General features: G+C 40.6%; 3 protein-coding genes, 1 long non-coding RNA gene and 1 pseudogene across 8 annotated transcripts; 3 read left to right on the top strand and 2 right to left on the bottom strand.

Annotated features, from left to right (window-relative positions):
• The first annotated feature begins 4,206 nt into the window (after positions 1-4,206).
• Positions 4,207-12,916, top strand: LOC106969847 (transmembrane and coiled-coil domain-containing protein 5B-like). The gene is made up of 12 exons (XM_015066374.3): positions 4,207-4,331; positions 5,242-5,286; positions 6,021-6,170; positions 6,481-6,598; positions 6,926-6,976; positions 7,503-7,571; positions 8,897-8,953; positions 9,442-9,501; positions 10,324-10,388; positions 11,047-11,122; positions 11,408-11,451; positions 12,522-12,916. The coding sequence occupies exons 2-12, from the start codon at positions 5,252-5,254 to the stop codon at positions 12,718-12,720; spliced, it is 924 nt and encodes a 307-aa protein (XP_014921860.3). The 5' UTR covers positions 4,207-4,331; positions 5,242-5,251; the 3' UTR covers positions 12,721-12,916.
• A 31,653-nt stretch (positions 12,917-44,569) lies between these two features.
• FMN1 (formin 1) lies at positions 44,570-473,209 on the top strand. Of its 5 annotated transcripts, XM_053224212.1 has the most exons (21): positions 44,570-44,691; positions 45,170-45,292; positions 60,594-60,658; positions 78,894-80,879; positions 159,008-159,186; positions 182,904-183,021; positions 226,298-226,359; positions 269,651-270,417; positions 275,066-275,216; positions 310,855-310,942; positions 327,144-327,205; positions 329,147-329,235; positions 335,699-335,828; positions 337,280-337,426; positions 338,534-338,593; positions 343,830-343,950; positions 374,954-375,046; positions 427,848-427,899; positions 434,342-434,491; positions 459,910-459,994; positions 471,252-473,209. In XM_053224212.1, exons 4-21 carry the CDS (start codon positions 79,025-79,027, stop codon positions 471,342-471,344), a joined length of 4,302 nt encoding a protein of 1,433 aa, XP_053080187.1. In that variant the 5' UTR covers positions 44,570-44,691; positions 45,170-45,292; positions 60,594-60,658; positions 78,894-79,024; the 3' UTR covers positions 471,345-473,209. The 5 variants fall into 5 exon arrangements, with proteins under 5 accessions (XP_053080187.1, XP_026922678.2, XP_026922680.2 ...); XM_027066877.2 differs by lacking the exons at positions 60,594-60,658; positions 471,252-473,209 and adding an exon at positions 462,421-471,220; XM_027066879.2 differs by lacking the exons at positions 60,594-60,658; positions 159,008-159,186; positions 182,904-183,021; positions 471,252-473,209 and adding an exon at positions 462,421-471,220.
• Positions 429,751-430,729, bottom strand: LOC106969888 (securin-like; annotated as a pseudogene).
• A 16,088-nt stretch (positions 473,210-489,297) lies between the features above and the next one.
• On the top strand, positions 489,298-506,119 carry LOC106969887 (uncharacterized). The gene is made up of 4 exons (XR_003423016.2): positions 489,298-490,027; positions 490,769-491,113; positions 502,730-502,844; positions 504,541-506,119. It is a non-coding gene; the product is annotated as an uncharacterized LOC106969887 (long non-coding RNA).
• GREM1 (gremlin 1, DAN family BMP antagonist) lies at positions 495,703-508,083 on the bottom strand. Its single transcript, XM_027066882.2, has 2 exons — positions 507,914-508,083; positions 495,703-499,574 (listed from the first exon to the last, which is right to left on the bottom strand). The coding sequence occupies exons 1-2, from the start codon at positions 508,078-508,080 to the stop codon at positions 499,019-499,021; spliced, it is 723 nt and encodes a 240-aa protein (XP_026922683.1). The 5' UTR covers positions 508,081-508,083; the 3' UTR covers positions 495,703-499,018.
• Between the last annotated feature and the right edge of the window lie 22,875 nt (positions 508,084-530,958).

The raw sequence follows: 530,958 nt of genomic DNA, 5'->3' as shown, positions 1-530,958 counted from the left end.
TGCTATTAACACTGCTGTGTAAAAATTATTGTACATTCTCTTCTGGGGTATATGTGCAAGAGGTTTTCTTTTTAGAGTATGCTGTGTAGTGAGATTACTGGCGAGTAGGATGGGTGCGTGTTCTGTTCTGCCATTTACAGTTTTCCAAAAGTGGTTTTGCCAAAATGGATGTTTTCTCTAAATTGTTTTCCATGGTTATTGTGCCAATTTGCATCCCGCCGACAGTGTATATGATTATTGCTTACATACGAATTATTTTGTTGTTAAAAAGGTCTTGTTGCTGAACATAAATTACTAGACCACACCTAAAACTAACTGAATTGTTCATTTTTTCAGTGAATCCACTGAATACAAAAAGCAGTACACCAGCAAAACTTTCAACACACCCTATCATAGGTTGCATTACAGAGTATAAAGCAGGTTTTAGAGTTTTCAAGAATCCTATGTTGTCATTATTTTTATCTTAAATGACTCAGTGTCTTACAAATAATCCAGGAATTCTTAGTAGGTATACCTATCCCAGATAGTAAGGATATCATGAGAAAAGTTTTTTTTTTTTTTATCATGGTGGGTTGAAAGGGATATTTTTCTTTTTTGATGATGATGCCACTCATTATATTTCCACCCAAGTATTACAACCTTTGATGACCGATCGTACAATTCTGTTACTTTCTAAACAACTCTCTCTTATGATGTAGGAAATTTTTATTTTATCTATTAGTTTTGATTGACAACTTAGTCTTAATGTTATACAAAATGCAAAATAAATGGCTCTCAACTAAATCTCAAAAGATTAGGGGCGCCCAGGTGATTTGGTCAGTTGAGCCCGACTTCAGCTCAGGTCATGATCTCATGGCTCCTGAGTTCCAGCCTCTTGTTGGGCTCACTGCTGTCAGAGCAGAACCCCCTTCAGATCCTCTATCCCCCTCTCTCTGCCCCTCCCCCGCTTGCGTGCATGCACTTGTGCGTGCGCTCTCTCTCTCCCAAAAATAAATTAAAAAAAAAATTTTTAAGTCTCAAAAGATTAAATTTTTTACATATTTGTATGGAAAGCAAAGAATGTAAGGTCTTTAAAACACATATTAAATCTAAATTTTTGGTCTTCTTCCAGATATACAACCCACTGATTGAAAACTAATTCTTCTTAAACAGGAAACAGAGTTAATTCCTGACACTGCAACAATTTGTCTTGCCATGATGTGACATTTGTAGAAAACGAAAATAACATAATAACACTAACCCTTCTGACTTGTGGGATTTCTAATGAAAAGGTTAAGACTGAATTCTGCAGGCATGTAAATTAACATAGGTCTCCTCTATAGCCTCAGGTACTGGAAGAAAAAAGGAGCTGTTCTCAATAAAACTAAGCTGTTGAGAATACAAAGTCGGAACTCGAAACAGTAAATAGAAGCCATCAAATCTTTGTTTACTTAAGCCTGAAGCTTAGAGCTCCCTGGTGAGCCATTACCAGTGTAACTGCTAGGTGTAAGGGAGGGCCATAGGAAATCCAAACAGCTGATTGTTTTTAGACTTATTTTAAAAACAAGAGGTGTTAAAAAGTCTTTGTCATCCTGACACATGATATTATTCTTTCTATTTGCTAGGAAAACGTGAATGGAACTATATCAAGGAAGAAAGTACTTAGGTATATATTCACAGTGAGTGTTTCACGTACACGGATTATACACTGCATGGAGATTAACCAAGGAAAAAGAAACATGGTGCGTACTCTTAAAAGTTTATATCTAGGGGTGTGGGAGAAAAAAACAAGTTTATATCTATGGAGACCCACACTTTCAAAGTATCTTATATGCCACAGAATGATCCAAATACACTTTCTTAATTCGAAACTTGAAGGCCAAGGGGTTGAGTAACTTGTCCAAGAAGACCTCACATCTGGGAAGTGGTAGAGCAGGTATTCAAAGTCAATTCGGTCTGATTCCATAGCCAATGTTCTTATCCATGCCACCCAAACACACTAGCCCTCTCAGATCTTTATCTATTTGCTAGTATTTGTATTCCTAAGTTCATATTTATGTTTACTTACATCTGTATCATCTGGAACTATAGATTTAACACAAAATAGTGGAAAATAACTTAATATCAGCACTACTTGAAAAATGAATAGGAGAATAGGACTAAGGGAATAGGACCAAGGCCACGATGACTAGTAGAGTCACGAAAATTTGGGGCTTCAAATGTGTTTTCGCTTCTTAGTGTCAAAGCAAAAAGGCAAACACAGTCACTTCCAAAGTGCATGTGGTCTACTTAGAGCAATAAGCTAAGAAGCGTTCATGTTGGAAGAGATCATGGAGGGGGGAATTTGTGCAGTGTCTTTACGGAAAAGGGAGTGGCAGTTTGGTGTAGAGAATATGTTCTTCATCAGTGGTTCTCCAGCCAAGGCAACTACTGCCCTGGGACGTTTGGCAGGAGCTTTCGAATTACATCCCTGATGATTGTAGATCAGCCTCATGGCGGGGGGGGGGGGGGGGGGGGGGGGGGGGGGGGGGGGGGGCATGGCCCTCTGTTGAGAATTCTGCTATGGTGCACTGTGCTGTTAATAACAGTGTGCTAATCAGGATGTACAGTTGAGAATCTCTCAGGTGTAAGAAAAGGGAGGATAACACTTGTTCTAGATAAAGGGAGTGCAATGAGTGCTTCATTCATTCATTTATTCTAAAATCATTTGGCATCATTCCATGTGCAAAGGTAATATGAGACAGAAAAATGGAGCATGCACAGTGTTGGAAAACAGATGAGAATTAAGTGCTCCTGAGTGCCACACTGGTTTAAGAGCTTCACGTATATTATTTCATTTAATCTCCACCACAACTTTGTGAAGTAGGAGTAATGCCCATCTCACAGGTCAAAAGACTTGGGCTCAGGGAGATCAAGTAACTTGCCTAAGGTAACACAACTGTGAAGTGCCAGGACAGAATGAAACTCAGGTGCTTTCTGTCCCTAACTCAGCCTACCTTGCACTCTCCATTTTCTAAGCCGCCCTCTTCTTGAACAACTCCAAGGGGCACCGTTCCCTTTGAATTATGTGTAAATGGTTCTCCTGGAGCTCAGCTGGGGAGGGAAATCAGAATGGCTCCGATTAAAATACACTCTCTCAAGGGGTTTACAGCCTAATTGTGGGGTAAACACCAGTAATGCACATTCCTAGAAACAATATAAAATACCAAAAGAGGAGAACAGAGGTTGGAGGGATTAATTCTGATGGGACTGGGAGCTTGGTATCTGGGAAAGTGTAGAAGCAGCATTTGAAGCGAGCTGAGAAGGATGGATAAGATTATGACAGATATTGCATGGGAGATATTTCTTGGAGACACGGTGGTATGTTCTGTTCTATAAGGCCTTTCCAGGGACTGGAGATTAGTACGATGCAGCTGGAAAAGGTTACATTTACATCATGGAGGAGTGAATTGACTGTAAGGGACAGAAATGGACAGATCTGAAATGCAAGTACACACCTTCACTGACCTCCAATTCTGTACACTGCCTCTTCGCTCTCAGAGAATCCAGAATTGCTTAGTAGAGTGACACTGGTGTGGGAAATCCCATCCAGGGCTCCAGTAACTTACAGAAAATGAGGAGGGAATTCTGAAGGAGTAGGCAGTGGACTCAAGTCTCCAGACTCAACACTCCTCTTTCCTTTGTCCTGCTCTACCTCCCTATACTCCATCTTTGAAACATCAGACCTTTTGTTCCCAATGTCTTGGCAGTGCCATTTGAGGGAAAATAAAGGAGTTTGTTTTGCAGCTCCAAGAATCCAATTCAGTGGGAGTGAGAGCTTTCCTGGCCCATAGGTAAGCCATCTCTGATTCCTCCTGGCCTGCTCTCAAGCATTTCTACCCTGTAGCCCTTGGATGCATTAAAGAGAAAGGCATAATTTGGATTTGGGCGCAGCAGCCCTCACATGTATCACAAGGAGTTGATGAAGGAAAAGAAATGAGAGTGATCTCAACTTCCACGAGGCCCAGGGGTTTGGGGAAAGGAAAAAATGTGTTCCATAGAGCTGATTCCCATTTCACAGGGATTTACCCCGTGTCCAGAAATGTGTTCCTAGATTTTATTGCTGTGTAGGAAGAGATTGAAACTGCCCTGAAGTTCTGAACTCTGCTCCCATGCTGCCTACAGGGGTGATGTTGAGCTATGGCCACCCCCTATCCCTACCCACTATGACATGCTGCCCCACCCTACTGGAGAGGATGGGTCTGGTGATATGGGGAGAACCCAATCAGCAAGGACATACCTTTTCTGAAAGTTCTGACAATCAGTTGGAGATCTCAGTGGGAACTGAAGAAACCTCGTTTGGGAAGAGAACGGTGAGTTTAGAGGGCATCATCAAAGGCTGGCATGCCTTGTGTGTCAAGACAGTAGTTAAAAAAATGAAAATGCAGGATGGCTATGAAAGGGGAAGGAGGTAGGAGAAGGCATTACAAAGAGAATTAAAGCCAAAAAGCTTTAGAGAGAAGAGAAGAGAAGGGAAGGGAAGGGAAGGGAAGGGAAGGGAAGGGAAGGGAAGGGAAGGGAAGGGAAGGGAAGGGAAGATGGAGCATGAAAGGAGAGGGGAATTTGGAACTCTACTTTTCTTAGATTGGTTTAGGTCCTGAACTTTCGTTTTTGGGGCAATCATTAGGAGACACCATCCCTGAGAACCCAATATTTGTTTCTTCCTGCTGGTAGTAGTATTCTGTTGTCCATGCTGCTGTTTTTGCTGCTATTTTAAGATCAACTCAGCCTGTAACATCTAGAGCTTGTTAGAACTAGGATGGCAATAGACATAAATTTCAGGCAGCCAGCTTTATGGCACCCTCTGGCTCTTCTCTATCAATTTTTCCTCCAAGTTTTCCTGGAGTTCTGGGTTAGAAATAAACTCTCAGTGCATTTGCCATTAGACCTATGCTTGAGTACTTTTAGTGCTTTAACTGTGACTGGAAAAATGTAGTCCAAGAAAGGGAAAGGTAGCCAAAATGTGAAAAGTTGTGAAAACAGAAAAATTTCTGTGCTCTTGGGGGATTTGTTTAGGCAATTTTAAGTTAAAACACAATCTGAATTACTGGAATTTAGTAATCCAGGAAAGCAGGGGGATCTAGAAGGCATGGGTCTCTTCTTGGCTCTGTCTTGCCTGGTCAAACTTTTGCCTGCTCCCTCCTGGGCCTGTGTGGGGCAATGTTACAATGTTGAACATTAGGGGCTATGTTTCTGTAATAAATGTTTGTGTTAACATTTTAGGAAACCCACAATGGAAGAAGTTGGACAGGACCCACTGGATGATGTGTAAGTAATGAGGATAATAATGATAATAATTTAAAACATTTAGTAGGGGATCTGCAATGGGAAGGGTCTCTGCAGCAATCCAGTAAGGAAGAAAACCTCCATTGTTCAGGACATTATCTCCTCAAACCTGGATGGGAGGGACGGAGATGGGGCAGGGGCTTCCTGGGGAGAAAAGGTTTTGGTTTCAGATCTTTGGACTTGCTCATACTATGATGGGGTTTTTAGAAATGGTTAATGACTCAAAAAGCAAACCAGTCTTATTTGGAGAAAGGATCCACTCCCATCCCTGCCCCCCACCCAGTCCATGTGCCTACTTGACTGGGGTAGAAAATAAACTCCCTGTAACAAAAGGGAACTGAAGAAATTCCTCTCCCTCACAGATATTTAAATGCTTTATAGGTATATCTTAGATTCTGCACATTCTAAATAAGATTTTTTTAAATAAGTTGGAGCATAGTTACCTGTATGAAAAAAAAATATTCTGCCTTATAAAAGCTTTGTGTTTAAATGGGTTCCATTTATAATATTTAAAATTAAACTGTGATTTGACTCCAGGAACTTATTTTATGCAAAACACTGTAGAAATCAATTTATCATGGAAAATTACAACACAGGGCTGCTTAGACATAGTAACACCAGAAGATGGGAGGATAAATGAGATTACCAGGGAAATCTTCCTAGGGCCCCTCTGTTTTCCTGTCCTGAGTTCAGTAATTAAGACAATTTTCCTATAGGCAGGAGATGATGGAAATACCGAAATTAAAAGTCACAAAACAAAACCTTGACTACCTGAACTTAGACCTTGAAAAGGACCTGCAGAGACTGGATGAGGCAAATCAGGTTCTTCTCAGAAAAATTCAAGAGAAAGAAGAAGCTATTCAAAGGTCAGGCTCTGCAGTTGGTGAGGCAAGGGCTTCTCCTCAACTGAATGGCCCTTGGAATAAAGAAGGTGGGAGGAAGGTTTCCTTTTTTCTCGGTAAATCTTGGTGTGTTAAATTCTGAAGCATGAACTGTGACGCCCCCAGAAGCCTTTATGCATAGATGTTTGCATTATGTTTCCACATCAGGCTGACGTTGAATTGCCAGTGCATTTGCCAATCTCTCTGGTTCCCTGAGACCTTGGCAGTGGCCTCCTAGGCTAGGGTGCTGGCAGCTTCCTTATGACTGATCCACACTTGGGTGACTGTTTTTCAGTCTGGAAAGAGAGATTGCCCTGTCACTAGGACAAGCCAACGAGAGGGAGGAGTTGAACCATATTGTATCTGAGAAGGAGGAAGCCCTGAGGAACCTGAAATCAGAGACAGCAAAGCTGGTAAGGAGGTGTCTAGAAAAGGATCATGTGATGCATTTAGCTTGCAGTCTGCCACTGCTCTCTCTCTCTTTCCCAGAGGATCATCATCGATGGTTGTTTCTGTGTCTGGAGAAATCACAGCTGTTTAAGAGAGTGCTCTTGCTCTAAGAATGAAGTGCTTGGCATGGGGGCCCCAGGCCCAGGCTTTGTTCCCAGATCCTCTGAGTGGGGCCAGAGTGCAATTTTCCCCCTCCATGCACTTATCCTTAAGCCCTATTTTAGAGAAGGGGGAAGGGGAAAGTACCAGAGTAGAGTTGGTTTATCCCCATTACCTCTTCCTTTCCACAGGAAAAAAGCAACAAGGTTCTAGGCAGGAAGGTGGTGGAGCTTCAGAAGAAGGTAAGGTGGGCCACCCTTGAAAGAGGCTCATTTCTTAGGAATCCAGACAGAATCATCTGAACTCCTGAACCCCTCAGTCAGAAAGACCAGAAGGTGCAACCAGCTAAATGTGTGTGTTCCCTCCCCTCTGCCACATACTGAATCTCTTAGTGAGTCTCTTTGATTCACAGCCCCATTTGTTCCCTGGGATTACAGATCTGGTGAGAGAGCTAAGGGACTGTGGAAGGAGAAAAGATTTTTCCCTCCTCCCCCATATCCAAAGGATTCTGCCCCCCCTTTCCCCTCCCTCTCTTCCTCCTTGCCTCCTTGTGCAGCCATGTTCATGGCTTATGGGAACAGAAAGGTATATCCAAGTAGCCTGGAGTCAGACAGCTCCCATAGCAAGAAGGAGACACTCTTCTATCAAGCTTCTGAGATCTAAGTTAATTAACTGCCATTCCCTAGCCTTGAGACCCCAAAGTCTGCCACTATCCCAGATTTTTAGGTCTGTGTCACTCAGTCCACAATTTTGGGAATGGTATTTCAGATTTCAAGGAGAGCTAAGAACACTGGCCTTGATAAAGAAGCCCTAAAGCAGATGTTGGTAGAACTGAAGGTGAGTAGAGAAACAAACCTAGGGATTTTCTGGGAGATGTGTGTCAATTCTAGGTTTGGGGACGAACTCCTTTCAAGGACTCTCCCAGGCCAAGTATGTCTGTGTGCTTATCAGAGGTGCCAATGTCTTCTGTCCCCTCTACTTTACTTCATGGCTTATGGGACATTCACAACATAATTAGTCAAGTAACTGCAGAGTTCACTGCAATGTCATCCAAGCAGAGGAAGTTGCTCCAGAGAGCTCGTCACCCATCAGTCAACAGAGCACATGTTCTGAATGCACATCAGGACTCCCAAGAAGTTTAGGATCTAAATGACACACAGATATAGATGTTCAAGTAGGATAAGAATGCTGACTTCCATAATTATATAGACATTGTCAATAATCCTAACTCATTTTCCAACCCATGGCTCATAGGCCAAAAAGGTTTTATTTTTAAAATTTACTTTATGTTTCTCTTCTATTAGAGGATAAACCCAATGAAGGCAAACGTTTTTGTCTATGTCATTCACTCCTGTTTCTCCAGTTCCTCGAACAGTGCCTGTCACATATTAGATGCACAATATTTGTTGAGTGAATGCATGAAGTGGATGCCCAATAGAGGACAGAAACCCTATTGGGAAGCTTTCTGCAGATTTATGTGGCAAATATGGCAATTTAGCTGAGACCACCATACCAGAGCCCTACTGCCCAGTTTTTCTCTTTTGCTCTGTGATTCAGACAGCATGTGAGTACTCCCTATGGAGAAAGAGGAGAAAGAGGCCAGGGAGCTTTGGTCAGTGGGGCTAGAGGAAGGAGGATGGTAAGGCTCAGAGACAGGGTGGTCAGATGACCGATGCTTAAATGTCAGCTCTGCCACTGGGTGACTTTTAAAGTTAAGCACTTGGAGCTCCTGGGTGGCTCAGTCAGTTAAGCACTCGACTCTCAATTGGTTCATGAGTTAGAGCCCCACATCAGGTTCTGTCCTTATAGCACAGAGCCTGCTTGGGATTCTGTCTCTCTCTGCCCCTCCCCTATTTGCTCTCTGTCTCTGTCTCTGTCTCTCTCTCTCTCTCTCTCACACACACACACACACAATAAATAAAAATAAAACTTAAAAAAATTAAAATGATTAAAGTTAAGCACTTAATTTCTCCTTGATTTTGTCTCCTCATGTGTCAAATAGGGCTGCCGATAGTGTCCATCCTAGTTTGCTATAATATGTCCTCAATCCCTCAATATATGATAGTCATTTTTATCATATTTTCTGCTGGTTTGGATAGAGGGTGACCATTACCCACTTGCCTTCCATAAAAGAATGCTATTAACTTTCTGCTGTGTTCCAGGTGAGGCTACAAAAGTCAACAGAATCCTGTGCAAAGCAAGAGAAGGAACTGCTCAAGGTAGAGGCAATGTCTCCTCACTGAGTTTTTGTCCAGGATATAAATGGGAGAGGAACCCAAAGATCTTAGAAATAGGACAGCTTGAGGCAGAGGATGGGGAGGAATAAGAACATCCAGCAGACGAATTTCTGATTCACATGCAGGTGAAGGGAAAGAGAGCTTATATTAGAAGTACTGCTTTTACCATTTCTTAAACATCCTTTTACCTCTAATACTCAGAATACTATTGTCGAATTCCAAACTTAAGTGTCCTGAGACTTCTCCTGTTTTACCTGATAGGCATTCAACAACCTGGGCAAACCATTTTTTTCCCCTCAAAATTACACCATTCCTGCTCATGAGTGATGAGATCACTGCTCTGTGATGTGCTTGTTTTCCCTTAAAGGAACTGGTTGCTAGGTAACAAATGTCCAGTGTACCAGTTAGGGTCCCAGGGAGCAGCCTAGGCTTGGTTCTGATGAGATTTGTTAATTTTCTTTCCTTTCTAGATAGAGGGCGACTACCAATCTTTGCATCAGCTCTGTGAGGACCAGGCCGTCTACATAAAGGTACACTACCTGCAAGGGCAAGTCAGAGTAGAAGCAGAATTTCTCCAAAGCCGTGGACTCCTTAATTTCTCATTAGGATAAAATCTGCCACAGGGAAGAATGCCTTTTATACAATAGAAACCCTAACCAAACAGGTGTATGTTAAGGATTTACTTTGTGTCAGGCACTGGCACATACGGTATTTTTCTCCAGTAACTTGTCCGGTAAAACTATGGGGATGATATTATTATGATCAAGAGGACACGGGTTTAGAGGAGTTAGGTAATGTGCTATGGAAACACAACTAGTAACCATCAGAGATGGGATTTGAATACAAGCAGAATCCAAAGAGAATGTGTGTATATATATATATATATATATATATATATATATACACACACACACACACACACATATGTGTGTATATATATATATATATATATATATATATATATTCTAGATATCTAACCACAGTATGTATGTGTGTTTGTGTGTGTGTGTGTATGTATATATATATATATATATATATATATATATATCCATCTAGCTACAGTATGTATGTACATGTGTATATGTGTGTGTGTGCATATATACATATATATACATATACATGTATATGGTGTGTGTATATACATATATGTATATATGTATACATATATCCATATCCATCTAATCACAGTATCTCCCAACTTTTATTAGAACATTTCCCTACTTGTGTGTGTACACTCATGCATGCACCATTTGGAATATTAGGAGTTAGTCTTAGGAGAATCGTCAGTAACATTGCACTGAAATATACGGGAATTCTTCATTATAACAATTTTTTTTTATTTCCATGGGAAGAAATATCAGGAAATTCTGAGACAGATGGAAAAGGAAAAAGAGGTGCTTCTTCTTGAAAAAGAAGTGTAAGTTTAGAAAATGATGTCCCTGATAAGTCCCCAGGATGTCTTTGAAGGGCAAAATGTTTCTCAAGCCAGTTTTTGGGGTGTGTGTGTGTGTGTGTGTGTGTGTGTGTGTGGGTTTTTTTTTTTTTGTTGTTGTTGTTGTTGTTTTTATTCTTTGCTTAGTGCTTTCTTTAGGTCATAAAACTATTTTTCTATGCTTTGCCCTAGAATTTTTTTTTACTATTTTACCTTTTACACTTAGATTTGCATTCATCTGGAATTTGTTTTTTATCTATAGTGTGGGGTAGAGATCAAGATCACGTTTTTCTGTGTGGATAGCCAAATGACCCAGCACCATTTATTTCAGAGAACGTCATTTTCAGTGGTGCCTTGTTTTATAAGTCAGGTAACCATACATGTGTGAGACTTTGCAGTTTCAACCCAACATCAGAGTTATGACAGGGTTATTTTTCATTGATTGTCTTTTTTCTTGAAAATGGACCACATTTCTCTGGTTCTTTGTATGTTGAACAGTTAATGAGTTTTGAATGTTGAACACTGTGAATGTTATCAAGAATCTAGGAAATAAATCATAGATATTGTATGACTTAGAAAAGCACCTTTCACCAATCTCTCAGATTATATAATATCATTCCTGGATCTGATCTTTTCCACCCAGATTCAAAGCCCAGAACAACTCCTCCCAAATACTGAAACCTGGGTCAATTCTGGTAGAGACCATCCAAAGCAACATGGTATGTCTTCCGTGTCCCAAACTGGAGTTTTTTTTTTATCCCTTCCTCCCCTGGCTTCTCTCTCCCTGCTCCCCACATCCCTTCCCCTTTTTAACAAACCTAGAGTTAGGACATAATGAAGCTTGGTACCTTGTGCTGCACTTACGGCAGCTAGAAAGTGGCAGTCAGGATTCAGATCCAGGTAGCCTGACCCCTGACTCCTGGGTGGCTCTTAGTCACCCCACTACACTGCCTCTCTGTGACTACATGGACAGGCACAGCTGTGGCTTTTATTGCTTCCCATAGGAGAAGACCATCATTAAGAAACAGAAGAGAATCTTTTGGTACAGGTAAGTGGTAGAATCTTGATTTTTAGCTAGTCTAGGCTCCATTCACTCTGTAGAAGCGAGTGACTTGGTCAGGACAGAAGGAACAAGGATAAATACACCCACCAACCAGAAAACATCAGGCAGTTCCAAATTTCTTCCAGCCCTTCCTTCCTTCCTCAATACCAGGTTATGCAGAACTCGGTGGGTCGAAAAAGAAGCTAATTCTTCAAGATGAACACTGCAGGTTGCATTTTACTTTGAATTCCTGTTCTTATGGTCCTTGGTATGACCCCTTTCTATTTTCCAGGCCCTGAACCTAATAATCTCTCCTATACTCTTTGCTGGAACAACAGTTCAGGGTGCATTAATTTTCTCAGTTCTCTTGCTGTAGACTGTAAAATTTTAGAAAACAAAAGTCACCTGAACCCTCTGTGCCATTTCTTTTTTAATTTTTGAAACAAGGAGACTAACTCTGAAATGTTCCATGTGACACTTTAAGGAAGAGCTTCAATTTATGACATTTCAATGTAGTTGAAGACTGAAGGCCTTAGATTTCAGTGCAAAATTTTCTTGGGAGCACACAAGAAAACACACACACACGCACACTTGTATTGTTTAGCTTGGTCTCTTTTGACACTTGAAAGAAAAACCTGTCCTAATGATTTTGCCTGGATGTTAATGTCAGAGATGTCCAATCCCATTTCAAGTTCTAGAATGGGCTTACTATAGTAGACCTGAAGAAGGCCACCGGTCATGTGTGACAGTCCTGAACATTTTCTGACAACCCCAAAAGCCCTGCCTCATATGTAGTACCTGGAAAATCTCCTTTTGCATCTCCAGCTTTTCTATATGGACATCTATTCTGTTGGAGGGCTTACTTATCAGGAGAGCCATATGAAATTCCTAACTGCTACATCAATCTTTTTCTGCCATCACCTATCCCCTACCCTCATCCTCTGTGTCTCCATTCCCCATCAGTTTTTCCCAAAGAAAGCAATTCACCAGTTATTTATGAGTGTAAGCTTCACCTCCTATAGTTGGATCGTGGGCTGTCTCTTTCCCCCACACTAACCAAGAATGTCTCTTTGCAGACATTTCAGGTGTGGTGTCTTCATGGTCATGATCTTCATTAGGCTGCTGGGCTATGTGCTTTTCCACCTGCAGTACACAAACCCAGACCTTCTTGTGGATGCCCTACCCATGGTAATCAGCAGGGACACCCTGAAGAGGCTGAGGGAGGTCTTACTTCCCTTCCTCACTCTAGAGGTGGAAGAAGTTCTACCACATTAGTCGGAAGTGATGTGGGGGGCTCCACACCACACCCAGTGGAGAGGGGGACATGGCTGCGGTCCCGTGTCAAGCAAGAATGGGACAAGAAGGAAGTGGGAACCTTGACTTGAACATCTGACCTCTTCATTTCATTCTCTTCCCTTACTTTCCCTTTGGAGTGGCTCTCTTTCAAATAAAGAATATGTTTGACAAGAGTTCACTGTGTTGGGTCTGTGAATTTGGTCTGTGAGTCTGGGGGCCTCCTTAAGACATTCAGTTTCCACCAGCGTTTTGAGAAAAGTTGCACTCAGAGTTAAGAAACTCCCCTCCACCAGTACTTCCATTCTCTGCTCCATATTAAAGAAAACAGAGAAAAAAATCATGCCTTCATTTGTGACATTCTACACTCCCTCTGGGGTGGGCACAAAGGCCCTTCAACAAGAAATCAGGAGGTGAATATAAGGCTTGCTTTCATTCCATAGTTTAACAACACATTGTCCTTCCTAAAGCTCTTTTATTTTTATATTATGCTATATATTATAGGAGTGGGATGTCCTGGAAAGCTGACCTCTTTTTTTTTTTCATGTACACACACAGTTACTCATTCTCAATTGAGAAGAAAATTACCCTAAAGTTCAAGTGACCTATGAAAGTAGTGTATAAAATCAGCCAAACACGATTTTGCACCTACCTGTCATTCAAATCCTCATTCAAATGCCGTCTCACCCATAATGTCTCCTCCGATCCCTCCGGACCTGAGACAGCTACACCTACCTTCTTCCTCACGTTCCTCTCGTGCCTTTGGCATCTCCTTTCTTGTATGCAGTCCTCAGGCTCTTGCTTTTTGGTGACCGCTTGTCCTTTCGAGACCATTCTTGATACAGGCTTTAACTGAACTTCATTTGCAGGGCAATGTTGGGATGGAAGAGATACTCTGTATGTTTGCTTTGACTATAGACCTGACCCTGTCCCACCTTTTCTTTTTGAGGTCTGGGGAGGAGAGGGTGAATGGTCTCAGACTGGCTCCTAAAAAATGAAAAACTGATCAACAGCACCCTCTTGTGGCCATATAAAAGCTCTTTGCATTTCAGCGGGCGTCTCCAAAAAGGGCAGGAGCATGATCAGCGAGTTGAAGCAGAAAAATGTATCAGTTGTCACTTTGGGACAATTCTCTTTATGAGGTCTAGTAGGTCCAATTAGCATTCCTTAATTAAACAAATACTTATTGAGCTTCTTCCTTGGACAAGGTAGTGCTCTAGGCACTGGAGTTATAGCAATGAATAAAATACAAAAATCTCTGCCCCCATTCTAGTGAGTAGAGGTAAATAGTAAATAATTAAAATATAGAATATATTTTAATATATATAAATATACATAAAATATATATTTTATAATTTTATATAAAATTATATAATATATAAATTATATAAAATATAAATTTATATAATTTTATATAAAATTTTATATATTTTAAAATATATATAATATATATTTATATATAGAATATATAAATATATATAATATATATTTATATATAGAATATAAAATATAGAAATATGAGATATTGGGTGCTATAGAAAGTTAGGTGGGGGAGGAGGAAGGGAGTTATGGGGAGCAGCAGCTGCAATGCTCACTTGAGAAAGTCCCATTAATGGCCAAGACCTGAACAAAATGAAGAAGCCGTGTGGATGTCCAGAGTGGGGAGGGGTGGTGGTGTCGCATGGCTGACAGGGAGACAGCCAAGCACACAGCCTTGAGGTTGGAGTGTGCATTTGAAGTTCCTCTGCTGATTCCATGCTCATATCTTTGTAATGGTCCCTCCATTAAACTCTTCATTGGAATCCTCCCAGTTGAATTCTGGTTCCTGCCAGTACCTTGACTGATACCATTTATTGGCCAGAAGGATTCCTTAGGCTGGAGGGTTTCAGTATTTGGATGATTCTATGACTATAGGTGTACGTGAAGAAAATAGCTGCAGTTGGCCAAGAAATGCATAGCCAGAGTATTACTTCCTGAGCAGTCTCCAGTCACGCAATCCCTCATAAGTTCATGGAACTCCTAGGCTCTCCTCAAGCACCAAGTCCTTCCCACAGATACATCCTAGACAGACCTGGGAGCATCCTAATATTCAAGACTGGCTAGGAAATCTGAACTTGGGAAAATAAGGACATAGTAGGCCCATACTTACAGTCAGCGATCCAGTGGGGATTTGGAACCTTGAAGTTGTGTTAGAAATCTATGTTGCAGAAGCACCAGTGGTCTTTTTTGCCACCCAGAGAGCCTCCCTCCAACCAGGACACTGGCTCCAGAAGGGCCTAGATGGCATTCCCAAGTCTGGGAAGGAGAAAAGGGGTTACTGCTGCCTTAAATGAGCAGTGGTGGCCTGGACGTCTGACTTCCAGCAACTGGGAGTTTACCACCTCCCAGATAGCCATCAAGTTCTGAAAGATTTTAACAAAATAATACAAAGCACCTAGTATAACAAGGGGTGCATGGTGGGTATTTAACTAATGTGAGTTTCCTTTTCCTTATATGAGAAAAGTTTGTCTTTACCTAGTAGTTTATCTTAGTTCTTATAAAGCTACACAGTAAAAATAACGGTTTCTGTCATATTTTAGTCACCAAAATTGAACAGCCTTCTGTTTTCCAAAAGAACATTCCCAGGTCCTTTAAGCAGTCACATGACATGGCTTCTAGAATTGTATTATCTTAGATACCCTCCCCTGGACACCTACCTACCGAGCTGAACAGAATACTACAGATGAGGTCTGACTGACAAAGTACAGTGGCCCTATTTATTCTGAACAGTTACTGCTTCCTGAGAGTTCACTAACCATTTTGGCAGCCGTAACAAACAAAGATATGTACTTGGAGTCAACCAAGATCCTTAACCTTTTTGAACATGAATTATTCTTACTCTACATCGCCTTTGTTTTGTATTTGTACAGATTAAAAGATAATACTAAATGCAGGATTTACCATGTGCTCAATTACTTTTTTTTTTTTTTTTTTGGTTTGGTTGCTTCATTCAAAACCCTGATTCTATGAAGGAATTGATTAGCCCCTTTAGGTGCCAGAGACACCTGGTAGAGTAGAAACTGCTGAAGCAGAGAGGCTTGGGTGTGAAATCTCCTTTGGCCTTGTAATAATTATTGACCCCAGGCAGCTAGTTAACCCTTCCTTTAAGGTAGCTAATCATTCTCTCCCCCAGGAGCCTGTTACTACAGCTTCAAATTCTTTCAGTATTCTGAAATGGAATTTCTTTGGGTCTAGAGGCTTGAATTCAATTAAATGGATTAGGTACCCTCCTTATATCTTCTCACCTATCTTAAAACTTAATTACCTGTTAACTGTTTCAGGCTATCCTTTTTATCATGGGAAAGATCAATTTCCTTGATAGAGAGGGCTGATGTGAAACAGTACTCTTATCTATTAATATTATACCCCATGCCCTAAGGAGGGGCCTATCTCTTTCATTTCTCCTGTTCCAAACACAGCAGTGGAAATGTCTTTTGTAAAAAATGCACTTTGTAATATCTTTTTGCAAACCCCAGTGTTGTCTTGAAAAAAAGCACTGAATATGGAGTCAAGCCTTGGACCCTGGTCCTGGTCTTTCTGTTACTTATCTAATTTTACACAAGCCACATACGTTTTCTGGGCCGAAAGTTGATTTCTGCATGCTTTCTAAGATCATTTGTGCTGACATATTTTGATTCTATGGACTACTCCACCCACATCCTTGCATAAGTGAGAAATGCCCTCGAATAGCCTTCTCCAAGCTGGTCAGGCTTCAGCCCTTACAGCCATCTTAGCCCTTTCCTGGCCTTTCCTCTTTCCCAGGGGATCCACCTGGAAACTGGAAGTGCTTTCATCACTTTTCTTGTCAGGAGTCTCAGTGGGTGATACTCCTGTAATTCTTACCATCTTCAGATGGTTTCTTAAGAGGTTGCTTAAGAAGGTGTAAAGAAGTTTGGTTTAAAGGCTTCAATCAACAAACATTTACTGAGTTCCTAGTATGTGCCAGGCACTGCACAATAAATGTACTGGAAGGCAGAGGTGAAGGAGGAATAGTTCAAGAAATAAGCAACGAACCATGCTCTCAAAGACTCTTGATTTTGTGGCAGATTCTAGCACTCAACATCAAGGTTAGATGTAACTCTGAAGCTTCTCTGAAATATAAATGCTGACTTAATTGGAGCTCAGAACTATCAATAGCACAACATATATTGATCATCTACTATATTGCAGACATTGCTAGATATGGTCTTCATTTCATAGTTTGGTGAATGGCCTGAGATTATCCAGTTAGCAAATCGCAGAGCCAGGGCTCAGGGGCCACCTCTTGACTCCCCCAGGACAGTTGCCTTTCATGTCTCAGATGTAATAAAGACCCTCAAAGTCATCTCCCAATCCAATATCGGTCTTCCTAATTAGTTGAACTATTGAATCAGTTAATTGTAATCAGCTACGTATTTTCCTAAAGTTACTCTAGAGATCAAGTATCATTCCATTCACTATGTGAAATTTTACTTTGGAGCTTAATTATATTTCTAGTTTCATGATTCCAATTAAAATTAAAAATGCTTTGGATAATGCCTTAAGGCATTATGGGTCCTTTGTACCTTCGTATGAATACAAGGTGGGAGAACTGGATTTTATTGGGGGGCTGCTGAAATATTAAGGCCACAGTCACCTGCAGGTAGGTGAGGGTGTTGAATTGAGGGAGGAGTAGGGAAACTTAAGTAATTATTAGAGCAGCTTTGCCTGAAGGGGTCTTGAGAATCCTATGTAAAAGCTTCAATTCTCACATGTAGCCATGTCACTCTCATGTTACAGCTGTTACCATTATAAAATTGGACCTAGAGGGACTCCAACCCATCCCAGGGGTGCCACTGTCCCCTGCAGGTTGCTCTTCTGTAAAGCTCAGTTGAAACGTTCATAGTGGGTCTTTTCCCCGCATTCCACATATTGAAATCCTTGCCTTGATATCATGGTCATCAGCCCCTGTGTGTGGGTGCCAGCTTGGAAGAATGGCATGAGTTGGTCACTCTGGGAATCGAGGGGTTTGAATCCTGAAAGCTTCGGTCCCCAAGCTCAAGAGCTGCTGGCTCTGTGGCAAAGACCATGGATGGAGAGGCACTGCTCCCTCCATTTGCTTGAGCAAGTAGAAGGCTTCTCTGCTGTCCTCATGGCTCTTAGCTGGCAAAGCTGCCCAAACGTGGCGCTGTCTACCCTTTGCCAGCAGTCTGTAGGAGACTGCCCTCTGCTTGGGGCCAGGATTTATCTTCTGGGAGGTTTGCTGGCAGGTTGGTGAAACCTGGGTCTAACTGGAAGCTTTTTAGATCCTGAATTTTTCAGCCCCACTGAGCTAAGTCACAGAAGAATGAAAATGCAAAGACAGTGAGTTTTGGCAGTTATGAAGAGAATGACAATTTGGGGGTGATGAGATGGGATGGATTGAATAGGGCAGTGAAGGACAGGCCAGCATGGCAGAAGGGGAAAGTCGAAGAGGGTTTAATGGCAAAGGGAATGGATTTCCTGGCTATGGATCCTTCCTTTTGCTGGAATTTTCCTGCTGCAAATGTAGGTGGCTAAGAGATTCCTTACCTTCCAGGCCAGTTTAACCTAGAATTACATTGGCACTCAACTTTAAACAAAACCACATGGCAGTTTAAACTTTCTACAGGTCACACTCAGTGTTGCAGTCTGGAAATAAGAGGTAAATCTGAGAGTAGGTGTTGAAACGTCCACCCACCTCTTCAGGCATGGTGTTAGTATCTCTGATCTAGGAAACTGATGAGTCTACATGAGCCTGGAGCCTAATGTACCAGTGACTTCCTATGAAATGGGAAACCTATCTCTTCTCCTTGCCTTACTGGGAAGATTACTGTTGACCAACCTTACAAGAAAAAAAATTCAATTCACCAAATTTTAATGTCCCTCCTGCCTGCCCTACTGTGCTAGGAAAAATAGGCACAACACAACACAATTGTGCATTTCATTATATAATTCCTACTTTGAAAGAGTTTATAACCTATTAGCAAGGGAAAAAGAAAGTGCTCAGTAACTCTAATGTAAAGAATGAAGGTACTACCAATAAGAGGATACAGAGTGCCAAGGAGGCTCAAAAAAGATTACATCAAGGACAGGAAGGAGCTAATGGGGGAGGTGTCACTTGATATAAACACTAACAGAGAGATGGCATTTCAATCCGTGAAGATGCAGGAGGAAGAGCTTCCTAACTGAAGGGAGGGGCGGAATGATAATCCCAAAACTCCCCCAGGCTTTTACATAATCTAAACTGCCCAGGGAGAGGACAGAGTTACACAAATCCTTTGAATATTGAAAGAAAATTCTCCCAGGAGAGAAAATCTTAAGAGCAGCTTCCTTGATTACTGATTGTTGAAGAGACATTGTTAATTATTCACTTACATTTGGTACGCAAGAAAGTTCAAGATGGATTCAATAAACTTGTACCTCCAATGGATTAGATTTCTGGGGATTAGAAGAAGAGTGTACCAGATAATCCTGAGGGCCCTTTATTGGTTTGCAATTGACCCTCATACACAGAGGGCAAGGAAAGACTGAAGAGTCAAGTCACTCCAGATCCATAGGTGACTGCTAGCCAGAATCTTAAAAGTTTGTGTAGAGACCTGAAGCAGGTTCTGTGAAATACCACATCCAGATGATCTCAACAACACATGGCTCTTTCAAAGTGACGTCCTTGAGGCAGCTTCTACTGCAGGGAAAGCAGGTGGAAAGCACATTCCAAGGACGGGGCAGCAAGGAGCCACCCATTGCCCAGTGCAGCACATGTGTCATTAGTGGTCGAGTCCTCTTGATGACCTCCTCCAGCACCCTCCTAGGTTAAACTTCCTAAATTTAAAATTCAAGGCTGGTAATTCCCAGAAATACTCAGACCAAAGTGGCACATTATTTAGTAAAGGAAGTGAAAAGAGAAAGAACATTTTGAGGGCCTGTGGAAGAGGAATCCAGTTATTTCCTTTACACCAGAGAGTGTCAGTCTTAGTAATACATTAGAGTCACCGGGGATATTTGAAAATCTTGGTGCCTGGGCCCTAATCCCAGATTGATTTCATTTAGGGGCACTGACGTTTTTGAAATGTCCCTGGTTCCTCCCAACTCCGCACCACAGATGATTCCAGTAAACAGCCACGGCTGAGAACAACCAGCTCTAAAAGTGTTTACAGTAACCTCCAGACTCTTTGGGCAAAGATGAGACAGCGGGGGGCGGGGGGGTGCTTATTTCCAAATTGGGTAAATAAATGAGAGGCAGGGACATTTCTACGTAAGAAGAGAGTTTCACTTCAATACGAAAGCTCCCATTCTGCTTGTCCTTTCTTCGTTATCTATAACTGCTTTGGCAAATTTCTAAATCTTTGGGTTTACATTTGTTCTTACCTCCTTTGCCTTGATAAGATAAGTCTCTTTAGCATATTGGGTCCTTTCTATTCCATGGAAAGAGTATAGAGATCAGGTAAAGCAACAACTTGCCCCTTTCCAGATGTGGGAGGAAGAAGAATGGCCCTGCCAAGGTATCCACATCCTAATCTCTGGAGCCTGTAAATATATAACTCATAGGAAAGCCTGTAAATGTGATAAAGTTAAAGATCTTGAGATGGAGAGATTATCCTGTATTTTCTGAGTGGGCCCAATGTAATCACAAGGGTTGTTACAAGTGAACGAGAATGGAAGGAGTCAGAGTTGGAGGAGATATGAAGCCAGACGCAGAAGTCAAAGAAATGGAAGATGGAAGGGGGCTGTGAGACAAGAAACACACACAGCCTCTAAAAGCTGCTAAACATTTTACACACATTATCTTACTTAGTCTTCCCAACATCCTTGTTCTATAGGTCCTTTATTACCCCTTTCATGGAGGAAGAACCAGAATCTCTGAGAGGTAAGATTGGTATTTCTTAGAATCTAGAATGTCACTAATTATAGCATGCGCCATTATATTAGGTGCCACGTGGAAAAAAAGACACTGCTGATTAAACAACATGTCATCAACACACACCATTTCTAATTCTAAATCAAAAATCACAAAATGAGATACAATCTTCCATGTGATAACTCCTACATTGCCTTGTAGAAAAATCAAGTGTTAAATTCTTTTTTTTTTAATTTTTTTAATGTTTATTTATTTTTGAGAGACTCAGTGACAAAGTGAGAGCAGGGGAGGGGCAGAGAGAGAGGGAGACACAGAATTTTTGAAGAAGGCTCCAGGCTCTGGCCTGTCAGCCCAGAGCCCAGAGCCTGGCCTATCAGCCCAGAGCCTGACATGGGGCTTGAACCCACGAACTGTGAGAGCATGACCTGAACAGAAGTCGGACGCTTAACCGACTGGGCCACCCAGGCGCCCCAAGTGTTAAATTCTTTAAAACATGTTTTACTTAAAAGAAATTCTTCTCTGGAGTCCTTAAAGCCACACTGCCCAGTACGGTAGCCACTAGTGACATATGCCTAGTCCAAAATGAGATGGGAAGGAGGTGTCGAATGCCTTAGACTTAGTATGATCAATAAAAGAAAGTTAAATATAGAAAATTTTTCTATATTGATTACACATTGAAGTGATAATTGTTTGGATTTGTTGGATTAAATAGGATAACATTAGATTAATTTTACTTTTTTTCTTTTTCCTTTTTAATGTGGCTTCTTCTAAAGATTTAAAACTACAATGTGGCTCATGTTCTATTGCTATCGGACAACACTGCCTTAAAGCATGTGGGTAATCTGCCTATTTGGTAAAATAACACAATTCTGGAATGATGGAGTTGTGTGTGTGTGTGTGTGTGTGTGTGTGTGTTTCAGAGCAGAAAGGATGATGTGCACAAGATCTACAAGATTCAGGCAGGGTGGGGTGTATGTGGGTTGTTGGAAGTGGAAGGGGTCAGGGCAAGATGCTCATTTATGTATTCACTTTGGAATATGTCACTTTTTAATTTATTTATTGCATTAAAACATATATAACATAAAGTTTACTATTTTAATCATTTTTAAGTGTATTAATTCAGTGGCATTAAGTATATTCACAATGTTGGGGCGCTTGGGTGGCTCAGTTGATTAAGTACCTGACTTCGACTCAGATCATGATCTCACGGTTTGTGAGTTGGAGCCTGGCATTGGGTTTTTGCTGTCAGCACACAGCTGGCTTCAGATCCTCTGTCCCCCACTCTCTCTGCCCCTCCCCCATGCTCGCTCTCTCTCTGTGTCTCTCTCTCTCCTCTTCCCTCTCTCTCTCTCTCAAAATAAATAAATAAACATTATTTAAAACATATATTCACAGTGTTTTTCAACCATCAACCCTATTCATCTCCAGAATGTTTTCATCTTTCCCAACTGAACTCTGTACCCATTTAACAATAATTTCCCACTCTTTCCTCCTCTCAGCCTCTGACAACCATCATTCTACTATTTGTCTCTCTGAATTTGACTACTCTAGATACCTGACATAAGTGGAATCATACAGATCCTTTTGTGTCTGGCTTACTTCACTTAGCACAATGTCCTCAAGTTCATTCATTCCTTTTTAAGGATGAATAATAGGGGCACCTGGGTGGCTCAGAGGGTTAAGCATCCAACTCTTGATTTCAGCTCAGGTCATGATCTTAGGGTTGTAGGATCAAGCCCCATGTCAGGCTCCATGCTGAGTGTGGATCCTGCTTAAGATTCTCTCTCTGTCCCCTGCTCATGTGCTCTCTCTCAAAAATAAAAAAAAAATTTAAAAATGCATTTTAAGGATGAAAAATATTTCATATCATGTTTATACCACATTTTGTTTATCCATTCATCTGTTCCTGGATGCAATGTGTCCCTTTGCACTTGCTATGTTACTTATAATTGTTCTACTTTTGTTGAGGGCTTTAGCTCTGATTTATTTCATTTTCTTTTATAATTGTCCAATGGAAGACTTCTGGCATAGGGGCTTTTAACAGATACCTTTTAATGAACTGAGCTATTTACAAATTGAACAATTTTTTAGAAAAACCAGGAGCACACATTCTCTGCCAAAATGTCAATATATTTTGACAAGTTAGAAGAAACTTTGTTAACAAATAATTTGTCATAAGGTCTCCCTAACATGACAGTTCTATTGGGTCCTGAATTCTTGTGATAGGATTTAAGTTTAGGAACTTAGGGCTATTCTACTATAATATTTATCCAGTGCCTCCTGTCTACAGCCTTTGGAAAGTAGACATTCTACAAGATTACTTGGCTCTAGTGAATCTGTGCATAGCAAACCAGGAACCAGGATGCAAAAGCCTTTCCCCCTGCAATGTCTCTCCACTGTCTTCTATTAACAAAGCTTAACACTTGGCCAACTGACAAAGGATAAAGGAAAAGTATTTGTGGAGCCATGATCCATTTTCACAGAGCAGGCAAAAAAGGATGAATTTGAAGCTCAGCGTCAGTAGTCTGTAACTGGCACAAAAACTTAAGATGAATGGTGGAGCAAGACCTATCCAGCATGATAGGCTGTGCAATCCTACTCTAGCAGGCAGGAAGGGAGGGAGTTTGTTAGGACTGAAGGATGAAATGTCCAGTGATATGTAAAGGAATATTTGTTTTTTGAAGTCCCAAAGATGCCTTTGGGACCTGAAATGGATAGGAGAACCCTGACTCCAGTAAGACAAGTGTTTAACACTGTTACCTGAGAAAGACCATACAGTCCATATCTCATGCCCAGTGTTGGTGACACCATATATGTTCCTTCAGCAAACATTTAATGAACATCTACTATGTGCAAATGCTACTCTAGTCACCAAGGCAACAGTAGTAAACAAGGCAGTGCCTGACCTCTTGGCCCTTAAAACAAAACAAGACAATGGATATGGAACAAAACAACAAACTAGTAACAAGACAATATACAACAAAAAAATTAAAACATATGAAAGACAATATATAGGAAACACTCCGGGTGATGTCATAAAAGATAACAGGAGAAGGGTCAGCTGAATTAGATGGGGTACACTGGAAAGGTTGATCTGTTGAGGTGGCATTCATGTTGAGAACTAAAGGAGCTAGGTATGCAAGGAGCCAAGAGAAAAGCACTCCCAAGAAGAGAGAAGAGCAAGGGCCAAGGCCTCAAAGCCAAATTAACTGGCTTTGCTCAGAGTGGTGCTGGGAGGAGAATGAGGTGGGGGGAGACAGAGAGGTCAGGGAGGGGAAGCATTCCTTGTCAGCAGCTTGAGTATATTAAGGCCAACTCACATCCCTGCAGCAGGCAGAGGTGCTGACAGAAAGAAGAGCCCTAGGGTCCCATAAAGAGAAAGAGAAATCATCTGAATACAATGTCTGTGAATATCCTTGGGATACTTCAGCATGGGTGGTATGATATCATGTGTCTGTAGTCCAGCTTCAGCTGGTACTCCAAACATGAGTGCAGCTGGCCTCGAGGGTCAGCTAGCATCGAATCAGAAAGCCTATGCTCTAAAGGCAACAACTACATGCACTTCTCGTATCTATCACTCAATGGATACTGGAAGCTTGGGTGATGAAATGAATTTCAAAATGAGTTGTATCTACAAAATTAATGGCTAGTTAGTATGTCTGAATGTTAGGAAACCGGCTCTTACTGGTAAAATTAAGGGTATGCAGTTGGGCAGACTGGCCAAAATATTTTTAATATACTCCCTATTCATGCATGAACAGAGAGTATAGGAATCCAATGAGGTATACAGGCTATACCATATGTATGGAATTTAAGGCTTGATTCCAAATTCGTTCTGTTTCCAGCCACTGAGGATTGCTAATCCATGACCACTTCCAACTTCTTAGTAACTACTATATTTGTTGTTGTTGTTGTTGTTGCTACAAAAGAACCTAAGAGAGTCTGCAAGACCAAATTGGCTTATATCCATTTGCAACACATTTCTCTAGTGACAAAAAACTGGCACCAGGCATTTAACAGAGAACAACTGGAGGAGGCAACTTTCTTTAAATACAGAGGAGGATTCTAGATTTCAAATTTGAACATAACTAACTGCATGAGAGCATGGACATTTCCTGCAATTGGCAGGAAGTTCTCCAAAATAAGGCAAAGTCCATCCCAGAGCAGAAGGGGTATGGCACAAGAATAGTAGAAGTTTAGACAAGAGGCTCTAACACCCTTTTGACAATGTTTCTAGTATGAAGAGAACTCAAACTGACACTTGGGAGGGCCGGGCACAAGTGTGGACATGTGAACTGTTCTAGAAGTATGTACAGTGTTCTTTCCAACCATTCCCACGAGTCTTCTCTATCTTATACCCTTGATGGTTCCTAGAATTTGGGATATATCAGGCCAGGCCCAGCTCTCAAGACATGAAGGAAAATATTGTCTTAATACTTACTCCCTTCTAACTCACCAAATAAGTGAGAATATATTTGTGACAATTTCTGTAGCCTCACCCATTCTTATACATTTTTCTACAAAGTTCTTTCAGTCATGTTTTAGAGTAATAAAAAAAAAATAGACCAATGAAGAAAGTCAACATTACATATGGAAAAAGTTAATTCTAGAAGGTTAAGTGGGAATTATGGAATTAGAATTCATATTCTTTTTACAGTGCACCTATAGAGAAGACCAGTAAAATAATAACTGGGACCTAGAGCTGACACTTCCTGAGATATTAAAAAGTCAAAGGAATAGAAATTTATGGAGGCCTTGAGAATGTTTCTCAAAGACTTTAATAAAGAGAACCTAATAAATCAAGGGTGCAAGCTCTGAATGGATTTCCATACTCTATCCTCTTGTCCTGCACACATAAGACTAAGGCAAGTCTGTTTCTGGAGAAAGGACTGTTCTGATGGCCAAGGTTGGTTCAAGCACTCCTGATGTCCTTGCAGAACCTCTCTTGGACTGCCTGGCAGTCTAGGATGCTTTTACCCAACTTTCCTTCCCTCATCCTTTAGTTGTAGTCAAACTGACGTCATAGTCTGATTGTTCTCCCAACTTTTTCTGGCTCCCTCCCCATTTTCTCTCATATGCGTGTCACCTAATAACATTTTTGCACGTTTAATCACATTTTAGTATCTGCTTCTTGAAGGGCCTGGGCACATAATTCTTTCTATCATTTTTCTCCATGTGGGAAAATAGACATAATTAATTCAAAGCCAGTTCCTTCTCTCTTAGTCCTGGAGGTCACTAAAATCTGGGTGGAAATGTGTTTACTTTGAAAGCAGGATGTATCTTTGGTGATCCTAATCTGATGTTATTAAAGTCCAATAAGTGTTTCTCTTTTAGAAACAAGAACATAATCTACTTAGATGATAAATTGTAATTCCTAGGAATCTCCTTGAATATCTGCAAAGATTTATTTTTTTAAGTTTATTTATTTTGATAGAGAGCAAGAAAAGGAGGGATGGAGAGAGAAAGAGAGAGGAGAGCGAGAATCCCAAGCAGGCTCCATGCTGTGAGCACAGAGCCTGACATGGGGCTCAATTCCACAAACTGTGAGATCATCATCTGAGCCAACACTAGAGTCGGATGCTTAACTGACTCAGTCACCCAGGCATCCCGAATATCTGCAGAGATTTAAAATGCCCTCCAGATATAAGACAACCACATCATTATTTTCATAAAACAAATTTCCACAGGAGTAACCCAAGTTTTTGTTTAGCACTTATCCACAATTAGGTATGAATGAGACCTTAGGAATTTTTTGTTCTAACTTTCCTCTTCTCCTCCCCTCCCAACCACTTTTTTTTCAGAAGGGGAAATTTAGGCCCACATGGAGAAAAAGGGCTTGCCCAAGGGCTCACATGCTGTTGGGTCTGAGACCAGTTCTGACACAGGTGCCTGAATGCTCAGCACTGTGCTGTGGGCACCTGTCTATGATGCTTCCAGCTGAATGGGTCTCTGAGCAATGGGCAAGCATTCAAGGGAAACTTTGGTCCACATTGTGAGTGGCCCCATGCAAATTTGGGGACATAGTAATGACAGCAAACTAAGTGTTATGGGAACTTGAATTCTTGTTTAGTCTCTCCTAATAACTGCTGCTTGGCCTTGTGTAATTCCTGTGGCATCTTTGGATCTTAGTCTTATCTGTAAAATTTTGGTGTCAAACTCAATAATCTTCAAGGACCTTTCACTCTTACATTTGGTGTCTGTCCTTGGCAGACTATGTGGGGAAAGGGGTTGCCAAATGATTAAATACAGAGTACAGCCAAGGGAAGTCATGGATCCAAGGAATATTTGAGCCTTACACTTTAATATAATATATAAGTTTTTAACAAAATTAAACATCAGTGATTTCAATGCTATCTATATACTACCCCAGCATACACAAGCACACGATGAAAATATCCCAAAGTATCTCAAAATTACCCAAGTAAGTTAAACTCAAACTGAAAACAATTTGCTGTACTCTTGCCTCCATAGAAAATTATCCAACAAATCCTGTTTGACAGTCATTTTTTATAAAGAACCTATCAGTTCACTAGCCTCTTCAAATGTAAACTCCTATCAGAGCTAACATTTGGCATCATATGATCATTTAAGAATAAAATTGCTATTGCCTGGTTTGAAATCATCTTAAAAATTTAAGTGGTGAGGGACTTCTAGCTGGCTCAGTTGGTAGAATATGTGATTCTTGATCTCAGGGTCATGAGTTCAAGCCCTGCATTGGGCGTAGAGATTACTTAAAAAAAAATTGTCGGGGCGCCTGGGTGGCACAGTCGGTTAAGCGTCCGACTTCAGCCAGGTCACGATCTCTCGGTCCGGGAGTTCGAGCCCCGTGTCAGGCTCTGGGCTGATGGCTCAGAGCCTGGAGCCTGTTTCCGATTCTGTGTCTCCCTCTCTCTCTGCCCCTCCCCCCTTCATGCTCTGTTTCTCTCTGTCCCCAAAATAAATAAACATTGAAAAAAAAATTAAAAAAAAATTGTAAAAAAATAAAAATAAAAAAGTGTTTTGCCTGTGTTCACGGAGAAAACCTAAAGTTGCTTATTTCATCTGTAATTTTAGGTTCTGTGCCATGAGTTTTTTTTTTAAGTTTATTTATTTGTCTATTTTGAGAGAGAGAGAAAGAGAGAGAGAGAGAGAGAGAGAGAGAGAACAAGTGGGGGAGGGGTAGAGAGAGAGGGAGAGAAGAAATCCCATGGAGGCTCCATACCATCAGCGCACAGCCAGATGTGGGGCTTGAACTTACAAGCTCTGAGATCATGTCCTGAGCTGAAACCAAGAGTTAGACACATAACTGACTGAGCCACCCAGGTGCCCCATGTGCCATATTTTGATTGCCATATATGCTGCCTTCTCTTTTCTTGTCTCCAAGAGAAAAATTAAGTGGTTTATGGTTTACTAAGATCGTCTCAGAAAGTACGCAGTACTGGGTTATACTGTTTGTCCTCTACCTGCCCTCCAAGTCAGCTATCACCCTCTTCTACCTGCTCTGGAAGTTAGCTTGTATGAATGGTGTCAGTAGAGCTCCTCTGGACCAGTAGAGCTGGCTGGGCCAGTAAGTGAGGACCAGCCAATATGAGCACCTATACGACATAAAGAGCAAGGAAAGTGAGAACAGGGTATTGATTCTCATGGCTACTCCCTGAAAGGTTACTTGTACCTGGCTGTCCCTCAACCAGGATCAAACAACCCAGCCCTGCTCCTCCCTGGTCCTGATAAACTTTTGTCTCTCACTTTGATGTGTGGAGATGAAAGTGATCCACTGGACTAGGCAGTTAGGAGATCGTAGTTGAATTTTGCCAGAGCACTTCTGTGATGCAATGGATGAGAAGCCCGGAGGAGGAGTAGAGGTAGGGAGGAGCAAGGCTGGCTGTGGAAAGGAGAGAAATGGAGGAAGAGATCCTAGGGGAGTCTTTTTGTTTGTTTGTTTTGACTGAAGTACAAATGACCCATGTTACATTAGTTTCAGATGTACAACATCCTGGGGGAGTCTTGAGGAAAGAGACTTGAGAATGTTTATGACTGAGGATGACTGAGGAGAATTCAAGCATAACTGCACTGCTGGTAGATGGACAGAGACTAGATCAAAGGCATGGTTTGGGGGGAAGCATTTCACTTGAATTGTTTGGGTTTTTAAGGAAAGAGGTTAGGGGGCCATGTTCATAAACATACCATTCAGGGTGTGTGTGTGTAGGGGAGTTGATGGAGTTACTTCCCGGGAATTTCTATGCTTCCTGTGAGGTAGGACACCAAAGTCAATGAGTCAGATGAGGTGCTTTCAGGACAGAGTGAAGGTGGCTCAGCTGAGGCTGTATGTTGTGAATCTCAGTGACTACGGACGAAGAGACTGCTCTCAACAGCACAGGCATAGAGAGGGTTAACTGGGATTGGTCTGGCTTGTGGGTTTTGGCTGGTGGTTGCGGGGAAAGCACATGGAGTAGAGGTTCTGACAAGAGAACTGACCGTGGGGTCACTTAGTGACTTAGTGATGAAGGATAGTATGGTAACCAGAAAGGTGTGGGGTAAGAATTTCATAGGGGCTCTGTGAAGATTAAATGTGATAGTCAACATACAAAACACTGTTAGGAACTCTGCAGGCTGGCTCTGTAATTTTACTCTACTTACAAACTAACAGTTTGGCCTGCCACAGGATGCTAGCAAAAGACATGGACTCCTGGGCCAGAAACAAAGAAGTTTATGACCCAGGGCAAAAGCAGTAGCCAGAGCCTCCTGCTCATTTGCCTTGGTTGTCTAGATCCCCCAAGGCACAGCCTTGAGTTCTTGCCACACTTAGCAAGAACACACAGGCATGTGCAGAGCAGATCACCTCTTCCAGTAACTATAGTGTCTGGCAGATAGTAGTTTTCAACAAACATTAGCCATAATTAGTGATCATGTTCTTATTCATGATTAAATTGAATCCCAGTTAAAATTCAGGGAAGGTAAATGGAGGAGACAAAGATTTATAGTCAGGGGTATAGATCTTTCATTAGCACTAAGAGACTTGATATTAAGCTCCAGGAAAATGAAAACTCTGGAGTGTTTGATTTATTTCTAGATCAAATGTAAAGAAAATAAGAACTAGAAGTCTTTGAATAAATTTGTTGTAGAAAATTATTCTTTTTAATACCGCCTAAGTATGAAATATGAAAGTAGTCTTACTGAATGATCTATCACAGTTGCTAAGTCAGGAAATGAATGGGTAAGCTGTGATGCTGCTGAAGCCAACTACTCAAACCCAGGAACCCTGAGGCAGGGGACAAGTCTGGAGCATAGCCCTTGGCTGGGTGTGCCAACGCTGTGGTTGAAAAAACTCGGATAATCTTGTCACAAGAGAAGACAATAACTCAATGGATGAGAGTTTGGAAAAGAGAAAGGGAGAAATGTATTTCCAGTGCAAGCAGATGGGGAAGGTGGCAGGCTCAAGCCTTGACAATCGACTTCTCCACCAACAAGATGGACACCCAGAGGTTACGGGAGAGGTTCAGGTGGGTATGTGCAAGTGAGCGGGCAGAAAACACTGATCATGCATGGGGTCGGTTTGTGTTCAGCCCACGATCATGGGCAGGGAAGGGGAAGTGTAGGAGGTGGTCGTCTAGGCATTCTGTTGCTATTAGGGCTTTTATGGTCTGCTGGTTGGAATGTTTCAGTCATTGCAGAACATCTTTGTCAATGCCTCAAGAAAGTGCAATAAGAAATGAGCACAATGGGTTTTAGCTACAACATGAGTTAAGCAGTCTTGTCTATTTCTGGCTTTAATTTTGGGGGTCTATAGTTGAGCAAGAGGGCTTGCTGACAGTAGAACACAGGATGAAATGGCAAAGTAAACCAAAATGTAGTCACATTTCTGAAAACACAATGTGTAAGAGTGAGGTACAGAGAAAGAATTACAAATGTGGCTAAGAAGGTAAATCTTCATCACATGCTGCTTACCTAAAAATTCAAAGGGAAACAAGTGGATAAACAAAACTGGAAAAAAAAATTTTCCAGCATGATTCCAAAGTCAAAGTCAAAGGAATGGGCTGTCAGTCGTTTTGACTGACTTCCCCTGACAACTAAAATGAGATCTTTTGTGATCTATGATCTAATCTGAAGGTTATATAAAAACATACACACAATACTTTCAAACCCAACCACCAGCTCCTTTTTCTTGGATTTCCTTTCCAACCACACAAGATGATAGGGATCCTTTCCACTCTGCTCTTATAAATTAATCTAGTCCATACTTTTTCTTGCCCCTTACTCTTGAATGTCAACATCTTTATACGATTGAGAAGGCATTCTCAACCAGAGAGTTTCCTTATAATTGAATACTCAATGAAACCATGATCCTTTATGTGCTCTGATATTAATCTTAATTGAGGGGCCATTTTCTCAGGCTCTCTGGATGAGAACATTGGCTCTGGAGGGTACTGGGAAATGCTTTTGTTGACACGGTAAGATTGTCCCTCCCTAAACCTCTTCCCACTTTAAACCAATGTTCAGGGTCTATGCCTTAGTACAACCCATAATTACTGATCTAAAATTATTCAGGGTTTTTTTTCTTTTTTAAATTTATTTATTTATTTTGACACAGAGAGAGAATGAGAGAGAGAGAGAGAGAGAGAGAGAAAGAGAGAAGAGGAAAGGCAGAGAAAGACAGGGAGAGAGAGAGAATCACAAGCAGGCTCCGTGGTATCAGCTCGGAGCCAGACTCAGGGTTCAGATCTCACAAACCCATGAGATTATGACCTGAGCCAAAATCAAGAGTCAGATGCTGAAGTGGCTCAGCCATCCAGGCACCCCTCAGGGTTTTTCTTTTTACTACAATTAAAAAACCATTTTTCAAAAAAGGAAACCAAGCACAAAAACAACACAGAATTGAACATAGCTCCACTAATTTGAGTCCTCTGAAGTTTATCATTCTGGCCCAAGTGACTTTATTTCAGATTAGCAATTTGGGGCCATCTCCAGAATCTGGTTTGTGAAGGATTTGGACCACCTGATTTAAATTTCAACTGGATTTGCTAGATCAGCTCCATCAGGGATTGTTGGTGTGGTCTAAACCCTACGCCTTGGGGCTGAACGTGCACATCTGTCAGGCTTATCTCTAGGCAGATCCCAGGTTCCTGAGAGCTCAAACATGTAGCATCTCCTCTTAGACATTATTATGAAGATAAAGGGAAAGGAAGAGGGAGTGATCCTGACCATCAGAATAAAAACTCTTGGGGGTGTCTGGCTGGCTCAGTCGGTAGAGCACATGACCCTTGGTCTTGGGGTTGGGAGTACAAGCCCCATGTTGGGTGTAGAGATTACTCAAAAATAAAATCTTTAGGGGTGCCTGGGTGGCTCAGTCTGATAAGCGTCTGGTCATGATCTCACAGTTTGTGAGTTCGAGCCCTGCATCAGGCTCTGTGCTGACAGCTCAGAGTCTGGAGCCTGCTTAGGATTCTGTGTCTCCCTCTCTCTCTGCCCCCTTCCCCACTCGCACTCTGTCTCTCTTTCTCTCAAAAATACGCATTAAAAATTTTTTTAATAAAATCAAATCTTTAAAAAGATAATAAAAAAATTAAAATAAAAATTTTTGCCTAGTGGTAAAAGCTCAGTGATGGGACTTTATATCTATACATATACAAAAGAGGTTTATTTTTAGGAAATTTCAGCCTGCTATTAACTTTATGTAAACGTCATTTGTTAATGTGGGTTTTTTTAAAAACTCATAAGCCTCCCCAGTCATTTCTTCCAAGAACTCAGGTTGTAAAACCCTTTTACGTTAGCTTAATCTCTTTAATTGGCCAAAGATAAGCCAATTAATTAGCTTATTGAGGGAAATTATTGAAAGAATGAAACAAAACAAGGAGCTTCCTCTCCACCTCTCCTGTTTTCTTGAATTTAAATATATTTTATATCAAAATCGAGTCTTAAGTCTCTATCCTTGTTTTATAGTTTAAATAATCAGGATAAACAAATTGCAGAAAGCTACCTTAAACCAATGTTATGCAAATCTCTAAAATAAAGGAAAGGAGATTCTAAGGGTTAAGACTGTCTTCTTATGTATTAATCTCTTCTCTCCCTCTCATATACTAGAATTGTTTAAGATAGGGTTGTTCAGTTCATGTGCTCCCTAGCCAGGAGCCAATGAGCCTGTCTGCCAGCACAGGTGCCAGGTGAGTAGACCAAGTAAGAGAATAAATCCAGTGATTAGCAGAGACATCTGGTCACCTTAGTGCTACCTCCATGCCAGGTGTGAGCTTGTTTTAGTCCTTTGAGGTATAGTACTTAAGAGATGATGCCACAAAATAATTGCATTTTTGTTAATGATCACATTTAGTAAAACAGCTGGCCCGTCAACATTTTAGGAACACACTCTGACTGCAACAGAGAGCGAAGCCACCTGCTGGCTTAAAGGCGGCAGTGCCCAGTAACAAGTATAGATGGGAAGGTCTAGAATCAGGTTCCCATTAGGTGTGCCTTGCTCTTGTTCCTGTTTTCCCTATTCCACAGGGAATCATAAGGTCCAGCTCAGTAGGTAGCATTGCTTTCTTTCTGGCTAGGAGCATCCTCACACCTCACATGACTCTGGTATCCAGGCAGTAGATGCTTCTGTGTTAAATGAGAAAAACTTAACTGAGCAGCTTGTCCTAAGGAAGGACTGTTGCGAAATCCATCCAAAAATCCACTGAGTACAAGGGGTATCTGTTGATGTTATCTGAGGTGAAGTTGAGTTACTAAAGCAGTAAGCAAAAACAAGAAGAGGGCAACCTGGAAGGACTTTTTAAATTTTTTTTTAAATGTTTTATTTATTTTTGAGACAGAGAGAGACAGAGTATGAACGGGGGTGGGTCAGAGAGAGAGGGAGACACAGAATCTGAAACAGGCTCCAGGCTCTGAGCTGTCAGCACAGAGCCCGACGCAGGGCTCGAACCCATGGACCGTGAGATCATGACCTGAGCCGAAGTCAGACGCTCAACCGACTGAGCCACCCAGGTGCCCCATGGAAGGACTTTAATGAGTATTCTGGTCCCTAAAAAAGCAGGATTAGCACCAAAGAGAAAAATCCCAGGAGCCTTGGCCCCAATGCATGTTAGTACTTGTTTGGGCATAGCTGTAGTATAGTGGATTGAACCCTGATCTTGAAATGAAAGACCTCTACCCTTATCTCAGATAAGTTTTGTGGCCTTATCTCAGATTTTCTCTCTGAGTTTTAAGGAGGTGATAAAGATCAAATGATATAACTAATGTTAAAGCACTCATGTTCTGGAAATGAAGAGATGACAAATATTAATGATTGATTTAGGGGGGGGTACTTGAAGGTCTAGAAAACTATCTACATATAAATGTGCCACAAACCCTAACAATTCTCTTTTCCTTATGAGTAGCTTCTGAAGTACCTAAAACTATCTGTCTAGATTTCCACTTAGCCCTCCATCCAGGTACCTCTATTTTACATCTTGCTCTTGATTCCTCATCACTTTCTACTTCCTGCCCAGGACCTTTGACCTGCCTCCAGGAGACCTCTACTTGACTCTGATGTTTGCTTTGTCCCTGGACATGCCCCTCATTCTGTGCCTTGCCTCCCACACTCACCAAGTCAGAGAAACTCTTATGGTCCCAGCTGCCTGAACATCCTGTTGGCTGGGAGGAATATTCCTGAGATCAAGTTAAGTGTGGCTAACTCTGGAGAAAAGAGATTAGGGAGACTTCTGAAAGGCAAAAATCGTAGGACCAATAAATTAAGGTTTCCTAATCCATACAAGAACTCCCAGAAAAAAACTTTGGTTTCTTTCTTTTTTTTAAAGTTTTACTTATTTATCTCTACACACAACATGGGGCTCAAACTCATGACCCCGAGATCAAGGGTCGCATGCTATTTTGACTCCGCCAGCCAGGCACCCCATTGGTTTCTAAAATTATATAACCTTAAGGACTTTTTTGGGTAACTTACACAAATATCAAGTCAATAGTGTCCACAGCAAATGTTCTTTGAATGTAGGGACTGAGTCATATTTGCTTAGCCCCAGAGACTAGCACATTGCACAAAGTATGGTAGGTTCACAGTACGTTTGTTGAATTAAATCCATTTCTAACTTGTGTTTGTGTTCACTCAGAATTATGGAAAAGTCAGGCAAACTGATAGAAGAATAATTGCCTATAAAAAAGGCAAAGTTAACTGAATTTAACCACTATCTCTTCTTACATTCTTGAAGGGAGGGAAAGATAAGTGAGCAAGCACTGACAGAATAATAAATTGTCACTATCTATACAAATTCAGGAAATCCTGGGATCAGGTTTTGGAGAGAAGCAAGATACTATTGGCCGTTTTTAGAGACAGGGTTTAAGTGGAGAGGGAGACAGTGTTGAAACCATTAGCGTCCAAGACATAATTTACCAAATCACTTTGTTCTATTGGAGACGTGTACATAGAAGATGTGGAGCTTCCTGGAGATCACCAGCCCTTGTGTATGCACATGAACTAAACTTCTAATGCTGGGATCACAGACAGCATCTTGGAACTCTATATGTGCTGGTCCCTCATCTTCAGTGAATCTCACCTTCTAGACACACATGCACTCACTCGCTCACTTGTGCTTACACATTCAGATCCCTGAGTGGTTCTGGTTCAAGAAGAGGTACACAGGTATCTTATTTTCCAGAATAATGTGGGTCCCAAAGTAACCGTGTACCTGACTGGTTATGTGTATATGGAATTTTTAAAAATCTGAATAGTTTAGGGGGCCCTGGGTGGCTCAGTCAGTTAAGTATCTGACTCCGGCTCAGCTCAGGATCTCTTGGTTTGTGAGTTTGAGCCCCACATTGGGTTCTGTGCTGACAAGTTGGAGTGTGGAGCCTGCTTCAGATTCTGTGTCTCCTTCTTTCTCTGCTCCTCTCCTGCTCATACTCTGTCTCTCAAAAATAAATAAATGTTAAAAAATTTTTAATCTGAATAATTTAAAACATATTTTATGTATTTTATATATATATATACATATATATGTATATATATGTATATATATGTATATGTATATATATATATATATATATATATATATATATATATATATATATATAAAATTTATCAAGAGTTGGGTAGGAAACCCAGGACACCTGGGGCAATAGAACAGGAGATGGTAGGGATGTGGAGCCTAGTGGTCTCATGCTCGTGGAAAAGGCAGCTGCTACTTAGCCCCAACCATTTGCTGGAATGTAGGTTCAGTATTGCCAGAATTTAGATTTCTAAAGGAAGACAAAAATCTGGATTTTATTACATTTCCTGATTTTTAGCAGACTAACCTTTCCTCAACAAAGTATATTATATATTATAGCTCCTTAACTTAGGTTGGTTCTTAATTATTTTGATGGCTATGGGCTACCTTTCCAGAAAAATAAGCATAAGGACACAGGCACAATTTTTTTTTCATGTACATTTAATTTCAGGAGATTTATAGATCTGCTGAAGGAGAACATTAAAAGCCTCATGTAAAAATTCTCTGGATAAGGAATTTGCGAAGAATACTTTTACAGAGTGAATCATTCCATAATCAATCCACTGACACATGCATATTTTAAAAAAGAGGTTGCAATGCAAATGCCTGTGAGAGTTGGGTAGGAAACTGAAATGAGTGACTCAGGAGGCACCTAGGGCAATAGAACAGGAGATGGTAGGGATGTGGGGCCTAGTGGTCTAATGCCTGTGGAAAAGCAGCTGCTACTTAGCCCCAACCATTTGTTGGAATGTAGGTTCAGTATTGCCAGAATTTAGATTTCTAAAGGAAGACAAAAATCTGGATTTTATTACATTTCCTGATTTTTAGAAGACTAGACTTTCCTGAACAACATTTAAAAAAATTTTTTTTAAATGTACAGGGGTGTGGTGGTGGTTCACTTGGTTAAGTGTCTGACTCCGGCTCAGGTCGTGATCTCATGGTCCATGAGTTCAAGCCCTGCATCAGGCTCTGTGCTAATGGCTCAGAGCCTGGAGCTCACTTCAGATTCTGTGTCTTCCTTTCTCTCTGCCCCTCCCCTGCTCACACTCTGTCTCTGTCTCTCTCTCAAAAATAAACATTAAAATTTTTTTTCAAAAAAATTTAAATGTATAAAAAAGAAAGAATTATACAGTGAATACTTATATACTCATCAGCTAGTTTCTATAGGAAGCATTTGGCTTATTTGCTTTATCACATATTTATCCATCTATCCCTCTACCCATCCATGAGCCCCTCTTAATTTTAATGCATTGTAGTGTGAGTTTCAGACATCAATATACTACCTCCAATACATTCTGGCTGCCCTTTTTGCTTTCTAGTTTGATCTATTTTTATTCATTTACCTGTGCTGTGTGTGTGTGCACGCGCGCATGCACACCCATGTGTGTGTTTTAAATGAAGCTTCTACATCTGAGCTTATATATTCTGGGATATGAAGCGGTAATTAAAATACTGCTACATTGCTGTGGGTAAGACAAATGCTTGATGGCGTTACATGGAAACTGTCATGGGGTGTGCATGAAGCAGATTAGGAGTGATTTGGGAGTTCAGAAGCCATTTTTTGTGCAGATCCAAATCTGGGAGTTATTCTTTCTGCCTAAAGTGGCAGAATAAAAACTATCATCCCATGGCCACAAAGAGATTGCAAAACGCTATAGGAGAAGAAGGCAACGTGAACAAATTCAACAACCACTGACCAGATGAAAAGGTGTGCAGAGTATGGAGACAGAGACAGATGGCCATCTGAAGGACCACACAATTAGACTAGCTGTTACCATGTAATTAGCGGCAAGTATTTTGCTGCTTATATTGGAGAGAAGAAGCAAAGTCTTCATTAAATAGCAAAATACATACAATAAAAGTAAAATGGGTACAGCATAATCATCTACTGGTGGTATGTCATGCATTGTGCCAATAGAGTGCTAAGTGTTTGCTACAATGAAATTTAAAAAAAAATTTTAATGTTTTTTTTTGAGAGAGACAGAGACAGAATGTGAGTGGGTTAGGGACAGAGAGAGAGGGAGACACAGAATCCGAAGCAGGCTCCAGGCTCTGAGCTGTCAGCACAGAGCCTGACGCGGGGCTCAAACTCATAAACTGCAAGATCGTGACCTGAGCTAAAGTTGGATGCATAACCAACTGAGCCACCCAGGTGCCTCTACAATGAAATTTTTAAAAACCAGAAAAATGAAATTAGGAAGTGGGCACAGATGAGGAAACTGAAGTTCAGAGAAATTCTGTATCTTGAAAATCACACTGTTAGGAAGTGGCAGAACTAAGCTGTGAACCCTGGTCTGTCTTGCTCCAAATATATTCTCCTAACCAAAATATTATACTGTGAAATCTCAAACATTTCAATATTGGAAACAACTCTTGGGAATGGGAGATGGCTAGGATCAGCTACAAGATTTTATGGGACCTGCTGCAAAATGAAAATGCTGGGTCTCTTGTTGAAAAGTTAAGAACTTCAAGACAGTGACAGGAGAAAAGCAAAAAAAGTGTGGGGATCTTCCACCCTCAGGGCCCTAAGAGACTGCACAGGTTCCACCCCATGAAGGTAGACTAGGACATGCCATTAAATATGGAGCTGAGACCCACAGAAGTTCATTTACAGAACATGAGCCAGACAAAACAAGAGGAATCCAGTGTTGACCAGAAGAGAGAATGTGTTTGGGTTCCCCAACCCCTTTGGTCAGCCAGAACCGGAAACTTATCTAGGAAACCCACTTTAGCATGTTTGTATGGTGCAAATCTATGGGCAGATAGATTATATAGTGAAATGTATGTAGAATTCAAGGCATAGTGTGCTTCCAATCTTTCTCGATTCATTCTTTCTTAAAGTTCTCAAGTTAAACTACTCCAGTGTTGTTGCAGCGAGCTCTCTGCACTCTCTCCTCACCCTTGCTATCCAGATCCTGGTGCACCAGTGGGTGGAAATAGGTCAACCTCCCTGCCCCATTCGTGCACCTCCTCAGACCTCCACACGGATGCAGATTTCGGTCCCAGGGGACACCACATATGCCTGAAGCCCTCACACACCCTCAATCACAGTCTTGATCTTCTGAGATCAAGATCTGTTTGTGCAGAAGAGACGTGAGGATAGAAGGGAGGCCAGAAATTCTGTGCAGATGATGCAGGCTAGTGAACACAGCCCTCCCAAGGCCAAATGGTGAAGCTGTCAAACCTGTGTTCAAATCGTTTCTCTTTGATGTCCCACTTTCCCACTCGTCATCCTTTTCTTCTTGGCATGGAGCCTCCTCGTGAGGTCCTTGATTTGGGTCCCACTATTCCTTACCTCAGACTGGCCTGTTTTCCATCAAGCCCTAGACCTCGACCCTTTTCTCCCTTCTCAACAAGTCTTAGCTGACTCTCTCTTTCCCTTGGGGCTGTCCTATGTGATTGGCCACATAGATAGGAAATGTATCTCATGCATTAATATAAACTAAGACTAATGGCTAAAAAGGATGAGGAGCAGGGAACAGTAGGTACCCAGGTGGAATCTTTGAAAGAGGTATCTCCAATGGAGGGGCTATTTGAGCTCCCTTTAACTGACGTTAAAAATATCATACTTATTTTACTGAGAGGACAGTCATACTCTCCATGAAGCAAGTGAAAAATATTTGTTCACTCTTGAATGAAAACTTAAATACTATACTTTTTGCCAAACATTGAAGTTTAAAAAAGGATAATGAATGTTGTTGAAGATGAAGTGTACCTGACCCCCATATAGTGCAAGGGTACAAACTGGTGCATACTTTCTGGAGGGAAATGTGACAGTTTGATGGCAGTGATTAAACTATGCATGTACACATGCACACATGCGAACACACACACACCTTCTATATACACACGTTGTATATATACACACATATGATGTACACATATACATAAAATATTTGAAGGACTTGCATAAAGGTCAACAATGCCCTGTGCAGGCTGGCCCTGCCTACCTCCCCGGTCTCCCGTCCCACCCTCTCCTTCTAGCTCTGAGTCTATTCACACTGGTTTCTCCCAGTTCTTCAACACACCCCATGTTCCCTTCTGCCAGGGAGCCTGCACAATGTTGTTCTTTCTGTTCCTTTTTTTTTCCAGTGACTCTTCATCCCTCTTCTGAATAATCTATTTCTGCTCAACTCTCAGATCTCAGTTTAAATGTCACCTCCTCAAGAAGTCTTCTCAGACCACTACTCCTCTGCCCCCACTTCCTAAGTCTGGACAGGTTCCCTTATACTCTGCTTTTAGGGACTGCATTCCTTTCCATGGAGCGCTTAGCCTAGTAAATTATGATATTCTCCTTTGTGTGATTGTACTATTCATCTGTCTCCCTTTGTGCGCTATAAGCTCAAAGAGAGCAAGTGTATGTTCACCTTTCCATTCCCAGTGCCTAAAAATGGGTCTGGTATTTGAAAGAAGCACAAGAAATACGTGCTGATTAAACAAATGAATGGTGAGATTACAGTCAATTTTATTTTCTCCTGTGCCTTTCTTGTATTTTTCACTTTACAATGATCATGTGATTCTCTTATAATAAAATCATAAAAAAAAAATGGTTTTTTTCCTTCCTTTGAGGCTGCAGCTGTTCTCTGCAGAGCCTGCTGTCTTTGGCACTGAATCTTCTGACTGCTACCTTCCTAGGCTAGTTTCTGCCATGGAACAGGATTAGGCTGCATTGTCTGAAACTCTGCCCCAGATGGGAGAATTTTTCCCTGCCCATCACCTTTGGGTTATTCGCCACAAAGCAGCTGATTGACTCCTGCTGTTATCTCCCTCCTGCCCCAAGGGGTATAGCCTGGTGGCTTTCATGACTCAGCAAAAGACCCTTTGACAAAGCTGCGTACCAAGCCTGCCTTGCCAGCTAATGACAAGACGGTGGGATTTTCCTGAATTCGAGTTCTGCTGTTGTGTGGGAGGAAAGATCTCTTGGCAAGAAACCCTCACAAGTCACTCCCCTATATTCAAGAGAACTATAGTCATTATGACTTTTCCTGTTGAGTCAAACCTAAGCGTTCTCAGGGAATTAATGAGTGAGTTAATGGTTTCATCCTGACACTCAAGTACTTGCTTTCTTCCTATAAACTGACAGCACAAATGCAATTATGGTTGTAGCTAAGCGAGAGTAATGTCTCCATATGGTGCTTCAGGTGGTATTTAAGATATTTTTAATACTTCTGTAGGCAAGTTAAAAAAAAAATCTTGTCAGTCTGCAAACATTTTACCAGCCTCCACAACGCTCACCTACACGTGGTAATGTCACAAGGATAATTTGTCATTTAAAAACCTTTTCGGAATGGGTTGGGGAATAAATAAATAAGGGTGGTACCTCAGAAGAGACTGAGCCCCCTCCATCTGAAGAAGTACCATTTTGGCGGCTTGAGTAAGTGTTTTCCATTGTTATTTAAGTGCTGACTTTTCCATGGCCTGATTTATCTTTTCCCAGGCTGTGAGCCCACATAAATGACAAAGTTGCAGCACAGAGCCTTGTTTCTCTGTGTCTTGGATCCCTGGATATGTTGCAGAGATCGGGATTTTGCCACTAAGTATTTTCAGGAAATTCGTGGGTGAGGAGTAGCTCCTGATTGATAGGATAGCTCTATATTAGGACAAATGTGGCAGTAGGCAAGTTGCATTCATCTGACGTTGAGATGAAAAGCTGATTACACAGCTGAGGGCAAATGAGGTGGAAATATCTTGGAGATTAGGTTTGCTCCCAGTGTCCTACATTTCAGAGGGATGTGATCATTGGTTTCATGTTGAATGTCTCCTGTGAACAGCCTTTCTCTCCCACAGACTGTTTTTCTGAGGGTTGAAATAAATACAAAAATCTATCCTGGAGATTTGCATGTATATATTTAGCTCAGTAGGAACGCAGAGGAACATCAACAGTAGTGGTCCTGTGGCAGGCGTTCTGGGATAATTTTGTCGTCCTGCATCCGTGGTAGATGATACACTGAGGTCCAGGTTGGTTAAGGTGATTTGAGCTGGGGATGTAACTCGTGAGTGTGATTAAACGTTGGGCCATTTCTAGAATTATGTGTTATGCTGTCATATTCTGTCAGAGCCTAGTCCTTCTCTGTGGGAGAGCAAAGTCCATTCCCCTGGGACGCTCACCGGGGTGTTCTTCTTATCTGTCTTCCCTTCACACTCCCAGAATTCACTCAGTGTCTAGTCCCTATTTTTACTGAAGCTGGTCTCTCCCTGACAGGTTCTACAGAACCTGTTCCCTGGCATCAGCTCTTGGGTAAAAGCAACTCCTTGCTTCTGAACGGTCACACAATGGGAAGGTGGGCCACGGGCCACATCCTATCTCTTTTCCAACCCGGATTAGAGTTATTCCAAATGGAAGTACCAAAATGTGTGTGTGTGTTTTCTCTGCTTCAGTTTTACACACATCTTTTGATTTTCTAGGTCACACATTGAAATCGCCCACCTCAGGGAAGGACAGAGATTCAATTAAACAAAGCAGATCACTTAACAGATGCAAGGCAGTAGAGGGGTGAAAAGGTAAACCACAGTGGATGGCAGGAACCATCTTTTATATTTTCTTGGTTCCAGTGAAAAAGTAGGGTACTTTGATAAACAAACTGACTGAATTCAGTATTTTAAAATTCATAGGCATTGCATCATATATTTTAGAGAGGGGTGCATTTCTGTTCGGATTATGAGAGACAGCAGAGACAGCTTCTTCCAGTAGGAAGGCAGCATGGTGGTCTGCCTCAACGGGGGCTTCTGGGTCAGAAGGATTTGGGATTAAGACTTTTCCTTAACTGGGAAAACTCAAGTGACTTACTGTTCTTTCTCATCTGAGTTTTCTCATCTGTGAAATGGGGATAATACAGATCATACTGGGTAGCTGTGAAGACTAGCAATTATGTTTATAAAGTGATGTCTTCAAGCCTGATCCAGATTTGTGTTCTCAACTAGCTGTGCTTCATTGAGGTCAGAAAATGGGCTTTATTGAAATGAATATCCCCAGAGTCTAGTACAGCATCCAACATATATTAGGCCCTTAGTAACTATTTATTACATGAGAAGCACCTGTAACCCTAAATGCCTACACCACTAACCTGTTAATTAGTGTGCACCTTTGTATTGATCTGTAACCTCTAGCTTATTTATATTTTGTCCTTATAAATAGCCTCTTTGGGAAAAGTTTTCTTCTTCTTCTTCCCCTCTAAACCTACATATTCCTCCCTCCCAACCTTACAGTAAGTGCATACGTCCAGGTTTGATTCAAGCTCATGACAGCATTTGTGAATCTCTTCAGAGAGCTGCTTTGGATTATCATCCCCTTTTTTTCCCTCTAGGACTAAACTCTTATGGCCGTGATATTATTTTGTCGGTTTACTTTAAAAGATTCCTACACCAATTAAAATCTAGTTAGACTTAAGCCCTGGAAAAACTTAGATACTTCCCATCAATATCAAATCACAGCTCGTCTGTATGAGCAAAACTGACTTAACAATTGCTCCTAACACATTGCAGGGGTGATGCTTCACTCTTAGAAGTGTTTCTGCAGTCAGTTTCAATAAGTCACTATTGTGGGAACCAGGTCCCTCTAGGACAGTTTTTCAGGAGCAAAACAAACAAACAAAACTTAAAAGAAATGAGTTACGTTAGTTCTTCTAATTGACAGTAATGAGCTTTAAACAAAAGTACTGACCTAGTATTGACCTGCTCCTAATAGTGTAGCCCTGGGACAACTACTTGATCTGAGCCCCAGTTTTCTAATCAATAAGGTGGAATTTATATAAGGTAGATGTGCGGATTGAATAAGATAACTACATATAAAGTGCCTAGCAGTGTTTGGGGAATATTATAAGTAGGAATAAATCAGTTTCCATAAGCTTATTATTTCCAGAAAAAATTGAGGGGAAAAAGCACTTTAAAATACCTTCCTATTTTCCCCCCATGTTTATTTATTATTTGAAACCAGAATCTGTTCAGGGTAGATTTCTAAAGTAAGAGAAACATAAAATTTGCACCTATCAGGGAGCAGATTAAAGGCAATGCCCTTGTTTGCCTACCCATTTGGAACAGATGGAAATGGCACTCAAATCAAAGACCAAATCACCGTATCATTAAGACCTCAAATCCTGTTATGAGAGGTTTGGAGGCAGTTCGTCCCAGTAATGATTACACTTATTCAGGGGCAAAATAGTTTGGCCTTGACTTCAAATGGACACTGACTCACCAGCATAGGAACGGTAGTGATCTTGAACTGTGGTTTTCCAGCAAGTGGGCAGCCTTCATTGTGAGGTCCAATCCTGTTGCCCTCCTACTCGGTTCTCCTTTCCCGGACCGTCGAGGCCCTACTTCATTTTTTATCTTTGCCCGAACTTATTTGGCTCTTAATTACAAGTAGTCAAAGTATTTATCTAACAGTGATTCTGGTTAAAGGGCCATTTGGAGGCCTACTTGGGGCATGGGAGAGACTAACACAAGGGTTTTGCATTTACATGAGGATCCCATTTCTTGAATTTTCCTCCTTTGCTCCTTTAAGCACTTATTACCGAGAATGGCTAGGCTGGGGGTGCAGGGGCAGGGAGCGATGACCAGACCACTGGAGCGGCAAAGCCTCGCGGGATCTCCGTGGCGTGGAACCTCAGGAACGGTGAGAGTCATACACCTGCTCCCTTCCCCCAATCGCTGCGACCAGCCCAGAGCGTGCGCTTTGAGGGGGCCCGGGCGCCGGCGAGCTGGGGGCAAGGAGCCGAGGGATTGGCTATTGCCCTCGCTGTTCACCTTTGACCTATCCTAACAACACGGCCTCCAACCCAGCCGCCCGGGCTTGAGTTGCCCAATAACCTCACCGCGCCCTAGCCAGGCCCAGCGGCTCCGCTGCTGATTGGGCCCCGTCCCTTCCCGCTCCTCCTTGCCATCTGCCCACCCCGGGCGCCGCTGCACGTTTCCATTGGCCATCAACCCTGCCTATCAGTCCACGGCTCACCTCCCCCAAACAGCCGGCCGAGCCGGCGCGTGCTAGGGAGGCGGGGCCTCTGGGCTGGGGGCGGGGCCGGGGCGGGGCCTCGGCCGAGGCTGGTGCAGCGGTGGCTTTGGGCTCTGGCTCTGGACTCCAGCGCAGCATCCTCGCTGCAGCCGCTACGGCTGGCTGCTGCACTTGGTCAGGTAAAGAGAGCCTTGTCTGTCCTGCTGGCGGTCTGCTCCACCTCTTCTCCCTCCCGACCACAGGCTGTGTGTTCCGCCTCTCGGGGCCTCAGGGCTCTCGGAAAGAGGCATCGAATCCGTTTTGCCCCGTTACCTTCCTTTCCTCCCCTTCTGCGTCCGTTTCTCAAGCTCCCCAACCAAGCGGTGCCAAAGTCTGTTAGCGGGGCTCCCCGGGTCACCCTAACGCTCCTCACTACAGAACTGTCGTTAACTCTCAGGTCCCAGCGCCCGTGTGCAGTCTCCTTTCCAGCTTGGCACAGGAAGGGTGCAAGGGCGGGCGTGGAAGGGAGGGGTGCAACGCTTCATTTTGAAGCTGGATGTGTTTAGTTCACAAGGGGAATACCTTAGTGGGGTTGATTTGGGAACGTTACCTGCTTCAGGATGATGATTGGCAATGACTAGAAGGATATCTGTTGGTGCTTTGTGCTTATATTTATAGGTGACATTCACCATCACCGTTTTCTTCTTTCACGAACATCATCATCACGACCATCACCGTCAACATTTCTTTTCCTCCATCAGAACCCTTCAAGTTCTGCAAAGGCAGGCTCTGTTCAGGCATGTAAGTGCTGACTCCCCCAAATACAAGCAGTGTCCTTGCCCCCTAAGGCCAGAGCCAAGTCTTCATTTAACTCAAGGCCAAGTAGCTGGGAGTGGGGTATGAATGGGGAGAGTTTCCTTATCCCTATTTGCCGTTGAGATTGCCACAGAAAACCCTTTGCTTTAATCATCCACACTGCTGTTTGCTGACTATGGAGAGTTTGACATTGGCAATCACACAATCTGATGGACTGAATGCAGAGTCCAGGACCTGGGATAGAGGCCTATGTAATACGGGTGCTTCAGCCACGGAGAAGGGAATGTCTAGACCCAAGCCTTTAAGACCGGATGAACTAGATTAGCTCTGACTTTCTTCCACAGTGGCTCCAGCTGTACCAAAGCACCATCCTTGTGGGCATATGCGTCATGTGCTATGCTGCCTTGGGGGATCTAAGTTCCTGGGAGAGAGAATTATGTTGTCTATAGCAGGTAGCGTCTTATGACCACAGGATTGGGATTCAGCAGCCATTGCTTAGCTTTTCAGGGCTTAGTACAAGATCACTTGATGCTCAGATTTATTAAACCTTTTTCAGGAGGGGAAAACAGTGCAACTGAGAGTTGCATACCAGATTAACTGTCATTGTGGAAAATATTGCTTTAAAAGTGTTTATAAGTCCCAGGTCTTGGTCAGACATATCTAACCAGTCTCCTTTCTCTCACCTGTGGTTATAGCCCCATAGTAGGACCAATGAATTCAATGCCTTTAGATATACTGCAGGGTGGAAGGAGCAGTGACCTCACTGGAGGGAAACAATGAATAAAAGTTGGAAGACAGTATATCATAATGGTTAAATCCATAAACCTGTCATATGAATTCCAATCCTGGATGAACTACTTACTAGCTGAGTGATTTTGGCAAGTCATTTATTCCCTTGAACTTTAGTTTCTTATTTGTAAAATGGGGGTAATATTTCCGGCCCCATAGAGGAAGTTGTAAGGATTAAATGAGAGAGTATAGTTAAATGCTTAGTAGTTCCTGGTACATAGTAAGTGAGGAATGACTGGTAATCATTCTTGATAATACTTGCCAACAAGGATAATAAAGGCTAGTGTTCTGTCCCTAAACATGCATCCCCCCCGTGGCTTTTTACTTTTAGTTCTTAAAACTGATGCTAATGGGAGATGGCAGCTTTGAGGTTCCTCTTAGGACTCCATGTTAAAGGGATGGCACTGATTGAAGCCACTTGTGTTTGGACAGACATTTCTCTCACCAGCTTGCACAAATGCTTAGCAAGCTCTTTTAAGATGCATTCGAGATGCAGCTTTAGTGAAGGTTTCTGGGCCTCTGGGCTTGTCCTAGGCTGCTCCTTTCTCCTTGGCTGTTCAATGCCCTGACTTGCTAAATTGTGCTTTTTACAGAATCACTAGTGAATGCACTGGCTTCTGCCCAGGAGAAGCAAAAACTGCTTTTCTTCAAATATCCCTGGGAATTGAAGAAAATCTAACTTACTAGCATGGGAGAACCTGTGTTTTACAATATTTTTCTTCTCTAAGAATGACATACTGTCAGTTGTATCAGGATCCTTTTCGTTGTATGGGATAGAAACCTAGCAGAAACAGTCATAAGCAAAAATGAGCATTTTTGACTAACATAACCAAGCCATGATCACACTATAATGTCTTCATGAGAAAGATAGTTCTGAGATTGAGAATTTTTTCTGGTTTGCTAGCTTGATTTCTGTGTCTTTGTTTCTATCTCTTTCAATTCTGCTCTTTTTTTTTTTTTTTGGCCTTATTATTTCCTCTTCTTTTTTCTTAAGTTTATTTATTTATTTTGAAAGAGAGAGAAAACACGAGTGGGGGAGGGGCAGGGAGAGAGAGAGAGAGAGAGAGAGAGAGAGAGAGAGAGAGAGAATCCTAAGCAGGCTCTGTGCTGTCAACCCAGAGTATGATGTGGGGCTTGAACTCATAAACTGTGAGATCATGACTGGTGCCAAAGTTAAATACTTAACTGACTAAGCGTGCCCCTAGCCTTATTATTTCCTACCACAGATGCTATCCTCTCAGTGTCTTCTTAGGCTGTAGGTTCACATCCATCTAGCTCCATAAGCTAGGTGGCTCATGTTTCCTCTAGCTCCACAGAAGAACCTCCAGAAGAACCATGATGGATTAGTACTCGGTCACAGGCTTAACCCCGCCTAGGTGGAATGTGTTTGCTAAGGAATAGCGTCCTGTGAGTCCTGTCATTGTCTGGGAGTGGATCTCACATCCTAGTCTTCTTCCCTCTCAACAAAAAAATTGGTAGAATTGTCCCCAAAGGAAGAGAAATGGGAGCAGGCTGGAGCTTGATGTGATGATAAGGACTCAGGAACCCTTCTTTCCTACCTCATGTATGGTGATTCAAAGTCTAGTTTTATGTTAAAGCTTTGGACTTGAGCATGTGATCCCAGGCATTAATGCATTTTAGATGATTTTGACTTTAACATTTTTTTTTAATTAAAACCTTATTTGCATAATTGTGAAAATTCGCCAGAGATACTTAATAATATACAGTGATTCCAGTCTTGGTAGATCATGTTTGGGGGTTACTCATACTCTCTTGTTGGGGCTTTGTTTTAACAGGAGCCATTATTTTTAGAGGTGCATAGTCTCTGTGTTAAAAATCAGCTTTATTCTCAGCAGGTCCCAGCCTGTGTGTTGACAGAGTTACAGCCATTAATCTGATTTGCTTGATCTTGTAGAGATGCTAAACCATGGGAATTGTATCCTCATGGAGTAAATATGAGCTTGCACCAACAGGCTGGCCTTGTGAGGGAATTGAAACATCCCTGTGTTTAACATCTGAGGGGAAGTGCTGACAAAGCAGTCATCTGTATGTCCCGTAACCTAATAATTACTAAAGTGGGAAGGATGGAAAGAAGGCTGTGAACCTCCTTAACTTGTCAACGTATAAAAACAAGTCTGTAGGAAAGGGACCATTCCCTCCCACTTAGGTTTCTCAAGTTTTCTGGCTACATGTAAAATATGCCCCTGAATAATGTGTATTTTGCATTTAGGCTTTGAAAATATGATGCCGTAGTATACATATGAGGCTGGGGAGAGGGGTAGAAGACGCATCGGTCTTTCCTTTGAGCCAACTAACCTTGAAATGACCTCTGTAATTCACCTCTGCAGGAAGCGGCCTACCGGATAGGTTTTTTGATCTTGTTCTTGTGTGTTTTGTTTTGTTAAAGCTAGTTCATCTAGTTCCTTACTTTAATCAAAACTGACCTGAATTGTGTTCCATCTTATTAGGGCTATACCTATTTCTCCTTTCTGAAGTGTCACAAATCATTATTAAAGATGAACATCATTCAAATTAAGCACTTTTTTACCTTGGTCTTCTGAGTCACAGGCTATTGTAGGGGATATTTTCGAGATAGGCAGGACTTACTTTTTTTAAAAAAAATTTTTAATGTTTATTCATTTTTGAAAGAGAGAGAGAGAGAGACAGAGCACAAGCAGGGAAGGGGCAGAGAGAGAGGGGGACACAGAATCTGGAGGAGGCTCCAGGCTCTGAGGTGTCAGCACAGAGCCCAACGCGGGGCTTGAACTCACGAACTGTGAGATCATGACCTGAGCCAAAGTCGGACGCTTAACCGACTGAGCCATGTAGTCTCCCCAGGACTTTCTTTTTTAACAAGAGAAAAACAGAGTTTATTAGCATGTGTATCATGCTTACACATGGGAGTATCCAGACATGAGTAGCTCTAAGGGGTGGTGAGAACATGTGCTTATACGTAACGTCTTAGGCCAAAGGAATAGGAGTTGGGGTTTCTGGGTGGGGTAGGAAAGTTATGGGAAGTTGCCCAAGAAAAGTATGGTTAAACAAGGGTTACCTAGTAAGGTTTGTTATGCATATTTAAGTCAGTGCCTTCTCCATTAAGAAGAGTTATTAAGAGTTTTCCTCTTCCTGGCATGGGAGAAGGAGACACATTTTACAAGTGGAGATTTTCTTTATTTTTTTAATGTTTTTTTTTTTAATGTTTATTCATTTCTGAGAGACAGAGAGAACAGAGCGTGAGTGGGGGAGGGGCAGAGAGAGAGGGAGACACAGAACCTGAAGCAGGCTCCAGGATCTGAGCTGTCAGCACAGAGCCTGACTTGGGCTCGAACTCACTGACCTTGAGATCATGACCTGAGCTGAACTCTGACAGGACACTCAAGGGACTGAGCCACCCAGACGCTCGAGATTTCCTTTATAATGTACATTTCATTTACAAAAGGAAAACTTGTAAACTTGTGCTCCTTTCTTTTTTCTTTTTTTTCTTTTTTTGTTATAGCTTTTACTACATCTTCCTGAATCTCAATGGCTGTTAGCTCAAACTCACCCATATGTCAAAGAGGCATATTTTTGGGTAGTATATTCTGAAATCTCTCATTCTGCCCTTTGAAACTTCACTATTTTTTTCAGGAAGTTTCATTTAGCAATAGCCGAGTTGGTATATAGTTCTAGAGAGATTCAGGTTTGCAGGGTAAGAGATCTACAAAGGGAGAGAGAGAGAGAGAAAAAGAGAGAGAGAGAGAGAGAGAGAGAAGGAACAAGGATGAGAAAGCAGAAAAAAAACCCACAAATTTAAATGTATTGCCCCATCTCATTAAATCAGTCTCTCTGTTCTGGGAATAGGTCAGTCTAGTTAAACAGTTATTTCAGGAGGCAGTAGTATAGGTAGGGGTCAGGTGCCTAACTCAGCCATCTGTATGGTGTATGCAATCAGGCATTTAGTAGGGGGCATTTCTGTGGAGACAAAAGAAAAACAAAAGTTAATGGTTAGAACAAACTATAAGCCCAGTTTTTGAGTCCAGAGAAGACTTGGTTAATAAGATTTCTAAATGTTGGGCTTATGTCATCCTTCAGTGGTGGAGTTAGGACAGGCAGTGGCAGTCTGATGGTTTGCATCCTGCTTTGATTTCCTGGTTTGTGGTCTGAATGTCTCTGGCGATGGCACTGAGTGTTCCAGTGAACCTTCTGAGCGGCCTTATATAGCAACAAAGGTTGGATAAGGCAAGACTTTTTAATATTCATGTTGGTCATCAGGATCTGGGTGTTAATGGACAAGTAGCGGATGCAGGCTGAGGGTGGACCGGGGAAGGCAGATAAGGCTAAAGAGTAGGGCAGGAAATACCGTCATGTTGCCACTGTCAAGGTGCTGGTGCTGACATGCCAGGGGGAGCCCTCCAGTACATGTTTCTGTGAAGGAAGCAACAGAGAATGGGAGATGACGTGAGGAACAAGTTTAATAATCCACCCAACACAGCAGTGTATGGCTGCTCTTCTTAGGGACTGTTGCCCTGTTTAGCCCCTATGAGTATCTGTCCACACTCAGGCAGGCTCAGAGGCTTTATCCGATGATTTCCCCTGTGACACATGGAAGGAAAAATACAGATGTTTCAGAGAGAGGGGGAACCTTTCTACTTCTGAGGAGAAGCTCCCTCTGATGATCCACTCACCGTGGTAATTTGGGGAGACCATAAAAGTTTCCCAAACCTTGACATTGGCACAAATGAAGTTCCAATGAAATTCTCTGCAAGAATAGTATCATCTGTGGCAGAAAGGAAACCCTTCTGAGTGGCGCTGAGACAGTGCTGTCTCATGCTCCCCAAGATAGCTCCTTCAGGTGTCTGGGTTTCTTTCCGTATTACAGAGCAGCTTTTCTCCTCTTTGATGTTGTAAAGATGGCTGAGTTAGGACGGAGAAAGGATTTTAGAATTATAGTTACTGTCCTAGCATTTAACGATCTATGTGTTCGGGCCCCTGGAGGCAGTAACTAAAATCTTCATCACCATTTCCAGAGGGTGCGCTCATGTTGCTGCTTTGTTCCGTTCACTGATTGAAAGCCCATCCCCATGGTCTTCACCCTGCCAGTACTAATAAAGCCTATTTCTCACCTTTACACCATGGAGTCCATATAACTTGTTGATGTTCTTCTTAGAGTAAAATATCCTCAAAGTCTATCCCAAGGGCAGGCAGCAAGTGTATTTCCTCTCCGATGCTTAATGCAGGAGATTTAAGCTCCTTCCCTTGGTTACCTAAGCTGTCAGTAGGTACCTCTTTGCAGTAGGTAAGTGGTATCTTATCTCTCCTATAGATGAGCAGTTCAGGGATCAGAGAGGTTAATATGGTTACTTAAAGGTATGGCTTTAAATGGAATCTTGGTGGTATTTATTGTACCTGTTGGGTTTGCATTCTACCCTCTGTCTGTGCCCTAGTAAGCCACAGAGAACATTCCTGGCTTTGAAATTTTTTAAACTTCCAAAGCAGGATAAACCATAAATATAGTGCAGTATTCTGGGTATGGATTTAGTGAAAAGCAAGAGTTGCTTTTTTTAGGCATTAACATGATTACCCTTTCTCTTTTTAGATAAAGACAGCCACTTTAGAAAATTTTCTAGGCCTGGATCATATTTGGAAAGCTTTGCAAATAATTTTTTTAAAAGCCCACAGGTCTGCAGAAAATGGAATTCATCTACAGAATTGGCATCTGTTCTGTCCCCATTTGCCAATGTCCTCATCTCCTTTTATCTCTGTTTCTGCAGTAGCATCCTCTACCTTCTACCCACAGGAGACAACTGGCTTCTTTCTGACCCACCTAATCTCTATCACAATAAATATGAGTAGAACATAATCACACATAATAGGGGGTATTGTCCTTCTATTAAAGTCACTTTCTGATTTGTCTTAAGCTGGTCCTGATTTCCTTTAAGCTCTGAAAACATAGATCACTTCTAATTTTCATGATTATTTGAAGAACTGAAACTCCATGATACCCTAGTGTCATAAGGGAAACTGGCAGATTGAAGGGGGAAAAAAAACAAACTTACTGTTTTCTTAAGGAACATTACCTTATTTCTTACTCTATAGTTCTTATGCCCAAATTATTCTCTAGATAGTTGACAAGATTTTTTTTTAGTCGTACAGTGGAGAAAACTGAGATGGAGAGACAAAAAAGTGACTTGCCCAAGGTCACTCACGGTCAGTGGCACAGCCAAGAATAGATCCAGGTCACCCGACTCCCTGGGCTTTGTTTATTACATCATTCAACTTCTCTTGAGGAAGTAACAGCCCTGCCAGCTATAAAAAAAATGAAAGGACAGTCAACTCTCAGACTCTGTTTTGGGGACTTGGTCTTTTTTTTTTTTAATTTTTATTTTTTTCCATTTTTTCTGAAAACAATAGCTGCCAAATTGTTCACTATTAGCTAGATTTTAAGACTTTAGAACCAGTGCAGAATTTGATAAGAACAACAACATTCTGTATCTATAGTCAATAGCACTGGATTGTACACTTAAGTTGTTAAAAGGACGAATCTCATGTCAAGTGTTCTTACTAAAATAAAGACTTTTAAAAAGATAAAGACAATTCTGATATCATAGTGACAAACTGGGCACCTGACAAAGCAAAAAGTAAAGGTGGCTGAAAGCTCTAGAGTGGTTGCATATGGATCTTGTGCTCAAACCACATCCAAGGACAACATACACAAAAGAGGGAGGAGGGGCATATAGTAGAATTTTAAGTCTAAGACACTTACCTCTAGGGTGGTGTGGACCCAGGGGAATCGCATCAGGAAAACTAAGGTCATCAACAAGAAGAGAACTAGAAAAAAAATTAAGCCAATTTTTATAAAAGAGGGCTTTTAATATTACAACCAGGAGACTGATGTACAAATTTTGCTACTTGGAAAGGATGAAGTCAAATTCACAGAGGGAGAGGAAGCAGAACTAGTCCATTCTTATTTTGTTCTTATTTTGCTTGCTGTCTTTTCTATGCAAGTGCAGCCGGTGAGAATCTCCATCTACAAACACAAGTATTTAAAAAGTATCTCATCTCATAATTGCTTTTTTCAAATCATACTCTGTTTTGTTTCAAGCCTCTTCCTTCTGGAAAGGTAGAAGACCTACCCTCAGGTCTTTTTAGGGTCACACCATTCCCCAGAGTTGTATCAAGGCTCCAGGGTGTTGGCACAGTGGGGCAGCATCGGGGGGAAACCCTCTGGTCCTTGACGCATCTGACCACACAGGTTACATGGTAGTGCCGTGTTTCTGCTCACATAACTCGCTCAGTTGCAGGTATCCAGGTCATCCTTGGGCCGCAGAAATAGTTAGGTGACATATCCTCTCATCCTTCTACCTAGATGTACCACACACAGCTCTGGGGGCTTGTAGCCTCTCTGGGGACAATGCCAGAAAGCAAGGGCTGGCTCCTCCCTCCTCCTGGGTTTATAAGCCTCCCTCCCTCCTTTTCCAACAGCAGGAGGGAGCTAATTCTTCATGTTGCTTCAAGGCTCTTTATGTCCATAAACTTTATTCCTTTTTTACCTCCTTCAATAAATTCCCTATGTTCTAAGTATTTGGGATTTTGGAAAACAAAATCCAGAAATATTCTCAGGCTATTTCTCTTTCTCTCTTTACCTTCTACCTCTCCTGATGCAATGAACACCACTTATGATATCTACCTTATTGGGACTCAAGAAAAAGGGGAAAAAACAGGAGAAATAAAAAGAAATAGATTAATTACCTTTTTTTTTTTGAGAGAGAGAGAGAGAGAGAGAGAGAGAATCCTAAGAGGCCCCATGTTCAGTGTGGAGCCTAAAGCTGGTCTTGATCCCACAACCCTGGGATCATGACCTGAGCTGAAACCAAGAGTCAGATGCTCTACCAAATGAGCCACTGAGGCAACCCCGGATTGTTTTTGATCATTCTTTTTTTAGAAATACAGTGATTTGAGATATCTGTCTTATTCACATCTGTTTCCCTTTCTCTGAAAATGGCCCCAATATGTAAGTATGGGCTCCATATACATAAGAACATGTACCTGGTCAGGGTTACTTAAACCAGGGATAGAAATCTGACCCAAGGTCAGCCAATCAGATTCCATAACCCAAGAATGAGAGTTTAGGACTGAAGGATGGCAGTGACTAAGAGTCAGTGGAGTTAAGTCACAGCTAGAGAAGTGCTCCAGGGGGAGGGCCTTTGAGCCCTGTCCCAGAGGCCATTGGAAGACTCTGCCTCCTGCTCTTGGCTTTTCCACCCTTACTTCGATTTCATGAATTTGCCCACGAATTTCATGAAATTGGATCTGCCTCCATTTTTGTTAAGGTAGCCTAAATCAGGTTCAGTTGCTTGCAACCAGAAGAAATTCAAGATTGCAAAGGCAGAAACACATGGTGATGAGAAAATTGAAACTCAAGATAGGTGAAGAGATAGTAGATAGAATCTAGCTATTTAAGATGTGTTCATCTAATGATTTAAAGTGATCATTGCAAGAATTATGTCTGTGATTCTGGAACAACTTTCGGCATTTTTTTTTTGCGGACTTTTTTTTTTAATGTGTATTTATTTATTTTGAGAGAGAGAGAAGCATGAGCAGGGGAGGGGCAGAGAGAGAGGGAGACACAGAACCTGAAGCAGACTTGAGGCTCTGAGCTGTCAGCACAGAGCCAGATGTGGGGCTCAAACCCATGAACATGAGATCATGACCCAAGCTGAAGTTGGATGCTTAACCGACTGAGCCACCCAGGTGCCCCATGGACTTTTTTTTTTTTAACTGTGGGCACTGCTTTGTAGTAAGGCTGTGAACACACTAACAAACAGCCAGATGATGTGTGGGGTTTTTGAGAATGGAAGTGCTTCCATCTGAGGGCTTGCTAAAGAGACTGGGGTGACTTTGTCAGGATGAGGAGATGTCTCAAGTGTTTAAAGGGCCCTTGGACAGGAGAGGAGTTGGGTTTACAAACTCTGGTAGTAAGGACAAACACCAATGGAAAGGTATTAAGAAGTGGATTTTGGCTCAGAATAAGGGATTTTTTTTTTTACACTTATCACTGCCTTAAGGCCATGAGGTTTCCTTGTGGGCTAGAGAACAGTTTGCTATAGAAGAATTCAAGTTGAGACTGGACAGTGGTCATTCACAAAGGTTACAGTGAAAGGGAAAATCCAGAATTGGGATAGAATGGATAATTTCTATGTTGTCTCTAAATCTAAGATTCCATAATTTTCCCTATGAATTTTGTCAACTCCTAGACTAGAAAAATGCCAACCCACAACTTGACAGAATATAATAGGAGTTAAGGCATTTCGAAAATACTGTTTTATCAGATTTTTTTTCCTTTGTATGAAAAAAACAAAACAAAACAAAAACACCCACAGGCTATATCCTATCATTGAGAGAAGACATTTTCACAGAGAGAAATCTGTACTGTATCTGTACTGTACTGTAATCTGTACTGATAGTGATTAAAGACTTCACAGCCAGGTGGTTCACTGAATGGAAAACATTTTTGTAATATTAATGTAATCATGCAAAACCCAGGGAATGCTGAATTCCAGTGTCCCTGAATTTCTAGGCTACATGAACCCAAATAGACTTCTTGAGTTATTTTACAGAAGAAGTCAGAATCCCAACTCTTTTCCCAGACCTTTATAAATGAGAAAGATGTTACCGTGGCACCTTTTGTGGGACTGAAACAGGCAGTTCAGATGTTTTATCCACCACTTCCCAAGACACCACACATTAGCCAGTCCCTTTTAACAACCGTGTAACCATTTGTGTATTTTAGATTATTATTCTTAATTAGAGGGTAAGCACTGGATTATTCTAGTTTGTCATTTACCGCAGCAAGCAGATGCTGACATTCAATAATCACGTCTTAAACAAGAATGGACAAGGAAAGCCACTTAGTTTGAAATCCTGGTAAAGACTCCCATCAGATGTAGTCCAACATGAAGATTTTCATAATCCCTTTTATAATCTCTCACTCTTCATGTAAAAACCTTAAGAAATGCAAGCATACATACAACCATTCATTAGATCTCTATGTGCTATGACTTTTATAAAGAGCATTCAAAGGAATCCAGTCTCTTTTGCTTTGCAAATTGGATTCTCAAGTCATTTTAAAGACACCATTTGCGAAGTAAGTAAAAACATATTTTCTGTCTATTTTAGAGCCCAACTTGAAAAAAACATAATCATGAATGTAGGGTGTGAGGTAAAATCGTTTTAAAAATCATTTCTGGAAATGTAAAAAAAAACAAAAAGGTACAAAGAAGGAAATAACAACGATCCATATTCCCACTATATTTTGTATTCCATATTCCCTCTACTTTTGGGAAACACTTTAAACAAATCATGTATGTTGATTATCAAGAATTCAAATAAGGCAAAAAGTTACAAAGATGAGAATTAAAAAACAATCATCTCAAATACTACAGTTCTCATTGTTAACCTTAGATGAACATCATTTTATACATCTATCTATAGCTATCTACCTGTCTATATGGATGGATATTTAGATAGAAGTGCTTTTATAAAAATAAGTAGAGATGCTATTTATAACAAAAATTATTTTTAAAAAATTTCAAGCAATTAAAAAAATTGAATTGAAATTAGTCTAACATCAAATGAATGTATCTCATTTCAAGATATATTATTTCCTGAAAAAAGTCTCTTTATGGCTAAAGTATCATGAAAAGTATTAAAAAGCTGGAGTCACTGTCATTAATTATATTGCTGTTTTTATGAACTTTGTTCTTTTTTTAATGTTTATTTTTTTGAGATAGAGTGTGTGTGTGTGTGTGTGTGTGTGTGCGTGCGTGTGCGTGTGCACACGCATGAATTGGGGAGGGGCAGAGAGAGGGAGACATAGAATCTGAAGCAGTCTCCAGGCTCCTAGCTATCAGCACAGATCCTGATGCAGGGCTATAACTCATGAACAGGGAGATCATGACCTGAACCGAAGTCAGATGCCTCACCAACTCAGCCACCCAGGCGCCCCTGAACTTACTTCTTTAGACAGTATCAATCGACTTTTTTTTTTTTTTAAGATTTTATTTTTAAGTAATCTCTATACCCAACGTAGGGCTTGAACTCACAATCCTGAGACCATGATTTGTATGTTCTACCAACTGAGCCAGCCAGGCACCACAGTGACTTCCTTTTTTGGAAAGATTAACACTTTTGAAACGTCTTCTCCATTTCCTCTTACCACCTCCTGAATATTGTTAAATGTTTTATTATTTTTTCATTATTCAGGTTATGTGTCCCCTTCTGCTGTGTAGATATATTTCGAGAATTGTTTAGTGGTTGCTCTATGCTTAAATGAATCGAATGCATACAGCTCTGGGTGTGATATCTTTGTGCTTTATTTTTGGTTAAAATAATAACCCACCAACTTAACACAATCATTCATAATCTCTGATATTTAGGGTCTAAAACTGTGTAAACCACTATCATTCATCATGAAAAAATTGTTGAGTGCCTGTTTGGTGTCAAACATTGCTGAGGTCTAAACTCTCAATGCTAAATAACATATAATCTCTGCCCTTAAGAAGCAAGAGCAACCGGGGCTCCTGGGTGGTTTAGTCGGTTAAGTGTCCTACTTGGGCTCAGATCATGATCTCATGGTCCATGAGGTCAAGCCCCGCGTCGGGCTCTGTGCTGACAGCTCAGGGCCTGGAGCCTGTTTCAGATTCTGTGTCTCCCTCTCTCTTTGACCCTCCCCCATTTATGCTCTGTCTCTCTCTGTCTCAAAAATAAACGTTTAAAAAAATTTTTTTAAAGAAGCAAGAGCAACCAAAATATATTAAATTCCTAGTGTGTTAGCTCCATGAGAACTGCTTAATTATTTCTTTATCCCCTGTGTCCATTATAAGGCCTGGTATTGCATAGGCTCTCAATTAATACTTGTTTAATTAAGTGGGACTTTATGTGCTGCAAACTGGGGTAAGTGCATTGAAAGCTATACCTGGGGTGCCTGGGTGGCTCAGTCGGTTGAGCGTCTGACTTCAGCTCAGGTCATGATCTCACAGTTTGTGGGACAGAGTCCCACATCTGGCTCTGTGCTGACATCTCTGAGCCTGGAGCCTGCTTCAGATTCTGTGTCTGCCTCTCTCTCTGCCCCTCCCTTGCTTGTGCTCTCTCAAAAATAAATAAACATTAAAAAATTTAAAAAACATTTTTTAAAGCTATATCTAATTTTATCTTAACAACAAACCTATTAGGTAGGCATTGATTGTCTCTTTTTATAGATGAGGAAACCAAGTCTCAGTAAATAATATCCCAAAGTTATATGATAGGATTTGACCGTAAAGTTCATTCTTTTTTCATGACACCTGGCCTGCGTCATTTATGTTGGAAATAATGGAGGAAAGAGGCACGTGAACTACTGTTTATAATACATGGGTAAGAAGTACAATAGTATGTGTACCGTCTAGAGGCTAAAGGGCTGTTTGGTGTGGAATCTCCACTCTATCAATTTTTCACTATCTGACGTTGAGCAAGCTACTTCTCTGAGCCTCAGCTTCCTATCTGTAAAATGGGATTAACAGAGAGAGGGTGAATGAAGTAACTCAGGTAAAATGTGTAACATAATGCCTGCCACCAGTGCTCAAGAAAGAGTAGCCGTTAACCCTATTTTTACAAAGTTCTCTGGATGCTCGAAGGAAGGAATAGTTTTTCCCCCGGATTTTCAGGGGAGGAGACATTTGTGCTTGGGCTCTGCTAGAAGCATAGGAATTCATTAGGTCAGAAATAGACAGCATCGTGGCAGAAAGAGAAACATGGATCATAGGACTGGAGACCTTGCCGAGATGCACCGTATTTGCATTACCCTAATTAACTCCCGAACCTTCCTTCCTTGGCTTGCACATCTCGGCAGTGTCCAAACAGGAGTATCTGTGTTTATAAAGGCCGACTTGCAAATAGACTATCGTATCTTACTGGACCATCTTCCCACTGAGAAGGTGAATTCATCTGTGTCCGTACAGCTCCGAGGAAACGTAAGGTGACGGGGCTTTAGGACTCCTGGTCCAGGAGGCCAGGGGCCATCCCAGGCCAGCTTCAGAGCCCTTGTTGGTTCTGAGAAGGAGCCTGCAGTCTGTCTGATATTCTAGAACAGTGTTTCTCAATCTCTTTTTTGTTGCCCCTCTCTTTAGACTTTTCCCTAATTGCCTCCCCATCATGAAATGTTAGTACCACAGATGAATTGCCTATCTGTTATGTACTCTATGTTTATCCCTACTTCATACACACAAAGAGTGAGATTTTTAACCCTCTCCCAAGAACCACTATGAATGAAGCAGGCTTCAGAGGGATTTCTCAGGTGGGCTGCTGTTCTGGAGCTGACCCGAAACTTGAAGGCTCTAACCGGTGTACCACAAACAGCCACTTCCACGACGATTCCTTCCAGAAAAATAATCTGGGCTACTGCACCAGCTTCCCATCTGGATCCATTCTCTCCCTTTCACAGTGTATTTTCCGTATAGCAGCCTGAGTGACCTTTGAAAAATGTAATCAGATCATGTCTCTCCCCAACTTAAAACCTTCAAGTAGCTTCCCCTTGGACTTAGAAAAAAGTTTGGATTCTATTTCATGGCCCCGAAGCCTAGCTGATATGGCTCCCATCCACCGCTCCCGTCTCTTCTGGTGCCAGCCTATGCATAGGGGAGGGTCTCCCATGGACAAAGGCCATCGGACAGAAAGTCACACATGTTTTCAGCGAGCAGCTCTCGGGGTGTGCAGATCTCTGCTGAGAGGACAGGGGTGGGCCCTGGCAGCAGTGGCCATGACACTGGAAGGGCTCAGAAGAGGGGAGTCTGGAAAGACTCCTCTGAAGCACGTGAAGTGAGGTGAGGGTCACCTCTGTGCAGAGGAGACAGCATGTGTGGAGCCTCTATCATGGGAGGGGGTGGCCTACATGTGGGCCACTGACAGGTAGCTGGCTAGGGCTTGCTTGAGATGAAGCTGGAAGATGTGGAGGTCCAATCCAATAGGGCCTTTGAGGCCAGATTAAGGGCTAAAATCTGTTTTAAGAGAGAGAGAGAGAGAGAGGCATTGAAGGGTTTTGACTGGGTGATTAGCTACAGAGGTGGTAAGGTCAGATTTTTGTTTTGAAAAGATTGCTTTGGTTTCAGTGTGAACAGCAGGCGAATGAACACAGACCAGTTTGGAGGCATTAACGTGGTAGGGTGGCTAACCAGTACTGGTTTTAGCTCACACTGAGAGGCCCACATCCTGGAAACGCCTCAGTCATGGGCAAGCTAGCACAACTGGTCATCCTGCACGGTGCAGTCATTCAGATGAGAGGTTCTAGTTGTCTTATGAAAAATGCAGGATCTTCTCTTCCCTCAACTCATTTCAGAAGTAAGAGGATCAGCATCATGATTCCCTTTTTTGGAAAGCCCCTTAGAATTGGCTACCCCAAATATACAGACAACACAGCAATACACACACACGCACGCATGCATGTGCACCTGCTTCAGGTAAGTGTGGATTGTTTTCTCTACAACAGGCCTGGTGGCATCATGTTTTTGACGTCTCAAAGCCTGGAGCCTGCCCAAGTGAAGGTTGATCTAGGTAAGAAGGTGGACAAAATCATTGGCGTGCCTTGTACTTCTGCTCACTATCAAGCTGCACCTTGGGCCTGGGCTCCTATGCAGTGTCTTCATCCCCACTATCCTGGTCACAGCTTTGCTTTCCTTCCCTAGTCCCAGGAACGCTTGTTTTTTGACCATGCTGTACTACGGAGCACTTTAGTATCTGTCAGTTGCCCCACAATAAAATAAATATTATCAATCTTAGATCTCAGAACTGTCTCTGCACCCCCTTTTCTAACTGTTCCCACTGTTTTCTAGTTCACTAGGTAGAAGACTTTTGTTACTAAACCATCAGAAAGAATCGAGGGAGGAATACTGCTCCTCCTTCTGTAAATAGCTAACTGGGCCCACTCTGTCAGACACCGCTTTAAATACTGGACATGTATATTTACTAGTATTTGTATTAAGAAATGGGTGACACATTGGGCAGACTTTTATTAAGCACCCATGATTTTCTAATTAATCTCTCAAGCACAGGACATAGGCCACAACCTGAAACAAAGCTCTTCCTTTCGTGGTGGTTATGTTCTACAGTGTGGACGGGAGAGACCAAGAAACCAGTGTGTGTGTGTGTGTGTGTGTGTGTGTGTGTGTGTGCGCGCGTGTGTGTGTGTGTGTAATGTGGCAGGTGACAAGTCCCTTAGACATATCAGGGTAAGGGCTAGAGAGTGACATGGCCTTGGTGATTCATATCGAGTCACCAAGGAAGACTTTTTATGAGGCATCATTTGAGTGGACACCTGAAGGTGGCTAGAGACTAAGTCATCAAGATTTTGAGGCAGTTCAGGCAAAGGGAACAATTTAAAATTGTTATTTTAAATATTAAATATTTTAATATTTTATTTTATTAAACTTGTTATTTTAAATATTAAAATAATATTTTATATATGCATATATATATACATACACACATACATATATATATTTGGCTTATGGTTGAATCTTGGAATCTAGTCTTTCATTTTTTTTCAGGCATTGTTCAAAGTGTCATAAATCCATTTACCCCCCCCCCTTGCTCAGTATCTTCAAACATTTAAAAACCTCTCTTTTCTTCACTTTTCATATTCCCTACTGTCACTTTCAATGACCTGTCATAGAAATTTTGGTACTCATCAAGCCATTTATTCCCTGTTTTTTGTATTTTTTGTATTTTTCTCTGATTGATACATGTTTTAGTGATAGAAAGCCAGTTTTGTTCCTGATAATGACTTTTTGTCTACCTAAATTGTTGTGTTTGCTAGAAAGTAAACTCAGGCTGTCATTAAACATTAATGCTGGCTACGAATAATAACGTGCTTGAATTTTCAGGCAGAGACAGGTCAGATTTATATCTTCAGATAATGGTACTTCAGTGCACTGTTTCCTGAATATCTTCCATCTTTATTACATGTACTGTAGGGAATACAAAGATGATGGTGATGATGATAGTACCTCTCCCTAGGGAGCTTTTAGTCAAGCAGAAAAAATACATCACAAAGGCTAATTGATGGTAGGAGACGGGGTGTATCAGGATTCTATTCCTGGATAGTATAGATCTGAAACACAAAATAATAAAAATAGTTACTGATATAGCCCCTATGTGTATGTGTACCAGGTATAGGTTTAGCAGGTATCATTACCGACTGTATCTGAGGCATGAGAAATTGAGGCACATAGAGTAACCTCATAGCCATCTGAGGTTACCATGCTAAGTGGTGGAGCTGGGACTTGAACCAAGGCAGTATAGGTCTTAAAGTTGTGCTAAGGGGTAGGAAGGAGGGACCCTCTGGCCCTCAAGACTGTGAAGCATGGAGCCCAAGAACATCTGAATTCTGAGGTCATGGGCACAGTTAGGATGGAGTCAAATATTCTGACAGACAAGACTAAATAGATTTTGAGAGCCAGAGCAGGATGTGGAGACATTATAGGCTGCCTTAGGCTGGTGAGAGCCTAAGAAGGGCCGAAGTTGAAGATTTTTGCCTTTGAGGTTGGGCCAGGGAGGAGTGATTAAAGTACCTTTTCAGAGGGTACATGTTAGGTTCCAAATAAGGCGTTTGGATCAAAGGGAGAAAAAGCTTTAGAAATGCCAGGGTTGAGAGATCACTTGTCCTGGGTCTCACTTAAGCTAACAGAGAATTTTCTTTTACAATAGAGGTGGAAGTAATAAGCCCTGATTAATGCATTTCTTTTCACCCATGCTAATTTTACATTCAGTGTTACTTGTTTTCAACACTTCACTTGTTTTCCTTACAGTCCTTGTATTACTGATTAAAGTTTGGTTTTGTCTCCCTACTTGTGAGTTTCTTATGCCATTTTCTTTGCCTGCTTTGACCCCTTTCCATACCGTGGTATCTTTTGGCTTCAGAAGTCTGGGTTCTGATCCCACGTGTGCCCTGAATTCACTGTCTAGCTAGAAAAAGAATTTGGAGAGCGGGCTCCATTTCTCTGCAGGAGGGATTGTGGAATTGCACTCTAAATAGGGAGAACCAAAAACTGTCTTAAGGATGAGAACACTGAGGTACAGAGGGGTTGAGCGGCTTGTGAAGAAAGATCGCTATTAGTGATTGCCAGAGCTGGACTCGGTCCAAGCCTTCTCACTCTGAATTCATTGTGTTTTCCCCGGTCTGCGCTGCCTGGGGGGGAAACCGTCTCACATGAAGACTGATCAGACCCGGACCAGTTGCACCAGGGGGTGAGTGCTCCATATTCTTTGACTTAAAGGAGAGGAATTAGTGAATAGCTTGGGTTGGGCTCTGTAATGACAGCTGGGAGCCTGGAGACTGCTTCAGATTCTGTGTCTCCCTTTCTCTCTGCCCCTCTCTGCTTGCACTCTGTCTCTCTCTCTCTTTCTCTCTCTCTCAAAAATAAACACTAAAAGAAAAGATTCTTTTCCTTTCCAAGAAGAATACATACCATGAGATTGACAAAAAATAACACCACCTCAGGATGGAAGTCGTTCTCAAGGCCAGTTCATTCAAACACCTAGCCATTCATGGAAAGGTTAAGTCAAGGGGACCTGGTAATGGATTGGAATCTGAGAGTGGGAAGGTTTTAAGGAGGACCAGTAGGTGTGTGGAACTGGATGGTTAATCATTTGATTTCCTCAGAATCTATTGACATTCATCAATATGCACTTGAAAATGTCCAACTCTAGCAAGCCTTCTAAAAAATCCATTCTATTTGGAGGACTTTGATTTTACCTTCTTTGGGATGAGATACATATTTATCACTGAGTTTCTTTTCTTTTTTTTTCCTTTTCTGTGTTATTTGCTTCTTCTTTACTCTTTGTAAACTTAATAACCCAGCAATCACTTGTTTGTGAGTTGTAGTGAGGCCCCATTAATAATTATACCTTACTGTGGTAAATCTTGAATTTCTACCTCTTCACATAGAACTTATTCTACCTCTGAACCCCTCCCTCCAACCCCCCAGTAATTTCCTGGAGCCTAGCATCTGCTCAGCAGTCTGGCTAGTCATACTATCCTCCAGTGTCATCCTCACTGCACCTTGTCTTGGCCTCTGCTGCTGTCGCCCTCCATCAAAATGACACTGTGCTGAGCACAGCAGCCTTGTCTAATGGCCTGTTTGAGTTCTTAGGGCACTGAAGAAGATGGTGCTTGGGGAAGAACAGCCTCTTTTCCAATCCCAGGGCCCAGGGCCCTGAAGCAGGAGTTGCTTGGTTTCATACACTTACAAAGTCTTTTATGAACACAAAGAAATTTCCTACCTTCTTTCTTCTCTCCGGGTCAGATATTGTCCCTTTTGCTCCATTGTCCCCATCTCTCTTAGTCCCCTATCCGCAGTTTCTCCTCTCTCTCTAGATTTTCATAACTAAATATGTCCCCTTCTTTCTTACTGTCGCTCTCATCCCTAAACTACTCCCTGTATGTCTACTCATTTATATGAATAAGCTCCTTGTCCGTCAGTTTCACAAAGAGGTGGACTAGATATTCCAGGCTGGGATCAGGTGGGTCAGCCGCGACACAATAGCTTTAGATTGATGTGCTTCAGCTGCTCCATCATTTTTCTGTGGGTTATATGATGTTGTTCTTTTATCGGAAAACCACTGGGAAGCTCATCCTCATACTTACTGAATTATTTCAGTGATGAGACTCCCCGCCTCCACTCTCTTCTCTTCCTCCTCAAAGTCACAGTCTAATTCTCCATCCTTTATATTTTCTCCAGCCTTATTGAAATTATTTGCTTTCTTTCTTCTGTCTCTCCATCTTTAAAATCCTCTCTTGTGAGCTTGAGTATGGATAGACTGTCTTCCAGGCCATCCTACCTGAATGTGATGTACTGAAAGGACATTGACTTTGGGGTTAGACTGACCTTGTGTTGAAGCCCAACTCCACCACTTCCTTCTCATGAACTTCATTCGTGACAATATATAAAATGAACATAACAACTCTACGAGACAAAAGATAACTGCTTCAGTTAAATGAGTTATCAATTGAGGAATTTCTAAGTAGGGTCAAACCACATAAGCAGTGTCGGTCTGCTCTCCTTCTTCCCTTTTTTTTTCTCTCTCATCTCTTGGTGACAAGTTGCACTTAGCTGTGCATCTGGCTGTGGTTCATCACTGCATGTACATCCACATAACACTCCTGCAGCCCATGTTGTGCCTTTGCTTATCTGGCTGTCCTTCTTCCAGGTGACTCAGTATACCAGTGGCCTTTGCATCAGGTTCATGATGGAACCTTGAGAGGTAGTATGTGGGTTGATATTTAGTCATAAAACCACATGTTCCACCTCTTTGTACCTCTTTGTAATGGTGTCATACTTCCACTAATACTGTAAAGTCTCTGAGTACCTTAGATGTATAACACAGGTCTCCCATCTGAATCATTGTTTTTTACGTGTGGTACATCATGGTGGCAGCTAATGATATTAATGCACAGTTGTATAAACAGCCACATGTCTAAATCTGTTTGTGAATGTGTTCATTGTGTTCATTTTACTGAAACATTTTAGGATTGAAGACTAACTAACTATCATTATGGCTATATTAGTAGCATTTGGGGTCTGACAAGCAATTGAGACAGAAGAGAAGGAATGGGGAAATGTATTCTTTAAAAAAATTTTTTTTAATGTTTATTTATTTTTGAGAGAGAGACAGAGCACAAGCAGGGGAGAGGCAGAGAGAGAGGAAACACGGAGTCCAAAGCAGACTCCAAGCTCTGAGCTGTTAGCACAAAGCCGGACATGGGGCTCAAACTCATGAGCCGTGAGACCATGACCTGAGCCAAAGTCATATGCTCAACCAACTGAGCCACCTTGGTGCCCCACATGTATTCTTTTTTTTAAGTTTATTTATTTCTTATTAGAGAGAGAGAGAGAGAATGACTGGGGGAGGGGCAGAGAGAGAGGAAGAGAATCCCAGGCAAGCTCCATGCTATCAGCATGGAACCTGATGTGGGGCTCGATCTCACAAACTGCAAGATCATGACCTGAGCTGAAACCAAGAGTCGAATGCTTAACCAACTAAGCCACTCAGGTGCCCCAGAAAATGTTATATTCTGTCTCCCAACATCAGGATTTAAGAAAACCCCATGGATCATTTTCACTACATGGATAATTAAATTCCAAGAATGATTGGTGGAATTAAATTTGCATGCCCTGAAATTATTTATGTTATACAGTGTTGGTATTTACTGAAATATTTAATATTTCAAAGCATGCTTTTTGGAAGAATAAGTGGAATACTGTAGTGTTGTTTGGTTTTGTTTTGTGGCTCAAATAGACCCCCCCTAACACAACCAAATGGATGTTTCTCCTGATGATGTCAGTCCCTTTGAGAAAGATTTTCTTGGTAGATCCTGATCTCTTAATCACACAGATTCCTCTCAACTAGAAAGTCAATATATCCTGCAAGTAAAGTTCACTTTAGGGACCATTGTTACTTAATCCAAAGACAGGTGTATTTGATAGTGTGCTCCCTAGTGGCCTCATCTGATTCAGATTTACTTTGCATTTGTGAGACAGAAATTTGTGCCAGTTGCAACTTTTTCTAAAAGGCTATAAAAAGTGATAGAACCCCAGACCTTAGTTTCCTTATCATTCTGTATTCTAACTATCACCACAGATCTGTTTGCTGTACCCAGTATTTATTTGCTTTTATTTCAAACTATCTTTGAAACTGGCTACAGGCAATGTAAAATTTTCCTGATTTCAGAACCACGTTCAGAGTCCTTTAGTCCCAAGAAGTTCCCTTGTGTGCTTTTAATGGGGAGAGACTGAGAGACTTACCACTATTTATTTTGGGAATCAGAACAACAGCCATTTGTCTCAAAATGCATTTTCATTTTTTTATTGTGCATATTTTTTCCTCTGTCCTCCTAAGCAGTTTTAGCAACCTCAAATTCAAATATGTTTTTATTAAGTTGTTTTATGTTATTCAAAGGATTTTTTTTATATGTTTTGAATCCTAGGAATATAAGAGAGTTCTAGAAGCAACATGAGGCTGCTATTACAAGTTATCCAGGGCAACCATCCATATCTCAAAGCTTTGAGCTTTCCATCGGTTTCATAAATGCATATAATGACCTTCACCTTTATTCTTCCCAAGCCTACTATAGGGATAGCTGTAATTTTTAATTTCTGATATAATAATAGCCTTTTTATATTTTTGCCTTTCAATTGAAATCAATTAATATATTGTTGAGAATGAACTTGTGGAATGATCTGGAAATGCTTTTTTTATAAGTTTATTTATTTATTTTGAGAGAGAGAGAGAGAGAGAGAGAGAAAGAGTGTACATGTCTGAGCACACATATGTGAAAGTGGGGGAGAGGAAAAAAGAGAGGGAGAGAGAGAATCCCAAGCAGGCTTTGCACTGTCAGCACAGAGCCCAACATGGGCTCAGTCCCATGGTTCATGAAATCAGAATGTGAGCTGAAGTCGAGTCAGATGCTTAACTGACTGAGCCACCCAGGTGCCCCTGGAAATGCTTTTAAAATTGCATGTACATGGTATGAAAGAACTATTAAACATCTGTGTGATATATTAACCTGCAGGAATTGTGCCCATGATATTGTTGCACAGAGTAGTAAAAGTGTAAGTGTCAATCATATGGGGAATTCTTGGAGCAGCCTGGTTTTTTAAAGATGTGAATTGAGCCCAAGACTGTATTCTGTCCTTTGCTTTGGGTCTGACTGCAGCTACTTTGGTGTAAAGGGTCTGTGTCTTTAAACCTGTTGGAGTTAGGGATAAGATAATTACCCTCTGTGGCTGAGACTTTCTTTTAAATTCAGATGGCAAACAGATTAGTTAGATGTTGAGATAATTCTCTGGAAAGCTTCAGCCTCCTGCCAAAGGTAGAATTTGGTTTAAATGTTTGAGCAAGGGTCAGTGTTTGAGCAATGAACTCCAAGGGTCCATACCCACAGCCAGGCCCCTGATCACAAGGGGAACTGCTTCCAAGGAGGGAGGCTGGGGGGAGTTCTCTGATACTTTTTATTACATTTCCTGAGGTAGAAACTTACTGACATTCGGTCATAATTCTCTTACTTAACTTGAGGCAAATTTAATGCTGATACTCAATTTTAACTGTATCTCCTCTGGGGCATTTGTGGGCAAGTCTTTCTTTAGGTCCTAGTGGAAATATTAAGCCATGAGTACTGGTGTTCTTTCAGGACAAAGTGGAATTCCTAGCAAGAATTTTGCAAGTATTACATCTTCTTTTTCTTTGCTGCCAAGTGGAGAATTGATATTCTGGCTAAGGGGTAACATGATGTTTTAACTTGCTTAATAGCCATAATCTGTTAACCATCATTTTCTGAAGAGGAGATAAATAATCCTTACGTAGAAGTGTTAGAGGTCTCTTGAGGGTCTCCCATAATGAATTCATGATCTCTTCCTAAAGTTTTAGGAAATGCAGTGCTTTGTAACTTCTACATGCAGACTTTTAAGACAGACAGACTTGGATTCAAATTTCAATTCTGTGACTCAATACCTTTGTGACTTTGGGCAAGTTGCTTAACCTCTCTAAGCTTATATTGCTCTCGTGGTTAAAATGGGAGAATTACTAATAGCCATCTAGTAGGACTATGGGAATCAATGATGGAGGCATAGGAGACACTAAGCCTAGTGCCTAGCAGTGATTAAGGACTCTTGAGGTCGGCCAATATCTGCCTCCTTCTCTTGTTCACATTCCTCTTTTTTCTCCTTCTCAACCGAGTATGAATCCACCTATTTTAGTAGCACACCATTATCTTTAATTTGACTGCCTGTCTACAAATTGTTAACTTCCTGCCTCTTCATTGGTCAACTAAGGAAAAGCAGCTTGCCAGACAGCAGTGGTCATTCTAGCTGTTTGTGCTGAAACAGACATGAACGCTGGATCGGCATGCAGTGCTGGGCTACTCTATCCCTTTCTTGGCAGATCCTTGTTGAACATCACTGTATTTAGGGTTACTGGTACTGTGCGAAAACATCTCAAAATGACAAACTCTCACAGCAGATTTTATGAACTGACACTAGATTCAGATGAATAGGGCCTTCTTCCATCCCCATGGTAAACGTGTGTTGGTGAGTATTTAACACCGGTATGGCCTCCCTCAACAAGAACAGCCAAGCAAAGAGGAAGCAGATGCACCTTACAGAACCATTGCTTATAAATTATAGTCCCGTGTAGGATCCTGAATATTTAATCAGAGAAATCTTCTAAAAATCATATTTAAATGAAAGATCTTTTCCAAGGAGTGGCTTTGAGCCCACTTGCTTTCCTCCGTATAGTACTACATGGCATTTAAAGTTCTGTCTAGGGGCGCCTGGGTGGCTCAGTCAGATAGGTGTCCGACTTCGGCTTAGGTCATGATCTCATGGTCTGTGGGTTCAAGCCCCGCGTCGGGCTCTGTGCTGACAGCTCAGAGCCTGGAGCCTGCTACGGATTCTGTGTCTCCCTCTCTCTCTGACCCTCCCCCGTTCATGCTCTGTCTCTCTCTGTCTCAAAAATAAATAAAACATTAAAAAAACTTAAAATAAAAAATATAATAATAAAGTTCTGTCTAGAGGTGCCTGGGTGGCTCAGTTGGTTGAGCAACTGATTTTGGCTCAGGTCGTGATCTCACGGTCCATAAGTTTGAGCCCCACATAGGGCTCCATGCTGACGGCTGTGTTGAAGAAAAGTGGTGAGAATAGACATCCTTGTCTTGTTCCTGATCTTAGGAAGAAGCTCTCAGTTTTTCTCCATTGAGGATAATGTAAGCTGTGGGTTTTTCATATATGGCCTTTATTATGTTGAGGTATGTTCCCTCTAAACCTACTTTACTGAGGGTGTTTATCATGAGTGGATGCTGTACTTTGTCAAATGCTTTTTCTGCATCTATTGAAATCATTATATGTTTCTCATCCTTTCTCTTATTGATGTGATGTATCACATTGATTGCTCTGTGAATATTAGACCACACTTACACCCTAGGAATCAATCCCACTTGATCGTGGTGAATGAGTTTTTTGATATATTGTTGGATTTATTTTGCTTTTATTTTGTTGAGGATTTTTGCATCTGTGTTCATCAGGCCTGTAGTTCTCTCTTTTAGTGTGCTTTTATGTAGTTTGGGTACCAGGGTAATGCTGACTTTATAGAATGAGTTTGGAAATTTTCCTTCCTCTTCTATTTTTTGGAACAGTTTGAGAATAATAGGTATTAACTCTTCTTTAAATGTTTGGTAGAATCCACCTATGAAGCCATCTGGTCTTGGACTTTTGTTTTTTGGGAGTTTTTTGATTACTGATTCAATTTCCTTGCTGGTAATCGGTCTGTTCAAATTTTCTATTTCTTCCTCCTTCAGTTTTATATGTTATATGTTTCTAAGAATTTATCCATTTCTTCTAGGTTGTCCAATTTTTGGCATATGATTTTTCATAATATTCTCTTACAGTTGTTTGCATTTCTGTGGTATTGGCTGTTATATCTCTGCTTTCATTTGTGATTTTGTTTGAGTCCTTTCTCTCTCTCTGTCTCTCTCTCTCTCTGTTTTGTTTTTTTGGGGGGGGATGAGTCCGGATAGAAATTTATCAGTTTGTTGATTTTTCAAAGAACTAGCTCCTAGTTTCATTGATCTGTGCTATTGGTTTTTGTTTGTTTTTGTTTTTGTTTTTTTAGTTTCATATCGTTTATTTCTCCTCTAATCTTTATTATTTTCTTCCTTCTGCTAGTTTTGGGTGTTATTTTTCTTTCTCTAGCTCCTTTAGGTGTAAGGCTAGGTTGTTTATTTGAGATTTTTCTTGCTTCTTGAGGTAGGCCTGTATTGCTATAAACTTCCTCTTAGAACCACTTTTGCTGCATCCCAAGATTTTGGACCATTATGCTTTCATTTTCACTTTTCCCCATGTAATTTTTGATTTCCTCTTTGATTTCTTGGTTGACCCATTCATTACTTAGCAGCATGTTACTTAATCACCATGTATTTGTGCTCTTTCCAAAAATTTTCTTTGTGGTTGATTTCTAATTTCGTATGTTGTGGTAAGAAAAGATACATGTTATGACTTTAATATTTTTTGAATTTGTTGAGAATTATTTTGTGGCTTAATATGTGATCTATTCTGGAGAATGTTCTATGTGCACTTGACAAGAATGTGTATGTGGCAGACCTTTAAACAAGAGTGCCCTCCAAGCACCCTGCCTGTCTTTATTGCTCTATAAAATTGGCGAGCCATTGTCCATTGAACAGAAAAGCCTATTTTAACCCCTTATTCTGTCTAATAAAAAAAATTGTTGTTCGAGAGCAGCTTCCTTAATTTGGAAATGCAAATTAACTTAATATATGAAATGAGTTTTCTGATTTGATGTTCTCAGAAAAGCAAACTCCAGAGAATGGGTTTGCATATTTAAAAAGATACTCCTAGGGGTGTCTGGGTGGCTCAGTCAGTTAAGCATCCAACTTCAGTGTGGGTCATGATCTCATGGTTCATGAGTTCATGCCCCACATCGGGCTCTGTGCTGACAGCTCAGAGCCTGGAGCGTGCTTCATATTCTGTGACTCCCTCTCTCTCAGTCCCTCCCCTGCTTGTGCTCTGTTTCTCTCTCTCTCTTAAAAATGAATAAAGATTAAAAAATCTAAAAAAAAGATACTCTTAATTTATAAAAGGAGGCTACCTTTGTTTTACCAAGAATTTTCAAATCCCACTTTTGTGAGACGCTGTGTAGTCAAACATTGGCCGTTGGACGTTGAACATTCAATGAGTAAGAATCTCATATATACATATTCCTTTTTTTAAATCATAGAGAAGGGGTTCATTTCCTCAGTATACTCATCTGTCTCCCAAAGATGATGATATAAGCCAGATAGTGACATGAGCCATGGATGTGTTGAAGATCTCAGTATGTTATATTCTCATGAAGATCACGTGGAAAGCTGATATTTGTTTATCTTTATGTATGAAGCTTTGAAGAGGTACAGGAGAGGTGAATAAAGGATTCTCTGAGGTCTTTGGGAAAATCTTAAATGCTCACAGTTTATAGCATATCTAGGTAGCAACTAATAAACAAACACAAAAAGGAGCCCTTTTTCTTATCCTTTGATAATTATCTGTGGCTATTGCTAGAAATTTATTACCCAAAATAATTCTATTGACCAAACTTTGGCCTCTATTTTATTTTTGTAAAGATTTGCCAGTATGTTATAATAATGCCTAGCTTGGAGTATTCGTAGTTTCTTAGTCAAATCAGGGTTTCAAAGGTACAAATTTTGCCTTTGAAGTATAGACTGATTTAGTTCTTTCTTTCTTGTGACAGTGTAAGAATACAAAGAAAGTCATAAAATTATAGAATTTTTATGAAGAAACCAAAAATCATTGAGATAATATGTAAACTCTTTCAATTTTACCGCTCTCACATAATTATCTTCTTCCCTTTACTTATCCCTAGTCTTTGAGCATGAAGCAACCTCCTTCTTATCAAGGCTTACCCTCCCTGTGTGTCCTCTGGCTCATGTCCTTTTCTTCCTCTGGTGCCTTCTTTCATCTGTTGTCCTATATTTTATTCCATATTTTGCTTGTATCATCAATATCTCCCTCTTCACTACCTCCTTCTTCTCAACCTAAAACCATGCTTAGATTTCCTTTCTTAAAAAAACAAAACAAAACAAAATAAAAGTAACAACAAGGACAATACCTTGATACTCGTCCAGGCTACTCTTATTTTTTTCTCTTAACTACCAGCCTCTCTCTTGCACTTTGCAATATACTTTGGTGTCCTCTTACTCTGCTAAAATCACTATCTAAAACTCTGCCTGCAATTTCACCTTCTAATTTATTTCTTTTTTAATCTCTTTACAGAATTTTATATTTTCCAGAGCGCCTCATTCTTGACTCTCTGATCTCTTTCTACCCCATTCTATTCTGACGTTACTCCTAGGTTCATCTTCTTAAGTTTGTACGGAACAAACTACTTCTTTGATCAAAACCCATCCTTGTCTTCCCATTTGTGTAGGAAGTTAGCATTAATTTCCCACCAACCTGGATTCAAATCTTTTGACAGTTTTTTGTCACTCTTTCTTGACTTATCTCTCCTGACATATGTCTTAAAAGCAGGCAAAGAGAGTACTTCTTCCCTTTGTACATGTTAGCAGATTTCTCAGTCTTGTATAATGCCTCTCCTGGAATTCCCTTTTTTAAAATCATACCTGTCAAAACCTTATCCTTTAGTGTGGAGCTATTTCAAATGCTTTCTTCTTTTTGAAGGATTTTCTGATCCCACAAACATGATGTGTCTCTCCTTTCTTTAACCTTCTCTGATCTATTCTTTGATGTCTTATAGAATCTCTTTCTGCTTTGTATTGCAATAATTTAGCTAGTGGTTTCTATTCTTCTATTCTTACAGTGTGGTAGAGATTCTTTGAGAAAAAATACCTCTGGGGGAAAAGAGCTAGAAGGTTATTGCAAACCTACCTTTATTTTCATATCTTCTATGTAAAGAATAGTACTATTGCATTCCATGGGTGTGGGTTGGAAGGAGATAGACAGGCACTAACTTTTCCAAAATCACACACAAGAGGCAGAATTCAAAGCTACCCAGGCCTGGATAAGCAATGGGAGAGAGTTGTAATTCATACCCAGAGACGGTAGCTACACCTGGAGGAAAGCTACCCAAGAGGAACTGGGGTCTTCAGTAGAGGCTGTACTAGGAGGGAGGGAGCCAGGAAATAAATACGAACTTTCTTCCATTCTGCATTTCCATCTGCTGCTGGTATTTCCTGACGTCTAAACCCAGTAGAAGCCAGAGTGCCAGGGAGCTTGTTGAGTCAGTCTCTTGGAGTTTAGAGTGGTGTGTAGAAGGGTATAGCCTGAATCTGAATGGACAGATGGATAATTTCCAGTTTAATAATGGAACTTACAGATAATCTATTTTATCAGTATTGGGCTCAGATGGAATCATAGGGCATTACTCTGCCAATGGCTAAGTAAGTAAAGCTTTGCATTGGCCTTCTAGGGCCAGAATCAATTATGAAGCTGACAGTAAGCAGACAGGATGGCTGCAGCTAATTCTTGGATCTTATTTTAGGCATTTGTGAAATATGTTATGAGCGGTGAATAGCATCTACTAAAAAGACAATAATTTCCCATTATGATGGGGTACAACAGATATTTCCATTTGGGGTAGAGTGAAATCATGTACTTGCTTATTGGAAAAAGACTCAGGGAAGAAATCACCACAGTGGTGTTGTCTTGGAGAGACTGTCAGCCTGGAGTTTGCCAGAGGAAATGGAAGGCATGAAGGGTCCCCAGGAAACAAAGTGCTTTTACACTGAGCATAACCAGAGAAGGTTACTTTGTAGGCCAAATTAAGATGTATAATTTAGTGAGTGGAGCTTGCGGAGCTGCTGTATTTTAGTCAAAGCAGAGCGAGCCAATGCTACTTGAAATAGTCCTGTGAACTCAGCATGGAATTATAGTGCTGGTGTATCTAACCACACTCCACATTGCTTTCCTTGTTATTTTGCTTTTTTTTTTCTCCCAAGACATATAGTTGAGTTTTTTTTCCCCCTGGTTTCTCAGATGGAAAATATGTGTGATGATTCAGCCCGGCCTTCTGATTTGCTAATGGGTTATTGCACAGAAGTGTTTGCCCTGCTCTGAAGCCTGCCTTTGCCATGGTGCCTGGGAGAGTGCTGAGGTTGAAGCTCCTTTACTCAGGGTATACTTTCTTTTTCTTCAAAGAGGAGTTTTGTGGTTTCTCGGCTAGCTAGTAGGTGTCACCAGATAATATTTTGAGTTAGTGTATCGTAAACTTAGAGACTAAATGTCTCATTTCACAAAGGAAAGAAGAAAATACTTGAGGGGTATTTATCCACATACAGACACTGTCAGGGATGCTAAGCTGATGGCTGAATCCTGACAGTCTTTTCTTTGGTTGAGAGATCCTGGGGAAAAGTGTGGATAGTTATTCTGTGCTCCAGAGACAGCCCTGTAAATGTTCATTAACGATAGTGGAGGATGTGCATAACAATTTTGATAAAAGTAATTTCAGGGCACCTGGGTGGCTCAGTCGGTTAAGCGTCTGACTTGGGCTCAGGTCATGATCTTGCGGTCCGTGAGTTCAAACCCCGTGTCAGGCTCTGTGCTGACAGCTCGGAGCCTGGAGCCTGTTTCGGATTCTGTGTCTCCCTCTCTCTCTGACCCACCCCCGTTCATGCTCTGTCTCTCTCTGTATCAAAAACAAATAAAAGGTTAAAAAAAATTAAAAAAAATAATTTCAAACTGCAGAAGAGAATGGGGAAATAAGAGTGTCTAAAAATGTGTGTATTCTTTGCAATAATCTATCTTAAATTATTTGGATTTTGGATATCCAAAATTGTAGCAAAGCTAATTCTGAAACTCACTTTCTAATATGAAATAATCTTTTTTTTCTTCCGTAAATTTCCTCTAAGATGTCCTGTGGATGCTAAATTCAGGCAAGTTAGATTGTCTTTGTGCCACTGATGTATCAATACCTGTGCTCTTGTGCATTCACAGGAGAACCTTGTCCTTTTCAAGCAACTCCACTTTATAATTAAAACAATTCACTTCTCAATCCCTACCTTTCATTGCAGAAATGTCTTTTGTTTCATTTCTTTCGTTAAATGGTAAGGCCTAGAGAGAGAGGTACTACGAGTACCACCCCTATTTGCTTACATGATCATTGGAAACTCAGAAATTATGAACTGATAGCATGAAGAAGCCCCCTTGCACCTGGATTTGGACCCACAGAACCTGGTAGAAGAGTATTTTATCTTGGAAACAAGGTACAACTTTACAACATTGTTTTAAAGTTTAGAATTCCAAGAATGGGATGCTTTTCTTTTATAGTTGGTAGGGACTTACTTTGCTATGTATCCTGCCACAAGCCACATGACCAATGTTGCGATCTACAACCCCAAAGTCACTCCTTTTATCTTCTACACTGTATCACCTGATCTTTAGTTGAAAGGTTCATCATAGTACAACATCATGGCTATGACTTTCACTGTTTTTGCCTTTTCCTCTGCAAAAGAAAATGTAGCAATAGAGGGAAAATGCAACAGGTCTTTAAGAAGAGATGATAGGTGAGAATGAAGCGAAGAATTTAAAGATGTAACTGGGTATGTGACTCCTGTTATTGTCAGGGAAGGGAGGAAGCTTCTAAGACAGCTTATATTATGGAAGCTGTCTGGTGTAATCTACCACTAGTGTCTGAGACATGGGTTCTGGTCTCAGTTTGGCAACACTGATTGAAAGATGTTAGAGCTAAGGTTTACAGACCTATAATAAAAGCATAGTAAGAAGTTAAATCACTGAATCTTAATTTCTGTAGCTACAAAATATGAAGAATTATCTTACTACCCAATCTTTTTCAGCTTTGCATAGTCTTGTTTCCCTCCGTTTAGCCCTTAAGTAGCTGTGTTTCCAGTACTCTGTTCTACAACCTTTGTTTTTGTTTTGTTTGTTTTTGTTTTGGTCTGTCTAAAACTGTGTAGTTTTCTTGAGTAAACTTCATCCAAGCCAGTGACCTTAAGTGCATACCATACAGGTTATGACAATCTTTGTTTTTTAATTTATTTTTTATTAAGTTCTTTAAAGTTTATTTATTTTGAGACAGAGACAGCATAGTGGGGGAGGGGCAGAGATAGAGGGGGAGAGAGAGAGAATCCCAAGCAGGCTCTGCACTGTCAGTACAGAGCCTGATGCGGGGCTTGAACTCACGAAACCATGAGATCATGACCTGAGCTGAAACTGAGAGTCAGACACTCAACTGACTGAGCCACCCAGGCACCCTGACAATCTTTTGTTTTTTAGTGGTGTGTGTAGACCATTTACATTTAATGTTAATTGTTGATACGTTTAGATTTAGGTTTACCCAGGCACCCTGACAATCTTTTTTTTTAATGGTGTGTGTAGACCATTGACATTTAATGTTAATTGTTGATATGTTTAAATTTAGGTTTACCATTTTATTATATACTTATGTTTGTTGCCTCTTTTTTGGTTCCTGTCTTTTGTTTCCCCTTTCTTGTTTTCTTTTGCGTTATTTGAATGTTTTTTTGTTATTCCATTTTAATATATCAATTGTATTTTTCATTATATCTCTTTTAGTGGTTGCTCTAGGGACTAAATATGCATGCCTAACTCTTCACAGTGTAGTCAGAATTAAATTACCATTATACTTTACCACATCTCCTTAATGTTGTAGCTGTCTTGTGTATTATATGTACATATATTGCAACCCCACTGAAAATGTAATATTTTTTGTTTTCAACTGTTAAACATTGTTTAAAGAACTCAAGAGAGGAATAATACTATATTTACACAGATATTACTATTTCTGTTGCCTTTTCTTCTTTCTTGATGTTACAAGTTTCTTACTTTTTTCATTCTCTCTGAAAAGCTTCCTTTAGCAATTCTTTTAGAGCAGGTCTGCTGGCAACTAACTCTATCTTCGTCTGAGAATGTCTTTATTTCACTATCATTTTTGAGGACTATTTTAGCTGTATATAAAATTCTGGCTTAACACATCTTTTCTTTTAGCACTTTGAAATGGTGTTCCACTTTCCCTTTCTCTGAGTACTCTCAGTCCTCCTGGCACTTGTGGGTTGACCAGATGTGTGCATTTTTTTTTTAACCTTCATTTTTATCACTCTTTATCTGTCTTCCTCAAGGAGGTTCTGTTACAAAACTCTTTTCTCCTTTCTCTCTTCTGCCACTCAAAATGTACTTTTCTGTAGTTTTTTCTTATTTAGAACTAGTTATAAAGTATCTGAGGAAAATAATTCCCAAAGGATATCAATGATGAATAAGTGGTTACCGTGTTACCCTTTCCCAGGGGGAATGTCGTTTAGCCACGGAAGTCTTAAAGACTAGGACATGCTTGTTTTGTTGTATTACAATGTGTTGTAATACAGAATTCTAAGCTCCATATTTCTTGGTCTGGGGGGAGAGGAGGACGTTAGCCACAAAGACATTCCTGGTATTCCTCAGATCTCAGGAGAGAACAGCCACCTTCACTGCTTATGTGACTTTTCAGCTCCTTTTTTTGGTAAAGACATGGAAAGTCCATACAAGGCCAGCAGTAGCATATAGATATTTGCTTTTTCTCTGTCCTTCCATTTGGCCTTAAATGGGCAAGAAGTTGGGAAAATGACAAACAGTCTTGATTAAGACCCCTGAATTAATTAAATTTCAAACTTAAAAATTTTCACTTTTAACTGTTTTGGCAAAGATATGTGAGTTGTATTCAGGAAAGACTCCAAATTTGTGGCCTAATACCTTTCCCTTATACTGCTTTAAGTGAAATAGATAATTAATCTCAAATGTTAACAAGTACTTTTTGGAGATAAAAAAGCTTGACTCATTTTTGCAAATATTGCAAACACAAGTTCTTAAAATGTCTATGTTTTCTAAGGATCTCAAAGTCCCTTTTCTGTGGGATTTCTGGGAGGTCTTTTAATTGTGTTTAATAGAAAAACACAAACTGAAGCCTAGAGAAGTTGACAGACCTGCTCTAGGGTATATTGTGATTCCCCTTGTGGGGAAAAGGAACTTTTGTCTTAGGGCTGAAATTAGAGCGCTCTCCCAACCCTCGGCTGTAGAAAAACTCTGGTCCAGGGTGGGATGGGAGTGGGGAAGAGGTTGCAGTCAGCTTTCTGGCTGGTGTGAGTTGAGTTGGTTGAGGCCAGCCAGAGAGGAAGGGTAGGTCATGACTATGCTTTGATTGATGTTGGCTTGTGATTTATGCAGTCTGTTACACAAGCTGCTTTCTTCCCCTGTTCTTCTACCAGGCAGTCTTGTTGCTGGAGATGATTGTCAGCTGCTTTCCCTGCCTAGCTACCATCACATGCCCTACCACCGGAGCCTGGGAAGCCTGACCACAGACCAGCATCTCCAAGGCATGAATAATTAGGTAGGCATAATGGAAGGCACTCACTGCACCCTCCAATTGCGTAAGCCCATTACTGAAGTCTGCTACATCAGCTTCTATCTTCCAAGGGGGGAAGTCAGAGGATTTTCATACAAGGGCACTGTAACTCTAGACAGATCCAATAAAGGGTTTCATAACTGCTACCAAGTCAGGGGGGGGTCAGACGTCATCAGCCTCAGCCTGCAGCCGAATGAACATCCAGGCGACATATTTTTCAAGCAAACTCCCACAAAAGACATTTTAACTGAGCTGTACAAACTCACAGCAGAGAGGGAGAAACTTCTGGCCAATCTGCTGAGCTCAGACCACATCCTGGGGATTACGATGGGGAGCCAGGAGGGGAAACTACCGGAGCTGTCCGTGAGCCTGGCCCCTGAGGACGACTGTTTCCAGAGTGCTGGTGACTGGCCGGGTGAGCCCCCCGTGGGCTGTCTCAATAAGAGGAGTGCCCATGGGAACAAAAAGCCCCGGAGGTTTGGTGGAAGGAGAGGAAGCTTTCATGTGCTTCCACAGAAGAGGACAAGAAGAAAAGGGCGTGGGGGCCAGGAATCGGCTCCTCAGATGGGGAAGGACCAAATCTGTTCCAGTAACTCCCTTCCTATTTCTCGAACAAGGCGTAATCTTTGGCTTCTAGAGGAGAAAGGCAACTTGCTCCCAAGTGGGGCGTTCACATCTTCCGTACAGTGGAGAGGGAGCTGTCCCCCAGAGATCCCCGGTGCACTGGATGCCAGTGGGAGCTTCAGGAAGACTTCTGAGGGCACTGGGTTTGGAAGAGGAGGGCTGCCCCCTGACTGCAGCTCCACAGAGCCAGGAGATGATAGTGGTGCTAGAGTGCCAAAGAGGGGCCCACGCAGGCTGGCGCACCAGCAAACAGATTTGTCTGAACGTCGTGAGGACCCTGAGCAACATCCAGAGGCAGAAAAGGGCCGGAGGGAGAAGTCTGGTGAGCGTACATGCGGGAAGAAGCCTATTTCCAAAGTGGTGGCCAAAGTCCAGGACCTGTCCACTCAGGTGCAAAGAGTAGTTAAAACACATCTTGAGAGTGAGGAAAGCGTTGCCATTTGCCCAGCAGCCCAAGCTGAGTTTATACCCAGAGCAGACTTGTTTACCCTCCCTGGAGCCGAGGCCGGGACTCAGGGTTGCAGGTGGCCGGGCACGGAGCAGCACGGAGACAGGTCATTGCAGGCACCGGACAGGGAACGTATCCCAGCCAGCGCCGAGGGGGCTGTGAACAAGGTCCTGCTGAAGGTGATAGAGAGTGAGAAGGTAGATGAAGCCACCGAGGGGAAAAGGCTGGGCTTCCCCCTCAGCACGCTAGCCACCCACACCCTCCCAGAAACCAGAAGCAAGAGGAAAGCTGGGATGCCTCTGAAGGGTCACAAAACCTTGTTTCTGGATCCGCCCCCCAGTATAGGCCCTGACTGGTCACAACCCGGAGGCGATGAGAAGAGACCGTCCCCCCCAGCTCTGGCAGCCCTCAGCATGCCGCTGAATAATTCATCCTCTCAGTCCTGTGCATACACACGGATGTCACCTGTTCCCTCGCCTCCTTCTCCAAGGCTTCCCAGCCCTCGGCAGCATCACAGGGTCCTCCAGCTCCCTCCGCTGCCTGGTGAGAGGGAAGTGGCTCCCGATGACTCTCCTGGCAGAAAGAGCAGTACTTTCTCTGGGTCCTCCTCTGCTGACACCTTGGAGCCACCAACCTCTGCAAAGGTCACGGAGACCAAAGGAGCCAGCTCGACCTCCCTTGGAGCAGGCCAACCTCGCTTGGCGTCTGGGGAACCTTTGGAAAAGAGCTTGGGGCCCGGAAAGACCACAGCTTGGCCCCAGTACCAGTCACCTCCAGGTAAGTCCCCGTGTGAGATACTTTGCATCTGTTCTTGGGCGGCTCACAAACTGTAATCTGCTCATGCTCTTTAGAGCCTGGCTACTTAACCAGGTCTGTGAGTTCACATTGAGGCAAGAGAAGCGGGAGTGACCTAGGAGAGTGTGGAGATGGTGTAGATGGTGCTGACTTACAGGGTCAGGGGTCTAAGTGGCTCCTAGGAGCAATACTTTGTAAACATTTTTAAAAAATACTTTATTTTGGCATATTCTAAAGCTGCCTCCATGGTTGCTTACCTCAGGACTCTCAAAGGAAACAGGGACTAGCAGAAAGAAGTAGTGACTTGTCTCTGCCTTTGATGCCTCCGCTGCGTAATTGGCCCCTTGACCTAAATTCTGCTGTTCATGCTGCTGGAGTAGCTCGGGTTTGTTGGGATTCCCTAAGCAGAAGGGGGAAAGCGCGACGTGTCTGTTGTTACAGGTTTTTCGTTTTTGTTTTTTAATAATCAGTTTTATAAGCATCATTACTTTATGACAAAGACTTTCTTTTTGTACTAGAAGAGGGATGAATTCAGTCTCTCCTGTTGAAGAAACTTGGTTCTGATTTTCTTTCTTTGTTTCCTTTAACTCTTCGTTTCCCAAATGGGTATGAAGTAATGTGTATTCTAGTTTACTTATGGCCTATTTTACTGTTATTTTTTACTTGTGGGTCCTAAAGAGCTAATCTGGCTTATGTGTTTAATGTGATTTAAAATTTTACATGAAAATAATTTTAAGGGTTCTATAAAGCAGATTCAATAAGACCGAAAAAGACAGTGTATAAAAAGCGCCTCTCCAGTATTCCTTACATTTATTTGTCCAGGCCAACGTGGCCAGGGGTTCAGGGTTTCAAATGCCGCTGTGCAGGTGACGGAGTCTTTTCGAGGGGGGGGTACTCCCACAGCATGTGGTCATTGCTTTGTCCGGGGAATGGGTCGTAATACGATATATGGTCTCTTCGAGGTTAGAGAAAACCTCATGCACAATTTTTGAGATAAAAATGTCCATCCAGGAAAGAGGAATTTCAACAGCTTTCTGTTTGTCTGACTCTTGACATTTTTTTTTCTTGACATTTTAAAAATTTCTCTAAGTCATTGATCCAGGCGTGGTTCTTTATGAACATGGGGTAAATGCGTTTGATCTTGTGTCTGTGATATATTGATCTTATTTTGAGAAGACTTGTTGCTTTCGTGACATAACTAATATGCCTCACCAGGAAAGCCATATAGAATTACAGATTTTATATCATGTATCATAGAACCCTAGTGATGAGAATTCTCTCTCTGTACGGATGCTGGAGCCTTTGAAATTCTTGGAAAGGGAAGTCTGTGCAGTTATTAGATGAGTGACTTCTGGAGGCTTGGGTGTGGAATAGCTGCTTCAACTCTAAAAGTTCTTTTCAAGAAATCACACCAAATTCTAGGATTGTGTGCGTCCCTCATCCAGAAACTGGGCATATTTAACGTTGAGCTTCAGTAAATCTTTTTTTTTTCCTGATTAAGAATTATCTTTTTATTTTGTTGCCGATTTTCTGTATGAAAAATATTATAATAGCTCTGTTGTATCTGTGTCAAGGCAGGCACACGGTTTCTATGGTGACTGACCATAAAGCCACTGAGGGGTAAGTTCAGTGGATGGTCACACTTTCCCTTGGCCTCTCTATACAATTGCTCAGAACCATATCCTTTACTTTGGCCCCAGCCTTCCATAGCACTTTAGGAGCCAGTCCTTAGAATCATTATAATGTTCTTTTAACCTTATAAAAGAAGGAATTGGAAAGAAGGAGGATAAGAGTGGGAGAGACTGTTTCTTCCGGTATGGGTGACTTCCCTTCTGCTGGGACCTTCCTCTGAGGCCTCCAAATATTGTCTCTTGTTGCCATCCCTGGGAGGGGGTTCTTCAGATAGTGGGTCTTTGATTTATATCCTATGGTCCTGTGACCTTCTCCCTCGAATTCCCCTTTTTTGTGGTCATGAGTTCTTTTCATATTCTGGGTCCTTTAGTGACTTTCGGCTGCCCGTGGGTCCATATACGGGAGAATTTTCCTGCTTCCAGCTGCCTTTCATTTTATTTCCCCTGTCACTCTTTCCCAGCAGAGGCCTCAGACAGTCCCCAGCAGCCCTGATGGTGGGTGGAGGGGGCAAGGGGACGTAATTCATTTACTATCACTGCACCGTGGCCCTTTATCTGAGTCGAACTCCCACCTGTCTCCCATGTTAGCTATTAACCAGGTTGAGTTTATGGTCTGTGGACATTTATTTCCTGTGGAAATCACATTTAGGTATTTTATTGAAGTGATGTGATTAAGATTATTGAAAGCTCTCATTAACTGCTCAAGTAAGAGATTAAGTCTGGCAAAAGTAATCAGATCTGTTTCCAGTTGGAGGACTCTTTAGTGTTATGGGCATGTAGTAATTCTCAGAAAAGAGTGAAATCTGCTTCTCCTTCTCACAGGACTAAGAGTTAAAGCCAGTATTACCATCCACAGAGGAAATAGCATGAAGGCATCACAGAGGCTACTGGTCCACCTCCTATTTGCTTTGCAGTTTTCTTAATTCTTCATTCCAAGGGCTATACACAGGGATTCCTTGTCTGGTGGTGATATAATCAAATAGAGAATATACTGACAATGAACAGTAGCCAGATTTGTCTTCTTACGCCCTCCCCTCAACAGACACATTGCCTTCTCCCCACTCTCCCTTTGGGATTGGTTTTATAGTATTTTATTTTGGGATGGAAACTGCTGCCAAATGTTCCCAAGCCTTTGTGGAATGGGGTATTTTCTCAAACCTAGAGGGACTCTAGTGATGCTAACCTACACAGTGGTATCCTTGAGGCTGGGATTCATTTCTGTTTTGATGGCTTTCTTTCTAACTTTGATCTGAAACAGACCCTTTTTAATGCCAGAAGAATCACATGGAATTTGGCTCACCACACTTAGGAAAACGCCCCAGGTTTCTGTGTGCTCCTTGGCAACCTCATGATCTTTGTCCCCTGATTGAAGTCACTGAGGCAGTGGTAGAAGCAGATGCCCCAGGCGTAGTTCTGCTTGAAATTGTGAGTCACTTGATCGATTCTGGGGCCCATCAAAAGACATAGTTCATGTCAACTGATTAGGAGTTGAGAAGAACACTTGAAATAGTTGTTTTAATATCTGATGCTACTTTCAAAACTTCTGTCTCTGTAAGTGTTTTTTACAAGGAGTGGATAGAAATTCTTCCACAATAATACTAAGGTTTGATACAGTTCCATAAAAACGTAAAGACACTTCATAACATTAATGGGCATATGCAACCATTTAAGATCACTGCAGAAAGCATATAGTGCACAGAAAGTTATCTGTAATTCATGTTAAGAGAGCAAATAAGATTCAGAAATTACATATATCATATCATATCCGTATAAAACAAATATAAGAATTAAACAAGAAACACATTCCTATATACTTTTAAGAAAGTAAGGGGGTGGTGTTTGAAACTATAGGTAACTTTGACCTAGCAACCCTACATTTTGGAATTTGGTTTACATAAATAGATGCACTAGTAAACATAGATGCATAAGGGTGTTTACTGTAGCATTGTTTGTGGTGGCAAAAATAGCTGAAAATATTTGAATGTCCATCAGTAGAGAAATGGGTAAATAAATTCTAGTACATTTCTACTGTATAGTATTATGAGGCTGTTCAAAGTGTTGAACTAGATCTGTATCTATCTAGCAAGTTGCAAGGTAATGTGTAGCGTGCTTGCAGTTTTTGTAAAGTCAAGTATCACCCCTCTCCACATATGAGTGAATACATGTTTGGTATGAGCTTGAATGTCATGGAGACGGGTGTAGAAAAAGATTGACCAGGCTATTCACATTCTTTATCTGGGGGAAAAGCATGGTGAAGGTGGGGAATGAGGTAAAGGGGAAGGATCTGGAAGGATTGGGGAAGAGAATAAATTCTTTTCTTTTCTTTTAATTTTTTTGTTTTTTAATGTTTATTTATTTTTGAGAGACAGAGAAAGAGCACAAGCCAGGGAGGGCCAGAGAGAGAGAGGGATACACAGAATCTGAAGCAGGCTCCAGGCTCTCAGCTATCAGCACAGAGCCCAATGTGGGGCTTTAACCCACGAACCATGAGATCTTGACCCGAGCTGAAGTCAGGCACTTAACTGACTGAACCACCCAGGTGCCCCATGTAACTTTTCTTTATATATTTTTACATTACATCACTGGTTACAGTAAATGTATCACTTTTATGGCTTTTAAAGGGTGATTGAAATACTTTTAAAATGGTTGTCTTTTATTTATTGAAGTATGGTGGACATATATGTTATATTAGTTTCAGGTGTACAACATAGTGATTAGAAATTCTAGACACTATGCAATACTCACCAGTGTAAGCACAGTTACTGTCTGCTGCCATACAACATTATTATAATATTATTGACTATATTCCTTATGCTGTACTTTTTATCCTCATGACTTACATATTTTATAACTTTAAGTTTGTGCCTCTTAATCCCCTTCCCCTATTTCATCATATACCTACTCCTTTACAGAGTGATTTAACTACCTTCTAAAGGGGTGGCTCAGTCGGTTAAGCATCTGGCTGTGGCTCAGATCATCTCACGGTTCATGAGTTCGAGCCCTGCATTGGGCTCTCTGCTGTAATCACAGAGCTGGCTTCAGATCCTCTGAAGCCCCTCTCTGCCCCTCTCTCTCTCTCTGCCCCTCCCTCTCTCTCTGCCCCTCCCCTGCTCATGCTCTCTCTCTCTTCCTCTCAAAAATAAATACTAAAAAAATTTTAACTACTTTTTAAAGAGAGAACAAATGCACCTAGCATGATTACCTATGTGTGTAGTAGGATTATAACTAAAGTACCCTTTCCCATATTTTCCCCATATCCTTTAATAGGGTGAGAAGCTCAGCGCTGAGATTACTTTGCTACTCAGGGAAATACAGTTTGCTAGCGAGCTGGGAAAGCAGTGCCCACAGAAGACTAGTCAGACAGGGAGGATTAGGACGGGATGGAGCATTATCCAGAAACCAAGAGAAGAAGGAACTTTATAAAGGCTCCTGCTAGAAAAGGTCCTGATAGGGAATAGATACCCCCGGCCTGAGGTTGCGAGCAAGGGAAGCAGTGGTCACTGGAACCCAGAGAGGGGAGCTTCACAGAGGGGATCACATGGCAGCAGCAGTGGCCTCTGGTAGAAGCACCTTGCAGAGAGGAAGTTGTGGGAATGAATATCCTGGCCATTCTCTCCTTTGATCTTCTGCATGGACACCTCTAACTGAATCAGCCAGAAGGCAGAGTGTAAGGGAGCCGATGGATGTGGTCTGCAAGGTCAGCCTTCCAGGGCTAGGAGCAGGTGGAGAAGGGCGGAGAGTGGATCTGGAGGGGCAAAAGGAAGACAAGATGATGCAGATAGGTGAAGACCAAGAAATGCAGGAAGACAGAATGGTATTTTAAATGAGCAACAAGGTAATGAAGGCTGTATGGTGGATGTTTTGGTACAAAGCAGCGGTTATCTTGGTAATAAATGATAATTGCACCTTTCGTTTCTTTGTCATATGACCTTCATACCTCTAAATTTAAGTAGGTTGATTGTTTTATTGTGAAAAATTCAAAAATAGAGGAAGTAAAAGAATTAGAAGATCTTGTGATACAGGTTTCAGTCCATGGATTTAGAAAAACTTATCTGGTTTTTAAAAACGAAGCTCTCATACTTAACAATGATTGATATCACATTGTGTTTGGTTGCTTTTTGTGAAAAGCACAAAAAGAATTTAAAAATATCTGTCTTAATTATTGCAAATTAAGAATAGCTCATTAGCATATGAAATATGAAGTAGATTTTCTACCAATGAACAATTTGTATTTTGAAGTGAATTTCCATGTAAAATAAATGATGGGTGTTTCTCTCATTCAAATCCTGTTTTTCAAAAGACAGGATGTTTCAAAAGCCAGGACCAGGACCAAGATTTAATGTTTTAAAATCCTGAGCCAGCTCTATGTATGTGAGTTTTTCCCAGATTAATATCCAATTGTGTTTTGAGGATAGCACCTTCTACTGAATTGTTTTTCACTTGTTTCTTTTCTATTCTTGGATTTGGAGCACAAGATGTAAGGCCAGGGTGGCAGTCTGTAGTCCCCGGCCACACATATCCATCTAATGTAATTCTAAAGACACGTAGAAATGACAGAATTAGTTCTGTGATTAGAAGTAAGAGCCATGAAAAATCTAAAAGAGAAAACCATTTTTTAGAATAGATACTTTTTTTTTTTTTTTGGTCACATAATTCAATCATTCAGCTTCATAGCATTATTGGTTAGGACATTAAAAAAAACAACAACAAGCTTTTAAGGTGGTAATTGTATCAAAGGCATTTTATCAAATTGATAAAGCAAAGTACTGAATTTCAAAGGTGTCTGTTTTGTTTTATTCCTCATGGACTCTTCTGGGAGAGATTGCTTTCTGAAAACAGTAGACACCTCCTGGGCCTACTTTCTTCCTCTTGGTAGCTCCATCAGGTAAATGATTCCTACTGCCTCTTTTACTTTATCTTCTTTCTGATCACTTACAAGGACAGTGACTCCTGTTAGATAGTTCTTAAATACTGATGCAACCATATTACTTAGTAAATTTTTGTGGCCTCTGGGCTGTGATATTAGGCCATACCATCCTCCTAGAGTTTCTCTGTGTGCCCTGGTAGCTCAGCCTCCTGCTGTGGCATGTTCTGGAGTTTCTTCACTCTTAACAGGAGGCTTTTCAAGCTTTTCCCACAGTCATGGATTGTTCCAGTATGTGGACCCAGATGCTTTCTATATGCCCCAGAGCCTTACAGGAAAGAACTGGAAAGTAGGTTAGAATTGGGATTCACACATGTATAGGATATAGAGGGACTGTGGGGTCCTTAAAGGATATTGAGCAATAGAGAAGAACAACAGACAGTGGAAGGAGAAGAAGCATCATGAGAGAATAAGTCTGTGCATAGACGTTTCCTCCTCTTCCTACAAATGCTCCCATACACCAGGCTCTGGCATGAAGGGGAGGAGTAACTTTGTCATGAGAAGCCCAGCAGTCTTGCAGTGAGTGTGGAGGAGCTGTTCAAGAGAGGCAGGAACTTTCCTGCTGAGCCAGCTTCAATAGTCTGGAAGAGGTTGTTAGAAACCCAAGGGCAGAGAGTGACAGAGCCACAGAGCAGAGGGTGGCAGGAGCGGCCAGGCCCTTGAGCACGGAGACCTTGTGAGACCAGTGGCGGGCATAGCTGATGAGGAAGAGCCTGAGGAAAGACTGGATTTCACACTAAGCAAGTGAGTGGGGGCTTTTGATATTGAGGTTCAGATTTTCGTGACTCACGTGACAGACATAGTTTTATCCACGATGAGGCAGTAAGTTGGATCATCTGGGTTTCATGTATGTTCCCTAAAATGTTATGATACATGTTTTTTGCTGGTTTGTTTTAAATCCAAGTTAAAGTTTTGAGGTTGAATTTTGCACTTGGAGGGAGAACCCAAAAATAAGCCTGTGGTTGATTAAAGCTGTTGTTTTCCAAGTTAGCCCAGAGGAATTGTGGAGAGAGTAAATAACATGTACAGCTTGAGCATGAGCATAGTCTCTCTAGGATTCAGACATAGGTCTAGGCATGCCTGGGTAATTAGATGGTTAGAGCTGTCAAGAGGCTTTAGCTTGAGTGCTCAGAGGACGGTCACAGGGCAGGGCTCATCCTAAGGAAAGCAAGATTTGAGGCATATGAGCAAGATACCCGCCTCAGGGGGTGGGGCAACACCAAAAATAGCATAACGTAAGTCCTGTAGATTCTCTGCTGACCCAGCCCCCTGGACTCATGCCTGGGTTGTAGGGAGAGAGGGAACTATAAGAAAAAAGCACTGTGAAAATTGAAAGGGAAAGTTTACTAAAATTACCTTAAGATGTTAAAGGCAGGCTCTACACAAAAGAGTGTAACAAACTTGTAGATGAAGGGTCCCTACTCCAGGTGCTGTTGGAGCATGCACAGCATGACAGGGAACAACAACAACAACAAAAAGGCCTCCTCAAGGACAGGAAAGGTGTCACATTCATCATTATTTACCTGGAATCAGGTTCAATAACTGATACCTGGCATGGATTCAATGAATGTTTTTGTTGAAAGAAAAAGGAAGAGTGAGTTAGAGTTGGTGAATGATGAGAAAACATGATTTGCAAACTGGTAACAGGGGCAAATTTGTCCCATTTGTCTTATGCTAAACAGAATGGAAATGGTTTCATACCATATTAGGTGATTACTATCATAGTATTTTGGTAGATGATGCTTTATTTTTAAAGCAACATTAAAACTATTAATCTCTGCATAGATTTAGGAATCAGAACATACCCAGAGGATGGGAATGAAATTAAATGAAATTAAATTTGTGAAACACTTCACAAAGCCAAGTGTTTTTGTGAACAAAAAACCTCTTAATTGGAATAACTTTACAATATGATTGATTTTACTGGAACAGACCTTTTTTAGATATTAAAATGAGACTTACTTTACTCTCAAAGCCAGTTACTGAAGGATAGTCAAGTGATTCAATTTGAAATGGAAACCAGAGATGGCTTACGGTTTCATGCATTTTGCTGGTCACAGATTCACCATGTTGTGTTATGCGTGAACAAAGACCAGCACATTTTCACCAAGGTACACTTTACCACCCAACATGCTGGTGAAATAGAAGGCTGGGCATGTTCTCATAACTCTTCTAAGCTGTGATTCATGGGGTCCCTAAATGGCCCACTTGCCGGGTGCTTGACACCCACCATTGAAGTTTGCCTTCTGTGCGAAAGAAAGCACTGTTGCTAGAATGGTTGTGTATTATGCCAATATAATTTGAGGCTGCGTGATTGATTTCCAAAAGCTACACACAAAACTAAGTCATATCAGTTTGCCCATAACGCTCCTGTTATTACCTAGAAGAGCAGAATCCTTAAAGAATGGGTTATGGGGCAGGGTTCTAAGAGTGGAAGCAGAAGTCAAGACCCAGAAAGGAATGGGCAGACATGGCAGAAGTTGAGGCCCCCAAACCAGGACAGCAGTATGGTAATATCAGGGACCTCAGTTACATCTGAAAATTCCTTTGCCTTTGTCATACAACTTAACTGAATCATGGACGTGCCATGCCATCATCTTCACCAGGTTCTGCCCTGCTCACTCAAGGAGAGGGGATCATTGTAGGCATGTCCCCCAGGGAACAAGAATCTAGGAGACTATTTTGGAACTCTGCCTACCACAGTATCCTTCCATTATCTAGAATTTTCTTTTCCTTTTCTGGTCTTGTCTTTTGCTTCCGCTGTCAGAACCCTGTGCCTACAACTTTCCCTAATGTAACACAATCTGTATACACAATGGACTTTTGATTTCCATTTCTGGATCATATATCGTCCTATACTGGTTAAGAGGGTGTGTGCCGAAGTTGAACATTTTATTGTCAAACCCCAGTTCTGCTACCTACTAGAAGATTGACAACAGCCTCAGTTTCCTCATCAACAGGGGAGTGATGGTAGTATCCACAGAGCAGATAGTATAATAACTACTTATGGGATGTTGTAAGGATTGAGTGATATGCTATGCTTAAAGGGCTTGGCACAATGTCTAGCACATAATTCTCCAAAAATGTTCAGATGTTATTAGTGTATCGTGTCTCAATGGTTGTATTCATATATGATTTCTCTACATGGGATACCCTAATAAATTGGTAGGCACCCTTCAAAATCCATCTTAACCTTGCGTGTGCAAAATGTCAACATCTGTGTAATGTCGGGAAGCTGAGATATATAAGGAACTCTATTTGTAACTTCTGTAAATCTAAAATTGTTTCAAAATAAATAGTTTTTTTTTTAAAGTCCTAAGTGTTGTCTTCACTATAAAGCCTTTTGATTCCCCTCATTGTGGAGTGAACACTTTCATTCTACTCTCAGGAAGCTTTACATATAGTGTTTATCACATTGCATCATGATTGTTTGTTTACATGTCTGTCTAGAATATAAAGTGCATGGATGCAGGGACTAACTTTATTCATCTTTCTGTCTCTAATATATAGAGACATGTCTGATATAGCTTACCAGCATATGTTATGTAAATGCTGGCTTAATAACTAATTGTTGAATGAATTTTTATCTTTCATGCACAAGAGATTTATCAATAAACAAATGATATGTGATTATAGGAACCAGTGGGAGGGTCAGGGTGGTACAGAACAACAGTTTTCAAAGTGTGGTCCCTGGACAAGCAACATTATTAGCCACACGTGGAGACTTGTTAAAATGCTGTTTCTCAGGCCCCATCCCCCAGATCTATTGAATCAGAAATTCTGGGGGTAGGGGACAAGGTGTCTGTGCTTAACCACTTTCATGGAAACTAAGATTGAAAACATAAACAATTATACTAATGTATAGCTATGTTACATGAATTTAGAATCTTTTAAGTGCAAATATTTTATTAGAGCAAAATGACATAGATGAATTATCCTCAAGAAATAATTGAATTTAGGGGCACCTGGGTGGCTCAGTCAGTTGAGCATCTGACTTTGGCTCAGCTCATGATCTCATGGTCTGTGGGTTCAAGCCCCACATCAGGCTCTGTGCTGATAGCTCAGAGCCTGGAGACTGCTTCAGGTTCTGTGTCTCCCTCTCTCTCTTCTCCTCCCCCACTTGTGTTCTATCAAAAATAAATAAACATTAAAATTTTTTTAAAGAAATAATTGAATATCCACTTAGCCATATTTGTGATGATTTTGAATATTACAGAACTTACCAGATATAAGGATCTATGCACCTGTAAACATGTACAGGTTTTTAAATTTTGTTAGCCTTCTGCCAACCAACTATTGTGCATTGCTTTAATACAGGAAAGTAGAGGCTATTCTCGAATATTTTCCTGTTTAACATTTGTTGCTGTGATCACTTTTTTTTTTTTTACTGTAAATCATATTAACCATCCTGGCATCAACACAGATGTCTTCAAATATCTGTCAATGCCTGCCAAGTGCCAGCTGCTGCCATATGGTCCAAGGTGCTACTTCTCCAAATCGTAGTTAAGTGTCCATTAGGCTTTCAGTACGTCGCTTTTATAATCAGTTCCATGTTATCAGCAAATACTGGTGGAGTCATAGGATTTTGACTAAGTAATTAAAATATTACAATCACACATCTGCAGCTTTATTCTAAAAACCAGTGCTACTATTTTGTTATCGTCTTTCCAATTCTTTAAGAACAAGTGTCGTGGAAAATCATATGCTAATATATGACTAATCTCACCAAAAGCCTGAGTCAAGAAAGCATTTGCCTCTTTGCCACAGAAGTTGTTATTTGTTAGCCTCTGTGTTATTGGAGAAAAATCACTTCCTATGTCCTTTTGGTAGTATTTTACTTTCAGAGATATGGAGGCTGCCCTTTTAGAACTCACCTGCATTTTGATACTTCAGTTTTCTTCCTTTTCATGTGAAACAGACCATTCTTTTTTTTTTTTTAATTTTTATTTAATTTATTTTTTTAATTTACATCCAAGTTAGTTAGCATGTAGTACAACAATGATTTCAGGAGTAGATTCCTTAATGCCCCTTACCCACTTAGCCCATCCCTCCTCCTATACTTCTCCAATAACCCTCTGTTTGTTCTCCATACTTAAGAGTCTGTTATGTTTTTGTCCCCCACCCTGCTTTTATATTATTTTTACTTCCCTTCCCTTATGTTCATCTATTTTGTATCTTAAAGTCCTCATATGAGTGAAGTCGTATGATATTTGTCTTTCTCTGACTAATTTCGCTTAGCATACTACTACTATCTAGATCTATCCACATAGTTGCAAATGGCAAGATTTCATTCTTTTTGTTTGCCAAGTAATACTCCATTGTGTATATTCAGCACATCTTCTATATCCATTATTCATCAGTCGACGGACATTTGGGCTCGCTCCATAGTTTGGTTATTGTTGATAATGCTCTATAAACATTGGAGTGCATGTACCTTTTTGAATCTATATTTTTGTACCCTTTGGATAAATCTCTAGTAGTGTAATTGCTGGGTCATAGGGTAGTTCTATTTTTAATTTTTTGAGGAACCTCCATACTGTTTTCCAGAGTGGCTGCACCAGCTTGCATTCCTACCAACAATGCAAAAGAGATCCTCTTTCTCTGCATCCTTGCCAACATCTGTTGTTGCCTGAGTTGTTAATGTTAGCCATTCTGAGGGGTGTAAGGTGGTATCTCATTGTGGTTTTGATTTGTATTTCCCAGATGGTGAGTGATGTTGAGCATTTTTTCATGTGTCAGTTGGCCATCTGGATGTCCTCGTTGGAAAAGTGTCTATTCATGTCTTTGCCCATTTCTTCACTGGACTATTTGTGTTTTGGGTGTTGAGTTTGATCAGTTCTTTATAGATTTTGGATACTAATCCTTTATCTGATACGTCTTTCGCAAATACCTTCTCCCATTCTGTTGCCTTTTAGTTTTGCAGATTGTTTCCTTCGCTGTGCAAAAGCTTTTTATTTTGATGGGGTCCCAATAGTTCATTTTTGCTTTTGTTTTCCTTGCCTCTGGAGATGTGTTGAGTAAGCAGTTGCTGCAGCCAAGGTCAGAGAGGTTTTTGCCTGCTTTCTCCTCTAGGATTTTGATGAATCTTACATTAAGTTCTTTCATCTTACATTTAGGTCTTTCATCCATTTTGAGTTAATTTTTGTGTATGGTGAAGAAAGTGGTCCAGGTTCATTCTTCTGCATGTCACTGTCCAGTGAAAACAGACCATTCTTTACACAACTGTTCAGTTGAGCTGGATTGGGGAAGAAGTCCCTGTCTTGAAATCAGGAAACCCAAGTTCATACCCCATTTCTGTCAATTCCTGGCTACAGGTCTCAGAGTAAGAAACCACTTCTCCAACTGTCACACTTAACAGCAGGTTATTAATAACACTCTTTCAGTGATTACAAATGGCAGCCTTAAAAAGAATAATGATTTGTGAGTTATCCTTACTGAGCCCAATAGTCTCTATGCCAAAGAGACCTAAAAGTAGGTAGACATTGTCTGCAGACTACATTCTGAGAAGATGCATTTATGTTCTTATTCCCCAAGGGTACTATTTAACTGTCACATTTTCCAGATGGGGGGAATTGTAAAGGGTCACAACTTTGCCAACTTTGTATTTCACAGCAAATAGTTTTGGCAATAGTGAGAACATGATCAGTTGAAAACAGGGGTAAGAGTCAAAAAGGTCTGTAATGGTGTTGGTGACAGCGGTAACAAGGGATAGATTCCAGATCACTGTGGACTCAAAGCTAGATGAATCTGATTGGGTTTTCAGTTGAGGGGAAAAACAAAGCAAAACAAAACAGAGTCAAGGATCATTCGATGTTTCCTGTCCCAGGTGACTAGGAAAGAAAACCACTTTATTAAAACATGCTAGGTCTGCAGCTGGGCAAATAGTTAATCAGTGTACTTGTCTTGAAATGTAGAAGGGTATCATGGGCATGTCACAAGACTCATCACTGCCCACTGTCCTCTTTCTTTTCAATATCTTGTTGGCATTCTTTTTTTTTTTAATTATTTATTTTGAGAGAGAAAGAATATCCCAAGCAAGCTCTGCTTTGTCAGTGCAGAGCCCAACGTGGGGCTCGAGCCCACGAACTGCGAGATCATTACCTGTCCTGAAACTAAGAGTCAGACGCTTAACTAACTGAGCCACCCAGGTGCCCCTGTTGTTGGCATTCTTAATCAACTTCACAGAAAAACTTGAGTGGAAAGAGGTGTTAGATGACAGAATCAAAGTTTGTTAAATTCTTCCTAGGCTAAATTCTTCCTAGGCTAAATATAATAAGATTAAAGTCAAGAGGATACTAGAAACATCCTGCATTTGGATTAATATATCCACCTTACAAGCAAAGGACATAAGAGATTTCTGTTTCAGCTTTAGTTGACAGCGTAATGATTCTGAGCCAGTTGGGTCCGGTGGCTGATTCAAAGAAAAAGCTAGGCTATTTTAGTAATAGATATTCATATCAAGGGAGAAAATGTGCTACTGTACTACATATAGTCTGACATATCTGAGGTTTTGGGTATAGTTATTGCTATGTATTTGAGGAGGGCTGTTGACAAATTGGATTATATGTAGGGAGCAGGAAGGAGACCTATCTGGAAATTATATCATAGGAAAGAGAGTCCAAAAGAATAGTGAGCCAAGGGTGCCTGGGTGACGCAGTTGGTTGAGTGTCTGACTTCAGCTCAGGTCACGATATCATGGTTTATGGGTTCGAGCCCCCTGTCAGGCTCTGTACTGACAGCTCAGAGCTTGGAGGCTGCTTCGGATTCTGTCTCCCTCTTCCTCTCTCTGCCCCTTACCTGCTTGTATTCTCTCTCTCTTTCTCTCCCTCTCTCAAAAATAAATAAACTTAAAAAAAAAAAGAACAGGGAGCCAATAAAATTAGAAAGAGGATACATGGAAGAGGCTGTGTGGTGGATACTGTGTGTGCCACCCAGATCCTCCTATCTGGATCAAGACCCCAGTTTCCTTAGCTGCTGGGAGTGTTTGTTGCTGGCTGACGGCTAACAGGTGATTTCTGCCCAACGGGGCTGCCTTGCCTGAGCTTCCAGCCATTCCTCAGGGACAGCCCCACCCAGTGCCTAGTGTGGGTGTGAGAGTACAAAAGCCCAGTTCTGTTGCCTTGTGCAGGACAACTGCGAAGGGCCATCCCAGCTTTAGGACTCCGTGTGTGATCAGCTGAGGCCTCTGTTGCGGCCACATCTCCTTCTTCCTGGTCCCGCTTCCCTTGCTGTCTCATCAGAGTTGTTCTAGAAATCTCTCCCCACTAAGTCTTCTCCATGGGATTCTCTGCTCGGTCTGTCTTCCAGGGAATCCTACCTGCAACAGCTGACATTACAAAGACTGGGAAAGGATACATTATTCAGTACATGATGCTGGGACAATCGATTATTCATGTGGGAAGAAAAAAATAAAGTTGGAACTATCTCATGTACAAAATGTATTTCACGTGGATTTAGAATTGAAATATGAAAAGCAAAACTTTACCGTTTTTAGTAGAAAATATGTAAGGATTAGGAGAGGGTTTCTTAAAAGCACAAACCATGAAGAAGATTTGTGAATTTGTCTATATTAAAATAATATAAAATTTAAATTAAGTTAAAATCACTTGACTATGACAAATGATATCATTTTTAAAAATAATAGGAAAAGCTAGGAGAAGACATTTGCAACACTTACGACGAACAGATTTAGCATCGAAAATAGATAAAGAATTCATATAAATTAATAAAGGGAAGGGAAACTTCCCAGGAGAAAAAAAAATAGGCAGAGAAGATAGTCAGTTTGCTTAAGAGAAAGTCTGAATGATGAATGGGTATACGAAAGTATGTTAAGCCTCATAAGCAATTAGGAAAATGACAGTGAAAAAAAGATCCTAGTTCATACACATCAGATTGGGGAAATTATTTTAAATTGATTTTATAACACCTTCTCTTTTTAAAATTCATTTCCTCTTCCTTCCTTTCTCTGCTTCTGTGCCTTTTCACATGCCACATTTCCATATGGACTACTCACCTGTCAAGACCTAGGGCAAAGTCATCTTCATGCATTTCTCCTAACCTCCCTGTTCAGAGTTAAGCTTTTCCCCCATATATATTCCAGATAGTGCTTTGTGTTTGTTCCATTTAAAAACACTTTGCATTGTTGTAATTTTTTGCCTATGTGTGAGCCTCTGACGCTAACTAGATTATGGGCCCCTGAATGGCAGGAATCACGTTTATCTGTGTGCTCCTGGCATTTATCATAGTGCGTGGCACTTGACTGCTAAATATATGTATTGGATGGGTGAATGAACCAGTTCCTTGTCTCAGTGGCTTTTCCAGAAAATCAGACCCCTTCTAGACACAGGCATGAAGAGTCAAATGCTCTACAGTGGTTCTTAGTTTGCTTTTTGATGCATCCTCTAAAATTAGTTCAAGATAAACTAATTGCTCATCACCTGCAGTGGAGCATATGGTTAAATGTGGTCTTTACCCTCAGTTTAATTAAAGAGGATATGCAGAAAGCTGGTTCTTTTTATCATAGGTGGAAAGTTGCATAGGGACAAAATAAGTATTGTTTTCCTTTGTTATTCATTCTTTTTCCTCCAGGCTTATTGCTGCCTACTGGTACCGTCAGGATTTATTTTTAATCCTGAAAAAATGAAATAAGTATACTTTGGCTAGAGAGATAAAATATGTTGACATATTAAAAGAAATACATCTCCCTTAGGAAATCTAACTCTTTGGGAACATACACCCTCAAGGCGTTTGAAAAATTTCTAATCTCTTTTTTAAAAGCCAACAGCAGTGCTACAAACTCCAGATGAGAGCATATGATTTAGTTGGTATTTGTCAACTCTTACAGTGATTATAAAATATTAAAGCTGGGAGGGATCCTTTGGCCCAGTGCCTTCATGGTAAAGGTAATGAAAGTAAGGTTCCATCTAATGTATCATAATAGTGTAGTGATAGAATAATCCAGATCTCCCACCTTCGATTTTGATTCTTTCCTTTTCTCCATAGACTGTCCCAACACACACTAATTTGGTGGTAGCAAGAAAATTACTTGGATTTTCAGGGGTTTTGGGTTATAATAGCTACTTAGGTATTTACTTTGAAGTTCTTGAAATTTCCCCCGTAAACAATTGCCTGTTGGCCTTTGTACCATTAATAATTAGCTTTCATTAGCACCTAAACTCAAGGGGGTAGAGCAACTCGATTCCAGACCAGTATAATTGTTTGGGCTCATGGTGAATATGGAGTAAGAGGTAAAGATTTATAAAATAGATTAAAAATTTACTTGCTCATTAAGTAAATTATGATAAAGATTCTAAGTGTAATAATCTTATGTGATAATTGAAATAAAATTAGTAGTATCCCTGGGCTTCTATTTTCTCACTGGTGAAATGAATAACTTGGAATAAATCTGAGGACAATAAATCTTTGAGGATCTTTTACTTGTAAATATTTTGATTCTGTGACTGTAATAACAGAGGATTCACCCAGATTTTGCTTGCCTTGCAATGGTAACTAATGCTTGAAGTGTTTTTTAACAAAGAAAGTTTTCTTCATTTTTTTTTTTTTTTGGAAAAGTTACCTATGACTAAATTGTTGCTTTGTTTTTCTGAGAAGTTCTCAGGAATCTCACTCATTCATCTCCACATATGTGTTTTCTGTCCTTCATTTACTTGGCAAGACTATCATTCTTTGAAACTAAATTATTTAGTTGTTCAAACCATACTGCCTCTCTGTTCTTGACCAGATGCATGTAGTGTTGGAAGGAGGCATCATGGAAGAACACAGGTAATCATTACCTATGTTTGAATCTCAATTCTGCTGCTATGGGCTAATGCAAGTTACACAACCTTTTAGTTTCTGTTTTCTCTGCTCTCCAGTGTGAATCACACAATGCATCTCATAGGGTTCTTATGAGGAGTAAATAAGATGCCAAGCACAGTGTTGGGCACACCGTGTGCAGTCCATGCCATTAGGATGTATCAAATGCAACTGCAAGTGTCAATGAGCCCCCTTGTTCAACTATAGACCTCAACAGTTCAAACCAGAAATAGACAAGACCCTTTAACTCATACTCTAACTAAAACCCGTTGTGCTCATTTCTTATTGCACTTCCTTGAGGCATTGACTAAAATGTTTTGCAATGACTGGATCATTCCAACCCCTAGACCAGAAAAGCCCTGATAGCAATAGAATGCCTAGAAGACCATCCCCAGCATGCGCCCTTCCTTGCCCACGAACATAGGTTGAACACACTGACCCCACCCATGATCATGTGTTTTCTGTCTGCTCTCTTGCACATACCTCCCTGAACTTCTCCTATACAACTGTAGGTGTCTATCTTGTGAGTGGAAAGGTCCATTGTTAAGGCTTGGGACTGTCACCTTCCCTGGCTGCCCACACCTGAAATAAATCTTTCCCTTTCTCTTTTCCAAACCCTCACCTATTGAGTTATTGACTTTTTTTGTGATGAGGTTGACTGTTTGCTTGGCAACAGCATTGGTACGCCCACTCAGGAGCTATACTCTACCTTTGTCTAGCCCCCTTGGGGTTCCTGGGATGGAGCTATTGGTCTAGCACTCACTCTTCCATTTCCTGAGTTGGTGGCTGTGATAGATCAATTGGTAATACAACTAGTACTAAAAGTTCTCTTTTAGGTGCTGACATATAATTTTCCCTTTGATCTCATTGAAGCCTTAAGTATTTTGTTGTTCTTCTCCTGTAGTATGTGTTTCAAAAACTTAGTTTTTGATCGGATGTTAAAAAGTTGGTCATAATTTGATGTACCAGTGAAGACAGGAGTGTATGTTCCTGATTCCACTTCAAATTTGCTGCTTCCTTTCCCCACCACTCCTCTCTGTAGAAACAGCATCACAAAAGGGTTGCTGGATTTCTATAAAAGTCTTTGGAAAAGACCAATGGGCAGATTTTCTATTGTGAATTTCGTTAGTAGAGGGTTCTTTTTCATGTTTGCATTCCCAGCACCCAACTGGCATAAATAAATCCAGTAATGAACATTTGATAGAGCTCATGGGAGGAAGAAAACCTCCTTACAAATTCTCATGATAAAGATTTGGTACTTAAAAGGAACTTTAATCAATCTCATAAGCAGAAAATAATTTTCTGCCCATATTCTTAATGTTTCTGATATAGAAGAGCAACAAAAACCATTGAAGTCTGCTTGGGACCAAGCAAGGGATGTTCACGGTACTTGAGCAGTGAATGAAGAAGATTCCGTACCAGACTTGACCTCACCTGACAGTGTTCTCATATGCATCCTGGCAATGGGTTTTCGGTTGGCTCTTCATAAAGAGGATCTAGAACTTTCTATCAAAACTCACTGTATTGTTTATCATTGATAATTTGTTGCATATGTTTATGCTTAGGTTAATATGCACTGAATTGCATATAGTTCTTCAATGTTAATCAATTCTTTTATTGTCACCATAAAGTCATAACTTAAAGAATAGCCCCTGCCCTAGGTAATGTTATAACAGATTCAAAGGCCTTACCTAACTGTTGTAAACAAGATTTTGATGCCCAGGACAAGTGAATAAACAGTGGCTCTTAATAATAAAATAAAATGCTGCTTTCACAAGGATTATTTCTAACCATGTGTGTTATGCGTTATACCAGACCCAGTGCTTTTTTTTTAAGTGAGTATAAGAATATTAAAAACTGCTAATAGCAAAATAACTTTTTCCAGCAGTACTGTTTATTGGTTCAACAAATATTGCTTTGCATTGTTGAAGCATTTCATTCCTGTCTGTGAAAATCCTTATCTAAAATTGAGTTTTTGATCAACGCCCCACTGCTGCCCAGAATTCATTATTACAACTCAAAGCTATTTTTTATTTTTTAAATGTGTATTTATTTTTGAGACAGCATAAACGGGAGAGGCAGAAAGAGAGGGACAGAGGTACCCAAATGGGCTCTGAGCTGACAGCAGCAAGCCTGATATGGGACTTGAACTCACGAGCCATGAGATCATGACCTGAGCTGAAATTGGATGCTCAACTGACTGAGCCACCCAGGCGCCCCTCAAAGTTGTTTTTCCCCTCAACGGTGAAAATGTTCTCTGTTATGCACAGTTTAAATGATCTCTGCTTACACATTCCAGTGTGTCTTCTCAAGCTCTCCTACTCCTGCATTTCAACAGGAGAGTCTAGATTAGAGGAATCTAGTCACCATAATCCACTGACTGCCAGAACCCAGCTCTTCTCTTCTCCTTTCCCTGGGCATCGATTTCTAGAACAGCCAATAATAAGGTTCATAACACAGAGTGAATGAGACATGGGGAGTTAACATTTGTTATAGCGTCCCCAACGGTGCTAGGCTAATTACATGGAATTTCATTTCACGCCGAGCAGTCTGTGCCTTTCCTACCATCTCGTGCCTGTGTGGGTGCAGGAAAGGAAAAGAGATTAGCTGAAGGAGGGTTCTGGAACAGTACAGTCTTTGGCTTCAGCGTATTTATCCTTTGATTTTTTTTTTTAATTGTTCAATTAGGTAAGTGCTCTTTTGTGACTGAGAAGGTCATTTTGCCACTTTGCTTAAAGTCTAATCTACCAAAAGGACTTAAATACCATCTATACTTTTTTAGATTTTTAGGAATTGGAGTTTATTCTCAGCAAGCAGTCTCCTTGCTGTCTCATTCCTGTCACTTTTTTCTATCAGATCCTGTTTCATTCCCAAACAACTTGTTTTGTTTTTCCTTGGTTCATGGGTACCATCCAAACAGCAGCATGCCCAGCTGGGGAACTGTTTGAAAAGCAGGCGGCTCCTGTTTGGTGAGTGCTAGAGGACATTTCAGCTGGGATCCTAGATGCTGACAGGTGGATTTCAAGACAGCAGTAGCTCCATATACCAGACTTGGTTGTTTGGAAACGAAATCATTTTCCTCATCAGGTTTGTAGGCATTTCCTGGAATAAATGTTAGCTTATGGAGGGTTTTATTATACGTGGGTTGAGTGTGTGAATTGACCACTGTGATCAAAAACTGGGTTCCAGGCATGAGGCTTACTGAGGAATCTGAGGAATTATTTTTATTCTTAGGCAAAAAAAGAGGGATCCATGAAGTTCTAGTTGACGAATGTATGCTTTGGTGTAAAGGTCATGGATTATTTTTAAATGGTTTAAGAATAGGTAAGGTAGGGGCACCTGGGTGGCTCAGTCGGTTGAGCGTCTGACTTTGGCTCAGGTTATGTTCTCATGGTTCATGGGTTCGAGCCCCGCATTAGGCTCTGTGCTGACAGCTAAGAGCCTGGAGCCTGCTTTGGATTCTGTGTCTCCCTTGCTCTCTGCCCCTCCCTCTGCTCACGCTCTGTCCCTCTGTCTCTCAAAAATGAATAAAGCCATTAAAATGTTTTTTAATTTAAAAATAGGTGGGGCGCCTGGGTGGCTCAGTCGGTTAAGCGGCTGACTTCGGCTCGGGTCATGATCTCGCGGTCTGTGAGTTCAAGCCCCGCGTCAGGCTCTGTGCTGACAGCTCAGAGCCTGGAGCCTGTTTCAGATTCTGTGTCTCCCTCTCTCTGACCCTCCCCCGTTCATGCTCTGTCTCTCTCTGTCTCAAAAATAAATAAACGTTTAAAAAAAATAAAAAAAAATAAAAATAGGTAATATTTTAAAATGTAGGTTCCAAACATATGAAAACGTATATCCCAGATCTGAGTTTAATATTTAAACCTTGATGTTACCACACAGCCCCATCTATGGGGCTATAGAATATTCTTGCCAAAGAACTGAATCTATAGGTAATCAGACATCCAGGGCTTACTTCCAGTTCACAGGAAATATAGAAACCAGAGGGATAAGTTAAGCAACACCATGAGCAAGCAAACAGATAAGTCTATACATGGAACCATACTATGTTTTTTTAGTTGAAATATAATCAGCAAATAACATTGTGTAAGTTTAAGGTATACAGTGTGTTGATGTGATACATTTATATATTGCAGTATGATTTACCACCATAGCATTAACTAACACCTTTATCACATCATATAATTATCACTTCTTTTTTGTGGTGTGAACAATTAAGATCTGGTCTCTTAGCAACTTTGAAGTTTATAAAACATTAAACAAAAGAGACAGATTGGGGGCAAGGGGACCGCAGACTGATTGGTCTGGCAAATATATGAAAGAAACATAAGAGACATAGCAACCAAATGTAATGTATGGACTTTGTTTGAAATGTGATTAAAATAAACCATCTGTAAAAAGGTGTTTTGTGACAATCAGGAAAAATTGAATATGGACTAGATATTTGATCATACTGAGGAATTGCTGTGAAATTTGTTAGGTATGCAAATGGCATCATGAGTATCTAAGTAAATGGTTGTAAATGTGTGGCCTTGACAAGCATCACCAGCATCACCTGGGTATACGTTCAAAGTGAAAATTCTCAGCCCCACCCCAAACCTACTGAGTAAGAAGACCTGGGCGTGGGGCCCAGCAGAACTATGAAAATCATTGACATAAAAACATAGCCATGTTTTAAAATAGATACATACTGATGGGGTGCCTGGGTGGCTCCGTCGACTGAGCGTCCGACTTCGATTCAGGTCATCATTTCATGGCTCCTGAGTTCTAGCCACATGTCAGGCTCTGTGCTAGAGCCTGCTTCAGATTCTGTGTCTCTGCCTCTCTCTGCCCCTCTGCTGCTCACGCTTTCTCTCTCTCTCAAAAGTAAATAAATATTAAAAAAAAATTAAAAGAGATACATACTAAGGCATATAGGGGTGAAATGATACAAGGTCTGGGAATGCTTTCACAATACTTACGTTAAAATAAAGAGAAGGATTTGACGAAACAAGTGTGCCAGAATCTGGATAGTTGTTGTTCTGGGGTAATGCATTTGTGTGGCTGTGTTGTAGGCTTCTCTCCCTTTTGGAAATTTGGAAATATTCCTTAGAAATTTGGGGGAAACCTTACCAGACACATGCACGCACATACGCGTGTGTGTATACACACACACACACACACACACACACACACACACAGTAGACATTCTTCTCAGACAAAAGAAACAAGCAAAACTTGGTTTTAAGTTTTATAAAAGCTTTCATCTTGCCCCAGAAAACTGGCTTTTCGTCTTTGCTTTGCCACTAATCACTTTACTGGGCACTCTTGGTAAGTCGATTTCCCAGGAACCTCATCATTCTTACCTGTGAGACAAAGGAGCTTCACTATGTGATCTGTTGTGAAGGTTCCTCCTAGCCTGCTGTTCTTGATACCCTGTGCATTCAGGTGAGGGGTCAGGCTCCTCAGAAGCACTTTTGTCCAGTCTGGAGTGTGATCTGTGGCTGAGTGCTGTCTTGAGAGCATGCTCTCCCCCTCTCTTCCTCTCTCCCTCTTCTTCTCCCTCTCCCTCTTTCCCATTCTCTTTCTGTCTCTGTTTTTTTCTCGGGCTTTACATCCATCTCCCATCTCGAGGGACAGCACCATTCTCTGGGATGACCGAGGCCCAGGCACACCACCCTCTGACAATAGATAGGGTATGAAATTGCACGAAAAAATATCCAGGGACTTGAAATGTGGGGTGACTTCGAGGTTAGGTCAGAGATGGTGAAAGCCCAGAGTAGAGTTAGGGACCTGTAGCTCTTAGCGTTTGCCCTGAGCCTTTTCTCCTGCCTCCACCCCTGCTGTGGCCATCGCCTCCTTATAAACAGAGAGACAAAGCTTAGTGTTGTAAGTTCTGAGTGAGTTTGGGAGCTCTAATTGAGAGCTCTCATACTTTAAGAATCCCATTGATTCTTTTTTTTTTTTAATTTTTAATGTTTTATATATATGAGAGAGAGAGAGAGAGAGAGAGAGAGAGAGAGAGAGAGAGAGAGCATGAGCAAGGGAGGGACAGAGAGAGAGACACAGAGTCTGAGGACAGGCTCCAGGCTCTGAGCTAGTTGTCAGCACACAGCCTGACGTGGGGCCCGAACTCACAAACTGTGAGATCATGACAAAGTCGGACGCCCAACCCACTGAGCCACCCAGGTGCCCCAAGAATCCCATCGATTCTTAAGCTGTGTACCAAGTTTAATGGAAAGCAATGGTATCCTCATTGCTAGGCGGAATCAGGTTATCTAGTAAACCACAAAACTGCGGAATTGCTTGGCTAATTCAAGCTTCTGTTTGCTCATGCTGAACGTATAGACAAGAGGAAGACTGTCTCTCCCTGGGGAAGGTCTTGGGGGATACCCCAGGTGGTTCTTGGGGAGGGAATGGCTAAGGAGAAAATGATAGGAGCACAGGAACATGATGTGTGCAGTAGGCGACACATGGCATTGGCAAAAGGGAAGGAAAATGAAACAGGAGGAAGCTAGTGGGAATGAGGAACAAGATCTGCAGAGTCCAACAGCCAGGAGTTGGTGATGCGTCTTCAGTCTACTCCTCTTTAGATTTCCTGATGGAAATCTAACTCCCACAAGTGCAGGCAATCAATGATAGTGTTCCCACTGACACAGCAGTTCCTGGAGGCCTTTCCCCAGTGTTGGCATTTGTTCATTTGCTCTTCTCCTGTTCCTCCATTCCTTTCATTTTTCTGTGTTGACTTTGGCCCTGTCTGCTCCTTAGCAAACAGATTATGTCTATAGACATTGGCAAAAAACAAAAACAAAAAAACCCCAAAACAAAAAACAAACCAAGCAAACAAAACCAATAGCTGCAACAGTAGTTGTTTATTGAGCACTATGTACCAGGCACTGAAGTGAACACTTGATAAATATTATATTTCATTTGAGCCACTGTCTGTACAATAGTCGTTATCCCCATTTTACCAACGAAGAACAGAAAGTCAGAGAGGTGACGTTGCAGGGTCACTCAGCTAGTAAGTAGCAAAACCTAGAGTTAAACCCAGGTGTGACCAACTGCAACTATTGTCCCTCATCTCTGCACCCCATTACTGTACCTTTTTTCATTGGTGAGGAGAATGGAGTGAGAACCTGGAACCAGAGAGGTAGGGCAGTCTGTGAAGCAGGCCACATGGTAGAGAGCTCCTGGGGCTCCCCTAGTTGCCCAAGGCCCATAAACACATAGAGAGGTCATTCCCCAGTATAGAGACCCATGCCAGCATTTCACATGGCCATGTCAAAAGGATATATATTGTTTACTTTTAGTAGGATAATTAATCTATTGATTGGAGTATGTACAAAAATCAGAATCTTCCCTTAGGAATAAACATGGGTGCTAGGATACTTGCTTGGTGATATCATTAAACATTGTCCCTTGGGCTCATTAAAGGAGGGTTTTCCTGGAACGCCTGGGTGGCTCAGTCAGTTAAGCGTCTGAGTCTTGGTTTCAGCTCAGGTCATGATCTCACAGTTTGAGCCTTGTGTTGGGCTCTGTGCTGATGGCTTGGGATTCTTTGTCTCCCTCTCTCTCTGCCCCACCCTGGTTTCTCTCTCTCTCTCTTTCTCGCTCTCGCTCTCGCTCTTGCTCTCACTCTCTCTTGCTCTTAAAAATAAATAAACATTTAAAAAAATCAAGGTTTTCCTGATCAGTCTTGTCATGCTTGCTCTTTGGCGTCTATGTTAGTTCTGAATCATATAGGTTTCTGTTTTCTTCTTAAGAGTATATAGGTACCCTTTTCATTCAAAGTAGGCAGAGAGAAGGAAGATAGAATTCCAGATGCTTGTAAAACTCCTACCTTGCATATCTCTGCCTCTCAACTAGAAGAGGCAAATGTGGTAGAGTGGTTTAGGTGGTGTGGCAATGGTGAAGGGTCTCACTGCAACAGGAAACAGGGAAAGGCAGAGTTAGCATTGGCTGAAGAAGCTGTGGATAAGAACCACCAACTGCACCATTTACATCAGTGGATAGATTATCCACATGGAAAATCAGTAAGGAACCACTGGCCTGAAGTGACACATCATACCAGATGGACTTATATTTATACAGAACATTCTATCCAAAAACAACAGAATACAAATTTTTCTTAAGTGTACATGAAACATTCTCCAAGATCCTATGTTAGGCCACAAAACAAGTCTCAATAAATTCAAAAATATTGAAATCATATCAAGCACCTTTTCTAACCACAATGGTATGAAAGTAGCAATCATTTATTAGAACAACACTGGAGGGGTACCTAGGTGGCTCAGTTGGTTAAGCATCCAACTCTTGGTTGCAGCTCAGGTCATGGTCTCACAGGTCTCTTTCCCTCTCTCTCTGTCCTTGTGTCTCTGCCCCTCACCTACTTGTGTGCTCTTTCTCTCTCTCAGAATAAATAAACATTTTTTAAAAAGTGGGGGAGTGCTCCTGGGTGGCTCAGTTGGTTAAGTATCCAACTCTTAATTCTGACTCAGGTCATGATCTCACAGTCGTGAGGTAGAGCCCTGCATCAGGGATTCTCTTCCTCTTCCTCTCTCTGCCCCTTCCCCACATGATGTTCTCTCCCTCCCTCCCTTTCTCCCTCCCACTCTCTCTCAAAAAAAAAAAAAAAAGCAACCCAGGAAAAACTACACATATGTGGAGATTAAACAACATGTTACTAACAACTACTGGATCATAGAGCAAATCAAAAGGGAAATTGAAAAAAAACAAACCCTGTATATAAATGAAAACAAATGCAACATACCAAAATCTATGAGACACAACAAAAGTGGTTCTAAGAGGGAGGTTCATAGGATTACAGGCCTACCTCAAGAAACAAGAGAAATCTCAAACAATTTACACCTGAAGGAAGTAGAAAAAGAACAAGTGAAAGCTAAAGTTAGTAGAAGGAAGAAAATAATAAAGATCAGAGTGAAAATAAATGAAATAGAAACTAAAAAGACAAAAGAGAAGATCAGTGATTCTAAGAGCTGGTTCTTTGAAAAGATAAACAAAATGGACAAATTTAGCTAAACTCACCAAAAAAGAGGGCAAAAAAATAGAAATAAAGTCATCTTAATTGGAAAGAAAAAAGTAAAACTGTGACTGTTTGGTGATTGCATGATACTCCATATAGAAAACCTGAAAGATTCTACTGGTAACTAACTGTTAGAATCAATAAATGAATTCAGGAAAGTCGCAGGATATAAAATTCATATATGCTGTTGCTTTTCTATACATTAACAAACTATCAGAATGAGAAATTAAGAAAAAAAATTCTAAGGCACCTGGCTGGCTCAGTTGGAAGAGCATGCAACTCTTGATGTTGGAGTTGTGAGTTTGAGCCCCACATGGGATGTTGAGATAACTTAAGTAAATAAAACTTTAAAAAGAGAGAGAAAAAAATCCCATTCAAAATTGCATCAGAAAGAATATAATATCTAGGAATAAACTTAACCAAAAAGGTGAATGACTTTTAACTGAAAACTATAAGACATTGATGAAAGAAATTGAAGAAGACACAGATAATGCAAAGACTTTCTGTGCTCATAGATTGGAAGAATTAATATTACTAAAATGCCCATACTACACAAAGCAATCTACTAATTCAGTGCAGTTCCATAAAAATTCCAATAACATTTTTCACAGAGGTAGAACCACAAAAGATACCAAATAACCAAAACAATCTTGAGAAAGAACAAAGCTGGAAGTGTCATGCTCCCTGATGAAACTATACTAAGGAGTTTTAGTAATCGAAACAGTATGATATTGGCTTAAAAACTGATGTATAGATCAATGGAGCAGAATAGAAAGCCCAGAAATAAACACACACATATATAGTCAATTAATTAATGACAAACGAGCCAACAATATACAATGGGGAAAGGACAGTCTCTTCTATAAATGGTGCCAGGAAAACAGGACCACCATCTTATACCATACACAGAAATTAACTTAAAATGGATTAAAATAAGGATGGATTGAATATAAGACTTTGAAAACATAAAACTCCTAGAAGAAAATATAGGTGGTGATCTGCTTGACATTATTCTTAGTGATATTCTTTGGATCTGACTTCAAAAACAAGCGAAACAAAAGCAAAAAATATCAAACTACATCTAAAAACTAAAAAACTTCTGCACAGTGAAGGAAACCATCTATGAAACAGAAAGGCAACCTACTAAATGTGAGAAGATACTTGCAAATCACATATCTGATGAGGGGCTAATATCCAAAATATATAAAGAACTCATACAACTCATAACAAAAAAACCCAAACGATTTGATTTAAAAATGGGCACAAGATACGAATATACATTTTTTCCAAAGAATACATACACATGGCCACAGGCCAGTGAAAAGATGCTCAACATCACTGATCATTAAGAAAATACAAATCAAAACTACAATGAGATACCACCTCACACCTGTTAGAATGGCTAAAATTAATAACAGAGGAAAACAACAGGTCTTGACAAGGATGTGGAGAAAATAAACCCTCAGGAACTATGGGTGGGAATGTGAATTGGTGCAGCCACAATGCAAAACAGTGTGGAGGTACCTCAAACAATTAAAAATAGAACTGCCATTTGAAGTATAATTGACATACAATATTATATTAGTTTCAGCTGTACAACCTAGTGATTCAACATTTGTATAAACACTGCAAAATAATCAGTTTCTAGGTATATATCCAAGGAATATAAAAACACTAATTCTAAAATATATACACCCCTATGTTTATTACAGGATTATTTTCAACAGCAAAGGTATGGAAACAATCTAAAGTATCTGTTGATAGATAAATGGATAAAGATGCAGTATATATACCCAATGGAATATTACTCAACCATAAAAAAGAAGGAAATCTTGCTGTTTGCAATGACATGGATGAACCTTCAGGGTATCATGCTAAGTGAAATAATCCAGACAGAGAAAGGCAAATCCCACATGATTTTACTTATATGTGGAATCAAAAAAACCCAAAATGAACAAACAAAACAAAATAAAACCCAGACTCATAGACACAGAGGACATATTGGTGGTTGCCAGAGGGCAAGGGGTTTGATGGGGGCAAAATGGGTAAAGGGGATCAAGAAGTACAAACTAAGAGGTTTTATAATACAAGTGTTTATAATACAAACTTATTATAAAATAAGTCATGGGGATATAATGTATAGCATAGGGAATATGGTCAATAATATTATATTAACTTTGTGTGGTGACAGTGGTAACTAGACTTATGGTGGTGACCATTTAGCAATGTACACAGACGTTGCGTCACTATGTTGTACAGCTGAAACTAATATAGTATTGTATGTCAGTTACACCTCAATTTTAAAAATATGCCAAAAAGAACCACCAACTGCAATATCTGTGGATACGCATTGCTGCTTACATAGAACTTCCACATGTGTTATCATTAGATCCTCACAAAAGTCCCCATGAGGTGGGTGGCTATATTTCTCTATGCCTTTTAAAAAAATAATTTATTTGGCTTATGTCATACCTTGTTCCAGAAAGGATTTGAGGGATTTGCATTGAATATAGCAGATAAAATGCATTTACTAAAACAGATGATAAAACATTCTTCTAATAGGGTTGTATTGATCTGAACAAATTTTGGATCCAAAACACTATGGACCCTTCAACATGATCCTTGCTCTGTTTTCAGAAGGACATAATTAGAACATTGTTCAACAAGAAAATCACTTGCTTAGACACTTTCATCTTGAAATATCATGGTTTAAAATTCGGAAGCAGGAGTTTAAGGAGTATCCCATACTTTCTATTTGTTGGTTTGAAACCTTGGAAGTTCCCTGGGTGAAATCTGTGACTGGGCCCCATACATGGAGGGCAGGGAGAGACCGAAGAAAGAGGCAGGCCACTCCAAATTGGTAGGCGGCGGGTTTAATAAGCAAAGGAACTTAGGGGTGAGGCTTGTCTTGCATGGCTTCAAGACAGGTCGATCTCCATGCCTGCCCACCTGAATCTTCAAGTTTATATAGAGACCTTAACTGGGCTTAGTCATGTGTACCATTCAGCTGGTCTGAACAATACGTTGCTTTCTCAAGTCTGCATCTTTGAAATGGCTGCTAGCATGGGAATAGTAGGCGGATGTACGTTCCAAGGATGGGGATCGGGGAAAGGGAAAAGGAGCCTCCGATTGCCTGCAACCTGCGATCCTGTCCTCTTGATGGCCTCCAGCATTGTTCCTATTTGAAATTGTTCCCAAACACTCTTGTCTGTGTTTGTGCTTGTGCTTCTTTGTCTCTGTGAGTATGCAGTATATATGTACACAGATGTGTAGTTTTCATATTCTCCCAAGAGATGTAAACCTTTTCAAGACCCTTTGCTTTGTGTGTGATTCCTGACAGTCCTGTCCCTGAAGCAGGGAGTCCACCTCCATGTGACTGAGGATGGAGCTAAGATGCAGAGGGTGACTCACTAGGAAAATAGCAGATGGAAGATGTTGATGTTGAGCGACCTGTCCTCCCTGCTTTACCACGTTGCCACGTCCCCTGTGGCCATGGAACCATCTTCTCTATACGGTGACAGTGAACACAGCTGACATTGTGATCATTTGTACTTATATCTGAAGGCACTCACAAATCATTCATTGATTCAGCAATATTTATAGAGGTCTTATCATGTCTTCATCACTGGGCTAGGTATAGTGGACACAGCAGTGGACAAAATAGACCAAGGAAAGAAAGGTGATCTCCATCCTCATGGAACTCACATCTGTTCCAGAGGGGTGATGCCCAAAATATAAAGTAATCTATAAGTTCTGTACTGTTATCAGAGCATATGTATGATGGGGAGAAACAAGGCTGGAAGCAGGAGAGGGAGAGCCTGAGTCTGTTCCATGGTTTTATGGACCACAGAAGAGGAATTTAGTATTGGTATATAATTCACACTGATAAGTCTATCCAGTCTTAAGTAATATACTTTAATAATGTTGCATAACCCCAAGGAAGTAACCTAATTGATTCCAATAGCATTCCATGGAGAGAGTCACCTCTTACCATAGACCTTGCCAGCTAAGCTTTTGGTTTCTGCAGCTTTACTCCTGCCAAGAGGTCTCCTTATTCTTCAGGGGGTTGCTTTTCTCACATTTCAGAAGGACAGTGCATACTTATGTCAGGTGTGAAAGGGATCTTTCCTACTTGATGCCAACGACAAGAAGCACTAGGGAGGGCAGCCTGACAGAGCAGACATTCTCCTCTCTAACTGGGTTATCCTGCGCTCTGCCTTATCTTATTGTGAGATCTTCCTACCATTGTTCAGTTTGTACCAACATTCAAATTCTCTATCTTTTCAGGGACACATCTTTACAAAAGAGAGGGGGTGACATTCCAAACACTCTCAACACTTTGCACTGGCTTTTGAAGAAAACTATGTAGACAAACTTCAGGGACAAGGCCCCCCAAATAGTTGTGTGTTTAACATCTAGAGTGCTTACTGTTCTTGTGCGCAGGTCAAATAGCCCATCATTTGAATTTTAATACTTCCAGAAAACTTCCCTGGAGGACCATAAAAAAAGTAAAGAAGGAGGGGGATTGGAAGGTAATTTGAAGGGAGAAATCCAGTAAACAAAATATTTCAAATGTAGGCTGTCTTTATTTTAGCTGCAAAACACTGTGACTCAAATGTATTTTTTTTTAAGATTTTTTTAAAAAAAGAAAAGCCAAGATAACAGTGTCAGAAAGGTTAAGCAACTTTTCCAGAGTCGTAGTTTTCTTTTTCCTTTCGGTGCCTTTCCGTTTAACCTTGTGGCTGACAGTCCAACAGTTGGTTATGAAGCTGTCACAATCCACTGCTGTCTTCCTAATGTCAGCAGCCAACCCACTGGCCAGGTGCAGGGTGGGGTTGTGATGCAGCTGGAGCACTTGTTTTGAAACAGTGTTTGCACAGCGAGCACACTTTTTAGACAGAGACTGTCATTTACTGGGTAGTTTGGGGTGCTCGACCTATTAGCTTAGTGACCCCCTCTTGCACTGCTTCCAGAGCCCTCCTTGAGCCACTAGGAAGCAGCCTTGCCATTTGGTTTTTGTCTCTTCTTTTAAACTTTCTGCCAATTCCTATAACCCCACTTAAAATTAGTGGAATTACTGATCCAACTTGGTAATTTATTAGGTCTACTTATTATTTCAGAGAAAGCAGTGGTTTCCTTGCTGTTTTGCTGTACGGTTCACAAAAGCTTTGTGGTTTGATGATAGTCCCTTGAACTAATGTCTTGTCAACTGCTTACATAGGCTGGAAGTAAGTGTACCTCCTTGTGCTCTTCGGAGCTCAAACAAACTGTCTGGTGTATGTACCCTTAGTTATATTTATTATAAAACTTGTGGAAAGGTTAGTGGCTCCCTTCTTTGTCTCAAACACATGTGAACATGCCCCTGTGGCTTTAGGATCCTTTGAAGAAGGCATCAATACTCACAGTTGTTATTACTCATTATTGTAGAAAATTAGGGATTGAGAAGGTATAATCTTCCTACCAAGAAGATCATCTAGCTTCATCTGCATTCCTAGGACAGAGTTCCAGTGAGATGAAGTGACTTTCCTAAGATCAAGTAGCTAGTTGGTACCAGAACCAGGATTAGGACAAGGTCTCTGGCATTCTGGTCAATGTACTTCCCTCCACAATGCTGTGATCCTGTGTGCATTCTTTTCCCCAGTCATTTACAGTCTTAGACCTCATGGGTTCATATTGTGAGAGGTTGGCCTTCTTAGAGATCATGTGTTCTAAGTCTTTCACTTCACACATGGGCACACGAGGGAAGCCTAGAGACTCTAAGTGTGTTGCCCAGACTCATGGGTTTTAGGTGCTTGGAACTGGGACTAAAGGCCAGGTCCTCTGACTCCAAGTCTGAGGCTCCCTCAGCCAACACCCTGCTTCTCTGTTGATGGCTGTGCCTTGGAGAGTGTTTTAACTCAGAACCTAAGGACTCCCATGAACTCAGTTGCATAATCCTCTCTTAAGAGTTGTACTTTTGAAGGATGCACACGGTTCCACATTAATGATGGCACCTAACACGGGAGGCAGAGGGACGCTGTGCTTTGCCTCCAGTTCCCTTTGTGATTCTGTTGACTCATGGTCTGTCGGCTTAGCTTTCTCATGTACCAAGTGAGGGCCCTGAATTAGATGTTCCTGATGGAGAATTCTGTGGTTCTTTCCCAGATGGGTATGTTTCTTTGTGTTTTGTCCAGTAGAGGGGGGTGTGTGCTCACAGACCAACAGCCCCCTAGGCTCTCCTCCAGGTTGGATTATTGTGGAGACCCACAGAGGGTATAGAGAAAGAGATGCAGGTCTGGGCAAGACACCATGTGGGAGGAGATGGAGTTGGCGGTGGAAGAGCTGAGGTGGCTGGGCTGCTTGGAATTAGCAGAGGAAATTGAAGGTATTCCTAGGAGACAGATCATGGGGGCCCTAGCAAGTTTTTTTAGGTTGATATCACACCAAGAAGAATGATAGGCTGGGAAGCTGCAGGTTTGAACACTCCTGTTGGAATTTTACCCTCTGCTCTTAGATGTGGTTAGTATCCTGGGTGTAAGATAGCATGATGTCGTGCCAGCCCTGGTCTCGGGCTCCTTTTCCAAATGGCATAATGTGGGCTACATTAGGAAGAAATATAACATCTCCTTTCGGCACCCACTGCCTACAGGTAGCTTCTGCATACACGAAGCCTCTAAGCTGAGGTCTGGGAAAGATCAGCTGACAGTCTTTCATCTTTAGTTAAGGTCGTAGACCACAGTGGATCACAATGGAGTCCCAAGAAAAAACAAAATACCCATTTCTTCGGTACACAGTATGGAAGCACAGGAAGGAATATTTTTGTTATAGGCTTAGCCAGAGAAGTGGAAGCTGTAGAATGATTTTGGAGAAGTACTGCTTTATTGAAAATATCCGGCTAGTGATATTTTGGACTCTCAGGATTGAGACAAGCATATACAGCCAGAAAAGGAAGGAGGGATAGCAAGAGAGGGAAGGAGGGACAAGTTTTGGAGTTAGAGAGTTGGTGGTGGGAATGAAGAAAGGAAGAAAAAGAAAATTCTTGATTTTCTTCTTCTGACCCAGCTGTGGAAAATGTTATTTCAGGTCCCTTGCCTAACTGGTCTGAATGATTGCCCTCAGTTGCATAGGTCATTTCGGGGCAAGTCCTAGGACCTGAATGTCCTTATCTCTGTTCTTTCTTATAGAGTGGATCTAGGCAGGCATGGGAAAGTCTTGATAACAGGATTCATCTGATCAGTATCTTTCTCCCTGGAACTGAAAGAGCTTTTCTTATGTCTGTTTAAGTAACCTTTAGGGGCTGGAAGAGTTTCTGTCACTTGAGGCTGGATTACCCCCACAGGGCATTTATCTATTAAGGGTTGACTGCATTTCCCCTACTTTTCCGTGCTCTGCCCTGCCCACCTTCATCAATTTCCTGGTACCCCACCCTCGTGGCCACTCAGGCAGTTGCCTTGAGACCGTGGCCTGCAGTGAAGTGTTCATCTGCTATGTAAAACTCACACTGGTAGTTGTGTCTGCGAAGGATCTTCCTTGGGGTAAGGACTTGGCATTGTGTATCCTGTTCACAATCGGTGAGAAATCATGTAGAATATATAGTGATGTGATCCCTGCCCCATAGGAGCCAACCTGAATATGCTGTTGGCCACGCTGACACACGGTGAATGAATATACTGACAACCAGTTATCTTTAGAGACTTTTCAGAACCTATTTCCATCTTCAGTGACATTGATTTGTTCAGAAAGAGCACCGTAGATGTCAATAAAAACAATCACCATCCTCACCCTTGTTTCAATACGACTCTTTGTAATTTGCAGTGTACTTGAACAGATATCTTATTTGATTTTCCTACCAACCACCGTTGCAAGAAGTGGAGGAACTACAGTGTGGTAGACAGAATCCGATAATTTCCTCAGCCTTCTGGAATAAATTTTTTTCTCTGATTAAAAAAAATTTCATTTGGTATATCATATATGTGTTTATATGTCTCATTATGGAAATTTTACATATATATCTCATTATAGAAAAGTTTGGAAGCACATCAATTATTTGAAAAACTAATAAATAAAAACTGCCCAATCCTACAGGTCTAAAATAATCACTAAATATTGAGAACTTTTGGGGCGCCAGGGTGGCTCAGTCGATTAGGTGTCTGATTTCGGCTCAGGTCATGATGTCATGGTTCACGAGCTCAAGCCCCATGTTGGCCTCTGTGCTGACAACTCTGAGGCCTCTCTTCTCAGCTTGCAGATGGCTGCCCTCTTGTTGCCTCTTCCCATGGTCATCTCTCTGAGCACTTGTATGCTCCTGGTGTGTCCTAATCCCCTTTTATGAGAACACCAACCAAATTGGGTTAGGGTCCATGCATGTGGCCTCATTTAAACTTAATCACTTCTTTCAAGGCCCAGTCTGCAAACGAGGTCACATTCTGAGGTACTGGGCAAGGTTAGGGCTTCAACATAGGAATTTGGGGGAACATAATGCAGTCCATTATGTTACCCTATACATATTTTTATTGTGAAGTATCTGACATGCTCGTAGATGAATAAGAAGATACTATTTACATTCCACCCTCCTACCTTCTGGGTGAGAGTCCCCTCCTTTCTGGCCAGAGGTCTGAACAACAGAAGCAGTCTGGTATCTTACAGAATGTGACAGACTGGGAGTCAGAGCGCTTGGGACCGTACCCTGGCTCTGCTGGTTCCCAACTGGGTGACCGCCTCTGGCGTCAGTCTCCTTGTCTGTAGAATTGGGATAACACCTACCGCAGTAGCCAGTTGTGACACTGGATGAGGTTATGCATATGGGGGCGTCTAGCATAATGCATGCCGTGAAGTAGACATCGGAAAATGCCACTTTAATCTGTCAGTTGAGAAGTATGTTAGAAATAAGAAATATTTCACTTTAGTGACAGGGAGAGCACAGGTATTAACAAAGCCCTAAAGTCTCACCATGGTCATTTATACACACTGCTACTCCAGCCCCACATTTCTTTCAGCTCAGTTAAGATTAGCAGTTTACAGGGGCACCTGGGTGGCTCAGTCGGTTATGCATCTGGCTTCGGCTCAGGTCATGATCTCACGGTCCGTGAGTTTGAGCCCCATGTCGGGCTCTGTGCTGACAGCGCAGAGCCTGGAGCCTGCTTCGGATTCTGTGTCTCCCTCTGTCTCTGCCCCTCCCCTGCTCATGCTCTGCCTCTCTCTGTCTCAAAAATAAATAAAAACATTTAAAAAAATAAAAAAAAAAAAAGAAAGATTAGCAGTTTACATAGGGGAAGGGAAGGAAAAATAAGGTAAAAACAGAAAGGGAGGCAAACCATAAGAGACTCTTAAATACAGAGAACAAACTGAGGGTTGCTGGAGGGGGTGTTGGGTGAGGGTATGGGCTAAATGGAGGATGGGCATTAAAGAGAGCACATGTTGGAATGAGCCCTGGGTGTTATATGTAAGTGATGAATCACTAAATTCTACTCTTGAAATCATTATTACACTATATGTTAACTAACTTGGATTTAAATAAAGTTAGGGGCACCTGCATGGCTCAGTCGGTTAAGCTTCTGACATCGACTCAGGTCATGATCTCTCCTTCTGTGAGTTCAGGCCCCACATCATGCTCTGCACTGACAGCTCAGAGCCTGGAACCTGCTTTGAGTTCTGTGTTTGTGTCTCTCTCTGTGCCTGTCCCTTGCTTGCGCTCTGTCTCTGTCTCTCTCTCTCAAAAATAAATAAACATTTAAAAAAAATTAGCAGTTTACTAATCTTTTTTTTTGTTTGGAAAAAAATATGACTGATTACTTTAAGATTTAAGCCATTTATTTATCTATAACCTACAAGTTCCAGATTTCACTGAGTGATTTCATGTCTTACTCCAAAATTCTGGCAGCCAATTGCAATTGTGGGGTTGCCTCGCTGCTCTTTTCATTATGAGTTGTGTTTCTTGAGCTTTAAACTGTGTCTTTACATACAATATGATGTCTCAGTATAATGTTCATGATAATTTCTGTGAGGTAGGTGTTTTATACATGGACCTTGAAACGTCATAGGAATAAAAATTCCCCTGTTCAGACGTGGAGAGTATTTTTACTGATGACCAAATGGCAGGCTGTGGCAGCACGGATAGAAGCCGGTGAATCTTTAGGATCCTTCCAGAAGTGGAGCCCATATTGCTGGTCTTGTTGAAGTTAAGTGTCATGGCCAGATTTTTAGCTGATCAGCTTCTTGTTGCCTCCCTCTGAGGATGTTAGAAATTATGCTCTTTGGTCGTTTACAAATATGCTTTTCAGTGTCTTTTTCCAGGTCGAATTGTTTGCTCTCTCTGTTTCTCCATCGTGCTTCAGTGAGGCGTCTCCCCTGGCCTCATCACTATGCTCTCCCCTTCTTTCTCCTCCCTGCCTTATTCCTGGTTTCTGTTCCAACAAGCCTGTAGTCTACATCTCACTTATTGTCCTTTCTTCCCGTCTCCAGACCTGCCTCCATGTCTGGGCATCCTGCCATGACCTGCTTCTCTGTCTCCTCTCCTACTGCTAACTTTCCCCCTTCAGTCTCTGGATCCTCCTCTAGAATGAGCGGAGGCGTGAGATCCCCCTGTGATACAGCACTGTCTGATCCTTGTTACCCTTCCAGGGAGACCTCGGGTTAAGGTCTTGGATCTGTTGCACCTACTTCTCCACAGACACTGCTAGTGGGTGCGGCATCGGTGTCAGCAAAAGCATCCCTACAGCAACATCTTTCTGAAGTCATCTCCTGGGCTTGGGAGGGATAGCCTCGACCTGAGGAGGAAGTTTCACTGCCCTGGCCAGGGGAGTGGGGGGGGAACGGGATTTTGATCGAGTAAATGAGAAGGAAACTTTGGCTGGAATGGAGCTGGGCTGAAAATACTTTCATTTCAACTTTTATGCTGGTTGAGTTGCTTTAGGACACTTGCACATTTGGCTTCTATTTAAAAAACATTTTTTTAATGTGTATTTATTTTTGAGAGAGAGAGAGCACATAAGCAGGGGAGGTGCAGAGAGAGGGAGACACAGAATCCAAAGCAGGCTCCAGGCTCTGAGCTGTCAGCACAGAGCCCTATGCAGGGCCCGAACTCTTGAACTGTGAGATCATGACCTGAGCTAAAGTCAGATGCTTAACTGATGGAGCCACCCAGGTGCACCTCCTGGCTTCTATTTTAAAAGGCTCACTAGTGTTTAAAAAATCTTTATTCAGGGGGTGCCTGGGTGGCTCAGTCGGTTAATTGTCCGACCTTGGCTTCAGTCACGATCTCATGGTTCATGGGTTTGAGCCCATGTCAGGCTCTGTGCTGACAGCTCAGAGCCTGGAGCCTGCTTCGGATTCTGTGTCTCCTTCTCTCACTGCCCCTCCCCCACTCATACTCTGTCTCACTCTGTCTCTCAAAAATAAATAAATGTAAAAAAAAATCTTTATTCAGTTTCATAAAGACAGTTATCCTTGAATTTCATTTAGTAAGCAATAGTGATCTGTTTTTGTTGTTTTGTTTGCAGTTAGATCTGGATTTATTTATTAACTCAACTTATTAGTTCTTTGAGTCCATCCCTCAAGACTATGGTTAAGTAGATGGTCCATGTGAAGACAGAATTGAGTTGGTTAGAGGGTCTTAGGGTTCACTTTGAACCCAGAGGAGCATTAATCATGGCATCACTGAAAATTATTGGATATCTGTGATTGGGTCTGGATGACCCAAGCAACCATTTGATTCATTTTGAGATCATAATCATGAAAGAAAACAGGTCCAGCCTGACCTCCTTTCTGTTTGAGGGAAGGTGAGCTGTGAAATCTCCTCATTGCTCCTTGTGGACAGGACTTGGTCCCCTTTGCCTCTCCTGCCCCAGCTCCTAATGCTCTATGTGTCTTTTTGCAGCATGCATCTTGCAGCTTCCTCAGACCCAAGCACGTAACCATGTATGCACTCTCTCTGCAGAGCCAGCCAGCCAAGGTGCTTCTTTGTCAGAAGAACCACTTTGCCTTTAATCAAAATGAAGCGTTTATCCCACTCCGCAGTTACACAGCCACAGTTATTTATGGGTATCAGTTTTCCTTCCCAAAGTTTCGGAGCCAGAGGAGTCACCAGGAAGGCACATCCAGAAGAGTTCAGGTTTCACGGCCCTGCAAATTGGCAGTTACAGCAATCTGTCTTCCTCCCTTTCTCTGGTTTCTGCTCCAGCCTGCCTGCAGCCTACATTGCTGCTGTTTTGCCCTCTCTTCCTGTCTGCTACGCCGCCTCCATTCTGGGCATGCCGCCAGGGCTTGCTGCCCTCTCTTCTCAGCCTGTTTCCTGCCTCTTTCCTTTCTCTGTCTGGCCTATGGCGGGATGAGTACAAGTGTAAGAAGCCCCAGCTAAATCCGGAGGACTTTCTCAATGGGTTTGGGAGGTTGATATATGATAACATTGGCCACAAATCATGTAAATACTCAGCCGATAAGAGATGTAGAGTGGGCCTGCCTTGAAAAACTGTTGGATATTGTAGGCATCCACTCTCCACGATCTGTACCCAGCTTCCTTTCCAGCTTCATCTCACGCTCTGCTTCCCTGCGCGAATGCCGTGCCTGAAGGCCCTTCGTTATTCTTGAGTCCTCTGTGCTGCTCCTTCAGACGCCTGCCCTGCCCATGGCGTCCTTCTGCTTCCTCTGTGTCCCACCCTTGCCCATCCAGGAGGCTGAACCCCTCCCTCATCCTGCCCCCTTTTCAGTGTCACTTCCTTTGGTTGCTCCATCCATGTCTTCCTCCTCTGGGTCTGGGAGAACTCTGCATCTCTTCCCACGGAGCTTAATCACACACTGTGTCTGTAATGAGGATGGAAGTGTCTCGTGACCAGGGATAAACTTTTAGTCAGCAGCTGCGGCAGCTGCCTCTGCCAAAGCGTAACGCTTACACGGTGCTTCATCCTTTGCAAGGTCCTTTCATCTGTGTTATCTCTTATGGTGTTCAGAATTGCACTGTGAGATCGGTATTATTATTATCATCTTGTGTATAGATTTTTAGAAGCCACTGTCCCAAGCTTCGTGACATATTTCAAAGGAGAGCCCTTAGCCATAAATTATTAAAAAGAGATAGGTTTGACAAAGAAATTTGGCATTTTCAATGGGCTATAAATAACCAGTCAATCACACTTGGGAAGCTAAACATTTAGACACTTACTATTAACGAGAAGCTTCCTTGATAAACTCACACGAAGAAAATTCCAGTCACTAAAACTGTGGGAACTTTTATGAAAATTTCACTCTGCAAAGTTGAACACTTAATGAACCCTATTCTTATTTTGTAGCTATAATTTAGATATCCAAATTCAAGAAGTATTTGAACACCAAATGCTACTAATTTGTAAACCTCAGTATTTTCTTTAAATAATTGTTTACAGGGGTGCCTGGGTGGCTCAGTCAGTTAAGCGGCCGACTTCGGCTCAGGTCATGATCTCACGGTCCGTGAGTTCGAGCCCCGCGTCAGGCTCTGTGCTGACAGCTCAGAGCCTGGAGCCTGTTTCAGATTCTGTGTCTCCCTCTCCCTGACCCTCCCCTGTTCATGCTTTGTCTCTCTCTGTCTCAAAAATAAATAAACGTTAAAAAAAATTTTTTAAATAAATAAATAAATAATTGTTTACATGTGTTATCCTAGTGTCTTGGTACTTACAATCCAGGAAAAGTCTTTCTCCATTTAGAACTCATTCTTCGGGACTGAATTTTAAAATAAAATTACTTTCCCAAATGACAATAGTTAACAATTATTGACAGGATACTATGTGTCACATGCTTTCTATGTATTATGTCTAAACCCTTCAAGAGTCTTCGGGAAAGGTTATTTATTGCCTCCGTTTTATGGAAGACAAAAATTAAGCTTAGAGAGGCTAACTTTCTTTGGCTGAGTACCCATAGCTAATAAGTGTTGGGTCAGGGATTCAAAATCTGCATTGCACTATATCATGTGGCTTCCCTGATAAATCTTATTGTATAGCCTCATGCTACATTAGAGAGAGTGGTGATACAGAGAAACTCAGTCCTTTTAAGTTATGTCAAAATTCCATGATAGAGTAAAATTGGGCTTAAGAAGACATTTGGTATATTCCAGGCATATAACCTCCTTGAATTGCTTCTGATTTCAAAAAAGTCAAAGCCTCAGAAGATGAGAGTAGGACGTAGGAGCTTTAACATTTCTCCTTATGGCATTCAGGGCTCCCTGATTTGTTTCTCCTTCCAAATTAAAAAAAAAAAAGGCTAAGCAATAAAAATTAAGCCCGCTTTTGCCTTTTCCCCCCAATCTAGTATTGAAATGATCTTGTGTAAAGAACATAATGAAAGGGCAAAAAGTGCTTTGAGTGTAGTGTTTGCTTTATGGATATTACTGCCTTCGCTCCAAACTTTGTGGATTAGTTTCTGCAAATGAAAGCAACTGTCTCAGATTTGTCCTCCAGAACACCAATTATTAGGGTAGACAAAACAGACACTATAAGATTTAGGCAATACTTGTATGTGCTGACAGTGAAGACCAAGTGCTTTTCTCAGCCCAGGCTACATATTAGGATCATTTGAGAGCTTTAACGAAATCCCAATACTCAGTCCCAGATGGTGAATCAATAAGGCCATTGCAACTGACTTCACCTGCCATGTGATAGGGCCATGGAAACCATGGAAAGCATTACTGATGAAATGACAAAGGTGGGTGAAATGACCAAAGGAATGTACAGGGACACTTGGGTGGCTCAGTCAGTTAGGCATCCAACTTCAGCCCAGGTCATGATCTCATGGTTTGTGAGTCCAAGTCCCATGCTGACAGCACAGAGTCTGCTTCAGATCCTCTGTCCCCTTCTCTCTGCCCCTTCCCCTCCCCCAAATAAATAAACATTATTTAAAAAACAAAACAAAACAAAGGGATGTCCAAAGGTATTCTGTACTGGACAAAAGCTGTGAGTGGCACAGAGAAGCTATAACAGCATAGGAAGCTGGCTACCTCCATCTTATTTCTATGTGTCAGAACTGTTCTACAGCGGGCCCTCAATGTTTTTTCAAACCACATGGAATTAATTGTCCCTTTGTCTTGTAATGGTACCCCATTTTTCCTTTGAGTAACCACCGCTCACTTCCTCACTTGATGTGATAAGAATGAGGCTGATCTCCTGGATTTAGAGGGGATCATGAGATCCAAGACTGGGCAATGGGAATTCACATCACCTGGCTGCTATGATCAGTTCAGGGATCATCACATTTCCAAGATATACTATGGAGAGTGATTCTAGGTCTTTTTCTCTAGAACAATCTGGGACACTTTCTTAGTAACGATGAAAATGAAGCTAGAAGGGCATAATTCTGAAGCTATGCTGGACCATCTTGACTCCACAATGGGAAACTAGAATCAAAAGGTGTAGAGATTCCTTATATGATCTGAGTACCTAGATTCCACCATGCCTGTACCTTGGACTTTTTGGTTATGGGAGCTAATAAATTTTAAGTCAGTTTAGTTGGATTTCTGTCACTTGCAACATGAGGAGTTCTAACTACATCTCCTCAGTGAGGCCAAAAGGCCAAAAAGAGGAATAAATATGTTGATACTGGGGCAAAGAGTCATGGAAAGGTCATATCTTTCTTGGATATCTAGGTCTGTGTTAAGCACATATTGCATCAAATAGCTACCTTTGTTTGACCAGCAACCTTCACCATATCTCCAGCCCAGGTGTATTAGATTTAATTTTTCTACTTCTGGGATAGACAGATTCTAGACCTTATTATTTATCTCTTGAAGACATGTTCATACTTAATATGCTATGACACTACTTTGGGGGACTCTTGCCACATACAGTGAGCATTAGTTTTGTGTCATGTATTCATTCAACAAATATTGATTCAATCAAATCCAGATCCTGTATAGTGTAAGGGGGCCTTGAATGCCAGGTGAAGGAGTGTTTACCTAATTTAGTAGACCATGAAGAACCATGGAAGTCCTTTGAGCAGAAGGGTGATATGATCCCAGCTATGATGCAGGAAGATTAACCAGGGAGTAGAATGAAGGGTGGCAAGAGATTAAAAGAAGGAAGGTCAATTGGGGATGATTGAAACTGATGAGAACTCAAAGTGGAGCTGGAAAGAAAAGGGAAGATATGAAAAACGTTGTACAAATAGATCCACAAGGCTTAACCAACTGGCATTGAGAGAAAGAGAGGGGTCTTGGTGATTCCAAAATTTAAGGCTCAGCTGCAAGGCTCTGGATATGCTCAAACCCATTTAGGTGTGTGAGCATAGAAAGATTATTTAATCTCTCTTGGCCAATCTTTTCACTTTTAAGTGACATTAATAGTAACTATTTAACAGGGTGTTTTGAGCAACACCTATAAAGTGTTTAGCTCAATGTCTGGCACCTAGTGAAGGCTAAACAGAAATTTCCTTTATTAAGATTGGATAGCCTGTACTATGCCAACCTTCTACCATCCCCACATATAGGAGATAAGATTCAAGAAGCTCCTTCTCCCTTCAGATTATGTAGCAAGATGATGGCAGCAGTCAGAACAAAGACCCTAATTCACAGCTGTTTAGAGGGGCACACTTAGAGTGGGACAGGCCAGCACAGGTCAATTCAGCATTTAAGGATTTGACACGGACTTTACGCTTTCTCTTTCTCACATTGTATGTGCCATCAGTGACTATTGGATTCTCATGCTGCTGCATTATTGAGTGGAACTGTTTAGAAGGTGATGTCAGGATGTATCTTGGCTGTTTATCCTGTTGTGTTTTATACATTCAGGATGCCTAGAAGGCACACATGAAACTTGCTGTGGGATAGCATTTTAAAAATGAACCTAATGTACGTAGCCTACAATGAACATAAAGTCTATTCTGAACTACCTTATATTCCCACTATGACATGTATTATCTTATTTATTTATTTAATGTTTGTTTATTTGTTTTTGAGAGAGAGAGAGACAGCATGAGCATGGGAGGGGGAGAGAGAGAGGGAGAGAGAAAATTCCAAGCCAACTCTGGCTGTCAGCACAGAATCCACCAGTTGGGGGAGGGGGGGGGTGGTGCTGGATCCTATGAACCGCATGATCAGGACCTGAGCCGAAATCAAAAGTCAGATGCTTAACCAAATGAGCCACCTGGGTGCCTCTGACAGGTCCTTTTAAGAAGAAAATTGTTACTATGTGACTGGATTTAAAAATAACGTTTCTTCTGGAAGAGCACAGCTACTTGATTACCTGAACCTAGAGAAGACATTTTAAGAAAGGAAAGACACAAATAGAATTAGAATATGGTACGAATGCTTAAGAATATGGTACGAATGCTTAAGAATGAGGTTTCTCAGCTTATTTGCTTTTCTAGAGAAGATTTTCAAAATCTTTTAGGTGTCACATGACCAAAAGCATTCTACTCCATTCTGCTGGCAAGATATTTGTTTTTTGTTTTTCTGTTTGTTTCTCTGTTTAATTAGCTGTGAAAGTCTCCAGGAACCCTTTCCTGCATTTCCAGAATATTATTATTCATTTGTTATTTTCTTTGTCGGAGGCCTTGACGATACTATCAGCCCCTTGAAAGCAGGAACTGTATGTTGTTCACATTGTTTGCTTCAGTACATATTTGGTAAGTGAAGAAAGGAATAAATTAATAGAAAAAACAATGAGTAAGTCAAGGTCTATCGTTTGCTTGTTTTGACTGTAAGTCTATGGCTTTCTTTTTGTTTTATTTTTTTAATGTTTATTTATTTTTGAGAAAGAGGGTGTGAGTGGGGGAGGGGTAGAGAGAGAGACACACACACACAGAGTCCAAAGCAGGGTCTAGACTCCGAGCTGTCAGCACACAGTCCAGCGCAGGGCTCGAACTTAGGAACTGTGAGATCATGACCTGAGCTGAAGTCGGACACTTAACTGACTGAGCCACCCAGGCACCCCTAATCTTTGTTTTTAAAGTAGAAAAGCAATGCTTGTCAACCATGTACTTAATTCAGAAGTAAGATAATTGACACAGGATGTCCACATAAGCATGATACTAGGGCAAATCCCACTAGAAATGAGAGAAGAAAGCACTCCTTTTGGGCTTTTAATTTATACATGGTCCAAAAAACTGTAAATGATAATGCCATTGAATTGAATATGACACTGAATCTCCCAGGCAGTCTGAGGGAGCAGGGGTGCCAAGTAGTCATTCATTCTGATACTCAAACTCAGACATAGGCATATGGTCGAAGTCCTATTTGTAAAACACTTTTTGTTCTAAAACATGGGCCCACCACTTCGTCTATTGGTGAAAGGCCAAGATTTAATTTTTCTCTTGAGCTAAGGCCTTGGAGAGAGTGGGCTGTTGTAATCAATGGGTGATTATATGCATTGATTTCTTACATCATCTAGCCGTCTTTCTATAGGTCCCATGCGGAATGGTTTCCAGTTCACATTTGTGGGTCATATGGATAAAGGCAGGCTAGTGTCCTACAAGTAAAACCAAAGCCTCTGCCAAACAGTGATAGGAAGAAAGAGGGGAACTGATTTCCATCCAAAGCCGCAGGCTCATGATACAATCAGCAGCTCAGTGCATAGATTAACAGGTTTATTTCCATAAGTAAGGAGTCCTAGATCATGTAAAAAATGGGAAGTAGGTCCAAAAGGAATATTTAAAAACCATATAGAGCTAAATATATAAGGATATTTATTGTAGTGCATAGGAGAAAAAGAAAAGAAATACCCAAATGTCCAGTGAAAGGAGATTGGGTAAAATAAATTTCTGTATTGGGGTGCCTGGATGGCTCAGTTGGTTAAGCGTCCGATTCCAGCTCAGGTTATGCATGATCTCCTGATTCATGGGTTCAAGCCTCGTGTGGGGTCTGTGCTGACAGCTCAGAGCCTGGAGCCTGCTTCGGATTCTGTGTCTCCCTCTCTCTCTCTGTCCCTCTCCTGCTCGTGCTCCTTCTCTCTCTCAAAAATAAATAAACTTTAAAAAGAATAAATTTCTGTATATTCTTACACATCTTTCCATAGAAATGGATATATAATCAGTTAAAAGAATGCTGTTGATATATATATGAACTGACAAAGGGCATTGACCAAAAAATATTGGAAGAGGAAAAGGCAAACAGAATAAGCAGCAAAATATGGTCTGGTATCACTATACATGTGTATTCATACATCCCTACACGTAACAATGGTAACGTCAGGGAGTGGTGACATGAGATTTTTTTTCACTTTGGCACTGTACAATTCTATACTGTTTGACTGTCTTACAATGAACTTGCATAGGATTGCTAGCATTGATAACCTCTTTCCTCCTGGTGCATAAAAAACAGTACACTGGCTAGCCATTCTACATGGACAGCGTGAGCACTGTGTGTGGTCTGATCCATTGATGGGAGATAGTGGTCGCCTTTGGAAAGGGTAAGGAGGGGAAGAAAGTAACTGCAGTTAGCACATCTGTGATCTTTAGCTCATGTGCCATAATTTGAGAACATTAAATAATTTTTATTTGATTTATTTTTATGTTTTTCGAAGTCTTAGAACAAAAGAACAGATTTTTTTTCTTTTCCTGAGAGGTGAAAACAAATTCTCATTTTAGCATGAAGCTCTCTGTTGGTCAGTTGGATATGTCCTTGGAAAGAGAGGTCAGAGTCCTGAATCAAACTGTGCCTTCAGCCAGCACTGTGACCTCAAACTGAGTCATTTAATCGCTAATCTCTGTTTCCCCACCTATTAAAGTGGATAGTAATAACCCTTTACCGTCGCATTCTTGAGTGGGGTGTTGTGAACCTTAATAAGATCATGTTAGCAAAATGCTTTGAGCTCTTGAGATGAAAGATGTAATATAAACACAAAGTCTCATTAAGATAATTATACAGTGGGTTTTTTCATACTCCAAGTTTATGTCCCAGGCTCAGTGTAGTGATGGAGGTCATTTTTTTAGGGGCAGGGAAAGAAACTGGCTTTCAAAATCTGGAAATAAAATCCCTAACACATTTTGAAGACAGCTATAATAAAAATCATTAGGTTTTAGAAATGGGAGGGCGGGATTTGGTTTTTGAGAGCTGATTCTAAAAGTGAAAACTAAAAAATTTTTAAGTTTCTGTATTTCATCGGAAATGTCTTTTGAAAAGCAAAGGGATCGCTTTTCCTATTCCCTGAAAGAAGACAATGAAAAGAAGCTCTCAAAGAACATCGTTGTTATTTTTTTTTAATAAAGTTTTATCATTAATATGATGATAAGGTGGTGAAACCAGTCTGGCCCACTGTGCGTAAGGAAGGTTGACTCATTAATGCGTGGTGGAGTCTCTTCCCAGGTGGCACTGTACCAGTTGGCTCCTATGATGGAGCCAGGAAAGTACATCCTTCACACATTCCTTCTTCTCAAGCTGCCCTGAGATCCATCCATCATGTTTGCCGCAGGCTCCCCGCCCTTTGGCACCATGGGTGCATGCTACTACTATAGCCCAAGACATGGACAGTCAATTCCAGTTCCCAAGATTTGGAAGTGCCGACACAGGAGGTCAGTAGCGCCAGAAGAAGGTAAGCTTGAAAGCCAAAGCCCATGCTCTTGGTTGCAGGTGGGGAAAGAAGAAAGGTTTGTGTCCAAAGTAGGAAAAGTAGTGTAAATCTATTCAGATGATCAGAATTGAAATTCCTCTTTATGCAATGAATGCCTTAAATTTGCTGGTTTTAAAGGGCTCAACTATGAAAGAATTCTTGGTGAAAGGTCATTTTTTGGCATAAGACAAGTTTGTCCGGGTGTCCTCCAATTGTATCCTGCAGGACTACTGATCTCAAATTTTAAAAATCATACCATCTGAATATTAATATGTTCACTCAATTGTGTTGGAAAAAACCTAAGTATTAGTGTGTTTATCCTTTTTTTTTTTTTTTTTTGTAAAGGAAGGCTTAAGGATAATCTTCATTAGAGAGATTATTTTCATCATAAGGGCTCTGGAGTATGAGTGTGACTAATTGTATTTTCAAAATACAAAGATTGGATACAGCTCTTCGAAGATAGATTGATGTAACCAAACGCTATATCAATATCAAGAAATATTTAGTCTTCATTATTTAGCCAGAGTAGGTGAAAACACTTTGTATTTAATTTTTAGTATGGATATTAAAAAATACTCTTTGCATTTAATACCTAATATGGACATTACTAGGATGCAAGAAAGAGCAATTGTCTGATTTCTTCTTTCCTACAAGAACTGTCTCTCATTCCCATTAAACAAGTTTTTGTGGTAGGGAGGTAGACACTTTCTAACTTTATATTCAAATTAGATAAATTACCTAGGAAAAATAAGTTATGTAGAATAAATCGATTTCAACCTTAAGGGGACATTGACATTTTTTACTCTCCCATTTCTTTCTGTTTGCTGATGCTCATTTGAAGCTATAATCTCTATCTTCCTGGCTTGTTCTAATCTTTTAGATGGACTTCTTAGCATGCCCTTGAGAATCTCTTTGTTTGGAAAGCGGGGGTCATCAATGATTCCAAATAGAGTGGATATTAAACTGTGATGAAAGTTATTAATAAAACAAATGAGAGAATTCCTTAACTTATAATTGCTTAGTGGGAACTAGTAATTAAAACAGAAGAAGCTCAAGTTTCCCATGAAAGATATTAGGCAATGAGTCAAATAATTTTAAGTTTGCAAGCTATGTTTTGAGATCTAAAAACATTTCTTAAAGAGACACATGCACACATACATTTGCTTGGGATTCATATGATTTCATTTTATGACAAAATCAGAGTCAGTTTAGAAAACGTTTGTCTGAATTCACAACACGTTGTATCATTATTTTGATTTGAGGAAAAGAAGATTTTCTTTCTAGGAACATAGAGGAGAGTATTATTTCCCTTCCCTACTATCCATGCCATCACCAATAATCTAGACTAGATAAAGAAGAGGCATTTGAATACAGGGTAAATCTGAATTTTATTTCTAGTTCAAACACTTAACTTGTTACATGGCCCTTGAGTATGTTTTATAACCATTGTTTTGCTATAGTGGTTCTTCCTTTGGGAGGTAAAGTGTGCCCTTTCCGTCTCATCAAATTGGTACAAAAATGCTGTTTGCAGTATGGTAACTATCTCTGGTAGATAGAGGTGAAGCACATATCAGAAATTAATGTTGTTTACTTATTGGAATCACAGAACAGTTATTAACTTTAATTTCTTGTTCTCTAGACCTATTCATTTTTTGCGTTTCTATTAATTTTTGTCTCTGAAGTGGATTCGACAAATTATTGAGGTGCAAGGAACAAATATTGAGTTCAGTCCCTAGTTGAGATTTTCTAACAGCAATTGTCAAGGTTAAATAATTTGGAGGATGTGGAGGAGAAGCTATTCAGTAGCGTACCCCAGTTAAATAAGAATACTCCAAGAAATGAATGCACCTTGTAAAACTCATGGCCCCTGTATTTCTCAAAATGCCAGTTATCAAAGTGCAACTACAGTTTCTAAAACTTCCAGATTTTAAAAATTACTCTTACATAAATGCAGGATTTCCGCATTGTCTTCTTTACAGCAGGAAATTACAAATGCTTTTGTTGTTATTGCCAGAATCTGAGGGCGTATAGCTTCCAGCCGTGGCACCTGGATTTGTTTTCATTCTCTGTCTTTTGGAGTGGGGGTTGGGCAGTGCTTAGACCTGGTGGAGGAGAGTAAGGTCTTTGCCAACATTCAATAGTTAAAACAGTTTTTCCTGTATTAATCATCCAGAAACTCTACTAGTAAAGACCTGTCCCCCTTTGACTACTGGAATATTCCCCAAATTAGATCTCTTATTTTCTCCTTACACAATACTTACACCTCTCTCTCAATATATGTCACTCAGATGCCTGGATCTGAGGCTAAGTCTAATTTCAAGTAGAATATTCCTACATGTTTGCAGTATCATCCGTTTGCTCAGCTTAAAGGTAGGTCATTGACTTTAGTGCCATGTTTCATTGATTGTGATAGTAAAAGTCATAGCAGTAGCATCGGTGGTAATAAAAGTATTAACAACCATTTATTCAGTGCTACATAAAGTACCTTAAATATTTCATACCGTTTAATCCTCACAAAACTCTTGGGGAGTCTCTATTATCTCTGTTTTATAGACAAAGAACCTGCTCAAATGGATGTCAAGTAACCTTTCTGAATCTCCAAGGTCTATATATTTGCCACCGTTGTATATCTTTTGTGAGAAAAAAAATTCATATCTGGTATTATTTATCTTTGTAGCTTTTAACCATGTTTGGGCCTCAGTATGAATTTTCCTTCTACAAGTGCTTTATCACAGGCAGTTTTGCGGGAGAGGTTGGAACGGAGTGCCAAATAGTGAGCAGAAGTAATTTAATTGTGGGAGGTTGAATACACATCTAGATTTTTCTATGTTTTGTCTTTGGGTGAAACAAGAATTAATGTGAGCCAAGGATACTTTGAAATAGCTACGGGGTTTTTCCAACCAGATGGAAAGAGAAAATTAGGCTTCCTAGTCTATAGATGAACTCCAGTGAAAAAGTTAATCTAGGTCTCCATTTTTTCCTCTGTAAAATGGGGATTCAAATGACTAGGGCTAAGGAATATCACAGGTCTAACTAAACACCAGGGATATTGCTAAAATATGGAATCCCCTCTTTTTCCTTTTTTAATGATTAGATCTCTAGTCTTCCTGTATATGCCTTTAAGGTGAGAGACTACCATCCCCATCCACCCCAAGAAAATGAACACAGCCCAGAGCCACCTGAGAAACTTAGTGTTACTGTTATTGCAAGCAGGTGTGTGAGAGACTAGTTGCAATGAATAGCAATGCAAATGAGTCTGCTGGTAGAGGGCTATATTGGAACCTGAAGTTAAGGTCTATAAAATCACCAGGTCATAAAGGGTAAAGAACCAAGCAAAAATGCAGAAAGGGAACTCATAAGTGGTAAAGAAAAACGTGGCCAGAAGCAGCAATACGGAAGCTGACAATAATTTAGGGATTTGAGAGTCAAAAGTAGGAAGAGCAACAGGTGAGGAGAAAACTGGTAAGCAGTTGCAGATGCGGACCTGATGCGGTGATGTCCCCAGTTGGATTTCAGGTGCTGATTGCATTGTAGCTTGTGGGAGAATCATTTGCATTTAAAAGGCAGGGGCGAGGTGCTGAGGGGGGCTGTCAAGACATCAAGTCTCTCCCACATCAAAACATTTCTAAAAAAAAAAAAATTGTTTTTCTGTGACTTGGGGATGAAATCCAGTCTCCTTAACAAGGCTGCACACATGTCCTTAACCACCTGGTCCTTGCCTGTCTTTTCCATAAGCAGCCCACGTTCCAGTCGTATTGAAACATGTGCCATCTGTTGGGCACACATTCTTTTATGTGTACGTGTCCTTCCTGATTTGCTGAGCTAAATCATTCTTCTAATATCAATATTATGTATCTTGAGAAGTATCCCATCCCTGACCCCCAGCCCCAACCAGTCCCCTTGGGACTGCCCTAGGTGGCTCTTCCCTTTATTCCCTTACTACTCTCCTTCACACATTTACATTCCAGGAAATGTATTTACTTCTTCATTTTCCCTATGGGATGCTGGGCTCCTTAAAGGCAAGGACTTGTCTTGGTTATTCTTTGTATTACGTGACTCAGTGCCTCGCACACTAGGTGCTTAATCAGTGTTTTGACTGAATGAATGAAGTTTTGATGACCTTGTAAATATTACTTGTTAAATCAATACACTGATCATGCATTGAATTAAAGATGGGCACAGGTCACATACCTTCCCAGCTATGTTCAGTGACCTGAGCCCTGAATTTTTCAGTGGCTGATTGACCATTAACTATAGAGATGTTTGCATCTTTTCAATCAAACATGGATAGGTGAAGTCAGGGAGAAAAATGAGATAATTTCCGGAAGTCAAAGATCTTAACATTTATCAGCGAAAGTAGGATTGTTTTCTTTCTTTTAATTTTAGTACTTTATGGGCATTTGGGGGTGGGGGTGCCTTCATTCGTTCAAGTGATGAGAAATACAGGCTTTATGGTTCAAGGAAGAGATGGTAGCGACCATTCCTTTTTATTTAGTGGCTGTGCCCAAGAAAGGAACATTGTTGATCATGTGGCAGGGGAAGGAAATCTTAAGTGCTTTGTTCATGAGGCAAGGAGAGACTCACGTTTGCGTGGTGTTCTTGGGGTGTACACAGACAAGCGGCCGGATGACTCAAATGGTTGAGCCCACAGTGACTTGTTCCAGAAAAGGAACAGATGTGACAGAGGCGGGCTTCTGGGAATCCAGTGACTGCACACTACATATCCAACTCTGTCGTGAAAATTTCTTTGCAAACATTCACATTTTCATTTCTGTGTATTTATATTTAGGTTCAGGAAGTGAGAGGCCAATTATTGCTTCTTATATCAGTGAAGTTAAACTCTTTGGAGAGTCCTGGGCTGCTTAATTTTTCCTCGTTGGACAAACAGGGCTCACAGGAGTAATACCCCACAGGCCTGGACTGAGCAGAGGGTGTAGAGCCCCTGTCCTCACTTGCCCCAGATAAAGGCCAGACAGCAGCCATGGGGTCCTATGGAACGAGTAGTCGCAGAGGGAAACCGAGTTGACCTTCTGAACCAAACTATGTAAAGAGCAGGAACGTAGGAAAGAAGTAAGAAGCCAGTTTAGGAGACCATGTATGGAGAGCTGACAAGGGAGGATCTTGACTTGGACTTGGGGGAGCTGAACCTGGGGAAGTTCATGTACTAAAGAGTAGGCAGTTGGCTGTTTATCTGGTTTACCACCCTTACAGGTAAAAAGCATGAGGAGAGTAATCAAAGGGACAGTAGAAGCAGTTTTTAGTCAGGAGTTTATTATTACAGTAAGTTCTGCTTTGAAATGTGGTGGTACCTCAGGGACCTGAACTATAATAGGGGGGTAGTCCAGAAGGAATCAGGGCTGGAGGAACTGACCTGGCCATGGGGCTGGCTCTTTAGGGGGAGCACCAAAAATCCCATACACAGTGGTCAGAGTGATGCAGTAAATCTGTGCTTGCTTGTAGCTGGTAGTATCATCCAAGGGGCTCCTGTAAGAGTGGGGAGAGTAGGAACAGAATGGAGACAGTGGTACTATTAAAATCGGGGTGTGAGGTGGATGTAAAGGAAGGTGCCTCAGTGTATAGACACAGGGTGATTTTTCGGTTTTCTGCAGGAGCCCAGGTATAGACTGGAGCATGACCACAAAAGTTGGGTAAAGAAAGAAAGTATAGAACAAAATCCACTGAAATAGTATAATAGTCACCCCTGAATATGGGGACTATGGCTGTTTTTTCTTTAACTTGTAGATATTTTCTAAATCCTCAATATAAGCAAATTCTAACTTAATGAAGAATAAAACAATATTTTTTTTAAAATTTAATGTTTATTTATTTTTGAGAGAGACAGAGTGAGACAAAGTGAGAGTGGGGAGGGGCAGAGAGAGGGAGACACAGAATCTGAAACAGGCTCCAGGCTCCAAGCTGTCAGCACAGAGCCCGACGCGGGGCTCAAAGTCATAAACTGTGAGATCATGACCTGAGCTGAAGTCAGTCACTTAACTGACTGAGCCACCCAGGCACCCCTAAAACAATATTTTTTTAACCGGAAAATAGTTTATTAATTCATTTCTTTAAATTGAAGTATAGCTGACATATAGTATTATATTAGTTTCAGGTGTACAACATAGTGATTTGACAATTATGAGCGTTTCAAAGTGCTCACCATGATAAATGTGGTTACTGTCTGTGACCAGAGTTATTACATTATTGATTATCTTCCCTATGCTGTACTTTTCATCCCTGTGATTTATTTATTTTATAACTAGAAATGTGTACTTATAAAAGAAAAATTTTTTAATGTTTACTTATTTTTGAGATGGAGAGAGAGAGAACATGAGCAGGGGAAGGGCAGAGAGAAAGGGAGACACGGAATCCGAAGCAAGCTCCAGGCACTGAGCTGTCAGCACAGAGCCCCACGCAGGGCTCAAACCCACAAACTGCAAGATCATGACCTAAGCCAAAGTCAGATGCTTAACCAACTGAGCCACCCAGGAGCCTCTACAAATGTGTACTTCTTAATCCCTTTCACCTGTTTTACCCATCTCCCCATTCCACTGTTTTCTGGGAGTCATATTTGTTCTCTATATTTATGAGTCTATTTCTATTTGGGTTTTTTTGTTTGTTTTTTGCTGTTGTTTGTTGGTTTGTTCATTTATTTTGTTTTTTTAATTTTTTTTTGCATGTTTATTTACTTTTGAGAGAGAGAAAGTAAGAATGTGAGTTGGGGGGAGGGGAGAGAGAGGGAGACACAGAATCCAAAGCAGGCTCCAGAATCTGAGCTGTCAGCACAGAGCCCAAGATGGGGTTCGAACCCATGACCCATGAGATCATGACCTGAGCTGAAGTCAGACTCTTAATCGACTGAGCCATCCAGGCACCCCCATTTGTTTTGTTTTTTAGATTACATATAAAAGTGAAATCATATGATATTTGCCTTTCTTTGTCTAACTTACCTCAAAATAATATCCTCTAGGTGCATCCACGTCATTGCAAATGGCAAGATTTCATTCTTTTTTATGGCTGAGTAATATTCCATTGTGTATATATACATACCACATCTTCTTTATCCACTTATCTATCAATAGACAGGTTGGTTCCATATTTTGGCTGTTGTAAATAATGCAGCAGTGAACATAGGGGTGCATGTATCTTTTTGAATTAGTGTAAAACAATACACTTTTAAAAAGGTAGATTGGAGGGATCTTAAATTACACTGGCTTCATGGGGCGCCTGGGTGTCTCAGTCAGTTAAGCATCTAACTTCAGCTCAGGTCATGATCTCACTGTGAGTTTAAGCCTGCGTTGGGCTCTGTGCTGACACCTCAGAGCCTGCAGCCTGCTTCGGATTCTGTGTCTCCCTCTCTCTCTCTGCCCCTCTTCTGCTCACTCTCTCTCTCTCTCAAAAATAAATAAACATTAAAAAAACATTTTCAAGTTCCACTGGCTTCAGAGTTTTGCTTCATTTTTATTAACTACTAATGAAAAGGATAAGATGCTTGGATAGTTCAAAGCAATAGATGATTCAAACTTTGTAGTGGCCCTAAGTTACAAATGCACAGGAGTACTCATTTTGTTTAACTCCTGTGTGGACGTTGACTGAACCCCGTGTCCAGGAGCCTGCTGTCCTGTGGAGAAGCATATGTCAGAAAGTAAGTAATCCATGAACAAATGATCACACGATACACAGGTCGAGCTTTGGGAGTGAGGCATCCAACTTACACCAATAAATTTGAAACATAATGTACATATATGCCTTGGGGGTATTAAACATTTTGATTACACTTTGCCTGTAAAGATTTTGTTTCTTCACCCCTGTACACTCTGCGACACCATGGAAAAATAAAGCCATTTTCTCTATTGTCAAAGTGCCTAATAACAAAGGTTTCATTAGCGCCTCTCTGCCTTTAACTTGTTCCTTGGACACCTACAGCGCTGAGGGCAGCTGTAATGTGGAGGCTAAACCTTTCTGACAATAAAAACACAGTAGCTGTAGCCCTCGGGATTTGTATCCTTCTGCTCTGAATGCCCTTCCTTTTTTGCCATCTTCACTCATCACTTCCCAGCAAACCACATTCATGGCATCTGTCTGTATACTCCTAGTACTTAAGTATTAATTATTATGCTATTACTTAACTTTTAGGTAAAAGCTCTAGGAGAACAAGGACAATATCTTAAACTTGTGTTGATTGAGAAGCAATGACTGTTACCATGTACTTGATCAGTACTAGGGAAAAAATACCAGATGTACAGGTAGAACATGTGCCAGTCACTTAATGAACTGGAGTTTGATTTTTTTTTAATTAATTAATTTTTGGGGAGAGTGGGCATGAGCGGGGGGTGGGGGGGGCAGAGAGCGGGGGGGGGGGGGGAGGGCGGGGAACAGAGGATCCAAAGCCGGCTCTGTGCTGACAGGCTGACGGCAGCATGCCAGATGCAGGGCTCAGACTCAAGAACCGTGAGATCATGACCTGAGGCTAAGTTGGACGCTCAACTACTGAGCCACCCAGCCGCCCCATCAACTGGAGTTTTTGTAACCACCTTGTTGCCTCTGATATCATCAGAGTGGTTTTTTTGTGTGTGATAGAATTTAAATTAACACTGGTACCTGAAATTCTTCCCCACATGTAGCCAGTGCTCTTTCATTAGTCATCTCCAGGGAACCTTTTCATTTTATTGGATTGCTCTGCTTACTAGTGGTTTAAGGAGTAATAACAAATTCTTTTTTTTTTTTAATTAAAAGGATCATATAAGAAAACTACTGCAGAAAACAAAAAGATGACAATAAAAATCTTCCATAATCCAATTCTTTTCACAGAGATATGTATTTTAAATGACTAAGGTTATTTGCTTTTTTATATACTTCATACCTATCTAGGATTTTTTTCAAACTTTTTATATTTCTAAATGATCTCACTAACTACAGCTTTATACTTTTAATGGTTGATAATATTCTGTCATGCAGATGAATCATAATACCAAATCCATTTTTAGACATTTAAATTGTTTTCAAGTTGAAACTAATAGAAACTACTGTGGTTCATCTTTAATCATGTAGCTTTTTGTTTTTATTAAATAATTTCTTTAAATGTGTAGAAATACAGGGTGCCTGGGTGGCTCAGTTAGTTAAGGATCTGACTCTTGGTTTTGGCTTGGGTCATGATCTCACGGTTCATGAGATTAAGCCTTACGTTGATCTGTCCTGTGCTATCAGCACAGAGCCTGCTTGGGATTCTCTCTCTCCCTCTCTCTCTCTGACCCACCCCTGCTCACATTCTGTCTCGCTCTGTCTCAAAATAAATAAATAGACTTTAAAAAATTGTAGAAATATAAGAAGTAAAAAGATACAAATACTTTGTCTGTGCTGCTTTTTTTTCCAAAGTTATACCAATATATAATATTACCAACTTATGTAAAATGGTAACTCACAGGTCTGAAAAAAAAAAAAAACTTTATGGAGATGCAATATACATGCCATACAATTCACCCATGTAAAATGTACAATTCGGGATGCCTGGGTGGCTCAGTCGGTTGAGCGTCCGACTTCGGCCTAGGTTATGATCTCACAGTTTGTGAGTTCAAGCCCCACGTCAGGCTCTGTGCTGACAGCTTGGAGCCTGGAACCTGCTTCAGATTCTGTGTCTCCCTCTCTCTGCCCCTCCCCCACTCATGCTCTGTCTCTCTCTCTCTCTGTCAAAAATAAACATTAAAAATAAATTAATTAATTAAATAAAATGTACAACTCAACAGTTTCTGCTGTATTCACACAGATGTGCAACTATCACCACAATCAATTTTCAAACAGTTCATTATCCCCTCTAAAAATACCATTCTTACTGGCAATCACTCACCATTTCTCAATTCTCTCCAGCCCTACGTAACCACTAAATTACCTTCTGCCTCTACAGATTTGCCTGTCTGGACATTTCCATAAAAATTGAATCATTCAATATGTGATTTTGTAACTGGCTTCTTTCACTTAGCATAATGTTTTCAAGATTTACCCTTTTTTTGCCAAATAATGTTCCATTATATACATATAGTACATTTTTAGATCTATTCACAAGTAGATGGGCATTTGGGTTGTTTCTACCTTTTGACTATTATTAATAATTCTGCTATGAACATTCATGTACAAGTTTTTGTCTGCACATATGTTTTCATTCCTCTTGAATATAAACCTAAAGTGGATCTGCTGGGTCGTATTGTAATTCTGTATTTAACCTTTTGAGAAAATGTACCAGATTGTTTTCCAAAGCTGTTGTACCATTTTACATCCCCACCAGCAATGTATGAGAGTTCCAGTTTCTTCACATCCTTGCCAACATTTGTATTATCTGCCTTTTGGACTTTAGCCATCTTAGTAGATATTAAGTGGTATTTCATTGTGGTTTTGGTTTGCATTTCACAAAGTTCTTTAAAATTGTTTTCATATTTTAAATGACCTGTATAAGATTGAAAACATTTTACAACATACATTAAAAAAAAAACAAAACAGTGTAATTTATAGAGGACATATGCAAAGCACCATGGAAAACACAGAAATGAAACAGTTCTGGGGCACCTGGGTGGCTCAGTTGGTTAAGCTTCTGACTACAGCTCAGGTCATGATCTCACGGTTTGTGAGTTCAAGTCTTGCATCGGACTCTGTTCTGACAGCTCAGAGCCTGGAGCTTGCTTTGGATTCTGTGCCTCCCTCTCTCTCTGCCACTCCCCTGCTCATACTCTGTCTCTCTCTCTCAAAAATAAATAAACGTTAAAAAATTCTTTAAAAAATAAATGAAACAGTTCATAGAATGGAAGGGAAATGTGCCATCAGAAATAAATATAAAGTAAGAAATGGCATACCATAAAAAAGTTTAAAACTAACATTTGATAGCTGTTTATAATTACCTAGTACTTATTTACATGTATATCTCATTTACTCTAAATAATTATTATCTTAGGTGCTATACAAAGACAACTATAAGAAAATGTAGAGGAGCTGTCTCTAGAACTTCATTAAGGTTGATAAAAATATACTGTATGCCCGAGGCATTAAAAGTTATTTTAATGTATAAAATTTTAGTTGATCAAAAATAGTGACAAGTTGTCTCTATCTTCACTGATTACAAATAGAAAATGGCTGAAGGAATACCAGAAGGATTTTAATTGAGATTTAATAATTTTAAAATAAAAGATGTGTTAGTCATTAGAATGCCTTGATTTGCACTTATAAAAATCTATTCTGAATATAATTAACCATTAAAATCAAAAACAGAAGAGAAGTGGGGTGCCTGGGTGGCTCGGTTGGGCGTCTGGTTTCAACTCAGGTCTTGATCTCATGGTTCTTGGGTTTGAGCCCCATGTCATGCTCTGCTCTGACAGCTCAGAGCCTGGAGCCTGCCTCAGATCCTCTGTCTTCTCCCTCTCTCTCTGCCCCTACCCCACTTGTTCGTTCTCGCTCTCTCTCTCTGTCTCAAAAATAAATAAATAAACTTACAAAAAAAAAAAAAGGAGAGAAGAGAAGTGTGAGGGGCTATGGGTGCATATCTTAATGATTTTTTAATGTTTATTTTTGAGAGAGAGACAGAGTGTGGGCAGGGAGGACAAAGAGAGAGAGATACAGAATTTGAAGCTCCAGGCTCTGAGCTGTCAGCACAGAGTCTGACACGGGGCTCGAACTCAGTAACTGTGAGATCATGACCTGAGCCGAAGTCAGATGCTTAACTGATTGAGCCAACAGGCATCCCTAATGATGTTTTTTGGAGTGTGTGACAGGATAACTCTTCTCAGAAAGTGATATTTCTGTTCTATTAATAAAGAATTTTACTTTTTTTAATTAAACAGTATTCTATGGCCATTATAGAAAAATAGGGAGAGATTTATAAGTATAGGAAAAAAAAACCTTCCATCATCATGGCACACAGAAAAATCACTGTTAAAATATACATTTCTGTCTAATTTTTTTTACCTTGCCTAAATAAACTTTGTATACTCATGAGAATACATAATATTTGGCTTAACAGGTATAAACCTTTCCCCATATTTTTAAATATTTTATAAAATTATTTTAATTATTATGAACTATTCTGTCCAAAGAACGGGCCATCCATTCACTATCATTTACCTAGTTTTGGACATTTGGCTTATTTATAATTGTTCAGTGTTTTAATAATGTAACAAACATTTTTGCATAATAGTATGTTTGCAGTTTTAAAGAATTATTTGGCAGTGGATTCCTAGGAGAACAATTACAGTGTCAAAAGTATGACTACTCTCTATATTTTAATATGAAGTTGTTCCTCTAAATTTTACTCATCTCCCATCGACAGAGTATCCATGCACTGATTTTATTTATTTATTAATTTATTTATTCAGCAAATATTCAGTGGGAACTTGCTATGTCCAGGTACCACGTGAAGTGCTGTAGCTAACTTAGGGAACGTGATAGGTTACGTATTTTCAAGGTTTAATCTTTCTGATTTGATGGGGTCACAAGCCTGATTAGAATAATCAGAGACATTAACAAATATTTTAGTACATTTGCTACTAAATCGAGTACCCATCTTTATCTTGAATAAGGCCTTGAAGCATACTCTAGACTGACTATGGATCTTTCCCTTCTTGACTTGGGGGGTAAGGAATGGATTGCAAATGATTTCAAGTTATGACAAGTTTGCTAGGTTGTTTGGTTTCTTCTTGGGTTAATTATAGGTCTTGGTGCATTAGACTGGATAACTCTTTCCCTTTTCTGGGAAAAGATTGATTGTCTGAAGGATTCATATTGGGAGGCAGAGTGGTAATCAATATTGTAGGCTGAGGTCACTGACAGGGGCCAGAGACAATAATGTGTGAAATTTAGGATGAATTGTGTTTTGGGTTTTGTCTGGATTTACTAAGACAGGGGAGTTGTTTGGGCAAATGCTGCTTCTTTGGAGTCTCTTTGAAGTGACCATCTAATGAATCAAGGAAAGGGCAGTTAAATACCTCTCAGTGAGAACATCAAAAGAGGAGGAGGATATAGTTACATGTCAGGAGCCAAGGGCTATCAGTTGACCTTTCTTAAGAGTGGGGAGAGGAATTTGGATGGTTGGGAAGTTTTTGTTATATATGACCTTTTTTATCCTTTCGCCTTTTTTTCTTCTTTTTCTATCTTTAGTGTCTCTAGGCCTGTCCTTGCTTAATCATTCAATAGCAGAGTTAGGGAATTAGAAAATAAAAGCAATGTTTTATTAATGACAAAGACTCAAGTGTCTTCCAAGAGGTAATCTCATAATTTCATCACTCAATATATCTTTTCTTGAAGGGCAAGGTAAGAAAGATAATCTCACTCTCTTATAAAAAGGCCTTTGAAGTCATCTCCTTCTCTCTTGTATGCCATTATCGCCTTTCTCTACTTGTGGGAGTTAAGAGATACATAGCTGATTCATACTTACTGAGTGTTTCAGCATATCTTTTAGCCTTATGTGGTTTCCTCCCCTCCACCAAAACTTTTGCAAAAGCAGCGACTGTTTAGTTATCTGATTGAGTTTCATATCTCTTCTGTTTTCTTGTTACACTGATGAAGGTGCCAGTGACTAAGAACTGCCAAAGAATGAGCAGACAAAGGAAGAATCAGAGGGCTTAGTTAAAGGATGGCAAAAACATGTCACACACCCTGCCACTCCTCCCTCCTGTGTCAGCAAAGGCATTGCGAATCAATCATAAGACTCTTTCCCACTGAGCCTGAACATGGCTTCAGAATTCTTGCCAATGCTGCGTTCTAACCATTCAATCCCGGTGACATAGCATCCAAGCTGAAACCTAATTTATATCTATTTAAACCTAACTTCGTCTGAGACTAAGTAATTTACATAGTTCCAGGTAAGTATTACAGATAAAATACTTCAGAGGGAAATGTGGGAAGAGGGGCAGCCAAGAGAAGACTTCTTGGCTGAAAGGATATTTTAGCAGAAACCTGAGTGATATGAAGAAATCAGCCATGTGATGATCGGAGAGACAGAATTCCAATAGAGGAAACACCAATGTAAATGCCAGAGGAAGGAGTGAAGTTGTTTTGCACATAGAACAGCAAGAAAGTTGAGGTGGCAGGAATGCATGGAGTTAGTAAGGGAGAGAGTAGGAGATGGAGAGAAGGAGGTGGACAGGGTCAGTTTAGGTGAGGTTCTTTAAGGCCAGGAATTGCCGTTTTTTAAAATTTTATTTTATTTTATGTATTTATTTTTTTTAACTAGGATAGAAAGCCATTGCAGGGTTTTGATCTGAGGAATGGTGTGAGATTTTTACAAGATCCCATGGATGCTTTTGGAGGACATTATAGGGGATAGGCATGGAAGAAGGGAGAAGAGCTGAAAGATATTATTTCAGTTGGTCAGATCAGAGTAGATGGTGGCTTAGACAGGGTGTTAGCAATATGCCAAGTGGTCAGGTTTGGGATACTATTTGGTGGTAGAGCAAAATCATCTTATTGATAAAATGTATGTGGAATGCAGGAGAAAGAGAGGACCCAACGATGAAGCACGTTTTAAATCTTAGAAACAGAGTGAAAATTGATGGAAGGTTGAGGATGTAAGGTTAGGAGGAAAACCAAGAGTTTGGGAGGCATGACAGCCATGCAGTGAGCAGTCAGTGCCTGCATGAGACTGGAGAGAAGTCCGGGTGGAGGTATAAACATGGAAGTCACTAGAATTTAGATGGTATTTAAAACTTTGAGATTGAATGAGGTGACCAAGGAAGTGAGTAAAGATGGAGAAGAGAAAGGGGCCCAGGGCAGATCTGGGGGGAGGACTGAAGCATTTAGAGCCATGGTTCTCTGCTAGGTAACACTTGGCAATATCTGGAGACATTTTTAATTGTCACAACTGTCTGGCGAGGAAGAAGAGGTGTTCCCGGTAAGTAGTGCCTAGAGGCCAGAGATGCTGCTAAACACCCTACAATGCACAGAATATCCTTCCACAACAACGAATCATCTAGCACCACCCCCTCCCCCCCAGCACCCACCTCCCCCTGTGTAAGCAGTACTGAGATTAAGAACACTGATTTAGAAGTAGGGAGACCAAGGAGCCTGCAGGGTGACCAAGGAGTGAGCAGTGAACTTGGAGGGAAACTTCCAGAGTGTTGAGGATGTGGTTTCTAGAAAGGAATCTCAAGGAAAATAAAAGTGTGTTCAACTCTGCCTGATGCTACCGAGAGGTTCCATGGAATGAGGATTGAGACTTAGCCACTGGATTTGAAGTTTTGGAAATGCTTCCATAGGATTTTAGATTTCTTTCAAGGCTAATAGATTCATACAATGAGATTTAGAAATTTTTCTAAAACTGAGTACATGTTAAACAAAGCTGTCCCCCACCTTTTTGTGTTAAGCCATAGAGGCAAGGCCAAATGAAATTTGTGGTATTCTCATTGCTTAGCCTTTTTGTGTTTGTTAAGCACTGATGTAAGCTAATGGACTCTGGAAGAAAAAGAAGAGAAAGTAAATAGTATTTATTGAAAGAGAAAACAGGACGTAATTGTCAGTCTCTAGGTATCCCAATATTATGTAAGAAAACGCAAATTTAGTCAAGATTCCCTGTTTATCCACCTAATTGCAGGGCCATAAACTGTACTGTCTTTCCCCCATTCATTACTCATTTCAAGTCATTCTTGACTTTAGCCAGCATTTCAGCCGCTTTGAATTGGGGGAGTGGGGTCCCCAAGAAAGTCCAGAATAGATAACATCATGAGAGTCTTCTGCTAACCTGCTAACCTTCAGACTCCTCTCATATCTGACCGAATCCCCAGTGATTCTGTTTCCCTTTAATAGGATAAATCATGTTACCTATTAATTATAAACCCACCTTCTCCCCTCCCGCCCCCCCTTTTTTTTGCCTCTTTCTGGCAGGAAGAGCTCAAAATGACCCAGAGAAAGTCTCTAATTCTGGAGGGGACCCCTGCCTCCCACGCCTGCCCAATGGGAGCACATCCTGAGCATCCAGAGCACCTACAGCATCTGGCCTAGAATTGGTAGAACCAGAATAAAAATATCTAATATTAACACCTCAATTTTTGGTCCTTTGTATCCAGGAAGTGAAAAAGATACCATCATTTATTGGTCCTCAGGTCAGAGCATGTGCTTCCTGTTTGAGACTGTCTAGGAGCTTACAAAATGCCATCTCCCAGGACAGCCCCACCATCTTTGAGAACCCTTGAGGAGGGTCAGTCTACCTTCTGCTCGCCATGGAAGCCATCACAATGAGATTTCAACATTCTTCTTGCTTTTTCTTTTAATGGTGCAAATAGTAAGATTCAAATTAACAATGTTTTAACAATATAAATGTTTTTTTTAATTTCTATGAAGAAAACAACATCATATCCCTTCAACAAGGTAGCATCTTTACTAATTTACATCAAATTGTCTTTTTCTCCTTTATTATTTTCTCTTCTCAGTTAATTCAGACTATCCTTGATTCCATCGCAAATCACAAAATTATTTTAGGATCAAATTAGCTGGATTTCACTGCTGCAGGAATAAATTGATACATATTACCAGTTTCCCTAGTAAATGTATTTTCATTTCCCTTCATTCTCAATGGTTGGAGCCATCTTGGGTATAACTCCTGTTTTAAATGTGTTGAATCCTCTGGTATGTCATTTCCCCCTAACGTCGTACTAGGGTGGTGGTTGTGGCTTTCCCTCTACATCTTTCTCATTCATAGATAGAACTGTCATTTCAAATAAAGGAAGAGAAAAGAAATTATTTGGTGCTTCCATTCATTAGCAACAACTCACTGCAGTGGATCATACTACTATTTTAAGTGACAAATTGTGAAAATTTGGCAAGGAAGTCCACTTCTGTGTATATAAACAAAATGTAAACCCACAGTAAAACTCTTACTCCTGAAATACTTATCCGTGGAATACAATTCAGCCAGTCTTCTTTGCTCTTTCAGAAGTCATTCCTGACACTCTTGTTCTTATTTATAATTTTTCAGCAATGCTAGACTCAAAAATTCCTATTCTATTATTTGTTTGGTGGAATCATTCCAGAGAAATGAACTCGAATATAGTGATAAGTTCTTTTTGACTGAAAAATATATAATGAATTCAGGTCTATTCTTAGTATAGATTTAGCTCACTTTATGGATCAGTTGCTTTCCTGAAAGATTTGCTTATGAAGTTACTTTTCTTTTAGTAAATTGATTTTTCTACTGACATGCATTTTAAATCAGAGCTGTGTTTTTCTGGTAAGACAATAGCCCCAGGACATAGTAAAATCACATTTGAGCTAATAGCAATCCCCTCAGGAAAAAGGCAATTTCCAGATAGTGATAAAATGCTAAAAACAAGTCATTAAATTGAACATGATTAGGGTTAATTTTATGTTTGACCATATAGATTCACAGCATAAAGGATTATACTGTAATTAGCTGAACAAAACATTCTGAAAAGATCCTGACTTTTCTCATCTTCTATATGAAAACATGAAACTCATTTTGGTGGCTTAGGGGTTTTGTTGTTGTTTTGTTTTGTTTTGTTTTGTTTTGTTTTGTTTTGTTTTGTTTTGTTTGGGGGCATATTATAGTTTGAAGGGTGAATGAGAAACAACAAAAATATTTCCAAATGAATACAACAGAATGTGAACCATCCATTGAACTTGAAAGGAAACCCTTTGGAGAAATGGAATTCTTTGCTGTTTTTCCTTTTGGCCGTCCACAGTGTCTAATTCAGCACCGAACCAAGAGGAATAATTTTAAGAACAAGGGTCTATGTGGTGCTTATGGCATTTAGTTTCTCACATTTTCATAAATCATACTTTTATGGACATCTTATTATTTTTTTAATGTTTTTATTTATTTTTGAGACACAGACAGAGCATAAGCAGGGGAGGGGCAGAGAGACAGGGAGACACAGAATTTGAAGCAGGCTCCAGGCTCTGAGCTGTCAGCACAGAGACTGACGCGGGGCTTGAACTCACGGACTGGGAGATCATGACCTGAGCTGATGTCGGGCGCTTAACCCACTGAGCCACCCAGGCGCCTCCTGATGGACATCTTATAATATCTCTTTATAATAGATCTTGAAAAACAAAATGATTATTCTAGGATAGATGCGCACAAGCCAATTTTCATCGGTTAAAGGATAGGAACATGTGTAACCTTTTAGAAGGTTAGAAAGCAACTTCTTTTTTTAGTTAAATTTTTTTGGAGAGAAAGCGAGCGGGTTAGGGACAGAGAGAAGGAGAGAGAGAGAGAATCTCAAGCAGGCTCCAAGCTCAGCACGGAGCAAGATGTGGGGCTCCATGCAGGGCTCCACATCATCACCATGAGACCACGATCTCAGCCGAAATCAGGAGTGAGACGTTTATCCAGCCGAGCCACCTAGGCGCCCCCAAACTTCTTATGTAAAGAGCCCAATAGTAAGTATTTTTGACTTTGCAGGCCATAATGTGTCTGCTGCTGCTTTTCTTCCTCCTCCTCTCCCACCCTCACTCTTTACCCCTCCCCTTTATCCTTCTGCTTTTTGAAAATGAAAAATGCAGGGGCACCTGGGTGGCTCCGTCAGTTAAGTACCCAACTCTTGATTTCTGCTCAGGTCATGATCTCACACTTTCATGAGTCTGAGCCCCATGTCATGCTCTGAGTTGACAGCACAGAACCTGCCTGAGATTTCCTCTCTCTCTCTCTCTCTGCCCTTCCCTGGCTCACACTCTCACTTTCTCAAAAATAAATAATAAAAATAAAAAATAAACTTTAAAAATGAAAAACTGCAAAAACCATTCTTAGCTCAGAGGCTATGCAAAAATAGCCTGTGTACTGTTTTCAGCCATTGGGCTGTAACTGTCAACCCCTATTTCAGATATATATTCCCAAATAGTTCTGCAAGGGTATATTCCAATTTACTCTTTTACCAGGAATCCTGGAGAGTATTTGTTTCATAGTAGCTTCTTTCTATCCTTTTAATATTAATATGAGGACATTCATTCTATACTCTTTGTTCTATAATGTTTTCCAAAGTATATAGCTTTAGATTTACTACTGTTTTGTTTTGTTTTTTGACTATGGAAGCTTAATACTCTAGATCTAGTTCAACCATATTCTATGAAAGACACTCATTTTGTAAGGCACTGAAATCAAATACATGTATCTCTAATGCATGAGAGCCTAAAAATGTGCAAGTTGCACTCTTAGCTTCCTAATGAAACCATGACCATGTTTTCTAGTAGAAGCATTTCTCCTTAGGGTGCTAAGATTCAAACCCAGTAAGCCCAAGGTTGCAAGGATAGGAAGCAAAAATTATGCAAGTGATTTATTAAGTTTAATAGTGTGAGGGCTAGTTTACCTTTGGTTCCCAGACCTATATGTTCTGAGAGGAATGGCACCATATTCTTCCTACTAGTTGAAAGCATACACTGTGATTCTCGGGGTAATTGCAGAGATTTGTGCCACCATCAAAGATTTGAAAGATGCAGGGATGCTGATTTATACCATACTCCCATTTAAATTCTCTTTTGGCTAGTGAGAAAACAGATGGCTTTTAGAGAACGACTGGATTCTTGTAAATGTAATTACATGGGAAGCAATTTGCAAGCGCTGTTTCAGATATGGTATACTTACTGAATATATCAACATAGCCTCTGGGAGCTAATATGCGTTTATTGATTTAGAAAGTGCTTTATTTTCATGCCAATCAATTCATCTTCATCTGCAAGGGACAGCAGTATACCATTATTGTCTTTAGGGCAATGACAATTTACCTTTTCTCTATTGTAATATAATCTGAAAAGAGTCTGATCGTTTTGATTTCTCTCAAAATGTTACACTGGCCCATTATATTGCTGCTGTTATTCTAACTGGGTATGGTGAGCACCAGGTAGCAAGCACCCTAGATGCTTTAGTAATACACAGACATGCTACAGGATAGGAAATAAACATCATTCCTGATACCAATTACTCTATCAGTCAGAGTCCTGGGAGAAAATAGATGGTACATTCAAAAGGGATTACAGAACTGAAAATAACTTAATGAAGAGATTATGTCCAGACCAATTAAGAAAGCCAGCTTGGGTTTGAGAGGTTCCCAGAAACTAGCAAGAGCAAAAAGCCATTACTAGCCCTAGGCCAGAAGAGGGAAAGGGCGGGACAGTATTACAGGAAGCTAGTAAGGATTGGAGCATGGAAGAGGGTTATGTAGCAAGAGATGTGGTTGCCGAAGATAGTAGCCAGCACCAAAATCTTGATACAGTAGGTATGGAGTGACACAACCCCTTTCGTCTTTGGCTCTCTGCTTTCTTGCTTTTTGTGTTAGATGTTCTACTCAGCTGTCTTGTGATCACTGGTTGTCTGTATATGTTTAAGTTCTGGGGACTAAAAATCTGACTGGAAGCTCTGAATGCCTGTGAAAGGGTATTTATTGCATTTGATATTCACTGTAGAGTGATCTGGGACAGCAGTTTATGGAGGAACTGAAGGCAGTGTCAATATCTCCAGGTTCTTTCTCTAGAGCTAGTCTTATTTCTTCCAAAATAATGTTCCAGTACCTGTCTACCATAGAGACTAAAAGCATTCTGGAAGCCTAATGGGGCAACAAAGGCTAAGACTTCAGCATTTAGCATTCAAGAAGAAGATGGTTACTGAGTCCTCTGTTTTCTGTGAGTTGACCATACATCAACTGTGCCTGATATCCCCTAGTCCAGGAAATAAATAAGATGTTGACTAGTATGGAAGAAGAGCCATCACTCAATGTTAAGTAAGGCTATAAGTTTTCCTCTAATCACTGCTTTAGCTACATCTCAAAGATTTTCTAATTTCCCTTATGATTCTTCTGTAAACTATAAAGTAATTTTTGAAGTATGGAGTCTAATTTCCAAATATTTGGGATTTTCTAGATAGTTTTCTGTTACCGGTATCAGAATTTAATTCCATGTATTAGCAAACATATTTTTTATGATATTGATCAGAAAATTTATTTTCAGATTTATTAGGACTTCTTCTTTGGCCGAGTATGTGGACAATTTTGATAAATTCCATATGCACTTGAAAAGAATATATATTCTGTAGTTATTAGATAGTGTATCTCATAAATATCAATTAGGTAAAATTGGTAATAATGTTTAGTTCTTCTGTATTCCTACTGATTTTCTCTCAGCCTGTTCTATTAACTATGAAGAAAGAATATTGAAATCTCCAAATATGGCATGCCTGGATGGCTCAGTCAATTAAGTGTCTGACTCTGGCTCAGGTCATGATATAGTCCATGAGTTTGAGCCCCACATTGGACTCTCTGCTGTCAGTACAGAGCCTGCTTCAGATCCTCTGCCCATCTCTCTATGCCCCTCCTCAGCTTGTTCTCTTTCTCTCTCTCTTTGTCTCTCTCTCTCTCTCTCAAAATAAAGAAATAAAGGGGCGCCTGGGTGGTCAGTCGGTTAGGCGTCTGACTTCACCTCAGGTCATGATCTCACGGTCTGTGAGTTCGGGCCCCGCCTCGGGCTCTGTGCTGACAGCTCAGAGCCTGGAGCCTGTTTCAAATTCTGTGTCTCCCTCTCTCTGACCCTCCCCCATTCATGCTCTGTCTCTCTCTGTCTCAAAAATAAATAAATGTTAAAAAAAAATTAAAAAAAAAAAAAACTTAAAAAGAGAACCCCCCAAGTATAATTGTGTGTGATACACACACACACACATACACACACACACACACGCACATATACACACAAAACTATCAGAACTGAGATAGATAGATAGATAGATAGATATATCTCAGTTCTGATAGTTTTGCTTATGTATTTTGAAGTTCTGTTACCAACTTGTTACCAAACAAATTTAAGACTGCTATTTCTTTCTAATAAAGTACTCCTTTATCATTTTGAAACTTCTTTCTTTATCCCTGGTAACATAACTCATTTCAAAGTTTATTTTTGTCTGATATTAGTATAGCCACTCAAGCTTTCTGTGATTAATGTTTGTATGTATAACTTTTTCTATCCTTCTACTGTTAACCTATTTATACTTTTATATTTAAAATGAGTTTCTTGTAGATAGCGTATAGTTGATTCTTACTTTTTTACCCAGTCTGATAAACTCTGACTTTAAATTGGAGTTTTTAGGTGATTTACATTAAAAAAAATTTTTTTTAACGTTTATTAATTTTTGAGAAACAGAGAAAGAGCAAGGGAGGGGCAGAGAGAGAGGGAGACACAGAATCTGAAGCAGGCTCCAGGCTCTGAAGCAGGCTCCAGGCTCTGAGCTGTCAGCACAGAGCCTGAGGCAGGGCTTGGACTCCAGAACCTTGAGATCTTACTTGAGCCGAAGTCAGTTGCTTAATCCACTGAGCCACCCAGGCACCTGAGGTGATTTACATTTAATGTAACTACCAGTATAATTGAGTTTTAATCTAACTTCCATTTGTTTTTTGTTCCATTTTACGTAATTTTCTATCTTCTTTTGGATCGAGTACTTTCTAGGATTCCATATCATATCTACTGTTGGAGATACCATTTTAAAAACTGGTAATTCTACAATTTATAATATGCAACTTTAATTTATCACAATCTGTTTTAAATTATACTGCTTCACATAGATGACTGACTTCTTACAACAAAATGTTTCCATTTCTCCTTTGACGTTGTGCTATTATTGTCAGCATCTCGTATCTACGTATGTTATAAACCACACAATATATTATTTTTACTTCAGTTAATTATATTTTTAAACAACTTCAATAATGAGAAAACCGTGTTGTGTATTAACTTATATGTTTATCATTTTTGGTGTTTTCCAAATTTTCTTCTGATTTTTTTCCTTTGCCGGGAAAATATTAACACTACTTGTGGCCTAAATCAGTTGAAAATGAATTGTGTAGCTTTTAATTGTCTGAAAAAGTCTTTATTTTCCTTTCATTTTGGAAGATATTTTCTCTGGATGTCAAATTCTAAGTTGACTTTTTAAGTCTCTTATCTTTCAGGACTTTAAAGTTGTCATTCCATTGTCTTCTGGCATCATGTTCAGACAAGAAGTCTTTAATTATTCTTTTCTTTGGTTTTCTATATAATATTCTTATTTTCTCTGACTGCTTTTGTAATATTCTTTTATCAGTGGTTTTCAGCAATGTCACTTATTATGGTTTTCTTTATGTGTATTCTCCTTAAAAGTTTGTACTTTTTATCAAATTTTTTGCAACTTTCAGCCAGTATTTCTTTAACTATTTTCTGTCTCTCCTAGACCCCTGCTTCTAATTTTACATATGTTAGACTGCTTGACAATATCCCATAGGTCACTGGGCCCTATTAATTTTAGTCTAGAAGTCAGTCACCTTTTCACTGTAAGCCTGAGGAATTCCCAGGCTCACTTCACTTGTACCTCTTTCGAGGATTATAGTCCTCCACTGCTTACTCTCAAATACCTAAAAATAGTTGTTTTCTGTATTTTGTTTAGTTTTGAGTCATTTATGATAGGAGGTTAATGCTAGGCTCTGGGTTCAGAACCCAGTTTTCCTACTTACTGCACGACCCTCGGTAAAGTTAACTTCTCTATTTCATTACTTGTCTCATCTTTAAAATGGGATTACTTTAAACCGACCTTGCATGATTATTGTGAAGATTCTCAATAATGTGTAATGTATGTAAAGTGTGTGACACATAGTAAATGTCCCATACGAAGGACATTACTCCCCCTTAAGAAAATAGATTTGTGGGGAGAGAAAGTGATAAATCAGGCCTCAGCTAACGTTATTGGGCTACAGTGTAGGGCTCCTCCTTAGTACTAAGGACTGGTGGAGGAAGGGAGGTAGAAAACCAGTTGCCTAAGACACCTTGGCAAAAGGGGGCCATTTAAGAATCTGGCTGTTTCAGGGCAGCCACTATTTAGCACTGTTGAGGAACTCGTCGCTTTAGTTTCAAATCATTGATCGGTCAAGATAATTTCCAAACATCTCTGGTTAAAAGGACAAAGGCTATTGGTAGACAACTGGATTGGCGCCGTTAGCTCTGTGAGGTCAGTCGTGGGTCAAAACAGCTGGCTGGAGCTAAGGCTAAGGTGGGAATTGCTGTATTATGCAGCAATGTCTCTCAGAATTTAACATCAGAAAAATCATTAAAAAAAATTTTTTTAAGGTTTATTCATTTTTCAGAGACAGAGACAGAGACAGAGCGTGAGTGGGGGGACAGAGAGAGAGGGAGACACAGAATCCGAAGCAGGCTCCAGGCTCCAAGCTGTCAGCACAGAGCCGGAAGTCACAGACCTTGAGATCATGACCTGAGCCGAAGTCGGAGGCTTGACCCACTGAGCCACCCCGGTGGCCCAGCATCAGAAAAATCTTGAGCCCTGAAGGATCAGTATGTTTTCTCCTTTTGATAATATAAGTGAAATAACCAAATGCTTTTTCATTCTTGCTTTGTTTGCCAAGATTTTCAAAGTCCTATTGTGTTCTTAATCTCTTAAATGTTTACCCTTAATTTGGCATCTGTGCCTTTTTTTTTCCGTCTCAGTCTTATTATGTATCTTCACGTTTTGTGACTCCTGAGATTATTTCGTTTTAGAAAGAGATTTAAAAAAAAATTATTCATTATATATTTTATAATCCAAGCCTTAGTATTTTGTAGTTGTTGTTTTTTTTTTTTTACATGCCCCTCAGATGTTAAGACAATTAGTAATTATGTCCTATCTCTTCAAGAGTTGGGTTCCTCATTGCTGTAACCATTCTTATAATAACTGGAACAATGTGACATAAAACAGAAAAATGTGATTCAAATTTCATTCTCGTTCTTCATTTCAATAGTAGTTTTTGTTAAAAAGCAAGTCTATTCCTTACGATCAAACATACCGAAATGGGTTGATAACTCAGGCATTTGAAGTACCAGCATTTAATTTCCTTAGCATTTACTACCTGAGAATGCACAGAGGTTCTTAATGTCTCTGGGAATACTACAAACTTCCAAATGTGATCTTTTCTTGATCTCTTCTGCACCAAACCTTGTTTAGAAGCATCTGTTCCTACCTTCTTCTATCCGTTCTAAAGCAAAGTGACTCAGCATTATTTGTGCTACTTTAAATACACACCCCTGTTTTTCAGGTATTAAAATATTCAGCATAACTAATAGCCACAAATGAGTTTCCTGACTTCAGCAATGTTTGTCTCTCATCTAACATCGGTATTCTTTGCAGGAAGAGATCATAGAATTTAGTGTAATAATAATCATAGGCATATATATTTATATACCTCCTTAAAATGCTACATGATTTAAAGCAATGCCTATAAATAGTTTCATTCATGGCCCTAGGCTCATGTGTTTGACTTTAGGGATGATGTGTCATTGGATGTCTATGAAATGCCCTGAGGAGCTGCTCTTTTGGGAGATGATCAGCCACTTACTTGGAGCTTTTGCATTTGATGACATGAATTCTATTTTTAGGACTTAAGCAGATTTGGGATTTGCTGCATTGGAGTGCTACTGTGAATCCTTATGAGCATAATTTTTCTTTATTTTTCTGGACAGAAAAAAAAAACAAAACAAAAAACAAACAAACAAACAAAAAGCCCTTAACATGAGTATGTGATGTTTAATGTACCCTCTGAATACAGATTTCTTTTCTTAAAGCAGGGATTTTTTGCATCCCCAATCAGTCTGTCACCCCCAGCCCAGGTCAAGTTTCCTAGAAGAAAACAGTTTTGAACACAGCTCACTATTGGGCATGTTATTATTATTTTTGTTTTATTAATGAGGAAGTAAAGATTCAGGGGGTTTAGTAATGCCACTAAGTTCAAACAGTTAGTAAAGGTCACAGTCAGAATTTGACACCATCTGTCAAACCATTCATATCTACTTCTTACTCAAACCCCAATATTCGAATCTGTGGATCAGCAATAATGTCCTTCTCTAAATAACATAAAAGATTTCCCTGGAACCTGGATTTTAGCTTTGCCTTGTCACTAGGTGGGTATGTTGGAGAGATAACAATCTTCCTGGGTTTCAGTTTCCTCAAGTGTAAAATGAGCAGATAGGAGATATACAAGATCCCTTCTAATTCTGAATTCTATTTCATTTCTTTTGAATTTAAGCATAACTTTAGAAATTCAGACATTGCATTTGTTTGATGGATATGGATGCTTTCCTCAAAGATTCTGAAATTGATACAGCCTACTGCCCATTCCTTCCTACTTCCTGATCTGCCCGCAGCCTTCCCCTGCTTTTGTCCACCTTCCATCTCCACCTGTCTGCCCTTGCTCGTATATTCTCCCTCCGTGTACTTCTCATCAGGAGAGTTAGAGGCTGGGATGGATAGATAAGGTGCTCTCTCAGAATTATAGCTACCTATCTGCTTAGTGACATTGTATCATTTAACATCATAAGAAATGAAAATGGGGCATCTGTGCCTTTGGGAAGTGTTGATCTCAAGTTGATAGATACCAGCCATGAGACTATATTTTTGCCAAAGCTCTGTCTTCCTAGATAAAGGCATGAATAATTACACACAGGCCTACACCCTCTTTACAAGTACTTAACGATGTCACTTTCCATTAGCTACACATCTAGATTGCTGTCTCTCTTGCTTGTAAGTACATGTTTGAATAACATAACGGAAGACAACCTGTCTACCTTTACATATCAGTTCTGATATTCACGGTTGAGGAAACTTCACCTCTTTGAATTTATTTTAAGTCAAGTATGATGGATGGCCTTGGGAACTGTAGCATAGGAACAAAAACTCATGAGAGTCTCAGGCTAAGGTTTTTTTCCCCCGCTTCTCCTTTTGGAAGCATATAACCACTTCATCACTGCTGTCAAGTGAGGGCTCAGTGTGACAGGAAAATTGAAGGAGAAGGCTGAAAGGCACTGTGATTTTGTTCCTTAGGGACTTTTGTCCAGATCTGATGATATGATATGTTTTCAAACTTCTCTTTGGAAGTGGATTTATATATCTATTATATACACACATATATTCATACTCTTTAGATAATCAAAGACAATACCAGCTAAGTAAGGTTAATTTTTCTTTTTTTTATGGTTTTTTTTTTTTTTTACTTATTTTTGAGACAGAGAGAAAGCACAAGCTGGTGAGGGGCAGAGAGAGAGGGAGACAGGAACCAAAGCGGACAGTAGAGAGCCCAATGCGGGGCTCAAATTCATGAACAATGAGATCATGAACTGAACTGAAGTCAGATGCTTAGCTGACAGAGCCACCCAGGCGCCCCAGGTTAATTTTTCTAATGAGATGTAGTTTGTGTGTGAATCTTGGTATGAATGAGGAAATGGATATGCCATGAATTTTTGCTTGATTTTCTAAAAACCTGATATATTGAATAATTGTTTTTAGTAGGAATTACAAAATATATATTGTAGTCATTAAGCCCTCTCAGCTGAAATGGTTTAAAGTTTTTAGTATATGTGCTGCCGAAGCGAGCACGGGTTTAAAGTTTTTAACAGATATAGTGCTTCTGGTGGGGACAGATGATAGTCTATTGTGCAGCTATTTCAGTAAATAAACCCCAAATCTCAATGGCTCGCAGCAACTATTTATTGTTCTCATTCATCGTCCTAAGAGTTGGTTGGCCGAAGTTCACTTGATCTGATCTGGGTTGGTTCCAGGCAGCAGGACTATGTCTGGGTCTTCTCTGTGTGTCTAATTTGGGCTCCCTAGCATGTGCTTATCTCATGCTGATGGCAGAATATAGAGCAAGAGGGGAGAACATGAAATGCCTCTTAAGGCCTTGACTCAGCATTTGCATCTTGTCCCGTTGCCCACATTCAATTGGCTAACGCAAGTCACAAGGCCAGGTCCAACATCCATGGACCAGGGCAAATATACAACGTCTATGCCAATGGGTGGAGCTACAAAGGCAACCAGACAAGGCCTTGGGTGCATAATTGTAATGTGGGGAGGAACTGAAGAAGTGGGAACAATAACCCAATGTACCTCGGGTAGGGACACTTACTCCATTTTGGAAAGATGAGCTACGGAGACTGCTTCCAGTTTTAAATGGCATATTACCTTTCCTTTCTGTCTGCTTCTATTGTGTTGATAATTGACAGCAAAACCCCAGTCTGATGTTGTAGGTTAGCATCAGGAAGTGCAGCTCATCATTTGAATGGTTGGGAAAAGCACAGACTTTCAAAGTGGTCCCAAGGTAAGTTGCCCTTCCTGTACTGTGACTGTGCTCTATGTTGTATTAACAGCGGTCAGCTGTAGAATTAACCTGTGTGCATGTGTGGTTCATCAAGCTGTTGAAATGTCTTTGAGAAACAAAACAGCCAGCAAATATTGATTAAAACACAGACTTATAATATGCACATGGAAGGGAAAGACATAATTGAGTTGAGGAGACTGTTTTAAGCTTTTTGCAAAATGTCCAATGAACATCTAACACCTCAAAATCTATTTGTGTCATAAAATAAGATGACATTTGACTATTTGACGTAATATACTTACCTAATTTCAGGTAATTTTTCTCTCTTTATTACATTTATTCAGTTGAAGAGAGTAATGTGGCCACTACCATTTTCAATCAATATGGACATGTGCTTTATTTTTGACTGTTCAAAAAACTTGTGTTGGTATTATTAAACCTCTCTCTTCAAAGACTTGCTCTGTAAGTTTGTCATGTCCTTTCTAATGGTGAATTTGTCATTTGCACCTATTTTGTCAGACTTTTGAGAATAACAGTTTTGTTACTTATTTCTGCCCTTGGTCCTTTCCTGTCGTCCTGATCTTGACCAAAATTACTATGTGTCACCTTTATAGCTTGTGCATTTCCTTCTTAGGGATATTGTCTGGTTAGATATTAGACATTAAAAAATTGGCTTTTTAAAAATTATCTCCAAAACGAAATTATTTTTCATTGTTTGTGCCTAAACTTGATGTTGTCTATCCTCTGCATAGAGAGTGAATTGGGCTGCACTGCGCACCTTAACGAAGCGCTGGTTAGCCACTGCAGGGTGTGGGAGTGTGTTTGTGTGTGCATCTGCATTTTGTCAAGGACACTGGGTCCATCATGCTGTCATGGGACTTTATCGCTCTCTTATACCTAAATGATGAACTTCCAGTCACCAGACAATGTGCCTTTGATGACGTGGCTGTCTTGCCTTAGATATTGCATATTATGTTGTTTGTGATGTACGTATTATGTTTTATGGTGTTTTATTAATCTGTGTAAACTTTCTCCAAAGTCATCAGCTATCCTCCCCTCCCCCAAAAAAATGAAAAGTGGAGGGATTTTAAAAGAGGGATGTGATTAGTAATTAACACATTTCAGAGTACACCAATACATTTAAAGAGGTTGATTTCCTCCTTCTTGCCAGGTTTAAACAGAAATATTCTAGGAGAGGGATGAGCCGTATAAACGGAAGTTAAATGGAGCTTTTAATCTCTCCATCTGGTAAAGCACAGCCAGCACTACCTTCCTCTCAGGGTCACTATAAGGATAAAGGGGAGGGAGGTGCTTAGCAGAGTGCTCCTCTCTGAGGTTCTTTTAGGCAGTAGCCCTTTTCTGTGACTTCTGAGAGGAGTGGGGACACCTGCAGCACGTGAGGCCCTAAGCAAAAGCCCAGGAGATGGTCTGTCTAGAGAGTAGGTTGCAAGGGGCATGTGGAAAGGGTGAGGCTGGGTGAAGAAAAAGACCCTCTTTCTAAATGAAGGAAGAGCCTGGTTATGCCTTTCCAGACACCCTGTGTCTGCAGAGGAGATGCCTGAGGTCTTGAATTCTTATTTTCTTGGTAGCTACAGAAAAGTGTTTTGTCAACAGTCTGCCAGAGGGCAACTGTAGAGACACTGTGACCTGGGTCACCTTCCCCTTTGACGTGTGATTGCAAACCAACCAACTGAACAAGCAAACAAAAAGCAAAACCTTGGCTGTTTTCAAATTTTCTTTCTTCTAAAATTCTACCTTAATGTAAAGAATAAGTGTGTTACCCCACAGTCCTTTTGCTAGCCAACTTAGTCTCAGCTCAAGTAACTTGTACGTCAAGTTTTCAGTATGGCAGAAGTGGTTGGCTGGCTTTGGGCCACTATCAAAGAGACACTATTACAAGAATTATGTGTAATATATACCCCATCATATACCCAGTAGTGATCTCTGTTGCCTAGTACACCGAGCCTAAACCCTTCTGCCTAGTTGCTTAATATTTTGCCAAGGTTGCTCACTAGGAATTAAGAGAGGCCTAGGAACTTGAGAGCTGTGTGAGACTTTAGAGGTGATCTAATCTAGTGTTTTCCAAATTATGTTCCAGTGGAGTACTAGAGACTTCCAACATGCTTAACAGGTATCCTTTAAATGGATTCTGTGGTCAGATGAGTTTGGAAAACACCATCACACAGAGCTAAGCTCTTTTACTAAAGGGTGTTTCAAGGTCTTTAATATGGTAACATGAACTGTGGCTCCAAGGGATACAGCATGCAGCTTTTCTCACACCATTTGACCCTGAAGTCCTTTTGTTGTACAACATGTATTGCCATTTCAAGAATGCCAGGCAGTAGCCTTATAGTCTAGTTATTAAGAGCCTGACTTCTAGTGTTTAACTGCCTGGGTTCAATACCTGGCTTTACCATTTATTGACCTTATGATCTTGAGCAAACTGCTTACCCTCTTTTGTGCTTCAGTTTCCCTGTCTAAAATGCGAGCACAAATTCTACCTGCCTATAGCGTTACTTTAAAAGTTAAAGAACAGAACTGAAAACAGTACCTGGCACATCCTTGACTATTACCATCCTAACGTAGTTTAAGTAAAAACAAGCTTAATACCCTCATTCCAGAACAGAGGAAAGTGAGTCCCAAATAGTTCACTCATGCAGTGTCACTCATTCAACAAGTGACCAAGTGCCAGTATGCATCACACATGATATTTCTGTCCCCAGAAATAAAGGCGAACATGGGGCAGTTCCTGTTCCATAAGAACACCCACACTAGTGACTAGTGACTTGGCTCAGATAACACCTTTTAGTAGTGAAACCAACAGCTCAGGCCATCCGACTTCTGTCCCTCCCTCTCATTCTCCAACTCTGTTCTGAAAGAGAATGATCTGTATGGCCTGGATTGGTAAGCAAGGATAGTGACCATAGAGAATAGCCAATAGACTTCTCTTGTTAAATTGGGTATGAGGGCAAATGTTTTAAATTCTTTGTCAGTGGTGATCCAGAAAGAGTAATCAAGACAGGCACTTTTGGAAGAAAGCAAACTCTAAAAACACACCCTAGAAAGAAATGTAGGAGGTAGTATGAAATGGCCCACATATGAGACCCCAGATATGGCTGGCTTGGTGTTTTTCTTGCCACTGTGTCACTGATGGTCTTCTCTGGTTTTGTCTAGGCATCTCCTCCGAGGGCTTCCCCCGGGACTGTTTCAATGAGCAGACAGCAAGTAGAGACCTTCCCAACAGGGATGGAAGTTCATGGTTCCTGGGCTATAGAGCAGGACCAGCCTGTCCATTTCTGCTCCACGAGGAAAGGGAGAAGCCAAACAAAAGCGAACTGTACTTGGATCTCCATGTAAGTAGAAATCTTTGTGCTTGAGCTGTGATCTTTGCGGTCAACAGAAATGTGTTTAATGGAAATTGTGTTTGTAAAACTGCTGAAGCTGCATTTTGTGGGGAGGTCATTATCTAAAAATCAGCCCATGGCAGAAAACAGATATACCTCAGTGTCTGAAATTTGTGCACCAGAAAGTGACTGTGTTTAGTGTCTACCTGAATGTTTTCAGAGTGCTCTCCTCATATCAGCTTTGCCTTGTTGTGGGAGTACCTGTTTGCTGCTTGCCAAATGTTAATATCATTTTTCTAAAAAGTTGAGAACATGTGTTAGCCAACTGATAGGCTCTGGAATCTCCAGAGCAATGCCAACAGCCTGTCTTCCGGACACATTCTAAACCTTTCTTTCTCTCCAGGTGCTCCATTAACAGGTGAACAAAGCAGTAGGCTGGGTTTTAGCTCCTTCCGCGTTGTAGATGGCCTGATAGAATGACCAGACTGTCATGATTGTCACCACATTTCTCTACCTCTCAGTTTCTTTTCAGAGATGGGATGAACATTAGGAATCCAAGAAAGGCCTTTCTTTCTTTCTTTCTTTCTTTCCTTCTTTTTTCTCCCTTTCTTCCTTTCTTCCCCTCTCTCTTCCTTTCTTCCTCTTCCTCTTCCCTTTTTTCCCATTAATTTTAATGCCCATTGGCAAGCTCGTGTCCTTGATTCCTTTTGATACCTTCCAGTTCATTATGTTCAGGCCCAGAAGAGAAAGCCCAGTGAACCTTGTGCTTTTCGTAATTATAGTCGCATAGTCACTGGGTGCCACTTTAGAAAAGCATTTGACATCCCAGTTATTGTAAAAGGAGGTTTGGAATGAAGTTGAAAGATGAAAAATCTACAACCTTTTGTGAGATGAGATGGAAATTTGTAATGTTTTTGGTTTTGTCTCCCTACCTTCCAAAGTTAGGTTGTGCATCTTGAGATGTGGTCAATGAAAGCAGTGTAACAGTGACATCTATTGGTCAGATTACTCTAAATTGCATTTGCTGCTACCGGAGGCTTGGGGTCTAAAGGTGTTGCAATGGATTTGTGTGTGTGTGTGTGTGTGTGTGTGTGTGTGTGTGTGTGTGTGTTTCAGGGTTTTTATTTATTTAAGTAATCTCTACACCCAGCATGGGGCTTGAACTCACAACCCTGAGACCAAGAGTCACACACTCCTCTGACGGAGCCAGGCAGGTGCCCCTGAAATAGATTTTGAAACATCTGTGTTTTTAAAAAAATGTTTATCTGTTTTTTTAAACACATTGGCTAAACTATGTATTTCTGGTTTATTTAATTTTACTTATTTCAATTACGAAAATCATACACAATCCTTTTAGAAAATTTGAACTATGTACTAAAATTGAAAGAAGAGAAATAACCCATAATTTCAGCAGTCAAGGATACCAACTGTTAACATTTGATAAATTTTCTTTGTATTTTTCAGAGAAAAATATGGCTTTTTTTAAATGAGAGATTTTTTTAACCTACAAGCATAGATTTTATGTTTCCTCCTTTTTTTCTTTCCTTTTTTTCTCTATCAATTACTCTTACATTGCTCCTCCATATTGTTACATATCGTTTCTAGATGTATTTTAAATGAATGTTCTACATTCTCATATTCTACCAATGTATTCTAAATCTGAAATTTTTTTAAAAATCATTTCTCTATTATTTGATGTTGACATTGTTTTCAATTGTAGAATAGTCCACAATTTGGAAATAGATGGCACTACCCAACATATAATTTTTCCTATACCTCTTCTCCTCCCACCAATATTAAGGACCATTTCTTTAAGATAAACTTGGGATTATTATTTGTAAATACAAGTAAATTTAGGCTTGTGATTCATATCACTGCCTAAAAAAGGTCTTTTTCCTAAACCAGGCTTTAATGGCTTATATATTTACATATTTATAATATTTATGCATTTATAAATATATATATCATATATGATATAAAATTATATTGGTATATAAATAATTACATAAACATATGATAAAATATATAAATATTCATGTTTCTTAGTTTTCCATTAATTATAATTTTTAAAAATTGGTCTGTGTTCTTTAGATTGTTTTCCACATCAGTGGTTTTTACACCTTGGGCCCTAAGGTTTCTCACCTCCAAGCCCTCTACCCTCTTCAGACAGTACAATTTAACTCCTATGTTTTGTTTATTTTATCATTATTATTTTTTAATGTTGATATTGTAAGTAAGATTTCCATTTGAAGGGGTTCTACTCAGTAAAAGTTTTGATCACCACACCCGCTTGCAAGGAGGTCTTTCCTCTGGGAGGCTTTCAACAGTAAGGTCAGGGAGGCATGTATTGCTGTGTGATACTTGGATCAGTTTTAAATGTTAGACAGGACTGCTCTGTTTTCAGTTCTGGAACTGATTTGCAGAATTAGCATCAGGAAGTTACTTTCCTCAGCCTTTTTCTATAGGTAGGCTGCTTCTTATTAGTATGCAGAGGTGATAGCTAAAACATTTAATTGGTGGGAATTTGACACCCAGAAATCAGAATGGCCACTGGCATTAGGGCTGGAGCTACAATTAAATTCTTTAAGTTCTCTTATGTAGCCATGAATTAATTTTGTTGTTGTTATTGTGTAGAGCCAGAGAGGAAATATTATTTTAGGCTTTGGGGACCATATAGTCTCTGTTGTAACTACTCAATTCTTATGACAAAACAGCCATAGAGAATATGAATGAGTGAGTTTGTGCTCCAATAAATGTTTATAGATGCTGAAATTTGAAATTCAGATAATGTTCACATGTCAAGAAACATTCATCTTTTGATTTTTTTCCCCCCACCATTTAAAAATAAAAAGATCACTCTTAGCTTATGAGTCATTCAAAAACAGGCAGTGGGTCAGATTTGCAATTTGCCAATCTCTGCTGTAGCCCAAGAGATGGAGATCTCCTTCATTTCCACTCTCAGCTCAACCACTCACCAGCTATGGGATTGTGGGCACTTGCTTACCTTCAGTTTCTTAATCAACTGTGTTTTGACAGAATGGAGAAGAGTAGGAACAGATGAAACAAAGAGTCTTTTAGCTATAATATTAAATTTCCTGATTCTGTTATAGGAGCGTAAGTCAACCCAAGCAATACCAATATGTGGTAAACGGGATTTATGTATTTATTTATTTATTCATTCATTCATATGTTTATTTATTTTTGTGACAGAGAGACAGAGAGACAGAGAATGAGCGAGGGAGGAGCAGAGAGAGAGGGAGACACAGAATCAGAAGCAGGCTCCAGGTTCTAAGTTGTCAGTACAGAGCCCGACGCGGAGCTCGAACTCACAGACCGCATTATCATGACCTGAGCCAGAGTCAGATGCTCAACCAACTGAGCCACCCGGGCGCCCCAAACGGGAATTATTTAAAGAAAACAAATAGATCTTAATATGCTCAATGCGAAATCTTTGTCCTAATAGGTGGAACCATGTCACAACTCACGTTGCAAGACCAAAATTTGTAGTCTCCTAACTCTATTTGAAGGCTCATAGGACATTCTGTGTCTCCAGTACTATCCTTCCCTTCTCCCCGAGTTTTATTGATGTATCTTGACATATAGTATTGTGTAAGTTTCAGGTGTAAAACATAATGATTTGATAGAAGTATAGGGGCGCCTGGGTGGCTCAGTCAGTTAAGCGGCCAACTTTGGCTCAGGTCATGATTTCATGGTCCATGAGTTCGAGCCCCGCGTCAGGCTCTGTGCTGACAGCTCAGAGCCTGGAGCCTGTTTCAGATTCTGTGTCTCCCTCTCTCTGACCCTCCCCTGTTCATGCTCTGTCTCTGTGTGTCTCAAAAATAAATAAACGTTAAAAAAATTAAAAAAAAAAGAAGTATATATTATGAAATTATTACTGTAACAAGTTTCGTTAACATCACCTCACACAGTTGCACATTTTTTTTAATTAAAAAAATTTTTTTAACATTTATTCACTTCTGAGAGACAGAGAGAGACAGAGTGTGAGTGGGAGAGGGGCAGAGAGAGAGGGAGACAGAGAATTGGAAGCAGGCTCCAGGCTCTGAGCTGTCAGCACAGAGCCCGATGCGGGGCTCAAACTCACGAACCGTGAGATCATGACTTGAGCCAAACTCGGACGCTTAACTGACTGAGCCACCCAGGTGCCCCAACACATTTTTTTTTCTTGTGATGAAAACTTTAAGATCTATTCTCTTTGCAGCTTTCAAATATGCAATACGGTATTGTTAACTCTAGTCACGATGCTGTACATTACATACTCAGAATTGATTAATCTTTTAACTGGAAGTCTGTACGTTGTGACCACCTTTATCCACTCCCTGCCTCTGGCAATCTGTTCTCTGTTTCTGTGAGTTTGGTTTTTTGTTTTTTTGTTTTTTGTTTTGTTTTTGTTCTGCATATAAGTAAGAACATAAGGTATTTGTCTTTCTGGTCTTATCTCATTTAGCATAATGCCCTCCAGGCCCATCCTTATTGTCCCATGCTATGTTCATCTTTTAGTTACTGAACTGTGGGAAAATACAGAGGTTCCTTTGGGGAATGGCAGGAGGGGAGTGAGGCTGGCGTAAAGTAGACACTAGGCAAGCTCAGGGTACCATCTATTTACCAACCAGTATGTATTTCAATGTTTGAACATCCAGTGCTGCTGTCTTAGTGTCACTTGGCTGAATGTCAACCAGACTGCTGTGCAGAGAGGTTCTGTTGGGTGATTATCTTCTAGTCCCGCTTATACAAATTCTGTGGACCATTCTGGTTGGTCTGCGAAACTCCTGAAAGACTAAACCCAACACGCAGTCAGCTCTACTTTTGGGTCACGAGGTAGCTTAATATTGTATAGGACATACTTATAGTGAAAAAATGTTTGTTTTTTTGTCTGAAATTCAAATTTAACTGGTTGTCCTATGTTTTGTTTACTGGATCAAGCAACCCTAGGTATCGATTTGGGGGCAGCATCCAATTGCACCAAATGTGTGAATTGCTCTGGTAAATTGCATCTGTGTATGATAAACCTTTGGTCATCCCAGAGTGCCCATTTAGAGTATGAACATTACAAAATTAGCCTTAAAGGGCAGTATCTTATATACCACCAAACTAGGAGCTATCATCAGCCATGTTCCTCAGTTTTTGGTATACCTTGAACCAGATATGTCAAAGGCAACTGATTATGGACAGACTAGAGAGTAAATGGGGTCTCACTTCTTACAGTGAGTGAAGTTTCTCAAAGATTCCATTTGAGAGGAATGTTCACTGATGAAGTTTTGGGGTGATGGCAGGGTTGAGAGCTGATGGCCAAGAAATAATTCTTAAACACATTTTTGGTGCAAAAAGGTGATTTTATTAAAGCATGGGGACAGGACCCACGGCAGGAAGAGCTGCCCTGGGGTTGTAAACAGTGACTAGTTATATACTAAGGAATTGGGGGAGGTAAAGACAAAAGGGAGGCCTCAAGAGGGACTTTGATATGCTAAAGAGGACTCCTGAAATAACTGAGGCCTTGCTATTGTCAAGCTAAGGTGGTTTTCCTCTAGTAAGGCATTCACTTTAGGATGGTAGGGGGGTCCTGGAGAAATGTTCTACTCTGTATTTGCCTCAAGTATTTGTCAATGGGCTATAGTTTACAAGGAAATTTAATTTTACCTACCATTTCTTTCTTGCCTTTGTTCCCCACGTCACTATTGAGGGGAGGGTGACACTAAGGGCTCTAGGAAACTGAGTGTATAGGTTTCTGGATATTAGGCTCTTGATAAGATTGCCTTTTTCTTGTAATTTACTAAGATATTTGTAAACTGATGGGAGACTCACTGTGATCTCCATCAGTTAACTCTTTGTTTTCCCCTTTCCTTTGTTCTTGGGCAGCCAGGAGTACCTGAGGAATATCACACGCATCCCACCTTGTGTGTGTGGTGGGGGTGCTGTGCTAGCTTGTGCTTGACCCTCAGCTTGCCTTATAGGTTCCCACATCATATCCCCCCTGAGTAATTTTGACCACTAAATCTTTAAGGTTGCTGAAGGTGGAAGGTCTCATCTTCTGTAGCTTCTTCGGGCTGAGTAGGGGCACAGGGATGTCCCTATCTATGGTCAATATTGATCATTTGGGGAACATATAGAGAAGTTACAAAAGGCAGAAGCAGCTGAATCCAAGGTGGACGTGTATGAACCTTCTTGAGTAGCAAGGATTATCTGTTGGCTTGAAGTTATTGTAGTGATGGAGTCTTGGCCCTAGGCAGAGACACATGGGAGAAAACAGGAAAATGTAATTGGAATGACAAGAAAGAAACCGCAGTAAAAGTACTTTGGTAGTTGACAGAAATGCTCCAGTCCAAGAGTTTAACCAATCATTAAAGGAAAGAGAGAGAGACTGTTTGAAGCACCAATTGGAGTATTCATGTCAGTTAGAAATCCAGAAATATTTGCGTGGTCATCTGGAATGTATACATAGCATTTTGTTTTTGTGAGAGTATAAGTTTCCACCTTGTGCAGCAGTTAAAACATCTAATGCCATCCTATTTTGTATGCATTTGAGTTATTCAGTATTTAATAATAGAATATGACGTTATTTTGAGAGTCATTTAAGGCCTTAACTGTATAACATGTGGTGTTTAACCATTATATAGACTGTTTTGTTTAGTAAACAATCAGGTAGTTAATAAGGCATTTCTTTTATAGAAACAAGAAAAATATAGGTTAATAGTCTGAGCAAATTACAAACCCAGTGTCTGCCTGTGATAAGATTTTTAGATGTCTGGCTTAAAGCCTCTTCAGATGGAATGGAAACAGGCAGCAGGAATCAGATGTTTTTGGGTTTGTGTGTTTGTTCTTTTTTTTTTTTTTTTTTTTTTTTTTTTTGGTTTGTAATTCAAATGTCTGTGGTGATCCTTTTGAATGGCCCTTTGTAAGAAGGAACAGTAGAAATTGGGGAAAGGAGAATGAAAAAGAAAGGTACAACCATCATAAGAGAAGTTTGAGGTCTTCCACACGTTTACAGGAGTAAGAAGGAAGATTAGTTTGCCCATTGGTTTTCTGTGAAGGAGGCACAGGTTTTATTTTAGAACTGGAGCCCATGAAGTGTGCTCCCTAACTTTATTGCCGGGGGAGTACTTAATGTGACCCAGTAGGGGCCCTTCCATTTTGGAGTTAAATCCCCTGCTGTGTTAGACTTTCAATCCTTTAAATAAACCAGGTCTTTTGGGTTTATATGGGGTGGATTTCTAGGAACTGTCCTATGAGGTTTAGGGAGGATATGGTTTGCATAGAGATTTATGAATTAACCCGGTCTTAAGTGAATAATTTAATAAGGCACTATAGTCTTTATCTATTGATAGGGCTGCAGTGAGAAAAGAATTTTCATAGACAATTGTTGGGGTGAATCCATCCCATTTTTTAGTTGTTTAATTATATGCCCATGAAGTTTTCTTATTATCCCCACAGAAAAACAAGCACAGAAGTTTGTCTATACATGAAATATTGTGACACATTTTCCAAAGTTTACCTCACGTTGTCTAGTTTAGGCAAACGTTTAAAGACAATCAGAGCTAGAATTTAACATCGATAAAGGTACATTATTGAGACATCGTTTTTTCTCTTAAAACCCTCATTTCCAGAGATAGCCAAATCAAGACTAATTTGTTTGTAAAACAAGTCCAGTTGTAATAAACTTGGCCTAATTATTTACATAAGGTCAGCAAGAATAGTGACTGATCATATAGATCTTTTACAATTTGCTTTGCTGGAACCCTTTATAAGGAATCTAGATTCAGGCTTTTAGTAGCCTCTCCAGGCCAGAAGCCATGCCAAGTACTTGCCATCAGTCGTGACTGCAATACGTGAAGATTTGGGCAAATTCCTTTCCATGAGGCCCCCAACATTTCCTGAGGTTCCTGCACCTGCCAGGAAGTGATACTCTTTACTCATCTGGTAAGGCTGCTGGGACCTCTGTAAGCAAGGTATCAGGCCAACATTTCCAAGGGGCTTCATGGCTCCATGTTTCATAAAGTCAGCCTTAGTTCCTTAGAGCTATATGGTCAGATCTGAGTCCATGCACGACTCTCAAATATGACATTCCAGTCAAAGCCTTGGTAAAATAACCAGTATTTCCAATGGTATCCTGTTACAAGAAGAAGATTCTTATTGAACTCACGTAAGTGATTATAATTGCCTTAAAAGAAAGAACACTCACTGAGAGTTTTTGATTTTTAGAGGGTTCAGGTAGAGAGAAATGTTAAATACTCCAGTTTGTTCACAAATGAATACTTTGTCACATTCCTGTATGTCATAGATGAGCAAACGTTTAGAGAACCAGCAACACTTTAAAACAAAAGTGGCCCGTGTCCTTCAGTTCATTTAGTCCCATGTTCCTAATTCTTGTTCAGTTTGAAAGCAGCTTTTTAGTTCTGGCAATTCTTACCCATCTTAGTATTAATCTTAAAGGTATTGAATACCTGTATCTGTCATGAAAGTCCTTTTTACAAATCTTGAAGATGAAACACATTTAGTATGAGCATCCGAATAATTATAAATGACAGAAATCTCAGAAATGGACATGGTTAACAATCTGATGAGAGTTCATTCTGATGCAATTGATACAGGAAATTTCATCATCTCTGTAACACCTAACACCTTGATAATCAGAGTATCAAGTGATGACCTTATTACCAAAACATTAAAACTTCAGGAATTGCATTTATATTTGAGTAGTTATAGCATTTACCCAAACAATATACTAAGGTTTACCATTATTTGTTTGACAGTGTTTCCAGAGTAACTTCACATACCAAAGAAGGCCTAATTGGTCAAAAATTCATTTACAATCTAAATCCTGGGAAATTTGTTAAAACCTTAGAAAGTTATAAGGCACATCCTAAATAGATTACAGATCATTACTAATCTTAAAACTTTAAATCATTTGTTTACCCAGCGTGGCAATGAGAGATCCTAAAGGCAAATATGTAGGGTTATATAGTTGTTAGCAAAACTTAGCTCCTTTAACATTGAGAAGTTTTAAGTAAGTAATCAAAGGCTTGATAAAGACAAAACAGAAGCTTTGGTTTTCTCAGCAGACAAAAAGAGAAAAAACAACAACAACAACAACCCTTTGTTTACATTTTCTTATCAAGAGCAGATCAGTGGTCCAAGAAAACTTTGTCTTTTGAACAGAGAAAAACAGAATCCATTTCAACTTAGTGCGTCCTGACCACACATGAAATTCCTTTCCAAAGAGTTCCCTTCAGGAACCTTCTACAACTTTCCTTGGCCTTCAAATTTTGTCCCAAGCCATTTCTCTCCAAACAACCAGTCTCATTTAGGGCAAAATTACTTTCTTTTACCTTCAACAAAAAATGTATTTCCATTCCTTATATCTTTCTTACACATTTTCTACTTTTTTACATAGAGTTGCTTTTATTTCCATCAGTCTTAATTATATTTAGCAGAATTTTAACTCTTAGAGACATTAGTCCCCAGTGAAAACTTAGTAACCAATGGAGAAGCATCAAACCAGAATTGTTTGCATGGGAAATTCATGAATCAATTATCATATTTAAATAGAAATCCCCGTTTATGCCGTAAGTTCAGTTCTTACGCAATTTTCCACACTTCCCTGACATCCACCTGTCTTCTATATCCACTGTAACATAATGACAAATCTCATAGCATCTCAGATTGCTTCATAAAACTAAAAGAACTTGGCTTACTCATTGAACTCTTAATGGCTAGTGGAACTGTGACACTCACTTCTCTTTGATCTTGATCCTTACTTTATTGTCCTTATTTCCTCTTTGTCTATTCCAACATGCACTAAATAGTTGTGCATATAAAATTTGGACTCTTGAGAATGTATGGACTTTTAAAACCTGGGAGAACATAGAATAGAACTGAGTTTTATAAAAATACTGAGAAATTTGTCTAGGAATTGTATTTATTTATTTATTTTTTTTTTAAATTTTTTTTTTTCAACGTTTATTTATTTTTGGGACAGAGAGAGACAGAGCATGAACGGGGGAGGGGCAGAGAGAGAGGGAGACACAGAATCGGAAACAGGCTCCAGGCTCTGAGCCATCAGCCCAGAGCCCGACGCGGGGCTCGAACTCACGGACCGCGAGATCGTGACCTGGCTGAAGTCGGACGCTTAACCGACTGCGCCACCCAGGCGCCCCTAGGAATTGTATTTAAATGAATTGGAAACATTGCAGCGGAAGTATTTTATTTGGTTTCCCTAAAATTCAGGCAATTGCTTTTTTGCCTCCTTTGAATGAATTCCACTTTTTCAGCCTCCCTTTTCTGTCTTGAAACTACAGCTCTATGCATACTCACTGGACTGAGTCCTGCGAGCTTCACATGGTCTCTTTAAAGCCTGCTCTCTGGATTCTACATGTATCATTTATGTTCCATGTGTGTATTTCAGAAAAGCATTTTTCTTCTCTCTCCAGGATACACATGGACATTTGTGGTTAAAACGACAATCCCGTATGACCCATTTCGAGTTTTAAAGGAAGTAGTAGCCTTTGCCTATAGAATGCTCAGGGGACTCCTATGTTAACGTGAGGTTCCAGTGTGTATGGCCTAGTTGTTTTTCTCTTGCCTTTTGATTTTTATAGGCTTTAATTAAGCCATCTTGATTTATTATTACCATTATTTCTAAATTGCGTTAAGGACTGCAGCTACTCCATAAATGTCCTGTGTATAACATGTATCATAAACTTCCCTCTCCATCTACAGAAAGTAAAAGACCTTGATTCTGGGAGCTGTTAAAACATTCTTTCAGAATATTTCATGATACTTTTTAAAGCATTGAAAGTGACAGTCATGCTGTATATACTTTGGTTTAAATGCCAAATTAAAATGATGTACAAAATGGAGGCAATAGTGAGTATATGTCATAACTCTGGGAATGTGATTCTTTCACCCACTGATCCCTGCAACTAACCATACTCTACAATTACAGCCACTATTTATTGAATGTCTTTGGTGATGAAGCAAACACGGGGTTAGGAATATTAGCACATTCAGTTCTTAGTACAGTCCTATGAGTTAAGTATTTTTCCAATTCTATAAATGTAGATACTCGTTCAGATATGTTAAGGAACTTGCCTCAGTGACACAGCTAGTATGTGATTAATAAGTAATTTTCGTACTGAACCCAAACACGTCCCATTTCAAAGCCATAGCTCTTGTCCCTCTTCTCTTTGCCCTCCCTTTAACTGTGTTTGAAAAAATAGGATCGTAGCTGTGACAGCGCCTACCTTACTTTTTCCTTTGTAATTTTAACGCATTCACACTTGTTTCCATATTTGTCTCTTAAAATGACTAAATTATGAGTATTAACTTAAAGCAATCATCACTGATCAAATCAGGGCTCATAACCTTTGTTTCCCTTCTGTCCTCGGCAAATTTTTTCTAGCTTCATTAGCCACTTGGTTCTGGTAATGAGGTGATCTATTTTGCCTCCGTTCTGGCTTTTCCATTTGAAGGAGAACTATTACAAATACTATAGTTTGGCTTTATGGTAATGAAAAGAATGAACATTAAGAATCAGATTGATCCAGTTCAGATCCTGGCTTTGCCATTCATTGGTTGTGTAATTTTAGGATTGACCTAATTTCTCTGAACCTCAGTATTAACAGCTATAGCAGTGTCCAGTACAGCAGTCACTAGCTATAGGTGGCAATTAATTAAAGTTAAATAAAATTTAAAATTTAGTTTCTCAGTCACACTAGACACATTTTAAGTGCTCAGAGGCTACCTGTAGCTAGTATCTACTGTTTTGGACACACAGATAAAGATCATTTCCATCACTGCAGAAATTTGCACAGGACAGCATTCATCTATAAAATGGGGTTAATGATACTTTTCATGGAGTTATATAGTAGGGTTAAGGAAGGCACGAGAAACCTTGCATAAAGGTGCCCACTCGGGACAACATAGACCTCCTAAAAAATGCTTGTTCTCTTCCCCTTCTTCTGTCATGCATGCTCTTTTCATCCACCTTCATTTTGTTTTAGGTAAATCCATACCTGCCCTAATTTTTTCTGTTGCCTCATTTAAATATAAAATTATTTAGAAATACTACCTGGATCTTTGGTGTTTGAACTAATATTCTCAAGATAACTCGATAACTCTTACCTAAAAAAAAAATGTAAGGAAAAGGCAAAGATACACAGTTTTGGCATAGCCAATGGCTATGTAGTTTTACTATTGGGGAAGAAGGAGAGTATAGGCAGGAATAGGTTACCTCTGGTTTATTAGATTCCAGATCCTCACCTAAAAGTGTTATCAAGAGCGACTTTAGCCACAATGAAATGCTTTCTTTATGGACTCCATGCCTTCTGAAGTGATTGTCCATGTGGAGCATAAATATTATTGATTTTGGAAAAGCTCAAAACCTTCACAAACATGTCCCAAGAAATTGTTTACCTTAAAGAATACTCCTTCTCTCCCCTCCCCTCCAGCTTCACGGGTAAATCTTGGCCTTTCCTTTTCCCTCTTACATTATTTTATTTTGTCATGGACATTGAATCCATTTCCAGAGAACCTTTAGTACTGTTTGGTGGAATCAGTCTTAGAAATATTTGATAGTAAGACCCTACCCAGTTAATGTAATAACTACTTCAGCCTTGATTTGGTATTTGTAAGAGAAAGGAAATTTTAAATGAAGTAACACGCCTTTGGAGTCTAATGACTTGGCATACACGCAAAAGAAGAAAATGGTTAGTGCCCTGCTGGAGTTGACCTGGGTACTTTCCCAGGCCAGCCACTGTCTGGGAGCAGCCCTTCCCCCAAGTGGGCTGAGGTCACAGTGCTTAGGGATCACACTTTTGGGTTGCAGCAGCAGCATGTTATCAATAGACTCTTGAGAAAAGGATTTTCTTGAGAAAATCCAAATTCGTGTGTTTTTATTTGTTTATTTATTTATTTTTCTGAAATGATTGAGTTGGTTTAACAATCATCTTGGAGCACAGGAAAAGGATTAAAGAGCATGATGAACTTTGTCTCCTTCTACAGTGGCCACCTGGGAGAATTTTAAGGTAATTTACTCCCTTCAGGTAATACAGATGGGAAAAACAATCCAGAGCGTATTGGCCCTAAAACATTCAAAGGAACCTCTTGAAAGAATTTTCTTTGATGCTCTATTCACTCTTGGCACAGATGTGGCATGGGTAGGTGTTGTATTTAGTAGGCCTTTCTATAACAAAGGATCCTGTTCAGACCAAAGGGCCCCTCTGCCCAAGTGCATATTTAGGAGGGAATTGGGTGGGGCAGCTTCCTGCGTGGGCTGTCAGTTCATCAGTAAATACTTGTTTCATACTGACAAGGCTAAAAAAATCTGTTCGATGCAGGTTGATGGCCCTAAAACAGTTGTTACTTTGCTATGAAAATATATCATACCTATGTGGTACCTACTATGTGCCAGGCATTGATGAGAGTGTCAAACTTATTAGTTCACTTAATGCTCCTAATAACCCATGAAGTAGGTACTTTTCTTATTGCCAGTATGCTGGTGAGGAAGCTGAGGCATAGGTTGCTTGCCCAAGGTCAAGCTTCTTGAAGGAGAAGAGTAGGAGGTAAGCCCAGGACCCAAGGCCAGGATCTTAACTGTGCACCCTGCCCTGGTTCCTGGTCATTAAAAGATCACATCCACACTGCTCTCTCATTTGCTTCCATCCTGACAAGTATGCCCCAGTCTCTCTTTCTGACTTTCAGAGTCTTCTAGTTTGTTACTGACGTTCAACTCATTTTCCCCTGGAGATTTGGTACTGCTCAGTGGAACCAGTCTTAGAAACATTTTACACTAAGACTGCTCAGTGGAAGAAGGCCTTAATCACTGAGACCTGCCCTCGCAATAGGGCAGGTGCAGTCTATTGTTTTTTTTTTTTTTTTAACGATTAGTAAAAACTGCTGCGGGCCGCTTGTGGGCTGACCTAGAGGGGCTGTTATAAGTTTCGTGTTGGTGGGGAGAGGGAAGGCTCACCATGAAGTCAGGGAGGATGCTATGAAGCTGCAATAGAAAGAGAAGACTAAAGAGGTCTCTGGCTTGGTCTTGTACTTGGTCTCGTGACTCCATTTCCAAGATGTGGAAAGTGAGCATAAGGAGGATGCTGTTCCGGAGGAAGGTAAGCTCATGGGCCAGGGCAGTAGGAAGACTGGAGGTGAACAGGAGTCAGGACACCTCGTTTCCCCTCTTGTTGCTCATGTGAGCCGTGTGAACTGGTGCCAGTTATTTAGCTTCTCTTGATTTCAAATGGCTTCTTCTTTAACACAAGAATGTGGAACGAGTTGATTTCTAGTATTTCTGAAGTCCCGTTCAGCTTCCCAGCAATTTGATTCTACCCACATTCTTCCATAATCCTCAGCTCCTTTCACGAGATGTTGATAGTTTGACAAGTGGCTTTCTTGAGTGCTTGTGATGTCATAATTTCCTCAGATCTCACTGTTTGTATCAGACTTCATTGAGTAAGTTAAAACACCCTTCCTGGACCAAAAAACCCATCTCTACTCATTACCCCACTCACATCTTTATCCACCACTTCCTTCCTTCCTTTCCCCAGTCCACTGGTATAAACTTGTCTTCTACAGAAATAGTTTCTATACCCTTACTTACCTTTAGTAATTTTAACTCCCTTCTACTTTTCTCCAGCAATTGTCACATGAACCTAGTTGAACCACTTTAGAAGCTAGAAGCAATTAGTCATTAAAAACAGGCCCAGAACTTGTAATAAATTGGGTAAGAGAAACAGGACAATCATGTGGCCTGATGCTGTGAAACTGACCTCATTTGCTCTACTTTTCCCTTGCCTTTCTGGGGTTTTATGAGAATGTGGGAGGGAATTATCTAAACTGAATGATTGGGTGGGGGACTCCAAAGAGTAGAGGGTGGGAGGACTTTAGGAAGTTTTTCTTTTAAGCAATGTCCAATTTCTGCAAATTGACTTAAAAAATGCTTTTTAATGCTGATTCCTCTAACCTTATGAGAGCCAAGAAGGTTGGTTCTACTGACTGGTCTCAGGTGATGTGCCTTTTTGTTGCAACCACCCTTTTAGGCTTATCTCACCAGGTATCTGTGGGACTGATGTTCTTATTACCTGAGGTACAGTTGCTTTCAGCCTCAGTCTGAGAGGATGGTGAGAAGGGAGAAACATGGACAATTCACTAGTAGTAAATTCTTCACACAAATATGTGTTGAGTTTTAAAGTAGCTGGGTACCAATTGTTTTTAACAAATAGTTACAAAGAACATCACATGGGTCAAGTGCTACCTGTTTTAACTTGGTTGTCTAAGGTGAATCATTTTATCTGACCTTTTGCACAGGTATAGCTGTTAGAAGGCTTAAGGGCCTTAAGGTTAAAACTGTCAAGGAGCATGAGTTTCCTGTCCCCTTTTAGCTAGACTAAGAATCAAATGGACACGAGACAGATGAACAGGAGAAAATCAGATTTCATTTTGTAAATACAGGGAATCCACACAGACATGTAAATTCCAAAGACAGGCAAAATGAGGTATGTATATCATCCTAAACTGGGTGGAGGTCTGGGACTTCAAAGAGAAGGAAGGCTATTCATAGGACAACAAGAGCAGATATTTGGAATCTAGATGTTTATCTTGCCATACAGATGGGTCACTCAGATAAAATTTATCTCTGGTAATAGCCATTATACTGGGAAGAACCCTCAATTTAGATTTTCCTATGTAGTGAAGGGAAGGGCAAAAAGTGTTTTCTGAGCCTGCAGGATCTCAGTTGCCTTCAACACAAAATAATCTTCATGCCAAAGTGGTCCATCTTGGGGTGGCCTGCCCTTGGCCCCTACAGAACAAAAGAGATTCAGGAGAAAGTCTTGGCTTCTACCGGTTTTGTGTAGTAGGTATTCAATAAGTATTCATCACAGAATAAGACACTGAGATAAATGATGTTGGAGAGAAGTGATTATTTTTCCTCCTGAAAATGTTAAAGCATTAAATAGACTCATTTTTCAAGACCAATCAACCAATTTGCAGGCTTCTTAAAAATCCTAGAACAGAGCACAGGCAGTAATGTCTCTGACATTGGCCGTAGCAACATTTTTCTAGATAGGTTCCTGAGGCAAAGGAAATATAAGCAAAAATAAACTATTGGGACTATGTCAAAATAAAAAGCTTCTGCACAGTGATGGAAACAACAACAACATTAAAAGACAGTCTACTGAATGGGAGAAGATATTTGCAAATGACCTGATAAAGGTTTGGTATCCAAAATACATAAAGAGCTGATACAACTCAATGCTCAAAAACAAATAATCCAATTAAAAATGGGCAGAAGACCTGAACAAACGTTTCTCCAAAGAAGACATCCAGATTACCACCAGACAATGAAAAAATGCTCAACATCACTCATCTTCAGGGAAATGCAAATCAAAAGTACAATGAGATAACAGCTCACACCTTTTTCATTATAGGTAGAATCAACAACACAAGAAAAAATGCTAGTGATGATGTGGAGAAAAACCCTCTTGCGCTACTGGTGGGAATGCAGACTGGTGCAGCCACTCTGGAAAATAATATGGAGGTTCCTCAAAAAGTTAAAAATAGAACTACTCTATGACCCAGAAACTGCTCTACTGGGTGTTTTCCCCCAAAATACAAAAACACGAACTCAAAGGGATACACGCACCCCTGTGTTTATTGCAGCATTATTTACAATAGCCAAGATAGGGAAGCAGCCCAAGGGTCCATCAGTAGATGAATGGATAAAGAGCTAGATGGGGCGCCTGGGTGGCGCAGTCGGTTAAGCGTCCGGCTTCAGCCAGGTCACGATCTCGCGGTCCGGGAGTTCGAGCCCCGCGTCAGGCTCTGGGCTGATGGCTCAGAGCCTGGAGCCTGTTTCCGATTCTGTGTCTCCCTCTCTCTCTGCCCCTCCCCCATTCATGCTCTGTCTCCCTCTGTCCCAAAAATAAATAAACGTTGAAAAAAAAAAATTAAAAAGAGCTAGAGTGTATTATGCTAAGTGAAATAATTCAGTCAGAGAAAGACAAATACCATATAGTTTCACCATGTGGAATTTAAGAAACAAAACAAATGAGTAAAGGAAAGAGACAGAGACAAGCCAAGAAATAGACTCTTAACTATAGAGAACAAACTGACGGTTACCAGAGGGAAATTGGGTGTGAGGATTAAAGAATGTATTTATCATGATGAAAATAAAACGATTTAAAAATTTTGCAGGCTTCTTATTTGAACATTATAGTCAAACATTTTTTTGATTTCTTAAATCACCAGCAATAGTCACATTTCTAATGGTCTGAGAGTCAATATTCAAACATCTATTTGAAATACCATGCTGCTCTCTCTTACTTCTCTTTATTATTTAGATGGTAACTGCTTGCTTTCACTTAGAATTGTTTTAGGTCCAGGGGCACCTGGGTGGCTCAGTCGGTTAAGCATCCAACTTCGGCTCAGGTCGTGATCTCACAGTCCGTGAGTTTGAGCCCCGTGTTGGGCTCTGTGCTGACAGCTCAGAGCATGGAGCCTGCTTCAGATTCTGTGTCTCCTTCTCTGCCCCTTCCCTGCTTGTGCTCTCTTTCTCTCAAACATAGATCAACATAAAAAAAGAATTGTCTTAGGTCCACTGGTTGCTATTCAAACTGAGTCTGGGGTATAAAGTACTTAGTTACAATTTATGAACAAAGTGTCACCTCTTTCTTGGCTGATCTCCCCTATTTACCTTCATGTGTCATGAAAGTGGAGGGCTGGGGTTTTCTTTATCCTTATATCCCTGGAGCCTGGTATGTAGTTGGTGCTTAATAATTGTTGGATAAATACATCTTTGTAATAGAGTTATGCTTCATAAATGAAGGAGGGTTGTATGGGGAAAGCTTTTTAATGTGTTTGACTCCAGGGGATTCTGTGTTTTGTCTGTGACTAGTACACAAGCCAGCTAGGCATTTTTGCTTGATTTATTTTTATTTTTTCTAATCAGCCACTCTAGATTTTCCCCTAAGTTACAAGGGGAAAGAATGATCATTCTCCCATTGTTTTGTGAAGTTCATCTTCTGTGTCATCTCAGAGGATAAAATACACTTTGTGTCCTAGTGAGAGACTAGTAGTGCAATTTCTGGATTGTTCTCTTGGCCACGGTTGCTTAACCGTTTTTTTTTTTTTTAAGTTTTATTTATTTAAGTAATCCCTACACCCAACATGGGGCTCAAACTCATGACCCCAAGATCGAGTTGCACACTTTTCTGACTGAGCCAGCCAGGCGTCCCCATGGTTACTTAACTTTTAAAATAAACCTAATAACTTACTTACCTCTAACCCAGGGACTGGGATCAAATCATTTCCTAGGACTCAAGACTTGGCACAACTTCCATGAAATTGTATTGGCATCCGTGGGTATTGACAGAATGCTGAATATCTTAATTCTGCTCCATACTGTTGTATAAAAAGGCCAACAACCTTTGGGGGACACTTTATGTCCCATTTCGCCCAGATGTGCTGGGGGTGCTCAGAAACTTATTCTTGAAACTGATAGTTAGGTTTGAGAAAAATAGAGCCTCCAGTTAAAAAGGTCGACACCAGGGCGCCTGGGTGGCTCAGTCGGTTAAGCGTCCGACTTCGGCTCAGGTCATGATCTCGCGGTCCGTGAGTTCGAGCCCTGCGTCGGGCTCTGTGCTGACAGCTCAGAGCCTGAAGCCTGTTTCAGATTCTGTGTCTCCCTCTCTCTGACCCTCCCCTGTTCATGCTCTGTCTCTCCGTCTCAAAAATAAATAAAACGTTTAAAAAAAATTAAAAAAAAAAGGTCAACACCAAATAGGTGTCACGTCTCTTCCCCACACATCAGTGTTGGACGGTCTATATGTTGTTAAGAACATAAGACTGATCTTATGATTTGATGTGGTGATTCCTTTTCTCCTCATTCTTGCAGAAGCAGAAGTCTGATTTTTATCAAAGGGCATTTCCTCTGGACAGGAAACTGTTCCAAGACTTGAATGGTGCCCATGAAGCTTTCTGTGTGTTATGGCGGCCTTTTGATGAAGTCTGCCCTGGTTAATAATCCCAAACATACTAGCATCAGGAGTGAGTGGGAAAGTGTCCATTTAGACACCAGGTCAAACCAGGGGCCAGGAAGTGCTGTCTTAACTTTTCCATAGGGATTGGTGGGATATTATAATATGTACCCTTTTTGTGTGAGGGTTCCTTTTGAACACACTGCTAGAAATGTATTGCAGTCAAAATTTCTCAGTGTTAATACTTATTGGGGAACATGATTCAAGTCATCAGCGTGACATTCACGGCTGTTCCCTGGTGCACATCAAGCAAGACTGCCGTTTTGCACAAGAAGCTTGTGGCTCCAGCTTCTATTTTGCAGAATAAATTGCTGTTTGTGTTAACACTTGGGCTCAATCTTCTTGCAGCTTTGCTCAGAGGGCCGGTGATTACTCCTAAGCCAGTTTGACTGCCATGATCCAGTACAGTAACTTGTCCATCCCAGGTCCTTACTAAATGCCTGCTGACTGGACCAGATTTGAAAAACACTGAGACCTTCAGGTATGACAGGTAGCTGTCCCAAGAGGCAGCCATGCAGCTAGGAAACAGAGCGGCAATTTTTCCACGTCCTTCGTTGCCAAGTTCCCAGCATATGATCAGAGTGTTAGAAACTACCTTGCTCTGATGGTTGGTGGTGATTTTGTCTGCCCTTCTTGTTTTAGGCAAATTGGGTCTGTGATAGAAACCTGACTGACAGAGACCTTTCAGATGTTTTGCCCTTTGGGGGAATGTGGTTCCTTGGGGACCTTTGATAAATCGCTTTGCCTAACAAGGCAGGTTGTGTGTTACCTTGTATCATGCCAGGTTTCATTTGGTTGGATCACTGAAGCAGAGCGGGGTGCCCTTCGGCCATCAGGATTCCTAAGGAAACCAGGAACTCAGAGCTGCTGAGCAGAAGCCTGGGGTTGGCACAGAGCGTGTGGAGGGTAATCATTCCTGCTGGGGCTGGGGCTGTTTACTCTGCCCGCCTAAGGCTGGTGGCCACTGGGCGTGGTGGGCGTGCTTGCCTAAGTACCTGTTTGTAGAACAGTGAGACACCAGGGCAGAGCTAAAACAGCAGTAATCTGAAACCAGTTGTGTTGGTTCCCCACCCCCCCCCCCCCCCCCCCCGACCCCACCAGCTAAAATCTGCATTCCAGATGAAACCTGCAGGGAAGCGGAAGAAAGCATTTAAAAAAAAAAAGACAGCTTTGAGAGCTGTAAATCAACTGCTTTTGAGAGAGTTCTTGGCATTTTGAGATCATCTGTTTCCCTACTTTTATTTCCTTGCTCTGGGCTTTGTAAGTGGCTGTGGATCTGAGTGTGCTGCTAGGTTTTTTGGCCTGGATGGTGCACAGGCTTCTGACCAAAATTTAAAGGGCAAAAAGGAAACGTTTCATCATTTTTCTGCTGATTCACTTTTGAATTTCTTGGGCTGATGCGGGGGGGCGGGGGGGGGTTGAGGGCTGTCAGGATCTGCTGGCCAGCTCAGCACACTCGGGAGCCTCCCTTGCTCACCAATGAGGAAGTTGAAAGCTATCGGGAGAACTGCAGGCAGGCACTGGGGCGGAGCTCGCAGTGAAGTCCTGGGCCGGGATGACCGGGGGCAGACTGACTTTCCCTTCGACAAAACCCCTTTTGTCCACGAGAATAAATACGGAAGTCCCAGCGGAGCAGCCTCCCCAGTCCGTGTATAGTAAGGTGCGCAGCCGAGGCTGCGTCTGGGCGTTAAGCTCCGCGGACTTCTTACAGCTGGCCCTGGGCGCACCATCCTGGCTCACACCGGAAGGAGGGCACAGCCAGTGACCTGAAAGAGACCAAGTGTGCTTGCTCTGGGGCGGAGTCAGGCTGCCGGGTCCTGTTGCTCTCTCTGTCCTGGAAGTTCAGAGCCCATGGTGTGGATAAACTGAGACAGTAGGGAAAGTGACAAAAGCCAGAACTTGCACCGGGGGCATTGCAGAGACATGGAGGGCGTCGGAGAGTCTCTGAATGGCAGTGATGAGGTCTCAGAGCCAGAAAAACCTGAAGCCAGACTTGAAGTGGCTCAGTCGGTCCTGAGCAAGTTCTCCATGAAGACTCTGTTTGGGTTTACAAGTAAGCTTGAATCTGCGAAGCCTGAAGAGGAAGACGCAGTCCTGAAAGCGTTCCACAGTTTGGTCCTGGATCCAATGCCTCAGCTGGATGATCCCAGCCATGGCTCCCATCCACAGGAGGCAGCGGCCCAGGTTCTACCTGACCTGGGAAATGATGGCAAGACTGCAGGGGCGGAGACAGAGTCCGAGGGAAATCAGAGCATCATAGCAGACGCAGGGATTTCTCTCCTGGGTCAAGAGCCTCTTCCACTCAGTACTCTGAGTGTGAACAGGGACGATGTCATTTTGGTTCGTGGGACTCTTGTGAACACCACCAGTGATTCTGACTCTGATGATGGTGGCCAGCAGCCAGAAGAGGGAAGCAACACCAGTCGCCCACAGTCTCCCAGTGTTGTAGCTGAGCCATCTCAGGAGCCCAAAGAAAAGCCACGTGATTGTGGGGAAAATAGTATCACTGGGGAAAGGGATGATGCAGAGTGCTGTGCAGAAGGTCCTCAGAGGACTCCATCCGAGATAAGCAGCAAACCGGAACCTGGTGATGGTGGTCTTCAGACAGAGCACAGCCCCGTCCAAGGGCAAGCTGGAGAAGAAAGTTCCCAAGATCCACCTGCAGTAACAGACCAGACCTTGATTGTTGGTGTTACCGAGAATGCTGCCTCAAAAAAAGAAGTCCCTGGGGAGAAGGCATTCCAGCTTCCAGCCTTTTTTAGTGGACTTCGTGTGTTGAAGAAAGGGGCTACTGGTGAGGGAGGGAAGACCATCACGGAAATTAAACCAAAGGATGGAGACCTGGCCTTGCTCAAATTGACACAACCTGTTCAGAAGTCCTTAGCGCAGACAGGGCCGCAGATGGTGAAGACTGGGGAGAAGACAGCTGACCTGAAGGCCACTCCCACGCTCCTGGAGCAGCTCTCTCAGCTGTTCATCCTTGACATGCCCAAAACAGAAGTGAGGGCAGGAGACCCTGAACAGCCCAGAAAGGAAGAGATGGGCTGCGGTGCTGCCCAGGAGAGCCAGAGCGGCCCCAGCGGAGCCCAAACTCAGGGTGGAGAGGTCAAGCCAAAGCCTCCAGAGACCGCCCTCGAGGCCTTTAAAGCCATATTCGTTCGTCCCCCCAAAAAGGGGACCACGGCTGACACCTCGGAGTTGGAAGCTCTCAAGCGCAAGATGAAGCATGAGAAGGAGTCCCTGAGAGCTGTGTTTGAGCGATCCAGGTCAAGGCCAGGGGATGGCCCCTCTGATTCCAAAAGCGTATGTAGAATTGGGTTTTGCGTTTTGTCCTAAGATGCAGTGAAACCTGTAGTTTTCAGGTTTCCTGTCAAAAGCGAGTCCCAACTACCTATTGTTAGTCTCTTCTAGGTGAAGAGGATTAAGATCAAATCATCCTTGTAAGGGGTAAGGAGTGAAACTGGCGTTTTCTGTCTTCCTTCTATTTTTCTGGAGTGTCATAAAAGGGCTATACATAAAGATGTGTGGGTAGGAAAGGGAAACTGTCACTCTGAGCTTAAGCATTAATAGATGTTCTTATAAAAACTAGGCAGCACCAGGCTGTGATGCAGGAGGGAGAAACAGCCGGGATTTCCTCACCCCCTAATTATACCTCTGCAAAAACTATATTTTAACTTTGAAAGTCTGCCATTTGGCGACATAGGTGTTTGTGTTAGGATTAAAATGTCCCCGTGTTGGTTACAAGGCACCCTGATCACTAGGTTTAGATTGAGACCCGGTTTTAATTCTAACTCTGCCATTTCTTGGCCGGGTGACCTTGGTCCCCTCTGAACCTCCATCCCTTCGTCCGCGTAACGAACGGAATAGCCTTCACCTTACAGGGCAGTTGTGAAGATTAAGTCAAGTTAGTACCCGGTAAGCACCTAATTAGTGAAGGCTGCTACTATTAAGAAAATTAATTCAGGTAATTCATGAAGACTAGCACACACCTGTCTAACAGATCCTAAAGGTTCACGAGAACCGTGAGTAGAATTTTAGTGTCAACTCAGCATACAGTTATCATCCCCTCTTATATACTTGATCAGTAAAGATGTTAAAATTTTTAAAATCTTTGGAAACATTCTTAGGCTGTAGTTAAGAACTAAACGCGATATAGCATTCTTCTATTTGTAAAACTCAACCCCTATAAAAGTGGCTTGAGCATGAAGGCCATCTCATTTATTGAAAGAAAAGGAAAGGAAAACAAATTGAAATCAGCAATGTGTCGTGCTTAGGTGTATCTTGACCTACAGCTGAGTTGTTTGGGATTTATCTATTAACATTCCTATAAATGTACCTGATTATAGTACATTTATATCTATGTCTTCAGTTCAAAGTTTGTGATTTCTTTTTAAATAGTTGTATGATAAACATCATCTATTATTTGTTGTATCACACATGGTCTTGAGTGTGTGTGTGCGTGTGCGTGTTTTCCCCCCACCCCCCCACAGCCCCCCAACTGATCACTTTACCTTTCTGGAAAAGGGTCATTCTGGAGTGAGAAGTTTCAATTACAGTGAATGAGTGCAATGTGCAACAGGCCATTAAAAGTGATTTTAGGGTTAGAGTTAGCATGTTTTCAGGGATTAATTGGCATTGGCCACATTTCATTTAACTTTTTCTTTCCCCACTTTTCCACAGCCTGACCACAGCCCCACTGAGCAGGATGATAGGACTCCCGGCAGACTCCAAGCTGTCTGGCCACCCCCAAAGACAAAAGACACAGAAGAAAAAGTGGGATTGAAGTACACCGAAGCAGGTAATGGGAAAAAAAGCCAGGTACCCAGAAATGAATCCTTTGCTGCAGTGGCTTTTAGTGCTACTTCAGTACTCCCAGAACTTGAGTTTTTGTTTCTCTGTTAAATGTAAGGTTGAAGCCTTTTCTTTGGGGTTGTGCTGTTAAAGGGAACCTTTGCACAGTTATCATTAATGAATCTCTCAGAGATGAAAGGTGAATGCAGTGGAATGAATGACGGGGGGCCAGGTGTGTAAAGTAGGAGAACCTTTGGGGAGCTAACCGAGCAGGTAGATTACACATTCCTCAGGAAGCAGGTGGTATTCTTCATACTGTTGTGAGCTGGCGGGGTTGCTGGAAGAGGCAGAGTATGATTCTCCAGAGCTGCAAACTGATTTGTTGTTTGTCTTTGAGAATGCTTTTGAGCTACAGGAACCTTGTGTGGAGTGAATGTACAGAGGCTGTATCAGTTACTCTTTCACTTTGGTTACACAAAGCTTTATTTAATGCATGGCCAATTTTAAAGCAATCTAACTCTCTGGAAACCTTCCCAGGAGCTTTGCTTGAATATGTTAAAATGGAACGGGCGTTTAGATATTTTTACTCTAACTGGAAGGTTCACAGGGGGAAAAAAAAAAAAGTAGAGGATGGCGTATCTTGATTGAATATATGTGTTTATGTATCTTGGATGAAAGCTCTTTGTTTTCGTCCTGATATTGGAAGATTATCTATTCAGGTTCATATTTTGCTGGTTGTCTTTGGATATGTGTGTACATGAAGATCAGTCTATTTACGGAAAAAGGCTTCCCTTCCTATTCACTGATAAACATGAATGGATCAAATTTGGGGTGGTTTAGTAATATGTGGGTTTTCTGCAGTATCTTAAATTACTTTAGTGATTGAGAATACAGATACATTTTGAGTTGGCAAATGAATCTTCACTTCTATAATCTGATGGCTTTTAGCCTCCACTTACACAATTGCAAACATGTGGCTCTCGCAAGTAGTACTTCATAGCATTTTTTTTTCCTGTAGTGCTTGACTTATAGAATGAAAAGTGTCATAGCCTCAGTGAAAAAAAATATATACAGCTGTTCCAGTCTTCTTGCCTGCAGTTGATTTTTTTCCAGAATTGGAGTGTTGGTGGTTGCAATAATTGAACCACCTACCAAGTTCTTTCTCATGATCTGGCACAGTTTGAACAATTAAAAGTGCTAATGTTTGCTTTCATGGAAAACCAGAACACTGACAGTTCTGATTCCTAGTTCATATTGGTGATCCAAGTCTTGTTCCTGTTGGTGTGTTGGGGCAGTCTTCTGTATAATGACGGGCATTTGCTGGGTAGAGAAGTAACTAAATGTCATACACGGCTTTCTAATCCACTTCAAGTCCTATTTGGGGGCATTTATACCTCTACAGAGATTCCTTAGTCCATTTCCAGAAAGTCGGAGGAACACTGTAGTTGACCTCCTCAGCGGCTTTCCCAGTCTTGGCTTGTCATGAAATGTATTCTCAGAGCTTTCTGAGGTCTTGGATGAGATGGGGGTGGGAAGGACCCATAATAGTAGGGCTACTGGATGAGCTGTGACAGCACAGTGACCCAGAGGGCTGGGTATTGTCCGAAGAAGGCCTCCCAAGTCCCCAGCCGGTTCCCATGGGTGGCAGCACTTTCTTCCCATGCTTCCAGGTCTGGTGCTGCACTTTCTTAGAGGCTTCTAGGTGCTCCTTACTCTCCTGATGTCCTTTTGGTGGGTGTCAAAGAAGATAAAGTGCCTGCAATTACCTATTTTTTACCCCATTACTTGATCTTAGCATAGGGTTGCCTTGTCATTGATTGCTAATTTTGAGGAACCTATAGCATTTTCCTTGTGATTTTCTTAAACTGTTACTGAGAAAACTGGAGTCTTGTAAGCATTTGGTGTATTGTTCAAAGCATTTTATGTTGTTGCCATTGGTTTCCCTGCCTTGAGGGAAACCTACAAAATTTGCCACTCTGCAGAGACACAGAAACCGTGAGATTAGATTCAGGATATTTAAGGTGTTTGAAGTCTTATGCTTTTACGTCTTCAGTGCTCTTTATTTATCCTTAGGTGTATAAGACTCTAGCATTCCTATTTCAAGCGTGTTGTTGGAATTCTGTGCTGTGAACATTTAAGCCTGGTCCTTGGCAGAGCTGGGAAAGAAATGGTGTTTTTCATCATGAGTCCTACACTGCCCTTGTGCCGCCCTCAGCCCCTTCAGACTTGCTACTGCTTGGATTTTCCTTTATACAGAGTTTATCATTCAATGATTTCCCCCCGCCCCCCCACCAAGGTCTTAAGAGATCACCTAATTACTATAAGTTCACCTTTTGTTCAAGGATAAAAAGAAAGCTGGTATCAGAGAACCTGTCCCTTTAAACTATGGCTTCTGGAGTTCTCTAGTCCTGGGAGGGTAGCTGGAGCCCACTGCTAAGAGGCTCTCTGCCACTCGCAGAGCCATCAGCATCATTTATAGTTAGTGACACTGCAACTACCTTCCTTGGCAGCTAAAGCCCATCGGAGCCTCCAGGGCCATCCTGGTAACACTGTGCCCACCATCGGGGGCTCTTCCACTGCCAGTGTTTGAGCTCTTAGAACTTTGGTGATGTGCCAGCTAAGAGAATCCCCAGCACCCATCAGAGCCATCGTGCAGGGGACTTGCTGCAGGTGCTGGAGTTGACCTCTTCTGCTCAGTGAGCGGCCCCAGTGTTAACTCATTGGGCCTGAATTGCTCTACTCAAATAAGAGCACATTGCTTTCTGCCATCTCCTGTGCTGTGCCCTCTTACCTCATTGTCTATGCAGTCCTGCCTTGTGTTTGGGATGCCTTACACCTATTGGGAGTGGAAAGAGCATTTCCCTCCCTATTCCTGGGAATTGGGATTGGGACAGTCTGACTGACAGACCCCATGTTCTTCTCAGAATGGTCTTTCCTTCTTTGGGTATAGGAGTTTGCTGTTGAAACAAGCTTTGTGGGATGATCTTGGTTTTGTGTTTTGTTTTTGTTATTTTTGAGGAATCTCTTTCAGCGGGCTCCTCATATCCTTAGGAGGTTAATCACCTCACGTTGATTCTGTGCCACTTGACTGTGCTGCAAGACCAGAAACATCCAGATGCGGTAAACTTGATTAGCTTTTGAAGCTTGAGGCAAAGTAAGACTCAATCACAGCAAAGTGAAAAGGTGTGTTGTGAAACCTAAGAAAAGTGTATACCTTTATATGTAATGTGGCGAAAGCAATTTGTTTCTATGAGAAATAGACAACCAGTGCTCTCTGCCATTTCTCTTCTAACATGCTGTTTGGTACATGCTGAAGTTATATAAGAGTAAGTAACTTGCCCAGTTTTTTGTTTGTTTGTTTGTTTGTTTTTAATATTTTTATGTTTGTTTATTTTGAGAGAGAGAGAGACAGAGAGACAGAAAACACAAGCGGGGGATGGGCAGAGAGAAGGAGAAACAGAATCCCAAGCAGGCTCTGCACCATCAGCCCAGAGCCCAATGTGGGACTTGAACCCACGAATTGTGAGATCATGACCTGGGCTGAGATCGAGTTGGACACTTAACCAACTGAGCCACCCAGATGGCCCCGTAACTTGCCCAAAGTCTTAAATAAAACCTGGAAAACACAAGGATCTTGGTACTGTGAATGATTGAATCATAGAGTTAACATAGGGTTAAATGTCTTTTTTCTCAAATATGAAAAAAATGTTCTAAATCATGTTAGGTCACTTCTATTTTCTTTTTGCTTTGTGAAGTTTCTTTTGTTTTTTTTTTGTTTTTGGGCAATTACATATATTGCTATATTAACTAGGGTTCTGTCAAGAATCAGGTGACCAATTTGGGGCACCTGGGTGGCTCAGTCGGTTAAGTGTCCAACTGTTGGTTTTGTCTCAGGTCATAATCTGGCAGCTTCGTGGGTTCAAGCCTCACATTGGGCTCTGCATTGACAGTGTGGCGCCTGCTTGGGATTCTCTCTCTGTCTCTCTCTCTCTCTCTCTCTCTGCCCCTTCTCAGCTTGTGCTATCTCTCTAAAAAACAAATAAAAACTCAAAAAAAAAAATCCTCTCTCTCTCTCTTTCTTTGTCCCTCCCTGGCTTGTGCTATCTCTCTAAAAAAACAAATAAATAAAAAGAAACAAATAAAACATCAGGTGACCAACTCAAACTGGATGATTTGATCCAGAGTTTGTTAGAAAGTCTTCACAAAGGTGTGAGCAGGGTTTAAAAAGGCATGAAGAGCTGGAGCAGTGTCTGGCACCACTAAGAGTGAGAAGCTTTTATTTTTTTTTTTAATTTTTTTTCAACGTTTTTTATTTATTTTTGGGACAGAGAGAGACAGAGCATGAACGGGGGAGGGGCAGAGAGAGAGGGAGACACAGAATCGGAAACAGGCTCCAGGCTCTGAGCCATCAGCCCAGAGCCTGACGCGGGGCTCGAACTCACAGACCGCAAGATCGTGACCTGGCTGAAGTCGGACGCTTAACTGATTGCGCCACCCAGGCGCCCCAAGAGTGAGAAGCTTTTAAAGCCTTAGACTTGAAGGGGCAAAGGGTAAGAGGGGCCACTGGGGAAATCCAGAACTTCAGAGGGAGGCTGAGTGGCGATGTGGCGAGGGCTACCGAACAGGAGCTGTGGCCCTCAGTAGAGGGATGCAGCCAATCTATGGTGACTTGACAGGGAAGGATCTGGGAAATAAATAGCTGGACTTTGTTCTTGGTCTTGTTTCCCACCATCACTCCCAATGGCCAAAGACAAGTCAGAGGACTGGGAGCCATTTTACGCCATTCCTTTAGGACAACGAGGCCCAGAGTAGGGCACCAAAGGGGGACGCATGGATTTGAAGTAGCAAAGACAAGTTACCCAGCAAAGTTATACTCCTGGCAGGCTCCAGGTTAGAGAAGTTTGTAAATCTCCTCAGTCAGCATGGAGAATTGGCATACATTTATCTCCATTACACTTGACCACACAGGGTTCTAATACAATGGCATGAAGAAATAGGCCTGGATTTTTGTTTGTTTGTTTGTTTTGGTTTGGTTTGTTTTTTGTTTTGTTTTGTTTTTAATGCTGTGGGAAGATTAGGTCTTCTGCTTTAATTAGTTCATAGAAAATATAATGGCCATCATTTAGAGCCTTGTTCTGTAAATACCTTCTTTGCCTTAGTGTAGAGACTTTGTTTACTGATCTTAGAAAATCTTCTCTAAGTGTTAAATGTTTCCCTGTATTACAAAATAAAATAATACATTTTGGAAATAACCGGAAATATCACAAAGCAAAAAAAAAAAAAAAAATTGTCTCTAATTCTGTTTCCTAGAGAAACCATTGCCAATGTTTTGAATTCTGATGGGCCTATGTGAATTGAATACTTAAAAACTTTTTGATCATCTTGTATAGTCTGCTTTCACACTTGAAAATGTGTGCCTGCATTTTTTTTATTGACTGCATTTTAACAATGATTATATTTATAGAGATTGGGTTTTTCAAGGTATTTTGAGTTACATAAAAAGGGAAATAACAGTTCTGTAAATGTTTTTGTTTGTAAACATTTAATTAGGATACATTCCTTGTGGTATAATTGTTAAATGTAAGAGTATATGCCTTAATGTTTTCAATGTATATTAATTGCCAAGCTAGTTTCTTATATTTCATATGAAAACCGTACTTCTGAAACACTGAAAACAAGTTTCTGTCTTTATCATTTGCTTTTAATTTTACTTGTGTCTGGTGTGAAGGCATTTTAAGTATCTGCATAATCAAATCTATTTTCATTTTATTATATAACTTTTCTTTTTTGGTTGAAGACCTCTCTTTGGGCACCTGGGTGACTCAGTTGAGCATCCGACTGTTAATCTCAGCTCAGGTCTTGATCTCAGGGTTGTCAATTCAAGCCCTATTCAGGGCTTTGTGTTGGGCATGAAGTCTAGTTAAACAACAAAAAACCTCTCCATACTCGGATCATAAATATTTTCAAATTTTTTAAGTGATATTTCCCCTAACTTTTCCTTTCTTCTTTCTTTCTGTTTTACCTCAAAAATTCATTTTGGTGCATAGCTTAAGGCAGAGATCTAAGACAACTTTTTCCCCTCTAAATTACTAATTTTACAGTAGGCTCCTGTAGTGACTGTATGCAAAATTTGGGACTGTTTGGGGCTTTCTGTTGTCCTTATGTTTGTATTTTATATGGGTATCTTAATTATTTCAGCGTTAAACTACATCTCAGGCTCTGTTTTCAAGTTTTTATGGAATTTTTTTTCAATATTAAAATGTTTTGGCTTGCTTATTCTTCCAGAAAATCTCAGTTTACCTTTGTTTCCAAAGGATCCATTTGGGATTTTTGCTGGTAATTGCACTGATGTATGAATTAATATGAAGGTACAAATGAGAATTGAGATCTTGAAAATGCTTAGGATTTTTATTCAGGAACGTATCTTAAGCTGTTGAAATTTTCTTTTTTGACTCAGTAAAAAAACCATTGCCTGAATTTTTTCTAAATATATTCCGAGGCATGTATTTAAAAAAACAAAACAAAACAAACAAAAAAACCCATGACATGAATTTGTGTCTTGTGATTCGTTTTTCCTAAAAGTCAAATGCATTCCTAAGAATCTACTGGCTTAAGTCACACCAGCTCTGAGGTCAGGGCTAGACTGAATGAAGGCCACATTTTGGACTGACTGATGCCTGATACCAGGGGAACCTTACCTCTGTTTTACTCTGGTTAGTGATTCTAAATATTCTGAGCCTCCTTCAAAAATCTAATGAAGGTAGAACGCTATGGAAAAAGACACTGCAGTGAATTTTGCATATATTTCAGCCTCTCCTGCCCCTCCCCCACAACCATCCCTGGACCTGCCCCCACCTCCTTGTCCCCTTTGATACAGGTGCTCAGGCCAGAGCTGGCCTTCCTTTCCTGCTCCTCTCCTACTTTATGTTATGAAGGATGGCCTGAAATATATAATTACTTATCAAGAAACTTAAAAAACCTATTATCATGGTGTGTGCCTCAGCATCCCAAGAAGAAGTTAAGTTAATGTTTGTGAGTTTTACATAAAAATGGCATTGTAGGATAAAGTCCCTGCCAGTTTCCCAAATAGTACCATTTTTTTTTTTTTTTTTTTTTTTACCCACGGAAGGAGAAAATAGAAAGAAAAGCCCTCGTGTTTTGTGAAACAAAATGAACTCTGCTTTCTTGGTTTCTCTTCCAATGTGCATCTGGAAGAGCTCTTTTCTCCACTGGCTGCAGCTCAGACCTGGCCTGGGGTGGGGGTGATGGCCTATGGATGGCCCTGTGGAGAGTGAGCACTATGCCTTTTGTAGAAAAGAGGACCTAGCACAGCATCATGGTTCCTGCAAGTGAGCAAGCTGTCAGTGTGGGTGGCATTTCTGGGGGCTTACACCACTCAGAACCTCAAAGTAGCTCAGGAACATCCCTCTATAGAGTATGTTGGTTCAGATAGGGAAATAACCCATTCCTCAACAAAGCTCCGCCCAACTTCTGGTTTGTTTCTATTTTGGGTTCCCTTGGTTATAAAGGATAGAGCTGTTCGCTATTCTTCCTGGTGAGTCAGATATCCGTGCCTCACCAGCAAGGGAGAGCTATAAATATCTTTGAATATTTTATTGGCCTACTGTACTTTAAAAAACTTCTCCGTTCATAGCTTACAAGCTGCATTAGCTATGAGTAGATTTTCCTTTAGTGTCCTGTATCTAGGTACATCATCCCAAGTATCTTCTTTCACAGTCTAGGCAATAGATTTGTTCATTATGTATTTTATAGGCCTTTGTCACATGTCACCATCACTTGCATGGAGTTGTGATAGCCCAGAAATTGGAAGCTGTACAGACTAAAAAGCAGGAAAGTCTTGCATTTTGTGGCTGTAGAAATAGGGTGTCCTGGGAAACAAGAGGTGAACCTAATGTATATTAGGCTTCCACTTGCTACATAGATTGGTGCCGTAGAGAGGGAAATGGACTCTTTAAATACAAATGAGAGCTAAAGCTTGATGTGAAGCAGAGGGAATCCCAAAATGTGGACCAGCAACTTGGCAATCTCCTATTGTGTGCCAGGAAATATTAGTAAAGGTCTGGTTCAGGGGAGTAGAGACAAGAGATTACAATATAGAACCTGAAATTTTAGGATATTAAAAACTCAGAGCTGCAAACATTTTAGAAATCATTTAGTTCATCATACTACTTTTATGTATGAGAGCCAAAGAGGTTATGACTTCCTGAAAGATACACATAATTAACAAAAGCTGGAATTACAATGGGAAGAGAGGAATGGCTGCTTCCAGTCAGGGAGGGGATGGAGAGTGATGGATTTTTTTTTTCCTGCCAATATACTGACATTTAAAGATCCAGAAAGGAAAACACATGGCGACCAGGAGCATTTAGAATTATTCTGGTTCTTTAAAAAAAAAACAAAAAACAATGGGACCTGAGTGAGTCAGTCTGAATAATAAAGGAAATCATAGGAGTACCATATCAGCTCATAGCCACAAAAATGAACTGAGGTCATTTGATGTTGCCTTTTTGACTCCCAGACATTTAAAAAGGGGAGTTTTAATGGTATTTTTAATGGTATGAAAGGCTCACTGAAGCAATTAAAGCAAAAAATGCTTCTTAAAAACAATGCTCTGGTTTGTGGAATCTTGCAAAGTTCAGGTAGAGCTCGTTTTGGGGCCAGTTTGTGTATACATGTACTTGATCGTAAGAGATACTTGAACACTTATTTTAATGGTTGTATATTCAGTAGCTTTATTGTGTCCTGGAGAAAATAAACTTGAGCTCTCAAATCTACTTTGAAGCTTCTTTGGGAAGACAAGAATGAAGTTTGTACCATATCTTATGCCACACCATTACAAATTCCTCCTGCCGATATTTTTCTTCTTCCTTAAAAACCTATCCAGGGGCACCTGGGTGGCTCAGTCAGTAAAGTGTCCGGCTCTTGATTTCGGCTCAGGTCATGATCTCACAGTTCACGAGATGCTGACCCGCACTGGATCCCTGCCTGGTGTAAAGCCTGCTTAAGATTCTCTCTCTCCCTCTCTCTCTGCCCCTCCCCTGTTCTCGTGCAAGTGTGCACATATGTGTTACATAAATAAATGTTAAAACAAAAAAACAAAACAAAAACCCACCTATCCAGGTGGCCCCATTTTTCTTCTCTTTCTCAAATCTCCATCTGTTTGCAGCTTGCTGAGCATTCTTTCTCTGGTTTCTCCACCAAGCAGCCACTCTACATCCTGCCTCAGCATCTTCCCCTGTGGCCCCTCTTGTTTCCTTCCTCTTGTCTCCCTTTAGTGGGCTCATAGCCATCAACCACTTCCATGAAGACAGAGCTCTCACTCCTTCATAGAAAGCAGCTACAAAACTGTAAAAATTTTCCTCCTCTGCAGAACAAATTATTGTTTTCCTGAGAAATAACTAACCACAAGGTTTCAGTGTCTAAACTCTGGAGCATTTCCCTCCAGATAAAGGGAGACTGTGGATAAGAGAGTGAGAACATACAATGAGGAAAGAAGACGGTCTCAAGACAGAACCTGAGGAGGGAAATCTTGTGGACACGTCTAAGTTAGGAATAAACCTTTGATGCAGGTTTCATGGGTTTGTGCAAGGTATGGACTTGAGTGTGAAGCTTGGCTCTGTTCTGTGGTAGTTGTGACCAGAGTTGATAATTCGGTTATAAAAGGGAGGACAATGATAATAATTGTAAATAACTATAGTAAAGATAAGCTGAGATCATTGTGATGCCACTGAATTATATTGCCTTTTTTAAAGCCAATTTTTATTGAAGTGTAACATATATATGGAAAAGTCAAATTTTAAGTGTATAGCTCTGAGCTGTAACAAAGAGAACATGCAAATCAGAAGCCCCCAACTTGCCCCCTTCCAGTAACCACAATTCACTTTGCTTCAGAAGAAACCACGATCCTGCTTTCTAACACTATAGATACGTTTCACCAGCTTCTGACCTTCATATAAACCGACTCGTTTGTGTCTGGCTTCTTTCCTTCAACAGTACACTTTGGAGAACCAGACATGTTGTGTGTACCTGTAATTCAGTTATTTTCATTGCCCTATCGTATTTCGTTATATAAATATATCACAATTTATTCTAATGATGATGGACACTGGTGTTGTCCCCAGGTTTGGGCTGTTAGGAATATGTTGCTGTAAACTTCCACATACATGTCCTTTGGTGCACATAGGAACAATTTCTCTTGGGCGTATGCTCAGTAGAACTGTTGGTCACAGGGTATGTCTGTATTTAATGTCAGTAGGTGATACCAACAGTTTTCCAAAGTGATGGTAACACGTTTTTTTTTTTTTTTTCTTGTACAAATGCAGCCATGGAACAAACCCAAATGTCTGTCATCAGGTGAAAGAGTAAACAAATTGTAGTATGTACAATAAGTAATAGGATACTTCTGGGGCTCCTGGGTGGCTCAGTCGGTTAAGCCTCTGACTTCAGCTGAGAGCATGATTTGTGGCCCATGAGTTTGAGCCCCACATCAGGCTGTGTGCTGACGGAGCCTGGAGCCTGCTTCAGATTCTGTGTCTCCCTCTCTCTCTGCCCCTCCCCTGCTCATGCTCTGTCTCTCTCTCTCCCTCTCTCAAAACTAAACTTTAAGAAAAAAATTAAAAAAATAAAGTAATAGGATACTTCTCAGCAATAACCACTGATACACAGCATGGATTAATCTTTTATGCTGAGCAAAAGTAGCCTGATAGGACATCATACTGTACATTTCCATTTGTCAGGTTTTCTAGAATAAGCAAAAGTAATCAGTCAAAAAAATCGCATCAGGGGTTGTCTATGGCTAGAGTGGAGGAGTTGCCTGCACAGCAGTGTGCAGGAACATTTTGGCGGGACATCTGATTGTGAGGTTGAACCCTGGGATTCATTTGTCAAAATTAATCAGACTGTACACTTAAAGTTGAGCATTATATCATAGCTCAATACAATTAATTTAAAAAATATTCTTTAACCAAATACTATCCTTAATCATTTCCAAAGCTATATTTACATATAGGCTTACTTACTGACTAACCATGGGTCCTGTTCTACAATCACTTTATTTTATTCTCAGTAATTTTCCTTTTTGATTGGATTTTTCACTTTTAAAGCTTTCTAATGTTACTTTCTTTTTGTTTTCATGATGGTGACAATTTATACTCCAACCACAAGTACATCACAGGTCTGAGTGTTCCATATCTTTGCCAACATTTGGTGGTGTTGGTCTTTCTAATTTGAGCCATTCTGGTTTTTTGGTTTTTTTTTAAATTTTTTAAATCTTTATTTATTTTTGAGAGAGAGGGGGACAGAGTGTGACTGGGGGAAGAACAGAGAGAGAGGGAGACACAGAATTTGAAGCAGGCTCCAGACCCCGAGCCATCAGCACAGAGCCTGATGTGGGACTCAAACTCATGAACTACGAGATTATGACCTGAGCCAAAGTCGGACACTTAACTGACTGAGGCACCCAGGTGCCTCATGAGCCATTCGGGTTTTAATTTGTGTTTCCTGATCAAGCATTCTTTGATATGCCTTTTGGCCATTGGATGCATATTCAGGTTCACTGTTGATGTCACTTGTCGGACTTTAATAGGTTGTCTTTTATTATGTTGTGAAGATGTACTTTCTATCTGCTTCATGTGAGCCCTTTGGTTACTTGTTTTGAAAGTGTTTTCTTCTGCTCTGTGGGTTATCTTTCCTCTCTCTCTCTCTCTTTTTTTTTTTTAAGTGTATTTATTTGTTTTGAGGGGGAGAGAGAGAATCCCAAGCAGGCTCCACGCTGTCACCACAGAGTCTGACTTGAGATGAAACCAGGAGTTGGACGCTTAACTGACTGACACCCAGGCATCACTATCTTTCCTCTCTCTTAATAGGGCCTTTTGATGAACAGAAATTCTCAGTTTTAGTACAATCTTGTCCTTATGGTTAGGGCATTTTGAGTATTCTTAAAGTAACCTTTCCCTGGCTCCGTCATGAAAATATTACTTAAAAAAATTTTTTTTAATGTTTATTTATTTTTGAGAGAGAGAGAGACAGAGCATAAGCAGGGGATGGGCAGAGAGAGAGGGACACAGAAGCTGAAGCAAGCTCCAGGCTTTGAGCTGTTATCACAGAGTCCGACATGAGGCTTGAACTCATGAGCCATGAGATCATGACCTGAGCTGAAGCTGGACGCTTAACCAACTGAGCCACCCAGGAGCCCTGAAAATATTCTTTTAAGTTATCTTAAAAAGGCATTAGTGCTCTTCATTTGTCATTTGGACCTACAATACTCTGGGCATTGATTTTTGTGTATGAGTTGAAGGGGAGTCAAGTTTGTTTTTCCCTTACCCGAGTTATCTTGAATATTTTCCTGAAAAACCCACCTTCCCCTGACTGTACCAACTTTCTATTCTGCTCCACCATTCTCTAAGCTTGTCTAACCTTGTAACAGTTTAATACTGTGTTAATGACTATAAATTTGTAATAAGTCATGGTCTGCTAGTGTATACTCTTATCTTGGTTATTCTCAGCTCCCTGTATTTCCATACGTATTTTAGAATTTTTATCAAACTTGTTACAATGTTACTTACATTGACATCTTGACAATACTAAGTTTTTAATTTCATAAACAAACCTTTCCACAATCAAATACTTACTTAGATACAGTCTTCTCTAATTTCTTTCATTGTTACAGTTTTATCTTAGAGGTTTTATACAATTTCCTTTAAACTCAAATTTATTCCTAAATATTCTCAAATTTTTGATGCAGTTGAGCATAGGTTTTTTAAAAATCTAATTTCTGACTTTTTTGTTAGAATCTCTCTCTTACTGTCTCTCCTCTGCCTTTGACCTTGTATCCAACTTTGTATCTTGCAAACTTGCTACCACATGGTGGTTTTTATTATGGAAAAATAAGATCTTTCCATGACAGTACATGAAAAACATTTTCATTCTACCTCATTTTTTTAATGGCTGCAGAGTACTCAATAAAATAGTAACTGTAACTTATTGAACTATTCCCTTATTGATCCTTTTATTACTTAGAATCTTTCACTGTACAACAATTTCATGAAAGCGTTGTCTGCATCTATGTTGTGCATACTTGTAAGTATTTGGATAGGATAGAAGCAGAATTGCTGTTAGAGTCCTTGCCACTTTTAACCACTGGTAGATACAGCACAATTGCCCTCTTAAAATATTGAGGCAATTAATACTAAACTAAAACAAGAATGTCCATTATTCACACTTCCCCAATATTCATTTAATTTATGCCAACCTGATATTAAAAATACATAGTATTGTTTTTAATTTGTATTTCTCTGATACATCGTTGGACATCTTTTCATTTTACCTTTTGTGACTTCCTTTCTGCTTTTCTTTTTCCTTTTATTAATTGGGTCCTTAGTCTTTATTCTTACTGATTTGAAGGAGCTTTTTATATATTAAGGGAATTAGTCTTTTGACTCACATATGTATTGCAGTCCTTGGTCTCTACTTTGCCACGTTGTTTCTCTTCTGTCGTCCTTCATTACATGGAAATTTTATGTTTTATGTAGTCATAGTCCTATATTTTCTGGATTTGTTGTTGGTGATGGTTTTAAAGAAGATTTCCCTAACCTAAACTTTAACAATATGTATGCTTTAGCTGACACACACCTACATATGTTTGGATTTTTTTTTCAATCTAAAATTTTTGTGTATGTTTGGTATAGATAAAGGTATGTCCAGCATGGCTATGTGCTGTAATGATTAGGGAGCTTGGGCTGTGGAATCTAATGTCATGGGGTTGAATTTTAGGCCTCTGCAATATTGAAGCAAGTTAATTACCTTTACTGGGCAAATTACTGGGCAAGCTGATTATTTATGCTTTAGTTTCCGTGTGTGTGTGTGTGTGTGTGTGTGTGTGTGTGTGTGTGTGTGTTAAAGTTATTTTAGTAGTGAATGAACTAATGCATTTGAAGACCTTAGTACAGTGCCTGGCACATTGTGAAACCAAAATAATGTCAGTTGCTCTTAGTTTTGTTTTTGTTCCGGATGGTAACTACGTGCTCCAATACCACTTAATAAATAATTATTGCTCCGCAGATATGGAGTGCCAACTCTCATATACATAAACTCCTTTCTGTAGGCCGACCTATTTCTAGATACTTTAATATTTTTTGTTACTAGGTTTATCTAGGCCTTGTGCCAATTTTTATGTCTTTGCAGCTGGTGTAAAGTTACTTAATTGCCTGGCAATTCAGATCACCTTCGTTCTGTTTGTCCATCTAAATTTTGTTTGGGTAGTTGTGTATGTACACTCTTGTAGGTGAACTTGAAAGTCAGTTTCTCAAGGTCTATGAAATGATCCCACTGGAATTTTATATTATTATATTTAATTATATTAAGTTATAGATCAATATAAGGGGGCCTGATAATACTGAGTCTTCCCAGGGCGCCTGGGTGGCTCAGTTGGTTAAGTGTCCAACTCTTGATTTCGGCTCAGGTCATGATCTTGTGGTTTGTGAGACTGAGCCCCACATTGGGCTCTGCGTTGACAGTGGGAACCCTGCTTGGGATTCTCTCTCTCTCTCCCTCCCTCTGTTCCTCCCCACCCTCCGGCCCCTCCCCTTGCTCTCATGTGCTCTCTCTCAAAACAAATAAATAAACAATTAAAAAAAAAAACCCAAAAAAAACCTGAGTCTTCTTATCCAGGAACATAATTTATCCTATTCAGGATTTTAATGTTCTTCAATAAAGTTGTACAGTTTTCTTAATAGCTGGTGCACATTTAAATTTCTGCATATTTGATTATAAATAGGATCCATTTCTCATTATGTTTTAAAATTGTTGGCATACCAAAGTGATTTCCATATTTCTAATTCTAACTTTATGCTTGTATTGGTTCTACTAGTTTTTCAGTTGAGAGCCTTGGATTTTTTTTTTTAGACAAATCACAACAATTTATGTTTTTTAACTGTAAAATATGCATAATGTAAAACTTACCATCTTAACCATTAAAACTTTGTTATTTTATTCATTCCAAAGCATTTTTTCACACTTTGTATATGTAGTGATTTCCATAATAGACAAATAGGCATTAACCATTTTAAGTACAGTTCACTAGTGTTAATGATGTTCATGGTGAACAGCAGATCTCCAGAGCTTTTCCATTTTGCAGAACTGAAGCTATACCCATCACACAACTCCCGGTTTCCCTTCTTCCCATAGACTCTGGCACCCGCCTCTCTACTTTGTGTTTCTATGGATTTGACTACTCTCAGGTACTTCATATAAGTGCAATCATACAGTATTTGTCTTTTCATGACTAGCTTATTTTACTTAGCATGATGTCCTCAAGATTCCTCTATGCTGTAACATGTAGCAGAGATTCCTTTATAAGGCTGGGTAATACTCCATGTATATACCTCATTTTGTTTATCACGCACCTATTGACGGGCTCTTGGGTTGCTTCTCCTTTTTGGCTATTATGAGTAGTGCTACTGTGAACACGGGTGTTCAAATACCTCCTTGATCCTGTTTTCTTTCAGTTCTTTTGGGTGTAAACGCAGAAGTGGGATTGCTGGATCATATGGGAGTTGTGTTATTTTTTAAGGAACCCCCGTACTGTTTTCCACAGCCGCTGCATTTGTTGCCCTACATGCCTCCCAACAGCACACAAAGGTTCTGGTTTCTCCATGTTATTGCCGAGACTTGGTATTTTCTGTTTTGTTTTTTGTTTTTTTGGTTTTTTTTTTTTTTTTTAGAGTAGCCACTCTGATCGGTGTGCAGCAGTATCACATTTGTGATTTTGATTTGCATTTCTCTAATGATGGGAATCTTCATGTGCTTACAGGTCACTTGAGTATCTTCTTTGGGGACATGTCCATCCAAATGTGGTTTTGATTTGCATTTCTCTAATGATGGGAATCTTCATGTGCTTACTGGTCACTTGTGTATCTTCCCTGGGGACATGTCCATCCAAATCCTCTGCCTCTTTTCAATCAAGTTTTTAACAGTAGAAAATGAAATATAAGTTGTTACCTATCTTTTTTCTTGTCCTTTTTACTGCCTCGGCCCTCCAAAACAAAGCTGGAAAAGTAGTGAATAGTACACATTGTTGTGTTATTCCTGATTTTGTAGGCTTCCTTCTAATGTTTATAGTTAGGCCTTATTTTGGTTGCCTATTTGTGGCCAATAACCTTTATGAAGTTAACATTCTTTATAGACTGGGCTTTCTAAGTGTTAGTATCACAAAAAGAAATTTGAATTTACCATATTAAAATGAAGGGTATATTTATTGAAATGACCATCTGATTTTCTTTATTCTGATTATCTAATGATTACATTTCAGATTTGTTAGTGAGGAACTATCTCAGTATTCTTGGGATTGTCCTATGTCATCATGATGAAATACTGAATTTGATTTGCTGATTTTCTGCTTATTTTAAATAAGGAAAAGTCTTAGCTGAAAGTAATGAATTTTGTGAATTTACAATAAGGGAAACTAAAAAAACTATGGAGACATTTCTTATATTTTAAGTAGCAAAGTATATGATAACCTTGCAGCAAAGCCCTAGATTTGTTAACATAGAAATGACAACCAAATGATTTTCAGATGATCTGCCCTTTGTTTCAGATGATTCTGTCCTTTGTTCTCTTTTCCTAAACGTTAAGATTTCTTCCTCAGTGTACCACTAATCAACATAAGTAGAAGAGAGCTTTGAAAAAAACTGCTATTGTGTGTTGAGCTACATGCCATAGCTGGGATGACTCCTAGGGGTTTCTCTGGATTTAGAACACATTCTATCTTGTGTTGTAATCTTAGAAGGTGCAGGTAAATGGCTGTGACATCAGAGTTACTCATGTTCCTAGATTATTTCTAACTCTGATTTAGCAACAATCTAGGAGATTATTAGTGTCGAATTCATTGGTGGTATTAATGGCACAATTACAAATAATAATGTATTCATTTAGCAAATGTTTACTGAGCAATCTATTATGTAGTGGTAAGTGTGATAAGTGCTTGGAATACAAAGATGAATAAGATAAGATCCTTGAACTCAGTCACCCCCCCCCCCAACCTTGTTTGTGGAGGGGCAATAGATAGTTAAAAAGACTAGGGTGGGAGAGAGGTGAAAAGTACACAAATAATTACAATAAAACATTCTATGCCCTGAGTAATACATATAAACATATATGTACATAGATTATGTATACTATGTATTTATAATGCTTATAGTAGAACACATAGGAAACTATGATCAGTCCTCTGTAGAGTAATTAGGATGGGCCTTCTGAGCAAATTTGGAAGACAGTAGGCTAGGATAAGTCAGCTGGAAGCAAGGTGGACCAAACATGCAGAGGAAAGACAGAGCAGGGTTTGTTTGAAGAAATGCTAGTAGTTTATTATGACTGATAGATAAAACAAAGGAAATGGTATGCAAGGTTGTTAAGCCTGTAGACTTGGAGGAAGCCAAGTCTTTGAGGGAGAGAAATTATATAGGACCTTAGGCCATGGATAATGGGGGGAGCCACTGAAAGGTTTTAGGTAGGGGAATAATAGGACCACATATGGATTTTGTAAGATTGCTCTAGAGGTATTGAGGGTAATTATGGAACAGGTATGGAACTGAGAGTTGCTCTGGGGAAGTAGGAAGACCAGTTTGGAGTTCCTTGTAGTGGTCCATAGGCTGGATGATAAAGGCAATGATTGCTATCTTCTTGTGAATGGATACATTAAAAAATCTTTATTTGTGATGCTGAATGATTATGGTTGTTAGAGTTAAAAATCAGTAGATACCTTTGGTTTCATTTTAGGTGATGACTTAAATACATCTTGCTAAACCTATTGCGAGGGGCTGTTAAGAGAATAAAATGAGGTAATTTCAATTGAAATCTTCTTTTTCCCAGCCTTAATAGCAATATATATTAACCTTTATTATGTCCATAGGTTACCCGATTTGTAGATAAAAGGCGCTCAGCTCTAAGTCAGTCTGCCTGAAATTAACTCACATAAAGTCGGTTGCCCAAAACCATTTTACCTAGGTTAATATTCTCAACAGTCTGTTTCTATTTGAAACAGTTAGTAATTGTTATGATGGTGACACTCAGACAAAATAATGCACTGCTGGACCCCCAGGGCCTCTATAATGAGCCACTTACTTTCTGAGGACATCAACTGCTCCTTCCCTGCCAACAAAATCAATATCCTAGCTTTTGAACTTGGTGAATTGTTTACCTCTGCCTTTTACCCCAAATTTGGAGCATTGCTTCCTTTAGAAAGCCTTGGAATCCCACTTTCTTGGGGAGACTTTCTGAAATACTTGGCTTCCAGGTACTGCTTATGGGGGGGTCTTTTATTGTGGAATTTTCAAATCTTAATAGTGTTAACATTTTAAGTGTTTGTTTTATCCCCCAATTAAGTCTTTCTCAGTCTTGAGTGTGTGTGTGTGTGTGTGTGTGTGTGTGTGTGTGTGTGTGTGTGTGAGGGGCAATCTGGGAGCCTGCTAATTCAGGTATCTAGGGTAGGGTCCATGAATTTGCCTTTTTCACAAGATACCCAGGCATTTCAGAGTAGCAGTCTTGAAACTGGGGGACACAGAAGTATCTTCTAAGGGTTAAAGTGGGGGGATAGGTGATTTTGAGAAAATTTCCAAATTCTTAGCTTTCCTTAGTGTTCTTAATTTAAATGAATTTTTCATCTAATGTATAAGGAAAAGCTGAAGTCTCAACTATACTAAATCTTGCTATACCTTTCTCATGTATAAAAACCTCCAGAGTATCAAAGGATAATTCCAAATACTGGTATCTGGGAAACCTTTAGTAGAGCACCAAAAAACAAAACAAAACAAAACAAATCTGTTCTGGCCATTCCAGTAAAAGATACATTTCCAGTTAAATTTTAATGTTTAATAATCACATTAAAGTGTTTTCATGTACTAGGTATTAATAAAAATTTTTGATAATTCAGTCCAGAAGTAAACCTAGAACAGATATTCTTGTGATCCTAGAAACTTCTATTTTTTTTTATTTTTTTGAATGTTTGTTTATTTATTTTGAGAGAAAGAGAGCGTGCAAGCCGGGGAGGGTCAGAGACAGAGGGAGAGAGAGAATCCCAAGCAGACTCTGTCTGTACTGTCAGTGCAGAGCTCAACATACGGCTCGAACTCAGGAACCGTGAGATCATGGACCTGATCCAAAACTGAGCTGGATGCTTAACCGACTGAGCCACCCAGGTGCCCACCCCCAGGAAACTTTTAAAAGTCAAATTATTTTTATATTTGTATCTCATAGAAATTACGAGAGTGAATAATAATAGGCATTCAAACACAAAACTATATTGCTTTTGGGTAAATTCCGAAAAAAAAAAAAAGGGTAGAAGAAATTGAAGTGTCTTGAAGGATGAAAACGAACCATGTAAAATTTCCAAATGTTAAGGCGGGGTTTGTTCGTGGCCTTTTTAAACAGATAATGCTGAGTGGCAAGTCTTGGTGCTATTAGATTCCATTAGCTACGTTTAAAAGTGTAACAGTTTTATTTTTAAGATCTCAATATTGACAAACTCTCCAGAATCTGTCCTGTGTAACTGTTTAAACTTACAATGAAAAATTTTAGATTGCAATTTCAAAATGTGTGAGGACTATGTTATTTCTGGGGAAAAATTTCAGTGGGTGCATGAGCAAAAGCATTTGAAAAGCACCTTTCTAGTTTACAGTTTGAAAAATACTGTGTCAGACTCACCTGTGACCAGGTTACAATCGTAGATGATGGGAGCTGCTCTAGGAATGATAATGGACATGATAATAACTGACATTTATTTAGTTGTGAGTGCCAAGTGAAAGTGGCAGGGTCATTTCTCAAAAGGTGTCAGTAGTGTTTGTCTTTCCAAGGGCCTGGCCGAGCTCCTTTCCCTGTGGCTTACTGCCTGGTTTTCAGTGGCTGTGACTGGAGCCTAAGGTTAGAAAGGACAGTTCTCTCCCGTATGAGCCTGCTCAGAAAACTTGCTTCTCACCCCAGCTCCTCCTGCACCTGCAGAGTCAGCTGGTCTTTACAGACTCTGAGAGGAAGCTCACTCACCCTCAGATGAGCTGTGGGGTGTTTGCAGGAGAGAAGGAACGTGGCTGTGTCTACCTGGAACCAAGAGATTCTGTCCTGTTTTGCTGTCCCTGGAGAACTGTGCAGCTTCAGTGTCTGGGGTATGAGCTGATCTTCCAGAACTCTGAGACTGATTCCTGAGAGATCAGCAAGAAAGGAGTGCGGTTTCTGTCTTCACTTTATTTCTTAATTTCACTTTGGGTCAGAAATGATATAAGTCAGTTACTGCAAAGTTCAAAGTCATTTAAAAAAAAAAAATAGACGTGAATGGTTATAACCCTGATAAGATACATAGGACAAAGAACAGAAGGAAATACAGCAAAATGTGAGCTGTGGTTATCTTAAAGGGGTGGGTTTTCCTTTGTTTCCTAAGTTTTAATATCAAATATAAGCATGCCTCTATTGTCATGGCAATTTAGAAATCTTTTCTAAATTATCCTCTCTGAGAGAGTGGGTATTAGGCATTCATCAATGGTACAAATGGATACTCTGCCCTTGTATTAGAAGAGGGAATTCCGAATCCTACAGATACTAATGAATATTTTACATCTGCCAAGACACATAGAAATGAACTAAATGCTATACGTGAATTAAATAATTAAATTTTAATACTTATTGTAATGCAATGAAGTAGATAATTATTTTTAATTTAATGATGAGACTACTGTGGCTTAGAAAACTTAAATACTTTTCATGGTCTTTACAAAGCTAGTAAAGAGAGGTGCCAATTCTTGAGCCCCGGCAGTTGGCTCCAGAACCAGTATTTTGTGCTATTAAACTGACATGTCAGCTAACAACATGCTGTTTCCTTTCAAGATAAATAAAGAGACATTTCTAAGAAATGAGGGTTCACTTTGGAATGAATGGAAAGAAATAAATATGGGGTATACAGTGATAATGAGTGGATAAAATCTCATAACATTGTGTTATTTTTTAATGGTTATTTATTTATTTGGGGGGGAGAGGGAGAGAGTGTGAGTGGGGGAGTGGTAGAGAGAGAGAAGGAGAGAGAGAATCCGAAGCAGACATGGGGCTCAACCCCATGAACCGTGAGATAATGACCTAGCTGAAATCAAGACTTGGATGCCTACCTGATGGAGCCACCCTGGGCGCCTAACGTTGTGTTCTTAAATTTTGTGTGAAGTGTTTAACATAATAGACACTCAAGTGAGTGTATTTCAAATAAAATTGTTCAGTGGTAGTGCTTGAACACTTCTACATGGCAGGCTATGTTTTAGGCATTTGAATTACATCAGTGAATCAAAACAGAAGAACATTCCTGCCTTCAAGGAGCTTGCATAGAGATGGGGGGTGGGAGTAGGGGTGACTACAGATAATAAAGAATTATGGCAAATAAATCATGTGTTAGATGGCAATAAATGCTATGGGAAAGAAAAGCCAGACAGGAAGCATTGAGACTGTGGTAGAAGGTTGGTTGCAGTTTTAGATAGGGGGGTTAGGGTAGGACTCAATGAGAAGGTGACATTTGACCAAAGATGTAAGGCAAGAGAAAGAGATAAGAGAGTGCACGAGAACAGCCAGTGTGATGACTGAGTACAGGATGCGTGTGGTGTGGTCTCTGTAACTGGCACAGTTAAGCCACCAGCCAGAAGACGTTCTTAGCCTGGGGTCTAGGGACCTCTAAGGGGTCTGGGATAGAATTCAAGGGTTTATTAACTTGGATTAGAAAAAAATTCATTTTTATCTATAATAACAACATCTAACGGAAACTAAACATTTCTTTCGATCATGACCGTAGGCAAAAAATCTCTAACTTACTAGAACCTATGACCTTGTCAGCAATAGAAATGGCACATATTATCTCATTACATAATAGCTGTTGGGGATATCTTAAAATATGGTTTTGTTCATCAACACATCATATCAAAATTATGTTAGTAATTAGGCCTCCCACTAGCTCTTGTTATTTAATGTACTAATAAAGGAGTACATTTGTTACTGTATTAAAATAAAAAAATATTTTGACAAGGGAGTTGGTTTCCTTTGTAATCTATTGTATTTTACTTTATGCATTTAAAAATACTGTTCTGAGAAAGGGTCCATGGACTTTGCCCACTGCCAAAGGGGTCCATGACATAAAGAAAAGATTAAGGAACGCCTGATGTGCAACATCACTGGCCACTGCAGGACACTGTTTGACACTGGCCTCTGTGCTGAGAATGCAATGGGGAGCTGGTAGAGAATTTTAAGCAGAGCAGGACATGATTGACCTTGTGTTTGCAAAAACTCTCTTTAGCTGCTATGTTCAACTACAGACTAGGGCAGGGGTGAGGTGGCAGGTAGACCCAGAGTCACAGTTAATGGGTTATCACGGTGATTCAGATAGGAGATTGTACTTGCTCAGGACATGGTGTCTTGGACTACAGTTGTACCAATGGAGACAGTGAAAGGTAATGGATTCTAGATTTATCTTGGAGATAGAACCATCAGGATTCAGCGATAGGTTGGATGTGATGAAGAATGGTTAGGGATGATGTTAGGGTTTTTGACTTGAGCAATGGAAGGGTCGTATTGCCGTGGACTGAGGGAGAAGATTGGATGATAGAGGTAAGATCAGGCATTTTTTTCTGATGTTAAACTTGCGCTGTCAATTTGACATGCACAATGAAGTGTTAGCAGGCATTTGGATAGGAGTGTGGAGTTGGGGGGAGAAAGGTTTCTAAGCTGTAGATATACATTGGGAGTCATTTGGCACATATAAAAGTTGGTGTTTAAAACTCAGGCTGAATGAGATGCTGAGTATAGATGGAACAGGGGAACCGAGAGTGATCCTGGGGAACTCCAACAGGAAGATGTTGGTACAAAAAATTGGAATCAGCAAAGTAAACCGAGAAGGAGTGTCCAGTGAGGTAGCAGGAAAACCAAAAGATCATGGAGTCCTGCATGCTAAGTGAAAAAAGACATAACAGAGAAGGACTATGCCAAATGGTAGAGCAAGCAAAGTAAGGACTGAGAATTGGTCACTGAATTTAGAAACAGAATATTGGAGAGTACTGGGGGAAGGGGAGAAAAAGTTCAATTTGGAGTGACTTGAAAAGAAAATGACAATTGGAGATAGTATGTAGACCATGTTTTGAGGGTTTTTATTTTTATATTTTATCTTATTAATTTAATTTGATATATTTTATTTTATTTATTTTATTTTATTTTTTGAGAGACAGAGTGTGAGCAGGGGAGGGGCAGAGAGAGAGGGAGACACAGACTCCAAAGTAGGCTCCAGGATCTCAGCTGTCAGCACAGAGCCTTATGCAGTGCTTGAACCCATGAACTACAAGAATATGGCCTGAGCTGAAGTCAGTCGTTTAACCAACCTAGCCACCCAGGTGCCCCTTGAGGTTTTTTTTTTTTTAATGTTTATTTATTTTTGAGAGAGACACAGAACGTGAGTGGGGAGGGGCACAGAGAGAGGGAGACAGAGAATCTGAAGCGGGCTCTAGGTTCTGAGCTGTCAGCCCAGAGTCCGACGTGGGGCTCAAACTCGTGAACCATGAGATCATGACCTGAGCTGAAGTCAGATGTTTAACCTACTGAGCCACCCAGATGCCCCTTGAGTTTTATTGCAATAGGACAAGGTTGGGGTAGTAGTGGGTGAGGCATGTGGAATTAAAAGAAGTACTTCATTTTGTCCTGAATAGGATGGGAAAAATAATAGCATTTTTTATGCCAAAGAGAGGGTTCCAGTGGAAGGGGGAAATTCGATGTAGGAAGAAGGAAGAGATGCTGGAGTGCTCTTTTTAAGTACATGAGTACGGTAGAGAACTTGTGTACTAACAGAGAGGTTGGCTTTGGTAAGAGTGGGGAAAATCCTCTGCAGTAATATATACAAGGGCAGAGAATGTGGGTATCAATGGTGCTTGGTGGGAGGATGCGGAAGTTCTTGTAGGGGCTTCAGCTTTGTGAAGCAGGAAGCAAAGTTAGCAGTTAAGAGTAAAGATGAAATGATAATTTTAATAACAGCTTAAGATCCGTACCTGTGTGCCAGGCACTGCTGTAAACACTGTATGAATGTTATCTTCATGACAACCTTGTCAAGTAGGAATCCTCATTCTCTCCTTTTGTGAATGAGGAAACAAAGACACAGACCGTGAAATAACTTGACCCAGGTCCCACTGCTTGTGAGTGGTAGAGCTAGGATTTGAACCAGGCTTTCTGGGTCTAGACTCTGTTCTCTCAGTCACCATGATACCTATTGCCAAAATGACCTTCCAAAAGGTACTACGCATTTCTCTTTCTTAACCAGGGACCCTCTGTGTACTACAAAATGAAATATTGCACTCTCCACCTCCAAGTAGACAAAGTAAGATAAAATGTTTATTTACCACATTGCCTGGTTCATAGAGGGTAGTCAATAAATGGGGATACTAACAAAGTTCTAGCAGCAGTAATTTTTTATTGGTAATGATGAGTTCAATATTTTATGATCCTATTGCTTTTCAGACAACATTTTGATGATTTAAAAGCGTTTCATGATTTAAAAGTGTTTTTCAAATGGACAAAAATAGTATCTTAAGCTTTGTTAATATTTCTTTGATTTCCAGCAAGGTTGAACCCTTGTTGATAAGTTTGTAAGACACGGAAACAGTGACTCTGACTTTGTGTTTCTATGACATCTGTTCCCACAGTAACTGGGTCAGTGAGCTGTAAAGGGAATGCATGGATTCGTGAGCCTGACTTCCAGCTTACTGGCTGTGAGAGCCAAAGGGGATGGACCAGGCAGAGGCCGGATGGCTGGATGCATCTGGATGCTTGTGCAGCTGTCGCTTCTCTATAAGGAGCAGCTGTGAATGTGGCTCCAGGAGTCGCCTTCATGAAATGAAGCACATGATGACAATTGGAAGGGGGGAGGAGTAAATGTTGCTAATGATAAATGGATACAGTGATGGCCACATGGAAAAAACCTGTGGACGTGTGGGGATGAGTTGGTGCTGATGAGTTGGTGCCATGAGCGATGGATTTCAGGAAACCACTAATTGGTGTGGGTCTCCCGGAGAGGACCGTGTCTGAGTCAGATCTGCTTTGTGGAATGTGAATCCTGAGGAAGTCCGTGTCCTCAGGCTCAATAGCGGCAGATACTCCATAATGCTGGCTCCTTCTGGTGGTGATGGCAGAAAGCTTAGGTTGGTGTACCATGATGTTTTTTTGTCCTTTTCCATGAATACTGAGCTAGTGTGGTATTAAGAGTGGATTTTATAAGCAGGCTTTCTGGTTGCAAATCCTGGTTGTATTCCTTATTACCTATGCAAAAGTGGGCGAGCACTTAATCTGTTTCTTGCTTTACCTTTGGGGACAATGATAACAGTACCTCCCACATGAAACTTTTATGAGGATTAAATGACTTACAAATCTATTTCACTTAACATGTGATACACATTTTCCAGTTCTGAAATTATGGGTGTGTTTTACAATTGATGACATTTTATAATTATTGGTAGCATTTTCTTCTTTCTTACTGGTACATAAATACCAATGAATCTTAGAACCAATGGGTGTCTTGTATTTGAGGAAATATGTATTAGAAAAGCATTAAACATGGCTTGGTAATAGGAAATGCTACATAAGTGTTATCATTTATTTGGTTTTATAATCACAACCAGATCCTAAAGATCCCACTAAACCCATGAGGATATTTTTACTGCAAGCTCCTTATCCTTGTACTGTGGGAGATCTTAGAAGTAAAACAAAAATCTAGATAAGTCAGAATATCAATTCGTAGGGAGTCATGTGATCTTTTGGACCTTTGTGGCTTCAGGGATGTATTATGTGACTTTTAAGGCTACCTTTTCTTGTTATACTCCTCTCTTGACCTCCCAGGTCATACCCTCTACTTTCCTTTAATGACCATGTAGATAATCATGTGGACCATAGCTGGTTGTATCTCCACGTGGATAATCCATTTCAAATCCTGGCTTCACTCCCTTCCAGTGGTATTCTTTTCCACTTCAGTCAGCTATACTCTATCCTGGACCTTATTTTTATCCAGGAGAGCTTTAATTTTGAAATTGAATGATAACCTCTCCATTTCTGTCCACCGCTTCTGTCATTCCAGCTTTCCCCTCAGTTCTCCAAAAACATAGATGCCTTCTCTTCCCCAGGGGCTTGACTCCAAACATCTTTATTTGTGTCCATCAGCCTTTCCTGTCTTTACTTCCTTCTGAGGGCATTGAGATTCTGTCTCTTCAGTCACATTCTTGGTGACGTCCTTGATTTCTTTATCACTTTTTGTAGCACCCAGCTGATAAAACGCCAGCCCTGGAGAGATTAAAATATTTATTTCTTCCTACCACAATCTGGGCTCCAGAAGCTGTTGGGGAAAATAATACAACTGACTGTCCAGGCTCTGCCACTGTGACCGTGGTCTTTGATTGCAAACAGGACCTCCATGCTGTCTCCTAGCTCTGATCCATGTTCCTGGTCTGTGCCCTTCTGTTTGCAGCAGGTGCTGCAGCAAATACTTGCCACCTCCTCCAAAACTTCTAGTTCTTTCCCTCTCCCTTTGCTGTGAACGTTTGACCTCATTTCAAAGCCATAAAAAGCCTTCAAAGTATGGTAGAGAACATAATAGAGGTAGTCAGGAAACCTGTGTTCTGCTGAATAGCCATGTGACTCCCCACCCTGCCCCCCAGTCTTAAATGTGTTTTCACCTGCTGATGGAAATGCTCCGTGCTATATAGCAAATGAGTCATTTTATTTGAATATTAGATTCTTGCCATGTACTTGGAGGGATGGAGGACTGAGATTCTTCCTCGAAGATTGTGTGACTTTATGATTTAAGTTTGTCTCTTAAAACTAGCTTTCCTTTGCAGAAAGAAAGATTACTTCTGACAGTGTTATTTCTTTAGGTGAAACATGAACATTGTCACTTGTCATAAAAACCAGGAAGCTGTGTGTTCCCTTTTGTGATGGTCAATTTATCCTTTTTCTCTATTATTTTTGAATTTGTGAAAATTTCTTCCTGTGGTTTGACCTATCATTCCAGCAGTAAGGAAGAGGAAAAACTCAAGGAGTGTCTGGTTCCTGTAATAATCAATCGAGAGTTGGCCTTGAATCTCAGACTCAGGTTTCGGGGAAGAAAGATGTGTTTCCTAATCAGGTCCTGCTCTGAAGAGTGGGTTGGGGCGTGTTGGCCTTGTAGCCCTGAGAACTCTGCTGCCAGACTGCGCTAAGCATTGCTATGAAATGAGCTGATACCTTCTTATGCTGCCCAGATGGTGCATTTCTAAATGATAATCTGGCAGGTTACATTGGGATTTACCAGTGAAGGGGGATTGCCTAAAAGATCTTGCCTTTTTTACGTCTATTTTTTCCCATCTGCCATCCCTTCTATGTGTTCCCAACATTCGCACATTGTTTCTGGATGCTAGAATTTCAGGGGAACTGCAGTACAGCAAGGAAGAGCCTAGTTCCTATGTAGTAGCTCTTGGCTCAGTACAGAATTAACTTTTGTGGCCTCATTAGCTTGGAGGAGAGCTTGGAGTTAGCAGCCAATGGAAGAACATGCTTTTTGCAGTCGAGATCGATGTGGCACTTTCTAGCCTTGCCAGACGCCATTGTTTGGGGATAAACTCACAAATGCCGTGGTTGTCCACCTTGGCTGTATATCAGAATCACTCGGGGTGCTGTTAATCCCAGTGCCCAACATGCATCTCATACCAATTGAAACTGTCTCTGGGCTGGGAACTGTGCATAAGTAGTTTTTAAACCGCCTACATATGAGGTGATTCTATTACATAGCAAAGGCTGACAACCAGTGAATAAGGCTTTATGGGGAAATTAAACTGGTTGGCTGATGGAGAATTTTGGCATTCCCATATGAGCTGGTTGTATCTCCAGTTTATCTTTGCCTGTTTTTACTTCAGTAACCATGTAGCAAGATCAGCGGTGGTCAGCTGTGCATGACTAATTTTCCAAAGTGTGTAATAACCTATGAGTAGTGACTGTATTTTGCCTGTGAATCCCTGTGGGTGATGGACGTATTTGTGTGTATGTGTCTTGTCTCTATTTTAGTTAGTATGTTAGTGTTTGCTCTATTTACTCTGAAAACTCAGCAATTGACTTCCTCATAACTTTTGGTGAGAAATTATGTCAAAAGATATGGAGATGTCTGGAACCAGGGTTTCCGGCTGGTGAGAAGACTGGCATGACTGTGTACATACATGGTCTCCCAATTTCTATAAATTCCCGGCCCTTTGAATACAGTTCCCACTATGAACGCTTAGAGATCCTAAAGTAGGATTCCAGATTTAAATATGGGATACCCAGTTAAATGTGAACTTCAGATAAACAATGGATAATTACTTCATATAAATAAGTGTTCAATATTACATGAGCCAGACTAAAAGATTATCTCTCATTTATCTGAAGTTCACAGTTAACCAAGTAGCCTGCGCTTTTATTTTCCAAATCGGGCAACTGTATGGAGGTGTGGGCTGGATAGAGGGCCAGAGCATTACCCAGTTTTTCTGGCCTGGGCCTCCTTGATGTGACCTTGCCTCTTACCATACTCCTTCAGAGAAGCTGCCGCTCAGCTTTCCAACCCAGACTCTTACTTTGCTGTCTTCCTCTGTGTCTCATAGGTTTTCCCACCCCTGGCACTAGGACTGAGAGATGTAGGCTTGAAAAGAGCCACAAAAAAAAAATCAATGATTAAATTCTGAATGGTAGGAGCAATGTGAGTGAAGACCTTAAACCTCCAGGCAGTAAAAGCCCTGTGGCAGGTGTAGTATGTTGCATTGGAGTACTTTTCCACCATTTAGGACTTGCAAGTGTCCCGTCTCCCTTAGAAACCTGGGCAGGAGGCCTGGCCTCCTGGGTACTTGTCTGGCCTGGTTTACTACAAAATTCCACTCTCAATCAAGCTGAAGCTGGCTAGCTTTCACCTGCCTCTCCAGAGACTGACCTTCACCTCCGTCTCCTGAGGTTCGTTTTGTTGGCCTGAAATAAAGGGCTCTGTCAGTTGAGGCAAGGCACAAGGTAAAGAGCCTGAAACTTCTCGTAAAGTTTTCCATCAAGACAACTAATGCTTACACGTGCCACGTGAAGAGAGGTGGGGTTGGGGGTGGGGGGGGGGGTGGGGGCAAGGAGCCTGTGTGTATTTTTCCTGTGGCTAGTACTTTGTATATTCATTCTGTTTGAGGTGGGCAATTTTTCTCACTGACTATAAAGCTCAACCTAATCTTACGTGCGCAAAGTCTATCTGTGAGGTTTTGGAGGTGTTTATGATCATTTATACAAGAGAATCCTGAATCACTTGAAAGTAATAGAAAAATAGCAAAAAGCATGTATTTGTCTACCATCTATATCTAAACATTTTGCCGAAATCAGACTTTGAAAAGACAATGTTGAGGCCCCTCTCATGATCCTCCTTAGTCCAGTTTCTCTGCTTGTCTCCCCAGAGATAGCCACTTTCCCAGAATTTGTGTGGGAGTCACCACACTGCAGAACTACAGTAGGTGCCATTCACAATCAGCATGTCTGTGTGTTCCTAGGCAAGGTGTAGCATGGGTTTTCTAAACCTGTACAAACGCTGTCAGTGTAGGGGCACCTGAGCGGATCAGTCAGTTAAGTGACTCTTAATTTCCATTCAGGTCATGATCTCATAGTTCCTAGGTTCGAGCCCTGTTGTCCGGCTCTGTGCTAACAGCATGGAGCCTGCTTACGAATCCCTCCCTCCCTCTCTCAAAATAAATGCACTTAAAAAAACAGTATCAATGTATAAATTTTGACAATTATATTATTGTAAATAATACCAGTTTTGTTTCTTTCTTCCTAATTCTTACATCTCCTGTCTCCCTGCCTTGTCCCAGACCTCTAGCATAATGTACACAAATAACGGTGACAGTGGGCATTCTTAATCCTGCTTCCTGAAGTTGCACCATTACATTTGAAGTTTGCTGAGAGTTCTTGATAGATACCATGAATTTGATTCCCTTCTATTCTAAATCGACAGTTTTTTTTTTCTTTTTAAAATCAAGAGTGAGTGTTGAGCTTCATTATTGTTTTTTTTCTGTGTCATTCCCTAATGTGCAGAGATTTTGAGATACGGTTTTTCTCCTTTGGTATATTGAGGTAGATGTCATTGATAAATTTTCAGATGACATATAATTCTTGTGTTCATTGAATAAAGTCTGCATTGTTGCATGGTTTATTTTCACAAATCACTGAATTAGCTTTGCTAATTTTTTCTTTTTTTTTTTGGTGCATCCTTTTTGGTTTTTTGTTTGTTTTTGTTTTGTTTTTTGAGACAGAGACAGAGCATGAGCAGGGGAGGGGCAGAGAGAGAGGGAGACACAGAATCCCAAGCAGGCTCCAGGCTCTGAGCTGTCAGCACAGAGCCTGACATGGGGCTCGAACTCACAAACTGCGAGGTCATGACGTGAGCTGAAGTCAGACGCTCAACCGATTGAGCCACCCAGGCGCCCCCATCCTTTTTGTTTTTAATTGCATTATAGAATGAGAACATGGTCTGTATGATGGCATTGCTTTGAAATTTTTAAAGAGATTTTCAATATGAATCCTCAATTTTTGAAAATATACGTGCCTGCAAAGGATGCATATTGTTGATTTCTTGGGTTCTGGGATATATTAATCAAGGTCGTTAATTGTATCAGTTACTGTTTTTATCTGCTTGATTTATCAATTTATGATAGAGGGATATTACTTATCTCTTATTTTACTTGTCAGTCTTTGCTTTAAATATTTTGGAGGGAACATGTTAGTTCATTTGAGTTCATGATGATACCCACCACCTAACTTAAGAAATAAAACTCTGTAAGTACATTTGGAGCTTTCTGTATGCTCTTTACCACCCCCCTTAGATGAAATTGTTTACTAATCCCATGCACTTCTTTATACTTGTGTATAAAATCCCAAACAATATATAAAATGGTTATGTGTTTTAAAAGTCAGGGGCGCCTGGGTGGCTCAGTTGGTTAAACGTCCGACTTTGGCTCAGGTCATGATCTCGCAGTTCATGAGTTCGAGCCCCACGCCAGGCTCTGTGCTGACAGCTCAGAGCCTGGGGTCTGCTTCGAATTCTGTGTCTCCCTCTCTCTCTCTCTCTCTGCCCCTCCTCCTTTTGTGCTCTGTCTCTATGTCTCTCTCAAAAATAAACATTAAAAAAATTTTTTTTCAGTACAAATGGCATCTTATTGTGTGTATTTTTCAGTGACTTTTTCTCTCAGAATTATTTGTTAGATGAATCTGTGTCAGTATGTATAGCTCCTTATTAGTTCTTTCGCTTTGATGTTGGCATAGTATCACTTTGAATTTAGCATTCAGTATTTGCTTGTCTGCACTGCTGATAGAAATTTAAGTTTAGGGGCACCTGCATGGCTCTTTTAGTTGAGCATCTGACTTTGGCTCAGGTCATGATCTCATGGTTCATGAGTTCAAGCCCCACATCAGGCTCTGTGCTGACAGCTTAGAGCCTGGAGCCTACTTCAGATTCTGTGTCTCCCTTTCTCTGCCCCTCCCACTTGTGTGCACACGCGCGCTCTCTCTCTCTCTCTCTCTCTCAAAAATAAATGTTAAGAAAAACATTTTTTTAATTTAAATTTATTCCCATTTTTCATGGTTAGAAACAATGTTTTTGTATATGTTCTTTTTAACATTTGTGTTCATATGTCAATGTTTCACTAGGGATAAACCTTAGGTAGAATTTTTGGTTTTATTTATGTATACCTTTAAATTTAATATTGACAAAATGATCTATTTAAAGCAATTGTAACAATACTCTCATCAACAGCGTGTGGAATTCTCATTCTTCTTTCTTACCAGCAGTTAGTATTAGCAGACTTTTTTTTTTTTTTAATGATTCTGAATCTGATGGGTGTGCCATAGTACCCCACTGTAGTTTTAATTTGTACTGTCTTGAAGACAAGTGAGTTTGGCCTTTTATATGTTTGTTAGTTATTTGGAGCTCCTCTTCCATGAATGTACTGTCTATTTGCTTATTTTTTATGACTTGCTTCTCTTCTTATTTCTTTCTGGTACTTGGATGTTAGTCTTTTGTCAGTCATATGATTTGCACATGTCTTTTCTCTGTGTACAGTTGATCACTTTCTAGTGACTTCTTTCAACATCCATCATTTTTGGTAACTAACAAAATGTTTTTAATGTTTTTTTATTTTTGAGAGAGAGACAGAGAGTGTAAGTGGGGAGAAGCAGAGAGAGAGAGGGAGACACAGAATCTGAAGCAGGCTCCAGGCTGTGAGCTGTCAGCACAGAGCCCGACGCGGGGCTTGAACTAACAGCAAGATCATGACCTGAGCTGAAGTCGGATGCCCAACCGACTGAGCTACCTAGGTGCCCTGACCATTTTGTTAATTTTGATGAAACTGAAATTTTAAAAAATGTTTTGTTCTTTAAAACAGTTTTCTGGGGGTGCCTGGGTGGTTCGGTCAGTTTAGCATCGACTTAAGCTCAGGTCATGGTCTTGTGGTTGGTGGGTTCAAGCTCTGCATCGGGCTCGATGCTGACAGCTCAGAGCCTGGAACCTGCTTCAGATTCTGTGTTTCCCTCTCTTTCTCTGCTCCTGCCCTGCTCACACTTTGTCTCTCTTTCAAAAATAAGTAAACATTAAAAAAAATAAATTTTTCTGAACCCCAATTTTCCTTTATGCTTTTCTCTTAGGCTTTTCACATTTAGATTTTTAATCCATTGGAACTGACTCTTGTGTATGGTTTGAAGTATGAATACTTATTACATTTGGTTTTAGAAATAATGTATCCTTTCCCCATAAGTTTCATTGTACCCTCCAATCACACCTTCAGTTTCCATATGTAAGTGGCTCTATTTAGAGACTTTATGTCCTGTTTATATGGTCTATTTTGTTGTTTTTGTACAAAGTTCCTTAATTATGGCTTTTTTATTATCCTTTTCTTGTTTTATGCTGCTGTTTTAGTTCTTCAGTGTTATCTTTTATTCACAAATTATTTCTTTGTGCCAGTTTATCCAGTTCTTAAACATAGAATTTCAGTGAGTATACCACACGCGCGCGCACACACACACACACACATATATGTAAATACTTATAATATACACACTTAAAATACACATGCACACATATACGCACACATATATGTGTAAATACTTATAAATTCTTTAGTTACCTATTCTTATATAATTTTTCATAGTGTGCTGGTACTATCATCGTCTACAATGGTTATTTATCTCGGTGAGGATTGTAAACATGGCAAAGATATTTTGAACATGTTTAATACTTAAAATTTGTGTTGTGTGATTTCATGTTTCCATACTTGATTTTGTTGCTCGTGTTGACATTTAGCTTTCTTCACATGTACCAGAGCCTTGGTTTGAAGGCTCCTGGTCTATAGGTTGCTTTAAAAGGAAAAAAAAGAGGAAAGAAAAGTTCTCTCTCCCCCTTTACACTTGTCTATTTTGCATTTGTCTCACCTGGTCTTTGCAAGGCCTCCAGACCAGAAGCTGGTCTTACGGTGGTGTTTGGGGTTCCCCGTCTAAAGTGGATGAGAGGAGATGGATGCATGTTGCAGATCTGTTTGCTGGGGACAGGGGTCAGCAGGGTTTGTGTCTGCTCTTAATCCCTGTCGCTATTCTCTAGTTCAGACCCCCAGACAGCAGATGATAGCAACTCCTTCTGTCTTCTCTTTACCTACCATCTGGGAACCTCTCTCCCCTTTTTCTAAGCTGCAAGGCTGGCTCTGCTTTCCTTCCATCCCCCATTCCTCTGCAGAAACCTAACTCCAGGCCATCCTGCCTGCCTCTGGAACTGGGGCACAGCAGGCCCAGAGCTTCAGGCCCAAAGCACCACTTGGCTGTTCTGCTCCACTTCTGTTTCTCCAAGATGTTACTCTGTTTTGGTTCTCGCCTGTGACTTCTAACTCTTGTTTTATAGTATAGATGTATTGTTATGCAGGTTTCCGAGGGACTAAAATATATGAACCCTATAACAACTGGAAGTCTGTTGGGTCACTTAGCTTTTTGGAAACATAGTTGGAAATAAGCCTTACTTGTTCCAATGTAGGAACTTTTTCTCATGTAGGTATGTTCACACGAGCCCATATTTCGTAGTAAAGAAAAGCATTTATTTCACATCTCTGGTCCACCCTCCTCCCTCCCTCCCTGCCCACCCCTATGGAACCCTTCAGATGTTACTATGCCCCTGGTAGCCAAGTGTCAAGTTTAAATATGAAGTATGGTGACTGCCACCTACTGGCAGTCATCAGGTACTTTCAGCTGTGGCCTAAATTTTATTCTGACAAGTATGTGCTTCTGTAGATTTGTTTCTTGGCTTTCAACAGTACATAGATACAAAGGGAAATACAAGTCTTAGGGAGCATATGTTCCTGGAGTTCTAAACTGCTTGATATCTCCCCTTTAGCAGAATGGAAAATAAAGGTAACAGAAGATCAAGTGAAAAGGCAAGTTATGCAAGCACTTGGAGCCAGAATTTGATTTAGTAGATCTTGTCCCCATGGTGAGCTGTTACCTTGGGCATCTGGGTGAATTCAGTTGACAGAGTAGCCGTGAATTTGCTGACCTTTGTACCTATTTTATACCATCACCTCAGGGCATAACAGCTCAATTGTGGAGTATTAAAGAATATACATACCTTGATTGCCCCCTACCTCATTTTCCTCTTCCCTAACCCCCTTTCTGTCTCAATTGGTTAGTGAGACTCCACCCCAGTCTCTACAACAGTATGAGTCTCCACATAGTAAATTTGGCTGGAAAATTAACATGTTTATCAGCTATTACTGCCATAATGCTGTATAACAAATCATGCTAAACTCTAGTAGTTTTTAGTAACAACTCTAGTAATTTATTCGTATAGATGTAAAGATCATGTGTGGTTCAACTGAGCCTGAGCAGAAAATGGAGGTGCAAGTGGATGAATATTTGCTGAGTGGTGTTCCAACCTTTGACGCCTACATGTAAAATAAATGAATGAAATCAATCCTTTAAAAGAACAAAAGCTCACTGTGTTAATACTTAAGTGTAAGTGGAAAGCAAGCTTCTAAGACATTTCAAAGAGGTGCACCTTGATGTGCACTGTTCATTTTCTTGTACCCACTGCGTAGTTCAGTGCCTGGCTTGTGGAGATACTGAAGTGCACGAACTAAGCTACCAGGCTTAGTGAGAAACTGATGGGCTTGGAGAGTTGGGTTATTTTTCCCATCTTTTCATCCTGCCATTTTTATGTATTTGCTGGAGAAAATCCTAAATGCTCTTAATCAAGGAGAGCTATTGAAAGTTACAATTCCCAAACTCATGAGATTTCTCCCAGCTATTGTCCAATCATGTATTTTTCTGATAATGGAAACTAGTCCTCTCCTTTTTATACATATATAGGACAATATAATAGCCAGATTCATTGATTATTCAGATAATTTCTACATGGCCTCATCCTTTTTGAAGAAGTAGGATGGATGTCTATCCAAAATTTGATTCAGATCCATTCGAGACGGATGATTCTACACATACATACACCATGCACAAAAGAGGGCATGAAAAACTTTATTGACTAAAATAATGAGACTTCTGGGGGAGAGCAAGGCAGGCCTCTGAAGTTGGCTGGAAAATGCCTTGAGAGAGGAAAAGAAGGAGACTGGCTTGGGGTTTCACAGTGTTTAAGGGGATAGGGTTGGGCTGAGGATCCCCACTTGTGGGCAGTGGTTTGTGTGGTTCTAATTTACTTAGTGTCAAAGAGTTTGTATTTAGACTGTCCAAATGTGGGGAAGAGGGGAATAGGGAGAGTTAGTATCAGCAGTCCAACATCAAAAAATATAGTTGGGCTCCTTATTATATACTTACGCTGTGATTGTTGAAAGCCCACTGATGAAGAAGTGTTGTGTTGACATTTCAGGTGATGTACCTGCTGGCAGCTGTTGACTTTGATTATACCCAACTTTTGCTCTGGACTTCACTGATTTTGAATCTTCCTCAGTTGTTTTTTATGGATACCAAGGCAGCTATCCCTTTCCCCAACTGCATAATTACTAAATGGTTTATAGGTACCTGGAGAGGAAACAAATCTAGAGGACCTACTGTGTACCAAGACGAGGCAGTACACTTTGCCCTCATAAGCACATTAAATATGAGAGCTCAAATTTGATTCTATTCTTAAATATTCAAGTAAGTGGTCTGTGCTTTTGCCATCTATGACCAGCACCAGTTAGAGATGGTTGGACAGAGTTTCCCCATTTGTTTGTGGATAACTTTGAATGTGTATTCATCGGTCAGTAATTACTATGTTTTCCCAAATGACATCCTTGATGTACCGGCTCCATGATTTGGAGCGTACATTTATACCCTTCTTACTATTTTAAAAATTTAAACTTTTTTGTGTTGTGTGGGGTTTTTAGCGTGAGTAAAAGTAGCTTTATCTTCAAAAGCAGTAGTTCTCAAACTTTAGAATGCATCCCAATCACTGAGGAGCCTTGTTAAAACATCCTCTGCATTTCTTACTGAGTCTGGGGTGGTCCTGAGAATTAACGTTTCTAAGAAATTCCAGGTGATGTTTAGTTCCAGGGACTAAATTTTGATCAACCTAATCTTCTATTGGTAATATTCATGAAATCATGGGTTTTATGTGCTAGATTGATTTTTTTTCCTAACATATGTTAAAATATTCAATTGTTAAAGTCTAGCTGTCTATTACCAAAAGAAATGACCTCACTGGTATGCATGTAAAGCTTTGAAAGCACTGACTAAATATTCTCCAAGTATAATTCTGAGGAAGAATCCTTTGCCTTTAAGATTGAAGGTGTGTGCTTAAACTTGTGTGTAGCAATGTGACTCAGTGGGTAAAGCCACTGAAAGGCAAAGGCAGTGTAAATTAGAATCTGTGAATAGGAAGAGAGTCATGGTTCTCACCCATGAGGGAGATCAGGAATTCTCTAATTCCCCAACTCTGTCCATAACCCAGTTCTTCCAGGGTGCGTGTGTGTGTGTGTGTGTGTGTGTGTGTGTGTGTGTGTGTAGGTCGGAAGGGCCTTGGATACGCATGACAGAATATAAATGAAAACCAGATATAATCATAAACTGACAACTGCAGTTCTGGAAGTCCCCATAGAGAAAATAGATGAATCATAATCACATCACTTGAGGGGACTAGCCATTGTAACTCACACTGTTCATGTTAACCCTAGGCTTTTCAAACCTGCCTGGGATTAATAATATCTCAGGCCCCTTTTAAAGATTTACCGAGTTTACTAGTGATTCTTCTGATCAGATGAAGCCAGCAACCTTTAATTTAATTACCTAAGAACTTTGAGTTTTGGTTACTCTTGAAGCTTACCCAACCATTAAAACAACAGCAGTAAACAAACAACAAACTGTGCAGGGTAAATGTCACAGGCTCTTTGGGACTGAATGAACTTGTTGGCACTTAACTAGCGTGCATTTTGGGAAAAGGTCAACCTTTGTACCTCAGTTTCTGCAAAACGGGTCTTGATAGGACAGAATCTGCCTTGTAAGTGTGATATGAAGGTGAAATACATTAACCTGTGTAGAGTGCTTAGAACAGTTCCTAAGAAATAGCATTCTGTTACCTGTATCCATATATAATTAAGAGAAAGAAACTCATCAGTATGAACTGTAGCGCTGGTCACTAATGCCTCCCCCTGTTAGCGAGATCATCTTTAGTTCTGTTATTGGTCAAATGGAAGGCGCAGCATTCTAATGATACCTGGCAGAAAGGCTGTTTTGTTGTGAGCTGATTAAAAAAAAAAAAAAAAGAAGGTTTGTGCTGCAAAAGGGATCCATACTAATTAAGTATGGATCTAGACTAGAAAGTATTTATTTTTATGGAAGGAAATTTTTTAATGTTTATTTTATTTTTGAGAGAGAGAGAGTGAGCGAGCAAGAGAGAGAGAGAGAGAGAGAGAGCGCGCGCGCGCGCATATAAGTAGGGGAGGGGCAAAGAGAGGGGGAGACACAGAATCCAAAACAGGTTCTGGGCTCTGAGCTGTCAGCACAGAGCCCAATGTGGGGCTCGAAATCACGAACCGTGATATCATGACCTGAGCTAAACCAACTAAGCCACCCAGGCTCCCCTGTGGAGGGAAATTCTTACATATTTTTCCCCAAATGTTGAGTCCTGCCAGTTAGGATCCTTTTGCCTATTTCTGTCTTTTCATATAATGTATTATTTTCTTAAAATAAATAATTTTTTTAAAAGAATGCATTACATGTATTACTCAAGAGCTTCTTTTTTTAGGCTAGATTAATTGAATTTTTGTTAATTTCCTTTGGGGCTAATGTAGCTTCAAAGTGGTCTGCTTTTTTCAAGCCCTGATACTCAAAATCTTAATTTCTCCTTTTCACACACTATTCCCAGAGCTATAGAATAAAGGTGAAATTCTCTTTTTAACAAAAACATCCTTAAGTCTTGATTTGAGACCTCTGCCCCACCATCCTTACCTGCAAGAGACGGGAGCTCTACTCTTGTATTTGTAAACTCAAGAAATGTGGAGGGAGGGGTCTGCCACTAACAAGACATATTTGAAAACCACCAACCTAGCTTAGACTCATTGTTCTGTAACCTTTATATTCTCTTAGCATTCTCTTGTGAACCCTTGACTCAAGCCTTCCACCAGTGAAGATGTGTACTTCTTCCTTCTATATCTCGCCCAGAGATCCTATTTTATCATCCTGGTCAGTGATGGGGAGGTGTTCTTTTGCCATTTGTAACACTGGGACCATTGGCAAAAATATTTAAAGAAGAGATGAATCATGATTTACTGGGTGTTAGCTTTGCAATGGTCTCCTTCATCCATCTGTAAATTAGTCACAACTATATCTGTCACACCCTTACAGGTACAATTTACACAAAATGAATCATTTCAAAATATATTCTGTGTAGTTTCCATTTAGAATGTAGATGTTATTTCCAAGGGGCATCGGTTTTGCAAGAAGGTTGGTTTAGCTAAAATTCCTTTGCGTGCTTTGTAGAGGCTTGGGATTGATTTTATTGTTATTATTATTATTATTATTACTCTTTTTTTCTTACATTGTAATGTTAGGTGTACATAAAAAAATGATACAAAAAACATAGAGGTTAAAGAATAATTTTTCATTGAACACTCACGTGATGCCACCTTGCTCAATCATACCCCCACTCAGTTCCTCTTTTCCGGGATCCCACCATTATCCTGACTTGTGTTACTATTATTTGTTTTCCTTTTAAAGTTTTTTTCATTTATGCGTAGCCAGGGTAAGGATTGTTGGGTAGGAAGGTATGAGTAGCTTCAATTTTATTAGAAAATGCCAACTATTTTTTGTAACGATCGTACCAGTGTGCACTCCTTCAAATTGTGTGAACATTCCGTTGCTCCTCACCTCCACCAACACTCAGTTTTGTCAGACTTTGACTATTCCTGATTACTAATGAAAACGAGCCCTTTTTAATATATAGTTACTTGTGTGTTGTCTTTATAGAGTGCCTATTGACATTTTTTGCCCAGTTTTCATTTTCTATAGTTGTGTAGGATACACACACCCGCACCCACACACCCGCACGCTCCCCACACACTATATCTTTGATTATTTGTTTCAAGGGTCTTTTCCCTCCCTTTTTGCTGTATTTTGATGAAAAGAAGTTCTCAATTTTAATGTAGGCCATCTTACCAGTTTTCTTTCCTTTATATTTAATGCTTTTTGAATCTTAACATTTTTCCTAACCTAATTATAAAACTATTACGCTATATTGTCTCATTAAACATTTGTAATTTTTCTTTGTACAATTTAGCTTTTAATCAACTTAAAATAGGTTATTACCTAGTATAAAGTTGGGATCCAGTTTTTGGTTTTCCATATGTCTATCCATGTTTCCCAACCAATAATTATTTAAAAAAAAAAAAAAAACTCTTAGTGTAAACAAAGATCTTCCATGATATTTCTGTCCTATCAAGTGACCATGAATTCATGGTGTCTTTTTGGGCCCTTTATTCTACTTTAATTATGTTGTGATAATTTAAAACATTTCCTATTAGATTGTAAGGCAAGCTGTCTTTATATTTTCCAGTTTCTTGGCTCTTACTGCCTTTTTGCACATCTGTGTTTCAATATAAGTTTTAGAATGAACCCCTTAAGTTAAAAACCCAAAACCCCTAGAAATGTTTAACAGGATTGTACTGAATCAACATCTTGACAATATTGAGTCTTATCAAAAACATGGCTTGCTCACTCTGTATTTCTTGGTAATACATTTCAACATGGTGTTTCTATTTTCTCATGAGGCCTTGCATATTAGGTTTTTCTAAGTACTTGGTAGTTTTAGGGGTACTGTGAATGTTTTCTTTTTGAAACTGTTGATGGTATCAGGATTTTTGTATACTGATTTTATATCCAGCAACTTTACTAAACTCCTATATTAATTCCAATATGTTATCTGCAGGCAATCATTCAGATTTTTCTAAATACATGATCATAGTAAATAATAGTTTTATTTTTTCCTTTTTATATATAAATATGTGTGTGCATGCGCATGCGTGTGTGTATGCATATTTTCTTTTTTCTTGTCCTGAATCTGCTAATACCCTTAGGAAAATAATGAGTAGAAATAATAGTAACAGAGGCACCTGTGTGGCTCAGTTAAGCATCCAATTCTTGATTTTAGCTCAGGTCATGATCTCACAGTTCATGAATTCAAACCTGGCAGCACAGAACCTGCATGAGATTCTCTGTCTCCCTCTGTCTCTGCCTGTCTCTTGCTCTCAAAAATAAATAAACAGGGGCGCCTGGGTGGCGCAGTCGGTTGAGCGTCCGACTTCAGCCAGGTCACGATCTCGCGGTCCGGGAGTTCGAGCCCCGTGTCAGGCTCTGGGCTGATGGCTCGGAGCCTGGAGCCTGTTTCCGATTCTGTGTCTCCCTCTCTCTCTGCCCCTCCCCTGTTCATGCTCTGTCTCTCTCTGTCCCAAAAATAAATAAACGTTGAAAAAAAAATTTTTTTAAATAAATAAATAAACTTAAAAAAAAAAAAAACAATAGTAGTAATAGGTGTTCTTGTGTTATGCTGAATCTCCTAGGGAAAACATTTAAAAGTAAAATATTTGATACAGATTTTTTTTAATTAACATAGAATTAACTTTTTTTTTTGGTGCATAGTTCCATGAGTTTTAACTTATGCACAGATTCATGTAGCCACCATGATAGTCAGGATAGAGAAAAGTTAAATCACCCCCAGAATTCCTTTGTGTGCTGCCCCTTTGTAGTCAAATGCCACCCCCCACCCCCATCTCTACCCTGTGGCCACTGCTGCTGTGATCTGTTTTTATGCCTTATAGCTTTGTCTTTTCCAGAATGTCATATAAATGGAATTAAACAATAATAAGCCTTCTGGGGCTTTGTCACTCTGTACAGTGTCTTTGAGATTGATTTATGTCGATGTATATATCAATAGTAATTCCTTATTACTGCTGAGTAGTATTCCACTCTATAGATAAACCATAATTTGTTTATCCATTCATCCTTGAATTATGTATGTTTTTTAGCTCTGCAGCTTACTCATCTTTCTTGAACAAGAAAGCTGCTTAACTTCTCTGTGCATCAATTTCTTCATCATTTATGGGGATAACATACCTACATCATAAGGTTATTGGGGGGAGAAAAAAATGAGTCAATATGTATGAAGTTCTTATATAATGCCTGATACATAGTGAGCTCTCAATAAATGGAATCCATTATTATGGTTTTTATATTGGTTACATGGTTTATATGTTATTATACTGTCCCCAATATTAGTAAAGATTTTGAGGTAGAAGAAAACTGGACAAGTTCAAGGAATAGCAAGAAAGCCAGGGTGCCTGGCAAAGACAGGGGGAGGTATATAGAAGCCAGCTCATGAAGGGCATTATGGGCTACAGTAAGGAGTTGGAATTTCACTCTAAACCCATTGGAAAGCCTGCGATGAGACATGGTCTGGTTCATGCCTTTACTAGATCATTCAGGCTGCTGTGAGGAGAATGGGGTAAGGTGGTGGTAGTGAGAGCAGGCAACCTTTTTTAGGGTATTGCAGAGGTCCAGGGGAAAGATTGTGGTGGATACTGGTAGCTGGTGAGTGTGGGGATGGCGCAAAGTGGTTTGATTCAAGGGATGGCTTTGATGTAAAATTCCCAGAACTTGCTGATGGAGTCACAGCTCAGTGTAACACATATCCCATAAGAGCATTGGGGTGGCCATTTATAGTAACAGCAACACTCCTCTCCTGTTGTGGCTTTACCAGAGATTTCTCTCATCCATTTTTGAATTCACACCCAAGTTTTCATGCCTGATTTCTGAAATCCACTTGAAGAAAAGAAAAGTCCACTGTTTTTTTTTTCTCATATATTTTTAATGACTTCTGGCTGCTTCTCTAGTACTTACACTCACAACTCCAAAGACATTGTTAAGAAAACAACTTATCCCATGAAAATATTTCCTCATAGCATTTGCTTTGTGGTCCTCTACAGTCTGTATAACTCTGTGACCCCACATTCGTAGTCATTCTCCTGGAAATAAAGCTGTCCGAGCTGCTTCATGTTTAGCCAACGGGATGGTAGTTTTAGTCGTTGGCTGGAGTTCTGTGTACACTTGGGATTTCTTGTTGGAATAAACATTATTAGACTCAGGCTAAAATTGGACCAGAAATTTATTTTTGTCTTCCTTTCAACCTCAACTCACCCTAGATTTTCTCATCCAAATGACAAATGGTCATGACTTTCCAAAGTGATCTAAAGATTAAAATCAGCCCTGGGTGCTTGCTTAGCCTAGCATTGAAATGGAGATTTTTTTTTTAAACAGTTAAAAATAGAGTTCTCTGATCTCACATAGAAAGTTTTATTTCCTGTGTGTCTGCTCTTAACACGTCTGTATTTGTTCTCTGTACTGCCTTAGCTTCCAACTCCTCCTTAAAGACAAACACCTAATCCAGTCTTTATCTGGAACACGCCTCATGCTTTTTTTTTTTTTTTTTTAACCCTATCCTATCTGCTTCATTTGGGGCTTCTCGTAATTCAAGGTTTGCCACATGGAAGGAAATTTCCTTTCTCTCCTGAGCTACTTGTCTTATCTTGCCCCAATTTTCAACATCTCTCGTCAGGTTAATGTCAAACTGTGGCATTTATTTACTCAGTTTACTTGCAGGAGGGACTCTGGAGTCTTGGAGATGCTCACTTGAATTTTGTGCATAATTGTGTGCTTCTTTGTAATTGGCTTCTTTTGTGATCTTACAGAATACCAAGCTGCTATTTTACACTTGAAGAGGGAACACAAAGAAGAAATTGAAAACCTACAGGTATATCTCTTTGATTCTACTGAACTGGTTATGTGAGACTGATACTTAGTTTTCTTGTGTACTGAAGTAAATATTCCCCTTTTTGTTGCCTTATTTACCTAGACAGCATCTGCAGCTGGCACCTGACAGTGGGCACTGCGTTTATCCTGGGGAGGGAAGACTTGAACTCCATTTTTAATATAATTGAGTTCCCATTTTTAAGAAATGCCACAAGTGCGTTTGATTGGGAAAAATGTTATACTTGGAGAAAATATTGGTTGTATTTGTAAAACAAGAAACAAGGTAGAGTATTTGGACTTTTACTGTTCATAAGAGGTCTTTAAAAACCTATTTTTTCCTAGGCACACTCAAGACTCTTGTTTGGCTTACTCCCATTCATGTATTTGTATCCGTCCATCTCAGGACATCCCTGCAATACGATGTCATGCAGATCAAGGCACTTAGGGAAGTGACCCTAGTAGGAGACAGGGTGTGTTGAGTCATCCATTTTCTATCCCCAAGGAGGGCTTGGAAAGTGCTGACTTGATCCTACTTTGTGGAGCCCAGAAAGACTGAGGGATTTACTTCCTCCCACTATGTAATTGTCATTTCCTTATGCTTGCGGTGCCTATAGCAGGAAGTGGTAGAGTTTTAATCAAATAACTAAATATTGAATCAGGCACTGATTCTAGTTTACTGATGGCTGGGTTGACCCGTACCTTAGAGAACAATAGCAAAATTTAAATAAAACTTGGTGTTTATTCAGTGCTCATTACTTGCTAATTTAATGAATTTGTGGATCAAATATTCTTCTTTCCAATAAGTGATAATGTGCTTTTTAAAATAACTGAGGCTGTGTGTTGGATTATATGTAAAGCCATTGCAAACAGCAAAAAAACATTATTAAATAGGTCAGATGGTGTATAAAGTCAGCTCGTTTTAAGTAGTTTGGAAGAGGAAATGAATCCATTTCACGAAGAAAGAAAGAAACAAACAAAAAAATGGAAAAGTACCTCTGTCTCCTAGGGGGAAATGGAGGCCCTTAGCTCCTTTGTTGCAAAGTGCTCTACAGAGACCTCTCTTTCTTCTTCTTTGTTCTGATGCAAAAGATTCTCAGCTGTCTCAGAAGAAGTGAAATGGGGATTAATTTAAGAAACAGATTGCTAAAGAGGGTAGGCACAGAAGTGACTCTATGAGCAGAAGTTTCGTGAAACAGCTCAGTTTTAAGTTAACACTGGCGTCCCCAGGTTGTAGGGCTTTGATAGCTAAATAATATTTACAGTAACAGCAGGCTCTTACTGTTTTTGAGTTCCTACTTTGTGCTAGGCATTGTTCTAAGTACATTACATGTATTATCTTGTGTTATTTCCACAAAAGTCCTATGATTTACATCTCAAACTAAGACAAGTTTGGAGGGATGCCTGAGTGGCTCAATCTGCTCAGCATCCAACTCTTGGTTTTGGTTCAGGTCATGATCTCACAGCTTCCTGGGTTCAAGCCCCACATTGGGCTCTGTGCTAGCAGCATGGAAATTCTCTCTCTCTCTCTCTCTCTCTTTCTCTCCCCCCCTCTCCCTCTCCCCCACTCATGCTGTCTCTGTCTCTCTCTGTCAAAATAAATAAATTAAAAAAAATAAATAAATAGTTGGACAAGCAAAAGAGAAGAGTAAATGGAAGGGGTAAAGTATATTGGGATCATGTTTTCCAGTTAAAATAAAGGTTAAATCAGGATATGATCGACAACAGTAAAGTTTAAAAAATGTTCCTAATTATGCCGTAAGTTTTCTTTATCCGTGCAAGGACTATCTGTTCTTTGCTTGGTATCAGTAAACTTAAATTCTTTTGTCCAGTATTTGTGATTCATACAAAATTGCTGAAACCCTGTGGCCATGGCACACTACTGCCCTGGGGGGGGGGCGGGGCAGGGGCAGTGTCCCTGATCTATACACTTGCCTGTGGTTTGGAACTATTCCATCCATCATAGACTGACAACCTTCAATAGGAGACTGACAACTCTTATCCCTGATCTGACCTAGAGAAGTGTTTGGGGGCAAACACAGCATTTTAAAGATTGAATTAGGAATGCACATTTTAAGATATGGAGGGGTTTCCAGCTGTTTCTTAAAAAGCTAGAAAATCTGGCAGCAGCAGCTTACTTTTTTTCTTGCATGACTTAAACAGGCTGCAGTTGAATAAGCAGGTGCCTACTTCAACTGTGATACATGTTCTCCAGTTTGCCACTGTCCCCACTCTGGGCCATTTCATCTGCCTGTCCCCTCATCACTTTAATTAACCCCCCCATTCTCTGGGAGCTGAAATCACTAGATTGGCAGCAACACCAAATAGAACAGATGCGGTTGATAAAAGAGACCATAACCCAGCCTGGCTGTGCTTGTGTGTGTTCACCGAACACCATCTCTACTTGATTTGTTCCACAAAGAAATAGTCACACCTGTTGTCATAGGACTAGTAGAAGATAGTGGGTGACCGAGCTGTTACTTTGATGTTCATTTCCTTTTATGTCATTTCCATCCACAGCCCTCATTGTCCGTTAGGTTTCCTTTCTCCATTTACAGGTCATGGAGAAGTCAGGACTTCTTCAGCATGCCTTTCTAGAATAAGAAGGATTTCATGCTTAACATATACAGGAAAAGTGATTCATTGTGTCACTCCCTACAAGAATTGATGTGTATCACCTTCAGATTTTTTAGTTTTTCACAGACTTTATTAAATTTTTTTTTAACATTTATTTATTTTTTTTGAGACAGAGATTGACAGAGCATGAACAGGGTAGGGGCAGAGAGAGAGGGAGACACAGAATCGGAAGCAGGCTCCAGGCTCTGAGCCATCAGCCCAGAGCCTGACACGGGGCTCGAACTCATGGACGGCGAGATAGTGGCCTGAGCTGAAGTCGGACGCTCAACCGACTGAGCCACCCAGGCGCCCCAGTTTTTCACAGGCTTTAAAGAAATGGCATGATTTGATAAACAGAGAACCTAAAATCAGCTGTCTGGTTTTTTGTTTTTTTGTTTTTTTTTGAGAATAGATTTGTAGAGAAGTCACTTAATTATTCAGTTTTCCCACCCACAAAATGGAAACCTTATCACCTAAAATAACTTGACTAGAGGTTGACCTTTCTAGTCTAGAGTCCCAAGGCTAGTAAGAGTGAGGGAGTCTGGAGTCTGTAATCTCATCACACTCTGCAGTGGAATGCTGCACTGCAGAAAGGGCTCAGGGCTTAGTCCTAGAACTGGCTTGTCAAAATGTGTAGGGACTACGTGCACATACCCCTTACATTCAACAGCAAAGACTTACAGATTATTTGAATAAAATCCATTCCCGGCACCTAAGTTTTACACACCTTCCACGGAAACTGAGAGCGCTTAGCTGACACAGAGCTCCAGTAGGAGAGTAGTGGCAGAATCAAACATTTTTTTCTGACTTTGCTATTCTGTGTCATTTATAATGTAACCATAGCAAATTCTTCAATTTGGTCCAAGTGTGCCCACCATTTAGCAAACTCTACTTTGAGAGCTTATGATCACTTCATGACTCTCAGCATCATCCGGTTCATTTTTCATTTTTGGATAGTTCTGTGTTCCTTCATTTTTGAAAAAACAGCACTTACCTTCATAGGTTCTCACTTACCTGAGAAATTTTTGCCTGGAGTAGCCATTGCATAAGTTCATGACTATTGGGTAGAAATCTAGCTCCAATCTGCTGTTTTAAGAAAGGCACATGATAAAACTAATTCTCCCATGGTACAAATAAAGAATTCTTTGAGATTCCTAGGATCAAGATTTTTTTGAATATTGTTCTATGTTGACTCATGTTATCTTATCTCAATGTATAATCCACTTCTTTAAGTTCAAGTTAAATTCTTTGAATGGTTTTATTACCCTTTTTATACATCAAAGTCCTGTTTGTTAATTTGCTGATTGTAGGCATCTTGGAGAGAGCAATGATTTTTTTTCCCTCTCTGTTTTTGAAAGTACCTAGCAAAGTGTTTGGCACATACATGATGCTCAAACAGTTCTTCTTTTTTGAAAAAAAAAATTTTTTTCACATTTATTCATTTTTGAGAGACAGAGACAGAGTGTGAGTCGGGAAGGGACAGAGAGAGAGAGGGAGACACAGAATCCGAAGCAGGCTCCAGGCTCTGAGCTGTCAGCACAGAGCACAATGCGGGGCCCGAACCCACAGACTGTGAGATCATGACCTGAGCTGAAGTGCTGAAGTCTGACGCTTAACCGACTGAGCCATCCAGGTGCCCCTACAAACATTTCTTCTATAATGACCTATGACTGAAAAATCATAGTAGGGATTTGATTAAATTTAGGTACCATGTGCCAACCTTTGTTTTTGGCATTTAACATTAGTGGTATGAAGAATTAATGTAGAAATATAAGCTAAGTAATAGATTTGTCACCATTTTACAGATAAAAACAGGCTCCCAGAGACTGTGACTTGTCAGAAGTCCTAGACTAGTAAGTAGGGCAACTTGAATTTGAATCCACCTACAACTGTCTGGCTTGGAAGCTGTTACCCTTTATACTATTCAGTGCAGCATTAATGGAAAGAACATTGGATCCAGAATCAGAAGGTCTGGATTTGTGGTCTTAGGTCTGGGTGATGAACATTGTCAACTTCTGGCAATGCTTTCAGCCCATTTTCCTAATTTCTAAAATGAGAGACCAGGCCATATAATCTCTGATAGTGTCTTTGGATTTTATTATTGACCCCACCATACTTAAAAAAAAAAAAATTCAGTTTATCCATCATATTGTCCATTCAGCCTTGGGGTTCTCCAATTCACAATCTCTAAATCCCTATTATTGACACACACATCCTTTATTTCTTTTCGTTTCTTTTGGAGGTCCCCCTTTCTAACATGCTTGCCTCTGTGGAGCAGTGTGTTCATGTTTCAGTAATAGGCTGCATGCTGGGTTCTAGTGCTTTTTCAGATGCATGACTCTGTGAGGGATGCAGCTTCTAGAATGGTAAATGAGCCGTCTATAGGAGGGCCAGCTCTTCTTTATGACAGGAGTGAAGTGGGAACGTGGCATGGCCATGGCTTCCTTGGCTCTCTGCCTCTTCAATTTTGAAAGTTGGAAGGGGATGTGTGGGGGCGCTGCAGGGAGGGGGAAAATGCATGCCCTCTGTCTGGCTTTTCGGGAGCTTGGGATAATTTAAGAATGTTGTTTGTGATCATCACTTAAGCAATTTGGAAGTAGGTGCCATGGAAATGACAGGTTGTTTTATCTCTTTTTAACTAATGTTCTTTGCGTTGTAGGATAGAAGAAAGAACTAGCCAACATTGACCTTTTCTTTACGGGAACACTTCTCATTTATCCCATTCATCACATGCATAGTCCATAACTGAGGGGAAGCTTGACTGAGCGATGGCCTCTGGCAGGCCCTGTTCATTGTGCAATGCAGTCACATTTCTAATATGGTCACTCCCGCTGTGAAATGATCCAGGGACAGATGCCAAATGAGACATTAACTTACATTGTACCTTGTTGTCCCCAAGAGAACCAAATGGTATGTTGGCCTCCATTAAACAAAACTTGTAGACTTCCTTTTCTGTCTCCAACCCACCCACAGGCCCATTCCTAATAGTTTACACATGCTGTTGACACAAAGTTGATTACAAACTACACTTGAGCTGATACAGCTAAACTTATAAAGATACATAAATCCTGTGCCTTTTCCATTTGTTACGTTCTTTGTTATCAACATGATACATTTAAGTGTGTTAGTTCCTGGAGAATACTGTGAGGGGAAGGGAGTGATTTGTAGAGGGATAAACAAAAGCTTCACAGTTATGAAATACGATGATTTTATTGAGCCCTCGTGGTATTCCCCTAAGTGCTGATATTAGTATAATTCATTACTGAGATGTCAAAAAAGAAGACAGAATTTAAAATGTTGAGAAATATTTTAATTCACTGTTTCATTGTGGGTATATAATACACTGTTAGGCGTTTAGTAGATCTGCTGGTTTACCGGTGTTAAGATGCTTCCCGGGCCTTTGGCTGCCTGGAAGCCCACAGGTATATTTGGAGTTTAGTTTTGATGGACAACACAAAGCAATTAATTCCCTGGCCGACTTAGCGGCCCAGGAGCCCTTTGTCTCAGGCTTCAGGATGCTGTATTGCCTGACATAATTCAGTTATTCCATCAAGTCATGCTCACTGATAGAGGGACAGTGGGTGCAGAATGAAGAATGTGTGCATTACTCATTTGTACCATTGAGACTGATGCTGGTTTTGCACACCTCCTTCGTGTACCATCAACTCCAGTCATCCCTTTGGATTCTTAAATGATGAACATGAGTCACTCATGGGGGCCAAGACAGTTTTTCTTTCTTTGGATACTTTATATAAATAAAAATATAAATATAAATATAAATACAAATACAAATATAAACATAAACATAAACATAAACATAAATATAAATATATACACACACATACACACACACAGTGTTTTATTAGTTTCAGGTGTACAATATAGTGATCCAACAATTCCATACATCACCTTGCGCTCATCACAAGTGTACTCCTTAATCCTCATCGGCTATGTAACCCATTCCCCCCACCCTCCTCCTCTGGTAACCATCAGTTCTCTGTAAATAAGGATCTGTTTCTTGATTTCTCTCCCTCTCTCTCTTTCCTCCTTCTCCTCCTCCCCTTCCTCCTCCATTTGCCTTTGCTTGTTTGTTGTGTCTCTTAAATTCCACATATAAGTAAATCATGTGGTATTTGTCTTTCTCTAACTGACTTATTTCACTTGGCATAATACTCTGTAGCTCCAACAATGTCATTACAAATGGCAAGATCTTATGCTTTTTTTGTGGCTGAATATTATTCCATTGTGTAAATATACACCACATCTTCTTTATCTATTCATCAATCGATAGAGACTAGTTTGGCTATTGTCGATAATGCTGCTATAAACATAGTGGTACATGTATTCCTTGGGATTAGAGTTTTTTTTTTTTTAACATTTATTTATTTTTGGGACAGAGAGAGACAGAGCATGAATGGGGGAGGGGCAGAGAGAGAGGGAGACACAGAATCGGAAGCAGGCTCCAGGCTCTGAGCCATCAGCCCAGAGCCCGATGCGGGGCTCGAACTCACGAACCGCGAGATCGTGACCTGAGCTGAAGTCGGACGCTTAACTGACTGAGCCACCCAGGCACCCCGGGATTAGTGTTTTTGTACTCTTTAGGTAATTACCCAGTAGTGTGATTGCCAGATTGTAGGGTAGTTCTACTTTTGACTTTTTGAGGAACCTCCATACTGTTCTCCAGAGTAGCTGCACCAGTTTGCATTCCCACCAATGGTGCAAGAGAGTTCTCTTTTCTCCACATCCTTACCAATACCTAGTGTTTCTTGTGTTGTTGATTTTAGCCATTCTGGCAAGTGTAAAGTACTATCTCATTATAGTTTTGATTTTCATTTTCCTGATGGTGAGTGATGATGAACATCTTTTCATGTGTCTGTTGCCCATCTGTATGTCTTTGGAAAAATGTCTATTCATGTCTTCTGCCCATTTTTAATTGGATTATTTGTTTTTTGGGTGTTGAGTTGTGTAAGTTCTTTATATGTTTTGGACACTAGCCCTTTATTGGATATATAATTTGCAAATATCTTCATTTCTGTAGGTTGCCTTTAGTTTTGGTGATTGTTTCCTTCGTTTTGCAGAATGTTTTTATTTTTACCTAGTCCCAATAGTTTATTTCTGCTTTTATTTCTCTTGCCTCAGGAGAGATACCTTTCTTCTAGAAAGAAGTTGCTATGGCCGATGTCAGAGAAGTTACTGTGTTCTTTCCCAGGATTTTCATGATTTCAGGTCTCACATTTAGGTCTTTAATGCATTTTGAATTTGTTTTTTGTGTATGGTGTAAGAAAGTGGTCCAGTTTCTTTCTCTTGCATGTTGCTCTCCAGTTTCCCAGTATCATTTGTTGAGGAGACTATCTTTACCATTGGATATTCTTTCCTGCTTTGTCAAAGATTAATTGACCATATAGTTGTAAGTATTTTTCTGGATTTTCTATTCTGTTCTATTGACCTAGGTGTCCATTTTTGTGTCAGCACCATAATGTTTTGATTACTACAGTTTTGTAATACAACTTGAAGTCCAGAATTGTGATGCTTCCAGTTTTGCTTTTTTTTTCCCCCCCAAGATTGCATTGGCCATTTGGAATCTTTTGTGGTTCTGTACACATTTTAGGATTATCTGTTCTATGCTCTCTGAAAAATGCTCTTGGTATTTTGATAGGTATTACATTAGATGCATGGATTACTTTGGGTACTGTAGCTATTTTAATTATATTCTTCCAATATGTGAGCATGGGATTCTTTCCATTTCTTTGTGTCCTCTTGAATTTCTTTTAGTTGTGTTTTATAGTTTTCAGAGAACAGATCTTTTACCTCTTTGGTTAGTTTTATTCTTAGGTATTTTATTACTTTGGGTATAATTGTAAATGGAATTGTTTTCTTAATTTCTCTTTCTGCTGCTTCATTGTTGGCCATAGAAATGCAACAGATTTTTGTACATTGATTTTTCTATCCTGTGACTTTACTGAACTTGTTCATCATTTCTGGCAGTTTGTTAATTTGTTGGTGATCTTTGGTTTTTCACTATATAGTATCATGTCATCTGCAAGTGGTTGAAAGTTTTACTTCTTCTTTACTGATTTGGATATATATTTTTTCTTCTTGTTGTCTGATTGCTGTGGCTAGGACTTCCAGTACTATGCTACATAAAAGTAGTAAGAGTGGACATCCTTGTCTTGCTCCTGACCTTCAAGGGAAACATTTCAGTTTTTCTCCATTAAGGATGATGTTAGTTGGGGAGTTTTCATATGTGACCTTTATTATGTTGAGGAACGTTTCTTCTAAACCTACTTTGTTGAGGGTTTTTTCTTTTTTAAATCAGGAACGGATGTTGTACTTTGTTAAATGCTTTTTCTACATCTATTGAAATGATCATATGATTCTTATCCTTTCTCTTATTGATGTGATGTATCACCTTGACTGATATGTAAATATTGAACCACCTTGTATCCCAGGAAAAAATCCCACTGATTCTGGTGAATGCTTTTTTAAAAGTATTGTTGGATTTGGTTTGCTAGTATTTTGTTGAGGATTTTTGCATCCGTTTTCACCAGAGATATTGGTCTGTAGTTCTCTTTTTTAGTGGTGTCTTTATGTGGTTTTGGTATCAGGGTAATGCCTGTCTCATAGGATGAATTTGGAAGCTTTCCTTCCTTTTCTATTTTTGGAATAGTTTTAGAAGAATAGGTATTAATTAACTCTGCTTTAAATGTTTGGTAGAGTTTGCCTGTGAAGCCATCTTGTCCTGAACTTTTGTTTTTTGGGAGGTATTATTAATTATTATTATTATTATTATTATTATTTATTCACTTGCTTTGCTGGTAATTGGTCTGTTCAAATTTTCTACTTCTTCTTGTTTCAATTCTGGTAGTGTATATGTTTCTAGGAATTTATCCATTTCTTCTGGGTTGTCCAATTTGTTGGCGTATAGTTTTCCATCACATTCTCTCATAATTGTTTGTATTTCTCTGGTGTTGGTTGTTATTTCTCCTCTCTCATTTGTGATTTTATTTTTTTGAGTCCCTTTTTTCTTTTTCTTGATAGATCTGGCTAGAGATTTATCATTTATATTCCTTATTTCAAAGAACTGGCTGCTGGTTTCATTGATCTGCTCTATTGTTTTTTTCAGTTTCTGTATCATTTATTTCTGTGCTAATCTTTATTATTTCCTCCCTTCTGCTGGTTTTAGGTTTTATCTGTTGTTGTTTTTCCAGCTCCTTTAGGTATAAGGTTAGGTTGTTTATTTGAGATTTTTCTTGCTTCTTGAGGTAGGACTGTATTGCTATAAACTTCCCTCTTAGAAGGGGAGTTTTGCTGCATCCCAGAGGTTTTGGATCATTGTGTTTTTATTTTCATTTGTTTCTGTGTACTTTTTAATTTATTCTTTTATTTCCTGGTTGACCCATTCATTGTTTTGTAGCCTGTTATTTACCCTTCATATATTTGTGGTCTTCGCAGATTTTTTCTTGTGGTTGACTTCTATTTTCACAGCATTAGTCAGAAAAGATGCATGGTATGACTTCGATCTTGAATTCGCTGAAACTTTTTTTGTGGCCTAAGATGTGATCTCTTCTGGAGAATGTTCCATGTGTACTTGAAAAGAATGTGTATTCTGCTATTTTAGAATGGAATGTTCTGAATATATCTGTTAAATCCATCTAGTCCAGTATATCATTCACAGCTGTTGTTTTCTTGTTGGTTTTCTGTTTAGATTATCTGTCTACTAATGTAGGTGGATTGTTCAAGTCCCCTATTATTGTATTACTCTCAAATATTTCCTTTATGTTTGTTATTAACTGTTTTATGTATTTGGGTTCTTCTATGTTGGGTGCATAAATATTTACAGTTGTTATATCTTCCAGTTGAAGTTTCCCTTACGATTATGTAGTGCCTTTCTTTGTCTCTTATTACAGTCTTTGTTTTAAAGTCTATTTTGTCCGATATCAGTATTGCTACTCTGGCTTTCTTTTGACATCCATTTGTATAATAGATGTTTCTCCATTCCCTCACTTTCAGTCTACAATTCTAAAGTCTAAAATGGGTCTCTTGTAGGCAGTATATAGAGGGGTCCTGTTTTTTTTTATCCATTCTGTCACCCTATGTCCTTTGGAGCAGTTAGTCCATTTACATTCAAAGTAATTATTGGTATATATTTATTTTCATATTATGTTGTATCTCATATTATTTGTTTTGTGGTTGTTTCTGCGGCTTTTCCCTGATCCTTTCTTGTCTTTCTTTTATGGTTTACTGAGTTTCTTTAGTGATATAATTGGATTTCTTTTCTCTTTATTCTTTGCGTATTTATCAGTGTGTTTTTTTTTTCTTTTTTATATATGGTTATCTTTGGGTTTGTCTATAACTTCTTTTGCATATAGAAGTCCGTATTAAGTTGATGACCATTTAAGTTTGAACCCATTCTTTAGTCCTTTCCTCCCCATGTTTTAGGTATATGTTAGTATTTTACATCCTTTTATTTTGTGAGTTCCTTGACTGATATTTTATAGAAATGTTCGTTGTTACTGCTTTTGTGTTTCCTACCTTGATACTGTAACTTTTGCTCTCTGCTTTCCACTCAGAGTCCCCTTTAATATTTCTTATAGAGCTGGTTAGTGGTCATGGACTCCTGTAGTTTTTGTTTGTCTGGGAAACACTTTATCTCTCCTTCTATTCTGAATGATAGCCTTGCCCCATAGAGTATTTTTGGCTACAGATTTTTCCCAATCAGCATTTTGAATATATCATGCCACTTCCTTCTGGCTTGTAAAATCCTCTTCTTGCCTTATGGGATTTCCCTTTCATGTTACTGTCTTCTTCTTTCTTGTTGCTTTTTAAAATGTTTTCTTTATCACTATATTTTGCCAATTTAATTACAATATGTCTTGGTCTGGATCTGCTTTTGTTGGTTTTGTTGGGGGATTCTCTGTACCTCCTGGATCTGGATATCTATTTCCTTTCCCAGATTAGGGAAATTTTTAGCTCTTATTTCAAGTCCAGTGAGTATCCTTATGATCATTACCTTAAATACTCCAGTGGGCATGTTGCTGTTTTGCTTACATCTCTGGCCGTGGCCTTGTCATGTTCTTTCATTCAGGATAAATCTCTCTGTCTTCTTATTTTGTCTAAATCTCTGTGCCTGTTTCTGTGTGTTGGGAAAATCTGCGTCTCCTGTTCTTGAGGGTAATGGCCTTATGAAGAAGAGGTCCTATAGTGCCCTGCTGTGTAGTAGTTAGTGTCCCCTATTCCCTAGGGCCAGGCCCTTCTGTGAGTGTCCCTGATGTGTGCCTAGCTGTTTTGTCCTGGCTGCTTTATCCTTCAGACCAGTCATCTGCAGAGGCTGTCTTTGCCTTTTGCGGGCAATGTTTGGTCCTTGGCCTGAATGTGATGTATTTTAACTAGGTGGGCTCTGGTATGTTTGTGAAATGAGACCTGTTGCTACTGCTGCCAGAACTGAGGCTCCACAAAACTCCCACAATGGGAGACACTATAAGAGCAGGGACTGGCCCTGTCTTCTGGGGGAGGGGACCCTCCATGCTGAGACGGAGGCAAGACTGACTTCGTGGGGCAATTTGACCAGAGTGCAGGGGGCAGGGCTTGGTGTAAGCAAGTTAGGTAGTGCTTGTTGGGGCTGCGCTGGTTCCCACAGGTGGCCCTGTGCTTATGCTAAGGGATGGGGGAGGGAAATAACACCTGCTAGTTCCTTTTTCTGGAGTGGTCTCTCTGTGAATGCTGCCTCTCTGGGACAGGCTCCAGAACGAGCACCTAACCTCCCCACTGTGTGCCCAGGCACTCTTTAGATCACTTTTTCTACACTGTATGTCTGTGGGTTGTTTGCCTGCCTTTTCTCCAAGAGCAGCCCCAGGACTTTTGGCCTCTCCTAGAGCCAAGCACACTGACCGTTATAGCTCCAGTCTTTAAGTCTCACTGGTTGCAAGAACTCAACGAAATTTGAACCATTCCCTTTCCAAGACAGTTGCTATGGGGAATGGTCTTTTCTGTGTGCTCCCCTGTGTGCTAGTCTGTTTCTCACCCTCCTCTGTGACTGTGGCTCACTCCTCACTGCAGCAGCCATGATCCATTTCTCTCCCAAGCCACATCTCTGCACTTCCTACTTTCTTTGATGTAGCATCTTCTCTACCTTTAGTTGTGAGCTTGTTCTGCCAGTGTTCAGGTCGATGTCTTGGGTATTTGGAATGATTCAATAGTTATCTAGTTGTATTTCTGGGAGCAGGGGAACCCAGGGCCTTCCTCTGCTGGTATCTTCTGCTCCTAAAATCTGGGCTCCTTTATTTGTTTATGTTGATTGCCTGGCCCTGCAGTCATCAGAGTTGATGGCCCTGGTGTGGAGCAAAGAAAGACTGAGTAAGAATGCCCTCATCCTCTTTCTCCATGGTCTCTTGAGTACCAAGCAAAAGTACCTGGAGCTCTTAGATCTTTGTGGACTTTTTGTAGATTTCTTTTCCTTTTTCCTTCCTCTCTTATCCCCTTTCTTCCTGCCTCCTTTCCTTGAAAGGGCTATTGATGGGATAGGGCAGCATTGTTGGAAGAGTAAGTGAAAGATAAACTCTTAGTGCAAAAAATTTGGTATATTCTAGGTCATTTTAGGAAGGGATGGGAAGAAATTTTGTTTGATTTTAGAGTTTTAGTTTGCTTTCTGACTTGATTCAAGATGGTTATAATCAGTTATGGAGTAGGAGTTACTATGTCTATGCCAGGCACTGTGCTCAGTGCTTCATGTACATAATTTCTAATCAATTGAGACTCAAAGAAGTAAGGTCCTGTCTTGAGTTTTCACAGCTGGTCACTTTGATGGCAAAGATTTACTAACTTGGTGTGTCTGGTTTCCAAATCTCCATTTCCACTGTCAACTTGTTAACTGATTTTGATTCACTTTCTCTAGTATAATGGTTTTCTTAATTCTCATTTTCCTTCTTCCCCTCATCCTATGGCAAAGACTGCTGCAGATCATACCTTATTCTTTTAATATACAGGCTCTTCATATGATTAAAAAAATAAACAATGGGGACATTTCTGTGGTGTTGGGCAAGAGATATCGGAAGATTCCTCTTATTTCACTGGTTTCAGAAGTCACAAGCTGTTCTGCTTTCTTCCCACCAAAGTACAGAAGAAAAGAGCATGTAGAAGATTGCCCCCTCCGATTTCATTGCTCACAGATTATTCTGAGTCCAGTTTGAAGAAGAGACTCTAGTATTTCTCACCATAATCTTGATAATTGTCTATATTCATCATAGAGATTTGAAACCTGAGTCTCAAATCAATTTGTCAAGACCATGAAGTAAATAAAAAAATATTGGGGCATGGGAATGCAAGCCGGTGTAGCCACTCTGGAAAACAGTATGGAGGTTCCTCAAAAAACTAAAAATAGAACTACCCTACGACCCAGCAATTGCACTACTAGGCATTTATCCATGGGATACAGGTGTGCTGTTTCAAAGGGACACATGCACCCCAATGTTTATAGCAGCACTATCAACAGTAGCCAAAGTATGGAAACAGCCCAAATGTCCATCGATGGACGAGTGGATAAAGAAAATGTGGTGTGTGTATATATGTGTGTGTGTGTGTGTGTGTGTACACACACACACACACACACACACACACACACACACACACACTGGAGTATTACTTGGCAATCAAAAAGAATGAAATCTTGCCATTTGCAAGTACGTGGATGGAACTGGAAGGTATTATGCTAAGTGAAATTAGAGAAAGACAAAAATCATATGACATCACTCATATGAGGACTTTAAAAGACACAACAGATGAACATAAGGGAAGGGAAACAAAAAGAATATAAAAACAGGGAGGGGGACAAAACAGAAGAGACTCATAAATATGGAGAACAAACAGGGTTACTGGAGGGGTTGTGAGAGGGGGGATGGGCTAAATGGGTAAGGGGCATTAAGGAATCTACTCTTGAAATCATTGTTTCACTATATGCTAACTAATTTGGATGTAAATTTTAAAAAATAAAAAATAAAATAAAAATACTGGGGCAAAACTTCTAGGCATACCGCCCGCTAGTTACTTCATGGATTTTTGCATCAGGATTCCTTAGCTGTTCTCTAACCTTATCTTCCCTAATGCAGCTTCTTAAACCCAACATTACTGATCCCTAATGTACCTGGAATGATGTGGCTATTACCTATGCTGTCCCCTGTTTGTAGGATGTGCCCATGTGTGGTGAATGGCACCTGTTGCCTCTTTGGCAAGTCCAGCTTCATGTGGTCTTGGAATCCAGAAGGTGAATTTATTGCGTGTGTGTGTGTGTGTGTGTGTGTGTGTGTGTGTGCGTGCGCGCGCGCGCCTATATGCCTGTGTGCATTCTGACCATCACACTCCAAGTTATTCTAGCTTGCTCTGTGTCCCAGCAGAGGAATAACAATAAGAGTAACTGGTGTTTATTGAGAATTTACTGTGTGCCAGTCTTCATATATAAGGATTAGATGGGTTACTACACCAAATCTATGGGGTGGCCCTCCTAACCTTCACACTGAACTACCTCTGCAAGTTCTAAACCTTGAAAGTCTTTACCAGAGAGTATTCGTGATATGACCTTGTTTCTGGTCTGACCCTTGGCTTTGATCTGTCTGTCCTTGGATTGAATATCAGTCCTTAAGAGTGGCGGGCCTTAGGAGCAGAACCTGCTGAAGAATGAATTTGTATAGTGAAGTCAAATAACCATGTGTTCAATGAAATACAACATAATTCCAGGCAGGACAGCTGGATAGAAACCCAGATGTGGAATCTTCCTTGAGTTTGAATCGTAGCTTCACTACCATAGTGATGTGTTGTTTTGAACAAATTACTTAAAGCTTTCTGAGCTTCAGTTTTTTCATTGAAAGGAGGTTGTGATGATATTGTAACTTGGTTGATGTGTATGCTTTGTGCCAGTGTTGTGATAGGTACGGGACTGGAGCTACACTGGCATACAGTAGACGGCCAATAAATGATAACTATTATATTCCTTCTGATGACCAGCATGCTTGGTTTAAGTCAGTGGCTGTTGAAGTTTATTTTCTGGTGATAAACTTCTTTCAGTACAAACCCTGTACCTATGTAAAATAAAAGCATTATGTGATTAATGTTATACCTAATGTTCCAAAGAGCATTGCTTTTAATATTGTTGCCATAGAACTATGATGCTCTCATTTCCATGACCTCCTTTTAATGGAAGTATTGATGTTTACAGAATACATAAAATCACCCCAAGAGTTACAGCACAGATTTGGGGGAGCCTAAGTAAGATGTTGCATTTCAGAATTGTTTTTGCTATAAAGATAAGCACTTCCTAAAATATAATTTCATACATGTAATTCTGTTTTTTATAATCTAATACTAATTGAGCACCTGTCAAATATAAGAGATGTGCTAGGTATAAAACATTGTTTAATAATAACAATAGCAGCTAACATTTACTGTATGCCAGACTTTCTACTTCATGCAATCTTTGTATTATTTTATCTAACAAAGTAAATTCTTTACTCAGAGGATTTACTATCTAGTTAGAAAAATAGAATTTATTCCATAAAGACTAAATCACAACAGACAGCCTAAAATAAGTATGTAACGTTACCCAGAAACTAGTGAAGGGAAAGACTACGTGAGTGTTAGCATCTTTATACTATCTGCTGTTAATGGAATTTGAGAACTTCAGATCTTAGATCTCAGCTAAGAGAATTATCAAGTCTCAGATTTCCTGACTGCCATTAATGAGTGGCCTTTGTTTTTATACTGTCTCTAGAAGCTGCTGTAGGTGTTTCTACAATACACTTCTGCATACTTTGTTCTAATATTTTGCATGGTATGACCCCTATCTGTTGCAGACATATATAATACACAATTTAAAGGTATATTGCATAGATATATGGGTTTGTGTGATAGGTAGTCTGGGTATTTTACAATTTTTTTTAGAAGCCATTCCCCAATCTTACCACTAGAGGTCAGCTTGACCCTTTTTCTCTTAATAAAGCTCTCAGTAGATTTTCTTTGTATTGAAACAGCTTTCCATTCAGAACTTTGCTTTAACCACATGAATTATGTTGCTCTTAGTTTACATCTCAAAACAACAGGCACAAATAAGTGCATATAGGTCTGTAGTCATAGGCATGATGCTCAGTGTACTTACAGAAGCAACATGTGATGTGTTTGTGTGCCTTATGAAATTGATCATCTGTGTGTCATCAAATGGAATCACTAAGAGGAAATTAGAGTCTTTCTGTCCTTCACTAAATATTAAGTGCCTAGTGGGTGTCAGGTACTGTGCTAGATGCTGGAAGAAACAGAACAGACATAGTTTCTACTCTATTGGAGCTTGTAGTCCAGTCAGAGAGACAGCTATTGATAAAATGATTGGTAAATATAAAGTAAATATAATATTTCTGTGGAGAGAAACACAGTGAAAGATGCTATTGATAGGATACAACTTCGTTTTGAGGTCAGGGAAGGGTTCTTTTAGGAAGTAGCATTTAAGCAAAGGTAGGACTATGAAGCCAGTGTGACTGGACAGAGGAGAAAGTCTGGGGATGAAGGTCTAGAGTAGTGGTTTTCAAGCTTTATAAACTGCATCCTGGAATAAGCAATGAATTGTACATCGAAACCCATATTATGTACTTGTGTATGTGTGAGAAATAAGGGTTCTATTAAACAGAACTCATTTCATATGAACTTATTCCGATATATTTAACACTCTTGTATTTAAAAAAAAAAGTGCTGGTGATAAAGAATAAATGGATTCTTTCCCACTAACAGATCGTGGGCCACAGTTTGAAAAGCACTACCACAGAGGAGGGCAAGAGGCAATATTCTGGAAGGGCCTTGTTGACCTTTAAGGTTTTCTGATTTTATCCTCAGAACATTGAGAATCCACTAATTCTGAGCAGGGAAATGTGAGACATGAAAAGAGCTGCACGTTCAAGAGACCCTCTCCCTCCTAGGCTGCTGCTGTAGAGGGTAGATAGTAGGGGAACCAGAGGGAGAGGGGAGAGGAGAGTTGGCAAGTGTTGCTGGCCTGCAGGTAGGAGGTGACAGTGGCTTGGCCTAAGGTGAGAGAGAGAATTCACGCCCTCTGATTAAGCATCGATCTCCCTCCAGTGCTGATTGTTGCTTCTGCTAAAGTTGGAGCTACTGTGATGGCCATTGTTCCTTCCCTGTAATTGTCTGTACAACTTGATTCTCCCTTGGGTTCCTAGACCACTACTTGAACATTGTAAGTACACAGTAGATATTTTCTGAGTAAGTAAATAATAGGGAGGAAGAAGGTGCTGATAGTAATACTATGCTTTCAAGCATGAAATGAGAAAATTCTTTGTTCGTATCTGCCTACCCTTCTCTCATCGTAACTGAATGTATGTACCGCACCAAGACAATTAATTTTCTCTGCAAATAGGCGACAATTTCTTATACTCTGGAAGCTGTTGTGGGTATCTGTATAATATAATTCTGTGTGTTAATAATGATATTAATAATATGGCATGACTCCTATCTGCTGCAAAGAGATACAATTCTTATAAAATATTAATTGATAAAACATAGAATAGTTTTTTTCCTCAAATTTGGATGAGGTTTGTAAGTGAACCATACGAGACTGCTGGTATTTGACCTATTTTGACTTATTTTTAAAATAGCAAATTTATTTATGCTTAATCTAGTATATTCATACATGCAAAGAGATGAATGTGTGTTGGAATTATAATCCTCTGGCTGGACCATACTCTGAAATGTTCACTGGAGCCTCAGGCAGGGATTGAGAAACTACAGCTGAAAATGTCATGAGGCACTGCCTGTAGAATAGTGATGCATGTATTCTGTGCTAACTCTTTTCAAATCAGAATTATCGAGCCCTATCATGACACTTGTACCCCATGTCACTTACAGAATTAACCTGGTGGACAGCTTTGCAGGTTTCAGGCAAGCCATGAAAAATTACTGAAAACTTATCCAACTTAACTTAGTGTTCTCTGGTGTAGTGAATAAACTAAACATATCCTTGATCTTTCTAATTGAGCCTAAACTGATGTTTCACTCCATAAAAAATGAACAGTTGTTACCCAGTGTTGATCATCTGGTCTCTGTAATACAGGTCTCTGTAAAACTATTTGCATTTTTCTTCCCTCATAGGCCTTTTATAGTAAAACTTTCATTTCTGGTATTAGAAGTTACAGGAATATCGTGGTACAGATACATAGGAAAATGATTAGAAGATTAGGAAAGGAAGTGAATTAAACACCTGAATTATATTTATTGCATGTCCTTTGCTAAGTGTCTCATTAAATATTTCCTTCTCCTACTGATAGCAGTTTTTTTTTAATTTAATTATTTATTTATTTGTTTATTTATTTATTTTTAGGTAGATGAAATTTGAAAGCTAAGATAGGGTCTGCCACTCATTAATAAATAATCTGAGGTCTTTTGATTTTTTTAAATTAGTTTTCAATTAGTCTTGCTAGAAATCTATGAACACTAAATCTGATATGTTTCCTGCTTCAGACTTGTATGATAGTTCTCAGCCATATCATGTTCTAACTCTAAATAGTAACAATCTGTAAGTATTTTCATCCAGAGAAAGGGTTTTATGTTTGATATTTTCAGCATGTAAAATAACAGTGAATCCAGTGTTGGTGACTATACTAGAGTATAGTTTTTTTTTTCTGGAATTCTAGCACCCTATAGAGCAATGGCTCAGTCTTGAAGCTTGATTGCCAAAAACAAATGGAAACTCCTTTCCTTTGGCTATAAAATAATGGTGGATGGACCCAAAAATGAGGAGGGGAGAAAACAAGATTGCATTACAAATCTGGCAACATCAGCCACACTAGTAAAATCAAATCCAATGTTGTTTTATGGCTCAGAATTTATGTGAGTGCCCAGGATCAAAGGGCTCCACTCCCACTGGACTACAGGGTCCAAGGTTCATGGCAAAAACTCATCAAAAAGAACATTTTAGTCGTTTAAGCTTTTCATTTTAATCAGCCTCAGTAATAAAAGAGCCTTTAGGTGTCCAAAAACATTTTGCAAGATCAAGAGGTTGTTCTCTCGCTCATAGAAGCAGCTTTCTTATTGGATCCATTTAATGCCTGTGGCCTTAGAGTGTCAAAGGGCCACTGCCTCCACATTGTTTGCCCTTGTGGGATGGTTTCTTTTGATTCTTCTGTGTATTATGTGATAGTAAATTATGGTGTCTGACGGAAGGACCATAAAATTTTCACACAATCTATCAAGCTATTTCAGCCATTTAAAGTTTGGACTCTGACAGCGAGCCAGGTACTTTGTAATGTTTAGACAGAAACAGAGTCTACTGCCGGCATCTTGACACATATCTGGAGACAGGTCTGCATAGGAGAAAGAACACAAGGCTTGACAGTCAGAAGACCCAGTCTTGAGTCCTAGCTGACACCTCCTATGATTGTGGTCTGGGATCCCATCTTCACCACAGGATTATCTGGATCACATAGGCTAATGTTTGTGAATTTGCTATCTAGTGATGAGAATGGCTATGCACTAGGCAGAGATTATGCATGGAACCAGCCTGAGTAGTCCTGCATTTTCAGCAGGAGACCTGAGTAGGTAAAGGGGAGAGCCAGCCCAGCCGGAGAGGAACAAATGAAGAAAATGTTCCTGGAGAACACACAAAAGGGTGAAATCAGAGACCCAGGAGGTGGAATTAGCTCTGGGGAAAAGGGGAGGTGGCATTTCTTTTAAGACAAGAAGAACATAAAAAAGAATGAGTGCCTTTGTCTGTAGACTATTAACACCTTTATTTCTTTGCTTTGTTTTCAACTTTGGCCTCCCATGCATAGGAAAGGAAAGAAAAGCTCCCAATATTTTGCCACCTGATCTCTTTGATATCCTCTTCCACCACCCCTTCTGCATTTTTTCTCATTCCTCATTCTCTTTTTGGCAGGTGACTTCTCCCATTTCTCATAATAAAATTCTGCTCTCCTTTGCTTTAAAATCCCTTTTCTTGATGGCACTGCTTCTTCTTTCTTTTCTTAATGTTTGTTTGTTTGTTTATTTATTTATTTTGAGAGAGAGAGAGAGAGTGTGTGTGTGAGTGAGGAAGGGGCAGAGAGAAAGAGAGAGAGAGAGAGAGAGAGAGAGAACACCCTGACACGGGGGTCATTCCCATGACCCTGGGACCCTGACCTGAGCCGAAATCAAGAGTCAGACACTTAACCAACTAAGCCACCTGGGCGCCCCTTGATGGTACTGCTTCTTTGGGCTTCTGTCCCTTCTCTTACTGGCAAAATTCTCAAACATTAGCCACATGTGGCCCATTCTCCTACCACTTGCCTTTCGTTACCTCTGTACAGAAACAACTGAGACTGAATTACTTCTTACAGAAGAAGTAATTATCACATGCTGTTGCTCCCCTATTGGTCTTCATTGGCTTGGTGTCTAGACTGAGTATCAGTGTTGAAATCCTTCTCAGATATACTCTTTTGACATCTAGGATGCTGACTTCTCATTTTTCCTCCTCCTTTGAGTGCGCATCTCCATCTTTGTTTCTGCCCTCCTCCTGCCTCCACGGCTCTCCCAAATGTGACCCTACAAAAGGTGGCCTTTGGTTTTCTGACTCTTCATGTGTTGTTTCTTAAAGATTTCATTGATTGCTGCAAAAATTTATCTCTGGGTAAAGGCTCTTCAGAGCTATTTATTTGGATTCAAATGTTTTTCCTGAGGTCCAGCTCCAGGAAAAGTTCTAGTTTTTCCTGGAAAATCTACACTGGGAACTGTTTTCAGTATCTCAAATTTAAAATTTCTGAAGCCAGAGCATTAAAAATTCTTACAATCCCAGGGTTGAAAAGACTTGTCTACTTGTCTCCTTCTGACTCTTCTCCAACCCAATATAAACACAACACAAAACAGTCTTTTCTGGGCTTCCCTGTGTGTTTAAGGTTCCACTGTTCTCCTAAGAGTAAAAGTCCAGGCCAAAAATCTCAGGCATCTTTGGCAACTTCACCCTTAGCTTCTGTATCGAGGTGATTGCCAAATTATGATCATTTTAGCTCCATGGTCCCTTATATATACTTGTTCTTGGCACTCTGCTGCTGTCTTGTCATGTCTTGCCTATATGTAAGCCATGTCATAAATTGCTTAGAGATTCTTGTTTCTCTCTCTTACCCACCTTTAGTGGGTCTCTATTGCATATCAAATTCAGTTCAAAGTCCTTAGTGTAGTATTAAGACCTTCTACAATCAGATTCAAACTTCTAACTAGTCTTTTCTTCCCCTATTTCCCTATACTTTCCCATCTACCTTTTTCTTTCACTTGGATTATTCATAATCTGCTGCTCTACCTTTGCCAATCTTTTGTGGCCCAACAAGGGTTCCTCATCATATATGAAACGATCTCTTGATTTCCCAACCCTCCCTGGTCTGAAACCTTGGCTCTTTATACCTGACTCAGGCACTTAGCAAGACTTTTTCTCATATTACAATCATAAAAGTAGGTATTACCCTTTTCTTTCACCCCCAGTGCTGAGCATAAGATGGACATAAACCTTCAATAACTAGCAAACAGATGAATTTTCTCTCACAGTGACACACACATGAATGCATATATTAACCACTGGTTGGTTTTTCCCTTTTTCTTTCTCTATAATGGAAACTTGCTTTAAACCAAAGTGATTGTGCACTTTGGCAGTATTTTTCACATTTAGAAACATGGGGGAATTAGACTAGAAAAACTATGTTCTTGGAATATTTTTAAAAAATAGTTTTGACAATTTATGGTTTTCTACGGGGAGAGTACTACTTGTTTCTCATGGTCTTAGATGTCCATTTATCAGATCGTACATGTTGAGGTAACTTACAGTGAGTGATCATTTGTATTAGTTTAGGTGAAATCAACTTGGATTCCTTTGAATGTGGGATAATTTTTAAACCCTTTGATTTTACAGATGAGGAACCAAAGACTAAAAAAGAGCTGATCTTAAAATCGAGTTTAATGGTTCTCAGTCTTTTCTTCCTCAGTGCCCCTAAGGGAGGCGACTTGCTCCCAGCAGGACAGGGCTCCTTAGAGCCAGCGAAGTTGACCACCGATTGACATTCACCTTCTAGTTACCCCTCCTTAGCAGTTAAAAGGGCCCAAGCCCATGCCAGCAGCTGATAGAATTACGTTGACTAGAGGTGAGGTCTTCTCCCACGCCGTCCAGTGCTCTATCTCTTTAGCCATGTGGAGACTGCTCTGCCGAAGGTGGAGAAAGTGTCAACTGTGATTTAAGTGGTGGACAGGAAGACCATCATGCAGCACAGAAATGGGGTGTGATACTTAGAGTATGCTGAGGTTTAACATAAAATGTTTAAAACCAAAAACTGTAGACATACAAACAAAATGAAACACGGTTCTTTTAAGAATGTGCAAATCCATTAGAGGAAAATAAGGCCACCTCTTCCAAATATTTCATTCAGTTTCAACCCTTTGCCTTCCCATCACCTTTTAAGGTCAGAAGGTTAATACTTTCCCTCCCTCCTCTTTTCTTCCCTCTGTATCTCTGCAAGATTTAAAATTGCATCCAGAATTTATAAATAGAGCTTCCGAGATTCATTTATAACTCTCAGATGAGATTTTCTAGATTTGTGAGATATAGATCATTGTCCATATTGACTCTGTTGTGACCTAGACTCAAACACTGGACTATCACTCACTTCTTGCTCGTTAGCAACCTATTCCACTTTTTTTTTTTTTTTTAAGGTAAAGACAGAGGATGCCAGCTACCAAGGAGATCTCTTGGAGTGATTTTACATTTTTTTCCCTGCAGTCTGCAACCAAATACCACTCCTAACAAAAGATTTTTTAAAGTATTAAGAAGCCGTGAATGTGGCTGGAGGGTTTTGCATAGCAAAGCACCCCCCCCCCCAAAAAGTAGCTTTTAAAACCAAATTAGCTTTAAAAACAGAAAGACAAATGTTTCCTCCTTTATAAACTCCAACTTTTAGTATTGGACTGTTGAGTGTTTTCCTCACTGATGCATCATGTTTGGGTTTAATTCTATACTTTTGTTCTTACCTGTGTTACTTTGATGTGAAAATATGAAAAGCACATGAAAGAAAAATAAAAGAAAGTGACTTGAGAAGGAAATAGGCATTTGCTTTTATATGTGGCAATGATACTTGAGATTGCGGGATGTTTTAACAACGTAACTTTGGACCAAGAAAAATGATCTTCAGGTCCGTCTTTATAAGAAATCAAAATTCCTTTCTTTCAAAAGCCTCACCCATTCTAATCTGTTTTGTATGTGTATTGATACTGTATTCAAGGGCGTGCAGTCAGAAAGCTTTCTACTGCTCTGATGAACAGTGAGGGAAAGGTGATGGTCCAACATTGTGATTCCTAGTGATCTAAATAGTGCAGCATAAGTAGTTTGTGGTTATTTAGAATGGGTGACTGCTATGGCTGTTTGAGCCGGTTCAGTTTTCCATGAAGGGTGCATGGCACAAAACTGGCAGGTATAAGTTCTTGTAGCTGATGGACACATTCCACTGGACCGTGGCATGATGTTGGTATAGAACTCTACGGCACTCCTGTAGTTCAACAGACCTTCTATAGCTGGCCCTGTATCGCCGTTAACCTGTGTATTTAGGTACTAAATTTTGAATGAATGACTTGTGAAGAAATTATATATGAGTTTTCAGGTAATGGTGCCCTGTCTTTTTCACATTCTTACTATGTGCAGCCGAAACATTTAAAATAGAAATATTACTAGAGAGAAAATTAGAGCCTTTTCAACCCCCGTCAAACTAAATTTGAAATGGCATTTAAACTAGAATAGTTAAACATTTAGTTTCAAAACACTTCATGAGTTCTGTTCAATGTTTGGTCACTTAGGAAATAATAATCATGATTTAAATTCATATCTTCCAATTACTGGAAAACTGAAAAATGTAATTCTTTTAACAATTATCCTTGCAAAAAGCACAAATTATGGAGGTGAATATCAATCAAAAGTAACAGAGTTTAATCTAAGTTTGTGTGCCGGGGGTGGTTAGTGCAGGAGGAAAATGAGAATGTGGTTTGTCTATATTCCAGGGGAAGAGAATCAAGTCAAAATGAGATTTATCTTTTCCAAGTTATTGTGCGCATCATACTTGAGCATAATTTAACATGCATGTTGATGTTCCAAGTATCATTAAACATCTAATCAGAATAAATGTTCTGCCAAATTCCATTTATTATCTCAACTGTTAAAGGCACCGAGTACCCTAGATTTATAAATATAAAATTAAAGTTCTTATTAAAAAAATAAACCTACATGGGGGATTTACATTTTTCTTAATCCATGTTTACACAAAGAGATCTGTTTTTAAATGTTACATCAGATCTTTGTGAACTCAAATAAATCATTGGGATACTTTGCCAAAACTATTTCTAAAATGATGCGTATTGACGCCCTGTGGTCAGAGGACCTTCTTTGTGGAGTTTTAGAATTCCTGGTTATTCAAAATGACCACTATTCTAGGTCCCTCTGTTTTCAAGAATAGGTACTACAGATGCACCTGGTCACTTACACCCTGTCAATCTATGTTCATCCTCAGTCGCATGTATTCCAAATGAAGCAGGCACAACTCTAGAAACATGTATGTCCCTTCCTAGATAGATCTGTAACTGGACGTGTTTGACAAACTTGATTGCTTGTATACAGAAACTCAGAAAGAGCCTAGCCACCAAGAAGAATAAACTTGTTACCCACAGTGTTATAAGTGCTGTTTTAAGGTTTTTCTTCGACCAAGGCATCCATGATCCCCTTTCCAATCACTTTGGTGTCTGTCCCAGTGAAGGAAGGTTGGAAAATAAGTCATAACACTTGAATACACCTGGCATAACTCATATTTGTGACTTCCTCAGTGATTGTAAAATGTAAATATATTTGGAACCCTACAAATTCACACCAATAAAAGTGTGTATATTCAAAATGATGGCATTATTGCTGTCTTTGGTGTAGAATACTCATTTTGACTAATTTGGGGTCAATTTGTCAACTCTCATCTAGGCCCTGTGCATATTGTAAAGTAACTCAGTGTGGAGGTCCGCTGAATGAGATAAAATTAACCAGATCTGGATGGAGATCTGGATGTAACTTTGGACTTAACGAATGCTAGAATTTCATGAAGCTTGTTGGAAGGAACATGGTTTCACATCAGCTATGCCCTTATCAGCTAGGACCTAAGTAAGAGCTAATAGCAGTAATTACACAAATCCAGGGCTTTTATCCCTTGACTTGCATGTCATTCCTCAGTAGTCCTTTCCCCTTTCTCTTCCCTGTGCTAACTGAATGCAATAGTCCCAGGCACAGTAGCCTTGGGACTTGTAAGAGTTGGCTAGGCACATTGGGAAATTCATTTATTCCACAACTATCTGAATGCCTTTACAGGCCAGGTGCTACTCCTGATTCTAGGAACACACCAGCGAACACGGGAGACAAAACTGTGAATCCTCTTAACTTGATGTAGCTGAAGTATTTGGAAGATGGAGGAAGGGAAGGTAGCACTAGGCAGAGTAATTGCAAAGTAGGAAGAGGACCAGGGTGTATACTATCAATGAAAACAAAAGGGCCCTTTTCAAGTTCAGCTGCAGAGTCCCAAAGGAGAATGAGGAAGAATCCACCAAATCGGGTAACTAAGGGAGCCATTAAATGTGATTTTTGTGACCCTTTTCAGTAAAATGGTGGTGACTTAGACTGGGTTTTTGAGAAATTACGCGAAGGCTATGGTAAAAATGCAGACAGCAGGTACCTGCAAATCTTCTGGAGCAACATTTGTCAATGAAGATAATGGGAGATATCTTGAGGAGGGGGCAGGGTTAAAGCAGGCATTCTCATTTTTCTATGTGAGATGTGGGCAGATGAGAGAAGAAGGACAAGGACTAGAGCACTTTTTAGGTAGGGGAAAAAGGCAAGAGGGGTCCCTGTCAATGAATATGTAAAATATTGCTTGAGAAGACCACATCATGTCTTGTACGAAAGTGATATCCCAGCTTTTTGTTGAATGATACAATTCTGGTTTATTTAAATGTACATTCTCAGGGTATTTGGATCCTACTTAATGCATTTTATTTAGAAAAAAAAGATTGACTTTTATTCAACCATATTGTGTTGACCCCTTTCTCGAAGGCCACCTTTTAAACATACATGTCAACCTATACACAAGAGACATGGGTTGTGCTAGTTGCTTCCAACAGATAATGCACTATTAGTTGTTGCTATTAGTTGTACCCAGTATTAAATAAGCTCTGCAGTATTTTTCAGTCATTCTTACTTTGTTCTGAATCCATTATTCCAAGTTTCTTTCATTTTCCATGAAAAAATAGAAAGCAAGACAGATAATGTCATCCTCTTCTTACTGAATAGAATTTGCAGCCTACAGCACAGTGGATTAATAGGCTCCCTGCATCTTGGAGACCCTTTGAGTATAAGAGGAAACTGCTCTAATTGCTCTGTGGAATAGACTGTTTTGAGAAGTGTTTTTTGTTTTTTTTTTTCCCTAGTCACAGAGACACTACCTATCAAACTATTGCAACCCACAGCACATTTTTAACCTTGCTTTGCAGGCTTGTTAAGTAAAACACTAATAAAGAAAACTCTTCAAGTTGGCCCGGGAATGGAAGTCGTCAGGTCCTTTTTACTTAAAGAAGTAGAGAAGTAGCACCTTGTGTCCTCGAAAGCACTTGGTGATCGACTCCAATGAGAAAATCAGACTCATCGTGAATAATGTGATAGAAAGTAGACTGAGAAAGGGAAAGTAATGAGACATCACAGTGTTAAAGGCAATGTAACATCCTGCCTGGCACTCTGAGCTCTTAGTAGTCATTTCTCACTCCCTGGCCATGTTGTCACATAGTGGTGACGTGAGAGCAATGCTGAGTGAGTGTAGTAGTACTGTCTTAGGTGGTCACCCCTAACCCCATCCCAGCCCTAGACAGGGAAAGCTCTGGAGCCTGGGCCACAGGCATGCTATGATGAGAAATATAGCATGAGAAATAACCTTTCTTGTAACATAACTTTAATGTTACAGAAACTGATTCTTTGTTCTAGGTACTTTTTTAGATGCTTTTGGGACTCATTTTACTCTGTGTCTGTTGTAATAATGTGTTTTCTTGAAAGAGAAAGATTTTGTCGCAGACAAAATCTTGCTCAGAAGTCCAACTGATAAGTGGCATTTTATTAGTATATATTTATTTTCCAGTCTTAAATGTATATAAATGCATATATATTACTTAATATAATGTCAGTCTGTAAGATGCTTTTTTTTGTTGTTGAGATTATTTTACTTTCTATAAAAATCACCCCTTTTAGCGTATGAGTTTTGACAAACCCATGCAGTCATGTAACCATAACCACAGTCAAGACATAGAACATTCCATCACCATAAAAAATTCCTCTGTGTCTCTTGGAAGATGTCCTCTCCCCTGACCTCAAGCCCCTGGCAGCCATTCATATTTTTTCTGTCCCTATAGCTTTGACTTTCCCAGAATGTCATATGAATGGAATCATATAGTGTGCAGCCTTTTGAGTGCAGCTTCTTAACACATTTTGAGATTCATCCATGTTATTGTACCTAACAATAGTACATTCCTTTTTATTTATTTTTTAATTTTTAATTTGAGAGAGTGCAAGCAAGGAAAGGGGTCGAGTTGAGAGAGAGAGAGAGAGAGAGAGAGAGAGAGGGAGAGAAAATATGAATGAATCCCAAGTAGGCTCCACGTTCAGCATGGAGACTGATGCGGGGCCTGATCCCATGACCCTGGGATCATGACCTGAGCCGAAATCGAGTCAGATGCTCAACCAACTGAACTAGCCAGGTGCCTTCCTTTTTATTTCTAATTAGAATTTACTTTGTGAACATATCACTGTTTATTCTTCCCCAGTTGAAGAACATTTGAGTGGCTTCCAATTTTGGCAATGTACTAGGGTCCTCCAGAAAAATTGAACTAGTAGGAGGTATACATATAGAGAGAGAAAGAGATTTGTTTTAAGGAATGGCTTGTGCAGTTATGGAGCCTGACAAGTCCCAAGATCTGCAGGGTGAGTTGGCATGCTGGAGACCCAGGAGAGCAGGTACCATAGTTACAGGCTAAAGGCTGACAGGCTTGAGCCCTGGGAGTGTTGATGATTCCCTCCCAAGGCAGGAAGAAGCCAGTGTCTCAGTTCAAAGGCAGTTAGGCAGGAGTTTTTTCTTAGCAGGAGAATGAACCTTTTTGTTCCATTTACTTCTTCAACTGATAGGATGGTACCCATCCCATTAGGGAGAGCCTTTGCTTTACTCAGTCTACTTATTGAAATGTTAATCTCCTTTAAAAACAGCCTGGGGGTGCCTGGGTGGCTCCCTCAGTTAAGCTTTGACTTCTTGCTTCAGGCTGTGATCTCCAGGGGAGGGTTTGAGGGTTCCTTTGTGACTTTAGTGAATCAGAGCCCCACATCAGGCTCTCTGCTGTCAGCACAGAGCCCACTTCAGAGCCTCTGTCTCTCTTTCTCTATGCCCATCCCCCTCTTGTACTCTCTTTGTCTCTCTCAAAATAAATGGGTCGACTAAAGTAAAATAATTAAAACACCCTCAAAGTAACAGCTCGAATGATGTTGGCCCAAATAACTGGGCACCCACTGGCCCAGTCAAGTTGACACACAAAATGAACCATCATGGGTGATTGTTAATAAAACTGCTATAAACATATATGTATAGATTTTCATGTTAACATGTCTTATTTCACTTGGGCAAATACTTAGAAGTGAGATTGTTGGGTCACACGCCAAGTGTGTATTTAGCTTTATAAGACACAGCCAAATTGTTTTCTAAAGTAGCTGGGCCATTTTACATTCCCACTGGCAACCCAAGAGAGAGTTCCAGTTACTCCTCATCCTCCCCAGCCTTCAGTATTGTCCGATGGGTCAGTTTTCCTCTCTCCCCCTCCCTTCCTTTCAACAAATATGTAGTGGCATCTCATTGTGGTTCAATTAAAGAATGTTGAGCATCTTTTTATGTGCTTAAATGTTATTCACATATCTTCTTTCATGAGCTGTTTGCTTCTTTTACCCATTTTGGAGGGAAGGGGGAGGTTTTTTTAATTTTAATTTTTGTTTTAATGGAGTTCTTTTTTATGTTCTGGGTACAAGTCTGGCATATTTAAGAACTCTATTAAGACAGCACTGAGTGATGCATAGAATTGTTGAATCACTATGTTGTATGCCTGAAACTAACATAACACTGTATGTTAATTATACTTCAATTAAAAAAAAACAATTGTGCCTAACCCAAGGTCATAAAGATATTCTCGTATGTTTTCATGAAGATGCTTTTTGATACACAGAAATTTGAATTTAAGAGTTTAAATCTTGAGTTTCATATTAGCCATAGCGTCTGATTACTTTTTATTTTGCTAAAAGAAAATTATAAAAATCACATTTTATAAAACATATAGTAAAAAATGAAACAGTTAAAAATTTTTCTCTTATAATTCTAGGGTTTCCCTTATAATTCAGTCAAAACAATCCCTAAGATTGAAACATGAACTATAGGAAAATTTTATAGTTGAATTAATAGCAATTAAGAATGGCTGCAATTATTCCAACCATACACATCACTCTGTCAAAAAGCACTAAGTATAAAATGCCAAAACCACCCATTTTTCTGCTCATTCCTATGTTTGTTATCACACTCCAGACTGTTTTGCCAAAAACGAGGGGCCTGCAGAGCAGATGAACCTCAGCCTTGGCTGTGCTTAATTGAATGCGGTGTCTGTGTGCTGCAGCACTATATTTACACGTAGAAGTGCAAGCCTGAATTTTAAAAAAGAAAGAAACCACTGTAGATTCATGCCTGTCCTAATCAGTGAAATTTGTCTTCAAAACACCCAAATAGACTCTGAAACATGTCAGGGAACACTTCGTCTTCCAGATTGCCAGAAGAACCAAAAAGAAAACACAAATAAAACCGAGTACCTTAGTATTATATATGCTGTTAGTATCGAAAGGTGTATGTTTTTTTTATAACTATATGTATTTTTTAAAGTCACTGTTGTTTTTAGGTTAAATATCCTTTTAAAATAACATTACAACTAAGTGTTTGCAGAAGAGCTGATACCTTCGGGGATCCCTAGACACCTGGTTTGTAAGCCTCCTGATCTTTTTTGACCTGTTTATTTTACAGATGAAGAAAATAGCCAGAGATAAGAAGGAAATTCAAGGTCAAAACAGCAGTCTTATGCTGAACTTAATCCAGGCACTCTGACCACTATTTTAGTGTTTTTTCCATTACCTGACCCAGCCTCTCCAATTATAGTAGAAAATATTTCTTCTTGGGTCCATTACTTAGAGAATGAAGACTATTCTTAATTATGTGAGCTCTTTTCTGGCATCTCAACTTATATCTTGTATAATGAGTGTGCCTTTTGGCTGGGGTGAGCAATTTTTGGAAATTTAAGACCTTTCCCTTCCTAGCTTCCTTAGAGGACATGTCCTAGGCCAGAGCCCAGATCTTAATGAAAAACATGTAAACCCTCTTGTTTGTTTTCCTTGTCGATTGGCCTATAATTTTAAATCCATTCAATGGCAGATTTATCAAGTGACTAATCCCTAGGAAGACCTGAAGTGGCAAAGAGAAGGTGGTTGTGGCCTAGGTACACACCATTGGTCATTTATTCAAAATGTTAAGGTAGGAAGCCAAATACTTCCTTGCTCACTCATTGAAAATATATTTAGGGAGGTTAGTTATAAGTATTGGGACCTGGAGTGGTTTGTTCCTGGGTAGTAAAAGCAGCATGAACAACTTTGCTGGACAAATCAACAGATGTGGTCCTTGGTTTTCTTTGGTTCTCAAGGAAAACATGATGTGTGATAACAACAACAACAACAACAATAATAATAATAATAATAATGTAAAATCCATACAGCTCAACTATCTTGAAAATTGTGAATAACTTACAGATCTCTTCTTAGCTAGAATGCAAATTTCTCAAAATATGGATTGTTTCTTAATTATTGTCATTTCTCTGACACTTTTCACAAGATCTGATGCATTATACATGCTCGTTAAAGCTTATTTGAATACCAGATGGTAGATCATCTCTTTGGTATAAGTGAGATAAGACTTATTGAGTCTCTCTGATTCATATAACACCACTACAAAGAGTAAGTTCATAAGTAGGAGTCTATCACAATCACTCCCTTGAACCTCTTCTTGGTTCCAGAGAGCTAGGACTTTGGGGAAGATGTGGAAGCTTTTTCTAAACAGTAATCCCAGAGTTTATGCATAAGTGTCACCTTTACTTACAGTACCACACAGAACTCAACAAATAGCCCCTCCTCACTTGGCTCCCATTTAATAATGCTATTTAAGTGACATAATACCACTTTTCACTTCAAGGAAAAAATACAGAGTTTGGGGGTATGTGAGGCAAATGTAATTGACTTTATGGTCACTTGCACTTTACAGTTTCTAAAATAATATTATGGGACAGGTTAGCAATGGCCATACGATGGTGCCTCTTCATAGACAGTGCATGAGTTGAGAAAGAAATATTAACGTAATTGCTGTTATTACTTGAAGAATCTCAGTTTGTCACAGCATTGAGGACCAGGATTTACCTTCTGTTGCTGCTAAGCTCACATGTACTCTGCAATGGGTCATACATTAATTATTGGACTAGCTGTAGCTCCAGTGATGCTAATAATAATACAACATAAAACTCTTAAGTTTTCTCTCTTAATAGAGGAGTTAGTGTGTTAGCTCATGGCCTAAAAATGTGCAGTCTTAGGTTTTTGCTCGTTAGGTTCAGAATTACTTTTTGTGAAAATGAAGTCTGAAAATAATTATCATGGATATCCCAAGGTATACTCATTCTGTGACTTACACTACATTTAGTGATATTAATAACTTAGAAATAAAATGTTACCAGAATCCCCTGGGAGTAATGATATTTTTTTTTTTCCCCTGTTTTATTCCACAAAAGCACTCTGGCAGCAATTTTGTTTTGTTTTGTTTTGTTGCCCTGGTAGGAACCTCAGTCCAGATTTTCAAAACTTTTTCTGTTTTATTTCCTTACTACTTCTTTAGATGATGATCCATAGTTGTAATAGATTATTTTTGAAGTACAGGTATATTCCTGAATACTCATAATAACTATCAGATTTCAAAAATAATGCACAACTTTATCTAAACTACCAAGTGAGCCACTGTTATGTTTTCAGACTACCGTAATGAGTCTGTTTGACCTCATGTGTACGTTTGCATTAATAATGAGAGTTGGGACTCTCTTTTTATATGCCTTAGATATTTAGACATGGCCTAGATATAATATTGTGCTTTAAGTCTTTATCAAGCTTTCATGAGCAGAGCCATAGTCTAGGAAGTTTTAAGATGAAGAGATATGATTAAGTATCGGGTGTGAAAATTATTAGCATTTTAGAACTAAAGGAAATCTTACTGATTAAGTATTTTAAACCTCTCATTTTAGATACTGAGAAAATGAAGGTTACAGGAAGTAGAAAATTTGAAAGTAAAAGTAGCTAATGACTGAGATAACCAGGAGCAGAATCCAGATCTTTTGAACCTTGGACAGTACTTTCCTCTCTACTTACCTAGGAATCAAAAACTTCAGATTTATTATTTACTCAGTGACTCCAGTTCTTTTCCCAAAGGATGGAGGGCCAATATTTTAATATTTATTTATTTTTGAGAGACAGAGCTTGAGCAGGGGAGGGGCAGAGAGAGGAGACATAGAATCTGAAGCAGGCTCCAGGCTCTGGGCTGTCAGCACAGAGCCTGACGCAGGGCTCTAACCCATAAACTGAGAGATCATGACCTGAGCTGAATGACAAATGCTTAACCTAGACTGAGCCACCCAGGCACCCCGTGGAGGGCCAATTTTTTAAAGAAAACATCTTTTATCAGAAATTATCTCTAGCTTTGTACTGGAATTCTAATTTCAGAATATTGAACAGGAAGGATTATTAATAACTGAGGATCTAGGATAGGGTGAAAAAAGCTCTGGAGCGGAACAGTGTGCATTTGAATCTATCTTGTTGGCAATTTACTTAAAGTCTCTGTGCCCCTCTTGTTGCCTTGACACAGGTTGTTGCCATGATTTCAGACGTAATATAATACAAATGCATTATAAGTCATAGATAGTATGTAATGGTGTTAGTCATTAATTAATGTAATGGACCGATTTCTTATAGCATACACAGAAGTAAATTCAAAATGGATGAAAGACCCAAATGTGAAACCCGTTAAAGAAAACACAGACAATAATTTCTTAGAGATTGGTCTTAGCATTTTTCTAGGTATATCTCCTCAGGCAAGAGGAACAAAAGCAAAAATACATCATTGGGACTACACCTAAATAAACAGCTTCTGCACAGTGAAAGAAGCTATCAGCAAAAAGAAAAGGCAGCCTCCTGAATTGGAGAAGATATTTTGAAATGATGTATACAATAAGAGGTTAACAGAAAAAATGTATAAAGAACTTAAACAGGGGTGCCTGGGTGGCTCAGTTGGTTAAGTATCCGACTCTTGGTTTTGGCTCAGGTCATGATCTAGCAGTTAATGACTTCTAGCCTTGCATCGGGCTCCGTGCTGATGATATAGGGCCTGCTTGGGATTCTCTCTCTCTCTGCCTCTCCCCTGCTCATGCTCTCTCTCTCAAAAATAAATAAACTTTTTTTTTTTTAAAGAGAACTTCTATAATAGAACACCAACCACTCCCCCCCCCCCCACCAAATAGTCTGACTTAATAATGGGCAGAAGACCTGAATTGACATTTCTCCAAAGAAGACATACAGATGGCCAGCAGACACGTGAAAAGTTCCTTGACATCACTAGTCAGCAGGGAAATGCAAATGAATACCACAATAAAATATCACCTCACACCAGTCAGAATGACTAGGATCAAAAAAACAACAAATAACAAGTGTTCGTGAGGATGTGGAAAAAAATTAAAAATAGAAATACCAGAAAGAACCCCTACTAACTCCAAAAGGTATATATGTTCCTATATTTATTGCAGCGTTATTTATAATAGCCAAGATATGGAGGCAGCCCAAGTGTCTATCAATAGATGAATGGATAAAGAAGATGTGGGGTGTGTACGTGTATATATGTATATACACACACAGCCACAGAAAGAGAACTAGGTCTTGCCATTTTTATTTATTTATTTATTTATTTTTTAATTTATTATTTTTTTAACGTTTATTTATTTTTGAGACAGAGAGCATGAACGGGGGAGGGGCAGAGAGAGAGGGAGACACAGAATCGGGAGTAGGCTCCAGGCTCTGAGCCATCAGCCCAGAGCCCGATGCGGGGCTCGAACTCACAGACCGTGAGATCGTGACCTGAGCCGAAGTTGGACGCTTAACCGACTGAGCCACCCAGGCGCCCCCTAGGTCTTGCCATTTTTGACAACACGGATGGGCCTTGAGAGTATTATGCTAAGTGAAATAAGTCTGCGAAAGACAAATACCATATGATTTTACTTATGTGTGAAATCTGAAAAACAAAAAAACCCAAACTCATAAATATAGAGAACACACTGGTAGTTACCAGAGGGAAATGGTTTGGGGGGGATGGGTAAAATGGGTGAAGGGGAGTGGGAGGTACATGCCTCCAGTTATGGAATAAATAAGTCAGGTGAAAGGTATAGCACAGGGAATATAGTCAGTGGTATGGTAGTCAGCATTGTATGGTGACAGACAGTAGCTTTACACTTGTGGTGAGCATGACACAAGTAGTGTTGTTGGATCACTGTGTTGTGCACCTGAAACTAACATTGTGTGTCAGCTATTCTTCACTTTGAAACAACTGTTATGAAATACTGTTGTTTAGCTGCTATCAATTCGAAATGGCAAAATGGAAAGAACGTGAATTTTGGGCTGTCACCATTTCCCAGGTGTGGGATCTTATAGAAGTTATTACATCAGCCAGAATGTCTGCCCTACAGAGTTGCAAGGATTAAATTAAGGCACCTCGCATGGTGTCTAGCTCACTTATTTTATGTTGGTTTCTTTTCCCTCACTCTCTTGACCGAACATCAGCATGGCAGATAGTTACTGGAGATAGCACCATTTTGACACGTGAATAATTTAACTTGGTGCTCTATAGCCTTTGCATGTGTTGGGTTTAACTCCCAAGTCAACTTAAGTGCTATTTTATCTTCTGATTGCTCTTTACTCTGTTTCCTGCCCACTTTCTTTATTTATTCCTCCTAGCAAGTTCTAATTACATTGATGTATCAGATGTGCCTCATATTTCTGAGTGTCCCTGAGATGGCCTCTTAGTTGTAACATGATGTGATTTATTTCTGATAACAACAACAAAAAATATATAGATAATAGTTAATTCAAACCAGCTCTTGTTAACTTTTGGGAATTTTATCAAGCCCAGTGCCGTTCTTTTTATTAATAGAGACTTGTTTTTATAGTAACAAGTGTACGTCCATCACACAGGGAATTATTGAAGTTTCTGTGCAGCCTTCAAAAACAAAACAGAAAAGCCACGATGCCCACATCCAAAGCCATAGAACCACTGTCTTCTCACCTTATGTGAGCACTCTGCAAGGCCTGAATTCCATCCCTTTGAGGTGCTTGATGTTCTCGAGCCCCATTTTCTTTCCTTTTGTCTGCTCAGACTGCACTTTTCTGGTGACGCTTCATTGTGCTTCTGTGCAGTCCCTGGGAACTGCCTAGCTTTCCCCAGCCTAGGATGTAGAATTTGGAAGAGTCCCTGGAAAAGGTTGACTTACTCAAGTTGTACAGCAGATAACCTGAATTTTGACTGGCGCTGGCAGCACCGCTGGGAGAGATTGTTCGTAATAACAAAATGCTAACAGATGATTTTTCCACATTGCTTGGCACCATCACAATGTCTTTCATCAGCAGGCACTTTGCCGCGTTCTTTTTTGACAGACATGTTTGTGGGGACCAGACAAGCAAACGTCTCCTTCCGTTGCTTGGGTTTCAGTACAGTGTGTTCCTTCGATGGTATCTCTGAGCAGTGGTAATGTGAAGGATATTAAAAAATAATGAGGATTTGGTAGGGGAAGGAAGGACCAGCCCCTGAGGAGGCTGGGGGAGTTGCGTAGAGTCCAATCCCTAATCAGATTAAAATCACAAATGTGGTTCAATTCTACTGGATGGTTTATTATGTTTATGGGAACAGCCTTTATGCTTATTGTGAAAAGCACACTAATCTACAAGATTTTGAATCATTAAAATTAGATCAGTGTCAACTTTTAGAAATACCCAGACTTAAAAAACAAAAAACAAAAAACAAAACCCCTGAATGTTGTATTTGAATTTTGTAGGGGGTACCAACTCTAAAATCTCATAGTTTGTGCTGCGCGTTGGACTGTCAGAGAGGAAGTGGCCACATGTGTCTCTCTTTAAAATTTTTTTTGAAGCAACAAGTCTAGTTGGGTGGGTAATAAAGAGGCACAAGGAAGTTTAATATTTAAGACTAAAGAAATAATTCAGTTCAGTAAGCATTTATGGATCACTAACTAGCCAAGCAATGTGCAATGTTCTGGAAGTTCAAGCATGAATGAGGCATGGTCCCCAATTGCCTGGAGCTTTTAGATTTACAAAGAAGATAAACATAAATAACTAAAATGTCATGTGAACCTAGCAAGCTCTTTGGCAACAAAGTCAAAGAAAAATTTTTGTCAAGAAAGATCAAGAAAAGTTTAAGCCTTCAGCTGAACTGGACTGAATTTTCCTTTGGGATTTTCGCTAGGTGAAAATGGAGAGAAAAGGTGTTTTAAGTAGTGCAGATAGCATGTGCAAAAGCATAAAACTGTGAGGGTTGAATGTATGCTTGAATCTGTAGGGGTGCAGCACAGGTAAAATATAGAGAAGTCTCTGGAAAAGTTAGCAAAAGCAAGGTTTTAGGGTCATGAGGTGTCATGGAAAGAATGTAGACTTATCTGCTGTGTAGAATAACTATTTTCAATATAGATAATGAAGGGGTATTCTCCTATGGGGACATATCAGAATCAGGAAGGGGCTTTTTCAAATAACACGTGTTTTCCTTTGCAATTTTGAAATGACCCAAGGAAAAGTCATTGCCAAAAAGAATGCGCTGATATTGTGGTATCATACTGTCTCAGCTGTGCTTGGAGCACAGTACAGATTAAGGACAGTTGCTGTTGATTGCAATTCTGGACGCCCTTTGTAATCCCTCGGGGAGCTTTAAGGGTATGGGTGCAAGGGTACCATCTCAGATCTCTGATGATGCTTCTGCCCATCAGTGTTTTTTGTTTTTTGTTTTTTTTTTACAGAGTTGTCTAGGTGTTTCTTTTTCTTCTTTTTTTTTAAAGCTTATTTATTTTTGAAGAGACAGAGTGAGCAGGGGAGGGGCAAAAAAGAGAAGGAGAGGGGGGATCCCAAGCAGGCTCCTTCCACCCTGCCAGCACAGAGCCCGATGTGGGGCTCGACCTCATGGACTGTGAGGTCATGACCTGAGCTGAAATCAGGAGTCGGACACTTAACCAATTGAGCCACCCAGGCACCCCGAGAGTTCTCTTGGTGTTTCTAATGCAGAACAGGCTGAGAAGCACTACATTAGACAGATAAAAGTAGTTTCAGTAAGGAAAAGGATGATTAAAACAGAATGGTTTAATTGTGATTGCTCTCTTAAGGATTATGAATTTGAATCTTCCTTAGAGGGAGGGACATAGATACAGATTAATAGGCTATTGCAAGTGGGAAGAGGATGCAATTAAAAATGAAAGCAGTAGAATCAATCAAGTTATGAGTAAAGGAAGATGGATAAAACATGGATGGCCTCTGGTAGATAGAGCTTGGGGAAGACTGGAAAGATGTTAAACCTCAGCACCTGTCTGCTTTCAAATGATATACTGGGATGAAGGCAGAAAAACAGCAGATTTTTTTAGCAGGGAAGGTCAGGGAGAGGGAAACCCTTAGTGCTTCATGTGTCCTGAGGATCATTTAGCTAAGAATAAATAGAAGTTTTATAACGATTTTGTCTCCTGTGTACAAGCATCCTGTTTAATGTGAAAGTAAAGGAGCCTGGAAAAGAAACTCACCAGGGCTCAAAAACATTGTGTTCCCTTGACCCAGCCTCATCTGTAGTTTTGGCTATAACGAACTGGGTTTGACATTTCATAAAGATTCCCAGGGATCTTAGGCAAACGTTGTCCAGGAAGGAGTACATGATTATTCTATAGAAAGTTCTCCTGTCTGTGTTTGATTCACCAAACCACTAGCAAATCACTGGCCGTAGATAAAGGTGAGGAAATAGCACATGGTTTCTACGTGCAAAGAAGAAGTAGGGTGGAAAACAGAGTTAAAACCTAGCTTTGCCAAAGACTCAATGCATAGTATGTGTGGACTTGAGATACTTCCTTTGTAATAGAGCCAGGCACACCTTGAAATAATTGGTAGGATATGGACAGATAGAGAATGAATGAGGTACTTAGTACCTAATGATTTTGAATTGCTGTGCCATGCTAAGTTCCTGAGTGCTGCCAATACAAAATCAGAATGATCAAAAGGGGTTGTGAATAGGGAAGGGCAAAGATAAGTTGTCTGTTTGGGCCTTTTGAATTTTACTGGTCACAGGGTTTCTTATTATAATCCCAGCATGTTGGTATGGAGTACATGGAAATCCAGTATGTCTTTGTTATTTGGGAATTCTTTCAGTCAACACAGATTGTGAGGAAACCATTCATGGAATCTATGCTTAATAATCTGTCCCCTTTGGGCATTTGCAGGAGAGGAGGGGTACTGAGAGAAGACAGCATTTGCAAAGGCCCAGAAAGAACATGGTCCTGAGAGAGGGACAGTGCTGTATAAGAGTGAAATCCAGGGAATATATGGGGAAGAGACAGGAGCCCAAACTGCAGAAAGTAGACAGAAAACCAGTCAATGGAGACTTCAGTTCATGTTTCAGTGTTAGTCTGTAAATATTGGCCAATTATTGAAGAGATATTAAGGAATAAAAATCTGCATTTATTGAAAAAATCTCCTGGAACCAGTAGGGTAAAACTGAAGTCAGGATAATTAGGTGGCTGTTGCCATTGTCCAGATAAAGAGGACCCAATGAAAAGTTGAGGTAGCGGGGATGGAAGGAAGGGAATGAATCAGAGAAATCAGTGAAGTTTGTTCATAAGTAATATGTTAGGAAAGAGCAAGGGAAAGCAAGGAATCCAGCATAACATCCAGGTTTCTGAACGTGATGACTGGGAAGATGGCGATGCCATTAACTGCAAGAAGGAATTTCAGAGGAAGAACAAACTGAGGTTTGGCAGTGATGAATTCCTTTTCACACATGTTGAATTTGAGGTGGCTGATTAATTAAGCAGGTAGACCAGTCAGGAGGATGGTTGGAATTAAGTGGTAAGGTACCACTTTGGAAATTACAGTATATACAGTAAGTGAGTGTTGCTTACCATATCAGTACACAAGATGGTGCAGAGAGATTGTGTAGTGTGAGGATAAAATGGCAAGGAAGATGCCTGGAGACCACATTTAAGGGATGAATGGCATCCACAGTTTGACTGGAAAGGGCTGAGAGAGGGGAGGAAAAGGGGTAGAGAAAGTGTATCAGAAGTTCAGGGAAGGGTGCCTGGGTGTCTCAGTCAATTAAGGGTTCAACTCTTGGTTTCAGCTCAGGTCACGATCTCACGATTTGTGAGATTGAGCCCCTTATTAGGCTATGTGCTGACAGCATGGAGCCTGCTTGGGATTCTCTCTTTCCCTCTCTCTCTCTGCCCCTTCCACTCCCTCTCCCCCCCCTCCTTTATCTCTCTCAAAATAAATAAAAGAAAAAGAAAAAAAAAGTTCAGGGAAGCGGGGAGAACTTCAAGGTACAGGCACAGTCAACTTTAACAATGCAGCCTAGAGGGCAGGATCACTGAAACGTGCTGACCAAATGTAACGCTCAAATCACAGGGTTTCAGTAAGTTGGGGGGTCAGGAAGGCAGGAGCCAAATGTAATTGGATGAAAGGGGAGTGGATGAGAAAATATATCGAGAGAGTTGTGGCTCTTTTCCGCCAAAATTCTGCTGTGAAGAGGAGACGGTGAGAAAGAAAGGGCAACAGCTAGAAGGGATTAAAGGAACTATCTTCATTTTTGCTTTAGATGGATAAAGCATGCTGCCGGGAGCCTGCTGAGAGGGGAAAGCAAGGTGGTGTAGCCTCTGGAATCTGTCAGGCATGAAAGAGACAATAATGTAGCAAACTTATGTGGTACCTACTATGCTCCAAACACTCCTCTACGGGCTGTTTTATATACATTAACTCATCTTCTTCTCAGCTGCCTTATGAGGTAGGATCTGTTAGTATCCCCATTTTACTTATGAGAAAACTGAGGTCCAGAGAGGGTAAATAACCTGCCCAATTTGTGCTCTCCCCACTGCACTAAGCACATGTGTTACAGAACCACCAAAACAATACATAGGCACATACATCAGCCTCAGCAGTCTAGGGATCATTGGTTAAGAGGGTGGAAGGGAGCAAGGTGATTGCTGTTGGATGGAAGGGACCAAGGTGATTGCTGCAGACACAGCTCAGTCACATGACAAAAGGAAAGTTTCTCTGTGGAACATGTCTTTGCAACTTGTTTCTATTATTAAGAAGTTGAAGACTGAGTAAAATGATTGGTTCATCAATGTCATTTGACTCTCAACCTTCTTGGAAGGTTAGTTGGGAACAACCACCAAGAGTTAGTGTGATGTGGCAGAACTGAACTAGTCGCTATAATGAAGTTGAAATGTTGGTAAGCGATTCCGTGGAACTCAGGGCTGGGTTGTATTAGAGGTGGGCAGGGGAGGGAGAGGGCAATGGGGACAGGTAGGATGTTGAAACAGATTATCTTGATCACATCGTTGAATGAAGCTTGAAATTACTTTCAGGTATTTGGTAGCAGAACTCCTGAAATTTTGGGTAAACTTTTGTATTTGTAGTACCTTGTTTATCTAGACTTGCTTAAGCTTTTCCTGGTTTTGCGCCCGTCACTCCACAAAGGTGGCCTTATTTGGAAATTTTGAAGAATGACTATAAATCTGTTGGTCTTTTATGCTAATATTGTCATTAGCTGCAGTACCTAATAGTAACATTTATTCAAATGTTCAATAGCTTTCTCAAAACCCTAGAGATGACTCACAATCCTCCTCATTTGGGGAAACTCAGGCTTGAAGACACAAAGTTCCCTGCCTGAGGTCACAAAGCTAACAAGTGGCTGAGCTGGGATGCAGACCAGGTAGTACGAATCCAGAGCTCAGGCGCCTAGCCCCCTGTGCTGTACAAGAAATAGACAGTGTCTGGATTTCGCCAGTTTGTTGAGAGTTGCATCAGGCTGCCATGTCCACATGTGAGAAAACCAACTTTAGAAAAACCTTGCCTCTAGTTCTACTGACCGTGGTTATTTGGGGGTTGGTTCATGAGGGAAACGAGCTAGTAAAAATATAGTTAAAAGGTATCTTAATGTGGAGAATCTTCATATGTCTTTACCTTCCCTGATGAGGTCATTAAACATATTTCTTTACCTTTTCCATGTAAAAGGGATCTATGCTTGTGTACAGTTTGTGGGCTGAAATCACAGTGGAGAGGGTTTTGTTAGGCCATAAGGAAGGTCCATAGGATAATGACCGGATAGAAGCATCACAGTGGTTTTTACCTACCCATCTCGTCAATATTATGTGCTTGTCACGTCAGCTGCTGGGATACAGAGATGGGGGGGCAGATCCACCTCGTGGAGTTTATAATCCGATGAGAAAGGCAGACGTTAACTAAGTTCACCAGAAATATTTAATTACTGTAAAACTGGATTCTGGAAACCCTAATAACATCATAAATTTGAGTGCTTCCCCTTTAACCATAATAGGCTAAATGACTTTGAAGGCTGGGAAACAGACTAGCTGATGACCGAGAGCTTGCAGGCTCTGTGCTACTAAGTGTAAAACCACAGACTCGAGGCGCTGAAGTAACTGAAAAGATAACCGTTAAACAGCTGAGAGTCTTATAAAATGCAGTTTAAAATGTTGGTATGTAGAAGGGAAAAATAGCAAATCTTAATATTCTCATTTTCTGTACATTTGTATAGCTTATTTATTACTATATTATGAAAGATTATGAAACAGACACAGATACTGATCAGAGACAGCTGTGATATGGAAACTTCTAAAAAATACACATGTGTTACAGCTTCTTCTCACACCTTTTGTTTCTGCTGTGTTGGCCCAGAAATGGCATAGAAGAGGTGTTCTAAGGGAGATTATGACTTAAAGACTATGTGTCTCTAAGGTACACAGCCAGAAGGAGCTCTCTTTTTTTCTTACAGTGTTCTTTTTCCAAACTAAAAATAATCAAAGATATATTCAAGCATGTTCAAATCTTTACGAAGAGTTTGTTTTGCCTTTGATATTAAAAATGGGTGAAAGTTCTTAGGGGATAGTTTTACTTTAAGCCTTAATCCATGGCAGTTATTCCCATGAGATCAGATTGGCTGCAATTACGCTTCTACTCCGACTATCTAAGTCTTTGGAGAATTCATAAAGGGAAATTTATACCCTGTTGGATTCTGAAGAGAATGTCTCTGTGTTTCCCTGTGTTGATGTGGCCTGGGCTATGGTGGCACAGGGATGGTACTGAATTTTTTTTATTTCTGCTATATTTGATTTTTCTAAAATCTTTACTTTCTTTCCCATTCATATCTCTACAGGCTCAGTTTGAACTTCAGGCATTTCATATCCGCGGGGAGCATGCAGCGGTTACAGCAAGGCTAGAAGAAACCATTGAAAATCTCAAACATGAGATAGAACACCGGTGGCGAGGAGGATGTGAGGAGATGAGAGACGCGTGTGTCTCCACCGATGACGACCACCCTCCAAAGACCTACAGAAATGTGTGCATCCAGACAGACAGAGAGACTTTCCTCAAACCCTGCGAAGGTGAAGGCAAGACCATCAGAAGTAACCAGATAATACCCAAAAAGCTGAATATCTCCTCTTTAAGCCAGCTGTCTCCCCCAAATGACAACAAAGACGTCCATGTACCACTTCAGTCTGTGGAAGGCATCTCACCACCTCAGCCAAAGGCATCGCCTCCCCCTCCCGCCCCACCCCTTCCAGCAGCCATCCCTCCCCCTCCCCCTCCCCCCCTCCCTCCCGGACTTGCATCGTCGCCACCCGTACCTCCACCCCCACCTGTAAGTGCTGGACCTCCTCCACCCCCACCGCCTCCTCTGCCTCCAAGCGCTGGACCTCCTCCCCCTCCCCCTCCGCCACCACTTCCCAACTCCCCTGCTCTGCCTAACAGTGGGGGGCCCCCTCCTGCTCCAACACCCCCAGGATTTGCACCCCCACCTCCTCCTGGACTCTTCTTCGGAGTTGGCCCTTCTTCTAGCCAATGTCCTCGGAAGCCAGCCATTGAGCCGAGTTGCCCCATGAAGCCTTTATACTGGACTAGAATCCAAATAAGTGATAAAAGGTAAGCCCAACCCCTGGCCCATTCTCAGCTTGTGAATTCCCAGGATTTTGCACGAGTGACATTTTATCCTTACCAGTTGGATATCTGTGTACTGTATTCCATTCTCAAATGTGGTTTGTAGTGAATACCTTGGATTAACAAGGTTGCAGTGTTTGAGGGGGAGAATGTCTGTCTCCACCAGGTCTTATCTGTGTTCTCTACAGTCTGATGCTGGGAGAAACAGTGCATGCAATTTCAGATCCTTCTGTAAGATAAAGCTTCCATTTGACAGACTCTTCTTAGAGAAGAGCTCTGGTGTAAGTTAGACCCTTCTCCAACATCCCTACAACTAGCAAGTAATCATAAAGACACTGAGCCTGAACCTATACTGCAGGTTCACTGAAGATGTTTAGAATATCTGTCTTGTCTTTAGATGGTATCAGCAACCTTATTATGATCTGGATACTTAACAGGTACGTGTAATTTTTCAGGTTTTATTAGAAGAACCAGACACAACTGAGTCATTAGCTCTTTAGGTCAGAAGGGCATCCTAAAATATAAAACCTCTGCTTGAACTCTCATCCCCCTAACTGCCAAATGCCCTCCCATCTTCTACCTTGTTGCCCTTCAGAGAAAGTGCCAGTGTGACACATCTTCCATTTGTATAGCTTGTTAAGCTGGGTTCTGTAAGGCAGCAAGACAGGTTGCTTGGAAACTTCCATACGAACATATTTGGATTGAATTTCTTCTGCCTCCCTTCAGAGTCTGTCAAGAGGACAATGAGAGAGGTGTTGAGCTGCTGCTTGATTAACCAATGTCTAGATTTGAAATTAATTTGTTTGTAAAGGACAAAAAATAGAAAACATATTTTTAAACATAAATATTTGAACTTATTCCCCAAACGGGTGGGTGGTGGTGAATCTTTCAATTTATGTAACATTTTGCCTGCGGAAGGCAGGATATTAGACAAAATACTGTGAAATTCACAATTATAAAGCAACTGGAAATCACTGCAGGGAGGAGTGGGGAGTGACTTAAAACTAAGCATGTGGTGAACTAAGTTGATTATGTGCCTTATATTGGCCCCTTTCCTCTAACCAAAGAATAAGGACCAAGAGTTTATGTGTGGGAAATCCTGATACTTTTTTTTTAAACGCTGATGCTTTATTACTTCCTAATTGAATGGTTAAAAAGAGAGAGAGAGAGAGAGAGAGAGGGAGAGAGAGACATCCTGAAGTAGCTCCTAACGATTACCTAAAGTACTATCATTATTCCTTCTGTCCCATTCAAGACTCAGAGGACATTTCCTAAGAAATGTTTCCCAGAATATTTATTTCGAGTTCTGTTCCCTTATTAATGTTCTCAAATTAATGGACAGACATCCCAGGGTGATGAATCCCACCTGTCAGCCGTGGGGTAGTGTGTTGTGACAGCACATGGAACTGTTCCACACCTGCCTCACGAGCCTGTCTCCACTCCATTCCCCTCAAGACTTCATCAGCAACCGACATCCTAGACCGCAGCGGTGGTCTCACAGTACCACTGGGATATGGGCCCTTTGCCCACTGTTCAACATAGGACAAAGTCATGCTGGAGAGAATCGTTACGGTTTCCCTCCTTATGTAGTTGGCCATTTTGAGAAAGAAAGCAATTCAATACTCAAGCTCTTATTAGTTTTACTGTAAGTTTAGGGCTTCATTGTTGAGCCAAATGAAAAGTAGGTGAATGTACTAACTTTCCTACATGAAGACAGTATCACGGCCGCTTCCTGCTGTTCCACACATTTAGTGTCTCTGATCATGGGTCCCTCAAAGTGATTTTGTACCCTCAGAGCATGTGTACTTCTTTTAAACTAAAAGGCTGTAAAGATTCTGTGTAGTGTTTTATTCGTGTCCAAAACTAAAATTGTTTGGGGTGTGTTTGTTACAAAGAGAAGAAATGGTATTTTGAGTATTTTGTACAACCAGAAGGGTAAGCACTTTGCATAATGTGTGCATGACAAATTTTAGCCTTGGTCTTCTGGGGAACTGGAAGTAAAATACGATTTTTCTCCATTGTGTGTGCACTGTCTCTCATCGACCTAGATTGCTTTTCACTACTCACCTGAACTGATTTTTTTTTTAATTTTTAATTTTTATTTATTTTGAGAGGCAGAGAGAGCTCGAGTGGGGGAGGGGCAGAGAGAGAAAGAGAGAGAGGGAAAGAGAGAGAGAATCCCAAGCAGGCTGCATGATGCCAGCGCAGAGCCCAACATGGGGCTCGAACTCATGAACCATGAGATCATGACCTGAGCCGAAACCACGACTCGGTCACTCAACCGACTGAGCCACCCTGGCACTCCAGGGCACTCACTTTTGGTCTTCCTTGTGAGTATCTTCACCTTCTTCCTCCACTTCTCCCTCCTCCTCCACCATTTCCCTCCTCCCCAATATTTCTTCCTACCTCCTCCTCCTCCTCCTTCCCTCTTCCTCTTCTTTTGAGCTAGAATTTTACATTCAGTGATGAGAAAGGAGTTGATCATTATAGCAGATGAGATGGTCTATTGTGAGTGAGTCCTTGTTACTCCTCCACCAAATGCCAATTGCTCCCAACTCACTGAGAGGTAGTATTCCAAAATTCTTCTATTCATTATTGGAAATGCCTTTTCCCACAGAAACAATGTGTAGTAAATGGTGATAAAGCGTGCAAGCTGTCAAAGCCAGTTTACTCTAGAATAGAAGTGAGTTGCAACACTAGTCATACTAGTGTGGGCTCACAGTCTTTGGAGCTGGGGCCAAGCAGTACAGGTGCAGGGATGAGAGGGGAATGGGGGGGTGGGGAATGGATGGGTCTGAACAATTGCCCTTATGCATCACACCATCTCTCTCTGCACACCCTCTCCTCAGCTTCCGAGAACCTCCCTGAGGCCCAGACCAGGAGCCCTTAACAGGCTGCATGCTCCAAAATCCCCTGGCTCTTTTCTGCCATCGAGACCCCCTTCCGTAGTGCAGCTGAGATTAACCCTTGAAATTAATGGTGTTCTTGTTCAAATGGGAGTTAAGTGAGTGGGGGAGGACAGGAGCACATGGATGGATGTACTTCACTGGAAATTTCTAGCTCTTGGGTGATGATTTCACAGGTATTCACTATACTCTTATATGTTGTACATGTCACACATATACTCTTAAATGGCTCAAATATTATATTAGAAAAATTATAATAAGAGAAGTGGAGAGAAGTGAATCTGGACAGATCAAGATGTTCATATTTCATGGGAAAGGCAGACATAGCAAAATGTGAACACCCGGGTCTGAGAAGTCCATCTTCCCACCTGTTTTGAACATGATGAAAATTGCCTTTTAGCATCAAAAAATTGTGTGGACCATCCCATGTAGTAAGAGTTCTTTTAGTTTTCAGTGATGGAGAAAATACATGTTAAAACAAGGGTAAGTACTTAAAAATATTCTGGATCATACTACATACTTACATTTGAAAACCAATGTGTAGATGAAATATTATGTTTGTCCATGGGTATTAAATGTGTTTAAGAAAGTAGACATTTGGGGGAAAATGTGTTCTGATTAAAAGAAGCCTGGATGGTAACCTCTCTGAGCCCACTCTCAGAGGCAGTTTTTCTATACCTGATTTTCCATAGCTTCTTCCCTTTGTTTCAAAACCAGGGTGCCCCTGTTTTTTTGACGACAAAAAAAAAAAAAAACAAACAAACCAAAAAAAAAAAAAAAAACCAAAAAACACCAAAAAACAAAAACAAAAGCACAGCCTCCCCATGGCTACTTTAGTTGAAATCCCTGTGCGGACTGGTTCAGTGGAGTTTTTTGGTTTGTTTTCATTGTTAATACTGTTGTTGGGGCGGAGTATTATAAATCAAGTACTTCTAAATGAGCTCAGTCTGTTCACAAGTTATGGGTCCTGCCCTGAGTTGACCCAAGCTAATCCTAAAAATCACTTTTAAAAGTATTAGAAGAAGTCCAACAAGAAGGTAAATCTTAACTTAGGAAAAGGTGAAGAATTTTATTCTGTTTAAGAATTGTTATTAAGAATTATCCCATTAATGGGGTGCCTAGATGGCTCAGTTGAGCATCCGACTCTTGATTTCGGCTCAGGTCATGATGCCAACATCATGGGATCGAGCCCTTCTTTGGGCTTTGTGCTGGGCCCAGTGCCTTTCTCTTTCTCTCCCTCTCCCCCTCTTGCTTACTTGCTCACTCTCTAAAAAAATAATAAAAACAAGAATTATCCCACGAATGTCCCAGAATTGGTTATCTTTTTAGCGTGTACGTGATGCCTGTTTTTTACCTATCATGGAAATGCCACAGACTGAGGGAGAAACAGCTTACATGGCCTCGATTATGTGAATCCCAGGATTTCTGGTCCTGCATGTTTTCTCTAGATCTCTTTCTTTTTGATTGCATCTAATGATCATTCAGTTTTAGAAATGTGTGTTGGCTTCAATGTTCTATAGTATATTTTGACTTAAAAAAAAAAGATATAGCACAAAAAACTTTTTTCCAGCTTTATTAGGATATATATACATACACACACATATGTATATACACACACACACACACATATTTTTAAAAGTGAGTCATAAAGTGAATTAGAGATTTTACTATATTCTATTCTCATCTGTTTTGATTCTAATACTTAACTTGTCATTTTTTCTTTTAAGCCAAAATGCTACACCAACCTTATGGGATTCCTTAGAAGAACCTGATATTCGGGATACTAGTGAATTTGAGTATTTATTCTCCAAAGACACAACTCAGCAGAAGAAAAAGCCTCTGTCAGAGACCTATGAGAAAAAGAACAAGGTCAAAAAGGTATTGGGTGACTATAGTAATTGTATTTTTTGTCATACATGGGAATTCATTATTGAATTGGAATGCTTTTAAGTCACTGATTGGAAGCTTTGGAAACTTTTAAGTCACTGATGACGAAAAGAAGTCAGTAGTTTGAGAAATCTGTGCTTATTCTTGCAGGCATACCCAAATTTTCAAACTATTTTCATAATAATCTGGACTTTTTTCCAACTATTCTGTTGAAAAAAATACAAAATTTAATTTGCACTTAGTGAAACTAGTATGCATGTTCTATGGAAAATGTTTTACTCATTCACTTATGTATAATTTCGTTCATCTAGCGAATGTTTATTGGGAGTGTATTTATGCCAGGTTTTGCTTTAGGCCCATGTGGTCCAGTGTGGTAGCCATTAAGCACATGTGGCTGTTTAAATTTAATACAGTTGGATAAAATTAAAAATTCAGGCCTTCATTGTCACTTGCCACTTTTCAGTTTTGTTTTTATGGTTAGCAGCTACCATATAGCACAGATTTAAAAAGTTGTCATTATGAAAAGTTTTATCGGATAGCACGGTCTGAGCATCTGGGATGCTCTGGTGAGAAAACCCCAAAGAACCTTGGCCTGTGGCACTTATATTAACAATCAGCATTACAAACAAAACATTGAACCATGTGATAGAGCAGGGTACGGAAGATGGATTTGGGCACGGTTGGGACGGGGCTGCAGTTTTAAGTGGAGTGCTCAGAATAGTTCTCCTGGATAAGTTGACTTCTGAGCAATGACCTGGGGACTTGAAGTCAGAGGCCGCCAGCCTTACAACAGAGAGCAAGTTCAAGATTCCCCATGCCATCAGGCAGATGTGAAGTTGAATCGCAGCTGAGCCATGTGCCAGCTGTGCAACCTGCCTCAAAGTTCTTCCTCTCTTTGCCCCATCCCCTCCCTGCGACATGAGGTAATGACTACTCACAGTGTTATTGTAAGTAGTTATTAAATGAGGTAATTGATATGTCCTGCTCAGCACAGTTCCTGACACAGTCAGCCACCAACAAATGACGGCTACTCTTGTCACGTTACTGTTGAAGTCACTGCTGTGATCTCTCGGCGTTAGCATTTTGATGATAGCATAGCTTGTGCTGGGGAAAAAGTATAGTTCACCTGTGGCTCTGCTATTGATTTGCTCTGTGAGTCTGGGCTGCTCATCTGTATTCTCTAGGCCATATTTTTTCCTTTTCTCTAAAACAAGATTAACAATATCTGAGTGTACCTGACCCACCAGGATGTTGTGAAATTGAATTGAAGAGATTTTGAAGGAAATGTTTTGAAAAGTGTAATAATGAATGATGTTATCATCAACGCTTTATTGTTAAATTATATAGCAGGCTTCATCCATCAGTTCCTATCTCAAGTAATATTATGATTATGAAATCAGTGTGCCTTATAGGGGAAAATAGGACCAAAACCCGAGTCCAGTTTTCTGTTAATCAGATCAGGTTCTCCCACTGACTTGAGGTACGAATGAAAATCATGATCAAAGTCTTTCACCTGTCAGATTCATTGCAACTATGTTTTCATGAGAAAAATGTGACACCGGGAAGCCTGGGTGGCTCAGTTAGTTAAGTCTAGCTCTTGGTTTTGGCTCAGGTCATGATCTCATAGTTCCTGAGTTTGAGCCCCACGTTGGGCTCTGTGCTGACAATGCGTAACCTGCTTGGGATTCTTTCTCTCTTCCTCTCTCTCCCCCTCCCCAACTCATGTGTGCTCCTCCCTCCCCCGTCTCTCTCTCTCTCACAATAAATAAATAAACTTAAAAAAATAATAAAAATGTGATGCTAAAAATAACTAAATATCAGCTCAACTCTTTTAAGAGGACATATTGCATGAAACAATTCGAATTTTTCTAATAAAACTATCAGTTACTGGTAAGGAGTCAACTAATATATATATTATATACTATATATATATTATGCATATATACTATATATAGTATATAGTACATGTATACACATATATATACAGAAGCAGTAGTCTTCTGTGTCTATGGATGGTATTTAATAAACCAGCTGGCCCTTAAAGCACATTTATTTCTATCTTGTATGAATCTCACTGCATGCGAATACATGATATGTATATATATATACATATCATGTATATATATATATACACTATACATGTATATATATACATATACATGTGTATATATATACATGTATGTATATACACTATATATATACACTAGTATGTATATATATGTATGTATATACACTAGTATATATAGTATATATACTATATGCTCTCACTGCATGTGAATACATGATATATATATACATATATATACTATACATATGTACATAGTACTATATGTACATAGTACTATATGTATAGTATGTATATGTATACATATCATGTATCTGCATGCAGTAAGATTCATACAAGATAGAGATAAATGTGCTTTAAGGGCCAGCTGGTTTATTAAATACCATCTATAGACACAGAAGACTACTGCTTCTGTATGAAAAGCCAAAGAAGAATGTCTGTATTCCAAAGCTAGCCTAGATTTACCTCTTCCAGGGAGCCTCTTCTGGCTAACCAGGAACTCCAATGAACGTTTTCTTACACAATATCATATTAAACTTACTTTTGTCCTCTCTTTCTTCTCGGATTGGTATTACCCCTTTGTTTCTCCCTCTGGATGCTTGGTAACATGTTGTTTACTCATAAAGCTAATTATTTTTGTTTTGGCAAATGAGTATTTTTAAAACATCAAAGAATTTGTTTTTTTGAAACATCAAAGCAGTTGGTTGTTTATTCTTATTTCTTATCTCATAATTGTTTGCCTATTCAACAGAGGATTTCCACTAAGGCAGTTAGTACTTGATATGTTTATTTTGCTTCCCTGTCTGAGGGGGAAAACACCCTTCATTTGAACTCTTTAATCTTTCTGAGCAGCAAGGTTGCCGGCATCCTGTAGAATCTGTGTACATATATAGTCTTCACATTTCTCTTGAGGTAGAGGCAGACATGTACATCTACTGGGCGTTCTGGTCCTGAGACTGGTTGGAGTTTTCAGTGAGCTTGTGACTTACATTAGGGCTGAGATTTTAAGTTTTAAACTAAAAAAATGAACTGATTCAATGCCAAAAGCTCTAAGCCTGTCCCTTACGAGCCTTCTCTCCGTGCCCGTGGTCAGATTTCACACATCAAGATGGATTCCTTGGTCTCCTCTCAGAGCCAGGTTTTTTATTTGTTTGTTTGTTTCTCTTAAAATGAAAGTGAAAGTAAATTACAGAGTTTTTGAGCAGCTGGGGAGTTTCAGCATCAGAGGCCAACTTCATCAGCTTAACCACAGCATGATTCCCACACAAGATGACCAGGAAGAACCCTGGCCAAATCGGTCTTGTTTATAGTGATTGGAGTGGAGCGTATGTTGGAGATTTAAAACTCCAGCATTCTGAATCTTGGCTGTAGGGGCTCAGCCAGCATGGAGACCTTTATGTGAATACCTCTTAAGTGGAGATGGTCTTCCTTCCTCTGTGCAGGCTGCATTCCTTGTTCAGAAAGAACTGTCAGAACTGTTAAGATTCCACTGAACTCAAACTCAGATACTGGTTTCTATTTCTCCTTCTCTAGGAGCATTTGAAGTTCCCATCGCCAGTGGTGGCTGTCAGTAAACAGATACATACACTCTTCAGTGGGGCAGGGATCCCGTTCTGTAATATCTTCTAATCTGAAAACTAGAAGGCACCTTCCCAGCCACCGAATTCAGTACCCTCATTTGGCACTCGAGAAACTGAGACCTGGGAAGATGACGTGACTTCAAGGGTTTGCACACTTGTAACTGGAAAGATGTTAATAGTGACAGACACTTGAGAGGATGTACAAGAGCCTCAGGATGTGCCTTCATTTCCCCTTAATTTAAACATGAATTTGCCCCATTGGCGATGGTCACATATTTTATTGGGATGAATGAGCCGACATCTATAAATGAGAATGGCCATTATTAAAATCAACAAATACAGGCACACTTGGGCAAATCCAAAGTATTTCCTACATTGTGAAATCATCCCAAGTTTTTTCTTTTTTCAAAGTCAATCTTCTAGTAGGAAGCTAAATCTTAGAATAAAAAGAGGCTTTAGGTATCACTCCAACAACAATATATATATAGATTTAGAGCTGTTTTCCTTTGACTCTACCAACTATTTTAAATATTAGCTGTAGGGGCCCCTGGATGGCTCAGTTGGTTAAGTGTCTGACTTCGGCTCGGGTCATGATCTTGCAGTTCCTGGGTTCGAGCCCCGAGTCAGGCTCTGTGCTGACAACTCAGAGCCTGGAATCTGCTTCAGATTCTGTGTCTCCTCTCTCTCTGTCTCTTCCCCTCTTGTGCTCTGTCTCTCTGTCTCTCAAGAATGAATGAAAATGTGAAATAAATAAATATTAGCTGTAATACTAACACAGATTTGTATTACGTACTCAGGCATGTGCCATCCTCATTTGTGACACCAGACCATTCTGCCATTTTGACATGGCAGTCACCAAACTGAGAACGGAAGCTGCAAACATCAGCTCCTGTCAGCACCACCAACACTCAGTACCAGCTCCTTTTTTTTTTTTTTTTTTTTTTTTTTGGTCCCTGATAACCTCTGTGCACATCATTTCACTTTCCTTTTAGTTTCCTTTTCTATAAAATGGGGAATAGCAACTCTTTACAGGCTTGTTATGAGGATGAAATGAAATCATGCTTATGAAAGTACTTTATTTCCTAGAAATGTGTATTAATCGTCTTAGTTTATGGACTAATGGGAACGTTTTATGAAGAAATTCTTGAACGTCATTCATTCCCAAGGTTGTTGAGGAGTCTTAAAACATTAGTGTGTCCATTCCTGAAACTACTTGCAAATGGTAATCTCTAGACCATTCCTGTCTTTCAGGATTCATACAATTCTACAACTTCCCTTAATGACACATGCAGACATCTGGGAGTTCATCTTACATTGGTTTAGGTAGTCGTTTGCACTGTAGAACAGAATTTCCCCTGTCAATATGCCATACTTCTACGGTCTCTAAGTACATTTGTTCCTGGGAAAGGTAGCTCGGCACCTTGACACAGAGCCAGGAATCTGCCTTTATTGTCTGCCAGGCGTCCTCCTGGTACCTGTTGGGGAAGTGACTGCTCTGGTGCGCTTTCCAATTGCTTCCTAAACTTGCCCTACAACTCACAGAAATCAGCATGACCTGTCACTGTTCTTCCTGTCTCGAAATGCCACGATCTCACTTTGGATTATAAATAATCTCTCGCTTGTTTCCTCCTCTGTAAGTTACATAAAATCATTCCTTTCCCTCTGCCTTTTTCATAGATACATCTTAAGAATTAATGAGATAAAGGCTATTCCCTAAGCACTTTGGGGTGGGGGAGGGCAGCTGGAGAGGGGTGGCGATGGTTCAGCAGACACTAGTCTGTTGAAACTTCCTGGAGCCAAGAGCCTTCAGTTGTAATTTGGTCACTTTGGCGAGGATCATAGCTGTAATTCTCAACTCCCAGACTTGGTGTCTCAGTTTGGCAGGGAGGGGAGAAGAGTGGAAGGAGAACATTGTTTGGACGTCTGAACATAAATTTATAGGGTTTTCATAACCTGTTGCCTTCCAAGTTTATATAATTTTAGCTTTTGTATACAGAGATAATTTCTCTGGGCTGCCTCAGTAAGGTACGTGCATGATTCTTCCCCCAGGAGTGGGGATGATTTGCCAACCCCTTTATATTTCTCATGTGTTTGAAAAATGAGCAGTGAGGTTAGGGGTTATCATATATAGAAATGAGTGAAATAACTTGCCCGCGTGTTGATTGCACCAATATATGATCTTGAGGTGGTGCTATGTCCAGATTCCTTGAGTGATAGCTAGAATGATAAGGGCTTTCCTGTTCTTCAGCTTAACGGCAGCTGACTGGCCGGATCTACCAAAAGCAAACAGGAGCTTCTGTTCCATGACAGGCACTCGTTTACAAATGTTCTGCCTTACAAATTTTATTTGGAAATAAGGTGGCCCAAAAAGTTAAGTTGTACTTTTACTTTATTTACATACATATATATATATATATATATATATATATATATATATATATATATATAAAAGGTGGCTAGAGCTTGTCAAGTATGGATATCAATGATTCTTTCAGAATGTTAAATGTGAATATTATTCTTGGAGTTCAACTATATTTCTCTGTTGGCTGTTAAAACAGTAACAATCTGGACTTGTACCTCAAGCCAGCTGTAGTATCCTTAGGATGGTCATTACCTCCCCCAACCACAAGAGGGCATCTTAGAATGCCAAGATACAACGTTAAATTCGCTTCTTAGAACAGGGAGAAGGGGAAGTTGCAAGAGAGTAACGGCCCCTCAGCACCCTCCTGAGTCGTGTTAAATCTCTTCATTGTGGACCATGAGAGCAAATTATCCACACAATAAGGTGACAAGTATTGGGAGCCAAGTCCATATTAGGAAGGCTTGTAGGTAATAGCAGAATACAAGTTATTATTTGACATAGTTCCCGTGTTTAGAATGAATGATTGCAGTATAAAAATGCATGAAGTATCAGACTTAGCCCTTTTGTAACTGATCCTGGAATCACCTCCCCAACACACACGCACACACACGCACACACTCACTCATATACACACTCACACACACACACTCACACACACACAGCTTCTTAAATCTTCCATATCTAAAGGGAGTGAAGATTTATTTGAATAAAGATTTTGTTTTGAAAAACAAAAACATGATTAGATATTACAAGATAGGCTATGAGAGAATCGTTCTATGTATATATATTTTTAATGTTTGTTTATTTGGGGGGGGGGGTGTGGGGAGGAGCAGAGAGAGGCAGAGAGAGACTCCCAAGCAGGCTTTCCACTGCCAGCGTGGAGACCTGATGAGGGGCTCCAACTCACAACTCATGAGATCAGGATGTGAGCCAAAACCAAAAGTTGGACGCTTAACCAAGTGAGCCATTCAGGTGCCCCATTTATACTTTTTAAAGTATCTATCCTTCCTCCTGGTTGAAGAAAGTTTTTTGAATTCTTACATATATTTTTCTGGACCTCATCCATTTATGCTTCATTCGGGCCCTTTTCTGAGACTGTGACATGGGATGGGGTAGACAGCAATTTAAGGCTGAATGCCAATGCAGTGACTCCTCTGGCCTCCACTTTGGAGCTAGAAGGATGTGAGGCTATCGCCAGAACAGGCAAAGACCTTGTGTGTGTATTTAAGTCACAAAACCAGGTCACTGGATGCTTTCTCAACTAAACTCGTAAATGCTTTGCAAAGTGCACACATCTCCAGTATACACTGTGCATACATGTGTTCTCACAGGTTCATGCTTAATATGGACAGAAATCAGTCTTAATAATTCCTTGCATTTATGTAATGTCTATCAAGTGAAGATGACAAAGATTTCAGTAGTGATGATAATAGTTAATGCTAAGTAAGTGGTTTTTGGTTAAGGACTTGGCATGTATTAACTTCTTTAAGAATAACAAGAACCCAGTAAAATGGTTACTACTATTATTCCCATTTTGTAGGTGAGGAAGCTTCAGCCTAGAGGGGTTACATAACTTGTCCAGCCTCTCACAACCCTTAAGTGGTAAGGAAATGAATTTAACAAGAACCCCAGAGCTTGTGGTCTTAATTATTTGACAAATGGTCTGTTGGTCTAAATTTAACTACAAGTCCTGACTTCACGTTCACTTGCAGAAGGCTAAATTTTATTCCCTGGTCATTGTTTAGTGAAAGAAGCACCGGCTTTCATGTCCATAGACCTGCGTTGTACTTCTGGCTCTGACCTCAACCAACTACTGAATTTTGGGCAACCTCTTTAAATTCTCTGGGTTTCAGGTGTCATCTGTCAAAAGATGCAAACTTTAATTTGATGAATTACAACGATGTGGTCATTACTTCACTTCCACTTTACAAATAGGAACACTCAAGGCCCACCAACTTTCATTTTACCTATGAGAAGATAGACAAGACAATTAGATGGGAACCAACATCTCTGTGCTCAGACCCAGGCACTATCTGATAGATAGAGCTGCTTGACACCATCATGGCACATTGTATGAATCACAGATGTGCAGGAGCTCATGGAATGATTGTCAGTAGCTCCTAAAATAAAGCAAGTTTCTGTATGTCCTTGGGGAATTGAAGGACAAGGGAATATGATGGGCAGGATGGCCATGGAAAGGCACCAGAGATCTTGTCTTAAAGGTGAGTAGTTCGTAGTAGCTGTGTGTCCAGTCACGTAACCTTTCTGGCTTTAGTTTCTGTAACTGTCGGGGCACCCGCAGGGTACGTTTTTAAAGGTGCTTTCCAGGGGTGCCTGGGTGGCTCAGTCGGTTAAGCGTCCGACTTCAGCTCGGGTCATGATCTCACAGTTCGTGAGTTCGAGCCCCGCATCAGGCTCTGTGCTGACAGCTCAGAGCCTGGAGCCTGCTTCAGATTCTCTGTCTCCCTCTCTCTCTGCTTCTCCCCCGCTCATGCTCGCTCTCTCTCTCTCTCTCTCTCTCTCTCTCTCTCCTTCAAAAATAAATGAAAACATTAAAAATTTAAAGGTGCTTTAAAGATGCAAAATATCAGATCATCTGTGTGTGGACACCTTCCCACACACATCTTAAAACTGAGTGTCTACAAGTGTGTGAGTAGAAAGAAACTGCACATTCGGCCCTTCATCAGTGAGTAACACGGGATAAAAGGCAAACCAACCTCACACCACAACTTTCTTCCTTCAGAGATGCCATGCGTCCCTTCTCACCCTTGTCTCTACTTAACCAAAAATGCATCTGGCAGCACCAGCCATTGGTCAAGTTGGCCAGCCCCCATTGGCTGGTGCAGCCCTTCGCCATTAGGCCCTTCTCGGTCTCTCTGAGTTTCCAGGGTCCAGAGGCCAAGCCATGCCTTCAGGTTCCACTGGACAAAGCTGTCCATGTGTTTCTCGGGACAGTCTGCCTTAGACCCCACTACCAAGGCCCCACTTTCAATTTTTGATAAAATACCTTCTGGCCCAGAGCTTGATTTCAGTTAGGCCTGACCTGATTTCTCTCCAGCTGAGGCTAATTTGCATGGCTGTAAACACAGGGCCTTACAAAGCTCACCAACTGTGATAAAAGCAAAGGAAACCTGAGACCACTAGAAACTCAAAAACCCGCCTTTGCCTTCGGTATCTGAGCCTGACTCTGAGTCACGCCTCAGCCCGGGAGGTTGCCAGCGTGCAGCAGCTAAAGAAATGTTATTCTGATTGATCTGATTAGGGCAGCAAGGTTAGCCATGGTCAATTTACAAAGACAGTATGAGAAGAAATCATGTGTGTAGCCATGTTATGGGTCAGCGAGGCCCCTGCCAGAAGTTATGAAAAGCCACAGCTCTGCCAGGACCATTATCAGATCTCCTGGGTGGGGTACAAATGAGATTGGAAGGTTAGGGGCCCCTTTGGTGGAATGAATGACAAAAGGGATTGGGCTGAGAAGAGCTAGTGAATCATGCTAGCTTCCAGCTGGCTTCCTTAGCTGCCAAGCCCCTTACATGTGAGTGGGAGAGCCTGGGAGTCTCCAGTGCTGTGTGAGGAGGACTGTCCTTAGCTCCTCACTGCAATGGAAAGGAGAGAGTGGAAAGGCTGATTTGGAAAGAACATGAGGCTCTAGGTTGACCCACTGAAATAGCCAGATGGAACCTATTGGGTATTTCGAGCCCTTCCTCCACCCAAGAGTGGTTTAATTGGGATCTGGCTCCAGGCTCTGGTTACTAAATAACCTGAGTTTTAGTGTTTTCATTTTCATTAATTAGCTTTTATGCTAGGTACCTTATTAGTCAATTAGGCATTTTGCATGTGCAAAATATCCTAGGAGGTGAGAAGGGGGTCTTTAAAAATAATTTAGAGCTGCAAGTTCCAGGGGGTTAATTCATGACCTAATTATCACATCACTTTTTACTCTCTTGTAGACTCTAGCACAACTTCCTTAGTTTACAGCAAGCACAAAAACTAACTTTAAAACTTTGCTTTCAGATGGTTGTTGCATTCATGTTGATTTTGAGGATTTTGGATCCTCCACTCTGGGTGTGGTTCTCTTTTACCCTGCCCAGTTTAGGAACATAAATGTTACTTACAACACTGGGATAAGGTGCATTAATTAACAAAGAAAGATTTATTTAAAATGTAGCCAACTGAAAGCCACATTCCTTGAGCTGGGGCTCATTATGGATCACTCTGTACTATAATCATCTTACTAATGGAAAAAATGAGACATTGCAATGGTTGCTTAGAATGTGATTCAGAATGTAGCAACAGAATGTCCAAAGCATAGGATGTTTAGACTGATTAGTAAGATCTTGGAGAAACTGGACCATGTGACATCTTTGTTGTCTATTATGTATTCTCTTGGTGTGTGGAGATGTCTGACAACTCAGCCCTCAAGGACAGCAGCCATTCATTTGCCACCAAAGGAAGGGGTAGGCGTCTGAGACTAAAGGTACATGTGGAAGGAGATTGGTACAACCCCCCTGCACTGGCCTGTGAGTCCTCTCAGCTGAGATCTTGGTGTTTGCCCCCCAGCCACCAGGAAGCCAGGGACAAGGCTGTCGTAGGAGCCTGATCTCCTGGCCCCTGACCGGCTGCTTCCTCCAGCACACCCTGAACCGAGAGCCACAGCTAGTCTGAGTATGGAAAGTGGTAATGGAGTGGTTCAACATGGGATTCTTTCTAAGCCATCACTTTATTCATGGGGCAAGTCCCTTCATCTTAGGCTCCTTTGGACAGTTTCCTCTTCTGTGAAGTGAGAATAATCACAATACCTACTTGAAAGGGTGATTGTGAGAATTAAAATAATCTCTGTGTTTAGCTTTGTGCCTGATGCACAGATGCTTGCTACTCCCTCCACGCTATCACCACCGTCACCATTACCATCAGGAGTAGGAATAAGAACAGTGTCACCACTAAAGGAAAACAAGAAAGTTGGACTCAACCAGAGGTCCCGCTTCTCATTCAGTGATGGATTCTGAGCCCCCAGGAAGCTACAGGAGGTCCGTTTTACTCTATCCTTTCTTTGTGTGTCCTACTGGGGGCACAGCTATGTAATTAAAAAAATGAATTTAAGCTGGATGCTCTAAGATGAATGTCCTCAAGGTGTGCCAAGAGAAAGCAGTGTAATAGAACAAAAAGGTCTAAAATTTGTCTCCGTTTTCTAGTACTATTTTTATTTGGCTTTCATGATAATCTGTGTTTGTGGTACAATTTTAAGTGTGCCAGCTGTTGGCAGGGCCTCCTTGAATCCTTTCAGAACATGGTAAGCTACAAATAAATATAAACACGTCTAGAATGGCTGATTTAGGTGATGAGGGAACTCAAAGTATGATATTTTAGGTTGGCTTCCATATTAATGAAATAGGCTGAATCATTTATTAATTTTCACCGGCATAATATATGGATATAATTTTAAGAGTTAAGCAGAATTAAAAGACTTTAAAAAATGAAAAGGTCCTGCAAATATCAATAAATTTCAAGCAGCTTTTCATATGGGCACATCCTCTGATCAAGTTGAAATTATAAATCAACAGGCAGATGACTTCAATATGTCAATAACAAAGAACTCCTTGCCTTTTAAAATTTATATTCATACCTGTAAATAATTCATGGATCAAGAAGAAGTTATAATGGGACTCAGAAAACACTTTAACTCAAAAAATAAAAATATGTGTTATCAACACTCCTAGGATGTAGCTAAAATATATGGTCATGAGTGCTTATATTAGGAAAGTAAAAGCTGAAAAATAAGTTAGCTTCCAAAATTAATAGCTAGGAAAAAAAACAAGAAATTAAAAGCAAATATTAGGTTAAGTGACGGAAAAGCCATTTTTTGAGGTCAAATATAATCACATACTACAATTTGATATGCTTCAACCAAATACTATATTTTAAAAGGCGAGAATGGGAATTTAAAAGCAATTTTATATTATTTTTTTAAATGTTCATTTATTTTGAGAGAGAGCACAAGCGAGCAGAGAGAGAGATGGAGAGAGAGAATCCCTAGCAGGCTCTGCAGTGACACGGGGATCGACTTGGAGCTCAGTCTCACAAACCATGACATCATGACCTCAGCCAAAATCAAGAGTCAGACGCTTAAGCAACTAAGCAACCCAGGCTCCCCTAAAGGTTTAAAACACAGTACAGAAAATCAATAAAGTTAAAAGTTGTTTGAAAACAATAATAAAATCCACACACTTTTGGCAAGATTGAGAAAACAAACATATAAAAATATTGGGGAAGTAAAAGCGAATATAACTACAAGATGCGATAGAAATATATAAGATGTAAGAGAATAGCATGAGCAAACTTTTGGCAATTAAAGAACATGAAAGAAACGACTTCCTAGAAAAATATGAATTACCAAAACAGAGTCAAGAAGAAACAGAACACCTGAATGACTATAACTACTAAGGAAATTGGATTGATAGTGTAAAATCTTCCCACAAAGACCAGGTGGTTTGATTACAACAAACATTTTCTTCTTACACAAAATACTTTAGAGAAGTAGAAGATAAGCTCGTATATAGTCTTGATGGCACTATCAGACAAGCAATGAATAAAAATTACTATATTGAAAGCATTAAAGTTAATCTAAATGAAAGGAGAGATCTTCTCTTTATGAATGATAAAACCAATATTATAAAGATGTCAGTTAACACCAAAATGATTTCTAGTTTCAAAGTAATTCCAATCAAAATCTAAATAGGATTATTTGGAATCTGATAAGCTTATTCTAAAAATTTGTGTGGAAGAGCTAATGTTCAAAAATAACCTTACAAAAATACCCTTAAATGTGATGTTTAGTGAAAAAGTCACAAAAAGTGATTCCACTGATCTGCAGTTAAACACATGAAAAGTTGAGGTGCATTTGTGGCAAAACTATTTTTTAAAAAAAGCAAGGGAGTAAGAAACATAAAATTCTAAAAAATAAACAATTTGAAACAGAAAAATTGGGAGGATACTTACTCTACCTCATATCAAGAAAAATAAAGTAATGGGTACTAAGGTACTTATGAAATGTAGTAATTGGCATAGAAAACAAAACAAAGATTAATGGAAAGAGTTGAGGGTTCAGGAGGAAGATCGATTTATGTATATATGCAAATAATATATGATAAATGTGGTATCTCAGATCAGGGAGTAAAATTGACGATTAAAAATACTTTAAATGTTGAATATATGGCCCAAAAGAAATAAAATAGATCCCTCCCTCACATCATGAATCCAAACCAGTTCCAGATGTATCAAGTACATGAAAGGAAAAAGTTAATAGTTTTTAAAAAAGAATATAGGAGCATATCTTTTAACCTCACATGGAAAAGACACAAAAAACATAAATCACATAAGAAAGATGTACCTTAAAATAAAAAACTCTTGTTCATGAAAAGTTACCACAAAGAATATGAAAAGATAAGCCACAAGCTTGGGGAAGACATTCATAACATATATAACTGAAGAAGAATTATTGTTGAAAATACGTGTAGAATTTTTACCGATCAATGATAAGTTGTTCACTTTCGATTATTAGAAAGATAGGCAAAAGACATGAAGAGGCTTGTCATGGAATGAATGGTCAATAAACATGTGAAGAGGTAATCAACAAGTCAGCAGCTAGTAAATGCAGCAGTCTCATTTTGGACCCACCAATTTGGCAAAAATTAGTAAGTCTAACTGTGAGATATTGGGAGGGTGTGGAATGGTAGGAATCCTCATTATGCTCATTGGAAGGTCAGGTCCATTTACCTGGAAAGCAATTTGGTTTTATCTACCTCATGTGAGCATGTGTACACCCTCTGTTCAATCTTCCTTCTGCACATTGGTACGAGGAGACTCCTATGAGAATGTTTGTAAAAGCTTTGTTTATAATAGGAAAAATCTGAAAATGACACTTTCATTAGAGTAGATGAATGGACTGAGGTCAGTTTCCGTAACAATACCATCCAGCTTTGAAAAAGAGTTAGGTTATAGCTACACGCATCCACATCGATGATTTCTAAGCAAGATGTTGAGTGGAAGAAGTCATGAATGATCCCATTGGTCTAAAGGTCAAAAATATGAAAACCTACAAAGTTTATGAGATCATACATTTGTGACAAAATGATTTTTATTAGAAAAAATAAGAGCAAGGGAATAATAGACATAAAACCAGAAGAGTGTGTCCTTTGGAGGAAAATTGTGCGGAATCTAGAGACCCTCCCCCCCAAAGTATTAGTAGTTCTCACTCTCTGAGTTAATAAATTATAGTTTCTTTACCTGTTTGTTTTTGCTTACTACCTCTGCTCCATCTTCCCAGTCCCTTTTTTAGTATTTTTTGCTTCTGACATCTGTATTTCATGTTAGAGGATTCCTCGAATAGTTGGTAATCTTGGCTGCTATTTCACGTATAAAACTGAGGCATGACAAACCTGGATGGAAGCTCAGTAGAAATGGACATGATTTGCTCAGTGGTGGGTCTCACGGTGGGGTAAACAGTTGTAGAGCAGTCATTTCATTTGGGAGTTTGTCTTTGCTTTTAGACTGATCTGTTTTTCCAGATGGAATTTCTCCAGGCACCTGATTGGGGCTGGGGAGTAGTATGTCAGCCTGACTGCTAGCGTTCTGACAGAGAATGTAAGAAAGGATGTGGAACTTTGATAATTACTCCATTCCACTACAAGACCTCATCCCCGTGGTCTGCTCTGCCTAATGTTCTTGAATCCCAAGTCTGTCTGGTTGAATTTCACTGGAAACTCTATTTCCTGAACACATAGGTGAGGTTATATATCTGGCACCTAATTGCACTGTATACCAACTTTTAAATAACCCCCTTATTTTTAGCTCCCCACCTCACCCTTGCCTTCCCAAGCACACGATGCCTCTCATTTGCGCATGCGTGAGGGTCCCCCTTCCTCTGCAGACAGTTAGGTTTGTCCTTCTGTTGTTCCGTGGAATTTACCACTCTTTGAACTACTTCTGCCTTCACATTTTCTGTTTTGGAATTGAATGGGGTCTACTAGTTGCACTGAAGGTAGATTTTGTTTTTGATACTCCCATAATTTTGGGTTGGCTTTATAGGAGAAAAGAAAGTGAAAGACCTTTCCTTTGCTACCCTAAAAGTCTAGCACATTTTGATTTTCACATTTTAGAGGCTATCGCCTTGTTGCAACATGAATGAATGATGAGGGATGTATCCTTGCAGGAATGAGATGTACTTCAAGGGAAAGTACCCTGGACTAGTAGTCAGGCATCTGGTGACTTTGAGCAAATGACCTACTGTGTATTTGTTGCACTTGTGCTATCAGAAGGTGACTTGTCCATAGGAGAGGACCTCAAGGTACATACACTGATGACTCTAGTCAGGATGGAGGTGAGGGCTCACTCTTCATGGATGATGGTGAGTAAATATTTTGGGTCACTGTGTTGTTCCATTCACATGGATGACTGAAGGATAGAGTATAGCATATGCTCGCTTTCTATGATGGGTACCCTGTGAGCATGAGGAGAATGCTAAAGACTGACTACTAACTGGGGGTAATATGCCGGGTTATGTACCATAAGCCCTGACAGAATCTCATAGCAGTTTAAAAATACATATACACAGTGCTCTTTCATCTTGCCTCTCTTGCTGGAATTTCCTGGAATCCTCATTTCATGTTTATAGAAGGAACTCCGCGACCTTACTAGAAGCCGTGTGGTTCTTATGTCCACTATTATTGCCCAGAAGGTTAACAGAGTAGAATGACTTAGGTTGCAAATACTGTACATGACAGCAATGGCTGCACATGAAGACTATTCACATTAAGGTGAAGCGTGTACATAAAAGGAAAAACTGAAGTAGCCTCAGGTGTCCTTAGGCAAGGGAGCGTTCCTCTTTGAGTTTTGCCACAGATTTTGCCTCCTGGTGGCTTCAGGCCCCGAAGCTAGGAGTGCCCACTCTTACCAGCTCTTCACCATCCGAGCAGGAGTGGGAAAAAGCCAGGTAATTTGCATCACGGTACACTCTGAATCAAAGGCCATCCATCATTTCTGATATCTTGAATGCAGTGATTATCATATCAAAGACACATGATGACATTGAAGATAATAAGATTTCTGTTGCCCATCATCACTACCCAGCTTGGAGTAATTATTAGCACGTGTTCTTTTCAAAAACCTAATACTCTAAGCTGTGGAGAGAGAAAAAGCCCTATTTGAGTCACCAAGAATATATAGGAGAGTGGGTTCAGGGTCTTAAATGAGAAATATCAATAAGACAGGGAGTCCAAAGGTCTTACAAACTTTGTTATTTAGAATCCTTAAGAGGCTGGCATGGCCATCTGTGTTCACGGACTTTGGCCTTCTGTAAGAAAGCAGTCATCCTTGACTGAGCATACAGCTTGAAGAGACTGATGGAGAAAGGGGCACATTTCTAGCTGGTTGGTCAAAAAAAAACACTGGCAATCAGGGACTGTAAACACATACATACGTATATGTCATATATGGCACTGTGCTTAAGTGCCAGTGATCGTGAACAAAAATAATACATTCATTTGAGATCACCTGACTACTCAGGCAGCAGCATGAGCCTTACCTAGTAGCTTGCTAGAAACCTAGGGCTCTCAAGCCCTGCCTGCAGTGGTTTCCTAGGTCCACCTCAACCAAGTGGGTGGCTAAAAACACAAATCTATTGTCTCAGAGTTCTGGAGATTAGGAGTCTGAAACCAAGATACTGGAAAGGGTTCCTTCTTTTCCTCTTCCTATCTTCCTGTCTTCTGGTTGCTGGCAATCTGTGGCATTCCTTGGCATGCAGCAATGTAATTCCATTCTCTACCTTTGTCATCACTTGGTATTCTCCCTCTGTGTCTTCTCATGGCCATATATTTTTTTTTAAGTTTATTTACTTTTAGAGAGAGCACAATAAGGGGAGGGGCAGAGAAGGAGAGAGAGAATCCCATGCAGGCCCCGCACTGTCAGCCAGCCTGATGTGGGGCTTGAACTCACAAAACCGTGAGATCATGAACTGAGTGGTAACTAAGAGTCAGATACTTTAACCGACTGAGCCACCCAGGCACCCCCACCTCAGCTTTTTTTTTTTTTTTAAGTCATAGCCATCTTCTTTTTTTTTCTAATTTTTTTTTTAACATTTATTTTATTTTTGAGACAGAGAGAGACAGAGCATGAACAGGGGAGGGTCAGAGAGAGGGAGACACAGAATCCGAAACAGGCTCCAGGCTCTGAGCCGTCAGCACAGAGCCTGACCCGGGGCTCGAACTCACGGACTGCGAGATCATGACCTGAGCCGAAGTCGGCCACTCAACCGACTGAGCCACCCAGGCGCCCCAAGTCATAGCCATCTTCTTATGAGGACACCAGCCACATTGGATTAGGGGCCTATCTGACTCCAGTGTGACCTAATCTTTATTACTTTCGTCTGCAGTGACCCCATTTCCAAATAAGGTCATGTTCTGAGATATTGTAGATTACGACTTCAACATATCTTTTGTAGGAGAAATATGGTTCGATCCAAAAAGATTCCAACTCCTTCCTAGTGAAATAAAGTCTATATTTATAATGAGGTCTCTCATAATTCACATGTGTACTAAACTTCTAGAGGATATCCCACAAATTCTTAATTGTCTTCTACAGACAGCTTTCTGTAGACAATTGCAGGCTTTGCCTACAGTTGTAGAGGTATGTAGGAGCCCCATCCCATGCGATCCCATGCAATTTAGGAAAAATTGATAGAAAGCTTTCACTTTTCTCCTTAGTGCTATGTCCCATGGGGAGAGATGGGGAAGAGAAGGAACATTTAGTCTACTAGTTTTGATAGCCATGCAGATTGATTGTTGAGATGGAAATTTAAAGTAGGATTATAGTACAGAAATTCAAAACAAAATGATAAAATGTGACTCAAAGCTCGTGTGGCACCATGTCTCTAGTGTATCTTGAATGGTGAGCCACTATACTCCCATCCCTCCTAAACCAGAGAGTAAATAAACTCTCCATCCAGCTGTTAAAGGCTGAGTTATATGAATAGAGTAAGTTTCTGGCCTTGGGAGAATTTGAGCAATGATGACTGGAGGCTGCCTGAAGGCATGGAGTTGAATTTTCCTGCATTGTCTGTCCCAGAGAGTCCTTCTTTCCTCTCAGTCTGAACACTGTAGCTTAGCATTCATCCCTTGAGTTTATTTTTTTAAAGTTTTTTTTAACGTTTATTCATTTTTTGATAGAGACAGAGCATGAGTGGGGGAGGGGCAGAGAGAGAGGGAGACACAGAATCCAAAGCAGGCTCCAGGCTCCGAACTCACAGCACAGAGCCTGACGTGGGGCTCGAACGCACGGGTCATGAGATCATGACCTGAGCCAAAGTCGGATGCCCAACTGACTGAGCCACCCAGGTGCCCCCATCCCTTGAGTTTAAAAGGCAGAGTCTTAGACAGTTGGGCCTGTGTTTTGTTTGGATTTTTGTTTTATGTTTCATGAGAAGTTGGATCTTTTCACAGTTTTCTGTTTTCTTTCTGCCATGTAGAAGAAAGGGTTTCAGCCCTCTGTCCGGTTGCTTCTCACCAGGTCAGCTATCAGTAGTTTAGAATTGTTTCATGTTCATTACACCCAAGCACTCTTGAAGGGGCCTGGAGCTCTCAGACACCATTGATTGGCGTTTCTCATCTGTACCTTTGTGTGATGGTACTTTGGTCCACCCTGAAGACAGGGCACACTGATGAATGCACTGACGTCTCTTGATCGTTTTGTCTTCTGAATCTCTGATCAATGGGAAAATGCATGTGATTTCATTTCGACACAGAAACTCTCAAGCCATTGGAATTATCTCCTGCCCATATTCCCACCCACCTCCACCTCATGGTGCCCCCCCTCCAACCGCTGTCCCAGCCTTAGCCTTCACCTGCTGTGGTCTTCTCTCCATTTGCTTTGTGAGCAGAATTCAGTGGCCTGAAAACCAATAAAAGGGTTTTTCTGTCTCATCAGTCAGGGCATGGGATGCCAAATATGTTCTCAGACGCAAGACAGGATGACAGTTCGCCTTTTCACATGTTTTGGTGAGGAGCCTAAATCCTTAAAGTAAACTTCATCTGAGCAATTTTATGTGTCCCCAAAAATAAGGCCATGGAAGAGATTCAGACCTAGCAGTTTGACAGAACAGTGAAGCTTAGTTTTCCTTGAAACATTTAGTGGGACAGATAATCAGGCTGTGTGTGGAAAGCTTATTTTAATGGCATCACCAAGCCAGTTGACAGAGGCCACTACCCAGAAGCATACCTGGCCATGCTGACCATGAGCAGTGAGGGCTTGTTTGTACCGAGTCGGGTGACACTTCATAATATGGCATCATGGAGCCAGCCAGCCAGCCAGCTCCTCAGGCTGCGATGCCAGAGAGTGGTGGGGCCGGGGGAGGGGAACACAGGAGAAGAAGGGACAACGAATCTGAGTCAGCACTTACTTTCCTGAGCACCTGCCAAGGAACAATTGCATGTTTCCAATGAAGCTCTCCCTCTCCCTGAGGAGAGAGAGCAAGATGACTGCCAAGCCTGGTCTTGTTCCCCTCCAGCTGGCCCTTGCTCCTGACATCGGCTGGGGGCAGGAGTTGCTTACCTATCCCATCTCCAGTCAATGCCACACTAGAAATGGCAGGGAGGGCACAGTCATACCTATGAAAGGGGATTGTGTGAGTTGCTTTATCCCCTGAATTTTTAAAAAAAATGTTTTCAACGTTTATTTATTTTTGAGACAGAGAGAGACAGAGCATGAACGGGGGAGGGTCAGAGAGAGGGAGACACAGAATCGGAAACAGGCTCCAGGCTCTGAGCTGTCAGCACAGAGCCCGACGCGGGGCTCGAACTCACTGACCGCGAGATCATGACCTGAGCCGAAGTCGGCCACTTAACCGACTGAGCCACCCAGGCGCCCCCTGAATTTTTTTTTTAATTTACATATAAAGCCTGCCTCCATGGACTAATATGCATCATGGCCTTGTGTATTATCTTGTGTCACTTCATAGTACTTCTCTTGGGAAAGTCTCACTCTGTCTTCTAAATTAGATTTCTATTACTTGTAAAATAAGAATTTGCAATCTGGTGATGGTGGGGGGGGGGGAGTTGGTTATGAAAGGTTTAGTTTCTCTAAACCAAAGGGTTCCCTATTATACCGTATCCCATATCTCAAAAGATGCTCTCCAGCCAGTTTGGACTCCATACTATTTATATTTCTGACTTGAAGGTATCTGGAGTAGATTATCAGCTTGACCGTCAGAGCTTGTAGCCCATAGGATAGGTTCATCAATTTCTATGTCTCTAGTATAGGATTCTACCTGCCTCTGAACTCAGTCCGCAGGAATGTCTTCAAGGCAGATGCAACAGTCCTGAAAATACCCAGATCCCTTTGGCACCCAGTGGCTTAGAAATGTGAAGGATTACTCTTGATGAGATTAGCTGACTTTTCATTTAGTAGTGCATGTGTGTTATGGCAGCCTCATAATGTCTGTGGTTGTGCCAAATAATGGTATTGATAAAGAAGCATAAGCCAAAGATCACCAGCCTAAAGGCACAAAAATGAAAAAGAGTGGTTTTTAGAATTTTGCTTTGAAGAGTTACATGGTCTCCTTTCTGTATATTCTCCACTCTCTTCAGTTTCCATGAGAGAAGCAAACCACGTACTCATTTGTTCTATAGAGTTGGCCATGTCCTGTATATGGTATTTGAAATATATGCCTGTCATAGAAGTAAATATCTGCCCATGTATGTGGATCCTTCATTATTTGTTTTTTTTTGGGGGGGGTGGGTGGTGGGTGGGGGACGTGATTCAGACAGGAAAGGTAGCAGCTTTTACATGCATTTATTTGCCTGAAGTGCCCAGGAGATGTTTGTTGGTAATAACATAGGTGGCTGTATTTAAGTAGATGTGGTGCCTGTTCTATGATAAAACCGACTTCACTGGAAATGGAAATCCTGTGACTGAAACAGAGAAATGTCAAATATGAGGACTGAGCCAAAGAACAGAGTAACTATTTGGTCTGGTATCGGTTTGAATGTGTTTGATGTCTAATGAAGGTGTAGGTGTAGAAATTCATCATCTTCATTTTCAGACAAGGAAGGCTCCCTGGAAGAAGAAGGCTTCTATAATTCTCTTAATTTTGTAGCTGTGCCGAACTCACTTGGCCAAGTAGGCTTCTAGCATGCATGGTCTATTCAGTCCGTTTATTTTTATTTTTACTTCTGGCCATGCCTGCCAAGCTCAGGCAGAAAGCTGAAGATATATGTGGATTTTATGTAAATGTGAAAATCCCACTGGGCCTGGCAGGAGTTCCTTCTCAGTCTGTCTGGCAAGACCTTTCTAGCTGAGCAGTCAGGGTGTGGTTTTTTCCAATGTAACAAATCTGTCTTCCCATTTCTGTCTTAATTCTTATTCAAAGAGGCAGGTTCTTCTGAAAATCCACATATGTAAGAAATAATAATTATTTGGATACACTGGCTCAAGGTGCAGGATTAGGCAGTGTGGGATGTGGGCCTGCCTCTCCCCGCTCTGGAAGGCATTGCGAGAGCTCCTTGGGCAATGTAATAGTACGCATGTGTGACATGCCCTAATCCAGCATGCGGCGGGGGTCTGGAAAGGCTTTGCCTTAAACTAGGCATGTCTAATAGGGTTTAACGCAACCTGTGAATTCGCCCCTGCACAAGGTCAGCTTGTAGGTCAGTGGAATGCTGCACAAATTGCATTCTCCTCCAGACTGTAATTATACCTAGGAGAAAGCTCTGTGCTGCCCAGTTCAGCTGACTCCAGATAGGACCAAGATAAACTGAGGGCTTGCTAACATTTCTCAAAAACTGATTTTTAAAGATTTGATAGAAAGCTTGTTTAAAAAAAAAAATGACAGTCTTAAGGTTTATGAAGGGGCTTTGTATACCTGCTATTGTCTGCCTTCCCTAGGAGCAGAAAAAGATTACTTGAAATGGAGGCGTGAGGAATTTGAGTCAGACATTAAGCAAAACTCTTTGCTGCCAAAAGTTACTCAATACTAGAAAGTGATTTTGAGGATTATGACAAATCAAGTAATACGCACATGAGGACAAAGAGGAATGAGAAATGGATATCGAGAGTAGTCCCAGAATAGGAATAGGATGAAAAGTTCAGGTTGTGTTTGCAATTAGCTGAGGTACGACTGTGTTTTATGTGTTTGATGATAGAAAATGGCTATAAATATATGTGTGCTGTACGAAGACACTCTTAATAGTTTCTTAAAGTATGAACTTCCTTGTAAAGTAAGGTCCGTCTTTAATTTCTGGGCTTGCCCAAAGGCAGAAGGTTAAGTTAAGCAGCATTTGCAAGTTTCTTCAATGCTAATGGTAAATGATCCCCAAACCCACTTCAACTAGTGTATGGACTGAATGAACAAACTTTTGCAAGTACTCATACTCTGTTGTAAATTTTCTCTAAAGTATCTATCTTGAACAGCATGGGGTGGGCACTTTTTTCCTAAGAGCCTACATGGAAAGAAGTCACCTTGGGAGCTTCAAGGCATAATGCTGTCTACTGGCTCCACATAAACTTGGAAAACCATTTGTTTGACATTGACATTATGAAGCTATGGGCTAGTAAAATCAGGAAGCTGACCAATATCCAGTAATCAAATGCAGTGGATTGGCTTCAAGGTCTTCAATAGTGTGAAAGCCCCTCTGCTTGCTGGTCTTAATGCCTGGAAGAACCTTTACCCCAGTGGTCATACAGGATGGAAAGAGCCCCCTTCTATAATGGCTAAGTGGAACACAAGTTACACATACGTGGACCTTGAGAAACTTAACAGAAGACCATGGGGGAAGGGAAGGGAAAAAAATAGTTTCAAACAAAAAGGGAGGCAAACCATAAGAGACTCTTAAATACAGAGAAAAAACTGAGGGTTGATGGGGGTGGGGCAGGGGAAAGGGGAAAATGGGTGATGGGCATTGAGGAGGGCACTTGTTAGGATCAGCACTGGGTGTTGTATGCAAGCGATGAAGTATAGGAATCTACCTCCAAAACCAAGAGCACGCTACATACACTGTATGTCAGCTAACTTGACAATAAATTATATTAAAGGAGAAAAAAGAGAAGAACATGAATTACAGTGTCATTTGGGGCTCATGGTCTACAGAGCTTATCATCTCTTTCTTTTTTTTAACGTTTTAAATTTATTTTTGAGAGACCAAGACAGAGCACGAGTAGGGGAGGGGCAGAGAGAGAAGACACAGAACCTGAAGCAGGCTCCAGGCTCTGAACTGTCAGCATAGAACCCGACGCGGGGCTTGAACCCATGAACTATGAGATCATGACCTGAGCCGAAGTCAGACGATTAACCAACTGAACTACCCACATGCCCTAGAGCTTATCATTTCTTAAATCTCCTTCACAGAGAAGTTTTCTGAACACGAGACCTGGATTTTTGTTTCAGGAAAAGAGCACTGAATGTAACTTTGGCGAATGGTTTCAAGTTACCCAGAGGAAGATTGTGCCCCAAACAGCCATCTCCTTCAAAACCCCTATTTTCAGTGAGTCCTGACATTTTTAAGGATCATATACAAAGAACAATTAGAATCTCTTTATGTTCACTGATCCCTGTAAATAACTCCCTTGTTTCAGACTTATTTATATGAGTTTCCCCTTCTAACTAGTCTTTGAACTCCCACTGAACAAGGATATATACATGTATATTATTTACACGCCTTGCAGTACACCAACATAGGAGTTTCCATGTTGTGAGTTTTGTTGCATTAGACTGACTACATTTCTGCATCAATGTAAGGATGAATCAGGGAAGGTCTAGAAATAGAAGGCTGGTCTCCTGACTTTTTTCATGACAACTAGTCACCAGACTGTGATGCTGATGACTTTTCAGAGTTGGCCAAGAGGCCATGGCGGCTCAGTGTGCTAATGCTAAAAGAGGAAAGGACCGTTGTATTTCTGGCTGTAGTTATTAGCTGTGTTTGTATTTTTACTTAGATTGTCATGTTGCTGTGAATCTTTGACTTGGGCCAGACAACTTTAAAAAAAAATGTTAAAATGGCACAGGATAGTAACAACTGGAAGGCTTAAAGAAATGAGTGGTGCTGATTAATTATTTAATTAATAAATAGTTTGATGAAACTTTTAAATCCTTTAGCTATTCTTTTAATGCATCAGTAATATTTCCTATTATAGAAAGGGCAGACAATTATATATCTGACAAAAGACACGAGACGTAGGGTTCTAAAAATTTTCCTGATAATCATTATGGTCACCAGTCCACACTTTTCAGTAATGCAAATATGGAAGGTGTAGATGATTTTGATTTCTTCCAAGCCCCAAATATATTAGAGAAGCTAGTGGATAGGGGAGAATAAATACCCAATATTACTTCATCTTCTTTTCATGTGTTCTTTCTCTTCAGAGAAGTTTTTTAAAGTTTAATATTTTGAGAGACAGTGTGTATGCATGAGCAGGGGAGGGGCAGAGAGAGGGAGAGAGAGAATCCCAAGCAGGCTCCACACCATCAGCACAGAGCCTGACACAGGGTTTGAACTCATGAATTGTGAGATCATGACCTGAGCCAAAACCAAGAGCCAGAGGCTTAATCAACCGAGCCACCCAGGCACCCTTCTTCAAAGAAGAAGTTTTGAAGTTCACTTTATCTATCTAGAAGTTACCTTACCAAGAATGCATATAATGCAATATAAGAAAAACAAGGGGAATTTTCAGTTAATAGAAGGTTCTGCATAAATTGGATCCGGTTATTTGAAACTTGTGCGTGATTCTTTTTTTTTTTTTTTATTTTATTAAAAAAAATTTTTTTTAACGTTTATTTATTTTTGGGACAGAGAGAGACAGAGCATGAACTGGGGAGGGGCAGAGAGAGAGGGAGACACAGAATCGGAAGCAGGCTCCAGGCTCTGAGCCATCAGCCCAGAGCCTGATGCAGGGCTCGAACTCACGGACCGAGAGATCGTGACCTGAGCTGAAGTCGGACGCTTAACCGACTGAGCCACCCAGGCGCCCCGAAACTTGTGCATGATTCTAAAAAATTATTTTTAAAAATGTAATTATTGGTTGATAACAAGATGATCTTCTCTTTTAAAAAATCTTCTGTTGTGTTAAAAATCTTTGTCTTCTTCCTTCTTTGTTTATTCTCTCCACCAGTTTTCTTTATTCTTGTCTTCTTCCCTCCTTGCTGTTTTCTTCCTAGCCACTCTGCTATAAAAGCAAATGCCTCTGATAACAGGTGTAGATCTGGGTAAGGAGTTGTGAGATTTGATCACAAATATCAAAAAGGAAAATCAAGTACTGGGTGAGCAGAACAAAGTGTTCTTCTATTTTTGTGCCTCTCACTTTAATGCCCTAGCAGTGAGGCAACTACAGTTACTTCATAGGGCCTCTTGAGCATGAAGTATTGTCCCTGGAAATCCATTGGGGGCCACTAAAGAAAACAAAGTTTACAGTATTCTGGTGTTCATTGCCCCCCAATTCACAACCGCCCATTTGGATTGGCCTGTGTGCAGAGCTAGCACATACCTATGGCTTACTAAAGGTACAATAAAAGGTAATTCTCATCTTCCTTCTTCTCTTTGAAGATGCCCCCTTCCCACAGCAATCTCTGTATAAACCTCTTTCTCCTTGCTATTCAGCTAGGTGCTTATTTAAATTTCTTTGCATTGTACCAGCCTAATAGATCTAGTAACTGGAAAACATACTAAAAACGATACAAAGAAAATCCACAAGAACATGTGACTGGTAGCCAAATGTTTAACCTTGCTACGAAATCATTAGAAATGTAGACTAGTGCAGGGTGCCTGGATGGCTCAGTCAGTTAAGCATCTGACTTCGGCTCAGGTCACGATCTCACGATTCATGAGTTCAAGCCCCACATTGGGCTTTCTGTTGTCAACATGGAGCCTGCTTTGGATCTTCTCCCCTCTCCCTTGCCACCTTTCCCTGTCCCCCCTCCCTCCCAAAAGTAAATAAACATTAAAAAAATTTTTAAGAAATGTAGACTAGTGAAAAAACATTTTACCTGCCCTGTTGGCCAAAAAATTTTAAATTGGTAATACCCAGAGGGTGAGAGAATAGTGTAAATTGGTATCCCCTATTAGAAATAGTTTGGCACTGTCTGTCAAAATTCAAAATGGACATATTGTTTGAATAACTTCTGTAAATCTATTCTATAGAAATATAAGCTCAAGTGACTAAGAATACACCTGTGTGGTTGCTCACTGCAGTATTGTAAATAACTGGCAAGTTTTGGAAAATTCCTAAGTGTCCATCAATACAGGAATACTTAAGTGTCATACTTAAAGTGGCCCTACCTCTATTGACATGGAATGTATCTGTATAATTAAAAAACTTATACAGAACCAGAGGGAAAAGTTGCAGAACAAAATGTACTGCCTGTCATTTTTATAAAGATAAAACCCTCCACACGTGTGGGCACGAATACATGTTTAGATCTGGAAGAAGACAAGCCCCCATTACTAGTGGTAACTGAGCAGTGGAATTGGGAGATGAGAGAATTTCACCTTCTACTTTTTTTTTGGTCTTCTTTACAGTTTATATTTTATTACAAAAAGCACTTGGTTTTGTAACTAAAAGTAGTAAACTCAGAAAAATAAAACAGACAAAAAAATAACAGAACAAATATTTCTGTAAACTTGGCAATTCTCCAAAGACAGAACTCAGTCCCAAGCTCAGTACCTGGCAAATGGGAGTCACTTGATATATGTCTTAAACGAAGGAGCCCTTGCTTATTCCAGTCTCTTTTCCCATGATCATGTTGGCCAAGACTTGGGCAGAAGCTTGTAAAATATGACCTGAGAACCCACAGAGAGTTTCTCTTCCTTTTTCTTCCTCCTCCCTGTCCCCAACACCATCCCTCACATCCTGCTCAGCCCCGTTGTTAACCAATTTCAGGAAGATAAGAATATATACTGAAGTCTTGGGCCAGCCTTCTTAGTCAACTGAACTTTCACTTGGTCTGTTTATTAATGTAATGGGTTCCTCCATGGGTTTCCTTTTATTCATTTTACATATTGGACGTAAGGACATTTTAAAGTATACATTCTGCTCTTTTTCTTAACCCTCTCTTCTAATTTTTTCCTTCTAATTTGTTTGGTATTGTTCTCCACTTCCTAACTCCAAAATGTATTACACACTACAGTATTTGAAACAGTATTGATATCAAAGCAAACATATAGACCAGTGGAAAAGAATAGAGAGCCCCAAAATAAACCCATGCGTATATGGTCACATGATCTCCAACAAGGGTGCCAAGACCACAAAACAAGGCTAAGATGGGATCCTCAAAAAACAAAACAAAACAAAACCCACATATCCATATGCAAAAGCATGAAATTGGACCCTTACAGCATAAACAGAAATCAACACAAAATGGATTAAAGACTTAAATGTAAGATCTGAAACTATAAAATTCATAGAAGAAAACATAAGGGGAAAAGCTTCATAATATTGGTCTTGGAATTATTTTCTGGATATGACACCAAAGGATAGGCAACAGAAGCAAAAATAGACAAGTGGGACTACATCAAACTGAAAACCTTCTGCATAACAAAGGAAGCAATCAGAAGAATGTAAAGGACCTATGGAATGGGAGAAAACATATGTAAACCATATATCTGATGAGCTATTAATAACCCAAAACCTATAAGGAATGCCTACAACTCCATAAAAAAAGAATCCCAATTGAAAAATGGGCAAAGGATTTAGACATTTCTCCACAAAAGACCTACAAATGGCCAACAGGTGTACGAAAAAATGTTCAACATTACTAGTCATCAGAGAAATGCAAATCAACACCACAATGAGGTATCACCTCACATCTGTTAGAATAGCTATACTTTTTTAAAAAGGGAGGGGGAGAAAGAACAAGTGTTGGTGAAGATGTAGAAAAATTGGAACTCCTGTGCATTTTGGGTGGGAATGTAAAATGGTGCAGCTACTATGAAAAACAGTGTGGAGTTTCCTCACAAAAATTAAAAAGAAAACCACCACATGATCTGGCAGCTTCACTTCTGGGTATTTATCCAAAAGAATTGAAAACAGGGTCTCAAAGAGATAACTGCACACCCATGTTCACTGCAGCAGTATTCACAATAGCCAAGAGATGGAAATAACCTAAATGCCCACTGATGGATGAATGGATAAAAGCCATGTGATATGTGTGTGTGTGTGCGTGTGTGTGTAGGGTTGTGTGTATATGCGCACACACACACACAATGGCATATTATTCAGCCTTAAGGAAATTATGTCACATGCTGTAGAATGAATGAACTTTGAGAAAAGTATGCTAAGTGAAATCAGTTAGTCACAGAAGGACAAATACTGCATGATTCCACTCATATGAGGTATCTAAATTAGTCAAACTCATAGAAGTAGAAAGTAGAAGCAGAAAACTGCCCCAGAGGCTGTGGGGTGCCCCAGAAGGGAGGAGGGGTGGAGAAGGAAATGGGGAGTCGAGTTTTTATTATACAGTATGAAAAATTCTAGATATCTGCTGTACAACAGTGTGATATAGTTAACAATACTATTAAACGTTTAAGAATTTAATAATGAGGTAGATTTCATGTTATGTTTTTTTATTATTGTTATTGTTGTTATTATTATTATTATATCTTTTAATCCATGAAGAAAGGAAAAGGAAAGAAAGGAAGATACTAAAAGGGCTTAAGACATACATCCATTCAGTGTCCATTTTGTTCTCACCATTTTGGCTGTTTTTGAGAAGCCTTGCATATTCCACAATTAAAGAGGGACTACATAGAAACTTAGAGGTATATTTTTTAAAGCTCTAGTCAGAGATAGGCAGGGAATTTCACACAAACAGGGAAGAGAATACAAATGCTCTGACTTTACTACTGGCCATCTCCCTTCTGGGAGGCAGCACTGCAGACAGGTCTTAAAGTTGTAGTCTGGCTAAAGATAACAAATACTCTCTTTTCAAACACCTGCCATGCTGAGACATCAGACAAAATTGCAAGAATGGCTGACTATGGTGAGATCCTTTGCATATTTCAGCCTGGTTGAACACTGAAGGGATGGATATGCTTGTTTTTCCCAGTGACAGGCAATCTCAATGTCGGTCCTTTCCTCTCTCTATCTCTCCCTCAGTTCCCTTCTGATTACTCTCTTGCCTTCTTTTAATTAGCTATTAAGAGAACTTGCATCTAAGCCTTCTCTTGCTTGTAGGTAGAATGTGTTACTTACTCCTGCTTTTCAGAACCCGAACTGGATAGCTTGATGAATGTTTGCTTGAAGAAATTTTTGCTACCTATTTGTGATCTTGTCATAAATTTGATTTCCATGCCTATCTCCTTGACATCAGTCTGTATTCCATGGCCAAGGTTTTATTAGTTACTATCCTGGACATTTAAGAATAAATCTAGTCAGGGGTCCCTGGGTGGCTCAGCCAGTTAAGCATCTGACTCAGGTCATGATCTCCTAGTTCGCGAGTTCGAGCCCTGCATCAGGCTCTCTGCTATCAGTGCAGAGCCCACTTCAGATCCTGTCTCTCTGTTTCTCTCTCTCCCTCTCTCTCAAAAACAAATGAACATTAATATATATATATATATAATATATATACATATATTATGTATACATATGTATGTATATATGTGTGTGTATATATATACATATATATATGTATATATATACACATATATATATTAAATCCAGTCAGTTCCCAAAGCCTTGCTTCTTCAGAATTTATTTTGCGACTAGTTCAGGTGATGTTTTATTTGCCTTTTTGGTTCTTTTCAGCAGTTTTACCAAAGTGATTTTTATGGAGGTATAATTCACATACAACAAACAGTTTTAGGTGTACAATATAATGATTCAATATCTGTACAGGTTGCAAATGATCACCACAATAAGTGTAGTTACCATCACCGTATAAATTTACAAAACATTTTTCTTGCGATGATAATTTATAGGATTTACTCTTTCACAACCTTCAGGTATGTACTATACTATTATTGACTGTAGTCACCATGTTCTATATTACATTATGTACATACACATACATGCCATGTATGTATATACTATACAAGCCATTACATACATGGCTTATTTACTTTATAATTGGAAATTTGTATCTCTTGACACTCTCACCCATTTTGCCTGCTCCTCCCAACCTTTCTCCCTTTTAACAAACACAATTCTTTTCTCTATCTATGAGTTTTGTTTTGTTTTTTAGATTCCACATGTAAATGAATTGATGTGGTGTTTGTCTTTCTCTGTCTGGCTTATTTCACTTAATATAATACCCTCTATGTCCATCCATAGTGTCACACGTGGCAAGATCCCATTCTTTTTTATGACCTAACAATATTCCTGTGTGTGTGTGTGTGTGTGTGTGTGTGTGTGTGTGTGTGTCTTTATCTGTTTGTCCATCAGTAGACACTTAAGTTGTTTCCATATCTTGGTAATTATAAATAATGCTGCAATGAAATGAGATGAATATATCTTTTCATATTACTGTTTTTGTTTTCTTGGAATAAATACTTAGTAGTAGATTGCTGGAATAAGATACATTGGTTTTAAATGACACATTAGACCAGGTGGACTTAACAGATGTCTATAGAACATTCCATCCAAAACCAACAGCATATACATTTTTTCAAGTGCACATGGAACATTCTTCAAAACAGATCACAATGTTAGCCTATAGAATAAATCTCAATAAATTTAAGAAGATTGAAATCCTATCAAGCATCTTTGTTCTGACCACAAAGGTATGAGGGTAGAAATCAATGACAAGAAGTGGAAGAATCACAGATAAGTGGAGATTAAATGACATGCTGCTGAATAACCAGTGAGTCAATGAAGAAATCAAAGGAGAAATTAAAAAAAAATACCCCGAGACAAATGAGAATAGGAATGCAACATACCAAAATCAGTGGGATGCAGCAAACGGAGTTCTAAGGGAAAAGTTCATAAGGGCACAGCTCCATCTCAAGAAACAAGTAAAATCTTCAGCAATCAAAATTCACGCCTGAAGGAACTAGAAAAAGAACAAACAATGCCTAAAGTTAGTAGAAAGAACAAAATAACAGAGGTCAGAGTAGAAGTAAATGAAATAGAGACTAAAAAGACAAGAGAAAAGATCGATGAAATTAACGACTGGTTCTTTGAAAAGAAACATGACAAATCTTTAGCTAGACTCACCAAGAAAACAAGAGGGAGAGCTCAAATAAATTTAGAAATAAAAAAAGTTATAATTGATACCACAGAAGAACAAAGGAATATAAGAGACTACTATGAACAATTATATGCCAACAAGTTGTACATATCCATGACATGGATAAATCGCTAGAAAACCAATCTTCTAAGACTAAATCATAGTAAATCTGAACAGACTGGTTGCTAGTAAGGAGATTGAATGAGTAATCAAAAACCTACCAGTAACAAAAGCCCAAGACGGGATAGTGTCCCTAGGAATTCTATCAAACATTCAAAGAAGATTTAATACCTATACTTCTCAAACTCATTCGAAAAATTAGAGGAAGGAATGCTTCCAATCTCATTTTAAAAGGCCAGCGTTACCCTGATACTGAAACCAGACATGAGCACCACACCAAAAAAGGAAAACTACAAACCAATATCCCTGATGAACATAGATGCAAAAATCCATGACCAAATATTAGCAAACCAAATTCCGCAGCACATTAAAAGGATTATATATCATGATCAAGTGGGATTTATTCCAGGGATACAAGGATAGTTAAGTATCTGTAAATCAGTCAGTGTGATACATCTCATTAACAAAATGAAGAATAAAAATCATCATCTCAATAGATGCAGAAAAAGCACTTGACAGAATTCAACATCCATATATGATAAAAAATGATCAACAAGCCCACAGCTAATATCATACTCAAGACTGAAAAGCTGAAAGATTTTCCTCTAAGATCAGGATCAAGACAAGGATGCCTTCTCTTGCCACTTTTATTCAACATAGTACTGAGAACTAGCCAGAGTAATTAGGTAAGAAAAGAAATAAAAAGCAACTAGAAAGGAAAGGAGGAAGTAAGACTGTAACTATTTGCAAATAATGTGATTTTATATATAGAAAACCCTAAAGACTCCACCCAAAACTGTTAGAACTAATAAATGAATTCAGTAAAGTCTCAGGGTATAAAATAAATACACAAAAATCTGTTGCATTTCTATATACTAGCAGTGAGCAATCAGAGAAATTAAGAAAATAATCCCATTTATAATTATATCAAACATAATAAAATATATAGGAATAAATTTAACCAAGGAGGTGACAGACTAATACACTGCAAAGTGTAAGACACTGATGAAAGAAATTAAAGGCACAATTGAATGTAAAGATATTCTGTGCTTATGGATTAGAAGAATTAATATTGTCAAAATGTCTGTACTACCCAAAGCAATCTACAGATTCAGTGCAATCCCTATCAAAATTTCAATGTTGTTTTTCACAGAAATAGAAAAAATAATCCTAAAATGTGTGTATAGAACCACAAAAGACCTCAAATAGCCAATGCAGTCTTGAGAAAGAAAAACAAAGCCGAAGTGATTTTTTTTTTTTTTAGATAACTAAACTCTACAGACTTCACAAGGGCAAGGACTTGATCTGTCTCAAGCACCTCCATATCCTCAGGGTCCAAAGCAGTGCCAGGCACATAGAATATTCACAGAATATATACATACATACATACATGCATACATATATATATATACATATACATACACACACATACATACATACATATATATATATATTCTTGTGTGTGTAGATATATATTCGTGTGTGTGTGTGTGTGTGTGTGTGTATATATTTAGAGAGAGAGATGGGGGAGAGAGAGAGAGTATGTGCAGGGAAAAGGGGCAGAGAGAGAGAGAGAGAGAGAAAATCCCAAGCAGGCTTCAGGTTCAGCACAGAGCCTGACATGGGGCTCAATTCTACGACTCTGGGATCATGATCTGAGCCGAAATCAAGAGTGGGTTGCTCAACCGACTGAGTGAGCCACCTAGGTGCCCACAAATCATTTCACGTTAAATTTGTGTTCTCAACCTAAGAAAAAGCCAGAAATTGCTTTCTAAAAAATTTTTTTAATGCTTATTCATTTTTGAGACAGAGAGAGACAGAGCATGAACAGGGGAGGGTCAGAGAGAGGGAGACACAGAGTCCGAAACAGGCTCCAGGCTCTGAGCTGTCAGCACAGAGCCCGACGTGGGGCTCCAACCCATGGACCGCGAGATCATGACCTGAGCCGAAGCCGGCCGCTCAACGGACTGAGCCACCCAGGCGCCCCGAAATTGCTTTTTTAAAGAAAATATTTGAGGGGCGCCTGGGTGGCTCAGTCGGTTAAGAATCTGACTTCAGCTCAGGTCATGATCTCATGGCTCGTGACTTCAAGCCCTGTGTATGGCTCTATGCTGATAGCTCAAAGCCTGCAGACTGCTTTGGGTTCTGTGTCTTCCTCTCTCTCTTTATGCCCATCCCCAATTTGTGCTCTTTCTCTCTCTCTCAAGAATAAATAAACATGGGGCACCTGGACGGCTCAGTTGGTTAAGCCTCCGACTTTGGCTCAGGTCGTGATCTTGCTGTTTCTGAGTTAGAGCCCCGCTTCAGGCTCTGTGCTGACAGCTTGGAGCCTGGAGCCTGCTTCGGATTCTGTGTCTCATTCTTTCTCTGCTCCTCCCTTGGTTTTGCGCGTGCTCTCTCTCTCAAAAATGAATAGACATTTAGAAAAAAAAATAAACATTAAAAAAGGTTTTTAAAAAAGGAAATATTTGATTAGATATAATCTCTTTTGTTTTTGTATATAAAAAAAATAAAAAGACCAAGTACCTACCTTCCTAATTCCTTTAAAAACTCTTGAAAGTCTGTATCTCCCAGGAATCTTTCTCTAAGACTATTGAAATTATTAAACACATTGGACTGAAAAATCAAATTTCCTTTTATTCTGATAAAGTCTTGGTATTTACTATATTTTAGGTCCAATAGTTACATAAAAGTAGCCATTCTGAGAAGGGAGAGGAAATATGAGGTTTGGCAATAATTGATTGAGGATCAACTGATAAATCGGTAATTAGACAATCTTGGAACAAACTCCTTTTGTTCCTTATTGCTCAACCAGCAGGTAACTCAGTCGGTCCAGGGCCAATATAAATGCAGGTGCTTGTTGCTGTCTGTGTCTTCATTATATTTTGGTAAATTTATAAGTACCTAAGTGGGAGGGGAAACACAGCTGTTTCATTTAATTTGTATTTGGTCCAGCAAAGTGCATTAAAAAAAAACTTATGATTTGGTGATGTTTGGTGTGCATTTTCTATTGGTTTTTGTAGCTGTGTACATGGGAGAAAAGATCTCCGCCTCCCCCCCCCCCCCCACCGCCCCCTTAGTGGTGACTGTGTGATATGTTAGAAGGAACTGATTTGGCTGACTAGTTTTAAAGAAGACAAAACTATGAAGAGCTCTCTCTTCAGAATTGGCAGTGAGGTGTTTGAGTTTATAAAAAGGGTGTAAAGTTTTGATACATATTATTATGAAAAAGCAATTTTAAGCAATTTAAAATTAAGGCTTAATGTACAAAGTATTACATTGTTTTAAATTTCATATATTGAAAAAATAAAAAGTAAAAATGTAGGAATAGTATGTAAATTAGTACAATGCAGGGAGAATTAAATAATGAACATAAAGCATTTATAAAAGAGTAAAAAAATAAAAATAAAGTGATTCTAAAAAAAAGTATTACATTGTTTATATTAAAAATAGCACAAGAAGAGGAAATTTTATTTAAATCTATGTTAAGAATATATTATACGAGGTGTTTTACAGATATTATGCAAGTTTTAGAATCAATATAAAAAAAAAATGTAGTAAAGCCCTATCCCTGAGGAAGAAATTAAACTCCTCCTAGAGGGTAAGTCACTTTTCCAAGGCCATTATCACTTTTAAACAGCTAACCAGCTGATCTTCCCACTGAAATCCCACTTGAAATCCCACTGATCTTCCCTCTAAACCACTAGGCACATGACAGAGTCAAGAAGATTAAAGGCTATTGAAGTGACCTAGGAAGTTGCAATGTGGAAATATGCCAATGATAAGTAGAAAAGCTGGATATAAAATTACACATATATTGCAATAACAGTTTAGTTAATTAAGTGTTTGAATAAAAAGATCTGAGTATAATATCATAAAGATTTTAGCGCTTGTGTTAGACTAGCAGAGTTTGGGGTGGTGTTTTTCCTTTATTTTCTAAAATAGCTATAGTTAGGGGCACCTGTGTACCCACTCTTGATTTAGTCTCGGGTCATGATCTCACAATTTGTGAGGTCTCAGTCTCCGCGCTGACAGTGAGGAGCTTACTTGGGATTCTCCTTCCTTCTCCCTCTTTCTCTGCCTCTCCCCCACTTCCACACATGTGCTCTCTCGCTCTCAAAATAAATAAATATTTTTTAAAAATCTACAGTTGTGGATAAGTCACTTTAGTATAAAAATCTTGTTTAAAATAGAGTGTAGCATCAGTTTAATTCATCAAAGTATCTAAAAATCTTAATGTTTTTGGTATGCTTCTGAAAGATTGCACAGTTATCTGAGTGTCTATTAACTTTGTTTTTAAATTCCAGATCATCAAGTTATTGGATGGAAAGCGATCTCAAACTGTGGGAATCTTGATATCTAGTTTGCATTTAGAAATGAAGGATATCCAGCAGGGTAAGTCTTCTCTGTTGCTTTTTTCCAACTTTAAAATTTTTCAACATTTTATTGTGAAAAGTTTTAAATGTATAAATTATTAGAATGCCATATAATAAATCCCATGTACTCAGTACCCAGCTACAAAACTACCAGTTCATTCCTGTTTCATCTGAAGTACCCTCTCTCATCAGCTGGACTCTTGTAAAGTCATCCCAGCCATTTACAATTCATCTGTTAAAAATGTCAGAACACTGATAAAAGTTAAGAGATGCTTTTTCAAGCATAATTCTAGTGCCATTATCGTGCATTTAAAAACATTTATGATAATTTCTCAGTATTATCATATATGTAATTCTAATTTCCCTGATTCTATACAAGCTAATTCATCCATTTGTTTACAATTAGTTTGAATGAGGACCCAGACAAATTTCATGCATTGCCTTTGCTGTGTCCCTCAGTTTTCTTTTAATCTAGAAGTTTCTGCACTCCATCGTATTTCTTTTTTTCCTTTGTAATTATTATTATTATTTTTTTTTAAGAAATCAGGTCATTTGTCCTGTGGACTTTCCCACATTTTAGATGTTCTGATTGCATTGCCGTGTTCTCATTTATTATATTTTTCTGTACCCATGTGGTTCCTGTAAATTGTTAGTTTCATCTAGAGACTTCATCTGAGTAGGGTGACACTCACTTGATGAGTGCTCTTGTATATTATATCAAGAAATACATAATATCTATTTGTTTATGTTGTTAGTGGATTCATGATTTCATTAGAAGTGCAAAATAATTATAACGCTAACTCCATCAATTCTTCATTAGCTGGAATACTTCTGTGGAGGAACACTTTTCATGCACTTGGCTACGTCATTGTTTTTTAGTCCCTTCTTTTTTTTCAAATGGTATTATTTCAACTTAGTTATCTTTGGCATAATTTAAAATATGACCTTTAAAAAGAGGAAATATTACTTCCATCTATTTTTCTTCGTCTTTAGAAAAGTAGACCAAAACCCATCTTACCTTTTTGAAATCTGTGTTTTGCATGTAAACAACACTCCCCTTTCTCAGTAATCATTTAAATGTAATCTTTATTTTGACATGTCATTGATAATATTTTCTGAATAGTAATCTCTCGTAGATGGTTTCAGTAGAATTTAGCATGGGTTTAGCGGTGGAGGCAATTTCAAACCACATTGTCCTTCAGGTTTCAGTCTTTGTTGCCTCACGTTTGTTTCACTCTGGTGCACCGCAGAAGGCTCCCAGAGGTCCCGAACCAAAAGACACTCAAAATATACACATGAGTTCTCCTCTCAAAGGAGTTTTGCTTTATTGCAAACATTAAAAATTCCACATAAAGCTAAAAATATTCTGAATTGGATGATAGTCGTAGTATTCAAATGAACTGTTTGTAATATTTAAGCTTAATTAAGTAGAAATAAATACATAAGTGTGAATATTAAACCTCAGAAAATGTTGGAGGAGTGGATTTGAATCTGGACAGCAGTAGCTAAAGGGGTCCACCATCACCATTAGAAAGGGATTCTTTAGTGATTTTAGGGGTTAGATCTTCTAGAAGAATTGAGTTTCATTTCAAACCAGGAAACTGTCATGCTAGTGAAAAAGTGGAACAGATAAATCAGCAGGAAAGTTTATAGCCATTTGTCATAGAGACTGAGTTTTTTATGTAGTCTGAATTTGGAAAGGAATTCTCCAGATCTAGCGGCAGAGTCTTATCCTCAACAACAGTATTCTTCCTAAGTTTGGTGAAAATCAGTTCTGCTTGGTTTCATCATAATGATGTGTGGTGCTGTGGATATGAATCTTCACAATGGCGGCAGCACCTTAGACTTTATTCAGTTCTTTTTAGGCACATCCTGCTGTGGTATATCAGATGGCCATATGATGAGAGTCATTCCAGCCATGTGGTATTCCATTTACCAACTCCGGACTATAAACCTTCTTTCCATGGCACTTCAGCCTTGTTGGAGTGAACGCTCATTGTGAGTTAGATAAGAGATGAGTTCACCCATACCTTTTCCAGTATTCTACTCTAGGTGAGAACATGCTTACCTGAAGCACTAGCAAACTTACATGTTAGTGTTAGAAATGTCACTTGTAGCATCATAGATTTCTAGCACTTGTGGGCACCATTTTAGTCCTTTCTCCTTTTTCAAGCACCTCCGTTCCCCACCACAGAGTTGGCTCCTAAGTTCTTAAAAAAAAAAAAAAAAATCACCTCTATTCCATGTCTTCATTTAGTAATGCATTCCAGATGAACATAACCCGAGCTTAATTTTTCTTTAGAACCATTTGACTGACACTGGCATCTGAAGGTCACTTAGGAGCCCGAGCTGTGTCAGTTACATTTCATTCTGAGTCTGTGTCTGGTCGTGAATGGAATGCACTTGGCCTTGTGTTGTCATTCTGATGAAAGGACTCCCTGTGCTGATGTTGGCCCACAATGCGTGTTTTAATGTGAGAGGGGCTGCAGTGAGATCTGATTGGGGCTGGCCAGCTGGCAGCCAGGCAAGGTCGCACAGCACATCAGCCCTGGTGAAATGACCACAATTAAGAGGCCATCCTTCAGCCTTTGGTCATATATTCATCTTTGTCAGTGCACAAAGACAGATGCACTAACTCGCATTTTCCAAACTCACAAGATGCTGATGTATAAACCAAAAAGTGAGAGGATACATTTAGAGAAAAGACTTTTCCTTTGTCATGATGAAAATGTTTCTCACCTCTGATCATTGTTACCTCCTTATCACTTGCCTCTCCTTGGCATTGTATCTTTGTTTATGCTCTTTCTCCCCTAACTGGGATCACAGGTTGGTCACCTTGATAATGGTTTAGGTACATCCATTCATAATTACCTCCCATAGATGGATAATCCAGTATTTCCTGGTTCAAGTCTTAAAAAACAACCTTGTCTTCCTCATTTGTAAGGGTGGTTCCTTCTCTGTTGTCCAGTAGACACTGCCTTTGATACATATTCAAGAAGTGGGATTTTGAGGCTCTGTACCTCCAGGTCTCACAGATAGCAAGTTTGCTCCTTTATGTCATGTTGTTTTTCTTTTCTAAGAATTTCTCTGATAATAAAGCTTTGTTTACAACTCATTGGGCTAATGTAGCACATATAAAGTCATTCAATATTTAAAATTTTAAGTTAATTAAGAAAAATAGACCAAACCTTAGAATAGATGGAATCAGAATGTCATATATTCATTTTGGTGCATTTGGGCAAAAACTTCCTTCCTTCCTACCTTCCTACCTTCCTGCCTTCCTACCTTCCTGCCTTCCTGCCTCCCCTCCCTCAGTAAACATGGATTGAATACCAGTTGTTGTTGTTGTTGTTGTTGTTGTTTAATATAATTTATTGTCAAATTGGCTTCCATACAACACCCAGGGCTCATCCTGACAAGTTGAATGCCAGTTTTGTATTAGGTACCATGACAGCCACAGCACACAAGATCCAGACTCGAACATTCTCAGGAGTGCACAGGATGGTGGGAGAGATGTGCATAGCAGCCCAAGTGGACAATAGAGCTGCTTACGAAATAACAGCGTAGCATCTGGACTCCTGTAAAACTCGAGCCTTAGTGGACAGAACAGTGGTCATCACACAGAGAAGCTTTTCCAACTAAGGAAAGAAGGCATGCGAGGAGGAGGTCCTGCTGGAATCTATGGATCCCATGTGAATGCAGGTTGTTTCAGGCCTTGGGGCTAGAAAGGCAAGCAGCGGCCAGAACAGGAGGAGCCCTGAATATCGTCATATCATCATGCAAAATTGAGATATTATCTCATCAGTAACAGGGAGATAGAATTTAAGAGTTTCAGTCCCGTGATCTAATTTTGAATACAGAACCACCTCTCAGGCTGTGGGAGATGCGCTTGCATGGCCTTGCGTGCTGTGGCCTCAGCTGGTCCCTCTTACTTTCCTTGGCTGTTCTTGTTCCCTGCCTCACTGCACGCTAACCACAACAGAACTCTTTGATTGCTTAAAATGGCCAAGTTCTTTTCTTCTTCTGTGTCTTTGAAGGCATAGCACTTTTTGAATGAGCCACATGGCACATTCCCTATGTTTGAAATGCTTTTCTGCCCCACCATAGCTAGCTTCTTTCCTTTGCTAGGTTTTGGCATATAGAATCTCCCTCAGAGACCCTCCCTTCAATTGAAGCTACCCTAAGTTAATTCTCTTATATTCTACACAGCTCTCATGACTTCATTTGTTCATTTACTGATGTTTTCCTCTACATCTACCATCAGAGTGTAAGTTCTGAGATGGAGATTGCTCAGTGATGTGTCCCTAGCACCTTGCAAATGTGCCTGGCACCTGAATGATGATCATCCATCCAGTATCTACTGAATGGGTAAATAGAAATCATCCTGAAGGTGGATAAATCTGCTAGAAAGGGATTGTGGGGCTTCTGGGTGGCTCAGTCGGTTGAGCATCTGACTTGGGATCAGGTCATGATCTCATAGGTTGTGAGTTGAAGCTCCACGTCGGCCTCTGTGCTGACAGCTCAGAGCCTGGAGCCTGCTTTAGATTCTGTGTCTCCTGCTCTCTCCGCCCCTCCACTGCTCACACTCTCTCAAAAATAAATAAACATTAAAAAAATTAAAAAATCTGTTAGAAAAGGATTGTGATGATTGAGATAATAAATGGTGAAGGCCAGAACTAAGGGGTTATCTATAGAAATGTATGGAGAGCACATACAAGGACTATTTGGAGAGAGAATTGCTTCATTTAGCCACATCAGAGGCAATTTGTGACAGAGAAGTCGTATATGTACATTGGATTTCTGGCTTCAACAGGAATGTATATAAGTACCAAAACATAAACTGGAAATACAGAAGAAAAAGTATAGGTAGAAGCAGAAAGATAAATTCGGTTTTAGATGATCTGAGGCCGAAATGACTGGAGACATTGAAGCTATTGTATTCACCTAGCGTCTGAAAAGTCTAGTCTGATGCTAAGTAGATAGGGCTATGTTGGAGATAACGATGTCTCCAAAAAGGTAACCACCTTTATCGCTTTCTCTCTACCCAAGATGGTATTGTACAGCTTGGAGAAAGCTGGGCCTCTAAACTGACTGAAGTTTAAAGCACTGCATGACTAAAGGCAGAACCTTGGTTGTGGGGGAAGAATGGCTTCAGGAGACTGACCATAATACCCACAGCACTTGTATTTGGTCCAGGAGAGACTCTGAATAAGTGATTTACTTCTTGCTGGCTTTCCATCTGCTAAACTGGATGACTTGTGTTTAGAAGCATTTTGGCATCCTTGGACGCAGTGACTGCCTACATGATTGCAAATTAGTGTTTTCATTCCACGTTAGTGATTTCCTCTCATTCTTTTCCCAGGGGAGATGGAAAATTGCTGTTGACTGTTCTTGACATAAACCTCTGTATGCCTTGCAACACACTAGGTGCCAGAAACCTCTTGGCATTCATTTGGAATTTCCCGTACACTCACAATTTATATTTATAATATTTAATCTAACATCAAAATAAAACATTGTTCAGTTCTTACCAGTCCAGAATCTCAGTTTGGGAATTCAGTTGCATCAAAGACTATCTTTCTGTTTACGAATCTCAAATCAAAATGTGGGAGGATGCCAGTTAGTTATATGCCCAGAATCTAAAACCCAGATCTGAGAATGCCCACTGGACTTTGCTCCCTTTTACCTATTAATTTCTAGAAATCTCTGTCCATGTTTATGCCAGGTGTCTAAAACATAATTTTACCAGGCATCTGAAATTCACCACGAATTGCCTAGGATTTTCCTGAGGAACATTCTAATTCTAGCCTGGAAGACCCTTTACTGAAAGCAGGTGGTCTCCAAATTTTTTATTGTGCACTCTACCAGTAAAAAGTTTCAGAACACACTTCTTAAGCTCTGTTTTCTAAAACATGTATCTCATATAAATGTGTGACAGAACTAATACCCACATTATAAAACAAATGCCAAAATGTGAATTAAGGTGATATTCATATTATTTTTAAATGGCTTGCTAATTTCTCTAGCTTTGGGTTCTCATTGGCTAATTCTCAAGGCTCAGTATAAAAATAAGGATGGACTCATTATTAACAATAGTGTATTGAAACCCATGCTTCAAATAGTCCCTTGATAAATTCTCTTATAATATATGGGGGTCAGTGTCTTGGCAAATCTGATTCAACTCTCCTTGCTTTTAACTCATTGCATGACTGGTGGAGAACTTGTACTGGCAGTCAGAGTGTCTGCTCTGCCATTTTCTTATTGTTGATGGATTATTTTGGGGGGTTTCTCTGCAGGAGCCTTCTTTTTTTTAACTTTTTTTTTTTTAACATTTATTCTTTTTTGAGAGACGGAGACAGAGTGTGAGCAGGGAAGGGGCAGAAAGAGGGGGAGACACAGAATGTGAAGCAGGCTCCAGGCCCTGAGCTGTCAGCAAAGAGCCTGATGCAGGGCTCGAACTCACGAACTGTGAGATCATGACCTGGAGCCAAAGTCGGACCCTTAACCGACTAAGCCACCCAGGTGCCCCATCTGCAGGAACCTTCTGAAGCCAACTTGTTTATTTTGTCCAGTTTAGCTAAAATGAGATTGTAGAATCAGAATACTTCATTTAAGTGGGCCCCCCAAAACCACAGTATATTGAAAGTAAAAGAACAAGTAAGGATGCCACATAAGAAGGAGTTTACCCACCAAAGGTGACATGTGATCCCGAGCTGCTGACATACTGAATGAAGGTGCCAGGGTCAGTCAACTTACTGAATATTAAAAGACCTCAATTTTTAAAATGATCTCTGGGTGAATGGAAACCATAACCCTAATACTTCCCTTCCCTTTCCCACCTTCTTCTTCCTCTGAGTCTGAAACACCTGAGCAGCAGGGTTCCCACCCACCCCTTTCTAAACCACTGTACATTCCTTCACTCACAGAGCTGAGTCCTGAAAGCAGAGGGTGGCATTTCTTTGTACTTTACCTTCAGGCAACTGGCTGAGACCATCCAATCTGCCCGGAATGTAATTTTGGCTTAAAAGAACCAGAACTAATGGAAGAACAGAAGCAGCTTAACCCAAACTGTTTCTCATTCCACTGCCCTACGGAGAATAGAATGGAGGAAGGAGGGGAGGTTTTGTGAATTCTGCGCCTGTGTCCTTCTTTGAGGTTTGAACCATGGACAATTTTAATTACACCTATAAAATGGTACCTTGGGCACCTTCGGGCATAGTACATGCCTGAACTTAGGTGAGAATTGGGAGTTTTGCTTTATAAGACTGAGTGATTTTGAGTTTTGGCAATAGACAAGTGTCCCTTTTGGGACAGTCCTTTCTTCTACCTCCCAGCCAGCTCCCGCTGACTATGTCATTTACACTTGCCTTCTCTTTCCATCAAAGCCCAAATTAAGGTCTGTACCAACTAGTATGACACATTAGCAGGCATTTGGTGATGTAGGTAAGACTGTAAGTATAGGCCCTTGATAGTTCTTGCTCTTTATGGGACTGGAGGCAAGTTTTGTTTGTGTTTCTTCAGTCTTTGTGCCTTTGCTGTTCCTTTTAGTCTGTTCCAGCATGCAATTGTTAATATCTGTAAAAAAAATGACTTTATATTACTCTAGCTTGTATTTTCTTTTTATATTTATATTAAGACGATGCCTTTTCAATGCCTCATTTCTAGTTTTTAGAAATTTTTTGCTCTGACTTTGACTGCAATACTGATGATTTTGAATAACTGCAAATAGTTCACAAAGATTGAAGTTAGACTGTTTTCTTATGCATATTGTGATAGCATTTTAGGACTGTATTAAATATTAGTGATTATTAAATAATGGTGAGTGTATGGTTGTGTATAAGACACAAACGGAATTTTTGTAGCATGAGGCATATCTGGTTCCCACTGGGAGGCTGTTGATTAATGTAAAAAAAAGCATGTAATGCCATTTAGAGACCACAGTGTTTGTGTAGACTGTTGTGGGGAGTTGGCTCACTGAGTTTTTTGTTTGTTTTTTAAGATGGTAAGGATTTTAGGTGGAGGGATTATTTATAGCCCAACACTTATAAAGGATAAAAGAAGTATAATCCTAGTCCAGTAAATTTGATTATGGAACTGAGCTTGGGAAATCAAGCTGTCTGACCTCATGCCTTAGTTTCACCATGTGTAAAACTAGGTCCAGCAGCACCCACCTCACACAGTTACAGGTAAAACACTTAGAATAATGCCTGGTGCACAGGAAATTCCCGATAAATGCAGCTGTTCATTTATTAAGTATAACTGTTGAGGCAGTAAGGTCTGCCTAGACAGAGATTATTTTAAGCTTTAGTAATTGGTGCCTTTAGCATTTCATCTGGAAAGACACATAGAGCTAGGCTTTGTGCGTCCCTATATCTGCCCAGGTCTGCCTGGTGCCAGAGGTGGAACGTAGTGGTCAGTAGGGAAAAGTGAGGCATATTGAGAAAAGGTTGTAGGAGATCTATGACCATGGCAAAGAGACCTGGTTACAGACCTCTCAGTGGGGGCAGGCTCTCCCCCCGACTCCACACTTCAATCTGCCCGGCCCCTTTTCACCTCTTGCCAAGTTTTATCCTGAATTTGGTCTTCCCTCTCCATGATGGCCTTGTCATTATGAGGTGAGCCTGTGGGGAGATGTTCCTGCTGGACCTTTCCTCAGCTCTCGGGTTCTACCCCTGCCTCATCCATGACCCCACATCCTTGCCTTTTCTTTGGTAGAGGTCAGGGTAGTTGGTTTGTGGGAGTTTTGAGGGGTCTGTTAGCTGAGAGTTTTAAAAACCCAATGCCTTCTATGATATGGTCCCCATTTCATTCTCTTTCCCTTACAAGTTGAATATTTATTAAGCCCTAGGAATATCAGTAATTTGGACCAAACAGCTAAGTTTTATGCTGGCCATTTGGAAGTTAATGTTGTTAAGAAAATAATTTCTATTAGTAGAGCCAAATAATCCTATTAATCTTTGTTTTTGTGGGCTGAGAATAAATCTGCAAACAATTTGCAAACAATTATTAAACACCCACTTTGTGCAAGGTGTTCATGTCAACCACTTACTGAAGGAAATAGAACAAGGCATAAACTGGGCAGCATAGAGGTGATTTTTAAAATCAACATCAGCCAAATCCTAGTAAGCTACCCCAGCCCTATCTGTCTGTGGCATCTTCCACACCTTGGATGACCAGATTTACTTTGGCTAATCTAACAGACCGAGGCGTGTGCCTTTCCTACCTCAGTCTTCCATGTGTTTCTTGCCCAAAGGTGTTCCTTCGGTCAAAAAGAACAGCTCCTTTAAGTAACTGCTTGTGTTTTACTAATTAGAAGCCCTTCAAACAGCAAGCACAGTCATTTTTGGTTTATTTGGAAATGGTTGCACTCGGGGATAGAAAAGTGTTCCGGGTTAAAAATGGCTAGAGGGCTGAGAGAATTCCTGCATGTTCTTTCTACTTACCTTGGTCTTGTGAAAAGCCGCCTCCAAACTGGAGAGGGAATTTCCCTATCATGTAAGACCCTGACCCTGTGCATGTGCCTGAAGCAGGCACATAGTTTTTATGTGTGCCTGTTAGTTTGAATCTGTGATACTGATCTGCTTTTTGTCCCTGCTGACGGTTATTATATCTTAATGGGCGAAACACTACTCTAATGATCCTTGTGTATATAATTCTTGGAGTACAGAGCAGGCACCAGAGGACCACATAAAAATGTTTGCCTCAATTTCCCTGCAAAAAAGGGGCCCAGAAACCAGACTTGACCAAGTAACAGATTTTTAAAGGTAAAGGAACCCAATAAAATTACCAGCTTTTCACAGCGTGTGTCTATTTCCTTTCGACATATTGTGAGGTGTAGGTGAAATATTCTAACTGAACTGACAGTGTGAGTGGGGATAACTAAGGAGAGAGGGAGATAAAAGTAGAAACCACCAGCAATGATTGATATTGCAGTAGCAGGGAGTTGTCGGGGTCTCCCCTTTGTGGATTTGACGCTTCACCTTTCTGACACCATTTGCAGGAGTTGTTGGTATAATGAGCCCCAAACAGATGGGAACAAAAGCTAGAATGACCCGGAATTACTGTATCAGGGCTTTGAGGCATGCTATAGAATTGTGTAGGCTGGTATTTGCTTATCCAGCTTATAAGATACAAGGTAGGGGTGTGTGTGTGTGTGTGTGTGTGTGTGTGTGTGTGTGTGTGTGTGTGTGAGAGAGAGAGAGAGAGAGAGAGAGAGGGAGAGAGAGCGCACATGCACGCTACAGAGCGAGAAAGACAGAGTGGGGTTTTTAAAGTATAAAATGGAAAGAGTTACGTAATCCCAGGCAATTCCAAATATGTTTTAATCAATGACTGATTTCTTTGTCTATAGTAGTCATCAGTGACCTAATTAATGGGCTCATGTAATGGTTAGAAGTTTGATGATAAGTGCCTTCAAGAACAGACTCTTGGGGCATCTGGGTGGCTCAGTCGTTGAGCATCCGACTTTGGCTTGGATCATGATCTTGTGGTTTATGGGTTCAAGCCCCACATAGGGCTTGCTGCTGTCAACCTGTCAGAGCACGGCCTGCTTCGGATCCTCTGTCCCCCTCTCTTTGCCCCTCCCCAATTTTTGCTCTCTCAAAAATAAATATTAAAAAAAAAGAATCAACTCTGTAATACAGTGTGCCAATATTTGTGGAATAGAATGATCAGTTATTGATTCCAGCCCTATGTAGGAACTTAAAATATTTCTGGTGAATAGGAGGCAGAATCATGTGCACGAAAACAGCTCTTCTAGGAGTCCTAGTACCTATGCCCTTACTTTTTAGACCTTTGGCCAATAATCTAACCTTCATTGGCTACTCTGTAGTAGAGAAATGATAGAAATAATTTCCTTAAGCTCCTAGACTCAACCAGGATACCTCTTCAGAGTGCTTCTTCCACCTCTGAATTTTATTTTGTTTTTAAGACCCTTACATGGAAGAGAGAAAACCTCAGTGGAATACTTGACATTTACCCCAAATTAATCTAATTCTTCCTTCATAACTAGTTTTCCTCTCCCCCATTTCTCCCCCAGGTCCATATCTAGCTCTTTTTTTTTTTAATTTTAAAAAATATCCATTTTTGAGAGAGACACAGAGCATGAGTGGGGGAGGGGCAGAGAGAGAGGGAGACACGGAATCCAAAGCAGGTTCCAGGCTCTGAGCTGTCAGCACAGAGCCTGACACAGGGGTTGAACCCATGGACCGCGAGATCACGACATGAGCCAAAGTCGGATGCCTAACCGAATGAGCCGCCAGGCACCCCAGGCATATACAGCTCTTAAGCTCCTCTGCCTATTCCTGTGGGTGGCCCAAAGCCCTTCCTCCAATTGTAGATGTAGGGCCTCAGGTGGTTTTCACTCCAGCGTCCTCAGTCCCATAGCTACTTAGTTATGCCACTCGGTAGTGCTCTGTAGTGTCCTTCTCCTCTGTCCTGTGCTTTCTATCCACGGTATTTGCTACTTCTTGTTCACTGGAATAGATTCTAAACCAGTTTTTCCAAATTTTGACATGTCCTATAGAATGTAACTGTTAGGTTTACTACACCACTCATAACTTCTCAGTGCCTCCATGCTGTGTATTGAGTGCCTTATAGGCTCTTCATCATGGCCTTCATCAGAATTCTACCGATCTTGCTCTACACTAGAATTAACACTCTCTTCAACCAAAATGGAACTACCTGCCCTTGCCTGCATCTACCATGAGCCTGTCTGCATCTGTTTCTTCCATGTGAAATGTCTCGCATCCTTCCAGTTGATGTTCACTGGAACTTGATGTAAATTTACAGATTGTCATTGCTTGGAATGCATTTGGCTCAGTTAATGGTAATTCATAAATGGGTGTCTCAGGTATCTGCCTGAAGCAATATAACCATTGAGTTTTTACTCGTAACCTTTTCACCTAAGGTGATACTGCTGTTTAAAACATTTTTGGAGGTGAAGAATGAAGGGAAAGCTATTTTCCTTATTCTTTCCTTGAAAATGAGGCAAGTAACGTATCTCCAGTGAGTGTGTGGATGAAGGCATGATTATGCAACCTGACCAAATAAACCTTGATTTCTTACCGGGGACTAGTGGGGGTGAGCAAACAACCCTAATTCAGATACACCCCTCAGAAGACAATATTTTCATCTACCAAAATCCTGTCCTTTTCCAAAATTTGTTTTCTTTTAAAGACCCTATGCTCTCGTTTCAGGAAGCATTTCCTGATACCTAACAGAAGAACCCCCATTGGTATTCTTGTAGCCTGTATCCCACTTTTATCCCTGTTACATACCAGGTGCGAGGCCAGATGCTGGGGTTATCGGGATGCTTAGAAACCATCCCTGACTACAGGCTTCCTCAGTCCAGCAGTGGAGGGTAACTGTTCTGCTACACGCTGTTAATACAGGCTCTTTATTAGACTTTCTTCCCCTGTGTAAAATACACATGCAGGTGAAAGAGGAAGAGAGTGAGGACTTAGGAATCTGAAGGTCAAGGAGTTCCTTCCAGGGCAGGAAACCTTTCCCCTGGGCCTTGGGGGAGGGTGTATGGGAAGAGAAGAATCCTTGGCATGCCGCCCCAAATGGCTGGAGCACAGGCAGCCTGGGAGAAGGGGAAGAGGTAGGGGATGAGATTGGAAGTGTAGCTTGGTGCTGGGAAAGGAATGGGCTTAAACATCAGGCCAAGCCATTTGGGGCTTACCCAGTATTTAAAGGAAATACGTATGAGGTATTGTAAGCATCAAAGTAAAATGTTGAGACCCATGGTTTTAAAAATATAATGGCGGCAGGGCACCCGAGTGACTCAGTCGGTTAAGCGTCCGACTTTGGCTCAGGTCATGATCTCATGGTTTGTGAGTTTAAGTCCCCCATCAGGCTCACTGCTCTCAGCACAGATCCTGCTTCAGATCCTCTGTCCCCCTCTTTCTCTGTCCCTCCCCTGCTCATGCTTGTGCTCTCTCTCTCAAAAATAAATAAACATAAAAAAAATCATAATGGTGGTGGTTTGATGAACAGTAGATTGATAGGAGAGATGGAAATTGGAGATGACAATGAGGCTGACTTTCTGAATGGACCCAAAGGTATCTTGTATTTCTTTTAAAACACTTGAGCCATTATTTTTTGTAATGACAACTATTTGTGCATATCCCTTACTATTAATAATGTTTCCTGAAGTTGGGCTTGGAGCAGGGTTTTGAAGGACCAGAAAGTTTTAATAGCACTATTCCTATCTGGAACACTCATGAATTCTGGAAAGTTTCCTTTATAACACAAACTACTCAGTAGTTGCTGTCTTCTTTCTCTACTTCTTCCCAGATATTAAAGGAGATAAGGCATTAACAAGCAGTAAAACACATTAACCATGTGTATATTTATTTTTTATTTTATTTTTTAAAGTTTATTTTTTTTTTAATGTTTATTTTTGAGAGATAGAGTATGAGCGGGGCAGGGGCAGAGAGAGTGAGAGGCACGTAATGTGAAGCAGGCTCTAGGCTCTGAGCTGTCAGCAGAGCCTGACATGGGGCTCAAACTCACAGACTGAGAGATCATGATCTGAGCCAAAGATGGACGCTTAACCAATTAAGTCACCCAGGCGCCCCTAAAGTTTATTTATTTTTGAGAGAGAGAGAGAGAGAGAGAGAGCGCAAGAGCGTGGGTGGGGAGGGGCTGAGAGACAGGGAGAGAGAGAGAGAATCCCAGATAGGCTCCACACTGCCAGCACAGAGCCTGACATGAAGCTTGAACCCACGAACCATAAGATCATGACATGAGCTGAAACCAAGAACCAGGAGCTTAACCGACTGAGTCACCCAGCTGCCCCACCACGTCTATATTTAAAATCCCAATAGTCATCATTCATTGGTACCATTTTCAGTTCATACCATTCTCTATGTGCTATGCCATGCATACATACTCCCCTGCTTAATATTTCCAGCACATGGTATTATACCCATTTTATGGATCTGGTGAGGCTCGGATACATTAACGTGCCAGGATCACATAGTAAGTTTTGCTCCTTCCACGATAGTCATCTTGGTATTTTTCTGTACCTTAAGCTTGTTCCTTCATCAGAAAAAGAAACTTCCTTTTGCAGTTATCTCTTCCTAGAATGCTCATCTCCCAAATATTCACAGAACTGACTTCTTCAGCTCTTAAATATTTGTTGCCTCCTCAAAGAAGCCTCATCAACCATCCAATGCAATGCTGCCTATTTCTCTACTTTCTTCATAGTATATTGTTATCTGAAATTATTTTCTGTCCCCTAGGCTAGAGTATAAATTGCATGAGATCAAATGTTTTGAACCTCCTACACACTTTTGATTTATATAATCACAGCATTAACAGTTTCTAGAACTTAATACACATTCAATAAATATTTACTCAAGGGCTGGGTGAATGAATGAATGAATGAATGAATGTTGTCAGAGCCCATGCTTGTTCTCCAGTTCCGTTTTCTAGATGTTTTCTTTCGGTTACCTAGCACACTGGAGCAGTATTGGCTGACCATACAGCCCATCAAACTGTGTGTCTGGGACCCAGACTGATTAAGTTTTAAGAACCAAGCATTTGTTCACCAGAACAACAACCCACAGGTCATTCTAATTCTCATTAGTTAAGCTCACTTGGTTATATGTAAGCTTGCAGTTCATATAGAATACCTACAATGTGGAATTAGTTTAGAAGTGAACTTCTCTGATAAATTGTTTGTAGAACTTCACCTTTTCTTATTGCATTCCTGTTGGCTGATTTTTGTGGGAGAATATTGGAATTTACATAAATCAGACATTGTTCCTAGTTGTTTTTTTTAAAGCACCAGACATGTAAAAATTCCTGGTCTAATAAATTAGTAAATTCATATTATCTCCACACACAAAATAACCATCCTGGGAGGGCAAATTCTTTCATTCTTTCCTCAAACTACATTTTTCTTCTGTGGTTTCAGATTGCCCTTTTTAGAAGTGTGATTTTCCTTTGTCTTAGTGGGATCTGAGTCGACTTTGTCACTAGCATGTTAACCTCTCCTTTCCCCACACTTCCATATCTAAGAATAGCTTGTTGATTAACCCTAAGTGAGTGAAGGTGGCCTGCGGAGGAATTTTAAGTACATTTCTCGGTGTTCTGTGAAGTTACATGATCTTAGCTCAGTTAATTAACTTTGTTAAAATTGTATAAGGGGGTTCATACAATTCAGCTATAGAAGACGCAAAACAATTTGAAAGGAACCTGCCCTTTACCTTGATCTCTACCTTCTCCAGAAACCATGCTGTAATGCCAATGAACAGAATAATGGTTGACGAGCAAAATTTTAAGGCATTCTAAATATCACTGGTTGGTTTAATAAAATTAATTAGCCTGCCACGGAGAAAATTTACTAGCGTGCTGGTTAATTTCACAATGTAAAGTCAGAGAAGGGAGGTGGGGTTGAGGGAACAAACCTTATTAGTTTTGAATAATTATTTAAAGATGTGGAGCTGCCTATTCCAAACACTTTGATTGCCAAATCCATTAAGCCTTTACAATCTCAATGTTCGTATCCCAGTATATATAGAAAGGAATCTCTCTAGGTGAAATCATATGCATATTAGTTAACAGCTAGATGACTTAAAGATATAGAATAACAAGTAGAATCCTGATAAAACCATGGGAATGAGAACTTGCCTTAGACTAACTCATGGGAGGTTTCCATAATCTTAATTTGCCATTGATGCAATTATTGCTTTTTCTTGTCTTTTTAATCCAAACAAGATGTTTGCAGTGGCCATGGAAAGGTGCCTAAATCACATGCCTGAATTCATTTAATTTGCCAACATTGTCTTTTTTTCTCTCTTCCTGGTAATGGGCAAGAGTCAGTTCTGGTGCATTAGGTACTAAATCTCTTCAATTACCAGCCGGGAAGAAAGATTTAAAATTGTGCTTCAAACCTACAAACTGATTTAGTTTTAAAGCACAAACACTTCTCCTGTGGAGCCTAAATTAAACTGCAGAAAGGACGCAAAACTTGAGGAATTAAACCAGGCAGGGCCAAGGCTCAGGCCAGGGATAGGAGCCATTTTGGTTTCTTTCACTGGAGCCCCCCTGGCGCAAGAGGAAGGGGAGCAAGAACATGCTGCAGGACACAGCTGTGTAAGGAAGTGCAGTGTCCCATTGCCTGGAAGCTAGACGTGTAATACATGTTAGTGTGGGGGAGTCTAATTAAACTTTCCTTTTTTCCCTCTTTCTTTTTGGGTACTTGACAGCCATTTTCAATGTGGATGATTCTGTGGTTGATCTGGAGACCCTGGCAGCCTTATATGAAAATGTGAGTATCAAAGACCTCCAGAGCCAGAGTTTCCAGATTATCATATCTTCACTAATTAAAAAAATGTTTAGGTCCAAAAAAATGGTCATATGTGACTCCTTCCGCGCCCCCCCCCCCCGCCGCCCCCAAATCACTGAGCCATTCATGTTCTTGGGCAGAGAGGATTTTGACATAGCATGGAAGAGATTAAGGCATAGTTTCTATAAACATAAGTTCCAATGAGAGCAGATGTGAGAAAAGCACTAGGTTCTGACCATGCTGTGCCATCGGGTTAGCAGATCTCTTTGCACACCTGCATGAGAGGGTGGTTCAAGGTGAAGACCCCTTCTGTGCCATGGAACCCAGCCCTGTGGCTAGCTGTCAGAGTGAATGAAGGTGAGCTACCAGCTTACTGTTGCTGCACACTACTGTTTTCCTCTAATGAATGGAAATATTGTTACCATCTTGGATGATTACTTTTAGACCAAATGAGCTGATGACCTTGAATGTGGGAAGTAGTAAAAAGATGGTGGGTGTGTGCTTTGGATTTAGAGTCAGACAGTTTTACATTTGAGGTCCCACTCAGTAGACTGCTGAGTGACTCTGGATCAGTTAAATCCCTTAAGCCTGTTTGATCATCAGTAGAAGGGGATTATAATAGGCTCTGTCTGATTTTTGTGAGTGTTAAAACAGAATTCAATATAAGTAGCAGTAGCAATGTATCTTGAAAATAAACAGCACCAGACACATATGTGCTCTTTAAATTTGGGCTGTATGTGGAATAACCAGCAGCACTGGCAGGCTTTCCTGAGAAGATGACACAGGAAGAGTCAGAGTTCCCATGATTGTTAGCATTTCTGGTTCATTGACTCTGTTAGGATTTGAAAACAGAGTGAACCAGATTCTCTTTACTGAAGTAATGATATTTCCCAGGAAGCTGCCTGGGAGCTCTATAGTATGCCTTGGTCACCATGCTCAAAAAAAGTACTCATTTCGTTGATTATGTCCCCTGGGACCTTAAGTCTCTTATAGAAAATTTCCGTAGCATAATAATCCAACCTAGTGAGATTGCCAGTTCCTTACACATTTTACATCATATAAAATTAGAAGCTATTTAGTACACCTGAGTGGGGCCTTCTCGCATTCCATCAGTAAGGCTTTCATTAATAGACAAGAGGGTGCACAGATACCAGGCCATTGGGAGCTAGCAGTGCATTTGTTGAGTACCCAGAGGGCAGCGTGGTATTATGGGAGAAAGAGAGATTCTGAGTCAGGACGTTTATCCAGTACTTAGTGTGAGCTTACGTAGGATCATCTGAAAAGCGAAGATACAATAGTTGATACTGAAGGACTTTCCAAAAAAGCCAAGTGCCTTCTAGATGCTTTTTGTTGTTACTGTGAGCTCAGGACTGTGCATATGGGCAGTACTTGTTAGCTCACAGTAGAGGATAGCTTCATGCAACTGAAATTGTTGGATAAATTGAGAAACTGTAGCTAAGTGCCAAAATAAGCAGTACAGATGAATGTTTACTGAATCTACAAACAGAGAAGGTGGAGACTGGAAATTAAAACGTCAGGAGCCTACAGAAGTTAGGAGAGCTGTTCTAAGGGTCAGGAAACAAACACTAATGACCACTCACTGATACCTGCTTACAGGGGATTCAGAGGCAGCCGTCAAATGTCCTGACTTCTGTGTCCACCTACAGTCGCTTGTTAGGACCATTTGCTTCAGCCAGCGATTCGCAAATGTTAGCATGCATCAGAGTCACCTAGAGGGCTTGCTGTCCCAACCCCCACCCCAGCTTCTTGTGCCTGGGGTAGGGCCAGTTATTTGCATTTCTAACCAGAAACAGGTGATGCTAGTGTTGCTGGTCCAGAGACCACACTTTGAGACACGTTGCTTTAGATAGATTCTCATTGTTCATTCTGCGTGTGCTTTGTTTGGTTTCTCTTTTAACACAGAGAGCCCAGGAGGATGAATTGGTTAAAATAAGAAAGTATTACGAGACATCCAAAGAGGAAGAACTGAAGTTGCTGGATAAACCCGAACAGTAAGGACGTTTGAACACTTTTCTGTTAGGCCAAAAGACGTGCATCTCTGTCCTCCTTCCTCCCAGCTCTGGATAATTGCATCTCGACTGTGCCATGAGCTAAGTCGTAGCACCATGTCCCCATGACCTATTACATGCAGCAGAATGACCTGACTGCCCGGAAAAGCATCCAGGGGATTTGTCTCAGCCCCTTTCCCTATCCCTCATGATTCCCCTTTCTTGTTCTAGCAGCTTGTTAATTCCTCCCAGACTAAACATTCTGGCCAAAAGGGTAACTGAGGAAGGAAGAAGTCATTGCTCTGTTTAAGGTTCTGCCGATGCAGTTAAAAAGATGATGTCAGAGTCACAGAATTCAAATGGATTTTCCTAAATGTCGTGTCCGGTAAATGTAGTCTGAATGTGCCAGCTTTCCCCCGAATCTCTCCACCTGCTCTGCCCAATTTACATGTGACCTTTTTATCATCTTTGTACGTGCTTGTTCGTCACTCTGTTCACTATCTAGAGTTGTTTGCTCTATGGTTTGGGTTGTCATGCCACAGCCTTTGAACACCTAGACCTCTGATGAGTAACTGAGTGGCTCTTGCCTTGACTGAGCCCTTGGGGTCTGCAAACCACAGATAAGTACATGGGGTTCTGCAGCCCTTGGGCCCCAGCTAGCTTTTCATGGCCCAGGACTGAGGATGTGGAATGGGTCCAGAGTGGACAGCAGCATCCTTTGCCTATTGCCACCCTTGAGTGCTTGGTATCCGGTTCAGGCCACTCCCCTCAGCCTGGAGATGAGGTGAGTGGTAAAAAACAAAGAAGAAACTAAGCAATCAGGTTTCGGGGAACAAGTGAGCCCTAGAGACATCTAAGTTTCTTTGGCTTGTGTTGAAACTTTTGTGCCTTGAGCTTGGGTCCCCTAGAATGCCCCACTCCTCTGCCTGGGCATTCAGGTCCAGGAAAATACCTCTAAATGACTGGGTGGATGATTTCTAGGTTTATTCGGTTATTGAGAAGCCTTCATGATAATTTGGGAAACCTTAGATGAATTGTTCTCACATGGAGCATAGGGACCACTCCCCATGCCACCCCTGCCCCTTCCCAAGTTATTTCATGAAGCCCAGGAATATTGTGAATCATTGCAGATGGGGTTCTACTGCCCTTTTGGTCTGGCAACTTGAGCTACCCTCCCTACCAACTCCTGCCCCTGACCAATCCTGTGGTCCACTCCCAAGTCATGTTTCCTAATATAACAGATTAATTCCCACTAAGGTGCTAATGACTGAATGTGAAGTGACTAATAATGGGATGTTTAGACACCGACAAGTCCATGGGGAGTATTTGAAGACTGTCTTAGCCTAGGCTGCTATAACAAAGTAACCCAAAGGATGACTTTATAAACAACAGAGATTTATTTGTCACAGTTCTGGAGATTGGAAGTCTGAGATGGAGGTACCATTACAGTTGGGTTTTGGTGAGAACCCTCTTTCAGAATGTAGACTGCTAACTTCTCTTGGTATCCTCACATGGCAGAAAGCAAAAAGAAGGAAGCAAGGTCTTATGTCTCTTCTCCTAAAGGCACTGATTTCACTCAAGGTCTCAACCCTCCTGACTTAATTACCTCCTAAAGGCCCTACCTCCTTATACCATCACATTGGGGGTTAGGATTTCAACATATACGCTTTGGGGGAACACAAACATTCAGTCCTTAACAGGGACAATAGGGCATATCAAGCATTTGAGTAGTGGCCAACCATGCCACGCTGGGCAATGATCTCTAAGCCTGGAGTTCACAAGCTTTTCATGTAAAAAAAATCAAATAGTATTTTAGGCTTTGTTGGAAGTACTTAAACTTGTTGTAGTGCAAAAGCAACCAAACAAATGGGCATGACTGTGCATCAGTAGAGTTTTGTTTATGGACACTGAAATTTGAATTTCATACTATTTGTGTAGATGTCATAAAATGTTATCTTTCTATTGATTCTTTTTCAACCATTTAAAAATATGAAAACTATTCTTAGGTGGCAGGCCATACAAAAACAAGTGATGAGCTGTATTTGGCCTGTGGGCTATAATTTGCCAATGCTGGCTCCATGCGCTGGGAATGGCTGACCCAGTGAAATGAACAGTGGGTTTCTACAACTGGAAGTGTTCCCCTTATCCTTTTGGGTTAATGTCTTTCTAGCATTATTTTTCAAGATTAATTGCCAGGACACAGAATAATGGTGGCAGGTAATTAACAGATAAACTTATTATTCCTGCTGATGTTGATCTGATGGTATGGATACTGATGATCTGGGTAAGAGAACATTTTCAAGGTTTATAAGTAGTCATTGCAGTGGCTTCCCAAAGATGCTAAGCAACTACTGGCAGCAAAGAGGACTGTCGCGTTGTCCTGGTAAGGTGATGTGCTCAGGCTCAGCTGCTGGAGGGTGAGGTGCACGGGGGGTAGGGGCTTCAGGCCTGAGTGAATTCACCTTTGCTGTTGACCTCCTGCATAGTGCAGTGTTTGTTTGATTTTAGCCAGGGTCTGATTTCCTGCCAAGTTATTTGCCATTAGCTCCAAGTTAGTCGACTATAAGCATGTTTTACATACTGGAAAATATGAATCATTTATAGTTTCAACATTGAAATTTTCTGAGATCCCTATGATGCCCAGTCCTATAAATCAGGGCAGGGAGAGGTTGGCCTCATCACTCACCTCATCAGCTTTCTTGTAGCTCAGGGCCAGATTTAGAAAGCCATTTCACATAGAGGTGTCATCTGCTTCGGCCTGGGCTGTCTGAGAACCACTCCCTCTAAGGATGGCCTTCAATTCTTTGCATTCTGCCTTGGGATGGTGGTGAGATGAGGTGAGCTCTATTGGATTTGAGTTGGCCAAACACATGCCTTTTGCAACCTGGATAGAGGACACCATGTAAAGCCTATTGGGATGCCCCACTCAGGGTCCCCAGTTTCCTCAGCACCCTCACAAACACACTGACTTGGTGAAACAAGGCTCTGTGAATGTACTCCCCTGTGGAGGAACCGTGTACATCCCACTGTGTACACAGCCCTGTGCACACAGCCCTGAGATGGTACCATTTGGGCATTTAGGGAATGATCAATTAAACATTAGTCCCTTGAAACAGTGGGCCGTATTGCCTCATTCCACCTGTCAGCTGAGTTGGTGCTGTGGATGGGGATCCACACAATATCATGTGCAGAACTTCTCTCCTAAAGACAGACTGGAGTTGCAGCCCTTCCTGGGAAAATGAACCTGCCCTGGGAAAGAATGAGAAGATCCCTAGTTTGTGGCTACTTTGCTGTTGTTTAGTCCTCTTTATGCCTGGCCCTAGGTTATAAAGTTAGATTAGTCTGACAGGAAGTAAATCTATACGTATCCATAAGTACCAAGGCCCAATGCCCCAGACATATATACTTGGAGATTTGTAAAAGAGTTCTTATCCCTGCTTGTAAGGGGAGAGTATAAAGCACAGCTGGGGGGAATAAGATATTTATCAGCCACTTGCCTCATAGCCCTTGAGGTTACTTATGCCTCTGGTACTCTTCCAGATAAATGGGAAAGGAGGTATCTGTGGTGCTCTTCCTCAGGCCTTCGCACGGCTATTTTAGAACAGAAAGTAACATAAAATCGCAGTCTTCTCAAATTTATGTCTCCAGTAATTGTTATCTTCACATTCCACCAGGTGTCCAAGCCAAAAACCTGCAAGTCTTCCTGGACGCTTCCCAGCATCCCTCGGGGTTGGTCAGTTACTCTGGTTCCTGCTGCCTGAGTAGCCTTTCTCATGTATCTGCCCCTCTCCCTTCACACCACAGACCCCCTTCCCTGCCCTCTGAGAACAGTGTGGCTGCAGCCCTGGAGGTCTTCCAGCGTCAAATCTGCTGTCCCCTTCAACTCATCGGCCAAGCCACTGCTGTGGTGATTTTCTTAAAACAAAAAACTCAAAGTATCACCTCTCTGTTTGAAATCCTTTAAAAGTCTTTGTTTTAGAACGCAAATCTCCATTTTAGCATCTGAGTTCTGGTTGTCTTCTCCCACAAACACCATTCATCCTGTCTGGGCCTGCCCTGAGAGTTGGTCACATGTGTCCTGTGCAAGCGCCAGAGGGCTCCAGGGAACCTTGGCTGACATTGTCTGTCGAGGGCTCCGACTTGGATGGCCTGCACATGGCTCTCATAGGCCCCATCACTGAAAATATTTACTATACCCTGCAGCAATGGGTGCTTTATTTTTCAGATTACCAGGAATGAATTGTGTGTAAGTTAAATTCTCTTCTAAGGTCTTAGCATGGTACCTGACACACTGTGAATGCTTCCTACATGTCTACGGACTGACTGAAATTCTTGGTGACTGCTACTCTGGCATTAATTTTCGGTGACACATTCCCCACAGTTGTATCCAAAAGTCATGTAAACTTCTTGAATTTCCCTTCCCTCCTCTAACTCTGGATATGCGTTTCAGACCCTTCTTCATGCACAGGTCTCTGGATCTTTAAGGTTCTCTGAGAACCCTCCTAGTCCAGTTTCTAATCCCAGTGAGGCCTTGGTCCTGGAGAACCTTGTAGTTCCTTTCCACTCTATCCTGGGTAACAGGAAGTTGATGAGCCTAGGGGCTTGTCTCCTTATACTAGCCCCAAACCTCTTTTCTTGAGGCTTGTTATAAGTAGCTGTACATCCAGCATTCTGTCTTTTTCACCTGCGTCCTCGTTGGATAGCTGAGGTGTCCATCTGTATCTTCTCTCACGCAGTCTCCACAAACGCTTAACTCACTCTGTTTATTTAAACTAGAAAGTGTACATACTCTGGGGATCTGGAGCCTACTTGGGGAGGAGTGTCTTTCGGTCACTGCTGGGAAAGGAGAAAGGCAGGGTGTGGCCCTTGAGTTAGCTCTCAGCATTGTCTGTATAAACAAAACTTCCCGACAGCCCCATGAGGACCAGATGCTGCTAGTCCCAACAGCTTTTCACTGCTTATATTTGTGAAAACTGGTGACACTCCTGATTTCGGTCACAAGTGAATCAATGCTTTAATACTAATTCTGTGAGAAACTATTTACATAACAAATACAAGTTTTCATCTCATTTTAACTCAGAATTTCTATGGGTTTCCACTATTATACTCCAACATGGTTTTCATAATAATCAGATTTACAGAACTTTAAAAAACAAAGGTATCTTCAGTTTTATGTGCATTCTTTGGTTCATCTCACTGTCATTTAAAAAAAGAAGAAGAAGAAGAGGGCGCCTGGCTGTCTCAGTCAGTATTGCTGGTGACTCTTGATCTCAGGGTTGTGAGTTCAAGCCTCACAAATGGGCATAGAGATTACTTTAAAAAAAAAAAAAGAGAGAGAGAGAAAGGAAAGAAAAGAAAAAGGACCATGACCTGGATATAGGATTAAAAAACAAAAAAACAGCTGATAATTAAAATCTTATCAAAACCCAAGGCCTCCTAAAAACAAAGTAAAAGAGGCACAAAGTGCAAGCGAAGGAAACTTCTTTGGGTATGGAAAGAAGGGTTCAGCTTTGCTCCTATGGAAAAGCATTCTTGGTGAGAGATTGCAAAATGTCAAAGTAATGATGTTATGCGTTGACCAAGGCTTTCAGAAATACCAGTTAATCATCATTTCAGCCCCACACTGAATTTAATAGCTGTTAGTGGATTTTCTCCTTCTCTGAATTCGTGTCCAACTCTTTCCACCCATTTTAGTTTATACCCCTTCTTCTGGTGGTTGGCCTGGAGAGTAGGTAGCTCTTCCAACTTAATTTTGCAAAGGGCACCAGTGCCCAGCTGCTCAGACAGTGAGCTTCTGTGTGTACGTTAGCATTCACCTTTAGCTTTTAAAATCTGTCTTACTGTAGTTTTTAACACTGATGTCTACTTAATGAGTGCTTGCTTTGTTCCACACACTGAGCCGTAAACTCTGTGTTCATAGGCAAGTTGATGTGGGAAAGTAAACAAATATCTGTAGAATAGGGTCACTGTAGACTGTTATCGAATTCAGTGAGCAACAAATAATAGTAATCTCACCTCAGGAAGAAACATTTTGTCACTTCTCTACAGACATCTGCTTCAAGCCTTCACTTTACTGTGCCTGTGTTAAATAGACCCTTAGAGAATGCTGCGTTATAAAGGGAGTTCATTATTTATTTTCATATACTAAAGGTAACGCTCCTATTGGCATAGCAGGAGATAACTCTTTGTGGTTCAGGATAATTGCATTAACACTCTGTGCCTAAAGTAATGTATACACCGTACATTTATATACCGTCCTAGAAGCTCATTTAAAAAATGGCTTGGTTGTCAACAATATAACACACACCCTTAGAAGTCTTAGGTCTGCCTGTCAGGTACATTTTATAACTGTTAAAATTGACACAATCAAGTAAAGAATGCTCTCATGGTAGATCTTTTTCAACTGTTTTTTTTTTTCTTTGTGAGTGTGTGTGAAGCTAGATGATCCATTATTAATTTTTTACAGATTTTTACACGAGTTAGCCCAGATACCTAATTTTGCTGAACGGGCCCAGTGCATAATCTTCAGATCTGTCTTTTCTGAGAGTATCACCTCCTTGCACCGAAAGGTAGAGATCATCACAAGAGCTTCTAAGGTATGTTTGCTATCTAATTTAAGAGGGTGGTTTTGCCCGTATTGAGGGTAAAGAAGGAAGCAGGGAGTGGGAGAATCAACTAGAATCCCTTTGTAGAAAACCTTTGGATTTAAGACTGTATGTTTTGCTAAGCAGAGCTGTGATGATTATCCTGAGTATGTGTGTGCATGCAGGTGAGGGAGGGAGGAAGAGAGAGAAAGAAAGTCAGGTGCAGACTGACAGGGAGAAGGAGGAAAAAAATGACACTTCTACAGATGGATTCTTAAATATCACAGATACCTTCTAAGGTACATATTGGCCTCTTAAAAACAACCTAAAAAGTGTAGTGTGTTTGCTACTTGACTGACTGGGTTGCAAGAGATTTTGCTTGAGACCCATGCACCTGATCATCTGACATGTGTCCACACAGTGAAATAAGAAGATTCTAGAGACTTGATAAGCAAAATAAATGACTGTGATAATAAGTGGTGGGCAAATACATTTTTGTTGGCTTTACCACACTGGTATTCTTTGTAAATTCTAATGTTTGTTTGTTTGTTTGTTTGTTTCCTCACAATGACCCATGTCCTTAAGAACATGATAATCCTCTCCACACATATGTAGTATTGAGTTCTTCTCTAAAGGCATGATTCTTTTCCTTCAAAAATATAAAATGCTTCAATAAAGAAAGTAGAAATATGACCAAGGAATAATAGACACCCTCTGATAACACCCTAAAAAGGAAGGAACAGAGGTTTCCCTGGAGCTGCATTTCCCTTTCTTTCTTTACCCTACAATAAAGGAAAACAAAGTCAACTCAGACTTGGAGAAGGGGGAAAAAGTACCAACTTGAAAATTTTGCACTTTGAGAAAAAAAGAGGAAAAATAAATGGTACGAGGAGCTGAAGAAAACCCTAAGCAGCTTGAAATCGTGAAAGTTAATAGACATCTCTGCAGATACTTAAAGAACATAACCTATGGCCTGGAAATACATTATTATAGTTTATCTCTGAGGACTACACCCAGGGATAAAGAAGAATAGACTTGGTATTAAACTTGCCCGACATTTAACTGTACTGTTTATACAGATACATTGTCCAAAAACAGATCCTCAAATGATAGCAGACCCGTTTCTACTTAGAAGTCATCAGATGTAAAGTGTAACTCTACCAAGTCTCTTTGTTCCATTTACATAGAATTTACATATTTAAAATAAATATTTAAAAAATAAAACTGGCTCAAATAGAAATACTAATATTTAGTCCTCACTATTAAGACATGCAGTTCGTAATTCACTGAAAGGATAGAAAATGATGACTTTCAGTTCGTTGAAAGGATAGAAATTTTCCATTTCGCCAGCTGTCAGTCCAGCCACCAAAGAGCCTGATGGCTACTCAGTAAATATTTGTTGTTGAATGAACATAGGTACCTTTGAAGTCCAGCTCTGTAATAATCGGTATTTGCTGTCACAGGGCTTGCTGCACATGAAGAGTGTGAAGGATATTTTAGCACTCATTCTGGCTTTTGGAAATTACATGAATGGAGGAAATAGAACTCGGGGACAAGCAGATGGATATAGCTTAGAAATTCTGCCCAAACTCAAGGACGTCAAAAGTCGGGTATTTATTTCTCACAACAAGATTCTATGATTTGCCATTATATTCCTTCTATACCTTTAATTTAGACACATCTATATGTTTTCTTGGTTGCTCCATTCATCTCTTTTCTCCCTTTAACAATAAACTTTTTCTTTGCTTTCTTTTGACTTTTGGGTAAAAATTGGTTTTTCATGTTTGGTCTTACAGAGACGACAAAATCCCCAATATTGGTTTGTTCTAAAAGAATGCAATTGGATGTTGAACTGTAATGAGAGAAGGAAACAGCACGCAGTATCAGCCATAGCACAAGGCTTGAGTCTGTTTGAATTTAGTGTTGACTACTTGTAATTTACTCATTCCTGAGTAGGGAGCAATGTTGAATCACCAGTTGAGCTGAGCATTTGAATTATTCTTTGGCCCACAACAATTGGGCCGAGGGTCTACTGTCAAACTCTCTGAGCCTGATTATCATTTGGCTCCACACCCCTGCAGAGCTTTCTCTTTAGAAACAACCAGCCCATATCTAGGCGTCCCATGGGGAGCAGGGGCAGTGAAGGGAGGGGAAACACACAGGCAAATTAGAATTAGACCCATGTGAACAAGACACAAAGGCTGCCTTGTGGGAGGGCCTGCTTGCCCCTGGCCTCCCAGGGTCATAAAGTGGCATGGCGCTCCTTTTAAGCTGTCCTGATTGTTTTTCACGCCATTAAGAACACACATTTTTTGAAAGGTGGGAAGGGAGGGATGGTTTTCTGTTCTAGTCCCTGGTTCCCTTTGGCACTCCCCCACCCCCTCCTGTCTTGGCTTCATGCCAGAAAATAATGAGACCGTGTATATGTTTGTTTGTTTGTTTTAGTCATTACCTCAGAGGTCTTATGAATTATCTATTTGATTCTTTTTTTTTTTTATCCCCACAAAGAATAGTGGAGTGTCATAGATGTATAGATGTCATAAAAAAATGGCTGGACAAAGAGGAGAGAGGGAAATCTTGCCAGGCGCAAACAGAATTAGGACCAGGTATTGCAAATTAAAAGTTTCAGGGTCACAAATTGAGATTTCAGTACTCAACTATATAATATGTTAGTCTCATGTGAATGATTTTCATTTAAGCTTCTCTTTTAAACCTAGGATAATGGGATTAATCTGGTGGACTATGTCGTGAAATATTACCTGCGTTACTATGATCAGGTAAGAAATAGCATTATGTGGAAAACTACACTAATGGGGTTTCAACTCTTACACATTGTTGGCATTCAGAAATTAGATGATGGATGGGTGGATGAATTTCAAGTCCAACATAGAATTTGAGAGCTATCCAGCCTCCTTGGTTTACAGATGGGAATGCTGAAGCCAAGAAAGTTTAGTTGACTCTTGTAAAGAGAAGCATTATTCAGTGCCTCTCAATCTACTGACTCTTAATCCACTCTATAACACAGTTTCAGAGAGACCCCCAATGCCTTCTAACCAGATCGTGGGGGTCTTTGTGAAATCTATATCCATTCAGTAATTGGTTGTATCTGAAACTGGCTCTGGGCTGCAGACCAAAATGTAGGAAATCAAGATGCAGTAATACCCAGTACCTTATCAGTAATGTTCATCTGTGAACAAGTTGAAGAAGTGGAATTTGAAATCCATCCTCTCTGCTCAGATTACATTTGCAATTAGAAATAAAAATTTCAGTGAGAATCCACCTGAGCACAATTTTCTATGTTTAATTCCTTCTCATTAAATTGAGAACAAGGAGTCCTAACTTTGAGAAGAAAGAGGTACTGTTGTAAGGTGTTGGGAAATCTAGCAATCAGTATGAATGGGAAAAGTCTCAGGAAAATGTTGTCAGGACTCCTGCTTAGCTGTCCACTCAAGCAGGGTTCCAAGGGAAGAAAAGTAAGGATTCCAGGGCCTTGTTTTCAAAAGGCCTATGATTCCATCCAGAAGACAAGCTAGGCACTGATGAAGTCTATAGGCTTCTATCCTCCCCTCCTCATCTGTCTGTTCTCAGTGTCTCTGAAATGAATCATCTCCCAACCCCCCTCCTCAAACTTCTCCTGTTTCTAATGAGGAGATTATCATTTCGGTCATTCAAGCATGAAGCTTCTGCTCCTCTTCGGTTCCTCTCTGTCCTTCGACTAAATTGTTTCTCATGTTTCTTTCTTGTTTTTCATCCCTCTGCCACACTCATCCAGGCTTTAAGGTAACTCACCTGGACTATTCTGGTTGCTTCCCAGCTTGTCTCCCCACACCCGGTTGCTCCTTTTCCAGTCCATCCCATGCCCAAGGCCCAATCAGTTTTTATAGTTCCGGTCCTACTGCATCACTTTGTTACTCAAAAACAGAAATGACTCCCCATTTTCAACTGAATTAATACTCTACCCAATTTAATTCCAGTCTTTTACAACCATGCTTTTTTTTTTTTTTCCATTTTCCCCTTACATGTAGTCTGTGACTTAAGACCCCATGTTTTCCAAACACACCCTATGTTTTCTCACTGGTGTGTTTTTATTTTTTTTTAATTTTTTAAAATGTTTATTTTTTGAAAGAAAGATTGACAGAGTGTGAGCAGGGGAGGGGCAGAGAGAGAGAGAGGGAGACACAGAATCTGAAGCAGGCTCCAGTCTCTAAGCTGTTAGCACAGAGCCCGATGCGGGGCTCAAACCCATGAACTGTGAGATCATGACCTGAGCCGAAGTCAGACGCTCAACCAGCTGAGCCACCCAGGTGCCCCACTGATGTGTTTTTATATCCAATGTTCTCCCTGACTGGACCTCTTCTCATCACCAGTCTCTTTATATTAAGCTTCTGTCTTATTAATACTCTCTTGAAATAATAAATTAACTTTTGGGAGAAAGCTCCCAGTAGCAACACATATGTTTGCAACCTAATAGGTAACAAGCTTTTCAGAAATGACATGGAAAGGACAACTGGTCCCCTCTCATTTAAAAAAAAAAAAAATTGGTACAAGAGGCTGCAGGTAATTTCCCAAAAACACAAAAACAAAAGCAAAAATCAAACAGAAGATATAAATCGCCAACTAGATACATAGACCTAGCGGTACAAAATGATCAAAACTTTATCAGGACTATCACAAATGGCTGATGGACTTCTTCCCTGTTTAAGATCTCCATGTATAATGGGACCCATATCTAGACTGCCCTTGACTCACCAAACTGTGTCCTATAAAGGGCACCTTTAAAAAAATTCACATGAAGATGGCACGTGCTTGCCAATCTGTTTCCCCACGGAGCTGTACCTACTTATGGGGGACACATTTCCTCATTCATGCAAATGTACAGTATAGCTTAGCAAGACTTTGACCTTTCTGTATCAGAAGCCCTAGAAATCTATATAATATTTCTAGGAATTTTTATCCTAAGGAAATAAATAAAGATATGTATCACATTATACTTATAATAATTTGTAATAACAAAATATAGCAAGATTTTGGGGAGGTGTCCAAAGGTAGAGACTAAGACCACGTCAATTATGCTAGAGTTACAAGATGGAATAATACACTGCCATGGAAAGTATGTAGGAGAAAATCTAGTGGCATTAGAAAATACTCTTGATCTGCTTTTATATTATAAAGATGGGTTTAAAACAATATATAATTTCAAATATGTAAATATAAATATACATAAACACACAGAAAAACCTAGGATACCAGAGATATGAAAAAATGTTTGATTATCTCTGGGTGGAAAAGATTTTAACTTTCTTCTGTCTTTCAATTAGACATAATGAACACATGTCACTTTTGTAAAAGGGAAGAAAGATAAAATGAAAAATGGTACAAAATAGTACAACTATTCTTCCCTTCTTCCATGAAATCTTTTTTCACTTCCTTATCTTTTAATCCTTTGAAGCCCGGGAACACTTGGTTTGAACTTCTGTCTTGATACATCTTATTCTGCCTTGCATGTAGATATCATTGAGCAATTAATTGTTAGTCTGGCATTGCTCCTTGAGTTCCAAAACTCATTGTTGTCTGTTTTGTAGCATCTGTAATTTAGGTGTCTGACAAATACTTACTAGGTTGAATCTGCTGTAAATATCCACAAGAGTGTAATAAGTGACATTTGCAAATAATTAGGTGCAAAGAGATGAGAGCTTTATTCTGGTAGAGGGGCAGACATGTTGAAGCTTCAGGCAATAGGTATATACCCAAAGTTCTGGCAGCAGGTACTAGTAGGGCAGCAGAATTATCCAGAAGAATCTTGAGAGGTAACATTTCTGATCTAGGCTTAGCATAACCAGATTTATCTTGTAGTGTCTGTAGCATCTACACAGCCAAGTCAGATGCATTGTGTAGGAAGGCTGAAATTTGCCAATGAAATGTGACCCTCAAGGAGCGCTAAACCTATTGGAATCGACTTCACAGAGGAAAATCTTCCAGTAAGAATAGTTTCAAACATGGGATGGCTCAGTATGGGAAAAATCAGAAGTCAACATTTGTGTGGTGCTCTCCTGAGTTTCACAGTGCAAAAATTCATTTCACTCAGCAAGAGTATAGAATTATGTGATTTATTAAGCTATCCCCTCCCCGTAGGAGCATAAGTGATGATTTTTGTGGTTAGTTGGGATGAGCAATTAGCAGGAGAAAGGTGACTCCTGTTCCAAGCCTCCTCCTACTCATGCTGGTTTGGGGTCCAAGTCCAGGTTTGTGAAGCTTACAGAAATCCATCTAGAGCCATGTCTTTTGAGCTCTAATGGAGCAGCTTTCTCAAGAGATGCTACCAGGCTGATTTGCTCAGTAGCACTTTCTCTTTGTCTAGCTTAAAAAAAAAAATTGAAGCCAGCGCTGAATCTGATAAAAAAAGTTTTAGAAAATAGTTAGAGATAACATGCATGAGTTCTTCCAATGTAGATTGCCATGGAGCTTCTCGGCAAGCATCTTAGATGGTGTTCCATCCTGTCGCAAGTACTACTTCGTTGTTTTGAAAGCAGTAAAATAAGTATAGAGAGATGGGGAAAAAAGCACACTGATCTTGAAAAATGTTTCAATAAAATGAGGAAAACCACCTTTTCTTAGCATCTCAAATGGAGCTAAAGGTCTTAAAGGGAATTCCTGAAACCATAAGAAAAAATGACAGTAATTGAAATGTCTCCTGCTCAAGGTACACACTTTTCAGAACAGTGTTTTTATAGGTGCCAAACAAAGTTTGATATGCCACGTGTTATATGCTGTACTGAGAGCTATATATAGTACCTGCCCTCACAGTGCTTGCAGTCTAGCGGGAGAAGCCTCTAAGTTAACATGGCAATTTTGAAATTGACATTGATAAGCGCCGTGACAACGGTAAACAGCAGGGGCCCTTGTAAACACCCAGGTGCTGAGGGTTAGAGGCAATCTTTGAGGAAGTGATACCTGTTTTGAGACTTGAAGAATGATATGAACACATGCAGGTGTGAGGAGTTTCTACAGAAGAATTAGAAAGGGACAGTTTTGTAGACAAAAGCCCAGAGACAAGAGATTGTGGCCTGTTCTGTTATTTTATGAACGTTTAGGAGAGGGAGTTAGAGATAGGGGAAGGTGGAAGAAGACTGAGGGTGGAAGAGGCCAGATCATAAAGTGCCTTATAAAGCAGTTTCAGAGTTTGGAATTAGTCCTAATGGCAGAAGGAAAGATGGAATGTGAAGGAAAGCTGGCAAAACAGCCTGTGTGGAGAGAGGAATAACTGAAGACTGCCTGAGATATGCAAGATGCAGGGCTTATGTTAAACAACTCAGGGACAAAGCAGGATAGGCTGGAAAAGATATTTGAGGCTCAGCTTATCTTTCCTGAAACTTGTGTCCCTCAAGGTATTTCTCAGCTTAGATCCTCTATGACGTATAGTCGGGGAGCTTGTCAAAAACTATGGCAAACCAGGCCCTCAGCAAGTATATACAAAGATAAGCCAAAGAACGTTTGGGAAGTCTTTACATATATGTGAAGAACTTGATCCCACACACACACCCTCTGGAGCTTAAAGCTGCAGCCGAGGGTAGGTCACAGCAGAAGGGAGGGTGATTGTTTCTTCCATTGTAGTGCCTTCTTGTTCAGCACCTTCCGACGCACACCAGTTGGCATACCCCAAAGATGAGCTATCTAATTGCTACCACGTGAAGCTCAAACAGGGACTTTAAGTACTTTCATGTGTTTCTCCTGTGCCTTTTTCCATGAGAGGACGGCGTCCAAGATCAGGGCATACCTGACAATTTTCTCTTGATTCGTGAGGCAAAATAGAACCCAGCCCTCAGTGGCAGTAGGACCAAAATGATATTGTGGAAGACAACGAAAGCATTTCAAAGTAACCAGGTCCAAACTTAGGAATGGCCAAGGAGCATTTCTCAGATTCTTATTTGCGCATTCAATAAAAGATGCTTTGGAATTTCAATTGATAGTGACAATTGGGGAAGTATAACATACTTTGTTAACCATGTCTTTTAGGAAGCAGGAACAGAAAAGAGTATTTTCCCTCTGCCTGAACCACAAGATTTCTTTCTGGCTTCCCAAGTCAAGTTTGAAGACCTCATAAAAGATTTGCGAAAACTGAAGAGGCAACTAGAAGGTAATAGGAACTGTTCTGTTATTATGATAATAGCTAAGCCTTCTTTGTTTTTTTTAATGATTGAGGAGGAGGATGTATGTCTGGTTCATGGAAGGGAATTGGCTCAGACTTCAATTCCTCGTGAAGCTCTCCATCTCTTATGCTCTGTTTGGAGGCGCTATGTTTGATTAGTGTTAATTAGTGCTTTTTATATCTACATCTTTTACATCTACATTTTCCAACATATTACAGATGATCATTTTAATAACAATAGCAGCAGCCCTTTATTGAATACTTACTGTTGTCTCGTATAATTATTACAGCAACCCCAATAAGCAGGAACTGTATACCAACTCCGTTTTACAGAGGAGAAAAATGAAGTTCAGGGAAGTTACATTCACACAGCCAGTGAGAGGCAGATTTACTGGGCTCTAATCAGGTCTATGTGATTAGAACTCATGCAGTTTCTAAGCCAGGTTATTGTGCCGCCTGAAACATGTCACATGTGCGCACACATGCGTGCGGCCACACACGCCCCTATATATGTGGTTCACGTGTAGGAGTCTAATAAAGGTGTCAGGACCCATAGTCAACATTCTCTTTTAGTTTATTTACATTTTTAATTATTCACAACAACATGCTGAAAGCCCCTTTTAGGTTGTTTGTTTTTTTTTTTTAAGGTGAAAATATGTCTCTCTCGAGCAGGAATTTTCCTTTGGCATTGCTAGAGTCTTGTGTTTTCACTGTGGAGACATCTCCTTGTCCAAGAATATAAATACTTGCCTTGGAGCTTGTCTAACTCCAATTGAAGAGCTCCACAGAGGATTTAGGGAGCGTGTTAATGTGGAAATGGAGCTCAGAGTGCCAAAAGGAGAGCTTGAGGAAATGAAGAGCTTGAACCAGGAATATTTTTACACTAAGACATAAAATAAACATTTTAAAAATGTTTATTGTGAAAGGGCGCTCAGAAACCCAAGTCTTAGACGGAGAACAGCCTGGAAATGGAAGTGAAGTGGGACAGATCCCTGGTGGCGGGGAGAGCCATTTAGCTTTATTTTGGGCATAAAACTTGCTTAAATAAGGAGAGCGGTTACAAGTGAATATTTCTACCTTGTAAATTATTTTTAAAGGAACATGTGGATTTTTTTTTCCCTCCTGTTGATGTGGTTAGGAGCGTGAATGCAACCAAATGGATGCTTCATTTAGGAATGTGATATATGAACTTGTGGTTATCGTTTTCCCTCTCATAAAAAAAAAAAACAAAAACAGAAAAAACCACTGACAGTTTTATCCTTGTCTGAGATGAGGGGCTGGACTCTCACTGTGATGAAACAAAGTGAAGCGTCCTGCAGCAGGTTTCTGTCGCTCTCCAATGGCAGGATTAGGGCCCAGGCCAGTCCCCAGGATGGCTGCAAGCTTAGCTGTGGCCAAGAAGAGCCATGCCTTTCACTCCGTGGCTGTCCCTGAATACGACTCTCCCCTGGTCTCCTGGCCCTTTGCTGTCTTGTGTCGTTTTGTGAGCAGAAACCTGGTGTATGTGTGACCTTTCCTCCTCTCCTGCGGCCCCTTTCAGGCACCTCCCTTTGACTTCTGCAAGTGTTTGATGATGATAACAAAGGGATGAGAGGAGTGAATTGGGAAGACAGTGGAGAGGCAGGTGTTCCCACAGAGCATCCCCTTTAGCATACCTTATTTTCTCCAGGGCGATCCCAGGTGCCATTCCACATCCCTCCGTATTCAACTGACACTTTTCCTCAGTCATTTTAAGGAGCTGCAAGAGCTTCTGGAGCTGGAGGACCCACCCTGTGAGGGGAAACTAAACATTACCTCAGTTTTTCTCCTTTGTATTAGACTTCACCAAGAGATGTGAAGCACCACAAGGCAAAAGGGAAAAGTGGGACTCCCCTCCAGCCCCCCCACATTGGATATTTAAACAAAAATGCCCTGCTAATCTTTCGAGATGCCAGTGTTTTTAACACATGAAAGGTACCTAGTAAATATTTAAAGAAAATACAGACCGTTGGTTCTCTAATGAATTTCTTTTTCTCCTAAATGCCATCTGGCAAGATGGCCAGAGTCGTGGCGGTCTGTTTCATCTCCCTTCCCATTCAGGTTCCACCTCCTTTTCCATAAGGCCTTGGTGTGAGCCTAGATTGAATGTTTAATTGAAGAGGACATAATTTTCACACATACAGCAAAGATTTGATGAGGCTTTGAGGTTTATTGTAGCCATTAAAATGTCGTGGCTGCTGGCAAAACCCCAGAAAATGTCTAAAGCTAAACCAGATGTGATTAGCAAATTTCAAGACATCTCAGGCCCCATTTCTCCAGGAAGGCATAGCCCTTTAGAAGAAAACTGTTTTCAACCACACCTTAGCAATAGGGTGGGAATTAAACTATAGTCGTTGGTTGTGCAAATGGCAGTGATACAAATAGACGTTGCCGGTAAGCATCTTTTGTAGAAACGAGAACTTTGAATAGCACTTTTATGTAGATAAAAAGAGCAGGCAGTTGATGATCATAGTATCAGCCAGTTTCTTGTGTGATTATTATCTATCAGATGTTTTACACAATCATGTCTTTTAATCGCTACAACGACCCTATGAAGCAGATACTATTATCAGTCTCTCCTAGGAGGAGGAAACTGAAGTTCATGGTGTTCACATAACTTGCCAAATTACAGGTGATGATCTAGTCACATTTTGAAGCTAGATATGACTCTAAGGCATGCACTTGTCATCTATCCTGCCTGTGACCCAGAGGTCTCCATATTTGAACCCAGATCAAAATAGTAAGTTATGTGTTAAAGGCAGAAAGCCTCATGGTGGTGCCAATGACAGAGAATTACTGAACATGGGCGCATGAGTGTGTGCGCGCGCGCACACACACACACACACACACTCTTAGAGCCACATGTGTAGACCCTCAGATCAGAGACAGGAGAAAATTTACTTGGGGATGGGGAAGACATGTAGGAAACAGGGGTCACGAGAAGTGAATACACACACACACACACACACACACACACGCACACACACACAAACAAGTGAATAGACACAATTATTGTGTAGGATTAAGAACTTGGGCTTTGGAATCAGATGATGTACTTTTACTGGTTTGGTGGAAGCAGGATCTTGTCAGGTAACAAAACCATAAAGAAGATTCCTTTTCTTACCTGTGAAATGGGAAAATTATAGGGCCTATGTCAGAGGAGGTAATGAATGCATGGTCCATTAGTAAGGAAAACTTCAGTAAAGCTGATTAGGGGTATATACCTTTTATTGGAAAATGCACACCTTGTAGAATCAGGCCCATATTGCTGAGAGGCCTGCTGGATATGTTTGTGGAGAATCAAATTCCCGGAGCACTTGCACTCTCTTCTCTACCTTAGTGGTGACAGAACCCAATTCTTGGTGCTTGGGAATGTGTCCCATATTTTGTTTACTGTTCTGTATCCCTTACTCAGACAATAATTTTAGCTTCCCTGATACTGTGATAAGTCACAATTAGGAAAAAACAAATGGTAGAAATAGTTGCTCTCTTTCTTATTCTTTGACCTTGTCTACTGGTCAGAACTCTCAAGGTATTTTTACCAACCCATATGTGGTAGGCAGAATAATGGTTCCCAAAAATGTCCAAACCCTAATCCCTGAAACATGTTACCTTACATGGCAAAAGGGAACTTTGCCGATGTTAAGATGGGGAGATTATCTTGGGCTATCCAAGTGGGCCTAATCTAATCACATGGATCTTTAAAATGAATCTTTAAAAACTGAGAATTTTCCTTGTCTGTGGCCAGCGGGAGATAGTACAGTGGAATGATCAGAGAAATGCAGTGTTGTGGGCTTTGAAGATGGAAGAAGTGGGCAGTGAACCAAGGAATGTGGGAAGCCTCTAACACTGGAAAAGGCAAGGAGCGGGATTTTCCCTAGAGCCCCCAGGAAGGAATGCAGCCCTGTCAACACACCTTGGTTTCAGCCCAGTAGACCCATGTTAGACTTCTAACACAGAGAGCTATAAGGTAATATATTTAGTACTTTTGTTTTAATCAGTTAAGTGTATGATAATTTGTTATAGTAGCAATAGGAACAAATGCACTGTGCAATGTATCCTAATTGTGGCAGTTAATACTAATGGTACACACACACACACACGCACACCATTGCTGAGGCCATAAGATGTGCGATTTCTCAAGTGGTGATGTTCACTGGTATTGCATGAAATGTGAATTGGTGTTTTCTGAGAAAGGTTCTACAGAGGCACCTGGGTGGCTCAGTCGATTAAGCGGCCAACTTTAGCTCAGGTCATGATCTCACGGTTCAGGAGTTTGAGCCCTGCGTTGGGCTCACTGCTGTCAGTTCAGAGCCCGCTTCAGATTCTGTGTCTCTCTATCTCTCTGCCCCTCCCCTGTTCATGCTCGCTCTTTCTCTCTCTCAAAAATAAACAAACATTAAAAAAAATAGCAAAACCCCCAATCCATATTGATTTGATATGATCCTATGGTAGTATTTTATTATGAAAATTTCACTGTGGCTATGGAAGTTGGAAAGCTGAATTAATTTTTTTTGTTTTTGGAAAATGAGAGGGGAGCTCTTCAGATAGATGTTGAGAAGTCATGGTCTGAAAAATTTAAAAACAAAATTAAATCACTCGTATTAGCCAGCAATAGTTACTCAGTATCCCCTGTCATTAAAGATAGGCTATTTAATCAACTAGCTATTACTAAATCGTGCCTTGAAAATGATGCATTATTAGCTCTGTTATTCCATATATGAATTTGGAAAAATGTAATTGATAGTTAGCCCTCAGTGGAAGATATTCCAGCTTATTTGAAAGTCTTGGCTGAGATGCAAGTGTGTGTGTGTTAAGATAATTCTCATGATGTCCTTTTCTCTAAATATTTAAGAATATGTATTTGAACATGTCCTTTCTTTTGTACCATTTAGAAATATTTGGGAATATGACAGTTTAAGAAAAGCAAGAGTCTGTGTTGACTTTTTGATATCTGTTATCATTCTAGACATGTTTATCCTGCAAATACTTATGCTAACTTGTTAACCTTTTTAAGCTTTCTCTAAATGAGATCCTGTGTGAGATGCATAGTCCAGGCATTCAAGAATTGTTATAAAAAAAACTTCATTCTAAGTTTGAATGGTAGTAATATTTCCAAACTAACTTTACATTAAAGTACATCCATCACATCTTTAAGCATTTTCAATCCCAATGTCCTCATTGTAATGGAGTGAGCAAATTAGCCCAAAGCCATCCTGATGAGCCTCTGTTTTGTACAACACTAGGACCTGAACATTCTATTTCCACATAGAGAGGACAGGAGAATATTAAATTCACACACACATGAAAGTAACAATTCAGGAAAGAGAGGGGCTTTTTGTTGTATGGTTTTGTTGTTGTTGTTTGTAGATTTTCCAAACTATAGTCAGTATGTCTTCCAGGTAAAGAAGGAAGACCGAACTCATTCCTTCCTTTAGCCCCAAATCCCTGGTAAAGACCCACCCCAAAATTAATACTCTTATTATTTAGGGGCATACAGTCAATGCCAATATAATCAGCTAAAAGAGGAGGAATTGGGGAGGGAACCACACACCTCCACACATAAAAGCAGAAAATAAGAACCTTTTACCTGGTAGTTTCTCATGGCCGTGGGCAGAGACTGGTATAGAGGCAATAGTCTAGCTATTGGGATATGTATATGAAATTTTTAAAATTAGAACTAGATTTTAAAAAAAAAGTTATAATCGACTCTGAGTTCTAGGTAGGTAAGTTAGTGAGGTTAAGGACTAGTCATAGTATTTTTTTTTCAAGTTAATATATTATTTTTAACAATTAGTAAGTCAGCTCTACTCTTTACATGCTGGAAAACCTTTCGTATATGAAACTACACGGTAAGCCATAGACCACCGTTGTGTCTCCTGCAAGGTACAAACAGTCCTCTGCTTTGCTGTTTAGCTCATTTAACATAATCAATAAATTGTTTGGGCAAATACACTGATGAGCTGATATCTGTGAGGTGCTGGAGGGTGAGATGTGTGAGGCGGGGTTTGAGGCTCTGAGCACTGTTGGCATCGGGAAGGGGGAGAAGCTGTCTCCAGTAGAATTGGCATCCCCAGTGATGGAGGGAAGGCAGAAGGGCTGGCCAGCAGAACTTGCACTTCATCGTGCCCATGACCACTTTTATTTTTTTTACGTTTTGATTTGGGGTTGTGTGGTGTGTCCTTTCCTCTCCTCAATACTGTAGTTAAACAAGATTTGGCCATGAAAAATAAGGAGAAATGCTAATAACTGTCATTGCTAATCTACTAGTGGATATTAAAGTTTGCATTACTGGGGGGAGTGGGAAGGATGTGTCATGACTCCACTCAACAGTTCTCTAGTGAAAGTTCGAGTCTCTACCATCCTCTCTGACTCCATCTTTCTTACAAGCATGTTGGTTTCTCCTTGATCAGGAATCTCTGTATCCGTCCACCACTTGGACGAAAGTATAGCCTTTGGCACACTAAGTCAGTCAGTACTACTGACCCCAAAACAGAATTTAGGAAAAGCGATTGCCTACTGAGTTTATCCCAGGAAGCAAAGAAGATGATTTAAAGAAGGTCTGTGTGGTGACTGTTCCTTTGAATTTGCAATAGACACACAGTCAGGGGAACAGGAGACTAGAATGGCTACAATTCTGCCCCCAGTGCATGCAATATGGAGGTAACCTTAGAGTTGCTAGATTTATTAAATAAAACGCAGGAGGCTCAGTTAAATCTGAATTTCAGATAAACAAGCCTTTTGTTTTTAGCAGGAGTGTGTCTCAAATATTGCACAGGATACACTTACACTAAAAAAAAAAAACACAACTATTCCTTGTTTATCTCAAATTTAAATTTAACTTGCTGTCCTGTCTTTTATCTGGATGTCTATAGAGAGTTTTTTTTTTAAATTTTTTTTAACGTTTATTTATTTTTGAGACAGAGAGAGACAGAGCATGAACAGGGGAGGGGCAGAGAGAGAGGGAGACACAGAATCCGAAACAGGCTCCAGGCTCTGAGCAGTCAGCACAGAGCCTGACGCGGGGCTCGAACCCATGGACCGCGAGATCATGACCTGAGCCGAAGTTGGACGCTTAACCGACCGAGCCACCCAGGCGCCCCTATAGAGAGTTTAAAAGCAATAAGAAAACCAACTAAAAGTTGGTTCCCTTTTTTATGACCACCATGCACTGGCAATTCTAAGCAATCTCAGTGAGAACATCCTCCTTTCAAGGATGGGCAGTGGACACGGGTGCAGAATATGTTCTGGGGTGCGGTGCACGTCCGTTTCCACCATCACTAACGATGACAGTGGCTGCTTAATGCACACTTAACCAAAAACCTGCAAATTGGCTTCCAGCTCCTCTGTTTCTTAAAACACCTTCAAACTGAGGACTGCCTGCATTCTAACAGTAAGGAAGTTGAAGCAACTTTGCTGCTAATGATGAAGCTCAGACTGGAAGCAGGTTTATCTGACTACAGAGTTTATACTCTGTGCTGCACCATGCTTTTTTCTTCTACTGTTTGTAGGCCCTCCCCTCAGGCAATAACAGTATGATCTAGAATGAGAAATCTTGACGAATAAGCCCCACTTATTTCTCTAGTTCATCTGCTAAAGGGATTACAGGTGGTAACTGGATTGACTTTAGGCTTTTTGGGTCTCTACCCATAACCACTCAACTAATTTACCTGCTGTGATCTCTATCCTCCTGCTTCCTCTCTGTCCATTTCTTTTGGTTTCTCTGATACACTTGCTCTATCTCTGTCTCTGAAAATCGCCTTCCCTATGTTTTATTCCTTTATGACCCAGAAGGCAAGCATACTGGTCTGAGATGGGCAGCCAGATGAATATCAGAGGACTACAGGGCCACCCAAGGTGACCTGCGTGGTGTTGACTCTTTGTTATCTCTTCCATTCGTGGACATTACATGTAATGTGGTTCTGGCATAGATGAGAAATTAGGGGAACCTTCCAGGATTTGTCAAGTCACGTGGCAAAGCAGACTGTTGCTTCTGTGCTCCAGACCAGCCCTGTCTGTGCAGGAGAAATGACGTCTATCAAGTAGCTTTCTCCCCACAAGAGTGTAAGTGTTCTTTAAGAGAGAAAAGAAATGAGAATGAATTTTTTCTTTAATTATTCGTTTGAGCATGGACTGTAAGCAGTATAGCTCTGATGAAGGGAGAAAACAGATTCTGGAAGACTTTTGGAGGACTTCTGAGAAAAGATGGGCAGTTGAACACTCATCTGGATTAAGCACTCATGTAGGATTTCAGTTCCTCTTAAAAATTATGTTAAAAATAATAAAATTCTTTGAAAGTGTCATGTCAAGAGCACAGAATGATAGAGAAAACCATAACTGCAAATTTTCTGAAGCTCAGGAAGTAGATGGACAAGTGGTAAATGAATCCACCAAATAAAAAAGTGGAATTCCAATCCAGGAGCAGAGAAAGGTGAGAAGCAATCCAATTTTTACTGCTACATGACTTGACACAAATTTGTGTGTAAATGTATATGTATAAATACATAAACATTCCTATGTAGTCATACATAAGTAAATCAATGAAATCATTCAAGAAAATTTCCCAAAGTGGACACAAGTTTCTTATTTTAAAAGTCCCAAAGGGATTCCAGCAGAATGGAATAAAACAGATCCATACCATTGTTAGAACATTTCAGAATACTCAGGACAAACTTACACACTTCTAGAAGGGAAAGGGAGTTGGAGGGGTGAGATGTGGAAACCAATTACCCAGAATCAGGAAGCAGAATGGCTTTAGGTCTTTCAACAGCAACACTAGAAGCTAGACATAGATCCGAATTCTGAAGGAATTATTCCCAATCCAGAATTTTATATCCACCAAATCACCAATCAAATATGAAGACAGATGAAAGTATTTTCAAACATGTAAGTTATCAAAAAAATTTACCTCCCATGCAGCCATCCTCAGGATGCTACTACAGAATGTGCTTTATTACGAAATAGGAAGACAAAGGTGACAGGAAATTAAAAATCCAATGGAGAAGGGGCACCTGGGTGGCTCAGTCGGTTAGGCGGCCGACTTCGGCTCAGGTCACGATCTCGCGGTCCGTGAGTTCGAGCCCCGCGTCGGGCTCTGTGCTGACAGCTCAGAGCCCGGAGCCTGTTTCAGATTCTGTGTCTCCCTCTCTCTCTCTGACCCTCCCCCGTTCATGCTCTGTCTCTCTCTGTCTCAAAAATAAATAAACGTTAAAAAAAATTAAAAAAAAAATCCAATGGAGAAGAGAGGTAAAGAGATACTACAGGGTGGACAGCCCAGGATGGCAGCCAGGCACAGAGAGCAGACATTCCAGATTAGATTGGGTCAAAAGAATCCTGGAGAAGATCCTCAAAGATATGTACCTAATAATGTATCTGATGTGTCCTGAATGTTTTGACAAGAGTTACACAACTAGCAACAAGTTTGGAGTTCATTTCATGAAAAGAACATAGAACACAGAGCATATTAGGAAAAAAAGAAATATCGTGAGGGTGAGGGAGTTTGAGCACAGGAGGAGGTCTAGGAAAGACAAATCAATCAGAATTTGTGTATCTGCTGAGACAGGGAGCTGTGTTTGCAAAGTCATGTTAATGTTAACACAGGATGCCAGTCCAGCCAAGCTGTGGTTGTGCTATCCCGAAAGGGGGCTCGTGTGCAGTAGGTGTCCGGGAAGGAAAGACAACTATATCTTTTATATTGTATCAAGAGAAAGATGTGCACCGAGTGCCGATAGACGCTTGCTGGAGACCTGCAATTAAGTACTGAAATCATCAGGTCAGATTGGCACAAATGTCTGCCCCTGGGGAGGGAGAACTGAGTGGAGATTGTGGGATGGAAATGGGGAACTGCTTTTCCTGGAGTAGGATACGTGTCTTCTCTTAACTATGCGCAGGTACCACTTTGATAAATATACCAACACGGCAACAACAACCACCCAGCGCATCTGTAAGTGAGAGTTAAGTCTCGGTGGCAGAAGCTGGCGTGTGGAAAGCAGTCCCAGCTGGGGGTTCAGGAGATGCAGTTTAAAAAATTTAGTTCTGCCTCTTGCCAACCATGTGATAAGCCGTGCAACTCTGACAAATCACTTAACCTTTGTGAGCCTCGGCTGAAACACTGCAGCTGATCATCCTACCCTCTCCAACTCTGGGATACTGGAAGGGTCAGAGGAGCAGATGTCTGAGGAAGTACTTGGGGGAGATGTGGGAGGTTTTGTTTAAACTCATTCGGGAGTTATACAGTTTGCAATTCGCGCAACGCGTATCCGTGTGTCCTAGAATGGAGAGGGGGGCATCAGCCATTAGGAGAACGTGGCTAATTTATCACCTTTAAGGAAGCTCCAGAAGACGTGACTTGACTGATTATTGACCATGCCTAATTTATTAGCTCTTTCCTCCTTCGCGGCCCATTTGTCCGCGGCAGTAGTTTGCTAAGCCTGGTCTCTGGTACACGACTGGATACATTAGCCAGAGTCCTGGCTGTGTTGCCATGGTGTTAAAAAATATTTAGTTTTGCAAGCAAAGTTTCAGGAATAATAAAAGAAAAACTTTGATATGATTTATTTTTGTAAGACGATTTCAACAAAACAGACACAAGGAACTGGGGTAAGTATTTCAGAAAGGCAGTGGGTGTAAAATGTTGATCAGCGTGGTAACTTTTGATGCAAAGCATTCAATTAAGTGCGGTGTGGTGGGTAAAGGTCACACATTTCCCAAACAGAATGCCTTCAAAGACAAGTTGTACAGAAAGGAGAGAGGATACGGAAACTGAAACCTGATTCATTTGTTTAACTAATGGAAGAAGTTTGTGTTTTCCTTTGAAGCCGCGGTTGTGACATCTCTAGGTGGGAAGGATGAGTTACGTTAATCTGGTTTCCTCCTCTCAGCTTTCACTCTACTTCTACTCTTTATTTATAAATGAACACAGTTAATAGAATTTATTTTGTCTTCCTTTTCTTTGACAAGAAATGTAAAATGCTGAAATAAGAGCTACTGTCACGGAAAAGTCTGAGTCACAAGCCCTGAGTTCAGATCCCTGCTTGACGAGCTGTGCCTCCACATCCCTGTGTCCTTGTATAGAAAGGCAGGTGTCATTGTCTGCCTTACTGATTATTGGAGTGGAGGGACCAGGGTCATATGAAGGAAATCCCTTTGTGGAATATCAGCGAAGTGTATAATACTTATCCCTGGTTCTCTTTGTGCGCCCATTTCTGATATTTAGTCCAACAGCAAATCCTGCTGGTTCTTCCTCCAAGACGAGCTTTGAGTCAGTTCACTGCTCTCCATATCCACGGCACATTTCTAGTCCAAACCAGCACCTTCTCTCATTGGGGCCCTAACAATGGACCCCTAACAGATTCCCCTGCTTCCGCTCTTGCCCTCCCTTTAAATTCAGTCTCTGCTCATCAGACAAGTCAGGCCACCTTGTTTCATATTTGTAGCTCTTGGACTAAAATCCAACCTCAAGACCTGTAGCCATGCCTTACAGGTGCTAACATGTTTTGACCACTTCTAACTTTCCTGTCTCATCTCATGCCACCCTATCCCCTCCTGTCCACTAAACTCCAGCCTCACAGGCCTTCTCTGTGTTCCAACCCAGTAAGCTTGTTTCAGAAGACCATGGGGAAAGGAAGGGGGGGGAAATAGTTACAAACAGAGAAGGAGGGAGACAAACTATAAGAGACTCTTAAATAGAACAAACTGAGGGTTGAGGGGGAGGCAGGGGAGAGGGGAAAATGGGTAATGGGCCTTCAGGAGGGCACTTGTTGGGATGAGCACTGTGTGTTGTATGTAAGCGATGAACCATGGGAATCTACCCCCAAAACCAAGAGCACACCGCACACACTGTATGTCAGCCAATTTGACAATAAATTATATTAAAAAAAAAAACCTTTGCAGCAGTCGATCCCTACACCTGGAATGCCCTTATTTTAGATATTTCCGTGCCTTGGGCCTTCTCTGTTCACCCAAACTATAGCAGCCACGCTTTGAGTAGTGACTGTTAGGACTCCCAGTTTTGATAGTGCTATTGTTTTCTATTTATTTGTAAACATTTACCACCCTACTTCCCTCCTGCTCCATCCCTCCTGCTCCATGAAGGCAAAGATCTAAGGACCTTTTTAATGTTTATACCTACTGCCACAGGGTTGAGTGGATGAATGAATGAGCAAATTAATAAATGTAGGAAAGACTCAACTTTCCGTAGTTGCTGACCTTGCTATTAGAGAGACATTAGATTTTTTCCTTGTGCACAAAGATGTCAAATAAGCATAAATAGGTAGACACTTTAGGGAGACATATTTTAAGATTGGACAAAGGGACAGCTGATGTCCCTGAGAGGTAACAGGTGCCTCACCCACTTCTGGTTGGAAGACTGTGTTACAGCAGATGGGTAGGATAGATGCCATCAGAAAGGGGAGTGTGTGGGGCACCTGGGTGGCTCAGTCAGTTGAGCGTCTGACTTCGGCTCCGGTCATGATCTCACGGCTCATGAGTTTGAGCCCCACGTCAGGCTCCGTGCTGACAGCTCAGAGCCTGGAGCCTGCTTACGATTCTGTGTCTCCCTCTCTCTCTGCCCCAACCCACTCGTATTCTGTCTCTGTCTCTCCCAAAAATAAACATTATAAAAAAAAATTTAAAAAGTAAGGGGAATTTTGCTAGATGATTTTGAAAAGGAATTCCAACTCTGAGTTTCTAAGATGATTGTTACTATGTGATTTCAGTGCATTCTACAGTTCTCCTTATTCAGTAAAAGGTACTGGTCTCTCTCCTAGACTTAGTTAATTGAACAGCTAAGAATTCCTGGAATTCTGGCCGTTTATAGGATATGGGATATAAAAATCAACCGTAAAATTATAGCAGGTTTGGATCTCAGATATTCTCTTTCTAAATGGCTCTCAAGGATCTGCTCTTGAAATCACCCATGCCTCAAAGAATTTGGCGTGGATACCATCTAGAAGTGATCTTTATATAGTAGAACTCTTATCCAATGTGATTGGCTAATGGATACAATTTGGCCCAAATCAAGAATCATAGAAAATGATAGTTGGATCCCTTAATATTTAATTTAAAATAAGCTAAGGGGGCACCTGGGTGGCTCAGTCGGTTGAGCGTCTGACTTTGGCTCAGGTCATGATCTCATAGTTTGTGAGTTCGAGCCCCGCATTGGGCTCTGTGCTGACAGCTCAGAGCCTGGAGCCTCCTTCAGATTCTGTGCCTCTCTCTCTGTCTGCCCTTCTCCCAATCACGCTCTGTATCTCTCTCTCAAAAATAAACATTAAAAAAAAGAGTTATTAAATCTTCTTATGAAGATTCAGTAATCTTCCAAGTTAATCAACTTCTAAGTTAAAGCCAAGTTTGTTTCATTTTAGATAGCCATAATGAGCTAAACATAATTTCTCCCAAGAGTTAAGGACAATAGGGAGATGACAGAGCACAGTTAAAAGTTAGGTTTGAGGGGCGCCTGGGTGGCTCAGTTGGTTAAGCGTCTGACTTCAGCTCAGGTCACGATCGCTTGGTTTGTGGGTTTGAGCCCCATGTCGGGCTCTGTGCTGACAAGCTCAGAGCCTGGAGCCTGCTTCGGATTCTGTCTCCCTCTCTCTCTGCCCTTCCCCTGTTCATGCTCTGTCTCTCTCTGTCTCAAAAATAAATAAAAAACATTAAAAAAATTTTTTTAAATAAGTTAAATATAGCATCATTCCCACACCTTTTTAAATGAGCTTTTTATTGTTAGTTTGGAATAATTTCAGGTTTACAGAAAAGTTGCAAAGATAATATAGAGAGTTCTCCCAAAGCCCTGATCAAATTTCCCTATTGTGACTGTTATGTTAACAACATCTTGCATTGTTGTAATGTAGTCATCAAAACTGAGAAACTGGCAGTGGTACGTTTCACTTAACTAAATTCTAGTATCTCTTTGGATTTCACCGGTTTTTTCACTAAGGTACTCTTTTTGTTCCAGGATCCAAACCTGAGTACTGTGTTGCACTGGGTTACCATGTCCCCCCAGTCTCCACTGTGTTCTCTTGCACCTATATTTAACAACAATATTTTAGCTTCTTGTACTTAAATTGGCCGAAATAGTGCTTTTTCACAGTCATATTGCTACAGTTTACTATCAAGTAATTATGTTATATAATTACAGGGAAGCTTGGCTGGCTCAGTCTGTAGAACCTATGACTCTTGATGTCAGGGTTGTGGGCTCAAGCCCCACGTTGGGTGTAGAGATTACCTAAAAATAAAATCTTAATTTCTTAAAAAGATTATTTAATTACAATAAAAAGAACAAGTTATATAAATAGGTTTGGAAAAAACACAACCGTTCTTGAGAAGGATCCTACTCAACAATGGGAAGAATTGCTCAGGGAAACCAGAGAGTAGCTTTCCAGCTGCAATCTTTGAACATGCTGTGGGAATCAAGTAGGAGGAATAGAAAGTAGCCTTGCCTTGGCAAGTCCATTAATGAAGTATCTTCTATATTCCCATTCAAAAAAAGAAAAAGGTATTAATGCGGTTGTAATGGTGATCCCCAACCTGTGGGTATAGCTTCATCCTTTGAAGTGGTTAGGGCAGGCCTGTAGAGGAGAAGATGGGTCTTGAAGATAGGAAGCAGAATGGCCAGCATAGGACTTGGGTCTTTTCATTACCAAGCCAGAGCTTATGCTATGTTACCGTAAACTTGTGTCAGGTCAAAGCATTTCTTCACAGAAAAAGATTTGTGGGTGGTTTTGCGAATATCAAAATATTTTCCTGCGCAAGTAAATTGTGTATCTTGGACCCTGTGGAAGCTTCACAATCCACAAATGGATGCTTTTCATGTCAGACGATGAAATGAGTGAAGTTGGAGGGAGGCCTCTTTAGCCCCAGCAAAGGGGATTGGGGTTTTTGCCAATGTCCTTATCTCTTCCAGATTTCTTTCCAGATTTCTTGGCCTCAGTATGGGTCTTAGAATGGGTAGAGGTCATGGACTGTGACTCTACCCTGTAGGTACCATAGAAAGATCACTGACCCGCCTGAGAGTCAGCAGCCCTGCTCTTGGCCTCCTCTGTGCCGCTTACTAACATAACCTCCACCTAACCTCGCCCAGCCTTCTGTTTCTCCGTTTAAAATGAAAGGATCCCCTGGTGGCAGAGAGCGGTTTTTAGCTTTCATTACCTTGTTTCTTACTATTTGCAAAGCACTTTCATAGCTACTCCATACTGTTTCTAGAACTTCCTGTAGGTGATTAGGGTAGGAGGTTGGATAGCACAAGGCCAGTGGGTCTGACATCCCTGGGTTCAGATTCTGACTCAGCCACTTAATGTCTGTGGAACTTTATTCATCCCTACTTATCAAAAGGAATAATAGCCAGACCAAGCTTATAGAGTTCTTGTAAGGAATAAAATGAGACACATAAGGCAGGCTAAGGTCCAAGACATCTTTGGTTATTAAGGGCCATTTGTTACCAGTCATACAAGTTGAGAACTTGGTATAGTTTTCAGGGAATCATAGCATATAGAGATAGAAGACATTATGCCCAATTCTGTGTAGCGACAAGGTGCCATTAAACCAGTAACTTTTCCTGTGCCATTAGCCATGGGCTAAAACTGCTAATTTGACTGTGTTTTTGCACTGTTTTTCTTGACTATTTTGATGGACTGTAAAAACACTATCAAATTTCCAGGTATCCAAAAAAAACAAAAAACAAAAACAAAACAAAAAAAACAACACACCCTCTGAAATGTGAGGAGGGGCTTGCTTGACCTTACACTCAGCTCCTTTGTTTAGCAAATATTTATTCAAAGCACTGAGTTAGCTGCTAATTTTGAATAAACTAACTAAAATATCAAGTCATTTATAAACACATTTTAAGAGCAAGTGTTACTCTCATTTTCTAGGGGGAGAAACTGATTCCTACTTACTCTTCTGATTCCTCTTCTCTCAGGAATAGGAATCTGTCCCTAAGAACAGTGATTAAAACTTGCTGTCTGATAGGGGTGGGGAAGGAAAGCAGGGTTTGCCCTCCAGCTGTTGTGCCGATTCACGAAAACAGTCGCAATGCCCTTCCTGATGGTGATATTATAAAGGGAATCAACAAATAGTTGCTACCTGCTTTTAAAGGCACTATATATGGGAACTACAAATACCTAATTTGTTTTTTCAATCCAGGACACATCTTTCCCCTTAACCACCTACCCTCCCCCCCCCAAATTGAGCGATTTAAGCTGAGGCTGAGTTTTTTTGTTTGTTTGTTTTTACCTGGTATATACCTTTAATATGTTGTTTTTCTTCCTTAAAGCTATTGTACAATTAATTGTGAATCCTAATCAACACCATGTTGAGGTCAGTGGCACAGAGTAAAACGGACCAGGCAACTCATCTAATGGAAATAACTGAACGATTGAACAAAGTCCTGCCACAAGTACGTGGCTCATCTGGAAGACACGGACAAGTTCCTGGGGTTCCCCTAGGCCAGCAGGAGATAGCTTAACACAGGCCTCTTCTGCCTTTTCCGTGGCATCAGTGCTGAAGACTTGAGGGAGTTTAACAGGCGTTTCATCATCTGTCATACCTAGCCTCTCCCAGGGGATACTGCTTCTGTGTCACCACTTCGGCTGTCTCCTTCCACCGCCCCACTTCAGTCCTGCCTGGCATTTCCCCTTTCCTCTAAGAGTCCCATCCTTCCTGACACACTCCCGCCTAACCGAATAACGGCGTCCTGTCGCAGACATCACCCACTCACCTTCCCTAACCTGCCAGGCCCTGGGAGGCAGACTACCAGGGCCTCTGGACCAGTAACTTTCCCTGTGCCATAACTCAACAGAGAGGTAGGCTCAATGACAGGTTTACAGGAGAGCAGGACTTTAAATAGCTGAGGTCAGTGTCTGGAGGCTTCCCGACAATACCACTAACAGCATCCCGCCAACAAGACTATTGGCCGCTTGGTTACCCGCTCTCAACTATTTCTGATGTTCAACTTTATTTTCAAACACATCCTCAGAAATCCTGACTCCTAGCAGATTGACAGCGCAGCCCTCTTTATTTGAAGCCTTGTTTATAGGCCACAATTCTCCCGACAGATTTACAAGTGTCTGTGGAGTTTTAAAAGACAATTGCTTAACAGGCATTAAGTGAGACACATAGGACTGTGTAAATATTTTAGCTGGAATAGGGGATTTTTTTTTTAAACGTCTGAGCCAAATATTGCATTAAATCTGAAAACGGTGGCAAACTGATTAGCTGCCGTTGCCAGCTTCATGCTTTGCCAGGGATTCCTTTAGCCAAGAATAGATACTAGAATGTGTCCACTAGTTGAGCTTGGGTGTTTTAAAATAACTTTCCATCCTTTGCTTTCTTCTCCTTGTGCCTTTCCATCTTTTTCCCTCTAAATTTCTTTCTGGTTTATCTGGATGTAAACACTCTCCAGAGTAGAAAATTACGGTTAATGTGACTAACCAGCAGAGGCCAAAGTGGGAACGGGGGCCCAGAGGTCAGAGAAATTGCGGAAGGCTTGCAGCTGTCCTGGTTGAGCAATGTGGAAACAGGTTGCTTTTTGCTAATGGGGCTTATGTATCTTAATCACTGGTCTCTTTGCAGCCAGCTATTGTACTGCTGGAAGGAAATAGTCCTCAGATCAGTTTTGTTACCCCTGCCCCTTACTGATTCTCTTGAGTTGTAAAGAGGCAGGCCTGTTGCCTTCAAGATTTATATGTACTGGAGAATCTGTCACTTAATGTTAGTAGAAACTACCGTGTAATAAGCATTTTGGCTCTAGAGGAAGCATTTTTAAGTTTATTTACTTATTCTGAGAGAGAGAGAGCATGAGCAGGGGAGGGGCAGAGAGAGAAAGGGAGAAAGAATCCCAAGCAGGCTCTGCACTGGCAGTGTGGAGCCTGATGTGAGACTTGAACTCTCTACCGTGAGATCATGACCTGAGTCGAAATCACAAGTCAGATGTTTAACAGGCTGAACCACTGAGGTGCCCCAAGAAGCATGTTTTATTTAAGAATTCCTATGGGGAAGCCATTTTCCTGATTTGAGCATTGGATAAGACGTATTGTTTGACCTCAAATATAATTTCTGTGAGAATAAGCCATATACTACTTAACATGTCTTTGCTCTGCCTTTGCTGATCCCATCAGCAACCTCTTAATTTTCACCTGCTCATTTTCACTAAAGGCCCTCCTTAATGCAAATACTCCATTGGTTGCCCAAAAATATAGGTTCTATCTCTTCTCCAGAAATGGCTTGGATTTTTTTTTATTTATTATTTTTAGAGAGAGAGAGCGCACGCAAGTGTGCTGGAGGGGCAGAGAGAGAGAGAGAGAGAGAGAGAGAGAGTCCCAAGCAGTTCCCGTGCTGTCAGCACAGAGCCCAGTGTGGGCTCATGAATTGCGAGATCATGACCTGAGACCAAATCAAGAGTTGGACGCTGACCTACTGAGCCACCCGGGTGCCCCTGGATTTTAATCCTGTGTCCAGACCGTTTAATATTCTTGGTTCACAGGTCTGAACATCTTAAAATAATGTGTTTATAATTTTATAAATGTATACTTCAGAAATCTGAGTGCTTAATGTAAATATGCCTGTAGACAGTTCCCCAAGCCCATTCAGATAACTCCATTGGTATTGGTGATAGTGTAATTTTCATTCCAATTAAATGGGGCCAGGGAGGCCTTTCAGAAAGGCTGCTTTCAGGGACAGACCTCAAACCTAGCCTTATGTTGCAGTTACATCACAAATTATTTTGTGTCAACTTTTGCATGTTGCCAGGTACAGTCATCTTTCAGGAAGCTACCTCAGTGCATGGATGATCATCTCATATCTTACATTCTAGAGTAAAATCACTTCAAATGCAAGGACCCTAGCCCCCATATTATGGTGATGGGCACAATTGTAGCTTACATGTAGCCAGCCACCTCTGCAAGGCAAAAATACAGAAGGCACAGTTGTAATTTAAAAAATCTCTCCCTTTGATCATTCCCATTTTGGTATAATCTGTGTTGTACCAAAAGCAGTTTGACCATAGGTATCAAGAACCCTAACAATGTTTTATTTTACCCATAATTATACTTTTCAAATCTAACCCGAAGAAGCAATCTTAAACTGAATAAGTTTTTCTGGGCACAGAATTTACTTAAAGCCTGACTGACTACAAGAATAAGTGAGAAGGGACTTCACTGTTCAACTGTGGGGGCATTGTTAGATAAACTAGGGTACATTTATTTGATGACATTTGATATGGCTATTAAACACAGTGCATGTGCATTCTGTGAAATAAATGAGAAAGTGTGCGTGATACCTTGAATAAAGGTATGTGTGTTACTCTCTCAAATACAAGTGTATAAAATACATCTATAAATGCAGCCCTTATAAAACTATGGAGGGGAGTATGTGATGCAGAGGCCAAGACACTTTAAAAAAGGTATGAAAGTATTAAATGATGACTGTTCTGAGCATGATAGCATGAGTTCCCTTCCCTTTCAGTTGCTCAGGAACTTTGTGATTAGGGCTGCCTGCCTGAGGTTTCCTGTTAATACAATCTACCTGGAGATCAGAACCACGGCTGAATGTACCTTTTTCTTCCATTATAACACTATTGCTTGACACATCAATTGCTTGACATCCCCAGCCTTTCCAAACCAGTCTGAGAAATTAATTTATACTAAAATGTTAATGAATTCTACTTTAATAGTGTTTTCCTTTTAAATTCATATGTATGCATGTCTAAAGAGATCTTCTGAAGTTAGCATCTTCAGTTCAAGGGAAAGCTTCTAATGGTGATGATTTTCATGGGGACCATGAGAAGGGATGTTTTTAAATAAATGGATGGATCGCTTAACACCCTATAAATCAAGTCTTGCCTGATCCGTCTATATTTAGGCCTAGTCATGGGTAGGTGATTAATGAATATTTTTCATGCTAATGTCTCGCAGACCAAGGCTGCGTCTATAACCACATAATCATCACAGTGGAAATTCTGACTCAGCTGTGATGTTTGATAGGGGGGACTTTTGAATAGTGCCTTAGACAATTCCGTGCAAAGGCTGTAGCTGGTGGCCCAGCTTCGCAAGTCTTTCCAAAAGTCCTAAAGCATGTTGGCATGTCCTCACTTGGCCCTGTCACTTTTGCTTAAATTTTTTCATGGAGAATACTCATGATCATGGGACATTAAGGTGAATTTGATCTTGGTCAGCCTCCCTCTGTGAAGTGAATCAGCATCATGGGACTCCCCTGGGCTCAAGCTTCCTGGTGGGTTTATTTTTACACAACATTCCTTTGGGGAAAGGAGCACCCACTCTTGAACAGAGTAGCTCTAGACAGTATCTTCTTGGGTGGAATGATTTTCTTCATTTTGCTATTCTTTCTCTAGCTTAACTACTTAAACAAGTGGCTATAGAATCTGTCTCCACTAACCTCACCCCTCTTCCTCTTTTTATCCCCTAGTCCCTGAAACTGCTTTTGAGAAGACCAGAGACCTCCATGTTGCTAGAATCAGTGGCCACTTCTCTGTCTTCTACTTGACCTTTCAACAGTATTGCACACAGATGACTGCTCTTTTTTCCTTGCAATACTGGGTTCCTCTCAGACCATGTGACTCCACACCCCTACTTTTTTTTTAATTTTTTTTTAACATTTATTCATTTTTGAGAGTAAGAGAGACAGAGCATGAGCAGGGGAAGGGCAGAGAGAGAGGGAGACACAGAATCCGAAGCAGGCTCCAGGTTCTGAGCTGTCAGCACAGGGCCCAACGCGGAGCTTGAACTCACGAATCGTGAGATCATGACCTGAGCTGAAGTCGGATGCCTAACCGACTGAGCCACACAGGCACCCCCACAGCCCTACTTTTCTATCCAGCTGCTCATTCTCCGTCCTTCGCGGGCCTCTCCTCCACCACCTGGGGAGGACAAACCAGGGTTTGTCTTGCAGCCCTTCCCTTCTTTGGCTACATTTTTCTATCCCATCCATGAAGCCTGAACTGCAAACGTTTATATAGAACATGAGTATCTAATTGACATCTCAGATTTAACATGTCCTAAATAACACTCTTGATTTCCCTCCTCAAACTTACAGCTCTCTCCCTTACTCTAGTCAAGTCTGCAGCCAAATATCTTCACAGTGAGACTTTTCCTGGCTACTTTATTTAAAATGACAAGCCTCCTACCTCTGTGGCACTTTGTGACTTCCTTTCCCCAATCATGGTGGTCCCAGCTCCTTTGAATCCAGTTTCCTGAATGCAGTGCCTTTGAATCAAAATCTAAGTGATTCAAAACACAGGACACTAAATATCTGGGAAAGAGAACAGCTCTGTGTCCCTGAGGTTCAGCCATACTATTACCACTTAATTTATCCCCAAAGACAAATGCATTCCCATCATGCTTTACTTTCACTCATCATATTTCCTCTTTCTGAAACTACTTCCCTCTTCCTTCATTCTCCTTGGCTGGCTGGCTAACTCCTCCTGAACTTTTTTCAATTGAACTCATAAGTTATCTGTTTTGGAGAAGTTTCCCTGGCCACCACCTCCCGACCCCAGTCTGAGTTGGAAGCCCCTACCCAGTGTCCCATGACACTGTACTACATTACAATTTGTTGATTTATCTCTCTCTAGATTCTTACAAACATTTTTAGAGGAAAGATGGCCAATACCTCTGGTTAAATAGTACCATCCCCCAACATTTAACACAGTGCTATAGTGCAGATACTCAGTATTTTGAATGTATGAATATTTGTGTAACCCATGTGTGTGCATAGTAGGCATAGAAACCACCCCGTCTCCTGTGATCTAAGAGCAATTTACTCCAAAATCTCTGTAGAAAAACAGAGCTGTCCATAAGGTTTGATGGAAAGAGGATTGGTACCTCCAATCTTCTATTTCCTTGTTGGAGGGGGCACCTCTACCTCCTTGTAAGGTATCTTTGTTCTGTGCTAGGTCCAGACTTGGTGTAAGATTCAGCACCTTGAGTATTCACATGCTCACAGCAAGCACTGTGAGTTCAGGAGGCTTTACTGAAGCTAAGGGGATGCCCCAGCGACCAGCCTTCTCCAACTCAGCGGTTCCTCTCTTTCTGTCTTTCTTCCTCTGTATTCATCTCTCCTTCTGAAAGGGACCCAAGCTCTTCTTCCTGTTATGAAAAACAATGTCACTTTTCCCTAAAGCCAAGATATTAGGTAACACCCACCTAAGCTCTCCTCTAGAGATGGTGGGATGCTTGACCCTAAGAATTAATCAAAGATTTTTGTTTCCGATAATGACTATTTCCTTTCTAAGAATTGTGAATCTAGCTTTTGAGACTAAAAAAAGAAAAATGTGTATCTCAAAAATACATACATACATACATACATACATACATACATACATGATGAATCTGTATCTCCTATCTGAATTCATGAATGTGAATGAACATGGTTGATATCCAGTCCATTTTCTCCAGTCCCTGTATCCATCTACATGGATTATACATATACATATCAAGAGATATATTTTTCACATATCTGTGTGTATATAAACATCTATATATGTACGTGTGATACTAGAGCCAAATGCTATCAAGGCATTAAGATCTGTACTGCTTGTGTATAGGACTCCCCACCACCACCCCTGCCATTTGGTGGTTTATTCATTTATTTAGTAAATACTCATTGAGTATCTTCTATGGGCTAGACAATATAATAGGTGCTGGGAATAGAACAATATGCAAAATATACTCTTTCTGCCTAATGGGAGAGGCAGCCAATCATGAAAGTTATAATTACAAAGGAGAAGTATCAGTGGTATGAGACTATAACAGAGGAAACCTCATTAGTATAGAATGGAGGGTCCAAAAGAAATACTGATGAAGTGATCTTTGAGCTGAGATTGAAACAACTAACCACTAACAAGGCCTGGTTACTAGGAGCATAAGAGAATGTCACTGGAGAAGGAACACACTGATGCAGGGAGGGACCTGATGGTGTTTGCGGAACTGGGAGATGGCCATGTGTCTAGAGTGCAGAGTGTGGCCAGGAGAGTGAGGCTGGGAAGGCAAGCAGGAGCCAGCCCATGCAGGGCCTTGGAAGGGCCAATCTGGAGGAGTAATGGAAGCCACCGGCAGGTTTAAGCAGGGGATTGGTATAGTCAGATGTGTATTTTATAAAGATCACTGACTCTAGTGTGAAGAACAAATCAGATGGAGGCAAGGGTAGATGTGGGAGGACCAGGCAAGAAGGTACTGAGGCAGCTCTTTTGGAGGTGAAACTGTGGTCTAGACATGTCGGTTTGGGAGTCGTAGTCCTCATGATGGTTACTGCAACGTTTACCTGCGTGAGATTTTCTTGAGGTAGAGAGCAAGCACGAGAAGAAAGCAAATAATAGTAAAGAACGTTAACACTTAATGGTTGATTATACAAGGGTGAGGCTGCAAAGGAGACAGGATGGTCAGAGTTAGGAGGAAAGCCAGGAGTGGGGCACAGAGCTAGGGGACAAAGTATTTCAGGAAAGGCAAGTGTTGAACATGAAATCCTGCTGGGCAGTGAGCCAAGACAAGGTTAAAAAGAAGAGAAAGGGAGCAGACAGTAGGATGGATTCCTTGGTGACTTCAGAGTGTTTTCTCAGTGTCATCAGAGGGGTGAGGTGGATGTCAATGGGTCTGAAAGTACGTGGTGAGTAAGAAATAAAAAAAAGAGCCTGAGCAATTTTTAGAAGATGGGTTGGATGTGAAAGGGATTCAAATATTTATAACATAATGATTTGTTTACTAAACACATAAATATTAGAAATGTTAACTTAATTCAAAGAGTTTGTGGGATGATTGTTACTGTTTCCTGGTTCTTGGAAGTGAAAAGAGTACAGTCATGTACAATATGTTATCTATCTAGGCTTAGTAGTGTTTAAATATTTCAAGTGGATAAAGAATATTGCAGATAGAATGTACTGTTCGATATACAAAGGATTTTTCAGGTACATTTCATTTAGTCCTCATGAAATTTTATGTATCAAGAAACTAAGAGAGGTATTAAATAACGTTCCCAGCCCATCAGTGGTATGGAAAACTAAGAAATAAATGTATCTTCAGATTAAGAGTAGTTCAAGGAATAGGATTTCCTAAAGTATTGATTGTTGCTGTGTGTGTGTGTGTGTGTGTGTGTGTGTGTGTGTGTGTGTGTGTGTATGGTAGATACACTCATATACATAAGCATTATTATGCCACAAGAAAATACCAAAGCTTGGGTAGGGGCGCCTGGGTGGCGCAGTCGGTTAAGCGTCCGACTTCAGCCAGGTCATGATCTCGCGGTCCGGGAGTTCGAGCCCCGCGTCAGGCTCTGGGCTGATGGCTCAGAGCCTGGAGCCTGTTTCCGATTCTGTGTCTCCCTCTCTCTCTGCCCCTCCCCCTGTTCATGCTCTGTCTCTCTCTGTCCCAAAAATAAATAAACGTTGAAAAAAAAATTAAAAAAAAATACCAAAGCTTGGGTTGAATTTTTTTTAAGTTAGAAAATTCTTTTTTTTTTTTTAATGTTTATTTATTTATTTGGAGGGAGAAAGAAAGAGAACATGAGCAGGGAAGTCAGGGGGAAAGAGGGAGAGAGAGAGAGACAGAATCCCAAGCAGGCTCCATGCTGTCAGCACAGAGCCCGATGCAGGGCTCAATCCCATGAACTGTGAGATCATGACCTGAGCCAAGATCAAGAGGCAGATGCTTAACTGACTGAGCCACTCAGGTGCCCCTAAAAGTTAGCAAATTCTTTAAGTGTCTTGCCAGTACTTCTCTTAAGTCCAATTATTTATTTAATGGGTCTTTTATTTTTATAACATTTATTGGTACCTTTCTAAAACTAATGTGTTTAATTTCTCAAGTACATTTGTATTTCAAACTTCAGATCCATGGTAACTGTTGAAACGAAGACACAGTCACATCTAAGATTTGACGAATCATTCTACCTTGCAAAAATAAGCACAAAAAGAACATTCTTCACTTATCTGTATATTATGGTTTTAATTTAAGACTCAGAGTTTCTAATCGCTTTTTTAAAAAATGGCTTGAGATATAATCACATTTTCTATAATTCATCCACTTAAAATGTACTATATAATGATTTTTGGTGTATTCACAGCAGACCATCACCACAAACAATTTTAGAAAATTTCATTACCCCAAAAAAACCTCATACCCTTTAGCTATCACCTCCTCAGTCTCCCCCCTAGCCATAGGCAACCATCATCTACTTTTGGTCTCTCTAGATTTGCTTATTCACGACACTTCATATAAGTGGAATTATACAATTTGTAGTTCTTTGTGATTTGCTTCCTTCACTCAGCATAATGCTCTCTCAATGGCTTTTGAGCCATAAACACTGTGCATGTACAGACACGAAAAAGCACTGGCATATGTGAATCCATGTGTGTGTCTGCATTATTTCTGTGTCAACGAGATAACCCAGGTACCATGTATACGAGACCTGTAGTTTCACTCCTAATACCCAGTTGCCCAGTCAAGTTTTTTGAGTACTCAGGATACAGATTATTTTTTCCTTTGGATGAATACAGTCACTAAGAGGCGTGATTTGGACGTAATAAATACATCAGTTGAATTTCCAAATCAAGGGTAATGAATGAAAACACCTTTGACTACATATAGGTTGTCCACACCAGAGTCATTAATGTACATTGGTTTGATTCAAGCCCAGAAATTTGACTTTAGGGGCTGTTTAGCAGAATGTGCCTGGCACTCCCCTACAAAATATAATCTATGTAGGTCTCTTCTAGAACAGATTTTCTATTCCCCCTACCCAGGATTTCCTCTAATGCTACTTATCACTCACCATGCTAAGCCTTAAGATGCCCCCCGTATTTAGCATCGGAGCTCAGGAACTTGCAATAGGCACTTTTCATTTTAAGCTTTTATCATTTGTGTTTGACTTAAGTCAACCTGAAGCCTTCCTTCATGTAGTCTTTTTTTGTAAGAAGTTTTTTAAAATAGTGTACTCTCTATTGTGCCTACCTTTAATAATCAAAGTTGAAAAATTCTTAATTTTTTACTAATTTTATGTATAATTTTCCCCTTCCATAGAAATCCCCAAAAGCTGTTTTTATTTTACCATTTTAATGCATTGGATTTAATGTAATTCCCTAGCCATTTCAGTTCAAGGCCAATACCATGAAAAAGAAGTGTGTAGGTTTATTGTGCTAATATTGTGATTTTGATTTCTGATTTTTTTTCTTTTTTTGTTTTTTTTTTTTTTTACTTTCTTTTGATAAAAGTGTGTTTGGGGGTAGAAAACTGAAAGTTCTGTGTGTGTGCGTGTGTGTGCGTGTGTGTGTGTGTATTTCATGTGGAAAACACTAGGAAGGACACTATACTGTGCTGGTATTGCTAAAAAGAGATACCAGAGTACAGTTATGTTAATACGGGAGGAAATAATTCACACTGTTTACAAGCAGTTCTAATTCCGAGAAACAATAATTACTATGTGCCCTACCCATTGTTGTTGGTGACCCATTCACTACAATGTCCGAGGGCATAGATTTTAGTCTGGGTTTTTCACTAATACATCCTCAGTACCAAATATAAGTTGTGCATTTAGTTGACACACAAGGGGATATTTGGTGAACTGATGTATTTGTTGAATGAATTCCTTTGGGATAAACTCCTTAACCCAGCATTCTATGCCCTTTATATCTGACTCTGATTTATATCTCTCAGGTAAACCCTATTGATAAAAGATTTGCTCTGGTCACAGTTCTGAATGTTGCTGCAACAATCCTCTATAATGGTCCTTGGAGCTTGGGACTTTTGGAAAGGATGGGGAATTTGTAAAACTGAGGGGGAAGTAAAACTGGCACAGAGCCATGGAGGGGGTGGAGTAGGAATTAGGTAAGCAGAGAATAGAGCCTTCCAGACTGAAAAAGCAGAGTCTGGATAAATCTCTCCTTTCCTCTAAAAATGTATGGTGACTCCTCTAAGCCCACAGATCCTTCAACTCAGACAAAGAAACATGTTCCGTGTTCTCCTAAAAAATGCCCATGGACGTTTGAGCAATTAGACATGTCTTAGGCTTTGATGAATTAATTATATGTAGGCCTTGCCTCTGCAGTCTTGCAGCCTACCCATGCTTTTTAAAATGGTCCAACAGACCCACTGGTGTCTGGGTGGCTCAATTGGTTAAGCCTCTGACTTCAGCTCAGGTTATGACCTCATGGTTCATGAGTTCAAGCCCATATTGCGCTCTCTGCTCTCAGCACAGAGTCTATTTCAAATCCTCTCTCTCTGCCTCTCCCCCATTCATTCTCTTTCTCAAAAATAAAAATAAACATTAAAAAAATTTTTTTTAATAAATAAATAAATAAATAAATAAATAAATAAATAAATAAAATGGCTCAACAAACTTTATTCCTTGTTCTTATGGGGCAAAAACAAAACAAAACAACAAAAAACAAGACAACCACCTTTGACCTTAGCAGTCTAATATCTGAAATCTTAAAACATTCAAGGCCATATCCTTCACTGAAATGCTTCACAAGCACTCATCTTTTAAATGAGTTAAAATAACTCTGTCCATTTAGTGTCCATTATTCCCTTATGTTTTGCTTTTCAGTATTTAATCTCTCTCTCATGACCATCACTTACTATCTAACTTCAGGAATCAATATATTTTTAATTCTGCCCCAAATTTAATAGATAACAAGAAAGAGAATGTAGGGTGACTTAGGCTTTAAACATTGGAAACGCTGGCTCGGCCTGTGGCTGAGGCAACCTTGGTGGTCTGGCGATATTGTATACGCGCCCTCTGGTTGGACAATAAGCGACATTTGTGGATTTGTCAGTGACCTCTCCCCTTTGTGCACTGCCGGTCTCCGGTGTCATCATTAATTAATCTTCAGGTCTCCTATTTGTCTGCTGGAAAGCATCGCAGATAAGCCAAGTTAATAAGTGGGAGTGGGCGAGCTGCCTGGTCACTGGAACGTGCAACTGTGTGGGGACGGTCTGTGAGCTGGTCAGAGAGCACCCTTCTGCTCTGATCACGGAAAGAAGTTTGATTCTAACAGGTCACGTGGGAAGCTGGGCCGGTTGAGGTGCAGGGAGGACCTCCGAGCCCAGCCAGGGACCTGCTCTTGCGCGCTCTGGCTTCAGTTTCTGATTTCAGAACCTTGAGGCCCAGAGGCCTAGGGCTCTTGCTTCATACTTGCTTCATCTTTCTCAGGAGCTTCTTCAGGGAATTCTAACAGTGGGTGGTAGAACTTCAGCAAAGGAACAAAAATTATCATCCTTGTGTTCCTAACAGAGAGCATGTTTCTGTAAATCTGGTGCGTAGCATTTGTAGTCACTGATTCTCGGCCGTGACTCTCTTACCATTCTGGATGGGGCATGTTTCCCAACCAATTTTACTAAATCATAAAAATAAATAGTGTTTGTGAGGCCACTTGCCAGTGCCAGGCATTCTGCAAACCATCTTATATGCATCATCTCACTTAATTCTCATATCATGTCTGGGAGGGGGTTCCTGCTGTGCAGATGAGAGAAACAAGGCACAGCCCCCTGCCGAGCCCATGAAGGACTTGATCCAAGCACAAGCCCTTCACTATACCACTATATGGCCTCAAAATCTGAGCTGTTCCCTAGACCCCGTGAGCTCTATCACCACAGCCAGGACAAAGGAAGAGCCACAATGATCAATCTTTTTAATTCAGGCAGAAGTAGCGATTTTGCTTTTGTTATTGAAAAAACAAGCTGTGCCTTTGGCTTTACTCTGGCTAAGGAGCAGTAACCTTGAAGAAATTATTGTCATGGCTTTAATTATGTCCTATTACTGAAGTACAGACATACCTTACCATATATTATCTGTGTTTATGAAAAATAGTTCTCTATAAGTGGAATTGTTGGAATTTGGACATAATAGAGGGCTAAAGAATTTAAATTCTCCCAATTTATATTGTAAGAAATTCTACCTCTCTTTTAAATATGGCTACCCGTGCTCTCAAAATCATAGCTGGATGTCATCAGGAAAGTTTACGTGGCCATGAAAGTTCATTGAAAAATGTCGATTCTTGAAAGCAGACACCTTCCAAAGTGTTTCTGACCAATCTCCTGCTTGTAGGTCTACCCTCAGAACTAATCTGGAGGTACCATAAGACAGGTTACCTTGCTTATGTCTTATGCCATAAGGGAGTGGATGTTTGGGGGTGGGGAGAGTCTTTAGATGACACTGAGCCCTTTCAAATCAGCATGGGACAATCACAGTGTTTGCAGAGTGGAGACTGGGACCCTCGGTGCCAGAAAGAAAGGACAGAAGGAAAAGATGAGGAGGTCATGCTGTACTCCTGGAAAGCCCACTCTGAGTTTGGGTCAGCATTGCTGATGGTTTTTTTTTAATCTTCCTTCACATGAGAATGTAGTTAAGGGGCACCTGGGTGGCTCAGTCGGTTGAGCATCCAACTCTTGATCTGTGCTCAGTTCATGATTTCACTGTTTGTGAGATCGATCCCCATGTCGGGCTCTGCACTGACAGCATGGACCCTGCTTGGGATTCTCTCTCTCCCCCTCTCTCTGCCCGTTCCCTGCTTGCGTGCACTTGCGCGCACATGCACTCTCTATCTCTCTCCAAAAAAAAATAGAATGTAGTTAGGATGAGGAAATCATACACTTTGGCCACATCTGCATAGAACTCTCTGGAGAAGTTCCGGGGCAAGTAAATGACACTTCCATGATGACTTCATAAGTATTAATATAAGTACACAAATAAATATAATGAATGGTAAAACATAAATACAGAAGGTATTAGAGATACTTGAAGGATGTAAGAACTTTGGATTGGAAAGGGCTTTATGCTGGTGGCAGCATGTCAGAGAGACATTTTAGGATGAGTGGGACTTTGTCTATTGCAGTTATAAGTATGTATGACACTCCAGAAGAACGGATGGAGAACCACATGAATGTAGAGGTGGAACTGAGAATGTTGGCTGATAGGATTTGGAAGCACTGCAGAATTTTGGTTTGGTTGGTCAAATGTATGTGGAAATAGACCTGAAGGGTGCAGATGGTACCATGATGGAGAAGGCCCAGAGTTTGAATTTAATTAGCAGTGAGCACCCATCCATGGTTTTCTCTTGTCTTACATCTTTTCCTCTTCGTTTTCAGTGGACGAGTTTGCCTTATAATTCACACGGACCAAAGAAAACTTAACAAGCCTCGGAGTTAACCCTTGATCTTCTCTCCCTGAAAACAGAACAATAGAAAGATCATAACTGTCCACTATTCCCCATCTCAGCAAATAGTAGTCTTTACCACTGTGATGGTGAACTGTGGGTTAGTGGGGTTTCCATATGACCAAATCAGAACTGTCTAATTAGAGGGGATGTGATTATCCAAAAAGCTATCTATTATAAGTGAAAGATTGTAGATTATAAATTATAAATCCATTTATAATTTCTATCTGAAGTATGTCACATGTAAAACAATTTCACATGCATTAGTGGAATATTAATGGGAAGGGTGGGTGAATGAGAAGCATGGAAAGAGAGGGTCAGTCCTCCCTGACCTGGGCTTGCTTCTCATGCTGGGATGTGGGGGGGTTCCAGGCAATTTGGTTGCTTGGGAATTTCTGCAAAACCTATTTCAAGCTCTACTTTTGGAGCACAAATCTGAAGAGGATAAGGGCCTTTAATTCCCTGGGAATTCAGTAGTTCTTGCCTGTCTTTTTTTTTTTTTTTTTTTTTTTTTTTTTTTTGAGAGACCAAAAGCACAATACTTTACCTGTCCCGAGTCAGGTTTTTCTGCATCTCTAAAAGGAAAGTTGAAGGTGGTGCATTTCTTTGTTGCTGAAGAAAGGTGTGGAGTAAGATGACTATTTTTATTTGTTTGTGTTTCTTCTGGTTTTGTTTTCTTTTTTTTTTTTTTTTGCCCTGGAATTTGCTTAAACAGTGATTGATAAGGATTTTGCACACTTAATACCAAAGAGCATAGCACAGAGCATAAGCTCAGCAAGTACATGTTCTTCAAGAAATCTAATTCCCAACTTTTCTTCACAGCAAGTGAGAAACAGATGATGGTGGTGTGCAGGGAGTCACCGAACGAGTATCTCCAGCCTTTCAAGGACAAACTAGAAGAGTTCTTCCAGAAAGGTAGGGAACTGCATCAGCTACACATCCATGAATCTCTGAAACATCTGCCATTCCCTGGACCTTTCTCTGAGGCCCACGGCCCGTCGCATCCCTGCTGACCACTAGCAGCTCCAGTGACTAGAGCCAGTCCATCTTCCTTCCTCCCTCTATCTACTCAGTGTAAATAGAATTGTTCTGCTACTTTTTTTTCCAGTGTTTATTATTTGAGAGAGAGAGAGAGAGAGAGAGAGAGAGAGAGAGCAAGCAGGGGAGGGGCAGAGAGAGAGGGAGACACAGAATCGGAAGCAGGCTCCAGGCTCTGAGCTGCCAGCACAGAGCCTGATGCAGGGCTCGAACTCACTAACTGCGAGATCATGACCTGAGCCGAAGTCGGCCACTTAACCAACTGAGCCACCCAGATGCCCCTGTTCTGCTACTTTTATATCACCTTCCAAACCCTTTTTAATATGTTAAATCCTTTAATGTTACTCCTGTTCTTGTAAACTTCTTGAGGGAAGACGTTTTCTTTGTCTCTTCATGGAGCCCAAGGGAATCCTCAGTACATGTTACCTGCTGAATGACATACAGTCAAGGCTTATGTAGTCATGCCTTTCAGATTTGCAGTCAGCCTGAACAAGCAGCTGGTGATTATCTCCCTAGATTTATCAGTATAGCATCTTAAAAACTTGTGTTGTATTTTTTTAATGTCTTTTTTTGAGAGAGAGAGAGAGAGGAAGAGAGAACACACATGTGCAAGTGAGTGTGGTTGCGGGGGAGGACAGAGAGAGAAAGAGAGAGAGAGAATCCCAAGCAAGCTCCACATTGTCACCGCAGAGCCCGACGCAGGGCTTGATCCCCAGACTGTGAGATAATGACCTGAGCCAAAATCAGAAGTCAGACACTTTACTGACTGAGCCACCCATGTGCCCCTTTTGTTGTATTTTTATTCCTTTTCAGAACGGAAAATTGGGGCCAAATGAATGTCACACGTGAAGTCACTTGGCCCACATCAACCTTTTGGGATTAGTAGATCGAAGTCATAGGCATGAGACTACTTATTTAGTGCATTTATGCACTTATTTAGAAATCTTACTAAGTTATGTTCCTTCCTCCGTGATTTTGGCAGGGGTAGAGAACTTTGGTTGATCTCTATTAGTGAATGTAGAAGTTTAATGCCTTGTGGATATTTCCTATTCAATTTTTTTCAAATCCAGCTTATGATATGAATCATAATATAAGTGTGGGGCACAAACTTGCAGTTATGAAGCAAGTTAAGTCATGGGAATGTATTGTACAGTATGGGGACTATAGTTAATAATACTGTATTGTATATTTTAAAGTTGCTGAGAGAGTAGATCTTAAAAGTTCTCATCAGAAGAAGAAAAGTGTTGTAACTATGTATGGTGATGGATATTAACTAGATGTATTGTGATGATCCTTTTGCAGTATATACATAAATGATTGTGTTGTACCTCTGAAACTAATATGTTATGTGTCAATTATATCAGTAACAAAGCATGGGGTAGTTAGAGGGAGCTTTTGTCTTTGCTAGAAAGTCAGAGGAAATACATGCCGGAAGCTCTGGGGATGTATCAACATGCTCTTTCTAGTTGTTAATAAGGCCCCGTGATACCACACCGTCAACAAAAGACCATTTAAGCAGGGTGAGTCCAGAAAGTATGGCCAAACCACCTTGGGAATTGGCAGGAAAATTCTCAGTCCATGAGTCAGAGAAACTCCGTTCCAGCTGTTCCTTTGGTGCAGAGATCATTGTTCCCTCCTCCTTGGTGAGGGCTTGTTTGTGTCGAAGCAGAAGTCAGGAGTTGTCTCTTGGCCACTGCTGAACCTCTTATATGATGGAAGTGATATTATTAGACAAAGTACCATCTTAAGAGCAAAGAGTGATACCACCCCTTATGTGTTATGTGACTAAAATTAGGTGTATTTTATATGTGAGTTATCACAGTAGATACATTGCTTTAGTATTATGCCATATAAATATAACCTAAATGGCCTGAAGAAAAAGCATGAAGGGTTTCCTTTTTGCTGACCCCCAATTAATAACTTCTGCTTTTGAAATATGTAGAATTAACTTGAAATGAGGCTCATATGTTGTTAGATTCTGTTTTTATTTTTAATTGTTATTCTAAATCTGGAAAATTCTGCAGTGTGTATATTTAGGTATTATCAGCCTATATGTTATAATGGCTTTATACTACTTTCTCTTGGAACTAGCTAGCATCTTAAAACTTATATCGTGAATTCTATTTTTTTGTTGTTGGAAAAATAGAGAATACAAGTAGATTTAGAGCCTTGAAAATCTTTAGTGCCTTAGAAAGGGAATTTGCAAATCACTGTCTGGAGGTGTATGTTAGCCTCTTCTCTGTTAAGTTTCTTCTGATCTGTTCTGAAAGAGGAAATTGAGTTGAGGCAAACTGAACCTTATGTCAGTGAGGCAAGAGTGTGGCAACAGTAAGATGTTCTAGAAAAACTCTAGAGCAACCCTGGCTGCACACTAGAATCACCTGGGAGAGATTTGTAGACATTCCGATACCCAGGCCAAACTCCAAACCTACCATCAGCATCTCTGGGGGTGGGCCCAGGCATTAGCATTATTGATTTACTCCCCAGATGATGCCAGTGTGTAGCCCAGGTTGAGAAACTCCATTGTCCAGCTTAGGTCACCCTTCACACCACACCATTCCGTGTGTCTTCAACGATGTTTATTCAGTCAGGGGCACCTGGCTGGCTCAGTCGGTGAAGCACGACTCCTACTCTGAATGTTGTGAGTTCAAGCCCCACGTTGGGCATCGAGCCTACTTAAAACAAAACAAAACAAAACAAAACGTGTTTATTCAGGAGCCTGCTGTACATCACTCACTCCTTGTTCCTCTCTCAGGGACTGTCTTACTGGGAAAAGATCTGCCACTGAATAAAGATGTCAGTGCCCCTTGAACCAACATAGTGAAAGGAAGATGGGAAGGACATTAGGAATAACCTCAAATCACATTTAAAACAAAAACAGCTAAAACAAAGCACAAAGAGAATTTAAAGGAAAGCTGTCGTTTATATAGAATTTTAAAATATAAAAATAAAATGTAATATTGTAGGAACCTTAAACATTCCCAATATTGTGTGGTGAAAAGAGCCCCTGTTGAAATAGCCTGTTACTGTTATGACGTAGCTGAGTTGGTCAAACATCAGTCTAGAATTGTACTGTCCAATATAAATGGCAGGCACCAGCCACATGAAGCTGTTGGGCAATTGCAATGTGGCTGATCCAATTTGAGATGTGCTCCAAGTGTACAAGAGCAGATTTTGACGACTTACTATAAGAAAACACAAAATATTTCATTTCTGATATTTTTATATTGATTACATGGTAAAATAATATTTTGAATATATTGGGTTAAAAATAAGATATTATTAACATTAATTTGCCTGTTTCTTTTCATTTTTAAGCATGGCTACTAGAAAACTGAAAATGATATCTGTGGTTCACAATATATTTCCATGGGCCAGCACTAGTCTAGACACAAGGCCCTTAGCCTTTCTCATTTCATTCCTTCACTCCCCTTTTCAAGTTCTTGCTCTGCTTGAAGCCTGGGTTCCTGGAATGCAGTTTCAGGAGCAAGCCCCTCCCCACTTTTGCTCTGGTCCTGGCCATTGTTTGGCTCAGGTGGGGGCGGATGCTTAACTGAAGGATATGGCAGCCTGCCAGTTCATCAGGCTGTTCCTCTGTGGTTCAGCAGGCGGGGCTCTGCCATGTTGCAGAATATACAAGTGGAATATCTCTTGGCTACCATGGGGTTCTAAATAGTAGTAACTTTTTTATGTAGATGTTTCAGTGATTGGTAGAAAACGTGGGGTTTTCCTTCCACCATAAACATGCAGTATTTATCCTGGGTAACCGAATTTTTATGACAGTTATACATCTTTAAGTGTACTATCTCATGTAATACGCCATTCATTGTAAGAAACACCATTATTACAAGTACTACTAAGAATGAAAAATTGTTGACAGTTAAACCACGATGTGTCATAGATTATAAGATGTGCCCTGAAAGCATGTGCTAAAATATGAAAATTCCATCAAGTTTGAAGTTGACGTAATATGGTACTATAATTAGGCAAACAGACTCAGAGAGGAGCAAGGTCTAACACTTCCAGGTAACTCAGGAGAGGGTTTCAACAAAGATGTTTTTGTTTGGGGGGGTGGTGGGGAGGCAAAGATAGTGATAATGATGGTAACAACAGTGGATGGTAGTTAGCCTTTGCAGTGTGCCAGACACTCTGGGGAGAGAAGCTCTCCTTTCTTTTTTAGGCCTCATGACTACCCTCTGAAATAAGCACTGTTATGACTCTGTGGTACAGATGAGGAAGTAGAGGATTAGGAATTCTCAGCAGATAGGTTGTGAAGGGCATTCCAGGCAGAGGATGGAAAGACATGATATACTTGGGCAATGGCAAGAGACTTGCTGTGGCGAGATCACAGGGCATATGGGAAGAACACAAGACCAAAAAGGAGAGGAGGATCCCAATATGACTTGCTAAACAATCTGAACTTTATCTTATAGGCAACGTGGAGCCTTTGGAAAGTGGTATGTATGGGAATGATACAGTCACACTGGGTTTGTTTTGATTTGGTGCCTGGGATCCTTTTACTTTGTGCTGTCAAAAAATACATTATAAGCAAGAGCAACATGAAGAAGAGTTGGAGTAGTAAAAGATAGGGAAGTACTCTATCAAGTTATTCCACAGTAGGCCAGGCAAATGACGGTAAGAGCAAAAGCAACCACAGAAAAATAATGAAGGAAGGGACATATTTCTAAAGCTTTTAGGAGTTATAGGACTAGATGACCCATTGGAAGTACAAAAACAAGAGAGACAGATCATTCCCCTTTTTCTTGCTTGGATTAACTGGCTTGATACCAATAAGGAGAACCAGATTTGGGGTGGAAAACAATGCAGTACATTTTGAACACGTTCATTTGACACATGCAACAGACACATGCCGGTGGAGATTTTGGGTTCATGAGAGAGCACTGGATGGGATGGGAGAGGGTGGAAGTTCAAGTCATAGGAATGAATGAAAAAGCCCAAAGAAAGGGTATAAGATGAGAAGTTCCTGTAGTATCAAAGTATCTAAGTACAGGATATAATAACCACAATTGAGAAAAGATACTTCCATACTTTCATAATATCTGAGTATTTGGCAGACAAGCCAATTTTCTATTAGGAGTTTTATCACTCATAAAGTCTTAAGCAATTGAGTTCTTTATTCCTGAGAAATCACCCATGTGTGATGACTCAGTTGATTCATGGTTACACTGATTTTTTATATGAGCTTCAATTCAGTTCTTATAACACTCATGATGATTTAATTTTTCTTTTGTAAATCATATCCTGTTGCCACACTCAAGTGGAGATGATGTGTTTGCCCTTGTGTCATCTTTCACTTCTCAAAATGCCCTTAAATAGTGTGACTTGACAAAATTGTGGTACTTGTTCTTAACTAATTTCATTTCCTGTGTAGAATAGAAAGTAATTTTAATGGCGCCATTTTTCAGAGTTGCAATCTCCATAGTATCAAGACTTTTCCCTTACATGGTTTTGCTTTTCCACAGTAGGCTCTTGTTGATTCCAATTTACAGCTCAGTTCAGAGTAACCTTGTGCAGGCATTATTTGAGCTCATGTTTTCCCACCCTCAGATCAAACATAGTCATAATGATATGGCCTTCAAAAATGTGATGCTCACATTAAAAGTCCCCATAAACATGGCAGGGATCCTGTAATTGAAAGAAGGCGCAGAGCAACTGATTAGATCGTAGGTATAGATCTTGTAGGTGGTCTTTGCATGCTGTTAAATTGGTCATTTGTATTTATAGCTTCGGCAGGGAGGGCTGGAACCTAACCTGGTGCTAAGACTAGCCGTCTCCCACACTTGGCCCTATCTCATTCTCCATTAGTTTCAGCTGGCATCCATGAATGGAACCAAATCGAAATGAATCTTAATGAGCTGTGCCAGTCCTACTTTATCACACTATCCTCCAAAGTTCTTTGACCAGCTGAGATTAGAGATATTCTTAATGTCAAGACACTTATCTAGTAATAAGTAAATATATACATTTACAAAAAACTAAGAAACAAATAAAACAACTCTGATTGCCCACATTGAATGCAAAAAGAATCATTTAAATAGATGATCTGGTTCTATTTACTTTCTCATCCTAACATAATGGAGCCTCAGCCTGGCCCATGATAGGTGTTAATAATTATTGTGGAATTAATGAAGGAGCAGCCTGAATCTTGTAAAGCGCCTGGAGGCTATTTTTCCCCCTCTGTGAGTTTCCTGTTTAAATTCTTTCAGAACTGGTAAATCATAGCAGAATCTGGTGAGATGCACTTTTGGTCTATAATGCACATCTGTGGTCAAACCTCCTGGGTATCAAAACATCTTTCTCCCTCACAAATATGCATGTAATCCATTCTTAATAAATACTTAGATTAGATTGATAAGGTCCATTACTGAACCTCAAACCATAGACTAAAATCAGGTTCTTAGGTAATCTCTTCAACCCCCAGAATATTCAAGCATCAAGCTTACAGAGAACAGAAAGAACCAGTGATCTGGACAGTGTGACCTGTGAGAAGAAATAATTCTTACATCCTCTACAGTATTGTGTTGTAGAAGGAAGAACTATGGCCAGGAGAAAGCACACTACTCTGTTGGGCCAAATCAAGTTCTTGTACACCTCACTATTCAAACAAAACAAAACAAAACAAAACAAACCAGCAAGGCTGGCTCCAAATAACATCAAATGGTCAAGAATTAAGATTGTTGTGATTTCTGGGTCACCACAGTAACACGGCAGTAATCTTCAGAAAATGGAGCGACTATTTTATCAAAGGTTTTATTAAGTAGACTCTTTCCTGAAAGGGTTAGTTTGAATCAGTTTGTTTTGTTTGGTTTTGTTTTTTTCCCAGAAATTTCTGCAAAGAGCACAATCCCTCCCCCCCCCCCCCACCCCACCAAGTTAGCTTCTCTCTCCCTCTCTCCACTTCTTCCTCCCTCTCTTTGCTCCCTCTCCCCTCTCTTGTTCTTTCCCTCCCTACTGACCACCCCCCCCCTTTATATCTTTAACTTACTTCATTTTTCTTTTCTGGCCAAACATCCAATAAGTTGTCTTTCCAATAACTCTAGTTCTCTTTTTCTTTTCCTTTATTTCCAGTGAAAATTTTGCAACAAGAGGAAAAATAACTAAATTAATTGTGTGTGTGTATAATACTAATATAAATTTCTGGAAAACATTGTACCCACCTACCCAGCCCCCCCCTCCCCAAAGAAAGAAAACTACAGACCAATTTCACTGTAGTTTTAAGTGTTTAAATACAACAATACATTTTATGGTCAAATGGAGTTTATTTCCACAATGTAAAGATGATATGATATTGGGAAGTCTGTTAACATAATTCATCACTGTTAATCTCTCTAACAGGAAAACTCATATGGTCATCTCTTTAAAAGGCACTGGCCAAAATTCAACATCTATTCTCCATTTAAAGCTCAATAAAACATTAACATATGCTTCCTTATTATAATGAAAATTAATACGCATCAGCCTCAGATTTGCAACTCCTATCACACACAAAAGATCAGTCTACACAACATATAAGAGCTCCTAGATGTTGAGAAACAAGACCAATATTCAGTACAAAGGCCAATAATGTGAACAGTGGCCGAAACTGCTCTTCAAACATGTGAAAAGATGCTGTTCTCAAAATAAATACAAAAGAAATCCCATTGAAACTCTGTTCTTTCTAAGATTGGCAAAGTTATAAAAGTTTGGTAGCAAACTCTGTTGGCAGTGCAGTGCAGTAAACCCCTGTTCTCTATTGCTTGTGAAAGTGGAAATTGTTACACTCCATATAGAGGTCTATTTAGCAGTGTCTATGAAAGCTACATATGCACGTGTCTTTTGACTTGTCAGTTCTACTTCTCAATGCATACCCTCAGATGTTTACACATGCAAAGTGATTTATGTGCCATGCTACTTACTCAGACATTGTTTGTAGCAGCAAAAGATTGGTAACGATCTCAATGACCATCAGTAATGAAATTGTCAAATTATAGTACTTCCATATGGAAGTATGGAATACTAAGCATCTGCTTTAAAAAAAATGAGGAAATGTATCTATTGTCATGGAAGAATCTCTAAGGTATATTTTAAGTGGAAAACAAGGGTCAGAAGAGTAGGAATATTACCATTATTAATAATAAAAATGGATACTAAACAAAAATCTCTGAGGACAAATAGGAAACTAATCTTAGGGGCTGATATTTAGCTGATTCTTACCATCTCAACCATGCAGGTAATCTGTCCTGTTTAGTGGGCACCCAGGCTATTGTGAAATATTTAAAATATTACCCCTAAAAATGACCAGACAGGTTCATTGCTGTAGTGGATAGAAAAAAGATGGGTGAGGTTCAGATATGGCACACAGACTCTTCATAAATCTTCTAATCAATGTGTACCTCTTCAAAACAATTAAACAACTATTTAAAAAAAAAACAAACACTTTCTATGGTACTTTGGTACTTACATTTTTTCTTTCAAGATTGTCTCCCCTTTCAGGCTTTTCCCATTGTGGTACCAGTTGGGGTCCCTTAGCCTGCTGAACCTAGCCCTTCATGTACAATTTCCAAGGAATTAGGAATTAAATGCTCTCATTCACAGCCTCTTTCCCTCCTCTGAGGGCTGAACTGGACCACTTAGAAGGAAATTTGAGGACATTTTTTTTTGTGTTTTCCTTCTCTCATGAAAGGAGAGCCAGATCTATGAGCTAGTACCTTGGCTTTCTTTCCTAATGCTCTCGTATACACACACACACACACACACACACACACACACACACACACACACACACACACACACACACTAAAGTCCCTCAAGTTCTTTCTTCTGGACTTAAACTGCCTTTACTCATTTTGCTCATGGTTCTGCCATGCTCGTGTGATAGCTCTAACTGAAATGTCCATGAGAGGCCTCTTTGCTTGAATATGTAGAGCATTTTACTTTTCCCTCACCTTTTGGTCCCTGTTTCCATAGTCTTGTTCTCCATTTCACCTGAGTCCTCTTAGCTCACCATGACTTTTGATGAACTGTTTCCTGAGCATACAGGGTGAGAGTATAGGAGCCTACATTTCAAATTACCCTGACTCAGGCCTGCAGGGGAGGACCAGTTATCATTCATTTATAGTTAAGATGATTTTAAGAATCTGACCTCGTCTATGGATGTATGTATTTTAAGCCTTACCTGTAATTTTTGAAAGAGAGGTTTTGTCTGCTGTTTGTAAACAGTGTCTCAGAACTACATGCAAGTGGAAGAGAGATGGTAGTGGTTTGGGTTGGAGGGAAAGGTAGGGTAAGTATTAACTCTTACTGGGTCTTCTCTAGAGCCCAGCTATTTAGACAGATGTGCACATGTGTGCACGCATATGCCCACCGCAACAGCTCCAAACCTATGAGACCAAGCTGCTTTGGTGGAACAGGGACTATACCTTAACAACTATACCTTTACAACTTTGAGTAAAGCTTTTAACCATGTAGGTAGTAAAGTATTACTAGTGCCCACCTCATGATGGTATTTTTGGTGTTGATGTAATCCCTTCATTTCCCTTCATCATGGCAGACTCCAAGATCCTTTAAGATTCTGGAGCTACAAGCCCCTGTTTGATGAGTAGAAACATCCCCAGGTAGAAGAAGGGCATGAAGCCAAGTGAGCCGGCCTCTTTCTAGGTATAGACCTTCTTGCCTACTTGTGAATTCCCTTTGCATATTCCATTGGCTTGTTTTGGAAAAACTAGAAATAGACTAACTTGTGTTCCCTAGAACCAGGGTTTTAGGAACTTCTGAAGTCTTATACTTTTTTTTTAAGTCTTATTCTTGATACAAAGCCATAATCACAATATTTAATCTTCCAATCATGACTACATGTACACCTTTTGATTAAGAAGGGTTTTTTTGTTTAAATTTTCTGAATATAACAGAAAGAGCATTGTGTATGAAGTTAGAAGACCTGTGTCTGAACCCTAACTTTACCACTTAACTTTCCTGTGTGATGTTGGACAGGTTTGTAATTTTCTTTGAGTCTTTTTCTTCTTATCTGTAAAATGGGAATAGTAGTGTCTGCTGTATAGTATCATTATGAAGATTAAATAAGACAACATCATATGACTATAGAGCATCAATAAATACGTTATTTTTAGAGCATAATTATTATCCCGCCCCTGCCTTCTGTGAGAAACACCAGTTGGTTGAAAATTTCCCTCAAGTCTTCCAACTCCCTCAAGGGAGTTGGAAGGATGCTTCTTGACTTCAAAGGTTGAAGCACAGCGCTTCATTTAATCTCTGCAGTAGCTCTTTGAAGTTGATTTTGTTTTTACCAACTTTCCAGATAAGGAACCTGTAAGGATTTCAGTAACTTACTCAAGGTCAGTGTGATCTCAGTCTCAATGTTGGTACTATGCTGTCCTAATAACCCAGAAGAGCACCTATTTTATCTGTGTCCCAAGACCCTTTTGGGTAACTAGAAATTACTGTTTTCTCTCAGCATCAAAATGAGAAAAATAGGAGAGTAGCTGACTTGCCTGCCATAGCATAACCCCCAGGGACTCCTGTTCGTGGAGTCCGGATAGAAGCCCTCCTTCTACCTTCCCTAGCAGTAACAAGAAGGGTCATCTGTGCTTTGGAAAGAATTGTGGTGACAAGTAGTTAAGTATTTTCTGGAGTCAGTATTGAGATCTGCATTCTTGCATAATAGTTGTTCTCATGATAAATTGCTTCATGTAATTGTTGGCACCACCACCACTTCCTCTTTGGATTCTTGACAACTATCGGCAAGGTTTTAATCAGTGATTGATTGCAGTTGCCATCACATGGCTTCTCTTCGAATCACTCAGTTATTGTCTTCTTTATGCTGGAAGAACTTGACACCTATACTGCCTTCTGGGAATTGTTTTGCAGAATACATATTATATAATATGTGATTTTGCAGATAATGTACAACTCTGGAAAGATCTCTTCATTCTTTCAAATAATACAGGTCTGTTTCTTCTTCTGCTGAGTCACTTTTGCTGTAAAAGAATTGTGGCAGCACTAGTAGGAGTCCAGAACTGAATGAGATAATGTGTGTGGAGCATTTAGCACAGAGCCTGGCACTCTATATTGTCAGCACCTGCTGCTACTGTTACATTCTCATTTTATCGTATGATATCGCAAGATATCATTTTATCTCAATCTTATCAGATGGTTCCGAGAGTGGAGCTCAGCAAGTCCATCACAAAAGTGTTACTTTCTCAGTGGTGTGAATAGCTACAGTTCTGAATTCAAATGGCAAGTAATAATTCCAGTGAAAAGTCTTAAGTACTAGAAGGAAAACCATCTTGTCCATTTCCTTTAAAAGTATGCCAAAAGCAGTGGTTTGCTACAGGATTGTATTCTTTCACCATTAGAATATTTTTAAGTCTAATTATAATTTCTGTAGTTACATCTTAATAATGGAAAGTATTTACATAATTCCATTAAAGATGGCATGCCTTGTGGAGCTCATGTCATGGCTACCCAAATCAACAATATTACCACCTAGTGGCCACTGAGTTAAACTGCAAACATATGATCCTTGAGACCCACAAAGTCCAAGCGCCTCATCTCAGAGGCTAAAAGTGATTGGAGATGACAGTAACCACCACTAGCGTAAATGATTTTATCTTTGATAACTGTTAATTACCAGAACATTCAACTCTGTTTTATAGCATATGAGACTTTGAAAGGCTGCAAGCTGAGGCTAGAGAATGTGATCATTTTTTAATCCTTTTATTAATCTTTTGAATTGAGAAGAAATATACCTACCTTTCTCTACCAGTTTTTATATTCAAGTTTTGGTTGATTTCTACTATTTTTTCTTCTGAAAATGAAAAATTTGCATTTGAGTAGATATAATTGTTTTCAACAGGGATAGAGAAGGTTTTTTTTTCCACTATAGGAAATACGCGGTATCAGTTCATATCCTTTCGTAAATTTGGCAGAACGTAAGTGCTTAGCTTCTTGAAGTGCCGATCCTTGATAGCACGTCCTTTCTCCACTTCTGAGTCTGCAACCAGGACCTTTGTTATTTACCACTTCCCCTCTCCCCCTAGCATCTACGAACTTGTTGACATTCAAATTGTTCATTGAAAGGAACAAACCATCTGCCTACTGAGCTGTCTCACCATCCCATTTCCTTGCTGAAATAAATGAAAGATGGAATAGTCATAATAATTGTAGGGAAGTGTAATATATTCAAGTAGGTAATGTAGGAATCCACTAAAATATCTGAATTGCTATTCTTCCCAGGAAGGCACTATTCTTCCCTTAAAATCTTCCCTTCGGTTTCACGATTCTAGGATTAAGCCTAATTGCTAACATAATATATGTGCGTGATCATCTGCTTTCTTAAACTTAAGCTTCCTCTGGCATTGGTTCCCAATTTATAGTCATGGCTGTGGCATTAATTGTAATTGGTCTGAGCTTCATGTGGGGAAACGGGTTCCAACATGTTGACAGCAATTACTGGAGCTAGATAGTCCTGGGTAAGATTCAAGGGATGGGTTTTGCATCTCTTTCAAATTATTTTCTTATTGTTTCTGTTGTAGTCTCCCAGGAGACTAGTGAAGAGAGGGCTGGCTTTAGAATTACACAAACCTGAATTCAAATCTCTTCCCTAACTATCTGACCTCGGGAAAACTTACTTCATCCAAACAAGACTGAGTTCTCGCATCTCAAAGACAGAGGTGATAACACCAGTACTATATAAGGTTACTGTGAGAATCAAATCAGGTAGCATACATCAGCCATCTAGTACAATATCCACCATAGTCATATGCATAAATACTTGTTCTCTGCCTTCCCTTTACCCTCTCCTTATGTTCCTTTGTGCTTTGCTGTGACTTTGATTTCTTAAGCAAAGTCAGATTTAGTTTCATCTAAGGTACTTTGTGGACCATGGGTCCTGCTTTTACCACACTAGCACAGATACAGCTGTTCAAACTGTTCATTAAATATTAAGACCTTCTTATGTCCTAGACACTATGGTACTTGATATTGGTAGAAGGATGAGCAAGATGAGCACAACCTTGCCTCTGGAATTTATGTTTGCTAGTGGAGATGATAGCCTGTTGGCATTAGGAATCTATAGGGCATATTCTGGTTATCTCTTGCTATATAACCAACCGCCTCAACACTTAGTAGCTTAAATCGACAATTTATTACTATCTCCCACAGTTCTGTGGGTTGCCTAGACTGAACTGAGTGGTTCTTGTTCTGGGTTTACATGAGGTTGGAGCCAGAAGGTGACTTTGCAATCAACAGATGACTTCTTCATGCACGTGTCTGGATCACGGGCTGGGGTGAGTCGCACAGGTGGAGATTGGCTGGATCCTATGTAATGTCTGAATCCACGTAACCCCTCCACATGGCTTGGGCTTCCTCATAGCATGGTGACCTAAGGGTAGTTAGACTACTTACAGAATTGCTAGCTCTGTCCAGGGAAAATGTTGCAAGAAAAGGGAAGCAGAAACTACCAATCCTCTTAAAGTCTAGGGATAAGACATCGTGTCACTTTAGGTCGAAGAAGTTACAAGCTGGCCCAGTTTCAAGGAAATAGACCAATAGACTCCACCTGCTAGTGGAGAACAGTGCTGTATACAAGGAAGGAAAAAAGTGATGGTGGCCATCCTGGAGGCCATTATGTTTAATGGAGGCCAAGCTACCATTATGTTTAATTGATTGTTCCTAAGTTTCATGTCCTTGATGTCTAGACTCTCAACTAGTAGATCCTGGCTTTTATTTGACTTAGTCTATCAGGATTTGCAAAGCTGACCATTAGCACTTGCCCTAAGAAAAGGCATCATTATCTTCTTTAGAGGTCAAATAAATAGCAAAATATAGATGTGTTTGCTCTGGTCCTCACGACTTGTTCAAGATAGATGAGGTTTCCAGGGAATGAGGTTTTGTCATTCTCCTCAATATCCCTCTAAAGAAACCTCCTTAATTTCTGTGTTACTACATGGGAAGAAGTAAACAGCCTCATAGACAGTAGCCTCACAAACCCACCTTAACATATGACTCACATGTTACATGCCTATTTTAGCACATGAAAACCATCACCATCAGCCAGATGTATTTCCTGGAAGTCAATATAAAGTCCCATTTGCTACAATGTCTATTCCACTTTTTTTGATATTTTTCTCCTTGGAGTTGGAGCCCTAACAAATCAATCCTCTGAGAACTCAACATTTTATGCATTTGACATGTTGAAGACTCTCCTCCTTCCTTCTCCCAGGGACAAATGGCATTGAACCTACTCTCCTGGGCACTTTCCTGCAACCTTATCATCATCCTATTTTAAATATGGTTCACTGCATTGAAAAACCATAAAGCCCAAAGTCACTTGCTTTTCCAACACAGGCATAAGAAAGAAGAGAACGTTTGAGCTGCCATATTCTTATTGTCAGTATAAATGCTCACTTTAAGGTGTGGATTTAACTATTTTTATACCTTTCAAAGAAATAACTTATCAGAAAATGGACACAATTGGGAATGTGGGTGTCTCCTTTCCCGTACTCTTGCCCTCTTGTTCACTCTGAAGCCCAGTGGTAAATTCTGCCTGCCTTTCTAATGGATCAGGATTTGTTTTCTGGTCCCTCAGTGACCAGGTTAGTGATGCTCGCTCTGACACAGCTGAAGATTGAGTGGTACTCTCCTGCCAGAAAAGCATTTGCTGGCTTATTATAATCTTATATGAATCCATAGAGTTGAGTTTGGTCCCAGGAGGGTAAAGAATGTTTTAAAGATTCATGAAGACTCTTCTTAGCTACAGCAGACAATATGGTCAAGTGAGATGAGGATATGTCCTTTGTACTTGTATGAGTTCTTGTTGTGCTTGTCAAGGTTGTTGTAGCTGACAGTCTTATCTATATGACCTACTGAATAACAGAGAAAATACTGCACTATGCATAGATAGGCTTTAAAATGCTTTCTGATAGAGCTGGAGCTGAGGGAGTGGCTGATGGAATGTATAGATTTAAGAGTCACTTATAAATCACACTGAGAATAGGGGCGCCTGGGTGGCTCAGTTGGTTAAGCATCCAACTCCAGCTCAGGTCATGATCTCTCAGTTTGTGAGTTTGAACCCCACGCGTTGGACTCTGTGCTGACAGCTCGGAGCCTGAAGCCTGCTTCAGATTCTGTGTCTCCCTCGCTCTGTGTCCCTCCCCTGCTTGTACTCTGTCTCATTCTCTCTCAAAGATGAATAAACATTAAAAAAAAAAAAAAAGTGAATCACACTGAAAATAATAGTTCTTTCAATTGCTAGTTTATCTACCAGTTCTGTTTGTGAAAATATACGTAAGAAGCCAGAATTTGGAATTTAAATTAAAGCTCTTAAGTTTTTATTACATCTTCCAGGTGGATCAATCTGAAACTCTACCTACCTTAATTTAAAATAATGGCATTGTTTCCTTGGATTTATGTAACCTCTCCTCCAGTGCTCCAGGGACACACTACATGTACTTTGAGATTAAAGTACCGTATATGTGTCTATATTTAGAGAGAGAGACAGACAGAGACAGATTTCTCAAAAATGTTAAATGGACAACATCCAAGAAGCAACTAAGGAGGAACAAGCTAGAAAAGTAGCCTAAATTGTTTCTCGCAAACTGTGATAATCCAAGCTCAACCAAGATCAATGAGCTGTCAGGAAAAAGGAAAAAAAAAATTCCAAGCAAAAATATCTAAAGTAATAGCCAAAGGGATAAAGAAAAACCACTGGCTGGATAAACTGTGATAAATGTTGTGGTTTGTTTGTTTTTAAATTTTGTTCCTATGTGTAAGTTCCTCTTTGAGCAACAGTTTCAGTGTAATACAAACCTTTTGTACTGTGTGACACTCTTGTCTGTGTGTATCTTCCAAAGAGTGGGAGGGTGGAGTGAGGAAGTCTTCTTTTCTTCTTTAAACAACTGTTTCTCATATTTCAGAATTAACCAGTTGTATGCATTCATACTTATTTCTGGGACTCCAGTTGTCCAGAATTTCAGTCCACTCATTGCTCTGCATGGGACATGCAGATCCCTTACACAGCTTCCTCCTGTGTTTGTGCCCAATTCTCACACATTCTGCCTCCCTCTTGGGTGGCTCTCCTCATCATCCCAAAACATTGCTCCACTGCCCACAGGACCGCCTCTTCCTCAGGCGGCCATCTTTGCTGTGGTGCTTGGTGACATAGCCAAGCTTCTGGGATCCCTGTAACTTGCCTGCATGTGGAATCCCACGTCATCGAGGATGCCTTTCATGTACCTATTCTACATTTCAAGCAAAAAATGGTTTTAGTCACTTGCATGCAATTATCTGCAGAGATTAACTCCCTAGTAACATTTTAAACCGTGCTGTTAGCTCCTTAGGAGTGTTTTTAAGGTGCTGATAGCAAATGTTCCCGTTCTTCTACTACTGATTTGGGGAAAATACTGCTATCACCAACTAGATATTCAGATAGCATCACAGCTTCTCCTGAGGGTATGGTAATCTTAGAGGTGACCTGTCTTCAGCTCTTGCCATAAAAAAGAAACCTCTTCTCCTTCTGGCTTTTCTGTGCCCTGCCTCTGACACAGCAACTCTAGATGCTCACCAAGGGCTGGGACACAACAGTGATAAACAGAAAGCTGAGGTGAAGGATGAATGGTGCACTGAGGTGGGACCCACAGACCTCGGACTGTCACTGACCTGTCAGTGGGGATCCCAGGGCCACAGTACCCCTCCTTGAGAGAGCTGGTCCCTTTTCAGGTTTATCCAACACTAGTTTATTACATTTCTAATATGTGGCACTCTGAATGCTCAAAGCACCAAATCTGAAATTTGTTTGCCTGACTTATTATTGTCGATCTTCCTCCCTTTACGTATACAATCTTTGGTGTACCTATAGTAAATTCTGGATAATTTCTACTTCATGGCCATATTGCTACACATTGACAGTCACTAAGGACAGTACAGAGATAGATTTTTTTTTTTAAACCCATTCTCATTTTGAGGAGAAATAGTTCCTTAAGACAGTCTTCTCAGTCTTATTTCCAGGAGTCTGATATGTGCCAGGCATTGCTGGTTTCTACAGTCAGCCAATGATGGGGTAACCAAGAGGTCTGGATCTCTTGTCTCAAGAAAACCAACCTTCTGATATAAGCAAACAAGCAAAAACAATGTCAGAAGTTGCTAATCATCATTAACAACCATAGGCATTTTCTGGCTAATGGGTCTTCACTAGGAAAGTGTCCTGCTGTGGGATCCAGGGGCTTTGGGTTTTTGTCCTCCAGTAGCTCATAGTCTAGTTCAGGCGACAAGGAGGACTCTACAACAGTAAGCAGGTATACAGCATAGCACATGCCAAGTGTCAAGGGAAGTCTAAAAAGGGTGAAGAAATTCACTGGAACAGAGTCCTCTTACCTGTAGAAGCCTTGGAAGTTAGCTTGGTGGTGACACTCTCTGGCCGATCCTTGTATCTGAATATGTCAAAATTGCCTGACCACAGGGAGTGGTGGTGTGAGTGGATAGGATGCAGAAAGTGGTGGGCCTGACCCTACCTAGGGAAAGCCAGCTACTCGAACCAGTCTTTGTTCAGCTTGCTGGCTGCCGGCTTTGATCTGGAATCGTGTTTCCATGAGAATTCTGCCTGCTCGTCCTCTGTCACATATGACAGGCTCCCCCCCAGTTTGGTCCACTTTCAAGGGAAATGAGCTGTTTGTCCGGCCACCATCCCTGGTCTGTGTAAACAAGCAGATGGGCAATTAGTGGCTCTGTCAGGGCCTTGGCCCGCCACCCCGCTTGCACAAACGGAGAATCCTCACTCATCTTTTGGACTGTAGTCGTGCAAGCATGAGATAATGGGGACTGCTCAGCTTTCGAGATTTCTTCATGCTGTTTAGATTTCAGTCTTCGTGTCAAAATCCTATTGTTCAAGCATTTTTGGCAAAGCAACCACTGCCAGTCAGCGCATTTGGGGGAAAAAAATAATTTCTATTCTGGTTCCTTGATTTTTTTCCTTCTCATTAAACCATTTTTTTAACGAGCAGGAAATAGGACCAAGACCTAGAGATCTGTAGGTAATATCTTTCCTTAATTAGCCAAATGCTGACAAGAGAGGTCACCCAGTTGAACACAGTTTTGTTTTGTTTTTTTTCTTCTCCCCTTGAAATGGCCATTTGTGTTGTACACACAGACTGGATGCCAGGAACAGCCTGGAGCCTCCTGGGCTGCTGGGCCGCCCATGGCCTTGTCAGACTCGCAGTCAGGTCACTCGTCACCACAGGGCTGTTGTAGTTTGTGTTTACTTGAGCATTTCACCCTGGCCAGTATGTTTCTTCTTGGATTCAAAATACCCACAGGCTTTGTGGAGGGCTCCCCTGAATTTACCATTTATCTTTCCTTGAGGCACATAGAGATCAGACACCAGTCCCCCAGTACCCAGGCCAGTCTCAGCCTAAGCCCACCCATTGCATTTCCTTTGTTCTTTCCCCAGACATTGGTATCACCTCCTCATGTTTTTTTTTTTTTTCCCTTTGTCTCCTTCTGCTTTCAGTTTTCTTTTCACTCTTACCTCCGTTTTCTCTGCTTTCTTCTGTAGCTTTCTGTTTTCTCTCTGCTTCCCCCTCTCCCCTCACGTTTTTGGTTTCTTATAACATGCCCTCCAGAATCTTCCTTGTTCAGGCATCACTATCTTTGCCCAGCATCTTTCCTACCATCCTGGTCTTTTTTTTCTTTCCTCACCACTTTCCCTCTTGCATTCATCCCTTTGCCAGCCCCCTACCTCTATCTCCTAGGACCTTTGAAATTCTTCAGACTGGGAGTGTCTCTGGGTGGAGCCACATAAATAACGCAAGAGCATTCAGTGATCCTTTCAGTGTGACATCTGTAGAAGTGGTCATCTTTTCCCCATTTTGCCTCAGGACAGGCGTCTGCTGGTGGAGCACACCCTGTTCTCTGTGTCCAGTCACAACCATTCATTGTTAGGCATTTCTTCAGCATTATCTGCTGTGTGGGAGGCCCTGAGAAAGAATGACAAATCAGATGTGAATTCTCGCCTCAAGGACCTGATAGCTCTGACACAAATCTCACCCCACCTTTCAACAGTCTTTGATGGAGTTGATTAACCCATCCTTTAGAAAATTCCTTCTCTTTGCTGTAGGCCGGCATTCTCTTTTTTCCCCTTTCTACTTCATGAATACTCCCTAAAGTCTTCTTCACTGGTTCCTCAACTTCCTGATCTCTACACTTTGGTGGGAGGAGGGGGGCACCTCAGGACTCAGCCCATGGATTTCTCTCCCTCTCCCTCTCCCTCTCCCTCTCCCTCTCCCTCTCCCTCTCCCTCTCCCTCTCCCTCTCCCTCTCCCTCTCCCTCTCCCTCTCCCTCTCCCTCTCCCTCTCTAGCTCTGCTCACTTACCAGGTGTGGTGTCATCAAGGCTTTAAATAACCATCTATATTCTGATGACTCCCCAGTTTCCATTTAAAGTTAGTGTAAGGTTAAGTCATTCATTTTCTGAAAACTCTCCAGAGACTTTCCATTTCAGTCATCATGGAATTCAAAGTCTTTATTGAACCTACAACGCTCTGTGTGATCTGACTCCCTCCACCTCACTGTCCTCAATTTTTATCACTCCTCGCCTTGTTCTCTTAGTCCTGGCACCTTAGTCTTCCTGCTGATCTTTGAGACTGGCCAGCATACTTCTGCTGTGGAAAGTGTACAGGTTCTTCCTTTGGTCAGAATGCGCTTTCCCCAGATATCTGTATGGCCTGCTCCTTACTTCATTCTGGCCCTTCCTCAGAGAACAGAGAGAACATCCTGATAACACCTCCTCAGACTCTATTATATAGTCTCTTCTCATTTCTCTGCTTTATATAGCTTTGTAGCACTTATCTCCATTTGAAATATCATGTGTTCATTGTTTTCTGTCTGCTTCCATAAGAAGTGTATTTCTTGAGATCAGGGATTCTGTTCTACTCATGGCTTACAGTACCTGTAGGCATGCCATGCTGTGAATATTTTTGAATTAATGAACAGAGGGGGGTTCTTTCAAGGATATGCATAAAAACTGCCATATAGCTCAGAGGTGAGGGAAAGAAGGTAGGCTCTGAGCTAAGTATTGATGTAGGGAATATGAAGACTATTCTAAGGAAACTGAGTTGATTCCATGGGGCATATAAAAATTATAGTGAATATATCCACTGTAGGTGGAATATTATAAACAGAATGTCTGCCCAGGAGAGATCAGGAGGCCAGGCCATGCTAACCATGCCCCTGACCACTTTGATCTAGGTGCACCTGTCTTACGTAGATCAGATTTCTGACCAGCCAGTACTAGACCCACAGGAAGGTAACAGGGGGAGGTAGGGGCAAGAGGCCACCAATAGAACTAGGAGGTGTTCCTGGCACAGTCACCTGCAGAATCACTTCAAGGAGAATGTGAGGAAGATAGAGAGGAAGTAGATGTAAAGAGGCAGTGAAGATTGAATCCGTTGGCAGACGTGGTTTGTAGTCTTACAGATGCACTCCTAAAAGCTAAAAATTTAAAAATGATACACTGGAGCAGGATTTATCAGGACCCTTCCATCTACCTAAGTTCTCTCTACCTGTAAATGCCACCTGGAAGCTCCATTCCACCTGGGGTTGAGGATATGCACAGGAAAGCGATGTGATACGAGCTGTGGAGTAAAAAAGTGATACTGGCTACAATGTATGCAGTGAACTGGAGGAAGGGGGACAGTGACTAGAGGTGATCACGTAAGAAGCCACGCAGTAACAGAAGGGAAAAGTGATGAGGATCTGCACTAGGGAGCATCATATGGGAAAAAATAGGAGAAGTTAAATAGGGATGATGTTACATAGGCCAGGCCTCCAGGATTTAGGCAGCTGAGAGAATGTAAGCTCCATGAAGGCAGAGACCACTTCAGTTGTGTTTCTTGCTATATCCCCAGGACCCGGCACATGATGAGCGCACTTTAACTGCTTAGAGGTGGGGGGAATAAGAGTAATTGGAAGTGGGAGAGTGGAAGTGTAGGATGACAGGTGAGACTCACAGCTTAAGTGACAGAAAGAATAGAGCGCCGAGACAAGAGGTGACGAACGTGTGCTGAAGAGCTTGACTTCACCCTGGAACATACGGGGAGTATGCCTGAATGTGTCCAGCAGGGGATGGAGACTGGAGTCTGGTGCTCACAGCTGGGAAACAGCCACAAGGCAGCGAGTGGTGAAACCGTAAAAAGAAGCGAAATGGAGAGCGAGCACAGGAAGAAGCAAGTGATAGGGAGAATTGAGGTGGGCTGGGAGTATACCATGGAGACAGGATGGGGGGAAAAAAGAATCTGAAGAAACAGGAGAAGCTCTGCGACTACAGCACTCAAGCTAAGGTGAGAAAGTTCCAAGGAGCTGATGTTAACTCTTGTAAGGAATTGAAGAGGCTGAGTATCAAGTGGCCACAAAAGCCAAACCATATGTGAGGAGAATGGAGACTGGAGATCAGAAATGATCATGGGCTGACAGACTAGCCAGTGTAGCACTCAAAGTGGCTCCAGGAGGCAGTGTTCATATCACATCATTCCCTATAGTCCCATAGCCATCCCCGGGTACCCTGGTCAACCATGTATTTGTGTCTCAGACCCAAGCTTGCCTGGAAGAACTTCTCTCTGCTTATAGAGAAATAAGTCTCAAGGCTGACTCTATACATAAATGTAAATAGACATTTAAGTCTGTAAAGAGACAGAGTGAGACAAAGTGAGAGTGGGAGAGGGGCAGAGAGAGAGGGACACAGAATCCGAAGCAGGCTCCAGGCTCTGAGCTCTCAGCTGTTGACGCGGGGCTCGAACCCACAAACTGTGAGATCATGACCTGAGCCAAAGTCGGATGCTTAACCGACTGAGCCACCCAGGCGCCCCTCAAGGCAGACTTTTTACAATGATGAAGTATTTGTCTAGTGTTACGTTACTATCAAGCCTGGGAAAGGCAAACAAAACTGCCATTTTGATTCCCTTGTGTGAGTGGGCTCTTAGGAGGAGCTTAGGAGAGGAACTAGAAAAGCCAGGATTTTTCTGGAGCATAGCCTTTCAGCATGGGCATTGGTGGCACACTGTCATTACCCTGTCCCCAAAATGCCCTATCACAGCAGGACCCACACTGTTCTTGTTTCCTCATGTTGCTTAATGGAAGCCCTTTTGGCCTTATTGTCAAGATTTCAGAGGCGTAAAAAGCTTGAGACTGTACAGTGAAGCGACTGAGCAAGACATGTGCTCAGATAGTGGGTGTGTCACCTTCACCAACTGAGGGAGGCAGTTTTGTATTCATTAAGTAAAGAGTTTGTGAGATGTATACAGTTAAAGTGGGAAAATATGAAGGTGTTGTTTCTAGGGAGAGAGCATCTGGGCATTTATAGTATTGAAGCTAAAGGTATGAGGGAAAAGGAATTGCTGAAGTAAAGCTAAGTTAGAATATGGATTACCGTTGCTATAAATTACAGTAAATCGAGCCCCTGAAATAGGAATGTGAACATTACGATAGTCCTAAATAAAAGTAAAATGAGGAGCAGTGAGAAGGACAGCAGATGAAAATCTCTCTGCTTTTTAATCGTCAGTTCACAAAGTGCACTTCCTCCCTGCCCCCCTACCCATGTATCAAATGGACATTTACTGGGACTCCTCCTTGTGTGTGTCCCAAGGTTACCTGAACACCACGGTCATACTTAGGAAGGGAAGACTATTAATTCCCTTGAGGATTGAGATAGGATGCCCATGGAATTACCTGTAACATCTATTTGAAAACAAAACCTTGCAAACCTTCACATCATGTAGATCACAGTCTAGAATGAAGAAACTGCGAAATTTTTTAAGTTTGCAGCTTAGACCATGGGAAAAAAAAATGTGTCTTCATCTGCAAGAGTCTTTGGTTTGGGAATTGGAAGAACAGGGCAGGCTTCCTCACAGGATATCTCGTACTTTCCCCACTTCTGGTGGCAGAAACCTGGTTGGTGGTCCGGACTAGGAAGGAGAGTGATATTCCAGTTTGGAAGAGGAAAATAACTCTAGGTTAATTTTTTAAGGTCATGATTTAGGAAAAAATTCACTAGGGGCACCTGGGTGGCTCAGTTGGTTAAGCATCCGACTTCAGCTCGGGTCATGATCTCACAGTTCGCGGGTTCGAGCCCCACATTGGGCTCTGTGCTGACAGCTCAGAGCCCGGAGCCTGCTTCAGATTCTCTATCTCCCTCTCTCTCTGCCCCTCACCCACTCACACTCTGTCTCTCTCTCAAAAATAAACATTAAAAAAAGTTTTTTTAGAAAGGAAAAGATTCACTAAAATAAGGGATGCCTTTTATTTAAAGTCCATTTTAAATGTATCTGAATGATTTTCTGTCCCTTATCCATGAGTGTCTATGATTACGTGGTCAGGACCAGACATGAATCCCAGGAAGGCTGGGTGATGTGCATGCGCTCTGACCTCTCCTCTGTGTACTTGGGCTCTCCAGCGGCTGTGTACTTGTAGGAAGAAAGGGACTGGATTCCCTGATGCTACTCTGCTTCCAAACCAACCCTACATAATTCAAATTCACAAACTGTGACAAAGGTAATGCCTTTCCCCTGAGAATGCCCCAGAGTCACAGTGCTGTGTTTTGGCTGAGTGTTTTGGTAGTATTGTATTAGCATTGAGAAGGGCTTGAATGAGGTAAAGCCTCTAACTTCCTATGCAGTGACTATGGAGCACGTGCTCTAAAATTAACCACGGTGGTCACTGATGGCGAGGGGTACCCCTTTGAGCCCTTTGAAGAGTGATTCCATTTTCAGGATCAAGAGAAAGAAGAAAAAGATGAAAGAGTGTTCTGAGAAAAATGGTACTTGGATTACCTTTATCTGCTCACTTTCATAATGCTCTTTTCTTGGAGGAAAAAAAAAATGGCTGAAAATAATAATGGTGGGAATGAGGGAGACTGGGAGGGAGGTGAGTTTTGGCCGCATTTTGGGGGAGAGGAGCAACCAGCTGAATAGAGCCTGGGAAGTGGGCTGATTGGTATCTTTGTTTGGGATAATGAATAATAGTCTTGACGTGGGCCTTTGGCTTCTGTATTTGTTTGTTTGTGTTTTGTGTCTCAATTTTTTTTTTCTCCTTTGAGGCAGCCTGAAAAGAAAGAGCAAGGGACCTTAGAGTGAGTTCACATAGAGTGAGAAACATATCTGTCTGTGATTAAGGTTTCACTTCCTCTATTTTCTACTACCAAAGCCCAATTCCAGAAGCTATGTAGGAGGAGACTGACTCAGATAAGGTAGGCAGTCTCATCAGCTTGTTGGCCGAGGCACAGAGGATCCTGAGCCTGGCTCAAGACCGTGTTGACACGGCACAAGTGTAATTTTTCTCATTTTTCTGAAGGAAAAAGAAACGAGTTTCAGAAGAGCAGTTCACCATGCAAGGGTTTAATTTGGTTTTCAGCAGAGTCTGGCAAAATAGGCATGTTGGGGGATGGTCTCAACTGACTAGAGTTAGCTGAGAACAAATAGAACTGGGTTGGAAATAAATCTCATGAGGTTCTGAGAACCAAGAAAAATTGGGCAAAGTCCCAGTAGATATTATACAGGGCCATCACTTTCAAAATCCCTCTGTGGTGTGAGAGGTAGCTACCTCTTTGTATAAAATTTGAGCTTACAAAGGAGCCTGAGAAAATGAAAATGGAGTAAGTAAATTCATATTTAATTAAATGAGATGGCCACATTCCTTTTCCTTATGGATTTCAGAGGTTGACCTTGAACTCACGTCAGGTTTTTTTTTTTTTTTAATGTTTATTTTTGAAAGGGAGAGAGAGCAGAGGAGGTATAGAGAGAGAGGGAGACACAGAATCTGAAGCAGGCTTCAGGCTCCAAGCTGTCAGCACAGAGCCCGACATGGGTCTCAAACTCACAGACTGCAAGATCATGACCTGAGCTGAAGTCAGACACTTAACTGACTGAGCCACCCAGGCGCCCCAAGTTAGGTCTTTAATACATTTAAAATCTAAGAGTATTTGCTAAGAGTCTAAAAGGGGTGGGGCAGTGTGCTCCTCATGATGGAAAGTCTATTACGCTTGGATCAGTGATATGGGTGGTAAACAATTCCCCAGGCTGTTGTTCCATCTCTTCTATGTGTTAATTTTAGGCATCTCGCATGAGCTGGGTCAGAAGGCTTACTTCCTTTGCCCTTCGCTTTCAAGACTGTTTTGGTGCCAGTTGGCTTTCTGTGGGTCTTCTTGCTCATCAGTATGGGATACATCCTACTTTTCCAAATGAGACCCTTACAAATCAGCCATTGTTTCAAAAGACATTCCATAACCCAAGTCTTTCCTCCCCATAAGTTTCATTCACTGAAGACCAAAATCCTTTTCTTTCCCCTCACTATGCCTTTTCTACTTATACTAGTGAAGAATGACAGAGGGATTGCTTTAGACGAGGTAGCAGCCATTAGAAGGACGACTTCTTAAAATATGACCATTAGAGATGAAGAAATTAGGAAGAGAGCATACAGTAAACATTCACTATATGATGGGGGACAAGGGAGAGGAGAGAGGAAGGATAGTAAAATGGAGAAGGGGAAGATAATGTTCCAGAAGAAAAACAGAGTTGGGGCAAAACAGTCTGTCCCTTGCTTTCCTCTCACTCACCACTCCAAGTACAATAATTTGCCTTACCTCCTGTCCCTCTCCCCCTTTCCCCCTCTCCCCCTCCCCCCTTCCCTCCCTCCCTCCCTCCCTCCCTCCCTCTCTCTCTCTCTCTCTCTCTCTCACCCACCCACCCACCCACCCACACACACGCATGCATGCACAGACACACACAGACACACACCATACTCTCTATTCAGGTAATCCTGAATCACAGCTGAGTGATGAGCAAATAGGAACCTCAGTAAATGCCTTACATACTATCAAGCCTTGACTTATCAGCCATTTCAAACACTGCTTGAGTCATCATCTCAAAAAGCTCTTCCCTTTCCTCTGAAAATGTTCACAACATCACCTCAGTAGCCACCACATTGAAACCCCTCTCCACACGATGTGCAATTGTCAATGAAGAAAAGTCAGGGAAGCTTTAGAGAAACAATAGCTCCTTTGCAAATTGCTGCTACATCAGAAGAAAAGCTGAGGCAGGCATAGACTATTTTATTTTACACACCACAAACAGACAAACAACCCCCAGATTTGGAATCCAGAGTTAACAAAAGCATTAAATCCATCAGGCTTTGAGAAAGGGCAATGTTTTTTCATATTTTTCCTCTGCTACCATTATTTATATAACAAATGGCTGCAAAATGCAATCATGTCAGATGTTGGAAATAAACTCTTTGGGGTATAGCTATTTTTAAACAACCCATAGTTATAGGGATGTTTTAAAAACATGCAAAAGCTGAGTTTGTGTTTTAAATCCTAAATGGTCTCAGAAACTCTGTATTGTTAGCCTAGTGCGAACCTATGGAACAGAAAAGCTTTTCAACAGAGCCTGAATTCCCTCAGGAATGATGATGTTTTCGAGAGTTGCAAAAATTCAAATTGGCCATAAATTGAAGCCCAGTATTTCTAGGCAGATACACCGAGATCCCTGGTGCTTAGTCTTTCCCACTTTGGAGATCTTTGAACTTCTCTTGCAAATATGTGCAAAGTACTTCCTCACCAGAAGATTCTATTTACTGACACCAGGAGCAAGCATTCCTTCCCTACCCCCCTTCGCCCTTGGGAATCAGTAGTTCATAAAAAGAATGCTGCATTCTTGGGGATTATTTGCATGAGTGGCTTATTTTAGTCACTGTTTGAGAGGTTGTATTCCTGGTCTCTCTTCTAGTAGTCCAAGCTCGCTGCTCCCACAAGAGATTTTTCCCCCAGTCTAGTGAGCCCCATTGTCATCTTCCTGACCCCTACAACACCCCCCCAACACACAAACAGCACCCCCCACACACACACCTGCCACTCATCCCCTCCTAGGAGCCCTGCCTAGGCTCTTGCTCACATTGAAGAAATAGGAGCTTCAGCTTGAGCCTGGGGTCCCAGCTCTATTTCCCTTTCTCTAGCCAAGTTAACGCACACCCTCAAAACTGCCATCAAGTCCCACTTCCTGTACGGGACTTCCCAAGCTCTTATGATATTTATGATTTATTATTAAGAATATTAAGAATAGTATTGGCTAGCATTTGTTTAATACTCCAAGCCTGATATTAAGCATAGTCCCGTTCAGTTCTCATTTTAAAAACTCTTGAGGAGAGCACTATTATTATCTCCCATTTTGCAAATGGACTCAGACTACTTCTGTTTGATCAGAGGAAGACTTCAATGAGGACAAGTTAAGAATTCAGTGTCGCAGCGTGCCTGGATGGCTCAGTTGATTAAGTGGCCGACTCTGGGTTGTGGCTCAGGGTTAACGCTCTTGCAGTTTTTTGAGTTCGAGCTCTGTATTGGGCTCTGCACTGACAGCGTAGAGCCCACTTGGGATTCTCTCTCTTCCCCTTGCTTTCTCTGCCCCTCCCCTACTTGTGTGCACGTGCTCGCTCACTCTCTCTCTCTCTCAAAATAAATAAATAAACTTTAAAAAAAAAGAATTCAGTGTGAGATTCTGGTGGCTTGAGCTGGAGTAATAGAATAAGTAGAGAGAGAGGATCGAAAGAAGGGGTATTAGGATAGTATAACCCACTCCACAGAGAGGAAGGGCTTTCCTTAGACATACCTTTGTGGGAACGAGGTCCTTTCTGTTACTAATAATGTAATTTTCATTGCTTCCTTTGTGTCACTTTTTAAGTATTGGAGAAAATTTTAAATACTTGACAAGTTACTTAGCTAATAAAAGAAACAGAACTCTATTGTGCTCATATTAGAATCCCCACCACCTAGCATGCAGTGGGTGTTCAGTAAATAAAGATTGAATTTGTCCAAAAAAAGGAAAGGAGCATGTAGAAGTGTTCTTCCTCATTTAAGTCATAAATGGAATGAAATGCCTCTAGAGATGAAAACAAGATTTTAAAAGATCTAAAAACTCTTCCTACCTGTCAAACCCAAAGAACAAGGTCGAAATGTAATCAGGGGAAGAACACAACACACTTATGCAGAATGGAAGACACTAAGCCAGCAGTATCTACTTTCTGCAATCAACGCAGAGCCAGGGTGATTTTTTTTTTAATCTGTCTTTTCCTAGTGGTCAGTGTCTAGTCGAATGCAAGGATTATGAAATTTTCCTAACTTTTGCCATTTGTTACAGTCTGTGTGTGATAACTTTGGGGCCAGTCTTTAGCCTTCTAGATTCCCCCAAATTTTGGATGACCTAGATAAAGGATCCTGTATTACCTAGAGAAATGTAGAAGTGCCCTTAATTTGTCCAATTGCTGTTAAAAAAGATACATTAAAATGAGTGGCAGATAAAAGTAATCCTTATTTAGTGACTTCTCTTAGGTCAGCACGGTGTCTCTCCATTAGCATGGAATTGGGAGTCAATACCCCCTAACTTTGTCACATGGGAGAAATGTGCCCCCCTTCATTTCAATGGGAGTATTGGTCGAAGTCTCTTCATCCTTCCATCACTGAGGTCTCAGCACTTGGAGAGTTGTATCTAGATGTAGAACCTGGTTTTATAGGCTAGCAGAAGAGTGGTAACTATTTTCATCACTCTTGGATCTTAACCTTTAACCAGATGAAAGGGTGATTTCCATGGATTGGTCGGGGTCTGAAGATCTTTGCTGCTTTTATAAACTGAGACAATAGGTCCAGTCCATAACAACACCAAATATAGTATTTTGGAAAGTGATTGTATCCACCTGCATTCAGCTTGTGTGCAAGGGAACCAATCCCAGGAAACTGGCCTCAAAGGAAGCCACTGGCTGCTGACTTCATTCTCACCATTGTACTCCAGCAGCCACATATACGTCCTTAATATTTAATGAAGGCATAAGTTGGAAGAAATTTTTCATTCTTAGAAAACTATCCCCTGCTCCCCTATCTTGGAGCCTGTGCTATTTAGCAGCTGGAAACGCTATCAACTGGAAAATGGAAAGTAGTTTGTCTAGTCTTCTGGTTCCTCACTCTGACGACCCATAAGGTTGACAGAACTTGTGTTTTGGTGTCTGTTTTTAACTTAGGAGAAAGATTTGATGAGTCTCATTAGTTGTTGCATCATCTTAGACTAAATATTGCATAATCTTTTTTTGTTTTTGGTTATTTAACTAGTTAAACTGATACTAAATTAGAGTAAACCTTGAGAAAGCAGAGTGGGAAGTTTTCTTCAGTTCGGCTGCAGTTTTTCTTACCCTATTTCTGTGTTCCTACAAATTATATTTTGAATTTGCAACCAAACAGCTAGCTATTGCTATAAGAAAGCAGTTATTTTTTTTTATTTATTTTATTTTTTTATACAATTTTTTTGTCAAATTGGCTAACATACAGTGTGTACAGTGTGCTCTTGATTTTGGGGGTAGATTCCTGTAAATCATTGCTTCCATTCAACACCTGGTGCTCATCCCAACAGGTGCCCTCCTCAATGCCCATCACCCATTTCCCCCCTCCCCCAACTTCCCATCAACCTTCAGTTTTTTCTCTGTATTTAAGAGTCTCTTGTGGTTTGCCTCCCTCTCTCTCTGTTTATAACTATTTTTCCCCTTCCCCTCCCCCACGGTCTTCTGTTAAGTTTCTCAAATTCCACATATGAGTGAAAACATATGATATCTGTCCTTCTCTGACTGACTTATTTCACTTAGCCTAATACCCTCCAGTTCCATCCACGTTGCTGCAAATGGCAGGATTTCATTCTTTCTCATTGGCAAGTAGTATTCCATTGTATATATAAACCACATCTTCTTTATCCGTTCATCAGTTGATGGACATTTAGGCTCTTTCCATAATTTGGCTATTGCTGAAAGTGCTGCTGTAAACATTGGAGTACATGTGCCCCTATGAATCAGCACTCCTGTATCCTTTAGATAAATTCCTAGTCGTGCTATTGCTGGGTCGAAGGGTAGTTCTATTTTTAATTTTTTGAGGAACCTCCACACTGTTTTCCAGAGAGGCTGTACAGTTTGCATTCCCACCAACTGTGCAAGAGGGTTCCCCCTTCCCCATGTCGACACCAGCATCTGTTGCTTCCTGAGTTGTTCATTTTAGCCAGTCTGACTGGCGTGAGGTGGTATCTCCTTGTGGTTTTGATTTGTTTTTCCCTGATGATGAGTGAGATTGAGCACGTTTTCATGTTGTCTGTTGGCCGTCTGGATGTCTTCTTTGGAAAAGTGTCTATTCATGTCTTCTGCCCATTTCTTTACTGGATTATTTGTTTTTCAGGTGTGCAATTTGGTGCGTTCTTTATAGATCTTGGATACTAACCCTTTGTCTGATATGTCATTTGCAAATATCTTTTCCCATTCCATCGGTTGCCTTTTAGTTTTGTTGATTATTTCCTTTGCAGTGCAGAAGCTTTTTATCTTGATGAGGTCCCAATAGTTCATTTTTGCTTTTAATTCCTTTGCCTTTGGAGACGTGTTGAGTAAGAAATTGCTGTAGCTGAGGTCACAGAGGTTGTTGCCTGCTTTCTCCTCTAGGGTTTTGATGGCTTCTTGTCTCACATTTAGATCTTTTATCCATTTTGAGCTTATTTTTGTGTATGGTATAAGAAAGTGGTCTAGTTTCATTCTTCTTCATGTTGCTGTCCAGTGCTCCCAGCACCATTTGTTAAAGAGACTGTCTTTTTTCCATTGGATACTCTTTCCTGCTTTGTCAAAGATACGTTGTACATCTTTGTCAAAGACCCAATTCTGGGTTCCCTATTCTATTCCATTGGTCTCTGTGTCTGTTTTTTGTGCCAATACCATACTGTCTTGATGATTACAGCTTTGTAGTAGAGGCTAAAGTCTGGCATTGTGATGCCTCCTGCTTGGGTTTTCTTTTTCAAGATTTCTTTGGCTATTCAGGGTCTGTTGTGGTTCCATACAAATTTTAGGATTGTTTGCTCTATCTTTAAGAATGCCGGTGCAATTTTGATTGGGATTGTATTGAACGTGTATATTGCTTTGGGTAGTATTGACATTTAAACAATATTTATTCTTCCAATCCATGAGCACGGAATGTTTTTCCATTTCTTTGTATCTTCTTCAGTTTCCTTCATACGTTTTCTATAGTTTTCAGCATACAGATCTTTTACGTCTTTCGTTAGGTTTATTCCTAGGTATTTTATGATTCTTGGTGCAATTGTAATTGGGATAGATTTCTTGATTTCTCTTGCTACAAGAGAAAGCAATTATTATCATGCTTTCCATCTACCAAGACCTTTCCTCTAAGGGGTGACAAAGCATTTAATGTGTAGCATATGTATAAAGGTGCCGCCAGCAGATAAAGAGATTTGACTTAGGTCATCTCCCAAGAAATACTGTATTTTACCTATCTCCCTGTTCATTGGAAATGCCATAAAGTAGCAAAGGGAGGAATTTTGAAATCCTAAAAGACGTTGAAACTACTAAAGTGTTTCTTTATTGGGTCAGTATTTCTAGTAGTCAGAGAAACTGTGGAGAGACCATGCTTCTTTCTCTCCCCAATAATTTTATTAGGTTACTGAAATTTCATGGTTTGCTTAGGAGGGAGCATGAGCCAAGTGGTAGACCTAAATCTTGCCTTTTATCTGAGTGTCATGACACTATTATAACCACAAATATTTATCTTTCATTCTCAATGGAGACGGGTCGCTGTTTGGATCATCCCATGTAGAATACAGTGGACTCTATGTAGAGCTATTTTCCAAATTGTTAGATATTACAACCAGACTAAACTCCATTCATTGTTACAAAAGCCCAGTATGGAAAGACAATTCTACATGATAAAAACATTTAAGACATCAATTTTTTTATTAGCTCTGTTAAATTTAGAGAATTGAAATTCCTTCTGGATGGCTTTCAGTGATCAAAATTTATCAAATTAAGAATAAGGAATCCAGACTTTTCCTTAGAAAGGCAATGAAAGCATAATAGAAAGGATGAATCCTACTGGGTTTACCATTCACCATTCCACTTTTTCACCCAAGATTGTTTGAAAACCTGTCTATATTGATACATATGGATCTAATTCTTTTAACTGCCGTAGATTATTGCATTGCATGAGTAAACCATGTTTTTCTTGGTCCAACACTCCTTTCCCTTTCTGTCATCAACTCCACTGTAAAGAAGAGCCACTGGTTTGTATATCCTCTTTCCTTCATTGGGACTTTGGAAAGATAAACAAGACAATAACATGAAATGACTAGAACCCTTTTGTTATGAAGTAGTACAAGCATTAGAACTAATTCTAATTTCTCACACATTGTACTTTCTTTCTAGATTGGCAAGATTCCTCAAGCATTCTTTTTTTTCTTATTTTAATAATGCAATGGCTGGGGCAACTGGGTGGCTCAGTCGGTTAAGTGTTTGTCTGACTTCAGCTCAGGTCATGATCTCGCAGTTTGAGCCCTGCGTCGGGCTCTGCACTGACAGCTTGGAGCCTGGAGCCTACTTGGGATTCTGTGTCTCCCTCTCTCTCTGCCCCTCCCCCACCTGTCCCCTCTCTCTCTCTCTCTCTCTCTCTCTCTCTCTCTCTCTCTCTCAAAAATAAAATAATTCTAAAAATTAAAAAAAAATAATGCAATGGTGATAATCCGTAAGTGAAAGTGATGGGAATGTAAAATTAGATCATTATGATTAGCTGGGACTTAATGCCACAAATCCAGCCCAAAATAATGCTCCTGAGACCCTAAAACAATCATTTTGCTACTCATAAATAATAGTGTAAGCTGTTGAGTGGATGAGGTCCAGGATTCTCTTTGGTCCCTTAATGGACAGTAATGCTGCTTGGACCATGATTTTCCATTTTTCTTCTTGGAAAGTCTGACTATAGGCCACTCAGTAAAATGAACCTTGGAAATAGGACTTCTCACACCATCTATTCATGAAAGAGAGCTATAAAAGCAAACACATACCCAGAACCTAATGGAGACATGGCAGTAAGCCTGAGGAAAATGCTATCCCTTTAACCTCTCTTTTAATCCCCTTGTAGCTTTATTTAGTTTCAGGACAGGGTGAAGGCATCAGTTGTGGACAGACGTTTGTGTTTCTGAACTTGTTTATTCAGAAAGTAGTTGAACGACATAAGAATGAATAACTCTGGAAAGAGCTAGTACTAAGAAAAGTGGGAAGGGCATCCAAAATAGTATTTCCACAGCTTTGTTGCTATCTGGAAACTACCTAGAATATTTTAATGAAACTATTCTGTGTGATAACACCTAGTGTTCTAATGTAAAGCACATCTGTCTTGGTTCCTACGCAAAATTTCCAAAGTAAACTCATAGGTAGGCATGAGTTAGAAATGGGACAAAGCAGTCCAGTCTTGGACTGGACTCAGACTGGACTCAACAGTGGATTAGGAAGGATGTCAAGGGAAACCACCCTTGTTTCTCTCACTCCTTCCCTGTTTCTTGTGAAATTGGTTTATGCTTCCCTAGAATCCTTTGATTCTGTTTTGCTCTCTTTTCACTAAATCTTCCTACAGCTTGATCTGTCAGTTTCTGAGCATTTCCTGTTGGTCTGTTTTGCTTTTTCTTAATATCAGGGAAACTTTTTTTTCTACGGAATTCAACTTCAATCTTATTCAACACCATTACCATTGACACATAGCCTCTTGGGCTGAAGTAAGCAGGTTCCCCAGAGATTCTTCCATTCTTAGAGTGTTTTTTCTCCAGTGGACTGCAGGGCATTTGACATTAAAGCACCTCCTTTGCCCTTCCACTGTCCTTGTGAAAGAAACAAACATCAGGCCTTCTTGACATATGAGGGAAGGGATTCTCTGAGAGATCTTCCTTTTCCAGGAATCACGCTAAGTCAGTGTCAGGTAGATTTAGACATCCAGAGAGAGAACCAGCTCCCTTGGGTCTCCCTTGGAGTTATTTCTGACTACTATTTCAAACTTGTTTCCATCATTCAAGTTTTGTTATCCAAATAGAACTTATCCATGGTTTCCTTGGCCTCTGATTATTACCAATCTTTTTTAACCTCTCAGGACTACTTACTCTAAACAACATCTCCCAAGCTGATTTTGTGTGTCAGGTCTAATACAGTTTGAAAAAAGATTACTGAGTGCCTAATCGTAACCATTTATTTATTATGTATAGGCCCACAATGTATTGGATATTGTGCCAAGCAAAGGCAAGAGACAGCTCCCTGGCTTCAAGATCTCATAGCCTAGGCTGGAGAGCCAATCCTAAACAGATGTGACTACAGTAGGACAATTACCATATATAGAATAGTAGAGAAAATTCATTCAACCAATGTTGAGTGCCTATGGTGAGTGAGATTCTGTGCCAGGCATTGTTTATATAGTCATGAACAGAATAGATAAACTCATAATTAAAATACCTAACCCAATGTATATTACAAATCATGGGATGTTTAGGTTTGGTGGGGGGGCAGAGCTTTAAGAAACCTACTTTAAGGGGTGCCTGAGTGGCTCAGTCAGTTGAGCATGTGACTCTTGATTTCAGCTCAGGTCATGATCTCACAGTTCATGGGATCGAGCCCAGCATCAGGCTCTGACCTGGGCATGGAGCCTGCTTGAGATATTCTCTCTCTCTGTCTCTCTCTTTCTCTCCTGCTCTTGCAGACACTCTCTCACTCTCTCTCTCAAATAAGCATTAAAAAAAAAAAATAAAGAAACCTACTTTAAAAGAGTGGTGGGAAGGCCTCTCTTTTAAGCTGACATTTAACCCGGGGCAAGCTCTAGTCATGGGAAATGTAGGAAGAAAAACATCCCAGGTAGAAGGAATATCATGGGCAGCAGCCATGAAGTGGGTGAGAGCTTGGCCTACTGAGAAACCAGAATGGGCTAGTGCCCTGGGAACTGAGGCAAACTGTACACACTGTGCCCTGAAGGCCATGAAAAGGGCTTTGTATTTCATTCAATATTCAGTGGGAAGCCTTAGAAGAGTTTGTAAAATGAAAGTGATATGATTGCATTTATGTTTTAAAGGATTATTCTGATTGCTGTGTAGAAAATCAGTGGAAGCGGGCAGGAGCAGATATAAGGAGGTGATTGAAGTAACTCACATGAAAAACAATAGTGCTTTGGGCCAGAGTGGTAGAAGTTGACATAGAAAAATATGGTATATTTTAGAAGTAGAAAATGCAAGGATTTGGTTATGATTTTGATCTTGGCGTCGAAGTGGGGGGGTGCCTAAAAATAATTTCCGGGTTTTGATCCTCTTAGTGACTGGTAATGCCATTTATGGAGTGGTGGGAGACTATGAAAAGAACAGGTTTGTGTTGTGGTCAGGGACTCGGGGAGAATTCGAATTCCTGGACAGCTTTCATGTCATGGTGTCCAGCGGGGCAGGGGAAATGTAAATGTGCATGTTGAGAATGTAGTTTGGAGTCGACAATACAAACTTGAGATTCATCAGCAGAGGAATGGTAGCAGTGTATTTAGCTAATTATATGACGATAGAATGGAGGACGACGTTGGGAGCTGAATATATTTAGAGTGTAAGAGGGAGAAGAGGAGGAAGAGCCAGTGGAGGGGATGGAGAAAGCAATCAGAATGGTTGAGATATTGACCAATATTGAACATGGGCAAAAGTGTCTGGCTGCCACTGAAAAGTACTTTGTCATTCATGATAATAATAATAATAGAAGCACTGTTTCTAAGAATGTGTGCTAACTATAAAGCATTACCTATATGCAGCTAACGCATCAGTAATGTATGACATATTGGAAGTAAGGAATGTATGTAAGATTCCGAGCCTCTGCCAATCACTGTGGGACTCCACATCCTACCCAAGTAGACTTGCATTTCATGGCATGAAGGAAATGGGACATGTTCCCTTTCAAATTATGTGCATGTTTATTTCCTATAATCAATCATAAAGTGACCAAGGAGTTTCAAAACTTCCTTCCTTACCCACTCCTGCCCATGCGTCTACCCCCCAGTCCTCCCCATGACTGCACTGTGGTATCTGTCGGTGATAGCATGTGCTGCCATTCCCAAGCCCTTGTTCTCCCAACTGTGTGTGGCTTCTAGCACTTAAATTAAATCTTATTTATTCACAGATGCCGATGCCATTTTATAGAACTGTAAAAAAGGAAGCACATGGCCTCTGGTAGGGGCGTACAGCTCCAACATGGCCTTCCACTGTTTTTGCAGTAGACTGTTAGGACTGCAGGCACCGTGCCTCTCGCTTACGAGTTAAGAGGAGCCCAATCTGTGGAGAAAACTTTGCAAATGTGAAAGTTACCTATAAAGCATTCTGTACCATCTGTGTGGCTTTCTTTCCACACAGCTCCTTTAACATACATATTCATGTTCAAGTGGTTAATTATGATTATTGATATCCCCATATCATTACTTGTGATAGTAACAGTGAAACTGCTACTTTGGCATTTTATTTGGTTTTAAAACCTAGGAAAACATGTGTGATCTACCTTATCATCATAAATCTATGGGGGGGGGGAAATGCAAAACTTTGAATTTTGAAATTTCAGCAGTTCCTTGGAATTGCCACTCTTGGGGGAATTTTATTTTACAGAGACAGCACCTTTGGCCACATCCTGGAGTATGCAACTATAACAGGAAGTATCTACTTCTGAGGCAGGGCCATGAAAGGGGCTCTTGGGTGGTAGAGACAGAGCTGTGCCTTGGGATGTCTCGGGATATGACAGAGTACCTTGCCTCATGAAATATTCTGCCCCTCCTCTGTGTTTCCCCCAAATAACTCAAATATGAGCTGCAGCATATCCTAGTCCTGTACCTACCTAATGGTGAGATTCAACTAGAAATGGGGGTTCTCCATCCAGGATCAACAGTTGAGGAAAGCCAACAAACTCAACAAGCGGAGCATACACCTGAGAAAATACACTTGTAGGCAGAACAGGTCTTCAGAACATGTGTTTCATAATCTCAAAAAAATTACCGGAGGCCAACACTCCATATAAAAGAATCCACTAGAGAACATAGAAATGAAAGTTTGAGTTGATAATTTTTTTTTTAAAAAATCAGTGAATGCACAGAATAGTAAAGTAGACATCACTGAAAACAAATTAGTGAATTCAAAGATAGATGAAGTTAAGGGAATCTTCTAGAATACAGCTTAAGGAGAGAAATATCTGGAAAGCATGGAGAAATGCTGAGATCTAAAAACTATATTTAGAAACTTAATCTATTTAATCCAACATCCACTTAATAGAAGTCAAGAGAGGAAGAAATACTCAAACAATATGAGATTACTCCCTAGAAATGAAGAGAAAGACATTGCATCTTTTTTTTAAATGTTTATTTTTGAGAGAGCACATGAGCAGAAGAGGGGCAGAGAGAGGGAGACAGAGGATCCCAAGCAGGCTCCACTCTGTCAGCACAGAGCCCCATGTAGGGCTCGAACTGACGAATTGTGACATCGTGACCTGAGCCAAAATCAAGGTCCAATGCTTAACCAGCTAAGCCCCCCGAGCTCCCCCAACATTGCGTCCTTTATTGAAAGAGCTCTTCAAGTGCCTAACAATGAATGCACACGTATGTATACCTTTAACTCTTTATAATCAAATTTGAGAAATAGGATTTAGAAAAATTCTGAGAGTGAAATAACAAAGTTCTCAGCAGCAACACAGAATGCAAGGAAACAATGGAGTGCTATGTGGAAAATACTAAAGAAAACTAATTTTTAAGCTATAATTGTACATTAGCCAAGCTGTCATGAAAGTGAAAGAGGAAAGTGAATTCTTTGGAGACATACAGAGCCTAGGAAGTTGACTATTGATAAATCCTCTCTTGAGGTTGTACTCCTTCAATCAGGAAATGAATCCAGGAAGAAACAGAGTGGCAAAATGTGTAATGAACAAGTAAACTCATAAAATGATGCTTAAATATTGTAAAAATTTTGTTCTTGGTAATCTGAAAGTAAAGTTGCAAATGATATCAATGTGAGGTGTGGCATAGAATGTAGCCGTGAGATTTGGCAGCAGAGAGGGGAGAGCCAGGCCACTCTTACATTGCTCAGAGTTAGGGTTTAAAAGGGTAATTAACTCTAGATACTCTTAGAATCACAAATATTTGTGTTATGGGATGTTGAAACTTACACGTATTCACCCATCAGAAAGTTGAAATTATCATTTTCAAGCAGGTAAAGAAAAAATGAAGCAAAGGCAATTCGGGGACTCCAACACAAGTCAGGAAAGGGGGAAAAGTAAATAGCTAGAAAGCCTGGTAAGTAAAAGTGAAAAAATAAATACGGTGGAGATATATCCAAATACGTCTGTAATCACAAAAAACACAAATAGGCCAACTTTACCCAGAGGCAGAAAGCCCTAGCCAAGGCAATGTGAAGGGAAAAGAAATAACGTGTTTAAATGTGAGAGAGGACAAGCCATTATTTGCATGCTCTGGTTATCATTTAGAGCATCAATGCTGTTTGAGCAGTGCTTCTCCAAAAAAGTGGAGTCCTACCCCGCACAATGCCAAATAATGAATGACTTAAATATACAAAGACAGAAGGCAAAAAAGAAAAAAAAATGTATTATGTATATAAAGACACGAAGGAAGTATTTATCGACTGCTTTACAATTAAATTTATAAATGAAAGATATTGTCAACTAAGTCCAAAGACAAGCAAAACCATGGGGAAATATATTTGCATTATAGGTAGTAAGGATTTGTACTAAAATCTATGTGATTTGCAAAAATTAGAAAGTTTGGTATTATCAGTTATTGACTGTGAGGAATATAAAATGGTACTCTCATTGTGGAGGACTATTTGACAGTCTCCACTAAAATTAAAGCCATGCATCCCTTGATGAACAAGCAAGTGTACTTTCCTGTGTCTGACTTCAGAAAGCCTGGTGATGGGGTTGCCTGGGTGGCTTGGTCGGTTAAGCGTCCAACTCTTGATCTTGGCTCAGGTTATGATCTCACAGTTCGTGAGATCAAGCCCTGCGTGGGGCTCTGCGCTGTCAGCGTGAAGCCTGCTTGGGATTCTCTCTCTCCCTCCCTCTCTCTCTGCCCCTCCTCCTGCTCATGCGCAAATGCTCTCCCTCTTTCAAAATGAATAAACATCAAAAAAGAAAGAAAAAAAAAAAAACCTGGCACCGTTGCACAGGGACACTCAAAAGAAGTTCTGTTACCTCAAACTGGTAACAGTAGTTGAGTCTTGGGAGAGGATGAGGATATGTGTTGGGGGAGCAGAGGCTGGGGTGCAGAGAGCCATTAAAGAAGGCTGTATCTGTAATGTTTAATAGTTTTAGAAGAAGGATGCATATAACCTAAAGTAATTAAAAATCAGCTTTTCAGAATCTTTAAGAGTGGAAGTTTGATTTTCAATTTTGCAGTACAGAATCAAAGGCTGTCCCACAGCAGTTACAAGAAAAAGTAGCCTGTCTTGTCATACAGGGTTCCAGGTTGAGCCCAGTGTTTATATAATCATGAATCTCTGCTATGGTGCTTCCTTGCTACAATAGGAAGAGGTTTTAGATGGAGATGAAGTTTGCATACACCCTTCACATTATGTTGATGGATTGCAGTTGGAAACTGTCTGCGTTTATCATTAGGCATATCAATTTTAAATGTTTAAATATCTGTAATTTTCTTTTGTTTAATGCTGATGTGGTTGGACTTATTATATAGCTCACCGTTTAGGATGATGAAATCTTAAAAAGTACATCAAAGGCAGATTATTCTTTCCAGTCCTGTGTTTCAGGTCTGCAGAAAATGGTAGGTTATGCACTCAAGTTTTTAACTTCATTATATAAGTGGCATTAAACCAGCCATAAAATAATTGCCAATGATAACAGCATTGTTTCACTGAGCTTTTATTCATGACTCTGAGTCATTTTTCCTCCTCAGAATGAGAAGTGTATCTTTTTGTTTGTTTTGTGTGTGTGTGTGTTTTCAACCAGGTTCTAAATACCCAACTTTTGACCATATTTTTCTTCTGCTTTGGCTTTTTTTTTTCTGTCAGTCATTATATTTTGGGGGGAAACTTCTTTAAATTTTTTTAAGGGAAGGACCAAAGCTAGCAAAGAAACAGATGTATCCCATATAAAATAGGCAATAAATCTTGTCCCACAAATTCTTTGCTCTGAACTTTCTGACAGAAACTGTCAAATATCCACTTTAATTCAGGTATAAAATGTTCGCTCCGTGTCATGGCGCCAACAGCCATGTGCCAGAATGAAGTTAGTGACCAGCCATAAAAACAGCAGCATAAGCACCTTTGAAATGGTGCAAGTCATGGTGGGTGAGAACGAGCCATATAAATCCATGGGGAATTAATCTCGGCTTTGCTACTATCCTGCTGCGCATTTACAATGCAGGAGTAGTAATACTTTTAAAAGGAGAGAGAATAAGAGAGCCGTGTGTACACCTAATGAGCTTGTGGGAGGGGAGAAGGTGGTTCATGGATCAGAAAGCAATAGCTTTTCCTCCCCCTCCGCGGAGCTCTGGAATCCCCTTGAAGAGGGCAGATCCAAGCCTGAGTTGAACATGTGGGGTGGTTCCTCAGCTTGCATCGCCTGGCTTCACAGATCATGTGAAACCAATCTCCCCGAAGCGCAATCACAAGAAATGACTTCAGCTTCATAAATCATTGTTATCATCCCACAGGAGGAGGTAATGCTATGGTTTTTCTCCAGTAAAACATTTCAAGCCTCTGGTTTCAGGAGCTTCCCCCCCCCCCCCCTTTCTGAAATCCGCTTTATGCCATTTGCACAATTAGCTTCAGGTCCCTGCCTAAAGGAGACCGTGGCACTTCTCCAATTTACCTAATATTTGACCATTTCCTCCACTCAGATTTTAAGGGAGACTTATTCCCTGCTGAGGGGCGGGAGGTGTGTGTGTGCATGCGTGTGTGTATCTTGTCTTATATTCAGAGTCCTCACACTTGCTTCCAAGCATATACTGACCCTCAGTATTTTTTCCTGTTAAGGATATTTTCTTTAACCTGTATTTTCCAAATACAGAACAGACATACTCGGTTTAAACACAGTGGAAAGAAATTTTAACTGATTTTGCAGCATAAGACATGATTTTATTTTATTTTTTTAATTTTTTAACGTTTATTTTTGAGACAGAGACAGAAAGAGCATGAATGGGGGAGGGTCAGAGAGAGAGGGAGACACAGAATCAGAAACAGGCTCCAGGCTCTGAGCTGTCAGCACAGAACCGGACGCGGGGCTCGAACTCGGACCGCGAGATCATGACCTGAGCCGAAGTTGGGTACCTAACCAACTGAGCCACCCAGGCACCCCAAGACATGATTTTAATACTTGTGGCCATCTAAAACATTTCTCTACTAAGCTACAGAAAGCAGACAACTAAAGAGTAAAGCAACAGATCATTTCCAGGTTGAATCAAAAGATAAAAATCTGCTTTAAGTACATTTGATAATGTTTTAATAGTCCTTCATAACCAAACATTTTTCTCCTAAAAGACATTACTGAAGAAACGTTGTCAGAAAATTATTTTGAAATGCTGTCATGGGTTTCTAGAAAATTATTTTATTTGAATTGGTTTCATACCCACTTTGGAAAAAAAGGCTTATTTTCCAACAATTATTTTTCAATCATTACCAATTAAATGGCAAATGATAAAGTATCTTAAAAGTATTTATTTAAAAGTTGACCTATTCTTCAACATGTTAAATGAAAAAGCAAGAAACTTAATTATATATTCAGTATGACCTCAAGTATATAAACCAGCACACGTGGCTTTGTGATTCTAAACGTACACCTACATTTATGGAAATGAATCAAAATATTAGCAGAGGCTTTTACATAAGAAAGACTTCTGCACTATTTTCGTCTTTTTTTCTTTTTTTTTTCCCTCAGATATCCACATGTTCTACAATGAGGAGTTATTTTAAAATCTGGGAGAAATTATAAAGATTTGTTAAAAGTGGGGATGGGGGGCAGGAACGGAGGATGTGGGTCCTGAGAGACCACCCCAAATTCTGTTAAACTCACCATCAGCACTTTTACCCAGCAGACTTCTAAGTGGGGTGGTCAGTTTTAAAACCAAACCCATTTCTTTGTTTCTTTTTTACTGACTCTGATAAGGATCACTTGCGCTAATAGTCCTTCTGCATAACTTCTACTGGCAGAGCAAATTAAGTGTGCTTTAATGTGGAAAATGTCTTCTACAGTGTCTTCTTGGGGAATCACAGTTCACCTAGTGTTTTCCTTTCTTGGACGTACCTCCCAAGAGACAAACTATCCCTTGCCTTCCCTGCACCTATACTCTTGGTAGCATCACAACTCTTGAAGTTAGGGTATAATTCTTGGGTACCATTTTTAGCGGACCAATTTAAATCCCCAACTATGACAAATTCTTGACTGTAAGAAAGCAAATTTGATGGATTATTTTGATACTCAGAGCAATAACAGATATCACGACAGTGAGAACTTTCTCAGTTTCAGTTTTTTAGTTGCCCTATAAATCTGGTTTCCCAAGTACACTACACCTTTGCCAGGGTTCTAAAAGAAGTCCCGTTTAAGGATGGCAATGGGTGTTCTATGATTACTTATGTACGTTCATGACTAAACACAGCAATACTTGTTTTTCTGAAGGGTTTCAATTATTTAACAAATGTTTTATGCTACAAAAAATGTAAGTGGTTTAGTATAAATAAATCTAGATGAACAAGAAATCTACTTTGTAAAGGTATGGGTACCGTGTAATATTTTATCTGAAATATGAGTATGGCTTTCTTTTTCCTCTCTGTTTTTGATTAGTTAAAACCAATCTTAATCTATTAAGATCTCTGACCATGCATAATGGCTTTTATCTGAGTTTTCATCTTTATAATGTGATTAAAATCATTCTTCACATTGTATATATTTCTGGACAATTCATAAAAATATGTGGGATTGTTACTTTATAGAAATGGCAAAATTTACGTGTGTGTGTGTGCGTAAGGTATAAATAAAGGGCTTTAGGACTTTAACGTAGGTGACTATGCCTTTCAATTTAACTTATTCATTCGAATACTTGTTTTTCCAGTTATGAATTCTTATTTCTGTAATTTTCTCGTCTATAATGATATGACAGTCTTAGAGTTCTTAAGCAGGAACATGTAAAGAATAACAGTGTGGTATAGTCAAAAAAACGATGAGTAAAGGAACAAGTTCTTTTTTGCCCCAAGTTAGTTGTATGACCTTGGGCAAGTCACTTTCCGTGTGCTCTGCTTCTGCTTCCCAATACAATTATTTTTTTCTGATTATATTAAATGATGCTAATTCTTAAAAAAGAAGCATATGAAAAATAAAAAGCCTATCAGCCAGAAAGGCAGAAATAGCAACTATAATATTTTGGTATATTACTTTCTGATATTTTTAATAGATAATTTATTTCCGTGGCATACATTGTAATATAATTTAGTCTCACTGTATTTACTACTTTATATTCTGAATTTTATCTCCATGATACCCTTTGAAAACCTGATTTGTGGGATATTTGGATCTAGTGCATTTGCATCAGGTCTTAGGGAGTTTGTTGTAGGGATAGACATGTTACTGAAGGAAAAACAGGATGCTCAACTACTCAAATGAGTCTCATGGAAGCCCAAGAAAAATTGACCAAGCAAAGGTCACTGAGCAACTTAGAACTGTTGTGGTAGTGGTTGTAATGATTGTAATAATTAACATTTACTGAGCTAATGTACCAATTGTGATGGCCGAGCCCCTTACAAATATCTCATTTAATTATTACAACAACTGTCTAATATAGGTCCTATTATTACTTTCATTTATAGGTTAGAGAACTCAGTGTTAAACAAGTTAAACTTAACTTGCCCAAGGCCAACAACTGGAAAGTAATGGAGTGATTTGAAGCTTTGGTTCCACTGTTATCCACAATGTAGAACTCATCTGATTAGTTGAAAAGGTTAAATGATCTATGTAAACCCCTTAGCATTATTACCTGAGACCCAGTACTCAGTGAATATTCTCCTCCCCCCCTCCTCCTCCTCCTCTTCCTTCTTCTTCATCTTCATCATCACCACCATGACCACCAACCTGATTATTCCAGTCAGTTGTATTGAACTGCTTCATAAGCAGTTGATCAGCCCATGGATTGACTATCCTTGGATCCCATTAGCCGTGACCGGTGGGCTGAAGGGGTCACAGTTCAGTACACTATTCCATTATCATAAAATCCAATATTTATTCGGTCCCCCATTATTTAACTTTGTTCACTTATAAACTTTGTTCACTTTGTTTACACTAGGTAATTTCTTAGGTTTATTGTAGCTGGTTCTCAGGTGTAGGGTTTCATTTTATCCAGTATACAGATGGACAAGTTGAGATACAAAGAATTAAATGATGGCCCTAAATAACAGAGATAGTCATCAGAGGCAGTTTTGGGAAACCCAAAGAACCCAATTGGTGCCAATTTTTTTTTTCCATTTGTTAATGCGGTGCTTAAAGAAATATCTGTTGAAAATCAAGTACTAAAATGCTATGAAAAAAAAAAAAAAGATGAGGCCCTGCTTTTGAAGAGCACTGCTTTAAATCAGAGAGAAAAAATGAGCATGCAGCCTGTTACCATTTTGCTCATAAACTGGCTTACAATTCAAACTAGTAGCTGCTTTTGTAGTCATTCTCATCAATTAAGGAAGCAACAAATTATTGATTTTTAAACACTTAGCTTATGGTCTTAAGTGCTAAATTTTGAATACAAATTTTAAAATATAGTCCATACCTTCCAGAAATTACATACTTTTATGCTAGTGCTAATTCCAAGATAGGACAGAGTAGTTTGGGAAAGGAGACCTTCTTTCAATATTAGCATACCTGCAATTTGTCACCAAATGGTTATTTAGAGGCTTGTGACTCTGAACCCCATTGGCTTTGAAATGTCATCAGGATTCTTGATGAAACAAAATGGGAGCAGCCCTCTTTTTTACATCTAGCTTCTTTGCAATTCCTAACATTTCCTAAATGATGATTCATTTGGTGTCTTCTCCCTGCGTGATGAGACCACAGAGTTCACTTATTCCTACATGGTCCCTGAAAGAATTCTAAAGCACTGTGGAAGGGATGAGCCTTCCCATTGGGAACGAGATGGCAGGGAGACAGGGTAAACACTATAGAAAACAGGAGTTGTGTATATTCTTTAAGTGAAAATTATATTTTATAAGCATGTTTGTTTAGAAATATTGGTGAAAAAATAACTCCAAGTAAAAACTTTTTTTTTTCAAAAGAGATGTCACTTCTGCTAATGCTGATAAGTTAAAGGTATACACAGGCTTACAGGATGAGATAAAATGGAGAATTTCAGGCCCTGTTTGAGAATACATCCACCTGACTCCCATTAATGTTAATGAGCCTCTCACTGGATCATTCTAAGTTTTACCCCCATGGTCTGTTTTGAAGCATCAAGAGTCAGGAAATTTAGAATGAAAGCTGAAATTCCATTTTGGTTGGCACTTTCTCTCTGATGTATATACTCCTATGGAAAATGTGCCATTTAGTGCAACTTCAAGATACCACCTTACTATTTGAGCATTCTAGAGGGAAATCTAGCCTGTTGGAAAGCAGCAGAGCACCCTGGGACGTATATTGGCTTATGAGTCGAGACCTAGATACAGGAGAGTCATTCCCTTTCTTATTTCACTTTCTTATTTCTGTAACATTAAATCGTTGGACTAGGTTATAGTTAGGTTATGGATTATGTGGTCTTACGAATTTTCTCAAGTAATTGCATCTGCATCCCTTGATGCCAAAAAAAATTGCTGTGTACAGATAGTTGTACAGAATTGAAGGACATCACTGGACTATACCAAAGCAGGGGAAAAAAGATCACAGACTATTAACAGCTAAATAAATGGTTGCCTTTAAGAAGAATGAGCATTTGCTTATGCTCATGAGAAGAATTCTCATGAAGAAATGAGAAGAATTCTCCTACAGTCTAGAGATTGAGTGTTGTGTCCATATGGGGAGTGGTTGAAAACTTAACCTGTGGGGGTGAAAGTCTCATCGAAGGTGAGGGAAAAAAGTTATTAGACCAAAAAAAAGTTATAAAGCTTTTACAGTGGGTTGACTTGTGAACTGTGGATAAATTTATTTCATTTAGATCCCAATTATACTCTTAGTCTGATTACCTTCTAGAGTTGTGAATGGATAAAATTTTTACTTTTTTTATAATTACTATAAAGAACAAACCAGATGCAAAATCTAATGAGCACTTAGAGTTATATTGTGACCTCTTAAACTATATTCCTCACCTACACAAATAATTATTACAGTCATCACAGAATATAAAAGAATCTTGCAATTCTTTTATTATATAACCAGGGAGATTTTTCTCATTCAAATTATTATATCAGGAAGATATTTTATGAAGTATTTTAATATGCCCACATTTTGAAATATAAAAATGGAAGTGACCTAAGATCATTAGTTATTTGTAAGCTTGATTGTATCAGGACTCACTTTTTGCAACCATTTATGAGGGAATTAAGTTCTGTTGCCATCATTGTGTATAATGAATTAACACCTCCCTACCATCTAAAATGGTACTACTTGGGGTACCCAGGTGGCTCAGTTGATTAAGCATCTGACTCTTGATTTCTGCTCAGGTCATAGTCTCACGGTTTATAAGATCAAGCCCTTCATGGGGCTCTGTGTTGGCAGTATGGAGCCTCCTTGGAATTCTCTCTCTGCTCCTCCCCTGCTCATGCTTGCTCGCTCGTGCTCTCGCTCTCTCTCTCTCTCTCTCACTCACACACACACACACACACACACACACTCCCTCAAAATAAATAAACTTAAAAAATTTTAAATAAAATGGTCCTAAATTATGTACATATGAGTTGGGGGGAACTTAGAAAATAGCTGGTCAAATCACTTCCCACATCTATAGTTCAGATGAAGAACTTGGGTTGAGAAAAGCCCCAAGTGCCCAAGTTAAGGTGATACCAATATTTAGGTTTTTTTGATGCCCATAAGAATATGCAGGTTCAGTTATAAAGGCAGCTGAAAAGGGCAGATAAAAATGATGAAAATGATGAGATCTGGAAAGTCTGACTGAACACAGGAGGATCCCCACTCAATCAGCCTGAGAGTTAGACTAAATGACTTTTAAGACTCCCTGTACCTGGGTTCTTTTGATTTTATGACTCCAAAGGACTCTTCAAAGTCTTCTGATACAGTGTCTTTTACTTAGTACTTTCATCAAAAGCCTGGGTTTTCTACTCCACTTTAGTCTTAGGTGACCTAGAAATCACATTATACCCATATACCGGGAACCTTGATAGCATGCCTCTACCCAGCGTCACACCAATTTTCCCAGAAAACCTCACAGACGGCCCCCGCTCTTCAAGTTAACCATCCAACTAGACATTTGCAAATGTAAACTCTATGACAGGCCAGAAATGATCATCCTAATTTAACCACAACCAGGAAAACTAATAAAACGGGAAGATGAGATAGGCAGATAGCATCCTTTTGGGGCAAGTATACCGAGAGGAAAAATGTAAAATATAAGATGGCCCCATAACTCAGTGGTTCCACATATGTATATTTTTCCTCTCTCAAATATTGAAAAGTCATCCCTCTTTCCAGTGTTCATGTGCTGTTGCCTCTGTTGGTGAAAGCATTCTTTTCTCCTAGAAAGTGCGTGACAGGGCAATTTTCTAAGAAATGACAAATGGCTGCCATGTTCACATCAGATGGATACCACATGAAGTGGAGTGTGGTCCCTTTGTTTCCTTGTTAGCATCACCTGGCTCCTCTATTTGGAAAGCTGTAATAAAAACAGCTTCTTTACTGTGCGTCCTGTTGGTTTATACCAACCATGTCAGGTCCATAAACCATGGTATATTAAAGTGTAATAGACTGTGTAAAGAATACTGGGAAGATATTCCAGCCTCTATCCCTTTCCCTCATTCCACTCTTTACTACCTCCCAGATGGGTATCCATAAATATGACTTAATTATCTTTGGCATAAAACCCACACTTTCTTTGAAGAGTGATGTCCTTCTTCAGCTACTCTCAGTGCATGAATACCACCCTCTTGAGGATAAAACCTTGAATATTTTGGTACATTTAGGTGACAAGTGTTCATAGTCCGAATATTTTCTGGAAGTGTCATTTTATTTGTAAAAACTCTACATTTTTCATAATCACTCTATTTGAACATTTTAGTCCAATACAGACAAAACTCAGGGTCAATGTTATTTGTATCTATGATCTGTCATTCTATATAACGTATTGATCTAACATAGGATATACCAGGATGAAAGTCAGTACTCTCTCACTCTTTGATTCTCTTATACTCTCTTCTATCTTGTTGAAAACAGAAAATGAATATTATAAATAGCTGTGCCAGGAAATGGACTCTGATTCCCCATTGGGGAAATAATAAGGGACTGTGTTCCACTAGTGTGGGCCCCTTGCTTTCAGTTGATTCATCTGTCAGAGAGATGGAGTGCCTACCAGTTGTTAAAGTTGAGAGAAGTGGATTCTGAAATTCCATTGTGAGATAGATTTTGGTTCCTGCCCTGAAACACGGAGTCTAGTAGGAAAAGCAGACTGCCAGCAAATGGTGTCAGTACTGTGCCCCACATATGTGAACACAGTGTTGTTGGGCTGCACAGAAAGAACAGGTCACCAGTTGATAAAGGCCCCCGTGGAGGTCTTCATGAAAGGAGTAACTTTAAAGCTCGGTTTTTGAAGGAAGACAAGACATTTACAGCGGGGGTGTTTGGGAAGGAGAAGGCAGGGAGGAGGAGGGATTCAAAGCAGGAGAAACAGTGTTCCTAAAGCTAAAGGTACAAGAAAACAGGTTGAGTGGCAGGAACAGCACAGAGTCGTACGAGACAGGAGTATGGGGCACGTAGTGGGAAGTAGCAGGAGCCAGGTTGCGAAGGGCTTACTGTGCAGTGTGAGTGTACTTCACCCTGTACAGAGAGGAAGCTCATGAACACATAAGCACAGGAGTGGCATGATCCAGTTTGCCTTTTAAGTTGGTAACTTGGGTGCAGTGCAGAGACCTGGGTTTCCTGTGCAATGAAAGGAACCCGTTGTAGATCATAGACCCTAGAGGTTAAAGAAGGAATCTTTGCTCTCAGAAAATTACCTTGATAAGTAGACCCCCTGCATCATTATCTTTCCTTTAGTATATGAGAAGTGATTCAGTTTAATCAGGTCAGAGATTGATAAGTCAGTTATCATTAAGTAGAAAAATCATAAGCCCCTCACACCTATCACTTTGACTCCCAGGTATTTGCAAATTATACATCAGTTTCTGTCTTCTTTTTTTCCCCCCCCTTAGGATAAAAAAAAAAAAAAGGGCTGAAACAGCAAATTAAATGACTGACACAGGGAACACCCTCCTGTAGACAAGCCTTGCTTAGGCACCTTGATAAGGATGTCAGCTTTGTAAGTAAAATGGGAAAAATAGTGAGGTTCTGGGCAGAGCACACCTGATGTAACTTGAAAATGATCACAAGCAAAATTACCCTCTATTGAGAGTATTGTTGACCGCCGTAAGAAAGAAAGGAACGTTTGCTTGAAATTTTGCAGTACTCTTTCCATAGGCAGACAGCTGGAATAATGACTACTGGCATTTGCTTCTCACCAGTCAGATAATAAATGGCTGCGTTGTTGAGTGTCTCATGTGTGTTGATCCCTCACGTTCAGTACCTCCAAAGGTCACAACCACCTTGCAAGGGAGATCTTACCATTCCAGTTTTATGGGTAAGGCTCAGAGGAGTTAAGTGACTTCCCCAAGGTCTTTCGGTTAATACGTGACAGAGCACAGCCAACCTGGGCCCACCTGCTGCAGAGCCCAAGCTCTTTCCCCTATGCTCCAGCAGCATTTAACTTTGTCAAAACAGCCATCCCACTGGAAGCTTGAACCCCCAGTGGTCTCAACATGACATGGAGCCATCAGAGGTCTGGCTGCGGAGGTTCTGATTCAAGCAAGCCTTGTCCCCTTTTCACGTAGCCTTCATATGTAGGTGCAGGGAGGAGTTACCATCTTCATTTTACAGAGATGGAAGCTGAAACGTGTGACTTGTCCCAGACACTCAAGTGGCAGAGCTGGACTTTAACAATCCTGAGTTCTGCCTCACGCGGTTGGCCACAGCACTTAGGAAGTTTTGTTAATTGACATTTCCTGGACGTTGAGATAATAGTAAATAACTTCAGCCTGACATTCTTCTCTAAGCCTGTGTTTGTATTCTAAATATCAAGTTTTACGCTTAGGAAACCTAGCCTCTTTCTTTTTAAGCAATGTTTATCCAATAAGTGCATTTGTCAAGTAAAATAATTTATTGAATATATAGGCACTCTTCCCATGTTTAAGGCTCAGCAGAAGACAAGCCAGATGAAGTTGCTTCTTTCCTGGAGCTTACATTCAGTTGTCTTACCATAAATGAATGAGACAATGAATAGTCTACCAGGTAGATAGAGGCTGGGCAGAAAAGGGGTAGTGTGCGGTGGCAGAGAGAGTTGGGGGAGGGGACAGGGATGTGCCACAAGGGGTGATCTTTTATTTAGTCAAGTCAGAGAGGGTGATACCTGAGCTGAGACCTGAATACTGTAAGGAAGCCAGTCAGGCAGAGACTGTAGGCAAGGTGTCCCAGAGAGGTGTGGCAAGTGCAGACACCCCCAGTGCGCATGCTCAGTGCACTCAGGCATCGACAAGCTGGCCAGCGGGCGTGGAAAGGAATGAACTTGGCAAAGAGGAGGTGGTGTCCCAGAGGAGCCAGGGAGCTGACCTGCAGGGCTGAATGGGACGTCATGAAGATATTAGAGGTTATGTCAAGGGTGACGACAAGCCTTTGAAAGGTTTTGAGCAGAGGAGTAACTTAATAAAATTTGCGTTTTAATATCAATGATGTTGATGATGACATACTAGTAATATCTGTCATGTCATTTGTTGATCGTATTTTATGTGCTAAGCCTTCGATGTGTATTATCTCATTTATCTTTAGAACAGCTGTGTGAGGGTAGTCACTGGGGCTATTCTTATAGGACAGATGAGTTAATAACTATGCAGTTGGTCCTGAGTAACTTGACCACAGTGACACAGGTAGTACATAGCAGAGTTAGGCTTAATTAAATAGTGGCATTTTAAAATCCTTTAATACCTTTTACCTTGAAGTATCATGACATAGGCCCTAATAGATATGATGGATTTTCTTTCCTATTCACTTTACACCATTATAGTCTGTTTGTTTGTTTGTTTGTTTGTTTATATGAAATTTATTGTCAAATTGGTTTCCATACAACACCCAGTGCTCATCCCAACAGGTGCCCTCCTCAATGCCCATCACCCACTTTCCCCTCCCTCCCACACCATTGTAGTCTTCAATGAAAGGAACCTTAGGGCTTTTATGGATTACGACTTGCCTATTTTTCTAGACATTTTTAAGCTTGCTTGTTTGCTTGCTTGCTTGCTTGCTTGCTTGCTTGCTTATTTATTTATTTATTTATTTATTTAGAAACAGAGTGTGCGTGGAGGAGGGGCAGAGAGAGAGGGAGAGAAAGAATCCCAAGCAGGCTCCATGCTATCAGCACAGAGCCCAATGTGGGGCTCGATCCCATGACCCTGGGATCATGACCTGAGCTGAAATCAAGAGTCAGATACTTAACCGACAGAGCCTCCCAGGACCCCCTTCTAGACATTTTTAAAGTGAAAGAGTGCTATTATCATATATAACAGTGTTATTTTTCTGATTAGAGAAAGATCTATAAAAGCACTACCCAAAAATGAAGCCTCCTGAATAAATAGTTTCACAGAACACCATAAATTCCTAATCTCTAAATTCAGGGTTGTATCTCAGTATGATGGGTTTCCTTAGTAGTCTTAAGTAGTTTTTTCAAGACATTTAAAATCAGTATTCTGAGAAAGGAGACCGTAGGCTTCCACAGACTGCCAAAGGAGTCCCTGGGTATAGAGACAATGCATGCAAAGGTTCCGGTGATTTTATCTGGACCTGAGCAGAAGTACTGTAAATGGTACAGGGTTTCTGATGTTTGGGGAGGGGTGGGGAGAGTGCCAAATACATGGCAAAGCTCACAAAGAGGCCAGCTGTAGCTGGGGTGACTACATGTACTAATCTGGCCAGGATTGTTGCAATTTATGTTTTCATCAAGGTGTAATTATTAGTTATCACCTTCTTTCAGTCTCAGACGTGTCCTAGTGAGAATAGTAAATTATATGGCCACCATTGGCTATAGTTGTTCTCAAGAAAGTGGGGGTGGGAGATATAGCCAATTGGGAGCTATCTCCAGGACATGTGGTATGGGCCGCCAACCCCTGAATTCAGAATTATTTTGATAACGTGGTAATTAAAGTTAGAAGATTATGCAAAACATGGGATGCCTGGGTGGCTCAGTTGGCTGAGTGTCTGACTTTGGCTCAGGTCTCAGGTCATGATCTCACAGTTCATGAGTTTGAGCCCTGCATCCTGCTCTGTGCTGAGAGCTCAGAGCCTGGAGCCTGCTTCAGATTCTGTGTCTCTCTCTGCCCCTCCCCCTCTCATACTCTTTCTTTCTTTCTTTCTTTCTTTCTTTCTTTCTTTCTTTCTTTCTTTCTTTCTTTCTTTCTTTCTTTCTCCCTTCCTTCCTTCCTTCCTTCCTTCCTTCCTTCCTTCCTTCCTTCCTCTCTCTTCTCTCTCTCAAAAATAAACAAACATTAAAAAGAAAAGATTACACAAAAGATATGATGGAAGAAAGTGCTGTTTTAATAATAATTATTTCTTTCTTGCAGCCAAAAAAGAGCATAAAATGGAAGAAAGTCATTTGGAGAATGCACAGAAAAGGTAAGTGGCTCTAACTTGGCCTTAGTCCTTTCTGTGGCTAGCTGTTCCATTTTTTTTTTTTAAGTTTACTTATTGATTTTGAGAGAACACAAGCAGGGGAGGGGCAAGGAGAGAGGGAGAGAGAGAATCACAAGCAGGCTCCGCACTCAGCACAGAGCCCCAGGCGGGATTCAAACTCATGAACAAAACTGTGAGATAATGACCTGTGTCGAGATCAAGAGTTGGACACTTAACCAACTGAGCCACCCAGGCACCCCTAGCTGTTCCTTTTTATCATTGTTATTATGAAGTGCATTCTTACTGCTGTGTGACCATCACTCATCTATCTCCAGAACTTACTATCTCCATATGGAACTCTGTACCCATCAAACCATAACTGCGCACTCTCCTCCCCCACCCCAGCTCCTGTTATTCTGTTATTCCTGTTATTCTACTTCCTGTCTCTGAGACTTTGACCACTCTAGATACCTCATATAAACGAAATCAATACAGTATTTTTCATTTTATGGTATGCTTATTTTACTTAGCATAATGTCTGACTGGCCGTTCTTTTGGCCCCATTTGTTGAGGCTATGCATCCATGAGCAATAAGATTCTGTCAGGAGCTGGAGGGAAAGCACTATGACAGGACTTGGGAATATTTCTCCTCAAAGAGCACAGAACCGTTCAGAAGTGATTGGTTGACATGTGTCATACACGTCATGACACTGTCTGCCTCTCCTTTATTTCTCTGCTCCTGAACCACTTTATGGAAGTTAGGAACAGTGTGATCCTTCATAGCATTACAACTAAACTAAACCAAACACCTAAGAGGCTTATGTCTTTCCTCAGATCTGAGGCGATACTGGAAACAAGGGGCAAGTGGGGAGGAGGGACTGACCTGTACATATGAAAAGTGCCCCAGAAATTGGAAGAGATCTCCGAGGTCTTCTGTTCAACCCCTTGCCCACTGAAGGCCTCTTCTTTGCACTTCTCTCTCTTAATAGCAGAATGGAACCATCCAGTTCACCCAATAAGCATTGGCTCTGGTTCTCGATCGGAGTTTTTGTCATTTGACCAGGTTAGTCAGCTTGGGTATGCCTCCCTCTTAAAAGGGTGAGTGGGAACATACTGAAGCATTCTCATATTCAGCAGAGAGAATTGACATACATTTTGCTGGTGCCAGTTCTAAAAGGACTAGAAAATTAAATGAGGGGTAGGTTAGGAAACAGCCTATAAGGAAGACCAACTTTATAAATGTGTGAGGAGAGCAGTGCATTAAATGCAAATATACAAACTCTAGAAATGAACTATTTCCTCTTGTCTAGCCACAATTTTCAAGAGTTCTGAAATCCTACAGACGGTCTGTCTGCTCTGCTTTGACGAGCACCAACATCTTGTTCTACCTTCAATTGCCAGTAAAATTAAAATACAGATGGGGGAGCCTGGGTGACTCAGTCGGTTAAGCGTCTGACTTCGGCTCAGGTCATGATCTCATGGCTCGTGAGTTCAAGCCCCACATTGGGCTCTGTGCTAACAACTCAGAGCCTGGAGCCTGCTTCAGATTCTGTGTCCCTCTCTCGCTCTGCCCACCTGCTTATGCTCTCTCTCTCTTGCACTCTCTCTCTCAAGAATAAATAAACAAAAAATTAAAAAAAAAATTAAACTACAGATGAAAGTGAAATTAAGGCAAATCCTAAATTTTTCTAAGTGCAGACATGTTCTTGAGTCACAGTTATCATCCAAGCATGATCATCTGTGAAAACCAGAATAATCGCATGATTATGTCTTTAGATTTTTGTGCCTCTTTTTTTTTAATTAAAGAATTGCTTTATTAATACAAAACAGACAAACTATTAAGTGCTAAGAAATTTAAATATCTAAGTCATAGCAAACAGGTGGCAATTCAATATCCAGGGTCGACAGAACGCTTGAGACTGCAACAGATTAGACTCCCATGGTTGAGAGGGCATCTTTAGAGGTGAAGGGGGGGCCCAGGTGTAACAGCTTTTCAAGTTCCCTCTCCTCATCAAGGATCATGAGAGGCACTCCATTCAAGAGGAGGTATGCAATCTGGTGCTCTTCAGGCAGGTCAAAACTCTCAAAATCTAAAGGATTGAAGGGAAAGAATTTTTCTATTTCAGGATAGGTGTCATCCAAGGCTGGAACAGTGTTTTTTGCTTTGACAGTCTTCTCAGTTAACCTTTTTGGCAGAGAAGTGTGGCTGCTTCTGTTTGAGAGGTCCATCGTTCTTTACTGAATTTTCCGTAGCTCTCTTGACAGTTCTCAAAGCCTTTTTGGTAGCTTTAGGTAAGGCTGCATGAGCACCAGACATTTTGCCTACACCTGGTGTTGAAACCTGAGATCTCCCATCTAAAGTTTTGACTGGAGGGGTGCCTGGGAGGCTCAGTCCGTTGAGTGTCCAACTTCGGCTCAGGTCATGATCTTGCGGTCTGAGTTCGAGCCCGCGTTGGGCTCTGTGCTGACAGCTCAGAGCCTAGAGCCTGCTTTGGATTCTGTCTCCCTCTCTCTCTGCCTCTCTCATGCTCATGCACACTCTCTCTCTCTCTCTCTCTCTCTCTGTCTCTCTCTCTGTCAAAAATAAATAAACATTAAAAAAAAATTTAAAGTTTTGACTGGAGGCCTAGACTGCAGCTTCTGCCCATCCTTGGGAGCCACACAGGTGCCTGGGTCTCCATTTTCCTTATCAACAAAGATCAGGGTAGCCATTCTGGATCAGGACCTCTCGGTTCACTCACGTAAGAGCCAACAGCCAGACTCTTCCAAGACTCAGCCTGCAGCGGTTCCCTAGATTTTTGTGCCTCTTGGTTGGCCTCTTCCCTGTATTAAGTCTTCCCTTCCTCTGTGTGTAAGACGAATGTCTGTGTTACAGAAAATAGTCCGCATATTCAGAAGAGACTGTCAACAAGGGCACATTGGTGTCAGGCCAAACAGAAATTTGGTTTCCGGGGTGGATGTCAAATTTCTAATATTTCTTCAAGATTCTTGCTTGAAGGAAAAGGGGGCCCACCTTAGAGGGGCCGAAGCTGCTGCTGTGCATTAGCTATGCTGAGGGGGGTCATAAATTCTGGTTGTCAGCGTTTTCCGTGACTTTGTGGTGAAGGTAGCGTAGCTTTCATGTCATACATGAAATATGTTAGATCCCATCTTTAATGTAGAAACCACAGTTGTTTGGTCGCACTGTTTAAGGAGGTTGGTGGTCAGTGTTGCAATATTCGTGTGAGATTTAGTAAATTCTTATGTCTTATCCTCAAGAGAAACAATTTACTCTGAGGCTAAGGAATATTTGCTTTTCCTAAGCAGTTTCTAAAGGCACGCATGGAAAACAATAAGTGGATGTGTTCCGCTCTGGCATCATAAAACAGTTCACTTTGCTATGGGCCCTTCGATACAATCGTTGTCTGCACTCTAAAAATATTTAGTCGAATTAAAAAGATAGACCTCAGATAAGGGATCATAGCAGAGAGAAAAAGAGGGAACAGGGTGAGGTAAAAAAAGTTTTATAAAACATAACATATGATTAGAAATCGGTGTTTTAAAAATTGAAAGCTATTTTAGAGTTATCTGCTGACAGATAGAAATTTCAGAAAGCATGATTGCCCCTTTGTCCACTGGAGAAAATTCCCCTAGTTGCTAAATAGAAACAGTTTTCAGAAGGACAATGACCTAGACCTTATAACATAGTTGTAGGTTTATAAGCTAACCTTTAGCTTTCCCTTGAACAAATGGATAACACTGAAGTCCAGTAAGGTACAGCCTCAGAGCAACTTCATCTCTGTCAAAGTTGCAGAGTGCCAAATCCAGGCCATCCCCTGGGACTTTGTTTGCTTTGGTTCCTTGGAAGAAGTTCACTTGCTTTCTTAGTTTCTGAAATACACAGTGGGGTGGAAATGCTGTAAGTCAGTATTTCCTTTAGTTTTCATCCCCTTTGAGGGTTAGCAAACAAAGCCTCACAAATCCCCAGGGTGAGAGGCGGTGAGGGTACATGGTTAGCTCCAGTTTAGGTTGGAAAAAGTGAGGCTCCCAAGACCATAACAGGCTTTTCTGAAGCTCTGTCATAACTCGACAGGCAACGCTGGCCCTCTCTGAAACTGCACAAGTATTTGCAATATCTTGGTCTCACGATCTAGACTCCAGATAAAGCCAGGGGTGCTGGGGCGATCCATGAAGCACAAGGACTGGAGTTTCTGTACTCTTCACTATATCCTGCTGGAAGATAGGAAGAGAATTTGCTTCTCTGAAGACTTTCTCTTCTCTGTTAATGCACAAATAAATATGTTCCTGCATAGAAGGTGACCATGAGGAAGAGAAAAAAAAAATGACAGTGTGCTCTCCTGGAGAGTAAATATCGGGGGCAACTGTGTTTAAAGTGGTAACAGGAGGGACGCCTGGGTGGCTCAGTCGGGTTAAGCGTCCGACTTCGGCTCAGGTCACGATCTCGCGATTTGTGAGATTGAGCCCCGCATCAGGCTCTGTGCTGACAGCTCAGAGTAGAGCCTGTTTCAGATTCTGCGTCTCCTTCTCTCTCTCTGCCCCTCTCCCTCTCATGCTCTGTTTCTGTGTCTCAAAAAAATGAATAAACATTAAAAAAAAACTTTTTTTAATAAATAAAGTGGTAACAGGAAAAAGAAAGCTATTTTTATTTTTTAAATGCCTGTGTCAACGAACATGAACAACAGAAGGGTAGAGTGGAAAAAGCATTTCATTGGGAATCAAGAGACCCAAATGGTAGGCCCCACTCTGCCAATGAATGAAGTCATTCAATCTTTCCAGGTCTCGGTTTTCTCATCTCTAGAATGAGAACATCGGACAAGTTGACCTATAAGTCTCTTCCAATTCTAAAGTCCCATGGCTCTATAAGAAACGCATGGCCTGTCCCTGTGGGTTATGTAACTCTCCACAGTCAATATAATTTTCATTTTGAATGAAATAAAAGCATATGCCATAGAGCATGCATTTGGTTTTATCAGTATTGTGACTGCCACAGAGTTAGGAGTCATGTCTGGTGTGAAAGCGGACATTGCTACTTTCTTGCCTTACTGGTTTTGCTCCAAAATATGTATGTTTGGAATTATAGGAGAGTCCCTTAAGAAATTACCACAGTTATTGCCTTTCTCCACTTATGCACTTCCAGTCTTTTAATAACTGGGAGCCAAAATTCCCTGGCCAGTAGTTTTAATTTGCATTAAAAACAGATTTATTCTTTACAGAAGCACAAAGAATTTATGGGACTCGGAGCTGCAGCTCCAGCTTGGGTCTCACCTAATCATAGCCATGGAATCAATTAACAGTTCATCTGTGAAATGTGATAAAATCTTATGAGATACATATTGCCCAATAACTGAGAACGAGATGAAAGTATTCTCTGTAATAGTGACGGGGCTTCAGGGTTTTACAATTGCCGCTGAATAGAGCTCCATTAGAAGCTCAGTGTTCAGGATGGCCACAAAAAAAAAAAACAAAAAAAAACAACAACGCTGTGTCTGAACAGATGATAGAGCACTGAGTAGTAAACCTGGCCAGCCATTCCTGCTTTGATTAGTTTCCAACACCCTAGAAAAGGGGACCATTTATTTAAGTGTTCTTGCTCATGGCAAATGAGCTTGTGAGGCTTTGGGTGGGTGGGGGCTGGGAGTGGGGGACCAAGTGCAGAGCTATAAATTGCTACAAAGCTAGCGCCTCCAAGAAGGGCTGCTTGGGAGGCCCCGGCTGTCTGCTGTGCAATGAGCCTCCGTGGGGTAGGTCAGGAGATTCGTAGGGATACCTGAGAATCTACTTTGGAAAACCTCGATCCTTTTCTGACGGGATTAGAGATCATATTTTTAAGGTCAAAGATGGTTTTTCATCCAAACCCTGCTGTGCCTTCAGTTTTATCTCTTTTTATACATGGGTGGTTTGCATTCTTATATCCTATCAAGTTTTATTATGTAATCCTCTCAGAGATCATCTATTTTAAGTCTTATTTTACCCTTGACAAAACTGAGAGTCTGATGCTGAGTGATTGACCCAAAATTACGAAGCCAGAAGATGCCAGAATAAGGATAGAATAGTCTCTTGATTTTCCATGAAACACTCAACAGATTATTCCCGGTGGGCTATCTAACCAGTGCTAATGCTACAGAATCAATATGTCACCTTTATAATCCATATGATCATTAAACATAAAGCGAGGAGCTGGTAAATGATGTGGAATTGAGATGAAGACCCTGGAATTCTACATCCTCGTTTTCATACACAGAAGATGTGGCCAGGTGTATCAGGTTGGATTTCATGGAAAATCAGTTTGAACAAATAGACTTTCTGAGGCTTGGGGTAAGCCACAGTCACTATGAGGCTGGGCTTCTGTCTTAGAGAATGAATATGTGGGAAATGCCCCCAGCGTCCTTGCCCTGATGGTTTTGACACTTTCTCATCCTCTGTTTCTGCCCCCTACCTGTTGCAGTTTTGAAACAACAGTAGGATACTTTGGGATGAAGCCAAAGTCCGGTGAGAAGGAGATCACACCCAACTATGTGTTTATGGTGTGGTATGAGTTCTGCAGTGACTTCAAAACCATTTGGAAGCGGGAGAGCAAAACCATATCTAAAGAAAGGTAAGGTTCTAATGGAGTCATCAATACCCCCCTCAGGAGTTTAGGAAACTGCGGTCTCAAACCTCCCCAAGTGTGCACATTTCACACACATCAGTATTTTCTTTCAGATCAAGATTGAGGAAAGATTGTTGCCTGGGGGCTCATGGGGGAAATCCGGGGGAGGCATGCTGTCCACACAAGCAGATATGCTCCCATGATCTGATAAGTTACACTTTCTTAACCCCTTCCAATTACTAGCTAGTAAATGAAAGGGGGGCTGTGCTAATTTGCAACAGATTGCTTCTCTGTGTATTTTCACGTTGGCCCAGGCTAAATGAGGCAGCCTTGCTGTCGCAGACAGTACAGACAAATAAAAGTGAATGCTTTTCCCATTAATATACTGAACTTGCATCAAAAGGAAATCTCTGAGACTCGGGCCACACTTAACACAGTGTCGAAGCCCCACTCTGGATTTACAGCGCCACTTCTGACTCCTCGTATCCTGCTGAGGACATCAAACTGCTTGCCGCTCAAACTCGTTGCAGCCTCCTGATTTTATTAGTGGGGGGTAGAAGAAAAGCATCGCCTCTGAATATAGGGAGAAAGAGAGAGTGTGTGTTCGTTCTGCCTAGAAAGAGACTAAATTTGGCCCTGTTTATCAGGAGAAAAAAAAAAAAGCATTTCTGCTTGATCGCTGTTTTGATCAGGTTGCCACTGTTCTACAAAGGGTGTCATGCATTTAAACTTCAAAAAGGTCTTGCTTATACTACTGCAGAACAGATGTATGAGAGTGTCCTTCAAAGTGGAGTAGGAGACAGAAAAGTTCTACAAATTAAGGGAAATGGTTTATGTAATTCTAGCATCCTTATCTCACTAAACATTGAGACCTGAAGTTCCATAATTTTGTTCTTTGTAATCAAAGACAAGGCGTATGCATGATACACACACACACACACACACACACACACACACACACACACTACACTAATATTTTTCACCTTTAAAAGCTATTTTTAAAGGGATCAAGGTTTAGAGATTTTTGACACAGTCAAAAATATTTTCTCAAGGAATTTCTTCAAAAGCCTACTTTTTTCCTGAAAAAGTCAAAGACCTTTAAAAATGTTTATCAGCGTATGTCTCCACCATTACTTCTTTGAAAACACGGGAATTACAATGAATATATCCATTGTGTAGATAAACTGATGCAAAGCAATTGTTGTGACGTTCTTAAGAAAGTAGATAATGAATAATAATGTGGAGAAAAAGAACCCTAAAAATCTCGGCACCCAACTTCTTGCTCTCACCCGGCAGTTGCTTATTTAGCCTTTTCAGCTAATAAGCTGCTGTGGAACAAGTTTTGTTGTGTGAGCTGAGCTCCTATCCTTCTAACAGGGCATCAGCTGGCCATCAGCTCTCCACACCCACACCTGAAAGCCAGACATTCCAGAGGTGGGTTCTGAATAGACACACTTTGCTTAAGATCCTTCCATCACAGATTTTAAGCGTAATCCTTAGTAAATTTGCCCTTATGGTTGGAGCCCTAAAAAAAAATGCCCCCCCAAAACCAGATAGGGTAATTAATTGCTTTTTATCTTAATAATCTTGGGTTGAGATATTGAACTATAGTCCAAATTAAGGAGACTTTCCCTATCATAGAAGTTAGAGCAAACTAATTGTGAGTCTGAAGGGGAAGTGGTCTCCAGCCATCCTTCAAAGTGTCCCTTTCTCCTAGCCACCAGCATTTCCAGCACGGCTTCCTGGGTGCAGCTGGTGAATTGCCTACTTCACACTCTGTAAACCAACCCCTTGAAAGGGTCATGACTTCACAGGACCCTTCTCAGGTCTCCTCATTTAGCAATTTCAGGGGTCTCTTCATTCCAGCCGAGCTTTTGTGAGATGGATCACCAAGGTTGCCAACCTCGAAAAACATCTCTGAAGCTAATGACAGCTGATAAAATATTTTTGGAAGTGGTTTGTTTACAGAAATCTATTTGTTAGGAAATGCTAGCGCATTATGTATATGACTGTTCATCCGGTTAAACAAACTGATTAATATCCAGGGTTTCTTTGTGATGTGAGGATTTTTTTTTGATTGTCCTCTATCTGCTAAGCTGTTGGAATCACATATTCATTGAGCTAAAATAACCAAATTAACTTGAATTCTTCTATTATAATTACATGAGAAACAATATGATTGTTTTGACACCCATTGAATCATGCTCAATATTATTTTTTATTAGTCTTTGCCAAGAAGTCCCAACAACACTAAATGTCAGGATACAGTAATATAACATGAAAATGAAATTCAAAACCAAATGAAATCCTGATAGCTTGGAATTATTAGGAAAAAAAAAACTATAGTGTGGGACTCCATCAAAAGAAATTTTGCCTATTGGATTTTTATTTTTAATGTTTATTTTTGAGAGAAAGAGTGTGAGCAGAGGAGGGCCAGAGAGAGAGGGAGACACAGAATCTGAAGCAAGTTCCAGGCTCTTGAGCTGTCCGCACAGAGCCTGATGTGGGGCTCAAACCCACAAACACGAAATCAAGACCTGAGCCGAAGTCGGATGTTTAATCGACTGAGCTACCCAGGTGTCCTTTGCCTATTGGATTTTTAATTATATTTGAAGGCCAATTAAAATCCCAAAAATCATTAGGAAAAATAAAGGGGAAGTAGGAGTATTTTCAAAGGTATAAATGCACTTCCAAATGAAGTGGAAGTGTTGAGAACTTCAGCTTATTGGTAGTCAATCTGTGGTGATAGAGTGTTTACTTCTTGTGCTGCTTAGCATGGTTTCCATCAATACACATGAGCTTGATGCAAGATTGAGATGGATACAGCTTCATAACAGGGTGACAACTGCCCCTCATAAAACCCAGAATAATCTCTAAACACACAAATGACAATATAAAAACATCCAGTGTTTTTGTGCCTTGTGAGTGAATGCTAAACCATAGCTTTAAGTTGGTGTCAGGACATAAGTCTGTGTTTGAGTAGAGGAGACGTAGTATTTCACCAGTGATGTGATTTACCTGCAGATTAACTCTATCAGTAGAAAAGCAAGCTCCTATGTGATGGCATATTAATGTCACTAAATTGTCCTTCGCATTTAAGCCAATATTAGGCAAAAGAGCAACTTCTGTGTTTAGGCACAAATCCAGAATGCCTCACTCCCTAGACCTTTGGTCTGTGGCCCACCCGTCCTCATGCTGTCCCAAATACTGGATGGAACTTACCGCTGCAGTGGAAAGTACCAGGACCCTCTCTTACCCCTTCTGTTGATAGGCACTGCTCAGTAGTGCAAAAAAGACCTCTAGATAGAGACTTGAAAATCAACATTTTTATGCTGGTAATTTGCTATGTAATCTTGGGCCAGTCACTTATTGCCTGGGGGCACACACAATGGTCACATGTGTTAGATACATGTATTGTAATGAAGCAGGAATTAAATGTTCACTGTGATCTCTTCTAGCTAGAAATCTCTATAAATCCAGAAAATAGTTTTCTACTACTCTGAGAAACAGTGTGTTTCATTTCTGAGATAATACCTCCCACCTTTGCTCTTCAGCTCATTAGAGACTGTATTAGAAGACATTTCCAGCCAAGGTCTGGCTGTGAACTTGGGAGAGATTTGGGGGAGGGGGCGGGGTGCAGCAGGGAGAATTTTCATTGCCTTCTCGGTTGGTAAACGTCTTTAGCCAACTTGCCTCCTGCCCGGAGTACTTCCCCTCAGTAGTAATATTGGTCTTAGAGACAACCTTTTTTAAGTGTGCACACAAAAATGTTTTCCTCTGCTCATGTGTACCTAACATTGCATTTAATGATTTATTAAAGTTCATCAAGATTTTTTACCCTCAGAGGCAGCTTTGTCTCATCTTACCTTTTCATGTACTTTTATATTTGTGCCTCTTGCTATCCAAACATGCAATGAATTTTTGGAACACACAATTCTGCCACCTATTAAATCAACAGATTATCCAAGCATATAAATAATTACAAGGAGGTAACCTAATTTTTTTTGCTTTTATTGACTATGCTTTACTCATTTTCTGCTTTTTTTTTTCCATTTAATTATTCTGGTATATAGGACGCTTTCTTCTTTTTTTTTAATCTTTCTATTTATTTTTGAGTCAGAGACAGAGCATGAGCAGGGGAGGGGCAGAGAGGGAGACACAGAATCCGAAGCAGGCCCCAGGCTCTGAGCTGTCAGCACAGAGCCCGACGCGGGGCTCAAACTCATGAGCTGTGAGATCATGACCTGAGTCGAAGTCAGACGCTTAACCAACTGAGCCACCCAGGAGCCCCATATAGGACCTCTTCTTATGAAATGTTTCACTACTTAAGATATCCTAAGACTACTCCCCACACATGCCCACACATGCGCACATAGAGGCTACAAACTACTACCACCCACAAAATAAGCTATGAATTTGCAAAAGGTAAAGAAGTCTCAGAGGATTCATGACTCCAGGAATATAAAATCTTGGCAAATAATTCACCCTGAGCCAAAGCAGACTTTAAAAGTGCCATTTAAAAAACAAAACAAAACAAAACAAAACAAAACCATAATCAGTAAGTAATGAGTGAATAAGGAGTTTGGTGAATTTTATGAAAAATGCAAATAAGAAATTTCATTACACATACAGCTATAATTTACACTGTGGGGGAATGGATGGTTAGTTCCGCTAAATACCAACAGAGTTTCTGTTTTAAGTATATTACTTGCAGCTATTGTTGCTAATTACACAATTGCCATACCTTTGACAGCAGAGAGTTCAGAGCTGTTGTGGGGTTATCCTGAAAGCTGTCCTCACAGCTGCCCCCTGCTCAGGTCACTTTAGGACCAGGAGTTAGAAACAGGCCATCACTCAGCCCACAAAGGAGCCATTGATCACAGTGTAGACATTGCAGAAATTCCTCTCTATGATAAAGTTATTCGTAGAAAAAATTCCATAAACTAAAATTTTTATTCATTGAATTCTGCTTTCTCACTGACAAGCATTTTACAGTCATGTCATTACAGTGCCATGGTCATTACAGTGACTTCGAACAAGTTAACTTTCTCTTCCCTAGTCCTGTGTTGTATGGTCAAATGATTTGTGTACATTAACTGCTAAGAAGTTTCGTATTTTGAAGGACTCCTTTAATAATACAAATAATCACCCCCTAGTTAATTAGCAAAACTTTGAATTTTTCTAAATCACATTTGAAGACAAATAAACAGTAAGTGTCCCAAAGAGCTGACTTATGAACAGAATTATAATCACAAAGAATAAAGCCTGCTGATTTCCCAAGCAATAAATTTAAAGCTACTTCTGCAGAATATTCCATGACTAAGGAGAGGAGATGGTAGGCTTGAAAATGGTAACAAGTTCAGGATTACTGCTTTGAGAAAAACCTAGAACATCTCTTTTGACCCTTTGCCCTCTGGAAACTGTCATTCCATCACTTTCCTTTCCCTTCTAGCTTCTCACAAGAAGAGTTTATGTTCATTTTTGTCTTTTTCGTTGGCACACACTCCTTCCTGCATCAGTAAGGATAAAGCCTCAGCTGCCATAGCAAAGGCCAAAATAACTACTGCTTAAACAAGAAAAATTTATTTTACTTTTGCATAAAAATCTGTGAACGTGATCACTCGTCCTCCATCTCTTCGTTAGCTCCTCCTTTTCTTCTGTTGCCTAAGAGTGAACCTTTCCTGGGGCGCCTGGGTGGCTCAGTCGGTTGAGCGTCCGACTTCAGCTCAGGTCATGATCTCGCTGTTCGTGGGTTTGAGCCCCGTGTCGGGCTCTGTGCTGACAGCTCAGAGCCTAGAGCCTGCTTCCAATTCTGTCTCCCTCTCTCTCTGCCCCTCCCCTGCTCACACCCTGTCTCTCTCTCAAGAATAAAGATTAAAAAAAAAAGTTTTTTAAGAAAAGAGTGAACCTTTCCCAAGGTCCACATGTCAGTGTTCCTCTTTTCTGCTGTATACCTCCTCCCTAGCTAGTCCCAACTATTTTCGTAGCTTCCCCTACCAACTCTTTCTCAAACCCCTCCCAGGTCTTCCTTCCCACAACCAAAGTCTTGGTTCCAAGTCTTAGACCCACATCTCCTACTGCACACTAAACATTACCACAGCATGCCCAACCTCCGTCTGTAATTCAGTAAGACCCCATTGGAACGTACCCCATGTCACCTGAGACTGGCCCTTCTCGGCCACCCAATCTGTCATCTGCATCAGTATCCTCTTCCTAGCAGCCAAAGGCAGGCTGAAAGCTGGAATCATCCTTAATTCCACAAGATTCATTTTCCTACCTATTGCTCACTTCTTGGTTTTACCTCCTCAATGGTTATTCTTCTTTATAGCTTGTTTTCACAGTAGTACTGCTCTCTTCAGGACCTCATCTCTCACCTGGGTTATTGTAACATCCTTCTGTTCTGTCTACATATAGGTTTTCTGTTTCCTCTCTAATGTCCCTTAATATTGTATCTAGTTCTCTTTCTAAAACAGAAGTTAGATTACATCTATTTCTTTAAATGTGTTCTGTGGTTTTCAGTTACGTCAAAGGGAAGAGAATTGGCCGCAGATGGCATATATATTCATTAACTCATTGTGTCCTTACAACAGCCCTGGGAAAAAGGTGTATTGCTAGTTCATACAGAAGCACAGAAGAGAGTAAATGAACTGCCAGCGTCACAGTGTCACTAGTAAGCAACAGAATGAGGATAAAACATAGAAGTCTTATTTGACACTAGAGCTCTTTCAAGTATTCCATATTCTCTCCTGAATTAGAGCGTGGGCCTCCAACAACTTGCCCTTAACTCACTTTCCAACCTCATTTCCTCTAGCCTCATCTCACGTGTACCTACCACGATGACTCATTGTTTCTCACACCTGCACTCTTGCCTTGTGTTCTCATTAGGTAATTTCTTTACATTGTATTGTCCTGGGTTGTTTCTTGCTGGTCAAAATGTAGTCATTTATTAAGGGCTACCTCCAAAACCAGCTTCTCTAGAAATTTTCTGACATGTCCTTAAGTAGAAGAACTACCTCTTCCTCTGGTCTCTGACCACGTTTTGTTTTGTTTTGTTTTGTTTTGTTTTGTTTTGTTTTGTTTTGTTTTGAACATCCTTTAGGACTTAATTCATCCCAGCTTGTTATTTGAGTAGTTTATGTGTCTTTTCCCACTTCTAGGACATGAACCCATTCCTTGTATATATTCTATGGTGCATTCTCCAGCACAGAGCCTAATAATTGTTTTTTGACATAGAAGGGACTTCACAGCATAGTGCAACATGATAGTTAGTGGACATTGAAGATTTGGTGTGACTTAAGAGTTTGGGGGAAGAAATGATCCCAAAGAAACGTGGAGGTCGGGAGGACTTTAGGAAGATACGTAGCTATAAACAGGACCACAACGAGCAGAAAACTGTAGACAGAATTCAGAAGCCAGTGGGAGAATATTGGAGATCAGCTGCTCCTAAATCTGATGGTCTTTCAAATCACCTGGAGAGCTTCGTAAAAAAAAAAGTGAATCGATCTATTGCATCAGAGTCCCAGTGTGAGGGGTGGAGCCCAGGAATCTGCAGTTTTAGGAAGCTCCCCACAGAGAGGGCAGAGCAGGAGCACATTTTGTGGTTGCCTCAATTAATGCCTTGGCTTCACCCATCCCTTGCTTAAATATCTCAGGTGAGCTTTGGAAGTGGGAGAGAGAGGGTCTGTTCCCTTACTATGTTCTACATTCATTTTTACTACGTTCAGCCAAGTTTAGGAACAAGTTGAGGATCACCAAGTTTAGGTGATCATGAAGGTATATTCCAACCCTGATATCCCATGATTGTAGATAGGAAAGGGCATTGACAGAACAGATGAAATTAAGCTGCTTAGGGAGGAAAGGGTAAGGACATTCTGGGAATCACATGGCAAAGGCCTGGACTTGGGAGGTTCAGTGCCCATTTTGGAGGAATCACACAGCATGATTTCTGGGGCTAGCCCAAGTGCCATCTTTTCTGTGTTTCCTTTTCTTAGTACTCAGTCCACATGTCTCTCATGTATGTGCATTTTGCATTCCCATAATACAGATTTGTAGCATGTAATCAGCCTGATTTAAACACGTACTTTTATTTTTTTATTTTTATTTTTTGTTTTTAATGAAACATTTTATTTTGCAACAATTGTTAGCTTACATTCAGGGTAAAAAGTAATATAGACCTATCCCATGTACTGTTTATCCAATTCCCTCTCAAAGATAACATCTTACCAAATTATGATCAAAGATCATAAGCAAGATGCTGACATTTATGCACCTAAGAACGATGTTCCTTTCTCTGCTGTTTCCATCACTAGGATCCCTCATATTACCCTCCATAGCCATGCCCAGTTCCTTCCCACCCTCACTATACTCTAGTCTGGCAACCACTAATCTTTTCTCCATTTCTAAATCTTATTTCAAAAATCATATAAATGGAATCATACGGGATGTAACCTTTTGATATTTCTATTTTCCCTCAGCATGATTCTCTGGGGATTCATCTAGATGGTTGTATATATCAATAGTTTATTCCTTTTATATTGCTGAGTAGTATTCCACGATGTGGGTATGCCACGGTTTTTTAACCATTCATCCACTAAAGGAAAACTGGGTTGTATCCAGGTTTTGACTATTATAAACAAAGCTGTTATAAACATTTGTGTATGGGCTTTTGAATGAACTTAAGTCTTTTATTTTTTTTATTTTTTAAAATTTACATCCAAATTAGTTAGCATATAGTGAAACAATGATTTCAGGAGTAGATTCCTTAATGCCCCTTACCCATTTAGCCCATCCCCCCTCCCACAACCCCTCCAGTAACCCTCAGTTTGTTCTCCATATTTATGAGTCTCTTCTGTTTTGTCTCCCTCCCTGTTTTTATGTTATTTTTGTTTCCCTTCCCTTATGTTCTTCTGTTTTGTCTCTGAAAGTCCTCATATGAGTGAAGTCGTATGATTTTTCTCTTTCTCTGACTAATGTCATTTAGCATAATACCCTCCAGTTCCATCCACGTAGTTGCAAAAACACATGCTTTTAAAAATACCTATTATGTCTTAAGTGCTGTACAAGTTATGACACCCTGTTCTGGAAGGATTTAATCTACTGATCACATGTTGCCTCTTTCCTGAAGTTTTCCCCAATCTCTGTAAGCATTTTCCTCCAAACCTCTAGAGGGTAACTGCCCCTTCAATTTTGGCATTAGTGATTTCTTTTTCATTCTTTCAGTTATAGACATTTTCTCCCGTAAGTAAATAGTAAGCCCTAGAAGATAAGGACAACAGCATATACTTCTTTGTTTTCTCTCTAGCACCTTATGTATTTCCTTATACATAGTAGCTGCTCAATTAATATTTGTTCAACAAATAAAAGATCTCTGTGCTTTCTTTGCCATGTTGCAATTGATTAGAGAATTTGCTGTCTGCTATTGATAGATGAGATGTCTTATTTATTTGGGTTTTTGTAATAGAATTCCCCCAGTATACCCCATGTGGGTTGCTTTTGCCCTAGCATCTAAAATCTGAATAGCTTTCTTAAAGAGGATAGACATGTTCTGAACAAGAAAGATTAGTTAATGGGGTAAAACAATCACCTTCTCTGTTCTTGACTGTATTACTTTCAATTTATCTTAAAAAAAAAAAAAACAACTAGAAAAAACAAGGAAGTGAAGATCCTTGGGATTCATGGTTGTGCCAAGCCTCCAACCTTTTTGGAGCTCAAATAAGGACCTTAGAGAGCATCTGTCCACACTCTATTTCCTTGGTTTGGCAGACAGCAATGGAAACCCACAGTAAGTCTCCTTCATTCAGCTAGAATATATCTAAATTGCTTATCTGTGGGACTCCTGACAGCTCTTGCCTTGGGCATAGAATAGATGAAATAGGGGTCTGCCTGGATAGCACGATTTGAGGGGCGCCAGAAAGGCTAGCTGCTCCACACAATCTCCCCTGCTTCCTCCCCCTTTTTATTTCAGTCCTCTGTGCAAACAGGCTCTGATCAGTTCTAGTTTTTGGTGAGTCTTGGTAGGTGGTATAGGTTCCAAAACCAAAAGTGGGGGGGGGGGGTGTCTACAAGCACATGCATGTCTTCATTATCAGGATTGGAAAGGTCTTCCAAAGACTAACCGTGTGTTGCAATTAAAGTTGCAGATTTATTACGCAGGGCCAGCTTTGGTTTGCAAGCTGTCTCCCAGATGCCCCTCCCTGAACGAGGAAACACAGTGCTGTTACCTCTCACTCTGCACCTACATTGCCAGGCGGCTTGGGGTGCTTCGTCTACCAAGTGCAGAGTGATTGGCTTTAACTGCTTGTGCATTCCAGGGCAAGTCCAGGGACCCCTCCACTTCCACTCCCCTGTGGCCTGGGGGAGAAGCTCTGGAAACGGAAGCAGCCTTTGTTCTGCAATTAATCATTTGAAGTCAAAGTCTGTTTGGGTACTACAAGTGATAGCCCACAAACACTATGAAGTGGCTGATTGTGTAGCTGGTGAAATTCCATCTCTGAGAGGACTTCCTTCATTGTAAATAGAAAAATATCTTGGGAATGAGGTAGGGAAAATTGTCAAGCTTAGGAAGAAGTGATGGGCTCTTTTATCCTAGAATAACTTTAAGATTAGATTCCGGTGTGTAAGGAACTAAATCTTTTAAGTCAAAGACCTGTTATTACTTTCCTGCTGGTCTTGTCTTACCATGGCTGCTAGGAGACTGATCTGGGGAGCCTGGGGTGGAGGGGTAGTCAAGTCAATGGTCAGACTCCAAAAGAGAGAATGAGCTTAGAAAAGTGTGTGTCTGTCCAAGTATATAGCCCTTTCGGCCTGCCTGAGATAAATGATTTTAGGGTTACCCATTATTTCATACTGACTATGCTTCTCTTCTCTGAGTTTTATTTTCTTACCCTTTGGAAACATTCCACATATACTAGCTGCTCATCAGCTGCTGCAGTGAGGAAGAAATTTCCCTTTATGTTGAGGAGTTAATGAGTTTGGTCTTTGCATTGTTTGTGTTTTACTTCAAGAGTGAAGAGTGACTACTTATTTCATTGACTTTCATAAATATTATCGTCTGTGATAGTTCTACCAAGAATTCAATAATACCTAGTGAGTTAGTATCGTCAAAGTGGATAGAAATGAGGGAGGTTCCCTCAGCCCCTGGCTGGTCTCCATGATTGTACTTACTTATTTAGAACCAAAGCTGGACATTAGCCCCCTTAACCCTGGTTGTTGAGAAACAGCATGAGGACAGTACCTTTTAGAGACTTGAGGAATATCAGAATATCAAAAGACCTGCACAAATTCCACAGAATGCACAGAGCCTGACTTCTAATGCCTAGTCTATTGGGCACTGACTGGAAGGCTAGCCTGGCATAGCTATGTCCTTCTAAAAGCACAACATTAAAAACCACCCCTGTGACGTTAATGCTGTCTATGATGCAAGTAATCCTAATGAGGAAAATAACAAGATGTTTCCCTCAACCTTCTCCATCCAAAGTTCCAGAAATCATGTGGTATTGAGCTTTCTGAAGCAATGAAACCACTTTCACATCTCCACAAAGACTGTGCAGTTCTTTGTTCCTTGGCCTGACACTGCTTTGTTCAAGGCTGCATGGAGATCATGGCACAGGAGTGAATGAATATCCAGTTGGCATTTCATGTTTGTAGCTTCTTATGCGCTTTCCCTGACTTGTTCTCTTAAAGGGAGACCATAAAAATATAATCATTTGCTTATAGAAGAAGCTGTTCCTAACAATGATTGATAAAGCCAACCCACACTGGGTAGCCAGACTGGCAAGTTATGTATTTTACAATTGTGATCTTCAGTAGGTGCCAACACCTCCCTTCTCTGTCCAACAAGAACTTTATCCACCATTCAGAGGGCCCTAGGTGGAAACTAACTAGGCCATTGACAAAGGCATGTTTTTCTCCTTTTCCTTTGTTGATCATGTCCTTCCATGGAGTTCTCATACTTGTTAGAAAGATTCTGGTTCACATGGCCTTACATTTTCAGATAAGTCTAGTGACATAGTGGTTTGTACCTTCAGCTTTTATAATCCTGCTTTTTAGGGACCTTGAGTATTCCCTATGCCATGCTGACTTACAGGACCATTTCTGTTTTGATTGGTGCACAGAGCCTGCCTTGTTCCCTCTCTGGACTCTTTTGACCTTCTCTCTTTAGTGATGAGTGATATTAAAGTCTTCCTTAAACAGGTTCACATTACAGCTGGTCAGATTTCATGCTTTTACCAAACATGACTTTCAAGAACTGTGTTCCCTGCAATGCCTCCCTTTTCTTTGCCGCTATCCACCAGTGTTTCTGACACCATTGACTTTGAATATCTTCAGTGAAGGTGTATGCTTAGTCTGGGTCAGGCAGTGACTGTTGTTTTAGGTCACACAGTACTGGATGGGTAACAGAGATTCCTCTTTGAAGCTAGTGGCACTACAGGCAAAAACTCCTTCCGTATTCCTGAAGTCACTCCCTTGGTCCTATTATCTACATTACAAAAGAGAGTGACTATTAACAAATCTAACCCTGGTAATATCACTAGATTATATATTTTCCACTTTCTGAAATGAATTGGTCACTGTCATTTAAGAGAACTTCTAATAAATATCCACCAATAGATGTTTAAAACAGGATGATATTTTGTGGGGACCACTTACCCTTTTGTTTTCATTTTTAAAAAGACTTTGTATTTTGAGCGCAGTTTTAGATTTACAGCAAAATTGAGAGAGGGAGGTATGGAGATTTTCCATATACCCTTGGTCCCTACCCAGGCATAGCCACCCCCATTATCAGCACTCTTCACCAGAGTCCATTTGTTATGACTGATGAACCTATACAGACACATTATAATCACCCAAAGCCCATTGTTTACCTTAGGGATCACTGTTGGTGTACTTTCTAAGGGTTTGGATAAATATATAATGACATAGATCCATCATAATAATATTATACAGATATTTTGACTGCCCTAAAAATCCTCTGTGGTCTTTTCATCCTTCCCCCCCCCCACCCCCGCCCAACCCCTAGCAATCTCCATAGTTTTGATTTTCCAGACCATTTACTCATTTTTTTTTTAATTTTAATTAAATCCAAGTTAGTTAACAAATAGTGTAGTATTGATTTCAGGAGTAGAATTTAGCAATTCATCACTTGTGTATAATTCTCATCCCAACAAGTGCCCTCCTTAATGCCCATCACTGATTTAACCCATCCACCCACCCAACACCTCCCCAGCAACCCTCCGTTTCTTCTCTGTATTTAAGAGTCTCTTGTGGTTTGCCTTTCTCTCTGTTTTTATCTTATTTTTCCTTCCCTTCCCCTCCCCTATATTCATCTGTTTGGTATCTTAAATTCCACCTTTGAGTGAAATCATGATATTTATCTTTCTCTGACTGACTTATTTCACTTAACATAATACATTCTAGTTCTATCCATGTTGTTGCAAATGTCAAGATTTCATTTCTTTTTGATCACCAAGTAATATTCCATTGTGTGTGTGTGTGTGTGTGTGTGTGTGTGTGTGTGTAGTGAATTTTTAATGTTTATAGATTTTTGAGAAGTGTGTGTGTGTGTATCCTAGACTCGTACTTATTATTCAAAAGTTGTTTGGTTGACAATCTTGTTATAATTCAGTTATTTGAAATGAGAAAGAAAGGGAAAGGGAAAAAGCAGTTGACCAAAACAGAACAAAACAAAAAACATTAATTACAGTCACAGAAGTAAGCTTAGAGGAATGTTAGGTAGGATGGAATCAGATGGATCCATTTCATTTTTGTTCTGGGTTTATTAAAAGCAAAGAAAGCAAGTAGAAATTGGAGAGTAGAATAGAACTGAAATCAGGAAGATCAAGCAAAATTCCAAGCAAGACTATAAAAAAAAAAAAAAAAAAAAAGAACCGTGATGAAATGTGAGGTAACTCTTGCCTTTATGAGAAATCAGTTGGTACTCCAGTGGGCTCTTATTTTTCCCACATTTTAGCCCACCTGGATCTTTCTCCACAGTTCTTACCTGTGAGTTTTTGCCAGATACTGTTGATCTCACAACCTTAGAACATATCTGGAAAGTAGCAAGCAGAGGTGAGTGGTAAACTGGCCATGTTTTGATTTTTAAAGATTTGCTATTTTATCAGAGCCCCAAACCTGGAAACCGGTGGCAAGGGCTATCAGAAAAATCATCCTTTAAATTTTTTTTAAATGTTTATTTGAGAGAGAGAGAGAGATTGAGAGAGAGAGAAAGAGAGAGAAGGAGGTGGGGAGGGGCAGAGAGAGAGGGAGATACAGAATTCGAAACAGGCTCCAGGCTCTGAGCTATCAGCACAGAGCCCGATGCAGGGCTTGAACTTGTGAACCATGAAATCATGATCTGAACTGAAGTCAGATGCTTAACCAACAAGCCACCCAGGTGTCCCATGTATCATCCTTTTAAAAGGCTTTGTCCTCTTAATCAGTTATCCAGCTCCAAGATATTCCTGGACAGTTCTTTAGGAAGAAGACTTGTGTTGGTTCTCATTCTCCCAGAGAGGAAGGCTGTTTATTTTTTTTTTTCTCTTTCCCCCATACACAGGGGTTTTCCAGTTTTTTTTAATGGATCTCTTTCTGTTCAGAAGAAAACATATATAAATAAAACAGATAAAGCTTTTCTAGCTGAAGCAGGGTTTGCAGATGTTAGGATCTGGAGGATCCCCTAACTCTTCCTCCTCTCCCTGAGGCACCTTTGCTGAATGCTAAGGCTCTTTGGAGGACAGTTTGAACACACTGCTCTAAAGTATTGGTTTTCCCATAATGACAATCAGTGTATAACAGCCTGAACACTCTACCCCACCTCCTTGATACCTCACTTAGCTCTTGATTGGTTGGTGTGTTCAATTCCTATGGTCATAAATGAAGGCACTTCTGGTATTGTAAACTTCATGATGATTTCGGTGTGTTCTGTTTTGTATACATACTATGAACCAACGAAATCCTGGTTGTCAAAAGAATAAAGACATTGTCCTTCAGTCTCCTGAAGTCAGCGGGTTCTGACTTGGTTTGGTTTAGCTGTGGGTATATAAATCAGCCTGTAGAAGACCCAAAGGTATACCCAGTTTTTTTAAAAAAATTTTTTAATGTTTTTATTTATTTTTGCGACAGAGAGAGACAGAGCATGAGCAGGGGAGGGGCAGAGAGAGAGGGAGACACAGAATCGGAAGCAGGCTCCAGGCTCTGAGGTGTCAGCACAGAGCCCGACACGGGGCTCGAACTCACGGACTGTGAGATCATGACCTGAGCCGAAGTCGGATGCTTAACCGACTGAGCCACCCAGGCGCTCCAGGTATACCCAGTTTTAAGCTCTTCCAGAAAATGAGTTTGTAATAGTGGGGAACCCAAGCCTATGAATAGAAAGGCATGCCATTCTTTGTATTGCAGTTCACAACACCCCTAGATCTCCAAAGGGTTCAAGACAAAAGTGTGATTTTGTAGGTTATCCATCCAAGGATGGGAAAAATATTGTTACACTTTTCTACATTCTAAGCAGAAGCAGACTTTCCTCCCCAGATAGTTCTAATATGAAACCAAGGTTGCAGATCACTTCTATAAAGTAAGGACTAAGCAGGAATGTCAGAAAACATGTCTCCTGGCCTCATCTCATATTTGCACCTTTCTTCAGTAGACTTTGGCAGCATTTGAAATTTACCAGGGCCCTCAATAACTCTTTAGAGATTCATTATAATGAGGAAGAAGAAAAGGTAGGGATTTTAATAGTTTTACTGAGGCATTTATGAACTGAGAATAGTCATTTTTGTTCTCTAACTTATTTGTCTGTTTTTTCCCCTATATTTCAGATTTTCAGGGGTGGAGGGGATGCTGTGGAACTTTGAAATCAAGTCTAGTTATTTGCCTATGAGAAATCATGAGCAACTAACTATGTGTGATTTTCTAGAGTAAATATTTAGACCAGAAACAAAAATAGAACCAACATCTAGGCCAGAACCAAAAACAAGTCCATGCACAATGGAGCCACGGGGGAGACTGAGCATGTAAGTGGCTAGGAGTTAGCTCTTTAACTAAAGCAGAAAAGTTCTTACATCCTAGGTGAGAGGAGCAAATTCCAGACTCAGGAAAAGCTGCATTAACCTCACTGAGCCTCAGTCTTCTTTTGGGCAATGTCGTGTGGATACTTTTAGGAATCCTGGAATGTGTACATAAGTTGACATGTATAAATATTTAGCACATTTGGGTGGCTTTAATGCCCTTTCTTTTTGCTTATTCAGGACTCAGCTAATCAGTAACTAGAACTAGATTTTTAAATGTTTTTACTCCCCACCCCAGGGATAAATGGAAAAGCTAATTATTGTACAACTCTGGGTATTCACTAAACATTTAGACTTGATTAAAGTGGGAGGGGGGAACTACCAATGCAAATCATTCATTTGCCACTTAGGTATTTGCTAACAGCTCCCTTGTGCATGGGAGACCGCTTGATGTAGGAATAGGGAGGAGACCCAGAAATGCACAAGGCATGATCATTGTCCTCAAGTGGTTCCTGTGGTTTAAGAGAAATCAGACACCTATACAGTCCTAAAATGAAAAGTCCTTAAGTGCCTGAAGAGAGGCGCAAAGTGCTCTTTCACTTGGGAAAAGAGTAATTACTTCTGGCTAGGAGAGGTGAAGGAAGCTTTCATGACTTTGGCACTTAAGCTGAGAGCAGAGGAATGGGAAGAATTTGAACTTATGGAAATGAGTAAGAAAGTCATCGAGGGAACAGTAAGAGCAACCTGCGAGGCGAGAAAAGCCATGATGCAAAGAGCACTGAATGGATTAGCTGGGACAGGGAGTGAGGGGGAAGGAAAGGGTATTTGATAAGTAATCATATACAATGCGTTCTACACTGTTCACAGCAGTGGTGTTAAGTGTGGTATTATTCCTGCTTTTACAGATGAGGAAATTGAGGCTCAGAGGGTTAAGTGATTTGTCCAAGGACAATATAAGACCAGATCCATGTCTGAAAATGTAAGATGGACAAGTAAACTAAGTTTAGAACAGAGCGACCCTTGATTGCCATAATGGAGAATTTGAATCCTATACTGTAGTTCAGCATTCAGCAAACATAGCTATGGCCCATGGGCCAAATTTGGCCCACTACAAGTTTTTATAAATAAAGGTTGTTAGAACACAGCATTTGCACTGCTGTTCATTCATGTATTGTTTTAATGGTTCCTTTCACACTACAACAGCAGAGTTGAACAGTCGCAGAAATCATATGGCAAAAAGCGGAGAGGGAATGGGAAGATGGGCAAAGTGAGTAAACGGGAGTGGGAGATACAGGCTTCCAGTTATGAAGTGAATAAGTCACTGGAATAAAAGGCACAACATAAGGAATATAGTCAGTGCTATGTGATAGCATCGTATGGTGACAGATAGTAGCTGTACTTGGGGAGAGCATAGTATAATGTATAGAGATGTTGAAGCACTGTGTTGTACACATGAAATTAATGTAACATCATGTGTGAACTAAAATAAAAAACGAGAATACTTAGGAGCGCCTGGCTGGTTTCGGCCCAGTTCGTGATCTCGTGATTCATGGGACTGAGCCCCATGCTAGGCTCTGTGCTGACAGCTTGGGATTCTCTCTCTCTCTCTCTCTCTCTCTCTCTCCCTCTCCCTCTCCCTCTCCCTCTCCCTCTCTCCCTCTCTCTCCCTTTCCCTCTCCCTCTCCCTCTCCCTCCCTCTCCCTCTCCCTCCCTCTCTCCCTCTCCCTCCCTCCCTCCCTCCACCTCTCCCCCTCTCCCCCCTCCCCCTCTCCCCCTTTCCCCCTCCCTCCCTTTCCCCCTCTCTCCCTGCCCTGCTCTCTCTCTCTCTTTTTCTCTCTCTCTCAAAATAATTAAATAAACTTAAAAAAAAAATGAAAATACCCAGAAAAAATTATAGAAACTCAATATAAATTCCCTTTCACAATCTAAGGCACTGATCTTTTGATTATCTTTCAGCTGTTGTAAAAGGATCTAACACTCTGCATTCTTTTCTACTTTATAGATCAGCCTTAAAATGGAATAGACTATACTTTAAAAATATTTTTTTCTAATGTTTATTTTTGAGAGAGAGAGACAGAGCATGAGCTGGGGAGGGACAGAGAGAGAAGGAGACACAATCTGAAGCAGGTGCCAGGCTCTGAGTGGTCAATACAGACCCCAACACAGGGCTCGAACTCACCATTAGATCATGACCTGAGCTGAAACCAGATACCCAACCAACTGAGCCACCCAGGTGCCCTTGGATGGACTATACTTTTAAGATAACGTACCTCAGCGTGCCTGGGTGGCTCAGTCGGTTAAGTGTCCAACTTCGGCTCAAGCCATGCTCTTGCGGTTTGTGGGTTCGAGCTCCACGTTGGGCTCTGTGTTCATAGCCCAGAACCTGGAGCCTGGTTCAGATTTGGTATTTCCCTCTCTCTCTACCCCTCCCCCACTCATGCTCTGTCTCTCTCTCTCTCTCTCTCTCAAAAATAAACAATAAAAAAATGTTTTTAAAAAGACAACATACCCTTAAAATCAACAACTTGATTTTATATATCTTAAATATATAGCTTATCTAGCCTAAATGATCTATATTGGAATTGTCTGGGATATAGCTATGATTCCAATATTAAAGAAAAATAACTTGTCCTACAAAAAAAAATTAAAATATTTACTCTCTGGCCATTGCAGAAAACCTTTGCTAACCCTGGCTATAGTTGATTGAGAGTCACTAAAAGATTTCAAGAAGGGAAGTGACATTCTTAGAGTTATACATTACCAATTGAGACTGCACTCATCAGTAGGATGGAGTGGGGGAGGAAGATCAATTAGAAGGCTAGTTCAGTAGTCTGGGATCTCATCCCTTGACTCCCTGACTTGTCACACTAGCCTTCCAGCAAGTCTCCCAACCAAAACGTTGAAGCTTAGAGATTTCAGGTGGGCAGCAACAATGAGTGAAGGGCACTGAGTGTAAGAAAGTCATCTGTGTGGACAAGCTGGTAGATGGCACCGCCTGACCACCTCAGGACTGCCATACGCCAGCAAGTGACAGGAAGCGCCACACACTGAGAGGCTGAGGTGCAGAGATGCCACTCTGTTGCTGTGCCTTCCAGTTGTGTAAGAGAGGTCAGAACGCTGACTTCTTATGTGAAGTCTCTGCATTTAAGAATGTTAGCAACTGAATTCAAAGTTACTTAAACCACCTGTGGCTGATGAAAACTGAATCTCAGTTTATTTAAACCCTCTGAAGTTGATCACACTGCAAGACCTCTGCTTTGCAGTCTCTTCCCACGTGATTTCTAAAACCCTGATTCTTTGTCAGTTTCCTGTGAGAAAGTCTGAGTGGTCTAGACAGAAGGCCAAACCAGTCACGGCATTCCTTAAGTCAGAGCCTAATCCAGACCAAGACCCTAACTCTCTTCAATTCTATAAAGGCTGAAAGAGGTGCAGAATCTGCAGGAGAAAAGTTTGAAGCTAGCAAAGATTGGTTCGTGAGATTTCTGGAAAGAAATCATCTCCATAACTTAAAAGTATGAGGTGAAGCAGCAAGGGCTGATGTGGAAGCTATAGCAAGTTATCTAGAAGAGCTAGCTGAGATCATTAATGAAGGTGGCTATGCTAAACCACAAGTTTTGAATGTAGACAACAATCTTCTGTTGGAAAAAAAGATGCCATCTAGAACTTTCATAGCTTGAGAAGAAAAGTCAGTACCTGGCTTCAAAGCAGAAACTGACTCTCTTGTTGGGGGCTTATGCAGTTGGTGACTCTAAGTTGAAGGCGATGTTCACTTACCATTCTGAACATCCTAGGACCCTTAAGAACTGTGCCATATCTGCTCTATCTGTGCTCTATAAATGGAACAACAAAGCCTGGATGATAGCACATCTTTTAACAAAATGGTTTGCTGAATATTTTAAGCCTGCCGTTGAGATGTACTGCTTAGAAAAAAAGATTCCTTTCAAAATATGACTGTTCATTGACACTTCACACGGTCACTCGAGCTCTGATGGAGATGTACACTGAGATGAATGTTGTTTTCATACCTGCTAACACAACATCCATTCTGCAGCCCATGGATGAAGGAGTCATTTCAACTTCCAAGTTTTATTATTTAAGAAATATATGTTATAAGTCTTTAGCTGTCATAGATAGCTGAGGGATCTGGAGAAAGTATACTGAAAACTTTCTGGAAGGGATTCATTATCTAGATGTCATTAAGAACATTCATGATTCATGGAAAGAGGTCAAAATATCAACATGAACAGGAGTTTGGAAGAAGTTGATTCCTGCCCTCATGGATGACTTTGAGGATTCAAGACTTCAGTGGAGGAAGCTGCTGAAAATTTGGTGGAAATAGCAAGAGAACTAGAACTAAAAGTGGAGCCTGAAGATGTGACTGAGTGGCTGCAATCTCATGATAGAGTTTTAATACATGAGGAGTTGCTTCTTTCAGATGAGCAAAGAAAGTGTTTTTTGAGATGGAATCTACTTTTGAAAAAAATCATGTGAAGATTGTTGAAATGACAACTAAGGATTTAGAAAATTATGTAACCTTAGTTGATAAAATGACAGCAAGGCTCGAGAGGATTTGATTCAACTTTGGAAGAAGTTCTACTGTGGGTAAAATGCTATCAAACAGCATTGCATGCTACAGAGAAGCCATCCATGAAAAGAAGAGTCAGTTGATGTAGCAGACTTCATTGTTGTCTTATTTAAAAAAAAATTGCCACAGGCACCCCAACCTTCAGCAATTACCACCTTGGTCAGTCAGTGGCCATCAACCTTGAAGCAAGACCCTCCGCCAGCAAAGATTACAGCTCACTGAAAGCTCAGATGGTTAGCATGTTTTAGCAATAAAGTATTATTTAATTAAGGTATGTACATTTTTTAGACGTAATGTTATCACTCAATAGACTGACGTATACTGTAAACATAACTTTAATTTTCATTGTGAAGCCAAAAAATTCATGTGACTCTCTTTATTGCAACATTCGCTTATTACAGTGGTGTTGAACAAAACCTGCAGTATCTCCAAGGTATGCCTGTAGCTTCTCTTATTTTATTTGGTTGAGAAATTTTTGCCATACCTACACCAAAGTTGAGCTTCTAGATAGGACTTTTGGAATCTGTGTTCAGATCTGAAAAATTAGAGTGAATTCTTTGGTTTGCTTTCAGGACACATCTTAATGATATTCCTGTGAGATAATATTTTGTGAATAACACCACCTACTTCACGTGTAGTCAGAAATTGTTGTCATGCATTCTTAAGAAGTTCCTTTACCTCTATGATGGGAGATTCCATAATGGCTCTCCTTTATTGACCATTTGCTCTATACCTGGTATACTGTTTTGCATATATTCATTTAATCTTCACAATAAGATGTGGTTGATTTTTTTTTATTTTTTTTTAACGTTTATTTATTTTTGAGACAGAGACAAAGCGTGAACGGGGGAGGGTCAGAGAGAGGGAGACACAGAATCTGAAACAGGCTCCAGGCTCTGAGCTGTCAGCACAGAGCCCGACACGGGGCTCGAACTCACGGACCGTGAGGTCATGACCTGAGCCGAAGTCAGACGCTTTACCGACTGAGCCACCCAGGTGCCCCAAGATGTGGTTGATTTTAATCTCAATTTTATAGATAAAGAAACTGAAACTGAAATTTAGAAAAGTCGATTAACTTGCTCTAAGTCTTCTAATAACTGCCAGAGTTAGAATTGGAATCAAGTCTAACTGATGCTGAAGCTCCTTGCACCAAGCTGTGTCTTCTCCCAATCCTTTGTGACTTTCAAGAATACCCTTTGAAAAGGAGATGATAAAATGGAAGGTGAATGTTTGGAGAAGAGCAGGGTAGAATCACTGAGATCAGAGTTGTCCTGGGAAGTCCAGGGTGTATGTGACTGCCTGTAGTCTACAGAGCAGCCACTGAGCAGTAGTAAAAGGTTTGCAGTGGGGAAAGAACCTTAGGTTGGCTCCTCTCCTTCCTGCCTCCACACCCCCAACCGCTACCATTGCCCCGACATCCAGAGAACATGGAGAGAGGCTCCAAGGGATCTGGGCGTTGGGTAAGGGCATTGCTGAGCAGGAGCATGATAGAAGCCCAACTTTGAAGCAAGAGACCAGAATTCTCAATGGGAAAATGAACTACTAAAGCAAAAGATGACCCCCAAAAGCTCCCTAGAAGGTAGGGGGCATGGAGGGAAATAGTAACTCCAAACCATTTCATTGAAACAGTCACTGATGGGTGTGCTTTTTGAAAGCAAATCTTTCTGGAGAGAAGCCAAGAAGAGAAGATTCTGCAAACTGGGACCTCATTACAGCACCATCATCTTGGTTTGCAAATGCCCTACTAGTCGGAGTCTCCAATGCAGTCTGACCTGGATTTGATCCTTTCAGCGCATTCTCCTCTTGTGCGGGTACAGTCTTAGTTACTGCTGCAAACACAAATGTTTAGTGCGTGGTGTGGCGTATACACTCAGACCTATGTCAGCGTTGAGAAGCGCCCATTCCTGGGCAGCTCTGAAGATGTATTTCTTAGGCTATATAAATCACTACTCATCTTTGTCTCATTTTTATTTCTTTTCTGATGCTCAGGTCAGCATGTCGAATTCATCGTAGCTAACTTGTGCATATGGGCAGAGAGATTGGATTACCAACCATGTGTTTTAAGTAAATTGTGTAAAATTAGCTAAGTAAAGAAGTAAGGCACTCAACTATTTCTTTGATATTAAGCAAGTATGTGAGTAATATTGAGCAAAAGATTTTTATCAGAGGCCCTAAAGAAAAAGCACATTCAATTTTTTTAATGTTTGGGTTGCTGGATCTTTACTTAATCTTTAAAAAATATTTTTGAAAAAATTTTGAAAATAAAGAAACATACAAAAGACAATACAACACACCCATATTCCCACCACGTGGAAGTAGCTATTAGCATTTTGCCACATATTCAATATTTTGTAATTAAAAAATTGAAGCATTACAGATAAAAGTGAAATTTTATTTGACATGTTACCTCCCAATGCCATTCTCGTCTTCCATGTTACTAGTGATAAACTCTATCATGAAACCAGTGAGTGGCTTTCCACTCTCTGTATACATACAGGCAGATGTTTGTATGTATGTTTATACACACATGCAGGCATCTATGAACAATATGGTTTTGCGGGTACTGTTTACATAGGTGCACAGTGTAGCAGACTGCATGCTTGGTAACAACAGTAGGAAACCTATAGTGAGTGATTATGCTGTGCCTGGAGCTGCACAAGAGAGAGTCTCCATCCTTTCAGTGACTCTTGGCAGCAGCACTGTTGTTGTTATCCTCCTTTTAGAAAATGAAGGTGCACAGAGAGGTTACTTGCCCAGGGTCACACAGCTGATTAATGGTGGGGCCAAGAATTAGTCCCACCATCACGGTCTGGAGCCCGAGCCCTTGACCATCATGCTAGATGGCCTCTTCGCTGTATCACTGTGCAGAATTCTTCACTCTCTCAATATCATGTTTTGGATATCTGTAATTGTTGATTTTGTAAATCTGGTTTATTTCTTTTCACAGTTGTGTTGTAAATCTGGTTTATTTCTTTTCACAGTTGTACCCTACTCCGTTAAGTGAGTATAGTATATAAGCAGCATTGCATGGGGCTCAGGACCTGTAAAATAGGAATAGTGAAAATATCGACCTCACAAGGCTGGGTGAGAATTAAATGGTTTAATTCAAATAAAGCAGGTAGAGTAGTATGTGGTACCGAGCAAACATCCAATAAATGTTAGCTGGTATTACTTGCTATTATCATCTATCCATTATTCTAATGAACATAATCACTAGGTTGTTTCCGGCTTTTCATTATTGCATATATTGCTCCAGAGAAAGCCCTGTGTCTGTATACAAAGGTTTCATTTGGTTATCTCCCTAGAAGAGGAATTGATGACTCGTAGGGAGTGCATGTTCTCAGTTAAACCTGGTATTGCCAGAGCCAGCTATACTAATCTCCACTCCTCCCTAAATGCACTGTGCAGAGGTTCCCTTCTCCCCACAGCCTCAGTAAGAGTTGATATTATCTGACTGCTGGATGTGCAAATTTGATGACATAATTCATATACTATGAAGTCCACCCTTGTTAAAGTGTGCAAGTCAGTAGTTTTTAGTATCTTCACCAGTATGTGCATCCATCACAACTACCTAATTCTAAGAGAAACCCCTTAACCCATTAGCAGTCATCCCCACTGTCCCCCATGCCGACCCCTACTTGCTCATCTGCTTTCTTTCTCTGTAGATTTGCCTACTCTGGACATTTCCTATAAGTGGAATCGTGTGCTTTGTGGATTGTTGAGGTTCATCCGTGCTGTAGCATGTATCAGAACTTCACTCTTTTTCACGGCCCAGCAGTACTCCACTGTGTGAACGTACTGCATTTTGTTCGTCTGTTTCGGTTGTTTCTACCCCTGGCCATTATGGATAACATTGCTATAAACATTTATATGAAAATTTTGGTATGAACATATATTTTCCTTGTCTTGGATATACATACATATTTATATACCCAGCCATGGAATTGCTTGGTCCTTTGGTAACTATGCTTACCATATTGAGAAACTGACAAAGTGGCTGCACCATTTTGCAGTCCCTTCAGCCATGTCTGAGGGCTCCAATTTCTCCACATCCGTACTTCTGACATTTGCTACTTTCTTTTTAATTCTCACCATCCTAGGGGATATGCAAATATCTCGTGGTTTTGATTAGCATTGCCCTGATGACTAATGATATTGAGCATGTTTTCATCGGCTTGGTAGCCTTCGTATGTCATCTTTGGCCTATTTTTTCATTGGGCAGTTTGCCTTTTTATTGGAGTTATTGGAGTTCTCCGTGTGTGTGTGTGTGTGTGTGTGTGTGTGTGTGTGTGTGTGTGTATTCTGAATATAGGTCCCTTATCAGATACATGATTTACAAATATTTTCTTCCATCTTGTGGGTTGTCTTTTCACTTTCTTGATATGAATTGGTATATTTTAATATTTGTAGTTTTCATATGTTTCCTCAAACTTGAGTTTTCAAAGTTGTCTATTATCTGCTGACTGGATCACAAGCCAGAGAGCCCACGTAAGTATCTACTCAGAGTAAAGTGTATGCATCTAGTATTCCCCAGATCAGAAAACGCTCCTGCATTGGTCACAGAAACAGACTTTCTGAAGTCATCTATGTGAGCCTCTCAGCCAGTGAAGGAAAGTCAGTTTTAATAACGTAGAAAACATGCCTTCACACCTAATTAGTGTTTGAATTTGATAATCAAAGGCACCGAGAAACCATTCCTTGTATTTCCAAACTGCCAGTTGGTTAAAATTCAAAAGCATTTGGATTCCTGTTTAACCTGGCCTCTTCCTTTTTTTTTTTCTTTCTCCTCCTCCTCTCTTCACCTCCTCCTCCCTCCCCCCTCCCTGTTTTGATTTCAGATTGAAAATGGCTCAGGAATCCGTCAGCAAGTTGACGTCAGAGAAGAAAGTGGAGACGAAGAAAATCAATCCCACAGCTAGTCTGGTGAGATGCATTTTTCAGCCTAACCTCAAGATTTTTCATTATAACTGAGGTGTAGCCAGGAATGTGTCTAAATTTAAAGGACAAAACTCAGAGGAATGAGCAGTATCCAGATTCTCAGTCCCCATCGCAGATTAGTTTAGGTAAGAAAGAATATAGGGGAGCAGGGAGCGAGGAGCAAAACACAGTTTCTTGTGTTCTCCCAGCAGACTCAACAAAGATGGTTTCCTGGTGGAGCAAATTTAGTCACTTGCCATTTTACACCCTTCCACACCCCATGCCGACATCCCCCTTATCTCAAAGCGCCTTTGTCCCAAAATGTTGAGGCATTTAAGAAAGGGGTAGAGATTATGCTCTTTAGATAACTGGGAAAAGCAAGATGCAAAAAGATATAGCCTACCTAGGATCACTTCCCAAATGGATAACAAAAACCTGGCACAGAGTCTTGGTGCCTGACATCCTCCCTGGCCTCGAAACTTGGAGTCTAGTCTGTGAGGGGAAATTGTCCTCCATAGTCCCATTCGGGAAGGTTCACAGTGTAGCTCTACCTATACGTTAGAAACAGTAGTCAGAATAGCTAAATGGTTAGGAACTCAAGGTGTTAGGGTTCAAATCCCAGCTTAGCCACTTACTAGTTGTAAAACCTGAGTGAAATCACTTTGCTTCTTTCTTTTTGGTAAAAAGAGAGAAATAATACTTCTTTTGCTTTAGGGTTATCTTGAGGAAACTGAGAGATGTACAAAGTGCCTGATAATAAGAGCTTAAAAATGTTAGCTGTTTTTCTTGTCATTACAAATTTTGGCAGCATTAGTTGGCCCTGCCCTGGAGAACAGCAATGAGTGTTCTCTCTTGAAGAGAACACTCTCCTCAGTTTGATTTTCAGACCCTACCTTCTCTGTCTCCTGGTGTCCCACAGCTACTCATTTTTATCCTTTTCAGGTACTTGTACCATTTGCCAGCTACTTAAAATTTTTTGGCCATCTAAGTGAAATTTCATTTTATTAAAGCAAGATTTTTTACATTGATTGATTGTGGTATCTCTCATAACAACTCTATCAGGAGCTAAATGAATGTTGGGTGAGAAGTGGGGAAATCAGAGTCATCGGACTCGATCAGGGAAAGCCTCAGTCAGAGCACATAGCTCCCCCCCAATGGGCACATCCTCTGTGCCCATTTGACAACGTATTCATTACCTGCGCTTGTATGATTTTTGGTGGCAGTGAGCTCAACCCTGATTTTTGTCTTCCTCCTTGGTCAGCCTCTACCCCTTTCACCAGCCCTCTTGTTTGGGCCTGTGTCTTGACTTTTACAGCCAAACCTTATTTCTAGAGGCACAGAATGGATTCAGCCCTGTCAGTGGGTTTAGTGTGGAAATTTTTTTAATAGGTGACCTCCACTGTGAGTTAGCTCCCAGTTGTGATCTTCAACTTGTCTTTTGTTGTTGTTTATTTGGGTGGAAATTAGGCAAGAGCTTGCAAACTGATTCCTTATTCAACTTCATAGGTCAAAGTTGAGATCAAACACAGGATGGGTGTTTAGAAATCACCAGTGTAAGTTTACATGTAGGCCAGTTTAGTAATTCAATGCGTCACATCTCATAGATCACAAGCAGATGAGGATCTGCTCCCAAGAGACCTCTCTGTGCAAAACAGTACACCTCTTCCATTTCTTTTTTTTAGCCTTTGATTTGCCCACCTGAAGAGCAGACAGACCCATTCTCACTATGCTTAGTATTTTACTCCTCTGAAGTCCTAGAAACAGTGAGGGCCCATGTTCTGTTGTGTGGTTTCTTATTTGTATTCATATCTTGCCAGTGCACTTTGATGTCCTTCTTTAGAAGGCTGTCCCTGGGAAGGAAGCTCTGGGGGAGCAGAGAAGAACATCCATGGCAAATAGGAGCTTCCTCCCTGCTGTGTGGATTAAATCTGCTCATCTTCCCTTCTACACGGCCTTTGTTTAGTATTGCCAAGTTGACCGTGTGCAGATGGTTTCAACTTGGAAATGGTGATTTGTTTCATATCTAGCCTCTTCCGAAACGATTTCGTAGGCATTCCCTATTTCCATGAATAGACTGAGCACTGGGGTAGGAGGAGTCTTTGAGTGACACTGCAACATTAGGACCTTTGTCACAGAGGAAGAGAACAGCACAGCCTAGCATGGTGAAAGGTCAGTATTTTAGGTGGATATAATTGATTGATTAGCTGGTTATTCATTGTTTGTTTTTGGAAAGTAACAGTAATAGGGTGGGAGGAGTAGGTAACTGAGGATTTCTGGAAAGAGGGATAGAATGACTCGCATTTCTCGGGCATTGAGTACAACACTGTTCATCATTTTAGACCAACGCTTTGAGAAATTTACCAAAATCTGAGAAAGATAAAAATTTAGAAAAAAGAATGATAATAAACTCATTTTTCCCCCTCAAAAAACAGAAGGAAAGACTGCGTCAGAAGGAAGCCAGTGTGACCACCAACTAATACAGAGACATATGAAAATGATGGCAACGCGATGTATTTTCTTTCATGGTCCTTTGCAACACCGGTGCTGCAGGAAGTTCTTGAAAGATACGTCACCAAATGTTTGTTTTGCTCATCTCTTTCTGAGGTCATTGCAGTGAGCACCCCGTGCCTTTTTAAGGAAGTCCCCTGCTAGGCCACAGGAACATTGAGAAACTGTTTACAGGACCATTGCAGGAATATTGATTATTGTCTCTTTAGAGGTCCAGAGTCACTCCATTACAGGACCAGAAGAAATACCAAGATTTTCCAAGTATCTTTAAAAGCGGTGATTTCAAGCTTTCTAACCGAAGCTTGATATATACAAACTCGTGACAGAAGAAAAGGATCTTTTATGACAATTGCCGTGCAAGAACTTAAGCCTTGATCCTTGCATACTGCTGCTTTGACAATTGATCTTAATTTTCATCCTGTTCCAGGAAGATCCTGAAGCACCTTTCTCACCAAAAATGTGGAGCTTACCAAAACTATATTTAAGAGGTCCAAGACTATGTATTTTCCAGAAGAGAGAAATGGTTATTTGTTTGTTGTTGTTGTTGTTGTTGTTGTTGTTGTTATTCATATAATTGAAAGGATAGAAGATAGAATTATACATGGGTGGAAAAGAAATTATGATACAAGGAGTTGACATAAGCTATTAAGCAAGACCCATTCTTTTGTTTTTCTAGAAGATTGCTGTGGTTTCCTTGCCCAGCAGAAATTCTGCACCCTAACTTCTGGAAAAAACAGGGATAACCAAGCCAGCACAGGCTTGGAGGTCAAAGTACCTGCTTGGGCAAGCGATCCAGTAATAGCAGACTTGACATTTCAGACTGTTCGTGAGTGGATAAGGCCACGGTGACATTGAGCTCAGCTCTGCATCGTGTTCTGGGACTGTGTGCATGTGGCTGTACCTCTCCCACCAACCTCAGGAGGCAGTTTCCAGACAGGAGAGCAAATGCTACTTTCAGTCTTTCACCATGACCTCAACCAACAATCCTGTGACCTAGGCTGTAGCAAGAGTCTTTGATGACAAAAAAATTAAGAGCATAAAAAAAGTTCTTTACATCAAAATGAAAAGAAGATGATTACATTAATATTAAGCTTTGAGTGGAATATCACACACAGGCAGCTCTTTCTGACCCTGGGAGCCCGTAAGACCACTACCCCTTGAGTCATAAGGGAAATGATCTTGGATCTCTCCCCTGCCGCTTTTTTCCTTATGCCACCTCTCTTTGAATCTATCTTGTGAGAGGAGAAGAGAAAGGACTGGACGTGAATTGAGAATAATATCAAAGACTATCCATTTTGGGCCTTGAAGGGAAAGAGGTCTAAGCCTTCTCCTTCAGTTGGTGGAGGACAGTCTAGAGGGGGGTGAGAACCTTAAAACCCTTCCTGATCGGGCTGCCATCTGTAGCCTTGCCCCTTAACCCAGGCTCTTCCCAGAACCTCTCAACTTGCTAGGTGCCTGAGTGTCCACCCAGGACTGCCTGCCAATCATCAGCCCCCTCAGGGACCCCCTAATATAATCAGCTAATTAAATCAGCACTGTATCCTAATATAATGCAGTCAGGATCAAATCAAATCACAGAAGCCATATTTGTTCAGGTGCTAACCACCTTCTCTAATAATTCAAAAGAAAGGAAAATGGGAGCACGGTTGGGGTTTTTCGTTTGTTTTTGTTTTTCCGATTCAAAATAAGAGATGAGACCAGCAAAACCAAAAGGCTGGTAAAGAACTTCCATTACTAAAAGGAGTTGCTTATGAGCAAGAAACTTTTCATGCTGCTTTCTTAAGTTGTTTCTGTTCATTTTCACTTAACGCTGAAGAAAATCTAAGGAATTCATCGATTTAAAACAAATTCCACTTACAGTCATCCTGTGCCCTGTGACATTCCTTCTAGTATTATCGTGCAAAAGGAAAGTGCCTGTTTTGTCCTTGCCTTGGGGATCAACTTTGAGTTCAGTGAGATCACGTCTAGATCCTCATGGGTCCCCACAGAGTTGATGAACGAGAGCAGCAGGGACTTTCAATGGAGTCACTGTGGGCCACTTCAGGTCTCTAAGGAAGATGCTCACAAGAAAATCACTGACAGTAAACAGGACTGTTTGTGGCCACACAACCCTGTAAGAACATGCTCTCAGGGAACCAATGCTGAAGAAGGAGGAGTGGAAACATTTAATGTGATACACAAATGCAGCCCAAGTTGGATTCAATCCACATGGACAGAGTCGAATTGGCAGTAAAATACCTATTTCTAAAGATTGTACTTTGCCTGCTCTGTTGGGGAAACCTGGTGATTCTGTCACACTACTCAAATATAGTAAGTTATTGTATCAAGACACAGGTCAGAATCTCCATTATTCTCACCCATTTTCAATCCTGCATTTTGTATCTGGATGCCGCCTCCCAAGTTCACACATGTACTGTGGTGTTGGCACAGCCTTTGTTTCTAACGTAAGTTGATGCTCAGTAAAGGTTTGCAAGAGCTTGTTCAAGTTGGGCCATCTAAAACAACCTGGAGCCCCTTGAAATAATCCCCCTAAAATGCAACTGAGATGATGTTAAATGCAACTTTTCATGGAGAGAAAGTGGTTAGTGCACCGCTTACGCAGCTTGAGCATTTTAGGCATGCGGGTGTAAGTGGCTTTTCTAAGCACAGCCTTCCCCAAACTAGAGGGAGAGTGGCCAGTGTTGCTACTCTATGTTTAAACAGATACTCATACCCAACTTTAGTAGTCAGATTCTGACAAACCTTGACTTATGAGCAACGTCATCTCTTCCTAGCCAAGAGTCATTACATCTGAGAGCATAGTTGGTTGGATCACAGCTTGGTTTCTTGCATGAGTAACCTGCAATCCTCATCTAGCATACAAGTATATCATATATTACACTAAAGCATGGTATAAACATGTCAGGTAAAAGGCATCAGGCCTGTGAGGTGTCAAAGATCAGGTTAGAAGGGGGTGTGCTGTATGGCTTTTAACACAAGAGGCAGCTTAACAATTGGGGTGGGGAGGGGCACGGAAAGGGAAAAGTGTAGCCAAGCAGAAATAGATGATTATGATGATGATGGACCTGCTGCCTTTTGAATCCTTGAGTTGACACCTATGATGTCTCTTCAAATGCCCACTGCAAGTACTTAGGAATAATGAAAAAAAAGTATTTCTGAAATCTGGGAAGTAGAATAAGGAAACTCGGTGGTGGAAAGGTGTACTAGCCAAAACAAACTGGCAGCATGGTCAAGGAACCAATTGCCAGATTGGGTGCTAGACTTGGACCCCTGCCTGTCCCCCAATAAGCACAAGTACTGAGGCCCCCTTTGGCACCTCTTTTTTTTTCCTAAGAACCATAAGGAAAGGCATTTCCTAAATGAAAAGCTTATATGCTGCTGGTGAAGAAACTGGAAAAACTGAAGGAAGGAATAAAACTCTGTGGTGGTATTGGAAACCTTCCACAAGATATGGAAGTCATTGCTATGGTTCTTGCAAGGACCATGATTGGACGTAGCAGGAGAGACGTGTTATTTTTGGTAAATATTTGCCTGTTGGCCTGGGATTGTACATCTCTCCATAGATTATACTGTATGCAATGGGGGCCTTTTCATTTTAATTATTGCTTTCATGAATATTGTATTTTCTCACTTTTGTTTTTGCTTTTCCTTTGCCTGATGTCATGGACACAGATCATTGCACACAGCATTGCATGCAGCAGCATGACAGACAGCATCTAATCCGAATATCAAGGGGAATTAGCAGTGCAGACCTGTGAGCTTTCCCAGTAACCAGACTGTAATGTTAACAGGGAAAATTCTTCATTCCCCAACATCTTAAATCGGCTTATTTTGTAGTACTCTTCCCTCCCTCAAACAAAGATAAAACCAACGTGGGGCTTTCTGTGTTGAACAGAGGAAAGAAGTCCAAAATCTATAGCTTCCCCCCCCAAAAAAAATCCAAATATCAAATATTATCATTTTATAAAGCAGTTTAGATTTGTGCATAATTTTCGTTGATTCTGCCTGTTCTAATCAGAAAACAAAAAAATGACTGAAAGCTGGAAAGGAAAGAAAAAGCATCAGCAGATTTGGTAATCCACAAATTAGTTTATTAGTTTCTAAAACACACACAAAATGGACATACTGTAAATTCCAGTGTTGTGGAATTCCTGAGCACAAAAACTTGGAACAGCTGTGAGAGCTGATGAGTGTGGACACAGTAAGAGCTGTCTGTGGCCTGCTTGAGACTTTTGCCTCAACCAGGCAATTTTTAGAGTGTGGATTCAAAAGAGTGTAGGATTGCCCTGAATAGTTTTTTAAAAGCCACATACAAGGAGAAGTAGTGTGATCCAATGGAAGAAGTAGCCAGACCATTACAACACCCTTAGTCTGGGTTCTCTTTAGAGCAGTTGATAAATGTGTGGAGCATCTGGAAGGTCGTCAAAACCACATTTCATATATTAGATATCCTACCTTTAGGAACAATTCAGCTGAAGAAAGCAAACTGAATAAAGAAATGAACTCTCATTCATGTCAGCTACTTTGTCATCATGAAGAAGTCTGCAACACAAGAGAAGTCTTGCAGCCAAACTGATAGTATTCAATATTTGAAAACTCTGAATCATTTTTAGCCTTTCCAAAATGCTCGTTACTTGTTGGGTATATTTACATTTTCTACCTATAGAGAAATCTAGCCACTTGGAAACTTCTCTGTTGTTGGTGCAAAAGTCACTTAAAGAAAAGCACCTTCAGAAACTGGCCTCAGCATAGCTGGCTGCTGCAGACTTGCCTAACAGTATTTACAACCCCATCAGCAATTGAATCCAGGCATAACTAGGCTCTGTTACTCACAGCTGTATGTGACCGAGAGGCCCATTTTGTGGCATTGCTGCACACCCGTCGGTTGTTGACACCTTATTAGAGGCACTGAATGTTAGTTTCACAATTCTTTATTTTCCTTCCCAGGGAGTGGGCAATCTACCAAACCCTCCCAAATCGACTCTTTGCTGGGAAGTAGTGAATTCAAGAGCATTTTAACATGCAAGCGTGAAGCCAGTTCAGTAGCCTTATTTGTGCCAAGACTCTTAATCAACACTGTGATATAAACCTAGCATTTGGGAAATTTGTGTAGTTGACAACTTAATTGGAAACGTGAAGATATTAAAATGGCAGCTAGCTAACTCTGTCTCTCAAAGCCCCCATGCAGCTTCTACCAATAGAGACATTAAGGAAGCAAATCAAGCCTCATTCAGCAGGCCAGCTGTCCTCAAGTAGAGCTTATCAGGTTCTTTTCCCCTCTACTCCAGCCCCTCTCTCAACCATCCTGGCGATAACCAGTAACACAAAAAACCTTTTCCTTGTCATCGTCTCCTCTAATGGTTCACTTCAGTCTAGAGCTCGGATGAACTCTGAACGTCATTGCATATTACATCTATGAAGTACTTGTTCATAAACATCATTTCCATTCTATGATCTGGGGAAGACAGACTTAATCTCATTTTTTTTAAATAGGAAAGTTGTAGCTAATGCCATTAATTTATCCTTCTGCATTCCATCTATGCTCATAAAATTTTCTGTTGTTTTTTTAAATCTTCTCTCAAGCACCTGTCTGCCTCTTTTTCTAAAAGCTAACCCAAATACTTCTCTGAGCTAGTTTTTTTTTATGCTTTGTGTGAAATTTGATAGCATTGGGCTAGCAAAATGCAAATGAGCCCATAATTTCCAGCCAGAAATTCACCTCCAAAGAATTTGGCATTCTTCTCCATGGAGTAAACAAGCTTCTAATATATTTAGGCTATTTTGTAGGCTGAGCATTTCCCTAAATTCTACCTGTGCAGATACCAAGGGGGACTCTACTCTGTCCTTGAAACTGTAAGGATGTCATACAAGAGAATGAATATTCCTCCCCACACATAGTGAGAGCCGCCAATATGTTATCTTATGCTTATACTGAGTATAAGCCTAAGATCTCTTCCAGAGCTTACTTCTATTCTTGTCTCGTGAAACAAGTGTGTTTTTGTTTATTCATCTGGGTCAGCTTTCCAAAATGAAAGGCTAGTCCCGCAGACATCTGAGTATCCAGGGAAATTGCTCTCTACCTCCCTATGGCATGGACAATAAATGTGTTCAGGAACAGACAACTCTCCGGTAATTCTTGGGGTGGATTTTGAATTCCAGGTTTCTAGGCAATGCATAAAAATGGGTAAAGAGCTTTTGAAAATTGTACTACTCTTCCCAATTAGAGGCTGGAAGGAGATTCAAAATCATTACATTTTAGATGGGTTTGAGTGAACTATAAACAGCTCATTGTTTTTCCCTTTCTTCTTGGCAACTTGTCCCCAACTGTAATCTTACTTTTCATATCTGACCAACAAGGCGTAAAAAAGGCGATTTCGGCCCCCCTGAGACCGCACTCTGCGTAATCCTCCAAAGACATGCATTTCCTTTGGAAACAAATCTGTGAATGAGGGGGAAGGTGGTGCAGTTCTCCTATTTGTCTGGAGTGACACATAGGATTTTGGGGTCTGGCACCAAAAGGATAGGTTTATACGAAATCGTTGATTTTTCAATTCTGTAATTCTTCAGTTTCTCAAGGCACAAAAAATACTGTACTGTTAGCAAAAGGTACAATCTTCAGCAAATAGAAGCATTAAGAAAAAAGAACTCCCCTTTAAAGAAGCAATCTAAGATACTCCTAAAAAGGCAGAAACTTTTAAAATTAGAAATTGAATAATTTTTGAGAGGAAACATGTCATTGATTCACCATAGTTTTTTCCTCTCGTTGATTTTTCATTTAGACTAGCGTGGGAAGCAGGGTGCCCTGGACTTTGATTTAGGGGATCGTGCTTTGGCCAGGAAAATCAGCATCAAGCTGCATGCCCAGAACCTAAGTGAAATCAGTCAGCTTCCTAATAGGAATCAGGCCTAACAAATGGAGGTTATTTCAAGTCCTTTAGGGCTTAATTTTCTTAGTGACACCCTGGACCCCAGATGCTGCTTCCTAAAATGCATTTGATGTATGAGGTTGTGTCTCCTATGGCCCTGGGACATTGCAAGCGATGGGTTGTGGGAGAAGAGCAGGAGATGGGAGGAAGGAATGTTTGAACGGGGCCAAGAGGCAATGTTTTGCTGATACAATGCATTGTGAGGGGGCTGGTGATTTTTGCCATGCTTGTGTCATTGGCAGCCTTTCAGGGGAAGCTCCAGGAATCTGTATGAGGCAAATGAGAGCGCTCAATATCTTATACTCGTCAGTGGCTGACAGTGTGCTGGAAAAGCAGGTACTGTAGTGAAAGTGGCCTATGCTTGCTGAGATGACTCTTCCATTTCAGAATCATTCTGATGAGGCCGGCTGTGCACAGGTCTTCCTGTTTTCTCTACGCCTGTCCAAAAGTCATTTTGGCACTTAGCTTCGTTTGACTTTCCTCACCTCGATACTTGTGCTCCGGCCCCCCCCCTTCCTCCAAATCCCACAGCTTTTTCCCTGCCTTTACCTTTTCAGTTTCTGCAGGACCCAGCATTTTTACCCCCTCCGTCCCCTCAAACCCAATGCGCTGCTCCCCAGCCCTTTGGACGGGGTGCTTTGCTGTCACCAAGTGAGACACAGCGCTGTGGCTGCCTCTTGTTAATGTCAGCATCACCTCATCACTTAGGCAAAGAGGGGAAAATCCATAAAAGAGATGGAAAATACATTTCTTTTTCGTTTATTCGACTTTATTTTAGGAAGGTTGAGGGGAAGGTTCTAGTCCTTTTCAGTTTCTCAGATTGTACTTTAAAACCGTCTAATTAGGGACCATTCTTTGATAAATTATAAATCTGCCCAGGTCACCATCTATGAGGCATAAAACCAAATTTTTGAATCCGAAGTAACTTTTCTGTGCTGCTGGACAAATTGACTTAATTCTGTGCAAACAGTTTGAATCATAGGCTTTCTATTGCCACCCCATTCTTACTACCACTCATGATCCAAACAGCTACACGAATCTGGATCAGGATGTTGACAATTTGTGGTATTTTCAGATCAACGGTAACTGTTCCACTGTTGAAAGTGCTTAAAAAGAAAGTATAAGCATGTGCTAAGCAGTCAGTCTTTTGACCTGGAAATATCTTGGCTTTTCTGTTTAATTAAATATTAGATCAATCTATAGATAACAACCTTAAAGGATTTTAAACAATGATGAAGACAGTTTGAGAAATGAGAAGGCACTTTAAAGACATGAAACCTTACATTACATGCTCTTGGATATTTTTTAACGTAATAAGCTAATTCAATTCAGGTATCTTTTCCCCTTTAAATTTTTAAAAATATGTATTTCTAATTTGTTTGCATATTTAATTTTGTCAAAGCTGAGAAATGCTCATTAGTTGGATTTGTAAATGTCATTTGCAACCAAATGAAGTATTTATTTTTAAAAAGAAAGGATGAAGGAACCAATATTGATTTGTACATAATGAAAACTTATGTGTGTGTCTCTCTCTATAGATATATTTTCCTCCTTGACACTATTTGGTCACCATCTCAAGTGTATTTTTGTACATAATATATATTGGTTAGAACATGTAGATTGTCTATTCAAAGAATCCTATCTCTGTGATAGATTATATTTATCCTAATCTGTTGATACCTCTGTTAATTTGTTTTAAGAGATAGAACTCTATTTTTTGGAATTTGCAGAGAACTGCATTCATGGCTTCCAAATGTAAATATGATGAGGATATTTTAATAAATCTTGGTTTCATGTCTGTTGGGTGTGTTGTGCAAATTTATTTTCAGGAGACGTTTCAGGACAATCTCCCAACAGTACTCTCACGTGGTGAATGCCAGTCCTCTCTGACGCTCATTACTGCTCAAGTACAGTATTACTGAGCTGCAAGAACTGGGTCTTGGTAAGTCCATCATGTTTCCTTCTTCCTCCTCTGTCTACCCCACCAACAGTGGGCAATCTAGCTAGGCATTCAAGGCTAACACCAAACAGACAAACCCAGCCAGGCATTGGCTCAGCGAGGCTGACCCAAAAGCAATACTTCCTGAAGATGAACTGCCCCAGCTGGGAGCATATAGGCAGAACCACAAGTATTGGTGACTTCAGGTTGTGGGTTGGTAAACGATTATACTAGAGAAACAGAACAGAAATATAACTGTATTGTGTTCTAGCACTAAGCACAAGGTACGAATTCTTTTCAAGCAATGGTATGACACATGCAAATATTTGTGAAGGAGAAACTAAGACTTGCAGCAGAGTACTCGTCCATTTAAATAAACGTGTGATTGTGTGGTTTTAACTGATTGATTTATTCAGTGTTCCTGAATACCACACACTCTTAAGTTCTAGAAGTTTGCTGAAATATTCCCCAATTTATACCGATACATTTAATGAACAGACATAGTTATTATCTTGGGGAGACATTTCATCACCAGGAAATGTAAATCATAGAGTCCTGGAGCTGCAAAAATCTTCAGATATTGGATGAAATCTCCATTTCACAGAGTAAAAACTGAAGTTCAAGGGATCTGCCGAAAGTCACATTTAGTTTTAGTGAACACATTAAGATGAAACTCCAGATCTCTTGACTCCAAGACCAAAGCCATTCCCACTGCTTAACTCTTTCATCACGTTAAACTGTTTTCTTCAAAATACAGGTCTCCCTCTGCTATGTGACCATAGAGTCTATGGAACTTTTCATAGGCCAAAATGGCATAACACAAAGAAACAATTACCATTAACTTATATGGAAAATTTTTTGAGCATTCCCAGACCCAAAAATAATCTCTCTTAGACTTTTCTGATACCTTAGGAGACATCTTGCTAACGGATGCACAAAATAAATCAAGATAAAGTACAAATGCTCACAGACACAGCTCAAAACTGTAATGTCTTGATGCTGAGATGCTGAGTGTAGTTCCTGGGAAGCAGCTTGGCGGGGCCCCTCTTGCTGCTGGGGTGCACGCTACCTCTACAAGGCTCGCTGCAAAACAAATGCTAAATGCCGTTTTTGCTTCTTGCCTTTTTTTTTTTTTTTTCTAAAAGCAAGAATCTTCTTCGGATTTCTTCTGGTTAGCAAAAGCAGATACTAACGTAGGTCTTTTGTGAAAAGCAAAGGGATGTAACAAGAACTTTCAGAAAGTGGGGGATACCTATACACCATTATAGAGAAATGTTCTAGAACTGTTGTTTGAAGAAAGGGTCCAAATGCTCCTAAGCGTTTATAGAAACCATCATTAAAGTTGTGTTCTGAATTAGAGCCCCCTAGCAGGGGGCAGAGGCCTGAGTATCAAGGAATCCAGGAAAAACATGAGTTCGCCTTGGGAAGAAACTCCTCCCTGGTTTAATCAAGATTTACTCTCCCCTGCTGAGTGATACCTGTAGAATTTTTAAGTATGCTTTTTTTTTTTTTTTTTTTTTTTTGTGCCTATTCTGTTAATTCTTTAAATTCTGATGGTCCAAATATCGGGCCATAAATTCCTGAGGCTAAATATTCCACTTCAGACTCTAGCTGCCCACTTTACCTGCCTATGATGTATTCATGGAAATAAAAGACTTGACAGTTGGACTGTACTGGCCCCACCTGCAATGGATGCCTGCATGGCTTTGGTTGTCTTTTTGTCTTCTCAGAGTAAATCTGCTTCATGCCCATCATTGTGTAATAATGAATGGTTAGAGAACGTAACTATATTCTTTATAAACTGATACATTAAAAATGCCCCCACTTCCTATTTTTCATGGGGTTTTTTTGGTTTGGTTTTTTTGTTTTTGTTTTTTTTTTAGTTTGGAAAGAGTTTTTCATGTTTGTTTTGTTTTGTTTTTAGTTTTTGTTTTTTTTTTTAGTTTGGGCAACTGGGTGGGTCTCACTCTGGAGTTCCAGAAGATTGTAGTAGTATGTCTGTTGGGTCCTCAGCCATCTGAAAACTGGAAGGCTTGAGTGGGGAACATGCACTTCCAAGATGGCTGACTCACTTGGCTGGCAGGCTGGTGCTGGCTCTAGGCTGGGAGACTCAGTGTCTCTCTACAGAGCTGCTTGAATGATCCAAGGCAAAACATATAACGTTTTTTTGTGTATGTTTTTTTTTTTTTCCAAGGCTCAGAAGTCACATCCCATCACCTTCATCATAGTCTGCTGGTTGAGGCCTTTACAAAATTCTGCCCAGGTGAAGGGGTGGGGAAACAGACTGCACCTCTTTTTTTTAGACCCCACCTCTTGATGCAGAAATGTGAACACCATGTTGTAGGAAGAGCATGTGAAATGGGACATATATTGGTACAACCATCTTTGGATAACCTGTCCAAGTAGCTTGCCCTGTTCTTTCTATCTGGTCTTCCTCCTCCTTCTCTTATTCTTATTTTGTTCTGAAACTAAATATCAGATTTCTTTTTCAAAATTTTCCCTACTTTTCCCCAAATCTTCCCTCTGCCTGCATATCTGAGCACAGAAATATTTGTCTTCTTCCTCTGGATATAAACCTTCTTTACCTTGAAGAAAATGAGTTATGTCTTGAGACTATAAACACTGGTGGAGAAAAGAACTCAAAGCTGACCCTAGAATTTTGCTCGACGGTCATAAGCCTGCATTTCTTATCACATGACTAGAAGAGATGTTGATTCTGAAGCTGTGTCTCGGCCAGTAAGTAAATGAAATCATACTTTCTTGGTGGCTAGAATAAGATGTTGACTACTAAAATACTGTATAGGTATTAATACAATGGAATATTATTCAGCCTTAAACAGGAAGGAAGTTCTGACACATGCTACAACCTGTATGAACCTTGACGACATGATGCTCAGTGAAATAACCCGATCACAAAAGAACAAATATTGTTTGATTCCACTTATATGAAATAAATATGGAAGGCAAAGTCACAGAGATAGAAAGTAGGATGATGGTTGCCAGGAGCTAGAGGGAAGAGGGAATGAAGTTGTTCAATGGCCATGGAGTTTTAGTTTAAGAAGATGGAAACATTCTGGAGATGAATGTGGTGATGGTTGTACAGCAGTGTGAATGTATGTAATATACAGAACTGTACATTTAAAAGTGGTTACAATGGTAGACTTTATATTTTGCCATGGTAAAAAAAAAACAAAAAAAAAAAACAAAAAAAAAAACCTATGTATGTCTTAAAAGCTTCCAGCTGCTACATTAAGCATTTTATATGCATTACTCTGTTTAACCTTCATAATGATAATTAATATGAGGTAAAGATTACTACTATCCCCATTTTGCAGATAAGAAAACTAATGTTCGGAGAAATTGATAACTTTCCCATGCAATTCATAAGTGGAGAAACTAAAATTCAGCTACTCCAAAGAAATGCTTTCAGCCAGTGTCTTATCTTTAAGATCACAGAAATAGACTTAACTGATTCAGAAGAAATGCGGAAAGATAGACAAAGATGGTAAGGCCTTAACACATCGGTGGTCTTATAGTCTTATTTTTGAGATATGGTAAAAACATTGTCCTTCTATCAAAACTTAAGACCATGGGGGAGGGGAAGGGGGAAAAAAAGTTACAGAGAGGGAAGAAGACAAACCATAAGAGACTCTTAAAAACTGAGAATAAACTGAGAGTTTATGGGGGGAGGGAAGGAGGCAAAAGTGGGTGATGGGCATTGAGGAGGCCACCTGTTGGGATGAGCACTGGGTGTTTTATGGAAACCAATTTGCCGATAAATTTCATATTAAAAAAAAACAAACTGGGAAAGTCCCTACAAAGTAAAAATTACTGAATAAGATTTGAGAGGAGATAAAACTCCAGAGAGATAAAGATGGTTTTTAGTGTTGCTTTCCACCTGGGGATTCTATAAGAGATGACTGAAAGGCGAGGCTATGCTTTGGGCAGCCTTGGTGTCCTAGGGGGACAGAAGTAAAGGTCAGGGCCCACTATATTTAAACCTGATTAACATCCCCTTGTTTTGAGGTTAAGATGTGGGTTCTCAAGTACCAGGGTGAATTTGACAATATCTGAAGACTTTTTTATTATCATAACTAGGAAGAGGTACTCTTGATAGCTAGTAGAAAGAGTAAGATACTACCAAACATCCTGTAAGGCATGGATCATCCCCACAGTAAAAAATTATCCAGCTTGAAATGTCAATTGGGCCAAGATAAGGTGATATCAGATTGCTAATGCTTTCAGGAACCTGGAAAAACAACAAAAATTCTTCCTGGAAATGTAAACACACACATAAATTCTTTCTGGAGGAATATAGTACCATCCTAGATCTGTAGAAACAAATCAGTTTTTTTAAATAAAATGTCATGGGGCACCTGGGTGGCTCAGTCGGTTGAGCGTCCAACTTTGGCTCAGGTCATGATCTCGAGGTCTGTGAGTTCGAGCCCCCTGTCGGGCTCTGTGCTGACAGCTCAGAGCCTGGAGCCTGCTTCGGATTCTGTGTCTCCCTCTCTCTCTCTGCCCCTCCCCCACTCATGCGCGCGCGCGCGCGCGCTCTCTCTCTCTCTCTCTCTCTCTCTCGCTCTCTCTCTCTCTAAAGTAAATAAACATTAAAAAAATTATATAAAATGTCACACAATCAAGAACAAACAAACATATGAGAAGACAACAATCATGAGTGAGAATCAGTAGTGGCAATGCTCAATAAAAGCAAATAGGCTCCAGATATTAGAACTCTCAGCTTAAGTATGTGCAAGGAGTAAAAATAAAAGATTGGAAATTTGGGCAAAGAAATAAAAATCACAAAAAAGTTACAGAGCAGATTGGAGAGAAAGAAAAATTCTAGAATGGAAAAATACAATAATCCCAGTTAAGAATGCAGTGGATGGGTGTAATCACACATTAGAAATAATTTCACAGAGAATAGGTAAACTAGAAGACAAATCAGAAGAAAAGATCCAAAATGAAACTCAGAAAGATGAAACACTGAAGAGAAGGTAAGAAAAGTAGGTGACCTCATGAGAACAGAGGTCAGAAAGCAGTATTAGCACAGTTAATGACAGAATTTTCCAAAACTAAAGAAAGACATGAACCAACAGATTCAGGAAACGGTAAGGAACTGCCACAGTATAAATGAAAAGCAATCCCCTCCTAGACACATCATAATCAAATTTAAGGAAGACATAAAGAAATAAAATCTTAAAAGCATCCAGAAAAAAAGATATTAAAATTAAAGGGTCATTATAGTAGAATGGTAGACTGAAACTCACATCATTAATTCAGTCATTATCTTAAAAGTAAATGAACACCGGGGGGCCTGGGAGGCTCAGTCAGTTGACTGAAGTCTCAGGTCGTGATCTCGCAGTTCATGAGTTCAGGCCCTGCCTGAGGCTCTGTGCTGACAGCTCAGAGCCTGGAGCCTGCTTCGGATTCTGTATCTCCCTCCCTCTCTCCCCCTCCCTTGCTCATGCTGTCTGTCTGTCTGTCTCTCTCTCAAAAATGAATAAGCATTAAAAAAACTATTTATATATATATATTTTTTTTTTTTTCATCTTTTCTCCCCTCAGAGAGTCCCCTTTAAAATTTCTTGCGGGGCTGGTTTAATGGTCACAAACTCCTTTAATTTTTGTTTGGTAACTTTTTATCTCCTTCTATTTTCAATGACAGCCTTGCTGGATAAAGAATTCGTGGCTGCATATTTTTCTGATTTAGCACATTGACTATATTCTGCCGCTGCTTTCTGGCCTGCCAAGTTTCTGTGGATAGGTCTGCTGCAAACCTGATCTGTCTTCCCTTGTAGGTTAGGGACTTTTTTCCCCTTGCTGCTTTCATGATTCTCTCTGTGCCTGAGTATTTTGTGAATTTGACTCTGATATGCCTTGTTGATGGTCGGTGTTTGTTGAATCTAATGTGGGTCCTCTGTGCTTCCTAGATTTTGATGTCTGTGTCTTTCCCCAGGTTAGGTATGTTTTCTGCTATGATATGCTCACATAACCCTTCTACCCCTATTTCTCTCTCTTCCTCTTCTGGGACCCCTGTGATTCTGATGTTGTTCCTTTTTAATGAGTCACTGATTTCTCTAATTCTTAAATCATGCTCTTTTGCCTTCATCTCCCTGTTTTTTTCTGCTTCATTAGTCTCTGTAAGTTTGTCCTCTATATTGCTGATTCTCTCTGTTCTGCCCCATCCATCCTTGCCGCCATGGCATCCATCCATGATTGCAGCTCAGTTATAGCATTTTTCATTTCATTCTATTTTTTACTTCTTTTATCTCTGCAGAAAGAGATTCTAATCTATTTTCTACTCCAGCTAGCACTCTTATTATCGCGATTCTAAATTCTGGTTCAGACATCTTGCTTGTATCTGTGTTGGTTAAATCCCTGGCTGTCGTTTCTTCGTGCTCTTTCTTTTGGGGTGAATTCCTTCATTTTGTCATTTTGAAGGGAGAAAAGGAATTAATGAGGTAGAAAAATTAAAATTTAAAAATATTAAAATTAAAAAATTAAAAGCACACACACAAAATCGAATAAATGATGCTAGATCCTAGGTGTGTGTTTGGTCTGGATGTTGAAAGTGGTTTGACAGATTAGAGAAAAAAAAGGGGGGAAAAAAAGAAATCATTTGAGAATTTGAAAAAAATGAATACACTGAAGTAGACTAAAATGAGATGATGGGAGTAAAATAGAATTTGAAAAAAATTTACACAAAAGTAAAGAATATAGTAGAAAAAATTAAAGAAAAATATTTTTAATAAAAATTAAAAATAAAAATTTTTCTCTTTATTCAAGAATAAGAAAAGGAACGAAAAAGAGAAAAAAGAGGGAAAAAAGGAAATCGTTTGAAAATTTGAAAAAGTGAATACACTGTAGTAGTCTAAAATAAAATGGTGGAAGTAAGATAGAATTTGGAAAATACTTACATAAAAGCAAAAAAATATAGTTAAAAACTTAAAAATATTGAAAATAAAAACGATTTTTTTCTCTTTCTGTATTCAAGAAAAAGAAGTGTAAAACAAAAAAGAAAAGAAAGAAAATTGAATAGATGGACCTGCTAACAGATTGAAGTAGGACTGAAATTACTTCATTTTCCCCTAGAAGTCAGTCTATGTAGCACTTTATAGTCGATAAACTGAGTAGGCGGTGAAACCTGTGTTTTTGAAGAGCGAGGTTGGCCCAGTTGGGCGGGGCTCAGTGTAACAGCTCCGTTTTCCACTAGATGGCGCTGCTATCCTACTGGGGTGGATTGTAGCGTCACTCATAGGTGTGTATGCGCATGCGCGGGAGTGGTGAAAATGGCGTCATCCAGCTACCCAGTCTCTAGTATCAAAACTCTGTTCTCCCCGATCAGCAACCGTGCACCCATCTTCTGTCTTCAGCTCTCGTCCACTTACCGCTTCTTCACTATCCGTGACCAAGCCCCAGGCAGTACCTCTCTCCCACGTTTTGTCTCAGACGCGGCTGTTTTCCCCGGCCCCTTACTTGTGAAGAACCGCGGCTTTGACCTGTTCTGCCCCTCTGTGGGAGGGTCTCACCGAGCAATGTCCAAATGTTGGCTGCACCCAGGAATGCTTGCTGGACCCTGCTGCTGCCGGTGCCCCGAGACTGCAGCCAAGTGCCAGCCCGCCCCGGAAAAAGCTCATGAGATGGTGTAGCAGCAGCTTTTCAGGGATTATGGAAAATCACAACACGCATCTGGCACCAGGCTTCACCCTTAACGACCTTGTTCCAGCACCAGCGAATGTGGCCGTTTTCCGGGGTCTGCTGGGACCAGGTGGCTTCAACAGTCTCTACCAAATGTTCTTCCAGCAGTGGAACTGCTTTTCCCCGTGTGGCCCGAGAACCTCCCGGACCCCACTCTGTTCCTGGGGATTCGTCCTTCCCACCAGAGCACCACCAGATATGGAGCTGTGGAGTTGCAGGCTCTGTGCTCCCCTTGTTTACAGTTTTAATGGAATTTAAACCGTCTCCATTCTCCTTTCCCCTTTCTCCCTTTTTAGTTTAGTCCCTGTGGCTGTTTCCAATTTTCCACTCTCTCTCCAGCTGCTTTTGGGAGGGGGGGTGCTTTTCAGGTATTCTCCCCCGCCCCCACCTCTGTCCTCTTTCTGTAGGCAAAAGCGGCTCTCTGCCCTCTGCGGCTTCTCTCTCCCCAAGTTCACCTCTCTGCGCCGCTGAATTCTATGGTTTAGGTTGTACAGATTGTTGTGTTAATCCTCCAATCAGTTTTCTAGGTGTGCAGGATGGCATAGTGTTGGTCTGGCTGTATTTCATGGACTTGAGACAAAAAACCCACTTCCATGCTGTTCCGCCATCTTGGCTCCTCCTAAATTAAAAAAATTTTAAAGCACTAAATTAGGCATTGGGAGACTGGATTCTAATCACAATTCTGCTCTATGACTTAAAGCAAGTCACTGGATTTTAGAATCTTGATTATTCAATCTGCCAAATGTGCATTCACCTGTGTGTCTCACAAAGTTATAAGAATCAAATAATATCAAATAGTAGCTTTAGAAAGAACAAGTTGCTATAAATTATTAAGATAGGATTATTCCTTACACTTTTTTAAAATTTATTTTTGAGAGAGTACAAGTGGGGGAGAGGCAGAGAGAGAGCAAGACAGAGGAGCCATATGACTCCACACTGACAGCAGAGAGCCTGAGCTCAAACTCATGAACCTCGAGTTCATGACCTGAGCCAAAGTTGGAAGCCCAACCGACTGAGCCACCCAGGTGTCCCATTTCCTTACACTTTAAATTCCATGTTTAAATGTCCCCATGCTATGTACAGCAGATAATTTAGATTTTTAAAACTATTTTTTTAATCTTTATTTATTTTTGAGAGAGAGAGACAGAGTGAAATTGGGGAGGAAGAGAGAGAGAGAGGGAGACACAGAACCTGAAGCAGGCTCCAGGCTCTGAGCTGTCAGCACAGAGCTGGACGTGGGGTTTGAACCCACAAACTGCGAGTTCATGACCTGAGCTGAAGTCAGATGCTTAACCCACTGAGCCACCCAGGCATTCCAGCAGATGATTTAAATTTAAATGGTGTCACCTGGTTACCTTCCTTGGTTTTGGTTTGGGCTAGGCCAAGGGATGGCCTTGGAATTTCCAGGCTTCTGTATAATCTCATGTGCATTTGAATTCTAGGTTTGGAAAATCCATACTCAAATATAAGCCTCAGTTCCTAGCAGTGATCTCTCCTTCATGCCAAACCCAAGAGGGGGACCCCTTCCCTGCCCACAGCACTGTGCCGCCCACAGACCAGACCTCATAGTCGAGAGCACCCAATTTCCTCTGGGAGCCAGAGGGAGAGCCTGCATGTCTGGACTGATAACTGGTGTTCATTCTCAGGAATTGAGCATAAATTGAGGTTCTGGTACTTTAGGATAAAATCCCTCAGTCCCTATACAGTTCTTTCTCAGGCCATCCAAAGTCATTTTGATCATGTAGTTAGAACCTCTTTGGCATTCGTTCAACACATTGGAAGTCTCCATTCAGATAGGATGAATCCTAAGTTTTTTGGGAAAGAATTAAAGTGTAGAGAAGAGGCAGGTGGGCCTGAATCTGAAAGGGCAACTTTAAGAGACCTCTGTTTAAAATGTGAGTGACACCAATGACATGACCTCTCTGTGAGAGCTCACAAGTCTATCTCTATGCATACCTATTTGGATAGAATTCAGTGGTTGCTGATTTCACAAATATTTCATTTAAGTGCCCTTGCTACCAATTTGTAATGCAATGGGTCTATGGGCTGAGTCTTATATTTTCTTCATATTTCTTCAAAACTTCTAGTACAGTGCACCATGACTGCTGAGGAACCATATTAGGGAGACCTGACTCTTTGGTGTGGTGAGCGTCTGCTTTTGCTCCCAACTACACAGCGTCTCCTGACTATCCTTTAGCTTTCTAAGAGCCTCTCTTGGGATCCATTCCCATCAGACTTAAAAGCTTCAGCTGGGCCATCATTCATATTTCATAACCATAAAGTAGAAAGAAGTGCTTTATAGCCTATACCTGATATCCGAGGAACAGATTGAAAACGGTCTGGAAAATCTGATAGATGTGTGTGCACAAAGGGGAGCCTCTGGGACTGCTCCCCCTGCAAAGGTGAGCGGCACTATGGAATGCAGAAGTAAAAACAGTTTTTGCTGGTTTCTTATTCCTCACCTCACTGAGTACTTTTCATAACATGTCCTCTCCTCTGGGAGAAATTTATAAGGGAGAAGGATCAGAATTTTGCTCATCAGTCACTGCATCCATTTGTGAAGCCCCCTTACAGACAAAACTCTCTGTGGTCCTCACCACTCACCAGCAGAGAGGCGGGGTGAGGCTTATTAGGTAGACAGAGCACTGGAGAAGGTGTCCGGAGATCTGAGTCCCGATCTCACCTTTTTCTCCCACTGAATGCCTTCGTCCCTTAGCTCAACTTTCTCATCCTAAAATGTGTGCAGTGCTGTCTGGCTACTTCCCACCGCGATTATTGGGCTCAAATAAGAGTCTGTCTATGAAAAGCCTTTCCAATGTAATAAAATGCTAAGTCAATATGAGTTCATCTAATATTCCAGAAGAGAAAATGGAGATGAAGAGAAGCCATGACTCACTCAAGGTCCGATGGCTGCAATGAAAACACATTGAGACTTGAACCCCTTTTTCTGGCATCCTTCTAGCATTCTTCCCAGAACAGTCTGACTTCTTGGGGCAATCGTCCATGATTTGATCCGCTGAAGGGCAGGAACTGGGCCAAATGTTTGTACCCATTCTATTGAGTGTCCAATCAATATTGTTCACTTCATGTTAATTGAAGGACATTCCCAAATGCGATTCAACTCTTCTCACAGGGTGAGGTTGGATTCAGACATAGCATCTCCACCATCAGTAGGACTGAGGAAAGCAAGCAGTTGGTCCCAGCTGACTGCCTCACGCAGGCTGCGTCACCAGGACAGGAAGAAAATGTTAACCGGGCTGAAGACTATACTGGGTGTAGAGAAGGAAGACATTCTGATTTAGGCTCCCTGCACTTAAACTGGATTTTTCTGCTTTAATGCTTTCCTAATAAGGGTGTTCTGAAAGAAACTTTTCCACAAATCTGGCTGGGACCAGGAGTAAGAAACTTCATTTTGGAGTAAAGCAACTGGAAAAGGAAAAGTTCCTGCCCCCAAGTCGTCTTTGTTTCCTTGAGAAAAAATATGCACGAGACTCTGCCCAGCACTTCTCAAAAGCTACTGGCATTTTTTTGGCCTCCATTGAACTACCCCACTTGCCTATATATAGTCCTGTCTTGTGTAAAGAATTTAAAAAGCATTAGGATGCAGAAATCAAAGAGACAATAAATTTAAAACCAATCTTATTGTCTGCAGCCTAAAGTGTTATTCAGATCAAAGGGGAGGGGACATCTGGCTTCTGGCTTGCTACAAAAGGCAGATCACGTTACCTACCAATCACAAGATTCATCCACTCTCAATTTTGGGGTCTAGAGAATATGGCTTTTTTAGCTCCCAGTGAAGCATAGTAGGTGAATCAGTCAGACCTCCTGATACCCTTGGAATAAAACAAGTTCCATGCGAGTATATAAGCATGTACTCATGAGTTCTGCCCTGTGCCTCTATGGTCATGTGTGAGGCTTCAAGAGCTCAAAGCCATGGCCAATTTGTCACCACCCTTTTCTACTCCCTCCCCCAAAGCTAGAATTTTCTGATTTGCAAACCTCACTTCACAACTGAGGGTGTATAGCCACGTTAGATTATTTGAATCTGTTTTGCCCAAATCATAGTTGAAAACTGTATATTTAGTTGAAAACTCATGTAAACTCATGCTTTACTCTATTTTGGTTATAAAAGCATAGATGTGTCTTACCGTAAATTTTTTGGATTTTGGTTTTGTTTTGTTTTGTTTTTTTGTATGTATTTCTGTGAGAGAGAGACAGAGCATGAGCAGGGGAGGGGCAGAGAGAGGCGGAGACACAGAACTTGAAGCAGGTTCCAGACTCTGAGCTGTCAGCACAGAGCCCGACATGGGGCTGGAACTCACCAACTGTGAGATCATGACCTGAACCAAAGTCAGACGCCCAACTGACTGAGCCACCCAAACGCCCCAATCCTACCATAAATTTTTCATAATCACAGCTTTGAAAGAGGAGTCAATTGTGCTCTTTGTCTAGCAATTTACTTCATGTCTGTACAAATTCTATACATGATCCAGTTCTAAATTACATGAGTAAGATCTCCCCTGTAGCATAAATGAGGGAATTAAAGCAATTTAAAGGCCATCATTAAGATCCCTAAACCAGGAACTCTTTAGTTAGTGCATAGCTCTGATTTTGTTTGTCCTCGTGAGCAAATAGCACAAAGGCAGGGTACGTTTTGTTTTGTTATGTTTTGTTTTCTGAGTGTTTCAGAGGGAAACAAAGAAGTAAGCACCACATTTAAGAACATCTTCCTGTTACCCAGTGCCTCAACACAACTCTCTCTTTCCTCACCAGTTCCTCACCCCCAAAAATCTACAGAGGAACAAAAACAATGGTAGTATGAATTCTGTACTGGGGATATCCCATAAAGCTCCCAGCAACATTCTTCAATTACTAACGTGGTTCACTCACTTTCCAATATAATGGAGAAGGTTTCCAATCTAATGGACAATAAAGGATCCCCAGAAACTGCTTGATACTGCTCGGCCCCACTTACTATTTCCTTTCCACCACAATTTCCTTTTACTGATTTCAGTTTTCTCCCTGCATTAAGGGCCTTCTAGAAACTTACAAAGCAAACCATAATTTTCTGTCTTTACTTATCACCTAAGCCTTCCCTTCTCCTTACCTATTCTCACCTACCCCAGTTTTTCTGGGGAAAGTTTCTCTGTCATCCAAAAGTTAGAAAAAGAAAATCACCAAGAGATTTGGTATGACTCAAACCTGATAATCTTCTTCAAGAGAAATTATTCTCTTCCATGCTTTACTTTGTTTTTCACTTGGTACGCCATTTTCTTGGGGATGAAAGAGTCTCTTTCAAAATATAAAGAATCTTTGGTGAGAGGTAAGAATGAATAGGATAATTTTAGTTTTGTTACATGACAGGGTCTCAGGGTAGAAGGATATTTGAGGGTCTTCAGTTTCTGAAGGGAGTTGGAATTAAACATTTTATCAATATGAATGGCTCTTCCTTTTTTTTTCATAGCATAGTTGACATACAACGTTATATGAGTTTCAGATGTAAAACATACAGTGATTCGACAATTCTATACATTATGCAGTGCTCACCATGATAAGTGTAGTCACTATCTGTCACCATACAGCATTATTACAATATTATTGACTATATTCCCTATGCTGTGCTTTTCATCTTCGTGATTTATTTGTTTTATAACCAGAAGTTTGTTCCTCTTAATCCCCTTCACCTATTTCTCCCATCCCCTTACCCCCTCGCCTCTGACAACCACCAGCTTTCTGTATTTATGAGTCTGTTTCTGTTTCTTTGTTTTTTTTCATTTGTTTTGTTTCTTAGATTACACATATAAGTGAAATCATATGATATTGTCTTTCTCATTTCACTTAGTGTAATACCCTGTTGACCCATCCATATTGTTGCAAATGGCAAGATTTTTTTGGCTGAGAAGTATTCAGTTGTAGGTATAAACAACATCTTTATCCATTCATGAATCAGCATATGCTTGGAAGGCTTTCACATTTTGGCTATTGTAAATAAGACTACAATAAGCACAGGGGTACACATATCTTTTTGAATTAGTGTTTTTGTTTTCTTTGGGTAAATACCTAGTAGTGGAATTTCTGGCCTTAATTCTGTTTTTCAAGTAGTGCCCAGTTTTCTCTGAATCCTGGGTGAGCATGGGAGGTGAAATTGTGGTTTGAGTGTGGCCTTCCTGTTCTGATAGCATGTCTGGAAAGGAAGTGAAGAATTGAAATATTTTATAAAATACACAGGGAGAGACAAACAGGGAAGAAACTAACCCTTCCAGCCTTGCTTTGAACACCTGGAAAGGTCAATTTTCAGTGTTTAATATCATGATAAGAAAACTAAATATATTATCTTCTTTAATACCAACTTTTATTCTTTTTCTTGTTTTTTCTTTGCAAACACAGCCCCTCTGGGGCTCAGTACAACATCCCAGAGGCTTTTTTGGATGCCTTCCTGCTCTCAAAAAAGCCTGAGAGATGGGGTTATACATTTCCTAACTACTAACCACTAAAAGAAAAAGTTAATGCTCTTAATTAGGGTGTTGGTAACATAAAATAGCCTATGGCTTTGAAAAGACTCAGGAGTGCCTCCAAACAGGCTTTGTTCATATGATAGATCTATGTATTTATTGTGGATACAATGACAAAAATGTTATGTCTTCCCCCATTAGGGAGCCTAGGTTTTACTTTGATAGACATATAATTTTTCTCAGATTTCTGAAAAGTAGACCTTTTTTTTCTAACCATACCCTCTCCCATGCCTCCAGAAAGCACATCAATAAAGCCAAACTTTGGCAGAAAAGGAAAAATGTAGAGCAGAAATGAATGTCTAATAATTGAAAGCATCATGGACCCTATTATGGTTTATTGCCTTATTCTAGGGGTCGGATGAGCACACTGTAAAGAATGTGGCACTAAATTTATTAGCATGGTTATCATCTTTCAGACAAGACATAAAACTGAGGGGACCCACTTCTTCCATCCCATGGCACCTTCTACAAGAAGAGTCGAGTTATCCTGGCACAGATCCAGATCCTACTATCTGATGACTTACATTTCCTTTGTAGTATGCCTGGGAGACATTATAGGGTCTTCCTCTTTGAAACTCGGTCACTACCCTAAAAGTGGCCAAAATGGGCTCCTGCAAAGGAATGGGGGGGGGGGGGGAAACTCTCACATCCCAGCATGTGGATCAAGTGAACAGAATGAGGAGTGTGGCCTGAAGTAGGAAGCTGAGCTAGATCATCAAGTGTTCCTAGTTTGTTACTAAATAGGTTCCTGACCCACCCGACCACAACTGTCCATTTATATATATATATATATATATATATATATATATATATATATATATATATATATATGTGTGTGTGTGTGTGTGTGTGTGTGTGTGTATACATACACACACATACATATATGTATATGTATGTATATATATGTATGTATATATGTATATATATTTTTTTTCTTTTTAAATCCCAGATTGGGAATTGGCTGCTCCAATGCTATACAAATTCTAGTTTTTCTGAGCTCCACACACTGCATCCTCTCCCTCAAAAAGAAGTACAAGTTTATGGGGTGCCTGTGTGGCTCAGTCGGTTGAGCGTCTGACTTCGGCTCAGGTCATGATCTCACAGTTTGTGAGTTTGAGCCCCACGTTGGGCTCTGTGCTTATAACTAGGAGCCTGGATCCTGCTTCAGATTCTGTGTCTCCCTCTCTCTCTGCCCCTTCCCCATTCATGCTCTGTCTTTCTCTGTCTCTCAAAAATTAAAAAAAAACGTTAAAAAAATTAAAAAGAAGTACAAGTTTTATTTTTTTGACTTATCCTTGTCACCTTTAGACTTAATTCCAGGACATTTCTCTAGAAAATTTAAAAGAAAGAAAATTACTCATGCAACATTGTGCAAATCATTTTGTCTCTAATTTCCACTTCCTCACCTGTAAAATAGAAATCATTTGAAATCTGCCCTGCCTTTCTTTGAAAATTAATGAGGATCAGGTAAAATGATGTATGCAAAAGTGCACTTTTTTTTTCATTTTAAAGCACTCTGTGAAATGAAGTTCTTATCAGGTAACAATGGGTGTAAATTTTTGTTGGATATAAATATATCCACAGGAGTTTACTGTTTCTTTCTTGTGGAGCTCCACTAAAAGGAAAGTAAAGAATTTAAAAGGTATGAACATACAAGGACAAAGAACAAGAAAAAAAGACAATAGCAATTGAGTGATTTTGGTAAGTTTTTTAGGAGATGGAAAGCAAACAAGGAAGAGTGGACATGACAGCATAATAGAAGCTTCAAACTGAGTTACAAAATCCTCAGAGGACCAAGGCAGAAGACGGGTGTCACAGTGCGCTGCAGAGCTGAACTGAGGGAAACGGAGTCAAAGTTTATGTACAAAACAGCCTGAACCCTTATGTCTTTTCTCCCAGCCTGTGAAGTCCTTTGTGGTTGGTTAAGATGGCCGCAAGTTAGCTGACACTTCTCTCATCGGGAGGTAGGGATCCCCCCCTCCTTGAATCTGCTTTGACCAATTGAATATGGTAGGAGTGGCACTGTATAGGTTTTCAGGCCCAGCCTTAAGAAACTGGGAGATTTGACTTTCTTTATCTTGGAACACTTGCTCTTGAAACCCAACCTCTATGCTCTCAGAAGCTTAAGACACTTAAGCTTAAGAGACTATTTGAAACTAAGCTTTCAGCTATAACCAGCATCTACTGGCAGCCATGTGAGTGAGTCATTCTCACTCACAGGTGCTATCTGACTGTAACAGCATGAGAAACCTCTACCCACGTAAGAACCACTTAGCTGAGTTCAGTCAACTCACAGAACCATAAAAGGTAGTAATAATAAGAAGAAATTAAGCCACTTAGTTTTTCATGCAACAATAGACAAGTAGAACACCAGGTCACACCAGGCAACCATAACCTCATCTGCCCTAACTTGAACACTGAAAAAGGTCTATTCTTTCAAACCAGAAATCCTTGAATTTCAAGACCATCAGGCCAACTAAAGACAGAAGTGAGGCATGGAGGGGCGTCTGGGTGGCTCAGTCGGTTGAGTGTCAGACTTTGGCTCAGGTCATGATCTCACGGTTTGTGAGTTCGAGCCGACGTTGGGCTTTGCACTGACAGTGCAAAGCCTGCTTTGGATTCTCTCTCTCCCTCTCTTCTCCCCCTCACTACTCACATGCACTCTCTCTCTCTCTCTCTCTCAAAAATAAATAAACATTAAAAAAAAAAGAAATGAGGTAGAGCTAATAAATGAAAGTCTTCATTCTGAACAAAGAGTTCACCCAGCCTTTTTCTTTCACCCTCATAAAAGACTAGTAGCTTACCCCCGCAAAAAAAATGTATAGTGGATTCTTCTCTCAGGAAACATAATGGCCCCAGAAAAAAGATAATTAAATATTGACATTTGGGAACTTCCCCAATTAAAAGGTTGCCTCACCACCAGATTAGCTTGCAGAGAAGGATACCAGCTTAATAACCTTCCTGCACATAGATCTTCCCAACTGACTTATTTGGAGCTCTTAAATGTAACATACCACTAAGAATCATCAATATCTTAGGAAAGCCAGAAATTAATACACACACACACACACCCGTAAGAGAGCCAGAGTTAGAGACAGTAAAGAGAATAGGAAGTGGGAAAACTGACAAGAAAAAAAATTACATCCATGAAACAAAACATTATTTTTTTAAGTAGGCTCTACACCAAATGTGGGGCTCAAACTCATGACCCCAAAATCAAGAGTCATATGCTCTACCAATTGAGCCAACCAGGCACCCCAGAATATTACTTTAAAACAGAGGGAAGGACAACAAGCAGAGACTCTTTAGAAACAACAACAGACATGACTGACCAAATTTAAAATTCATGAAAAGATATATTATTTTACTATGCTGTAAAACAGACTACCATAAACTTAGTGGCTTAAAACAACACATATTTATTATCTCACACTTTCTGTGGATCAGGAGTCTGAGCACAGCTTAGCTGAGTCCCCTGTTCATGGTCTCACAAGGCAATAATCCATGTACCAGCCGGGACTGGGTTCTCACCAGAAGCTAGAGTGGGGAAAGATCCACTTCTAAACTCCTTCAAGTTGTCACAAAATTCATGTCCTTGCAGCTGTAGATTCTTGGCAGCTTGCTTGTACAGAGCTAGCAATGGAGAGAGGGTCCCTAGCAAGATGGGAGCTACACTTTTATGCAATCACATTCACATGATGATCACATGCATCCTAGCTCCATTTATTAGAAATTTTTCCAGGTCCCAGCCACACTAAAGAGAAGGGTATCATGCAAAGAATACCAGGAAGTGGTATCCTTGGGAGAATCACTTAACACATCATGGAGACAACTTACAAATCTGCTACAGAAGCGTTGTGATATTGCTTTCAAGAAATCATTAAAAAATGAAAATCTATGGAAATATCAATGTGTTGTGAACCTGAACAGACCAATATAACATTGTATGACAATTATACTTCAGTAATTTTTTAAAGCTATGGAAATAGAAGTGAAAACATAAAAAACTAAGAAGAATGGACTAGGAGGTCTAATGTCTGACTAATAAGATTTCTAAAAGGAGATATTAGAGTAAAACTGTGGAGAAAAAAAATTTTGAAAGAAATAATATAAGAAGATGAGGTCCCAGAACTAAAGGGCATGATTCTACAGATTAAAGGGTCCATTGAGTGCCTATCAAACTTAATAAGAAATCCAACATCGTTGTGAGTTTTAAGAACACAAGAGATGAAGGTCCTAACAGTTTCCAGAGAGAAAAATTAGAATTCCATTGAACTTCTTAACAGCAAGCAGAACATAGAACATAATGGAAGAATACCTTAAAAATTCTGAGGGCTTTACAATTCTATGCTTATCTACTCTATAAGTGAGGAGAACCTAGAGACATTTTAAGATGTATAAGGACTCAAACAGAGAGGTTTCAAATGAAGAACAACCAGTTCATACTGAAGCAGGTAAGTAGAAAGTCCTGAAAGGGAGGTCTTCAGTGAACAAAATGGAAGGGGACTATTTGAACACCTAAAAATCAATATATAAATGTATTTTTTTAAATGGCATATATAAAAATAAGGCTGTGTGTGTGCATATATATATTTGAATATATATATATATACATATGTATATACATATATATGTATATATATTTAAAGCTAAATAAATGGGAAAAAATGTCAAACAGCTGACTCCAGGATCAGTTGAACAAGAAAGGAAACATAAATTCAGCAGTAAATAGTAATTGATGATCATAATAGTGGAAACTCTGATTATGGATGAAAGCTAAATTTGTGGGGCAATTATATTAGTGGTGTAGAGTGAGTGAAATGGAGAGGGAACAAGCTGTCTTCTTTATCATAACACAATGTTGGCAGACAATATGTAAAATTAAAAGTAAGAAGTGGAAAGATGGATGCAATGGCAGAAGAAACAGACATTTTCAACAGTTGACTGAGAAATGAGACTGAAGGGAGTCAAGTAGAAGAGCTGGGATAAGAGACTGATAACTTTTCATGATAAGCCTTTGAGTACCATTTCCTTTCACCCCTGTATTCGTGAATTAATTTGATGTGGCATCTTGCCCTCTTGGCACCTGTTCCAGTATCCTTCTGGGTTGTCTCCTATACTATAGAGCACAGAAAGCTAAACATTTGCACTTCTCAAACACTCATGAAGTTAATTAATTTTTATAATTTGCCCAGGTTCCAATGAGCAGATATACGACACTGGATCTGCAGGCTTAAGCAACCAACCTTAGCCAGCAACCATTCATAGGAACTCATAACTTCTGTGGAGCATGGAGAGGGTGTCATCTGGTTCTCAGGCAGCTGGGTTGCAGTTTCCTCTGGAATGTGGACAAACTCAGTGACTTGCTTTTGACAAATAGGAAAAGTGAAAGTAAAGGTCTGTGGCTTTGGAGGCTAAGTCATAAAAGGTACCGTGGCTTCTTCCTTGCTCTCTTTTGGATTACTCACTCTGGAGGAAGTTACCATGTTTTGAAGACAGGTCCACCTTGTGAGGAGCTGAGGACTCCAGCCAAGAGCCAGGTAAGTGAACTGTGTTGGAAGTGGGTTCTCTAACCTGTCAGGTCTTTAGAGGACTGAAACCCCTGTGACATCTTGCCTGCATACTCCTGAGACATTTAGAGCCAGAACCACCCAGTTTCATCATTCCCAGATCCCTATCAGAAAATACGTGAGATAATAAATGTTCTTTTAAGCCACTGAGTTTTGGCATAATTTGTTACAGAGCCATCTCTGACAAATACAAGTTGATTCATAGGTTGGCCTAACTTCCAGCATAGCTCGATTCAGTAAGAAAGATTCTTTCATTAAGATACTTGGTCCATCTTTTGGCTCTGCTTTTCTGTGTTCAGATGCTGCTTAACTCTTCAAACAGTTTCATCCATATACCCGAGACTGTCAGGCGATGACTGTCAGGAGATTTTGGTCTACCAGCTTATGATTCTAGAGGAGGGAAAAAAAAATCCTTTCTCCCAGCCTCTGTATTCATATCTGAAGGAAGATTCTTATGGGCTCAGTTTGACTTTCAAGCCCATTTTTAAAACCCACCATGGTGGCCAAATGAAATGAATATTCTGATTTTCCAGTATGGTCTTATGTCACTCCTATGCCTGCAGAAGGAATAGGAATAAAACACACAATGATAAGCCTCAAAGGCACCACAAGGAATGAGGGAAGGGTAGCTCCAAACAAAAAGATTTAGGGAGAAAAAAAATGCAAGAAGTAAAAAATAATAGATATCATCCCAAATATAACCTCTGCTGTCATTGTGGTGTCATAATAAACTTCTACCTTCCAAATGTCAGCATTGGCACTTGTGGAATGGATTGTCCTGAAAGGAAGTGAAGCTCATTTCTAATGGACTCTTGATGCATTGTTTAATGAGAAATACACAGGATAGAGAAAGTGGTTTCAGCCATACACATAGAAGACAGTAGGATTGTTTTGTGAGTTTCAGTATCAAAACCTTGTTTTTTTATAATGGGGAACAGGGAAAATGAGAATAGTTACCTCAAATACCTTGAAATATCCCATGATTTTAACCGCCTTCCCAGTGAATTTGTTGGTGCAATAGGAGGAAATGGATACTGGTAATCCTCTACTTGCTGATCACCATCAAGATCATAGGAAGAGGGTTAGACCTGCCTTACCTCAGGTCTTTAATCTTTTACCACTTGAACTGTCTGGAACCAGTATAGAGTTAGGGATGTACACTTTGGTAATAAAACTATAGAGATATGCAAAGAAGAATTTACTATAAAAGTTGAAGGTGTGATTATTATTGTCATGTGGGAAAGGGTTAAAATTGAGGTGGGACATAAGGAGAGCCTCTGGAGAGGCTGGGAAAGAAATCTATTTCTTAATCTAATGGTAGTTATAAGGATGTTTGCCTGACAACATTCTTTGCTGTAGGTTTTGAAATCAGGATGTGTCAGTCCTGCAACTTTGGTTTTCTTTTCCAAGATGGTTTTGGCTATTTTGGGTCCCTTGTGTTTTCATATAAATTTTAGGATTAGCTCGTCCATTTCTGCAAAGAAACCAGTTCGGATTTTGATAGGGATTGTATTCAATTTGCATTAGAATTCTAATCCATGAACACAGGATGTCTTTCCATTTATTTTGGTTTTCTTTAATTGCTTTAAACAATGTCCTATAATTTACAATGTACAAGTCTTGCACTTCCTTAGTTACGTTTATTCCTTTGTTAAATTTATTCCTATTTTCCTCTTTTTGATGCTATAGCAAAGGAATTATTTTCTTAATTTCATTTTCAGTTTTTCTCATTACTGGTATATAGAATACAATTAATTTTTTGTATATTGATCCTGTGTCCAGCAATCTTGATAAACTCATTTATTAAGTTCTTGCTGTGGTCTGAATGGTTGTATCCACCCCAAAACTCATATTTTTAAGTCCTACCCCCTAACGTGATGATATTTGGAGGTGGGACCTTTGGGGTGTCCTTCAGTCATGAGGGTGAAATCCTCACAAATAGGATCAGTGTCTTACAAAAGAGGCTTCAGAGAGATCTCTAGCCCTTTCACCATGTAAAGTTATGAAAAGATGTCTGGGACCCAGAAGCATTGACTTTACCTGACAACGCTGGCACTCTGATCTCAGACTTTTGGCCTCCAAACTGTGAAAAATAACTGTGTTTTCATAAGCTACCCAGTCAGTGATATTTTGTTACAGTAGCCTGAATGGACTAAGATAGCTCTAATATTTCTTTTGCGGATTCCTTTGGGTTTCTACATATAAGATCTTGTCATCTGAACATACAAGTAGTTTTAAGTAATAATATAATGGGGTAACTCTTCAAATCGGTCTCTCTCCTGCTCCCCAGGATTTGCTGTTGTCAGTGTTTGATGTTTCTTTGTTTAGTGACTTTTATGAATTAATTCAGTAAAGTCTGTATTTTTTGTTGTGTCTTGCCACTGGAGTCTCTGCTTGGTTAGTCTCGTGGTCAGTGAATGGTTGAACAGTGATTTCCTTAAACACTTGGAACCGATAAATCTATCAGTCTTTGCCAATGGGTTCTGTATAAATGTTGGGGCACAGCATCAATATTCAGACAGGCAGTAGACAACTGACTTCTCGCTTATGCAGAGCCTCATGATCATCCTGAGATAAGAGTGTACAGTCTCTTTGCATTCTTCCTGAGCATGTAGAAAGCCCTGGGCTTGTACACAACTCCACACCTGCATTTGGCCTTCTAGACTCCCAGTACTGTGTTGGAGCTTTTCAAAGGCCGAAGGAAATCTCATTCCCTCCGTTAAGCTTTTTGTTCAGCCTTCTGTTTGCCCCAAGTGCTATCCTCTACCTCAAGCAGCCACAAAAATAATAAATTGCCTCTAATTGTTTTCAACAAAGCCTTTCACACTGGGCAGCTTCCAGTGAGGTCAAATAAAGATAGCCTTGCAAGTGGGGTCTCCAGGACCTGACAGACAAGTCAAATAATAACAGTTCTCTGGGGATTCAGCTTTGAAAGAACTCCAATCCCATTCTACCCCCCTCCAGTGGCTGCTTGGCTGCTGGTTTTCACAATAATTGCAGACTCTTGGTTTTTAAGTCTTCTATGAAACTGGAGAGGAAGGATGAGAACAGGGCAAATTACAATGTCATAGTGTTCACTGCTTTTACAGAGATTCATCCTTCTTTCTAAAATAAATGTCCCCCAGACTGCCGCAGGCCTGAAGTTAATTTTCAAAGTTCTAAAAAGTTGATTCTGGTTAGTTTTGCCAGTTTTTCATTGGTTTTATGGAGGAGAGAATTTTCAGAGCTCCTCACTACATTTTTGCTGATATCCTACCATGTACTTTTTTTTAAATCTAGAATGCATTTCTGTATCCAGTCCATTACCCTGTTCAGATGTTGCCTCTTAGAGGTGGGTGTGGCTTTTCTGAGGACACTGTCTCCTTGGTAATTGCTGCCATCTTTCCCCTCCAAGTCCAAGGAGCCCATAACAAAAAGAGAACTGGCAAAGAGCCATTAAATGCTTTGGAGCTAGGGCTCCTGATGATGCCAACTGCAACCTCAGGGTAATCATAGTCATTAAATGTGAATAATTAAGAGTTGGATCTATTTGCAGAGTGCTGTGTTCCGTCCTTAAAAGAATAAACTGATATAAGTTGAGAATATCACAATTTTGCACAGTGTTTAAGGGCACACGTGTTGCAGTGAAACCCTACGAGTTCACTGCCTCCTAGCAGTGTATGTAATGGTATACATACAATATATGAAGATTGTGGGGAACAACTCAAAAAGAATTCTTAGCACAGTGTCTGGCCTAAGCACTCCATACATAGTTTCCGGGGTTTTCATCACCATTGTCAGGGCACCAATACCTAGTAGAAATCCTGTACTGTATGTACAAGTAGGAAGGGACCTCAGAAATCTACTTCAATTGCATACCCAGGACAAGAACTCACTTTACCTCACATCCCTACTAAGTGACATCTAGCATGTGTTTTCATACTTCCAAGCACAGGGAGTTCACCATCTTAAAGGCAGCTCATTGCATTGATGAATTACTCTCATTATTATCTTCCTTCTAGTGAGCCCCAAATCTTTTTTCCATTTTTCCCTTGAACACCTCAAAATAAAGCCATTATCATTTCTGCATGGCAACTCTTCCATTACTGAAAACAAAGCCCTTTCCAGCTCTTTTTTCTAGCTCTGGGGAAGAGGCTGGTATTTTCCATTGCATACCAACTTTCCCCCCACCTCTAACTGCCATGGCCTGAGGTGTCCTACTGAAATTATAAAAGTCTAGGTGGAAGAACTAAATTTCCTTTGGGATCACAAGAGATCCAATGATCTCCTTTCTACCTTCCTTCCTATGACAAGTGAGCCCCTGTTCATCCTACCCTGTAAACACTACCAGTTAAACACACACACACACACCACACACACACACACACACACACACACACAGAAGAGTTTCAATTTATTGGTTGCTCTTTGGGAAAGGTTATATAGAACATAATTGGGATCGAAATCAAATTCTAGTTTCAAATTCATAAAACTTTGCTTTAAACCAAATTAGTTTTTATGAGACCATCCAATCCCCTCTCCTCCTCAAACATAGCAAAGTAATTCAGTCATAGTCCATATAATCCTCTGTTGTTTTTAAAAGATTGAAGCACACACTATACATAATGCAGTTGATATTAAATATCTTGAGAATGACAAATCAATAGAACTACCTCCACTCTTAAGCACTGACTGGTCATTTATACATGTTCTGCACATACATTTTTCATTTTAGATCTTCTCCCTTAAAAGGACTTCTGAACTATTCATTATTATCAGCTATTTGCATACACACATCATAAGTCTTCCAAAATAACATTTAAAATCTTTCTTAATATTGCTTTAGAAATGTTAACCTTTAAGGAACATTCAATTAAAAAACAAAAACAAAAACACAAAAGCTCAGGTCCTGACTCTGTTGCACATGTTCAGATGTGTCAAGATTTTATTGTTTCCCTCTGACCTGATAAAAAAAAAAAACCTCTAACAACATACAATGTGTCAGTTTCATCTTTGCTTAACTCAGAGAAAAGTCAAATAAAGGAGAAAAAAAATGCTCGAAATCACAGTGACCAAAGGATTTGAATTAATAATTACATTAAATAACCATAACTTTTTGTTTAAGTATTCACATTCCACACAGTGGAAATTATCTTTTCCTCCAGATTTTTCACTTGTATTTGTAACTTTGAAGAATTACAATAACAAAAAAACAAAACAAAACAAAAAACAACTTACAGACTTGCAGGACGTGTGTTTCTCTCTTTTAATGCCAAGCACAAAGCGTACATCATAAAATTCATATTTGGTGTTTGGCATTATTTGAATAGGAAAGATTGAGATCACAAATATCTTGCCATAAAAAAATATTCCACTATAGTAATGAAAAAAACATATTTCTTCATCGGTGACTCCAATACAATATGTAACAGATATGGCACTTTCAATAAATGTTGGAAAACATACCATACTTTGCTAGTCTTAATATAGGCACAGTCAGAAAAGCAGACATCTCCCTCTTTGGCCAGCACTGTTTTTTTTTTTTTCAGGGTAGTTATGCTGCTGATTATCCCAGTGAAGTTAATTTTGAGGAAATTCTCTTTACTTAAGCCAAATCCGACTTACATGCAAGACCGTGGTACAAGCTACTAAAAGAAATTGCTGCTGCCAACTTAAGTCATCTCTTTTTAACAAAATTGCATGCTTGTGGCAGAGTTAAAACAACCAGAGAAATTCAGTGTCTGCCGATGCTGAATGTCATTTTTCCTCTGTCGTGTGGTTTTTACATGTTCAGCTCCTTCCCCTTTCTTTTCCTCTCCCCCGCCCTCAAAATTCTGGCTTAGTATTTGTGTGCTTAATTAAATCCATTCTGTGCTTTATTGCTGGAGGATGTGGAAGATAGAAGGATTTAGGGCAGGGGCACAGCCCGTGTGTTTGAACAAATTTGCCTGGTGTGGAATCATCAGTAGTGAGTTTAAAAGTTTCAAAATCAGACCCAATATTTTGAGGGTTCAAGATTAACTTCTGCCTCAAAGTATGGTTCCCGCTTAGTTGTCAGATGGGAGAGTGCTGCATCAAAAAAATAAAATAAAATACAACAAGCCTCTTTAGTGCAATGCTGGAGCTTCGCTGGGCAAATAAAATGCTAGTCAATGGTTCCCAAATTACACATGACTTGGCTAATGGGGATGAGATGGTACAAGGCAAAACAAGTGTTTGGGGGGTGGGGATGGGTTTACATAGAAAACCTCAGGCTTGAAGAGAACAGGTTAGCCAAATCCAAACCGTAGTTAAGGTCTACCCACCCTGTACTTCGGCCATTAGATAATCCTTACCCAGGTTTAATCAGAGGAGGGGTCTACTAGTATGTTCTGAATGGTTCCAATGTTAGACGAATCCCACCACCAGTAGAGACATGGCTAATGCACCACCCAAATGCTCTTTCTTAATTGGGGTTTCGCATTAGACCCCAAGAAAGCAAAGGAAGAAGAGGAGGACACATCCCTTCTATCTCCTCCCCGGCATTAAATTACTCCTTAGCCAGAGGCAGTCTCCTTTATTTCCTTCTTTTCCTCTGCTCTCCAGCTCAATCTCCTACCAATGGCTAAAACATAAAGACCCAAAATCTACCTCTAGCTAAAATGGAGCAGGCCCTAAACTCTCCCCTCTTACCTTGGTTCTTCACTGCCAGGTACACTTAGCAGAAGCAAAATCTTTAGAATACAGGGTTGTGGCTCTCAGAAGCATTATACAGAAATAATGGACTGGGAAAGAGGTGATTACCACCAAGCAAAAGGAAAGATACTAGGACCTTCTCCTTATGAGGCGTTCGTTTTCTTCCTATCCCTGCACTGGCGGGGGATGGCGGCGGCGGGGGGGGGGGGGGGGGGGGGGGGGGGTGGGGGGGGGGGGGGGGGGGTGGGGAGGGGGCTGGTCTGAGCTCCATCTGCCGTCCACCAGAGAGGGGCGAAGGGGGAGGATTTGTCTTGGTTCAGCTCACTCAGTTCTGAAAATAGGAGTGGTCAATATTTATGTTTTAAGTTTGGTGTTGGGTTACAGCCAATTTCAGCAGATCATGGTGACGGCCACGGTCAATGAGGATTTGGCAATTCCATTTCTACTCCGTTCACTTGGTTTCGGTTAAATAGCAGGGAAAGACTTGCTGAAGCCTGGGGTTGCCCTGTGTTCGGGGAGTGGCCTTTCAAGACCCTGCACATCTCCCTGAACTTTGCTGTGCCCAACTGGTCCTCCCCATCAATCCCTCCCTTCTCTCACTCCTATGTCCTTCTTGCCCATGTACACACCAGCCTCTCCGAGTCCGAAGAGTCTTCCCCAAATGAGAAACATTTGCATCTATGGTCAAGTGAGCTCATTTAGAGCCCTTAGCAGATAGGGGATTATATTGAAACGGTCACTGAGAGCCTAAGAAGGGATGGGCTGTGGAAGGGAAGCATGCACAGGTGGAAACACCTTTGCCGAGTATAATGCAGCACTACAACAGGTCTCTTGCGGTCAGAGTAGCCTCTTCTGTTAACATTCATTCGGGAGGGGGATTCTGGCCCCCAGGGAGGGAGGGCACATGTAATACACAGGCAGAACCAGACCACAGCCCTGCCCCTCTTCATGTGCCTTCCCTGGTGTGGGCTTTCTGGGCCATCCCCATGGAAACGGAAAGGCTTACACACTAGGAAGTGCCCTCCTCTGGTGTCTGCAAACACCCACAGACACCCATGCACACTCACGCACACTAACTATGCACTAGCAGGCTCCTGTCAGAAGGCAGCTGGTGGTTCTTCTTGCCTGTAGGTTTAAAGCCAAGTAAGAATTGGGTGGTTTTAGGTCTGGCTCTGGGCCCGCCTGGGGCTGCATCCCGAGGACAGGCTGGGTGTGCCCAGCTTAATCCAGATCGATGGATATGCATCGACACTGCTTGACTCGAGTGACCCTCTTCTTCTTGGTGGGCGGCTGCAGTTCGGGGCAGTTGAGGGTGACCATCATGGTGGTGAATTTCTTGGGCTTGCAGAAAGAGCAGGACTGAAAGGAGCCCTCCTCCTTCCGGATGTGCCTGGGGATGTAGAAGGAGTTGCACTGGCCATAGCAGAAGCGGTTGATGATGGTGCGGCTGTTGCAGCCCTCCTCGTGGATGGTCTGCTTCAGCGGCTGGGTTTTGCACCAGTCCCGCTTCAGGTATTTGCGCTCAGTCACATGCAGGGCCTCCTGGCTGGACTCCAGCACCTCCTCGCCGGGCATGGCGGTGCCTCGCCCTTGGCCGCGCCCCCGGTTCCTGGAGCCGGGCTGCTGGGGAGACTGAGTCTGCTCTGAGTCATTGTGCTGGGCCTTGTCTGGCGGGGGGATGGCACCCTGGGACCCCTTCTTTTTCCCTTCAGCGGTGGGCAGCAGGGTCCCCAACAGGAGAAGCAGGGCTCCCACAGTGTAGGCCGTGCGGCTCATGCTAGAGGAGGGAGGCACAGAGAGGGGAGACACAACAAACAGACAAGTCAGTTAGAAAATTATTAGCAGCTAACATTTTATCAGGCACTGGTTTTGTTTGTCTTTTGGTTTTTTTGTTGTTTTGTTTGTTTTGCTTTTGAGAGAGAGAGCGCGCGCGCACGTGTGAGCAGGGGAGGGGCAGAGAGAGAGGGAGACACAGAATCCGAAGCAGGCTCCAGGCTCTGAGCTGTTGGCACAGAGCCCGACACAGGGCTCGAACCCACAAACTGTGAGATGGTGACCTGAGCCAAAGTCGGACACTGAACCGACTGAGCCACCCAGGCGCCCCTTTCAGGCACTTGTTAAACACTTTATGTAAAATACTTCATTTCCTTTTTACAGTATCTCTGTGAATCAGGTACTGTTATTCTCATCACCCACCAGGCCACCAAGCCATGAAGTAGCTTGCCCCAGGTCACCAGTGAATATGCCAAGGTTTGAGCTCAGTCAGGGCCTGCCTCTTCATGGCATGTACTGCCACTGGAATTCCTTCCTGGTTGCTGACACCAGTCACATCTGACTTTGTATTATGGTCACTTAATTGTATTCGTTCTTGTACGATACCGAGTGAACTTTGCATCTCTCTGGGCAAACCAATTTTCTATTTTGTTTTATGGCAAGACCAATCAACCTCATTGCCCAGGTTTCTTCTGTCAGGAAAGGCTTCTAGTCTCTTCTCTTGGCCTAGCCTGAGCGCTTCCTGAGTTGCACCTTGTTCAATTGGTTAGATACTTAGGAGATGTTCACTGATACCAGGCATTGCAAGGAGACCCATGAAGGAGACTGGAAAGCACCTGACAGAGGGAGAATAATTAACAGGAAGAACGCTGGATGAAAAGTCAAGACTGAGTTTCAGGTCAAAGTGCTAGGGCAACAACTTGCTGTCTAACCTTGAGAAAAATCACTTTACTTCTCCATAAATGACTTCATTTAAGCACAGGTACACACACCTCATCTCCCCAGACAGGGTGGCTCACATCAAATTTGATATACAAGTAAAAGCAATTTGAGAACCAACCAAAGATATGGCAGTATTGCAGACAGAACAAATTACCTTATCAGAAAGGTCACATAACTCATAAGACCCCTTGAGCTCTCATTTATTCTTATTTTTAATCTGGCACAGATATTTATTGTATCATTCTCTATATCATGATATACACTTTTCTACTTTTAAATGATGAAATAGGTCATTTATGTGTGTGTTTGTGTAAAATTTAGAATATAGAAAATGGGCACAAGGAAATAGGTCTGTGCAAATATTTACATTAATAAATGCCATACACATGTAGAATAAATGAATGATAGTGAATTTTTGTGGATGGGCCTTAGACATGGGTCATAAAGGGTAATGAACAATGACAAAAAAAATTAAGTTGGGGAGGCAGAGGGAAAACAGACCAAAAAAACCCACAAAAAACAAAAAACAGGACAGGAAAGCAAGGATGGGGAGAGAAAAAAATGGAGTGAGGAATGTAAACCAGAGAAAGGAGGGCTATTCTAGAGGCAGAGTATTGAGAGCAGGTAGAACAGAGGAGGAAGGGGAGGAGCTGAAGCATATTTTTAAAGACAGTGCAAGCATCAGACTATTAAGATTCTCCTGATACGGTGCCTCTCAGAAACCTCAATGTGTAGACACTCATCCAGGGTGCTGTTAAATGCAGATTCGAATTCAGTAGGTCTGCCTTTCTAACAAGCTTTGAGTAGTAAGGCCTATAGCACTTGTAGCTTTGGAACACAGAGTTATTAAAATGTGGAAGGATTTTCTTTTCAAAAAGTACAATTTCAAATTCACAGCCTCTCTCTCAGGTCATCATACCAAATCAGACCTGAACCTTGAGGCTTCCCCTTCCCCCTGCCCCTACACCCACCATGATTCTGAACCTAAGGGCATAGCTGTGAAGTACCCATCTCCTTGCTCTATTCTGTGTACCAGTGTTAACACATAATAACGCTAAGTGCAATTTAATAGTAACCTTACACTCCCCAAGTAACCTTACAGTTACCCTAAGGAACTATACAAGTTGTATGATTAACTAAAGCAATTACCTTTCAAAGACAAAGACAGTGTGGAATCTACATTCTCTAAGCAATAGTCCCGAAACCATGCAACCCCAAGGATAATGTCAAATTAACATAAGTAAACATTAAATTTAAAATATCCTTAAATGGCATCATTTTCCCAACATTAACCTAATACTTTTGGGCAAGTTCAAATTTGGAACAGATAATGTGACATTTAGCTCCTGTTCTTCTGACTGTTGACTCCCTGGCTTTTGTCAGTTTATGTTACAACATCCCTGTTCTTTAAACAGAGCCTTTTTTTTTTTTTTTTTTGCCTCAACAACAACAAAAAATTAATTTCCTTGTTTTGTCTTTAAAAAAATCACTCATGAGAAAAGTCCAGTTATAAAACAGTGTTGATTTTCTCCAGAGACCAGGATAACTTGAGCCATGGCAAATATATTATGAATTTGAGAAGCTTTTACAAGTTTCTGCCATGTATTCAACTGGGGGTCAGGATCTAAACTAAAATTCAGTCTCTGCCCATTTCAAAGAGGAGCGCATGAGACAGTCCTCGGCCTACACCCATAGTCTCCCCTCATCCCTACTAAAAATGGCCCCCAGGACAGTTCGGCCCTCCCAGGGCGAGACCCTCAGAGCCCAACATCACAGAGGCCAATCCAAACCTGGGAATGTACATTGTCTGCATGTGACAGTTCATGTCATAAGGCTGCCCCCCGCCCCCTGCCACACACACACACATCTGTCCAAAAAATGCAATTTCCTTTCTCGAGACCAACATAGCACTCTTTTTATACTCAACTTTTCCTTCCTGGCATTTTCACGTCTGTCATTAAATAAATACCTAGTCCAAGAGTCATGAGGCCTTATTCATCACCTTATTCTCAGTGCCTGGCACAGAGTAGGTGCTCTTTTGTTAAATGAATGCTTGTTATAGACCACACTGACTTACACAGTCTCTGTTCTTTTCATTTTAAAATGCCTTCCTTCACATGTGCCAGTGAGCAGCTGAGCCAAATACGACCTTCTTTATTTCTGACTTGCCGTATAGCAAACTCCCTCTAGCCTTAATATTTCTCTTCCTTTTTCTAGGAAAACTCCAGATACCCACTACTTTTTACCTGGTCCCGTGCAGAATGCTGTGGGTTTTATATTCTAACTGAAGCCACTGTACTCGCTATGGCAGAAACGGACAATGAAGTAAGAGGTAAATTCAAAATCAGTCAACTGTGGCTTTCGGTTTTAATTTGGACAGTCTTCCTGTTCCTTTGGGAGCGTGTGAACCCCATAAGCCAAAGCGGTCTAGAGTGGCAGGCCGTTTTTCTTGGTTTTGGGTTTTTTTTTAAGAAAAGTAAATTTTTCTTAAAATAAGATTTATTACGTGTGGAAAATGTTATAGAATGGCTTTTCTTTCTTTTTTTTTAAATCCTACTTTTTTAAAGATCTTTAGCACTTACTGTGAGGCTTTAGACTCTTTAAACCTGATAACTAGTTATTTGGAGAAAAGTAAAATCCAACTTCAGGAATTTCAATCAACACAGACCTCAGCTTCAGGAACAGCAGTGCCCTGAAGCAGTGCTCTGCATATTCCACATGAGTAAGAGTTAGAAGGATGAGAACTCTAATAGTACTAGGACCAGGGTTCTATCAAGTCATTGTGGCCAATCACCCCACGTCCCCCACGCACACACCCCAGACTGGTCATGATTATGCAGTGAAGGAAAAGGAACTGCTTTGTCTTGCAATCCCAATCGTATTACCACTAAATAATTTGCACTTTGTAAATATCACAGACATGGAGGAAATCAAGAAGATGTAAATTTCTTGAGGACAATTCTTTTCCACATCAATACCTAGCAGAGTGCCCCATTATCAAAAATCAATCCAAATGCTAATCAAGATTCAGTTTCCTAGGATCTACCACTCATGCCCAACTGTGAGCTGCAAACATTTTTGGCAATTTGCATTCATGAAATGACCCACTCACATCATTACAGTAAAGCTGCATCTTGTGGTACACAGTGCATCCCGACACCCACAAAGACCTCCCTTTATTCTCACTGCAGGCAGCATTCTTCTTTTTAAACCCTGCCTCCACTTCGCCTTAATGCATTTCCGCTTCTCCAACTAGTATTTTCATGATGAGCTTTCTCCTACAACTGTTCTCCATCAGCAAGACCCACCCGCCCTTACCTTTTTTTTTTTTTTTTCCATTACTACTGTCCTCCCCTCCAATCCATCTGTCCCAGAGCACATGATACTCTCAGAGCAGGTCTTCTCTAGCTGATGCTTTCCTTCAGGTTTCCCTTAGAGATCAAGGGAAAACATCTGCACGCAGGAGAAGCCATATCAACCACCTCTGTCCTGTGTAGGTCACGGTGATTTATTCCAATCTTCACAAGGCTCTAAGAACACAATCATCTAACTCTAGGGAATCAGAAATAAAAATGCTCTGTGTGACCTGTTTCCAATGGTCTGTGTCTTTAGGAAAGTTTAGGCCAACTTTTCGGCACTCTCCTTGCTGTGTTTCTCATTTTCACTAACCTACCTGCTTATAATCCATTAAATGGAGTCCTGAGTGGGAATTACACTGAGTTCACAATAGTCAGCAATCCAGATGTCTATGCCTGGACATCCGATCAATTCCTCCTGATGAATTCAGTTTTAGAAAAACATTCAACAGGCATGACATCAAATTATTCTCCCAGTAGGAGAAAATAATGAAAGTGACAGCAAATGCAGGCCAGATTTTAGAATAATGTCTTCCTTCTTCTCAGCACTAAATCTTTGAGAAGGGCAAAGGTTATTTTTAATTTGACCTTTAATTTTTAAAAAGACAGCTTTTAGAAGTTACGTAGAGAATTTTGTAAGCATGCACTGGGTTGATTTTTTTTTTTTTTCAGACAAGTGAAACCAAGAAGATAGGAGCTACTTGCTGGCAAATTAGTAGAACATAAAGGCTCATGTTGTATGTGTTGCAAGACCCTAACCACAACCTCTCTATTCAGAAGACCAGCCAAGACTGTGGCCCACATTTCAGGGGACATGAGGGACACCACCAGGTAGTTAAGTATCTCAGAAACTCTCTGCTCATTGGAGGAATTTTTGTTGAAGTGAATGCTTATATATAATTTTTGAGATCAACATGAAACAAGTTAGAAAGTAATCAATGTTCACTGAGGAGCATTACTGAGAGACAGCCGGTTTATAGGTTTTTGATTGTGGTGCAAGATGTGCACTCGTTCCCGTGTGAGTGGGATTTGGGATTTAATTTCAGAACCACCTTGTAATATATCTGGTGCCATATAATGTTGCTAACTTCCCCCAATATCATCATTACTAATAAGAGCTATCTATATTTTGAACCCTTAGTACACACGGCCTTGTGCTAAATTCTGACCGTGTTTTAGAATTTCTTCTACATAGAAGATGCTCATAGTAGAGCATGAGGTGGATAATATTGTCTTCCTTTTATCAGTCAGGGAATCCAGAAGAGTTAGGAGTCTGTTCAGGGTCACACAGCTACTCAGTTGGAGACCCAGGGTTTGACACCAGTCCTACCTAAGCCCCCAAACATGTCTTTAACCACTGTTCTAGGGGCACTCTGCACAGTATTTAACAAGGGACAGATGGACTTGTTTCTAACACAAGTCAGTTTGAAGAATATTGTAAGTCAAATAATTATCTAGTTTGTATCTTCATGTTCACATGTGAAGGAAAAAACTTCTGTTGTCCCAGGAATTACTGTTGTGCTTTGCATTTCTAAGAGCATATGTTAAAACTGAAGAAAATTCCTTGCAGATGTAAGACATGTCTGGTAACACTTGCCTGATCGGTCCTTTCAGTTGGATGCCATAGCGACTTGCGCTACCCACCCCACCCCCACTTCTCTTTACATAAAAGGGCTGGGTTTTCCTATCTGTCCTTAACTTCTACTCTAGGACACGCTCCACAGCTTTGCTGTTGACAAGCATTTCTTGGTAAAGGGTCCTGTGGCGTAAAATTTCTTAGCCTTCTACCACTAGTAATACATAAACATTAAGACGGAGGGCTTCAGTTTAGAAGACAAGCAGGCAGCGCTCATTCAAAGATGTGGGGACATAGTAGGTTCCTATCTTCTCTGTGTAACCATTCAGATAAAGACTGTGTTAGCCAAGTAGGATTTCCTATGGATCGTGGGTTACCAAAACATTTTCGTTCAAAATGGACTTTTAAGAAAAATAGGAAACCTGTGAAATTACAAAGGTTACAAAAGACTTTAATTCCTACAATGACCTGAGGGTTAAACACACACACACACACACATACACACACACACACCGTAACTACGTTGTAAAGAATGCTTCAATAATTCGTTAATACTAACAATTGAAGGGTGCAATTTATTCAGTGATAGCCATCAAATCACCTACTGTTGCAGACATGGGTGTACCAGGGAGGAGATGAGACTAGTTTCTTAAGATCTTTTCCTAGTTGCTTTGAAATGTTCATCTTTTCAAGTCTCTCAGCGCCCCCCCACCACCACCTCCAAAAAAAAAAGAAAGAAAGAAAGAAAGAAAGAAAGAAAAAATTAGAGAAGAAAAGGAAGGGGTGTGGGGCTGGAAAGCCCAGGGGTGAAAGAAGACTCCTCACCCTGTGATTGGGGTTATCTTAACCTCTTCTCTGCTATTTATTTAACTCGTGTGTACAGCCAGAAGGAAGCCACTACTCTGGGGTCCCTGGACAACTTAAATCCCCGTGACCCACTTAACACAATAGATTGTTTTAATCAACTCGTGTCCTGGCACCATCTCGAAGGGGAACATAAACAGACGCGCGCACCGCTCGGATCTGCTTTTTCCAGCAGGAGATCCAATTACCTGCCAGTGGTCGTCTCTCTGCCCTTGTAGCCTTTAAAGAGAGATTTTAACCCCTAACGTCTAAAAGAGCTGGGATTCAAAGTCGACAGAGGAGGAGAAGGCGACAGCCGGATTCTACCCTGGGACCCATTCAGGCCAGCTCTGGGAGCGCGGGAAAGGCTTCACTGCAAAAACTTGGTCACCTCCTGTCTGCCCCCTGCCTCGCCCAGGGACCGTGGCCAGGGCCCGCCGCGGGGAAACACCAGGCTGCGGCGCTCCCAAGGTGCAGCCGGGACCCGAAGACAATGCCAAGCCAGAGCGGTGGCGCTTCCGTTCTTCCCAAACCTTAAGTCTACAAACAGCTCTGGCCGGCGAGGTGACAGTACCTCTGCCCCTCCACCCCGGGTCTTGCAAGGGAGTCAGCAAAACGGCGACAGGGAACGGGGAACACCTGGGCATCTGAGCCGCCAGTCCCTCATCGTCCGTGGCTAACAAGACGCAGCGGGGCGAGGCAGGGCACTCTAGAACACAAATTAAGGGGAACGGGACCCTGCGGGTTAGTTCTGCCCGGCTGGCTCCTGGACGTTCGCGGTTCAGCCAAGGGGAGCGCAAGGCGCGGAGAAGCCTAGAAGAGGGCACCGAGCGCCCACGCGTGCGTGGCCAGCAAGTGGATGTGTGTGGTGTGTGCGGTATGAGCACCGCGGGCTCTCTGTACTCCGCGTCCCGGATCGCGCACTGCACTGAAGCTGACCCGTCACCCAACGCTCGGGTTTCCGCCGCGGCGGAACTTGGCGGAACTCTACCCTTGCCTGAGTCTCCATCTCACCTTGAGGATGCGCCCATGGACGCACGGCTGGATTCTTCGGATCCTCCAGCCCACCGCAGGCTCACTCCCGGCACTCGGACGGGAGCCCCCAGACGTCCCGAGCCCCAGCGCCCCGCCTCAGACACAGGGCACCCTCTTAGTGCGGCTCGCCCCATCGTCTGCGGCCAAGCCGCAGGTCCCCACCGCTCCCCACCACTCCCGCCCACTACCCCTCCGCTCCCGCGATGCGCCCACCCGGACTCTGCGCTTTCGAGGTGAGGGCACGGCTGGCAGGCGCACCAGGAGCGCGTTAGCGGGGCTCGGGGAGGTGGAAATGGGATGCGGGGCCGTAGCTCTCGCTGTTGTCGTCCTCCTTCCCAGCCTCACCCTGAGGACCTTGCAAGGTGAGGTCACGGCAGCCACGACTTTGGCAGGAAGGACCCCGGTTTTTCGGTATTATTCACCCTAGGTACCGGGGCCTCGGTCTGCGCGCACGGAGGGCTACCGCGCGTCTGCACCGAGTTGGACGCGGGAGTCTCTTGCAGGGGACCCCTCTGCACGCCTCCCCCCATACACACACATCTCACATACACAAACTCACAGTCACACCCTGACGGGCACCTTCGCACTCACCTGTCAGTGCGGCGGGTCTTTCGGGCCTGCGCTCTCGACGCGGGGCGCGGTGTGCGGCCGTGGCCCGAGCCGCCCCGGCTTGGCGCGGGGTCAGCCGGACAGAGAGTAGGGCTCTCGCTGCACACTTGGTCGCCCGGTCCGCGGAAGGCGCACCGAGTGCGGGGCATCGCGCCGTCTCCCGTTTAAATGCCGGCGGCCGTGCGCGGCGCCCAGGGCCGCGCCTCTCCATTGGCCAGGCGCCGCCGCCGCCGCCGGACCCGCTATCCGCCCCCTTTCCCGGTACTGCCCCCGCCCCCCGCACCCCTCCTGCCTCCCCGCGGGGTCCCCTCTCCGCCTGCCTCGCCTCTTTGTCTGCTCCCCCCGCCCGGGCCGGCTGGGAGAGGTCACCCCAGGGAACCGCGCCTGGAATGCACAGCAAATCACATTTTCCGCTCCCGTTGGAGGGGGAAGCGCGGGAGGAAATCCCCCCGGCTCCCGGCCCCTCAGTCCTCCTCCGACCCAGGCCTGGGCTTTTCCTCTCTCCGGTCCCGCTTCGCCTGCATCGGCCCCGCAACGCGCTCGGTCGCAGAGGCTGCCCCGGGAAGAGCAAGATCTCCGTGGGACCTCGACAGATTAGGCGATTCTTTCCCCGTGGCGGGAGCGGGACCGCAGGATGCTCTGGTTGAGCGGTCGCAGCGGCTCCGGCGCGGCTCGGCCCGAGGCCCCCAACTTCGAGGGCGCTGACCCCCGCGCCCCCGTTAACCCCGGCGGGCTCGCCGGCCGCCGGCAGGAGCCTGTGTCTCCAACACGACACCCTCCTCTCCTCACCCGCCGCGGGTTCTTTCAGCTCAGATGCTGCCGGCCTCGGCCGAGAGTGTACAGAAGGGAGTAACGGAGGGGAGAATAAACCGAAAAGGACCCTCAGAAGTCAAGGTTTCCATTTCCAAGCCATCTTTAAAAGGGAGAGAACAATAGCTACGAGAGAGGAGGTTTTCTGTGGCCCGTTCAAGATGAATAAATCAGGAAAATAAAACGTCAGAGAGGAAATAAACCTCCCGGAGATTTAAGACAAAAACCTACGTTTGTGAAAAACCGATGTCACATTCCGTATTTATTACTGGGAACCCAAATGGATAGTGGCGAACACACTAAGCGCGTAAATATTTTTCGAAAGATGAGCGAACACTTTCATTTTTTCTTTTAGCTTGAAAATTGGTTCCTCAAAGAAGCCGTAAATTCTGTATGTCGAAGTTGCAGCCCGTGCAAAAATCAACCCGTCTGCAAGTTCTGCAGACCGGCTCCATCAGCCAGGTCAGAGGACGACTTTGGGAAAGAAAAGAAAATAGTTACAGAAGAAAATTTGAAGGTGCCTATAGACACTAAAACAAAATAAACAAAACAGTGAAACCCAGCAAAAGGTACTTATGAAACATGTGTGATTTAAGCCCTTGGCTAAGAAAACAAAACAAAACCCTAGAATAGCATGATTTTTATCTCTTTGGGCAGTCCCTTGTGGGGAGGGGGCAAGAAACATTGAACACCTACTAGATACTCTTACGAACTGGAAATCAGTTTTTCCAAGTACATGAAACAAGAAGGTGGTCTGCATTAAATCAATACCTGGAGAATCTTTACAGTCCCAAAGTTTTGTTTGTACAATTGCAGTTTCTACCCACACACTCAGTGCTGCACTTTAAATGTTGCCAATAATTTTTTGTTAAATCATCCCATGAGCCTTAGTTTGTAGCTGCTTGCAGAATGAGAACATTCAGCGGGGCTTGAAGATTTATCCTGGTGGGGTGGGCTGTAGGAGACATAGGTGGTCAGGAATACACAAAATGCTCAGGCAATTAACAGTCTGGCCAAAGGCCACCACCAGTCTGTAGAGGCCAATTGTTCTCTCTGGGTGTAAACTATTCCCCAAAGGAAAAGGGAGCATATTTTACAAATGCATTAGCTCCTTCTAATTTAAAATCAATGTTTCAGTCATTTTTTTTTCCAGTACTCCTATAAACTACCCCAAATCAAAATACATAGGCAGAACTTACCTTCTGAATTGGAAGTCATTGTTCTGGAGCCCTGACACTGCTTTTATACATCTCAATGTATCTCTGTGACTGTTTCTATCTCTGTCTAGTAAATGCTGTTGATATCACTATGCCCCCTTCTCCAGAGGCTTCTCAGACCACAGTCTCTACAACAGAAACACTGCCTCCCTACCCCACTATTCCACATTAACTCCTCTCTCCCTGCCACTACAATGGAGGCTTCATGAGAGTGGGGACTTTTGTCTATAGTGGTCACTCTGATTATACCAAGCTCACAGAACACAAAGTGTCTAAGACAGATTTAGGATTTAACAAATAGTTGTGAGCTGGGGATGTTCAGTGCATGCCCACTAACTAGGATTAGCAACTGAGCAGAATGCTGAGGATATATAACCATCATGAATATAGTAAACATGGGCCTTCACCTCACAGAGTTTATAGTCAAGCGTATTTGTAAATATTTATACAGATATCCAAGCCTTTGGCCTCATATTTGTGTTTCCACAGCTCTCAACCAGTCATTGCAAACCATTATCCAATCAGGGGGCAGGCATAAGAGTAAAAACTCTTCAGACCTCTTTAACCATAATTACATAATTGAAACCTGTTCTTAGTAAGAGGGGGAAAAATTAGAAGGACTCCATTAGTCAAAGTTAAAATTTTAAATCTGAGCTAAAAACAGTGTTCACCAAATGATAAATGTCACTCACAGAAACTGCTTTCAAATTACCGTGAGGCTGTTTTGAGAAGTCTAGATCCTGCTCAGGTACTGGTTTATTAAAGGAGAATCTATTACTCTTGTTTCCTCTTGTTGGATGTATAGCGTGTGTTTGTCTCCATCTAACTCCCAAGATGTTAAGAGAGGGTTACTCTTCAGATTTGGGGAAGAACCTCGAAGGCCTTTGTAGGAGAGCTTTTGCTCAAATCTCGATTTTCAACTAATTGCAGACACTATGTATGGCATCTTGCATTGGATTAAAGAAAACAAAAAGCCCTCACCCATTTGGAACTGACCTTGTATGCCCTTCCTACAGAAAAAAAAAAAATGTGATGATTAACTTGACAATGGTTAAAGAAAAGATGTTTGCAATGGTCACATAACAGCTAGATGATTCATATCCAGAATGGATTTCTCTTATAAGTTAATAAGAAAAAACTCTACAAATAACCCAGTAGGAGTTGGCAAAGCACATGACTGGGCACTTCACAAAAGAAGAAACTTAATGGCCCATAAACATGAAAAAGCACTAGATTATACTAGTAAATTGGGGAAATGCAAACAATAAGAAGATGACCTTGCTTAGCTAGCAGATTGGCAAAGATTTAAGTCTGCCAATAACCAGTGTTGAAAAAGGTATGGAGGGGCGCTTGGGTGGCTCAGTCGGTTAAGCGCTGCTCAGGTCATGATCTCAGGGTTCCTGGGTTGGAGCCCCGCATGGGGCTCTGTGCTGACAGCTCAGAGCCCAGAGCCTGCTTGGGTTTCTGTATCTCCCTCTCTCGCCGCCCCTCCCCACCCCCTGCTCACACTCTGTCTCTCTCTCTCTCTCAAAAGTAAATAAACATAAAAAAAGAAAAGAATAAGGTATGGAGAAGCAGCCACTTAAATGCACTGGCAGTGAGAGTATAAATTGGTACAACCATCTCAGAGAGTAATTTGTCAACATGTGGTAAAGTGAAGCATGCCTCTAGCATACCACTCAGCCACTCTGTTTCTAGGTAAACACCTTACAAGAACTTGAATGCATTTATGAGGACTAGAATTGTGTGAGTACTTCTATCGCAGTATCATCTGTAACAATCTACGCATCCATCAACAGAAGTAGGAGAAGGCATAATAAACTATTTTATTCATATAAAAAATACTATACAGCCACTTAAAAGAATGGACTAGATTTCTATATTCCAACACAGAGCTCAAAAACATAGTGATGTCTCAGGGGGAGGAAAGCAAGTTTCAAAATGCTATAAGCAGTTTGACACCCTATGTATATTTTATAATAAACACAATAGTATGAATTGTTCATGAAAACACATGTATTCATGGAACTGAACGAAGAGTGGATTGGAAACCAGACTTTGATGGTGCCTACCAGAGTGGAGTCAGAGAGGAGGTTGGATTGGTGATGGAAGGCACAAGAGATTCCAACTTTAAAATGTTTATAAATTTCATTCTAAAAAATCTTGAAACTAATATAACAAAATGTGTACAGATTTCATCTCCGGGTGATGAGTACACGGATGTTTGTCAGATTACTTTTTTTGCATTTTAGACATTTTTAAAATTTCCCCAAATTAAAAAGAATCCGCCTCTCTATTATGATTTCAAGAGTAATTTTTATCCTTATTTGGACACTGAAGATTTTTCCCTCCTTTGTGTCCTCTGTAACCAGCTCCAATCAAGGGGAAGTGTGCTTTCAGAACCCATACAAACCCTTACTGGTGTTTATATGTCTGCTGATCTGTCTCAGCTCAGGGTGGGTCCCAGGTTATTCACCTTGCTCTCTGAACATAAGTGGCAAAACCTTGACCAGTTTCCTGTATCTGAACAATGCACATACATGTGAAAATTCTAAACAGTGCTGCCAAGTATAAGCACATGAAAGAATAAATAAATCATGCAGACCATTTTAATACAATCGAGACCTACTTCCATACAAGTATTTGTTGTCCACACTGCATGTGCAGTGCAGTATAAAAAACACAAAAACATAAAACTATGTTTTGGTCCTTCACATCAATATGGAGGCCGAGCAGAAAACTCACAACTTGGAAGCAGAAAAATCAGAATGAATTTCTGACTCCTCCTCCTAAGAACTGAGTGCCCCTGGGTTAGATATTTAAACCCTCTGAGCCTAACTAAATTCAATCATCTGTGTTATAGGAATGGTAATACCTAACTCTGGGTGGACGATGGAATTAAGTAAAATAAGATCCATGAAAGTGCCAGACACGTAACAGACGCTTAATAAAAAGGAGTGACTGCCTGGATACTAGAATGTAATTGGAGGCCAAAACAAAGACAATGAAAATGTAATATCAGCCCGGGCCATGCCTTACAGTATCTTTATATTCACGGTGCAATGGATGCCACACAATAGGTGGTTGATAAAGTTACTAAATGCATATACATGCATAGGGGAAAGGAAGGAAGCAACAAAGGCAGGAGAGGGAGAGGGAGAGACAGGAAGAAGGACTGTGGGAAAGAAAGGAAAGGACAGAGGGGGGGAAGAAAAGGGAGGGTAGGAGAAAAGATGATAGGGAAGGGGAGGAGAGGGAGAGAGGAGGGAAGGGGAGGAGGGAGAGGGGAGGGAGAGGGGAGGGGAGGAGAGGGTGAAGGAGGGGAAAGGCAGGGGAGGGGAGGGAAGGGGAGGGAAGGGAAGGGAAGGAAGGAAGGGAAGGGAAGGAGTGATACCCTTCCAGTAAATGGCAGAACAACTTCTATTTTTGGTAAAACCGGCAAATGATATAAATACCCCCGAGAGGGGCACAGGCAGAACAGCAAACCCTTCTGGCTCTCTTTTGACTTCGTCACGAGAATCACTTTAACCAAAAGCTAGAGTTCTCAGAATGTTTTGACTGCAATGGCAGAACCTCAGAAGGAGACCAGAAGATGCCTGAACGCATAGCAAGAGAGGCTGAAACTCCCTTGCTGAAAGCTACTGCAGAGACTTGCGAATGCAACAAGATATACAGGCAGACAGAAATGGATTTCTCACCAACAATTCACATACCCTGTGCCCAAATGTAACGGAAACTGCTGGGAATGAGGTTCCCACCTTCATCTATTTGTTTTGAGCTCTTTGATGCGACTTCACTCTTAGAAAAAAAAAAATTGGATGGGACTTTAATCAGTTGTTGATTCTCTGTTTTTCCTTAGTGCTTGTATGCCTGTGGTTCTTCATTTTCTGAATCTTTTTAGGTACACTTTCCAAGAAAAGCCTATTCTGGGGCAATTTTGAAATGTCCCGTGCCTTGGAGAGGATCTGTTGGAAGTGCTTATTGAACTGAGGGTCTTTGGGTCTTACCCCCAAAAGGCTGTCTTTGGCAGTCCTGCTCCTTCTTTTATTTTGGGGCTGCTTCTACTCTTTCCAGCTTTTAATCCCTTGAGATCTCTGCTGTTTAGTAACAGCTGTGTTGAAGATTTACCTTTTCACTTTTTGTCCTTTTTTAAGGCATGGAAGCTTACGTGTGGTTTTGCTCTTGCCATAACTGTCCTAATAAATCACTTGTCCTGCATTATATCCTTTAAAAGGTGTTATGACATTGTAAATATCTTATTAACTCATCCTAGAAAACTTGGAAAACAAAGAAAATTAAAATCTCCTGTAATCCCACAACCCCTAAATAACCGCTGCTTACCATATACAATATACATGCGTATGGTACATATATAGATTTCCTTCCAGCTATATACAGTGTGTGTGTGTGTGTGTGTGTCTTAAAGTTGGCTTTTATTAACTACTTAAAATGTACTAAACACTAAGCTTTACATACTCTAATTTATTTCTTTCCTTAAATTTTTTTTAATGTTTATTTATTTTTGAGAGAGAGAGAGGGAGAGACATAATGTAAGGGGGGCAGGGGCAGAGAGAGAGGGAGACACAGAATCCAAAGCAGGCTCCAGGCTCCGAGCTGTCAGCAGAGCAAGATGAGAGGCTTGAACTCACGAACCGTGAGATCATGACCTGAGCCGGAATCTGACACTCAACCCAGTGAGCTACCCAGACACCCCATATATATTCTGATTTAATCCTCATACCAGACCTATGAGATCGCTATTACTATTTGCTCTTTTTAAAGGTGAGGAAACTGGGGCGCCTGGGTGGCGCAGTCGGTTAAGCGTCCGACTTCAGCCAGGTCACGATCTCGCGGTCCGGGAGTTCGAGCCCCGCGTCAGGCTCTGGGCTGATGGCTCAGAACCTGGAGCCTGTTTCCGATCCTGTGTGTCCCTCTCTCTCTGCCCCTCCCCCGTTCATGCTCTGTCTCTCTCTGTCCCAAAAATAAATAAATAAACATTTGAAAAAAAAATTTCTTTTTAAATAAAAAAAAATAAAGGTGAGGAAATTGATGTCCGGGGAAGTTGTGTAACCGTTTGAAGGGCACACAACAGTACAAGGCAGAAGAGGAATTCATGGCCAGCGGGTATCTATGCCACCTTCATTTACCTTCTACATTGAACATGACATAGAGTCTTCATTGCACACTGTGTTAGAACTGATATTCAAACACCATGATTACTCCACAAAAAAGCACACGAAATGCCAAGTGTTTTGAATAATTCAATAGCTGATGTTGTCAAGACATTTGATCGTGTAAAGTACAAACATACATATACAAAATATGAGTTTGGACTCTACATGGCTTTATTTGTAAAGAATTCTGAACACGTGGCCATGGGAAACTCAGACATGGCCTGTCTTCTTGGGTTTTTGTACAAACACTTATTTCCATTTTTGTTATAGTGGCACTATAAGTATATTTTTTAAAATTAGGAGCTCATAAATAAGTTCAGTATTTTGGAGTCTGCTCAGGGCAGAAAAGCAGGAAACTCAAGGTAAAAAGTAAACTCGGGGCCTGTCTTCCCTTCTAAAGATTGATGTGAGCTCATATGCCCATTTGCACTTACCTCACAAAGGGTCCAAATGTAAATCTTTTTAAAATCTTGGTTTCTTCCTTACTCCTTCATTTTCTGGCATAAAAAGTTTGGATCATCTGCTATATAATTCCTCATTCCTTTTTTTTTTTTTCAGTTTTTTTTTCTTTTTTTTTCAATATATGAAATTTATTGTCAGATTTGTTTCCATACAACACCCAGTGCTCATCCCAAAAGGTGCCCTCCTCAATACCCATTACCCACCCTCCCCTCCCTCCCACCCCTCCTCATTCCTTTTTAAAAGAAAGACAAAAAAATGTAAACCGTGGGCTCCTCACTACTCACGTCAGAGCAATACAGGAGTGCTTAATATAAACTAACCATTTGTCTATTAATGTTTGTAAAGAACTTCACAGACGTATGACATTTGGGACACACTCTCTACAGAAATGTGCCTTTGAAAGAGGAACAGAGAAGGAAGAATCCAATGGTAAGAGAAATTCCTTTATACTCACATCCAGAATATGAACAGAAATCTCCAGGGTGAGCCCTGAGATGCATTTCCCCCTATGTTGAATGCCCTTTCCAGAGACTGGGTAGCCTTGTCTATAATGTTTGTTTCTATACGGTATGTTACTTGCCTATGTGGCAAGAAGGAACAATAAAAAGGACAAACTTTGGACTGGTCAAAAAAGCAGTGTGTCCCCAGATACTGGCTTCCAGATGATCTCCCAGGAGTCACTCACATGCAGTGCGGCTTTCCTGATGAGTGGTCACCCCACCAGTCTGAGTGGTGAGGGGATCTGAGGATCTCTCAGGGGCATACATACATCTTTCTGCCCACAAGCCCACCATGTTGTAAGGAAGTGCAGGGCTGAGCACAGGACAGGCTCTTAAAAACTGTAAAGCATGATGGTTCTTAGTCACAGTGTCAAAGAGCCAAAGAAAAAAATCTTCCTGAAAATAAATCATAACCATTCTTACAGCAGCTACTTGGCTCACCAAAGCAATCCATGAACGTCTGTGGACGGATTAGGATGTACTTTCCCTAGACAAATCTCTGTGGCCACATCTCAGCACCAGCAACCTCAAAAAGCCCGTCTAGCCAAAATTTCAGGATGTTAGCCTGAGCTCCTTGATATGTCTCCAGTATTCCTTGAAGGGAAGAGAGGGAGGAGAGAAGGAAGGCAGGGGAGGGAAGGAAGAAGGGAAGGGAAGGAAGCAAATCCTTTTAAATAAGAAAGACAAATCATGTCAGAAATCAGCAGCTTCTCTCAATAGGTACCTAAGCTTTAGCTCTGTCATCGTACGCATCTATTTTGATAGCACTTATTACCATGTGAGCTCTGTGCTATCAACCTAGGGGAAAGAATTTTGCCACCAGGGAGAATTCATTTTTTTTTTATGAAGAAGAATTCCCGAGTGAGAGTTTGCTTTTGATATAAATATTTGATACAGGTACAAAGTTGCACAAATACAGCAAAAGATGTCAAAGGAACTGGAGGCTGAGCAATCAGTATCCCCTCAGCCTCACTCTCTGCCAATCCAACACTTGAGCCAAACAGACTGTTTCCTGAGCACAGACCCCAGATTCCCACCCCCCACGCCTTTGCTCTGCCTGCTCTCTCCACTTGGGATATCCTGTCCCCTCTCTTCCTGTTGAATCCCTCCTCTTACTTCAAGACCCTTCGGGATTTTCTCTGATTCTTGTCTTGTTTTTGCTTTATTTTAGTTACATGTATAGTTGACATTTCTTCTTCACTGAAGGTGGGCTGTGTGAGCTCTGGTGCCATTTTTTCCCTCATCCTTGAGCTCACAGTAGGTCTAGCGCAGCGTCCTGCACAGACAAGATGCTCACTTGGTAGGTGTTTGTGAAACTGGAAGCGGGGATTTTAAAGTAAAGGAGGCTGAGTTGAATCATAATGAAAGCGCTCCAAATCTCCTATTTCCCCTTCAGGCTTCTGTTTATCCCATCACCTATGCGAGCTGCATCCGAAGGACCAAGTGCTAGAGTCCATCCACGACATGGCTGCTGGTGGTGGCAGTTCAGTTGCTTCCGTCTGTCTCCTCCCTTCACTGCTGCCCTCCCAGGCTGGGTCACTGTCATTTATCATCTGGATGGCTGCAGTGGCCTCTTCGCTGCTCTCTTCAGTCCCACTGATGCTGGCACACAGCTCTTGGACTAAACTTTTTTCTTTATTTATTTTGAGAGAGAGAGAGAGAGAGAGCGCGCGCGCGCATGAGCAGGGGTGGGGCAGAGAGAGGGAGAGATAGAGAATCCCAAGCAGACTCACAGTTCGATGTGGGGCTCAGACTCAGAACTGAGAGATCACAACCTGAACCAACAGCAAGAGTCGGACCTCTGAGCCGACTGAGCCCCCCAGGCGCCCCTGGTCTAAACTTACTAAATCACTTACGAGATTATGCCCTTCCCTTGCCTAAAACCCTTTCTCCCTAGCTCTTACAAAACTTTGAAATGATTCGGTTTTTTAGTTGGCTTTGTGTTCGTCTGTATACCCCACATGCCTGCGAGTTCTGTGGGGCCAGAGCCATGTCTGTCTGGGGTACTGTCCCCCTGGCCTCTAGCACTGGACTTGGAATATAGCAGATGTTCACAGACATTTGTTGGGTGAATAGATAAAAATGCAGAATTGCTATTCTCCTTCATGTTATCAGCCTTGCTCTATCTCCCACTTTCCTTGTCCCTGCTTCTTATGTCCACACTTGGGCTAGAACTCACTCGGAAAATGACAAGGACAGGCCCCCGGATCTGAGTCTTCCAGCAGAACTGCTGTCTTTAGTTTTGTTGTGGAATCAGAGAATACATCCCTGTGCTCTGTGTGTGCCCCACCCAGTAAGGAACAGCCAGCAGTAAGGATATAGACTCGCTCTTGGAACGTCCACCGTATCCCTAGTAACTTCTCTTGTAAAACCAATCATGAGACCACATTCCGAAGACCCCAGAGAGGTGAGGAAGCTTCACAGCCTGCCAAATAAGATAATATCCACTCTGCTAAAAAACGCCATGGTAACTTGTGGTGAAAATTTGATAATGCACTATTCCCCTTGTGCTTCTGAGAGATCTTAAAGACTCGTGGACAGATATTTTCGCTCAGCGTGGTGAAATAGAGCACAAAAGATAAAGGCGATATTGAATGAAAGAAAGAACATTTATGTATGTGGCCAGGATTGATACACATTTGTGCCACTGATTCGATTGCGTACTTTTTTTTTTTTTTTTTTTGAAAAAGTGTCACATAACTAGCCAAGTCCACATTTAGGGCACTCATAGCTCCAAATGCCTCTTTGTTATTATTATTATTATTATTTATTGATGGAGACCTAAATATCTCATCATAATTCATCTTGGGGGATACACGGTGTGGCAGCGGCATTTTACCATGGTTGTTGTGACTTCTGAAAGCACAGCTTCAAACCACAGGAGTATCTCATGGCCATCTAGGAGGGGGTGGGCTGGTTAGGAAGGCCTGGGGTCTCAGAAATAAATGCAGGTGACGTCAAAGCATTTTTTCAGATCTGGGAGGATTTTCAGAGACTTGTGGCTGGTGTAGTTTTGCAGCAGTTTCTTCTGTTCCTCTGTTCCACCCCCTTCTCTCCTGGCCCCTTATCTTCACCCGTTCTCATGCTACCTGCTTGCAGCTGTGGCCATTGTTTCCCACCAGAGGACCATGTATCTGAACCTCTTAAAAAATATTTGATTCTCAGGGCTTGCTCTAGACTACTGAACCAGAATTTCCTGGGCTTGGGCCCAAGAATCTGTATTTTTGCAAAGCCCTTGAGGTGATTCTGACAAGTAGTCAGGATTGGGAATCACTGGTGTTGTGGAAAGAACTCTTTTTGCACCTAAACTCAACCACCAATAACTACGTAATCAACCTTAGACAAGTCAATTGTTGCACCATCAAGAAAACAGAAGAAATGACACATTATTATTAATAGAGTTGTTTACTCTCTCCCATGTGTATTTAATAGGCTGAGTTAGTTAATACTCTGCTGTTGACCTAGAAGCTTCTCAGAGTCGTTTTCTGAAATAGTGTTTAGCTTCCTCTTCTGTGTTTAATTCCTTATGAAACTTGGTTTCTCCCTTTGTCAGTCACCAAGCACAAGGCCATATGTAGATGAATCACGAGACCATCATGCCATGTGTTCTAAGAGCCTTCCAAGTTCACTGCTACAAGAAACACTCAACATTTAATGCATATTGTTTCTTGATATCTCTTTCCAAATTGCCAGTACAGTTTCCATTTCTGGGAAATTACATAGACATGTCTGGATCCAACTCTTTTATCTTTGCATTTCCAACTGCTCTGTTTTCCTTCTTTCTTCCCATCAAATTCTCATATTTTGACAGTTTTAAGACCAGCTCTTCCTTGATCTTTTCCTTCCTATAATATATTGAATTGAAATGAGCCCATTCTCCTTGGTGTGCCTTCTCTCCAAACACAAAATACTCTGAAGTTCAGATTCTCTTTTTGTGAGCGGGTTAACATCACAAAAAGTTTGTGGTTTCATCCATCATAAACAAGAGTGTTTTAAATGAACTCTGCTTCTTTTCTCCAAGCATCACAGAAAGGTTGGGACACAGTGAAATGAATTTTGAGTAAGAAAGAAAAGTTACTTATTAAAAAACAGTGGTGATAAAAGTATGTAAATTGATTCAGTAGAAAGAATTTGTAAAATGCTTTAACTTAAAAGGAAGTACTCTTGTAGGCATCCACAATGAATCAGAAGGAAAACACTCCAGTCTCTTGAAAAAGCTGTTTACTCTGTCAGTGTTGACAAAACGTATCCAAAAAAGCTCTTTCTGCTAAGAAGTGGAGGAAGAAGGCAAACTGCATGTGAAAGCATTTGATCATGTTTCATTTGGGAATGTTACCGTTTCACTTGTGTAACCAGTTGATCTGAGCGTATTAACATAGTATTAGCTGCTGACAGCGTTTTGTATTGAGCGCATTCATTTGTAAAAATAGAAGAAATACTATATTTACATTTTCAATCCTTTTCTTTATTAGAAAAAAAAACCACTGCAATGTGGTTTGAGTTGTGAATCCATTGAAGACATCTTTGATGAATCAGTAGTCAAGGCATATGTAAAAAGTGACTTGGAAAAATTTCTTGTGTGTTGTTGGGAGGGGGTGAGGAGGAATAGGCTGTTGGGGCATCTGTCCATTGTCTTTCTGGCTCTTCCACTGGCCCCTTTCACTTTCTAAGTTCATCTGCTGTTACAATAAAAATAACCCCATCTTTCTTATGCCAACCTCATTCCGAGTTCTCTAGGATACGATTGACTAGTTGCAAAGTAACATGACCTTACTGAATAACTGGAACCATCTAAATATGATGCATTAGTCCCCATCAAACCCTGGAAAATAGCATCATTCAATCTGAAAGCTTCCAAAAGCTGTACAGGACAAATCAGCTAAAAGTCCAATTCAAAAACCAACAAAAATAGAAAACCAAAGTATAGTGAAAAACTGGAAAAAGAAAAAAAGCTAAACTAAAAACTGACTCCACCTTCATCTTTTTGTTCATGCCACTGTATGCGAGATGGAAAATGGTCCCATGTCAACACTCGGGACAAAGCTTGAGTTTTATTTACATCCCTGCTATAATTACTCATTTTCTTCAGAACCTACTTTATCACATCAAATAAGAGGGTTTGTTTCTTTTTTTGACAAGAGAGTAATCTCTGAAATTTCATCATCTACCATCTTACCACACTTTCTCCTTTGGAGCTGTTATCAAATGGTGCATTAGAGGGACGCCTGGGCGGCTCAGTCAGTTAAGTGTCCGACTTCTGCTCAGGTCTTGGTCTCACGGTATGCGAGTTCGAGTCCCGCGTCGGGCTCTCTGCTGTCAGTGCAGAGCCCGCTTCAGATCCTCTGTTTCCCTCTCGCTGCCCCTCTCCCACTCGCGTGCAGGCTCTCTCTCTCTCTCAAAAATAAATGAACATTAAAAAATAAAAAACAAAATGCTGCACTGGGGAACTGAGATCAGAACAACTAGGCTAGACCTTTGACAGAGCATTCAATTTACCTGTGCTTCAGATATGGAAAATCTAATTTCCCTGATTATATGCTTTAGACACAGTGGAGAAGGAAAATATGATATGGACTACCTTCACTTCTTAGAATAATAGTTTATGAATGCTGACTTAGATTTGTGTATCTATCATAATCATAGTTAACATTCAAGCCCTTCTCATATGTTAACACTGTGGTAAGTACTTTAAATCTTGGACATGGTCAGCTGGCACGCAATACTTACTTCCATCAATTTCTATGTTCCTTTTTGTGTTACAGGGGCTAGAAAGCTAAAAATTACATTGGCTGATTCCCTGGCAACTAGGATTCTGGAAGCACTAAAACACCAAATAAATACACTCCCACACAATTTTGAAGATGAAAAGAGGAAAACTATTTTTCTGCTAATGTTTCTGCTATGAGAGACAGTAGCTGCAGGCAAATTCAGCATTCCTGTCGGGACAGTGGCTTTGGGGGTACCATACATCAGTCCCAGCAGTGTGATCAGCCAACGCACCCTGATCTCTGATGCGTCCCAGCTACGTTGGAGACCAGTTAAGCCCAGATGTGGGTCCCTGCCTCTTGCTCCTCCCCGTCATCAAATAATTTTGTAAGTGCCCAATTCCTTGTATTAAATCACTTTTATCTGGAGTATTCAGAGCAAAGAATTTGTTTCTTGCACTGAAATCTGACTAATCCCAAATTTGGTATCTAAATCAAAGTTTAGTATCGGTGCTGTATTGCAGGGAATTTCTCCTCACATCAGTTTGATGAGGCAGATATTACCTTTTTCCAGATGTCGAATGAAAGAACTAAAACCCAGTGAGATGAAATAACTTACTCAAGGTCACCCAACTTGTAAGCAGCAGAACTCAAGGTCAAATGCAAATCTTTTTACAAAGTTTTTGTGCCTAACTACTCTGCTAAACTGTGATGGTACAGGATCAAGTACGTAACAATTTGCACACAGATAGCTAAAGATTTATTTGTGTGTTTTGCTACAAACTACACGAGGGAAGAGTCAGTGTCGTGGACATCTTTGTATAAGACACCCAAATCCCAGAGCATGGCTCAGTATTTGGCATCTGGAATAGGTCTTAGGTAAGTTACTAGTGAAAGAATAAACGAATGAATAAATGAATGTCATTGTGTTGAATCCTACCCAGGAAAGTGACACTAAAAAATGAAAAATTCATATGATGCCCTGCTTGTGGATAAATCGCTATAAATTGCCAAACTGGTTTATTAAGATGTTTCTCGCTCTTCGTGTGTTCAATTGCCTCTGCTAAGAACTATTACAAGCATTTTTATGTTTCCTGTGTGTACATTTTTGGTTTCTGTGGGTTTCTGCTTATTGACAAGCTGTACTGCCATATTAATTTCATTAAACAGTAGAATAGTCAGTCTGTTGGAAGGAGTTTTTAGGTCTATCTCATTCCAATCTGTAGCACCTCTTTTCCTAAAAGAATCTTTCTTTATAACTTCTAAGTCAATGTTTCTAAACCCAAATTCAAGAGCACATTTCCACTAGAATCTTTGTAAACACACTGTCTTTGCTTACAAGCTTCAGAAGCCAAGATGCGCCATCCACAAATCTCTTGCCAGTTTTTCCCATGGTTTCTTCTGTGCCCATTAGCAATCAAGTTTTCTTTCAATAAATAGTTATGATAATTTTGGCCACCCCCTTCTTGCAGGGCTGGTGGCCACCAAATCTGCTATATCGTACACATTTTCTTTTAATTGCCAAACCGAAGTGTATTTTAGGAGGAAATTTGATCCATATGTTTCTGATTCATCCACAGTGAAGTCACCAGACTGGAGGGAACAGCCTGACAGCCACAAAGTCTTGGTAAAGTCTCTCTTTTCCTTTAGAAACAGGAAGTTAAGCATGCAAAACGCCAGCACCTCAAGTTTTGCTGTGTTTAGGCTGCTAGAAAACCCCGGGCTTCAGGGAATGTTCCTTTTTCAAGAGATATGCCTCTTCAAATAGGTCTGGCTTTCGGTGGATCTCGTGAATGTCTTGGGAATTTTGTGGGGGGGAGGGATGGAACTGAATCCCCTCACTGACTCTTCCTTGGGGCTGTCTTCCTGGGCTGTAGGCAAGATCCCCATTGACTGGCCAACATTTCCCAAAGTCACTTTATTCTAATTCCCAAAGCTGTTGCCAGAGCACGTGATATAGTTAAAGGCGGCATATGCCCTGTGTGCTGCTTACATGCTTCCGGGACGTTCCCATGGTCAGAGGCTCACTGGCAGATGAAAGCCTGTGATGTAACCCAATGCTGAGCCTGCCCACAGATTTGCCCTCAAGGTAAGCAGGACCACTACAGTGGTCTGGTCTAGTTCTCTAATAAATAGGTCATGTACAGCTATCCCTGGAGTGCAGCAAATTGAAGCATTTGGCTAGAATTCTGTGCCCTGACATTTCTTAACTGCTGCCATTTGGGCAGTGACTCAGGAAAGAGGGGGGAAGTTCTACTGGCTGGTGTCAAAAGGACTTGAGAATCATATGTACAACTTAATGTCAATATGTCAACTGTACCCAAGTAAGAGGCAATAATACTCCCCTTTCTTCTTTATACATAGTCTGGGTGATCAACCTTTTATGACTTCTTTATTTTTTAATTTTTTAATAATTTATTTATGTTTTAATTTACATCCAAGTTAGCGTATAGTGCAACAATGATTTCAGGAGTAGATTCCTTAATGCCCCTTGCCCATTTCACCCATCCCCCCCCACAACCCCTCCAGCAACCCTCTATTTATTCTCTATATTTAAGAGTCTCTTAGGTTTTGTCCCCCTTCCTGTTTGTATATTATTTTTGCTTCCCTTCCCTTATGTTTTTGTGACTTCTTTAAAACCTCCCACAAAGTTCATTCATTCAGAAGTTAATGCCTTTGTCAGGCCCTAAGCAAAGTTCCAGGATAGAAAGAAAAATGAGGCACAATCCACGGTCTCAAAGAGTTTATAATCCAGTAGAGTGAGGCAGACACATAATAAGCAAATGAGTATCAAGTAGCAGAGTGTATAGAGGGGAAGAGTGTCCAAGAGATCTAACCTCAAGTTCCAACTCTGCCACTTACTAACTGTGGAGTCTTGGTTAAGTCATGTAACCTTTTAGCTTCAATTGCTTCCTGGAAAAAATGTGAGGAAGGAGGATTCAATGAACCACATGTATAAAACTTGCTCTGTGAATATAGTAACTCTTATTGTTATGCCCTGTTGCAGAGACTGGAAGTATGTGTGAGGTCTCATATCACAGAGGAGAGTGAGAAGAGAGACAGCGCTACCTGTTCTGGGGGAAAGAATGACCTCTGACCTCAATGTATATCTAGGTGAAAATTGCTGGGAAGAATATCTACCCATTACATTGGAGTTCATATTGTCCCAGACTTAAGCCTAAATATTCTGACATAATGAGATAAAGATGGCACACATAGCCAACACTGAGTCTGCCTAGCTTTACAAATAGCTCCTAAGGCAGGGTGCCTGGGTGGCTCATTCAGCTGAGCCTCCGACTTTGTCTCAGGTCATGATCTCCCGGTCCGTGAGTTTGAGCCCTGCGTCAGGCTCTGTGCTGACAGCTCAGAGCCTGGAGCCTGCTTCGGATTCTGTGTCTCCCTCTCTCTCTGCTCCTCCCCCACTCATGCTCTCTCTCTCTCCTTCAAAAATAAATAAAAACATTAAAAAATTAAAAGCGACAACAACAACAACAAATTGCTTTTCAGGCTCATAAGGCCTGGAATTTCTCTGTGCCCTGAACTTTCATTATTTCTAGTTCCCTTGCTCTCCCCCCTTCTATTCTTTCTTGTCTAGATTATAGACTTGAACATCCTCTGGCCTTGTCTGCACACTGTCCCCAGGGATCTTTGTAAAATATGAGCTTGATAATGTCCCTACCTCTTATAAAATCCTGTTGGGACTCTCCACACCCTTTAGTGTGGTCCACAAGGCTCTCATGGGCTCTGCCTCTGTCACCAGGCTTATCTCTTAGCTTTCCTTGGCGTATTACCCTTTATGCTACTTCCAAACTGAACCCTGATGCATGCTATTGTCTATAGTTTTGCACATTTCTTCACGCTTTTGATTTATTTATTTTTCTTTGCCCGAAGCATTTTGCCTTCCATTCTCCCTCTTGGTTTTGAAAACCTCTTCAAGACTCAGCTTCCATTCTCCCTCTTGGTTTTGAAGGCAAAATGCTTCAGGCAAAGAAAACCTCTTCGAGACCTTCTGGCTTCCTTTCCTGATCCACTCATTCTGGGTTAGCTGTCCTTTTGTGGGTCTTCAGAGTATCTGCACAGATTCTGCCATGACTCCCGCTAGCCTCTCAGGCTCTCTGCATTGTGGGTTCCTTGGGCTCATAAATCATTTTTGTCTCCCCACCTGGCACAGTCATGACACGTGAGGTATTTGTGAATGAATCACAGAACCTCAGAAAGAATCTCAGCTATCTTCCACTTGTATGTGCAGCAATGCTCTCTCTCAAGAGTCAACTGGTTGCCCAATGAAAGGGCTGTTTCAAATGCCAGCTTCTCTAGTATGGCAGAGGCCAGTGTTCTGGGAAAGGGCATAGCTAGACCTAGTCTGGTTTTGAGTGGTCCTTGAAGAGAGAGTGAGGGAAGACGCTGGTAAGGTGGCACATATTGGAGCAGTTCTACATGCTCCTGGAACGGGATTGTACTCTAGAAAGGAGCTGTGATGGTAAATTCAGCACGTTTTAACTTCACAGCCCGGTTCTGGAGCCCCACGGCAGCCATCCTGGGATGGGAGTCTAGATAAATATCTAAACATTAAGCAAGGTCAAGTTTCACCAGTAATGCTATAGGCAAGAAATACCTGGGGCACCTGGGTGGCTCATTCGGCTGAACATCCGACTTCGGCTCAGGTCATGATCTCCCGGTTTGTGATTTCGAGCCCCACCTCAGGTTCTGTGCTGACAGCTCAGAGCCTGGAGCCTGTTTCAGATTCTGTGTCTCCCTCTCTCTCTCTCTCTGCCCCTCCCCAACTCGTGTTCTGTCTCTCTCTGTCTCAAAAATAAATAAACATTAAAAGAAATAAACATTAAAAATTTTTTCTTTAAAAGAAATGCCCGTAGTTACTGACGGTGCTCAAGCAATCCTTGCTCCCCCAACTCCAGACTGATGATGTTTCCTATGGTTCTTAGACAATTGTTTGGAAGAGCCCTATGGAAGGAGATTCTGGACCACCTGCCAGGCATGTACCTGAATGATTATTGAAACCATAAAAGACCACGTATTTACGTTGATTGCACAGAGACGAGGAACCCAGCAGCCCACCAGGAACCCAGCAGCCCACCAGGTGCTCCTTGCCATTTGGATGCTCTCATGGATACTCCTCAAACTATGTGTCTGCGGACTCCCAGCACCATCACTAGAAAAGGGCTCCAGGTGAGATTTCACTAAACTGGTGCAGTTCTTGGGTATCAGAAAAAAAGCAGTGACTATTGTGTTTCATCTTGCTTCAATTTTGTGGTAATAATGAGATCACTGGGTCTAGAAATGGAGGCTTTCACAGATGTGAAACTTGCTAGGCTTTGAACAGGAGCTGCTACAACATCCTGCCCAACCCTACCCCAGCTCAGCAACCTTGAACTCCATCATCTTTGTTTACCACTCCATCTGACTCGCAACGCCCCCCCCCCCCAAATGTGGACATTTTCACACAGCCTTGGCTTCACTGGTTTAGCTTTATTGCTGCCACCTTCCCATCTCTAGGTGGTGCTTCTCTCCCTGCACACTTATACCTACATCAGTATTTTCCATAAGTCTTTGAATGAAAAAACCCCCCAGGAACAGTGCTCTCAACGATTTTCAACCCACACCACTTACTATTTTTTCTCTTTTCTGTGCATGCCCACTAGCCAAGTAGTAAGTGTAATGGTTAACTACACCCTTCCCTCACCCACCACCCCCTGAGGATTCTGGCGTCCGCTCCACAGTCCTCCCTGGAGGACTAACTTCCTCTAGCAGATAATCTACCTGACATTTGCTATTTAAAAAAAAAGATTTCTGTTTTCTTGGCTCCCTTGTCCCCCTGGGCCAAGTCAGTGGCACCTTAGTGATCACTATGTGATGCTGTGGCAGATACAGAACTGGAGACTTCTGGTCCCAGACCCCATGCCTCGGGCTATGACTGTTATCTGTGACATTTCTCAGTGAAGCTTGGTATCTCTGAAAGTTTCAAAGGAAGGGGGAGGAGGAAAGAGTGGTTCTGGTGCCTTTTGTATCTAGCTGGGTAAATAGGAAATTTGGTCTACTTTCTCTCTCCTAGCAGCAAGAATGGAGGAAATTCTCTTCTAGAATGTTCCTAATGTAAACGCCTCCAGTGCTAAGGCTGTGTGTCTTCCTCATGCAGTATAACTGCTCCCCAGGGCCTCCAGCTGGCTGTGCACACAGTGGGAGTTCTATCAGGTCTAATGGCTGTTGATTGTGGCACATTTGCCTTACATTGTGGCCACTGTGCTCAGTATTCTTTCTTTCTTTCATCTTCTTTAGTTCTGTGTGTGTGTGTGTGTGTGTTGTGAATAGGTGGCAGGGAGAAATATAAACAACCTTCCCATTGTCAAAGATCCTTGGCTGGAGCGTTGCAGAAAAACAGACCCCAGAGGTGAGTTAATAACCCTTCCAACTCCCAGGAAAATTGGTGTGTTTCTGTGGATGCAGCCCAGACTCCCCCAGAAAGAAATGGCCTTTTTGCATCCATCAGTCTTATGAAGGTCCCCCTTCTTTACTGCTTCCAGTCACCTTTCTCTATGACAATCCCTTCTCCTCCCATGGACTCTGACCCATCACCACCGCTACCACCAGATTGTCTCTTCCGTGGAACCCTCTGCTAGGTCCCTTCACAACACTCCAGGGAAATTCTCTTCATTAATCTTCCTTTTTGCTTCCTCACCTTTTCCATAGCCTTATCCAGTAAAGCGGTATACCTTGTCCGATGTTATTTCTAGGTCAGTGCTTACCATACATAACCTACTCGTAAACCATTAATTGTGGCTGTATTGTAGAAAATTTCAAGTAATCACAAATGTAGAGATAGAAGTACAACGAATCCCCATGTACCCATGACCCAGCTTCAACAAATATCAATTTAGAGACAATCTTGATTGATCTATACCCCCAATACCCCTCCTACCATCACTACCACTGGATTATTTTAAAGGAACTCCAAAACATCTTACCATTTTATCTATAAATAATTCAGAATTTATCCCTAAGAAATAAGGGCTCTTTTTAGAAAATACAGCCATAATACCATGTAACCCTTAAATAAACCAAATATCCGGCCAGTCATTAGTCAATTGTCTCATCAATGTTTTTTTTGTTTTGTTTTGTTTATTTATTTTTGAGAGAGACAGAGACAGAATACGAGTTGGTTAGGAGCAGAGAGAGAGGGAGACACAGAATCCGAAGCAGGCTCCAGGATCCGAGCTGTCAGCACAGAGCCCAATGAGGGCTCAAACTCATGAAGCGTGAGATCATGACCTGAGCCGAGTCGGACACTCAACTGAGCCACCCAGGCGCCCCACATCAATGTTTTTTTAATTTGATTTGTTTGAGTCAGGATACTAATAAGACTCACACATTGTATTTGGTTTGTTATGTCTCTTAAGCCTTTTAAAATCTATTAACAGTGGGGCACCTGGGTGGCTCAGTTGGTTAAATGTCCAACTCTTGATTTCAGCTCAGATCATGGTCTCACTGTTCATGAGTTTGAGCCCCGAGCTGGGCTCTGCACTGACAGCACAGAGCCTGGTTGGGATTCTGTCTCCCTCCCTCTCTCTCTCTCTCTGCCCCTCCCCTGCTTTCATTCTCTCTCTTTCTCAATATAAATAAATAAGCATTAAACAAAATCTGAACAGTTTCCACCTCCTTGTTTTCAATTCCTGCTATTTATTCATTGAAAAATGCTAGGTCACTTGTCCTGTAGTCTCCCCCATTCTAGATTTTGGTGATTGCTTCTCAGCAGTGTGTTTAACATGTTTCTCTCCTCCCTGTGCTTACTGTTGACAGGGAGTTAAATCTAGAGTTTTAGGTTAGATTGTTTTGACAAGAATATTTCCTTGACATTGTTTCTTATTAATCACACTAGGAGGCATATAATATCCATCTCATTTTGCTCTGATTGACCAGTGGGTTCAGGTGCTGCTGGCCTGATCTAACCATCAGGAATTAACTCTTGGTTTTTCACCCACTGGTGACGTCATTGATAGTGGTTGACCACGAAGATCTCTTTTGGAAATCTACACGGGAGAAGTTTTTCTGTCCTCTTCTTTCTTTCTCAAGGACCCCTCATAAGGAACATTTATATTCCTTAGTGACTGCCAACATGGCTCACAATGCTACTCTCAACAGCGATTTCTAACATTTTGAGGGTCACAGATCCCTTTGAGAATCTAGAACTTCATAAGAAGAAATAAAAATGTGTAGGCACATAGCATTCCAGTTAGTGTCAGAATATCCTGGCTCTCAGTTTTACCCTGTACTCTACAAGCTTGTGGTGGAGCTTTGACTTTGTACAGAACTTTGGTAACCTGACCCCCTCTAACGTGAAGACTTTACCTCCCACATTGATGCTTCTGCCTTTTGTTCCCTGACCTCATGGTTTTTCTACTTCTCCCGAGTCCATTGATCTTTAGCTCCACGCTATTCTGACTTCTTTTTGTAGTTGTCCCAACTGAGACATCATTTACCATCACTTGAAAATTTTCCTTTGTCAAGAATCCAAACTCATTGTCCCCCTAACTGCCAACTCCTTGACTTTATTTTTGGTCCACATCATTTCCTACATTCTTTTGACCTCTCGGATCACTGGTCTTGGCTCAACCCATAACAAAGGCTCAGATCTCAAATGGGACAACTTCGTTTGCTTTCTCTGGTGTTTTAGGATCTTTGACTTCTTGATGTTCCTCCATGAGGCTCACTCCCGTGTCTGTCCTCTCTGCTTTTCTTCCCAAGGTGCTGAGAGTGGCTGGATAAGGTTAGCACACAATGCTGACAGGGCCCTTATAGATTCAGACTAAATTAAGTTGGTGTCAGGGCAGTTCCCCCACTTCCATTCAGCTTTTCCTAATCCTCTATTTCTGTGCTACTCAGATGCTGTTCATGGACCAGCAGCATCAGCATCACCTTACAAGAAATGCCAAAACCGGAGGTCTACCCTGGACCTACTGCATCAGAGTGTGCATTTTTAACAATATTCCCCCCAATGCATCATATTTACATTAAAAATCAAGAAGCATCATGCTATCTGTTCCCCACATTGGTTGTTCTACATTTTTCTCACAGTGCTTAATTCTTGATTCCCCTGATGGATGATTGTATCAGTCAAGGTCCAATCAGGAAAACAGAAAACATTCT

Source organism: Acinonyx jubatus, chromosome B3 (assembly GCF_027475565.1).
Source record: "Acinonyx jubatus isolate Ajub_Pintada_27869175 chromosome B3, VMU_Ajub_asm_v1.0, whole genome shotgun sequence".
Taxonomy (NCBI): Eukaryota; Metazoa; Chordata; class Mammalia; order Carnivora; family Felidae; genus Acinonyx; species Acinonyx jubatus.
This window is presented reverse-complemented; position numbering and strand designations above follow the sequence as displayed.

Bases quoted from the DNA above. Each gene is read 5' to 3' on its own strand.
- LOC106969847 (XM_015066374.3), top strand. From the start codon at position 5,252: ATGGAAGAAGTTGGACAGGACCCACTGGATGATGT. The intron at 9,502-10,323 runs GTACACTACCTG...TTCCATGGGAAG, and splicing joins ACCAGGCCGTCTACATAAAG to AAATATCAGGAAATTCTGAG. The intron at 11,452-12,521 runs GTAAGTGGTAGA...GTCTCTTTGCAG, and splicing joins AAGAGAATCTTTTGGTACAG to ACATTTCAGGTGTGGTGTCT.
- GREM1 (XM_027066882.2), bottom strand. From the start codon at position 508,080: ATGCCCCGCACTCGGTGCGCCTTCCGCGGACCGGGCGACCAAGTGTGC. The intron at 499,575-507,913 runs GTGAGTGCGAAG...TCCCTCCTCTAG, and splicing joins AAGACCCGCCGCACTGACAG to CATGAGCCGCACGGCCTACA.
- FMN1 (XM_053224212.1), top strand. From the start codon at position 79,025: ATGGAAGGCACTCACTGCACCCTCCAATTGCGTAAGCCCATTACTGAA. The intron at 427,900-434,341 runs GTAAGTGGCTCT...TACCTGTTGCAG, and splicing joins TTGGAGAATGCACAGAAAAG to TTTTGAAACAACAGTAGGAT. The intron at 459,995-471,251 runs GTGAGATGCATT...ATTTATTTTCAG, and splicing joins TCAATCCCACAGCTAGTCTG to GAGACGTTTCAGGACAATCT.